General features: G+C 35.3%; 51 protein-coding genes, 4 long non-coding RNA genes and 1 pseudogene across 75 annotated transcripts; 25 read left to right on the plus strand and 31 right to left on the minus strand.

The window, feature by feature from the left end:
- Positions 1-4,993: 4,993 nt before the first annotated feature.
- Positions 4,994-14,393, minus strand: LOC120347315 (HHIP-like protein 1). 2 transcript variants are annotated; one of them, XM_039417233.2, is made up of 13 exons: positions 14,274-14,393; positions 12,389-12,551; positions 11,767-12,031; positions 11,514-11,598; positions 10,854-10,961; positions 10,304-10,421; positions 9,906-10,087; positions 9,369-9,526; positions 8,527-8,691; positions 8,048-8,177; positions 7,078-7,217; positions 5,805-5,990; positions 4,994-5,727 (listed from the first exon to the last, which is right to left on the minus strand). In XM_039417233.2, exons 1-13 carry the CDS (start codon positions 14,378-14,380, stop codon positions 5,393-5,395), a joined length of 2,142 nt encoding a protein of 713 aa, XP_039273167.2. In that variant the 5' UTR covers positions 14,381-14,393; the 3' UTR covers positions 4,994-5,392. The 2 variants fall into 2 exon arrangements, with proteins under 2 accessions (XP_039273167.2, XP_039273168.2); XM_039417234.2 differs by lacking the exon at positions 14,274-14,393 and adding an exon at positions 13,607-13,692 and having other exon boundaries at positions 4,995-5,727.
- Positions 14,394-14,955: 562 nt separating this feature from the next.
- On the minus strand, positions 14,956-17,640 carry LOC144429849 (HHIP-like protein 2). The gene is made up of 3 exons (XM_078118067.1): positions 17,516-17,640; positions 15,629-15,791; positions 14,956-15,277 (listed from the first exon to the last, which is right to left on the minus strand). Exons 1-3 carry the CDS (start codon positions 17,620-17,622, stop codon positions 15,071-15,073), a joined length of 477 nt encoding a protein of 158 aa, XP_077974193.1. The 5' UTR covers positions 17,623-17,640; the 3' UTR covers positions 14,956-15,070.
- Positions 17,641-22,776: 5,136 nt separating this feature from the next.
- On the minus strand, positions 22,777-29,678 carry LOC120347329 (scavenger receptor cysteine-rich type 1 protein M130-like). The gene is made up of 11 exons (XM_039417250.2): positions 29,598-29,678; positions 29,170-29,235; positions 28,713-29,039; positions 28,076-28,244; positions 27,412-27,566; positions 26,843-26,953; positions 25,690-25,803; positions 25,362-25,478; positions 24,579-24,896; positions 24,057-24,181; positions 22,777-23,120 (listed from the first exon to the last, which is right to left on the minus strand). Exons 1-10 carry the CDS (start codon positions 29,662-29,664, stop codon positions 24,063-24,065), a joined length of 1,563 nt encoding a protein of 520 aa, XP_039273184.2. The 5' UTR covers positions 29,665-29,678; the 3' UTR covers positions 22,777-23,120; positions 24,057-24,062.
- A 7,312-nt stretch (positions 29,679-36,990) lies between these two features.
- Positions 36,991-37,941, plus strand: LOC120347356 (E3 ubiquitin-protein ligase makorin-1 pseudogene; annotated as a pseudogene).
- Positions 37,942-38,048: 107 nt separating this feature from the next.
- Positions 38,049-50,914, minus strand: LOC120347314 (uncharacterized). Of its 4 annotated transcripts, none has more exons than XM_039417230.2 (11): positions 50,799-50,914; positions 50,368-50,448; positions 49,686-49,835; positions 48,124-48,318; positions 47,124-47,174; positions 46,574-46,603; positions 44,808-44,969; positions 43,055-43,749; positions 41,524-41,755; positions 39,923-40,429; positions 38,049-39,326 (listed from the first exon to the last, which is right to left on the minus strand). In XM_039417230.2, exons 1-11 carry the CDS (start codon positions 50,851-50,853, stop codon positions 39,037-39,039), a joined length of 2,448 nt encoding a protein of 815 aa, XP_039273164.2. In that variant the 5' UTR covers positions 50,854-50,914; the 3' UTR covers positions 38,049-39,036. The 4 variants fall into 4 exon arrangements, with proteins under 4 accessions (XP_039273164.2, XP_039273163.2, XP_039273166.2 ...); XM_039417229.2 differs by having other exon boundaries at positions 48,121-48,318; XM_039417232.2 differs by lacking the exon at positions 44,808-44,969.
- A 4,152-nt stretch (positions 50,915-55,066) lies between these two features.
- On the minus strand, positions 55,067-68,377 carry LOC120347308 (uncharacterized). Its single transcript, XM_039417223.2, has 13 exons — positions 68,219-68,377; positions 66,763-67,017; positions 65,768-66,176; positions 65,087-65,384; positions 64,272-64,653; positions 63,576-63,769; positions 62,537-62,738; positions 61,651-61,745; positions 61,067-61,465; positions 59,579-60,039; positions 57,599-57,694; positions 56,747-56,838; positions 55,067-55,941 (listed from the first exon to the last, which is right to left on the minus strand). Exons 1-13 carry the CDS (start codon positions 68,228-68,230, stop codon positions 55,180-55,182), a joined length of 3,657 nt encoding a protein of 1,218 aa, XP_039273157.2. The 5' UTR covers positions 68,231-68,377; the 3' UTR covers positions 55,067-55,179.
- A 6,101-nt stretch (positions 68,378-74,478) lies between these two features.
- LOC120347360 (S-phase kinase-associated protein 1) lies at positions 74,479-80,590 on the minus strand. The gene is made up of 4 exons (XM_039417293.2): positions 80,368-80,590; positions 78,496-78,639; positions 75,949-76,089; positions 74,479-75,292 (listed from the first exon to the last, which is right to left on the minus strand). Exons 1-4 carry the CDS (start codon positions 80,536-80,538, stop codon positions 75,257-75,259), a joined length of 492 nt encoding a protein of 163 aa, XP_039273227.1. The 5' UTR covers positions 80,539-80,590; the 3' UTR covers positions 74,479-75,256.
- An 8,958-nt stretch (positions 80,591-89,548) lies between these two features.
- LOC120347341 (uncharacterized) lies at positions 89,549-94,617 on the minus strand. Of its 2 annotated transcripts, none has more exons than XM_039417268.2 (7): positions 94,373-94,617; positions 93,602-93,858; positions 92,854-92,993; positions 92,486-92,603; positions 91,836-91,954; positions 91,659-91,754; positions 89,549-90,126 (listed from the first exon to the last, which is right to left on the minus strand). In XM_039417268.2, the coding sequence occupies exons 1-7, from the start codon at positions 94,383-94,385 to the stop codon at positions 89,793-89,795; spliced, it is 1,077 nt and encodes a 358-aa protein (XP_039273202.2). In that variant the 5' UTR covers positions 94,386-94,617; the 3' UTR covers positions 89,549-89,792. The 2 variants fall into 2 exon arrangements, with proteins under 2 accessions (XP_039273202.2, XP_039273203.2); XM_039417269.2 differs by having other exon boundaries at positions 89,549-90,123; positions 94,373-94,616.
- Positions 94,618-97,348: 2,731 nt separating this feature from the next.
- On the plus strand, positions 97,349-103,594 carry LOC120347334 (heparan sulfate glucosamine 3-O-sulfotransferase 1-like). The gene is made up of 7 exons (XM_039417261.2): positions 97,349-97,656; positions 97,929-98,053; positions 98,369-98,535; positions 99,224-99,395; positions 100,806-100,996; positions 101,270-101,354; positions 103,192-103,594. The coding sequence occupies exons 1-7, from the start codon at positions 97,473-97,475 to the stop codon at positions 103,465-103,467; spliced, it is 1,200 nt and encodes a 399-aa protein (XP_039273195.2). The 5' UTR covers positions 97,349-97,472; the 3' UTR covers positions 103,468-103,594.
- A 3,862-nt stretch (positions 103,595-107,456) lies between these two features.
- LOC120347332 (heparan sulfate glucosamine 3-O-sulfotransferase 1-like) lies at positions 107,457-113,035 on the minus strand. Its single transcript, XM_039417254.2, has 7 exons — positions 112,736-113,035; positions 111,949-112,073; positions 111,237-111,403; positions 110,697-110,868; positions 109,668-109,858; positions 109,354-109,438; positions 107,457-108,218 (listed from the first exon to the last, which is right to left on the minus strand). The coding sequence occupies exons 1-7, from the start codon at positions 112,932-112,934 to the stop codon at positions 107,943-107,945; spliced, it is 1,215 nt and encodes a 404-aa protein (XP_039273188.2). The 5' UTR covers positions 112,935-113,035; the 3' UTR covers positions 107,457-107,942.
- Positions 113,036-114,185: 1,150 nt separating this feature from the next.
- On the minus strand, positions 114,186-119,536 carry LOC120347336 (heparan sulfate glucosamine 3-O-sulfotransferase 1-like). Its single transcript, XM_078118128.1, has 7 exons — positions 119,152-119,536; positions 118,499-118,623; positions 117,113-117,279; positions 116,215-116,386; positions 115,689-115,879; positions 115,119-115,203; positions 114,186-114,864 (listed from the first exon to the last, which is right to left on the minus strand). The coding sequence occupies exons 1-7, from the start codon at positions 119,333-119,335 to the stop codon at positions 114,589-114,591; spliced, it is 1,200 nt and encodes a 399-aa protein (XP_077974254.1). The 5' UTR covers positions 119,336-119,536; the 3' UTR covers positions 114,186-114,588.
- A 5,113-nt stretch (positions 119,537-124,649) lies between these two features.
- On the plus strand, positions 124,650-129,047 carry LOC144429583 (heparan sulfate glucosamine 3-O-sulfotransferase 2-like). The gene is made up of 5 exons (XM_078117676.1): positions 124,650-125,488; positions 126,019-126,143; positions 127,069-127,259; positions 127,745-127,829; positions 128,084-129,047. Exons 1-5 carry the CDS (start codon positions 125,305-125,307, stop codon positions 128,357-128,359), a joined length of 861 nt encoding a protein of 286 aa, XP_077973802.1. The 5' UTR covers positions 124,650-125,304; the 3' UTR covers positions 128,360-129,047.
- An 883-nt stretch (positions 129,048-129,930) lies between these two features.
- Positions 129,931-136,891, plus strand: LOC120347333 (heparan sulfate glucosamine 3-O-sulfotransferase 1-like). 3 transcript variants are annotated; one of them, XR_013478879.1, is made up of 8 exons: positions 129,932-130,230; positions 130,935-131,059; positions 131,606-131,772; positions 132,151-132,322; positions 134,029-134,219; positions 134,449-134,533; positions 134,725-135,533; positions 135,657-135,789. XR_013478879.1 is itself a non-coding variant. In XM_039417258.2 (7 exons), the coding sequence occupies exons 1-7, from the start codon at positions 130,047-130,049 to the stop codon at positions 135,818-135,820; spliced, it is 1,122 nt and encodes a 373-aa protein (XP_039273192.2). In that variant the 5' UTR covers positions 129,931-130,046; the 3' UTR covers positions 135,821-136,891. The 3 variants fall into 3 exon arrangements, 2 of the variants coding, with proteins under 2 accessions (XP_039273192.2, XP_039273190.2); XM_039417258.2 differs by lacking the exon at positions 134,725-135,533 and having other exon boundaries at positions 129,931-130,230; positions 134,449-134,567; positions 135,657-136,891; XM_039417256.2 differs by lacking the exon at positions 134,725-135,533 and having other exon boundaries at positions 135,657-136,891.
- A 4,250-nt stretch (positions 136,892-141,141) lies between these two features.
- On the plus strand, positions 141,142-148,108 carry LOC144411674 (heparan sulfate glucosamine 3-O-sulfotransferase 1-like). The gene is made up of 7 exons (XM_078117675.1): positions 141,142-141,412; positions 141,930-142,054; positions 142,916-143,082; positions 144,253-144,424; positions 144,766-144,956; positions 146,963-147,047; positions 147,282-148,108. Exons 1-7 carry the CDS (start codon positions 141,202-141,204, stop codon positions 147,465-147,467), a joined length of 1,137 nt encoding a protein of 378 aa, XP_077973801.1. The 5' UTR covers positions 141,142-141,201; the 3' UTR covers positions 147,468-148,108.
- Positions 148,109-164,086: 15,978 nt separating this feature from the next.
- Positions 164,087-175,409, plus strand: LOC120347317 (uncharacterized). Its single transcript, XM_039417236.2, has 9 exons — positions 164,087-164,299; positions 165,806-166,038; positions 170,968-171,197; positions 171,375-171,507; positions 171,930-172,230; positions 172,442-172,530; positions 173,158-173,216; positions 173,444-173,510; positions 174,077-175,409. Exons 1-9 carry the CDS (start codon positions 164,148-164,150, stop codon positions 174,826-174,828), a joined length of 2,016 nt encoding a protein of 671 aa, XP_039273170.2. The 5' UTR covers positions 164,087-164,147; the 3' UTR covers positions 174,829-175,409.
- Positions 175,410-177,042: 1,633 nt separating this feature from the next.
- On the plus strand, positions 177,043-181,606 carry LOC120347343 (uncharacterized). The gene is made up of 6 exons (XM_039417272.2): positions 177,043-177,221; positions 179,950-180,088; positions 180,330-180,485; positions 180,568-180,730; positions 180,818-180,993; positions 181,288-181,606. The coding sequence occupies exons 1-6, from the start codon at positions 177,070-177,072 to the stop codon at positions 181,525-181,527; spliced, it is 1,026 nt and encodes a 341-aa protein (XP_039273206.2). The 5' UTR covers positions 177,043-177,069; the 3' UTR covers positions 181,528-181,606.
- A 1,815-nt stretch (positions 181,607-183,421) lies between these two features.
- LOC120347321 (sodium- and chloride-dependent taurine transporter-like) lies at positions 183,422-198,352 on the plus strand. 4 transcript variants are annotated; one of them, XM_039417239.2, is made up of 13 exons: positions 183,422-183,636; positions 184,240-184,371; positions 185,877-186,061; positions 192,729-192,820; positions 192,889-193,021; positions 193,914-194,048; positions 194,127-194,230; positions 194,331-194,424; positions 194,975-195,118; positions 195,267-195,404; positions 196,921-197,127; positions 197,303-197,476; positions 198,071-198,352. In XM_039417239.2, exons 1-13 carry the CDS (start codon positions 183,483-183,485, stop codon positions 198,140-198,142), a joined length of 1,764 nt encoding a protein of 587 aa, XP_039273173.2. In that variant the 5' UTR covers positions 183,422-183,482; the 3' UTR covers positions 198,143-198,352. The 4 variants fall into 4 exon arrangements, 2 of the variants coding, with proteins under 2 accessions (XP_039273173.2, XP_039273174.2); XM_039417240.2 differs by having other exon boundaries at positions 197,043-197,127; XR_005570092.2 differs by lacking the exons at positions 197,303-197,476; positions 198,071-198,352 and adding an exon at positions 196,366-196,478 and having other exon boundaries at positions 197,043-197,126.
- Positions 198,353-198,853: 501 nt separating this feature from the next.
- On the minus strand, positions 198,854-201,324 carry LOC120347364 (fatty acid-binding protein, intestinal-like). The gene is made up of 4 exons (XM_039417296.2): positions 201,168-201,324; positions 200,329-200,504; positions 199,333-199,443; positions 198,854-199,166 (listed from the first exon to the last, which is right to left on the minus strand). The coding sequence occupies exons 1-4, from the start codon at positions 201,235-201,237 to the stop codon at positions 199,116-199,118; spliced, it is 408 nt and encodes a 135-aa protein (XP_039273230.2). The 5' UTR covers positions 201,238-201,324; the 3' UTR covers positions 198,854-199,115.
- Positions 201,325-201,724: 400 nt separating this feature from the next.
- Positions 201,725-204,469, minus strand: LOC144429727 (fatty acid-binding protein homolog 6-like). Its single transcript, XM_078117911.1, has 5 exons — positions 204,277-204,469; positions 204,109-204,187; positions 203,158-203,333; positions 202,709-202,816; positions 201,725-202,427 (listed from the first exon to the last, which is right to left on the minus strand). The coding sequence occupies exons 2-5, from the start codon at positions 204,176-204,178 to the stop codon at positions 202,374-202,376; spliced, it is 408 nt and encodes a 135-aa protein (XP_077974037.1). The 5' UTR covers positions 204,179-204,187; positions 204,277-204,469; the 3' UTR covers positions 201,725-202,373.
- Positions 204,470-210,530: 6,061 nt separating this feature from the next.
- On the minus strand, positions 210,531-214,553 carry LOC144429648 (fatty acid-binding protein homolog 6-like). The gene is made up of 6 exons (XM_078117819.1): positions 214,361-214,553; positions 214,193-214,271; positions 213,242-213,417; positions 212,793-212,900; positions 211,635-212,511; positions 210,531-211,228 (listed from the first exon to the last, which is right to left on the minus strand). The coding sequence occupies exons 2-5, from the start codon at positions 214,260-214,262 to the stop codon at positions 212,458-212,460; spliced, it is 408 nt and encodes a 135-aa protein (XP_077973945.1). The 5' UTR covers positions 214,263-214,271; positions 214,361-214,553; the 3' UTR covers positions 210,531-211,228; positions 211,635-212,457.
- A 6,061-nt stretch (positions 214,554-220,614) lies between these two features.
- LOC120347342 (beta-1,3-galactosyltransferase 2-like) lies at positions 220,615-225,276 on the minus strand. Of its 3 annotated transcripts, none has more exons than XM_039417271.2 (7): positions 225,047-225,276; positions 223,713-223,764; positions 223,116-223,243; positions 222,718-222,844; positions 222,225-222,468; positions 221,719-221,909; positions 220,615-221,312 (listed from the first exon to the last, which is right to left on the minus strand). In XM_039417271.2, the coding sequence occupies exons 1-7, from the start codon at positions 225,148-225,150 to the stop codon at positions 221,082-221,084; spliced, it is 1,077 nt and encodes a 358-aa protein (XP_039273205.2). In that variant the 5' UTR covers positions 225,151-225,276; the 3' UTR covers positions 220,615-221,081. The 3 variants fall into 3 exon arrangements, with proteins under 3 accessions (XP_039273205.2, XP_039273204.2, XP_077974231.1); XM_039417270.2 differs by having other exon boundaries at positions 223,116-223,246; positions 225,047-225,274; XM_078118105.1 differs by lacking the exon at positions 225,047-225,276 and having other exon boundaries at positions 223,116-223,301; positions 223,713-223,744.
- Positions 225,277-229,629: 4,353 nt separating this feature from the next.
- Positions 229,630-231,695, plus strand: LOC120347997 (choline/ethanolamine transporter flvcr2a-like). The gene has a single exon (XM_039418109.2). It carries the CDS (start codon positions 230,091-230,093, stop codon positions 231,471-231,473), a length of 1,383 nt encoding a protein of 460 aa, XP_039274043.2. The 5' UTR covers positions 229,630-230,090; the 3' UTR covers positions 231,474-231,695.
- A 5,673-nt stretch (positions 231,696-237,368) lies between these two features.
- Positions 237,369-238,918, minus strand: LOC120347996 (putative MFS-type transporter C09D4.1). Its single transcript, XM_039418108.2, has 2 exons — positions 237,666-238,918; positions 237,369-237,408 (listed from the first exon to the last, which is right to left on the minus strand). The coding sequence occupies exons 1-2, from the start codon at positions 238,916-238,918 to the stop codon at positions 237,369-237,371; spliced, it is 1,293 nt and encodes a 430-aa protein (XP_039274042.2).
- Positions 238,919-239,374: 456 nt separating this feature from the next.
- LOC120347323 (phosphoglucomutase-1-like) lies at positions 239,375-386,637 on the plus strand. 2 transcript variants are annotated; one of them, XM_078117722.1, is made up of 12 exons: positions 239,375-239,382; positions 377,914-378,039; positions 378,595-378,753; positions 379,491-379,653; positions 380,165-380,298; positions 380,591-380,726; positions 381,291-381,481; positions 381,776-381,974; positions 382,611-382,818; positions 384,359-384,542; positions 385,060-385,168; positions 385,515-386,637. In XM_078117722.1, the coding sequence occupies exons 2-12, from the start codon at positions 377,950-377,952 to the stop codon at positions 385,631-385,633; spliced, it is 1,692 nt and encodes a 563-aa protein (XP_077973848.1). In that variant the 5' UTR covers positions 239,375-239,382; positions 377,914-377,949; the 3' UTR covers positions 385,634-386,637. The 2 variants fall into 2 exon arrangements, with proteins under 2 accessions (XP_077973848.1, XP_039273178.2); XM_039417244.2 differs by lacking the exon at positions 239,375-239,382 and having other exon boundaries at positions 377,920-378,039.
- Positions 258,292-259,315, plus strand: LOC120347362 (prefoldin subunit 5-like). Its single transcript, XM_039417295.2, has one exon. The coding sequence runs from the start codon at positions 258,375-258,377 to the stop codon at positions 258,822-258,824; it is 450 nt and encodes a 149-aa protein (XP_039273229.1). The 5' UTR covers positions 258,292-258,374; the 3' UTR covers positions 258,825-259,315.
- On the plus strand, positions 273,878-283,502 carry LOC120347338 (D-aspartate oxidase-like). The gene is made up of 5 exons (XM_039417264.2): positions 273,878-274,358; positions 274,604-274,800; positions 281,633-281,858; positions 282,542-282,690; positions 283,010-283,502. The coding sequence occupies exons 1-5, from the start codon at positions 274,213-274,215 to the stop codon at positions 283,423-283,425; spliced, it is 1,134 nt and encodes a 377-aa protein (XP_039273198.2). The 5' UTR covers positions 273,878-274,212; the 3' UTR covers positions 283,426-283,502.
- Positions 283,635-285,060, plus strand: LOC120347349 (putative methyltransferase DDB_G0268948). Its single transcript, XM_039417278.2, has one exon. It carries the CDS (start codon positions 283,762-283,764, stop codon positions 284,587-284,589), a length of 828 nt encoding a protein of 275 aa, XP_039273212.2. The 5' UTR covers positions 283,635-283,761; the 3' UTR covers positions 284,590-285,060.
- LOC120347339 (2-Hydroxyacid oxidase 1-like) lies at positions 285,285-290,523 on the plus strand. Its single transcript, XM_039417266.2, has 10 exons — positions 285,285-285,398; positions 285,475-285,619; positions 285,878-286,029; positions 286,669-286,784; positions 287,247-287,392; positions 287,749-287,906; positions 288,250-288,341; positions 288,677-288,835; positions 289,279-289,348; positions 289,706-290,523. Exons 2-10 carry the CDS (start codon positions 285,483-285,485, stop codon positions 289,780-289,782), a joined length of 1,107 nt encoding a protein of 368 aa, XP_039273200.2. The 5' UTR covers positions 285,285-285,398; positions 285,475-285,482; the 3' UTR covers positions 289,783-290,523.
- On the plus strand, positions 294,811-298,172 carry LOC120347355 (uncharacterized). The gene is made up of 4 exons (XM_039417287.2): positions 294,811-295,023; positions 296,214-296,291; positions 296,682-296,717; positions 296,850-298,172. The coding sequence occupies exons 1-4, from the start codon at positions 294,976-294,978 to the stop codon at positions 297,366-297,368; spliced, it is 681 nt and encodes a 226-aa protein (XP_039273221.2). The 5' UTR covers positions 294,811-294,975; the 3' UTR covers positions 297,369-298,172.
- Positions 298,326-303,166, plus strand: LOC120347352 (beta-1,3-galactosyltransferase 5-like). Of its 2 annotated transcripts, XM_039417283.2 has the most exons (5): positions 298,326-300,367; positions 300,695-300,942; positions 301,035-301,260; positions 301,805-301,860; positions 302,206-303,166. In XM_039417283.2, the coding sequence occupies exons 1-5, from the start codon at positions 300,270-300,272 to the stop codon at positions 302,349-302,351; spliced, it is 774 nt and encodes a 257-aa protein (XP_039273217.2). In that variant the 5' UTR covers positions 298,326-300,269; the 3' UTR covers positions 302,352-303,166. The 2 variants fall into 2 exon arrangements, with proteins under 2 accessions (XP_039273217.2, XP_039273216.2); XM_039417282.2 differs by having other exon boundaries at positions 301,805-303,164.
- On the plus strand, positions 304,349-310,256 carry LOC120347340 (2-Hydroxyacid oxidase 1-like). Its single transcript, XM_039417267.2, has 9 exons — positions 304,349-304,485; positions 305,028-305,179; positions 306,659-306,774; positions 307,079-307,221; positions 307,787-307,944; positions 308,013-308,104; positions 308,543-308,701; positions 309,587-309,656; positions 310,089-310,256. The coding sequence occupies exons 1-9, from the start codon at positions 304,349-304,351 to the stop codon at positions 310,163-310,165; spliced, it is 1,104 nt and encodes a 367-aa protein (XP_039273201.2). The 3' UTR covers positions 310,166-310,256.
- On the minus strand, positions 312,596-316,094 carry LOC120347309 (putative E3 ubiquitin-protein ligase HERC4). The gene has a single exon (XM_039417224.2). The coding sequence runs from the start codon at positions 316,084-316,086 to the stop codon at positions 313,009-313,011; it is 3,078 nt and encodes a 1,025-aa protein (XP_039273158.2). The 5' UTR covers positions 316,087-316,094; the 3' UTR covers positions 312,596-313,008.
- Positions 316,121-326,949, minus strand: LOC120347311 (E3 ubiquitin-protein ligase HERC2-like). The gene is made up of 2 exons (XM_078118014.1): positions 323,203-326,949; positions 316,121-321,359 (listed from the first exon to the last, which is right to left on the minus strand). The coding sequence occupies exons 1-2, from the start codon at positions 326,163-326,165 to the stop codon at positions 318,458-318,460; spliced, it is 5,865 nt and encodes a 1,954-aa protein (XP_077974140.1). The 5' UTR covers positions 326,166-326,949; the 3' UTR covers positions 316,121-318,457.
- Positions 345,117-355,304, minus strand: LOC120347992 (E3 ubiquitin-protein ligase HERC2-like). Its single transcript, XM_078118015.1, has 2 exons — positions 351,551-355,304; positions 345,117-349,844 (listed from the first exon to the last, which is right to left on the minus strand). Exons 1-2 carry the CDS (start codon positions 354,487-354,489, stop codon positions 346,856-346,858), a joined length of 5,928 nt encoding a protein of 1,975 aa, XP_077974141.1. The 5' UTR covers positions 354,490-355,304; the 3' UTR covers positions 345,117-346,855.
- Positions 358,785-362,605, minus strand: LOC120347312 (putative helicase mov-10-B.1). Its single transcript, XM_078118053.1, has one exon. It carries the CDS (start codon positions 362,561-362,563, stop codon positions 359,684-359,686), a length of 2,880 nt encoding a protein of 959 aa, XP_077974179.1. The 5' UTR covers positions 362,564-362,605; the 3' UTR covers positions 358,785-359,683.
- LOC144429751 (putative helicase mov-10-B.1) lies at positions 365,794-369,555 on the minus strand. Its single transcript, XM_078117948.1, has one exon. It carries the CDS (start codon positions 369,552-369,554, stop codon positions 366,675-366,677), a length of 2,880 nt encoding a protein of 959 aa, XP_077974074.1. The 5' UTR covers position 369,555; the 3' UTR covers positions 365,794-366,674.
- On the plus strand, positions 374,949-377,915 carry LOC120347325 (protein-serine O-palmitoleoyltransferase porcupine-like). Its single transcript, XM_039417246.2, has one exon. The coding sequence runs from the start codon at positions 375,660-375,662 to the stop codon at positions 377,166-377,168; it is 1,509 nt and encodes a 502-aa protein (XP_039273180.2). The 5' UTR covers positions 374,949-375,659; the 3' UTR covers positions 377,169-377,915.
- Positions 386,638-388,270: 1,633 nt separating the features above from the next.
- On the plus strand, positions 388,271-395,564 carry LOC120347322 (protein FAM151A-like). Its single transcript, XM_039417242.2, has 11 exons — positions 388,271-388,418; positions 388,937-389,074; positions 389,527-389,734; positions 390,063-390,224; positions 390,464-390,619; positions 391,285-391,421; positions 393,346-393,489; positions 393,730-393,854; positions 394,416-394,644; positions 394,901-395,063; positions 395,287-395,564. The coding sequence occupies exons 1-11, from the start codon at positions 388,283-388,285 to the stop codon at positions 395,435-395,437; spliced, it is 1,749 nt and encodes a 582-aa protein (XP_039273176.2). The 5' UTR covers positions 388,271-388,282; the 3' UTR covers positions 395,438-395,564.
- Positions 395,223-397,573, minus strand: LOC120347365 (PAT complex subunit Asterix-like). The gene is made up of 4 exons (XM_039417297.2): positions 397,416-397,573; positions 396,989-397,085; positions 396,369-396,466; positions 395,223-395,564 (listed from the first exon to the last, which is right to left on the minus strand). Exons 1-4 carry the CDS (start codon positions 397,460-397,462, stop codon positions 395,498-395,500), a joined length of 309 nt encoding a protein of 102 aa, XP_039273231.2. The 5' UTR covers positions 397,463-397,573; the 3' UTR covers positions 395,223-395,497.
- Positions 397,574-399,141: 1,568 nt separating this feature from the next.
- On the minus strand, positions 399,142-403,322 carry LOC120347369 (uncharacterized). The gene is made up of 3 exons (XR_005570095.2): positions 403,200-403,322; positions 402,441-402,553; positions 399,142-401,136 (listed from the first exon to the last, which is right to left on the minus strand). It is a non-coding gene; the product is annotated as an uncharacterized LOC120347369 (long non-coding RNA).
- An 834-nt stretch (positions 403,323-404,156) lies between these two features.
- LOC144429653 (uncharacterized) lies at positions 404,157-406,801 on the minus strand. 2 transcript variants are annotated; one of them, XR_013478952.1, is made up of 3 exons: positions 406,573-406,718; positions 405,814-405,926; positions 404,157-404,291 (listed from the first exon to the last, which is right to left on the minus strand). It is a non-coding gene; the product is annotated as an uncharacterized LOC144429653 (long non-coding RNA). The 2 variants fall into 2 exon arrangements; XR_013478951.1 differs by lacking the exon at positions 404,157-404,291 and having other exon boundaries at positions 405,679-405,926; positions 406,573-406,801.
- Positions 406,802-409,822: 3,021 nt separating this feature from the next.
- Positions 409,823-415,165, minus strand: LOC120347367 (N-acetylneuraminate-9-phosphate synthase-like). Its single transcript, XM_039417300.2, has 8 exons — positions 414,955-415,165; positions 414,200-414,327; positions 412,308-412,437; positions 411,919-412,018; positions 411,457-411,611; positions 410,925-411,060; positions 410,620-410,750; positions 409,823-410,350 (listed from the first exon to the last, which is right to left on the minus strand). Exons 1-8 carry the CDS (start codon positions 415,039-415,041, stop codon positions 410,165-410,167), a joined length of 1,053 nt encoding a protein of 350 aa, XP_039273234.2. The 5' UTR covers positions 415,042-415,165; the 3' UTR covers positions 409,823-410,164.
- A 377-nt stretch (positions 415,166-415,542) lies between these two features.
- LOC120347348 (cytochrome P450 2C44-like) lies at positions 415,543-422,669 on the minus strand. The gene is made up of 9 exons (XM_039417277.2): positions 422,400-422,669; positions 421,911-422,053; positions 421,341-421,443; positions 420,986-421,095; positions 420,437-420,552; positions 420,172-420,290; positions 417,384-417,528; positions 416,914-417,077; positions 415,543-416,825 (listed from the first exon to the last, which is right to left on the minus strand). The coding sequence occupies exons 1-9, from the start codon at positions 422,634-422,636 to the stop codon at positions 416,493-416,495; spliced, it is 1,470 nt and encodes a 489-aa protein (XP_039273211.2). The 5' UTR covers positions 422,637-422,669; the 3' UTR covers positions 415,543-416,492.
- Positions 422,670-429,652: 6,983 nt separating this feature from the next.
- LOC120347988 (G-protein coupled receptor GRL101-like) lies at positions 429,653-439,869 on the minus strand. The gene is made up of 13 exons (XM_039418100.2): positions 439,749-439,869; positions 439,265-439,441; positions 438,513-438,576; positions 437,748-437,843; positions 437,085-437,220; positions 436,490-436,632; positions 435,905-436,086; positions 435,063-435,194; positions 433,577-433,678; positions 432,292-432,513; positions 431,471-431,613; positions 430,869-431,015; positions 429,653-430,725 (listed from the first exon to the last, which is right to left on the minus strand). Exons 2-13 carry the CDS (start codon positions 439,387-439,389, stop codon positions 430,604-430,606), a joined length of 1,614 nt encoding a protein of 537 aa, XP_039274034.2. The 5' UTR covers positions 439,390-439,441; positions 439,749-439,869; the 3' UTR covers positions 429,653-430,603.
- A 17,590-nt stretch (positions 439,870-457,459) lies between these two features.
- On the plus strand, positions 457,460-459,676 carry LOC120347371 (uncharacterized). The gene is made up of 4 exons (XR_005570097.1): positions 457,460-457,544; positions 457,616-457,677; positions 458,915-458,971; positions 459,618-459,676. It is a non-coding gene; the product is annotated as an uncharacterized LOC120347371 (long non-coding RNA).
- Positions 459,677-460,234: 558 nt separating this feature from the next.
- On the plus strand, positions 460,235-461,896 carry LOC120347987 (uncharacterized). The gene is made up of 3 exons (XM_039418099.2): positions 460,235-460,365; positions 461,041-461,104; positions 461,768-461,896. Exons 1-3 carry the CDS (start codon positions 460,235-460,237, stop codon positions 461,894-461,896), a joined length of 324 nt encoding a protein of 107 aa, XP_039274033.2.
- Positions 461,897-462,438: 542 nt separating this feature from the next.
- Positions 462,439-463,664, plus strand: LOC120347986 (uncharacterized). The gene is made up of 3 exons (XR_013478885.1): positions 462,439-462,542; positions 462,957-463,099; positions 463,489-463,664. It is a non-coding gene; the product is annotated as an uncharacterized LOC120347986 (long non-coding RNA).
- Positions 463,665-464,145: 481 nt separating this feature from the next.
- LOC120347366 (G-protein coupled receptor GRL101-like) lies at positions 464,146-469,141 on the plus strand. Of its 2 annotated transcripts, XM_078118091.1 has the most exons (6): positions 464,146-464,407; positions 465,032-465,133; positions 466,458-466,679; positions 467,349-467,491; positions 467,966-468,109; positions 468,240-469,141. In XM_078118091.1, exons 3-6 carry the CDS (start codon positions 466,477-466,479, stop codon positions 468,359-468,361), a joined length of 612 nt encoding a protein of 203 aa, XP_077974217.1. In that variant the 5' UTR covers positions 464,146-464,407; positions 465,032-465,133; positions 466,458-466,476; the 3' UTR covers positions 468,362-469,141. The 2 variants fall into 2 exon arrangements, with proteins under 2 accessions (XP_077974217.1, XP_039273232.2); XM_039417298.2 differs by lacking the exon at positions 464,146-464,407 and having other exon boundaries at positions 464,837-465,133.
- Positions 469,142-478,947: 9,806 nt separating this feature from the next.
- Positions 478,948-489,459, plus strand: LOC120347278 (uncharacterized). 2 transcript variants are annotated; one of them, XM_039417179.2, is made up of 16 exons: positions 478,948-479,278; positions 479,418-479,556; positions 480,243-480,369; positions 480,708-480,949; positions 481,452-481,609; positions 482,065-482,218; positions 482,380-482,540; positions 482,663-482,795; positions 482,916-483,033; positions 484,356-484,549; positions 484,945-485,141; positions 485,471-485,645; positions 485,789-486,091; positions 486,776-487,019; positions 487,719-488,304; positions 489,243-489,459. In XM_039417179.2, exons 1-16 carry the CDS (start codon positions 479,090-479,092, stop codon positions 489,384-489,386), a joined length of 3,264 nt encoding a protein of 1,087 aa, XP_039273113.2. In that variant the 5' UTR covers positions 478,948-479,089; the 3' UTR covers positions 489,387-489,459. The 2 variants fall into 2 exon arrangements, with proteins under 2 accessions (XP_039273113.2, XP_039273114.2); XM_039417180.2 differs by lacking the exon at positions 485,789-486,091 and having other exon boundaries at positions 478,949-479,278.
- Positions 489,460-489,682: 223 nt separating this feature from the next.
- Positions 489,683-499,307, minus strand: LOC120347279 (CAP-Gly domain-containing linker protein 3-like). 2 transcript variants are annotated; one of them, XM_039417181.2, is made up of 11 exons: positions 499,057-499,307; positions 497,963-498,115; positions 497,434-497,527; positions 496,690-496,961; positions 495,732-495,856; positions 495,176-495,294; positions 494,399-494,509; positions 493,820-493,978; positions 492,069-492,162; positions 491,254-491,325; positions 489,683-490,945 (listed from the first exon to the last, which is right to left on the minus strand). In XM_039417181.2, exons 1-11 carry the CDS (start codon positions 499,189-499,191, stop codon positions 490,762-490,764), a joined length of 1,518 nt encoding a protein of 505 aa, XP_039273115.2. In that variant the 5' UTR covers positions 499,192-499,307; the 3' UTR covers positions 489,683-490,761. The 2 variants fall into 2 exon arrangements, with proteins under 2 accessions (XP_039273115.2, XP_077973897.1); XM_078117771.1 differs by lacking the exon at positions 493,820-493,978.
- A 756-nt stretch (positions 499,308-500,063) lies between these two features.
- On the plus strand, positions 500,064-502,457 carry LOC120347398 (putative pterin-4-alpha-carbinolamine dehydratase). Of its 2 annotated transcripts, none has more exons than XM_039417326.2 (3): positions 500,064-500,178; positions 500,833-501,048; positions 501,999-502,457. In XM_039417326.2, exons 2-3 carry the CDS (start codon positions 500,845-500,847, stop codon positions 502,098-502,100), a joined length of 306 nt encoding a protein of 101 aa, XP_039273260.1. In that variant the 5' UTR covers positions 500,064-500,178; positions 500,833-500,844; the 3' UTR covers positions 502,101-502,457. The 2 variants fall into 2 exon arrangements, with proteins under 2 accessions (XP_039273260.1, XP_039273259.2); XM_039417325.2 differs by lacking the exon at positions 500,064-500,178 and adding an exon at positions 500,333-500,525.
- Positions 502,458-506,305: 3,848 nt separating this feature from the next.
- Positions 506,306-509,764, minus strand: LOC120347864 (NXPE family member 3-like). Its single transcript, XM_039417975.2, has 2 exons — positions 508,309-509,764; positions 506,306-507,912 (listed from the first exon to the last, which is right to left on the minus strand). The coding sequence occupies exons 1-2, from the start codon at positions 508,983-508,985 to the stop codon at positions 506,916-506,918; spliced, it is 1,674 nt and encodes a 557-aa protein (XP_039273909.2). The 5' UTR covers positions 508,986-509,764; the 3' UTR covers positions 506,306-506,915.
- A 2,841-nt stretch (positions 509,765-512,605) lies between these two features.
- On the minus strand, positions 512,606-516,331 carry LOC120347732 (NXPE family member 3-like). The gene is made up of 2 exons (XM_039417797.2): positions 515,446-516,331; positions 512,606-514,826 (listed from the first exon to the last, which is right to left on the minus strand). The coding sequence occupies exons 1-2, from the start codon at positions 516,129-516,131 to the stop codon at positions 513,827-513,829; spliced, it is 1,686 nt and encodes a 561-aa protein (XP_039273731.2). The 5' UTR covers positions 516,132-516,331; the 3' UTR covers positions 512,606-513,826.
- Positions 516,332-519,180: 2,849 nt separating this feature from the next.
- LOC120347614 (galactosylceramide sulfotransferase-like) lies at positions 519,181-524,193 on the minus strand. Of its 2 annotated transcripts, none has more exons than XM_039417661.2 (4): positions 523,693-524,193; positions 521,746-522,028; positions 520,690-520,850; positions 519,181-520,462 (listed from the first exon to the last, which is right to left on the minus strand). In XM_039417661.2, exons 2-4 carry the CDS (start codon positions 521,998-522,000, stop codon positions 519,802-519,804), a joined length of 1,077 nt encoding a protein of 358 aa, XP_039273595.2. In that variant the 5' UTR covers positions 522,001-522,028; positions 523,693-524,193; the 3' UTR covers positions 519,181-519,801. The 2 variants fall into 2 exon arrangements, with proteins under 2 accessions (XP_039273595.2, XP_039273594.2); XM_039417660.2 differs by lacking the exon at positions 523,693-524,193 and adding an exon at positions 522,569-522,893.
- A 4,830-nt stretch (positions 524,194-529,023) lies between these two features.
- Positions 529,024-532,666, minus strand: LOC120346916 (uncharacterized). Its single transcript, XM_039416707.2, has one exon. The coding sequence runs from the start codon at positions 532,657-532,659 to the stop codon at positions 531,322-531,324; it is 1,338 nt and encodes a 445-aa protein (XP_039272641.2). The 5' UTR covers positions 532,660-532,666; the 3' UTR covers positions 529,024-531,321.
- Positions 532,667-534,652: 1,986 nt separating this feature from the next.
- LOC120347985 (uncharacterized) lies at positions 534,653-535,423 on the minus strand. The gene has a single exon (XM_039418097.2). The coding sequence runs from the start codon at positions 535,421-535,423 to the stop codon at positions 534,653-534,655; it is 771 nt and encodes a 256-aa protein (XP_039274031.2).
- Between the last annotated feature and the right edge of the window lie 8,351 nt (positions 535,424-543,774).

Here is a 543,774-nt window from a genome sequence, read left to right on the forward strand (position 1 = left end):
TTGATTATTACCTCGTAAAAGTACAAATAGATAAAACTGATATAATGAGCAATCTTGCAATGTTAACAATATTTATTAATAAGCAAAATTGTATCTCTAAATTCGAATTTTAAAGTAAACTTTGATTGTACTACGCGCGCTCAATAAATTTGTCAGCCGATAAAAATTATGCAGTCAGAGATATTTTGGCCAAAATCTTTCAATTATAAATTTTATCTTTTACGATCTCATTCTGGAAGTTGTCCATTATTTCAGGTCAAGGAAATACCAAGAATCAATAGCGCCTTTTTCGAGATCATGACGTAAATCGCATCATTGCATCACTTATATATATATATATATATGTATATGATATAAATATATATATATATTCCGAAGTACTGCATAATAAATGATCACATAACTCAATATCGAATCTTATGTGAATCGACTATTTTGATACAGAAACACGAATTCAAAGGTTTTAGCTTGAAAAATCATTTTGTTAATGGACTTTCAAGTAAAAGAAATTAATATGGGGATTTTCAAATTTTCCAATTAATTCTTTGAACTAAATCAAGTACCTATTTATTATCGAGATTAATTTAAATGTGTTATTAAGTTTGTGGCCACTGCGAATAAATTGGATTTTATTATTAAACTTGAAACATTATTGCGCAATTTCGTAATCATTTTGGCGCTCCAGAAGTATGTGCACCAATATAGATGTAACTAACTTTGTTTTCTTATTTTACATCAATTTGTGTAAAATGACTGAAATCTATGGACAGGGGGATATTCCCTTGGTCACAGACAGTCACCGATCTCAATAAAATAAGAAAACCGGAATAAAATTATGGTCTAACCCTAGCCTGGTACACATACCACTGGAGTACCACCATTTTAATGTAAAAACAATTATTCCAACAGATCTTTACCGATATAAAATTTCATACTATAGGCTGTAGGACTCAAAATTCACCATAAAATAGTAAAATTATTGTAAACTGTTTCATGATACAAATTGGTTCTTGTTTCTTTTGTCAAACGTAATCTATTAGATTCTATTGGACTTTTCGAAATTCTCGAAGATTTGAATACTATAAGCCGATTGGTGAATTTATTTTTCTTTCCAACTCGTTTGAATCAAAAATAATATCCAAGATTATTTTGATGTCAAGTTTTAATTAAGTGAATCGTGTGAACTTGAATCTCATATTAATAAAATAAACTGATATTTCATTAATGAATTCACAATAATTATATATGATTAATGCCTGAAACCTTCCAAATATTAAATTCAAATATTAGTGAATTCTTTTTCAATTAAATTCGTTGAATCACCCCCACATTCAAGTCATTTGAAACTTTTTTTAGTTTTCGGAACAAAAATATTCTACTTAGGCATTCGTACAATTCTAAGTCACCTGTAATAAAAAAAAAAACATATTACCCAAGTTCATTTACGTATTCAAATATACAATATTTTCTTATATCTTCGAAACTGATATGTAGAATCATATGAAATATTAAACAAGGTTATTTCCAAACGTTGCAAATAACAACTCCGTCTACAGGACTTTAAAGATTAAGTACTGGCTTTATTCTAAGACTGTTCTTGTTCCCTATTTAGGGATTTTCTAATTCGAAGGAATTTTAATTTTTCGGAAACCATTACAATTTTTAGTGATATGTTATGAAGTGTGAACATATATTTGTGAATAATACATATATACTAATTCAGGCATTGATCTGAATTCGGACGTAGCCATTGCGTAGCAAAGATTCTTTTGCAATATCTATGCAATGTACAAAAAAATCTTTTCAGTCAAAATATCAATAGCATTTATTTGGTGTTGTGTTTATATCTAGCTGGCAATTTTGAATGTTGTATCATCTTATGTATTGGTTCGTAAAATGTTACAAAATATAACTTGCAATAAAGTTCAAAGTTCAGGTTAAACTTTCTGCGGTTCAACCTGTTATTATTTCAATTTCAACAGCATATAAGAATATTAAAACAATTCTATTTTTGTTGCAATTATTTAGCTATTTGTAAATAAATTTTTATGCTTCATTTGTGAATAAAGTGAGCTTGGTATTCAAAAAAGAGCTGCTTTGTTATAGAACAATGGAAAATATGTAAACTTTTTGCTTGCGGCGTGGAAAGTCATAAAGATTAGATGAAATAAAATGATTCATTGAACATTACAAAATGCAAGCAATAGGAATCAAAAAATTCGTTTCTCCGCTCGGAATTACCTATACTACTAATTTTGCTTCTTGAAAAGCTCTTTGCTACCATCTACTGGGTATCGTTTTAAGAATAGATTAGGTCATGATAGTTTATTCCCAGGTTAAGTACGAATATATAAATTCATCATATAGAAACTAACTTAGCGTGATTTCCCATATTATTCTTTAGAAAAAGACGTCGAAATTTTGAATTGTATTTTCCTAGAATCTTGTATTCACTTTTTCTCTACAAATTAATTTTGTCTGGGAAAAAGCTACAAAAGATTTAAGATTTCCCGATATATATATATATATAAGTAGAAATCGTATTGTATAGCATTGTAATACAAAATTTATTTATGCTAGAAAAGCACCGAATTCTTACTAATGTGGGTTATTTGAAAGGCGCAGTTCAAATGATTCTTTTTTGTCGCTGGGTTTGAAAAGGTGGTATTTGTTTAAATGAAAGTATTGTTGGATAAAATGTGAAATACTTTTTTTATAAGGAATAAATGCTTACACGCCATATAAAACATTGGTGCGAATGATTGTCATTTTATTTTTATTTCATGTTGATAAAATTACTGAAGTACAGGAACTATCTCCCAGCGCGAAAAAATATCTGAAATAAATTTTTTGCGCTGTACGAAATTGACCAAAAGGTTTAGAGGGGATTGTACAGGAATGTTTTTCTATTAATATACTTTATTATATTATCTTATCTGTCATCAATATTTTTAGAAATTCAAGTTCATGGGAAATTTTCCTTTTGACTATTCTTTTGATGTTAACTATTTCATGTGTCTGCAATTTCGATTAATTGTGCCTTTGTGCTACAATTGATACCAAAAAAATCAATTAGCTGTTGCCTACAGCACGTTCGATATATGTTATATTTTACGTTCTGGGATCAATGGCTCATTGTGTTGAAATATTTTAACTTTATTCAGAAACTTTGGTTTGATATGGGCTCAAAATATTTGGAAAAATCTCTTTTCAAAATGAAACGTTTATTTTTATCAGAAAATATCTTAAAATGGGTTAGAATAATTCCAGTTTGTAAACATATTATTAGAAGAAAAAATTTCAAGATATTTTTCCGCAGAGTTGATGGCGTCAAAAAAGGTTTTCCCTATTCCTAAGCCAAGAAACGTTGCTATGATTTGAAAAAAAACGTTAGTCCCAGTCACAGATCACTGTAATAGCACGAATATGTTTGAATCGCCATTTCCAACTTATCTATAACAAAAATTCACACGACTGAAAATCAAATCAAGATTGCTTACTTGAATACTTATTTGAATCATAGTCCCACATAGACATCAAAGATATTTGACTCACTCGTCATAGGGCTTTCAGATATAATTATTACACATGGTGATTTCCAAATATCTTGAATAACGATTTAATGAAATAAACATCAATGAATGATGTTGTGGGATTATTCTGAGTAATATTTGTGGTCATATTTCAAGTGCTCGGTGACTTTTTTTTAATTAATTAAAGAGCTGGTCGGCAGTAACCTTAATATGAGATTTAGTAGGTAAAAATTAACTATTTTTATGGTTCATATATTATTCAATTTATGTAAGTTAAAACCTGATACGTAAAATAGAATGGATGGGTACGCTAGTATCAAATTCGAAAAAATTGACTGTAAATAACAAAACATGAAACCCAAACTTGTATTTAAGAGCAGCTCATCAAAAATAATATGCAAGCAATAGGGTCATTAACGCTAAATTATGTCGCGTAAGGTTATGAAAAATATCTCATGACTAATAGTAGACAACTAAATGGTCTCGCAACAAAATGTTAGTTAGAATGTGCAATTTCAAATTTACACTATTAATTTTTTTTTTAAATAATTGGAAATGAACTGATAGAGAATAATATTGAAGTTCAACAAATAACCGTTATCGGTACTTTTTCGATTAGCAACGGAAACTTTTTTAATGTCTCCGTACAATAAAGTATATTGACATTTATCATGAACGCACACAGAATTCTCATAAAAGTTAACTAAGTAAATAATAAAAGAACACTTCGCGCTTTGTTCTTTGTGACAAACCCTCTTGAGTCAAGTCTAGTCGATGTTTACTTTACAACGTTCCTTACACAGAAATAATTTGCACCCTCTTTATGTCATACAACTGTGATTGTAATTAAATATACCTTAATACTGCAACTGATTATATTAAATAGTCTGGAAGGAGTCATCTATGTACTGTTAAATCTTGCAATCCAATTACAGCGGTAGACAAGGTCTTTTGTGAAAAAACCGTATATGTACATCCCCAATTTTACCTTTAAGGTTTTCCAAAGCTTACTTTATAACCAAGATCATATTATCACATCAATGTTTTAAATCAGCTATATAAGGTGTCAAAAAATGACCGCTCCGAGATAAGCAGCAAGTGTCAAAGTCACTCTTTTACTTTCGATGTGAGTAAAGAAAACCATGGGTTAACCAATTATTCTTGGCGGTTCCATTACATTTGAACCCATGACAATTGCACCTGTATGCTATTGCACCTATGGAATTTTTTTTGTTTCACGGATAGTTAAACCGATACTAACCCTAACCCATGGGTTTTAGCACCCGCATATAGATTGAACCCGTGGATATACGCATGGGTTCAAATGTACATGGGTTCAAATGTACGGTCACCATTCTTGGCGCATGATAATTCGCTACAAATATCCCTGAAAAAAGCTATAAATGGCATGACCTTTATATACCCGTGGGACTGTGTCCTTCATTCCAATATTAATTATAATTTGTCAATTAGAAGATTCTTCTTTATTTTTGCATATACATTAGAGATAATGATAGGACTATATAATAATAAACTGTGTATAATAAACTGTCTAGAAATAGAACAATGCTCAAATACATGGACACGGATGTTAAATATCTAATATGGTTAGTTAAATTGTGTCAAATGTTATATGAAAATGTGTACCGAATACCATATAAAGATATGCTTGAGAATTTAAAATGAGCAAATTTGAAATAAAATATTGAGACCATGATAATAGCAAAATATTCTTGTAGTAACATCTTCGAATACTGTTTCATTGGTTGTCGAGAAAGGAGACTTTTCAATAGAACAATAATAATTAGTCAACAGATCCTTAAGCACACTTCGTGTCTGATGATGTAGAACAGTTGTTGTCAGTACCTGCATTTTATAGCAACATCATCTTTATGAGTGCAGTCATCAACTTCTCCCCATTCGTTTCGTACACATTCAAGAAAAGTATTTTTTGATCTATCACAGTTTTTGTTTGACACCCAAATAGGTCCATCGCCAATTCCGAACTCTTTGTTGGATGAATAAACGTCACCTTTCGGATAGAAACGTGATTGCATCTGACAGATGACGGCTGCGTTAGCCTTTGTGAAATGTTTTCCACATACTGTACCCCATTCACCACCTTCTTTTCGCACCTCCAATCTACCGTTCAATCCATTGTAGGCGTTCCCTTTCATGAAGCGGAAATATAACCCTAAACCACAAAGATCTGTTTAAAATTCCATGCATTTTTTTTTGTACTTGCCTTCGATACATCTTTGAGATACTCACGTGGTGATTCTTTGTATTTGATAACAGTAGTATCATTGTTTATTCTTACGTTTGTTGTTGGACGAGATTCTCCGCAGCTATCTTCTGACTGACTTTCGCCATCAGAACCCATGTAAATTAATTTGTGCATTCGTCCGCCAGCTTGCCCAGCATTTGATACCGCAGTACCGAGTAAGTACAGTTCACCTAAATGAATAGAAATGTGGGAGAAATAAAATATTGAAATTGTTCAATGATGACGTTCAGCGACTTGCACGAAATACCTTAAAGCTGCCGACTGAGAAGCTCAAAAGGGACGCATATTAAGCACTCTACCTGAAATCAAGACAAAACGTGGCAGAAATAAATCGAAATTTAATTAGGTTCATTGATTCCATGACAGGTAATCAAACGATACCATCTAACTTCAAACATAATATAATTCGTCTAACTGTGGCTAGAATATAAGGTTGCCACAGGAAATGGACTCTTCATTATCTCCCAAACACTGTCCGGAAATATTGTATTGTAATATTTAAGTGTGGCTTACTGTAGCGAATGTGTGATTTTAATCTAATAAATCAAATCTAAATAATTAATTAAATTTATGAAAAGTAATCTAATGACACTCCGAACAGAATATATTTTGTCCAGCTGTTGCTGGAATTTGCTAGGGTTGCCATAAAAAGAGAGACATTTAGTATCACACAAACTGTCCAGGAATAGTATTAAATGTAGTGGTTTACCTAGCGAATGTGTGATTTTATTTAATACGAGGGAATCAAATGAAAAATATTTCATATGCGAAAGAAAGTAAAGTTATCAAAATTCGAAAGATTTGAGTCAATGTTTGTGTTTAAAAATAACATGAACTTATTTTTAATTTAGTTCGAATCTCAGATTACATGTTGCTTGTTTATGCTGTAAGCCGTAAGGCTTGAAACGATGAGAAACTAGTAAGGATCAAACGGCTGAGACAGTGTGCTAGCGTTATTATTAATTTAAACATAATTATAGTCAAACCAGATAAAAAATGTTACTCGAAACGTGGTAAATATACCGGTGTCTCAAAAATGTCGTGTTCTACTTGTCCCACATGCCCGCCCCACGCATCTCACTTGCCCCCTGTCCCACGTGTCTCAGTTGTCCCGCGATTCCCACTTGTCCCACATGTACCGCGGATCTAGTGGGACAGGTGCCCCCCCCCCCTTTTTTGAAACACCCTTGAATATACCAGAAATATGAATGAATATATAAAATGTAGGTTGAAATGTAGTGATTGTATTATACCTACCATCAGTATCTTCAGCAAACGATAAAGTTACAAACATTTCTCTACTTGATAGTCCATGGTTTGTGCACAACTTCTCTTCAAAGCAAACTCCAAACCTTTCCCATGACCCGTCGTCTATCTCCTTCAGGGCAATTGGACTTCTGTAAATCAGAAATGTCACATTGAAATGCTTTTGATATGTTAAAAAGTAATCATCCCTGCTACATGGCGCTTTGAGACACATTGACACATTTAGTAATCTCTATTTGTTTATATTCTAGAGCAGTGGATTTCAACCAGGGTTTGGGCGCATACTAGGGTTCACCCTGTGTTACGCAAAAAGATCACTGATGTTATAAGCGCAATAAGACAGCAACAATAATATATAAATCTATAACATATGCATTCTCACGTTGCCTCACTCTCAATACGAAACTTTAATTAAATTATCAAAATTCAATTTTTTTCTCGAAGTTCGATCGCAAATTTTATCGACTCTGCAATCGATGTATTTGGAGTAAACGTTATATTTTGTTATCGTTAGACCATAATGTTATGCCGATTTTACTCATTTTAGTTCTATTACGAGTTCGGGGTCTGTGTTAGCCAAGTGAATACACCCAATGCCCATAGGTTTCAGTCTTTTTAGTTTTTACACAACTTGATGTAAAGTATGCGAACAAGATTAGTTACCTCCATATTGGTACACACACTTCGGTAGCGCCGAATTCTGAACGTAACGCATAACGGTATGGACAGGACAACTTTAGCAAGTATATAAAAAATACAGTATATATAGTATGTTCGAGCACATAGAAGTTCTGATATAATTACTAAAAAAAATTGACTAAATATTATGACTGACATTAATGATACATTTTGAAAAAAAAAATCAAAATTGACAAAATTATATAACTCTATAACTTCTTAACATCGTAACTATCAAACTGGAAAAATCTCACGATATAAAAAAACAAATTTTCCAACTTACACATACTGAAATCCGGAGTAGAAGTAAAGTCCATTTAATTCTGGGTATTTACACCCACGATAAACATATCCACCTATGATAGCTGCCATTTCCGAGTGATCGTGTTCGATTATCGGTTCGATGAATTTCTCTGAATTGATATAAACAATTTAGTTACATTTTTAAACGCTCCAGAAGCATGTGTAACAATATGGAGGTAACTAATTTTGTACGCCTACTTTACATCAAGTTGTGTAAAGGGACAGAAGCCTATATTCACTTGGCTAACACATACACAGTCCCTAAACTCGTAATAGAACTAAAATAAAGAAATCGGAATAAAATTATGGCCCAACCATAACCTGGTACACATACTACGGGAGCATTCATTTTAAAGGTTGAATGTCCTTTTGTATAGAAATGCAAATTTGGATTGCAGTCAATCTGATAACCGTAAGAGTTAAAAATATGAATTTTGTTGTATCGGATGATTTTCTTACTTTTAAGGTTGTTTTCATCCGACGTGCATCCAGTGTTTTTAATCGGACTACAGTGAAACCCTTCTCTTATTCTCCATCCATAATTTCCGCCTTTTTGAATAATATCAATTTCTTCATATGAATTCAATCCTACATCACCACAGAATATTCTCTCTTCTCCTTCGGCTAAAATAACAAAGAAACAAAGTTATCAAATCATGATTTTAAGGAGTGAGGATTTGGATTAACGAGTGAGTTTGATGAGAGATGATACAGAGTTGGGAGTTGCTTCAGAAGTTACTCGAATTGAGGCGGTAAACTTGATCACAGTATTGGACACAAAATGGATGTATTGTACGATATTTCAGATCAATATTACATCTTCATATTGGTCAAGTTCCTTTTTTCTATAATTCACAACAAATCTATATTGTTATCCTGAATAGATTGTGCACAGCTGATGTGGATTAGGATACAACACGTATCAGAAAAATATTCAAATAGGGTTTCTAAATTTGGAAACATGAAGAGTTCATGTATATATAAAATATTTGGTACTCCCGAATTATGCGAACCAAGATGGCAGACACTGAAGCGTAGCGTGTGTACCAGGTTAGGATTGGGCCATGATTTTATTCCAACTTTTCCTGTCTTAGTTCTATTACGAGTTCGGGGACTATCCAAGTGACTCCCGTAGTGTACCTGAAATTATGGCCTAACCCTAATCTGATACACATACTACGTTCCGATGTCCGCCATCTTGGTTCACATACTTCACAAGTACCGAATATTTGAATGAATTATATATGTAATAAATTATAATTAGAACCCAATATGGTGAGAAATATTCATTAAGCTCTTGCCTCTGTCCATAGAGCATCTCCAAGGATTGCGAAGTCCATACGCATAAATTTCATGTTTCGACTTTTTATCCTTAACGAAAGGATTGTCTTTGGGAATAGAATATCGACCATGTTCACTGTTGACATCGATTCGCAAAATTTTACCAAGGTATTTGTTTCTGTGAAAAACAAACAAAAATGGTAAATTATATATCAAGATAACATGAAATTACCAAATTGAAATAATGTTCCTAAACTATCATAACAGTATTTTTAGTGATGATAATACAAATTACAAATTGGTTTTGTCTAGCAACTGTGCAACGGAAAAGCACATGATTGGAATATTCTTTGTTTCAAATTTAGCTGATCAATGATCACATTTAACACTGACATTGGCATCGTCATGCACTAGAGTAAAATTTACATTTTCAGTCAGAACTCAAGCCCAGTCAATATTTTGCTCATAAACACCATGAATCATATGAATACACCATCGCAATGACTCAAATCTACTATTTTAAACAGTAAACTAAAAATTAAACAGCATCTACTCACTTGCTCTGAGCGCGGTTATATGGTTCTTGCATGTTTCCACCGTCTCCTATTGAAATATAAAGGAATCCATCTTTTCCGAAGAACAATGAACCGCCGTTGTGTGATGTTCCATCCAGATGAATTCCTTGGAGAATTACCAATTCGGATTTTTTATCAGCTCTGTTCATGTCATATTTGGAAATCTTTTATGGAGATAAAAATGCTTTTAAATAATATCCATGTATAAACCGTCTTATGGTATACTAAATAACTATATCAGTATTGAGTGTTTTGAGTTAATAAACTACCTTATCAATTCATTAATTGTAGTTGTAGGCTGCTTATAAAAAAGAAAGAAGCTTTTTTCAGATCTTACAGAAACGCTCAAAATATATGTAAAATATGATAGGTTTTATTACTTCAAATCTTGAGATCCGCAGATTCAGTCCAGAATAAACGTACATTACATAAAAGTATCCGTTGGTTTTGTAGTCCGGATGAAAAACGAAGTCTTTAAATCCAATTTCAACTTGTGAACTAAAATACGAAAACAATTTAAAATGTATTTTATGATTTAGATCTGTTTTTAAAGTGACGCCTAACGCGAAATATGATTGGCAACTTTTGGCCATAAAAATAGTCTTCAGTAATATTTGAATGATGATATAAAGTATGAACATGGTCCAATTAACATTATACATTAGTAATATATATATATTATTGAACATACGAAGGACCTATGGACGTTTTGTTACTGCTGTGGAAATCGGGAAAGTGATTTGTTGATATATAATCCGAATAACTCCCCAAAAAATACATGAACAACCTTAGCAGAAAATCAGAGCATCATGATTTCTACAATTATCATGATGTATGATTCGAAATAAGGAACCACTCGTGAATTTTGATATCAATTTGTTTTTTCCCTCCTCAAATTGTACTAATTAATGTTTATCACAATTTACTTACGTCATATCAGCTCTAACTTTATCAGAGATATCAAGGAATGGCGTTGCTATCTTCGATCGATCGGATAAATACATCCAGATAACACCTCGAAGCTCGGCAACCAGAAACCTGAGAAATAAAATAAGTGAATGATATTACAATAATGGTTTTAAATCACAAAAAAACACCAATTTGTGGTATTTCTCACTCTAATTTTATAGCCCATTTTTGAAAACATACCTGTTTTCACGTTTAACCTAAAATTTAAGAAAGCTTCGTAAATGGGGTTTTGTCGCGTTCCTGGGAAGTAGATCGGGGATATGTACAATGGTTGTACCCCCGAACCTTGACCCAAGCGAAATGCTTTCTGTACTATATACAATGGCAGGATTTTTGAGAGTTATTTGCCAGTATGTTCTCACAAACTGGTTTACATATTCACAAACATCATTTCAATTAAAAATTGCAAACTAATTTCTGATTGGTCATTGTTATGATAAACGGACAGATCGATTCTCTAGGAAACACCCTTTATATTAGCTATATTATGCGGATTGATGGCGTTGAGTATACGAATGTTTTCCAAATTTAACTGAAAACTCATTGACAGCATTCCAGATACATTCATTTAATCAATAAAACCTTGAAACTCTTGAAAATGGCACCACTTAATCTACGTACCTTCTAGTGCCGTCATCGAGGAATTTAGCAGAAATTGGTTGATACAAGCCATTGACGACTTCCTCAAGGCAAAATCGAAAACAATCTGAAAAAAGAAAAAATGTATATATATATATATAACCTGGGCGTTAGCTGTCTTGTTGGATCGAAGTGGTTCGTTTAAACATTATAAAAAAAAATTAATTATTTTGATAGCAATAGAAATCTGCAGTATATTAAATGATGATGAAATAAATTTGATAAAGTCTGATACTTTCATGATTTCCTTGACGTCTCACAGATTGTTCCACGTTTTCCACGTCGGGGTAGCAATATCGATCTGAACCGGCTTTCATAAGTTCATTGAATTCGGAAAATTCAATTGTTTCTTTCAGATCAAAGATTATTGGAAAATACGATTTGCAATTTTTGTATAATTTCCCTGCATATTTGGGGCAAATTCCAGGATATTTAATAGTTTTTGTTTCGTCAAAGTTGTATTCTGTTGAGTACATGTGTCCCGACCAGGCTGAACATTGCTGCAAAAATATTAGTAGGCCCCAATTAATATAACAGTCAAATAGCACAAGGACTATCGATAGTAATCAAACGAATAAGTTAATCACAGCTTTCAAAATCAAGTTTAGGACACTTGGAATTTTGTTCCCTGTTTCGTGAGCTGTATTGGAGCAAGAATTATTATTACAATTAAGGTCACGTTTTCAAAATTTGAGAATAATATATATACTGATCGAATTATATTTTGTGTGAATTTTTCCCAACGGAATAGTAAAGGCTGCTTGACGACATCTTAATCCAAAAAAGATTAAAAATTTAGTCACTATAACTATAAGTGAATTAAAATTCAAGCTATCTTCGAAACAATGCTTTTCTACCTGGCATAGCATTTCTTCCAATAGATTTCTACAAGTTTCAGACATGTTTTTGTCTCTTGCAATTATTTCGTCAAGTTTATCTTGAATTTTCTCAACTTTTTGTGCATTGCAGCAACCGAACCATTCGAACTGTGCACACAATTTGAATTTTCTACTCGCATCTCTTGAAATAAAATCTTCGTATAAGATTGATTAGACGACAAAGAGAATCCGTGTGGCAACGTAAGAAGTAATTGTACATTCAGTGTAAATATTTTATCCTGGTGGAAAGTATTCTCGTCGGTTGGCGCAACGTTCTATGCGTTAGGACACGCTTGCCATCGCATTTCAGTGGGCGCTCCAGAAGCATGTGTACCAATATGGAGGTAACTAATTTTGTTCGCCTATTTTACATCATATTGCGTAAAGGAACTGAAACCTATGGAAGCGGGTATATTCACTTGGCTAACACAGACAATCCCCGCACTCGGAATAGAACTATAACTCGGCCTAACCTTAACCTGGTACACATACTGCAGGAGTATCATTCAGTGTACCCCGCGGAGGTTCGAATTCCGAGGGATAATTATATGCGAGAGGATATTCGATCTTCTCGCCGTCTCAGGAGGGTTCACGTTATCACTGGTGTGTGATACGGCTTCCACCATCATAAAATCCATGCATTCGAAACAGATAACTAATCCCATACAGGAGATTGACTGGCAACCCGATGAGAGAGCGTGGTTTGTCATTCGAGTAAGCTATCTTATCGGCTTTCCTCTCCCCAGAAATCAATATAATAATAAAAAAAATCTTATCTTAATTTCAATAAACATGTTTTAGTGTTCAGTTTTAGTGAATTTCAAGATTACTATAATTCGAATATGCCCAGCATTGTGAAGTAAAGCAAATTTCAGTCTCGTCCTTTTTCGAAGATGGGAGATATAATTTGGAAATTACAAATGATCGAAATTGTTGCCGCCCGCTAATTAACCTGATTAACTCTAAACCTCAATATAAATAAATACGTTAATTATAGAAGTTTAGCATGTTCGACTGGAATTGCTTCCAAGACTATTCAAACATCTCTTTAATATTCTATTTGCTCATATAGTGAAAGTCACGTTAAAATATAACTGTCAAAGATATAAACACAAATAACAATTATATAAATTACTTAGAATAAAATTTCCAGATGATAGCTATATTATTGATAATTTTCAATTGAACCTCACTTACTAAATTTTTGCTGACGCCCCATTTTAAAGGCCCCTCGCATCGGTCATCCAGGTGAAGTGTTGATATTTTCCAATAAAGCCTTACTGAAAAAGCCCTCACGTTTTTACCCGGGCCAAATTTAAATCATCTTCCATTTCCTACTTTCCCTAAAATGAACCCATTCTTGAACAAACATTTTTTTTTCGTTTCTGAGAAAAGCGTTTAAGAGCTGAGCATGTTTGTAGTTCGGGTCAGAATTGACCTAAAAAAACTTGTAAACATTGTAGGCTACGCACACCCTAGGTGATGAAATCATTGTTGCAATGGCAAAATCTGATGCGTATTGAAGTTCATATTACAATATTCGATTTTAGGTATAATTTATATTTTCAATGTAAAATGAGCGATAACTTTGTTACAATAGATAGACATGCGAAAATTTAATTTCTATCTAAATTTAAAAAAAAATTCGAAAAAGAAACTTTTAATTAAAATAGAAAAAGTGGTTAATATTGCATTTCGTATCTTGTTTATAAATGTATCCTGTCATTCAAATTCACAAGAAAATGCATCATTATGTAGCCTAATACTGTGTTAAAAAAAGAATACGTTGTTATATATATATATGTATGTATGTACAGGCTTATATTTATATACCTTTAATAGAAAATACCAGATGTGTACTAACCTGATTGTAGGTGCACTATCGTCCATACATATAGGGTGTGCGTCTGACATCATTTTAAAAAATATAACAAAACAATAGCAAATCGGTGTTATTGCAATTTCATACATACTGTATACTAAGTCTAACAATCTGTAACAAAATATACATGTATATATTTATAAATACAAACATCTACAACTTTTGTCCCTGAAAATATATGACTCCTGTTGTTTTGTGTATAAGCAGTAAACTATATGCTATTAGGTCGGAGTGCGCCGTTCTTTTCCTGTGATTTAATTCTACTCAATAGCACAGTGATTTCATTGTGCCGGAAATAAAAGCACTGCAGTGCAGAGGTATCCGGCTGGTCATATACCAGGAATGATATGTATACTGTGTAATCAAAGGTCGAAGAAAGAACAAGAAATAATTATTACAACATCGTCTTTTACATGTAAATTTTATCAGACATATTTACCATCAATGCCAAATACTAATAGGACAATGACAGAAATTGACATACATGACGGTGTTTCCTGAGGGAGAAAATGTCAATAAAAGAGCGCAACTCATAATAGATTTAATGTAGGATCTATCTTTTTTCTATTTTGAAGCCTTTGGATTTGTTTCGTTATCGCTACAGGCCCGTACATTTTTACCCCTACACTGCACTCGTGGATATCTGCAAAAAGGTTGATTTTGAGTATATATAAAATGATGAGCTACAAATGATATATATAACGTATATATAATATATATATTTTTTTCAAAACTCAAAAATGTCAAAATAGAATTCGATTGCAACACCATTTCATTACTTATCGATCTGAACCGGCTTTCATAAGTTCATTGAATTGGGAAAATTCAATTGTTTCTTTCAGATCAAAGATTATTGGAAAATACGATTTGCAATTTTTGTATAATTTCCCTGCATATTTGGGGCAAATTCCAGGATATTTAATAGTTTTTGTTTCGTCAAAGTTGTATTCTGTTGAGTACATGTGCCCCGACCAGGCTGAACATTGCTGCAAAAATATTAGTAAGCTCCAATTAATATAACAGTCAAATAGCACAAGGACTATCGATAGTAATCAAACGAATAAGTTAATCACAGCTTTCAAAATCAAGTTTAGGACACTTGGAATTTTGTTCCCTGTTTCGTGAGCTGTATTGGAGTAAGAATTATTATTATTATTTAAGGTCACGTTTTCAAAATTTGAGAATACATTGATCGAATTATATTTTGTGTGAATTTTTCCCAACGGAATAGTAAAGGCTGCTTGACGACATCTTAATCCAAAAAAGATTAAAAATTTAGTCACTATAACTATAAGTGAATTAAAATTCAAGCTATCTTCGAAACAATGCTTTTCTACCTGGCATAGCATTTCTTCCAATAGATTTCTACAAGTTTCAGACATGTTTTTGTCTCTTGCAATTATTTCGTCAAGTTTATCTTGAATTTTCTCAACTTTTTGTGCATTGCAGCAACCGAACCATTCGAACTGTGCACACAATTTGAATTTTCTACTCGCATCTCTTGAAATAAAATCTTCGTATAAGATTGATTAGACGACAAAGAGAATCCGTGTGGCAACGTAAGAAGTAATTGTACATTCAGTGTAAATATTTTATCCTGGTGGAAAGTATTCTCGTCGGTTGGCGCAACGTTCTATGCGTTAGGACACGCTTGCCATCGCATTTCAGTGGGCGCTCCAGAAGCATGTGTACCAATATGGAGGTAACTAATTTTGTTCGCTTATTTTACATCATATTGCGTAAAGGAACTGAAACCTATGGAAGCGGGTATATTCACTTGGCTAACACAGACAATCCCCGCACTCGGAATAGAACTATAACTCGGCCTAACCTTAACCTGGTACACATACTGCAGGAGTATCATTCAGTGTACCCCGCGGAGGTTCGAATTCCGAGGGATAATTATATGCGAGAGGATATTCGATCTTCTCGCCGTCTCAGGAGGGTTCACGTTATCACTGGTGTGTGATACGGCTTCCACCATCATAAAATCCATGCATTCGAAACAGATAACTAATCCCATACAGGAGATTGACTGGCAACCCGATGAGAGAGCGTGGTTTGTCATTCGAGTAAGCTATCTTATCGGCTTTCCTCTCCCCAGAAATCAATATAATAATAAAAAAAATCTTATCTTAATTTCAATAAACATGTTTTAGTGTTCAGTTTTAGTGAATTTCAAGATTACTATAATTCGAATATGCCCAGCATTGTGAAGTAAAGCAAATTTCAGTCTCGTCCTTTTTCGAAGATGGGAGATATAATTTGGAAATTACAAATGATCGAAATTGTTGCCGCCCGCTAATTAACCTGATTAACTCTAAACCTCAATATAAATAAATACGTTAATTATAGAAGTTTAGCATGTTCGACTGGAATTGCCTCCAAGACTATTCAAACATCTCTTTAATATTCTATTTGCTCATATAGTGAAAGTCACGTTAAAATATAACTGTCAAAGATATAAACACAAAGCACAATTATATAAATTACTTAGAATAAAATTTCCAGATGATAGCTAGATTATTGATAATTTCCAATTGAACCTCACATACTAAATTTTTGCTGACGCCCCATTTTAAAGGCCCCTCGCATCGGTCATCCAGGTGAAGTGTTGATATTTTCCAATAAAGCCTTACTGAAAAAGCCCTCACGTTTTTACCCGGGCCAAATTTAAATCAATTCTTCCATTTCCTACTTTTCCTAAAATGAACCCATTCTTGAACAAACATTTTTTTTTCGTTTCTGAGAAAAGCGTTTAAGAGCTGAGCATGTTTGTAGTTCGGGTCAGAATTGACCTAAAAAAACTTGTAAACATTGTAGGCTACGCACACACTAGGTGATGAAATCATTGTTGCAATGGCAAAATCTGATGCGTATTGAAGTTCATATTACAATATTCGATTTTAGGTATAATTTATATTTTCAATGTAAAATGAGCGATAACTTTGTTACAATAGATAGTCATGCGAAAATTTAATTTCTATCTAAATTTTAAAAAAAATTCGAAAAAGAAACTTTTAATTAAAATAGAAAAAGTGGTTAATATTGCATTTCGTATCTTGTTTATAAATGTATCCTGTCATTCAAATTCACAAGAAAATGCATCATTATGTAGCCTAATACTGTGTTAAAAAAAGAATACGTTGTTATATATATATATGTATGTATGTACAGGCTTATATTTATATACCTTTAATAGAAAATACCAGATGTGTACTAACCTGATTGTAGGTGCACTATCGTCCATACATATAGGGTGTGCGTCTGACATCATTTTAAAAAATATAACAAAACAATAGCAAATCGGTGTTATTGCAATTTTATACATACTGTATACTAAGTCTAACAATCTGTAACAAAATATACATGTATATATTTATAAATACAAACATCTACAACTTTTGTCCCTGAAAATATATGACTCCTGTTGTTTTGTGTATAAGCAGTAAACTATATGCTATTAGGTCGGGGTGCGCCGTTCTTTTCCTGTGATTTAATTCTACTCAATAGCACAGTGATTTCATTGTGCCGGAAATAAAAGCACTGCAGTGCAGAGGTATCCGGCTGGTCATATACCAGGAATGATATGTATACTGTGTAATCAAAGGTCGAAGAAAGAACAAGAAATAATTATTACAACATCGTCTTTTACATGTAAATTTTATCAGACATATTTACCATCAATGCCAAATACTAATAGGACAATGACAGAAATTGACATACATGACGGTGTTTCCTGAGGGAGGAAATGTCAATAAAAGAGCGCAACTCATAATAGATTTAATGTAGGATCTATCTTTTTTCTATTTTAAAGCCTTTGGATTTGTTTCGTTATCGCTACAGACACGTACATTTTTACCCCTACACTGCACTCGTGGATATCTGCAAAAAGGTTGATTTTGAGTATATATAAAATGATGAGCTACAAATGATATATATAACGTATATATAATATATATATTTTTTTCAAAACTCAAAAATGTCAAAATAGAATTCGATTGCAACACCATTTCATTACTTATCGATCTTGATCGATATATATATATGTTGAGCCTGGGTGGTACTGATTTTTAACGATTTGTCCCGCCAGGTAGACCTAAATTTCCCGGTTATGCAGTATGTATGACAGTCATAAATATTATTTTTATTTGATATTAATACAATTTTACTTTTTAACAGAGGCAGCCGATTTACACACAAATTTGCAACTCACTTCTCTAGTCTAGATAGAGAGATAAATTGTATATTGCATGCTTGTCTAACACGCACTGTCCCGTTTATTTTTTGCTCCAGATGGTAAGATTATATATGCGGCCTTATGATTCTGCTGAAATCATGTATATCCCATCCAAACGAAACAGTTAAGTGAGTAAAAAGTCTAATAATGCATCGCGTGTGTTGAAATCATTGTAAATATGGATTTGAGAATATGATATTTTTCAATCAAATCATTGGCAGCCTATAATTATCAGTTTGATATCAACATTTGGAAAAGTTGAAATTGGAAAGATTGGTAATGAAAATAGCACTGAATGTTTGCAGACCAATAAATGATTTCGAAGTGTTGTTTTGAAATCTGTGTTAAATATATTTGTAACCACACGGTTAGCCCCAACTCCATTATATTACCCACGACCACGAACTTTGCAAAATCTCATTAAAATGACAACTATATTTTCAGGAAGGCAAAAAATGCACAGTTTCTTTGTCAGGAATGATATATTTCAGAAACACAAAATAAAAAATTCAAATATCAAGTACCTAATTAATGACTTGTAAAAATTCTGATAACAACAGGCAATGAAACTGCCTCTTTCGCTTCATTATATTTTTTGTTGTTTACCACTGGAGGCGCTGGTGGTACATACGTTCACAGATTTTAGTGATTGTGACATCATAATACCCCATGCGCGTTTGCTGCGCGCGCTGCTTCAGGACCTTGATTCGACCTTCTCAGGACTGTGGGATTTGTGGTGCAAGGTTTTCGTTGTCTGGTTGCAGATTTGTAGTTCCAAGATTTTAATTGTATTTTCATATATTTAGATTTAATAACATTAACTTAATTTCAATAACTGTCCCAATCAACTGTCGATTGTTTTGTAAGCTGAAAGCTACACTGTCAAGTACGTATTTCAGTTTATTGTTTTTATATTTAGAGAATATTTCGGTTGTACCGTGTTCTATAATGACCACTTTTGTAATCAGCCGCAACTGTTATTTTACTGGCGTAAACCTAAACCTGCGTATGTTAAGTTCAGTTCTAATGTGTACAATTTTGTTTAGTTAATGATTTCAATTGTCGAGTTATATCTTGCCGGCACATTTTTTGTTGTAATTATTGTTTGTTTTATTTAGAAAACCGTACTGCCGTACTTCCCGTACACGTATTGATGTACTCTCGTACTGACGTACTCTCGTGTCCACGTATTGACGTAATCACGTACTGTCGTATTCTCTACTTTTAACATCGTACCGACGTATCTTCGTACACCTGTACTTTCCTGACAATAAACGACATCAACTTGTACTGTTATACGCGTCTTTTGCATTGGAGTGACAAAATCAGTTTACTAAAACAGATCGACCATCTAAGAATTACACCTGGTGTGGGCGCTAAAGTAGGGTTGCCATACCGTCCGGAAAATTCCGGACATGTCCGGAATTTAGGGTTAAATTTTGCGTCCGGGAGGAATTTTGAAAAATGCTCAAATGTCCGGAATTTTACTGCATCTGCAATTGTAATGTGAACACTGCTAATACAGAACATTGTTATTTCGTACCGTGCGCATATTTTTACTACGAGGTTGTATGGAATTTTAATATAACAGAGCGTTTTCCTTATCAATGGTGTTAGAGTTGCAAACGTCAATGAGAGATGCTTGGAATACCTGTGCAAATGGATGAAACCAATGGAAGAGTTTACTTGTTTCAAATGGATAACCTTGAACGAGATACCAAGTTGGAAGGATGTAAAGCAGGGGTTGGCATCCTACGGCCCGCGGGCCAGATCCGGTCCGCGGAGCAATATAATCCGGCCCGCGACGCTTCACTGGATTATAGTAACAAAACAGCTGTTTTAAAGATTATATTCTTTACGTAACAGAATTAATTTTGCGACACGCGTACGCTAAATTATGTTATAACTCACAATTGCGCGTTTAATGACCCTATAATTTAATTATAATTACACAAATGGCAACAAAACGCAGAAAAGTTGATGCTTAGCGCAAATGGTTTAATGGTGCAGAAAATATTCAAATGGTCAGTCTTCGTGCGCTGCTCTAAATTTAACTTCTGATCTGTGTGAAAAAGTGTGATTCATCGGCTATCCGTTCGGTTTTCAACATTCTAAAAATATGAGGCCCGCCAATGACTTGCAACCTTTGGTTTTGGCCCGCGAGCGACAAAAAGTTGCCGACCCCTGATGTGAAGCCTTGCCTGGAACATCTGATTAGTAAACGGGTTGATGTGGACGATGATAAATGCTTTGACCGATTCTGTAACTTGAAGGAAGCAGTTTGTGGAAAGTTACCTACAAGACGAAGAATTTATTAAACTGCCAACGCATAAGAAATGGTGCAAATATTTCGATCAGTCTACGAACATCACATGCCACTCCAAAATTTTGAGGATTGAACTGTTTTTCTTTGCTGTTACATCCCGCAATGCCAATGTAGAGAGAGTCTTTTCACTGATGCAAAGTCAGTGGACTAAAGAGAGAAACAAGTTGCGACTATAAAAGGCATGTTGACTCTCCAATATAATTTCAATAATATGCACTGTAGTGAATTGTTTTCATTTTTGAAATCAGACAAGAAGAGAATTAGATCTTCAGAAAAATATGCATGGTCAGAAGAGTAAATTTGTAGTGATTGTCTTTAATTTGTTTTAAGCATGTAATTGCTGTTTTTCCGTTTCGGCACAATCTAATTCTCATTCTTATTTTTCACTCTGAAGTTGAGATTTTTTCAGTCGACGGCCCGTAGCTATATTTAGAGTGTGCTTACCTGCCTGGTGTGAGATTCTGCTTGTGACTGAAGACATTACTTTTCATTTCGGTAGCTGGCGCTTTAGAATGAGTATCGTATAGCGTTTGCAGGCTTAGCATTTCGGTAGCGCATATATATGGTCTCATGAAAATAGGGACCTCCAGAAAGAAGTATGCGCACCAAGATGGCGCACAACCTGAACATAGTTTTTGTGTACCGGTTAGGACTAAGGTTGTGCGACATAGTCATGCACTGTCCGGAATTTTGCTTTTTCAAATATGGTAACCCTACGCTAAAGGCACTCCAAATTTGGCGTCTACAGGCATGCATCAATAGTGTTGCAATAGAACAGCGATCGGCTCCGGAACCGCATGCGGCTCTTCGTTCTCGGAGCACTGGTTCAAAGTGTCTACAGCAGTTTGTCGTTTGAAGCAATGGAAATTCAATAAAAGTCGGGGGCTTAAAATCGATTACTACTCACTAATTACACGTCACAGCGGGTATAAGTCGAAAGCGGTAAAAATAGGTCGCATTAAGTTGATTCAAATCTGTCAAAACAATCTTTTTCATTTCATTTTTCAAGTTCTTTTCATTTCATCGTAAACTGATTTAATGCATCATTCGGAATTCATTCGGTTTCTTCTAAGTAATAATTAGGATATTGCATCATGAGTGGTTTTTAGAGAGTTTTGATAACCACTGACATTAGAGTAGATATTGCGGCTCCGAGTGGGTTTGAGTTTGACGGAAAGGATGCCATTGGATCTTTCAATTCTAAAGGTTGCCGACCCTTGCAATTGAATAGACTACAGAGAATGGATATCTCCTAAAATTGCCAATCATATTTTTTCGATAAACCAAAGATTTTACATAAGAAGTTACAATACCATGTACCTGAGAATGCCAAGTTACCTGTTTAGGGTAGTTACCTCCAATTAAGGTAAGACTACAAGTGTTGTCTGATCCCTGATGTCATCACTACTGTTCCTGCCAAACGAACGATCATTCGAAATGGAAGAAAAGAGCTGTGTTTAATTCTGCCCATGGTTTACTCAAATGAAAACGAACAACAACAACAAATGTTTTCACCTTTTAAAGCAATTAAAGCTGGCACCAAAACCTTACCAAGATCAGTCTTTAACAACATCTCTTTGATCCTCGAAGTGACTATAATTCAGTTGCCAACGCTGTGTGAATACTAATAGATCGACCGAGATCGATAAGTAATAAGACATCCCCCGAAAATAAGCTCTGGTATTATTTTTCGGAAGAAAATTGGAATACGACCCGGTCTTATTTTCGGGAAAGCACGGTATTTACCATTCTTTTTCGTTGGCTATTAGAACCAAGTAGCTTTATTTATTTTAAACCTTTGCTATGGAAAACCAGTCCTGTTAACTTGTTGCTGTCAATCAGAAAGTTTTCTCTGTGATCAATTCCTCTTTCTACTATGCCCGAGAATGCAGAAGCTTTATCTAATCTTCACGGATGTAATGGATCAGGCAATTAAATATTTATCAATACTGTGTTAGATACAAAGGAAAGTTGTTAATCGTTGAAGCCCATGCATATATATATTGTTAAAATATATATAATTCAAAAATAAAAAACAACTATTTCATTAGGTTTGAAATTTTTATCGAAATCATCGGATGGAGTTAAAAAGAGACACGCCCAAATCCTATAACCAAGTCTTAATTTAGAAATTTTTCAAAATAATATTAAACTATTTTTTTCCAGGTTCATCATAAAGTGTTACGGAATTTCTCTTCTGCATCGTATAATTCTGTATATAGATATAAAGTACTGTATATATTTTTGCTCTCCGCCTATCGATCTAAAAAAAAGGAAGCAATGTTATTCGTTGAATTCACACTGAAGACATATATATATTGTAGCTATCAGTTTGGGTTACACGAAACTAACTCCATACCCTTTCGTTATGCATTTTCGTCAGTGGATCCGTATAATGCAAAGATGCTGTCGTGGGAATAAGGTTCAATAATCCATGAGATTTTGAGGTGTTAATGTGCGGCAAGACCTAAATGTATATTGTATACAAGAGCTCAGCGCAAAAGGGCAAGTAACATAAGGTAATTAGGTAACACTCGATCGGTGTAGTCCCAGCTAAAGTGGGGTGTTTCATGTAACCCAGGGTTTGTTACTGCGTGATTCACCATAAACGTTCACGCGTATTGAATGATTAGCATCGTAACTAAATCCATATTCCACTTGAAATGGTTGGCCGAGGTTTGTCATCATTGCTCTCCCAAAAAATAAATATGTAAACGTTATGCTTTCGAATATTTAAGATCTATTTATCACTTTACTAATTTTTGACAAAAGAATCGCGTAGGTAGGAGTGAGTCGGACGCAAAGTTTGTATCGGAAAGTAGATTACAAATACTAAATTATGCTTGCACATTTGTGTACAAGTATTCGTCTTCTTCTTTTAATTTACTTTATTGTACCCTCTCAACACCAACACTACCGATGCTACTGCAGATTGCGCGTTAATTGCTGTGCGGAAACTATGGATGGAGTTAAGTCTGCTACGGCTTTGATATTACGTCATAATTATGACTAACCAACCGTAACAATCCAATATTCTGGTTCGTGTTAGCTGCAGTTTTATTTTATTGCTTGTCAATATAGCACGAAGGATATCATTTTTGATCGACTGTTATAGTGCTTGTAGTTGAGTTAGAGACAGCGATATCATTTGCTGGGCAGCAAACATTATAATCTTTGTTTTTCGAAAAATAGCACACACCTTTGTTTAACAAGGTATTTCACAAGTTGGTCCTTTGAACGAAGAAGTACAGGTACATTCGTATTCTTCTTTATTGAGATTTCTACACTTCGCTTTATTTTTGCATGGTCCAGAATCACACGGCACTGAACAATAAATATCAATTAAAAATATATTTGTAAAATTTATATTTTTGTATTTATAAAAGTATACAGTATTGGAAAGACAGATGCCAAATTTTAGAAGATTCATAATTTGGTAATACGATTTTTCACGTCATACCTCGTAACAAGTAGGTATGTTGTATGTACAATCGCTCATGTAAGCTCTGAAAGACTGAGAATATCGTTAGAATAGTCGTAAGTTGTGGCTGTACCCAAATCACCATTCCCACGGCAAACTGATATTTAGGAATTTTCCACAGCATTTTAACAAAGATGATCTTAAGCAGATCTTAGTCTTGTTAGACTGATCTTGGTCTTGAGAGATGGTATTAAAAGCAATAAACAAAAACGCCAACCTCATTAATTCAGTAAATCTTACTTTCACAAATGACTGACGCCGCCTCTGATGAGCCACAATTGTGATTGCCCCATGGTCGATGCACGCAATCAGATATATGAGCCTCGTGTCCATTGCACCGAACATCGTCCAACCAGTATCCGCAATTACACTTTCCGAAGTGAGCATCGTGCACAGCTGCGATGGCGCCCGAATAATCGAGCATGCGACAAATCACATGAGCATCTTCTAGGTCCCATAAATCGTCACAAATTGCACGCCACTCATCATCATGGTAAATTTCAACTCGGCCTTGGTGATCGGCAACTCCATCGACGATTCTTACTATGTCATCTGATTCTAAAATTAGACATTAAAAATAAATAAATTCGAAACAAAGTTGACTGTTGATATGATATCTCCGTTCAATCGTGTCTAATTTCAGAGGGAAAGAATTTGTACCGGTGGGGCGAAACGAACTATTTGTCAAACCATAAATATATACTACTAATACAAACTACTACTTAGATTAAATCATTTAGATAATATTAGATATTAATCCTTTACTGTTCATTACCAGGTCGCCTTGGCGTACCTATTGCTTTTTTTAGTTTTATTAAATAAAAAATTTATATAGTTCTACTTTATTCTATTTATCACGTTTTGTTAGTGTCTACCAACGGTGCCGCTCGTTCTCCAGATTTGGTATTTTCAGCATGGTGAAAAAAAAATTTCACTGATGACTGGATTTGACGAAATGTTAGGATCACGCCTATAGTATCCCCGTGTACTGTTGAGACTTACCCAGTCTTGAAGACTACCTACCTTCTGTACAATCGTCCACTCCTTCTATGCAATCACATGAATAAACCGAATCGGTATGCTCTTGGAGCAAGCAATATCCGAGCCCTTCAGTACAAGGTGGATCGCATTTAGATTCGCCTGAATAATTTAAATAAAATAAGTACTAGTAAGTTTTCTTCTTTTATTTAATTAAATATTTCAAAATTTAATTCTAAATGAATTTAATATCTGGAAAATGCGAAAAAAAGAAAAATGAGCTACTTTGGTATGCGATTGAGATCGCGTTTTGAGCAAGTGAAATCACATATCAAAGTGGCACAAAAAAATTATTCTAGTCATGAAATAATACCCTCAACTGTGCATAATCCGTCTCCGTCCAAACCAAAATTGCCTGTACATCTACATTCAGCCGATGAAAATCCATCAAACAATTTTCCGTTCACACAATCAATTGTTGCACAATCTACCAGTTAATATAGAATCATAAAGAGATTTAACAGATTTTTTCCTCGTTAAATTAACTTTAATTTGTTTTTATTCCCTCATTTTAAAAGTATTATATATAACAAATCAACTGCATAATCATTATACAGAATATGTAATTTTGGCTTATATTTTATAACGAATTTATCAACATGCTTGAAATATTTCCATTTTTGTTTCTCAACAGTTAAAATAGTAATATTAGATCAGGAAATAAGCCTAGCGCGAGCAGTCTCCAATAATATAAACATTATGATACAATATAATAACATAAATCGGACAAATGTAATAAGTGTTTTTAATGAATCATATACATTGATGAAATCAATAATTCAATTGACGGAAATGTTTCGTAAGCTTATGTAATAGCTATACAGTCGTGGAATCAATTTACTTTTTTCAAGTGAAGCCTATCTTCTATAATTTATAATTTGTAAAAACAAAAGGTTTATAAACATAACTATACATAAAATAAAGGGTATACTCCCGGAGTATGTGAACCAAGATGACGGACACCGGAACGTAGTATGTGTACCAGGTTAGGGTTAGGCCACAATTCAGGTACAAATACTATGGAAGTCACTTGGCTAGTCTCCGAATTTGTAATAGAACTAAAATAAGGAAAATTGGAATAAAACTATGGCCCAACCCTCCGGTGTCCGCCATCTTGGTTCACATACTACCAAATATATGGTACTCCCGTAGTATATGTACCAATTTGAGGTTGGGCCATAATTCATTCCAATTTCAGTTCTATTACGAGGTCGGGGACTGTCTGTGTTAGCCAAGTGAATATACCCTAGCCCATAGGTACATTTATACAACTTGATGTAAAGTAGGCGAACAAAATTAGTTACCTCGTATTGGTACACACACTTCTGGAGCTCTATTTATTTCAATACATGCAAACAAAAGATTTTGCAACGCTCGAACATAAATAGAAAATGTTCGCAGATTGAATGTACAAATACAAAAATTTAAATATTATATAATAAAATCATTCATATATAAGATCTTGCCTATTTCATTGCACGATTTCCCACAAAAGCCTGCAGCACAACCACATTCTCCTGAAGTTATTCCACATGTCCCATCGTTGCCGCAGTCATCATTCGAAACGCATGCTTCACCTGCTCATAAAATACTCTAATTAAAATAATCATAATATTTTAAATAATGTCAAAATTGATTAGCTATGCTAGTGTTTAAAATTAGCCTTATTTTTGTTTGTTTGAGAACCCGTGAAGGGTTTGGGTACCGGCTGATTTAGCGCCATCAAATTCGATGACGGTTTGTTGGTGCGAAATGAATCTGTCCTAACGGATATAATTTATTATAAATATATTCTATTTTTTTTTTTAAATTTAAAATATTTTTTCATTATTAAATCTACCCTAAGACTGAATTTATTTTAATTTTTATGCGTCCGTTTAGCTTGGTTGTCGACAAATCGGATACCGTCATAATTTCGTTTTCAAAAGGCGACACCATATGGCTAGCGAAGTAATCACTAACACAATACGGCATCATACACTACGTTACTCTGATCGGTAAAGCAACTGCCGGTATCTAATATACCAATGCTTAACTTCTCTTAAGCAGTGAACTCCTGCATCTTCGTCGTGTTCACAATTATGATCTCCCCACATATCATGTTCACATCTTGAAATATGCCACTCGTCAATTCGGCAAGTAACATCTTCCAGCCATATCTGTCCTTCTCCTTCACCGTAGTATGCGTGACTGTAGAAAGCAGAACAATGGAAATAAAAGCTACTCATATTTTAGCAAACTGCATCTACGGAATGATAATTTTAATATATATAAGAATTTTAAGGCCCGAATTGTCAAACTAGTCAATATCAAAACTTTATTATATTTAGAATCGATGGCATGTCCGGCTAAAAACAAATTCATCATATATCGTTAACACAGAATCACTAGAATAAAACTATGTTCACGTTTCTGCAGTGCATGTGCGACGAAATATAAAGCAAACAGTTGGCCATTACCGAAATCAATATTTAAAACTAATTTAACTTGTGGGCGCGTCACCCAGGACCAAGTGCTTGAAGCTTTAGACTTTGCTATGTTGGTACCGCTGGTATCGGATTGAAATCTATTGTCCACCAACCGACCCCGGGTAAAATATATTGCAACGCCACGCCTACCTATTTCTCGCTGGAATTTCATAATCCTAAATCTATTAAATATAATAAAATTTTATGATAACTATAAAGTAGTTTGTGTACGTGTGAGCAGCATACGCCCGCTCGAATCCCAGCATATGACAAACTACATTTGCTGCTTCAATACTCCAATTATCATCACAAATTGTTCCCCAGATTCCATCTCGTTTAATGAAAACCGTTCCTTCATTACTTTGTGTTCCAAATTCAAGTTTAACTTCCTCTTGTGGATCTGTTTAAAATTTATAACTGTCCTATTACATTGTACGAATTTAGATTTTGGCTTCAGCTAGGTCATTGTTGAACAAATGCAACCATTTATTGAAGTAGTAATATATTGAATAAGTTACATATAACCGAAAAACTTGTGACTTATTCAAACATAGAACTCAATTTTGCCCCCCTTTTGAAAGTGCCCACAACGAGATTATACTGAGTGAGCGACGGGGCCAAAATTCTTGTGCCAAAACCCTTTTTTCACATAATTAGTTTGTATCACTGACCGGTGGTGGAAAGGAAGTAGGTGACACCTCGAAAATATCCAAAAAATGACAAAAGTGAATGAATATTAAATGTCATCCACTCGTTGACGAGTTGATTAGTTATGTCCAATAACGGGATTTAAGGTTGTTGTAATTTTACTCCAGGTGGATAAAAGAAATGTACGTAAGAAAATTTTTTAGAACATAGGAATACTTAACATTGGAAATACACTCCACACCGGCAATGTCGTCTGTTTCGTCACAGTCATAAATAGGAATTCCCTGAAAAATGCAGTCGGAAAGATGTTCCTCCCGTCCCGAACATTGGACACGATTCATCCAGACAGGACCATCACCTCGACCATATTCCGGATAATTAAAATGTTCGACCGCTCCATCGAATCCCAACATTCGACAAACGACGCGAGCATCGTCAATATCCCAGTCATTTGAACAAATATCTCCCCAAACGTCATTGATTTTTACTTCAATTCGGCCTTCATTGTCGTGATTTCCATTAGCCAATCGAATGTCTGATATCATGCCTGAAAGGTAACAATATCGATTAAAATATCATCTAAAAATGATCTTGAAAATTACTTGGAATATATATGTCTTATAATTCTGAAATTGAGTTAATATGTCGCCAGAAAAATTGTAATTGAGCAATATTACATTTTTTGTCTCTTTGACCGTGTCCGGTGCATTCCAAAAATTTGTTTATGTCGTATTCTCGTTCTTCTGCAAAACAGGTATAAGTGATAAATAAAACATAAACACATAATTGATTTTGAGAATGCTTTCTATCCTTGCTTTTTAAATTCGATAGGAGTCATTGTTCCGACATTATAGATCTTCACAATTGTTGTCAAACCTGGTACCGGTCGTATAATTAATTACTACACAAGGTTGCCTAAGCTAAAATTTTTGAAATAACCCGACATATTGAATAGCGATAAACATTATTCCACTATATCTATTTTTATTATATTTTGGAACATGGATGATGATGATGCTTTGGGGTTGATAATGTTTGCTTGCGTCAACCGCAGAAGGAATATGTCCATTTAAATATTTACAGTTTTTAAATTAAAGATACATACCTGCGCTGACAGAAATTGAAACAAAAAGAAGACAGAGTAATATCCTAAGTATGATAATTAAAAGCATAGTTGCTGTAAAGGCCTAAAATGTAATAGTGGTATTTCCCTTATTAATAAGTATTTACTTTATTATTAAGAACTCATTTTTGATTTCAAGTCGGCAGAGGCCTTGGAGCACTCGCAATATTTCCTTGGGGTACCGGGTTAATCTAACTTTTATTAAATGAGATACAAAGTAACAGATACTTTTGGGAGTAGGAAAAAGAGTAGACAATGTATATGAGAGCAGTTGTTATCGTACAGTTTTATTCTGATTGAAAAGTTTTTTTTCACAACCGTTTTCGAAACTTGTTCGCCCTTGAATTATCAAAGATCGCGAGTATTTTTCTGCTCTATTCAATTGCAGACGACATTTAATTTGCAAAGTTTGCTTGGTTGTATTACCAACTGATTCTCCTTTGTCTTTCACTATTGTCATTCTTCTCTTTGTCTCTAATATATATTGGGGAAAGTCTACAAGCAAATCAACTGAATCGGGTTCAGTGTGAATAATTATCGCGTAACACTGAACTCCTATTATATATTTATTGATAAATGCCTTGCTTTTCCTACAAGCTCAAAGGAATAAAATTAACAATAGCATATTTAATGTGTATCTACAATCGTTTCTAACAAAATAATAAAAAGTTTTGTTTAAATTTAGTATCAAATTAAACACGAATAACACTCATAAAACCTAAATCGTGTATAACTGATTGCGTACAACGTTAAGTTATTCAATTGATATAATTTTCTTGATTTTAACGCGTTGGATCGCATGAGTAATGTTTACTTGTCCATATCGCACGTAAAATTTGTAGTTATGTAACAGTCTTCCGTTAGGAATATGAATTCATTGGTTTCCTTAGAGGTATTACCTATAAATATCCGGCTATTTATTTATATTAAGATATTCATCAAGAACGTCGCATTGCTAAAATGAACAAGTTTGAAATTTGGCTAAATGATACTGCCTTCAATGATGCATAGTAACAATCGTTTTGGCATGAGAAAACTTGATAGCGGCGGGGTTGCGATTTTGCAGACTCAGCTTGGCACAACAATTTTTTCCTAAATATGTTTTTTTACAGGTTAGCTTCAGGAATTGGCCGTATAGTACTACGTAGAGTGATCAGTACTCTTGGAAATATCCTCAAGATTTTTTTATTAATTACTATCCATATATAAGCGAGGAAATTCTCAAACCTTAAAATGTTGTTTTCGATCCTTCTATAGCATGGTCGTCCAACCCGTGGCCCGCCGAAGGTTTCCGAGTGGCCCGCGCGGCATTATTCGAATCTGTGAAACCTCCAAAAAAAAAAATATTCCTCATCATTCAAACGCGCGAGAAGCACCACCCATGGTCGTCCAACCCGTGGCCCGCCGAAGGTTTCCGAGTGGCCCGCGCGGCATTATTCGAATCTGTGAAACCTCCAAAAAAAAAAATATTCCTCATCATTCAAACGCGCGAGAAGCACCACCCAGCTATCGAAAGCTTATTTGTGTCCCTTTGTGAGCGTTATTCCTGGAGAGAGATGTTTGGATTTATTTTTATCGTCTGCCATGTATTTAAATCTGTTTTTCTGTGAAGCTAGAAGAGGCAGTTTTGATGACCTCAATATTTGACAGCAGCAAGTTTTTTCGCGGATGAACCATGTCAAATCCCCCGTGCGATCACTAATTTCTGACAGTCATATGAAAAATTCGCTATGCATTGCAGCATCGTCCATCGCACCGAACATTGACAAACTTATTGAATAAAAGCTTACTTAAGTCATACTTGACATCGAAATATCTATGTGTGATAAACTTTTGACTTAACTGTATCTTCGTATTTTCAATGCTTCATAATTTTGGTGTGAGGGCTTTGTTTGGTTTTTCATTAATCTGTAGTCGGTGTAGTGGAGACTATAACATAACAACCTTGTCAAGTGGCCCGCGCACTCATTCGTAAACTAAATGTGGCCCTTTGGCCAAAAGGTTGTTCTATGGGATTTGCGTGAATGCGGGGTGTGTAGAAAACAGGTTCCAACCTTCGTTTTAGTTTTATTAAAAAGAACAATAGACACAATGTGTTGGCCATTTATTTGTTGAAAAAGTCACATAAAATATAATACCTTAAAGAAAATTACATCACATGCATATTCAATCAATTACCATTCTTCAGAAATCAAGAGTCAAATTAGAGTTATTAACAAATCATCGTCAATGTTTCGATCAACTGAACATTTTGAAATGATGTCTGTAAGGTTATTTGTGCTCTACAAAGCATTAACATTTTCTCTTCGTACATCAATCTCAGACATGTATCCGACGAGCAACTCTATGAGGTCATACCAAATAGAGATATCAGACATTTGGTTGCTATCAAGGGCATCTGCCGTTGGATCTGACGTTTCAATTAGGTTTGTTTGTTGTTCGTTTTGAGTATACGCGGGATAGGCGTGTTGGTAGTAGCATTTAATTCCGTATCTGCAGTTTCCCCTGCCTTGTTGAAATCGTCTGCATGGTGTTTTCGACATTTCATATTTGTGGTTCAACATCAATTTTCTTTTTTCCCGAGGGTCCGTCACCCAATTGTTACTAGGTGTGACGAAATAAGAGGGTACGCGACAAGCAGGACACGCTTTGGTTACTGGACTCTCCAACGACCTTGTACACCGCCATGTTATTATGCATTCAAAGCAAAATACATGCGAGCAGTTATCCAACAGGCCGTATTTATTATTACTGTCTCTTCCTTTATCGAAGCTTTCCATGCATATTCCACAGGTTGGCTGTTCTTGTTCTGCTGATGAATCGCTACCGGTACTGCTTGCTTTTTGCAGCTCAGCTTCCTTTCCAGGTCTATCTGATTCGACAATGTTTTGCCGGTTCCTGTAACCGCTAGAAACTATTTGTGATTCGATGCTGTCCATTTATTCTTTTATTCCTCGATTCCAGAAGTTAAACGACCTATTCTAGTTATCATAGTTGAACATTGTCTGGGATTTGTAAGTTACAAGTCGCAGTTTATCAACGATGGCAGAGCGTTTTTCTTTCTCATGCTGTGCAAAGATTTGTCTAGAGCGAGATAACAATACAATGACCAAGGGGGATAATCTTGCGATAATTCGCGAGAAGAACAATAGCTTGTGCTAATTTTGATTAAATCCATTCAAGATGCAGAGAAAGCACGATTTTAGAACTGCGATAATATGCAATCGGAATAGGGTTAGCATATATCGGGCCAATAATAGAAAAAGACATGATAAAAATAATATCTAAGATGTAATTATATTTTTTACCTTTAAAATTAAATACGATATCGCAGGAGATATGAATGACTTGATACTTTGAAGGTTCAAATTGAAGGCGAAACATACCATACATGATCCCGTGAGGTGATCAAATTATTGGGTTGTGTGAATCAAATTTTAAAAGCATTATGTCAAACACCTAAAACAAGGGCATTCCCGTAATATGTGCACTAAGATGGCGGACACAGGAACGTAGTATGTGTACCAGGTTAGGGCTAGGCAATAATTATATTCCCATTTTCCGTATTTTAGTCCTATTACGAGCTTGGGGACTAGCCAAATGACTCCTGTAGTATTTGTACCTGAAATCATGGCCTAACCCGGTACACATACTACGTTCCGGTGTCCGCCATCATGGTTCACATACTACGGCAGTACCAAAACAAGCAATGTTTTATTATGGAACAAATCTTGCATATAATGAATTTGAAAAGTAACATTTTTAGTAACTTTTGACACCAAAGTTCACATTGGAGATCGATAACCCACAGATACAATCTTGATCTTCTATGCAACAGCGTCATCCAATTTTATTAAAAACTATAACCAGCTCAATAATTTGACTCGCTCACTCAAATGCATGTTGTGCAGGGTAAGATTGGAGAAATGATTCAAAGTACCATAATCTATGAAGTGGCTATAGTTTACGAAAAGAAACGACATGTGTTGACAAACACTTCGGTTTTCACACTTTACCATCCTACCATGATGCACGACCCAACATCTTCCTCCGTTCGCGACAATCAACGGGTGCAAAACAAATTCTATTAAGCTTAAGGTCAATAATCCAGGGGTCGGTCGCTTCGCTACCCGCGAGGGGAAATGTAAAGAAATGTGTTTAGTAAGGTAAAAAGTAGGTGTTTGTTCTGATTTTGTTGGAAGACCCTGGTCGTTGCGCCGGACGAATGGCGGCATTCGTCCGGCGCAGTGCCCCCGACCTTTTTAGTCCAATAAATAGTTTAAATACTAGGTTAGAAACTGATCATCCCCAATGGGAATCAAGTTTTATTAATTTTATTGCACGTGATCACTCAACTGTGACGAAATTTTTTTGACATAAACTAGACCTCAATTAACTTGTATGACCCAAATATGGCATCTCTACCTATTACCATTCTCGAGATATAACGTAAAATCACTGGAGCATGACTGAGGAGTTGGAGAAAAAAAATTCCTTTCAAAATGGATTCAAATAATTTTTCCAAATATGCCCATGCTTTCACTTTCTCAATATGTCCTTTCAGAGGCTTGCAATAAGCCAAAATCACTAAAGCGTGACTGGGGAGTAAGAGAACAAAAATTTCTTCAAAACAATGTTAAACTAATTTTTCCAACCATACCTATCTATTTCATTTCTCAATAGCTCCATTTTTAAGTGCGCAACCTTCTTACGCCACTGGAGGGCGATTGGGAGGGGGAAACACCAATTTTTCAGTAAAGAAAATTTCAAATAATTATACTCTTTGAGAATTAGGCAAATCTTGGCCCAAAACCCCATTCACATGCCTCAGAATTCCCTAAAAACAATAGAACCCAAGTGGGCGTGGCTTTGCACGGGTTTTCTCACCAAAGAGGGCGTGGGGGCACAGCCCCCACCGCCAAAAAGACTTGGAAAAATTCCTAATACTCGGGCAAACGCTTTCCGGCCCCGGAAACTTAGCTAAATGACCTCTAAACCCCTAAATCACTCTAGCGTGACTTGATTGACAGCTGATTGACCAATGAACAGCCTCGGGCAACAAAAACCCCGTTTTGACCCCTTTCCTCTGGCCCGATCGTTTCCAAAAATTTTCTGCGTCATGCGGACAGGGATATCTGACTAACGTGCTAATCACCTACCTCATCAGCCCTACCCTACATAGTGGAAATGCTCATCAATCGGTCTCCCACGCATAGAATTTTAACTTCCACCTCACGTGCAACGTTTTCTGATTTAGACTGTGCATTCGCACTTTCAGTGCGACAGGTTGCGAGACCATCCAGGGGAGGTCGCTACGCTACCCGCGAGGGGAAATGTATAGAAATATTTTTAGTAAATTAAGAAGCAGATGTTTGTTTGAAGTTTGTTGGAGGACTCGCGTCGTTGCGCCGGACGAATGGCGGAAATTCGTCCGGCGCTCTGCCCCCGACCCCTTCAGTCCATTAAGAAGTTCAAATACCACGTAATAAACTGATCACCCCTAACCGGAGTCCAATTTTTCCAATTTTAAGGTCCGTGATCACTCGACCGTGACGAATTTTTTTTGACACAAACTAGACCTCAACTACCTTGTATGACCCAAATATGGCACCTCTACCTTCTACCATTCTTGAGATATAACGTAAAATCACTGGAGCGTGACTGAGGAGATGAGGAAATAAAATTTCTTCCAAAATAGATTCATATAATTTTTCTTAACATGCCCATGCCTTTACTTTCTTAATAGGTCCTTTCAGAGGCCTGCAATAAGCAAAAATCACTAGACCATGACTGGGGAGTGAGAGAAAAAAAATTTCTTGAAAAAAGCATTAAACTAAATTTTCCCAACATACCTATCTATTTTATTTCTCGATAGCTTCGTTTTTAGGTGCGCAACCTTCTTACGCCACTGGAGGGCGATTGGGAGGGGGAATTCCCAAAGTTCAGGTGGTGAAATATTCTATATATTAGTCCCTTTGAGATTTGAGCATCACTTTGCCCAAAAACCACTTCCAAGTGCTCCTAATAGCCCAAAAACCATATTACCTAAGTGGGCGTGGCTTTCCACACGTTTTCTCACCACTGGGGGGGCGGTGGCAGTGCCCCCACCCCCAATTACACTTGGAAAAAATCCCAATACTCGGGCAAACGCTTTTTGGCCCCGGAAACGGAACTAAACGGCCTCTAAACCCCAAAATCACATAGCGTGGCTTGATTGACAGCTCAATGTCGCGCATCCTTTAATTTTTCCACTAGAACCCCGTTTTGGCCCACTTCCCCTAGTCCGATCGTTCTGAAAAATTTTGTGTGTTAGTTTGGTAACTTCCACCCGCTACATGCCAAGTTTCGTCCCGATCGGCCCTCCAGTTTTCTGGGAAATAGTCAATCTCACAGTGCTATCGCTTTATAATGGAGCTATTTGTCTTCTGTGCAAAGACTTCTGATTTCAACTGTGCATAACGCACTAAAGTGCTACCCTTTTGCCTTACCATCGAGGGATGTAATCATTAACAGTTTGTGAGCAAATTCTTACGCATGGTCGTTGCCAAAATGATTCACAGAGCTTTTAAAAAACTGTGAACTAGGCCAGGTCAAAATAATATTTTTCAAAATGAATTTCCTGTTGAGGTATTGCATTCTCGCAATCAAAGCGTGATGATTATTGGACACGTAGTGGACACAACGACCGTTATGTTGTTTTTGTTCTTTAAAAAGTTTTAAAGAAATCGCTTTTCTCTTTGATTACTGAACCAATTGCTTTGAAATTTTCAGTGGTTAAAGATGGAATTTTTTGCCATAAGGGTATTACTTTTATTTTTTGCTATTACGTCATCAAAATTATGTGGCGCTACGTGTCCATATATTTGAGCATAGCTCTCTTGTTTTACTTGACAACGATTCTGTGTGGCCCGTAAATGGTCAGTGATATTGAACTTTGAACCCAATTTTGAGTGTTGTCTAATTATTATGAAAATAACTAGAACTATTATGAGAATTAACTTTAACTGTTCAGAACTCGAGTTTGTTCAAAGTTTTTAGTGCGGAAAATTCATTCTATAAGATAAGATAAGAAAAACACATAACATTAAATTAATTTTCTATTTGTTGAATGTTGTTATACGAACGAAAATACTTCATATCAACCTACTGATAACAGATATAATTTATCACCTGACAATTTGTCCGTCAATGTTTATTACGCACCCTCGCCGTATCCCGCTATGATAAAGTTATCGAACTTTATCGCAATTTGTAGCCTTGTAACACTTTCTACACGAACAACGAATTATCAATTTCGCAGCTCCGATTAGCACTAAAACGCATCGAGATGTTGTGATTCTGCTTTGAAGCTTCAATACATAAATATAGTTGTTGGTGGCAGCAAATCATTCAGTCTTAATACGATTATCTCAACAACACAATATGAACTCGAAACAATCATCTTGTGCAGACCAGCAATTAACCAACAAAGATTCTCAAGACAAATGTTGTAAAGACGATGAAATTGTTTGTGGAATTTGTATGGAAGTCGTATGCGAGAAGGAAGATTCGGAAAGAAGGTTCGGATTACTTGACAATTGTGTCCATGCGTTTTGCTTTGAATGTATAATACAATGGAGATGTACTAGGTCATTAGAAAGTTCTGTCGTCAAATTATGTCCCACATGCCGGACTGCGTCTTCGTTCGTGACGCCCAGTGAAGAATGGGTTACTGATCCAGAAGAAAAGAAGGCTTTAATGATCAAACACAAAAAGGAAATGTCACTCACACCATGTCGAAGATTTCAGCAAGGCAAAGGAACCTGTCGATACGGGACAAGGTGTTATTATTTGCATGCGTACCCAGACGGCACAACAGCAGAAGAAACTATCAACCTCTTTGCTCAAAACCAACTTAGATATCCAAGTGCAAGGGCAGGGCGAGGCACATGGTATGAATTTGTTGAAGTAATTCATCGAAGAGTCTCTCTCAATCCACAAGATTTATTTGAACTTGTTCGAGTCATGCATATTCATGCTCAAACCTTGGAAGGGCTCGGATACCAAGCTGACTATGAATGGGTATTGACTGGTCGTCGATAAAATACTACAGATACTACGTTGATATATTACCTGCGAACGTTCAATCAGTCGCGCAAAAGTAGATGAATTAGAAGACATGCGGTTCTTTCGGTGGAATGGTTCTTCGGGGAAACAAGCAATGAAAACCGGAGAAGTGATTGTAATACACTGCGGAAAGTAGTAGGCCATAAGAGAATGTGTTGTCAAGTGAACATGGATTTGAATTTGTGTAATGATGTAGAAATAAATCCTATGAAATATACAATGTCGTTTTTTTTATTATTTTACTTCAGACAAACAACTTCAAAACATTAGCGACATATTAGAAGGAGTATATTTAAACGTCGTTAAGATACCATACCCGTGATACGATATGTCACTCAAATATGATATAAAAAAAATTTCAACCTATTCTATTGTATGGTAAAATTGTACAAACTAAGCCACGCTAATTTACTAATTCGTTACAGCCATATGTAGTCATGGCATAAATCAGCGTGTCAACCAACAACTTAATGTGCTGCGCTCAGTTTTGATTTTGATTCCAGTCATCAGAATTAGCGAGTGAAATAATAGCCTATTTGTGTCGAAAGTGCAAGGAATGGAAAAAGACGACCTACGTCTACCCCACTAGATTTTACCTATCGATATAACAATGCGATGTATGAAACCTATGTATAGTATATAAATAATATATATCATTCAATCATATTACTCCAATTAACATGTGTAAAAAGTAATCTCATGAGTGAAGAAAAAGTTTAAGGAACACGAAAAATAATATCAAATGAAAAAATTTTGAACATGTTACACCTGGCAACAAATTCACGCTTGAAGATATGCAAAAATACTAAGGCTCGAGGAATATGATTTATTCTTAGGGTTGAAAGTAGATATTGACTGCGTTTATGAGGATCCATTCCAGTAAACGAAATCTTACCAAAAAAAATTATAAAATGAATACTGCCTGTCAAATAGTGCACCCGAAGGTTCTGATCCTAATATAAAAGGGATTGCTGGACGTCCAGCCGTAGGGTAGTTCACAAAACCACTTGCCAGCAAGGGTTTCCTTTACTACTCAAGACACAATTAACATATTATGACACAATTTACTAGTGTTGACTCTTCCGATACCCCGGACTTGTATAGCGACAATATAGTTTTGTTTGCTATATGATTAGGTCATATTATCGAGTTTTCTCTGAGAGGTAAACATGAAAATTCAATTCCGCCGTTTTAAATAAAAAAAAAAAAACATTTTTGATCAATTATAAGGATATTTGAAAAATAAAAAAGTACGAAGGGAGTAAAAAATAGTCATCGCCAACGTGTATTTCATATTTTTAGCGTTTCATGGTAATTATGTCGAATGCTGTTTCATAGGTGATTCCACATCTTCCTTGTTTTCTGTATTTTTTTCTGTTGATGCGACATCTGTAGGTTGATGAGATTTTCTTTTTCTCCATTTTTCGAAAGTTTCGCTTGAATTATTCCAAGAATTAATGAAGGATAATGAAATGCTTTTTGCTGTTGCTGCTCGCACTTCCTTCCCCACAATGCAGTAAACCACGAACACAAAGAAACCTTGCAAACCGTTGAGAACGACATTCACGTACATAAAAACAAGCTGCGTTGTTTGGTCGTTTGCATCTATATTACAAGAAAACGAATACGTATTAATTTAGCTATTAATAGCTATTGAAGATAAATTTGGTAAAAGATTGTGTTCGGATTAAGAAGCAGTCCATTACATATTATGATATCAACAAAGATTAACAACACAAGTCGCCTAGCTTTATCGCTGATCAAACTGTGCTTTTTATTGCCACCAATGTACAATCATAATTATTATAGGGGAGTGTATAGGTGCATTTATAAACAAAAAACTATTTTCTAACTGTCTTTTTTTATTGGTATCAATGCTCATAATTTGCCACTAATAGTAGAAATTAAAGAAATTAACGCGAAGAGAGAAGTACGACTGCCAATATCGGAATCCAGTCGCCTTATGATAGTTTAATGTTCACTCAAACAAGCGCGCGTATCGTACTAACTAATGCGTATTATTACAAAAGAAAAAAATCGTTTTAATGTTTATATGATTACATTTTCCACTCAATGCGAAATTAGTATTACAAAAATTTAGAACATCGCGAACTCGAAAAGTTTGAGAATTTCTGTGTTATTAATTTATCGATAACAATGAGGAACAAATACGTATCAAATGTCTTGTACGCATAACTTACTTGCAGCAAACAAAAACATCCACGGAATTCCCAACGAAGGTATGAGTAACGCAGCTGCTTTCAGAGACGCACCAAGATATTTCAGGTAATCAATATCAAGTATGTGTTTATTTTTTCCTTGTTCCATTGGCTTGAAATTCCTTGCTTCCAGCGTCTTGCGATAAACAAATACCGCTACTCTTATTACTATAATGAAGTTTATTAGTAACAGAATAGCCACTGGTACTATCGCTGACCAACGAATACCAGACATCGCACTTAACCAGCAATAATCGTACATGGGGATGGTATTCGATTCCGAACCCACACTTTTTGAATACAGATCGTTGAGTTGCATATATATGCCACTTGAAAAACCAATTGCTGCGACAATGGCACAAACTATTCCAGGCATCCCCCAGCTAATTATCATCGACGTTATTACGATTTTTCGTCTTTTTGCACGTACGAACGCTAATCCAGAGGTCTTGATGAATAGGAGAGTTGCTTCATTTGTCATCCAAAATGCTAAAAAGAGAGTTGCAATTTAGCGCATTAATGGAAAGTGATTAAAAAATCTGTAGAGTGTGAAAACAATTACACCAATGAATACACTTGAACACGTTAATTAACAAGTTTTCACCGGTTACCTGGTACGGACCGGTCGAGAGGCGTGGTGATTAAGCCGTCTTATCGGTTTTCTTTTTCCCAAACACTATTCTATGAACATTGTGCTTGATTGGTAATGCACATCTTGTGTAGCTGCCTCTAAATTGAAGCCAGCTGTCAAATGGCCGCCTAATATACCCTCTACGGGTGAGGCCATTCAAATGATGATTGGGACCATAAATTATACCAATCACTTACTCAACCTATAAGTAGTTGTTCACAAAAATAGCAAACGAAACTTGAATTCAAAATTTGTAGCTATTTTATGAGGAAAATACTGACTATGAGTTCTCACTATTCGTTTGAACATTACTGCATGATGAATTAGTATGAAAGGATAAATAAATGCGTTAAATAAAAAAACCATTATTTCAAAATTATTTTGTCCACTCGGCTAAAAAATTTGTACAGCTCACTTGTTATATTTCTATTAATAGAATACATCAAGTACTTCAATTTTAAGCAACGATATGTCTGTCACATTTTGAAGGAATACTCTATACCAGCTCTTTCTCCAGGGAAAAACTTTGTTGTTTTCGGGAGAAAATACTTGAATATTTTCTATACGAGATAGTTTTAATATGATTCTTTAGCTAGTATGGTATAATTGTACATATTTAACGGCACATTATAAACTATCGAAACTATCAAAAGCCAGAGTACGAGTTACTTGTTCCATGAGTTGCGGATTTTTAAAGATAGGAAAATAACGGAAAGTGGAGTGTGGAAAAGAAAAAATAAGATTCAAAATAGGAAAAGGGAGCAATGTTTTGAAAAAAAGTTGGACAAGTAATTCTCTATACCCTTTTAAAGCGTGTTAGATCTTTATCATTTGAGATATTTCTTAGACGTAATGTTACTTTGACCCAAGAGAGCTACCTAGGATATGAAAGAATATTTAAACTACGATTAGTAAGTAAAATATTAACGTGGAGCGTATATCAAAAATTTACCTGTCGACAACAAAAAGAAATGCATAAGCACTGCAGTAGCACGACAGAAGATTGGGTAATGTAGAGCTATGTCACTCATCAATATCCAGAAATGCAGGAGAGCCAATGAGACAACAAGATTGATTTGAATCGCAATTCTTTCTCCTCTGACCTTCTTTCTCACGCTTACAAGAATATAGAATGTAATTGCAAGAAATACTAGAGAGATTGACTGCATCGCTATTGAAGCAACCTAAAAGAAGAAAATATAGGAATCAATATGTAGGCGAACATAATTAGTTACCTCCATATTGGCACACACACTTCTGGAGCGTCGCAAAATTTTTGATGGTTATTTTGAGTGTTTTTGCGAGTTGGATCTTACATACTGGTTTACATGTTTCATAGTCAGCAATTTGATTCAAAACATTTAATCAACTGCCATTTAAAAGCACTGATAGCTAACTTTAGCCAAGTCTATCGTAGTTTTTTCGGGACTAATTTTTGGTTACTAAGCTAAAGTTAAACTACTTGGAAGACAAAATGACCATTGAATTCTTCAATTCATACTTCGGAAACACAAATAAAAACTGATAAATATCAGGCAAAATCACAAAAACGAGCCAACTTTAAAAGCAATGCGTGGAAATCTGTCTGAATAAAAAAAGGACCTGGTCGGCTGCTAAATTTTCAATTGTTTGCCGATTAACTACGTCGATGCTCGATGAAACAACCATCGATTCCACATTTATAGTTTTACCAAATTTACTATTTATATTCGAAGCGACCCTTTTCTATGACAATTTCTATTCACCAAAATAAAAAAAAGGCAAATTGTTATGTGATATCATGATTAATATCTGAATAACATCTATTTAGGTTTTAACAATTTTTTTGTTCCAGCAAATATTTCCAGTAAAGATTCCTAGTGGAAATAACCAGTCCTCGTCACTGTTTGAGTTATAGTTCAGTTAATTTCTCCTTACCAAGAGTTAAAGTACATAATTATGACGACAATGCATTAGCATTATGAAACTCGAATATCGTCATCGCTTACTCATGTCAATCATTGTCATATTTATGGACGCGTACTATGTATTCGGAAGTAACTTAGATAGTACAACAGACTTTGCAAAATATATTTCACATATACAAATAAAAAATAAACAACATTTAGTAGCAATTTCAAGGTTATTCCGTTTGGGGAGTACTTGAGTAAATAACTTTAATGTAATTAAGTTCTCTGTAATGACGTTGCTTAATCTATCTATTTATAACGCTACACAACACGTATTATGTCTCTGAATTTTAAGAAAAAAATTCTTTGTCATTACCATTTGTCTTTCAAATTCAAAACTGAAACCTTCAGTAAGTATGTTACGCATGTAAACCAGCCCTTACGTCACTAAATTTTTATCGTGTCTTTATTGTTTTTCTACCATACGAATTAGAATGCGGCTGTGCATTGATTCAATAACACTATACATATAATAACACTCAACATTTGTTTCAATTTACTCAAGTTATCTAATAAAAAAGAAAGGGAACACACCTTAACTCCGTGTGGAACGACCACTGTTTCTACAGCAAGTATGACTGCAAAAGTTGTAGTATGAGTACTGACACATTTTGCTATGTCCCCTTCTTGAATGCAATCGCAACCACTCCGGTTGAAATTCGAATTGGAATCAATGAAAACGCATTGCGGTTGAAGCCCAAGGAAGCGACTTGTGCTTGCCAACAAGGATTCATCTCCATCCTCGAATGTCAACCTTCTGGCAAGTTTTGCTATTGTTTTATTTGCCTCCAATTTGTAGCGAAATGATATTCTCGATGCACTAATAGGTTTTCCTGAATTTCCAATTAAATTAATAAGAAGTATCCGATTGATTGGCTGTGATAATACAGATATCTTCTTGTTTTGGTCATATAATAGAACTGATTCACGTATTAGATTTTCTGCCCTTTCACCATTTAGTTCAGCGCTCGCCAGTTTAAAATTACGTTGTTCTGTTGGAAATGATACCGAGGGATCTACGCTGAATTTTCCTAGGGTTAAAAGTTCACGAACGCCGATCAACGGCACACCATTGGAGTTGTGTATTTTAACGTGTTGAAATGTTCCCCGACCAGTTGAGCGATTGCAGTTTGTATTTTCGTTTGCCGCGTGACGTACAAAACATTCATCCATTTTCAATAAAGATTTGGAACCATTGCATCTTTGTTCATAATTGTTCTGACATAAATCTATAACAAATAAAAATGTTTTGTATTTGAACCTATATATATATCCTAATAAAGTAAGAAAATGCAAAAAACAGCAACCCTATTTCAAACGTCGCAGTTGGACAAACACGGCTGTTGTCATGTCAACATATACACAGTCGTTTGATTTTCAACGACTGTGCGACTGAAATAGAGATCCAGACCATGTTGCAAGTGCTGAATTTCCAGTTGAAACTACGTTACATTAAACAAACCCACTATCCACATGAAAATCCTTTACTGAGCAAGCCATTCATATGGCGATTGGGACAATCTTATATCCCTATTCTCATGACCATTTACTATTTTCTTAATGATATGAAAATTAAATGGCGCTCCCGTAGTATGTGAACCAAGATGACGGACACCGTAACGAAGTATGCGTACCAGGTTTGGGTTAGGCAATAATTTTATTCCAATTTTCGTTATTTTAGTTCTATTACGAGTTCGGGGACTATCCAAGTGACTTCCGTAGTATTTTTATCTGAAATTTTGGCCTAACCCTAACCGGATTCACATACTACGTTCCGGTGTCCTCAATCTTGGTCCACATACCACAGGAGTACCGAATAAACAATACCTGTTCGAGAAATTGTGTTTCCGTAATAGTTTCATTGAGACTATTTTGAGGTAATGCGGTGAAGAGTATTGAAACAATAATGTGAAAAGATAGTGTGACAGGTGCAATGTGTACATGATGATTAACGCATCATAGTCAAAAATATTAAAACTACAATGCAAATGTATTCAAAGCACATATCATCAAGTTGATAATACTATGTCACCAGGCTCACAAGTAGGCTTACAGTGCAGGAAGTGTCGTGAAATGAAAACGTGAGCTATTTCGAAAGCTTATTTCACGCCCGTAAAGGCAAGTCTGTATGCAAACTATGCAATATCAGACTGTAAAATGGAATCAAAAACTACCGTTCACTGTTGACAGTGACTGAAAACATATGTGATACCACATGCATCACAAATATCACAAATGTGGTTGCCTTTAAGCATGCAGCTTCACATGGTATTTCATGGTATTTTACCATCGTCCGGAAATGATTTTTCTGTGGTAACAGCGACAGACCGAAATGGACTGGATGGAGTTGGTTCAGTATTTTCTGTATTGTGTGTAGAGCGCTGAGACCTAAGTGCGATTAAGGTCGTTGGATTGGTCATATCAATCAAATCGCCCGGAACTGTTTTATCTGGAAATGCAGCTCAGTATAATTTATGAATATTGTCCATTTTTAGTTTAATTATCAAGTATGAAATGAACCCAGAAACCACGAACTAGGCATGACTATATAAAAATGACCTTCTGATTGAATATGCGAACCAATTACGTCATGCGATAATCAATTTTTTAAATGGATGTTTCCCCGATGATTGACCTCAGAAAAATTTTACTCTACCGTTGTAAAATCTTATATTCCGCCTAAAATGATTAGCCAAATCGGTGTTTGGAAAAACTTCCATTCACGTCTTAGTTGTGAATTTTTTTTTCACTTTTTTATATTTTATATTGAACAAATTTGAAATGTTCATTGTAATCCATAGAACAATGACACGTTGAATTCTCGACTAGACAAACTTTTTACGCTACTCCTGTAGTACATGTTAGGGTTAGGCCATAATTTTATTCCGATTTCCTTAAGCGGTCTGGTTGAACTGAGAATATTTTAGTTCTATTACCAGTTCGTGGACTGTCTGTGTTAGCCGAGTAATGAATATCCCCCTGTTCATAGGTTTCAGTCCCTTTACACAACTTGATGTAAAACAGGCGAACAAAATTAGTTACCTCCATATTTGTACATATACTTCTGGATCACTTTTTTAACAACAGTTACATACTACACTATTAGAATGCATTTTTAATCACGTTTTGCTGCTATAGTCCACTTGTACTCTTGCACACGTGTTCTATAGACAAAGTTTTGAGCTTGCTGCGTTTTCCTATGACTGCAAAACTGGGAATTTTCGAATATCTGATGATTTCAGAATCGAATCGAATTTCTCTACTAATCGAACCGTATCCTTGGAAGATATTTAATTTAATACAACGACGTAATTGTATGCGACTTTTTTTATTGTAATGGGTCGTAAAGATACATAAATTACTGAGAACATGGATTCAATCGATCAGACAGTTCGCTGAGTTGCCACACACAATAAGAAATGTTTCATCAATAACTCAATAAAAAGAATCTTATGTCAGAACTTCATTGTAAAAGTATGGCTTCAATATAAAGAATTCGAGTAATTAACCCCAACCTTTGGCGGATAAAAAAAATGACAAGATGGGGGCACTTCGAAATTTTTGTCTGAACCGTTTCAAATAATTCACTATTCGATTCGAAATTCCCAGCCCTATATGACCAGCAGGAAAGTGACAAATGCGTTGATATTGCCCGACTCGATCGATGATCATAGATGTCTAGTTTAAAGTATCATTACAAAACATTGTAGAAAATCATATTTTTATCGACCATTCCCACTTTTGAACAATAACATTAAATTTTTATATTGCATATTAATTAAGATATTCAGTAAGCACGACTATACACCGATATTACAAGAGTGCTGAAATATCGAAACTATGAGAACTATTTTCAACGTAATCTACGCACAACAATCAACAATATATATGTGTATTTCAGGCACCCGGTGAGTCGGGTGATACCCTTTATTATTTATAATATATGATATTAGATTTAATTAATCATCATATTATTCCATATTTAGAAAAGCGAATCCGCAAACTCGAAATTTTGCTAAATATAAAAACATTAAAATGACACTGAGTACTCACGTGGTTCGAGTTTTATATTTCTGTACAATCCTAAAAACAACGAAAATACTACATGACTTTCATGGTTTGGCAGTTATTGAAGTTAGAATAAGTATTTATTGCAGTAATTTAATTTTATCGAGTGGTTGTATTTAACTGGTCTTTCTTGGTTTACATTACAACATATAAAAAACATTAAAATAGGAAATGACTTCGATTAGTTTACAGATTTACATGTTTAGATTGACGGACTATTGTTTTCAGTCATATTTGGTGATAAAAATCGTCAAATTATAACTGCCGATTTTGTGGAGGCCTAAGAAACAGCTGGATTGTAATTTAAGATTACTCTGCAATTATTATAAAAGTGAAAAGATACGATTTTTTTAGGTCAAATCTTTTTGTGCATGTACATAAATAAATACAATGCATCAAGAAGGTGAGAATCTGGAGAATAAAGGGCAACAACGCAAAAACAAATGAGATTTCTATTATAAATAGCCTGATAAAAATGACGTTTCATTATATTTAACACAGAGTCTGTCGTATTCTAAACAATTTATTCTATTACCTGCAAAAATGTTGTTCGTGGCACCAATATTCGGCTGAGTAGAATTTACACCTGAAATAAATAAACGAAATGCCAGGAATTAGGAGTATAGTCTAAATCAAAAACCGACGGAAAATGGTTTTGAAAAGATCTTTTATTGGATTGTGATTTCGAATACGTTAAAATTGATTCATTACAACAAAATATTGATAAGTACTGAATTGGGAGCTCCGGAAGTATGTGCATCAAATGGCGCACAACCTGAACATAGTATGTGTACCAGGTTCAGGTTGTGCGCCATCTTGGTGGACATACTTCAGGAGCGCCCTAAATTGTACTGACAAACTGATAATAAATTCAGTAACTGTGACCTGGCCGAAAAAAATACTGAGGAAATAAAAAATTATACTAAACTAATAAATAAATATTTGAACTAAAAAAAAAGTAATTTATTGAAATATGCTGATTCTAAATCTGAATAAAGTATTTTTTTGATATTAAATACTTTTCATAATAAATATTTGATACCAATATCCATTGTTCAGTCTTCGGAGAAAACCTTGATTTTTAAACGGAGTTGATTTTGCACGCAAAACTTTTACTGAACTTTTTTTGGTACTCCCGAAGTATGTGAACCAAGATGGCGGACACCGGAACGTAGTATGTGTACCAGGTTAGGGTTAGGCCATAATTTCGGGTACAAATACTTACCGAACTCGTAATAGAACTAAAACAAGGAAAATCGGAATAAAATTATGGCCTAACGATGGTAAATTACATCGTTTTGCTAACACCGGTTGTGCTTCATTTATTATCAACATGATTTTACCTGGTGGCAAGCATGCACTATTTAGTCCGCTATCTTGGTTAACATACTTCGGGAGTATCAGGTATAATAGGGTTGCGCTGCGTCATGATCTTGGGTAAAATAATAAAGGGAACCCTGTGACTTGGTTATTCTTAGTTTATCTGCCTATTTTGTAAAAGAATTACTTAGATATTATTAGATTTATCTCACTACTATTTTCACAAATTGTTGGGAGAAGTTTGTTACAATCCTCAGCAACGAACGACCAGTTTCCCTTGCTGGTAACGTTTATCACTTCAAGTTCCATGGCAATGCAAGAGTCGATATTTCCATGCGAAATATTCAATGTAATGCCATAAAGTGTCCCATCAAGGCTCGTTATGTTTGTGTTATTTGGCTTCTGAATATCTGTTGAAATATAAAACAAAAGTATCAACTCCATGGCAAAATTTTCGAAATATTTGTATCATAAAAATAGCGTGTCCGGAAATTTCGCCAAAGGAAATCTCGCCACAGGAAATCATGCCGCAGTAAATTTCGCACCATAGAAAAAATTCGCCACATGAAAAATCGCCGAAAGAGCATTTTACTGTAAAACAAGTATTTGTGATAGAAACAGTTTGGTTTGGAGGGTTGGGTTATGCTCCTGAACAACAAATCTTTTTTAAATAAAACAATATTTTAAAATCTAACGGTTTTTATCACAAATACTTGTTTTACAGCAAAATGCTCTTGTGGCGATTTTTCTATTAGATAACTTGAAAAATGTTGAACTTGAAACATTTGTTGAGTGTCATTATATGTATAGTGTAATTGAATCAATGCACAGCCGCATTCTAATTCGTATAGTAGAAAAACAATGAAGCCAAGATAAAAATTGAGTGACGTAAGCGCTGGTTGTATACATGCGTAACATATTTACTGAAGGTTTCAGTTTTGAATTTGAAAGACAAATGGTAATGAAAAAAAAATTTTTCTCAAAATTCAGAGGCATAATACGTGTTGTGTAGCGTTATAAATAGATAGATTAAACAACATTATTACAATGCGGCGATTTTTTCTATGCAATAAAATTTCCTGCAGCGAGATTCCATACGGCGAAATTTACTAGAACCTAAAAATAGGTCCGTAGCTTAGCAATGAGTACCGATTTTTTCGCAAAGATGGCGGTTGGTCAGGCGCAATGCAGTGTGGTGAGATAATATTCGTAGAAATATAAAAATTTACTGTCTAATATATTAAATGCCAACTATAATTAGAAATACGAAATTTCCCAAGTACTGTCTAAGTGATTTTGGCTCAATTTCCCAATTTCCTAATTTTTAAAAATCATCCTATACGCGTCAGAATGATATATGAAAAAAAAAACATTGTCCAACAATTTTTTATGCTACGAAAAAAAAGTGTAAACAAATTAAACGCATTTCGGCACCATGACGTAATTGATTTGATTGAAGTCATGGCTAACAAAGTTAACTGTGACATTCGCCAAGACTTGGGCTTGTTAAAAACCCTTGACGTAATTTGGAATGCCATGGTATCGTATAAGTTTGCATTGAAATTACCGAGAGATCTATCACAGTTAAAGACGAAAAACAATACGCAGAAAACGTGACTAGAAGACACTTATTATCCCTCGAGATTTTTTGCGTAAATATCTATTTTCCCAAACTAATTATAAACGCATATTGGGGAAATACGCCTATGGAAGGATTAGTAATCTCCAATTGTTCCAAGCAGTTTAAAACTATTTTTTTATCAGAATTTACACTCACTTGCCCACGCAACTGTAGCACCATGTTCAGCAGCAACTTTTGTAACTAAACATGCCTCGTAGTCGTTTGTAATCGTTGCAATTCGTTTATCAGGACATGCGGTTGAATCACCAAACCTACGGTCCCCATCTTGTCCAAAAAATTTCTTTCCTGTTTGCAATGATAAACAATGGCGTTCTTCATTTAATATTTACCTAATGATTATATTCAGTGATGGAATTCAAAATTTTTGGCAGCCGGTTCCATCACACAAATGACATATTTTTCAGCCGGTTCTGTTGCAAAAAATCATGTTTTTTCAGTAATGCCAACCGGTTCGCTGATCTAATAAAATTCCGTGAGACGATTCTATAGAACCAGTGCGAACCGGCTGAATCCCACTACTGATTATATTGTATCATGACAGCATATACACTATGTTATACAACACAGAAAATCAAGTTATTAAACTCCGCAATGAGAGATTTATCATCAATTACACCAAAATGGATCTTCGACTGCGATGCAATCCATCCAAGACTATGCTTGACGCGTTCATGCTGCCACAAATTATTTAAAAAAATCTAAATACGATTTTACTTATCATAAAGAATCCATGTTATGGCGAACACATTTTTGCTCTGGCACATAATAAATTCTCAACTCTCTAGTATACTTTTGATCTCCAAAAATAACATCTTACCCATATTGTTCTGCACGTTTTCAATATCCTTGCATAAACGTTTGATATCGTCAGAATTTGTCATTCCGATTTTTATGCTTTCTGCAAATATAAAATTGTTTTTTAAACACGAGCGGAATCTTTGAAGGTAAGTGTTAAGGGTGAAATTTATTTGATAATGAAAAAATCTCTCTGAGTAACCGTGGGTGCTGGTGTTTTTAGCCATTGTTGATTATGCCTGAGCATAAATCAACTGCAATTCTGTGCAATATACGCCAAATCTCAAATGTGATTGCTTCATCTATCACGTAAGCAGGCACACCATCACAATTCTACACAGTCTCATATAGAAGAGCCTCCGCGCGCTTACCTTCATCGAAAACTGAACTTTCAATGAAAGTGTTGTAAATGCTCCTCCTACATTATAGAAATCAATTAATCCAAAAATTTACCTTCACACATCACTGTAAGAGTCCACACCAGCAGCAAGAAACTTTGTAAATTCATATTGTCATTTGCACATATTTTAATCTATTTGAAAAATATTTAATTAGTTCATCGTGCTAAAGTTTAATTAATATTATCAATTGGAATTAAGAATAACATTTGTTAAAGGTTATTTTTCAACGCATATGTTATATTATCATTCCGGACAGACTGCAACAAAGGAGAAAATTATCGCTATTACATTAATAATGGTAAATTCAGATATATTATGGTATCTATCAATGACAAAAAACGTTTGTCTTCGTCGGTCAATCATGGCAAACGCCACACATCACATCTCAACACTTTTAATTCTTTTTTTGTCCTACCTAACTAAATATATAACCATATCTTTTTTTAACCCTGCCTTATCAGTTATAGTCACTAAAATTAGCAGTAAATAAGGTGTTCGATTTGATGATGAGGTATGACGTTCTCAAAACCACACGCCTAACAAATAGCTTGTTATAACCTGCTTTCTATCTAACATTTGAAACGCTTGCCATATTTTTGGACCCAAAGTTATGTAATAGTTAAGACATGGATGATTCGTCGTATGATTAAAATATTCATCGATTTTGCGGCTTTTACAGCTTCCGAACTTCGCACATGAGAACGCTGTTATACCATACCTAAAATTGGAACTTTTCGAGCTGTCTAATACTATTCTATCCAATACAGAATAGTACACTGACATACAGAAGAACGCTCAATTTGTCAGTCATACTTGTGAACTTTCGCCATGCGGTAATTACCCTTTTAATGTCATTGGCGTCCGCGTGTGTGGTACACACAACTAACTACTAATCAGTGTAACTTCCCTTCCATCATGTAATTTTATTTTGGTGCTGTAATGTCTCCATGACGAATACCTCGACTGGCATGAGTCAATAAATGCCTGTACATGTTAAAACGAACCAAGCGCCCAATCAATATAAAGTGACCGAGCCAAAATATTTCATTACGTATTTGGCATTTTAAACCGAAATCTATCTCATAATTTCGAAACGGTTCACTAACCTGAGCAGTACCAAACTAAAAATTTCGCATGGTTTTGCTAGTAACTGCTCAATCAGCGAGCAATAAACAAATGTTCTCATTCGGTACTCGCTGACGTACAACTTCCTAATTTCTACAGTTAAAACGGTGCAGTGAATTACGTCAAAACGGAAAGGGTGAAATGCTTTCAGATATAGCTAAATGTCGTGTGACTTGGAATATAATCAGCCCTCGAATCATAATTTCGGTATATATATAACTTTAATTCCTATAGTTACGACCAAAATCACAGTGAATACATAAAGCGGATAGCAGCTCACTAGTATGACACCAAACAACAATGGCGTATTTGTTGACTTTTGCATAGTTTTCATCTATTATCAAAAAGTCAATGTTTCGTTATGTAACTATCCATCTTCTGAATGATATGCTGCTATCTGATCCACTCGCTATATACCGTAGAACTGGTTCAGCAAAATTGAGTTCCTTGTACATACAGTTTAGCTTATTTGTTTCTATACGCATAATTTGGATATTGCTCTATTCAATGCGGTAGCAGTGGATGAATTGACTGTCATTGACGTAAGTCGTGACGTGGAACAATACAAGTTGAAACGTTGCATTTGATTTAAATTAAATTTGTACCGAGGAACAAAAAATATGAAAAGGTACTAATACTAAATTTAAAAAGTTAAATGTACTGCTTCCTATTACAATGCAGGCTCAATCTAAGTAATGCGTTGATGACAAAATGAATTTCCGCGTTCCTCAAGCCACACTATATATTAAAGCCGACAGTCATAAATTCAAGCCAACGGCGACAAAATATTCCAAGAGAATATCGTTAGAAAACAACCCTTTGAAATTGCCGGTGAAATAGCATCGTTCCAGTTCTTAACTCCTATTCATTGAAACCTTAGAACGGCTAATTTCGATTGAATCCCCATTATTGTACATCGATGCTATAACAAGTCAATTACCCACTTTCAAACTGACCTAATTTCGAGGACGTAAACACAGGCTAAAGTTCGTGTAAATGTTCCGTAGATATTGAGGCAAAGACTTCTGGATAAACTACTAAATTTAAATAAACTATGAATCAGTCTTCCAAAGCTTAATCATTTGCTCACTATATTACAGTACCAGTAATCTTCCTTTTTAATAAAAAAAACTCCCGACTTCGCAAAAATGTTGTGCCATTCTCAATTTTGATTACGTCATCCTACAACATTTCAAAGTGAAAAATAAAAATAATAGCTTTCTGACGACAACAACGATCTTCAACCACTGAAAATGTCAAAGCCATTGTTTCAGTAGTAAATGAGAAAAGCGATTCGTCAGAACAATAACAACCACAAAAAAAATACTAACAACAACAACTCTTTAATAAAACGATTCATAGGTCCTCTTCGTGTTCGACAAGAAGATTTCATTTCTCAACACTATGGTGATCAAGAATAAGAAAGCGATCGATATGTACTTTGGTGTCCAATTATATATATATATAAAATATCCTACTTTATTCGAGGCCTTTCACATCTTGGAAAAGCCATGAACATGGAAAATGCAAATTAAGATGCAGGCGCGTTTTCAGCAGACTTATCAGTAAGTTCCGATTCTTCAAATTCAAAATAGAAGACCGTTGGACCCAAAGTGAACCATTGGATTGTTTTTTCGCGGTTCTCTTTAAACTACTGGGTCATTTGCAAATGTTTGGTTGCTAGGGAAGAGAACTGTAACCCGAACAAAATTTGGTTTTTCTATTGATTTTTCGTGGAGCTTCTTGGCCAGTGGCCCTAAAATTTTACTCAAGTTTGATCACCTTGTTCATATATTCCATGTGGTCCTTTATTGCAGAAATATTGAAATGAAACAAACTTCATCCACCTTTTTATTTATATATAACTTGCTATGCATTTTACAGTATTCAACGCCTTCCAAAGTGGAATTGATAGAAAACTTTTTGAACACTTTCCCAGGACTGCGTGTAATTGTGCGGAGACCACCAATGGCACCTCGATGAAGCTTAAAATTGTTCCGTCCCGTTCCATTTTAAACCGGAACGTCAATATTTCGGAAATGAACATCCCTAACCAAGGACGCATCAAGAATTATCAAAAGAATGGGTTTCAAAAACACACATTAAGGATTCAGCGCATCGGACAGTTCCACGCAATGGCTTCTGAAACAGTAGCCGTAATTGCTTCCCTCGCTTGAAAGCGCATACTTTTCAGGGACCTCCAGACGTATGAACCTGAACATAGCATGTGTACCCGGTTAGGGTTCAGGTTGTGCGCCATCTTGGTGCACATACTTGGGGAGCGCCCTTTTTAAGATGATGATTTTCGCGTTCTGACGATAATTTAAGAATGAATAATATTGACTTCGCCAACACGATTACTTGAATTTTAATCTCAGGGACTATGGTATAGTTTCCAAATGTAACAAAAGATACCGTGTGCTGTAAGTATATAAACGAAACTTTGGCGATTTACAGTGTTCGAAATTCAGTGTCCTTTTGTCTTTCGCGAAATTCCTAAAATATAACTTATGTATTTTTTTTCTTTCATTTTTAGTACTGTATAACACCGCCTTTCAGTTCTATTATTTCTCCATTGGCAGTCGAATATTTGAATTCACTTTTTTAATAATCTCTGGCTTCTCGGCGCTGATGATTACGATCCGATTAAAAAATTAATTATCGACGACTTCGTGGCGCGGGGCGTACCTGTGCAGACGGTTGCGGGAATATACCGTAGCTTATCGACATGTGACCAATGTTCACGGCCTAAATACCTACGTCACGTTGACGAAAGCGATTTCAACAAAAGAGAACCCTGGGAACATCGCACGCGTTATTGGCTTTTATTTTTTGTTCTTGCGAAAATTTCAATAGCGAAGAATGGGTGCACAATCTGTGACTGGTTCAGGTCCCAACTAGAGGCAATACAGACATGTGGCATTGATACATCACAATGTCTACTTATACGGTGGCTAAACTTCTTACTCTCATCCGAAAAAAATGTTGATACCAGGATCGCTATAACCGCATTTCGCAGTAAAGTGGGATAGGGATAATCACGCGGACATAACTCGTCGGCAGTACTGGCGTGTCCAGACGCTCGCTATCTCAAAATAAAATTCCTAAAATAGACAAGGCGACCAATCCAGTATTCACCAAATTTCCAGTGATCCTCTAAGACGCATTTTCACAGCGAAATACCAACAGAAAAGGTTGGACAAAAAGAATTTATCTGAAATATTCAATGTGATTCTGCAGGGACATAAACAGTAAAAACGAAATCCAGTGATAGTGCAAAAACGAAAAAAATAAAACGTATAAGGACATCAGAATCCAAACTTTTGCTTCTCCATCTCAATCTCCTTTTGTCGCCTCATGATGCGACTGTTTTTTTCTTTTATCTTTTTTATCTTGGCTTCTAGAAAGTCTTCCTTTTTTCCAGGTTTTGGGGGACGATCGTCTCTTTCAACATTCGTATCACGCATTCTTCGTTTTTCCGATTTTGTTATACTGTCTTTAGGATCCTGCTTAGACTTTTTAGAGAGCACTCGTCTGCTTTCAATTTGCATTTGTTGTTTATCAATATTACAGTCTGAAGTATGTTTTCCAATACGGTCTTTTACACTATATCGCTTTGCTTGGTGATCGGCCTTTCTTTCTTGAATTACGTATTTGGCGGATGTAGTGTCTTTGCGACCAGAAACAAGAATTTTCCTTTTTCGATGTTTCATGTCCCGTTCCTTTTTTTCCTCATTCATATCTTTTCTAGAAGACCTGTCATATATTTCCTCACCGGGATAAACTTTTTTCATTTTTGGAGCAACTCTTATATAAGAAGAAGGAAGGATTGGTTTTTTAGATCGCGGAGCATCGGAATCATAATCGTGAGAGTCTCCACCAGTTTCAGATTCTGATGATTCTCCAGAGGACTCAGAAGATGAAGAATTCTCGCTTTCCCATTTAGGAGATGTCTTACGTACAGGTTTTTGTATTCTTTCATTGTGTATAATCCTTTTCTTCGTTTCTGGTACTTTAGTTATACGACCCAGTCTTTCGTGGACAGACTTTCTTGGTTTCTGTGGCTTCACCTACAAAGCAGAAATTATTTATAAGACCAAATGATAGTCAAAAGTACAGGAAATCTCAGTGGTCTTTTTGAAGACTACACAGCTTGAGAATAGTTGTATTTGACTCTAAAGCAGCAGTTTACAACCATGGCTCCGTGGAACGCTAGGTTCGGCCAGTACAGAGTAGGGCTAGGATTCACAAACCACCAGGGGTACACGAAAAGATTTCCAGGGGTACTTGGAAGGCAGTCGAGTTTTTGTGTGTTGCCGTTTTCAATATCCTTTATTACTACCAGAGGAAAATGTGTGTGTGTGTGGGTCCGCGTGGATTGTTTCGTGAATGAGGGGTATAGGGGTGGGCCTGGTATAGGGGTTCGCAAGTTGACCTCTAAATCGGGGAGTCTCTATATTATTATGTATATTGTTTAATATAGTCAAATACTTACTAGGGTTTGGCACTAATATCAAACTTGTTATACTTTAAATAGCATTTTGTTTTGCCTGCATTGGGTTTGCTCTAAATATATACTTATAGTTGATACAATTCAGACAATTGAACTGGATTGCCTTGAGGAATGTTTCATTGGGGTGTCGTTCCACAGAGAAGATTGAAAATCCCTGCTCTAAAGCCTATAAACTCTTCTAAATTATGATTCAGATTTTCCAATCAAAATTGACGAATATTCCCACTCTGATTTGGACAAAAAAAAACTTGACTACAATGTCTTTCAGTGAGACCTCCGGTAAAAAAAGCAATAACAGTTAGATTTAAAAACCATCATTAAGTGACAACGTTACTAAAGGGATCAGACAAAAGAAAGCATACTTTTTCGTCTTCAGATTCAGGTTTTGGAGAAGATTTTGGAACAATTCGTCTGCTGTCTGGTAATCGGTGAACATCAGAAGATTTCTCAGCTCCTGCAATGAAAACTTCTAAAATGTACACTGAGTTTTTAAAATTCGTTCATGATTTAAGGCGAACTAAAGTTTTACGACCAAAACGTTGTTTAGACTTGTAGAAAAAAAAATGAGATTGTTCAGGTAATTTGCAAGCAAGGAAATCTAGAAACATCTTAGTTTATTATTATTATTAAGGCCATAATAAAACTGTTTTTAACTGCCTGCAAGATTGCAGTAAACAAAAAATAGCTGTTGGTTACAAAGGTAACCACATGACCAAAGGTGTATGTAATAAATTGGGTAGGAACTACTTACTTTCTTTGATTATCAGTGGCTTTATTTGGAGGGGAAGGTGTGAATAGATGTTGTATAAAATATGGTTTATCTAGCATACCGGTTCTCAACTGGCCGTGGCCCACAGAAGCATGTTCTGGGCTACAAATCAATTGAAAATTGCTAGAGTTATTGATAAATTTTATTGTAGTAGTGATGAATGATGTTTCTTCTTGCTAATTGGTAATTTTTTTTTTCATTATAAAGTGGAAGTGTTTATTTTTGTGGGAACAATTTCTTGTTTTTCTTGTAGTTTTTCTCTTGCTTGAGAAAGTTAATAGGCCACAGTTTTTGTGCAACGAAAGTGAGCCACTGGAGAAAAAGGGTTGAGAACCACTGTTCCAGAATATTCAAACAGCTTATACAAAAGCTATAGATATTTGAAGATTTTCCATGAAAATATTACAAAGCTGTAATATCGTACTGCTTTCAAACTTATACGTACTTTTCGTTTTCTTCGACTTAGTTTGGGAAAGTTTCCTTGATTTTCGGTTGCTGGAGATGTACTCACCATCGTTGCTTTCATCATCATCGAAGTTTCCTATATAAACCCAACCAAGTTCAAACGAGAGAAATAAAAGATCAAAAACGAGACAAAAAATGGACAAAAAACAACAGAATAACGTGAGAAATAAATGCCTGGTGAAATAATATTACTCATAAAATATATTATATAGAAGAATCGGTACTCCAGAAGTATGTGTACCAATATGGAGATAACTAATTTTGTTCGCCTACTTTACATCTTACGTAAGCCTGAGGGCAGGGGGTATATTCACTTGGCTAACACAGACAGTCCCCGAACTAGTAATAGAACTAAAATAGAAAAAATTGGAACAAATTTATGGCCTAACCTGGTACACATACTACGGGAGTATCGAAGAATCAGCATTTAGATAATTACATGTTGATGCATAATAGTATGTCACCAGGAATTTCAGCACAGTGAAATATATTGCAAAAAAATACAGCATAAATAGGTATAAAATGATTGCATAATTTTAAATTGAATGCATAGTTAGTCAAAAAAAGGTCATTAACATTTTTCTAGCAGTGATAGAAGGATGTGTAATAATGTTAAAAATACTATTGAAATAACAAGCAACACTACTTACAAATATTGCAGATTAAGAAATAGAACACGAATATGGTATTTGAAATAAATTTGGCAAAAATATTGATACAACGGAAATAGTGCAAAACTATATAAAGAATCAGGTTTTATTTTGATTGTAACAATTTTAATAACTATAAAAGATTGATGCAAATGAATTTTTTTAATAAGTATAATACAATTTTTTTTTAATTGGTGTCAATTTTTGAACGTACAAATAAGAGGGTTGTGGATATTGATATCATACTATTAGTACATACAAGTCTATAAATTAACAATTCTTCTTACAGGTACAAAAATGATATTCATACAAAACTACTGTTAAAAAAATTATTCTTTTTTATCATAGATTGTTAACGACCTTATTTATTTTATTACTTGATAAACTAATTTATTTGAAAGTTGAATCATAAAAAATTTTTAAACCAAAAAATTTTACTTGGAGGTACAAAAAACTATACAATTGAAAATTCGAACAGCCAAACTATCATAATTATTCACATAATAAAGTTATTGAGAATGTTAGTACATGAAAAGATATATTTGTGGATGTCCATTTCTTAAAAAAAGTTGATCTTAACTAGTAATATTATTAATATTCTACAGTAGCGAATGGCAAAAATTGAATGCCTCACTACTCCGAAAAAATGTTTTCGAACATGGATAATCGTATATTTCCAAAATTGCCTTGTGTTAGTATGAAAAATTTTAACAAAGCATTTTAAATATGTAGAAATTAAATTTAATAATGCAGAATAGTTGAGATAAACATTTTTCAAATGATTTTCTATTTTTATTGTGTCAGAAATTAGGTGAAAATCTATTTTGTGTGGCAACAAGTTTACGATATTGGATATAAAAGATTTCAACTGTTTGTTTTGGACACCCATTCTACAATTGCAGTAAATTACACAATAGTAAAACAGCCATTACAAAACAATGAATTTTGCATTATGTACTGACCACTAGAAATAGACGCAAAATTATCAAATATTGCATAGGAGCAATTTCTGCTGAAGTGTGTATATACAGTAAAAACTATGATTAGTAAGTAAAAGCATTAACTCAGTGATGCGAAGTCCCACTGCAGACCTACCATAATAAATAATAGCATAGAAGAAAACCAATAAGACTATTCGGCGATCATGACTAACTTATTTGCAGAAAACGAGCACTCCCCTTTTAAATCTAAACCAGCTTCATACATGGAGACTTAAATTATAAGACCTAACATTCTATAATTTAAAATACCGATAACATTACCACATTTTTCAAATATCACAAAAATCATAAATAAAGTGTTCAACAGACCTAATACATCATCGAAATCAGGAAGAACAACGTCATCCACGGCAAATACTTCTTCTTCCTGTACGTCAGAATCAGCTGCATCACTCGAGGAATTTTCATCATCATCAGATGAAGATGTTTCATCACTAGATGGGGTTGTTTGTTTTTTCGAATGTATTTTTCTACTTTCATTGGCAGAGTTTTTTCTCTTATTTCTTCTGATTGTGTCTGTTTCATTTTCAGATTTTGGTGGCAGTACACTTCGTCGTCTGTTTTGTGGAATAGGGGAATCGTCTTTATCTTCATCTCGTATTTTGTGTTTATTTTGTTTCAGTTCATCAGCAGATGACAGTTTTCTTTTCATAGTCAAATTTCTATCATTTTCAATTTGTCCAGATTGTTCATGTTTTCTTTTCTTTGTCGTTTTTATTTGTTTTTCTGATGACGTTCTTTTACTTGATGATGAAACATCAGTATTTGGCCTAAAATAACGAATAAAATTGTGATAAATTTTTTGAACGGATCTTGAGAAATGTACATTTTCCTTGTCCCATGAAATATTCTTGCTATACCTCACCATTGCAGAAAAATTACAGTGTATATATTTATTTTAAGTGTATATTCAAGAAGTGGCGTTTACAAACTGGTTTACATCTTTAAATTTCCCAAAATGTACAAGACGATGCCCAGAAGAAGTACTGAAAGCTAATTTTAAAAGCATAGCTTACCCTGTCTATAAATGCAAATTGATGGTTAAATTGTATATTTTATACCAAAACTTTGATATCATATCATAACAATACCGCGCAAAACATTTGAAGTAGGGTAAATGTTCAAAATCATTTGTGAATAAGCCATTATTACAGAAATAATGGAAGTATAGCTGCAATTTGAATGAAACGTTAGCAGTTAGATTGATGGATACAAACGTGGAGTGTCGTTGATAGAGCGAGCCAGATGACTGGTGTGTATGAACTAGATAAAAGTCTCCACCAAATGGTGAAAAGAGGTTCTTTATCGTATGCTGGCATTTTTGGCTGACATTCAACAGTGAGCAATTTAGAAAAAATTGCACAGGAATTATATATAGCCATACCTATTTTGGAACTATCAATTTAACGAGAGGAGAACGGTTCACCTGCGAAGTGTTGGGGGTACATGGAAACCATCCAAACACGCTTTCGTGATGCACAATCTTTTAGCACACCTTCCGTGACAAGTTAGTACCAGAAGATGATGTACCAATTGCGGAAAAAAAATAAAAAACTAAAAAAAAGCGGAACTTCGCTTTGTGTGTTATATGTAGACTTATCTCGGGCATTTTGTCCATTGGTATATATTTGTATCAGCGCTTTTAAAATTGAAAACAATCCAATTAGAATGTATTCATACGCTCATTCATATTCAAATAAATATACGCGATTCAATACGTGAGTCAATACAAATATATTTAAGTATAAAAATATTTATAAACATTTAAATCGTTAACTAATGAAGGACCTAACCTACCTTGTTATTATAATCCTCCTTGCTTCATTTAAATCAGGCAGTTTTATATTATCTGGTGAACTCTCTCTTGATCGAGATTTCGACTTTTTCTTTGGTTGTGTTGGAGGAGGAATGCGACTGCTTTTCTTTTTTAAACTTATAACTCCTGTTTTCCTGACAGGAGAAAAAGCTCGACGCGATGTTTGTGAGCTATCTTTTGTCGATGTGGTTTTTTTCTGATGAGGTTCATCATCAACAACAACATTTTGTTTAACAATCCCTCGTGTTTCTAGTTTCTTTCTTAAATCCAAGTTTTGATTGTTTTTTGAAGATGCCGAGTCCGGTCTGGCGGATATTTTAGAAGTCTTTACTGTTGGTGATGAACGGTCTTCTCTTTGTGACTTTCTCGATTGTGATGGTCTAAAATAATGAAATAATGCTGAAAACCAGGGAGAATTTCAACAGAAAGTGCTATTCAGATAATTGCATCATGATGGTACCCTATAAATAATATCACTAAATGTTTATTTAATTCATCATAAATACAATGATTTGAAAAATCAACCAAATTACTAATAAACACTAGATTAATTAAAATTTGTCACCTTTCTGCATCTCTAGATCTCGATCTTTCTTGATTGTTACTTCCTGACATTGATCTTGTTCTTGGTCTTCTCTGAGTTTGTTTGGTTTCAGTTTTCTGCAATGAGAGGATAATCATCAGGTCAGTATAGCGATATACGATAGAACTTGAGTTCAGTGTGATTTTATTATTATTTGGAGTTAGAGTCGCTTTTTTAAAATTCTCACAAAGTGGAAATTTGAAGCTGAAGTAGATACTACAATTTCAGACCTTGATGGTGGCAATCAAAGTAAAGTTCTGTAACAAATAATGTACTAAGTTGACTAAGTATTTGCAACAGACAATTAAAGAGGGCCTGTATACAGTTTCGTCAAAAAAAAAGGGTTTGCTCACAGTTGGGAACTTCGTTGCAGTTGTAATTTTTCCCAGTCCAAAGTTGGAAACCGGGATTTGTGTATAAATTGGAAAAATATACATAAAGTCGGAGGAAAATTACTATTTGCATGTGAAAAATATCAAAAAAATTACAAATATCTTGTGCAACTAATTAATTAATTAATTACATGTCATTCAATGAGTCAGTCAAAGCGAGTCAGAGTGAATTATCATCATATTAATAAAATTTGAAAGTGAGAACAATAAAACTGATACGAGTTGTGAAAAGCATAATGTTGTCATAAAACCACAATTTCTTCGTCTTGTGCCTTACAATGGTAAAGTGGTACTCCCGTAGTATGTGTACCAGGTTAGGGTCAGGCCATAATTTCATTCTGATTTTCCTTATTTTAGTTCTAGTATTAGTTCCATATTGATTGGAAGATTAAATGTAAGAAACATTCAGATATTGACAGTAAAAATATGATAAAAAGATCTTTTCCAATTTCATCCAAACTAATACATTCACCCACCTTTTCTTCAACTTCAACCTCACTTTCACTCGATATAAAACTTAGATCAGAAGTTCCTACGCTATCTAGATCAGAATCCCTTCTTTGTCTTGGCGGAGAAAACTGATTTTGCTTCATGAAAACTGGAATTGTGTAAGTATTGGGCTGTGCAGGCATTGCCACTGTTGTTATATTTTCTTTGGCAGGTGGAGGATTCACTGACCTAAATAATAATATAACACAAATTGTGAATTGTTAAACAATTGATGTAAACGCCAAGCTCAATATTTATACTGAAACTGATTAGAAAACGTACTTGATAAGTGATAAAAATTGACCAGAATAAAAAATTAGAATTCGGTTGAAAACCGAAGACTTATCGTTCGGAGGTTAGGGGATCCCCCAAAACAGTGGTCTTACTCCATAGTGACACCGTGTGTCCCATTACTAATTAATTAATAACTCGCTAATAATACAACAAAATCCATCCAAAATTGATAGGCTCCTGTTCCGAACTATGATGAATGCACATGCAAAATTTGGAGCAGATTCAACCTCGCTTTCACAAGATATTGCGTGTATCGAACAGACAAACAAACAAACAAACAGACAAATACCTATCAACATACTTACCGATCTTAAGATCGATAAGTAATTAGAGAGCAGCATTATAAAAGTGAATATAAAATACTTCAAACAAGGGCTGTGGAGACGTAATTTAGAATGTTTTATATTAAGTATTAGAGTTCGGGTTGTATTTTCAGAATTTTGAATTCATCTGAGTTGGGAATCAGAATTTCAGATAGCTTTGTAATAATTTAAGTCAGGATTCCTGATAGAAATTCAAAAAGACCAAAATTTTTTGAGCTGGAATCCGACGTCTGAGTCAAAATTCTTAGCAACCTAAATGACAGCTCCAAGTTGTTTTTAAAACAGCTCGAGTTTGGAGTCGCAGTCTGTTTCTCAAGACTTACATGTTACAGCATTTCTTCGAACTATATTAAAAATTTGTTTGATGTGAAAATTGTCAATTAGCCTCTATGTAAAATAATTTACCCACCAAACAGCTTCTTTGTTAAATTTTGAAGATTGTGTTTTTGGTTCATTAATTGGGAGTTCTACAACTGGAGGTGAAACTTTTGTAATCGCTTTCTGAGGTTTAGTATTTTGTTGTTTTGCTTCACGTTTTGCAAGTATCTTTTGTAGAGTCTTCGGTGGACCACTCTTGGATTCTTCGGCTATTTCGTCACTTGCCTTGAAATAACAGAACAAAATAGTCAAAAATAAGTTACTTTATAAATATTAGTAAACCACAATTTACCAGATAGTTTAGACATCATTTCCTGAAATAAACATGATCGACTAACAGTTTATGAGCATCCCATGTATACAGAACTAATATTTTATTATCAGTAGCTATTTTTTCAATATCTTTTTTTCAATCCTTTTTTTATTGAGACCTTGAAATTGAGCAGGTAGAATATTACAATAAAAAAATCTTGCTTGATAAACATGGAGTAAGGTAACAAACAACGAAAGTCTGTAAAGTTCTGTTCAAAAATTCACCTTATTGAAAGTCATTCAATTTAATATGTCAATGAGATTTAATAACATTTCAAGTAGCCTAATCGGATAACATAAGATTGAACAGGAAGCCCTACTCCCTGCTGTACAATTGTTGCTTGCTAATACCTATCTTCATATCCAACAGACAAGATAAAAATATATGGCAAAATACTAATCAATATGCATGTACCTTCGAACTAGTGCTTGTCTTTCCTGTCGGTGGTTTAACTGGTTTTCGCTTTTCAATCACTTTTTTCTCTACTTTTACTGGAGGTTTCTTTTCTATCGATGGTGGTTTATCCACTTTCGTTGGTTTTTTAGGTTTCTCCTTTTCCGGTCTATCTTCGAGAAAATCATCAATAGCTGCAAGAATATCATCTTCCTCATTTGGATCATGAATTGATATGTTGTCATCACTAAGATGTTCAGTTTCTACAATGTTTTTGTCGTTTTCTACAGAAGATTCGTCATTTTCGTTTTCAACTTTTTCTCCATTTTCATTCTCGGCTAAATCTTCACCTTCATCAATTGCCGTATCGAATTTATCAACATCACTCACTGAGCTGAACGATCTAAAAATATAAATATTCCATGTTCAAAACAAATTGGTGGTAGACGTTTTCTCATGGAGGACAGTGAAAAACGAGTGAAATTTTAAAAGTTATAAAGTAAATTAGTTGATATGCATACTATTCTCAAAAAGATCATCACTAAATATTCAAAGAATTAGGTATGAACAAAGAAAAATGATAAATCTAATAGCAAATCAGGAAATCAAATAAAAGAAATCTCTGATTTGACACAAAAATTCATATGTTTGAATCATATTGAGTCAGATAGAAATATTTTTGAATCATTTTTAAACAAAATTGAATATTAGAGTCTGTTTTATAATTATTAATAAATAAAAGCCTTTGCAACATAGCAGTATCTGAAAAATTCTCGATTTTTAGCAATTTTTCTCTATAATTATGGTATATATTTTTATCTCAAAATGAAACTAACTTTTCAGAAGCGACTGATTCAACATCAGATTGTTCTTCTTCCTCATTATCATCAGAATTATTTTTTTTCTCAATAGCTGTATGCTCCTCATCTTCATCTGACGATGAATTATCATATCGATCAAACTTCGTTGGTACTTTTGGTTCTGGAACGACTTCGGGCTTAGATTTTGGTATATGTTTTTGATGTTGTTTTTGCATTGAAGGACGAATATTCCTTGTCTGAAATCTTTGTCGGACAAACTGAGACTGAGGTCGAACTGTGACTACCGATGATGAATGCATGCTGATTGCTGGCACTGAATATAATAAATTACGTTTAATTAAATTTTACAATTTTGTGGATCGATATATCATAACAGTTATCGCTAAAAACAGAGACGTTTCTTTATCCTTCGTCCAAATCAACCTATCGATAAATAGATGTTTAGATAATCACCGAGCTTGTTCGAACTTTCATCAAATTGCTTCGATCTACTTATATCATATGTATCAACATAACCTGTTTTTTTAATTAGATATTACTCCTCGATATGCTAGTGTGGTTTCTTTATCATATTCAAAACTACGCAAATTACATTATTTGCACACTGGTTTAAAATTTCAAAAATCAAATAGAAATAATATCCACCAGTTTTGATAATCTGTGGCTGTTGTAGACAATAATAAAAACAAAACATACCTGAAGTGTTAGGACCAGGCGTTAGGCTGATCAAGTTACTTCCAGTATTTAAATCCCTCGTACCAGGTGTGGGTAGAAGAGGAGGCCTTAATGAAGGATTTCTTATATGATGAAAATTCCCATGACGAGGCCTGGGTTCTCTCATTCGAATAAAGTGTCCTGGAGATGGTCTCGTCATTACATGAAAATTTGGTGGTGGCTCTCTCATACGCAGAAAGTTTGGTGGGACAGGTGGCGCTGGTTTTAAAATCTGACCAGATGCCGGAGGTGGAAACAACCTCAAATGAAAATTCACTGGTGGGGTGGTAAATCGTTCTCTCAATCTGATAATATTCCCAGGTAATGGTGGAGGTGGAAGTCTCATTTGAAGTGGATTGCCAGATGGTGGCGGCAATGACATCAACGTCATCTGTAAATAAAAGTAAGTTAAAAAAAATGTTCATATATAATCTAACTCGCATTTTAAAATCGTTACTCTTGACACTTAGGAATTACAGTTTTATCATTAATAAATTTGGTCAATTTGCAAAATTATCTAAATTCAAAACGTCTTCTAAAATGTAATTTGTATAAGATTCAAATGAAAATAATTGCTGTTAAGGATTCTAGAACAATAAATTATTCAGAAATAAAGCGTTATGGAATATTGCTTATTAAACTGAAAGTTTTTTTTTCCTCATTTAATTCTACTCCGGGTTTAAATACAGAAATAGCAAAAAGGAATCTTGAAGAAGATAAGATAATATTTGAGTGATAATTAAGAATAACATAACAGTTTTCTGTGAAGCAGCAAGAAAGTACTTTTTGTGGAAATAAACTGTTTTTCTTATTACTTAGATATGTATATTTGCCAATTTTTTATCAAATAAATTATGAAACAAACTGAAATACTCATATTTCTAGCATGTGCGCTATAATCAATGGAAAAAAACTAGCAGAAATTCTTAATGAAACATAACTTGTTGCTTATATAAAAATCAAGATCATTTACTTACTGGGGGCAAGTTGAAAGTATTTTGTTGTAAAGTAACTTGTGTTGCTGCAGGAGATCGATACTCTGTTGGGGTCTGTTGAAGTTCTGTAAGTCGCTGTGAAATAACCTGAATTTTTTGATTGGCTTTCCTGGTCATGAGGGCGGCCAAGCGTAATGCAGATAAATCTTCTTCATCTTCTTGTGGTTCGGCCTCCTCTTGTGCTTTTGAAGACAATGACGCAAGAGCAGCTGAGCGTAACGCAGTGAGATCTTCATCCTATATAAATCAGTATTATTAATATATCATTTTTGATTTTGAATTGATATGATATCATTTTTTTCGCAATAACTAACAGGTTGAGATGTTTTCATGTAATTTGATCGAATCAAATTATCTTCAACTCTATCACAATATTTTTGAAAATAATAACGTATTTCTCCTACTACAGAGTTATCGTACCAGGGAGGCGTGTATAACTTGATATAAATTTTAAAACGTACAAACATAGGCCTAACTTTTAAATCAATATAAGATGAGAATACATAGGTTTAACAAAATAGGTCCAAGGGCAACACTTTTCTGCTTTTTACAAACATGATTATAATAAATGTAGTTTAGCATTACCAAGATCGCCCAGGGAATAGTATTCTGTTTTTTACATTTTTCAGAAATAATTGACGCCCTTTTTGGTTATACCAATATACTTTCATACTGCAGTACGGCACACTATACAGATCGAGCCACATTGTCTCGTTTCAGAGGAACACATTTTACCGATGATCAGACACCCCTCCTTTGGGAGACGTCTGGACATTGTTGTCCCTCAATATCGGTAAAAATACTGTATAATGAAGTTGCGGAAAATACTACAAAAAAGCGCAATCTAATAACGTCATCATCGAATTCCTTGAGAAAAAATAATCCGATTTACTGAAGGAAAAAAAAATTTACCGTGGCATTCGAGAGTTTTTAGCAAAACGTCTCGTTTGTGAGACACATGGGAGTGTTTGTTTTATTGTACCAAATGGAGGGAAATTCTTGGAATTTGGATAGTGTGCCGTACTGTAGACTACTGCAGGATCATGCGGCAATTTCTCCACGGATCGCACAAAAATCGGAGAATAACTACCAGTATGGTACCGAAATGCAGAATGTTAGACAAAGATTTATTGCCACAAAAACAAAATCAACACTAATATAAGCATAACACAATAAAGAAAATATTTCAGCAGTAATAACAGTCTGACAGTGATGATTACCGGTATCATGTAATTATGTAGTAAGTTATCAAGGGGCAATTTAGGATTTTGAGAAGTCATGTATTGATTGAAGCCGATCATGTCCAATGGAAGAAAAAAAAGTTTGTTTTTCATTGGACGCAGACCGGGATCAAAAATGGAAAAAATATGGACAAGAAAATAATATCATCACAGACTGACAAATTCAGTAATAGAGTGCATGTCACGGCGGAACTAACCTCAAAATCCATAATTTAGCAATATATGAATATCCCTTCTCTGTTCTGGAACTACAGGTCCCTTGGACAATTAGTCGGACGATAGTCGCAGAAGTTCAGCACACTAACAGAAGGAAGCTCCAGCCTAAAGGTGCGGTAACTTTTTTTCACCACTATTTTAGCGATGTCGAAGCTGTGTTGAAAACCGGAGTCAAGTCTGGTGTAACCGGAGCTATATTACAGTTCAGGAGAAGAAAATAAATTAACGCATTAAATTTTAGAATCTTTATTGAAAAGTATTAAAGATGTGAAGTATATTAGAACCTAGGGAACAAAAAAAATCTTTGCATAGGATAAGATAGGATTTACATATTTATCCCGGGGGAGAGGAAAGCCGAGAAGACGGCTTATCCATATGGCGAACCAAGCCTCTCGTCTGGTTACCATTCCAAGTCGGGTATGGGATTAGTTAGTTATTTGTTTTCGGAAGCATGGACTTGGTGGTGGAAGAAGCCGTAACCGACCAGCGGTTACGTGAACCACCCAACGACGGCGAGGAGTCCAGCAATCCTCTCGCACATAACCATCCCTGCATGGGATTCGAACCTGCGAACCCACGCAGAGTAATTATAGGTGCGGTGGCGAGTGTATTCCTAACGCAGTGTTTCCCAACCCGAGTCCGCGGTCTCAAATGAGTCCGCAGAGCGTTCAAATGAGTCCGCAACGAGTCAGAAGTTCACTGTTTTTGCGAAACTTGATTAACTATCAGCCAAGTTAGGATTTGCGTTAGAATTTACAAAAAAAAAATGAAAAGTCGGTTTATTCACATGACATTATTCGCGTCAATAATCACTGGTTACTGAGTAGGGCTGGGCATATATTCGAATATTCAACTATTAGAATAGCATATTAACCAATAATTTGGATAATGGAAGTCAAATTCTATATAATAATTGACGTAATCGAAATATTGAAGAGATCTTTCTAGTCTTTCTCGTGTATGAGAAAATGGATATTTTCCCATGTCGGGTGACCCATAAACAACCGAAATATTGAAGAGATCTTTCTAGATCATTCGAAATATTGAGTCTAGATCTTTCTCGTGTATGAGAAAATGGATATTTCCCATGTCAGGTAACCTATAAACAAGTGTAATTATTGTAAGAAGGGTACCGAACATTCTAGATATGAGCAAAAATTGCTCCGTGGGAAACGAGATTTTTGGATAATAAAGAAAGGTACCGTTTTTGGCGAGCGAGATGAAAAAGATGTTACCGTTTAAATAGACATTTTGATCGTGGTTTGCCCGGCTTTTTCTATTTCAATTCGTTCGATACAGCAACCGGCTTTTCTATTCGTTCGATACAGCAACCGGCTTTTCTATTCGTTCGATACAGCAACCGGCTTTTCTATTTCAATTTCGATGCAACAATGCTAATTCATCACCGACTTGGTTTTCACGATTGAATGACCGTGTTTTACAGGAATAATCAGTGTAAGAACGGTCTCGAATAATCGAGAAAATTGTGTATCCCTTTAAATGCGATCTCAAACATTTCAAGCGATCGTCATCCTTATCGTCAAATATCAATAATTCTGATGATCGCTACGCTACTGTTATGAATAATAACTTGAAATTATTCATCACCAGAAGTCGTCTCACTGATGACGCCGAATATCGAGATTATTATGGATTATACTTAACAACCGCAAGCAAGTCTTTATATCTTATTACTTAGTATTGTTTTGTACGTTTTTTTAATTTTGTCTTACTGTCATACTTATTGTAATTATGTACCTGTTATTGTTTTGGTGGTTTAATTTTGTTATGGTAATTTTGTAACTGGTATTGCTTAGTGGGGTTTGGTCTATATTGGATAGATATTACGTAAGTTAAATCAGGGGTGAATCATTATAAATTACCACATATTACCCCACAAATGTCAAAAGGTCGATTTGTTGACGAAATCGACCCACAATTCGGACTTCAAGATTTGGATATTTCTGAAACTAGTTCAGTTAAATACGAAATAATTAATAAAGTGCATTGGCAAAGTTTTTTCTCCAATAGAAATAAAACCAGCTCTATTCCGAGTAATAAAGATACCAGTGCGAATCCCTACCTAATAGACATGTTTAGAAACGTACTTCATCATGTTGTTTAATTTTAAGTTTTTTTATATTCACTCTTTTTTATATTCACTCTATTTCTAAGATATAGTACTTTTCCATTTGTATACATATGATGTTACAGTTTGGCTTTCAATTTTGATGAATTAATGGTAGAAGAATTTGAATGTTTAAACTTTAAATGACTTTCGAGAGATTTATAATAACTGAAAGCTTGGCGGGAATTAACAACCCCTTCTTGATTGGATAGATTTCGTTATTACTAAAATGCCCTTGAAAGTAAATTCAGTGATTGAATGAGCTCCACGCTCGACTTAACAAAAATTAGACGGAAAACGTTATATTCTCCGAAAAAGCCCGAAGCTGGCATAACAAAACAAAAAAAAATGCGCTACTTCAACCCGACATGGGGCAAATATAGACCAACTAGGTCGCAAAATTGCAACAATGCGCTATTTCAACCCGACATGGGTAAATACAGACCAACTAGGTCAAAAATTGTAACAATGCGCCCAGAGGCACCCATGAGGATGACCAAATGGGGTCTAAAGGATCTTTTTCAGATGAAAAAGTCAAGCTGGTAACGCGCAAACATTGACACGTAACAGAGAAAGAAGCTCAGTCGAGCAGCCAACTAGGCTTATGATTTGATCTAAACACCAAGAAAATATTCAAGTGCCCAATTTCCACCAAATGGAGTGGCAATTTTTCGTCAATTCAACGTCTATTTTTCGCCAGTTTTTCAATTTTTTTTTTGTTGGTTTACTGTGTCATACGTAATCAAGAAAATATTGCAGTACTAATTTCCCACCATTTTATTGTTTCATTCCCGCCTTTTTTGTTTGTCCGATTTTCAGTGTCTTATATATTTTTGCCGTAGTTTTCTCGCAATTTTCAGTGTCTTATATATATATTCGCCTAATTTTTAATGTTTCATTCTTGCCCATTTTATTGCAGTGCCCACTTCCCACTGGGAATCAATAAACCATCTTTTCTTCATTTTTTAAAGTCATTATCGCCTAATTTATCTAATAGTAAATCGTACATTAAACAAGTGCTCACAATTTTGAAAGTCGTGTAGGTGAGAAGAAGGTATAATAATACCATTACTGTTTCACTGAATTGCACAATTCAAATGCCTTTCACAATACAAATGTCTCATCCTTATAATTTGAAAAGACCCCAAGTCAGAATCACAATAAATGGGGCTACAATGAGTTCTTAAGTTGTATGTTTTTAATTCTTGCATGTATAATTAGTGCTCAAATTTCATGTTTTTCTTCTTGTATATAAATCTTTCAATTGCCATTTTAAATAACCAAAATTAAGGAATTTGTCTTGTCGTTTCTGAGTCTTATGTCTTATTGATTAATTACACTCGACCATTTTTTCTTGCTCTTCGTAGTGGATGTTTTGCTCTTCATCCGACAGTTTTCAAACAAATTACTTTGACATTTCAAATTGCCATCTTCAAAAGTTACGAGATTTGATTACTGTCATGATAATTTCGATTTCATTCTTATATTTCTACAATTATCGGTTAATTTTTAATATGTGCTTTTAAAATATTTCACTTGTGGTGCCAGGAATGTGTAACAAATTAACCAATAATTTGGATAATGGAAGTCAAATTCTATATAATAATTGACGTAATCGAAATATTGAAGAGATCTTTCTAGTCTTTCTCGTGTATGAGAAAATGGATATTTTCCCATGTCGGGTGACCCATAAACAACCGAAATATTGAAGAGATCTTTCTAGATCATTCGAAATATTGAGTCTAGATCTTTCTCGTGTATGAGAAAATGGATATTTCCCATGTCAGGTAACCTATAAACAAGTGTAATTATTGTAAGAAGGGTACCGAACATTCTAGATATGAGCAAAAATTGCTCCGTGGGAAACGAGATTTTTGGATAATAAAGAAAGGTACCGTTTTTGGCGAGCGAGATGAAAAAGATGTTACCGTTTAAATAGACATTTTGATCGTGGTTTGCCCGGCTTTTTCTATTTCAATTCGTTCGATACAGCAACCGGCTTTTCTATTCGTTCGATACAGCAACCGGCTTTTCTATTCGTTCGATACAGCAACCGGCTTTTCTATTTCAATTTCGATGCAACAATGCTAATTCATCACCGACTTGGTTTTCACGATTGTGAGTGTGTTTTATTGTAAGTCAATTTATTGTGATATATTATCTGTGGAAATAAAAATCTTTACAGGCAAATGGGTCAGATCCTTACTGTTATATAAAATTAACAGATATCTCAAATTGAACACGTAACCTACTATATATTCTGTTTTTGGAGTCAGATACTTATCTAATTCGCTTAATAAGAAAGCAAAGTCATCAGAAGTTACAGTGTAAATGTACGCACAGTAGTAATGTCGAATTCACAAAAATACGAGTCAAAACAAGATATAATCGGGCACTTTACCACGCATTTTTGTGTCCACGGATTGTCATGATATTTTCTGAGTAGTATTGCTCTTATTTCGTCAACACAACCGCAGTTTAAAAGAATCACACATGGGGATGGATTGAATAGTTTATGCAACAGAAAAAAATCACTGAAAAGTCGGCTCCTTTAACGAGTGACGTATACGCGACGATTACTTCAGAAGTTGTCGCGAGAATTTCATTTGTAGAAAACCAGACAACCTTATCCATTCTCTTTTATACCATATACTAACTCAAGAATTCTTATATGCATAATTAAAATAGTGAATATGGGGGGAGCTGACTCTGATGACCGTATGGTCGTATCGCTCCTCCCAGTCTATACCGAAAAACTCTACATATCATTGTATATATTTTTATTGTTGCTATTGTTTCAGTATTTTTTTTTTCTGGTTGACGAAAATAAATCTCTTTCTCTCTCTCTCTCTCTCGATGAATATGTATTCTTGATTTACTAATATATATACTTCAAATATATTTTTAATAAATAGTAAATTAAGTTGTACGTTCCGGAAATTTATAGCAGATAGTATGATTTTTTCTGACAGAGATAACGAATTCGCAAGATCGAAAAAAATATGTATCAAAGCTGAATATATTCAGGCAATATATTCTCTCAATTCTCATTATTATGTTCGCAGATGGCAGTGGAATTTAAAAAAAAGTAATGCCTTCATCTTGTCGTAAGTCGACGCAACCGCGAGTTACCATGATGAACACAATTAACCCTGCTAAAACGCTTAATTAAATTAAAATATAAATACATTTCAAATTCTCGTCGTTGTCATGGAATGAATACTGTGTGACAGAAAAATCCATTATACACCAAAAATGTCGGCTCTTTTAACGAACGCGTAATTGCGGCAAATTTTCGATTTCAAAATTCGTTGTGTTTGGTTTTATTGCTGCTTTACACAGAGTACGGTTGCAATAAACGCACCTCGAGTCCGCAAAGGTTTTCGCCGGTGAGAAAACAGTCCGCGACCAAAAAAGGTTGGGAAACGCTGTCCTAACGCTTAGCCCGTTGAGCCGGAACAGACCAGCGTTTACGTGAATCACCCTACATCGATGAGGAGTCCAGCAGTCCTATCCCACATGGGATTCGAACCCACGCTGGGTAGTGAGGTGGCGAGCGTGTTCCTAACGCTTAGCACGTTGCGCCACACCAACTAAACCCCTCCTTAACCCATAAATTGCCGACTTATCCATTTATTTATATTTTGTCACATCTGCCGGGATGAAAGCTTGTACACAAGTGTGGGAGCTTAGATCAGTAGTTTCTAACCGCTGGTCCGCGGACCGGTGCGGCCTAGATGACCTTATTGTGCTATACACTGACCCGAACAAAAAAATTAACTAATGTTAAAAAAAATTCTATTGGCTTATGTTTATAATAGTGTTGACTTCGTTTCATGGCAACAAATTCATCTCTCTCTTTCCCCCCCAGAGTAATGGAACGATATATTTTTTTAAACAAAGGGCTCCAAGATAGCCACACAAACTCGTAGGCAGGTTATGATAATGTGATATCCATCACCTATTAGGTGTGACCAAATAGGAGTTAGACATCTCAGCGCACGCTACTGCAAATAATAAGGTAGTTTGATGAAACAAACTTTCAAAATTTCATACACAACACCAGACAATATTTGATAGTACTGATGTGAGGTGATAACATTACAAAAACACTTGAAAATACTACTTTTATTGGATAAAAAATGAACATCAGACGCATCACACCATACATGGTGGAGAAAACCGAATACCAATATTAATCCGTACATTTGACTGTTGTCATACATTGCCAAAAAAAATAATGAGCATGAAAAATTTGTTTGTGATCTGTACATAATCAAAAGAAGTCATACCAAAATATACGACACGGCAACTGACTGAGTGGAACGTGTGCCACACAACAAAAATTGATGAATAAATTCCGCATCTAGTGCCGCGTTGTTTTGAAACTTTTCAAAGAAATAACACTATGACAACCAAAATACATGTATTGTAAATTTAGGGTCCAAAAATATATACACAATTATCCATTCTTACCAGTGGCAATTTGACATTAGTTTACACAACAGACTTTCTGTAATACTCTATTATATTTAAAAAAAATATAACCAAACTAATTCCAGAAAGTACAGGAGTATCCAGGTTGTACTCAAAATAATTCTAACATAAATTACGAAAAATTTCACAAAAAATACAAAAGGGTTTACCCAAAAATATTGATTTATCAGAAATTTTCAAATCTTGCAGAATTCCAGAATCACTATGTACTCGAAACTCTTCTGAAATGTTAGTGGGTCCGATACACAATTTCAACAACCATAAGCAATCAAAAATGCCAAACACTAAATCAAAATCACAGGAAATATTTTTGTGGAGAATAAACGTCAATATATACACAGAAAAAGTAACGAAAATTTTCCAAACTACATATAAAAATTATATTTGCTTTTATTCACTTCTCTTCGCACCACTGGTTCTCTTTGCGAACCTGTAACAGAAAAAGCATCAAAGTTACACAAACGATTCAAGTGAGCTATAAATATTTTCATTTTCTCAACAACAAAAAAAACTTCATGGAATAATTAAAACAATACTTGAAATTCCAGAAAACTATTTTAATACAAACTGGGAGGACAGTGAAGTATGCCAACAACAAGCATAGTATTTATTATACCTCTAATTTTGTGCATAAAGCAGATTAGCGGGATACTTTTTGACGCTTCAGGAGTATGTGTACCATTATGAAGGTAACTAATTCTGTTCGCCTGCTTTACATCAAGTTGTGTGAAGGAACTGAAACCTATGGGCAGGCAGTATATTGGCTAACACAGACAGTCCCCGAACTCATAATAGAACTAAAATAAGAAAAATCAAAATAAAATTATGGCCCAACTTTAACCTGGTCTGGTACACACACTACAGGGAGGACCTATTCTTTGATTGCCTACATTGACACAAAATATAAATTGAAAATTCAGACAGTCATATCGTTGTTTATACTTGTATTTCGTAGTATGATGGGCACCAAGTGATTTATATTTACATCGTCAAGAAAAAGGCTCTATTGAGTCGCAGTTTTAAGACTGTCGCTCCCCGGCCTTTGCTTCACTGAACGACAATGTAAAGCCTTGTGCTTGTGCATACCTGTGCTTCCTCCTCTTCAGTGAAATCATTCTTGATATTAAACGTTTTTCGAATTTCTTCTGGTGTTTTGCCTTTGATCATGTTTGCAACAGTTTTACAAGTCACATCAAGAAGACCTTTGATGTCAAGATAATTTGCTGCCTGTATGAAAAAAGTAAACTTTGTAATTCGACATAATAAAATATTTATCAAAGAGGTCATTCAAATAAGCATTATTAAGGTTAATGAATACTAATATTGAAGAAAGATGGCATGGCGACGGCATTCTGTACAATCAGACACATTGTTCATAAGCACTCACTTGCTGAAGTTATTAGAGGGAAAAAATGGCTTTATTTCTGATAATTACCAAAAAGGAATTTTTTTCGCCAACTATTCGGACTAATTCCTTTCGCAAGAATTGGTATTGGGCATTATTAAATGGCTAGTTCTAATTGAGATTATCTCTTTTTTTACCTTCTCCCACTGACTAATGAATGGCATGAGATATATCAAGAGAATGCTTTTCGAGATAGTTGTTTATGTGCACAAATCACACTGATTATCAAGATAAATGAAGGCATTTTGAAATAGTGTTTATTGAATCGAGTAATCGAATCGAATAAAACGAGAGCTTTAGAAAAATCTATCTGATTGGAGAGGGGGAAGAAACTATCATTGTATCCTTTAAACCAGCGGTCCCCAACCTTTCTACCCTGGCGGACCGGTAAAATTACATTAAATGTGTTCGCGGACCGGCAAAAAATTAAAATGGCCGGAACAGAAAAGAATAACATATATTTGCGTAATGAAATGCAGTGCTGGGCACCCATTATGCGTAAGAAAGGTATGCATAAAATATCTCACATTAAAAACAGGTACATGCCAAATCATGTACAAACACAATTAACTCCTGTGAGAATTTTGCTGCTGTTTTGTTTCCAATATAAGATTACAAACGAGGCTCAAAGAAGTTTTTGCAACACGTAGCTCTGCAGCCGCGTGCAGCCAATTTCTTTGCTTCGTTGTAATTGAATCTAGTGATGATGTTTTTTTCGCATAACGCAGTAACTGGCTGAAAAGACGGACAACAGTTCGATTGCTCGATTACTTGGCCATGAGTATTCGTTATCAAGAGATATCTAAAATTGTGATAAGTAATTCTTTTTTAATCGGGACTGTAAAGTAGAATCGCCATTTTAATCAAGCCTTTTATTTTTGAATGGGTTCATCATAAAAATCCCTCTGCAGTTGATCGACGCCTCAAACGAAATGAATTTGCATTACAATGACAAAGTCGTCGTTAACTTGGCAACAGGCTCAAAATCCTACTGTGTCTGGAAAAGATCTCTGCGGCCCATGTTCTTTTGCGCGTCTCGTGACCACCTGTGGGGTCGCAACAAGTTCCTATCTTACTGGAATATTATACTGTTTTTGACTGTTTTCAGGTTTGAAAAAGAAGATATGCATTACGTTTTATATGGATGGTCATATTAAGTAGGAAAAGCACGCAGAACAGAAAAAGCACGCATGCCGATTTTGAGGCTTCTTAATTTTGCGAGATTTGATGGAGCGCATTCGCGATGAATCGGAGGCGAAAAGTGTGAATGCTCGGCGCCAAGATGTCGCGTAAGACGGCTTCAAGATGTCGCAATATGACGGCGGAAGAGAATTGCGTAATGAGCCAACGCAGCTTTGTATACGGTAGGCTACAAAGTACAAAAAAAAAACTTTGTATACGGTAAAGCGATTGAGACGGCATAAAAACAACAAAATTTCTCGCGGACCGGCAAAAAAGCTTCGTGGACCGGCACCGGTCCGCGGACCGGCGGTTGGGAACCACTGCTTTAAACAAATATAAATTGTCTCAAGCAAATCTTTAGTAATGACTAATGTTAGTGAATTTATATGCTAAATGTTACTAAATGTTTCATAACAAAGCATCAGGTATTTTAGTAATGTTTTCTCCTGTCGTCCTGTCTGTATTTTATTTATAGACGAGTAAGGTCATATAGAATAACCAAGAACAAGGTTGATACTTGTAATATTTAAACCAATTGAACCTAGGTTATGCTTGTCTTCCAGGTGTCTCTGCATTTTGTTTGTCGGTTTGTTGTTGTTTTGTTTTATGCCAGAGCAACCAAAATGAAATTGATTGATAGATTTGAAAGATTGACTAATGCAATGCAATCCAAAGTTGGTACTCCCAAAGTTTATATAATACACAGATATTTGATGACGAAACATTCAACCATCACCATGTGTAGTTTACCCTAAGCTAATCGTGTTTTCTTTTTTACTTAAATAATGTCTCTGTGCTTGTGTGTGTGTGTGGTGAGTGCCTGTGTGAAATAATTATAATAATTTTAGGTGAGTGAACACGTACCACTTCTTCTTGGCAAAACCTTTCATCTTACATTCTGTAAGTTTTAAGCCTTATCTAAGGTCTTGTTTGCTTTCCTGATTTCATATTCAGTTTTTATCTATTTGTTTTTATCAATAATTTTATTGTTATGCTGATTATGGAGTCGAAATAACTTATACTAACAAATGACAATTAATACGCACCACAATGAGTTCGAAAAGCGTTCCCTGATCAACTTTCAAAAACTCTTGATCCCAAACCGGGATATCATCAGTTCTTTTTTCCTTATTTTCATCATCTTCTGGTGGAGGGGGATCATCTTTGTGCTGTGTGCACCACTGTAATACCTGGATTGCAACATCAAAATAAATTTTTTGTTGAATAAGACTGAATTGACAACACAATGAATCGATGATAACACTTAACAGGAAGAAACAGTGCAGAACAGAAGAAAACTATATAAAAGAGATGGAAAATGTATTTCACATTGCTTTGTTTTGTACACTAGAGATGCATTTTTATTAACTAACTGATTTAACTAACTAACTTTAATCTGAGATAAATACCAATTTTAATTAACAAGAGAATAGATTAGCCACTAAGAGTAACTCAGATTGAGATCTATAAAACTAATTGGTGATTATAATTATTCAAAAACCCATTTCCTACTCATGATACACAACTCAAATAGTATATAATCAACCAGTTACGCCCACATTACTCCAGTACCATCTAGTATAATCAAGAGTTAAAAAATGTTTTCATCATAAAACATGCATAGATAATGACTAGGCCTGGATAGTTACTAAGCCAAAATGTGAGAATGTAAGCCTATTTATGCGGTGCGTCGCTTTATCATGCTAAGAATTAGCAATTCCCACTTGCCACAGCACATCCGATTACCCTGCCTAGGTTCGAATCTGTCGGGGATAGTTACTACAGGGGTGGTGACTCCTCTACGGCCCATAGGCCGGGGCCACAGCCCATCTAATTGGGCCACATGGGCCATGGCCCATCAAGCTATGGGCCGCGGCCCATCAGAAAACTTTCAATTTTTACAAAATTGTCAATATTGGAACCAAACAAAAATCGCGGCATGCCACCAAACCTTTTTCCTGCGATAAGCCTTTTCATAAAAATAAAGCAAAATACCAAGCTACAGAAAAGGATACACCTGAAGTGTGTGTACCAGGTTAGGGTTAGGACAAAATTATGTTCAGATTTTTCATATTCAGACATTATAGTTCTATTATGAGTTCAGGGAGTGGGTAGGATTTAGGTAGAATTTACATATTTATTAGTCTTTATTATTTTATCCCTTTACACAACTTGATGGGCCGCGGCCCATAGCCTGATGGGCCGTGGCCCTGGCCCATGGGTTGTAGAGGAGTCACCACTTCCACTCGATAGTTATGTGCGAGAGGATTGCTGGACTCCTCGCTGCCGCAGGATGGTTCACATAACCACTGGTCAGTATGGCTTTATCCGCCATCAAGTTCATCTAACCAATCCCATACCCGATATGAACTGGTAACCGGTAGGAAGGCTGTGGTTTGCTATCCGATCGAGTCATCGGCTTTTCTTCCCTCGTAATTAATACGTAAATCCTATCCTATATCAATCTACAATAATACAGTAATATCAATTATCGATGATACACCACCAATTATATCGCTAAGCCCATATGACAGTAACAAATTGAATTTAACTTGCTCAAATATAAGTTGGAAGCTAAAGGAGTGCTGAAACCTTCACAGAAAAAATTCGGTACTCCTGAAGTATGCGTACCAAGATGGCGGTGGCCGGAATGTATTATGTGTACCAGGTTAGGGTAAGGCCATAATTTTATTCCAATTTTTCTTATTTTAGTGCTATTACGAGTTCGAGGACTAGCCGAGTGACTCCCGTAGTATTTGTACCTGAAATTATTGCCTAACTCTAACCTGGTACACATACTATATTCCGGTGTCCGCCATCTTCGTACGTATACTTCCGGAGCACCAAAAACAGAAAAATTCATATGAAAAAATATTACAAATTAATTAAAAAACCCAGTTATAATTATGATATACCACCTTTCTCAAGATTGCGGCATTTGTGTTTGGTAATGGAATTGATTCTTCGTCATCACCAGGTTCCATTCCTAGATCTTCCAACATAGTCTTGATGGTCATAGATTGTTTGGCAATATCAATGTCTACATCAAAAACATCTCCATCTGCACTTTGTAATTTGATGGAAGGCATTTTTGCTGATATCACTTATTTATATCACTCGCTTATTTAAATATATTTGCCTGAAATTACAAAATGAAAAGTTCATAACATGTACTAGACTATATTGAAACAGGTACCTAATGTTTCCAGTACGATTTATTAGCTGTCCTCGAATCAATATAAATGCAGAAATGTCTACCAGATAACGACTGTTAAGTTGTCTGATTATTATGCTGCTCAGTTCTGTCCATAGTTGCAGAGTTAAATTTAGGATAGGATTCACATCTTTATCCCGGGGAAGCAGAAAGCCGATAAGACGGCTTAACCCCATGGTGAACCACAACCTCTCGTCCGGATACCGTACCAGTCCATGGGGATTAGATACGGTAGCCAGTTATTTGTTTTCAGATGCATAGACTTAATATCCAGATATCTGTTGACCTCTTTCAGACTATGTCGGATATCTGGATACCGGTATGGGATTAGTTAGCCAGTTACGGTACCGTATTTGTTTTCGGAAGCATGGACTTAATAGTGGAGGTCGCCGTAACCGACCAGCGGTTACGTGAACCACCCTACAGCGGCGAGGATACCAGCAATCTTCTCGCATATACGGTAATCATCCTGGCATGGGATTCGAACCCGTGAACCCTCGCGGAGTAATCAAATACAGATTTCAACTATCGGTACGGTACCGGTACCAGTACCGGTACTGTTTCTACATCACATTCTTATTTGGTATCATTCAAGCAGTTATCGCGTTTACTTCGCACCAGCAAACCAACAGAAAGCGATTTCCAGGCTGTCAAGTGTCAATGTTAGATTAGGTCGTTCTTGCGTACGGTACCGTACCGGTACCGGTTTCGTAAGACGACCCGACCGCGGATGCTCTGTCAACATCGTACCGGTATACTTACAGACTTATATTTAGAATATTCCAACCAAAACAAACACACATTAATACGAGTACGTACAAACAATCTACCGGTAATCATTATGCAGATACATAACGGCCGCCGAGAAAAACGACAAACGCGCCCGCAGTTTCGACGGTTCATAACAACGAAGAACAAACGCTTTTTCGGCAAGTACAGCCTACTGGACGTCGCGTCACGTGACAAGTGTAGCAACACCAGACCAAAGTGACTTTGCACCAAACAACACACCGCAAGTCTGTTGTAAAACTTCACTTTCACTGTCGTAAAGTGCTATGTTACAGGATCGTGAAGGATAGGATTTTACATATTTATCACGGGGGATGGAAAAACCGATAAAAAAGACGGATTAATAATCATATGGCGAACAACTCCTCATGGTGACAAATATTGGGCAAGTTGGAACGTTTTACTTATGGATACAGTTTTGGCTCCCGTAGGCCTACATTTGAACCCACGTACATTTGAACCCACGACAATTGCACCTGCATACTATTGCACCTATTTTACTATTTTACTATTTTTTTTGTTTTGTGGATATTTGAATCCATACTAACCCTAACCCATGGGTAGCACCTGTATATAGATTGAACTCGGGGATATACACATGGGTTCAAATGTACGTGGGTTCAAATGTACGGTCACCTACAGTTTTGATTGATTTGGGTTAGGGTTAGAGTTTAAGTAGATATAATAATCAAATTCAGAATTTCGTTCCAAACTTATGCAACATTTGTTATCATCATATTAACCAAAATCTTTGTTTTGAACATATTACTGTTTCGGAGTTTATTTTTTTCTAGGGAATTCGGTTACTAAGATGGGCTACTAGAGACTATTTGGATTGGAAGTACCAACAGGAAACTCCGAAGGATATCAGATCACCACCCAGTAGATGGCGATTTCAAACTCCGCAGGCTACCTCAGCAGAATGCAATACGAAACAATGAACTGAATTAATATTTTAACTCACCCTTCTAATCTTATTATCATGCTTAATTAGACAAAGACAATAAAAACAGCAAATTAGATTAAAGATAATAAATTACAATTACATCAAATTTGAATCCAGCCATCAATAGAAACAGTTCTCTTTGTCAAAGTAGCATGCTGGGCCCTTTCTTTCTCATATAGGTCATGGCACAAAATCAAATATATTCCTCTCTTCCTTCCCCCATGAAACTACATTACTCTATTGTGATCCTAATACAATTAGGGCAATCCATGACATGGAAACAATGCTTCTTTTTTATAAAATGTTAGCCTTAATTCAATAGTACTTTTATACATTTATTTTCTTCTGGAAAAAATGCAATCATGACAGGCTTTGTTGAAATGCTTTTCTTTAAGTTTATTTTTCCTTTAATTTTTACCACATTCGGCTTCAATTTTATAAATAAAACAAGGATACCTAAGAATTTGACACTCGAACTGAAGTATTTCAACAAAATCTGTATGGTTCACATTTTTGCTGAAATAGATATATTCTATCAAATACTCTACTAGCACCCTTGAGTGACGCATACAATATAAGCATAAGAACCGCAAATTTATCTCTTATACTTCGCCCATTCATACTATGTCTATATGGTCTCACCACTCAAAAGGCGCTGTATTTACGCCTAAATTTTGATTTCATTGTTATGTATATGTTTATTTGGTGCTGTGTTGTCTCCATTTATATATATTGTCTTGTCTTATAACAGGGATGGCGAACCTTTTCCGATGAATAGGTCAAAAATTATATTTTTATCGCGGAACAGAAGAGAGTGGGTCACAGATATTTAATCAATGTTTGTATCTATAAGAAACTTCTGAATCAAATATTGTAAGCTTCTGTTGGTGTTGGTGTGGTTTTAGGATAATGCAGCATTTCTATTATGGACTTTTTATGGCACTCGATTTCATGAAATTAGAGTACGAAAACCCGCATATTAATTACCAAAAAAGGTTTAGGATGATGGGGAAAATTTATTTACGGTACCAAATAGTTTAGACTCTTAGAGGGAATTCCACTCTGATAGTGTTATATTTTTCGATCTGCTTCCAACCACATTAAAGCACTTTTACACTGCCCCATTGGTATTTCGGATTCTAGGTTTTTATTTCAAGTCTGGAAGATTTTGTTTTCTCAGCGGCATTGTAGATGAGAAACTAGTGAAATGCAAAGTAGCATCTAGTTCTCGTATAACCCCTAAAAAAGCATGCAGGTGCACTTCCGAAAGAGACAAGGCGTTGCGAAAAATGAACAGATCGCTTGCATTGTTATATCATAAACGATGTCAGAGCCAATAGCTGAATAACGGTACACAGCGGTGCAGACATGCGTCAAAGATTAGGGGTTTTGAAAATTATCATACCGGCCCGAAAATATAAATTCGAATATGAGCGATCGCAGCCTTGACTGCCCAACTGACGGTACATTATAGTTTAGTTTATAGTTTTATATAGTTAATAATTTAAGGCCGGTTTTATCAATTTTTTAGCACTGATATGTTAGCATTTTTTTATTTCATTCGTGCCTTGGTGGGTCACGAATAAAACGACGTGGGTCACTTTGTGACCCGCGGGTCAGTGGTTCGCCATCCCTGTCTTATAAGCTCCCCTGTATAAAGAGTTTTGTATACACCACCCGTACCACTTTCACCACACCAAATGATCCTTTGCCCCACATTGCACAACTGTCTATATAAGGGACCATATTATACATATTTAATATGTTTTTTGTTTTATATTTGTCAAAAAGGGTGCATGCCGCACATTTGTGTTTTAGGCCGGTACGGTCTTGTGCATGCATCCCGTCTTAAATAATAATAATCGTTCATTTATTTGTTATCAATATTACGAGACGAATAAACATACATACATACATAATTCCGCATGATCAGTTAAAATCTGGTAAATGAATTTGCGAATATACCGTTAATACTGATTACTTACTCCGTTCCGACGGTCGTCGGGTGCGGACGTGTCTGCTGAAAAGACTAGAGAATTCTACGCGCTGTATGTTTCGGTATTTGTATCGCGTCATATCAACAAGAGCAAAGCCCATCCATCGGAATTAATGGAGTATATGAATAAAAGATTGGATTCAAAGTTAAATGGAGGACGATCTGTAACGGGTCTATTGCGAGGTTTCGATCTTTTTATGAAACTGGTTGTGGATGATGGAACGGAGCGCAGCAAAGATTGGACCACTGCACCTGTTGGAATGGTGGTCGTTCGTGAAAATTCGACATTGGAACGGATACAATGATTTTGAATTGAACTAATCGAAAACGACAAAATAACTCGATACCCCAATCCATGACTTATGCATAGACTGCTATGGAACATTCAATCTATTTACCAAGCTTGTTTTTTTTTAGGAACAATTTTTTGTCACTGTGTTGTTTTTGCAATGAAATTGAACTAGGCCTACAGCATCACCGTTTTGCGTCAGGGAATGGATTTTGTTCTGTGGTTTTGTAGGAAAAGCAGCGTTGTGTTACACATACACGTCTCATATTTTTTAAAGTTATGCCCGTCTCCCAGATATCTCTGCATTTTGTTTTGTCTGTGTCATCTGTGTCTTTTTGTATTGTTGATGTCAGAGAACCAAAATAAATGATTGATTGAACTCTCAATCGGCTGGCGGTTGCCAGTCCATGTCGGAAATGGGATTAGTTATCAGTTATCCATACCTCTGTTTCAGATGCATGGATTTGATGGTAGAAGAAGCCGTAATAGACCAGTAATCAGTATTTATTTTATCACCATAAAAATTGACGAGTGTTTGATGTCTTCCACTTTCATGGGTTCTTTGCAAGCAGACACAAGTATAATCAAACGAAATAGTATAATAAAACGTCGCGAGAGAAAACGCTCGTCACTGATAAATATATTGGAAACCCGAAATACAAAAATTGACGCACGGCGCCGAAGAGGCGGATACCGAACCTTGTTATCTGATCCGTTTGGATTCGATTACTATTCTCCGGGCAGTAGCCACCTTTGTTGTAATGTAATGAGGTTTGGCGACTCTTGGAGTATATGTACAAGTTTCATTCGATGCTTTGACCAGTGCTTACGTGAAACACACGGCGGTGAGGAGTCCAGCACACCTCTCGCAATATAATATATATATATATTGCTCCTACTTGTGTTTTCTCTATTCAAATACGAAAAATAAAAAACGCAGAACGAAAGCTTCAAAAGTGATAAGACTGCAACAAAGCAACGCTGAAATGAAATAACGAGATGAAGAATATTACATTGCTTAAATACATATATATTGTGACGAAAATATTTCTTGTTCATTCTCAAGTTTTGAATAATATATTTTTTGCCGACTGTAAGGTAGGAGAGTAGGGCTGGGAATGGTTACCAGTTAACCGATTTTAGATGGTTAACGGTTACAATTTATTTTAACTCTTTGAACTCTGAATCCCCAGAACGATGCTACTCTCTCACCCTGACCTCCCACGCCGTCGCATCGATTCGACGCGTTAAAAAATTGTAATATCCCTAATTTTAAATCAAAATAACTTCTAAACCATTAGATATCAGATGGTCTGTAATATATCATATAAAAGCTCATCTAGTCTTTTATTTTTAACTGGCATTATTTTTCACGAGATGTTTTGATGAGATGTGTAAGCCTATTTGTAGCCCTATCTACTATTTTTTTGTATTTTGGTAATATTTAATACATTTCTTAGAAATGTATCATCAATATAAGTACAATTTTGATAAGTATACACAATTACCTTTCGGAGAATATACGTATGACTTTCTTAACATATGCATAACTCATTTTATTGCAGAATTTGTACTATCGATTCAAATGGTTTGCGAACAAAATTTATCAACTATTTGACGCCAAGTTTGCGTAAGGACGCAAAGGGCGACGACGACATTGTCGTGATAACGTTCATGCGACGTATCGTGCGTAACTCTTTGCGTGAGGTATATTGCGCAATTGCACATCTGGTCGTTCACAGCTTGAGTGCAGATTGTGGCTTCATTGCATTAGTATCATAATCTCGGCCGCAGATAAAACCCTTTCAGACGAATTTTGATCGAACATAGTAAAATTGCTAGAATATAAAGGCCATTTTATATACGTTTACTATTTGGATATGGGACGAAAATGAATGGCCAAAACGAAATATTTGATCCTCATGAATTTATGAGGTTCCGCCGGAAACATCAGGGGCTAATTATTCACCGTTGGATATCATGAAGATTGAATAAAAAAAAACTGATAACGGGTACACGGAAGACATGGTGGCACCAGTAGCTCACCTGATCAGTGTTTTACATTTTGCAGCCTCATTAGATTTTCGAAATTACTGCATATACGCTACATTCCTGATATCGCTATATTTACAATGGATTTTAAACGAAATCTTTGTCCAGATGAAATATTGGATAGTATTCATCTATCGGAAGAAGAAAATATGGCACAATAAAACTCAGCAATGGCGCTAAACAATGCATCCATCGATATGTTCCATCATTCTGTTTTTAAAAATCCTTATTTTGGCTATTCGTATTTTTCATATCTTTATGCAATTAAACGGCAATAACACTGCGTATTGTGTGTTTTAGTCGAACCGATGTAATGCGTAAATTTCCCCGTGTATCGTTTACAAGTCGTAAGTCGCTTCACGAGTACGAACTTAAGTAAATGACGTTACGAGCATGCGAGGAAAAGTGTTTCTCGTATGAAACGTAAACGTGCTACGTGCCAACGTAATTGCTTAACGTCGCTGCGTAACGGCGTAAATGTGTTAGGTCGTTATTTACGTCACCTTGACGTCGCCTCGATCTTGCGACGAACAAAATCACGAATAAAAATGCTTCTAAAATTTGAATGGTGCAACATAAGTTCAATCTAATGGTATCACTGGAAAGCTATCTTCAAATTCTACAAATTTTGTCGATAATGTACTAGGTTTAATCGAAAACAAATTTAAGTTTTGTCAATTAGATTTGAGCAATTTTCAGAAGTGTTTATGCTTTTTAATTTTGCCAATTTTCATAAGATGATCACAATATTTTATCTCAATTTTAAAATTATACTTAGTCCTGTAGATTATCTTTCACACGATGTAAAACTTGTCTAAATATAATAAATGGTTCGCGAGATATGAGGTTTCAAAGTTGCATACCTCTTACGGGATGCGAAAGCCGCTAAACCGGCTTTCAGCGTCAGAAGACTTTCTCGGGAAAGCCGGCTTTCAGGGTTCAAAGAGTTAACCGTTAACTGACATCTCAGGTACAAAACATCTTTTACAGTGTACAATTCCTTCAAAAATGTTTACGAAATCGCAAATTGATCTCATGTGGCGTTTAATTCAAAAGAATATCACTAACTGAGTTGGTAAACAACACCCAATAAATGTTAAAAAAAGGAAGTACCAAAATTGCTGATTATAAAAACTTGACAATGATAGATTCAGAATCAGTTTTCGGTCGAAATATATTGTTCACGATTTTATTGCAGTATCGTATAATCAATGTCATCCAACAATTGCGCAGTTGATGCTCAAAGTAAAATTTGCAGATCGAGGACTGAAGATCTGTCACATAAATGAAATTTAATACCGGAATCGGGATTTATCAAAATGCATCATATGTCCGAACCACGCTGCATATCTCTTGCAGCAGAGCGATCATGAAACTATCTCGATTCGTAAATAACTCTGAGCGATACCCTGATAAAATCACGCGAAATTGCTTTGTAACCGTCGTGACGTAACAAGTTAAAATTATAAATTAGTACGTGAAGCGTCAGACCGCGGTTAACCGATTACCCGGTTAACCTTTAAAGTGTTTTCTCTGAAATTCCCAGCCCCACAGAAGAGGGCATGTATCGTAGTAAGTCATATCGGAAAATCTGGAATCAACTTTCAATTAAATACATGCATGACGCGAAAATATGAATTACATAGTGCTGGGATTTACATGGCTACCGGATTCTCTCCGATAAAATACACTGGGTGTCGAGCATCGCTGCTAGAACAACTCATTGCAATTTTTTATGAAGTTATGGTCTGGTTTATTGGACATTTTATAATCATTGATGTCCGTTTTAATCAAGCTGCAGTGTAGCTCTCGCTTACATGTGCAAAACCAAACTCCAATTGCTTTAGTTTAGAATTAGATCATTTGAAATACCCGCCCTTATTTATCAACGAACTACTTATTTTGATTACATTTCTTAAGGTACTCGTATTTTTATTTTGACAATTAGACGATACAAACCTTGTTTGAAAACGCTCCGTCGTTTATGAATAAGACATGATAAAACAGAATGTAGTTAATCATCAACAAATTGCAAAATCCATTACTACAAAACAAGAGAGCTCAAATATATAAAACATTCATCAAATTTTTAAATTATTCAACAGTGGGTTTTGACTGAACTAAAAATACTGAATTTTTAAACAAGTTTAGCAGAATTTTTTTGCGACTTCATGGATAAAATTGCAATCTCGAAAAACCATGACTCATCTATTCATATCCCCAAATAAGTAGACTACCTCAAAAAGTGTTCAGTGAAAACAAATTATGTTATTAGTTTTAGAATCAATTGTTTCCATTTTGAAGCTTTGAAACACAAAATACACGCGAGGATCTTATTGGAACAATGTCATGTTTTTTTATGTACTGGGTCGGTTGATATCCTTCGATTTTTCAGTAATTGATGAGGGACGTGGGTTTCTTGAATAGCTAATTTATATATGTATCATTGCTCCAACACATTTAATTTCAAAAAATTGTCTTTCAGCTTGGAGTTTCTCTAAATTAAACTGTTCTATTTCAATGTCGCGTGTGCTCAATAAGCTCGTTTTTTATGTTCATGCAATTTGTTTTTTTGTGTGCGATGACGTCATCAAAATTAAAAAGTGAGCGTCAATTACCTCACTATGTCTTCTGTTTCCGAAAGCCTGATCTTTTGCTGAGCTATTTTAGCGTTTACATGTTTAGCTTAAAGCGCTGCTGTGGGCTCTCGCTTGATGTTTGCGGGCACTGTTCCGCAGCTCTGTTTAACAACCACGCGACATTACACCAACCACTTGACACTTACCCAAAATGCCTTCTCATCAAACTCACTGTTTCGTAGTAAACACTTGCTCGTATTCACTCATGTATTTTGCTTTATTATTGATCTACTAGCATACAAATTCAGCTGGTAACATTGACTATAATATTTCCCCTATTTAGGAATTGTTACGACACAATGTAATGCCGATACGACCATGTTTTCGCATCCAACCCGCCTTTGTAACTTTTCAACGAGTTGAGGTAATTGTTGAACTTGGATCTTTAGATGTACTCTAGTAACTAGTTCTCGTAAGTTTAATCCTGAAGGTTATAAAGCCCATCATTGTCGGTTGCAAAGTCTTTACTGGAATCATAACTCTGATTCACTCCGTAATTATTTCTCTCGTTTGACCTATCTGCTGCAGCATCCATATCATGTTTCTTTGTAGTTACATTACTTGTTTCTTCGTAGGTTCCACTCGTCGATTTTTCTCGAGACGTACCGGGAATATTTTCCAACTTTCTATGCTCAAAGTCGCCTTCTTTTACAGTATTTCGCTGAAATATTCGACTGACGAATCCGATAAATCCCGGTGACTTGGGTCGCATTTTTGGCGAATCTTTCACCTCGGGAATATCGTCATCACTGCTAAACAGAATAAAGCTTTTCATTAGAGTTATGCTACAAAAGGAAATAATAATTTTTTACTAAAGTTTCATAGTTCATTTAGTTTATAAAATTACTTATTGGATTGTCATGAAATACCGATGTGAATCTAGGGGCTGATGCTTTGGTCTTAGGTGGTCACTGGTCTAAGTTGTGTAATACGAGCGATCCACACGGGTATGACAGGCGCTGGAGTCGTGAAACGACTCGAAAATTTTGTATTTTATAAGGTTTCGCATAGGGTTCAAAACAAGAATCTTCAATATATAATGATCATTGTGTCACAAGTTAGTATGTATGCTTTTCCCCATTAACGGTTAGGTGGACTAGTGAAGGAGTCCCAAGCTGAACAACACAAAATCGCTTCTAGGGATTTACAACTTAACCTGATTCAGACGCCCAATCGAGCCCAATTTTGAATACATTTTTATTAATGTCATACGACCCCCAAAATTTACCCAATATACAATAATTATATACCATTGGAAAGGTCTTTTAGAGTACTATACGCTAGATGTCACTGGAGGACCGTAAACTAAAACACCTCTTTCAAGAGGTCTCTCGTAACGTCAAAAAATAACAAAAATATTTACACTCTCTCATTCTATCATCTGTTGGACGTGTATAGCTATTGAAAAGCGCAAATGTGACTATACAGTTGACTGCACATTGGTTTTCTCTTTCATATGATACTAAACGCTTTTCGTTAGCTCGTGTCGTTGAAGCGTTTTGAAAATTTTCCGTTTGAGAAGTCACCACATCGAATCAGGCCAGGCTAGGCTTGATAGATCGATCGGTTGTTTGTTTGTGCTTTATCGCGTTGAAAGCTTTTGTGAGTCATAATAAAACATTTATTATGAATCATAAAAGCTTATAATCGTGAGACAAGGAGAATTTGCGAGATAAAACGCCTATGTGAACTAACTTTTTTTCGGTGAGGCAGCTGCGATCAAACGACTCGATATTTTTATACCTTCCTGACGTTGTGAGATGTCCACTCTCCTATGTTATGTAGCATATAAAAGGACCTTCAAAATAAGACCTTATCATACTAGCTTTTGTTATTGGTTAGCGCGCAACGCCAAGGTTTATTGAATTATTTTCTTGCTGTGCGACGTTTTTCTATCGCAGCGGGAAGTACACTCGTGAAATGTAAGCGATATTTTATTACTTCCAAATGTCATATAACGTTCATTCTTATATTGCTGGGTAGGAAATGAGCTATTCTTCCAAACAAGACCATAACAAACATTCCAGACCTCATGGTTTACACACAGCGTCTGAAATTGCGCTAATGCACCCTGTCGCTCAGAACAATTCGTCAACTAAACGAGACATGATGCTACCAAACCGTGCCAATAGATTTCAAACCAAGTGGCACGAATATACCGCTGATTTAAAAACCACGTGTTGAATGTGATCGTAGATGTCGCATTTTGCCAAACTACCAACTGAACGTATTTCACGATTGCCTTTAAACGAATTTGTACAAATGTATTTCTAATGGTTCTCACCTTCCACCAGATGAATTTTCGCTGATTCGTCTATCAAGAAATCCACTGCTATCAATGGTGATCTGATTCATGGATGGATGTCTATGAGCAGCAAATCTGTGAGCACAAATGCATCGCGGATGTTTGGTATTTTTGTATTTCTGATATATATATATAAGTAAATTAATATGCACTAACCTAAATCCTTCTTGAGAAAAGGATTTTCTGCTTTTATGCATCCATCCGAGTTTTGTTTTTCGTTTTCCGCGAAATATTCTCGCTTTTTTTGAAGTTTGTGTAGTTGAAGAGGATTCAGCCTTTGAAAAATTTACATTAATAGAATATAGGGATATTATTAGTGTTCGTAAATGTGCGTAATCCAAATATGAACCTGTAAAACTTGTCGATTTGCTGTCGTTTTGAAGTCGAAAATAAGTATTGCTACTACCAATGTATGCGTTGTCGTTATGCTTAAGAATTCAACGACTTTTATCAATATTAATTTAATGGAACCTAAAACTTAATGTATGTGTTTCAAAAAAGCTCCTCATCGTACAGATACATTGAAGGTAACCAAAAATAGAACACGATACTGAAAAAAAAGTTTATTGATGGAATAAACGCAAGGCTAGAGAACCGCGATAAAAAAGAAACTGTGTTTTTGAACAGTGGTCGGATCTATACAACGAAATTATAATTTGATATCGCTATGTATACTGACGGGTGACTAGTATGAGATAGAGTAGAAAGTCATTTCCAAATTAGCTAATATCTTACATATTCTCATCAAGAAACATTCACGTAATTGTATGTTTATGTATAGTTGAATAAACGAATCAAGGACTTACCGTTTGTTCAATTGGTTCCTTTTGCTTCTGTGGATTATAAATTTTTGATTTCGACTTGTCCCTTTTACTGAGAGGATCGATTATGGGTGATCTTTCCGAATCTTTTGCTCCTCTGTATCTTGAATCGATAATAATAATAAACGTGGTAGGTATGATAGTAAAATATTTACTAGTTCTGTAGTCAAATGAAGTGTTTTCATATTCTATTCTCGGTCTGTTTCGGTAGGTGAAGCAACGTATTTAAGAAAATATTTCTGGGTTGTACCCAGAATTCCATGACTGAATATATGAATCATGTGCTAATATACAGAATATTTAATTTTTGTTGGCATTGGGCCACTCGCCTCAAATTTGGATTTTAAAAATACCTTCGATAAAACTGCGTCGCCAGGGGCGCTCCAATCACGAATAAAACAATACCGACGCCGATGAAAGCAAAAGCAACAATTTGAAATTCCTTTGAATAGTTTGCGTTATCATCCATTAGATATGCAGCTGGAGCTGGTGCCTACAAATAATCAAACTTAAACTTGTTTGCAAAATACTGATTGAGAACACTCTTTTTAACGATTCCTATATTGCTTTGGTTCTTCTATTGTATTTGTATATGATTTTGCTCATCACTTTCCGCAATTTTGAAATTGTTTTGGCTTGTGAACAACAGCAGCGTACAAATAGATGAACGCATTTTTATTAATAGTTATTTTCGTGCAAATATGGCTATTCACTAAAACGGCGCTCATGGTGGGTTTAAAATGCTCATTGACATTTCTGCAACAACCTATCTCAAGAAGTATCAATCATGAAGGATATATTTACAATGTCGAAGAAAGAGTTTATATTCATACAATGCCATACCCACTCATTCTAAGACCCGTTAAAAAAATATTCTACAGTAAAATATCTGCTTGGCCGCCAAGTAGAACTCGATTCAAAATACGAAAATCTAAAGCTTGCACAACGCTTTTTTACATGGCATGTTTAAAATTAACCCAATAATTCATGACAAATACCACATTTTAGTCAAAGTGTATTGTGGATCAAATTTAAGCTTGTGGTAAGTTGTGGACTCACTTGGTTCTACCATAAACTATATTTGAAGATATTAATTCTTACCGATCGGCCCAATACCAATGTGTCATCCGGCTTCACTTCTTTTTCTGGAAGTTTATCAATGAGCAAACTTTTATAGATAAAGAAGGTTCCACCACCAACAAGCAGTAATAAACCACAACACGTCACATACGCAAATATTCTCATATAAACCCTCGACTTTGACTTTGCCATATCGTTTACAGAATGTAATGAATCTCTATATTTGGGGTTGGTTGTGCCAGGCTTCATATAAGACGATTGTTTTCCGTCCACGTTCTCTACATACAAAAAAAGAATGATAAAAACTTTGATATCGTAATTTGGTAGAATTACGTATTTGCTGAAATTCGCTAATTGCATTTTATATATATACAATGTAAACGTAAAATGAATGATAATTTTAAAATTGAAAAATGAGAGGAAAAAGTTATACCATTCATTTTACGTTTACATTTATTTTATAAATAAACCTTGTTACGTAGCCTAGCCTGTAATATGTATTTATCTGTTATGCAAAATGCAAATGCCAAGATATTTACGGTGATTTTTACCGAATTTTGAATGTAAATTCACAGGCTACTTTCGAGTTAATATTATTGAGGATTACGGTGATAACTACCGAAAAAAAATTGTAAGGATCACTATTGATATCCTGTAGAATTCCCAAGTCATTCATAGTGATTTCACTGATTTTTTTGTGTCCAATACCCTAAAATGACGTTATATTTTACGGCTACATTGTAGTGATACGTAATTCCAGGTGATTGTCGGTAAAAATTTTACAGAGTGTACCTGCTAGCTCCATTTGTTTTCACAGCGAGGCATATCTCGATCTCATGCGGTAATTTCCAGAAATTATCCTTTTCAAGGTTATGTAAATTATCTGGATTAACAAAACATGCAGACCCAACTGAAAACAAGATTCATTTTTTAATCACATTGATCTGCTATCATTATTTAATTGGGATTTATTTGTATCTTGCTCGCGCTCTCTACGGTGTAATCCACTTTTAAGAACATTTTTAGATGAATTGTCCAAATTTTTCTCGAAACAAATATTTTGTGATAACAATTCCTTAAATTTTAACTGATGTAAACGCATTGAAACGAAACAATTTCTTCATTTTCCTTGTTTGGGCTGATCGGACGAACCGAGTGAGCATGCATGCGACTAATTTGGATTCATCATTTTATCCGTGGTAAAATTACGAACAATATTCCATGAACTTAATATGGAGCAAAATGCCATAAACAATCTTCAATCACTTGATTGTTATAGTACGATTGTATACGGCAGGAGTGTGCAACCTGCGGCCCGCGGACCACAAGGAAAATTTGTGCGGCCCGCGGAGAAGTGCCAATTTAGAATGGTGTGCGACCCGCTTGCATAATTCCAATCCCCTTGCGTTGAAAAGCCTATACCGAGTCAAATATATGCCTATGACGTTACAGTGCCCTAACAGCTAGCTTTTACGAAGCGAGCAGCACATGTCATAAAATCAATAATCCAACTTGTTGTGCTACTACTAGAAAGCCTATGTTAAATAAAGGTGCGGCCCGAGGTTTCACCCGGTATACGGTAACGAAATTGAAGAATAAAATCATCTGAAGAAATACTGCTTGAATCTCACAGTAATTAGGGTGCAGGTGAACATATCTCCAACTAAGCTGCTTTCAAACGATATTTTTATACGGCGGAAACATATACCAAATTGAATTACTCGCACAGTCCGTATTCAATTCAACGTTTGAATGGGCGGATGTAAGGCAAGTTACTCTACAAACAAACTCATCCTGTTGCAAACGAAACGAGATTATTTAATAACTGATGTAACGTAATCATAAATTAACTTTTTTGAAAACAATTTTTTACAGACATTTCAACCACATAATGGTAACATATTTAGTTACAAATAAAAGTGCTTGTTTCCTATTCTAGTCCGAATATCGAAATGATTTCCATAAATTTCTGATCAAGATAAGTGTAAAATACTAAAATATTGCAATATCGAAAAGTTAGGGTCACAAATTTATACCGGCCATTGAGCAATGAACTTTTTCTGAACATAAATTTTGACATACTCGGAATAACGAAGCATCCTCATTAAATACGTTATATGATAAAATATGAGAATGAATGATATGAAATACTCATATATGCAGCATTCTTAGGATTTATTTTCGCTTGTTTTGGTGTGAAATCGTAGTACATGTCCTCCATTACAAATGTATTTTATTCATTAATAATTCTCGAAGTTTGAATATCCATTCATTGAAACAAACGGTCGTCGCAGTCATAGGCTTATACAATGGGGTTCCTTGCCCCTTCAAAAATGTTTAAAAAGTGATTTTGTGGTATTTGCAGTAAGACGCAAACTCGTACGTCTTTTTTCAGTTATATTGCTGTTTGTGAGCGATTAAAAATTCCTTCCTCCGAACGAACCAACCTAGATAGTTGAAATTCAGCGACAGCGAAGTAAGCGTCGAATTTATGAAAAAAAATGCCCCCACCCTCCCCAAATTTTGGGCTGCTTACGCACTTGGTTGTAATTTGTTCGGTACATGTCCAAAAACAATTATTCTGCCCTCTCCACTACAGATAAGTAACAGTGTGAGTTACATAAATCAATTGGTATAATATGCCAAAATTAATTTTTATAGATAGGAAAAGCTAAAAACTTATCATATATATATATTCTACGAAATTTTATTATAGGCCTAGAGACCCTAGAATATCCAACGCAATGCGTTATGCTGTTTCTAATTACAATTGCCTGCGCTGTCCTGTCGTTTATAGCTGACATTTCTACTATATGTTATACTGAATACATCAAGTGAACTAATGTTGTCGATTCTGTGAATGCTTGTGATAATTTCCGCCCTAGATATGTATTTTGTATTCAATCGTTTTGAATATACCTGTTGCTGAATCATTTCCAGCCATTCCTTAAGAAAATAAATCATTTTGAATATACCACGTATGGAAAACGTATGCCTGCTTGATTTGAAGATTTATTAATGATGTAATTAGATTAGATTAAATACGATCCACTGGTGTAATAAATTAGAATAAGTTAAGGCTTTCATTTGAATACTATCTTATGGCGTTCATTCGAACGGCCCTCTACTGAACCCTAACATTTGCTTTATTGCTTTGTGCATTCCATTGGAATGAAAACCCGGATTCTTTTTTTTCTTTCTTCATTTGTTTATTCATTCCATTTTGAGAGAAATTCCGTCATATATATTTATTTGTTAAAACGCATCACCCGAGAAAAAGTTAATAAATATCAGAAATCCGTAACAAACGTAAATTGAACAACTGGGCTTGCAAAGGACCTCGAAAGATCATCAGACCCCGACACCTTCAAAGCTGACTTAAATTAACAAGTATGTGAGTATAAGTTTCTAGTGGAAAACACTATTATACTACTGCCAACGGCAGCCTGTTTCAATTTTGACATAAATGCAAATAACAAACATGTATAGTGTATATATTAGAAATGTTTCAAGAGAATATCGTAGCTTTGTATAAATATTTTATTGCAATGTGAGTTTCCATTTTTTATCCACATATTTCCGTTGGTTCAATTGGGGAAGTCGTTTCATTTTACTTAATTAGATTTGATGCTGTCGCCTCACACTCTACCCTACAGGCCTACACCAGATAATAATTGGAAATCAACATTCAGAACTGGCATTGTAATAACGACTAACGCCCGAGGGTTTAAAGGCCGTAATTCGTTCGAGATATGGCAGTTTCTAATATGCGGTCTTGCGAGAAGTAATACAGGAAATTCAGCGATAATTTTCTTATATCGTGGATCAGCAGGGTCTGTCATCAGTTTTAGCAAGAAGATATGTACGCATTGCGAATAGATTTTTCTAAATCATGTCGTTTAGTTTAATGCAACGATTGAAAAATAACGAATTTTCTGTTGAGCTTAATGGCATAAAGGTTGAGTTAACGAGAAGACTGTGGATCTTAAGTTTTGTGTTTACGGTGTTGATTTCTATTTTTATTATTTATGGGATTTATAACGCATATCAACCAGAAAGAGGAGTGCTGCGTGAGGGTGAGAAAAAAATAGTTTAAAATTTTAGAATTTAAATTTGCGTACACATTGATTCATATTTTTAACGTTTATTCCTAATGTCGTGGTATTTATATTACGAATAAATATATAGCATATTATATAAGTTATCTTACTGGGAAGCCTGACCGATTAAACTTGGAGCAAGATTTAGTATTGTTAGAATTTAGAAAAAAAAAATTCTGAATTGTTAATTTGTAATTATAATTTCATAGTCAGTTGCACTGCATTACAAGTTTTTTCATCAATTTTAGGAAACGTTACGATCGAATATGAAATCAAACTAGATTACCAAAAAACCCCAAAGGAGAGGGAGCGCGATAAACTATTGATTGAATATGCAGCAGCAACCAGAACTTTGGTAAAAGTTTTACAAAGGGTGAGATTATTAGATTTCAAAAAGTTTATTTCGTTCTATCCATACTTTTACTATAATATATAATAAATGTATTTCTATAAAATATCAGTAATATGTTTCATACTTGTATCTTGTTACGCCATTTGATTCTTGCAACAAAAAGCATGGTAAAAATGCAATTTGTAGCGATTCATACACAAACACAACTTCAGCTGTTCTGTTATATTTCATTTGCAATCAATTTAAAGTTTATGAAAAATATATATATATATATATATATATATATATAAATTCTCAAGAAAGGCAATTTTCATAATAGCAATTTCATATCTTCAGCCACCAGTTCAGCGTGCACCAGATGTCATTGGAATCGGGGTTGAGAAGTGTGGTACAGGTGCTCTTAGGGCTTTACTTCGTATGCACCCGATGATCAAAGTAGCACCCAGAGAACCTCACTTCTTTGAACGACCGTATTTATATAAGTTGGGCCTAAAAGCATACACGTAAAAATGTTTTCATTGTAACTAACTTTTTGTATAGTTGTTCAGACCCTAATATATGAAATAACCTAATACTATATGGCAGGCTAATCGACTGGCGAGCCGCGGTCTGAATCCGGACTATTTGAGTATTTGATTCGGACCGCAGCTAATTCTTTATTTTGGATCATTAGCCCCACTTTTGAAGTTTCCTTTTATAAAATGACTTTTATTGTTTTGAATATATATATGAAAAGAACTATAACACCATAATAAACAATCTTGATTAGCTGATAATCATTAGCCGGTCGAGAAAGTGCGCGTTTACGGATGCCGAAATGTAATTTCTGAAAACACCGGACTTGTACTTTTAAAATTTAGTATGCGGATTTTCGGTAAAATAGTTGTGCAGCCCTGCTATATGCAATTGTTTGATTACTTAAGCTAGTTACTAATAGAACATTATCTATTGAAAATTCTTTATTGGGTGAACAAGATCAAGATTAGGGTTTAAATCAATATATTATTTTGGAACTAAATTACAACCAAACCCATATAATATTTATTTAATGATCTATAAAATGTTAAAAAAATCAAATAGCTGAATATCATTAAATAAGATTCCCAGCGACATGAGTACTTGAAGACACAAATATAAAACACACCGTTATTGTGGAGTTGTTTGAAATATAAATACAGTATTTTTGTTCAGACCTATGTTGGCCAAAGTTTTACCTCACGAAATATCATTTGAAAAAACACCGGCCTACTTCAACTGGAACCTCGCGGCACCAGAACATCTTCGGGAACTTGTTCCTAACGCCAAACTTTTACTTGTTTTGTGCAATCCTACCGAAAGAACATATTCAGATTATGCTCAGGAGGTAATATTCTACTTTTTGTCGTTCGTTGTTGAAGTATATTGCAGAATTTTAATGTAAAGCGAGGGAGCGATGCTCAAATATATGGACATGAACGCCAAATCGAAGTAGTACGGTATGCAATCTGCCACAGTAGACTACCGCTACCGTAGTCTTCACGACTCCGGCACACGCGGAATCGTCATAAGGTGTGCAATGCTTGATGACGACATTACCAACTTTCATACAGTAGACTACCGCTACCGTAGTCTTCACGACTCCGGCACACGCGGAATCGTCATAAGGTGTGCAATGCTTGATGACGACATTACCAACTTTCATACGAATCAACGAGCGTATCGGCTGCTGTTAGAACCAGTTTTTGAGGGGACGCGGCGATTTTGCATTCGCATGTGTGCATATGGTTGGGCGGTGGATGATCTGAGGGATATTTGTTTCGTTGAGTCCAAATTCTGTACTGAAGTAGGTTTGCCATAATACTGTAGGTCAGTGTTTGAGTTTTACGGTACACCATATGCTAGATCAGGGGTCGGCTACCATTTGTCGCTCGCGGGCCAAAATAATGGCTGCCAGTCATTGGCGGGCCGCATATATTTTTAGAAAGTTTTTAGAAAACCGAACTGATGATACTTTTTATAGTAAAAATGGAGCAGTAATACATCTCTCGAATAGAATATAGATTTATTTCTTCATTGCATTGTATTTTTGGCGCCATTGAACCCTTTGCACTTAGCATCAACTTTTCTACGTTTTGTTTCTATTTGTATAATTATAATTAAATTATAGGCTCATTAAACGAGTAATTGTGAATTTTATACTTATCAGATTATAATATAATTTAGTCTACACGCGTCTCACAATGAATTGTGTAACGTAAAAAAGATAATCGTCAAAACAGTGTTTTGTTACTATAATTCAGGGGAGCGTCGCAAGTCGGATCCGGCCCGCGGGCCGTAGGTTTCCGACCCCTGTACTAGATGCTGACTAAATTTGACACGATATCCGGTCACCTGGCGGTACTGGTGCAGCACAAAGCAGTTCCAATGCATCTGCATGCTTAGCTGTGATAAAGTCTGTATTTAATCTAAAAAATACTGTCAAAGTAACCGTTATACACAGCGCACTCAACGAAGCAAGTACAGTACGGCAGGTGAGAAAGTGAACGACGAATTTTGAAACGGCACGGTGAAGCGCGCGTCTCAAGAACGTTACTGGTAGCATCGGTCAAAGGTCATGAAAGTTGGTAATGCACACAAAAAACGAATCCCATAGACTCTATAGAGCCCACAGAAACTTTTGTAATAATCAAAAGTGATAACCTTCTAGCGATCATACGTACATTTCGTGTCCAATCATTTTTTTAGTCCACATAAAATTATTGTCATATCGACTCGAACTTAATTTTTATAACAGATAATGATGGGTCATCTCAATAAAAACACAACGTTTGAACAAATGGTTGATGATCTTCTTGTCTACTCCGCTAATTTAACTGCAAAAATGGATGAAAGTGGAACGGAAATGGCATATATTGAGCAGTTATTTAAAAAAGGGAGTACTAGCCATATACTAACAACTGGATTGTATTACTATCATTTACTAAGGTAAAAAATATTTCTCATTTTTTGAGTTATAGTGCTCAGTCCTAATTATGTTACAAACTTTTGCCAAAGCAGTAGTTTTTTGGTCATGCTAGCGGTTGGTATCAATGGGGCATCTTGTTCGGATAGGGAACTTCATTCAAGATACCGATAAAACAAATTATACAATATATCATTTTATCAAACTCATGCAATGAAGTACTATTCTATGTGACGCGTTGGGACAAGTCCTTCTGTTGACGTACCTAAGTTTGCTGTTGTCATCATGTTTCACAGATGGTATCAAGTGTTCAACATGAGCCATATCTACATTGTAGACGGTGAGGAACTTATATCTAATCCTGCTAAAGTCATAAAAGAGGTGGGTTTACATAAACAAATTTGCCCGAAGCACAGGTGCGGTAAAATCACATCGGTCACAAAGAATCAGATACCTTGTTTCCCCGAGAATAAGACTGGGTCTTATTCCAATATTCCTCCGAACATAAAAATTACTAGGGGGATGTCTTATATTTTCATTCATCAAAAACAACATTACAAAGTATTTTGTAATTACTTGTACAACGTATAAGTAAAATTACGAGATTTCCAAATATAAAAAATATGAAAACCGATATTCATTTACCTATAAATAACACGTTTTCATTCAACATATCTGCAAAACATATTATCAATCAATTAAAACGTGTAGGAGAGATTTTTTGCTATCGGCTAGGTCAAAGAAAAAAATTGTGCTACCGACTAGGTCTTTTTTTAAGAGGAGGGCTTATATTAAAACCATCTTTAAAATTCAGGCTAGGTCTGATTTTCGGGGAAACACGGTATGTGTGAATTGACAAAACAGGCTGATATATACTGAGTTTTCAATTCGTGGCATTGGATGGATGCACGATGTATTGAATATATATTATGTCGTCAAATTACACTGAAATGTTTTTTGGGCGACCTAGAAGTAGGTGTACCAATATAGGGTAACTAATTTTGTTCGCCTACTTTACATCAAGTTTTGTAAAGGGACTGGTTTGCTCAGGGGGATATTCCATTGGCTAACACAGACAGTCCCCAAACTCGTAATAGATTTTAAAACTAAAACAAAGGAAAATCGGAATCAAATTATGGCCTAACCATAACCTGGTACACGTACCACGGGAATCCCATTTTTTGTTTATCAAAATTTCTTACATATCGCAGCTTATTGAAAATTTGAGATCAAAACACAAACTAGACAAGAGAGCGATGCTCAAATATAATATGGACAAGAATACCCAAAGCAAGTCCACCTTTCAGTACCGGTACCGTCAAAAAGCTTCCGGTTTTCGAGTAGCAAGATAGTAGCACAAGAGAAGACGAATAACCGCTACAAATAAGTAGTATTCATTTTAGTATAATTAGGTCATCACACAAAATTTCGAAGTAATAAACGAATCACCGTTTTCAAATAAATAAAAATCATAGCTTTCTAGCTAACAATACAATCTTTACCCGCTGAAAATTTCAAAGCAATTGGCCCAGTAGTTAATGAGAAAATCGCTTATTTTCACACAATCATAACAAAAAGAAAAATACCAACAAGAAAAACAACATGATAAAAAAACGATCAATATGTTCATTTCGTGCCCAATAACAAGCCGCTGCCAAATTCTCACTACAAAACAAAATAAACTAAATAATGAAAAAAACAAATTGTTTCGAACAGATTAAACATTTTTCATCATTGAATTTGTCTTATATATAAATATACATCATTTTTCAACATGCAAGTGGACTTATTTTTGTTTTTTTTTATCATGATAAAATCGCTTTTCTTTTCGAATACTGGACCAATTGCTTTGAAAATTTCAGTGGCTAAAGGTTGATTTTTTTGCCAGAAGGCTATTACTTTAATCTATTTTTGAATTTCCTATGAATCCTATGAGATCTGATATTTCATTCAAAATTTCGCTGTATTAACTTTCACGCATGGGAACACTGTTTAAAACTCATTTCAAGCGATTCCACCAAGCGTGACGGCTGATTCTGCAAATCCATGCTACTGGAAACTCGGAAGTTTTTTGAGGGTACCGGTAACGTCAAAGGTAAGGAACGCTTCGCTCTGGTCTACGTGTCTATATATTTGAGCATTGTTCTCTTGTAAACTAATATTCATCTGCATTATAATTCATTCAATTTTCTTGTTCCGTTGTTTTTGTTTATTTTAGGTTCAAGACTTTCTTCACATTCCAGAGTTCGTCTTACCAGAAAATATTCCGAAGGGACCGTACGGATTTTCTTGCTTTGCCAAACCTTTAGTAGTAGAAAGAAACGGCGTTTTAGTCGCTGGAACAGCACGTATTTATTGTATGACTGGAAAGGGAAGGACTAGAAAAGGAGCATGGGGTGTCGCGAACCCCGAATATTTGGAAAAACTGCGCTCATTTTTTGCACCATTTAATGAAAAACTTTATAAACTACTCGGTCGTAGATTTAATTGGTGACGATCGATAAAAATTTATTTCAACTGCCTCATCCAGCACATACTATAGGCTCTAGAAATTATACCTCTTGATTTATAGCATTAAAAATATTCTATGATAATAAAATATTAAATTTGTTAGTACTGGATTACTCGCTCGCTTCCATGACCATGTGCTAGAAAACTCTTCTCAGTTTCCAACTAACTCGACTCCAACCAGCACAAGATATTTGTACATGTAAGACATGTAGGCCTAAAAGTAATAAATGGTTTCATTGAGAAAACGGGCATGTTGGAAATACTCTATTACATGCCTCAATACCAACATTTTTATGCCATATAATCAAGTTAATAAGGTTTAGTCACTTTAATATTGTGACCTATATTCAAAACTGCTGAATTCCCAACAACAATTATCGTGTCACTATTTTACTGAACATTTACTGTCCACTTTAAATATGCCCGCCCCTGAAGGAAATATTTTGGAGGCAGACATGACATATGATTTAATGTGATTTCTGAGTTTTCAAATTCCATGGGTTATTTGTGCTCTTTACTTCGACAAAATATTTTCAAATTTCTTTGTCAAAGAGAAAGTAGTATTCTGCCAATAACCTACAAAAGTGTAGAATAATCAACACCCTAATTTTATTGCCTAATATTAAATTTTCCAGTATGCAATAATAATTTTAAAATGAGACCCCTTCAATTACTTCAGTATAAGAAGATAATAATTAAAAACCTGAATCCGACGTGACGTAGTTACAGAGATGTGCATTCTCTTTTACTACAAATTTTGAAGCTATGTTGTTTAAAGTTTGAGGTACCTTTGCGAGGGTTTGCTGAATTGAATTTAAAAAAAAACGCAAAATAAACTAAATGTAAAATATACAGCAGTTCTTTAATGTTGCGTGATTCATCCATCCACAATTGAAACCTAGAATTTAAAAAAATATATAATGAAAATTTTAAAGTGATTAGTAAACTTGCTTTACCGAATGTTTTGCTCTGTAATTGCATGCTTTGAAGGGCATCAAATCTTTTTGAATTGTATTCCAATGGGAACCCCGTGAGATGGGACAGTCATAAATTGCTATGGGGTGGGATGGGACAGAAAAATATTTCCCATGGTCAAGCCTGGTAATCTGTCGCTAACTTTTTAAAAGAACAATCTTTGTATGTTGTTTGTTGGCATAGCTTCTTATTATCTCAATTGTAACTATCCGTCGATACTTTGATAGCAACGGAGCAATACGACTGCTATAGCCTAATCAACAGCCCGACGGTATGCACTTTGACGCCACGGCCAGGGTATGCAAGTAGAGCTCGCTGACAAGGCGCATTGAAGATAGGAATCAATGAATTAGATATTAGAGAATGAAAATTTGGTACTTAAAAATACTTTGCTTCTTACCTTCATATATTACTCCTCTTTTTGGTTGATGCATGATATAAGTCCCATACATGACAAGCACCAAAATGAATGGCACAAATACAAAAGCAGCGATCCACATTCTCCTGTTGAAGTCAATTCTTTTTTCACTCGAAACAACAGAAAATCCAATTATTTTCGATCGTTGTACAAAACTAGACGCCATGATTTTGTGTAAAACAAATTCATCTGTAATTAACAACTTACCTTTGATTCAGGATTAATTAATTTTATCTAACTCAAACTATATTCTTCAGCTTACTCGGCTTGCTGTTAAACTGCTTGAAAATTTGCCACATCTCATCATAGATTTCAGCTTTAAAAAATGTCGCTTTTTTCAACTACTGGATCAATTGCTTCAAAATTTTTTAGTGGTTGAAGATTGTTATTGTTGATAGAATATTTCCTTTGTTGGCTCTATGGGGGTGGTTCCGAAACTCCAGGTCGCGACCAGGGGTGGATTATGCCCCATTGGTGCCCTAAGCACTGAAGACTTTGGTGCCCCCTTATGTGTAATTTAATTATAAAAACAATAAACCACAGTGTGTGTATTATCCACTGAAAATAATCACAACCAACAGTAAATAAACAACTTTAACGAACATTTTTAGGGTTTTTAACTGTGATATATAGCCGAAATATATATCGGCCGTTTAATGCTAATATGATATATCGCCAAACACGCAATATCGGGCCGGTATATCGGTTGAGCTCTAATCCTGAGGGAGTGTGACAATAAAGATTCATTCCTTCAGTCTCACTGTGAATCGAAAAACCAAAGTATACAAGTCACAACTGCAGTTTGAAATTTTACCGGTATCTAGTAGTATACCTCAGAGTGGTTCAAGACTGCTAGGTTGAAGGACCGCAAAAACTTTTGAGGAGGTCTCGCGGGCCGCAAGTCGGAGAAAACCCAAAAGTGATTGAAATATCGCGAGTTTAGTTACTTTAAATTTATTAAACAACGAGAGTTTACCGTTCTGATCAGACTATTATTATGTTGCATGGGTGGTATTCTTTTAAAGAAGATGTATAGAGCCTTCAGTTATTGTAAAATGAATTCCCGAGAATTACCGTTGTATTTTCCGCATCTCGTGTTTAATGTCGCTTCAAATTATATTCTTCCGTGGCAGACATTACTTGAAATCAAACTAGACACTGTGTGATAGGCAAGGAAATGCGTTTCCGCCGTGTTTTCCTTATGTCACCTCTTTTGTGACACTCATTTTATTACGGATTGTTATATATATTTGAGTAATTTAAAAAACTTGCAGCTTGAGCAAGCTTAGTGCCATCGCCAAATAACAACCAAGTCCGTCTAAGTTGGTATTTCGGGACCTAGCTAAAAAAAAACTGGATGGCGCGGCGTTAAGTCGGCTCTGCGTTTCGTCACTACTGTCACATGGCCCACGCTTGAAAACAGAAGAGTGTTTTTACTAACATAAAGGCACAAAGTGTTAGAAAAAAAAGGGTTCGACTCTCGGGATCCCAACCCCAGTTGGAATAGCTAAAAATAAACTTAAAAACGTTCTGCTATCAGATACAAATATACGCTAAAATTGTTTTGTGGGCCGCACGGAATGTATCAGCATGACAGGGTTTGTACCACCCTTGTCTACCTTATCGAGAAACTCCCGACTTCGCTGACCACTAGATCGTTGAAATGCGATCGTGAAACCGCCACACAGTGCAAATAGTTCTTTGGTCCAATTGTTGAGGGGAAAAGATTTTATTTTAAAACAAAAACGCAGCATCAAGGAGAATACTGGAAAGAAAAAACAACAACAATTTCAGAAAACGACTCATAGCCATAGGCCCATTTCGTGTCAAATAAGTTTCAGTGTTTATTTTTAATTAATAAAGAAGGGTATTATGATACTCGAAGACGAAAAATAAGCGAACATTTTGAAGTTTGAGTCGTCTGGTGAACTCGTAATATTTTATTAAACACTGATAAACTATGCAAAATTGTGCTTCAAAATTTCTGTTGTGCCCCTCTTTGCTTGGTGCCCTAAGCATTTGCTTATATTGTTTAAATGGTTAATCCAGCGCTGGTCGCGACCCACAGCGGGGTCTTGAAAAAAATTTCGGGGTCTAACTTCCGTGAACATTCAGTCACATATTTTGAAAGTTAGAAAGTTTCCTCTGCTTTATAATAATCATGATAAACGAAATTGAATTCTCGATTGGTAGAACAGTTATCTGCATACGGGAAGATAACGCGCTGGTCAATTTAAGAAACAAGTTACCGTTTTCTGAGTCTGTGGCAGATTACTGTACAAGCGAAGTCATGCACTCAATTTGGGTCTTATTTCATTTAAAACAGGTAATTGAGTGGAACTGCAGTACTTTGGATTATATATTTAGTTTCTTTTGCGTTTTTTTTTTATTTGATTCAGCAATCCCTCGCAAACGTACCTCAAACTTTAAACAACCTAGCTTTAAAAATACGCAGATTTGTAGTCTAAAACTAACGTGAACATGTGTTAACTAAAAGAGAATGCACATCTCCGTGACTGCGTCACGTCGGGTTCTGATTTTTAATTATTATCTTCTATACTGAAGTGATTGAAGGGATATCATTTTGAAAATTATTGTTGCATACTAGGAAAATTTTAAAATTAGGAATAAAACTTGAACGCGTAGGGTGTCGATTTTGTTGTACTTCTATGGGTTATCGGCAGAATTTTATATCGCTTCCTTGTGACGAATTTTTCCTTTGACAAAGAAATGTGTTTCCATTTTGTCGAAGTAAAGAGAACAAATACTCATGAAATTTGAAAACTCAGAAATCACAATAAATTATATGTCATGTCTGCCTCCAAAATATTTATGTATACATGTATAAGTGAGTATCTTTCGCTGCTGGTTGGGGTCGAGGTAGATAGAAACTGAGAAGCGTTTTCTAGCACACTCGTCTTCATGGAAGCGAGCGGGTAACCCAGTACTTACATATTTATTATCATAGAATATCTTTTTTTTGCTGTAAATCAAGTGGTATAATTACTATAGTCTATATATAGTATGTGCAGGATGTGGCAGTTGAAATAACTTCTAATCGGTCGTCACCAATTAAATCTGCGACCGAGTAGTTTAAAAAGTTTTTCATTGAATGGTGCAAAAAATGATCGCAGTTTTTTCATATATTCGGGGTTCGCGACACCCCATGCTCCTTTTCTAGTCCTTCCCTTTGCAACCATACAAAAAGTACGTTCTGTTCCAGCGACTAAAACGTCGTTTCTTTTTACTACTAAAGGTTTGGCAAAGCAATAAAATCCAGACGGTCCCTTCGGAATATTTTCTGGTAAGACAAACTCTGGAATGTGAAGAAAGTCTTGAACCTAAAGTAAACAAAAACAACGAAACAAGAAAATTGAATAAATAATGATGATGTAGATGATTATTAGTTAACAAGAGAGCAATACTCATATATATGGACACGTAAACCAGAGCGGAGCATTCTTCACCTTTGACGTAACCGGTACCCTCAAAAAACTACCGAGTTTCCAGTAGTTCTATAAGTTTTAAAACAGTGTTCTCATGCGTAAAAATTAATACAGCAAAATTTTGAATGAAATATCAGATCTCATAGGACTCATTTCAAAATTTAGAAATAAATTAAAGTAATAGCCTTCTGCCAAAAAAAATCAATCTTTGACCTCTGAAATTTTCAAAGCAATTGATATAGTATTCGAAGAAAAAAGCGATTTTATAATGATGAAGAAAAACAACAAGAACAACAACAGAATTATCAAATCGATTCATAGGTCCACTGACGTGTCCAAAAATGATGTAAATATATGAAGCAAAGTCAATGATGGAAGTTTTTTTATTCTGTTCAAAACCATTTATTTTTTTTCTTTTATTTAGTATATTTCGTTTTTGTACTGAGAATTTTGCAGCGGCTTGTTATTGGACACGAAATGAACCTATTGGACGTTTTTTTTATGTTGTTGTTTTTGTTGGTATTTATTTTTTGTTGTCATCGTATCGTTTCTTATTAACTACTGGATCAATTTCTTTGAAATTTCCCGCGGTTGAAGATCGTATTTTTCGCGAGAAGTTCGCTATTACTTTTATATATTCCAAAACACTGTGGGCTCTGTGTGATTCGTTTTGTACTTCGAAATTTTGTGTGATGACCTCTTGAAAATGAATACTAATTATTTGTAGCGTTTTTTTGACCTCCCTCGTGCTACGCGAAAATCGGAAGTTTTTTTACGGTACCGGTACTCAAAGGTAGATTCGCTTTGATTTTCGTGTCCATATATTTGAGCATCGCTCTTTAAACAAAAAAGAGTACTCCCTTAGTTTGTGTACCAGGTTAGGGTTATGCACAAAAATGGCAAATTTAATACACCATGCATCCATCTGATGCAATGGATTCAAAATTCAGTATATATCAGCCTGTTTTGTCAATTCACACATGGTTTTTGCCGCACCTGTGATTTTGGCAAATTTGTCATGAACACCCACCTCTTTTATGACTTTAGCAGGATTAGATATAAGTTCCTCACCGTCTACGATATGGATATCGCTCATGTTGAACACTTTATACCATCTGTGAAACATGATAACAACAGCAAAGTTATGATGCCAACAGAAGGACTTGTCACAACGCGTCACGTATGATAAAATGATATATATTATTGGTATCTTTAATGAAGTTATGATTCCCTCCTCCGAACAAGATGCCTCATTGATACCAACTGCTAGCATGACAAAAAACTATTGCTTTGGCAAAAGTTTGTAAAATAATTAGGACTCAAAAAATGAGCAATATTATTTACCTTAGTAAATGATAGTAATACAATCCAGTTGTTAGTATATGGTTAGTACTCCTTTTTTTAAATAACTGCTCAATATATTCCATTTCCGTTGCACTTTCATTCATTTTTGCAGTTAAATTAGCGGAGTAGACAAGAAGATCATCAACCATTTGTTCAAACGTTGTGTTTTTATTGAGATTACCCATCATTATCTGTTATAAAAGTTAAGATCGAGTCGATATGACAATAATTTTATGTGGACTAAAAAAAATCATTGGACACGAAATGTACGTATGGATCGCTAGAGGGTTATTACTTTTGATTATTTCAAAAGTTTTTATGGCATTCGTTTAGTGTGTGCATTACCGATTTTCATGACCTTTGACCGATGCTTCCAGTCAATTTTTTGAGCGGACGCTCGCTTCCCTGTGCCGTTTCAAAATTCGTCATTCACTTTCTCACCTGTCGTACTGTATTTGTTTCGTAGAGTGCGGTGTGTGAAGAGATATTTTAACGGTATTTTTTATAATATTGATTAAATACAAACTCTATTATCGCTAAGCATGCCGATGTATTGGAACTGCTTTGTGCTGCACCGGTACCGCCAGGTGACTGGACATCGTGTCAAATTTAGTCAGCATCTAGTACAAGAGTACTCAATTTCCCAGGTAAAAGGGCCGCATTTTGACCACAAAAGATGCAACGGGCCGCAGAATAATATTACCATTTATTTGTACTATTTAATTCGTTTATTGGTTCGATACTGATGTTTAATTTACTTTTTGTATTCATATTTATGCATTTTAGAACATAGTTAATAATGGGGCAATCGTACGTTTCGTATGAAAGTTGGTAATGTCGTCATCAAGTATTGTACACCTTATTGCGATTCCGCGTGAATCGTGAAGACTACGGTACCGGTAGTCTACTGTGGCAGATTGCAAACCGTACTACTTCGTTTTGGCGGCCGTCCATATATTTGAGCATCGCTCCCTCGTTTTACATTAAAATTCTGCTATATAATACAACGACGAAAAAGTAGAATATTACCTCCTGGGCATAATCTGAATATGTTCTTTCGGTAGGATTGCACAAAACAAGTAAAAGTTTGGCGTGAGGAACAAGCTCTCGAAGATGTTCTGGTGTCGCGAGTTCCCAGTTGAAGTAGGCCGGTGTTTTTTCAAATGATATTTCGTGAGGTAAAACTTTGGCCAACATGGGTCTGAACAACAAAAATACTGTACTTATATTTCAAACAACACCACAATAACAGTTTGTTTTATAATTTTGTCTTCAAGTATTTAAATCGCTGAAAATCTTATTTAATGATATTCAGCTATTTGATTTGTTTAACATTTTATAGATCTTAAAATAAATATTTTATGGGTTTGTTTGTAATTTGGTTCCAAACTAATATATTGTTTAGAACCTTAATCTTGATCTTCGTTCACGCAATAGAGGATTTTGAATAGATAATGTTCTGTTAAGAGCCAGCTCAAGTAATCAAACAATTGCATATAGTATCAGATTATTTCATATATTAGGGTCTTAACAACTATACAAAATTAGTTACAATGTGAACATTTTTACGTGTATGCTTTTAGGCCCAATTTATATATATGCGGTCGTTCAAAAAAGTGGGGTTCTTTGGGTGCTACTTTGATCATCGGGTGCATACGAAGTAAACTCCTAAGAGCACCTGTTCCACACTTCTCAACCCCGATTCCAATGACATCTGGTATGCGCTGAACTGGTTGCTGAAGATATAAAATTGCTATCATGGAAATCGCCTTTCTTGAGAAGTTATATATATTTTTCATAAGCTTGAAATGTTGCAAATGAAACATAACGGAACAACTCAAGTTGTGTTTGTGTATGGATCAAATGGCGTTGCAAGATACAAGTATGAAACATATTGCTGCTATTTTATAGAAATGAATTTATTATATATTATAGTAAAAGTAAGAATAGAACAAAATAAACTTTTCAAAATCTAATAATCTCACCCTTCGTGAAACTTTCACCAAAATTAATAGCTTATCGCGTTCCCTCTTCTTTGGGGACAAAAGTTTGGTCAGTGGGTATGGGAAAGGAGACATGGTGAACCTTTTTTTTATAGTTGAATAGTGTGTCAAATGAGTTACAACAACCGACTCCGGTTACGTTAGTATGTAATGACATTTTGCATGGCCTGCGTTTACAATTTGGAATCAAATTGCATAATAAGATGCAATTTTGAAACATAAAAAATAAAATCATACCAAAATGAAGAAAAACGCTTCGAAATGGTGGCAAACCTCACCTTTTGAAAAACTTTTGATAACGCTCTTTTGGCTGCTTCATATTCAACTAATAGTTTATCGCGATGTCTTTCTTTTGATGTTTTCTTGTAATCTTGTTTGATTTCATATTCAACCCACTCATTTTCTTAAATAGTTCGAAAGAAGTGAATATATTTTCAATAAAATTGACTATTATATGATATTTTTCAGTAATCTTCAAAGCGACACTGTTATCCGATCACAATGTTTTATCGCAATGTAGTTCTGATTGTTCCCGCTTGGATATCAACAAAGTGACATTATGAGATATAAACTTTAGAAAAAGTGGAAGTAGATGACGAAATCTCTCTAGAAATAACTGAGAGCGAGGTGCAGAAATAAGAGCCCACGGTCAGCCAGACTTTACGGTAACCTGACGCAAACTTTTCAAAACAACAATTTTTGTATGTTGTCAATAGGCATAACTTCTTATTATCTTAACTATAAGTATTTATTAATCCCAACGGTATGTGCTACTATACTGCTATCGCCTAATCAACAGCCAGCCAGCTTACCTTTGACGCCACAGTCGGCCTACGTCTGTGCTAGCGAGCAGAACGCGTTGACAAGACGCATTAAAGATAGGAATCAATGAATGAGAGGAGCTCCGGAAGTATTTGTACCTAGATGACGCACAACCTGAACAACTCTAACTTGGTATACATGCTATGTTCAGGTTGTGCGGTATCTTGGTACGAATACTTCGGGAGCACCGAATTATATATTAGAGAATGAAAACTTGGTACTTTGTATTATTTTGCTTCTTACCTTCATATATTATTCCTCTTTCTGGTTGATTCATGATATAATTCCCATACATGATAAGCAATAAAATGAATGCCACAAATACCAAAGCAGCGATCCACATTCTCCTATTGAAGTCAATTCTTTTTTTACTCGAAACAACATAAAATCCGAATGTTCTCAATCGTTGCACAAAACATGATTTTGTGTAAAGCAAATTCATCCGGAATTACCAACTTAATTTTGATCCAGGATTAATTAATTTTATCTAACTCAAACTATATTCTTCAGCTTACTCTGCTTGCTGTCAAACTGCTTGAAAAACTGCCACATCTCGTCATAGATTACAGCTTTGTACCCTGCGGGCGTAATAATTTGCTGTTATTATTACGTAATGAATTCGCGTAGCAATCAATGAGGTTCTAATGTCATTTCAAGCAAATTCATTCAAATTGACCAATCTAAGTGTCTGGTATAAGAACCTCTACCCATAAAATAAGGACGTTTCTTAGAAATAAGTACAAAAACATTTTCTAAGACAAAAACCTTCAAAATAGAGACAATTCTTAGAAATAAGGACGTTATGGCAGCCCTGGCTATAGGAGACCCTTGTTATCGGTCGTTTTGTCTGTCCAGATCTCGCGTCTTAACGGCTGGACCGATCTAGTGAAATTTCACACGCGGGTTTATCCTGTCTCCCTAGTACTGTGCGTTTTGTAGAGGATTCGGATTGGAGTTTCGTTTCTATGGTAACAACGAAAAAACTCGCCGAACGTTATGAAACTTCCAATATTCTCACAATTCTCGTTAACCATTTTCAAATATTTTTTGGTTAACCATGTCGAAAATTGAAATCCCTAAAACGCCACCTTCCGCAGAAGAAACACTCTATCGATTAAGTCGTCTTTCGTCTTGATACTCCAGGAACTTGAGAAGCTTTAGGGAATTTAGTGGACGGTATTTTTCTCAATTTTTAGCCACATTTTATCAATCACGCAAGTATGACTAAGAAACGCGCAGCGTTTGAAATGAACTGGAAATGAGCTTACTCGGCCTGCTGTCAAACTGCTTGAGAAACTGCCACATCTCGTCATAGATTTCAGAATTGAAAAATATCGTTTTTTTCAACTACTGGACCAATTGCTTCGGAATTGTTTAGTGGTTGAAGATTGTTATTGTCGATAGAATATTTTCTCTTGTTGGCTCTATGGCAGTGGTTCCCAAACTCCAGGTCGCGACCCACAGCGGGGTCTTGACAAGATTTTTCGGGGTCTAACTTCCGCTAAACATTCATTCACATAATTTGAAAGTTAGGAAGTTTTTGCTGCATTATAATAACCATGATAAACGAAATTGAATTCTCGATTGTTAAAACAGATCTCTGCATACGAGAAGATAACGCGCTGGTCAATTTAAAAAACAAAAAACCGTTTTCTAAGTCTGTGACAGATTACTATACAAGGAAATACAAGTCTTGCAATCAATATGGGTTTTATTTCATTTGAAATAGATGCAATTTTTAAAAGTTCACAACATTAAAGTGACTAAAATTAAGTAACTTGATTATATCATAAAAGTATTGGTATTGAGGCTTGTAATAGAGTATTTACAACATTCCCGTTTTCTCAATGAAACCATTTATTACTTTTACGCTACATATTTTACATATATAAATATCTTGCGCTGCTGGTTGGGGTCGAGGTAGATAGAGATTTCCTAGCACACTCGTCTTCACGGAAGCGAGCGGGTAACCCAGTACTAACAAATTTATTATCATAGAATATCTTTTTATTGCTATAAATCAAGTGGTATAATGTCTATAGTCTATTCTATAGTATGTACAGGATGACGCAGTTGAAATAACTTCTAATCGATCGTCACCAATTAAATCTGCGACCGAGTAGTTTATACAATTTTTCATTGAATGGTGCAAAAAATGAGCGCAGTTTTTCCATATATTTGGGGTTCGCGACACCCCATGCTCCTTTTCTAGTTCTTCCCTTTCCAGTCATACAAAACGTACGTCCTGTTACAGCGACTAAAACGCCGTTTCTTTCCACTACTAAAGGTTTGGCAAAGCAATAAAATCCAGACGGTCCCTTTCGAATATTTTCTGGTAAGACAAACTCTGGAATGTGCAGAAAGTCTTGAATCTTAAAAATGAGAGATTTATATAAACGAGAGTCATGACAAATTTTTCTAATAATTTAATTGTTTAGTTGAATTAATTTCTGTGCGAAGAGCATTGAAATAATATAAACAACTTGTATTTATCGATGAAAATCGAAAATTGAAAAAAATGCTGCTTTAAAGCATCTATCGTTGAATCTGGGATTTACTCTCTGATTCCTCTAATTAATTTGATCTGGAATTAAAGTTATTGGTCGAATAGTTTATGTACACCCACCTCTTTTATGACTTTAGCAGGATTAGATATAAGTTCTTCACCGTCTACAACGTATATATCGCTCATATTGAACACATTATACCATCTGTATGAAATATAAATATTGAAAATAATTACAGTAGCGTAGTGTCAAACTGCTCACGACATTTTGCATCTACATCGATGTGTCACGATTGGCGAAGCGAAAAAAACTAGTTACTAGTACTTCATTCTATAAGTTTTTCATCTTTATTAGGACTGAGAAAAAAACATCAAAAAAATGAGGGAGAAAAGCTCAAATATATGGACAGAAGGTCCAATAACTAACCGCAGTGTCGAAAGCCGACGCTACTCACACCCAGCAGTAGAACCGAGTTTGCAAAAGTAAAACTTCACGATCGGCGGAATAAAAACGGCGTTCCCATAAACCTAAACTAATAGTAATTTAATAATAGCCTTCTAGTGACATCAACAATCTGTTAACCACCGAGAATTACAAAGAACTTGGTCCAGTAGTTGATGAGAAAAGCGATTTTCCATAACAAGATGAAAAATACTAACATTAACAACAAACATAAGAATGGCGTCTACCTTAGTAAATGATAGTAATACAGTCCAGTTGTTAGTATATGGTTAGTAATCTTTTCTTTTTTTAACTGCTCAATATATAACATTTCATATCCGCTCATATTCATTTTTTCATTTAAATTGGCGGAGTAGAGAAGAAGGTCATCAACCAATTGTTCAAACGTTTTTGTTGCGTTAAGAGTATGCATCAATATCTGTTATGGGATGCATAAATAAAATCATTAAGATTCGTCCATGCTATTATTTACATGTTGTTGGGAAAATCTGAAAAGCAAGTTTCGAAAAATTTAATTTGAAATACCAATCATATTAATGTTATAAACGACATCGATACCAAAACAAGAGTTCAATCACGAATGCCAAATTAATAAAGTTCACGCCTACGCGACATTCTATTGAATATCCTGTACAGATTATAACAATAACATTATAACAAGACAGAAATTAAAAAATGAAATGCCTTTGTAACTATAAGTGCTTGAATCATGAGCATAAAGAAGAAATACAATATAAGTCGATAGATTGTTACCTCCTGGAAATAATCTGAATATGTTCTTTTTGTAGGATCGCACAAAACAAGTAGAAGTTTGGCGTTAGGAACAAGTTCCCGAATATATTTTGGTGTCTCGAGTCCCCAGTTGAAGTAGGCCGGTGTTTTTTCAAATGATATTTCATGAGGTAAAACGTTGGCCAACTTAGGTCTGAACAAAAATATTTCAAAGATAATATAACTTAAGTGACGGTTTGTTTGATACTATTATACCCACGGCTTTTGCCTCGATATATTTTGGTTTATAATATGATGTTCCGTGTCTGTAATTTAAATCAGTGATGTCCTCAGACCAGCGAATTTATTTCATAACAAGCTTTTCGTCTTAAATTTGTCGCGAATTATGTATATGGGTTTTGGAATAATTTCGGAGTTTTAGACAGTCTTGGAAAAAAAATATAAAGTGGAATGCTTGGTGTAAATTGACATATTTATGAAATGGTGTCATCAACATGTGTTTGTTTATTGAAAAGTTCAAAATATTTTTCCAGAAAATTCTTATATATAAATCTTCACTGCTAAAAATGGGGCAATAACTCAGACTTCAATTGATATATCATTAAAAGTGTTATAAATTTTTCTTTTCCAAAAACAGGAACAATGAAAAAAAACACGTTTCATTAACTGAAATCATAGTTTACCTTAAAGGACGACAGACATTTAATGTTAGGGTTCGAATTTCCGTCTGGTTTATACATATGACGTTGAAAACTTTAGTTAATATTTAATCATCTGACATTACAGATATTCAAGAAATAAAATCGATTTGAAAGTTGTTCTAAATTTTCCTTCGCCCAATATATACTTATCGCATAAAATATTTGTTTCAGGTTCGAAGAGTCACCATGAAAATTAATTAAAATGAAAACATTTTTACGTATATGCTTTTAGGCCCAATTTATATAAATCCGGTCGTTCAAAGAAATGGGCTTCTTTGGGTGCTGCTTTGATCATCGGATGCATACGAAGTAAAGCCCTAAGAGCACCTGTTCCACACTTCTCAACCCCGATTCCAATGACATCTGGTGCACGCTGAACTGGTGGCTAAAGATATGAATTATATTTTAATTTGGAGTGGAATGAAATAAATTCTGTTGGCTCTGCTCGTGCTGAGCAACATAAAGAACGTGATTGATATCGCACCGCGATGGTTTGTAGATTCAAAGTTAGTGGAGAATACTTTCATCGGGCAACGCTGTTGGCTTAGTTGGCCATCCACAACTATTAATTCAAATTAATGACTGCACAGTCATTAATATTTTCGTGATAATTATCTAAAACGAAGCCAAACGAGTTCATTTAGGTTCTCCAAAAATTAAAACTACTAAAACCTATTTTTACGGCGGACATCAGTAAGCTTGAAATGCTCAAATATGTGAACATGAAGGCCAAAACCAAGTAGTACCAGTATGGATACCAAATCTTTCACAGTAGCGATGGTCTTACCGACTTCGACTGACCACCGGATCGCTGAAATGCGACCGTAGGACAACCTCGCGGAGGGAAATTTTAAATTTTGATGACGTCATCGTATAAAACTTCAAATTGAAAAACGATTCCCACAGAAATTCTTGAAATAATCAAGTAATAGCCTTCTAGCAATAAATGTGAAGTGAAAATTTCAAAGCAATCAGTCCAGTAGGAAAGCGATTTTTTTCACAACAACAACATAATAACAAAACAGTCCATAGGTCCATTTCGTGTCCAATAATGCCAGGACATATCTACATGACTGAACCAGTTTTAATATATTATATTCCAATTCACACTTGATTATAACATTTTCATGCATTGCTAATTTTTATTATTATGAGCTGATGATTTCGCTGTATCAATACTAATAAGCGGCTGTTAATAGCTTAATAGTTTAGCGATAATAGTTCGCCAAAATATGTATCATTGGAAAGTTTGACAAAAGATTTCGGCAGTAGGTATGGGTAACGCGCTACCGTGATCATCAACGAAGAATGTTGCCTCGAACTTTGTTAAAATTATGTTGTTATTATAAATGATTAATGGGAATAAATGAAAGGTTTTGTATAAAAAGCCTTTTGTACATGATAAACAATTTTCATATACTTGAATCGTTTTTTAAATGAATTAAAACAAAACTGGCTCCGGTTGCGTTAGTGTTTACCGGCATTTTCATGACCTGTGTTTACAATTGAGAATCAAATTGCATAATAATCTGTAATTTTAAAACATAAAAAATAAAAGCACACCAAAATGAAGAAAAACGTTTCAAAACTGTGGCAAACCTCACTTTTTGGAAAATTTTTGCTAACGTTCTCTTGGCTGCTTCATATTCAACTAATAATTTATCGCGAACTCTTTCCTTAGATGTTTTCTGAGAATCTTCTTTGATTTCATATTTAATCCGGCCTTTTTCTTGAATAGTTCGGAAGAAATGAATATATTTTCAATAAAAATTGAATAATACTCGGGTTTTTCAGTAATCGCTAAAGCGACGTTGTTAGTAAATGGTGAAAGTCGTTAATAAACACGTCCCTTTCGAGCTCGCATTTGCGTTCTGTTTGTTGATAGTAGATGATGAAAGCTCTTGCCGAATTATAGTAGTATCTTAGTCTGTGAGGTGCAAAAATAAGGAACTACAGTCAGCCAGACATTACGGTAACCCGACGCTAACATGTTAAAACAGCAATCTTGTTGCAATGTTGTTAATTGGCATAACTGTTTATTGTCTCAATTGTAACTATCCGTTAATAGCAACGGTACGTGCTATCACTGCTATAACCTAATCAACAGTCAAACGGTATGCACTTTGACACCACAGCCAGTCTATGCCTATGCTAGTGAGCGAGTGCGTTGACAAGGCGCATTAAAGATAGGAATCAATGAATTAGATTTTAGAGAATGCAAACTTGATGCTTATAATATATATATTTTGCTTCTTACCTTCATACAGTACTCCTCTTTCTGGCTCATTCATGGCATAATTCCCATACATGATAAGCAATAAAATGAATGCCACAAATACAAAAGCAGAGATCCACATTCTCCTATTGAAGTCAATGTTTTTTTTACTCGAAACAACAGAAAATCCAATTATATTCCATCGCTGTACAAAACTAGACGCCATGATTTTGTGTGAACAAATTCATCCGTAATTAACAACTTAAACTTTGATCTGGGATTAATTTATTGTATCTAACTCAAACTATATTCTTCAGCTTTCTCGGCTTGCTGTCAAACTTGAGAAACTGCCACATCTCATCATAGATTTCAGCTTTGTACCCTGCGGGCGTACATATTCAATGTAGGTTTCTATTTAAATTCCCCTTAGCATCGCCGTGAAACTACGCCAAAAAGTTGCGTTCTGGCAGCTGCACGCGCTGCCGGAATAATATTTCCAAGAATGTAAAAAACTCTTGCCAAGTTAGTTCATACACCAAAATCGTAAGATTTCAACAGGAATGTTCATCCGAGATATCATGAAGACGCTTTGAGTAAAAAGGGCAAGAAAAATCATGAAAAATAGCTCACGGACCTACTACAATCCAAAAGTACTTGGATCAGGACCCGCTCTCCGCTAAATTCGACAAAACAAGTACGTTAATACAATAATGGAGAAAATACTTAGATCGACAGCAACCTACGTAGGTTTGAATCAGGGCCGGATTTAATCCATAAAAATTCCGAATGGACCTGTGGTTAAAAAGAAAAGCGATTTTTTCCAACAACAACAAGAAGAAAAATAAGATGAATACTAAAAATAACAATTTGACAAAACGATTTATAGGACCACTTTGTATTCAGTAAATGAAGGTACCATTTTTATCGAAATTTTACCGTCATACTTGAGCAATGATTTAAAACTTGAACAAGTGTATCAAATTGTGATACGTGGGCCCGAATAAATTATCCATTTACTTTTCCGTAAATATATAAAATAAAATGCATGAAGCGCAGATTCTTTTTCTATCTCCCGATGTAACTGTTTTACTATGAATATACAATTAGTGGTAATACAGCCACAACATATCAATATACCGTATCGTATGTTGGCGCTGCCTTAAGGATGTACGCCCACAGGGTACAAAGCTGAAATCTATGATGAGATGTGGCAGTTCTTCAGGCAGTTTGACAGCAAGCCGAGTAAGCTGAAGAATATAGTTTGAGTTAGATAAAATATTTCTGGATTAAAGTTAAGTTGGTAATTACGAATGAATTTGTTTTACACAAAATTTGACCTCAACAGGAGAGGAGTCATATATGAAGATAAGAAGCAAAGTATTTTTAAGTACTTAATTTTCCATTCTCCAATATCTAATTCATTGATTCCTATCTTTAATGCGCCTTGTCAACGCGCTCTGCTCGCTAGCGCAGCCACAGATTGGCTTCAGAATAACGGGAACACCGTTTTTATTCCGCCGAGCGTGGCGTTGTACTTTTGCGAACTTGGTGCTACTGCTAAGCTAAGACACTTCCGTATGAGTCGCGTCGGCTTTAGACACTGCGGTTAGTTATTGGACCTTCTGTTCATATATTTGAGCTTTGCTATCTTTCTTGAGGTTTAATTCTCAGTCCCAATGATGATGAAAAACTTATAGAATGAAGTACTAGTTTATTTCGTTTCGCCAATCGTGACGCATCGATGAAGATGCAAAATGTCGTAAGCAGTTTGACACCACGCTAGTGATTTTCAATATTTGTAATTATTTTCAATATTTATAATTTATACAGATGGTATAAGGTGTTCAATATGAGCAATATATACGTCGTAGACGGTGAGGAACCCAGATTCAACGATAGATGTGTGTGTGGTATGGTAATATATGGCGCTTTAAACAATTTGAGTCTTTTGCGCCAGACAATTTAAATCAAAATTTTGTATATGCCTATAGTACTCTCTTGGTAGATTTCACAAAATCAACAAGAGCAGGGAAAATGCTAGGGTCGAGTAAGATAGCTTTGAGCTGAAAATCAATGCCACAATCGCGGCATTTTATCTTTATTATACGTCTTTCATTTCTATATGCACGACAGTTCATTAAAAAATGTTCTACTGTCTCTGGAACATTACAGAAATCGCAAAGTCTATTATTATGACATCCTATTTTATGGAAGTGCCCATTTGAACAGCAATGTCCCGTCTGGAGTCGAAATAAAATTTTGTCCATTATTCGTGGTGACCAAGTGGAATTCTTGATGCTGTCTTCAATTGAGGGGAAAATTGTCTTGTAATGAAACGCTTGGTCACTGTGTATAAAATGTTGATCCCATTTATTAGCGCAGAATTGTCGAATTTGTGATTTGACTTTGTTTTGTGATTGTGATAATCTTTTGTCCACATCGACTTTCGCCGCTGATACCTTTGCTATTTTGTCGGCGACTTCGTTACCCGGAATGCCAACATGTCCTGGAGCCCATAGTAGTGTGATTTTGCATCCTTGTTCCTGTAACTCAAAAAGACAAGTCTGAATATTTGAAGATATATTACTAATTTGATCCGAGTTATTATTTATAGCGTGTACAGCAGACATACAATCCGTTATGATAAGTATATTCCCTTTATAGTTATTTTTTGACCATGTAAGGACACTATATATTGCAAAAACTTCGCAATCAAACGAGGAACAGTCTTTGTCTAGCCTAAAACACACACGAGAATTATTGTATGGAACATAAACCGCAGCACCGCATTTGTCAACAATTTTTGCTCCATCGGTATAAATATGGACGTGTGATTGATAGGATTCATTTATATAATCTAAACTTATAGCTTTTAATTGGTCGGGCGTATACCAAGGAAAAAGTATATTCGAGAATGCATCGTCAATATTAATTTCGTCCAAATACCATGGGGGAATTTTTTCGGCTTTAATAATACCAATATCCAATTTGTCAATATCGAAAGTCCTTGCAATCATACCAAATGTACGAAATTTTGGAGAGTTGGGAAAAATTTCATGCCATGAGTGTTCGATGACTTCGTGGCAAGGATGGTCAACAAATGTTAGCAGTTTAGCCTTATATAAGAGGCATAATTGTAGTCGTCGTATACTCAATGGCATCTCATTACAACAAACTTGTAAAGCAATTTTAGGCGTACTCATCATGCCACCTGCAGCGATGCGTAGACATTGAGATTGTATAATTTCGAGTTTTCTTATGGCATTTATTGATGCTGAAAAACACGCTTTCATACCAAATTCAATAATGGGTCGATCAATGATGGGTAGGGATCTGTACAATGACAAAAGGGGTGATTTGTTAGCTCCCCAGCTAGTTCCAATAAGCAAACGCTGCAGATTAATCCGTTTACTACATTTTTGTACAACATATTCGATATTTTTCTCTTATAATTTAAGCGCCTATTGAAATAGACTCCGAGGTATCTTACTTCATTCCTGACTGGTAGTATTACACCATTTATGTGTAGTTGTATTGGTGGTAATTTTCTCTTTCGGGTGAAGAGTACAACTATTGATTTTGTGACCGGGATCTTAAAACCCCATTTGTTGCACCAGGACTGAATACAATCCAACGAGTTCTGAGAGGAAATGATTGAATCTTCAATTTTGAGCCCAATGTGCCATAGAGCGCTATCGTCTGCAAACAATCCAACATTATCTGATGAAATAGTACTAGGCATATCGTTTATCATTATATTGAAAAGCAGTGGACTGATTACGCTCCCTTGAGGAATTCCGTTTTCTAATGAGAATATACTTGAAAGACGACTGCCTACTCTAACCTGAAATGAACGATTCGTCAGGAAAGATGCAACAAAAGCCAAATTTTCCCGGTGACATCAATGTTATATAGTTTGTATAACAGTTCTCTTTTCCATACCATGTCATAATCTTTTTCCATGTCTAAGAAAATGCCAAGTACAGATCTTTTATTTGGTAAAGCTTTATATATGTCATCGTGTAATTTTAGATATGCATCAGTCGTAGATCTCCTCCACCTAAAACTGCTTTGTTCTCTACATAATATGCCATTTTTTCAACAAACCACTTCAGTCTGCGAGCTATAATTCTTTCCAAGACCTTACATAAATTGCTAGTTAAAGATATAGGCCTATATGAAGATGGTTGGTCTTTTTGTTTATTGGATTTAAGAATCGGAATTACAACAGAGAGTTTCCAGGTATCTGGAATACTCCCTTTGTTCAAAATCAAATTGGACAATTTGAGTAATAGGTCTTTACATTCTGCGGGCAATTTTATAAGCATCGCGTAGCAATTATTAGCAATGATTAGCCTTGTTACGTCATGTGAGGATTCGAATGCGATCTTTCTTTGAAGAAATTTCGGGGTGTAGTTTTCATTGCTACTGACCGCCGAGAACGAACTCGCCAGAAGCTCAGCTTTTTTGGAATCTTCGATTGCTGTTATACCATTGTGTTTAAGGCCGGGGATTTGTTCGTATACCTTGCTTTTAGTGAAGCGCCTAACCATTTCCCATACGTTGCTGAGTTTTTCATTCTTGTCCAGTGAGCTACAGTAATCATGCCAACTCTACCTTTTAGTCTTCAATATTATTCTTCTTGCTTCAGATCTACGTTTTTTATACATTATCACATTTTCGATGGACATCGACCTTTTCATTTCATTAAATGAAATGCCGCGATTTGGGCATTGATTTTCAACTCAAAGCTATCTTACGCGACCCTGGCATTTTCCCTGCCCTTGTTGATTTTATGAAATCTACCAAGAGAGTACTATAGGCATATACAAAATTTTGATTTAAATTGTCTGGCGCAAAAGACTCAAATTGTTTAAAGCGCCATCTATTACCATGCCACACACACATCTATCGTTGAATCTGGGTTTTATTTTTTAATTCCTCTAATTAATATGATCTTGAATTAAAGTTATTGGTCGATTTTTTTAGGTACACCCACCTCTTTTATGACTTTAGCAAGATTGGATATAAGTTCCTCACCGTCTACGACGTATATATTGCTCATATTGAACACCTTATACCACCTGTATAAATTATAAATATTGAAAATAATTACAAATATTGAAAATCATTAGCGTAGTGTCAAACTGCTTACGACATTTTGCATCTTCATCGATGCGTCACGATTGTCGAAGCGAAATAAACTAGTACTTAATCATATACTGTTTATTACTACTTTCGTGCAGTTACCAACTACTAGCATGACATAACAAATTCTCTATTGCATCGTCAAGTTTTTTATCCTTATTGGGACTGAGAAAAAATGCTTAAAAATTGCTTAAGTTTCACATATGCATCGATACGTCACGATTGGCGAAACGAAATAAACTAGTACTTCATTCTATAAGTTTTTCATCCTCATTGGGACTGAGAATTAAACCTCAAAAAAGAAAGCAAAGCTCAAATATATGAACAGAAGGTCCAATAACTAACCGCAGTGTCGAAAGCCGACGCGACTCATACGGAAGTGTCTTAGCACTAGCAGTAGCACCGAGTTCGCAAAAGTACAACGCCACGCTCGGCGGAATAAAAACGGTGTTCCCATTGATCTAAACTAATAGTAATTCAATAATAGCCTTCTAGTGACAACAACAATCTTTAACCAACGAGAATCGCAAAGAACTTGGTCCAGTAGTTGATGAGAAAAGCGATTTTCCATAAGATGAAAAATACTAACAATAACAACAAACATAAGAATAGCGTCTACCTTAGTAAATGATAGTAATACAATCCAGTTGTTAGTATATGGTTAGTAATCTTTTTTTTTAAATAACTGCTCAATATGTAACATTTCCGATCCGCTGTCATTCATTTTTGCAGTTAAATTGGCGGAATAGAGAAGAAGGTCATCAACCAATTGTTCAAACGTTTCTGTTGCATTAAGATTATGGATCAATATCTGTTATGAAATGCATAAATAAAATCATTAAGATTCGTCCATGCTATTATTTACATGTTGTTGGGAAAATCTGAAAAGCAAGTTCCGAAAAATTCAACTTGAAATACCAGTCATATTGAAGTAAAAAAACTTCTTCAATACCAAAACAAGAGTTTAATCACAAATTGCCAAATCAAAAAAAATTATGGATTAAAGTTAAGTTGGTTTTTACGAATGACTTTGTTTCACACAAAATCATGGCGTCTAGTTTTGTACAGCGATTGAATATAATTGGATTTTCTGTTGTTTCGAGTAAAAAAAATATCGACTTCAATAGGAGAATGTGGATCGCTGCTTTTGTATTTGTGGCATTCATTTTATTGCTTATCATGTATGGGAATTATGTCATGAATCAGCCAAAAAGAGGAGTAATGTATGAAGGTAAGAATCAAAATATATATATTGTAAGCATCAAGTTTGCATTCTCTAGAATCTAATTCATTGATTCCTATCTTTAATGCGCCTTGTCAACGCACTCTGCTCGCTATCATAGGCATAGACTGGCTGTGGTGTCAAAGTGCATACCGGCTGACTGTTGATTAGGCTATAGCAGTGGTAGCAGGTACCGTTGATATTAGCGGATAGTTGCAATTGAGATAATAAACAGTTATGCCAATTAACAACATACAAAGATTGCTGATTTAACATGTTAGCGTCGGGTTACTGTAACGTCAGGCTGACAGTAGTCCCTCATTTTTGCACCTCACAGACTAAGATACTACTATAATTCGGCAAGAGCTTTCGTCATCTACGATCAACAAACAGAACGCAAATGCGAGCTCGAAAGGGACGTTCGTGATTATAAACGACTTTCACCATTTACTAACAACGTCGCTTTAGCGATTACTGAAAAACTCAAATATTATTCAATTTTTATTGAAAATATATTCATTTCTTCCGAACTATTTAAGAAAAAGGCTGGATTAAATATGAAATCAAAGAAGATTCTCAGAAAACATCTGAGGAAAGAGATCGCGATAAATTATTAGTTGAATATGAAGCAGCCAAGAGAACGTTAGCAAAAATTTTCCAAAAAGTGAGGTTTGCCACAGTTTTGAAACGTTTTTCTTCATTTTGGTGTGCTTTTACTTTTTAAGTTTTAAAATTACAGTTTATTATGCAATTTGATTCTCAATTGTAAACACAGGTCATGAAAATGCCGGTAAACACTAACGCAACCGGAGCCAGTTTTGTTGTAATTCATTTAAAAACGATTCAAGTATATGAAAATTGTTTATCATGTACGAAAGGCTTTTTATACAAAACCTTTCATTTATTCCCATTAATCATTTATAATAACAACATAATTTTAACAAAGTTCGAGGCAACATTCTTCGTTGATGATCACGGTATCGCGTTACCTATACCTACTGCCGAAATCTTTTGTCAAACATCCCAATGATACATATTTTGGCGAACTATTATCGGTAAGCCACTATTTTATTAACAGCCGCTTATTAGTATTGATACAGCGAAATCATGAGCTCATAATAATAAAAAATAGCAATGCATGAAAATGTTATAATCAAGTGTGAATTGGAATATAATATATTAAAACTGGTTCAGTCATGTAGATATGTCCTTCTACTTGTTTTGTGCGATCCTACAAAAAGAACATATTCAGATTATTTCCAGGAGGTAACAATCTATCGACTTATATTGTATTTTTCTTTATGCTCATGATTCAAGCACTTATAGTTACAAAGGCATTTCATTTTTTAATTTCTGTCCTATTGTTATAATCTGTACAGGATATTCAAAAGAATGTCGCGTAGGCGTGAACTTTGATAATTTGGCATTTGTGATTGAACTCTTGTTTTGGTATCGATGACGTTTATAACATTATTATGATTGGTATTTCAAATTAAATTTTTCGGAACTTGCTTTCCAGATTTTCCCAACAACATGTAAATAATAGCATGGACGAATCATAATGATTTTATTTATTGATTCCATAACAGATATTGATGCACACTATTAACGCAACAAAAACGTTTGAACAATTGGCTGATGACCTCTTTCTCTACTCCGCCAATTTAAATGAAAAAATGAATATGAGCGGATGGGAAATGTTATATATTGAACAGTTAAAAAAAGAAAAGATTACTAACCATATACTAACAACTGGACTGTATTACTATCATTTACTAAGGTAGACGCCATTCTTATGTTTGTTGTTAATGTTAGTATTTTTCATCTTGTTATGGAAAATCGCTTTTCTCATCAACTACTGGACCAAGTTCTTTGCAATTCTCGGTGGTTAACAGATTGTTGATGTCACTAGAAGGCTATTATTAAATTACTATTAGTTTGGATTTATGGGAACACTGTTTTTATTCCGCCGATCGTGACGTTTTACTCTTGCGAACTCGGTTCTACTGCTAAGTGTGAGTAGCGTCGGCTTTCGACACTGCGGTTAGTTATTGGACCTTCTGTCCATATATTTGAGCTTTTCTCCCTCATTTTTTTGATGTTTTTTTCTCAGTCCTAATAAAGATGAAAAACTTATAGAATGAAGTACTAGTCACTAGTTTTTTTCGCTTCGCCAATCGTGACACATCGATGTAGATGCAAAATGTCGTAAGCAGTTTGACACTACGCTACTGTAATTATTTTCAATATTTATATTTCATACAGATGGTATATTGTGTTCAATATGAGCGATATATACGTTGTAGACGGTGAAGAACTTATATCTAATCCTGCTAAAGTCATAAAAGAGGTGGGTGTACATAAACTATTCGACCAATAACTTTAATTCCAGATCAAATTAATTAGAGGAATTAGAGAGTAAAACCCAGATTCAAAGATAGATGCTTTAAAGCAGCATTTTTTTCAATTTTCGATTTTCATTGATAAATACAAGTTGTTTATATTATTTCAATTCTCTACGCACAGAAATTAATTCAACTAAATAATTAAATGATTAGAAAAATTTGTCATGACTCTCGTTTATATAATTCTCTCATTTTTAAGGTTCAAGACTTTCTGCACATTCCAGAGTTTGTCTTACCAGAAAATATTCGAAAGGGACCGTCTGGATTTTATTGCTTTGCCAAACCTTTAGTAGTAGAAAGAAACGGCGTTTTAGTCGCTGGAACAGCACGTACGTTTTGTATGACTGGAAAGGGAAGGACTAGAAAAGGAGCATGGGGTGTCGCGAACCCCAAATATATGGAAAAACTGCGCTCATTTTTTGCACCATTCAATGAAAAACTGTATAAACTACTCGGTCGCAGATTTAATTGGTGACGACTGATTAGAAGTTATTTCAACTGCGTCATCCTGAACATACTATAGAATAGACTATAGACATTATACCACTTGATTTATAGCAATAAAAAGATATTCTATGATAATAAATTTGTTAGTACTGGGTTACCCACTCGCTTCCATGAAGACGAGTGTGCTAGGAAACGCTTCTCAGTTTCTATCTACCTCGACCCCAACCAGCAGCGAAAGATATTTATACATGTAAAATATGTAGCGTAAAAGTAGTAAATGGTTTCATTGAGAACACGGGAATGTTGTAAATACTCTATTATAAGCGTCAATACCAATACTTTTATGATATAATCAAGTTACTTAATTTTAGTCACTTTAATATTGTGAACTTTTAAAAATTGCATCTATTTTAAATGAATTAAAACCCATATTGATTGCAAGACTTGTGTTTACTTGGATAGTAATCTGCCATATACTTAGAAAACTGTTACTTGTTTCTTAAATTGACCAGCGCGTTATCTTCCTGTATGCAGATATCTGTTTTAACAATCGAGAATTCAATTTCGTTTATCATGGTTATTATAATGCAGCAAAAACTTCCTAACTTTCAAATTATGTGAATGAATGTTTAGCGGAAGTTAGACCCCGAAAAATCTTGTCAAGACCCCGCTGTGGGTCGCGACCTGGAGTTTGGGAACCAATGCCATAGAGCTAACAAAAGAAAATATTCTATCGACAATAACAATCTTCAACCACTAAACAATTCCGAAGCAATCGGTTCAGTAGTTGGAAAAAAGTGATATTTTTCAAAGCTAAAATCTAGGACAAGATGTGGCAGTTTCTCAAGCAGTTTGACAGCAAGCCGAGTAAGCTCATTTCCAGTTCATTTCAAACGCTGCGCGTTTTTCAGTCATACTTGCATGATTGATAAAATGTGGCTAAAAATTAAGAAAAATAGCGTTCACTAAATTCCCTAAAGCTTCTCAAGTTCCTAGAGTATCGAGACGAAAGACGACTTATTCGAAAGAGTGTTTCTTCTGCGGAAGGTGGCGTTTTTGGGATTTCAATTTTCGACATGGTTAACCAAAAAATATTTGAAAATGGTTAACTAGAATTGTGAAAATATTGGAAGTTTCATAACTTTTGGCGAGTTTTTTCGTTGTTACCATGGAAACGAAACTCCAATCCGAATCTTCTACAAAACGCACAGTACTAGGGTGACAGGATAAACCCGCGTGTGAAATTTCACTAGATCGGTCTAGCCGTTAAGACGCGAGATCTGGACGGACAAAACGACCGATAACAAGGGTCTCCTATAGCCAGGGCTGCCATAACGTCCTTATTTCTAAGATTTGTCTTGTCTTGAAGGTTTTTGTCTAAGAAAATGTTTTTGTACTCATTTCTAAGAAACGTCCTTATTTTATGGGTAGAGGTTCTTATACCAGACACTTAGATTGGTCAATTTGAATGAATTTGCTTGAAATGACATTAGAACCTCATTGATTGCTACGCGCATTCATTACGTAATAATAACAGCAAATTATTACGCCCGCAGGGTACAACGCTGAAATTCATGACGAGATGTGGCAGTTTTTTAAGCAGTTTGACAGCAAGCCGAGTAAGCTGAAGAATACAATATGAGTTAGCTAAAATAAATTAATCCTGGATCAAAGTTAAGTTGGTAATTCCGGATGAATTTGCTTTACACAAAATCATGGCGTCAAGTTTTGTGCAACGATTGAGAACATTCGGATTTTATGTTGTTTCGAGTAAAAAAAGAATCGACTTCGATAGGAGAATGTGGATAGCTGCTTTGGTATTTGTGGCATTCATTTTATTGCTTATCATGTATGGGAATTATATCATGAATCAACCAGAAAGAGGAACAATATATGAAGGTAAGAAGCAAAATAATACATTCTCTAATATATAATTCGGTGCTCCCGAAGTATTCGTACCAAGATGCCGCACAACCTGAACATAGCATGTATACCAAGTTTGGGTTGTTCAGGTTATGCGTCATCTTGGTACAAATACTTCCGGAGCTCCTCTCATTCATTGATTCCTATCTTTAATGCGTGTTGTCAACGCGTTCTGCTCGCTAGCACAGACGTAGGTTGACTGTGGCGTCAAAGGTGAGCTGGCTGGCTGTTGATTAGGCCATAGCAGTATAGTAGCACATACCGTTGGGATTAATAAATACTTATAGTTAATATAATAAGAAGTTATGCCTATTGACAACATACAAAAATTGTTGTTTTGAAAAGTTTGCGTCAGGTTACCGTGAAGTCTGGCTGACCGTTGGCTCCTATTTCTGCACCTCGCTCTCAGTTATTTCTAGAGAGATTTCGTCATCTACTGTCAACGAACAGAACGCAAAAGCGAGCTCAAAAACGACGTCCGTGTTTGTGAACGACTCTCACTATTTCTAAAGTTTATATCTCATAACGTCACTATGTTGATATCCAAGCGGGAACAATCAAAACTACATTGCGATAAAACATTGTGATCGGATAACAGTGTCGCTTTGAAGATTACTGAAAAATATCATATAATAGTCAATTTTATTGAAAATATATTCACTTCTTTCGAACTATTTAAGAAAATGAGTGGGTTGAATATGAAATCAAACAAGATTACAAGAAAACATCAAAGGAAAGACATCGCGATAAACTATTAGTTGAATATGAAGCAGCCAAAAGAGCGTTATCAAAAGTTTTTCAAAAGGTGAGGTTTGCCACCATTTCGAAGCGTTTTTCTTCATTTTGGTATGATTTTATTTTTCATGTTTCAAAATTGCATCTTATTTTGCAATTTGATTCCCAATTGTAAACGCAGGCCATGCAAAATGTCATTACATACTAACGTAACCGGCGTCGGTTGTTGTAACTCATTTGACACACTATTCAACTATAAGAAAAAGGTTCACCATGTCTCCTTTCCCATACCCACTGACCAAACTTTTGTCCCCAAAGGAGAGGGAACGCGATAAGCTATTAATTTTGGTGAAAGTTTCACGAAGGGTGAGATTATTAGATTTTGAAAAGTTGGTTTTGTTCTATTCTTACTTTTACTATAATATATAATAAATTCATTTCTATAAAATAGCAGCAATATGTTTCATACTTGTATCTTGCAACGCCATTTGATCCGTATACAAACACAACTTGAGCTGTTCTGTTATGTTTCATTTGCAATCAATTCAAGCTTATGAAAAAAAAATATAACTTCACAAGATCGGCGATTTCCATGATAGCAATTTTATATCTTCAGCCACCAGTTCAGCGTGCACCAGATGTCATTGGAATCGGGGTTGAGAAGTGTGGAACAGGTGCTCTTAGGAGTTTACTTCGTATGCACCCGATGATCAAAGTAGCACCTAAAGAACCTCACTTTTTTGAACAACCGAATTTATATAAATTGGGCCTAAAAGCATACACGTGAGAATGTTATCATTGTAACTAACTTTGTATAGTGGTTCAGATCCTAATTTATGAAATAAACTAATATATACTATATGGTATATGCAATTGTTTGATTACTAGCTGCTAACAGAACATTATCTATTCAAAATCGGATCCTCTATTGCGTGAACGAGGATCAAGAAAAAGGTTTCAAACAATATATTATTTTGGAACTAAATTACAAACAAACCCATAAAATATTTATTTAAAGATCTATAAAATGTTAAAAAAATTAAGTAGCTGAATATCATCGAATAAGATTCTCAGCGACAAAAATACTTAAAGACAAAAATATAAAACAAACTGTTATTGTGGTGTTGTTTGAAATATAAGTACAGTATTTTTGTTGTTCAGACGTATGTTGGCCAAAGTTTTACCTCACGAAATATCATTTGAAAAAACACCGGCCTACTTCAACTGGGGACTCGCGACACCAGAACATCTTCGAGACCTTGTTCCTCACGCCAAACTTTTACTTGTTTTGTGCAATCCAACCGAAAGAACATATTCAGATTATGCCCAGGAGGTAATATTCTACTTTTTCGTCGTTGTATTATATAGCAGAATTTTAATGTAAAACGAGGGAGCGATGCTCAAATATATGGACGGCCGCCAAAACGAAGTAGTACGGTTTGCAATCTGCCACAGTAGACTACCGGTACCGTAGTCTTCACGATTTACGCGGAACCGCAATAGGTGTACAATACTTGATGACGACTTACCAACTTTCATACGAAACTTACGAATGCCCCATTATTAACTATGTTCTAAAATGCATAAATATGAATACAAAAAGCAAATTAAACATCGCATGTGGTTGGGCGGTGGATGATATGAGGGATATTTGTTTCGTTGAGTCCCAATTCTGTACTGGAGTAGGTTTGCCGTAATACTGTATGTCAGTGTTTTTTTTAGGGTACACCATATACTAGATCAGGGGTTCTTAACCCGCCAATGCATATTTTGCCCCCACGCACGATAACCCCCCAGCACGATAAAACTATGAATTGTGTCTTCACAGCAAATAGATGAATTACGTATTGTTACGTAATAATTGAGTTTCTTAGCTTCTCATCGCCCCCTCCATCTACCTTCGGCAGTGCGCTTTAAAACAGTATTACACTGCGTCCAGCTTAAAAGCAATAAGTCACGGCTACAAACAGAAAGAAAGTAAACGAGGAAAATAGGGTTTTCAAATCTGCGTGGAACAATAAATTTGCTTTTCTAGAGATAAATGGGAAACCCATGTGTCTTATTTGTCAAAGGAGCAAGCCGAGGCTAGTAAATTTACAACGACACCACGAACTGAGTTCAAAATTGCATATCAAAGATTTTAAATTACTTTTGAACAGAATGCAGACTCAGAACTCTCATTAAGAATAAAACGAGAATATCGGTCGGAGACCGAAGACTTATCGATCGAAACTGCGGTTTCAATTCATGACTCTATAGCGACACCGCGTGTCCCATCACTGATTAATTAATAACTCGCTAATTATACGACATAAAATTAATAGGCTTCTGGTCCGAGATATGAAGAATGCACATGCAAAATTTGGAGCAGACCACGCCTTCGTGAGATATCGCGTGCATCTAACAGACAAACAGACAAATATCTATCAACATACTTACCGATCTAAAGATCGATAAGTAACAATTGTAAAACGTTTTTGTAATTGAAAAGCATTGTTGCTGTTAGGTATAATTATATTTTTTCTATGTTGTGAAATTATGTCATAGTTTTCGCTAGGGGAGAAGTTGCAGCTGCAAACTTACGAATGCCCCATCAACTATGTTTTAAAATGCATAACAATGAATACAAAAAGCAAATTAAACATCAGTATCGAACTAATAAATGAATTAAATAGTACAAATAAATGGTAATATTATTCTGCGGCCCGTCTTATCTTTTGTGGTCAAAAGCGGCCCCTTTACCTGGGAAGTTTACACACCGCACTCTACGAAACAAGTACAGTACGACAGGTGAGAGAGTGAACGACGAATTCTAAAACGGCACAGGGAAGCGAGCGTCCGCTCAAAAAATTGACTGAAAGCATCGGCCAAAGGTCATGAAATGGGTAATGCACACACTAAACGAATGCCATAAAAACTTTTGAAATAATCAAAATTAATAATCTTCTAGCGATCCATACGTACATTTCGTGTCCAATGATTTTTTTTAGTCCACATAAAATTACTGTCATATCGACTCGATCTTAAGTTTTATAACAGATAATGATGGGTCATCTCAATAAAAACACAACGTTTGAACAAATGGTTGATGATCTTCTTGTCTACTCCGCTGATTTAACTGCAAAAATGAATGAAAGCGGAACGGAAATGGAATATATTGAGCAGTTATTTAAAAAAAGGAGTACTAACCATGTACTAACAACTGGATTGTATTACTATCATTTACTAAGGTAAATAATATTCTTCATTTTTTGAGTCCTAATTATACTACAAACTTTTGCCAAAGCAATAGTTATTTGTCATGCTAGCAGTTGGTATCAATGAGGCATCTTGTTCGGAGGAAGGAATCATAACTTCATTAAAGATACTAATAATATATATCATTTTATCAAACGCGACGCGTTGTGACAAGTCCTTCTGTTGGCATCATAACTTTGCTGTTGTCATCATGTTTCACAGATGGTATAAAGTGTTCAACATGAGTGATATCCATATCGTAGACGGTGAGGAACTTATATCTAATCCTGCCAAAGTCATAAAAGAGGTGGGTGTTCATGACAAATTTGCCCAAATCACAGGTGCGGTAAACACCATGCGTGAATTGACAAAACAGGCTGATATATACTGAATTTTAAATCCATTGCATCAGATGGATGCATGGTGTATTAAATTTGCCATTTTTTCGCATAACCCTAAACTGGTACATAAACTAAAGGAGTACTTTTTTTTGTTTAGAGAGCGATGCTCAAATATATGGACACGAAAATCAAAGCGAATCTACCTTTGAGTACCGGTACCGTAAAAAAACTTCCGATTTTCGCGTAGCACGAGGGAGGTCAAAAAACCGCTACAAATAATTAGTATTCATTTTCAAGAGGTCATCACACAAAATTTCGAAGTACAAAACGAATCACACAGAGCCCACAGAGTTTTGGAATATATAAAAGTAATAGCGAACTTCTCGCGAAAAATACGATCTTCAACCGCGGGAAATTTCAAAGAAATCGATCCAGGAGTTAATAAGAAACGATACGATGACAACAAGAAATAAATACCAACAAGAAAAACAACATGATAAAAAAAAACGTTCAATAGGTCCATTTCGTGTCCAATAACAAGCCGCTGCAAAATTCTCAGTACAAAAACGAAATATACTAAATTAATAAAAAAAAAGAAATGGTTTTGAACAGAATAAAAAAACTTCCATCATTGACTTTGCTTCATATATTTACACCATTTTTGGACACGTCAGTGGACCTATGGATCGTTTTGGTATTTCTGTTGTTGTTCTTCATCATTATAAAATCGCTTTTTTCTTCGAATACTGGACCAATTGCTTTGAAAATTTCAGAGGTCAAAGATTGATTTTTTTTGGCAGAAGGCTATTACTTTAATTTATTTCTAAATTTTCTATGAATCCTATGAGATCTGATATTTCATTCAAAATTTCACTGTATCAACTTTTACGCATGAGAACACTGTTTCAAAACTTATGGAACTACTGGAAACTCGGAAGTTTTTTGAGGGTACCGGTTACGTCAAAGGTAAGGAATGCTCCGCTCTGGTCTACGTGTCCATATATTTGAGTATTGCTCTCTTGTTAACTAATAATCATCTGCATCATCATTTATTTAATTTTCTTGTTTCGTTGTTTTTGTTTACTTTAGGTTCAAGACTTTCTTCACATTCCAGAGTTCGTCTTACCAGAAAACATTCCGAGGGGACCGTCTGGATTTTATTGCTTTGCCAAACCTTTAGTAGTAGAAAGAAATGGCGTTTTAGTCGCTGGAACAGCACGTACGTTTTGTATGACTGGAAAGGGAAGGACTAGAAAAGGAGCATGGGGTGTCGCGAACCCCGAATATTTGGAAAAACTGCGCTTATTCTTTGCACCATTTAATGAAAAACTTTATAAACTACTCGGTCGTAGATTTAATTGGTGACGATCGAATCAAAGTTATTCAACTACCTCATCCTGCACATACTATATATAGGCTCTAGAAATTATACCTCTTGATTTATAGCAATAAAAATATTCTATGATAATAAAATATTAAATTTGTTAGTACTGGATTACCCGAGTGTGCTAGGAAACGATTCTCAGTTTCTATCTACCTCGACCCCAACCAGCAGCGCAAGATATTTATACATGTAAGATATGTAGCGTAAAAGTAATAAATGGTTTCATTGAGAAAACGGGAATGTCGGAAATACTCTATTACAAGCCTCAATACCAACATTTTTATGCAATATATTCAAAGTACCAAGATTTAGTCACTCAATTATTGTGAACTATTTTTTAAAACTGCTGAATTATCATCAACAATTATCGAGTCACTATTTTACTGAACAATTACTGTCCACTTCAAATATGCCCGACCCCGAAGGAAATATTTTGGAGGCAGACATGACATATAAATTATTGTGATTTCTGAGTTTTCAAATTTCATGGGTTATTTGTTCTCTTCACTTCGACAAAATGAAAGCACATTTCTGTCAAAAGAAAAATTCGTCACAAGGAACCGATATGAAATTCTGCCGATAACCCATAGGCATAGAAGTACAACAAAATCGACACCCAACGCGTTCAAGTTTTATTCCTAATTTTAAAATTTTCCTAGTATGCAACAATAATTTTCAAAATGATACCCCTTCAATCACTTCAGTATAGAAGATAATAATTAAAAATCAGAACCCGACGTGACGCAGTCACTGAGATGTGCATTCTCTTTTAGTTAACACATGTTCACGTTAGTTTCAGACTACAAATCTGCGTATTTTTAAAGATAGGTTGTTTAAAGTTTGAGGTACGTTTGCGAGGGATTGCTGAATCAAATAAAAAAAAAACGCAAAAAAAACTAAATATAAAATCCAAAGTACTGCAGTTCCACACATTTACCTGTTTTAAATGAAATAAAACCCAAATTGAGTGCATAACTTCCCTTGTATAGTAATCTGCCACAGACTCAGAAAACGGTAACTTTTTTTTTAAATCGACCAGCGCGTTATCCTCCCGTATGCAGATAACTGTTTTACCAATCGAGAATTCAATTTCATTTATCATGATTATTGTAAAGCAGCGGAAACTTTCTAACTTTCAAAATATGTGACTGAATGTTCACGGAAGTTGGACCCCGAAACATCTTTTCAAGACCCCGCTGTGGGTCGCGACCAGCGCCGGATTAACCATTTAAACAGTAAATGCACGTGCTTAGGGCACCAAACAAAGAGGGGCACAACAGAAATTTTGAAGCAGAATTTTATATAGTTTATCGGTGTTTATATTCACCAGACGACTCAAACTTCAATATATTCGCTTATTTGTCGTCTTCAAGTATCATGTTAACCTTCTTCATTAAATATAAACACTGAAACTTATTTAAGTTACTCAAATATAACAATTCGTAATAAAATGAGTGTCTCAAGAAAGGTGACATAAGGAAAACACGGCGGAAAGGTATTTCCTTTCCCATCACACAGTGTCTGGTTTGATTTCAAGTAATTTCTGTCACGAAAGAATTTTATTTGAAGCGACATTAAACGCGAGATGCGGAAAATACAACGGTAATTCTCAGAAATTAATTTTAAAAATAACTGAAGGCTTTCTTTATATATACATCTTCTTTAAAAAAACAAACCATGCAACATAATAATAGTCTGATCAGAACGGTAAACTCTCGTTGTTTATTAATTTTCAAGTAAGTAAATTCGCGATATTTCGATCACTTTTGGGTTTTCTCCGACTTGCGACCAGCGAGACCTCCTCAAATTTTTTTGCGGTCTTGCAACCTAGCAACCTTGAACCACCCTGAGGTATACTACTAGGTAAAATTTCAAACTACTGTTGTGACTTGCATACTTTGGTATTTCGATTCACGTTGAGACTGGAGGCATGAATCTTTATTGCCACACTCTCTCAGGGTTAGAGATCAACCGATATATCGGCCCGATACTGCGTGTTTGCCGATATATCATATCGGCAGTAAACGGTTGATATATATATCGGCTATATATAACAGTTAAAAAATCAAAAATGTTCGTTAAAGTTGTATATTTCCTGTTGGTTGTGATTATTTTCAATGGATAATACACACACTGTGGTTTATTGTTTTTATAATTAAATTACACATTTAAGGGGTCACCAAAGTCTTCAGTGCTTAGGGCACAAATGGGACATAATCCACCCCTGGTCGCGACCTGGAGTTTTGGAACCACTGCCATAGAGCCAACAAAGGAAAATATTCTATCAACAATAACAATCTTCAACCACTAAAAAATTTTGAAGCAATTGATTCAGTAGTTGAAAAAAGCGATATTTTTTTAAAGCTGAAATCTATGATGAGATGTGGCAAATTTTCAAGCAGTTTGACAGCAAGCCGAGTAAGCTGAAGAATATAGTTTGAGTTAGATAAAATTAATTAATCCTAGATCAAAGTTAAGTTGTTAATTACAGATGAATTTGTTTTACACAAAATCATGGCGTCTAGTTTTGTACAACGATTGAAAATAATTGAATTTTTTGTTGTTTCGAGTGAAAAAAGAATTGACTTCAACAAGAGAATGTGGATCGCTGCTTTTGTATTTGTGCCATTTATTCTAATGCTTATCATGTATGGGACTTATATCATGCATCAACCAAAAAGAGGAGTAATATATGAAGGTAAGAAGCAAACTATTTCAAAGTACCAAATTTTCATTCTCTAATATCTAATTCATTGATTCCTATCTTCAATGCGCCTTGTCAGCGAGCTCTGCTTGCATACCCTGGCCGTGGTGTCAAAGTGCATACCGTCGGGCTGTTGATTAGGCTATAGCAGTAGTATTGCGAACCGTTGCTATCAACCAGTGGCGTATCTACGTAAAATCGCGTCCATGGCAAAGTCTAAAAATGCGCCCCCTTGATAGTTGTTTGACAATTTATAATGACTATTATTGAATTGAGATACTTGTACGTTATTATTTGAGTGAAAATACGAGTTTCAGTTATTCCCAATTTCAAAATTATTTTATTGAAACTTTTTATGATTAATACTTTTCGTCGTTTTTGCGCCCCTGCCCAAACGGCGCCCATGGCACGACCCATGGCTGCCACACCCTAGGTACGCCACTGCTATCGACGGATAGTTACAATTGAGATAATAAGAAGCTATGCCAACAAACAACATACAAAGATTGTTCTTTTAAAAAGTTAGCGACAGATTACCAGGCTTGTCCATGGGAAATATTTTCCTGTCCCATCCCACCCCATAGCAATTTATGACTGTCCCATCTCACGGGGTTCCCATTGGAATACAATTCAAAAAGATTTGATGCCCTTCAAAGCATGCAATCACAGAGAAAAACATTCGGTAAAGCAAGTTTACTAATCACTTTAAAATTTTCATTATATCCTTTTTTAAATTCTAGGTTTCAATTGTGGATGGATGAATCATGCAACATTAAAAAACTGCTGTATATTTTATATTTAGTTTCTTTTGCGTTCTTTTTCTAAATTCAATTCAGCATACCCTCGTAAAGGTACCTCAAACTTTAAACAACATAGCTTCAAAACTATAGCAAGGATGGCGAACCTTTTTTAATTGATGGATCAAAAATTATATTTTTATCGCGGAACAGAAAAGAGTGGGCCACCGATATTTAATCAATGTTTGTATCTATAAGAAACTTTTGAAACAAATCTTATAAGCTTCTGTTGGTGTAGTTTTGGGCTTTACTTATGCAGTACTTTTATCAGGGACTTTTTATGGGACTCGATTTTATGAAATTAGAGTACGAAAACACGCATATGAATTACCAAAAACGTTTAGGATGATGCGGCAAATTATTTTACGGTTCCAAAAAGTTTGAGGGAATTCCACTCTGATGGTGTTATACTTTTCGATCAGCTTTCAACCATATTAGGGCACTTTTACACTGCGAGCAGACATGCGTCCAATGTTAGTGGTTTTGAAAATTACCTTACCAGCCAGGAAATTAGCAATTTGAATATGAGCGATCGCAGCCCTGACCGCCCAATAGACGGTGCATTATAATAGTTTAGTATTGTTAAACTACTTTAAGGCCGGTTCTATGAATTTTTATCATTGCTATGCATTTTTATTTTATTTCGGTGAGTCACTTTGTGACCCGCGGGTCAGCGGTTCGTCATCCCTGTAGGCTCTAGAAATTATACCACTTGATTTACAGCAATAAAAATATTCTATGATAACAAAATATTAAATTTGGTATTACTGGATTACACGCTCGCTTCCATGAAGACGAGTGTGCTAGAAAACTCTTCTCGGTTTCTAATTTCCTCCGGCCTAAGTACCACAATTTGATACAGTTGTTTAAATTCCAATTTAAATGATTGCTAAAGCATTACGGTGAAATTTTCATGAAATGGTATCTTCATTTATTGGATACAGAGTGGACCTATGAATCGTTTCGTTAAATTGTTGTTTTTAGTATTCATCTTATTTTTCTCCTGGTTGTTTTGAGAAAAATCGCTTTTGTTTACCTACTGGACCAATTGCTTCGAAATTTTTAGTCGTTGAAGATTGTTATTATCGCTGGAAGGCTATTATATTTTTTTTGTTGGCTCTATGGCAGTGGTTCCGAAACTCTAGGTCGCGACCCACAGTGGTGTCTTAAGAAGATTTTTCGGGGTCTAACTTCCGCTGAACATTCAGTCACATAATTTGAAAGTTAGAAAGTGTCTGGTGCATTGTAATAATCATAATAACAATTCTCGTGAAGGCGTGGTGACAGATTACTATCCAAGAATACAATTTATGCAATCAATTTGAATTTTATTTCATTTAAATTAAGCGCACTTTTCAGGCGTATGGCATTACTTCAGCTGTATTTTTCAGGAATTTTTCTTTCACCATTACCAAATTATTCTGCCGCTTATATAAGTATCTTGCGCTGGTTGGGGTCGAGTTAGTTAGCCATTTACTTTCCTGTACTTATAGAGAATAGAATGCATAAAGCGCAGATTCTTTTCTATTCCCCGTTCAAATTGTTTTACTACAAATATACAGGTAGTGGTAATACAACCACTGCATATCAATATAGATTAACGAAGTACGCCCGCAGGGTACAAAGCTGAAATCTATGACGAGATGTGGCAGTTTCTCAAGCAGTTTGACAGCAAGCCGAGTAAGCTGAAGAAAATAGTTTGAGTTTGCTAAAATCAATTTATCCTAGATCAAAGTTAAGTTGTTAATCATGGATGAATTTGTTTTACACAGAATCATGGCGTCTAGTTTTGTACAACAATTGAAAATAATTGGATTTTCTGTTGTTTCGAGTAAAAAAAGTATGGAATTCAATAGGAGAATGTGGATCACTGCTTTTGCAATTGTGGCATCAATTTTATTGCTTTTCATATATGGGAATTATATCATTAATCAAACAGAAAGAGGAGTAATATATGAAGGTGGGAAGCAAAATATTTTAAAGTACCAAGTTTTTATTCTCTAATATCTAATTCATTGAATATTATTTGTAATGCGCTTTGTCAACGCGCTCTGCTCGCTAGCACAGACCTAACCTGGCCGTTGTGTCAAAGTCTGGCTGTTGATTAGGCTATAGCAGTGGTAGCACGTACCGTCGCTATCAACGGATAGTTGCAATTGAGGTAATAATAAGTTATGCCGACTAACAACATACAAAGATTGTTGTTTCAAAAATTTAGCGCCAGGTTACGGTAACGCCTGGCTGACTGTAGTTCCTTATTTTTGCACCTCGCAGACTTAAATAATTCTATTATTCGGCAAGAGCTTTCGTCATCTACTATCAACAAACAGAACGCAAATGCGAGCTCGAAAGGGACGTTCATGTTTATAAACGAGTTTCACCATTTACTAACAACGTCGCTTTAGCGATTACTAAAAAATCTCAAATATCATTCAATTTTTATTGAAAATATATTAATTTCTTCCGAACTATTCAAGAAAAAGGCTGGATTAAATATGAAATCAAAGAAGATTACCAAAAAACATCAAAGGAAAGAGATCGCGATAAACTATTAGTTGAATATGAAGCATCCAAGAGAAAGTTATATAAAGTTTTACAAAAGGTGAGGTTTGCCACCCCAATATATTTTGAGAAACAATTCAATTCAACTTTTCAATTTTGGGACCTCCTGCAGTATGCGCACTAAGATGGCGCACAACCTGAACTCAAGTTGTGTACCAGGTTAGGGTTCAGATTGTGCGACATCTTGGTGCACATACTCCAGGAGTACCCAATTTTGTATATATACTTTATGTTTCCAAACTTTTCTTATTGTGCAATCTGATTCCAAATTGTAGATATTGGCCATTGCAAATGCAGATTTGAAAAAATTTATACAGAAAGGCAACCAGAGCAGTTTTGTTGTAATTCATTTGACAATTGATTCAAGTTTCTGAAAAAGGTTTATCATACAAAACTTTTCAGTTATTTATCTCCATTCATCATTTATAATACCAACGCAGTATGCCGATGCCCTCCGTAAACTAAACAAGATTTAGTAGTTGTAAAGTTTTATATTTCGGAGAACTTAAGTGAACTCGTTTGACATCTTTTATATTATTATTATAAAAAACATAAATGTGCCAATTTTTTTTAAATAAAATTATCTCCAAAAAGTCATCATTCATTTGAATTAATAGTTGTAGTTGGCCAACAGCGTGGCCCGATGAAAGTATCCTCCACTAGTTTTGAACCTGCACCTACAAACCATCGCGGTGCGATGTCAGTCACGTTCTTTATGTTGCTCAGCACGAGCAGAGACAAAGTTTTACCTCGTGAAATATCATTTGAAAAAACACCGGCATATACCAGAACATATTCGGGAACTTCTTCCTGACGCCAAACTTTTACTTGTTTTGTGCGATCCTACAACAAAAATATATTTCATTCCGCTCCACATTAATATATAATTTCATATCTTCAGCCAGTAGTTCAGCGTGCACCAGATGTCATTGGAATCGGGGTTGAGAAGTGTGGAACAGAGGCTCTTAGTGCTTTACTTCGTATGCATCCGATGATCAAAGTAGCACCCAAAGAAGCCCACTTCTTTGAACGACCGGATTTATATAAATTGGGCCTGAAAGCATACACGTAAGAATGTTTTCATTGTAATTAATTTTTATGGTGACTGTTCTAACCTGAAACAAATGTTTATGAGATAGTTATATATTAGACGAAAGAAAATTTAGAACAACCTTCAAATCGATTCTATTTTTTTAACATCTGTAATGTCAGACGAATAAATATTAAATAAAATTTTTACCGTCATATGCAGTGGTGAGCTGTAGCCGGAACGCAACGGAACGGCGTTCCGGTTGTTAGACATTTTATTGCATTTGCGTTCCTGTTGTTAAAATAAAATTATGGTTAAAAATTCTAGTCTCTCTGGTGAACCTAGTTATTAATTTATGTAACCCCATAATTCGTGATTCTTTCTACATCACATCACGCAAATAATTAGTACATCAGTGACGTGTAATAGATGTTTTCCCGACCTTTAACCCCGTGAAAATTCACCCTTTTCCTTTCTAATAATAACATTTGTATTGAATTGCTATGAATATTCTTGTAATTTTACACGAGAATATTTCAGATAATTTATTTATATTTCATTGCAGTTCTTCGGCTCTATCTTAGGACAGACAAAACTTTCTGTATACGTCCTCGTCGTGTTGTAAATATATTACATTTTTTGAGAATTAGGTGCGTTCCAAATTAGGTCGTTCTGATTTTGCCAGCTCATCACTGGTCATATGTATAAACCAGGCTAGAATCCGAACTCTACCATTAAATGTCATTCTGACTTTAAACTATGATTTAAATTAAGAAAATGTGCTTTTTTTCATTGTTACTGTTTTTGAAATGGACAAATTTATAACACGTTTAATGACATATCGATTAGAGTCTGAGTTATTGCCCCATTTGCAGCAGTGAAGATTTATATATAAGCATATTCTGGAAAGGTAATTTGAACTTTTCAATAAACAAACACATGTTGATGACACCATTTCATAGATATGTCAATTCACACCAAGCATTCCACTTTATATTATTTTTCCAACACTGTGTCTAATGTTTCATGTAAAATTATCCCAAAGTCGAGAAGCTTGTTTTGAAATAAATTAAAGGACACCACTAAATTAAATTATAGACGGGACGCATCATCTTATAAACCAAAACATATCGAGGTAAAAGCTGTAAAGATAATGGTATCAAAACAAACCACTTAATTTATATCATCTTTAAAATATTTTTGTTCAGACCTATGTTGGCCAAAGTTTTACCTCATGAAATATCATTTGAAAAAACCCCGGCCTACTTCAACTGGAGACTCACGACACCAGGATATATTCGGAAACTTCTTCCTGACGTTAAACTTTTACTTGTTTTGTGCGATCCTACAAAAAGAACATATTCAGATTATTTCCAGGAGGTAACGATCTATCGATTCATATTGTATTTGTATTTAGACATTTTAGTTTTCGTCTTGATAAAGCCAGTACATTTTTTTTTTCTGTTTTAATATTATTCTTTACTGTCGTTAAACACGTCGTTATAGTCATTGTTGCAAGATATCTAGAAGAATGTCGCGTAGGCGTGAAAAAATTATAAATTTGGCATTTGTGGTTAAACTATTGTTTTTTTTTGGTATTGAAGACGCTTATTTACTTTAATATGATTGGTATTTCAAGTTTGCTTTTCAGATTTTACCCAACAAAATGTGAATAAAAGTATAGCTGACTATTTATGATTTCAGTATTACATTTTTAACAGATATTGATGCATAATCTTAATGCAAACACAACGTTTGAACAATTGGTTGATGACCTTCTTCTCTACTCTGCCAGTTTAAATGCAAAAATGAATGACAGCCAATCGGAAATGTTGTATATTACGCAGTTATATAAAAAAAGAAGTAATAACCATGTACTAACGACTGGATTATATTACTATCATTTACTAAGGTAGACGCCATTCTCATTTTTGTTGTTGTTGTCAGTATTTTTCATTTTGTTATAAACAAACCCTTCCTTCTCTCCTACTGGACCAATTTCTTTCCAATACTCCGTGGTTAAAGATTTTTTGTCACTAGAAGGCTGTTACTAAATTATAAGGATGGGCCGGGATTCGGATCCGGACTCGGATTTGAGTCGAATCCAGACATTTTTTGGACTCGGATTCGATTTCGAATCCACGTCATTTTTACCGAGTCCATAATCAATTCTGTTTTTACTAATTTACGCCTATGGTTGTACCTTTACCCCTATAAATCTCACTACATACCTTAACTAGTTAAAATTCAAAATTAGATCTGTAACAATATCCCTCGTGTACATTATAAACACTCCTAATAAAACGACGACAGATATCCGGATAATATAACGCAAGTTGAAAACTATTGATCGCTTATTTATAACAATGATGTTGCGCCAGTCGCCTTCAAAGTATCTATCCTTTTCGGTATACACGTGATACACAATAAAATGTGTTAGCGCAATATTTTTGAGTTTTTGATTCGCGTAAAGATTAAACATGCCCTGGATCAACTCAATGTGGAATCTCAATACCTCTTTTAAATCGAGTTTATTACGTGCAATCTTTTCGCTAAAAAGGCAATGGCTAAAAGCATGGAGAGTTTTAGAACGTTTACATGAACTACAAATTTGCAAGCAGATGTACCACAATGTATTGACGACGAGTGGCATTCCTCTACCATATGCGCACGTGACATAGTAAATTTACGGCTAGCAATATCCGGAATTATGGGAAAGCATTGTAGTCAAGAGCTTTTTAATTTTCATATTGACATGTAAGAATATCTGAATAGCCGACTAGAATTGACGCAAAGTGGTGGGCTGGAAATCCAGTTCACAGCCAAGGCGCACATTGACCCACGTTTACGTATGTATTATGGCCACCAAAAAGAGGAAAATATATTTTTAAAATTATTCAACAGCTACCTGCGGAACCATTAGGCAAAAATATGAGCTATGACGTATGTTTGTGAGCGCACGATGCTGTAGCATGGTCAAAACCGTGTTTTTCTGCTTTTTCTATTATGACGTCACGGACTCGGCAGATTCGATTCGAGTCCTTGACCAATTACTCGGATTCGTCGAATCCCTGTAATGCCGGACTCGTCCCATCGCTACTAAATTACAATTAGTTTAGATTAATGGAAACACCGTTTTTATTCCGCCGAGCGTGACGTTGTACTTTTTCGAACTCGGTGCTGAGGCTAAAACACTTCCCTATGACTCACGTCGGATACCGAAACTGCGGTTAGTTATTACTTATCGATTTTGATCGGTAAGTATGTTGATAGGTATTTGTCTGTCTGTCTGTATGTTTGTCTGTTAGATGCACGCGATATCTCACGAAAGCGAGATTGAATCTGCTCCAGATTTTGCATGTGCATTCATCGTATCTCGGACCAGAAGCCTATTGATTTTGGGCGAATTATGTCGTATAATTAGCGAGTTATTAATCAATTAGTGATGGGACACGTGGTGTCACTATGGAGTAAGAGCGCTGTTTTGGGGAATCCCCTAACTTTCGATCGATAAGTCTTCGGTCTCTGACCGATATTCTCGTTGGACTTTCGTTTCCGTAAATCTGAGCTTTGCTCTTTTTTTTGAGGTTTTATTTTCAGTCCCAATAAGGATGAAAAACTTATAGAATGAAATCCTAGTAACTAGTTTATTTCGTCTCGCCAATCGTGACGCATCGACGAAGATGCAAAACTTGAGTTTATCTCAGTCCGAAAAAAGATGAAAAACTTGTCGATACAATAGAAAATTTGTTATGTCATGCTAGTAGTTGATAACTTCACGAAAGGAAGTACTAATACAATACAGTATAGAATGATGTACTAGTTCGCTTCGCCAATCGTGACGCATTGATGAAGATACAAAACGTCGTAAGCAGTTTGACACTATGATAAAGTAATTATTTTCGATATTTTCCACAGATGGTATAAGGTGTTCAACATGAGCAATATATACGTTGTCGACGGTGAGGAACTTATATCTAATCCTGCTAAAGTCATGAAAGAGGTGGGTGTACATAAACAATTTGACCAAAACCTTTATATTCCGATCAAATTAATGCAGTTGTTTCAGCAATTAAAGATTAAAACCCAAAGTCATCGATATATTATTGCAGTATTCTACGCACATAACGGAAATGAACTAAATAATCAAATTAATGCTATTGGAAAAATTTGCCATAAGTGACTCTTGTTTATATACTGTGCTTCCCTCATTTCAATCGTGTTTTTGTTGCTTTAGCTTCAAGACTTTCTTCACGTTCCAGAGTTTGTCTTACCAGAAAATTTTCGGAAGGGACCGTCTGGATTTTATTGCTTTGCTAAACCTTTAGTAGTAGAAAGAAACGGCGTTTTAGTCGCTTTAGTCGCTAGGTGTCGCTGCTTGAAGACCTTTATAGGTCCCTCGCGACTCCAGTCACACAATTAACATGATCAGTATATTTCATTTATTGTAACAGTTTTCTATATGCTTGTTTTTTGTGTTGACAAATAAAAGATTGATTGATTGATTGTAACAGGACATACTGCTTGTTTGCGTGGGAAAGGAAGGACTAGAAAAGGAGCATGGGGTGTTGCGAACCCCGAATATATGAAAAAACTGGACAAATTTTTTGCACCATTCAATGAAAAACTTTTTAAATTACTTGGTCGTAGATTTAATTGGTAACCATAAATCTGCATATAACCTTGATATGATATAAAAATGCCCGTAAATTTTACAGTAATGAAAATATGACTTTTTATTATGTAGCATGATGTATTAAATTTAGTATGCTCCCAGCAGTCATTTATGCATTGTTGAGGACATACTTATAGCTTTTAATATGAAGATGAATTTTGAATACATCTCCTACGAAACCATTCTTAGCTTTCACTAAGTCAAGATGTTGGCATGCAGGCGTAAGCCATGGACAATACGTTTTTACTTAACCACTGAAAAAATACCACTTTTAATTGCTTTCTAATAAATTGCTTATGTATCAAAAGTTTGAAGACTTTAATGTTGCAAAGTATTATTTTTAAATCATAGTTCAAATTATTATTCAAATATATCTTGTTGCCTTTGTAGTGTACGTTTACTTTTTTTCTATTCAGATATTCATAGCCCGAGCAAATTCTGCCTGTGCAGCTTGTAATATAAACTTGAGATATCATATACCATGCTGTCGTGATACAGATCTAAAATTGTCTTTATAGACAGGAACCCTGTGTAGGTGACGCATTTTAACCTGATGATCTTTGAAGGCGACAAATACGTTCCGGCCGAGAAGGCCGGCCTGTAGACTATGTAGCTGGCTGTCTGTATTCCTAAATTCCTTCGTCTAATCTAATGTGATTGCCACTAACTTGCAATGTGTTAAATTTATTCCAAAATGAATGATCCAGTTCTTTTAATTTGATACTCGAGTGACTAAAGATAATACGGTAGTGCGAACAAATGAATACGTTTGACTACAATACTGTATATTTTGGGATACCAACTACAAGTCTACATATGTTGGACAAACATGCTTTCATTAACATTAAACCAAGTAAATAAGCAGCTTAATAATCAATAAACCTAAATGGACATCTACCGATGGTAAAGCAAAGTCAGAAACCTAAACATTTTAAGCTAAATCCTAAACTAGTAACGTGCTGTCAAATGCGAAGCGTAACCTGAAGCAACGTTCTGTCCTTGAGTCCGAGTCGCTCAAACGCGGGCTCATGTCACGTGACATCTATGTGACGTCACAATTGGTCTTACATGACCCATGACATCATTATCAAATAAATAGGGAAGATTGATCGTTACACCCTGCAACTTAAAAACCATTTATTTGAATCTAGGCATATACATTAAAGATGAATAATTGGACACGTTTAGTGGCCATAACGATCGTTTCAATATTATGTTGTTGTTGTTGTTGTTGTTGTTGTTCTTGTTCTTGTTCTTGTTCTTTGACACGTTTTTAAAAAATCGCTTTTCTCTTCGAATACTGGACCAATTGCTTTGAAATTTTCAGTGGTTAAAGATTAATTTCTTCGCTAGAAGGCTATTACTTTTATTTATTTCAAAATTTTGCGTGAATTCTATGAAATTTGATATTTCATCTAAAATTTTGCTGTATTATTTTTTATCCATGGGAACACGGATTTTAGTCAGTGTCATGACTGGCTGTACGTTTTGATTCTGCAAAATTCTTGCTACTGGAAATTCAGAACTTTTTTGAGGGTACCGGTAGCGTCAAAGGTACCGGTAAAGACTGATTCGCTCAGGTCTAACGTGTCCATATATTTGTGCGTAGCTCTCTTGTTTCATATTATTACGTTACACAAAGAAGCCTGGTTGCTTGAAATTTGATATAAAAGAAATTCGCGAATAAATAAGAAGTTGATTAGAGAGCTGTAGTATCTGGATTCATTTCTTCTGACCAACAAAAACGCAAAGACGTGACAGCCGTACCGTTATATTTACTCATGCCGTATGCCCAAACAATTTCGCGTATTTGAAATGAAATAAGATTCAATTTGATTGAATAACTTGTTGGACACGTAGTGGACATAGCGATCGTTTCAATATTATGTTGTTGTACTTGTTCTTTGACACGTTTTTAAAAAGTCGCTTTTCTCTTTGATTACTGGACCAATTGCTTTGAAATTTCCAGTGGTTGAAGATAAAAATTTTCTTCAGAAGGCTATTACTTTTTTTTTGCTATGACGTCATCAAAATTATTGCCATTAGGTGGCGCTACGTGTCCATATATTTGAGCATAGCTCTCTTGTATTTTTTTGATTAAACCTTTGAGTCATGCACTTGCATTCAGAAACTGGTTATTTGCTTTGTTTTCTTTGCTTGTTTATGAAATCGAATTGTTTGTGGTTACGAATGACAACTGCACTTGATACCATGGTAATAATGTTATCCATCTTTCATATACAGTATGCATATAAATAATGATAATATTTTATAAAAAAAAAATGTCATCGCGGTGTAGGTACGCGTAGACGTTTCGAACTTCAAAATCTGTGGCCGCGGTATACCGGTCGATTGTTATTTTCAATTTATCTCTTGCCGCGGTATACCGGTCGATTGTTATTTTCAATTTATCTCTTGCGCCCCGGTAGTTATATACTGAAAACTTATATTTAGCCTAGTATATTTCAACTTTTTATGGAGCGGAAACCCAGTGAAACATTCCACAGGCCCGCGAAACCCCTGTACAATACGTGCACTCTAAAAAATGTTCGGTAAATTTTTCATAATATTTGAGATTCTTACTAACATGTTATTTCAAGGAAGAAGTATTTGAGGTTAGTTATAATGTTAATTTTAAATTGTTAAAAGGGAAACTTTCTCATCTGCTCTGACAATAAAGTATTTGGAGTGTAATTTTTATTATTTAGGGACTTTTAAATATTTTATTCCATTTAAATACTATTTCAGGTACCTCTTTCATCTGATCTACAAAGTTTGGTAATACTGGAAAAGATCGATTGATTGCCCACAGATTTTTGTCCTTGAACTCCAAGAGGAAAAGAAATTATAAAAGTTTATAGAAAGGTGGGATATTGTAATGAATGCTAGTACATGCAATTAAATAATTTCTGATATTTCCAACTTGCAAAAGAATTAGATTGATTGATTGAGTACTACAAAATGTTAAATCTTGTTTGAAAGTTAAGTAATATTTTTAAATTTTGGAGTTGTTTGGGTAAAACTTTTTGTACATTCCATTTCAGATAACTTGAAGTTACGGAGAAGAAAATACCACGAGTTCGTAAAAGCATATGGATAATGCAATACAATCAGCATGGGAAACACTAACCCGGAAAGACTCCCCCTCTGCCATGGACTATTCTCTCACAAGGGCTGTCTATAGAGACTTGTTTGAAGTGACTATGTGAACGGATACCCTGCGAGCATAAACTTCTTCAACGTGAAGTTTCTGTCTACCTCGCATTTCTAATTTTTCACTATACAATTTCTCATTATACAGTCTGTGATTTTTACTGATCATATCCTGTAAAATGTAATGCCAGGATATTTACGGTAATTTTTACCGGGTTCTGAATGTAACTTCCCCGAATTTGTAATGTAAATTCATAGGCTAGCGTCGGTAAATATTACTACGCATTGCCGGTGGAATTTACCGGAAAGAAATTGTAAGGATTACTAGGTAAATCCTGTAAAATTCACAGGCGATCAACAGCGATTTTACAGAAAATTCTTGTAATATTTACCTTAAAATCGCATTAAAATTTCACATTCCAGTAATATGTAATGCCAGGCGATTGTCGGTAAATATTTCTTAGAGTGTGTAAGGCCTAAAGCAGATTCTTATGAAACTATGAATACAAATAAAAGCAAACCCGATACTGACAAAACAAACTGATCTTCAATCGTAGCAAGTTTAACAAAAGTGGAAAGCCTAATTTTAAACAATACACTGTACATATAATATTGTAGAACATCGGATTTGAATTTAAACTTGCGGAACTTCTGTACCGTACTGACGAGACCCTAGGGTGCTACGGGATCCTGGTTGGAAACCCTTCTAGTATATCAATATATTTGTTCTGATATTGCATCCAGTCTAGTCTATGTGCACTTGCAGTTCCAAAAAAATAGGTACAGTTGCCGGCGCTCCGGCAGTATTCGTACCAAAATGATGCACAACCTGAACCCTAACCTGATACACATACTATGTTCAGATTGTGCGCCATCTTGGTACACATACGTCGGGAGTACCAAAATTTCAACAGTCGCTCAGACACTTATTTCACTCAGAATTTCAGCCATAGTGGTAAACATCTCGTTCGAAATTATTTAACAAACGTTTGTTATAGTTTTATCCAACGTTTATGGCTCCCATTCGGGTGTCATTTTTCCCGCCCGGTAACCAAATTTAGTTTCTTACAATTAAACAGTTAAATACCTTATATATATTCGTAATTCTACCATTTCAGTTATTTTGTCTGATGATCAAATCACAACTGATTGCACATTTTGCTAAAGCATATTTAACCATTGGTAGAATTGAATTATTGACTTAAAAGAGACAAGATTGCAATAATTCTAAATGAGATTCAAGTCCCGAATACCCGACTACCTAATCATATACCCGATATGGATTGGTAACCGGACAAGAGGCCGTGTTTCGTCATATGACTGAGTCGTCTTATCGACTTTCCTCTCTCCCGGGGATGCTATCAATGCGCTATAAAAATTTTCTGAAAGAATAGTAAATATGTAAACTCGCCAGCGTTATAGGAAGACAGCAGCAAATGTGATAACAACGCCTAGGTCATAAATTTAACAATCCTTTATTCAGAGTTGTGTATCTCACCTGGTATTTTTATTCTGGTTTTATTTCAGAGCTGAATATGATATTTAATTAAAGATATTCAAATAGTGTTTACCTGATTGGATCAACTTATTGTTCTAACTTATTTGAATTTGAAAAGTATGCGTACGTGGTTGGAAAAGCATATTTGATACAACTATGCCATGACATGTAGTTTTTTATTTCTTCGAAACACTGGCATGCAGATTGAACCCAGCTTATTGCGTAGTCTATACCTGGAAGGTGGGTCTAGATTTTTATTTGTTCTTGGCTGTCTAGCTAGAAATATGGGTACTCCCGGAGTATGTGAACCAAGACGGCGGACACCGGAACGTAGTATGTATACCAGGTTGTAGTTAGACCATAATTTCATGTACAAATACTACGGAAGTCATTTGGCTAGTCCCCAAACTCGTTATAGAACTTAAATAAGGAAAATTGGAATAAAATTATGGCCTAACCCTAACTTGGTACACATACTACATTCCGGTGTCCGCCATCTTGGTTCACATACTTCGGGAGCATCGATTTTTATACGTTCATGGCTGTCTAGCGAGAAATGTGTTATCTAACAATGGCTTAAAATTGAAGTATAGTACACGTATATATGTTTTGGTACAAGGCATATAAGTTCAGAATCTTTTCGAAATGCTAAGAGTAATGCATACATTGGGATCGCGTGATTCATTAGAAATACAATTAAACGTGCCCAGTTTTTACCACGTATTAAACACACACAATATTATTTGAAGAGAATTTGGGAATTCGTTGTAATCATGATGACGGCACAGTCTTAGACACAGACAAAACACCTGCTATATATGCGTCAAGGTGCGCCTTAATATAACCTTTCAATCTATCGCACATTTTGGAAATGTCAGATTTGAAGAGAGAAGAACTCGAATCGAGGTATATCCCAAATATTTGCTTACAAACGAATTTGGTTTGAATTTGAATTTGACCATCTACGATCTATCTCTATTTCGTAAGCGTGTGTAAAATTGATTTTTAAATTTAGACAACCTTAAGATACGGGATATAATGAATTCCGTTATGTGCGTCAGGATTACGTAGGCGACGTCTATTGGTTTTTTGTGTTGTTTATTTTAAGCTTGTCCTGATCCCTTCATTGAATATCACGCAACATGTCTGCTGTAGCGATAGGTGATTTTCATTGTTAGCTGACACGTGATTTCCGCAGCCGTTAGTTACAAGGCACAATTGCGTATATCCAAGAATTATTCTCCAAATTATTAACCTTTGTGGCTTCAATGGCTTTATGTCAGATGCAGATTGTTGTAAGCGAGTAAAATAAAAATCGAAAAAATGCTTTTGGGCTTATTCGTAGCAAGTAAAATCACAACTGGGTAATATTAATCGGTATAGTAAGTTCGTTTTTGATGTCTTACTTTGCAAAACCCGTTTTGCCCTGTTGTGCATGTTCAGTATGTAGAAACATTGCCAAAGCAGTGATGAAGTGCGGTATTACCAGTTGTTTTTATCAATTAACATCGATATGAATAAAAAATATTTGGCGTTGTGTTTAGAGGAAAAGTAATAATTTACTACTGTATTTGGATTCGGATTACTCAGTAGTATGGATAAAAATTTTATTTTAAGCTACATTCATGAAGCGTACAATTGTTATGAAATTTGTGTTTCACTCACGTGCAGAAGTTTATATATATATAGGTAATATAAATAATTTTAGGTACACACGAAACAAAAGTATTTCAAATTCGGATGCACGAGTACATTCCTGAGTTCCAAAATGAGTTTGAATGACTATAAATTCAAATTTGATACGATCGCAAATATGGTACTATTATAGTGATTTTATTTGGACCACTGGATTAATTTTCGGGCTGTAAGATAAGAAGAGGTAGTGTTAGTTATTACAACGTGGGCAAGGTAAATTTTGAGATAGTTTTGAGTGAGGTTGTAAATCAATATATTTGTATATGAATGGAATGTCAAACCAAAGTACCATGTAATTTCCGCCCATGCTGAAGTTTTTTTTTTTTTTAAGCAATACTGAAAAATATTTTTCAATTGTGAATACCGAAATGTTTGCTATTTGAAAAGAAGGCAAGAAAATGCCCAATAACGAACGTTATTACTTGCTGAATCGTCTACTTCTAGACTTCTGTATAGTTACTACCTAAAAATCACACTGCTTCTAACGTTCCAATCTCAGTTGCCATCTATTTTTTTTGGTCTTTTTGTTCATTGAAATTGTATTTGAATGATTTACCCAAATTCAAACTGTGCATATTGCACCGCTGATCTAAGCATTGTATAATATATATATTGGTTTTTATTTCCTAAGTTGTTACCTAAGAACTAAGAACTGCATAGAATTTGCATTGAATTGCAATGCCTTAGGTGAATCAATTTTTTGCCTCAAATTTTGTTATACTTCAGACGTACACGAATGATTTTACACAGGGGCGTCCTCGAAACTATGGGAATTTTAGGATGATCCATTAATGGCTTTATTCGTCTGTAAACTACATGCATTATGCATGTTTCCGTATAACGGCTTAGTGGCTCTTGGTATCTTTTCATTGTACACCTCATCGCACTTGGCTAAACTTGATCCGTATTAGACGGTTTAATTACCTAGAGCAGAAAGTGAAGGTAGCCCTATTGTATTTGCGGCACATCCGTTGGCGAGTATTTCATACATCTGCCAGTTTTAACAACAATGTCTACACCACGCATACGCTATCGAACAATCGAAATATGTATGTACAGTAGTGCATGTACAGCAGAAACCAAAAAAATTTTAAGATATACGTAATAATATAACACATTGTTTCCCTAATTTCTCTTTTGTCACCTTCCCAGTGAAGTTAATTGCAGACGCATTTAATCCGATTCTCAATAGAAATGCAAGCTTGTATTTCATTGTCTTCAAAGTTCAACGCGCTTCAGCTTTATGGCGCAAGACAGCATCTAACACGCATATACAATAATATGAATGACTCTTGACATTTAAGCCTTCTTCGGCTTAATTAAACTTTAATGAGGAACCAGCCATTTCTCCGGCCATCTTGATAAAATTCATTATGCATGCCATTCGTGTTCATGTTTGGTGAGCTGAATAAACTTGATAAGACATTGAACAAACTTCATAATGTGATTACACCAAATTACGACGACGACAAAACATTTTGATAACCTTATATCCGCTTCAAATCTTTTTAGATAACATCTTGGTGTAGAGGGGCTGACTTGTACGTGGAGTAAGGCCAAAATAGCACATACCGACAGTAAGCCTGTAGGTCGCGTTCTGGGAGAAGAGATACATCTTTTCAGATCGCTTTGTACAATCTTTTATATCGTGTATCTGTGAATTTTATTCATTTCGTTATACGATATAAATATTTTAAGTTATATTGAAATACCTGATGTAGATAGTAGGCTTGTCTTTTAATATACCTTAACCCCTCTCATGCGATTACGTACGTAAAATTGGCTAAGCAAACAAGACCATTTTCTCCGAAATAATAAAATCGCATGGAAAGGGTTAAAAATCAATACAATGCTATGTTTAGACATAATATTTTATAGAAGTATAGAAACATCCTAATACAAGTTCTTCAGTTTTTGTACACATTGTCAAGTTATGCAGTTTTGATCAAGAGATGACGTAGTGTGCGTACCAGGTTAGGGTTAGGCCATACCTTATTCCAATTTTCCCTATTTGAGTTAGCCAAGTGACCCCCGTAGTATTTGTACCTAAAATTATGATGTTTGCTTGTCATATCAAAATGAAAATTCCGTAGCCAAACGTGTTTAATAATATAATTTAATACTTTTGCCATAAAATCTCGTGATGCTGACCTACAGCCGCGTTTTAAACATTTGAAAGCTTGTATTCGGCCACGTCTTTGCATTTTTAGATTGGTGGTGTTGGTTTGGTCTTGGATTTAATGTGCGCGGAACTTGTAAGGAGTTACTGATTATTTGGAAAACCCGTAACCTTCATAATTCGTTGACTGTATTTTCGATTTTGAGTCAAGTTTGAGTGAAAATATTGATTTTGTTTAAAACTGTTGCCTGTAATGCACAAATAGAATTTAGGATAGGATAGGATTTTTGTGTTATATCGGGGGGAATGTGATGTGCAGAATATGATTCAATCTTATGGTAAACTACGGGTAATTGCTTGTTTATCATTTCACTTAGTGTATGGGAATTGTTGATCCCCGATTTGGTTCAGATGTATGAACTTGAACCACTAATTATTTTGTACCGCAACACGATAATCACTATGGCAATTGAACACATATGTTCCTAATACATGGCCTAATACCGTGGACACGAAGAGGCAGGTATTTTATAGGAGCGATCCTTTCGTCTTGTCTGGCCATTCGATTGGTAAATGAACCCTACCTAGTCCTTGAAGCGACTATAAACGTATGTTGTTATTGTGTCTGTTAATCAATATTTATCTGAAAATAACCTATAATGATATATGAAACACTACGTGGAATTTTTGAATTGCATTAACCCAAAATCAAAGGACGAAAATTCGATATTGGATGGAAAATTTTGAGAAAATCATAATTCCACAAAGTAATCCTTTCGTGGAATACCATTTGCTCAGAGGATAATCATTGTGCGATATCGATCAACGGTAACATTAGATTTATTGCGATATGCTGTATGGTGGTTTTCCCAGATATTAAAAAAAAACTCACTTAGACGTATATCTTAGAATTGATTTGGCACAACCTACTTATCTTTTGTACGAATCCCCCACCAAGAAAGACACCCCACCACGTTTTTAAATACAAAATTAGTAATTATCCAGTTGGGGTTAGGAATAATTTTAAAATTTGAATTTGCAGCGCAATCTGTATTCCTGTAGCACTAACCCGAACCCTGGATAATTACTAATTTACTTATTTCAAGCGTTGGTGGCGGTGTTTTTTTGGCGGGGAATTTGTGCAAAAGATCCCTTATTTCTTACATTCCGTGCCTTCGGCTAAGGACATTATTACCAGGCGTAGACCATATAAAGTAAAGCCTGTTTTGCAGAAATTCAAATTCAATAAATCATTCATTCTATTCAGTTTATAAAACGAGTTCAATTTTTGATTTGATAAAAACATTAAAACAGAATGTGCAGTTTTTTTTTTATTTCGAATCTCATCGAAATTATTCACATATTACGTTCATTATTCAATGTCTAGAAAAGAATACAAAACCATACGTGCATTGCAACGCGTGCATTAAGCGATTTCGCCACTATCCAGGAAACACGCGGTGCGCTTGCATAATGTAATGCTTTTGAATTGAGATGCTCTATACAAAATTGAGCGAGAACGCATGTTTCATGGTAATTGTACCCAATCAGGTTGTTTGTGTATTTTGGATGTGACTCATTTTACACTTCTTTGTAAATCTTTACTTGAGGTCATATAGCGGTTATGGACTATTGTAAACATATGTAGTGCGGTGTAAAGGTATACTAGAATGATTGATGTGTCTGCTCAGTAAGTGGCTAGCAACATCTCAGTAGCATTAATCAAATAAAGATTTGCGTAATTTGAAAAGCAATTTATAAAATAACCATGGCCTGAAATAACGTGGAATGTGTATATGCAGATGTGTATATGCAGATATGTTACTCATTGCTGCTCGAACATTTCCAATTTATTCGTCATAGTTGCGATTACATGATCGCGTAGGCAACTGGAATACTCAGCGAAGCAGTTGCTCATTTTAAAACTAAACAAATAAATGCACGGATTTAGTTGGCGATGGGACATTTGTTGTTGGTCACTAAGCTGTGAAAACATTGCAGTAAAATGACTGACATTTTCGATTGATGAAAAGACTTTTGGTGGATAACGACTAAAAAATGTACTATAATCAACATGAATACATTACTGAGTTAAAACAATTTTAGATGTTTGACCAAAATTATAGCTAAATTGATTTTTCCGTGACGACAGTAAATTCCGTGAAATTGTATAACAGTATGCATAAACACCGGAAAGAGGCCTTAGGAAGTAGCCATCGTCATAGGTATGAGCGAATTGAATTGTGAGCGACAGAATTTTGATGACGCCGAGGTGAGAGATGATTCGAGGTGCAGGCTGAATACAGGGCAGGTTTTTTAGCCTTGAGAAAACAGCTGTTGAATGTAGATTTATCGTAAGTATTTATCAAAAATATTTGGCCAGTTAAGTGCAGTTCTGTTTAAATTTGTACCAAGGATGGGTTATCAATTCTTTAAAGAAATTATTGTATGCGGTATTTTATTTTCACAATTTGCTGCGGTGTTGCATTTTTAATTAACGTTTTTTTTTAAATAACTCGTTTAATTAAGTTATGTGCTGTTTTATTTGTAGTTTACCTACTGTAGTGCGGTGTTGTATTTTCAATTAAGGTTTTTCAAATAACTTATTCATGAGGTTTTGCGCAGTTTTATTTGCAGTTTACCTGGTGTAATCTCAGCACCGCAAACGTATTGCATCATCTACCATAGTATAAGATGTTATTTACTGTATTGATTATGAGGCAAATTCACACTTATATGCATATAACAGCATATGATATTGCAACGGTGTGTTTCCGCTTTCTACTTCTAATATAAACGTTGCATGCTCTTTCTGCTAAATCTTTTCCTGATTTGTAAACGAAGTTTGGTATTTATTATTAAGTACAAAGGATAAGTTACACAATAAATGAAAGGTTTATAAATGGGTATTGTATTAACTCGAGTCTTGTTCTGTGTCATCTATCGTTTCCCGTATAATTTTCTGAATTGCACTCGTTTACATATTGTGCAGTGAGCGTTTAATTTGAGAGTCATCGATTTTTTACATAACTCAATATGACTGCAGTAAAATGATTATTGAGTAAGAAGCAACAACGTTAGTCTTTATTAAAACACCTAAAATACGATTTTTAATCTCCGAAATTCCCACATGAATATTATCGTTGAATTGTATATTGTATCGATCTGTGGGACACAATGTCATCCAATGAGTTAAAACAAGGGTGAGCGACATTTGGCTTGCCGATACATTGTAATTTACCATAAGTTTGAAAATCAAGTTCAGTTTGTTTCGATTTTCTGTAAAATCTTCCACAACATTAAAAAATACGAAAATTGAAGTCGAAAATGAGGAAAAGTTTGGAGTATTTGTATAGAACTTCATTCTTTTCCATGATATCCCATTATAGGGTATGCTTTGAAAATGAAATTTTCGAATCTCTGTCCCATTGAGACTGCATATCGGACGTCTCAAAAAACGTCCGTACTGACTACCTCCAACAATGTCGGCAATCTGTCGATTAATTTAATCGAGAACGCCGAAAATTTTATTAGTTGAATGCTGTTAGATTCAATGTTTGTTGCCATTTTTATTCATTATTGTATGATATTATTATGGTGTATGAAAAATGAGGAAAACGTTTTGCACACGATTCGAATTCGCCTATGCGTACAAGTTGCATGAGCATTATTCACCTGATTGTCGCGATAATTTTTCGATGGCCAAGTATTCGTGTAGAGCTAATTGTGTGAGATTGCAAATATCTGTTCAATAACATAAATATCAATGTAAATTCGGCTCAAAAATTTGAAAATTTTTTGTGGTGCTAAACTATATTGCAGATGTTATTTTGCAAAACCATTTGAGTTGCGCCCTTGGATTTGAGCGTAAACTTGGAACGAACAATGTGCGCAAAATCAATAGTGAATAATCCACAACTTTTGTCTCCTTAGAAGACAACTCAATCCATCACAGATGTATTTGCCCTAGACGATTTTTTTTAAATAAATTTGGTCGCTATGATCAAAACAAAATTTCAGCAATACAATTTAGGATATTCGTTGAAAAAAAGTGTGAAAACGAGATTGTTGGTGGCGAATGAGTGAGTAACTGACAGAAATTTGAACCCGAACGTTTAGAATAGGATCCCTCGATTCATGAATGGAATATTTTGCATTACCCACACAAGATATAATGGAACTCTCGCTCGCAGCGCTGAGGCATCGTATTACTGCCAAAATAAGTTCGATTGTTTTGTGTTGACTGTTAAACTCTTTGTGGCATATTCATAATTAAAATAAACTGTAAATTATTATCTTTGCAATGTGGCCGAAGTTATTTGTCATGCAAAAATTTTAAGCAATAAACACGTTTGACTTTCGCACCAAAAAATTGGATAAAAAGTCTCACTGAACATGTGTGGATATGGCCGATATGAAACTTTGCTGCATATTTCAAATCGTTAGAAATACTGAAACTGATAAATGCTAAATGAAGCTATGCCAAGTTAGTTAATTAAATAAGGTTAATTGGATGAAAGTTAATCAATGCGTATGAAACAAATTAAAAAAGGTAAAATAATTTATTCAATTATTTCGTTAAAAAAATATATTTTGTCGGTAGAAAATAAGAAATAACATAGAAATTTTAATTTGGAATACATAAGAAGAAAATTGTGGAAGAAAATGATTCAATTGAATTGCTAAAATTCAATTGAGGAAGTTCGTTTATATATTATATACTTAATATATTTAAACCTATATAAAATGAGACAATTTTTTGTTAGTGGGAAGCGTCTGAGGTGTAAAAGTCATATTTTCGTCATCCATACTTTATATTGTATATCATCTATATATTCGTCCATGGAGATTCAGATCAATTGCAATAGGTCCGCCCAAATACAGAATTAACGCAGTATTAGTAACTAACAGGATATAAATAACTATGGTGGAGTTAGCACTCAGAAAATCTTATTGACGGAAACCGCAAAACCAGAGTATTCTCCTTTTCCAATGATATCATTTATGCAGTTTATGCAGCCACGACAGTTTTGAGGAAACTTTGTCATGGATTTCCACTTACCGCAGTGTTATTTTCCATTAATGAACACAAATCTAGGATAATATTGATCATTTTAGGCATTAGCGGGTTACATTGAGAGTCGATTCAAATAACAAATTTACATATTTAATCTTTTTATTGGATCTTCACAAAGTTTACGATTGGCATTGAGCTTCTAGATTCTAGCTAGAAGATAAGTTGTTACGGATTCAGGCATTTTTCAAAATAATATATGTTCAATACTAATGATTTATTTGATAATGTGCGTGTCGATCTTGCAGTGGACTATATCGATGGGATTATTTTTACTAATCATCGAATAAGAACAAGTTAGATTGCTAAAATTCATTGATTTGGTAAACAAGCATCTACGCTGGCATGGAAAGTGGTTTTGTATTGCACTGGGCCCTATGGGATTTGTATTAATTACAAAAATCGCCGATACATGAATAAAATATGACCTTGGCTTGCATTGTGCGTTTTGTACAATGCGCAAAAGAAATCGAATTATTTCATACGTCAGTTAGGCCAGGAGGTAAAAGGCAGACAAACTGTATTTATGGTGGAATCGACAGGATCGGTCACTTTATTTGAGCTTGGCAATAAGACGAGAAACAATCTGCTAACAAATTATTCAACAAAATTTGAATATGATTCTAAAAATTCGAATCGAATTTATTAACCAGAATATTGCAATTCTTCCCTGTCTAAATTTGATTCACGTATTCATCAAGATGACGTATTTGGACGTGGTTGTTAGTCAGAGTTGGTAAATTCATGATCTATTGCCGTCGTGGGAAGATGTCATACTACCACTGTCTGGATTTTAAATGAAAACCTGTCTAAGAGATTCACAGTCGTAACATTGTAAATATCACCAATAGAAACCAGTTGTAAGCTTTAGCAAAATTGTCATGTTTAGGTCATTACAAAAATGTATAGATGCACCGATGTCACTCACATGTGCTATTAAAAGTTGAATCTAATTTTTTTTTTGTTAATAACAACTACCCAGATCATACTATATTTCTCATATGTTCATATGAAAGAAGTCGAGGGTTTCTGATTGCCCAAAGGGACAGTCAGTGTCATTCCGGAAAACAAGTAGGATTTGTGCGAGAATACGAGCAAGATTATTTCATGAACTAGTCCGCGTTTTGATTTATGTTGATGCTCGTCTCTGAATGAAGATTCAAACTGTTAGTATTAGGTCGGCTCAACATCCTGATCTCTTCTTCTCTTATAAGTAAGATTAATTACTTTTTATCCATGGTGAGATTCCGGCTGTAATTGTATGTTTAATTTTTTCGTATAGGTCATTTGCATAATGTTGATTTATGTACAAACAACTAATTATTGATTCGTTTTTACATGACAAAGCATCGGAAAATAATTCTTCCTAGTCTAGTAATATGATTATTTAATCTGTTACTAAATATACTACTAAGATTCGATTTTAACGATCCTCATCTGTCTCGTGCGAACATAAATCTTTAATTTGGAGCTTGCGTATAAATAAAACACGAAATGCCGTTTACGGATAGAAATACGACAAAATTTAATGTGATATCGTTAAGTCGTTAACTCCAGTATGAACCTGGCTTAAAAATCTTGTACCGACTGAAAACGATGCAATCTGAATCGAGGACGAAGAGGTCTTTTGCCAAACATTTTCTTGTCATGTTGCATTCCATCAGGCATCAACGATACACATGCAGGGCATGAACATTTGCATAAATGAATTAGATTTTTTTTTAAAGTTATTTTAGTTGTGATTCGTTTGGCAAACGAGTATCAGTGAATGGATTGTAAATTTAAGCTAAGTCATTACGACGGTATCTATCGATATAATCTACTATTTTGTTCAGAAGGCAACATTGATTCAGTTAGATTACTTGTGTGTAACTTGTCTATTTATCCGCCTGGTCCCCAAGAAAATATGTCGTGTGGTGAAGGTGAATGTTGATGAATGCTTTTGTTTTTGTACCTATGCACACCGGGACGAATCATTTAATCGATTTAAGATCTACGGCAAACTATACTTTCCTTCGCCGAGTGGCATGAAAATACCGGTACGTAAATAGATTATAACCAATCCATTAGTTCAGCCATACGAAAGAATATGTACAGTAGTAATTATATACAATACGAAAAAATAAAATCCACTGAAACTCAATCGTTGAATATCTGCTAAAATAATTATATAAAAAATAATTATAACTTACGATATAAACATATGGTTCATGTATTAGTTAATAATATTGAATAAGTTAGTTTGAACATCAGAAACGTGAAAAAACTTTTAACGATGCTTAATACTGGAAGTCTGTATACGGCAAACGTGAAAAGCCATACTCTCCACAAAATTTTATGCGACTAAAATATATTCGAGGTTTTTGATAATAAATATTTTGCAAACGATAAAATATATGTCTTATAAATTTCTCGTATTATCGGAGTTTCAGTGAAATTTTTGTATCTTGGCGAACATCGTGATATCTCTTTACATATGCCAACGGGTTGGCACCGAACTTCTGAACGCCTCAAGATATTTAAAAGCGTGCCGAAACCGAATTACCAAAACGCGACTTTATCAAATATACCATACCAGGAAACTGAAACCATTCTCAGGTCACGAGAGAATTGCAACGGTAAAGTATTCACATGGACGAATGCACTTTGGACTTGACTTCAGACTAACACAAGAGTGTGGTTAAAAAAGTGTCTTTGGTTGCTGATTAAAGATTGCATTCTATTCGGCATGCTCGTCACTAATTGTGTTCCAGTGATGCCTGCTGAAATGATTTTAATTAAAAAGACTGTAGTTAATATGTTTTTTATCTCTTTATGCATTTTTCAGTCGAATACTATAATTTAATCTATATGTATTTATAAATTTGCTATTGGATTGTTTCATATGTGATGATGAATGTGCCGAGCGACTCATCCAGAACATGTTACGGGGTCCGGAGTTTCAATATCCCGCAAACTGCAAATATTGTCATCGGTTTACTCTCCGCTCTTGTAATCATCTTCAATTCTCTTGCAATGATCAGCGTGTTGAAGAATTATAGGTAAATGCAATGTAGTTGGGAATTGTATCGTTTGCATTTAAGATGAACTGAGATTGTATACAGGGTAGGATAAAATAGATAAGCGCTTCAACGATTGACGTTTAAGAGTTATTGTAATTATAATCTATCAATGAATTGTTCATTCCAACGTGCAATTCCAATTGTGCATAACGTCATTACAAGCTATGACATATAAGCACCATAGTTACTCAATACTTATACGGTGACGGGCACGGTATTTTAGACAAAACCGTAAAAAAAACGATTGTTCAGAAAACGAGGGACCTATTTCAAGCTGATTATTTCCCAAAATAAATTCAACAGATCGACGCTATAAAATTTTAATAGTCGCAAATGGCGATAAATATTCAAAAATCTGGAAATGAGATTTATACTTCTGCGAAATTTTTAAATATATATAGTTTCAAAAAGTTCACATGTACGTTGTAAAGATGAACTGAGATTGTATACAGGGTGGGATAAAATAGATAAGCGCTTCAACGATTGACGTTTAGGAGTTATTGTAAATATAATCTATCAATGAATTGTTCATTCCAACGTTTTGCTGTTTATATCAAATAAACAGCAATATGCATAACGTCATTACAAGCTATGACATATAAGCACCATAGTTACTCAATACTTATACGGTCCCAGGCACGATATTTTAGACAAAACCGTAAAAAAACGATTGTTCAGAAAACAAGGGACCTATTTCAAGCTGATTATTTCCCAAAATAAATTCAACAGATCGACACTATAAAATTTTAATAGTCGCAAATGGCGATAAATATTCAAAAATCTGGAAATGAGATTTATACTTTTGCGAAATTTTTAAATATATATAGTTTCAAAAAGTTCACATGTACGTTGTAAAAATACAATTTTCTAAATTTGTGACCTATTTTAAAATCTAAACTCGTGCAAATTTGTGTGTTCTGAACATTTATTCTCTTACTTGGTACGTTTATTGTGTATATTAGTCGCGGTAAAATGTCTCTCATTTTGGCAATTTGCAAGTGCTATATTTTAATCAGTCATGATCGAATTTTGAATCGCACCTGGGGATTTCGACTGAGGTAACACACTTAAATCACAAAATAGTGGATAACCTCGAATAGACGGTTTACTCACGAGGAAATACCATGATCTGATTCCATCCCCACGAGAATTCATTAACAACACATGTCGGCAGAGAAGTCGATTATATTTGGAATTATGCCCGGTTAACTGTCAAGTGTAATCGCAATTGACTGTGTGTTTACCGGAAGTTAACATAATGTAAAACAACGTTTCGCATATTTGAATTGTAATATTCACGCGGTTGTCTTCTTTAATCTTTAAAGTGTAAAATATCGCACGAATTTTTTGTTAGGCACAACCACCAGTAATTGGCTATCTGCAATATTTATGTAATAATATACAGTTGCATATGGTCCGTAGATGGAAATCGAGAAATCTTATTTTCTTCTTTTGCAAGTTATATTTACTTTTTTTATATAACAGGCGACTTCGGCAACGTATCTATGTGTTTGTCATCAGTTTGGCCGCGACAGACATTCTAGCTGGCATCATCTTCCTGTCTGACGCCATGAACAGTTTGTTCATACAAAAGCATCAACAAACCAATGATCAGAATGACGATGGAACGTGGTATCATCAATCAATAGATAACAACCAAAATTACATCAGACTTCGCCCAACCAACGACAGCATATTGTCTCAAGAACTTCTTGAAAGTAAGAATAATTATACATTCATTGGATAATGTTTTACATTTGCAAATGCAGCTAAATTTTGAATTATATTCAAATTTTAATTCAAAAATCTTTGGCTCATTCCGTGCTAGTCATACTTTGTTGAATGGTTGTTTCATTTTAAAATTGAGTATGAGTATCATGAGTCATGAGTATCATTTTATTCTATTTAAAAACGCAAAATCCTATTGGAATTCATGTTGAATTTTAGAAATTAGAAACATTAACATATAATTTCTCAACCCTATATTCAGCTAAAAAACAATCCTGAAACGTTTCATACAGATTTGCTTTATTGCATTTTCACCAAGACTATTATCGACAAACGCTAAAACGGCAATTTAATAAACTCAAACTGATGTCACGACCGAAGAATTTTCGCTGAATAAAACGGCCAAATAAATTATTTACCCAGAAATTGATTATTTAATTAGATAATAAGTTAATGGAGAGTTTTAATTTATTGAACTTAGTTCAAACTCTAAAGTAAGGACATATCGAGTAGTATAGTACAGTAAGTGGTTTTTGCATGTCCTTGTCCTCCTGTAATGTGGGCGATATCGATGCAGTTTGTACGCAAATGCGAGAATGCTGAGCCAAACGAAATGTGTTTAAACACCTAGATTTCGCCCGCAAAAAAAACTTTGACAAAATTAGGTATTTATCTACGCACAAATGGATTCTTGTGTCATTGAATATTTGCCCGATTTTTCCATTCCATTGAATAAATAACTGCTCTGTTTAGGTGTTAGGTGGGCTTAGAAATGGCGTGAAGAAAATATATTGTTACTGAGTGTTGTTCTCAATTCTTACTTTAGCATCTTTAAATGCCAAGTCTAACTCAGACTTACACGGGTATTTCACTCATGCTAGTTATACTCACGTGAATGGTGATGGTGATAATGGAAAATATAATCTTTGGTTTTTGACAGCCTGCCTGGCAGTAAAAACTTGCCTTTTAATCAATTTAAATTACCAAACGTTTTCTAGATTAAATGTTTCGTCTACCTGACATTATGCTTTTATTCTTGTCTGGAAAGAACAATAGTTCATTATGTATTTAGATCGCCCACACGGTCACGCATTATAAAGAACTTCGTTGGGTAAATTCGGACAATTTTTCTTCATTATTTTTGCTCAAATTGATTTACGTTCACAAGAGCGAAATCAATAATTTGACAGTTTCATCTTGAGAACCCGATAATCACTTTTATAAACTCCATTCATCTTAAAAAGAAAATCAATACTAATACTAAGAATGACATGGTAAAAAATACACGAATCTTAGGGGTCGGTGGGTCTGTGGGATATTTTACTCTTAGAAAAAAATATATCGTTTGAAATAGAGATGCTAAAAGTATGGTATTTACATATTTGTAAAATTGTGTGACTGCTAAATCTGTATGTTTCACTCTCTGGGTACCATATGTATATATACAGGATACCCAACGCTAAAATCTAATCTAACCTAATTTAAGTTTACTTCTGAGTGAGATTTGTTGAGTTAGTTAATTCCGGTTATAGATGTACGTAAAGACATATATATATATATTGAGACATATTGATGAATTACATATATTATTATTATTTCTGATACTTCGTTTATACATTAGCCAAACGGCACAGCAGTCATTATCACTTTTTCATTTGACATGAAATAGAACATTAATGTTGTTTTTGTTAGGGTGGTTGTTTGTGTTAAAAAAACTTTTTTTTATTGCAACTAGTAGACCAACATGTCAAATTTTCACTACTACACAGAAGAAGTTACTTTTTCATTAGTACTTTTTTTTTTAAATTTTTTTCAAATTCTAAGTGTGTCATACTGGGCCCGATAACTCAGCTCGTTTGTATATAATTCACGCGCAGAATGTCATAAGAAATTTGGAACAAAAATCTATATGGAATCAGGTAAAGTTATTTTGAACATTTGACAGAATATTTGCTAACATTGCAATAGTAATTTAACTTTCGCTTCCATATATTTTAGCATTGCCATCTTGAATTTAGCAAGGACCATGCTATGAAATACGTTGTTAATTCAGTAAACGTTGATGAACAGGCGAAACCTGTAATAGAAAGAGAGACTTTGGAAACTTACAACACAATTATATGGAAAACAGCCTAACTGGCATGCTTTGCAAAATTATTACACTCAGCAAAAATGAAGAAAATGCTTAAATAACAGAAAACCGTCCAATTGAAATGATGTCATACATACAGCAAATGCAAAAACAGACTAATGACAATTTTTAAAAACAAATTCTATTTCCACATAAAATTGTTTTACTACTCAAAGAAAATACTTGAAAATATAATTTGTAGAAAATGTGTCTGAAATGGCTTGAGGTGCAAACTTTGGATAGTTGATTACATTAAGCATGGGCGAAAGTTAATTTGCAGAGTTTATCTTTGGACCCATGATTACCAAAGTACGAAGCACTTCAGACAAATATGAGCAAATTAATAATCCAAATTGTTTCCGTTCGGTGGAATAAACGTAAAATTTTATTAGATCTGTCGTAATCAGCAAATTTGATAATGACGAAAAGCTGAAGTTATTTGTCACAAATTTGGTTGTTATCAATAATACCAAGCAAACAATAATTAATAATCTTTATGTTAGCATTTCTGTTTACTGCGGCAACCAGAGCAAGTAGGATGGAATATAAAACTTCAATCCCAAACCCAGGTCTGCATTAAGTGGAAAGTTATGTGTAAGAATGAATATATATTCTCAGTCGTCATCTGGTTGGCCATCACCGGTGAGGCCTTTTTTCGAACAATCAACTAAATAAAACCGTTTAATTTAGAAAGATCTCCAATCAGTTCGAACCCCTGCGAAGCTTAACCGAACCATATTCAAGAAATACCGAATCTACCGATGACTTTGTGTAAAATTTATACTCGTCAAATCTGATTAAATTGACCTATTTTTGCAATTGTCACAAATTTGCTGATAGGCTGAAATTACTAGAATTTTATTGTATCCAAGTTTATTGGAGTGTGTAATATTTAAAGCCAGAAAAAAAAACATTTTGGAAATTGAAAATTTGTTTATCACTACTTTTTGCACTTTAAACCCAAGCGCATTGCGTGCATAATAGGAATGAAACTTTGACGTACTGAAAATATTACCTTAACGGAAATGACGAGATACAACGCGTATTTCTTCCGCGTTCTGAAAGTGACGCATACTCGATTTACGTTGCATCTCATACACGTTCTCAGCCGTGACTTTGAAAACCGAAAACTAACATTAATTGCGTGATTGAATAATACAGGGTCAATGCACGATAACGGAAACTTGGAAAAATGATTTATTTATGGAGGAATATTATTATTAAAGATGGACGTAAAATGAATTGTCTGGTTGGACATTAGTCTACAAGTCAAATGGGCACATAACAATATTGTACACCGTTGAAAGTTTTTTATGATGGAAAAATGCAGTAATTTCATTGACATTTTAAAAATTCCACATACTAAAAACTTTAAGTTAGTATTCTCGAGTTTGCGTCACATAGAAATCCTACTATTCCTAAATCTTAATCTATATTGATTCGGTGCAGTAGGTCATGCCTTCGATTTGAGATCAGAGTATATCATCCTATTGTTACAATTTACAGCACAGGTATTTTTTTGCAAAAACGCTGAAATGATGCATTTTTAATGATATAATTAAGCCATAACGTTGAAGCGTTGTCGAAACCCAGTGCCGTGACATGAGACTCGAGTACACCGGCAGACTCCTTCCGGTTCACATTTGTAAATAAAATCTGTATAACGTGATCATTTTCTTCCATATAAAAGCGAGAAATTGAAGTAGGAGTCTCCCTACGCCGCTTGTAATACCGAGTTGGATAATTCAACCGAACTGGTGACTATCTTCCAACACAAAAATTAAATGCTGCTATGTAAAATTATATGAGAATAACGTAAGAGTCGAAACAGTTTAAATTGATAAATTGAACAAAATTAAAATTGAGTGTGTCTCGTGCATAAAATATCGGAAAAAATGAAGCGACCGACACATAAAGAATTTTCTTACAAAATTGCATCAAAATGGTATTAGAAACATTATCAGCTTCGATACAACATATACATTTGTTGTGATATCTGTCTAAAACTCAATTGTTTTAGATAACTTAACATTTGCAAGAACTTGAAGCATATTTTATTTCACTTTGACATTCATAATGAAATGAACAATGATACAAGGCAGTGCTTCATAAAATATTTAAAACCAAGATCATGGTCTTGCTTCATGACCTAAACACAACATACCGTGTAAGAGCGTGTAACCGCAACTTAAATGAGAATAATATAACAACCTCATCACCGAGAAGATGGTTTTATCAGGGATGGTCGGCGTATCGCAATGACACTCCTGCATATTTCAAACGCGGTAAAGTTTCAGATACAAATGAAGCGACCTGGTTTATAAATGTCACTTGCGCCGCTACGGTACACGCCGTAATTAACCTTCAGAGATAGGACTTGTTTGCGGCTTTATTCTTTTACTTTAGTTTGCAGCAAAAAAAGTAAAAGAGTCATGCGAAGCGGAGAAATATGATAACTTCTCAAAAATGCAACATGAATATGAATTGACGGTCAGCCACTAATCGTATATGTTTATCAATGTTGATTTCAAGGCATAATTTAACACAAGAATGTAAAAAAGATAAACATGAAATATACAGTAATCATTTATGTTGAATAATGGATACCTTAAATAATTAGTAAACACGAAAGTCATAAATGAGAAAAAGTTTACGGTTTTTCATTTCTTTCTTTCCCATTTAATCGTTGTATTTTCCAATTTCGTGTTGAAGTAATTTTTTTCTAATTTTGAAGTCAGGTATGTTTATACTTACTGATTGATAATTACTGTTTTTTCTTTTCTTTCAGCATTCAAGGCGGGAGTGGTGATCCTTTCAGTTCTCAATACTGCCCTCGTGACCTTTGCTCTTTACAAAAGAACAACAAGTATGGGAAGGCACCACGAAGACTTCAAACACATGAGTGCAACTTTTTCACCAGATGGACACTCATTTCTTCCAGCTTTCGATACAATGATGAGAGTTCTTTCAATCGGATCTCCAGCAGCTACAAATGGCTTTAATAAGAATATGGGACGGGTGAGATTCTATCTTAATATCTTTTAGTGGTGAATCTGTGTTTGTTTCATAAGACAGGTGATACTTGGCTACCGGAAAACGCTGAAGTACATCATTTATTTATCAACTGCTTATCATTTATTAATATTCAGGAAATAAATTTAAATATTAGTATATTAATATATTTCACGTCTCCAGCATCCTAGTCAGATGAGAAACGGAGATTCTCCTCTCCGGAGAGTCTCTACGGCATCACGATTCTCAAATTCTTCGCCACAACGATCCTCATTTTCCAAAGATCCTGATGCAGTGTTTTTCGAAAAAATCCCAGGTCAGTGTTGGAGACACAACGCAGTTTTGTAAATCATTCTGAATAGTCAATATGCATACGTACTCAATAAAATTAGGTTGAATACAATATATTTATTTAAATTTTTTTAATTTTTAAAAAAGGAAGGCTTGGGAATATCGATCATTTTTCCTGTGATCGTGTGCGTATCGAGCAAAAATTGTGATAGTTCAAAACTTTAAAGGACATAGCCAAAATCAAGCATAAGACCACTTTTTCTTAAATATGTATTTATTGCAATACATTTAATTAAAAATGGTTGATGGGATTATCACGTTAACTTCATACCAAATCTACGATAATGGGGTAAACTTACATCTGTTACGCAGATATCTCCATTTGAACTTTTAATAATTAATATTCTATGAAGCGACTGTTTACATTATTGACGCAATCTATCACAGACGAGCCTGGATCTTGTACTCGGAAGCCACAAATTGTAAGAGGAGCATCAGATAATGCCGGTAAAGGAAAGCAACGAAGTGTCCAGTCCAAAAAACGGAGTTCGAGCATGGGACGTCTCATGAATACAGGCAGACGGATGTCTCAAGTCTTACGGTCAAGAAGCACTTCCGGAACCCAATCCTACGTCGGTCGCCACAGCTACTCTGTGATGAGCAAGTGTGCCACCGGGTTTTCTTTGTTTCTCGTGTGGACAGCATTTGTATTGACTTGTGTACTGCCCTTGGCATTCAGGAGATCAGAGTAAGTCAGCTAAGTCAATGCAAACTAAGCAAAAAGCTCATTAACTTGATGCAAAAAAATGTACTTTAATATTAATGCCTTAAGTTTGATAGATTATTACTTCAAAAAAGACAGACTTCGGATAAATCAATTGAAATTACATACAGAATCGTTATAAAATTGAGGCTGTGTATAGTTGAATATTACTATACTGTTTTTATTAAATCTGCAGGAACCTAGTTTTCACCTGTCCGATGACGTGTTTGCCAGTACAGATTACGCAGATGATACCAATTGTACAGAATCAGCTGATAACAGAAAGTATGTAAATGTATATAGATCACGGAATATCTGATAACCCATAGAAAACCAAATATAATTTGAATCGATTTTAAACAAAATAGGCCATATGTAACAATCGTATTATACTTCTGATATTTATTACAGTTTGGCTATATATTGTAAAATTTCCCATTTGCAATTTTCGGCGCTCCAGCAGTGTGTGTACTAATATGAAGGTAACTAATTTTGTTCGCCTACTTTACATCAAGTTGTGTAAAGGGACGGAAGCCTATGGGCAGGGGGTATATTCACTTGGCTAACACAGACAGTCCCGAACTCGTAATCGAACTAAAATAGGGAAATTCGGAATAAAATTATGACTTAACCCTAACTTGGTACACATACTACGGGAGTACCCAATTTTCTTAAAATAACTACGTTATTCAATAATAATTTATTCTACGGGATAAACTAGTTGACAGGTACAACTTATAATGACGTCAATTAGGTTCCAGATCATGCCTGTTACCCAGTCCACGATGTATGATGTGCCGAAAAGTGGCCATTTTCATTCCATCAAATATACAAACTAATAACTATATATACTGCTTCCCTTATTTTACTAATAGCATACAAAAATAACACTACACTATCCGTTTATTTCAGGCAACATCCATGCAACAACTGTGACGCCCGCATTGACGAGTTCATCGAAAGATCTTAATGTATGCATTTAATTAAATTAGAATATTATGGTGTTCGTTTCTTAAATCTTAAATTATCTCTGCAGTCATTGGTTGTGCTACAAAATTAATTTTATTCTATTTCATGTTCTGAAAACTTTACAAGTCAAAGATTAATAAAATAGGACGAAACTGTTTTTAATAAAGCTGAGATTACACTTTCCTCCCAAAATTAGCAAAACTAAAATTATTCATTTGTCTTTGTACAGGATACTAGTAACATAACCAGAGTGGAAAATATTTTCAAGCGTCTCAAAAAGCCAAAAAGTCTAGCAGGTAAAAACTTTTTAAATATATGATCTATGTTTACATAAATGATATCAAGAAACTCAAAAATATTCAAAGTATATGCTAATTAAATTTACTAAATCGTATATAACCATGAACTAAACAAGAGAACAATGCTCAAATATATGGACACGTTAACCAGAGCAAAGCAATCCTTACCTTTGACGCTACCGGCACCCTCGAAAAATTTTCGAGTTTCGCGTAGCAATAATTTACAGAATCAAACGGGACAGCCTGTGTTCTCGTGGATAAAATAATACATCAATATTTTGGAAGAAGTATCAGATTTCACACAAAATTTAGAAACAAATAAAAGTAATAGCATTCTGGCAAAAAAATCAATCTTTAACCACTGAAAATTTCAAAGCAATTGTTTCAGTATTCAAAGAGAAAAACGATTTTTTTAATGATAATGATGACAAATAACAATAACATAATATTGAAACCATCGTTATGTCCACTAACGTGTCCAATAAGAATTGTAAATTTTTAACATTTTTAGTCCACTGATTGATTGATTACATTGAGTATCCAATCCGTCTTTCTATTGGCAGATCAAGGGCTGGTTAACTCTTCAAGTAATAAAAGTGTCGTGAGTGGCAATGATGATATGTCTATTGGAGACTGTTCGCCTCCTGGTTTCAGTAAAATACCGAGCAGCTTTGAAGATCAATTTGAATCTAGAGGCATTGCGTCCGCAGGAATTGTTTCTAAATCGAAAACAAACGAAGAAATATCCAATCCAACCCAACCGTCAACGACATACACTTTCATCTCTCGATGTTCGTTGTGCTCCACTGCGTTTTTTCCTTTGAGCAAAAGTCACATGGTGTACGTTGCTTCTGTTACTTTTATCACTTGGTGTTGGCTTATTGTTAGTGCTTCTCGTCTGTTGCACCTTCGAAAGCATTCTTCCAATGTCTTTGTGAGATGTAGTGCACTGTGGCGCTTCATGTTCATGACAGCTTTGTTCTTTTTCGTTACTATGGCGCCTTATGTGGCGTGGATTATCTTGGACTATGTAACGGCATCTTCAGCTGATATGTCACCTCTATGGAATAGTGGCCAACAATCGTTACAAATTAAGGATAGTGATTACAATGACGAAGATATACGTTCAAACGTAATACAAAAGACAGTTTTCGGGAGCACTACGGAGTTTTGGTATGCTAAGGACGACATTGCTTACTTATACCCATTGTATGGAGTAGGGTCAACTTGCTTGGTGTTGGTGAATTTTGCGTTTGCTCCAACTATGTATTTAGTACGATTACTTGGTTTTCGACGAATAATGTCCGCGCTGTGAATGAATTAAATTGATACTAGTTTGACATTCTTCCTAGAAGTCAACTCAATTAAATTATTCAAAAGACATCGGCGATATTTGGCCTGTGCCACGAGAAAAAGAAATTGGTACACTGTGACGAATAGACCAAATTTATGAATAGGTTCGAAAGGGTCTCTTCTAAATGCACAATGCTATTTATCGAACTATGTATATAAAACTAAGCGTGAATACATAAGACCCTATAACAATGAACAAAGGTGTGTAAAAGATAACCAAAGATGAAATTGATATGACTACGGAGTGAGGGAATAAATTATATTCTGAATTACCTTGAATATATTTAGAATAGATATGGAATTTATTCCAGGATAAGTTAGTTGAAACAATAGTATTTGGAGCTGTAAATTGAGTTTTGTAAGACGTCTGTAAAATACATTCAACTTCTAGAGTCAAGACAAGTGTTACGACTCTTATATTTTTCGGCAGCATCAACATGTTCCTTCGCACGTTTACATCTTACTGAGTTTAAAGTGTTCAATCTTTTTTGTTTTATGTATTATTGTTTTTGTTTTTATCACCAAATAAAATTATTCAATAAGCGTTCGTCTCTATTATAGTCTGTAAAATATACCAAAACATTTATCATCTGGATTTCATTAGAGAATCGAAAATATGATAGTTTAAGATCCCTCGGTCAATTAGCTATAACCTGTTGCGAAATATTCAGCAAGTGATAATATCGAATCGGTAAAAAAAAAAAAAAAAAAATTTTCCACCAGAAACGATAACATGGAGTGATTCTACTATCTCTGTCGTCTGCTTGTTACATAGCTGTTGGATCCAAATGATTGCATTTCCAGTGGCACTGAACGGCTCGGATATACACAAATCAGTGCAGATAGATATATTCATTAGTTTGTCAACCTAAATAAATAAATGAAAGAATACTTACGATAAATAGACACTGTTGTTGGTTGGTAAAGACTGGAGGAAGCGATACGGTCACCCAGCTCCCCCTATATTCACTGATATGCATATGATTCGCAGTTATTGGGTGACTATATATGCAAAGGCTAATTATTAGAGTATCATACATTCATATTACATAAAAAATAAACAAGCGCAATTACGAGAGATCAAGGATTCTAGCTAGACCTCAGGTTTGCCCCCATGGTCAACCTTATATATGCATTTTAGAGAAAACTATACACATTTAGGGTAAATTACATGGAGATTTAGATTTGAAGTTACTCAGGTTAATGTTATATGAATATGAAAAACAAAAAAAAAATTTTGCAGCTATGTCGCAATGTTTATTATACCCAACGAGTGAGTGTTTTTAGATAATGATTCAAATTGCACAAGTGAAATCAGGCAAACTACAATATTATTCTATATGAAAGGGAATATTCATTTCATTATGAAGGAAAGAGAGGATTAAAATATTGCTTTGCAAAGATAACAATTTATTGTATGAAAGGCAATTATAGCACAATATAAATAGAAGATTCAATTTTAACAGTGATTACTAAATGGAATTTCTCATTTTATAAGTAGGAAGTTTGTTGTTGGTAAATAATTAATATATGGAAATATATACAGGGTGTTAATAAAGTAACGCAAAATTAACAGAAGTTAAGATAAAATGCAACTTATAACATTTAACGACTGACACCTTTTAACAGTATTGAATTACGGTGAAATGTCATTTGAACATTTCACGACTGACGCTTTTTAACAGTTACTTTTTTAACGTTGCCATGACGAAAAACTTTACCATGATTGTTGCTTGATATTTTAACACACTGTACATATAGAGAGTATTCAAAATAAATATATTCAATCAACGAATGATGAAAATGGGACTCTCAACTGGCAGCACGTGGCCTATTTGTTTGAGTAGTTTTGGCGGGTGTGACTGCAAGCCACCGATGTATATAATCAGATAGTGTATGGCTGCCAGCAAATTACCACGGACGTGAATTATTTTCCTTGTCCATGGAATGAACGCCTGATATCACAAGTATTGGTCAGCTAAGAACGCTTTTTTGTTATGTTCCTTTGATTTTCTTATTTGAAAGGGAGGATATGAAAAATAATCAATGAGCATTTAATGTAAATCGTAATTTTGTGGAAATTATTTGCAGAACTATTAAGATACTCTTTTTGTTACTGTGATGTCATAATTATTACAACAATATATTATAGGTTAGTACCTACATTGTATGGTGATTAAAAACTTTCATAAACGAAGTAGGGATGCATATTGGATATTTTTTGTTTTTATTGGGCTTCACAGTAAGGCGATATTTCTCCATTTTAAGTTACTATGGCGGGAGATTTATTAAAAGTGTTTTTATTGCAACAGTGGACGTATACTGCGAATGCACAACCAAGTATATCTATCTCAGGTATGCGTGAAGTTAAATAGTAAGTTCTAGGCTTGCACGTAATTGACAAAAATCAATTCCGTAATTACGGCAAAATCAATTACGTAATGACCCCGTAATTGCGATATTTTTCCACGCATTTAAACCTATCATAACAACCAATTGAATCCACTTCTTTTCCGAATGGGACATTGAAGTTGGGTTTTCATATTCTTGGCAGTACTACACGCCGGCGGCAGATGTTAAATACAAATATCAAGGAGTGAATTCAAATTAATTTTATTCTGATTTTTATCTTTTGTGTTAGCTTTGGTTTTCCTTTATCACCTTCGCAAATAAACCGTCCCATTTTTATGCGATCAATTTTATTTTATCATTACCGACACTGGTATACGGATATTTATGAAAACGATAGTTTTTTAAAACCACCTTAGTACTGAATAAAAATTACGGGTTTCTAATTTATTAACCAACGAGGAGCGTATTCTCTCGTTTGATTATACTTGCGATTTCCTCGCTACGAAGACTTGTTTTTGCAGCGTCTTCTGCATTATCCGGCATTACTGCCTTGTTAGCATTTTATAATAATAATTATTGATGTCGACTTATTGAAAATATTCCGATTACCATGCTTCATTTTACATTTAATCATTTCGCGGACTGAATGTTTATAACATTATTTGCGATAAATTTAGATCAAATATTATTTATTTGAGTATAATTTAAATATGGAACTTATATAATATGCCTTCTCCGAAAATACAAAGTTATATCGCAAAACAATTCATTTTGTGACATTTATTTTACACTCACGACATTTATTTGCTAACTCAAGTCGGCGATCCTATCGGCCAAGATTGACACAAGTTTGGTCGAGTGCCGGTGGTATTCAAGTCGACGATAAACCAAAATAAGTTGCCGCATTTGGTAAGACAGTTAATCATATATGGCCGAAATATTGAGAGGAATTGTGAAAAACATCATGAGCAAGGCCAAGTCAGGACTGATATATAACGATAAAACCGTTAACAGATTATCAAGATTTTGTAATGGAAAATAGATCTCGCACAGAATAAACACACTGGCGCATATTTGATTATATATGATAGCAGTTAAATTTTTAGCGGTCCGCGAGGAATCCGTCGTTTTGCTGTTTCTCTGCCGTCTCAATCGCTTTACCGATGCCGAGAAGACGAAGTTGCGTTGGTTCATTACGCAATCTCTCTTTTGTCGTCATATTGCTATTTGATAAGCGCGACATTAATTATCACGGCGAGGTATTGGCGCGAGTGATCAATCGCTCTTTTCGCTTATTTGGTTCCAATTCGTCGCGAAAGCTCTTCGTTAAATTTCACAAGATCGTCGTGTTGAAAGGTTATGGATATTTTCCTGTTTATACCCCAAGTCTGAAATAAAACAGCCAAAAACAGTATGATATTCCATGTTCGGTTCCATTACATTTGAATCCACGTACATTTGAACCCATGACAATTGCACCTGTATGCTATTGCACCTATGGAATTTTTTTTGTTTCACGGATAGTTAAACCCATACTAACCCTAACCCATGGGTTTTAGCACCCGCATATAGATTGAACCCGTGGATATACGCATGGGTTCAAATGTACATGGGTTCAAATGTACGGTCACCCCATGTTCATATATCAAGTGTTGATATTAACAACAAAGAATGGTTAGGCATTGCTAATCCACACTTGGTGGGGAATTCCCACTATTTAAACGCGTGACTATAAAATAGAAACGGAACATATATACCATAAGTAACGAAAAACTGGAACAAGTAAATAATAAATAAAAGTAAAATGGATACAAATGTTTGATAGACCATGTTTGAAAGATTGATCTCCTGCGTTCATTAGTCATTTCACCCGAAGAAGTTGAAACCGCGCGTGTTAGCGTCCATCGGTCTTAACACAATTCTTCCCCCTATCTACGGTTATTATGTACATTGGCCCTGGCCATGCTAGATAAGATGCGAGAGAAGTTGAAACCAGGTGTGTTGGCGTCAATCGGTCTCAACGCAATTTTATCCCTTATCTACGGTTAAGTTACGGGAGAAGTTAAAACCAGGTGTGTTGGCGTCAAACGGCCCTACTCAATTCTTCCCCCTTAACTACGTTAATAATTCACATTGGCCATGCCAGATAAGTTGATAATAGGTTAGTAAATGGCAACGCGTCATGACTTCCTTCACCTACCTAACAAGAGAGAGAGAAGTGAGAAAAACGGCTGCGAATACCGGAACTCTAACTTCTTCTACTTGTTGAGCTTTCATTTTTCGCAATCGACGAAAATGACTGCTTTGAAGAAAGCTCGTTTCAATGCAATAATTACGACTTTACGTAATTCGTAACTTTCCTTCCGTAACTCCAAATAATTACGTAATTCCGTAAATCCGTAAATTACGTGCAAGCCTAGTAAGTTCATTCATATTTAATAAACACAGTTCACACGAGAAACTTTTTTAAAATTTGATAAACGATATGTGGTTTTGGATTGGTAGAAAGAGGTCTGGTACGATTTTAAGACTACTATTTGCAACTACGTCAATAAGATCAAATACTGGTACTTTAAATATAAATAATGCAGATTCACAAATTATACTCGTACGCGCTTTTTTATTTATCATAATTATGACACCCAGTGTTAAAATTGTTGTGATATCATTTGACATACTAATATACATTGCTAGTTATTATTATTCAAAATTTTCACTTCATTTTCAACAGGCCTTCTGATATCCGATTTAATTCTGATCACATCTCAAAAATAGCAACAAAAACTTGGGATGGAAGTCAAACCACAATTTATGATGAACTCCGAGAATTTGTGTGGAAAAACAAAACAGCCAGGAGTCTTTCACGAAAGGTTTGTTGATTTTCATGTTAAACAATTACAGTTGGAAATGAATTGTAATTCACTGTGAGTCTTTGATTGTAGCAACTATATTTTGCAATAAATTGTCTATAAACTAAGAGCTATATAAAGTCATGCGTTTGCATGCCGAAATGGAGAATGGAATCTTCGGGAAGAGGTATATTGCCTAACTTGCCATACTGAAATACAGTTGTCTGTTTTTCTTATCCAACATGTATTAGCTTGTTTTTAGATAGTTGTGGTGAAAAGAAAAGACGGTCGAGGATTCAACGAATACCGAGGGACTGCAGCTTTAAATAAACTTCCCGGATGGTGGGTCGTTGAAGGGAATGAGCTATTGTGGGTTTTACAGACGTTGGAAAAGTTTAAATACATTGGATATACAGAGGTAGAAGATATTTTTTATTCAGCTAATATGCAAAACAATAAAACTTTTTTGAAGCAAATGACCACTTTTGTTACTAATTAAGTTCAGAGTTATGTCAACAATATCTGATGAAATGTGGTATGCGCTGTGTTCCGTAACTAAAAAGTCAAAAGGTGGAATTGAAGTTTCCCTTAATGACGGTTCAGCAGCCGATAAAGAAGAGTTAGAGCTGGAAACAGGAAAGATATTCTCGGAATACAAGAAACGTGAGTCAATGGTACATTTCAGTTTTTAACTAATTTTTCACCATGGAATATTGTCGCATAACTGATTGATCAATTTTCAAATTGCAGATGTGGCTCCCAACTGGATTCGGATGTATTCAGTTCCTTTAGAAAACCTACGACTAAGGCTGTCTGATTACAAGACTCAAAGTCGACCACGTAATACGGCACCGTGTGTTAATGTAGGAGTATGTCACATGACCAAGAGAGAACAAGAAAACGAGCTACAACACTTTACCACAAAGGTATATTGGTGGCGAAAATTAAAAAAGAAGCGATCTGTTTAATTAATGCTTATGTGAATATTTTCTACATAGCTGACCATATTTCTTCAGCCAGGTTTTAAATTGCCATAATGCGAATTATTAGTTGTCAGAAACTGGTCTATTTTATATTATATCAACACATTAGTATACCTGTGAGTGCGATGTATCATTTAGTATCATTTACTAGTACATACAAAAAAAAATACAAAAATTGTATTCAAACCTATGTGTTATTTTCCTTCATCGCTATTAAATATATCTTTTATCACACAGGATGAAATGATTGATAACCATGCTTGTAGACGTCCAATCAAAATGGGAAACAGAAAAGAAACTCCAAAGTATAAATCAGTTTACGACAGACATTTAGATTTCAGGCCTTATGTTTGGGGATTCTTATGCATCTTGTTTATCGGAATGTTTGCCGGATGTTGCTTAAAAGGATGTGGTTGCTTGGTGGGAGTGCCAATAGCTTGGCAAAATAAAGAAGATGTTAAATTGGCGGAATCATAACTACATTCAACAGGCGTATTTGCTTTTATGTATGAAAAGCAGTATACTGCAAAATATATAGCAAAGTATAAATAAATTGCAAAAATAGTTGGCTGTTTTTGGTGAGTTGGTAATTTTTCGCGGCATCTAGTTTAGTGAGATTAATTGCTGAACAGATGGAACTTTGCAATAACGTATTTTGCGAGAACGGATTATTGCGAGGGGGTAGTTTTGGCAATTATGACTTTTGCGAGAATGTAGCTTTGTGAGAACAAACTTTTGGAAGATTCAGTTTGGTGAGTACGGACAGTTGCGCGAATGCAAATTATGCGACATTGCACTTTTATTTAAGAAATTATTTTTTCGCGAATGTTTTTTAGAAAAAGATAATTTAAGGCAAAGAAATTTGTCACAAAAGTACGTTCATCGAAAAAGTTTGTAGGAAAGCAATTATACTGCCATTGTCTTTTTGAAGTAGCTCAATTATTATTAATTTTAATTATATTTTGAAAAGCTCTCTAATGTGAAAATGACAATATGTTATATGTGTCATTACTTATCGATTTTAATCGGTAAGTATGTTGATAGGTATTTGTCTGTCTGTATGTCTGTTTGTCTGTTTGTCTGTTAGATGTACGCGATATCTCACGAAAGCGAGATTGAATCTGCTCCAGATTTTGCATGTGCATTCATCTTATCTCGGAACAAAAGCCTATTGATTTTGGGCGAATTATATCGTATAATTAGCGAGTTATTAATTGATTAGTGAAGGGACACAGGGTGTCACTATGGAGTAAGAGCGATGTTTTGGGGATCCCCTAACTTTCGATCGATAAGTCTTCGGTTTCTGACCGATATTCTCGTTACAAGTTTTATACGTAACCAGCATATTTTTTCAATGTTTGAAATTTCAATGATCAGCGAAATACATTATCACATACAATTTCTTTCAATTATTGGAAAAATTTATTTTTCATAAGAAAAAGAAATAATACTCTAACAAACTTGACCAAAAAATATTGTCTAGACTAGATTCAGTGGCATGCACTCTACAGATCTTTTGTTGTTTATACAATAAATGAATCTTAAAATAAATATTATTTTTGGTTGCATTATTTCGATTAACTACTCCACGATGTAATAATTAAAATATTGATGGGAAATTGACTCGTTGAAATTGCGATTGCAAATGTCGGAGAATGGTTGTTGTTGCAACAAGTAACTAGCACAATTCACCTCGCGTATATTCACCGTTCAACGACCGTGTTTACATGCAGTGCAGGATGTCAAATACATATTTGATAAAATTATGATGATGAGCGTCTTCATCGTTAGGTTCTGTCAGTAATAATATTTGGTAATGTAAGTTTAACACGTTTTAAGATACCTCAAGTTTAAATGAAGGTAGTGGTGTTCTAAAATTTGCCTTATGATCTGCAACCCTTATAAAACATCCTTTTTTTTATTATATATACCAAATTTATCAGATCCGAAGTGCCAGACAATATAGATCGACCAAATGATTGCAGCTAGCGGGGTTATATTCACTACAACACATACCTCTCTTGTATACGTCGCCGAGTATGTTTGCAATACTTCAGATTTCATAATTTGTCCGACTTGTTGTAGATTTAATTAGATTACATTACATACTTGAACGGAAGCCGTTTGGGGAGGTATATGATTTCCGCAGTCAGCTGTTTCGTTGTAAGCGACCCTGGTAATAGGCCGAATACTGTGCCTACTAGCGCAGAATAAAGTGAGGATTTGAGATTTGTAAGACCTCTGTTTAGGCTAATTTTGGGATTCATTATATGGAAATCTATTCATAATTCTTCACATAGGATTTCGGTTATCAGTGCTCTTTATTTGTATGTATTTATTACTATAACTACTTACATATTTAGCAGCCAATATTATCTTTTATCAGTCTTTGCTTGATTTTCTGATAAAGCATCTACGTGTAAAAATACAGCATGTGTTCCAAAGAAACCGTTGAATCTCCGCAGAATAATATGGAGCGGAAAACTTGGTCAAAAAGTATTGACTTTGTACTGACTATGTTTGGAATGTCAATCGGACTTGGAAACGTCTGGAGGTTTCCTTATTTGTGTTACAAAAATGGAGGCGGTAGGTGAAAATAAGCTTTCAAAAATGGGATATATATATATATTAATTTTGGAATACTATCTTTGTGATAAAATAGTCAATCTCCTGTCCATCTGCAATTTTGAACGCCGGCATCGTTTGGGTTGGTTAGTAAGTTACATAATGTGTGCCCCAACGAAATTATGAAAGAGCAAGGGGTTATGCCATGTAGTAAAATCGAATCAGTACGGCGCTGTTTTCATCCACGATCAAATAAAAGGAATGTTTATTTCTATTTCAACTTTTCTTTGCATCAAGTAGGAAGAGGTTTTTGTATTAGGCATTGATTAAACTTACTGACTCGAAGTCGAATATTATATATATATAATATATATATTCACATTAAAAAGGTACTTTTGTCGCATTTTCATCTATATAGCATGCTATATACTGATGATGTATATGGGTAGTATATGTAGATGAAACATATACGCCTAACGAAGTGATTCAAATATGTGTTTAACAAGCGTTGTAAATCATTATTCCTCTTATGAAATGGTTTATAGGTCAAGATATGTTGCGTCATTATGCTTGAAAACATTTTGACACGATGAAACTTTTTTGAAATATTCTTTGTTGTTTCAGGCGTATTTTTGATCGCATACCTTGCGGTACTTCTGTTCGTCGTATTGCCGACAATCATCCTGGAGTTGGCTGTTGGGCAATACACGCGTGACAGTGCAATCAGAGCATGGCAGATCATACCGTTAATGAAAGGTAATCTAATTAAGATACAAACACATCTGTCATTCCTTTAACCGAAGAACATATAAATAACTATGAGTGAACCAAGAAAAGGTACGCAACTAGCAAACATCACGATGTATCCTCGAACAAACACGGACGAAGCAAGCGATTGATAATCTTCGTGCCTGGTTCAGCTTCAGCTTTTCACTCATTCAAAACAAAATTCTTGGCATATATTATACCTGGTTTTCCCCGAAAATAAGACAGGGTATTATTTCACTTTTCTTTTAAAAAATAACACTAGGGCTTATTTTAGAGGGGTGTCTCTTATTTGCATTTAAAAAAAAATAATTACAAAGTAAAGAATTACGATTTTTAAATATACAAAATATGAATCGTAGCGTGATCTTCACGTCACCTCAGGTCATTGAACCTTTTCCTCTTCCACACGAAATAGATTAATCATCTAAAACGTGTAGGAGAGATTTCTTGCTACCGATTAGATAAAAAAAATTCGCGCTATCGACTAGTTCTTATTCTAAAATCGGTACTCCCGTAGTATGTGTTATTTGGTCGGGGTTGAGCTATAATTTTATTTCGATTTTTCTTATTTTAGTTCGATTACGAGTTCAGGGACTGTTTGTGTTAGCCAAGTGAATATACCCCCTGCCCATAGGTTTCGGTCCCTTCGCACAACTTGATGTAAAGTATGCGAACAAAATTAGTTACCTCCATATCGGTACACATACGTCTGGACCGCCTAAAAAATATTTTACAATTTTTGCTAAGTCTTATTTTTGGGGAAACACGATAACAGCGGATAGATAATTATCGGCTGCGGTTAGGCAATAGAAGTTTTACAAATTCAAAGCCTCAAAATAGTTTCAGTTTTGGTAATCCAAGATTCTATGTATAAAGCAAAGAACTCGGCCATATGTTTGCCAATATTTGCAGCACACGACTTATGTCAACTCTCCCGATTCAAGAATTTGACAGCGCAAGCCCGTACGACATTGTTTACGTCATTCCCTAGAGACAGTAACTTATTATTTCATACATAAGAATACATCATTTTCGGTCATTTTCATACATATTTGTAGAGTCAAACAATAAACCTGCACTTGCAAGAATTCATATTTATGAAATAATGCGAATATTGTTTGCAAACGTTGTTAATTTGGTGATGCAAGTTTGTGGAATTAGTTGCTGGTTTGCAATTGCTCATTTAAATATATTGCTTGCTTCGAGTGTTGTTCTTGAAAGCGCAAGATCCAAATGATGTCGAAACAATAAGGACAGTGGTGGGATTCAGTCGGGTCGCACCTGTTCTATAGAATCGTCTCACGGAATTTTATGAGATCAGCGAACCGGTTAGCATTACTGGTTACTGTCAATGACTTTTTGTAACAGAACCGACTGAAAAATATGACTTTTGGGATGAAACCGACTGACAAAAAAATTGAATCCCACCACTGAATACGGGCTTAATCGACTGGCATTATTTTAGTTCTAATATTATTGCAATTAATATTTAGGTATTGGACATGCCACTTGCATTATTTTAGTTTATGCTGATATATATTATCCCGTTATTTTGGCATGGGCCTTGCGTTGGCTTGTTGCTGGATTTTCCATTGATTCACCATGGACAACATGTAACAATACTTGGAACAATGAAGACTGCATACCATTGTTTCAAGAAGAAATGAATTTTACTAAGGTAATACGTATAGAGGACTTGCACGGGTCACGTGACCTTGTTTACTGGACGGCAATAAAACAAAAACGTCCATTTGGCTCCTGTCAATTGCAAGTCGGATTATACGTTTCCGTTTTGTTTGGCTGTTGAAAATGGTTATTTCGTATTGTTCCGCTGGCTGTTGTACGTATAGTATAAACAACGAAATGGATCTTCAGTTATATTCCACTGTTTTCAAAAGATCCGGAACGTCGCGCAATGTGGATATCATCTATTGGCAGGACTGCTTGGTGTCAAGTTCAGAAGCCATCTCACTCGTGTTTCACTGTTTGCGGACAGCACTTCGTTGATGGTAAGTCATAATGTGCCGTTATCAGTTTTTTTGAATATTCATAAGCTCCCTCATTTCAATGGAAAGCAGATGACAAACTACTGTTATTGGTAGGCCTAGGCGTAGGCCTACTTGCAGACTTGACTCGTGTAAGGTATTAATCAATAATTGCCATAAGGTATTGTTTCCCTAGTTAGCAGGTAATCTATTAGTAAGTGTGAAAAGTTGAATAGATAACTAAAGTTTAACGCCAGTGCTAATGCAAAAAATACCCAGAATTCAATTGAATTCTCCATCTAAGAATACGCTCGCCACCGCATCTCTGATCCCCCTGGGAGTTTCACAGGTTCCAATCCCATGCGGGGATAGTTATGTGCGAGGGGATTGCAACTCTCCTCCCACTGAGGGTGGTTCACACGACCGCTGGTCGATTACGACATCCCCCACCATCAAGTCCATGCTTCTAAAACAAATAACTGGCTAACTAATCCCGACATAGAATGGTAGTCGTACGATGTTGCACCTTGCAATCTGTCCCCAACCACAAATAAATTCTACCCTAAAAACTACCCACATTGGTAGGCATAGTTGCGTTTTAAATTGAAAGAAATCTTCATTAATGGTCAGAAGGTGTTGTCTGTTTTGTTAGTTAGCAGGTAATTTATTACTGATCTGATACACAAACTTGGCACTGTCAAATGATGATTAGTGTTTAATTCATTTTCATGAAAAAGGGAAGATAACCCATTATCAGCTGCTTATATGTCCCATCGATATTTGAATTTTTGCCATCCCCAGAGAGGAAGAGAATAGTTAGAAAATGGGGGATTTTGAAGAAAGGCAAAAGGCAGGACCATTTCAACAAATTCTGTTAACTTGTATGCGTTGCAATATTAATTTGCAGTTGTTAGCATAAACATTTAATGTCTCTTTCGACTAGACCTACCACACTTTAAAAAAAGCCGCCTACACCATGGTACCATGAATACCATTTGGGGGGGGGGGGCAGTTATTTGTTTTCAGAAGCATGGACTTGGATGGTGGGGAATGGTCGTAACCGATCAGCGGTCATGTGAACCACCCTCGGTGGGAGTAGAGATGCAATCCTCTCGCACATACCTATCCCCGCATGGGATTGAAACCTGTGAAACTACCAGGGTGATCACAGAGGCGGTTGCGAGCGTATTCCTAGATGGCGAATTCAATTGAATTCTGGTTATTTTTTGCATGGCCACTGGTGTTAAACTTTAGTTATCTATTCAACCCTTCACACTTAGTAATAGATTACCTGCTAATTAGGGAAACAATACCTTATAGCTAGGCTTGCACGTAATTTACGGATTTACGGAATTACGGAATTATTTCGAGTTACGGAAGGGAAGTTACGAATTACGTAAAGTCGTAATTATTGGTCGAGCGCTTTCGCGATTGAAACGAGCTCTCTTCAGAGCAGTCAATTCCGTCGATTGTAAAAAATTAAAGTTTAAGTAAAAGAAGTTAGAGTTCCGGTATTCGCAGCCGTTTCTCTCTCTCTTGTTAGGCAGATGGGGAAGGCATAACGCGTCATTTACTAACCTATTATCAACTTATCTAGGACAGTGGTTCCCAACCTTTCTATCCTGGCGGACCGGTAAAATTAAATTAAATGTACTCGCGGACCGGCAAAAAATTGAAATAACCGTAACAGATAATATAATGCAATGTCGGGCACTCAAAAAAGGCACACTTAAAAACATTTCACACGAAGAAAAACTATCAAATAATGTGCCAGCCAAAAATTGAAATGGGTAAAACATAATTTAATACCATCTCTTTCGTAATAAAATGCAGTACTGGGCAGTAGCGTAGCAAGACTCTCGTGACCCCGCAAAAATATTTCGAGGAAATGACCCTAAAAACTCTCGGACAAAAGCTAAAACAACGCTTTTTCTATTTCGTCAAAAAGCATAACATGTCGCTATTAAAAGGCAATGGTAACAAAAAATTTGCCGTTTATCTTGGTTACTTTATATTTTTTTCATACGTGCGTACTCTTCTGCCCTTTTTCCGCGTTTCTGTGCGCCACTGAGAGGTTTTGCTTTCGACATCATTGTGACAGCCTTTGCAATTTTGCCGGTGCGATCAAACCACAAGACGCCGAAAATCGACGACTCCCTGGCATTGTTACTTAACAAAACGATTTGAGCAGAACTAACATCAACATTAGATGTGCATTACTGGTTTTGCAATGTAACTTTTGGTTTTGCGGCTTACATTTCTAAATTCTAACCGCTTGGGCCCCTAGGCGCTGTGGGCCCTCCCGCCACTGCGGGGGTGGATGCTATGCCACTGGTACTGGGCACCCATTATGCGTGAGAAAGGCACGCATAAAACATTTCACATAAAAAACATGTACAAATATTGTATAAACACAATTGACTCTAGTGAGAATTTTGCTGCTGTTTCGTTTCCAATATTGGATTGCAAACGAGGCCTCAAAGAAGTTTCTGCAGCACGTAGCTCTGCAGAGGCGAGTAGCCGATTTTGTTGCTTCGTTTTAATTAAAGCTAGTGATGAAAATGTTTTTTCGCATAACGCAGTAACTGATTGAAAATACGGACAACAGTTTGATTGCTTACTTAGCGATGGGTATTCGCCATCAAGAGATATCCAAAATTGTGACAGTGATTCTTTCTTAAATCTGGACTGTAAAGTTGAATCACAATTTTGATTAAGTTTTTTTTTTTTTTTTGACTGGCAAGTTGGCACCAGGATCAAAATCCTACTATGTCTGCTCAAAATATTGGAAAAGATCTCTGCCGCCCATTTTTTTGCGCGTCTCGTGACCACCTGCAGTGTCGCAACAAGTTCATATCTTACTGGAATATTATACTGCTCTTGACTGTTTTCTGGTTTAAACAAAGGAAATATGCATAACGTTTTATATAAATGGTCATAATAATCAGGAATATGACGCAGAACAGAAAAAGAACGCGTGCCAATTTTTAGCTTTTGAATTTTGCCATATTTGATGGAGTGCATTCGCGATGAATCGGACCAGAAAAAGCAAACATTGTGATTACTCGGCGCCAAGATGTCGCAATATGACGGCGGGAGAGAAATTGCGTAATAAACCAACGCAACCTCATCTTCGGTAAAGCGATCGGAGCGCATTCGCGATGAATCCAGGCCAAAAAAGGGAAAAGTGTGATTACTCGGCGCCAAGATGTCGCGAATTACGTCGCAATATAACGATGGAAAAGAAATTGCGTATTAAACCAACGCAACTTCGTCTTCGGTAAAGCGATTGAGACGGAATAAAAACAACGAAATTTCTCGCGGACCGGCGAAAAAGCTTCGCGGACCGGCACCGGTCCGCGGACCGGCGGTTGGGAACCACTGATCTAGGATGGCCAATGTACATATTAACCGTAGATAAAGAATAGAATTGTGTTGAGACCGATGGACGTCAACACACCTGGTTTCAACTTCTTCGGGTGAAATGACTAAAGAATGTAAGAGATCAACTTATAAAACATGGTCTTTTTGTAAATGCCGTGATAATTAATGTCGCGCTTATCAAACAGCAATATAAAGACGGAAGAGAAATTGCGTAATGAACCGACGCAACTTAGTCTTTTCGGCATCGGTAAAGCGATTGAGACGGCAGAGAAACAACAATACGACGGGATTCCCGGGGTTTTTTCTGCGCGAGATCCATTTTCTATTACAAAATCTTGATGTTCTGTTACCGATTTTATCGTTATATATCTGTCCGGACTTGGCATTTCTCAATATGTTTTTCACAATGCCTCGCAATATGTCGGCCAAATATGATTACCTGTCTTTACCAAATGCGGCAACTTATTTTGATTTATCGTCGACTCGAATACCACCGGCACTCGACCAAACTTGTGTCAATCTTGGCAAATAGGATTGTCGACTTGAGTTGGAAAAATAAATTAATATTTTCATGAGTGCAAAATAAATGTCACAAAATGCATTATTTTGCGACATAACTTTGTATTTTCGGAGAAGGCATGTCATATAAGTACGGTATTTTAAATAATGCGCAAATAATTAATATTTGATCTAAATTTATCGCAACTAATTTTATAACTTTTAGGCCGCGAAATGATTTAATGTAGAATGAAGCATGGAATTCGGAATATCGTCAATAAGTCGGCATCAATAATTATCATAAAATGCTAACTAAGTAGTAAAGTCGGATATTGTAGAAAACGGTGAAATAACAAGTCCTCGTCGCGAGGCAAGCGAAAGTATAATCAAACGAGAGAATACGCTTGTAGTTGATCAATAAATTAGCAACCCGGAATTTTTATTTAATACGAAAGTCGTATTAATACGTTAATACGATTTTAAAAAAGTGAACTATCGTTTCCTAAATATATTACCAGTGTTGGTAATGATAAAATTGATCGCATAAAATTTGGTGATAAAGTGGATAAAAAAAATCAAAGCTAATACAAAAGATAAAAATCAGAATAAAATTATTTTGAATTCACTTCTTGATATTTGTCTTTAACATCTGTAGCCGGCGTGTAGTACTGCCGGGAATATGAAAACCAAACTCCGATGTCCCATTCGGAATAGAAGTGGATTAAATTGGTTGTTATGATAGGTTTAAATGTGTGAAAAAAATATCGCAATTACGGGGTCATTACGTAATCGATTTGGCCGTAATTACGGAATTGATTTTTGTCAATTACGCGCAAGCCTACTTATAGCAATTGATTATTAATTCCTTACTGTCTTACACAAGTCAAGTCTGCAACTGCAAGTAGGCCCACGCCTAGGTCTACTAATAACAGTAGTTTGTCATCTGCTTTCCGTTGAAATGAGGGAGCTTGTGAATATTTAAAAAAATTGATAACGGCACACTATCACCACATTATCACTCACCATCAACGAAGTGCTGTCCGCAAACATTGAAACACAAGTAAGATGGCTTCTGGACTTGACACCAAGCAGTTCTGCCAATAGGCAATAAATGATAGCCACATTGCGCGACGTCCCGGATCTTTTGAAATCAGTGGAATATAACTGAAGATCTATTTCGTTGTCTATACTATACGTACAGCCAACGGAACAGTACGAAATAACCATTTTCAACAACCAAACAAAACGGAAACGTATAATCCGACTTGCAACTGACAGGAGCCAAATGGACGTTTTTGTTTTATTGCCGTCCAGTAACAAAGTCACGTGACCCGTGCAAGTCCTCTATACTGAATTAATTAACAACAAGAGAGCTATGCACAAATATATGGACACGTAGAGTCACATAATTTTGATGACGTCATAGCGAAAATGGAGAAAATTTTTATCTTCAACCACTGAAAATTTCAAAGCAATTGGTCCAGTATTCGAAGAGAAAAGCGACTTTTTAAAAACGTGTCAAAGAACAACAACAACATAATATTGAAACGATCGTTATGTCCACTACGTGTCCAATAAGGTTTGATCCGCTTAATACTTCGGTCTATGAACTTTAGGTTAATTCAACTTGTCGTAACGCAGAGATGCCTATTTAATTCCTGGCAAAAACATATATATTACTGTGTGGAAACCATGCTTAAAAAATAGAAGCAAAAAATATACCCAATATATGAGTTGTATTTTGAATTGCTTTATTGGACACGGAGTGGAAATATGTATGGATCGTTCTGTTGTCATGTTGTTGTTCGTTTTGAAATTCTTCTTGGTATTTTTCTTCTTGTTGTTATGAAAAAATCGCCTTTCTGTTTAACTACTGGACGAATTGCTTTGAAATAGTTCAGTTGTTAAAGATTTTATTTTTCGCTAGAAGGCTACTACTAATTATTATATTATATATATTACTATTTATTTTGAAAATTTCTGTGGGCTCTATTAGATTCGTTTTTTCCGTGCAATGGCGTTATCGTCTCGCCTTGTGATCCTGCGAAGTTGTGAACACTGGGTACATGTATAGGATACCGTGCAGTCTGCATACCCGTACTATATCGTGTTCATATTTTTGAGCATCGCTCTTTTGTTTTATTAAGAAATAGCTTTATATAATTTTTCTTCAACCATATGTTTTAATTCACTCTTGCGCAGCTAGTTTGCTTTTTCATCTATTTACTTCTTTCACGATGCTTTAATCGTGAATTCGTGGTGCAATAAGAAGTATCTATAAAAGCGTCATTCAGTTTACTGTATTTGACGAATGGTTATTTTATAATATCCAACATTATAATGTATGCGAGAATTATTTCGAAATGTGTACTAATATACCCAATAATAGTCATCCCCGCGGTGTTGAAGAATCCGTCACATCGTCTACAAGATTGTCCTTGCTTCAATATCTCAAAATTTATTTATTTCAAATATTAGAACCAAGCAAGACTACAAATTCCAGTAAATTCGTCATTGAATAATGTTTCTAGCACTGAAGTTGGGCTGTCATCTGTTGAGGAATTTTGGAAGTAAGTACATTTCACAACGTGATGATTTAATACTCGAAACCAATTTCACGGTTGCTTTCATTTTGCAGAATTAATATTCTTTCACTTTCGGGCGGACTTGAAGAATTTGGAAACATCAAATGGGATTTGGCTCTCTGTCTTCTTGTGATTTGGATTTTTGTATATTTTTCTGTGTGGAAAGGTATTAGCTGGACGAGTAAGGTAATGTAGTACTTGTTTGTAAACGTTCGATTTGAGTGTACTAAAATTGCTTCACTTCGTATATATACATATACAGCCAATCACATATAAAACCAATGTCATATCCATGTACAGCAGCCATCCAAGTAATGTACATATATACAGCAAAACGATTTTAAAATATATGTATGGGGGAGTGTTAAAGAACAGAGCCCTATCTTTTGTTACATAAACGAAGCATCGTCAGTAGTTCTACCGAGGCCCTGGCCTACCTGAAATTGAAGAAAGTTACATTTATCAGTATGCTTCACTTGGTATACGAATACAGCCAACCCATATACATTTACAGCCAATCACATATACAACAAATGTCATATCCATATACAGCCATTCAAGTAATGTACATATACAGCAAAACATGATTTAAAATGTATGTATGGGGGAGTGTTAAAAAACAGAGCCCTATCTTTTGTTAAATAAACGAAGGATCGTCAGTAGTTCTAACAAGGCCCTGGCCTACCTGAATTGAAAAAAGTTATATTTATAAGTATGCTTCACTTGGTATACGAATACAGCCAACCCATATACATTTACAGCCAATCACATATAAAACAAATGTCATATCCATATACAGCCATTCAGGTAATGTACATATACAGTCAAACGAATTTAAATGCATGTATGAGAATGTGTTTAAAAACAGAGTGTTACCTTTGTTAAATAAGCGAATAATCGCAAGTAGTTTCTAAAGATGCCCTGGGCTACCTGAAATTATAGTTGTATTTATAAGTATTGGATCAGTTCATATTTATACTTCACATTCAAGTCTCTTTACAATTTTTTCCGAGGAACCAATCAGCCGAGAACCTCCCACCATTTTAGTCGGGCAGAACTACGAATATCTTCGTTCTAGGTAGTGTATGTAACAGCAACTTTACCGTTGGTTATGATTGTAATCGTTTTGGTCAGAGGCGCAACTTTAGAAGGAGCATCAGACGGAATTCAACAATATTTGCGTTCAAATACAACGAAGCTATTAGAAGTTGAGGTAACATGGACGTTATCTTAGGTACTAAATAACCATTGACGGATTCATATTTGATACCTATTTTTTGTTTTTGTACAGGTATGGACTGATGCTGCTTCTCAAGTCATGTACTCATTTGTTGTTGGATGTGGTGCTCTCACAACGTTAAGTTCTCATAATCAGTTTCATCATAATTTATTGAGGTATTAGCTCATTTACAGTGCACCCATTTATTTGTTGTTTTGGTTATGAAATAATTTTTGAAAATGAAAATACAGAAAGTATATTTTACAACTTTTTCAGAGACGCTGCGATTGTTTCCTGTGCTAATGCAATCACGAGTTTTACATCAGGTTTTGCTATATTTTCTGTTCTCGGGCATCTAGCACAGGTTAAGGTAACGTGTTTTTTATCACTTCAAAAATCATATCACAGTATAAATATCTTCCAATATAAGGCACAGCGTCCAAGTGCAGGAATGTGGTACTATACTACTCTGCAACTGAATAGTATTGCCTATTCCGGTCACAGGCACATGGATCAGTTAGATACAACTTAATATATCATAAATTGTTATTTTTAGCAACGCAATATCGGAAGCACCGCGTATAATATTCAAAACAAAGCTAAGAAAACGGTGCTCGCGACGTATTCGCACCAAGATGGCGCACAACCTGAACATAGTATGTGTACCAGGTGAGGGTTGTTCAGGTTGTGCGTCATCTTGGTACGAATACTTCTGGAGCGCCAAGAAACAGTGTTACAAATTGCATTGGAAATATCAATTTATATACTGTAAATACTGTTCATAATCAGTAATCATGCACGGCGATTGGCCAAATAATAAAAGCAATTGCGTAACGCAAATTCAGGATGTTTTCCCTATTCTTTTTGATTAAACTGTAATAACAACATAAATATTGATTATTACTTTTGAATTTCTACAGAATACGAGCGTTTCCGCCGTAGCTGAGTCAGGACCTGGACTGGTGTTTGTAGCATATCCTACTGCTCTCTCTTTCTTGCCGTTGCCAAATTGTTGGATCGTGTTATTCTTTCTCATGTTAATACTTCTCGGATTGGACTCAGTGGTGGGTTGCAATAGTATATAAAAATAAATAAAAAATATGCATTTGGATTACTATTGCGTTATTTCGATGTGATTTATACAAGAATTATTTATTCGACCACGGAAACAAATTTCTGTATGACAACCCGATTTTTATTTGTACTTTATAGTTTGTGATTCAAGATGGTGTGATAGAGTGTTTGAAAGATTTATTTCCAAAACTGTTTCGACATAAGTGGAACCATGAAATTGGGCATGCTGTTGTTGGATCAATAATGTTCTTGCTTGGTTTATCGATGGTCACGCCGGTACGTATACAAATAGCGAATATATGGCGTCAGAGTTCGGCATGCTTTCAGTGGGTCGGAGTCGGAACTGGAGTTGTATTTGCAACTCTGTGGGGATTACATACAGTGTTCCCTCTAAGGTGTGCTCGTGTGCGCGCGCACACAGCTTTCAGAGGCTGCGCACACGCATGGATTTACTGCGCACAGACGTATTTCGATGTAATGTAACGATGTGCTCGGTTGGCAGGTTGAGAAAGTTTATTGTTGGCCCACCCATTACCCGGTTAGAACGCCAAAATTTCTTCATTGGTTTTTGCACAAACATTAGTCATTTCCAAAAAAGTGCGCACACACCAAAATTTCTGCGCACACATACTACAAAAATTAGAGGGAACATTTATTACATATAAGCTGTTGATTTGTTGTGCTGACGAGTACAGGATGACTGACAAGAGGTTTCAAACTCATCTGCCGACTCAGTATCAATCATCGCAGTCCGTCCCCAACGCTAATAGGGATACGTTAAAAAAAAATTTTTTTTTCAATTGTTGGTTTCGAATGTTTGATAATCACTGGACAAAAACATGATTCTTAAGCTTAAATATATATAATTTATTTCGCACGAAAATCATCATTAGAATTTTTAAGAAACATAATTGTTTTGTCGATGACGTCACTATATGTATCCGGAGTGAAAATTCTGAATACCTCCACGTCGGTATTTTAGAAATTTTAGAGTGATAATTTAAATCATAAATTCAAAATTATATAATATTCATAAATTTCCACCAGCCAAAAGTCGGGAGCCGGTATCGAAGTCAATTTCAACCCGAGTCGGAATTCGTAGTCGATTGTGTATTTTTCCCAAATTTACAGATCTGGTAATATGTCATCGTCCCAATATACACTTTTCATCTCGAAACCACCATTCTACTAAATGTCTTGATACATTTAAACTTGTTATACAATTGCGACTGTTCAGGATGTGCAATCTAGTACATGTCTTTCGCAAGAAGCAGATATTGCGGCTGACTGAGTTATGCGATTCATTGACCGCGCCGAGTTGCTATTGGATAAAATGGACGCCGTTATTAGGTATTGGCTGCATGTGGTTCTCTATGAAGTAAACACGAAACACGGCTAGACAAGTTGAATATGTGCTAATCAAACTCTTGGGTTACTTCATTCATTTGGATATTAATTGGCTAATGCTTGTCATAGTATATATAATTTTTATGTAACATGTGGTGAAATTGTAACACGGTGGTTAATGTCTACCAAAAGTAAGTTAGTTAGTATATTATTAAATACAGTAGCCTATCACAAAAATTGAATGAATAAATCTTTATGTTTCAATTGAATTCGTTTGGGGCCTTGGAAAATACCCCCATACACACAAACCCCTCCCGTGTCTTTAACTAATACGGAATTTCATATATATATATTCAATATCTCGCATTTTGCATACAGAAACTCAGTCAGGGTGATACTAAACCTAACACTTTTGTATCGAAGACCTGTATACTTTTAAATTTAGGGAGGAATATACATATTTCATGTTATCAATACGTACTCTGTGGCGGGATGGTGCATCTACTTTATCGTAGTTTGCGAATGTACCACAATTGCATGGTTATATGGAGCCTCCAAATTTTGCAGAAATATTCAGAATATGGTGAGAATGAGAATACCTCGTATTTGGCTCATTCCAAGCTGGACATTTATTGCACCGTTATCAGTATCGGTAAGTACAAATAACGCATCTTAAAGATACCGAATTCTCAGATTTTCCTTATCTAAATATGTTCATTGACTCTTTCTATCTACGTATTTCAACTATCTACTTAATATATTATTGTGAAGTGCAAATACGCGAAACATAAATAGCAACATAATTTATTTGGTTCATATTATTGAAGGTTTTGATGTTCTACTCGCTGTATCAGTTCAAGCCTTTGACTTACGACAGAACCTATATATATCCAACATGGGCAAATGTAATCGCGTGGTGCACAGCTTTCAGTTCTGTTTTATGCGTTCCGGCTATTGCCGCGAAAGTTGTTTGGAATCAAAAAGGCAAATCATTTCGCGAGGTAATCTCTTTTGTATAGTCAGTATATTAATAAATGCCAATACATATAAAAAGCACTTAATCAAAAGGAATCCTCCTACGGATAGCTATATGCTATAAGCTTTTATGCTCTATTCGAAAACCTGTATCCCACTGGAATTTCACCTCTTTAGCAGTAATTATGATTTTCCCCTGGTGAAACTTTCTATAAAACAGTAAATAATCATTTTAGATTAAAAACACCGGTCGTCGTCTCTGAGTCAAACTTGATTTTTAATGGCGAAAGATTTTATTTTGTCTTTTTGTGCCTTATTTGAAGTTTTGATTCGATATTTTTCATTTTTTGCTTCGAGCATACAAAAGTGAGTTCGTTTACAGGATTACTATCATATACGATAGAATTCATATATTTATCCCGGGTGAGATGAAAGCCAATAAGACGGCTTAATCATATGGCGAACCACGGCATCTCGTCTGGTTACTAGTCCGTGGGGATTAGATAGCCAGTTATGTGTTTTCAGATGCATAGACTTAGTATCTGTTGACCTCTTTCCGACAATTTATATTCCAACATAGTTGAATACTACCAATAATAAATTATATTCATCATTTTTAGAAACTGCGCAATGCAACGACACCCCGTGAGTATCATCATAACCGGTGTAGTCGGTGTACTGTGGATGGATAGGGTAAGAAGCTTTCGTCCGCGGCCAATCAAACTCAGAGCTTCACAGATATATGAATGCAGTTCCAATTTATAACGTATATATGTATATAGTGACATACACTGCTAGCAACACTTCAGACAGATTGAAAATAAAATAACTATTTTCAATCAATGCTTAGTTTTAGATCGGGGCTAGAAGATTGGACGATGTAAACATGATGACAAACTCGGCATTACGCACATTCCTTATTCACTGAATAGTTGGGGTTGCAATAGAATTTCTTATCGTGATAAAAAACATACTGCATTGAGTTCACATTGGAGGCGAATTATTCATATCAGTATGTCCTACCTTGGGTACTTCCGTAGTATGTGAACCAAGATGGCGGACACCGGAACGTAGTATGTGTACCGGGTTAGGGTTAGGCCCTAATTTCAGGTACAAATACTACGAGAGTCACTTGGCTAGTCCCCATCTCGTAATAGAACTAAAATAAGGAAAATTGGAATAAAATTATGGCCTAACCTGGTGCACATACCACGTTCCGATGTCCGTCATCTTGGTTCGCTTGCTACAGGAGTACCCTTCCTTGGCCTTAGAATAACATTATCAAGCTAGTAATGAAGTACCGAATTTATCGCAAAAATCAGGAAGTGTGAGCTGTAGCAATTGATGAACTGAACCTTATATAGCAAGTACAGGTGTTAATAATATAGAAAATCTAACTCGTCCTGTTTAGATTATTTTTTATTGGTAAAGAGCCATACGACTTCCATTTGTTTACAACAGCAATTGAGGCGTCAGACAACATGAAATTATTATAAGTAAATCAATTTCAATAATAGTTATAAATTTATTCTTTGAGGATGTTATAAAATGACATCAATACAAAAAAACAGTAGAGGCGACCCGGCACCAAGACTTGTACATGGCACAAAAACTTTTTGTTTCGTTCATGGAAGAACGAAATATTCCAGAGATCAATTGCGCATGTCATTTTTTGTTAAAATATCTTGTGCATTCTGTTGATCCAATCTGCATTTTCTAAAAATATACATTACAAAATTAACTAAACATCCCTTTCAGACTTTAGTAGCACAATATTTGGTTTATTGTTTATGTGAAATAATACAAATAGCCACATAAAGGGCTGCTAATTCAATTAAAAAGCGAATTCATAAAATAAGAAAGGTAGTTATATCAATAATACCTGGATAAGTTGATCATTTTGTATTGTTCTCTTTATAGTAATTGCATCACCACAGCCATCTACGGACATAAATACTCCCACCATGTCGTCGCCTTCTAAATTCCACGTACCCTGTCGAGCAAAACTTATAAATATATTCTCATAATAACGTTGATATAATTTATCTGTCTTAACACTTTTCGGTACTCCCGAAGTATGTGAACCAAGATGGCGGACACCGGAACGTAGTATGTGTACCAGGATAGGGTTATGCCATAATTTTATTCCAATTTTCTTCAATTTAGTTCTATTACTGTATTACCAGTTTCGTGGACTAGCCAAGTGACTCCCGTTGTATTTGTAGCTGAAATTATTGCCAAACCCTAACCCGGTACACATACTACGTTCCTGTGTCTGCCATCTTGGTTCACATACTTTGGGAATACCCACTTTTCACCAGATATTTCTATCTATAGCAATTTCAATTACTTAAAATATACTACAATATATTACAGTACCAGTAGTCTACCTCTTCAAAAAAGTCCCGACTTCGTTGACCACCAGATCGCTCAAATGCGATTGCGGTTGGTGCGCAATTTTTTAACTTTGATGACGCCATCACACAAAACTTCTAAGTGGAAAATGAATCACACAGAGTCCAAAGAATATTTTGAAATAAAAGTAATAGCCTTTTAGCGACCGTAACAATCTTTAACCACTGGAAATTTTCAAAGCAATTAATTGATCCAGTAGTTAAAGAGAAGAGCGATTTTTCAAAACAACCATAAGAAGAATACTAACAACAACAACAACGATTTTAACAAAACGATCCATAGGTCATCACGACGCATAGGTCACTCCGTGTCCAGTGCCAAGCAGTCCGGAATAGATTAAGGTACCTACTGTCGCAAAATGTAACTTGTTTGAATTCCTATCTCATCGTTCTAGATTGCTGATATAGGAAAATATAATCTAACGCGTAGACATTATAATTTGAATAAATTTACAACCACCTACCTTCATAGGCTTGCCTAGAGTAGATGATTCTTGTATTTCTTTCCCTATTTCAAATGTAACTTCCCTTGTTTTTGGACCCGTCGTTGATTTAACTATAAACTTTTGTCCGTCCGCACTCTGAATATTCAGAGTTGTTGTTAAGGTTTTTGCCATTCCCCGAGCTATCATTCCAACACCTTAAAATATTTTTATCAAGTATGGTATAGATTTAAATGCAATACTACCATTTATTTTTTCACTTAATACAATAGACTAATAGAGCAATGCTCAAATATATGGACACGAAAGCCAAAACGAAATAGTATCAGATCGTTCACGGTACCGGTAGTCTGACTGCCTGACCGCCAGATCACTGAGACGTTATCACGGAACCACGGCACCGATTTTTAATTTTGATGAAGTCGTTACATAAAACTTCGATTTTTCACAACAGCATAATAACAAAACGATCCATAGGTCCATTTCGTGTCCAATAATGTACCTGGGTCACTGTTCGCCCTACGTGCATATTTAATACACAACAAAGGCAGAAAAAAATAGTTTTGAACACCTCGCTAAAAGTTTATCTTCAGCTTCTCGAGGTTTGTTAACATATTATATTTTATTTACTGGGCCTGAAATGACCGTGCGCGATTCACGAGATATCAACCAAAATATATTTGGTTTGCAAGCATTCGACTAGAACGAACGTTGCAATTTGACTGAAATTAGAAAGAGTCGGCAAGCTCGGAAGCAACTGTTGTCATTCTGCTTCTATTTATTTGCAATGAATGTTCCTAAAATCGAGCAATTAAATTTTGTGACCACTTACAGAGAAAAATGGAGGGAGTTGTACATACCTAATTTTTTTAGAAACACGTCAAAGTTTTCATCTCTTGAGCAAACCCATTCTCCATTGAATCGACCCATCACAAGTGTCACGTGCGCGAGATGTTGTTAACTACCAAGCTAATAAACACTACCATTAACTAAGCTACTTCAAGCGAAAAGTTAGTAAAATAAATTAAAGCATGCCAAAAAGATCAGGCTATTAACCTATGCTGAACTCGAAACCACCACTACTATTGCTGTATTGTGAAAACCAATTCCCAATCAATCTATCTAGCCGCATAGCAAAGCTTCTATGTCCATTTGGTATTATATTATAGCATACTATAGGAGTACTCTACCTATATGCCTGTCTGTAATAAAGGGGATTATTGCTCGCATTGTCTGACCACAACTAGAACGATATAATGCATTGGAAGATGTGGACGGTAGAAATAACCCGACGACTGTGCTCTCCGAGTAATAAATAAATCGAACTGTCACGCATGACTTGATCACGCGATCTCGTTTGAGCCTGAATAAAACATCGTATATATTTTCTGTCACAATTTGCTGCCAGCCGATCAAATAACCTTTGAAATTTTATTGGCAAACATTAATATGAAGACGATGCATAGGTAAGTTGAGAAAGTAGAACAACATGAATGAGGTTGTTGTCGGGAAATATTTGATTACATATATTTGAGCACCGGGGCTCAAACATCCTCGGACAAGGTTGAAGCGTGGTCCAAATTATTACAGTTGCCGAGTTGTATTCTGTACATCGTGCGTTATAGCCAGTCTATTATTAGTAAGAGAAACATGTAAATATCGTACCTAACTCATACACGCCAAAAATTGTGTGTGCGAAATGTTATTCCGCAAGATTTAGCAAGTGGATACAAGTGAAATACTATGTCGCACAATATAAGTCGGAGTCTCGATCGATCAACGACGGACCAGTCGAATGCGACCTCTACAAGTACCTATGCACTTGGAGGGGCTTATCTTAAACTTGCGTTGAAAGTAGTGCGTGGGTCAATTACCATGTAAGTCGTAAGTCGTCAAAAATGTATAGCATTGGTCTACAAAATCGGTATCGACACCTTGAGTAGAAAGAGGAGGCGATTCAATTATATGTTAGTTGAATAACAAGATTAATAAGGCGAATAGCAATAACATGAATACGTGGTGTGTTTCATGCGTTGAAGAACTCTAAACATGAGATCAAGATTTTGTTATTTCTTCCTTTTAAAGGTTCTTTTTGACGACTCCTTCCCAACCGTCATTATCTGCAAAGAATAATAATTGATTTCATCGGTCGACATTATCGGTAACGCCACAGTCTAATAACAATGGGCGGAATTGCTCTTGTTAGATACAATAGTAAGACGAAATAACAAAACCAGTATTTTTGATAGTTCCCTTTTTTATTTGCAATGTGCATTTCGTTATTGAGTAGCATGCCTCGTCTCAATCGTATAATCTGAAGGAATTACAACCCGGTGGCTTTTGACGCATTTATTACCTCCTTGTGGAGGAAGTTTGCGAAGTATTTTTCTAATCATCTTACCTCAATTAGTTTATCGTCTTCATTGTATCGTTCTATAGTCATTTTCCTTTTATCTTTGTTGAAAAAAAAAGTTCCAACCATCCGTCCATTTTCAAGTTTCCATGAACCCTTCAAATATTATAACGACACCAGTAAATGTTATGAAACATTTGAAATTCCGGTGTGGTAAAATGCACCAAATCGCTTTAAAATTCTCCAAGCTACGATTTTTTTTCATTCAAATAATGTTTGCAATGAAAGCAAGTTAAGGGGTACTAGGTTATTGAACTGCAAATCATTTTCCACGTTTACTTTCTATTAGGATCCGTGTATGTTAGTCGTTGGGATCCGTATTATCAGTTAACATTAACACAAGATAAATTGAACGAAATAGTATTATAAATATAATTAGCATACCGTGAAAAGAGCTCATGCTATTCTTACAGAATGCTATGTTACAAATTTCTTACCGACATTTTCCCTCCAGTGGGCGCATCATCTTCAAACTCCACACCAAATTTCATCTGCCTCGTCTTTCGCACTGGACCTGTGACTGTTTTCAGTTCGTATTCATCGTCAGTCTTTTTCCTTATTTCAGCGTATGTTGTCAGACGCACTGCAATAGCTCGTTCAATCGCATTCACGCCTGAGAAACACGAGACAAGTAATTACATAGTTATACGGAAAGCACACTTACAATATAATAAGGAGGCTTAGGGTTGCTATTGAAGCACTTCAATATTCTGTTTCATAACGGTACCATACTAAGAGTAACAGGGGACAAAGGACGAGACATATATTATTCCACCGAACTATATACCAAAAATTAAAGTTCCACGCATAATTTAAAAATTATTTTACACCAATTCCTACCAACAACAAAATTTACATTTGCACTGAACCAATATTTTCGTCATTCGTTACTCTTAAAATCGATGATACTTAACATTTCAATTATTTCAAATGGTTTTCTTTGCAGTTCATGGCTGGAACCGGTGAACAATAAACACAATACAATAAATCACGACCTAACTATCGGATTTAATGGGTTCAGCAAATCAATCTAGCGCGCTGTTACCGGCACCGGCGGTTTTCGAAGTTACGCAATTACGTGCTCATTCATGCATGTTAAGACGTCTGGTACCGTATACTTGTACATAACTAGTCTGTACTTGCTGAAAATACTATTAGATTAAGCGGACTGTGTGTATAGTGTAAATTTCCGATTCAGTATACCATGCGATTGTTCGTAGAGCAAAGATTACTTTCACAGTGTTTGGTTATAGCGTAATTCATATAACACGCAGGAGTAGCCAGCGACGTTAAGAGAAATTCCATTTCACGCGGTATAATAACTAATTTCAATCGCCACACCCCACGACATTATATAGAATATTATTCATTGGTCTACAAAGTCTTACCCAACTCCTTTAGCATTCCATCAAAATTCTCATTTTCTTCCAACACCCACTCTCCTACTATAGCTTCCATTTTAAATTACTGCTGGAAAAACGCAGTGCGATGTTCTATATTATGCTTGTTGCAATTACTGATAGCACAAAAAGCCTGAAATAGTGTTCGCAACTTACTCTATAGTTAAACAGCGGTCCAAATCTAAGTACAAGCTAATCAAGAATGACGGAAAACCGTGATCCGCTTAGCGATATCTCGGTGAAATTAGTAAATGATTGAACGTCTGATGTCAGTATAGTCATACTTCAGTAATAACTAAGTTAAACAAAGGCGGAGAAACCTTCGTTATGCGTTTGTCGTGTTGCGATAGTAGGCCTAAAATAGCTGGATTGCGCCATAAGAAAGCATATCTTCCTTCGTAAAACGTAGAAATACAGGCGCTGTTTGCGCCTCACTACACATCAAAACTACGCACCTAGTTTCCATGCCAGCACACGTAATTGATGCAAAGTTTGTTCGCTAATGAACAGAAGATAAAATAGCGATATCAAACCAAAACAGTATCCAGAATATTATGGACCTAAATTTTCTTTAGATATTTTAATTTAATGAAGTCTATATCGTTTGCTGCTTCGCGTGAAGTTACCATCAAACATTGATCACAAGTAGTAATTACTTTAGTATATTTTACCGACTGCCTACGGGGAAAAGTCAAATAATTCTACAAATAGCGTTGATTAGAATACTCTATGCCAGTGGTCGAGTATTCTTTGCCGGACCTTGTGCGTTTCTGGTTTAGATAATGTAGCGTAATATTTTCGTAACGTAACGTAAGACACACGTTATACCGGACGTCATATGAAAATGAAACTTGATCACCTGATTTTTAACATCCTGCAGTTAAATATTGTGATAGATTAGCAAGTTAAATAAAAACGTGAGGTCAGGAATTAGGTTCGATAAGCTACAAAGTAGAGCGAATCTATAGTAGCAGCTAAGTTTGTCACTGAAACTTGACGCTCGACAGTTTGAATATTGCAAATTATAATGAGTAGAAATTAAAATCTATTTTGAAACGGTTTAACACCATCTGCAGAATCTGACATCGGAACGATGGGCTTATAACTGTAAAAAATAAAATGCTTTTAAGCGTCAATACCGCGACTGCAGAACAGACTACATTGTTCCATAATTCCAGGGTGGATGATTTTGCTGGCGACTGGTCGGTTCGCAACAATTTTCTGTTTTGAAATCAGTCCGCGGCACAGAGAAGGGTTGCGACCACTGCTTTGTGCAAAAGAATTCCACTTCACAAGGAAATTAAATCAAAGTTTTGCCATGAGAAACAATGTTGAATAATTTAATTCGTTCTTACGCATTACAAATTACCCAAATTATTAACAAAACGTCTACCTAAATAAAAGTAATTAATTGAATGTGTACGTAATAAGGATCAAACATTTTAAAACTGAAAATTTAAAAAAAATTGTATCAGTCACTGTACGTTTGAGCAAATTTCTTTTGTCTCTATTGGATTCGTTTTTGTGTGTGCGATGACGTCATCAAAAATTGCGCACCTTGTGGCGGTTCCGTTTCTACCCGAGTACCGCAGCATTTTTAATTAACTAGATTTTTTGGTCGACTACCAAGTTGATCGAATATCTTGTCGTTCGACTACTGAGGTCACACTGTATATTCTCTATCACTGAATTGTGAGTAGAGCAAAATAAAGACTATAGGCTCAAAATACTTTTGGAGCTCTGAGGCAATATATTTCAACACACATTATCCAAATCTTTAAATGTTATCTTCAAGTGTGTTTGTATATATATATATTTCTCCCACAATAATGATGTTATTTGAAGTTTTCCTAATGCTAGCATGGCAAACCTTATAGGGGCTAACTGGCTCATTAGCGCAAATTTGAATATAAAATCACGTGACCTAGGTTTAGAATGTCGGTTGGGGTTTTATTTTGAAGTTTCTTCGATTACCTACCTGACAATACCAGATCAAGCTTGATACGACAATTGAAAGCCAAAAAATAACGGCTTTATGTGAACACGATGACGCACAACCTTACAATTTTCACAGGTTGTGTGACATCTTTTAGCACATTCTTCAGGAGTACCAAAATAACAAAAAAAATGTTCTCGCGTGATTCATGCTTATGTTATTGTTACATAAAATACAAAACTAATTTCTACGACTTCAAAAATAATGGACTTCGCGCCATACAACGACCTACTTTTGACATCTGGACGTGATAAAACGACGACACATGCTTTGCATGGACCGCATTACATCGTCTCAGCATGACGCTCTACCGATTGACATATATACGGCAAAAGGCACTATCTAGCGCGACTGACGGAAATGTGGCTCTATGCCGTGAATGCCCTTACATGATTCATGTTCGTTCTATTGTTGCATGAACATGGAAACTAATTCTCTATGACCTCAAAATAAACAATGGCCTACATATGACATCAGAAAGTGATGAAGCGAAGACATTACACTCAGCAAGACACTATTGATTGACGACACATTTAGCTTTAGTAAAACAGCGGGTGCTCATCTCGTAAAAAGCAGAGCATTGTTTACGAGTCAAGATAAAATGATGAGAAACTTATAACAAAGTATTACATTACTTGCAACGATGACGACTAGACGATTTTTCGATTCAATTGAAGCTTTGAGACGCTTAGACGAAATAGAGGATGACGATGAAGTCATTGGTGAAATGGAAAGTTCAGGCGACGAAGTCGATGTATTAGAGGCACAATCTGAGAGCGAATATGAGGAGAGCTCAGATTCAGACGTACCCGGCCCTTCGAATGCGCCAGCCCGCAATGTTCGTGGTTCGCAGAGAAGCCGTCGAAGAAGAGCAGTGGCAGGTCGACAGCGAGGAAGAACGAGAACCACAACCCCATCAGGTCCACAACTAAACTGGCAGAAGGTGGTAAATCCCCGTGTGATGCGTCCATTTTCCGAGAGAATAGGGGTACAAAAACGATTTCCCCCCCCCCACACTACAAGTTTGGATGTCTTTTCACAATTTATTACCGCAAATGTTATCGCACTAATTGTCGAGATGACAAATCTCAATGCCGAGCGGAAGATTGCAGCTTCTGGAGGCAGCCAGACGTGGAAACCGACGACCGCGGAAGAAGTGAAAGCATTCCTTGGCCTAATTATTATCATGGGCCTAATAAGAATGCCACAATTGACCATGTACTGGCAGAAGAAGAACTGGATTTTCGACTGGCCCACACCAAACAAAATAATACCAAGAGATCGCTTCAAACTTTTATGGAAATACCTTCACTTCTGTGATGAATCCAAATCCCCATCGCCGCAGGACCCACTAAGACAGGGGTCGGGAACCTTTTTGGTCAAGAGAGCCATAAAATATACATATTTTCAATTGCATTTCCGTGCGAGCCATATAACATTTCTTCACTTAATCAGGCCTGAAATGTTTACTCAAAAGTCAACACATACAATGTCAATATACATTTAATGTGATTTCTGATGCTGCATGTAGTCGCTGCGGGCCTTGAACGGTTGCTCACTTGCAGCCCAAGTTGAAATCTACGGTATGTTTACTGTTATTTACAAATACTATGACCGTTTTTTTTCTCGTCATATTTTATCCCCCTTATTGCAAGTTTTATACACGTATAATAGGATACCGTACCGGTATTGTTTGCAATATATTATTCGCTGTAACTTAATCAGAGTGGTAATTTTCACTCTTTTCATTTGTATATAAGTTTTCAAAATTGTACTTGTTAGAAATATTTTGTGCAATTTGCATTCTCTCTAAGTTTTCCTTTATTTTTTCTTGTTGTCCTCTCATTTTCTCTCTTCAGTGCATTCTCTCGTGATAGTTATACATTTATTTTGTTAAATAATCTGCACAGTAGCCTCAATTATGTATACTGCCGCAACTACTGGTATTCAGTAGTTGTGTCTTATTTAGTTACTTTTTTATACTAACCTGCATCAGCTAGGTGTCGCTGCTTGAAGACCTTTATAGGTCCCTCGCGACTCCAGTCACACAATTAACATGATCAGTATATTTCATTTATTGTAACAGTTTTCTATATGCTTGTTTTTTGTGTTGACAAATAAAAGATTGATTGATTGATACGGTACTCATCACCCTTTTTCGTTTAGGCATCTCCGTAGTGTTTTTAAAACTCTATCGCTTTGTGATGTCACAATATATGTTTCCAGAATCCCCTTGTTTGTCACAATGCCTGTCTGTCATAATCTTTCGTAACATAGACATCTGCTGGGCGCGCGTTCTCAAACGTATTGGGAATTTCCTGCCAAAATTGGCTATAAAAGTGTTTGAAATCTCGTAACAATAGTAAGCTTAGTCTTAGAATATTAGATTTTTCTGGGAGCCATATGCCGTCACCAAAAGAGCCATATATGGCTCGCGAGCCATGGGTTCCCGACCCCTGCACTAAGAGATAGACTCTATAAGATTCGACCACTTCTTGAACTTGTGGAACCCACGTTCCTTTCAGTTTATACCCCAGACAAATATATAGCAATTGATGAATCAATGATACCATTCAAAGGTAGAATAAGCTTTCGGCAATTTATACCCTCAAAACGTGTTAGATTTGGAATAAAAGTCTGGGTTTTGGCAGAATCGAAAACAGGGTATGTTTCCAAATTCCAAATTTATACTGGCAAGGATCCACGAGTTCAAGAAGTGGGATTAGCATCTAGGGTGGTATACGATCTAATTGATCCGTTCCTAGATAAGGGTTACCACCTATACGTAGATAACTTTTATACGTCAACAGAACTTTTTAGAAAGTTATACGAAAACAATGTTTATGCATGTGGTACAATGCGCTTGGGAAGAAAAAACTTTCCAAGCGAAGTTGTACTTACAAAAAGAACTCATAGAAGAGGTGACAGTGAATGGACAATGGCCCACGAGCTTCTCTGTCAATCGTGGCTTGACAACAGGCCGGTATATTTTTTATCAACAATTCACAAGCCTGATTACGAGCCAGATGTTCCAATGGAACTCAGAACTGTGAAAAGAAGGGGTGGGCGTGGCATGCCATCGCAAGACATGCCATGTCCACCTCTTCTACATGATTATAATAATTATATGGGCGGGGTGGATTTCAATGACGCTATGCGAAAGTACTATAACATTGGAAGACGTTCCAAAACATGGTACAGACGTATTTTTTTTTACCTAATCGAAGTAGCGTTACATAACAGTATCGTGGTGGCGAAGGCTATTTTGCCTGAAAATGAAAGGAAAAAATTCGTGCCATTAGAATGGCGAAAAGATTTGGTCACGAAATTGTTGGGTGATTTCAGGACCGTTCGCGTGCCACCACGTCGCTCTAGTGAACAACGTGAACTAAGACTTCAAAATGTAGGGCTTTATTTGCCGTCATTTCAAAATGCCTTGCGAATCTGCAAGGTTTGCTCTGTGAAAGAATCCCATAAGCAGAGAAGGGGTGGCCCTAAATATGTTACGAGATCGCGCGTAATTTGTCGAGAATGTGGCGTACATCTTTGTGTAGCTCGCGGAAAAGATTGCTTTACGCAATGGCACACAAAGAAAGAATTTTGGCGATAATCACGCCCTTTCTCTTCCATGTGATACCTTCACAGAGCAAACCTTTATAATTTTATGTAAAGTATTTGTTTTTCAGTTATCGTATTTGTAACCTTTATAATTTCATGTACAGTTTTTGTTATTTTGTTTGTCCGTTATAGTATTTGTAAATAAAATATATGTTATGCCAGCAAAATAGCAATGTTTTTATACACGAAATATAAGGGAGTGATATTATCACAGACGATAAGGCAGCGTTAGGTCTAATCGATCGCTCAGACTCAACTGAGCCGAATGACAATTTCGTTCACGACAGGCGTATTACTCGCTCAAAACACACCAGTCTTGTGTTGACAGAATCGTAGTAACAAAGCGCAGCGAACTGTAAAGACATAAACAAGTAAGATGCGAGAACACGCTGTTCACAGTTGACTGAATACCAGGCATGTAAATTTTTCTCTTCAATTTCCCGCGTTTGAAGCGACGTCATCGGAATGGCTTTTCGTTTACGGTCCTCCAGTGACATCTAGCGTAAAGATCTTGAAAAGACCTTTGCAATGATATATAATAATCGATATATTTAATAAATTTTGGGGTCTTTAGACTTAAATAAAAATGGGTATACAAATTGGGCAAGATTGATCGTCTGAATCAGGTTAAATGTAAAATTTGAACCTTTTACCAAAAGCTCAGCTTGACGCAACGGATAGTGCAGAAATTGCGCTTCATTTAATCGCTGTACTAGGTAAAAGTCGTATGTAAGCACTGTGATTCATCCTTTATAAACAGTGAGAAACCTATTGTGCTATTTATTATAGACCAATGAATGATATGGATAATTTATTCAACAGTTCTTTACTTTAAAATAAGATATATCAAATCATATTACATATAAATGAACTCTATAAATCATATTTTTTACAATGAACACAGTGAAGTTTTATAATGGTAAGCCACAATTTTATAAGTCAATTGCTTTTTGATCAGAATCGGCATCGATAATATTTCGACAAAAGACAATATTCACGAGCAAACATGATTAGTTTGGTCGGTACTTCTGAAGTATGCGCACCAATATGTCGCATAACCTTAACCTGGTACAGAACCTGAGTTCAGGTTGTGCGCCATCATGGTGCGCATACTTCAGGAGGTCCGTTTAGTCAATATGACATCTATAGAAAGGATAAACGTTTTTGAAATATCCCGTGCAATTCTGAAACTAATTTCATTCTTGATGTTATAATTCACACGCGGGTGCTCATCTATAACTTAAACATCATAACGCAATCATATCAAGTAAAGCATCTCGCCCAAAATTTGACATAAGGTTCATTTTGTCTTTGTATCCCATCTATGGACATTTTGTTAATCCTACTAGCTTCCATGTCATTCCACATTTTTCGTACCATTGTGTGATTTCCCCTGGTGTGACAAAATATCATATATGCCCTAGATATATAATTCAATGGAATCGATAACTTTGTTCGTAATATACCGGTAACGTAGACGTCATCGAGGTAGATCTGTAAAAAAAAGGATAGTATTATGATTTATTTGCGTTTCCAACTAAATTGTAGAATGGTTAATTCTAACTTGACGTCAGACAATGACAAAATGTTTTGATGGGGAAACGGATGTCTAGAAAAGTTTGCTCTTTATTTACTCTTGAAATTTTGCGTACTTCCATTAAAATTAAGAAATCCAATACTATAAAGTGTTTACAAACAACCTGCTAACAATGACCGTTATCGCAAGTGATAACATGTGTTTCACATATAAGAGTTCAATATATTGTTCTTGTGTTTTGAGTATATTTATCGCTTTTATTGATATTTTGTTAGGACTTAAAAATCGTTCATTTTCAAACTATGTCTATCAATTTTCTGACGCTAAACTGTTGACTCTACATTGACATGTCATCGTACTTACCTGCTTCGTTTTCAGTGAAACGTCGAACAAACGCCGAACGACGTCCATTGATGCGATCCAACATCCACCGAAACAAAACGAAGGCCAGTAATCTTCTTCGTATAAAGATCTTGCAATAACATACTTTCCTTCTCTGGGTACATTTTTGAAGAAATGGATTTTGCAGATTATTAAATCTTTCTTCGGAAGCCCTATGAAAAAGAACAAACAGGATAATTTCAATTTAAGAAACCATGATAGTAAAATTATGGTCAATTATTCAAATAGAACCCATTTCAAAATCGTGAATCAAAAAGGGTCCCGTTTTAATGCTGGCATGAGTAATAGGTGAAAACAACGGAACGGGCCAGAACCCGTCCGTTGTGCTACGTTAGTATATTCCCATATAATTATTTGTATATATCAGTAAATATCAATTGTTGATAAAATGAAAAAAGATAAGATATAAAAGTATCAGACCAATCGACCGAGTAATTTTAACAATATCAAGTTTAGCTAAAGATAAGCACAATATAAGTCGGAGTCTCGATCGATCAACGACGGACCAGTCGAATGCGACCTCTACAAGTACCTATGCACTTGGAGGGGCTTATCTTAAACTTGCGTTGAAAGTAGTGCGTGGGTCAATTACCATGTAAGTCGTAAGTCGTCAAAAATGTATAGCATTGGTCTACAAAATCGGTATCGACACCTTGAGTAGAAAGAGGAGGCGATTCAATTATATGTTAGTTGAATAACAAGATTAATAAGGCGAATAGCAATAACATGAATACGTGGTGTGTTTCATGCGTTGAAGAACTCTAAACATGAGATCAAGATTTTGTTATTTCTTCCTTTTAAAGGTTCTTTTTGACGACTCCTTCCCAACCGTCATTATCTGCAAAGAATAATAATTGATTTCATCGGTCGACATTATCGGTAACGCCACAGTCTAATAACAATGGGCGGAATTGCTCTTGTTAGATACAATAGTAAGACGAAATAACAAAACCAGTATTTTTGATAGTTCCCTTTTTTATTTGCAATGTGCATTTCGTTATTGAGTAGCATGCCTCGTCTCAATCGTATAATCTGAAGGAATTACAACCCGGTGGCTTTTGACGCATTTATTACCTCCTTGTGGAGGAAGTTTGCGAAGTATTTTTCTAATCATCTTACCTCAATTAGTTTATCGTCTTCATTGTATCGTTCTATAGTCATTTTCCTTTTATCTTTGTTGAAAAAAAAAGTTCCAACCATCCGTCCATTTTCAAGTTTCCATGAACCCTTCAAATATTATAACGACACCAGTAAATGTTATGAAACATTTGAAATTCCGGTGTGGTAAAATGCACCAAATCGCTTTAAAATTCTCCAAGCTACGATTTTTTTTCATTCAAATAATGTTTGCAATGAAAGCAAGTTAAGGGGTACTAGGTTATTGAACTGCAAATCATTTTCCACGTTTACTTTCTATTAGGATCCGTGTATGTTAGTCGTTGGGATCCGTATTATCAGTTAACATTAACACAAGATAAATTGAACGAAATAGTATTATAAATATAATTAGCATACCGTGAAAAGAGCTCATGCTATTCTTACAGAATGCTATGTTACAAATTTCTTACCGACATTTTCCCTCCAGTGGGCGCATCATCTTCAAACTCCACACCAAATTTCATCTGCCTCGTCTTTCGCACTGGACCTGTGACTGTTTTCAGTTCGTATTCATCGTCAGTCTTTTTCCTTATTTCAGCGTATGTTGTCAGACGCACTGCAATAGCTCGTTCAATCGCATTCACGCCTGAGAAACACGAGACAAGTAATTACATAGTTATACGGAAAGCACACTTACAATATAATAAGGAGGCTTAGGGTTGCTATTGAAGCACTTCAATATTCTGTTTCATAACGGTACCATACTAAGAGTAACAGGGGACAAAGGACGAGACATATATTATTCCACCGAACTATATACCAAAAATTAAAGTTCCACGCATAATTTAAAAATTATTTTACACCAATTCCTACCAACAACAAAATTTACATTTGCACTGAACCAATATTTTCGTCATTCGTTACTCTTAAAATCGATGATACTTAACATTTCAATTATTTCAAATGGTTTTCTTTGCAGTTCATGGCTGGAACCGGTGAACAATAAACACAATACAATAAATCACGACCTAACTATCGGATTTAATGGGTTCAGCAAATCAATCTAGCGCGCTGTTACCGGCACCGGCGGTTTTCGAAGTTACGCAATTACGTGCTCATTCATGCATGTTAAGACGTCTGGTACCGTATACTTGTACATAACTAGTCTGTACTTGCTGAAAATACTATTAGATTAAGCGGACTGTGTGTATAGTGTAAATTTCCGATTCAGTATACCATGCGATTGTTCGTAGAGCAAAGATTACTTTCACAGTGTTTGGTTATAGCGTAATTCATATAACACGCAGGAGTAGCCAGCGACGTTAAGAGAAATTCCATTTCACGCGGTATAATAACTAATTTCAATCGCCACACCCCACGACATTATATAGAATATTATTCATTGGTCTACAAAGTCTTACCCAACTCCTTTAGCATTCCATCAAAATTCTCATTTTCTTCCAACACCCACTCTCCTACTATAGCTTCCATTTTAAATTACTGCTGGAAAAACGCAGTGCGATGTTCTATATTATGCTTGTTGCAATTACTGATAGCACAAAAAGCCTGAAATAGTGTTCGCAACTTACTCTATAGTTAAACAGCGGTCCAAATCTAAGTACAAGCTAATCAAGAATGACGGAAAACCGTGATCCGCTTAGCGATATCTCGGTGAAATTAGTAAATGATTGAACGTCTGATGTCAGTATAGTCATACTTCAGTAATAACTAAGTTAAACAAAGGCGGAGAAACCTTCGTTATGCGTTTGTCGTGTTGCGATAGTAGGCCTAAAATAGCTGGATTGCGCCATAAGAAAGCATATCTTCCTTCGTAAAACGTAGAAATACAGGCGCTGTTTGCGCCTCACTACACATCAAAACTACGCACCTAGTTTCCATGCCAGCACACGTAATTGATGCAAAGTTTGTTCGCTAATGAACAGAAGATAAAATAGCGATATCAAACCAAAACAGTATCCAGAATATTATGGACCTAAATTTTCTTTAGATATTTTAATTTAATGAAGTCTATATCGTTTGCTGCTTCGCGTGAAGTTACCATCAAACATTGATCACAAGTAGTAATTACTTTAGTATATTTTACCGACTGCCTACGGGGAAAAGTCAAATAATTCTACAAATAGCGTTGATTAGAATACTCTATGCCAGTGGTCGAGTATTCTTTGCCGGACCTTGTGCGTTTCTGGTTTAGATAATGTAGCGTAATATTTTCGTAACGTAACGTAAGACACACGTTATACCGGACGTCATATGAAAATGAAACTTGATCACCTGATTTTTAACATCCTGCAGTTAAATATTGTGATAGATTAGCAAGTTAAATAAAAACGTGAGGTCAGGAATTAGGTTCGATAAGCTACAAAGTAGAGCGAATCTATAGTAGCAGCTAAGTTTGTCACTGAAACTTGACGCTCGACAGTTTGAATATTGCAAATTATAATGAGTAGAAATTAAAATCTATTTTGAAACGGTTTAACACCATCTGCAGAATCTGACATCGGAACGATGGGCTTATAACTGTAAAAAATAAAATGCTTTTAAGCGTCAATACCGCGACTGCAGAACAGACTACATTGTTCCATAATTCCAGGGTGGATGATTTTGCTGGCGACTGGTCGGTTCGCAACAATTTTCTGTTTTGAAATCAGTCCGCGGCACAGAGAAGGGTTGCGACCACTGCTTTGTGCAAAAGAATTCCACTTCACAAGGAAATTAAATCAAAGTTTTGCCATGAGAAACAATGTTGAATAATTTAATTCGTTCTTACGCATTACAAATTACCCAAATTATTAACAAAACGTCTACCTAAATAAAAGTAATTAATTGAATGTGTACGTAATAAGGATCAAACATTTTAAAACTGAAAATTTAAAAAAAATTGTATCAGTCACTGTACGTTTGAGCAAATTTCTTTTGTCTCTATTGGATTCGTTTTTGTGTGTGCGATGACGTCATCAAAAATTGCGCACCTTGTGGCGGTTCCGTTTCTACCCGAGTACCGCAGCATTTTTAATTAACTAGATTTTTTGGTCGACTACCAAGTTGATCGAATATCTTGTCGTTCGACTACTGAGGTCACACTGTATATTCTCTATCACTGAATTGTGAGTAGAGCAAAATAAAGACTATAGGCTCAAAATACTTTTGGAGCTCTGAGGCAATATATTTCAACACACATTATCCAAATCTTTAAATGTTATCTTCAAGTGTGTTTGTATATATATATATTTCTCCCACAATAATGATGTTATTTGAAGTTTTCCTAATGCTAGCATGGCAAACCTTATAGGGGCTAACTGGCTCATTAGCGCAAATTTGAATATAAAATCACGTGACCTAGGTTTAGAATGTCGGTTGGGGTTTTATTTTGAAGTTTCTTCGATTACCTACCTGACAATACCAGATCAAGCTTGATACGACAATTGAAAGCCAAAAAATAACGGCTTTATGTGAACACGATGACGCACAACCTTACAATTTTCACAGGTTGTGTGACATCTTTTAGCACATTCTTCAGGAGTACCAAAATAACAAAAAAAATGTTCTCGCGTGATTCATGCTTATGTTATTGTTACATAAAATACAAAACTAATTTCTACGACTTCAAAAATAATGGACTTCGCGCCATACAACGACCTACTTTTGACATCTGGACGTGATAAAACGACGACACATGCTTTGCATGGACCGCATTACATCGTCTCAGCATGACGCTCTACCGATTGACATATATACGGCAAAAGGCACTATCTAGCGCGACTGACGGAAATGTGGCTCTATGCCGTGAATGCCCTTACATGATTCATGTTCGTTCTATTGTTGCATGAACATGGAAACTAATTCTCTATGACCTCAAAATAAACAATGGCCTACATATGACATCAGAAAGTGATGAAGCGAAGACATTACACTCAGCAAGACACTATTGATTGACGACACATTTAGCTTTAGTAAAACAGCGGGTGCTCATCTCGTAAAAAGCAGAGCATTGTTTACGAGTCAAGATAAAATGATGAGAAACTTATAACAAAGTATTACATTACTTGCAACGATGACGACTAGACGATTTTTCGATTCAATTGAAGCTTTGAGACGCTTAGACGAAATAGAGGATGACGATGAAGTCATTGGTGAAATGGAAAGTTCAGGCGACGAAGTCGATGTATTAGAGGCACAATCTGAGAGCGAATATGAGGAGAGCTCAGATTCAGACGTACCCGGCCCTTCGAATGCGCCAGCCCGCAATGTTCGTGGTTCGCAGAGAAGCCGTCGAAGAAGAGCAGTGGCAGGTCGACAGCGAGGAAGAACGAGAACCACAACCCCATCAGGTCCACAACTAAACTGGCAGAAGGTGGTAAATCCCCGTGTGATGCGTCCATTTTCCGAGAGAATAGGGGTACAAAAACGATTTCCCCCCCCCCACACTACAAGTTTGGATGTCTTTTCACAATTTATTACCGCAAATGTTATCGCACTAATTGTCGAGATGACAAATCTCAATGCCGAGCGGAAGATTGCAGCTTCTGGAGGCAGCCAGACGTGGAAACCGACGACCGCGGAAGAAGTGAAAGCATTCCTTGGCCTAATTATTATCATGGGCCTAATAAGAATGCCACAATTGACCATGTACTGGCAGAAGAAGAACTGGATTTTCGACTGGCCCACACCAAACAAAATAATACCAAGAGATCGCTTCAAACTTTTATGGAAATACCTTCACTTCTGTGATGAATCCAAATCCCCATCGCCGCAGGACCCACTAAGACAGGGGTCGGGAACCTTTTTGGTCAAGAGAGCCATAAAATATACATATTTTCAATTGCATTTCCGTGCGAGCCATATAACATTTCTTCACTTAATCAGGCCTGAAATGTTTACTCAAAAGTCAACACATACAATGTCAATATACATTTAATGTGATTTCTGATGCTGCATGTAGTCGCTGCGGGCCTTGAACGGTTGCTCACTTGCAGCCCAAGTTGAAATCTACGGTATGTTTACTGTTATTTACAAATACTATGACCGTTTTTTTTCTCGTCATATTTTATCCCCCTTATTGCAAGTTTTATACACGTATAATAGGATACCGTACCGGTATTGTTTGCAATATATTATTCGCTGTAACTTAATCAGAGTGGTAATTTTCACTCTTTTCATTTGTATATAAGTTTTCAAAATTGTACTTGTTAGAAATATTTTGTGCAATTTGCATTCTCTCTAAGTTTTCCTTTATTTTTTCTTGTTGTCCTCTCATTTTCTCTCTTCAGTGCATTCTCTCGTGATAGTTATACATTTATTTTGTTAAATAATCTGCACAGTAGCCTCAATTATGTATACTGCCGCAACTACTGGTATTCAGTAGTTGTGTCTTATTTAGTTACTTTTTTATACTAACCTGCATCAGCTAGGTGTCGCTGCTTGAAGACCTTTATAGGTCCCTCGCGACTCCAGTCACACAATTAACATGATCAGTATATTTCATTTATTGTAACAGTTTTCTATATGCTTGTTTTTTGTGTTGACAAATAAAAGATTGATTGATTGATACGGTACTCATCACCCTTTTTCGTTTAGGCATCTCCGTAGTGTTTTTAAAACTCTATCGCTTTGTGATGTCACAATATATGTTTCCAGAATCCCCTTGTTTGTCACAATGCCTGTCTGTCATAATCTTTCGTAACATAGACATCTGCTGGGCGCGCGTTCTCAAACGTATTGGGAATTTCCTGCCAAAATTGGCTATAAAAGTGTTTGAAATCTCGTAACAATAGTAAGCTTAGTCTTAGAATATTAGATTTTTCTGGGAGCCATATGCCGTCACCAAAAGAGCCATATATGGCTCGCGAGCCATGGGTTCCCGACCCCTGCACTAAGAGATAGACTCTATAAGATTCGACCACTTCTTGAACTTGTGGAACCCACGTTCCTTTCAGTTTATACCCCAGACAAATATATAGCAATTGATGAATCAATGATACCATTCAAAGGTAGAATAAGCTTTCGGCAATTTATACCCTCAAAACGTGTTAGATTTGGAATAAAAGTCTGGGTTTTGGCAGAATCGAAAACAGGGTATGTTTCCAAATTCCAAATTTATACTGGCAAGGATCCACGAGTTCAAGAAGTGGGATTAGCATCTAGGGTGGTATACGATCTAATTGATCCGTTCCTAGATAAGGGTTACCACCTATACGTAGATAACTTTTATACGTCAACAGAACTTTTTAGAAAGTTATACGAAAACAATGTTTATGCATGTGGTACAATGCGCTTGGGAAGAAAAAACTTTCCAAGCGAAGTTGTACTTACAAAAAGAACTCATAGAAGAGGTGACAGTGAATGGACAATGGCCCACGAGCTTCTCTGTCAATCGTGGCTTGACAACAGGCCGGTATATTTTTTATCAACAATTCACAAGCCTGATTACGAGCCAGATGTTCCAATGGAACTCAGAACTGTGAAAAGAAGGGGTGGGCGTGGCATGCCATCGCAAGACATGCCATGTCCACCTCTTCTACATGATTATAATAATTATATGGGCGGGGTGGATTTCAATGACGCTATGCGAAAGTACTATAACATTGGAAGACGTTCCAAAACATGGTACAGACGTATTTTTTTTTACCTAATCGAAGTAGCGTTACATAACAGTATCGTGGTGGCGAAGGCTATTTTGCCTGAAAATGAAAGGAAAAAATTCGTGCCATTAGAATGGCGAAAAGATTTGGTCACGAAATTGTTGGGTGATTTCAGGACCGTTCGCGTGCCACCACGTCGCTCTAGTGAACAACGTGAACTAAGACTTCAAAATGTAGGGCTTTATTTGCCGTCATTTCAAAATGCCTTGCGAATCTGCAAGGTTTGCTCTGTGAAAGAATCCCATAAGCAGAGAAGGGGTGGCCCTAAATATGTTACGAGATCGCGCGTAATTTGTCGAGAATGTGGCGTACATCTTTGTGTAGCTCGCGGAAAAGATTGCTTTACGCAATGGCACACAAAGAAAGAATTTTGGCGATAATCACGCCCTTTCTCTTCCATGTGATACCTTCACAGAGCAAACCTTTATAATTTTATGTAAAGTATTTGTTTTTCAGTTATCGTATTTGTAACCTTTATAATTTCATGTACAGTTTTTGTTATTTTGTTTGTCCGTTATAGTATTTGTAAATAAAATATATGTTATGCCAGCAAAATAGCAATGTTTTTATACACGAAATATAAGGGAGTGATATTATCACAGACGATAAGGCAGCGTTAGGTCTAATCGATCGCTCAGACTCAACTGAGCCGAATGACAATTTCGTTCACGACAGGCGTATTACTCGCTCAAAACACACCAGTCTTGTGTTGACAGAATCGTAGTAACAAAGCGCAGCGAACTGTAAAGACATAAACAAGTAAGATGCGAGAACACGCTGTTCACAGTTGACTGAATACCAGGCATGTAAATTTTTCTCTTCAATTTTCCGCGTTTGAAGCGACGTCATCGGAATGGCTTTTCGTTTACGGTCCTCCAGTGACATCTAGCGTAAAGATCTTGAAAAGACCTTTGCAATGATATATAATAATCGATATATTTAATAAATTTTGGGGTCTTTAGACTTAAATAAAAATGGGTATACAAATTGGGCAAGATTGATCGTCTGAATCAGGTTAAATGTAAAATTTGAACCTTTTACCAAAAGCTCAGCTTGACGCAACGGATAGTGCAGAAATTGCGCTTCATTTAATCGCTGTACTAGGTAAAAGTCGTATGTAAGCACTGTGATTCATCCTTTATAAACAGTGAGAAACCTATTGTGCTATTTATTATAGACCAATGAATGATATGGATAATTTATTCAACAGTTCTTTACTTTAAAATAAGATATATCAAATCATATTACATATAAATGAACTCTATAAATCATATTTTTTACAATGAACACAGTGAAGTTTTATAATGGTAAGCCACAATTTTATAAGTCAATTGCTTTTTGATCAGAATCGGCATCGATAATATTTCGACAAAAGACAATATTCACGAGCAAACATGATTAGTTTGGTCGGTACTTCTGAAGTATGCGCACCAATATGTCGCATAACCTTAACCTGGTACAGAACCTGAGTTCAGGTTGTGCGCCATCATGGTGCGCATACTTCAGGAGGTCCGTTTAGTCAATATGACATCTATAGAAAGGATAAACGTTTTTGAAATATCCCGTGCAATTCTGAAACTAATTTCATTCTTGATGTTATAATTCACACGCGGGTGCTCATCTATAACTTAAACATCATAACGCAATCATATCAAGTAAAGCATCTCGCCCAAAATTTGACATAAGGTTCATTTTGTCTTTGTATCCCATCTATGGACATTTTGTTAATCCTACTAGCTTCCATGTCATTCCACATTTTTCGTACCATTGTGTGATTTCCCCTGGTGTGACAAAATATCATATATGCCCTAGATATATAATTCAATGGAATCGATAACTTTGTTCGTAATATACCGGTAACGTAGACGTCATCGAGGTAGATCTGTAAAAAAAAGGATAGTATTATGATTTATTTGCGTTTCCAACTAAATTGTAGAATGGTTAATTCTAACTTGACGTCAGACAATGACAAAATGTTTTGATGGGGAAACGGATGTCTAGAAAAGTTTGCTCTTTATTTACTCTTGAAATTTTGCGTACTTCCATTAAAATTAAGAAATCCAATACTATAAAGTGTTTACAAACAACCTGCTAACAATGACCGTTATCGCAAGTGATAACATGTGTTTCACATATAAGAGTTCAATATATTGTTCTTGTGTTTTGAGTATATTTATCGCTTTTATTGATATTTTGTTAGGACTTAAAAATCGTTCATTTTCAAACTATGTCTATCAATTTTCTGACGCTAAACTGTTGACTCTACATTGACATGTCATCGTACTTACCTGCTTCGTTTTCAGTGAAACGTCGAACAAACGCCGAACGACGTCCATTGATGCGATCCAACATCCACCGAAACAAAACGAAGGCCAGTAATCTTCTTCGTATAAAGATCTTGCAATAACATACTTTCCTTCTCTGGGTACATTTTTGAAGAAATGGATTTTGCAGATTATTAAATCTTTCTTCGGAAGCCCTATGAAAAAGAACAAACAGGATAATTTCAATTTAAGAAACCATGATAGTAAAATTATGGTCAATTATTCAAATAGAACCCATTTCAAAATCGTGAATCAAAAAGGGTCCCGTTTTAATGCTGGCATGAGTAATAGGTGAAAACAACGGAACGGGCCAGAACCCGTCCGTTGTGCTACGTTAGTATATTCCCATATAATTATTTGTATATATCAGTAAATATCAATTGTTGATAAAATGAAAAAAGATAAGATATAAAAGTATCAGACCAATCGACCGAGTAATTTTAACAATATCAAGTTTAGCTAAAGCTTACTTGAATTGATTAAAGTTGAAATCAGCATCTTTGAATTGACGAACATATCGTCGTCTGTCTTGACTACATATTTTGCATGTGGGCAACGTTGTGAAGCCCATTTCAAACCCATAATATTTTTTAAAGTTATATTCCGATATGTTTCAAAAAAATCTTCTTGTACGAGATCACCAAATTTCCGATTTTCATCATTTACCATACCCTGCAATGTGACATTCTTTGGGTCACCGAGCAAAAACACAACCTAAAATGGAAAAATATGTTAAGGGTTTACGGAAAAATATAGAATGAAAAAGGAGAAATAAGGAGAATGATGTGAAGATAAATAGCTAAGTCGATATGGAATTTCAAACAGTGTGACAGGAGAAAAAGCAAGTCGTGAAATGGAAGGGATAAGAGATGAGTGGAATAATAGTAATGGGGAATAAAGAAGCATCGAATAAATCCAGAATTGCCTGAAATTTTGAATATCAGTAAACGTTCGTGAGTATACCTGTGTCAATCTTTTTGCAATTGAGCCCCATGTTTCACGAATTGCATTTCTATGTTCAAAATGTTCAGCCTTACTGTGAACAATGAATAGGATCAAGAGACGTTTTTTTGAATTTCCTTCATTCAACCTAAATATAAATGTTCTTAGTATACGAGAAAGAGAGTAACGTTCCTCAAAATCCTTAGGGATCGATGAAACAGGAGAATTTGATAGCAGTAATTGCACCTGTTAAGTTTTCACACAGCAAGCTATTTCATACTCTCAAAAGTTTTGTTTATTCATTTTTATTACTACTGTTATTGTGGGGAAATTAGGCATTATTATTTGAATAAATGGTACTCCCCAATTATGGCGGTTGGTGCCGACGGTTTAAAAATGCGCTATGGCTTTCTCCATACCTTTCTGGTTGTCTGTATGAGCATATCTTCTCAGTATCTGGCCTGATAATATACTTATAATCGTGTGGTGATATATTTGAAAAATTCTGGAGATATTCCTCTGGTATTTTTACTGCAGTATTTGATTCCTTCTGAATTAGAATTGGAAAATTCGTTTGTGACATCGTAGATCATGTAACGGAAACGCTAAAATAGACAGGTACTGTGTCCGTCGGGTAAAAGGAGTAGATAACAACCTACAATTGTATATCGGACCACCATCGGTGAATAGGCGCTCTATAGAAGTGTGTGTACCAATATGGAGGTAACTAATTTTGTTCGCCTACTTCACATCAAAATGTGTAAAGGGACTGAAACCTATGGGCAGGCAATTATGGCCTAGCCCTAACCTGGTACACACACTACGGGAGTACCGATAAATGTACTAATATAACTACGTTAAATGGATAATTTCAGGGGGATGTTCATACGACAGAATTTTATGCCTGTGATATACATAGAAAAAATTTCAAATCAAACTGCCCGTTCTGTGCAGTAAATTTTAGTGAAGCAAAAACCTGAAGATATATTTCTAATATTTTTCCTTTTTCTGCATACCTTGGATTTCGTATATTCTTTTGAACTTTCGGATTTCAAATTCTTCAAATACCTGCAATTAATGAAGAATTTCGAGAAAAGTTCATGGAAAATACGACATTTGTATTTATGTGTTAACAACAGCTTAGGTGAAATTATCAATTATATATTTATCGATATCTACGTGCTGGAATGAAAGGGCGACTTGGTGAATAAGAAACGACGCATTATATGTTAATACGCTAGACCAGGGTGGTTCAAGATTGTCGTCTTCGCGGGCCACACTATTATTTTTGTATTGTTCGCGGGCCACAATACTGCCAAGAATAGGTAAACAGTGCAGTAGAAAACGAACACTGTTATGGTTTAAACACATTGATCAATATTTATCAAGCTAAGAAACGTAAAACACACCAAAAAACTTACTAAAACATGCAAAAATCTTACTATGCTATATCTAGCGTAAGACTTCAAACTCTTCAAAAGGGAGAAAGGGTCATAAAGCAAAAATGTCGTTTTAGATTGCACCAACACAACTTGCAGACATATTAAGCAAGCATTGTGGTATTTCTCCACCCATATCCAGTCAAAAATCTGTTTGAATTAGTCAGCTTTCTTTTCAAACTCATGTTTACAAAATCACTTACAAATAACTGCAGATTGATTGATTACCAAATGTAAGGTACAGAAGTGTAATTACTAAATTTTTTGACATAAAGGCAGCATTTTTTGTAATACTGTTTAGGCTGGTTGCAAAAAAAACACCCGTCAGAAATTATATTGATCGGCCATTACATTAATATTTAGTTATAAGACATAACCAACCTAGGCTAATAGGTTCCTCATTCGATATTTAGTGTTTTATGAAGCCTATTTTGTCAGCATATATTCCCGACAAGAAAAGTAAGCCAGTCTACAATATAGACTGGCCTAGCAAACTATACAACTGCGCAAGTAGTCTCATCTAGCCATAACACTATAGTCAATTTACTAACATTAGTGATGTAACAATACGGCAGCAATTTCTATGACGAAACAACATCAAATTTGATTTTTTTGTTTCCCCGAATATTGCGACACGGGCCACAGATAATGAGACGGCGGGCCACAAGCGGCTCGCGGGCCTGGGTTTGGACCACCCTGCACTAGACATAATATCACTCTCAGCATTTGTCCAGTTGATCACCAAATGTGGAATATATAGTTTTTTGATTGAATACATTTCTTGATATGAATAATATAGTCAATCCCGCCGTAATTGGCTAAACAGTTCCCTTTCTACTTATTGTGACTTTCAGAAACCGTAAAATTATTTATTCTAATTATACCAATAAAGTGTACAATACTATACCAACCTTTGAGGCAGTAACACAAAATGAAGGAATAAAGATGCGAACGTACAAACGGAAAGAAGCACAATGATTTTCCGCAGTGCGGGATTCGATGCTCGTATTTTCATCAGAATTTCGAATCCTTTGAATTTTAACTCTTCACCGACTCAGACAACAGTTAGGTCTCAAATATCATTACCCTTGTCATATATATATACCATGTATGAATGTAATCTACTACAATATCAAAATACTACTGCTGACCACTAATCTCTAAAAGTTATAGCTGTTCTACATCGTCGGAAGCGTATCCCCTGTGCAGCACCTTTTCAGCTATAGCCCCCGGGCATTCTAGCAAAAATGTTACGGTTGAGATAACAGATAGTCCCCTCCAGCAATTTTGCACATTAGAAATTTTGCAAGCATATTTGATAATATGAGATAAAAAATTGTAATTAATTGTCAACGGAGAATAATATATTGATAAGCTACGGTTTCATGCAATACCTTATCTATTCCTTTTTTTAGGTAAGAGATCGTGACTTTGGTATGAGAAAAAATTTGGTGCTCCAGAAGTATGCACACCAAGATGTCGCACAACCTGAATCCTAACTGGTACACACATACTATGATCAGGTTGTGCACCATCTTGGTGCGCATACTTTTGGAGGTCCAAAAAGTTAGTAGAAAGCATCTTAGGGGATAATCTCCACAGCAGTAGCATAACGTTTATCTTTTGTTAATAAAATGCGTTTTTCTGAATGTATTATCAAAAACATTTCGCTAGCAACATGCTGAAGGAATTTTTTATCCGGGTCATGGAAATCATCTTGGCGAAGGCGAAAGTTCCTTGATCGGTATTTGGACTGAAACCTTGGTCGTCTAAAAAGAAAAGTCCGTGTTTCTAACATCAGTCCGTTGCGATATTTTATTATGTATAAGTTTATTTTGCTATTTTCAGAGTAAGACAGTTGAAAAACATCATCCTGGCCAATAATTCGCCAGAGTCTCCATTTAGGCCTGCGATTGTTGGTCGTTTCAACCGATAATCGATTGTTTCCATTGACGCAAAAAGATGTTCCATTCCTCGGAAAATGCACTCTTACTTCTTCATACGTGTCGAATGTTTTCAGAACTCCATGTATTGAATGTTCTTGAGATCTGTGCGATTGATTTGGTGTCCTCGACATCATAATTCGGTGTATTGATCGGATCATTTTAATGATCTTTTTCTAGTAACAAACATATTAGATTGATGACTAGACACAAAAAAATGAGAATCGGTGAAAATATGACATTTTTACATGAACACAGTATCATAATCACGGGTCCCCGCTACAATTTAGCGTTCGAGATGGCGTATGATAAAGAAAATGATCTTGATTGAAGATTCGACACACAATTTTCACCAAACATCATATTGTAACACTAGTTATCTCCACTATAGCTGTTAATTAACACTTGGTGCGACGCTATAATGAATAATTGTTATCACCTGCTATTGTAAGGGACACCTATATATATGACATCAGAACTTTAATATTTTATTCCATATCGTGGCCATGATCTGGACGAATTGAAATTTGTTTACTCTTGTTTAATCTACATTTACTACCGCAACGGTATTCTGAGTAAAAATATCCAATAACATAGTCAATGAATGAATTTTTATGAGTATAATACTGCATGAGAATGTACTAACGAATACCTAAACAAACCGTCCTTTTTGCAAACTTATCGAAAATCGTAACAATAATTTTGATGAGTTCATGTTTATATCCACCAACAAATGTCAGTAGATAAACTATTAAGTCTTTACTCTGCTCTTAATTCCTTTTGCCTTGAAAAACTCCTATTGGCCAGCTCGGGACAAATATTTGGCTTCGTCAAATGTAAGCGGCCAGTCGCGTTATGAATGAATTATAAATTGTTTCAAGATTATCTGTTAGGCGAAAACTAGAGATATCACAGAACCAAAATGTGCAGCGTTCTGTGTATAATTGGGCATACTTACCAAATATTTCGGCCATTCTTTTTGAAATTGAATAAAATCTTTCCAGTTGGCTGTCATTAATGCGTGAGATTGGCCGTTAGGATTGAGACTTTACAGTCCCAATCGTTGATTATCGACTGTTTATGTACTATCATAAGCTTCCTATTCAATGTCGCGTAAACAGCGTTAAAATCCGTGAATTTTTCGGGTTCGATTCATTGAACTCCAATGTGCCTATTATTGGTCGCGAAGGGTAACCTATGTATTTTTTTGCTACATTCTTGCTGTTTTGGTCTTGCTGTTGGAAAAAATCGATTTTTTTCGTAATTAATGGACTATCAGTTGCAATTTTTAAGTATTCAATAGTAAATACCTAATAATGGTGATTATAATCCAGTACTTGATTCTAAAAATGCAAACACTATAGTAACTTGGATATATAGATAGGAATATCAACTAAGCCCCATCACTTAGTAAAGTAGGAGAAGGAAATTTAACCATAGTATAATATAAAAAAGCTATACATATACTCATACAAGATAAATACATACGATACGATAAATACTCATATTATGAGATTTAAATATCCAAATTGATTTAGATATCAAACCGCAATAATAAAGTTCACAAGGGACATGTAAAATCAGGCTGTCATGAAGAAGCGAGAACCGCTTTCATTGTTATCTAAAATCTCGAGCAAACTTCTTACTCTTATTCCTTCATGCACAATTACATAAAGTAACTATAAACATGTCAAGAGATAGGATAATAAATATATAATCGCAACAACCGTTTAACTCGTAAATAAATCATTTAAAGTGATGGGACCAAAAAACTAACAATTTTTATTTTTTTTAAAATGTTGCTTTTCTTTATGATTCGATATATTATCCAATAAAGATAGTAGCGATATAATTGTAAGTTTGGGGTTATCTTGTGATCCATGATAAGCGCAAGTGTAAACGCTGATCATCGCCAAACTGAAAAGTCACAATATTTTTTTTGTTCTTTATACTCTATTCCTGGTTGACCAAATAAAACTTATGATTTCTTCTTGATTATAGATCAAAATGCAGTCTATATGTCATTTTATGTTGAAAACGATGGCATAAAAATCACATAGCAGACCGGCACCCACGCTTTTTTATCCATAAATGTTCGTTACCAGAGCTCAACACAAACATGAAGATTACGCGGCAAAGTGTAATATTTTGTTGACCAACTCTAGCATATTTCGGTCCTCTATGTTTAACTTTTCTCTCATTTATAACTACTTTCAATTTGATCATGCAGAAAAACTTCATGGTAATTAATTACCCTAACTATTTAGGATCTTTCCGCAGCATAAACAACAAAGTGTTTATGAAAAGCAAAGGTAACATGTTTGTGAGTAATTAAAGTTAACATAAAAAAGTCATAACAAGATTAATGTCATTTTCTTTCATTTTTTGAAATTTTGTCTCTTCCGTGAAACGCCGGGAATATTCTCTGTATATTTTTGTGTGTGCTACTCGTTTCCTCCGAATTTTGCCCGTTTTCTCTAATGTGCAGTGACATACGTGTTTAGGGAAAAAGCTATTTGGTTTGAACAAAAATATTTTGCTATACAAGTAGGGTGGCCAACACGCAATGTGACTTCTGGAGTTGTCGATCGCGTATGATTTTAAGCAACTAAACAAAATGCCCATCATTTGTTCTGCGTTCGAAAAAGAAGGAATTCGATACTCTACTTGCCCAAAAAGCGGTGTGTCTGAGGACACGCTTGATGAAGCACATTAGCGTGCATCAAATACACGTTTTGTCGCTGTCAAGTTTAAGAAACGAACGGGCCGAGAGCGACGAAAAATCTAACATCTATTCGGATATGCTACGCTTTGCCCGTAACTTCTACGGAATCCCAAACTTTCTGTTCGCCCTGTTTTATTCGCAATAGTACCAGTGACTTCGAAACGTCCATTTTTATTTATTCTGAGCGAGTAAATGATTGTTACTACTCATTTATTTGTATGTGGTTATGGGATTTCTATCGGTCGCACTTTTAGAATTCGACAAATTCCATTAGTCGCCACTGTGAGACATGAAGTGATCAGTCTTCTTTGATTCAAGTGAGGGCGGTCAACTTCATTGTGGCACCAAATTCATTCATAATTTGTCCCATACCAAAAAGTACCATGTTTCTTCTAGTAGAATTTACACCGGCGGTGCCAGTTGAACCAAGCGCAAGTGAGCGAAAATTAAATTGTCCTCCACCCATTGCTAAAACGAACCCGAAAACGCTTCTTGACATCATATTTATCGTCGACAAAAAGTCGGTTGTTGCTGGGTTTGTTTAGAAATACTCTGAAGTAACATCATTGATAAATCCGAAAAATGCTATATGCTATACAACAGGGATGGCCAACACATCAATCGTGCCTTCTGGAGTTGTCGATCGCGTATGATTTTGAGAAACCAAGCAAAATGCCAATCATTTGTTCTGCGTTTAAAAAAGAAGGAATTTGATACTCTACATGCCCAAAATACGGTGTGTCTGAGGACACGCCTGATGAAGCACATTAGCATTCATCAAATACACGTTTTGTCGCTGTCAAGTTTAAGAAACGAACGGGCCGAGAGCGACGAAAAATCTACCATTTATTTAGATATGCTACGCTTTGCCCGTAACTTCTACGGAATCTCAAACTTTCTGTTCGCTCTGTTTTATTCGCAATAGTACCAGTGACTTCGAAACGTCCATTTTTATTAATTCTGAGCGAGTGAAGGATTGTTACTACTCATTTATTTGTATGTGGGACTTTATTACCATTCAGTCGTTCGCAAGGTATTCCAATATATTATTAGCCTTAGTCAAAAATAGGTTGGTATTTCTGGCTGTACAGCAATAATAAGTAAAATTATTTGCTTTTGCCATAATTAATTGAAACAGGAAATATCATTCTTTACGAAAGGTACGAAAGGAGCAATAAGTTATTACCTATTGCCTTACATTGTGTCAAATATGTCAAACGAAGTCTGAGTGTGCTTGGTTGCACTGCTTGCAAATTTCAAAGAAATTTAGTTGCATCAAGTTGTAGAATGTCTGACAGCGAAAGCCTCCGACTATTATTCAACACCCCGTACATTCTCACGCCCAAAAGATGGTGGATTTTAATCATCGTCAGTTCGATTTTATTTTTGGATAGCTTCAGTGCTTCATTTTTCGGATTCATCAACGATGTTACCTCGGAGTATTTCGAAACAACCCCAGCAGCAACCGACTTTTTGTCAACTGTAAATATGTTGTCAAGGAGCGTTTTCGGGTTCGTTTTAGCAATGGGTGGAGAACAATTTAATTTTCGATCACTTGCACTTGCTGCAACTGGCACTATAGTAGCCGGTGATTTGCTTATTACAGCCGGCGTGTCTTCTAGAAGAAACATGGTGATTGTTGGTATGGGACAAATTATGAATGGATTTGGTGCCACAATAACATTGACATTATCTCAAATGGCTCCCAGCAATTGGTTTCCTGAAAACGAGCGTGGAAGAGCTGTGGCACTACCGTGGATATTACGTCGATTATCACCGGTGATATCAAACATTGTCGCAACGCGAACAATACGACAAGGTTATGATAGCATTGATAATGTTAACACAACGACGAGGTATTTTGACAACAATGATTTGATGACAAATTTTAGAACATCTTTCCAAATCTCATATCTTGTGCTTACTGGAATAGCGCTGGTCGGATTTGTATTAGCACAATTGTATGTTACTGACTACCCGCCTCGCGCAGATGGACAAAAAATGCCACCACGTGCAAACAACTATACGTGGAGACCACTTACAGAGATCAAAGGGATTTTTAGTTTATTCGCCAACGGCCAGTATGTACTTTTATTGTTTATGTTCGTTTTGCAACTTTCACTTAGACCAATGGTTGAATGGATGCTTTCATCTATAATAATTGTGGCTTTTCCAGAACTCGATGATGGTACTGCAGGCATGGTATTTATAGTGTCCTATGTTGTAGGTGCATTCGGGTCACCCACGGGTGGCTTCATTCTTGATAAGTTCCGTAGACCTAAAGTCACTCTTGTGTTTGGACAATGTGCTGCTATCGTTTCATGTTGCATGTTTTCGCTTGGTGTGTATCTAGGAAGCTTTCCCTTGGTTTTTGTAAGTGACGTTTTGTCTGCGTTTTTCAGGGATCTTTGTTTTGTTTGCATATCACATTCTTTGATTGAAACCATGTATAACGAGCCGGCAGACACAAAAGTCCGCGCATTCAGTATTTCTGGTTCTGTGCCGTGGTTTTCCCTAGCGCTTTACACTGGCATTGTCCGGTATGTATTGCAACACGGTGGAGCGGCTTTAAGTGTATTGATTCCCATACCTTTTCATGTAATAGCTGGAATATTGTACATACTCTATTATAAGGTACCACAGAAGAATAATGAAAATGATTTCAATTGACACCTTCATTATACTTATTTCAACATTGTGTTTTCAACTAAATTAGGCAGAATTATCCAAATCAATCCTGATTGAAATTTTAACAATATTTTAGGCTTTAGAATCGTTAATTTTTGTGTTACGGATATCATGTGTGCTTTCTTACTATAAAAATAAAGACAGAATGAGATGAATAAAATCGGTCACTACAACTGTTTGTAAGTTATGTTCTTCCTACAATACTACGTGCTTATTTATATTAGTGTCCTCATTTGTCCAAGAAGGGTAAGTCTTTGACTCTATTTCAAAAAGAGCGCATTCATGCGCAAAAATTAAAAGACACATTGTGACATCACAATAAGTCAGTTTCTACGATGTTATACGGAATGGTGATCGTACATTTGAACCCATGTGTATATCCGCGGGTTCAATCAATATGCGGGTGCTAAAACCCATGGGTTAGGTTAGTATGGGTACAAATATCCGTAGAACCAAAAAAAATCCCATAGGTGCAATGGCATGCAGGTGCAATTGTCGTGGGTTCAAATGTATGTGGGCTCAAATGTAATGGAACCATACGGAATATATCAATGATATTTGAAAGGGAATTAACACGAAATACATTTTATATTTGTGAAAATCGAAGTAGAAGTTGGAAGAAAAAAAACTGAACTACTACTATGTACAAAACATGATGTGAAGATGACTGTCAAACTATCTCATAATTTTCGTGGTTTTGATTTAATTCTCTATTCAGTTTCCAAAATCTCAAATTTCTATACAAAACGATTTATTCACAATTCATGCCATTTTTAGAATTCGGCAAATTCCATTAGTCGCCACTGTGAGACATAAAGTGATCAGTCCTCTTTGATTCTAAGTGAGGGCAGGGCGGTCAGCGTCATTGTGGCACCAAATCCATTCATAATTTGTCCCATACCAAAAATTACCATGTTTCTTCTAGTAAATGATACACCGTCGTTGCCACTATAGTGCCAGTAGGTTGCTGCAGGGTTTGTTTCAAAATACTCTGAAGTAACATCATTGATGAATCCGAAAAATGAAGCACTGAAGCTATCCAGTAATAAAGTTGAACTAACGATGATTAAAATTCCCCATCTTTTGGGCGTGAGAATGTGAGGGTATTGGACAATAGTTGCTGGCTTTCGCTGCAAGACATTCTACAACTAGATACAAACTATATTTTATTGAAACTTGCAAGCAGTTCATTCAAAAACACTTCGTTAACGTTAGTCGACATAATGTACGACAATAGGCAATGAGTTGTTTCACCGTAATTCAGAAGAAATGGCATTTCCTGTATCAATTAATTGTTGCGAAAGCAAATGTTTCTACTGATTATTGCTGTACAGCAAGAGTGGCCAACTTGTCTTCGACTGTTTGTAATATTTGATTGACATGTTGGCTACCCCTGTTGTGTAGCATAATTACTTAATGGCCGGATGTCATAAACTTTTTTCAAACAAAATAGAGCTTGCTCTAAACGCGTATGTCATTGCGCAATAAATAAGGCGGACGAAGTTCAAAGGAATAATAGCGCGCACAAGTAACTATAAACTGAAATATGTATATATAAAGATTATTCCCGGCCTTTCACCGCAGGGAAAATTTTTCTAAACTTTGAGAAAATGGAAATAATTTGGACCACTCATGGAAACATATTTTCATGCTTTTGTCATCTTTAATTATTCACAAACATGTTGTTACTTTAGCTCTACGATCCAGACAGTTGTTGGGTTTTCATCATTATTATCCATAATTTAACTTGTTTACAGCTACTTCAACTAATTGTACAATAGAGCAGGACGAGGTGAGAGTATGAAGTTTGGCCGGGATTTCAGCTAACAATTACAGCGATTCTCGCTCATTGATGATAGTCTGATTTAATACGTCGCTAGTGTCGTTTAATATCGTGGTTTACTATCTAACTTGCTTTAGATTGTTGAGTATGTTATAAGTATTTGGTGAATTGTACTTATTTAACTTAGGGTGTGCATGGACTCCATGAAGCCTATTATTTTATATATATTATACGGTTCAATTTATTCTGTTGTGTGGCATTATTGATCGTGAATCCGTGTTTGCTTAAGTCGGGTTCTTCCGTAATAACTACACTGTAGCAACATTTACGATGATGCAACCTGTAACGCTGTTCCGATTTACATTAAGCAACGACGGCTTTTATAAAAATTCGGAAGCGCAAATTGATGTGAATTGACTTGATGTATGATGATGGTTTCCGACGCTCTGTCGTGTTAATGTTGTGCTAGAAGCCTGTGACTTTGTCAGCTTCCGTTACCAAATATTCTGGTAGTAGCAAATTCAGAAAAATCCGGAAGAATGAATTGATTGTGACTTGATGTATGATAACGGTTTCCTACGCTCTGTCATGTTTAGTTTTGCGGTAGAAGCCTGACTGACATTGTCAGCTTGCTCCCGATTCCATTTTTAAACATTCTAATGTTTGCAAATTCAGAATCATCCGGTAATTTTAACAAGGAAATAGCAGTTTAATTTAGTTCCCTGTTTTTGCGACGCCGTAAAATATACTGGGAATTTCTTTTTGAGAATAAGTTTGCGTACCCCCCTGACAATGCCTGTGATTTTTATGACTGCTTTTTGAGAATAACTTTGCGTACCCCCCTGAAAATGCCTGTGATTTTTATGATTCCTTTTTGAGAATAAGTTTGCGTACCCCCCTGACAATGCCTGTGATTTTTATGACTGCTTTTTGAGAATAACTTTGCGTACCCCCCTGAAAATGCCTGTGATTTTTATGATTCCTTTTTGAGAATAAGTTTGCGTACCCCCCTGACAATGCCTGTGATTTTTATGACTGCTTTTTGAGAATGAGTTTGCGTACCCCCCTGACAATGCCTGTGATTTTTATGACTGCTTTTTGAGAATAACTTTGCGTACCCCCCTGATAATGCCTGTTGCTTTTGTTTACCTGCCATACACGCTTGGGAGGTACTTAGGGATTACACGGAATTCCAAGTTGCATATACAGGGAAATTCTATCACGCATTTTACAGGGACATCCGTGTCAGGTATACATGTAAGTTGTGCATTTTCTACAGGGAAAAACAGGTCGGTTTCACTTGGAATTGAGGTGAAATCGACTTGGAAAGTCGGATAAATATCACTGGTAATTCCCGATAATTTGGGTTGTGAAAACGGGATTGTCCTGTCATTTTTAAAAGGAAATTTGAGTAATTTTGAGCGGAAAATCCCGTAAAAATTGCTGCCATGGAATTCCATGTAAAATTTTTTTTACAGTGTACGTACTTTAAATAAGTGCAACACATCTAAATCAATCAATTGGTACTTTAATCCAGACGGGTACACTGGTTCTTTCAATGCAAAATATTTCAAACTAAATTTGGGTAAACTTGTTAGGTTATTAAAAAATCGATGAGATATGCTTCGAATCTGAGAGTCCTCTGTCCAGGTTTTATCATTTTTCGTTCAATTCAAAATATAAATTCAAAGTGGTTATATTGATATTAATTCATAGTTTAATAAAATCAGTCTATTGGATTTTGCTGTATACAATATCAAAATGGATTCGGGTGTTTGGTTGCAATTCTACAATAGCTTATAAAATATTAAAGAATTTACAAAACTTCCAAGTTGATTTTACTTTATCCTCCAAAAAACATATCGTCACGCTAATAACCGAATTGCGTAAGTCATTTTTGACGATTTTGAGTTTTTAATAAAATAGGTATTTATGTAATGCTGCGCACCTGTCTGTTAACTCAGATTTTATTTTAGGAATTCCGAAACCCATAAAAATGGAGATTTAGTATGACATGCACATTTGTGCGATTGTTTCGTCATAATGAATTATCCTTGTTACCGCAGTACTATTGTGACGTCACAAAGGCAAAATAACCTCGGCGAAGTATTTTCGAGTTTTTGCATCTCGGATTCTAGCTTAGCGCGTATTAATTTGAATTTTTACTACAGTATAGGAAGACGTACACTTGTGATATTCACTGTCCGAGTCAAATTTACCTTGGTTGGCTTTTATATTGGGTGCATTGCTGTTTTATTCTTTATATTTTATCTTAGTCCTATTTCGGTGGGTGTGCAGAACGTGTTATATTGATGAAATATATATTTTTAAACATAAAAAATGATTTAATTGAAACTGATTAGCTATTTTGGGGATTAGACATTGTAGATACTGAGAATTACATTCGTTTTTGGAATGTTTAGTTTTCAGGACTGGTGCATATAGTGAAGTTGCAAATTGCGTATGTCACCAAGTCATAGACACATTTCTGCCTAAGTCACAGTGCGCCATTATGATGTCACTTAACTGCGTCATACAAATTAACTTAAATCCGGCTACGATCAAAAAATTGAACCATGGCAAATTATTGACTCTCAATTGCATAACAAAATCATTAGGAAGTTTTTTACGTTTTTCTCAAAACTGCTAAAAATGACTTACGCAATTCGGTTATTAGCGTGACGATATGCAACAGCAAATATGATCAAAAACAATCCACAAATATATGGACACATAGGTCAAATAGACTATCACACGATGAAATTATCTAATTACTTTAATTCAGGGGTCGGCAAACTGCGGCCCGCGAACTAATATTTTGCGGCCCTCAAACAACCCGACTTTAAATGCATACAAATCATATATTGATCCTACATTCATTATTGACTCCACACGAATTTATGTGGTAACAAGTGCTGATATACGGCGTTTGTTTTGTAGTAAGTAGCATCAGTTGTGTGTGGTTTACTTGATGAACGTCCATTTATAAGTTCAGTTTATTTTGATTTTTGAAAAATGTCTGGTAAACGGAGCAAAGATTCCGACGACGGTTGTACATGATTTTCTACATTTTTCTTTCCTGCGCATTTTAAAATCCGTTTGCATGATATGCCAAGTCAGCATCGCAGTTATTAAGTGACAGTGCAAAACTGGTGTAAGACACTGTAAGTACGCGTTCGAAAGCACATATTGCTGTGAGCAGCCTTATCTGAAATGCACTAAACTAAGAATAAACTTCGTACTAATTTGCGAGCGAATATCTCACTGAATAAATTTATCACCTAATCCGAATATTTACCCTCGTCTGTATGTATATACAATATACATCAGTTGAAAATCCCTGATTTATTTTTATATATTGCGTTAATTCAAGATACTTTTTTATCGTAGTTTTTACCTATAGTTGAACAGCGGTTTCTCTGTTGTGTGTAATCATATCACCGATTTGAAATTTGATATATATATATCACTAATCAAAAATTTTGTCGTTACCCGTATACAGTTTAACGTACGGAGAGACGTGTATATTGCTCGTTTCCGGGAGACCGGAAAAAAGTTTATGACTTATTATATTGGATTTTAATGATACAGAGTGAACCTGTGGATAGCCCGTTTTTTGAATGTTGTGATACTTGCCAAACCCGTGCTTGTTTATAGACGTTAAAAGACGCAGGAAATGGGATACGTGAATTTGACGTCATATTTTGCGTTTTGAAAGTTATGTAAAAGATTTATGTAAAGCATGTCATATTATTGTGACATAAAATACCTAGTGACCCACCTAGTGACATAAAATAAATTACCTAAATTGAGGGAACCTGATGTTGGTGAGTCCGATACAAAAGAGAACCCGTTTGAAACTTTCAAATCCCATCACTGCATGTAGTCAATCTGTGATAGATTTTGTATCCCTATATTTATGCATTGCTGTTTTGTTTGATTTTAGTTTTTAAAACTATCATCAAAATTGAATGATCTTTGGATGAATACTAGAGAAATTATTCAATTCTCTGGGCAAATCCTTTAAACTACCCGAGGATTCTATAAAGTCCCTGACCTCTCAATTAATAAAATTAAATGCACAAAGATTAATCTCAATGAATGCTTTTATTCAACATAAGTTCTCTATTCGTACTGTAAAAAATAACTTGAAGTCATAAAATATCTGCAAAAATTCTATATGTGCAACTTTTTAAAATAGAAATATCTTGAAAAAATCGTAGAACCATAGTGCAACAAATAATGCATATGAATGAATGAATCAATTGGAATCTTCGTCATTATTTTTTCCCGGTATTTTGTAAAAAAATATGTACAATACCCCGGCTATAACGTGAAAAGGTATTGGTATCAAAACGCTGAGGCCCGCGCCACCGTTTTGCAAAACATACCGGACAAAAGCTGTGTAAAGCGCTAAAGAAAACCATGGAACAGAGCCAGAAATGCTGAATGCACGAACCTTTGTGTCTGCTGGCTCGTTATACATCGTTTCAATCAAGGAATGAGATATGCAAACAAAACAAAAATCTCTGAAAAATGCTGTTCCCACATCACTTATAAAAACCAGCACAAAACTTTGTAGGTAAACACCAAGTGAAAACAAGCCGCACCAAATAATAACAGCGCATTGACCAAACACAAGAGTGACTTTAGGTCTCCTAAATTTATCAAGTACAAATCCACCCGTGGGTGATCCAAATGCACCTATAACGTAAGATACAATAAATACAATGCCTGCAGTGCTGTCATCGAGTTCTGGGAAAGCGTCTAAAATTATGGATGAAAGCATCCACTCATTCATTGGTCTAACTGAAAGCTGCAAAACGTACATGAACAATAAAAGAACATACTGGCCATTGGCGAATAAACTCAAAATTCCTCTAAGCTCCGTAAGTGGTCTCCATCCGTAGGTATTTGTTCCTGGAGACGCTTTTTTCCCATCTGCGCGAGGCGGGTAGTCTGTAACATACATTTGTGATAATACAAATGCGACAAGCGCTATTCCAGTAAGCGCTATGTACGAGATCTGAAAAGATGTTCTAAAATTTTTCAATAATTCATCGCTCTCAAAATACGCGGATGTTGCGTTAGCACTACCAACGTTAGCATAACCTTGTCGTATGGTCCGCGTTGCAACAATGTTGGATGCCACGGGAGATAATCGGCGTAATATCCACGGTAGTGCCACAGCTCTTCCACGCTCATTTTCGGGAAACCAGTTGCTGGGAGCCATTTGAGATAAGGTCAACGTCATTGTGGCACCAAATCCATTCATTATTTGTCCCATGCCAACAATCACCATGTTTCTTCTAGAAGATACACCGGCTGTAATAAGCAAATCACCGGCGACTATAGTACCGGTTGTAGCAAGTGCGAGTGATCGAAAATTTAACTGCTCTCCGCCCATTGCTAGAACAAAGCCGAAAACACTTCTTGCTATCATATTTATAGTTGACAAAACGTCCGTCGCTGCTGGGGTTGTTTCAAAATACTCCGAAGCAATATCGTTGATGAATCCGAAAAATGAAGCACTGAAGGTATCCAGAAATAAAATCGAACTTACGATCATTAAAATTCCCCATCTTTTGGGCGTGAGAATGTACGGGGTATTAGTCAGCAGTTGCTGGCTTTCGCTTCTAGACATTCTACAACTTGACACAAACTAAATATCTTTCAAAATTTTAAGCAGTTGCTTCTTCCACGGCCACAGTTTGTTTGAAGTCAGTCAGACATATAACACCACAAGAAGCAGATCAATCGTCATGCTTATTTCCGTCTTCGTACCTGAGCAACAGGCAGTTTCCTGCTTCGATAGCAATTAAAATGCGAGCATACACTTCCAGTGAGTAACGTTGTTTCACTTTTTCACGGGGTTCCCAGGCTGTATGAAGTTTTGTTGTGAGACGACCTCGTCTGTAATTCTGTTTTATTTTGTATGTCCATTCTCATTAATACCACTTGAGTTGCCATTGAGCAACTTCCTTTTTAGCTGGTTTGTCAGACTGCCGGCAGTGTGGAAGTTCCTGTGTGATTTGCGTATCTCTATTGTATTTAGTACTGTATTTTTATTGTTTATTGTGTTTTTCATTTGAATATTTGGTTGTATTAAGTTCTTACATGTGTATAATTAATATATGTAAATTAAGTTAGTTATTCTGCTGCAGTTGAAACCGCAACCGCTACCAATACTGGTACGCCACATTTACGGAAAATTGGCGACACGCCAGGATATATTATTCGACACAGGGATTATCAAGACTAAGTCGAATGAATAGGTAGGCTGGTCTGTGACGGATATTATTTGGACAATATCGGATATTAAGATTGTCGAAATTTTTTTTTCAAATTGCGGTTGCCTGATATTTCGGAATACGAAAGAGAATACGAAATTAGACTCGTCAGTTTATCATATTAACGACACACTGCGAGATATTTCTGGCATGATGAAATCTGGTGAAGTTTATGATCCTGATGAAACCAAGCCCATGTGTCAGCCTGATTACTTCAACACTAGCAATGGTTGTCCTTGAAGCACTGCCTGTTCTGATGATTTGAAATATCCGATTTTAGATCTGAAGATGGACAGTCAGAAGGAAAGCCTAACGCACTCTCGCAGACAATAGAAGTAAAATTTTCGGAGGAAGGTGATGTGAGTTCCCTTTCTTAGTTATAATGGTAAAATTAGATATTGATTTCAGTGGCTACACAATCTGTTCCCTCAGTGAGTGCTAACAGTGCCCCAAAGGACAATGTTAGCAGCAGTGTTCTCAATAACACAGCCAATGCTACGATGATGTCAAGAAAGTCAATGTATTTCGATGGGTCAACAACTGTCATGACATGACCACAGTATTTGTGCCATTTTGAATTGGTTATCAGGTATAATCAGTGGAATGATGGCACTGCAGGATTGGCTACTTCTATGACAGGGCAGACTCTCAATGTGTTGAAAGATTTACCAGATTTGAAGCGTACTATGCTTGGATATTGAGGCTCATTTTGATCATTTCTTTAAATCTGCCGGAAATGAGAGCTCATATCGTACTCCATTCACTGTCGTAGGATTAAGCCAAATGGCGCGCCACGGAATGACGGTAACAGTTTTTAAAGAGATTGTTATTCGGCGCTCTGGAAATATTTTTACCAAGGTAACGCACAACCTAAACAACCCTAACCTGGTAAACATACTATGTTCAGGTTGTGCGCCAGCTTGGTACGAATACTTCGAGAGCATCTGTCACTCTTGCTTACTCAAATCTTGAAGATGAAGATGATTTTGTGAAAGGGGTTCACGAGCAGATTTCCAGGGGTACTTGGATGGCAGTCGAGTTTTCGTGTGTTGCTTTTTTAACATCCTTTAACAAACAAAAAACTTCTATCAGATGAAAATGCTCAGCGTAGATTTTTCCTGATCTTGCGTTGTTGTGGTTGTGACGCAACAATATGAAATGCACGACTCTTGGTGTCTAATTACTGGGGGTTCGCGTTGATTTTTTTGTGACTCGGGGGGGGTACTTAACAGAAAAAAGGGTGAGAACCCCTGACTTAACCGATGAAAGCATGATTAAACATGTTACCATGCAACAGTGATACTTTTGGAGGAGCTTTCTCTCTTGCGACACTGTATTACTCTTTTGATACTAATCAATCTGAAAGAAAAGATATGTCTAAACCGCGCATTGCAGCAGTGCAACAGAGTAAAACCGGCAATATAGCTAATCTAGGGTTGCCATACGCCATATTTTTCTAAAGGTGTCAGTTGTGTCCCTGGAATATTGCGGCGATCAAAGAATGAAAAACGCACAACTGTGTTAGTGATATTCGGAGTTTTCTTGGTACAGCAAACTACTACCGAAAGTTTATCGAAGATTATCCAATGATTGCTGGACCTCTTATTCGATTACCCAGGAAGAATATTCCCTTTGTTTAAGGTAATGGATGACAAAAGGCTTTTGAAACATTGTCTGACATTAACCCCAATCCTTAGTTTTCCTAGACTAGATAGAACAATCGGCGAGTTTGTATTAGTTACTGATGACAGGGGTTTTGGAATTGGTGCGGTGTTATCCCAAGTGCATGCGCGTGTGTGTACTTGCGTATGTCAGTAAAATTTTGTCCAAGTCTCAGCGTAGATACTGTTCTACACACCGCGAACTATTAGCCGTGGTGTGGACTGTTCGTCAATCAAGCCATTTTCTTCTCGGAGGACCTTTATGAATCCGCACAGCTCATGCTGCTCTCAAATGGTTGATCAATTTTCGTGAACCACAAGGAACGTTAACAGGATTGACGTTAATTTCACTGGGCGCTTATGACTTTAATATTGAACAGAGACCTGGGGTGAAACATGGCAATGCTGATGGATGGTCACGCCAAATTCGCAAATGCAAACGATAAGATTGTTCAAATTTCGGTAACAATAGAAAAGTAACTCTGAGTAAACTCATTGTAAGTGCAATCTCAAAACAGGTGGTCATTTATCTTCAGATTGTAATTTGATAGATACATACACAGATGAGCAAATTAAATCTTGGCAAAGTGAAGATCCTGATATTTCTGCTGCTGTTTTGAAATGGGTACAAATTTCAGCTCACAAACCTGACGTTCAAGAATGCCTGAATAAACAGTGACCAAACGTTTAATTCCGAAATGGGATTCAAGTTTTGTAGACAATGGACTTCTTTATCGCCATTGGATTCCTGATTGTAACTAGAACTTCTTTTCAGGATTTAGGATACCAAGAATTCTTCATTCATATCAGAGAAGAGACTTTAAATTCGAATTATTTTCTGAGTGGTGTGCCATTTGTACGACATTCAAAAGGCTCGAACAAGTAGATATCATCCCCGTTCGGATGGACACGTTGAACGTTTTAACATGACAATACAGCAAATGTTGAAAGCTTTTGTAAAGGAGAATCAAAATGATTGGGATGACCATCTTCCATATCTTTGCATGGCATATTGCTCCACTGTACATGATAGTATAGGATATTCACCGAACAAGTTAATGCTTGGACGAGAAATTGAGATGACCGTTGATGTTATGTTTGGCAAATCAAGACCACCTACTCATCCTTGTTACACTGAGTTTGTCGAATGGTTTTCCTGTGCAACTGATAAAGCTTCCCTTCATGCTAGGCAACATCTAAATGCTGCTGCAACTAGACAAAAGCGAAATTTTGATCTGACAATTTTGATTTGACAATTTACCTGATGTGGAAACTAATATGGAAATGATGAGCAGGTTGCTTATGATATCTTTGAGGCTTGAGAGGTAACAGTAAATGCGACCTCTGAAAATGGCCAACGTACTAGGCGAAGGCCTAGACCTAGATATTTGGATGATTACATTTGATATGACTGTGATAATGCTTTTATCAAGCTTTTAACAATTGATTTCTTTATTTGATTGTACATTTTTTTGTGTTTCTTTACAGATTCTTCAGAATATAGAATACTACTAGGATTTAATATAATATCCTTTTAAATTTGGCCAAACATTTCACTTGCCTTACTTCTCCAGAGCACGAGTTCTCCAGCTAGTGAAAAGGCCAAATTCATGATGTATATACATGGTATAATTCAAAACCCATCGCGCTAGTTTTGCTGATCCGAATATAAAAAAATGACTATCGAAATTCTATCGGCGTGTTTGGTTCTTATACGGACGTGATTATCTTTCCAAGACGAACAGCCCGAATTCTTTCAATTAACACTATTTTGACATTTCTTTCGTCCTCATATCCTGCTGTTGGTTTACATCCGAAAGCTGGATTAATTGGTTCGAATGGATTATCAACAAAAATACAACGCTTCCCGTGCGAGTTTCCTGAATTTCAGTTTCCTTTTTAAAGTACCGATAGTCTGTCGACCAGATTAATGAAAATATTTCACAGAACCACGGTACGCAAATTTTATTTTTGATGAAGTAACCGCACAAAACTTCGAAGTGAAAAACGGATCCCAATCTGATATACAGGGTGTTAAAAAGTAACGTAAAACTAACAGAAGTTAAGATGAAATGCTACTTAAAACATTTAACGACTGACAACTTTTTAACAGCATTGAATTACGGTGAAAATGCCATTTGACCATTTCACGACTGACGCTGTTTAACAGTTAATTTTTCAACGTTGCCACGAAGAGAAATTTTACCTTAATTTTGCGTAACTTTTTTAACACCCTGTATATACACTTCATAGTATGTAACAGGCTACAATATTCCGATAGCAGAATGAATATCAAACACAAGAGAAATATATTTTTTGCTGATAGAAAGTTGAGACACTCTTCACCTGCACAGAGTTATTTTCATGGTAGTGAAAGTTGAACAAATATAATATTGCTATTGTGACTACTAATTATTGTATGACACTATCGTATGAGTTTATCTCCTTCACATTTCACTAAATTATATAGCTAGTACTGTCACATGTGAGCACGACATGTTTGGCTGGTTATGTTTGCCTTATACAACAGTAATTGACATACTGGAATAAAGTTTTTTCAAATAGCTGTTCAAATTCTGACTTTTGCATGTGCATGTTTCTTTATTAATTTATTACACATGCATGGTTTATGTTTCACATTTGAGTGGTGAAGTTCCTTATGAGGGTTGTAGATAGTATATATAATATATTTTATGCAATAATTATTGTAATTAGGCGAGAAGTAGAGCTATATTGGTTGGGATGACCATGTCAATGATATTCGTAACAAATTTCCCGTTCTGTAGGGATGTTGAGTAAACTTCGACATTATGTTGATATATCTACTCACAAAGCGGTAAATTTTTCACTCTTCCAATCCTATATTTAATACGCAATTGCAGCATGTGGAGGATCGGCATCGCGATCAATTTTGCATAGAATTAAACTACTTCAGAACAGAGGCGTTGAAATTCTTTATAGTTTTTCCGCTCGTTTAAATCTCAACATAATATATAACAAAACCATCATTCTAAAGCCTGAAGATCTTCACAAATTAGAGGTTTGTAAGCGCATGCACAGATATCACAATCATTGCCTACCTGCTGCATTTGGTGGCTTTTTTACCAGACAAAGTAACATCCATACATACAAAACAAGATAAGCATCAACACACTCTCTATTCACCTCGTTTGTCGCGTTCCAAAACTCAAAATTGCCTTAGATACAAAGGAGTAAAAATGTGGAATGATATACCAAGTGAATTAAAAAGCATGCCTCACTATCTTTTCAAAGACAAGTTTGAAAAACATTCAATATCACAATACATACTGTAGGTAGCATGGAATGTTTGTGATCGATCAACATGGTCCCTAATCAATTTTTGATGATATTCATAGTTCATACTTCAACTGTGCAAATCCTATCCTACTCACTTGTACTAATGTTTCATATACAACTTCCAAGATAATGATGTAATGCCAGGTTCCATTATATTTGAACCCACGACAATTGCATCTATGGAAATTTTTTGTTTTACGAATATTTGAACCCATACTAATCCTATTCCATGGGTTTCAGCACCCGCATATAGATGAACCCGCGAATATACACATGTGATGATCAATCAACGCAACATCTGGCTTGTCCAACAATGATTATAACCGCAGCATAGTGTATCAGCTGTGGCCGATCTCGTGTGCAAAACTTGTACCCGAGATTTAGGTCTGGAATTTTGGAGAGGGTCACTTCCCTTATAAGAAAACCTTGGTTACCATTCCTGAAACCCGGCAATTAGCGAGAACTTTGTATTTATAACTTGCGTAACCGCCCATACATTTCGACCAATAAATAAGGGGTAGGAAAAATAGAATGTCAGATATCTTTGAAGTTTCTCATCCTAACATCCTTGAGAACCACGTAAATTAGTGATCTTGACATGGTTTTTCGTCGCAATATTTAATTAGACTTGAATGACTTCAAATGACGTCACGAGAGGTCAAAAGGTCAAGAAAATAAGAGCTCAGGTGAATATACGAGCGACTAACAGTCTTTCCCTACGGATACAAAAGTGGCAATCTGTACTGGATTCGAGTAGATATTACCCAATAAATTGTAATCAAATCAAGAATGTCGATGCAATGCATTTTACTGCCACAATACAAACGAATACAAATAAATGAATAATTGGATTTTTACAGTAATGAAACATTAAAACGAACGAAAATATAACGCAATGTAAAAAAAAACTTTTTGCATTGGCAAAACAAACAAGTCGAGTTATCCAATAAGTTTATCACAAAATCAACATGTACCGAATGCGTTCTGGCATTCGTTATTACCACTCGAGAAGCTACTATGACAAGCACAGAATGAAACAGCAGGGCTTTCCTAAGCTGCGACAAGGGCATCGTTTTGTCCCGCACGCTTTTGCGCATGAGATCGATAGGTATTCAGGAATCGGATTATTGCCTCTAACTGGGATCAAAAGATCTTCATCGAGTTCAAAGCCAAACTCTCTGGAGTCAAGAGTAACCTGAGATGACGTTATGGACATCATCTGATGCGTTGCAATATGCGCTCTGCTGATATGCATTCTAATAGCGTGACTTGTGGGGGGTAGAGTTTCCAACGATGCTTGCTTCGAATGATGACATTTGTAGCTTCGAAGCTTATCCATTGTTTTCAAGCTGAATCCTTTCTTAAGAACATGAGTTAGATAGGCTTCTGCCTTATCTATAACTTTCTCCAGACCATTACTCAGCACATGAAAATCTTTAAAATATGCCGCTGTCGAGGAGAATAACATTCAGGATAGATTGAATGTTATTCTCCACGAATAAAGTCCATGCTTTAAGCGACCCGGATTTTCTTTTGATAAATCCATTCTACACAGGTGCCATGCTATTTCTTTTGATTTTACGTCATTGAACATATCGTGATCTAGCGTATGAAACGTGGTAGTCGGCAGAGAGAGATGTTTTTTTTGTAGGCTTATAAAATTCTCTCAGCGATTGGCACTTCAGATCAAATGCAAAGGTGCGGGATCCATGTTTAACACTAGTGTTCGACCGAAATGGTTTTCGACCAATCTCCTCCCCGTCATCCTGAAACATAACTGACACAGTGTCACGACTTCCACCTAGTCCGGAGAGATTCGCTTCATCATGGTCGAAGTTATCAAAAGCAGCTACTGTAAACATTGATTTGTCAAAGTTGCTCGGAAAAGGGACTTTGTCTGAGCTACACTCAACAATGAATGAAGCCATGTCGTTTTGGTGACGCATAAGCTTATCATAACTGCTACACAAGCCAAATCGATTGAAGCTAGTTATAAGGGTTGCACTTTTACAAGCATCATATATGGATTGGCTATTCATAATATGGAGGGGAGTTCTTCGTCTACCACGATGTAAATCATAATACATAACATGGAACAGACAATGCATTTGTCTGAATCGATACTCCGAAATGCCTCTGTTATCATCACTTGGCCTACCATCTTCATCATCTAGAAATTGGGGACCTGCAGAAAACTCTGCTGCATTAAAATTAAATATAGTAGCCAAGAATGTAAGTAGTGGTTCGGGAACTTGTACGGCTTCCCACGCCGTTTTCAGGACATTTGCGTCACAGAATCTGTAGACCAAAGTCTACTTCTAACAACGACTGTCTGATCATTCGCGCACACTTCCGAATAGGATCACTTGACCAGATAATTTCTGCCATGTCCTCAGTTTTAACTTCTTTGCTAAAGATTAATTCTGACTTGTTCATTTGCCTTGGCCTTGTGAAGCTGACGCTATTGCCAAAGTGGTTTAGTAGGAGAATTTTCACCTCTGTGTTATTAATACAACCTTCGGCATAATAGCTGTTCATTTGATCCCCAACATAGCTTAGTTCGTATTCTTCGCCATTTTCAAAACCTCTTTCAATGTCGGTAACAACTTTTTTCCATGCTCCCTTCTTCCAGTTACTCTCTTTATGAACAATTTACTGTCTACGACTCGCTTATATTCAATAAGATACCTATTGATGCACTGTTTATGGCAGTATAAATCTGCACCAAAAACTGCATGTATGTCTTGCAAATCACAAGTTCTGGTATAAACGTCATCCTGATTAAATACTGTGGCCCGAAGAAATTTCATTGCTCGATTCAACTCGGATATTTGATATTTTTCATAAACAACTTGATTTTTAACATACCCGCACACAACGCAGTTTTTCTCATAAATGGCTCTGTTGAAACTTGGCCTGGGCCGTGGTAGACTACCTGAACGTGGAGAACGGTTCTGATAACTCTCTCCGTCGCGTAGATCAGCTGATGTGCTTTTCAAAATCCTTTCAAGATGAGATTTCATCGTGTATGCTTTGTAGCTTGATAGACAAATTTCTCCGTCTCGTAGATTAGCTGATGTGCTTTTTAAAATCCTTTCAAGATGAGATTTCATCGTGTATGCTTTGTAGCATATGATAGACAAATTTACTCTGACCAACAACTTTCAGTCGCTTGCTTACAACGTCATCTCTAATTAATCCTGCATTTCATACCCGTTTACGGCCAATTTCGGTTCCTACTATTTTCTCAGTAGAAGTCTCTTGGCGGATTATACATTTTGAATCATATACTAGGACGGTCTGGTCAACAACTCCTGTAGACAGATACACGGGGTTCCTGCTGGTCGCTATGTTTTCCCTAACTGAAGTCAAAAAACAGTCGCCAGAAAAATGTGCATATTACAAAGTTAAATGGAATCGCGTTGGAATTTCGTGACCTTTTGACCCCTGGTAACCTCAGTTGAACTCGTATCACCCCCAAAAAATAATTGGAATGAAATAGCATGCCAAGGAGAATAATTTGTGAAATGTGCAAGATTGTTAGAAAAAAAAAAACTACTAAGATAATGGACATTCTATTTTTCATTCCCCTAATTCATTGGTCGAAATGTATGGGCCGTTACGCAAGATATAAATTCGGATTTCTCGCTAATTGCCGGATTTCAGGAATGGTAACCAAGGTTTTCTAATAAGGGTAGTGACCCTCTTCAAAATTCCAGACCTAAATCTCGGGTACAAGTTTTGCACACGAGATCGGCCACAGCGGATGCATTAAGCAGCACCATACAATGGTGATGTGCACGTTCTGACCAATTGGAATAGATGTTTGCACAAGCACTTTATTCTTGTTGACGCGGCTCTATCTGATATGGTTTTTTCAAAATCCGAAACGATTGTCCAAAAGATGTTTATTGTTGAATAATTTAACATAGGAAACAGTCAAAAGTTGGTGAAATAGTAGTCAAATAGAAATCCGGTGAAATACAGTTCTTTCGCACAGAAGGGACCAATTATATATATCGATATGAAACAAGGAAAACATAATTATTGAATGTAAATTTTAAGTAACTCTAATTAAGGATACTAAGCACCCCCGATTAGTTAATATACAAATTTACGCGTCCCACATCCAAGCGGCTCACGCCGAACAGATCGTGCCAACGCCAAAATGGTCAGAGTTCAATGCCCAAAGTTACCGTTGCCAGTTTATTTATATAAGTGAAATAATAAAAGCGGTTGCTGTTTAGAATCATGGCCGATACAATGATGGAGCCAACATCGATAAAATTTGCAAAGAGTGACGTTTCATATATGATAAGTTTGGAATGACCCTAGTAATCGACAACCTCAATTAAATTTCCTTGTCTATGCATCCATTTATCCATGAATAAAAACGGGACATCCTTGCTTGATCCTGTAAGAACCTGTGTATTCTCATAACCCAGCGTTTCCCAAAGGATGCTCTGCAAAAATTAACAAACTTGTGTTAAACATAACCAATATATGATTGAATATTTGCCATATTGTATTTATTATAAATGTTTCATTTTTTCTTAATCTAAATGCTCTGTATATGAATCAATAAATTCATTTGACCTTCCTATGTCGTTTACCTTCTGTTACGTAGAGTCTGCCTCTATTGTAACAAGGGAGATATACACTTCTTGCCTCAATTTCTTGAGCTGCAGTTTAAATATCTGCTGAATCGTGTTTAGCGAACATGAGTAATTTTTTCAGCCAATCAGGCAGAGAAGAGTTGACCTTTTGTCTTTATTCCTTAGTCCTGCATGTTTAAAAACATGAAGTGCACATTATTGATCACAAAATTGAGTTTTTGGACACGTTTAGTGGACATAACGATCGTTTTGTTGTTATGTTGTTCTTGTTCTTGTTGTTCTTTGACAATTTTCGGATACCTAGTGGAAATATTAAAAAACCGCTTTTCTCTTTGATCACTAGACCAATTGCTTTGAAATTCCTAGTGGTTAAAGATGAAATTTCTCCAGAAGGCTATTACTTTTATTTATTTCAAATATTTTTGTTAGCTCTGTGAGATTTGTTTTTGTTTTCTATGACGTCACCGAACGTTCTGCGGACATCGGACGCCATTTTGTGTCCTACTGTACTGCTTCGCTTGGTGTAAATATATTTGTAGACTGTGATCTGATGGTACGGTAAACCGTACTGTACTGCGAACAGACGTGTCCATATATTTGGGCGTAGCTCTCTTGTATTTAAAAGCAGCATTTTTTCGTGTGAGTGCGCCGTGAGTTTTTTCCCTGATAATTTGACGCCGCACAAATAAAAAGTTGGGGAACTGCAGCCATTATCCTATCTCAGTAATCAGTAGTTTATTTCTTCAACATGCTGAAAGTACGAACTCGGTACCATACATTAATTAATTTTAATTACTTATACTGATTAATAATATTTGGTACAATCTGAACTCTAATTTGGCTATATTCCCACTTTGGTGAAGTGGTTTTCTTTTAGAAATATTTTTCCTATACGTTTCACTCCTGTTAACTAATTCGTTATCCAATTTGGCTATACTTAGAAAATTATCAATACGTTATGGCAAATTTTTTTTTTCAGTTTTATATTTTGTTTGTATATTTTTCTTTTTACGAAGTTATATATCTTATGTTACTCTTTTTTTTATATCTCTCCCATCTTAGTTTGTCTGCGTGATTCTGTGTATGCGTGCGTGTTTTAATCAACTTAATGTCAACCACGCGTCACTCCTCTTGACAACACCTTTCAATCCAAAATATGTACGTTTTGAACCCTATTTTTTCATTTTTCTGATTCTGTAATCAGTTTATTTATTTAATTCTATCAATTATTTTATCGTCCTTCATGATGATTATGGGGTAATAATAAAGGCATATTCACAAATATTCACAGTAAGCTTTGTAAATTCATAGGTTGGCAATATTACTGGTCCTTGCATAAGATGTTTTCTCAAATATTACCAAACCTAAAAATGTACCTCAGGATGCCCTAAGAAAAGTGGAAAGATACTAATACAACAACAACTATAATGCAATTTTCTTGCTCCTTTTTTCTAGTTGACAAAAAAAAAACTAGACACATGGCAGAGAGTCACAAGATGTCAACATTGAGTAAAGTTCTGGTTGTCGTTATATTTGCATGTCAACGGTACCGCAACTGACCATGGCATGTGTGTGTTTACCGTAGTACCGTACTGTAGTATATGTACGGTAACTTAGGTTTATTTCCATCACTGCTTGTTTTCATAACAAAAGTAAGCATACCGGTACCACAACAATATCACTCAATGTATCAATTATTTTATCGTCCTTTATGATGATTATGGAGTAATAACAAAGGCATATTCACAAATATTTACAGTAAGCTTTGTAAATTCATAGGTTGGCAATATTACTGGTCCTTGCATAAGATGTTTTCTCAAATAATACCAAACCTAAAAATGTACCTCAGGATGCCCTAAGAAAAGTGGAAAGATACTAATACAACAACAACTATAATGCAATTTTCTTGCTCCTTTTTTCTAGTTGACAAAAAAAAACTAGGCACATGGCGGAGAGTCACAAGATGTCAACATTGAGTAAAGTTCTGGTTGTCGTTATATTTGCATGTCAACGGTACCGCAACTGACCATGGCAGGTGTGTGTTTACCGTAGTACCGTACTGTAGTATATGTACGGTAACTTAGGTTTATTTTCATCACTGCTTGTTTTCATGACAAAAGTAAGCATACCGGTACCACAACAATATCACTCAATGTAGCCGAACTCATACCACAGTACCGCCACCGGTAGTACAAAATCGGTTCAAAATGCTACTGGTAATGTCAGATTGTTCTAAAGTCATATAGCTGTATAGGCTATTACCGGTACGGTTTAAAGTGCTAATGTCAGATTGTTAAGTTCCAAAGTTACATATCACCATATTATGATATTGCAATAATAGTGACGATGTTCGCTTACGGTATCTTGCAAGTGAAAACAGTATTGCATGTATCAAAATCAACACGAAAAAGAAACTCATAGCCTACTTATCAAGCAATAATGAAAACTCATCAATTACCGTACCTTACTGTAGGTCAGGCCTACTCAACTGACGGACCACCTCGAACCTTTTGGGTATTCGATTCGGACCGCGACTAATTCTTATTTTGGATCATCAGTCCCACTTTTGAAGTTTCCTTTTATTAAATCACTTTTATAGATTTGAATATATATGAAAAGAACTATAACGCCATAATAAACAATCTTGATTAACTAATAATCATTAGCCAGCCAAGGAAGCGCATGTTTAAGGATGCTGAAATATAATTTCTGAAAAGACCGGAATGGGCAATTCCAGCGTTACTTTCGTTACATCTGTGCAAATTTTAAACTGACTTGGCCAAAAGCCTATTACAAGCATTCAAGTCATAGTGTTTGTAGTTGTATATGGCCCTGGGCTTGTAACATAGGCACCATAAAAATGGCTCTACTATGGACTACTTTCACATAGACGAGTCGCGAAGCGTCGTTACTTGCGTTACAGAAAAAGGACACTAGTTTTTTGGACAAAACTTTGACATGCTCCCCATCTCAAGATAATACCACTAACTAACTACTTTTTCCCATGTCCGAAGAGATTATATTTCAGATGTAAAATCACAAAAAATTATGTGAAAAACTTTCATTTGAATATTAAAATTTTCATAAGGAACAAAAAATGGTCCGTTACTTGCGTTACGTTACTTACGTTACAATCATGGTCCAATTTTTAGTTTATTGCCAAGTTTGACATTTAGTCAATATTTAACATTTAATTTCTTTAAATTTCTATGTTTAAATTATAAATCCATAATTAGAAGATAAATTCTGAAAATAAAATAGTGTTTTAAGAACAAACTAGCAATATAGAACTATTTGCTTGGCAAAGAACAATAACATGAAAAATAAAACAAAAAATGAATGAAACTAACAAACAGTCAAAGGTAATGCATTTGATATTTTTACTATAGCAGGGTTTATTTTTATTTATATTGCCAGAAAGAGGTATATGCTAAACATTTCAGTTCTTTTACGTGTAGTAACATTATAACAAAATATATTATGTTAAATGAAATTGCAGACAATGTAAAAAAATCGAATTAATGTAGAATAGCTTTTACTCTATGCTCGAGTTCACTGAAGTTCGCAATAACATAGTGCCCTCTATTGTTGATTGGAATCGGCTTCTCCAGTTGTTCAACTATGTCTGTGTTCATATAGAAAATGGAATCTTGGGTAATTGGCCATTTCCAGTTCTTACCAGCCCTCTCCATTACCGAGACCTTGAATTCGTTCTTCTGTATACAAGTAACTTCACCTGGGTATAAATTTCCTTCGTAGCGAACAGCTACCCAATCTCCTATTTTTACACTAGAGCCTTGCGTACTTCTTTCAGCTGCATCCACATTAATATCTCCTGTTAAAAATGATGTGAGGAGTTGACCATTTTTAACCTCCATGTGGTGAATTTTGCTTATACCATGAACAGACGAGGCTTCAGCAAAAATTTTTTCTAAATCCAGTTTATAGCTTATCTCTTTAATTTGCTCACGCGTAATTTCCATGCATTTTATATTTTGTATTGCCATGGTAGCTTCTGTAAAAGATTTTGCATCAATGACATGATGTTTTCTGCATCGGACTTGATTCCATACATATCTTTTAACTGAACCACCGATACCATCGACTGGACCTTTACCGTGCGATGTAGCAAAAAAATTCCAGGATATTGATATATTGTGCACACTTTCCAAGGCCGGCAAAGACGCTAAAATATATTTGTTTTTGAATTGGGAGCTGGGACCATCTGACCAAATTTTGACAGATTTGATAAAACTAGGTAATGTGGACAAAATTTTGCTCAGAATTGGAATTACTGCTTCTTTTGAGTGACAAAGATAATCTGACACCACTGCCATTGAATGAATTTTTCCCCCATACCACGCTGCAGCTGTAAAAATACTAATTTGCTGTTGCTGCCAATGTGCACTCTGTATCTCATCTTGGTTAACGCAAGTATAATTTTCAGCAAAATCAATTTGAATTAATGCTTCACTATTACTGTACGATGCCGAAGTTGATAAAGTATTATCTCGATCTAACTTGTAACGCATAGACTGCTGCCTTTTAATATACGAGTGTTCCAAAAACTGCGGTAACATTTGATATACATGCTCCAGAAGATCATTTACATCACCCTCCTCCTGAACCTTTTTCAATCTAGAATCACTGACACTATTCTCCCACACATACCAGCTCACAAACTTATTTTCAAAACCTTCCAGTACTGCACCCCAACTCATTTTAAATCCTGCACCATCCTTGCATCGCATACATTCATTTTTCCAGCATTCTAAATTTGGACTAGCACAGACAAATGTGTTTACAATATTTGTGGTATACGATGGAAATTCCGGAATCACTTTATGCAAAGAATTAATTGCACAAATAAAATTCTCATGATATTTGCAAAGGCAAACATTATGAGGCAATCTGGAACTTAAAAACACATTTTTTGGTCTAAGTTCTGCAAACTTACTTCGTCCTATTTTTAAATGCGGGAATTCATCACGAAAAAGTTGATATACTTCTGCGATGCTAGATGTTAAATGACGTGTTTGTAGCCTTTCTGTAAACCCATCTTTTTTTATTGATATCACATCCTTTTTTCCAGGTGCTTGCCGGCTGATATCGTCTCGCCTATAAAAATCTGCAACAGCATTAACTGTAGATTCTAATATACCGGTACGACGTTTTCTATCAGTTGATGGATTGCCCTGTTGTTCTTTATCCAAAATTTCCCAATATAGTTTTCGAACTACTGCCTTTTGTCTATTTGGAGTACTAGGCAGTGCAGTACGCATCATTCGCTTTGCCCTTGCAGAAGCCTTTGCAAATGCCAAAGCACTCTTGAATGGAGCATGGTTTTCTTTGGCCTGCTTTTTCATCAACCTGTGTTTGGCAACACGCATCTTTACTGCATTTCTTCGCTTTTGCTTAATCATATTTTGCTCTTTCACAGATAAATTATTTTCCTTGTTTCGTGACTTTTCTCTACTTCTCCGTACATATTCTTTCTGTTTTAACTTAAATTCTCCTATTTTCCCTTCTGCCTTTTGTCTCTCCCTGAACCGCTTCTGTCGCTCTGCTGCAGTCAAAGGCATTTTTTCGGTACTGGTACTTTTTGACTAACTCCCAACAGCTGAATCTAGATTCTAGACTATATAATTTACTGCAATAAATGGGATAAAAACATCTAAAATAGCCAAAAAGTGCAGGGTAATGTACCTGGTAATGGTCTTTGTGTACCGGTAAGGTTTCCACCACCACAATATACAAATAATATCTACAATTTAGGGTTGCCAGATATCATGCATTTTATTGTGGCCAGTGGCAACCTATTTCTTCTAACTTGTTTAAGTGATGTGCCAAAAATTAGGTATTCTCTGAAATTAACTATAAGGAAATATATAAATAATAATTCAAAATAAACTATCTATTTATAACTTATGTTAAAACCATAATTTTCCATATATTATATCTTTTTGATTACTAGAGTCTGATTTATAAGATTTTGTTACTTACGTTACAATTGTTACTTGCGTTACATTGTTACTTGCGTTACAAAATTTGACATTGAATATTAATTAATATATACAATCATAGTAAGTTAAAATGCACACATATTGGCTGTGTGTGTGTACATAGGATGATGGTATATTGGCAAAAAATGAATTTCAGTATTTTTTTACAAACCGTAAAAAATGTCGAAAAAACGTTACTTGCGTTACCAAAAAATCGATATCAGTAAATTGCTCCCACAGATACCAAGGGGCAGTATTATACAAAACTGAATGTATCCTGAGAATGGTGATAGCCCTCTAGTATAGCAAATAATTCATGTTCATTTGTGTTTGAATTATTTAGGTTAAAACTTAAGTTTTGTGCCAATGGCTCAAAAAGCTAGAAATTGAGGTCAATGCCCCACCTACTTTCAACAAGCTTCATTTTTTTTATTATCGAATATAGTTGTGAAATAAATTAAGTTAACAAAACTCCAAGATATATTTCATGATAATATGGGTTGTTTCTTTGGGATTGGACACTTTTATTTTTTTCAAGTTTGTCCCTAGTTCCGTGGAATTGCCCGAATGAGTTAATTTCTGGAAAGACCCCAATATTTTTGAATTTTGTATGCGGATCTTCGATAAAAATAGTTGAGTAGCCCTGCCGTAGATCACCAAGTGAGGCACAACTTTTCGTGATAACGGTACCTACTGGCTACTGTGGCAGTTATTGTTTGTAGTTTAGGATACTGGTATGGTACGGTCCCTCTGCGTACAGTACAGCAGTAGTATACAAACTTCCATAGCTGCATATGTACCATAGTCTAGTTTGAATAAAAAGTTAATGTCCAAAGTTCACTTGCTGACAATTATTTGAAAATGTACGGTGATGTTTGTCTGATTTGAGTGTAATTTTCATGATTAAATGCTTTTTTTGTTTGATATATAATTCCTACTGATTTTGTTCTGCGCGACTAGATCGGCATACCATATCTCTTACAGCAGGCCTGCCCAACCTTTTTTGCCTCGCGGGCCACTTTCATGTGACAAAATTCGTTGCGGGCCGCAAACGTTTGTACCAAACATTAATACAGCTAAGTCCGGATTTTGGTGTAGGTAATTTACATAATACATAAAACGCAAGTTTATCAAAAAAAATCAATCAATTTAATAATTGCTTTCTGGTTACTGAGTAGGGCTGGCAAATTATTCGAATATCAGAATAGCAGTTTACTATCGAATATCTGGTAACACGGGTCGTGGACATGACACTTGCGGTTTTCTGACGACCACGCGAGAACATACACAACACGTCGACATCGAGGGGTATATTTGCGTTAAAGTGTTTCTATTCATTACTTTTCAGTAGCAATGTTTAAATGAGCGTCGCGGGAATATCAGGTTATGTGGGCCGTTCTGTAAAATTTGAAACACCAATTACAAGTATTTATTGAAGTAACATTACAAAGATTTCTGGACGAACAGCCTATATATGCTGATTTGTGACCAATATGCAGCAATGCAATTAAGTCAATTTCATCTGAATTATTGACGGATACGCAGTGACGACATTTCCGAAATCTTATTCAACCCAAACATTAGATAAAAAATACTAACATAAAAGGACAACAAGTCCCAGTACCAAAGAAATTGTTGACTTTTTATTTTACGTTGGACAGCCTTGCCCTTACAGTCTTATGACAATTGGGGTCTCAAACAAGCTAATAAGACTTCCCCCAAAATATATTGCCAAACTTTATCTTAGTTCATTTTTACCACATGAAATTCTTGATTGGTAACTGAGAGTTGTATGCCGCTACTGAGAACAGAAAAATAAAAGCGATACTTAGGAGAAGCAGTTTGAGATCCTATCATAAAAAACTGAAGTAACTAAAAAGTTTTGATTTTTATAAAGCCAATATAATATGCATGTTCATTGTTCAACTACAAAAAATTTTTATTCGCCGCAATGACTCTATATTGCAGATATATATTGCACTTTTGAGTTTATTGAGATAATTCAAATCAATTCAAGATTAAGTAAATTTAACATATTAGATGCTTGATTCCAGGAATACTTTTAACCAGTTTTATTTATAACAAAAAACTACCAATCTAATCAATTGAAATCTTTGAATATTACCAAAAAATGCATCGACTTCCACTTGCAGACTTGTCTCCTTTTAAACATTACCCATTTTCAATATGACAATATTATTTTGGGATTTATGGTAAATTATTCATGCTGCATCTAAACTAAATATTTCACCTTAGAACTGGATTTTGGCTCCATAGCCATTTTAGATGTTTTTTGATACAACAACGAAACATCCTTAATGCAGTTTTGTGGCTGTGGCTAGAGATAATCATGTAACTATTCATTGGTGATCCTGTTGTGGTCACCCTCAGCATACTGTGGGTTCCACTGTAACTCTGCACCATCACAATCTTAGGTTTATTGCCCATTGTTAGACAATGCACATATCACAATGTATTGTTGTTATATAGCTCACTGCTTTCATCTCCTTGGTTATCGAGTTAGTGGTGCTCGAGGTCGTATTTTCTTTTGGTGAAGTGAACGACTGCTGGTTATAGCAGATAGCTTCGTGATATTTTGTGTTTTTTTTTTCAATATACATATACTTGGTTCCACTTTTTCTTCATTATAATATAGTGTTAGACTTATTTATGGGTGCCGCTGCTCGATAACCAGTAGCCTACTGTTTTTCCGCATTTCCTCCACCCTGCAATATGGCCTGTTTATAATTGATTGCAGTTTGTATGTTTGTGCCTATTTTCAGTATGGTAAAATATAAACTACTGGTTACTGAACTATTTTCCTAGTGTCAAATATAAGCACCTAGTCAACAATTCACTTTTATAGTGATCTCATAGAAATTGCATACAGATTAAAAATAAGTATAATATCCAACTTATGATGAGAATCCTTGTACATGTTCACAACACGAACCAAAAATTCTTTACAAGAAGTGTAATAGAAGAGAATTGAGATTGGCATGGAGCAAGTATCACAATGATTGTAAAAGCATAATCTTTCTAAGTTAATTCAACTTAAACAGAGCTATATCTACTCTTCTAACTTTTTATACTACTTGCTGATACCAGTCTCTAAAACCCAAATTTTCTCTCTAATCAGGGGCTTGTGTTTTATTTTACAGGATCAAAAAAATAATATTTACTTGCTTATTTATATATAGCGGAACTGGAATTATGACTAGTGCTCCACAGCAGATAAATTTGGCAGCATTGCCAACACACGAACTAAAACATCTTGTTGAGCAAATGCAGCAAGAAGTTGACATATTAAGTAACAGTCTTCAATCACTGAAATCTGCACAATCCCAGTTTGCAGAATCTAAATCATGTTTGGAGCTTTTGCAGAAATCTGAAAAAGGTAAAGAAATTTTGGTGCCGATGTCCGGTTGTCTCTATGTCCCAGGAAATCTCAATGAAACAGAAAATGTCATGGTTGATATTGGAACAGGATATTATGTTGAAAAGAAAACAAAAGATGCTGAAGAATATTTTAATAGAAAAGTTGATTACTTGAAGCGACAAATGGAGTCTTTGCAAACTATTTTGCAGCAAAAATTTCAAAATAAGCAAATGGTTACAGAAGTTCTTCAAACAAAACTCATACAACAATCGCAGCAAAAATAAAAATATTGTTTCAAATGTAGTAGTTTGTGGTGCACATCATGGACTGCAATATTAGTAGCCATCACAGTGTCATGGGTTTGCTTCTAGATCATTGACCATATCACATGTCTTTTCACATTTATCATTTTGTTTTCATATGTAAACAGGGAGCAAAACAGCAACAACTTTTTTTTTCTGGCAGTATATTGAGGATATTACTTTTTGCCTATGATGTCATAGAATGTCATGTTATTCCAGTGGACAAAAATCTCATTCTGCCCATTGATTTGAGTTTTGTCAGATGAATGATATCTGCTATTCACAATAATAAAAATAGTTTAAAATGTAAAATATTCAGATATTGTCGACGAATCTTTTAGCTATGTGAAGTAAATTGCTACTGAAAATATGTTGCTAATGCTAATTTTGAACTTTTTCCACACAATTTCGCTTTCAACACGGAAATATTTCCATTGCTGAAATTTAAATGATAAAAAACGCTTCTTCTGTGAGATTTTTTATCTGCATCTGATACCTTGAGAAAATTGGATACACATAAAACTGCAGGAATGTTCTGAAAACAGCTTTGTTATCTGATTAATCTTATGTTATCATTATCTTCTCCACAATTGTAAGTCATCAGGGGCGAAGCCAGGAATTTTCGAAGGGGCTTGAAATTTTTAATTGCCAAGTCTGACCGTAACAACCTAGGTCTGTCCGGAGGCCGAAAAACGTCGGTTTTAATTTTTTAACGTTATAAAAAGGGGGGGAGGGGCACCCGCCCCTGAGCGTTGAGTGACATCCACGTACCTTTACAATGTACAATTTTATCCGAAATGATTCAGTTTTACGCAAAAATTTAAAAATGACAGGTTCAGAATCAGTTTCCAGTCTGCTTAAACGTCACACTGCGGTTAACTGGTTTATTTTATCCTGCTTAGGGTTAAAGTATTCCCCCTGTAATTCCCAGCTTTACTCACTGGGTCTTCCTGTATGGCTTGCTAAGCTGACGAATGACTGTGGTTGCCTTGTGATAATCGCATCCTGAAAAAAAAATTGTGCAATTGTAATTAGGGTTGGATTATCCGGATAGCGGTTAACCGAGAGATATTTTGATATCTGGATATTATTGTAAAGGTTAACCGGATAATAGAGAAGTATAAATAATGCATATGCGCATTAGTGATTTTTAGATGGAACCACTCAGAGCAGTGGTTCCCAAACCATAGGTCGCGACCTACTGGTGGGTCGCAAACGGAATCTTAGTGGGTCGTGAAAAGATGTAGAAAGCTTTGATTAATTATTACTTATCGATTTTAATCGGTAAGTATGTTGATAGGTATTTGTCTGTTAGATGCACGCGATATCTCACGAAAGCGAGATTGAATCTGCTCCAGATTTTGCATGTGCATTCATTATATGTCGTACCATAAGCCTATTGATTTTGGATGAATTATGTTGTATAATTAGCGAGTTATGGACCTTTGACCCCCGGATAATTCTTTCTATACTTTACCATTGCAAAATTTTCAGGGGTATTTTAAGGGTGCTTTTGCGAGTTGGCGCCTGTAAAATGGGGTATGTGTTTCAAACCATCATTATGATTCATCGCATACAACAATCTTTTAAAAGTACCGGTAAAGAATTTCAGGCTAGTCTATCACAGCTATTTCTACACTGATTTTTATTACTGCAATCAAATTAAAACTCCTAGGAAGACAGAGTGATCATTGAATTATCTGATTTATATTTAAGTTTCCGAAACACAACTGAAAACTAACGAATAGAGTTGAAAAACGCGGAAACGAGGTAATGTTTACAACCATACTTAAAAATCTGTCTGAGTGAGAAAAGTGTCTGAGCGGATGCGAAAAGGGGGCATTGTTACGTCACTTTTTGCATCTTGCTGATTGGCCAATGTCACGAAGTAAACAAGGAAAACGATGCTCGGGGAAAGGTCCATTAATTAATTAGTGATGAGACACAAGGTGTCACTATGGAGTAAGAGCGCTGTTTTGGGATCCCCTAACTTTCGATTGATAAGTCTTCGGTCTCTGACCGATATTCTCGTTATACTGGTTATTAGGATCGGTGACGACTCCAATACGTAAACCTGCAAAAAAACAAATTAAATTTAAATTCTAGTCTGTCAAAGTTTCCTTTTTACGATCTTCCCAATGGAACAAAAATTGCTACACAAAGACTAACCATGTGTCTTTTTTACGCATAGCAGTTTTGTACACTGTACAGCAATCGTGTTTCCTAGAAATTTAGACAGGATTTAGATTTATTTTCCTCTGAAGAATAACCTATGGTGTTTTTTTAGAAGATGTCTTTTGAGTTCATTTATCAAAAATGAAATTACATTGTAGAAAATCACGAGATTTTTTAATAAACATTATACAAAAATCGACATCCATTGTTTTTATTTGTATTTCCTATACAAAAATCAAGTGACAAATATCATAATTGTGATTGTGACATCACACAATCTTGAATAGTAGTGTGATCTTCAACTTACCTCAGGTCATTGAACCTTCCCTCTGCCACACATTTTAAATTTATTTCAAGGGTTGGGTTTAATTAAAATCATTTTTGAAATTAAAATTAGGTCTTATTTTCAGGCCAGGTCTTATTTTCGAAGTAACACGGTGCTTTACGATGATTAGCCATTTCTGTGTTATGTCTTAAAAAGTTAAATGGGTCGCCATAAGCTGTGGTAATAAATAGTGGGTCGCAACTCTTAAAAGTTTGGGAACCACTGTCTCAGAGCATTTATTTAATCACTCATATCCACACTACCCTGCCTTTAGTCATCTGTGTAATGCTGGAGTGAACTTGGCCATTACATCACAAAACACGCAGAACAAATGTGATTATTGCGTATTTGCGTTATAGAAAAGCTCGACTTACGTTACGTTAAAATAAAATCATTTCTACTCTAGATATAAGAATACGTGGTTAGCTGCACGAATAAATCCAATTTCGTATTTTTGCGATCTTGCAAATTTATCAAATTTGAGCTATTATTGCAATTCCCATGAGTATAATTTATTTAGTACAATAAATGCAGATATTAATTAGCTCATACATCAACATTTTCGGGAGAAAAGTCGGGTTCAGTCTCGACGGTATACAACGCCGATAATTGGTTTCGCCCGGAACTAAAATGGCCGCAGTATGTTATCTATCGTCGTATCTATCTAACGTTAAGAGAGTAGTTCTGAAACACACATTTTTAACGGAATATAAGGAAGTAAATGCTAACGAAAATACCACGACACTTGATTTATGAGCCAGTGATAGATAAAGCAAAACTCTATTTTAGGCGCCTTTTGTATCGCCAAAATATCGTAATAATTGTATTTACTGAATTTACAACAAGGGTAACTTTTCACGAGATGTAACTTCTTAGCAAATTAAAACTGTGCCGAATTTAATTCCCCAAATAATCACCCGACGCGGAAGAAAACGATCGGCGATGAAAACAAAATTAGCTTGTAAAATCCGACCGAAAAATTTGAAAAGAGATGGAAGTGCTGTTATTACATTCATGGTTTCCAGGGAACTCTCTTTGTTTGCAAGATGCAAAGTTTAATTTAACAGACTTTGCATCGTGTCATGTTTTTCATTTACTCATTTAGGGTGGTAAGTGAAGTTTTCAAAAACTGGTGCAGCATTGTTTTGGCTCTGTTAATTAAAGGGTATTCGGATGGAAAAAGATTGCAAGTCGTGGCCTAAATAGTACAAACGTGAGAATATTTACAGTGAAATGTTAAATAAGTGAAGTTTTCAAATTAGAAGAAATTTCTGACTAGTTCGTTTTTTTTTTCAAAATCATCATTACGCTTTGTCATTAAAAATTTCGTTCAAAATTTAATTTTCAAAACTAGTATTTTCTTATACACTTCACGGACTTTGTTCTCCCCCCCCCCCCTCCCCTATATTATATTTTTTTGGGATACTTCTCCCACTGAAATAAAATCGAAATGCATGATTTTTTGTTTCCATGATTTCATTTATATGTATGCTCTTATGGTATATATTCACAAAGTTTATTTCGTCGTGCAGGAAATCACAAAATAATATAGAACACTAAATAATATACAATACAATAATAAATTTCATTGCAATTGATAGAAAGGTGCGAAGGATCAGAAATGATCAAAATGAGAAAAGAGGCTCCAGACACAAAAAGAAACTTTCAACAAATTCAACTATGAAGTAGAAATAATATAATTCTTCACATATGATTAAAATAGAAGAAAATAACTTCGCGGTGGCGATGAAAGACAATTAGGACACAATATTTTCGAAAAATGTTTCATTTTATTATTCCGTTGTACATCGGTACGATTACAGAGCTTAAATTATTATTATCCGTCATCCAGATAATAAAAATTATAGGTATCCGAACTAACCCTAATTGTAATGTTGGGAATAATACAACAGTTTTTGTTAGTTCGTGTGTTTCAGGAATGAGTGGATTTTATCTCATTGGCGAGACCTTCCCCATTAGCATTCAACTCTGAAAAGTGTGAATTGACTTTCAGCAGCGTCCCATGTTTCTTAACATTTGTCTCGGATTTGGTCTGGTAGTTGATAACTGCCCATCAAAATTAGCAGAACAAGAAGGTCGCGCATCAGGTAATGCCTAAGCGGAGCAGCGAGTTTTCTGAAATATAGCCGGACAAGCGGAATAACGCGTTCCCGTTATTAAATGCCCTGGCCCCCCGTGATTTGAAATAAAACAGGTAAATATTTGATGGAGAGGTTCCATAGGTTCACTTCGTGTCACGTTGTTCAATATATCTTCCAATAAATTGAAAAAAGACATCAAATCGGCCCGCGGTACTAAGGAAAATTAAAAAAATGTAAAACTGATATCTGCCCTAAGTTTTAATATATTCAAGTATTGGAATTTAGAAACCGGTTAGTGCATTAGTTGCCGAGAAAAGCCGTTTTCCCATACAAGGGGTCAACAACAATATAGTACTAGTACAACGATCGATGAGTTCGCATGGTGGCCAATAAATATCCGAAATCTGGCGCATTGCACTATCCCACCGCAGAACACGGTATTTTAAGTGGTTTTCAATTCTATAAAGGAATAGTTTTCATCATGGACCTTACCCCGACCTTTGACCCCCGAAAAATTCTTCCTATACTTTACTATTGCAAAATTTTCGGGACTTATTTTAAGAGTTATTTCGCGAGTTGGCTCCTGTAAAATGGGGTATTTGTTTCAAACCATCATTATGATTCATCGCATACAACAATCTGTTTTTCAAAAGTACCAGTAAATTTTTTTAGCCTAGTCTATCACAGCTATTGCTACACTAATTTTTATTACTGCAATTGAATTGAAACTTCTAAAAAGACAGAGTGATCATTGAATTATCTGATTTATATTTAAATTTCCGAAACACAGCTGAAAACCAACGAATATAGTTCAAAAACGCGTAAACGAGGTGATGTTTACGTCTTCACGACCTCTACTGAAAATCTGTCTGAGTGAAAAAAGTGTCTGAGCGGATGCGAAAAGGGAGCATAGTTAGGTCACTTTTTACATCTTGCTGATTGGCCAATGTCACGAAGTAAACAAGGAAGTCGATGCTCGGGGAAAGGTCCATTACTCATCAAGCATATTTATTGCAGATCGTCGAGAAATAGCTCGAACCGCTTTCGCGCGGCGAGAGTCATAGTCAGAGGCGGATTATGCCCCTTTGGTGCCCTATAAGCACTGAATACTCTGGTGCCCCCATATGTGTCATTTAAAATATAAAAACAATAAAAAACCACGTATATGTATTACCCATCAAAAATAATCACATCCAACAGTAAAAAGACAACTTTTACGAACATTTTTGACATTGTGATTTATTTCATCTTTTGCAGATAGAATATTTTCAGCACCATAACATTGGTCCCTCACATTACCATCTTTTGCAGGTATTTCGATAGCGATACTGAAGCTGTTTATTTCTATTACTGTGCTAGGCAGGCCTGCCTGTGAGACTACGTCATAATTTGATTTTGAAGAAAGCATGGTGGAATTTATTTCATCTGCATATACTTCTGATGACTGAGATTGGCTTTAACTTGGTACGAGGATATCATGTTTTAATATATAGTGTAAAGAAAGATGTCAGCTTTGCAGTCTAAATTCAAATTTTTTTTTGTTCCTTCTTTGTTAGTTTACTTTTTTGTGCACCACTTTACTAAACAAGCCTCGATTATTTTTTCGGGTTCTACAAAAAATAATATTGAAATTGGTGTTCCATCTGAAACAAAAGACCAATTCTATATGTACACGAAAGACAAAATGTTAGAGATATGACGTGCTTGGCACGGCTAACAGTAAAAAAAACTAGAATTGTTCATCTGTTTACAGGTCCGAAATAGCGTTATATGATTTTCATATGTGCTAGAGGAGTGTGGCGATGAAGATCCATGCGTCTAGTCTCAACGTGAATCAAAATATCAGATGATTTGAGACACAACTGGAGTTTAAAATTTTACTCGTACCTACCTAGTAGTCTATCTTCAGGAAACGCCAACTTTCCTGACAACTAGATCGCCAAAATGCGATTGCGGAACCCCCTCATAAAGCGTCATTCTTAATTTTGATGATGTCGCCACCAAACTTCCGACTGAAAACGAATCCCATAAAACCGAAATTTTTTTGAAATGAATAAAATAAATAGCATTGTTCTAGCGGTAACAACAATCTTTAACAAAAAAGCAATTGGTCCAATAGTCGAAAGGGAAAAGAGATTTTTTTTAAAACAAAAATACAACAACAAGGAGAATACTAATAATACAAACACAACAATTTAACAAATGATCTATAGGTCTATTTCGTGTCCAATATGTAAGTTTCAGTGTTCGTTACTAATTGGTGGCCAAGTTGTGATTATTTTGCGACTTTTTTCTGAAGATGGTTCGCAAACCCACAATAGATACCCTAATAGAGTTGACGGGTTGAGAGACGGACGTATTTTCTCTTCTCTCGCTGGTACAATTAATGAGTTGCTAAAGCGCCGCTAGTCTACCTGACTTTGTTATCTTAATACTGTATCAGCATATCGTCGATTTCGCCATTTAACGTTCTATAGCCAGTCAGTCTACACCCAATAAAATGGCAAAAGTACACGGAATTAGTTCAGTTTCTATAGACACCAGCATTCTGCAAAACCTGGACACCATTCAAATGAAACAGAAATCTCTCGAAGACAGATTTCTGACGGAGGCAAGTCAATCTCCTAAATCAAAGCAAAGAAGCGGAGCATCTTCTATAATCTATGTCATCTACTACCTCCAACCCTCGGCTAACAGTCATTTAATAAAAGGCATGTATTTTAACATTTATTCTACATCATCCCATTCCTTAATAGAAGAACTAAAGCAATTGGCATCCGAAATTGATGTAATAAAATCGTTAGTTGAGGAAATTGATAGAAGATCCAAAGAAAATGAGATAAAAATAGACAACCTCGAGCAATACGGTAGACAGAACTGCCTCATCCTCCACGGATGTAAGAACATTCCGCCGTCTAAACCGTATCAGAGATTTGAGATGTTTGTGGCGAGAACCCTTAATACAAGTCTAAAACTCAAATACCCGGTTTAATTTGGGGATATTGACACAACACATATTCTACCAAAGGACTCTAAAGGAAATGTACCGATCATTGTTAAATTTGATCGTCAACACCAACTTTATGCTGCTAAAAAAAGACTCCGCGGAACCGGCCTTTCCATCACAGAATCTCTAACCGAATGACGCCGCATCTTATTATTGAAGCCCGATAACGACTATCTTTCGACAATGTATGGACGATGAATGGCGAGATATATGGAACATTCAATGGCAAAAGGAGTATTTAGGAGTATAAAGGAGAAAGAGTATTTAAATCAATTGATGATATAGTAAAATTAAACTGAGTCTTAAATTAGTGCAACGATATAGATGTTTAACATAGGAATTGTGTCAGCTAGATATGCGCATAACTAGCAATCCCATAAGCGTATACTAGCATCGTAGTACACCGGTTAAATAGTCTATCAGAAAGTATGAATTAATGAGTGACTAGAAAAAATAATAATAATGCTTTATCATGCCATGGTTGTAGTAAAATTGTAAAAGATAACGAATACAGTATTTTTTGCACTGTTCACATTGGATCCATTTAAAATGCAGTGGGTTATCCCAAAGTGAATGCGAGAGATTAGAAAAGGTACCCGACTGTGTTCCCTGGTGCTGTAGATGCTGTCTTAATAGCAACCTTCCGTTCTGGCAGTTATCAAGATTAGAAGTGATTAATTTATTTAAAATAGCTCCTATTCCAAGTGGGGTAAGCACCCTAGACCCATTAGCTTTGAATGACCTTTTTGACTCTGATATCATCGACGACGACCAGGACGAAATAGCCTCAGGTCTATGCACTTGGCAATATATAAGTACAAACGATATTGAAAAGATTTGTCCAAGCTCAAAGCAAAATGGTTATCTTTTCACAATGTGCGCAAATGTGCGTTCACTTGCAAACCCAAAAATTTTTGCCAAACTGGAAGTTTTGTTAGAATCAATGACTAGTCTACCCGATATAATTGCGGTGAACGAAACTTGGCTTAGACCCGACCAAGTTGGCGCACATATAAATTTACGTGATTACAGATTAATTTCAAATGCAAGAAGAAAGCATAAAGGTGGTGGAGTAGGCTTGTATATTAGAGATCCCCACTGTCTGATAATTTTAGAAATAAAGATTTTCTTTAATCTCACGAACACTGTTTTGCCCTCACTATCAAGACAAAGTATATATGGGTGATCTTAATTACGACCTGATGGACACCTCGCACCGTTTCGTCAACGAATTGACTGAGTTGATGAACCAATATTCTTTTTATCCCACTGTAACCAAACCGACCAGAATAACTGAAAACAGCGCGACAATTCTCGATCATATATGGACAAACATATACGATCGAAAACCTGTCAGCGCTATTCTAACCGATGCAATCTCTGATCATCTACCTGTAATGCAGTGCATGTCGATAGAACAAAAAACACTTAAAAACGAAGAAAACAGTTTTTCTCGACCATTTAATCCGACCAATATGACTGATTTTAGGACGTCATTAGAATGTATTGATTTTTCTGTAGTGTATGAAGAGTCAGACCCCAACGATGCCTTTAGAAAATATTCTTGCCATGTTATGCCAGTTTTTAATCGCTGTTTTCCTCAAATTTCCTCAAACAAAAGGTGGTTTGATAAAGAATTATCAAAACTTCACAAGAAAAAACAGAAACATTACAAATTAGCCCTTATCAATAAATCGCAATGTTCTAGGAATGAATACTTGGAAAACAAGAAAACTTATAAAAAAATGATATTGGCCAAAAAGCATTCTTACTACAGATAGCTCTTGGGTAAAACTAAGAACGATCTGAAAAAATCGTGGCAAACAATGAATACCCTGATAGGTCGATGCAAATCTAAACTGTCAAAAGTATTTGTTGGGGGAAATAAGGAAACGTGTGATCCTGTATTGATAGCCGATCATTTCAATGAACATTTTTCTACGATAGGAAAGCAAATGTTTGATAAATTTACTAATGATATTGACGGTAACTTCATGAAATACATGGGCAAAATCAAGTAACTCTTCGATGTTTCTATCACCCGTAACAGGCACAGAAATACAAGCTATTATTTGAGCTTTTAGACCTAAAATTAGCTGTGGTCTTGATGGAATCCCTATTAAGGTTATCAGAGCAATGCCGTGGAACTGCATGCTCTCTCTAGCTCATGTTTTTAATCTTCTTTGCAATCGGGACAATTTATTGATGAACTTAAAATCGCTAAAGTTGTACCGCTTCACAAAGGCGGAGACATGAAAAATGTCAAAAACTATAGACCGATTAGCTTACTGCAGTCTTTTTCAAAAATTTTAGAAAAAGTAATGTACAATAGATTAGTTAACTTTCTAGAACAAAAGAGTTTTTTCTACCATCAACAATTTGGTTTTTGCAAGGGACATACCACTTCGCATGCTACGTCTCTACTTACAAGTAAAATACTGGGTGGATTTAAAAAAGGCCATTATACTCTCGAGCTATTTCTTGATCTATCGAAAGCTTTTGATTGCATTGACCATCATATTTTGCTTTCCAAACTCTACCACATAGATGTTAGAGGCCACTGCCTTTCGTGGTTCCGCAATTACCTGGCTGATTGCAAACAAGTGTTAGTTAGTTTATGACGGGCACTCTCCAAGTAAATACTGCGACTTAACAATTGGGGCCCCTCAAGGGTCACGTATGGGGTCTATATTTTTCTTAATTATGATTAATGACTTCCCTAAATCACTCAAGAACTCCGATGCTATCCTATTTGCTGACGACACCAACCCTTTCCTACAAGGGAAAAATTTACCAGACTTTATTGAAAAAGCTAATGCTGATGCTGACTTTACTAATATTCAATCTTGGCTAACTGCAAACAAACTAACAGTAAATGCGGAAAAGACCAAGTACATGATTTTCAGGGCACGATTTTCAGGGTGTTTTACTCGATGACAAATTGTCATGGAAATACCACTCACAATTGGTACTATCTAAAACAAGGACAGCACTCGGAGCTATTTTAAAAGTCAATAAAAACCTTGATAAGTCATGCCTGTTAACATTATACCACTCATTAATAGAAAGTCATATACGATATTGCATACAAACTTGGATGCATCGTCAAAAAGGTATTACAGCAAAAAATCAAAGTGTCTGTAATCAGTTCTTGAGAATGACTTTTGGTAGAGGTCGGAGAGATGGTGTCGCAGATTTGTTCAAAAGTGAAAAACTACTACGTGTAACCAACTCCCATTGCTCAGGAAACAAGTCTCGGGCAACCCACTGATCTATTGTCTCTAGTTCCTGCGTATTTTTATGGTTTATTAGCTTTGTACACTTACTTCGTTGGATTGTCGCTAATGAAAAGATCATCTTATACAAATTTAAATTTATCATGCTGAGACGTGGTGACAATAAATTCCACAAAATAGCACCTACGAAATTGACCTGCATTTTATGCCAGACTCTATTGTTCTCATTTCTTTTGTCGCATACAACTTATGATTAACAACTGTGTGAAAGAACTGTGTCAAAGAATTTTTACATATGTCGTTTATTGTTTACCTTCTAAGAACCTAATCTTTTTGTGTCGTGGTCCCACCCGACGTTGGTTTTTGGCAAGTTCATGTCTCGAACAAATTTTTACTTGTTTCGTACAATCCTTTGTAAAACAAGAGAGCTATGCTCAAATATATGGACACGTAGAGTCACATAATTTTGATGACGTCATAGCGAAAAAAAAAGTAATAGCCTTCTGGAGAAAATTTTTATCTTTAACCACTAAAAATTTCAAAGCAATTGGTCCAGTATTCGAAGAGAAAGGCGACTTTTTAAAAACGTGTCAAGCGGTACTGAGTTAGCAGTCAGGCAGCATCTTACCTGTACACTGTAGGCCATATACGGTAATTGATCACAGAACAGTTGTTCCCTTGCAAATTTTATGTTGTTTACACTTTAGGACAGATAATTGATCACAGAACAATTCTTCCCTTTCAAATTTTATGTTGTTTCCAGTAGACTCTCATCAAAATAAACAAATATAGTAGGCTACAAGTGCTACAACGCTTGCATTACTGCACTGGTAGGACCGTGAAAGAATAAGTTACGGTAATTTCATTGTGGTAAGACACCGGTACCGGCACCAGTACCAGTATCGTACTTACGTACTGAGCTACCAGTACCGGTTAGCAGTCAGCCAGCATCTTACCTGTACACTGTAGGCCATATACGGTAATTGATCACAGAACAGTTATTCCCTTGCAAATTTTATGTTGTTTACACTTTAGGACAGATAATTGATCACAGAACAATTCTTCCCTTTCAAATTTTTTGTTGTTTCCAGTAGACTCTCATCAAAATAAACAAATATAGTAGGCTACAAGTGCTACAACGCTTGCATTACTGCAGGTCTGATATTCCGTTCCGCATACGATAGGCTATAAAACTTGCATTGCAGCATTAGTAATACCGCGGAAGGTAATTTCACTGCGTTACGGCACCGGTATGGCAACTTACCAGTACCGACCTACAGTAGCTGTAGTACTGAGCAAGACAATCGATCGCGAAACCGCTTGAAATAAGTGTAAAACAGTGTTCCCATGAGTAAAAATAAATACCGCGAAATTTTGTATGAAATATCATATCTCATAGGATTCATATAAAATTTAAGAATAAACAAAAGTAATAGCCTTCTAGCGAAAAAATTAATCTTTAACCACTGAAAATTTCAAAGCAATTGGTCCAGTATTCGAAGAGAAAAGCGACTTTTTAAAAACGTGTCAAAGAACAAGAACAACAACAACATAATATTGAAACGATCGTTATGTCCACTACGTGTCCAAAAACACAAAAATGCGATTTATACTCTATTTCCATTCCTTCACATCGAAACCTGGGACATGAACGTGCCATAAACTGCCTATTGTACATATCATCGTGGTGCCGTACCTCTTTTTCCTGTGTATTGTACTTGTACAAGAGTTTTATTTGTATATTTCATGTCTGTTTTCCTTCTATAACGCAGCAGTCCTAAACTGCAGTTATACTTGTTGGGGTGCATGTCCACATCTGTGTCTTGGGCCAGTAAGGTCTTGCACATGTATCCCGTCTCTATATTATATCTAATATATCTATATATATATAATATCTAATTCACTTTCCTCTGAATTGTTTTCAAAATTCATTATCTCGAAAATCGACTTTTTGGACACGTCAGTGTACATAACGATCGTTTCAATATTATGATGGTGTTGTTGGTATTATTTTTCTCTTTGAAATCGCTTTTCTCTTCGAATACTGGACCAATTGCTTTGAAATTTTCAGTGGATAAAGTTCGATTTTTTTCCAGATAGCTATTACTTCAATTTGTTTCTAAATTTCCGATGAATCATATGAGATCTGATATTTCATTCAAAATTTCGCTGTTCTAAAATTTACTCATGGGAACACTGTTTTGAAACGTATTTTGAGCGGTTGCGTAATCAAGCCTGCAGGTACGAAAAGCATTCCTTTCGCGATCTTACTATTGCAGTAAGGTAACTGATACTGGTAAGGTACCGTACCGTACCTCTGTGAATTACGCTCTCATCTTTTCGTTACAGTTCTGATGTAATCAACATAAATTTTGTAGCCTATCATTTTTTTATTTGATAAGAGGAAAGGAATTGAGTTTTTATATAACAAGGAAGTACCTTTCCGCAAACGAATATCAGATACTGGTAAGTTACCGTACCGCATATGATTATCGGGGGCGTAGAGTACCCTATGGTTTTCGGTGAATTGATGATAATATATTTCGTTTTATTCTAAGTGTCCTTATATTTAAGCATAGCTCTCTTGTTCTCTATAAGTGTACTGTGGTCATTGCAGTCAATATAAAAACAAAAATCTGTGCAATTTCGGTTGATTTTGGCAAGTTTGCCAACTCAAGAACTGATTTGGGGGCTAGAAGTAGATTCATCAATTTAACCCGCAAAACACCCTTATCAAGAACACATCTACGGCCGATAGGTGGGAAAATAATTGGCCTTGGTTCTAAGCAACAATGATGAAGCCCTGGCTGGTAATTTGCCATGAGCTTGCTTGTTTCTTGCCCCACATGCTTCCTCAGTGAATCATTGTTGGGTGGAAAGTATAATCCATGTTTGCCAGTGTTAAAAAGATGTATCATTTACATTCTTCATATCCTCTTCATACAGTGAACACATAAATTCCTCAGCTTTAGTTATCAATGCCTCGTTAACCTCAAAAGATCTTCATTGTTGAGAAATAAATGAATTGAAAAACTCAATGAAGTCTCCAACATGAGTTTGGTGGGCAGTTCCAATTGCAGAAAAAGGCGAAAGTATTTCATTATGAATAGCCCATCTAAGCTGTTAGCAACTGTTATGATTCTCATATGCCTTTACGCTTCAAGACTTCTTGTTCGATCCATTTTATAGCACTGATAGCAGCAGGGATTAGAGCCTGCGTTAGGTTGGATTGGTGGAACATTGCCGTTTTCTTTTGGAGTCAGTATCTAAAATGAGGAAGAAAATTATATTTAGAACAGCATGAGTGTGAAAATACCCTAAATACTGACTAATACCTTTAATACATAATGCGTTTTATCTGATACCTCAATGAACTTATGCTCATTGGATGTACTACAGTCATGCAGTGTTTGCATACCGATACTAGACTATATCTACACTGAATTTCGATAGATCACAGTCTGAAATGCCCTATGGACTATATTGGGTGGTCCTGAAGTATGCGCACCAAGATGTCGCCCAACCTGAATCCTAACCGGTAGGCTACACACATACTATGTTCACGTTGTGCGCCATCTTGGTGCGCATACTTCTGGAGGTCCCTATATTTTAATACATCAACTGTCTGTCTACAACTTGATTTCTCACCTCTCAATCGCTTCCAATGCTACTTTCTTTCCACTCCGGCATAACTTATCATTGCTTCCCAGGTTCTTGTCGCTCTATGAATTTAGATTTAGACCAACCGACAATAGTAAAATTGATCATTTTCCTCTCTTTCACACGACCGTGCATTACAGAAACAGCCATTAATTTTTATTTTCAAATATGACGTTGCCTATATAGTAGTATAAGTCTGCTGAATAGTCATTAAATTAAACATAAACCTTTCATGCAAGCCAGAAAATATCGTTGTTTGTGACATATTATTCTAGGTCTAGCCCTCTCTGGAGTTACCGCACCGCACCTATTTAACAACGTCTTATGAGCTAGTGTTCAACTTAAATTGCTATTTATGTGTGTGTTCAATATCTTACTTATACTTTTTTAACACCTTCTTAGAATAACTGAACTACTAATAACTGAAAAAGACTATGGAAAGGCTACTCAACTCAACGCAAGAGCGAGCAGAAGTACGTCTGATATTCATCCGACCACGGGGGGGAATCCAAATACAGCTGACAAATTTGAAGTCTGCATTGATTGGCCAATGATACCGGAAAAGCAGAGAATATAGGACAGATGGTAACACATATTTATTGTAGTAAAAGCGTCTTTTCCGTAAAACGTGCAACTTTTGGAAGTGGGAACAAGGCAATGTTTGTTACTAAATTTCTAAGGAACATTTTAAAATCATTTTCAGGTAGTTATTTTATGTGCGCTACGAAACTGAAAGATAAACGGCCTCGTCGTGCGGCATGATAGTCATTCGTATAATTTAGTCAACCGAAGAGGCAAGCTCTGCGAGTTACGCATACAGATACGGTCGCTTGGTTTATGAAAACACCTCGTAAGGTTCGTACGAATGGCTAACCTACATTCTGCGCCGCTGTCATTTTGCGTGCTTGGTGCGGGTATTTCTGGGCTTTCAAGTGCATATTGTTTAGCGAAAAATTATCCATCAAGTAGAGTTACTGTAGTATACGAAGAAGGTACACCTAACACGACGAGGTGAGATGATAACTTTTTGAATTACGTTTCGCAATGTAGACTTTATTTGATTATAGCAATTATTGCCGTCTGCAAGCGGTATTGATACCGTACCCAAAGCTAATATTAGGGACGGCTAAGTTTCCATATTTTGTGCCATGGTGAAATTCTAATTCAGCCTTTAAACAGCGGGATGTTCACATCTGTGATATTATAAAAATCGAAATCCATCTCACTGAAGTAAAATGTATTACTTTACATTTAAGCAATCATGGTTTCGGAATACTCAGTCTCCGTTCTTTGGACGAATTGGACAGTGCCGATACCTCCAGGTTTACGAAAGCAACTGCAAGTCATTTTGCAAATATAATAAGTCAATCGCCACAACTCGCTGCTGAAATTGGATTGAGTGCAATGCCAGCGTACCTCACATACGACAGAAAGCAGGGTTCGCCAGAACAAGGTGTGTGTGCGGTAAAAATGCTAGTCACCAGTTTACGAATCCATCAGATATCATATAATATAAGCAATGTAGAAGTTTCATTTATATATATATTTATAACTACTAGATATATCGCCATTTTCCTAAGCAGAGAAAAGTATGTATTTGCTGATGCAAAACCTCTCTTTGACCTAAGCTTGTATCCAGTGTTTGGATTAAGCGGGTTTACGCGAACCCGTTATTGGTTTAGATTTAGACGTACGACTAAGACGTAAGAAATAGGCTATGTGCATCGCGACCAAGGTTCGTTCCCTCTAAGCTGCGCAATTGCTACTACGCAGTTGCAACATTTCGTTATCAAAGCGTGGCTCATATTTTATATGTCATATTTATTAACGCTTAACTAGAATGCTCGTTCTATGTTTAACGCGTATTTTGGTGACCACTGGTCATTGTGAAGTCACACACGTGTATGTCACGCTCAAGTACTTTAATTTCTGTATGCCGGTGACGCAAATTTATCGCTGTTCCGCGTTAAGGAATCTGATAATCTGCAAAATTTGTCGGGAAGTGGCACCTAATAGTGATTTGGAAAAGGCAAATCTTGGATGGGAAGTTGACTATCTAAGACGCCATCCAAATCAGAAAAGGCATATTGACGCACTAGATCAGTGGTTCCCAACCGCCGGTGCCGGTCCACGAAGCTATTTTGCCGTTCAGTGAGAAATTTCGTTTTATTGATTTTCTGCCGTTTCGATCGCTTGAATCCGAAAGGACGGATTTACGTTGGTTTATTACGCATTTCTCTTCCGCCGTCATATTACTGTTTGGTGAGGGCGGTATTAATCGCCTGGCAAGTCTTGGCGCCGTGTGATCACACTTTTCGTTTCCGATTCATCGCAAAATCGCTCCGTCAAATCTCGCAAGATTCATAAACCTGGAAATCAGCATGCGTGCTTTTTCCGTTCTGCGTGCTTCCTCCGTTCTTCATTAATATTACCATTCAAATATAAGGTTATGAACATTTCTTTGTTTAAACTAGAAAACAGTCAAGAATTGTATAATATTACAGAGTATGCCTTGGGAACCAGCAAGATATGAACTTGTTGCGGCCCAGCAGGTGGTCATGAGACGCGCAACAACAACATTAAGATCTTTTCTAGGTGATGCACAGCAGGATTTTGACCCCCTGGTGCCAAGTTAGAAACTACTTTATCATTGTAATATAAATTCATTTGTCTGGGGCATCGATCAAATGCCGAGGGATGATATAGTAGGTCGGGGGAAGTCGGACCCGCTAACATATAATTTAGAATAACTTTCCTAGTAACACCGCCAATAAAATCGTTCCATGTGGGTTTGATGCGCCTAACTCCCAGCAAATTTGCCGCAAAACTTCATCGTTACCATGGCAACCAATAGGAAGTTACGTACGATTTTGGCCTAAAAAAATATGGGGGTAAGTTAGCCACTTCGTGGGTAATACGGTCACACAACAGAATAAGCCCAAAGTCTGCTCATAAGTCTTCACTCAGTGCCTAGACCTCTAAGAAACAATTTTTTTTTTTTTAAAAAATTTTTTCATTAAATTTATTGTGGTGTTCATCTTACCCCTGGAGATGAGATGCTAGAGCGAGAATGTACATCATGATGAAATTACCAACTTTTATTCAAACTAATAATTTTCAAGTCCAAATAAATGAATGAGGCCTATTTCAGTAAAACACAACAATGATTGCTTTATATTACCTTAAATTAGAATGGCAAAATTAAGCAAAACACAAACATCACATCAGAAAGTAATATATACACATCAATTCAATATTCGACATCATAAATGTTTCATATTAAATATCATTGAACCTTTCTAGAAAACGAATGGTGAAAAGAAATGCAATGTTGACTAGCTGCTCTACAATAAATTCTGTTAGTTACAATCATTACATTTGAACCTCACTACAAACTTTCCGTATACCCCAGCACAAATATCATGGAACCATTTTTGACAAATTTCACATTGAATCCAACCTTCTTCCTCCTCATCATCAAAAAAATTTCCCTCACAAATACCACAAATATTTTCTAATAATTCTCTTCCTACCACTTTCACTTTTTTCTTAAGCAACTTCTTCACTTGTGTGCTTTGACCTGAACTTGACTGACCTGAACTATGATTTCCTGAGTTGCTGGCTTCATTAAGTGCTGAAAGTTCTTTTCTATAATTTTTGCTAGTAAGAACTCTGGACCCTGTTTCGATAGACTTCTTTCGTGGTGGCTTGCTTTTACGAGACACTTTTGGGTAAGGCTGAATATCATCAAATGATCTCTCATTAACAGGAACTTCTTCATTTACTGGTACTATACCACTTGTAGAAGGTGATGAATCCATCACAATACCAGAAACATCAGTGGTTTCAGCAGGAGCATAAGCATGCTCTGGAATCTGATCTTTGTCCAATGGATAAATACCTGTTGCTTTGAATGCCAAAACAGCATTTTTCAGAGTACATATTTTCATGTACGCTTCACAAAAAAGAGTTGGGAAATTGAATCTGGTCAAACCAACCCCCGGATTGTTCCTCATGTGAACTCGCACAGCTTCCTTATAATAGTCCTTCAAGGGTTTAAAATGAAGTTTATCCAAAGGTTGCAGATAATGACTTGTATGTGGGGGCAAACTGACAATTTCAATGTTGTTGTTGGCTGCAAAATCCAGCACTTCGATGCTACGCGTGTGTGAGCCATGTTCATCTAGTATTAGTACAACTTTTTCAGATGATATCTTTTTGTTAGCATTGAAATGCTGGATCCAATCCAAAAATATTTCTTTGTTCATATAGCCGGACTCACTATACTTGACAACAGTGCCAGGTGGCATACCTTGCTGCAGAAGAGGATTAACCCGTTTACCTTTGTATATAACCATTGGTGGAACATAATCACCTACAGCGTTTACAGCCATGACAACTGTCTGAGATAGTCCACGCTCACCACTTGTTATTTGACTCGAATACCTTGAACCTTTGAGGCCAACAATATTTTTTACTCCAGGCACTAAACTCAAACCTGTCTCGTCTGCATTATAAATTCGAGAAGGATCTCCAAACACAGAATTTTCCAGCATGGTGCTCTCTAATAAATCAAAAAATTTGTTGACAATTGGCCTATTGAGATGAACTGCTCGCTGAATTGAAAGTGACTGTGGCTTACGAATTGTGAGTAGGTCATTGTGCCTTTTGCGAAATCCACCCCACCAGTCCATCCCTGCCATTTTAGTTTCTTTTGAGAATCTGTGGGGCAAATCATTGATGATCGCAAATTCATATGCGAGTTTTCTGATATCATTGACAGTTAATGGGAAACCACGCCTTTCAAACTCCAATATGTGGTTTATTAGATAAAGTTCATTTTTATCCCCCAATACGGAGCATTTGCCCAGATGATTTGACCCAGTCGGTTTTCGTAGCTTTCCTGACACATGACGAGAAAGAGTTGTTCTTGGCACATTGTATGCTAGAGCTATTGACTTAATTTTCCCTCCTTTTATAACTTCTTTAACTGCAGTTTCCATATTTTCTGTATTCCAACTACCTCTAGAAGTAGTTCTTTTATAATTTCTTGGCATATTTTCAATTGTCTGTTAAAAAAAAAGTGAATGGGGTAAGATGGAATTTTACACCAGGACTACCTGCTAGTAGCCATGGAAATATTTATGGCAATGAGAGTGCATTTATCCTGTGTGGCAAAAGAGTATAAAATATAAATGAATAATTATATTCAACTCTCAAAGACGAAGGTCCATTATTATTTTCACAAGGCTAAATAATAAAAAAACATCCCCTCCCCCCAGCTCAAAACCCACCCCACCTTTCAGTTGATCATACCTACTCAAATTAAGCAGTGGCAGTTTACTGACGGATGTATGTTATCTAATTAATCCACTTCGACCAGATAAACAATAAAAATCAGAGCTAACTTACATGTTTCAGAAAAAATTCCTCCTCGCAAAGTTGGAACCTTATAAAACGTCGTTTTTTCGCCCCGCAAAATTACACCTCTTCCGAAAAAGAACCACGCTGCCAGCTGTGCATCGAAGCATGCAAATTTTTGCGGCGGAATTGTTCACAAGGTGTCACTCTATAACCCGATGCCTTTCAAGCGATGATAAAGCGCGAGGTGTCGCTATTAGACGGATTTTACTTTGCCTGTCCATCATACCCCGGGTGTCCGAATTACCCCGACCTACTATATAATGAAACCACTAGTTTACGGTCCAGATTTAAAAAAGAATCACTGTTACAATATTTGAGCTCTCTCGATAACGAATGCTCATCGCTAGGTAATCGAACAATCAAACTGTTGTCCAAATATTCAACCAGTTACTTGTACGAAAAAAACTTTATCATTGTTAGCTTTAACTAAAACGAAGCAAAGAAATAGACTGTGAGCCATTGCAGAGCTAGGTGTTGCAAAATCATTTTTTATGCCTCGTTTGCAATCTTGTATTGGCAACGAAACAGCAGCAAATTCTCGCTCGAGGTAATTGTGTTTGTACATGATATGGCATGTACATGTTTTTTATGTGAGGTTTTTCTTGGTGTATTTTTTACGCGAAATCGGTGCCCATCACTTCATGTTGTTATGCAAGTATATGTTATTATTTTATGTTCCACCTTTTTGCCGGTCCGCGAATACATTTTATTTAATTTAACCGGTCCGCGAGGGTAGAAAGGTTGGGAACCACTGCACTAGATGCATTAACTCAAAAGCGAAACGTGGAAGCAAGAGGAGGTTGTTCGAAATTTCTCACCGCAAAATCAACCGCTGAAGAGAGTGAAGTTTTGAAATAAAGCCTCACATAGATAGTGTTCTACCACGTGTTAAGCTGAATTCATCAATATTGTCGCGAGGTGATAAATAGTCGTGTGTCAAAATAGACTAAATTGCCACATTCATGTTGAAACAAAAATTACGGCTCCGAATTTTTGAAGAGCATAGAATTTGTCGCCAGCAAAGAAATTTTACTAAGCGCAAGACAAACAAAATTTCATACCCTGATTGTTGATGAAAGCAATGATATTTCAACAACATAAATGTTGAGATTGTACATTAGGTATTGTACTTTGTATGATTGTCGCTTGATTTAGCAATAAAACACAACAAACATGAACAAAGTGTATAAACGTTGGAAAAGCAGGAAAACAAGAAGAAGCTATTTAAATTTAATGTGTGCTTTTTCGCATTCCGATAATAAATAATAGGCTACTATTGTAACATTTCACAAAGTTGGAATAGTTTAGGATTCTGCTCAGCGCTAAAATAGTCTTGCTCAGTAAAACCAACATTTGCGCAGTGTGAAAGTTTCTTAGAGGGAACACTGATCGCGATTGGCGTTATTTTCCGCGTTTCGGAAGTTATGTGTTATATATATATATAAAGCGTTTCCTGTTAACACAGCTCACGCATAGTGACATAAGTTCATTGTACTATATTCTGCTAGATTCACAGTGGTTCCCAAACTGTGGGTCGCGACCCCGTGACGATCCTGGATCGCCTAATTTTTATCAAACATGCGCACACATGTGACTAGGATTTGAAAGTTGAAATTAGTTTTGGTCGGCACTCGGCAAGTTTCGTAAAAATTCCTGACTTCGTATTTCTCAGCAATAACTCGACCATTTATTGTCCAAACGGAGCCAAAATTGCTTGGTAAAAATTCCATGTGGTGCCTAACCTTTCCAAGGTGCCAATACGAGAATATCGGTCGGAGACCGAAGACTTATCTGTCTGCTAGAAATTATGTTGGTTTGTTAATTTGAACTAGCGTAGCCGCTTGGTTATCGAATAAACAAAGCAAAGTTGCTGTACTCGGCGATTGGCCCTTAACTAGGTGTTTGACAACAGGGCATAGTATGATCGAAACAGTCGAACGCCGGAAAACGTGTTCTTTCATGAGTCTTGCTGATTTAAAAAAAGTTTCAGGCTATGAAAATTGCTATAAAGCGGGGGGGGATCACCAAAACCACCCCCTGGCTGCGTCCCTGTTTGACAAGTATGGTATTGTTTGCCACGCGGTGTCTTGGCTGAGTAATTACACCTATTATTTCGAAAAGCTGCGAAAGCGCTTTGTTAACTACGAGTAGGCTACATGTTTTGTCCACATCTCCTCCACATTAAAGTGAACATTTTTGTTTTGCAATATTACGTAGTTAGACGTTCCATACCTAGATTCGAGCATCAGTCAAACACAAAACCTAACAAGTTTTAGCATAATTAAGGCACTCAAAAGATGCTATTCCGTACACGTTTTTTCCCATTTTACTTTCATGCTCTGCTTTACTTTCGAATTAATAATAGAGCAATCGGTAATATGTTAACATTGAACTAACAATATTAAAGACACTGCTGGAATATACTAAATAGGATTTTAAATTTATGCATATTTAGAAGCGATCTTGCTATTTCCTAAGTATCGTACGGTTCCATTTTCCACATTTTATCAAGTCCGTGTATGTTTCGCCAAAGAACCGTTATAATTCTGAACCTAGGGAATTTTACCGTTGTTTTAAATACGATGCCATGTTTCTTCAAATTTCTGATGTTTCCCCGTTTTTCCGGCGCATTGGCGAGACTTGTTCGTATATTTTTTGGGCCAATGTTCACCGTCAACGTCCACTTTCAGTCGATATACAGGTACAATTGAAACTGATATACTGATTTTCGAAGTCGCTCAACGTTTTTGTTGTGGGGTCGCGAGTATCTGTATGCTTTGATTTTATGAAAATTGGGGTAGCGAAAAAAAAAGTTTGGGAACCACTGTGCTAGAAGACTTATGAATTGTGTTGTACTACAGATGTATTTCCCGGTGGACCAACAATGGACACTTTCGCTTATTTCATGAAAATCAGCGAACATGAAAAAAGTTCGCTGGGTATCGACAGCGATGGATTGAAATATATTTTTGAGAGGGATGATATTGAACCTAGTGACCTAGTCGTCTACAAAGCGGGAACTTGGGTTATTGACAATCACTCATATCTTCCGTGGTTGAAAAAAGAACTTGAACTTATGGCCGCCAGGTAAAATAGTTTTTCAATTTGTTGCCTGTTGGTAACTATAATCATACAATGGTGATTTCCATCATATATGAATTTTATATTTATCCCGGCGGAGAGGAAAGGGTTAAGATGGCTCATTAATACAGTATGGCGTCATGGCGAACCTTTCGTCTGGTTAACACTCCATGTTGAATATCGGAATAGTTGTTCCAGATGCATCTGAAACGAGTTGGCTTGTTTTGGGATAAGTCCAAAAATCGAATTCTGGACGCAATAGGCATTTGGAAACCCAAAAGTCCTCAAGATTTTATTCGAATTTCTTGAATATTTGTAAAAAGTTATTTGGTGACGTAAACGCAATGTTATACCCAATTTGTAACTCTACATCAGCTTATATTTGAGCACCATGTCATAAATATATACAATGTACTCTGTTTTTAGTGATAACCATGAATATAAGGTACTCCCGTAATATGCGTACCAGGTTTGGGCCAGGTCATAATTTTATTCCGATTTTCCTTATTTTAGTTATATTACGACAAGTTCAGGGACTGTCTGTGTTGGCCAAGTAAATATAACCCATGTTCATAGGCTTCCGTCCCTTAACACCACTCGTTGTAAAGTAGGCGAACAAAATTAATTGCCTCCTTATTGGTTAGTACCAATTGGTTAATACTAATATAATTGTATTTCTTTTTTGATAGAGGAGATATCTCAAGCGTGAACTTCATACAGAGGAGAGTGAGCAGTTTTTCCGAATTACTCAAACTTGAAGACTTTCATTTTATTGTCAATTGCTCTGGATTGGGATCCGAATATCTGGTTCCGGATGGGAACATGATTCCAATACGAGGTTTAAAATTTAAAGTGATTTTTTGGTATATTGCATAAATATATTGTAAATATATGTTAGGCTTGGAAAAAATCTATCTAATTCATCATCAATGCCCTGATTTACTCTTATGTACTATTAAATTAGGTATGAAATATGGCTTATAATATATCTTTAGAATTTGGCATAGGCATCCTAAACCACCTATGGTGTGTGATGTCTACTCTGTAGATCTCACATATTACATGAAGACTTTTTTACTCTTTGAATGACTTTAATCACACAAATTGCCTTATTTATTTCATAAGAACATATCTTATTACCGAATTGTTGGTTTCAGGTCAATACCTGTTGGTGAAACCAAGTGCAACCACGGATCTACGGTATGGGGGACATACGTTCATTTGTCCAAAACCTGGCCGAGTTGCTCTTGGATCAGTGTATCAAAAAGGTCGCCGTGAAACCAGCATAAACCATTTTGACAAGGAAGACATCTTACGTCGTTGTTGCGCTTTAAATCCGCAAATTCGAAATTCTGAAATTATTGGAGAGAGCGTTGGAATTCGTCCAGGTCGGTATGGTGGACCGAGGGTAGAATTAGATCGCCAAACACTGCGATCTTCGAGAGGAAATGATTCTGTTCCGATTATACATAATTACGGACATGGTGCCAAAGGTATTTTGCAACATTGGGGCTGTGCTCTCGAGGTTGTCAAGTTGGCTGAGAGTCTCACAAGCAGCAAATCGAAGCTATGAAATTGTGCGCAAATCGCAATGTTGCATTGGTGTGTTATTTATTTTAGTAATTTAAATACATATGTGTGATTACTATATTGTTAAGAGCTCTATATTAAAAATAAATTAACTTTAATCAGAAATGCTTTTAAAATTCTTTGTAACAAGAGCGCACTAGCGTAAGCATGTTCGGAAGTTATCAGTGTACTTATTTTTCTGTCTGGTAAATATTGACAGAACACATGAGTGCGTAAATGATAAACTCATTTATACAACTTGCGGTTGTTGCCAACACGTTTGTACCGGTTTCGACGGGATTATCGATTTAAGCGTCACTGTTATGCAATACATGTCGGCATGATCAGGGTTTTTGAGAAGGCTAAACATGCGGAACTGTATGCTGTTTATAGACCTAAATATCCTAATGCCGTTGTTGAAGATATTGCCAAATACGTCAAGATGGAAAAAGGTATCGTACGTGGTGATAAAATAGACTTGATGGTCGACGTCGGATGTGGCACAGGACATTCTACAAATATTTTTCAACCATATGTTCGGAAGATAATAGGCTTTGATCCTAGCAAACGTCAGATCGAGCAAGCGATGAAGCGCAAGTTCCATACTAATATTTCTTACATGGTATCCCAAGCGGAAGCAATGCCCTTACGTAGCGATTCTGTGGACTTAGTTTGCTCCGGTATGTCTGCTCACTGGTTAGACTTTGAACTATTTTATCGCGAGTGTAGAAGAGTGCTTAAACCCACTGGTTGTCTTGCGTTATACGGATACTGCAGACCAGCACTGGCACAAATAGGAAGTGATCCAGATCCACGTGTTACTCCAATATTATCTGAGCTGCACTCCAAATGTGTCTGGCACGAACGTAACAGCCACGTGCACGATCGTTACTGTAAAATATTTGACAAAATCTCCACAGAAAATAAACACCGCATTGATAGCCACAAAATACAACAAAGTATTTGTTTGGAAGATTTTTTGCAATATGTATCAACGTGGTCTGGTTATCAAAAACTTTTGGATCAGAAATCATTGCCAGAATTAGATATTCTAACCGACTTTGCTAATAATTTGAAAAAGCTTTGGGGCATGGAACAATTATCAGATAATCAGGTTAATATACAAGTCACGTGGGAAGTATTTGTAATTCTTGCCGGACGACTGTGATCAACATTTTGGCATTTTGTAATATCTTTAATTTTAATAATTAAGCGATTGAATTGTGTGGTTCATGATGATTAACTATCCGAACAACTACATAATACTTTTTACACAAGCGTGACATGTAGTTCAATGCTGGAGGGCGAAAAGTATATTTTTAGATTTATTTATGTTCTGAAATAACGCAAAACTCGAAAAGAGGATAATAATCAAAAAAATGTTTTTGTTATTGCAGTTTTGGGCTAATTTTGATTATTTTGGCGAGCAGAAATGCCTGCCACACAAAATCCCTAATACATTCGTAAGAAGCTTCTGCACAAACGTATCAACTGCTTTTATATTGTATATACTTATCGTTGAACTGGGATTGGTGTTGTGTCATTTTTACCTTGGGTTTTGGTACACATAACAATTTATTTGTGAGAATTTTCTTGCAGTAAAATACACTTCTTAACGGGGGCAAATAATGGGCTAACAAAATATAATTGCGCGCCCGACTGCTCGACTTTTCACACGATACAAAATTCAATATTTACTTCTTCTTTGAGTATTTACAAAGTGCAGACGTGTACAAAACAAACAAAACACGAAGATTCAGTTCACTGTGCAAATAAGTGCAAGCTTCATTGGCTTGTTTGCGTTTCGCAAGGTTTGTACTTACACGTTTTGCACGCACCGATGCGCTTATCGCATATCATGTTTTGTCGTCCAACAAACGTGATAAACCAAGAATTTATTCTATAACAGACATAGGACTGAATATTTAGCTTAGTTCAATTTTGTGGAAAATTTGGCTGGTTTAACACACATTATATGTAAGTATTATCTTGCTGGTTGGCAAAGGTTGGAGTCATATATTATTTCACGTTCAAGTCACTTACTTATATATAGATAAAATTATGAGTGCAGAGCTGATTTTTGTCGAAGATTTTAAAAAAGAAGCGAAAAAAAAAGTATCACCTTTTGGCTGGGGATACTATTCAGCGGGATCAGTCGGAGAACAAACTGTGCACGAAAACTGCGAGGCATACAAAAGGTAATTTCTCGTTCTATTGACAGATATAACCAACAGTTGTCACAAGAAAAAATAAGGCAGTCTTTCGAGGACAACTCAAACTAAACATCATTTTGGCATACAAAAAACAATAAAAAGCTGAGTCAGCTATGCACATATTCACGTTATTCGTTTTTAGTGTCCTATGCAGCCTATCATTGTGTGTCTCAGGAAGACTTCTTAATGACGTATATATTAGTATAGATAAAACGTCTTGAGGTGTTTTTTATTTAATTTTAGATGGAGATTTCGGCCTCGACTACTGCGATATGTGTCAGAAGTGGATATATCAACAACAGTTCTTGGTTCAAATATTCCGTTTCCTATTTGCATTGCCCCGACGGCTCATCATGCTATCGCCTGCGCCGAGGGCGAAGTTGAAACGGCTCAAGGTGTTCAAATATGATAGAAATTAATTGATTAATTAACTAGTGTTAATAAGGTCAAATAACTTTATAGCACTAACGGCACAATCAAAATTCGCTGATCAACTGCAGAACCATTTTCTCACAGACCGTATAAGTTGCCCTTAAAATGTAAATTTATTTTCTATATTTTTTTTTGAATCTTGGTACTGAGGGTCAGGGGTATTATCAAATAATAAATGACATGTAATACTACCCGCAAAATTAAGTGACTAAATGAAACAATCATTTTTACTTAACATTTATTTCCCCAGAAGTTACCTCAAAGTTAGAAAACTGCGCTTGTTTGCCGTCGGCGAAGTTTTTAAATCATGGCGTTTCTACACCTGAGCAAAATAAATGCTGCAAGATTTTTACATTTTCTATTAATCAACACTTAGATAAGAAATATAAAATAAACAATGAAATTTACTAAAAATTACATTTGTAACTTTTAGGTTCTTGTTGAGAAAAAGTTGACCCAAGAAAATTTTCCTTAGGTTGGAAAACACTGGCATATAAGACTTGTGATCTTTATGATATACCTCAAAACAAATATTTTTCTCACTGATTTCAAGCTATTTTAACATAGTATATCATTTTTATCCCGTTTTTGTTTTGTTTTAGCTGCTGAATCGCTTGGTACCGGAATGGCATTGAGTATCTATAGTAACCGTACTATGGAAGAAGTGGCTCATCAAGCACCAAAGGGCACAAAATGGTGCCATGTTCAAATAGTCCGGGTATTCTTATTTGTTATACGACGATTTCCTATTTCCACTCCAAACAAAAAGGCCCTGTGAAATCTGCCACTGACAAAATCATGCCTGTCCGAGAAACGATAAATTTCGGCAAATAAATACCGCAATTCATTCGAATAATTTGGGCACTCCAGAAGTATGTGTACCAATATGGAGGCAACTAATTTTGGTCGCCTACTTTATATCAAGTTGTGTAAAGGGACTAAAACCTATGTGCAGGGGGTATATTCACTTGGCTAACACCAACAGTCCCCGGATTCGTAATAGAACTAAAATAGAGAAAATCGAAATAAAATTATAGTCTAACCCAAACCTGATACACATACTACGGGAGTACCATCTTTTGTATATATATATATAAAGAGAGAGAGAGAGAAGAAATGGCTATGCCCCAATTGAGTCAACCACTTTCGTTTTTTAATTGCAGTGACTCTTGATATTTAGAACCGTGATTTGATAAAACATTACGTGAAAAGGGCGGAAAAAGCGGGTTACAACGGATTCATCGTAACCATTGATCAAGCAGTTTTAGGAAATCGTCATCATAGATATCCAGACGGAACTAGTTTCGCGTTTAAACAATTGCACCCGTAAGTTTTGCACGTTCAAATGTCCAATTTTGATGCAATTGTTCTGTTTTGTCTGTATGGTTGGTCTAATATCCCTAAAAATACAAAATCACTAAACAAAGAGCGTCTAAAAAGATGCTCAAAAATCTCCATCATTATACTGTTTTACTTGCAAGCAAGGTTATATAAAAAAGACTTGAGTCTCGATAATTACCGGTTCCTTCAATTAAATACACTGTAATTTCTCGTATTAGTTCTCTTTCGGTGGCCTGTCCTGTAAATTCTAAATGCAAGGTGAGCATTAACTCATGGATATCTTAGAGGTAAAATTGCTCTAATTTATAAGTTGGTTTCTGCCTTCTTGACTTTTTTCACAGAAGCACAAACCTATTGGAATCAACGAAACATTTTATGCCACATATGAATGAAATAAGAGCATTTCTTCATTTAACTGATGGGACCACTGAATGGGACAGCCTTGACTGGTTGAGATCAATTACTAAATTACCAATAGCAGTGAAAGGAATTTTGACAAGTAAGAAAAGAGTGAAGCGTTATTATAGATTGTTTATGTGTATAAATTTCACAATTAAAATGATTGAAACTGCGTAAATGAAACATGCTCATGCTCTTTGATTGGCTCAATAATATGACTAGCGTATCAAATAGCTGACAACATATTCTTTTCAGAATACAAAAACAAACATGGTTATCAAACAAAAAATGTTGTTCTCGTAATCTTAGTAAAGTATATTGCCTTGTTTTGTTCTAATATACGCTAATGTAACTGCCATTGTTCCCGACACGAAGCAGCGAATCGAACTGCAGAATTTTTACTATCGACGCATGCTCAATTATGAATATATATAATTTTTTAGGTGAAATGGCTTTGAAGGCTGTTGAGCATAAGGTTGACGGAATAATCGTGTCAAACCACGGCGGAAGACAACTGGATGGCACTTTCGCTTCTGTAAGTTTGATTCAAACTTCCACTAAGATAAATAACTTATACTATCCCACACGCCTAAAAGTACTATTGAAAACAGTACGACATGGTATTCTCTACACTTTGCCCCAACTCAGCTGTCGTCGTGATTACTTAGATTGCTGTTGAACGGAGACGTTTTCTTGTCGACTATTTTTGTTATTATTTTCTTGTTGGAATTTCTTATGGCTGCTGCTGCTCGATGACCAAATTTGGTTTCCTCGCTGCTCGCCTCACCCTGAAATGATTTTTCATTATTCAATCTGTATATCAAGTGTGCTTTTAGTACGCTGAAAAAATAAACTACTGATTACTTTCAGATCGACTCTCTTCCCGAAGTTGTGAAAGCAGTAAATGGGCGATGCGATGTTTACTTTGATGGAGGAATACGTAAAGGAACTGATATTGCAAAAGCAATCGCTCTTGGGGCAAAAGCGGTTTTCGTAGGAAGACCCATACTCTGGGGTCTTATTTGCGGGGTATGTTCTTTAGGTTTGTTTCTTTTGCGAGAACACCCTGTAACAACTTTGCTACGATTCCTCTTTCAAGGATTACTCTAATCATTTGAATACAGTTTTATATTCATCCTAACCTAGAACATATCATAAAATTTAATTCATCCCATTAATTCCCCAAGTGCTGCGGTACAAACCAGTTGTCCACTGACAAGGTTTGTAGGAAAGGTTCAGCTCATTTTATCTACTAGTGGTAGTGGTCCAAGGATTGCTTCGATATTTGGTTTCTTAACACAAAACTGAGCTGTTTGAATTTTTAATTATTAGTTGTACCATCAACATCATGCAGACTCGACTTTCAGCGTCGTACAGACATTCATGAATCGATTCGCCATAGTGTCGTTTTAACTCTGTTACTTGTGTCTATATGCCGAAAAAGTTTCCTAAATATCTTCTATCATTCGCAGGGAAAGGAAGGAGCACAAAGGGTGTTGGAAATATTGCGTGACGAATTGGTAACCACAATGCAGCTTTTAGGTAAGACTATCTTTCTAAATGAACAAAATAAACAAAAACCTCCGTAGCACTCTCGGGCGTATAAAATTATACCCATATCAGTAAGTGGGACAGCGCTTATAGCTAAATTTATAATTTCACGAGTAATAGAATTTACATTTTTATCCCCGTGGTGAGAAAAGCCGAGAAAACGACTTAAGCATATTGTTTTCATGGACTGTCGTCGGCTTAAGAGTACATGTCGAATATTGGTTTAGATAGGTAGTTATTTGTTTCGGATTCATGGACTTGATGGTGGAGGAAGTTATGAGCGACCTGTATGAATACATTTGTTTACTGATGATAAATAATGTATCAAGTTCATTGATATTTTCACAGGTGTAAAGTCTTTGGATGAACTGCAAACAACGCCCGACCTGGTGGTGCACGAATCATATTTATTTTCAAAATTATAATAAAATGTCAAAACTCGCCATCTCTAATTATATATTCCTAATAGAAAATGTAAAATAATAGTGAATGCAATTAATAATAATAACAAGAGAGCAACGCTCAAATATATGAACACGTTAACCAGAGCGAAGCAATCCTTACCTTTGACGCCACAGGTACCCTCAAAAAATATCCGAGTTTCGCGTAGCAAGAATTTACAGAATCAAACCGGACAGCCAGTGTACAGCAAATTTTTGGACGAAATATCAGATTTCATACGAAATTTAGAGATAAATAAAAGTGATAGCCCACTGAAAATTTCAAAGCAATTGGTCTAGTATTCGGAGAGAAAAGCGATTTTTTAATGAAAATCCTGACGAATAACAAGAACAACAACATAATATTCAAACGATCGTTATGCCCACTGACGTGTCCAATTAAGCTGTTTAGCATCTGAGGAGGTTGGAATCTAGGTTAGGCAGATATTCACCATAACCTAATTTTATTTACCGTTTTTCTAAATGTCACAATTTGGACAGTTTTTAATTCTTTAGTTTTAATGTCTAAACCTTTTTTGCTTTCGTTTGCAATAATTTTTTTATTTTTGCTACTGTAGTGAAGCTTCCGTTTTGCGATATACAGTACAATACTCAAGAATTGCAACATGATGATGATAAAAAAAAGAATGCTACCATTCGAGTTGTAAGCGAAACTTCAACAGTGCAACTTTCCTGTTCTGGCATAAAATGCACACTGTTTTCATTTATAGTCAGTGAAGTATTTAAAAAAATACCAATTACATATTTTTGTTGCTATAAAGAGAGAGAGAGATTTATTGATTGTTAACCAAAACAAATATACCGGTAAATATGAATGCATACTTATAAACAAGAGAGCTATGCTCAAATATATGGACACGTAGAGTCACATAATTTTGATGACGTCATAGCGAAAAAAAAAGTAATAGCCTTCTGGAGAAAATTTTTATCTTTAACCACTGAAAATTTCAAAGCAATTGGTCCAGTATTCGAAGAGAAAAGCGACTTTTTAAAAACGTGTCAAAGAACAACAACAACAACATAATATTGAAACGATCGTTATGTCCACTACGTGTCCAACAAAGAGATGAGAGCTAAATTCACGGCGGTACCGGTACCTAACGTAGGTGCGGTACTGAGTTAGCAGTCAGCCAGCATCTTACCTGTACACTGTAGGCCATATACGGTAATTGATCACAGAACAGTTGTTCCCTTGCAAATTTTATGTTGTTTACACTTTAGGACAGATAATTGATCACAGAACAATTCTTCCCTTTCAAATTTTATGTTGTTTCCAGTAGTCTCTCATCAAAATAAACAAATATAGTAGGCTACAAGTGCTACAACGCTTGCATTACTGCACTGGTAGGACCGTGAAAGAATAAGTTACGGTAATTTCATTGTGGTAAGACACCGGTACCGGCACCAGTACCAGTATCGTACTTACGTACTGAGCTACCAGTACCGGTTAGCAGTCAGCCAGCATCTGACCTGTACACTGTAGGCCATATACGGTAATTGATCACAGAACAGTTGTTCCCTTGCAAATTTTATGTTGTTTACACTTTAGGACAGATAATTGATCACAGAACAACTCTTCCCTTTCAAATTTTATGTTGTTTCCAGTAGACTCTCATCAAAATAAACAAATATAGTACGCTACAAGTGCTACAACGCTTGCATTACTGCACTGGTAGGACCGTGAAAGAATAAGTTACGGTAATTTCATTGTGGTAAGACACCGGTACCGGCACCAGTATCGTACCGGTACTTACGTACTGAGCTACCAGTACCGGTATCGAACCTGTAGGTCTGATATTCCGTTCCGCATACGATATGCTATAAAACTTGCATTGCAGCATTAGTAATACCGCGGAAGGAATAAGTCAATTTCACTGCGTTACGGTACCGGTATGGCAACTTACCAGTACCGACCTACAGTAGCTGTAGTACTGAGCAAGACAATCGATCGCGAAACCGCTTGAAATAAGTGTAAAACAGTGTTCCCATGAGTAAAAATAAATACCGCGAAATTTTGTATGAAATATCATATCTCATAGGATTCATATAAAATTTAAGAATAAATAAAAGTAATAGCCTTCTGGGGAAAAATATAATCTTTACTCACTGAAAATTTCAAAGCAATTGGTCCAGTAATCAACCACAAAAGCGATTTTTTCATAACGATACCAAGAAGAAGACAAATAAGAACAAGAACAACAAAAATACCAAAACGATCGTTATGTCCACTAACGTGTCCAATAAACGCTGTTATTGGTAGAGACTGGAGGGAGCAATACGACCATACTGTCATCCAAGTCGGCTCCCGACAAATTCACTGTTATGCATAATGATTTGTTGTTATAATTTGTTTAATGCATGATTTATTTCAGGTTTTGGGATTCGTTTTATTTGATGTATATATACCGCTTGTGGTGTCTATTTCAAAATCGGATTGCTGTTATTCCAGTATACTGTCTGTCCATGCAAATAGTAATTACTTACAAATGCCATATTAAATTTAACTTTTTCCGAATGTCATATGTAGTTTCTGTGCTATCCTAACAATTGTTGCGTTTATATCACAGCAGTGGTATTTCTGAACATTCACGATCGATTGCGACTGCTCTATCAAACTCTTTCGTTCTTTAAAGCGCATTCGATCTCATTCAACTAACTCAAAAATCAATTAATTTTTGGAATTTTTTCAAAGAGTATCGTGTGGGAAAGTTTAGTCTGTATTAGCATTTTCTAGTTGAGATTTTATAGTGGGTAGAATAAAGTTGATAGCAAACAGGGTAAACAAACTTTCTCGCTAAGACATTGATTTGGTACTTCAATTTCTTCATTTTCGTGTACTTCATTTTCGTGTTTGCTATAAAAATTCAAATAGGTAAATTAGGCCTCATTTTAACAATGAAATATTGACCTGAAATTTCCAATGGATAGTAGGAACATAAGAAGTTATTCGATTTAATGGTATGTGAGACAAGATTACTTACGTGGGACTATCTTTCAATTTCGATCCTATATTTGCGTTTCGCAATATGCATTGAATTGTATACTAAAATTGTATCAACTTTGGCAAATGAGGCTGACAGACACTTGCCGCATGCACTGCAGTACCCGTATGGCCAACTTACTTCCTTAGCTGAACACCAAGTTTGCTGAAACATCAGCGTACAATCGTGACGGAGGCGGCCGAACGCGACAGAAAATTGATCCCGTGAATTGAAATGAAACTTCTGTTTCCCAAGGACAGAGAGAAAATTTCTGAAATAAAACAAATTGCTATAACTTCTATTAGTTACTCTTTAATTTTACATGAATCCTATGAGATCTGATATTGCATCCAAAATTTCGCTGTATTATATTTTTTAATTCATGGGAACACGGATTTTACTCCGCAATGCGTGACGGCCGTCTTCCGTTTTGATTTTGCGAACTCGTTGTACGCGAAAGTTGAAAGTTTTTAGATACCGGTGACGCGCTGTAGTCTAGGTACTGTGAAAGGTATAAACACTGAAGACGCATCAATCATCATTGCCGAATGGCCTCGTAAAGCTGAGGCAGTCCGGAATATTGGTTAGGCTTTCGTATCCATTTATTTCAGTGTTGCTCTATTAGCGTATTCTCTCATTGCTGTTCTTAGCGTATTCTTTTTGAATCCCATCTCCAGATATGGCCGATCTTTTAATATGGTGATAAAAATTTGGATCGAAATCAATTATATATCGTGTTTCTTACGATATTACTTGGTATTGACCCCGGTACGTGTAGCATCGGCATAGTTAATCATTTATCAAATCACAGCTATCTTCGTAGCTCCCGTTGCGATAATGTATTTGTAATATTATACTGTGTTGATTTCAAAATGCCAGTGAGGTTTATGAATCTTCAGTTTTACTCAGCGGCTGGATCTTATACAAGCTGTACAATGCCAGAAACAATCAAAGAATATTCCGAACGTTTTTAAGGTAGATATGGGATTGGTATGAGACATGAAGAAAATATGAGGACACGCAGCCGCAGAGAGAGAATGATGTATCGTTCTTAATTTAGGTTATAACATTTGTGACATCGACAAGTTGATCGGGAAGAACAGAGAATGTATCTTAATTGCCATCATCAGGGGCGTGCCAAACTAGTCTGCTGCCCGGGGCGAGTTTCTGATAATGCTGCCCCTTACACCTAAGTTCTAAAATAATTTGGGTGATAAACAGATTAAACATGTCGTCATTAACGAGAATAAATCAAATAAAGGTCAAAGTAAGAAAGAAACGTTGGATTTATTAAACTAAGCATCAAAAATGTTGCAATTGTAAAATATAGGAAAAAAATGTCTGTGGTCAAGGGTCGGGGAAACAACCCTTGTTGAATAACCATCACCACAGAACACATATTGTTAGCTTTTAATTAAATAAGAACATATCTAGAATAGCATGTGTAATAACGCAAACTCTACAGCTTGGTTCTGCTGCCTCCCTACAATGTGTTGCCCGGGGCGGTTGCCCCCATTCGCCCCCCCCCCCCCCCCCCCCCCTCTAGGAACGCCACTGGCCATCATCAAGCAATTAAATGCCCACAGTAACATCCAACATTTTTTTGTAATTTTAATCAGTCCTTGGAAGTATAAAGGCTGAGTCAACGGTTGATATGTATATAAATTACACAGAAAGCTATTCAACTATAATAAGTATTACACACGCTGCGACATAAAGTTTAATAGTTCATCAAATCTCATCCTAGTGTTATTTATATTTGAGTTGAACAAATATTAAAGAATAATGATATTAGATATAATGTTTATTCGCTACACTAAATGTATGTGTATTCGTCTACGGTCTACCCAACATAATTTAATCTACTGCATTCGATCAAGCGATTTTAATATAGCTGATGTTGAGGTTTCGACTTATAGTCTTATAGTGTCTGAGGGGAATAATCATATGTGAAAATATGCAGCTCAGGCCAGAGTAAAAGTGTGTGACTATAACAATATAACTTGTACAACTATTAAACTAAATTTAGTTTGAATCTTGTTTTGTCAGCAGGGACACATGTGTAAAAATTAAACTGAAAATGTAAAAATAATGAGTTCCTGAGTCAAAGGTTTGTCTTACAATTGAGTATAACAGTACACGAAATAAGGTTTTAAAACATTCGTCTCGCGCGGGAATGAAAGAAAACGACAAACAAGAAAAGAAAACTAAATCATCTGAAGCGGTAAATTAAAATTTATTCACATGTGGTGTGGGCTTTTTCAATATTTCAATCTGCTGCTTCTCATCAATGTATGGCAGTGGTTTTCAAGTTTTTTTCAATTCGCAGAGCATTTATATATATATATCATAATTTGTTTACGAAATACCAAATGGCATTTTTCGACTTTTCGGGAAAAAGATTGAGAATGAGACAAAAAGGAAATAGCGAAACCAATAGCTTGTTGACTTAAGTTGAAAAAAGACCTAACGAATTCTAATCTAAGACCTAAGCACAATTGAGAGTTTTCAAATTAGGCCACAAAACACTGAAATACCCCCGGGAATTATATAAGACAGGTGCTGTGAGCTTTTAGTAATACTAATCACAGTCTAACAGTCCATAGCAGTGATTCTCAAATCGTGGGCGTAGATAATTATTTGAGGGAGCGTGAAGCTAATTGAAAATAAATATTGTTATTGTTGGATTTGATCTTGCCCGCTTCATTTTGAATATTTACATTTCTATATTTTTCGAAATTGCGATTTTATCTACGTATTTTCAACGTGTTTTTCGAATAAAAATACTTTCGCCTTACCATCTGTTATTTGTAGCTTATTGCTAGTTAGGTATTGTTAAAATGGGGCGCAAGACTTGACAAGTTCTAAAAAGATTGCGCGGCCTAAATAGTTCGAAAACCACTGGTCTAATGTGATATCTGGTCTCACCTCGGTGTGCACAAGCCGATTGAGGAAAGACGAACACGTATTTCTTCTTCAATGGTTCTCAGTTGTCCGCGTTTTTGGATTAAATGTAATAAATGAAAACCTCAACCGAACTTGTGAATGAAAAAAATATAGCGTTGACCCATTCATTGATTGATTCCGTAGTCGATTACTGTGTGCCTATATCATGCATATAATATAGTACCGTATAGTAGTCATAGCCATATTCTAGAACATTAGTTTCTTCAACAATTTTATAGTATTACCATTGGCATCTTGGCACTTTTTCATGTTTACTGTGGTAACTTCATTTGGTTTGAGGAAGATGTGGTCTGTGTAGCGCATGTCTTCAACACATATATATATGTATATAAATACATATAATTTTCTTTTATTGATTTTTCTGTTTTTCCCATCGAAATTTTTGCATATCAAAAATATATAGTATAAAAATGCATATAAATGACGATATATTATGTATTTTTATAGACGACACCAGAAAAATACGAAATGGAAGATTCAGAAAAACCAGTTCAAGAAGAAAACGAAAAACATACCAGAAATCAGGTGAGTAACATTATATTAATATGATTGCAATCTTGTTCATATAATTCATCATTAAAATACAATCGTTTATTTATTTTTTAGTCCACTTAAAATATACATTGTACATGCAGCATACAAAAGTTAAATATCATAGCGACAAGAAAAAAATATCGAGCGACAGTGCGACAGTGAAGATTGATTATTTTATCTCTGCAAATGCAGAATAAATGTCAACCAGGAATGATTGCGAATAATTACGGTGCATTTCATAATAGCTGTGCTTGAATATGTTCGCACTGAATTCGATTTATTATTGAGACTTACTTTTATATATACATAAGGAATATACAAACTACAAACCTTATCAAGAAAAATTGAACTCGCGTTAATGTTATTCTTCCACGTTTGCAGAACTTCGATCGTCTGTACTCACAAGTAGGATCAGAGGTGAGTATTTTCATTTTTTCGAAATACTTTATGACATTCATTACTTTGAGGTGTGCGAATGTTTTCAGTCATGTAATTTAATAAAAAAAAATGGGGAGAGTATTGGCAGAGCTTATTTCTTTTTTTATTTAGGAAATCTTCTACTCTGACGCAGATGATTTTGCATACAATTTAGCCGTGCAATTTACCACTGACGATGAGGAGGAGCGGTTACAATATCTGAGTCGTCTTGGAACTTGGAAAAATAAGAAACAGTGCTATGGAAATGTTCGACGTTGGTTAATCATGTCCTTGGGAGGGTGTTTTGGTGCTTTAAGAGGGAGATATAATTTGAACGCGGAAATGAAGTTGATACGCGATGTTCTGAGTGGAGTGATAGCGGAAGCAGCCGCAAAATCCGCGTCAAAAAATGCTATCAAAGCGATTGCTTCTGAAGTTTCTGCTACCACAGTCCGAGAAACTGTGAAATATGCGGCTTTGAGTGCAAGTAAAGCAGCCGTCAAAAAATCATTGAAATTTACAAAAACGTTCCAATTTGGATACTACTTTGCGTATTTCGTAGCTGGATGTGGACTTTCTGCAGCTGCTGTAAAAGGATACACGTTGTGGAAACGTCGTCATTCAAAAGATATACCAAGGAAACTTGATTAAACTCGACGAAGATTGACTATTCGATTACTAACGTTCTAGGGCTCAATCAACAATTATTGTGTGTAGTATGAAAATTTATGGCGATTTCAACAGTTATCAAGTCTTCAATTATTTGATCTTCTAGGCAAATTTTTTTGTCAAAAAAGTGATTCTAAAATTGACGGTATTTTTGATTTAACTTTGAATCTCTTACGAATCAAAATGAAGATATTTTCACTTTGACGTAAATTATCATTTCCGATGAATATTCAAAAAGAAAACAAATCTAGCCGTTCTTGATAATGACGTTGCAATCCAAATATAATTATGAAGTGGCATTCAATGTGCGGGTTATACTCGAAAAGTCCGACCCTAAATTGACCATCCAAGCTTCGTTGCTGAGACTTTATTATTGTAATAAGGGATCTAATATAAGTGTTTCTCCCGGCAATTGCTCACAATTTAATTTTTTAGTATGACCATCATTCCGAACATTGGCTAAATAAAATATGAAAAATAGTTATTTAAAAAACACAAAGTCCAAATGTTACTGCAGCGGGTAACAGCAGTGTATTAAGTTGGTTGACAGGCGTTATTATATGACGTCATAATTCTAGAATGGATCTCACTTCCTGTCTTCTGCCTTCAGCACGAGTTTAGTGCATTAGTGTTGTCTTGTTGTATAGTCCGGGTTTAGCTAAATAAGAATATTTTAGTGCCTAATTTGTTGTTCTGAATTATTATGCAGAAATATAAGGTTAGGATATGCACTGATATTAAGCTCAGTTGTATATTATTCCAATAAAAATGTAATTGTGATGTTTATATTTAATGTTTCTTTTACTGTAATCGTGTAATAATATGGCAAAGAAGCACTGAATTCAGTATCAGTTACCGCAGTTTCGAAAGTATGGTTACCACTTCAATTGGAAGATGATAGTTTTTTGGGATAAATTCGTTATTTCAGGTTAAAATGACTGGAAATTCATTAAATTAATTAATTCATTAAAATGACTGGAAATTGCTAATTTCTCCAAATTCATGAATTCCATCGATATAGTTCCCGTTGTAATTAGACAAACAGATGACAACCGAAAATATAATTGGATCGATGACATATGGTAATTAGTATTCCAAACCCGAATCGATAACCCTAATGGAATCGATATCACCATACGCACATACGTATAAAAAGGTTTCAATTGGATATTTGGGGAAGGTATTGAAAAGGTCTTGTATTAGGAGTCAAATCGTTCTGATAAGTGTCGTCTCGTCTCTCGATGTTCTAACGTTGCCTTCGTCGTTTGTTCTCCGTGTCTATTCTACAACATTAAACTCATCTACAACGTCAAGACGTGTTTTTATTTGCTAAAAGTTTACATATCGTTATGTTTTTATTAATTACCTGGACTTGTCCTGCGTATATATATTTGTTATTTCGGGCATATTGTATTTCTTCATGTTATTAAAAGTTTCGAAACACGAATGCTAACTGCATCAGATTGCGACACAGTATCATATCAGTCTGACAGCATTCAAATGAATAAGAGTGTTACATGCCTGCAACAACACTCATTGAAAAGAACGCGCTTCCTAAAGCCCCAGAACAAAGAGAGCGGCATGCGGAAAAAATTCTCAAATTTCAAAACAGATATTAGACCGCACATTCCACTGTGAAGCCTGTAGTATATAATCGTAGCCTGTAGTATATAGTCGTACGAATATTGCAAGACCGGCAGAACTATTAAAAAAAAAAAATTAAAAAGGAGAAATTCCAGGACCGTGCTTCTCAAATAGGGCGATATCGTCCATAAGGGGCGAAAAACCAGTAGAGGGTGATGGCGCACTCTCGAAATAATATGAATTATCGCAAAATTTGTTCCGAGTAAAAGGATATAAAATAATGCAATAATAAAGAATCCAAAATGATTTTAAAGAAGATGGTATATCTTGACAAACTGGCAAATAACCACTCATATGAATTGTAACTGCATCATGGATTGTTCCTGTGTCCGATATTCATGTATTATTATTACTTCGTTAATTGATTTGCAATGAATTTGTTTGTGATTTTTCGATTTTTTTTTGTATTGCCGAGAGGCAATTTTTTACATTGAAATAGACACAATATAGTCAGCAAGCAGTCAATTTGAACTGATGAGCGCGATAAAACAGCTAAGTGCTGCTATCGACGTAATATTCCTGTTGTCCTGAACTATATATATTAAATACATAATCAGGACACAAAACACAAATTGCGTCATAAAAATGACGAGCCTGGTTTAGCGATTAATGATCTACAGGGGTTACTATTTATTTTTCTCAAGTACTGTACCTAGGAATTATGAGGGACTGTTGTTCCAACTGAATATTTCGCTTGTTGTGAACCTATTCCCCACATTTTAGGACACTGGAAGTTAATCTTAAGCCATAACTGTATAATTGCGGTGTCTTGTCCATTAGCAAGACCAACAAGTCAGTCTATTTCGTTAGGTAGCAGCAGTTACCCGATGCTATTCAATGCGAAGGTGATAATGGAAACTTCGAGGTGTGAGCTAGGGTGTAATCAGAGAAAATGTTGTTTATGATGAGTTTTTGAATTATTTACGGTTGTTTCATGATTTTTTCTCGGCCAAGGCTCTGTACAGCAATGGTGTTTTAGGCGTAGAAGATACTCTTTTTTTTTTACCAAAATCGTTCTGGTTCGACGTATTCCACCCTACGTCTTTTATTTCTTTACTTCGGGTAAAAACTGGCAGACTAGCGTTTATTCCAAGTTCTGTAAGCTGCAATGCCAAAAATATTGACCACAAAGTTGTAAAATTAAAATTGTGAAAATAAAAATATATTTTTTTATATTACAATCTAGTCTAGACCGATTTTACAATGTTTTACTATGAGTCAAGAGCAACAAAGTAATTCATGGCAACTACATTCATAAGGAATGGTTTAATAATATTGATATCGTTTTCATTTTGCGGAATAATATATTATCTGTATGAAACTTCAGTCAGGGAAAGGTATCGTACATATTGTATGGAATCAATGCATAATAAAAGCTATTTACAAATGATTTTTTAGATGAGCTTCTGTATAAAAATGAGTACAACAAATTTATTGAAGTTGAATACTAAACTTTAAATACTATATTCATGTATCAGGAATTATACGGGTGTACTAAATTTTTAAATCTAAATGCTGATCTGTTCCAACCATTGTATCCGATATTCCAACTTCAAAAATATATATTTAAAACAATTACTTAGACTCAGTCGTGTTGTTTGGATGTCTTATTAATACCAGTAAAATCCTATCGCAGTTAATTTACGTGAAAATTTTTACTCCAGAGGACGAAAACCAAATTTCGGTATCTATGTGTTGAATAGCAGTATCGATCTAAACAAAGTTGGGAACGAAAATACATCGATCAGCTCTTCCGCTGAAACTACTATCACTCATCCTATGACGTCATTCAAGCAATTTGGTTTGGAAGAAATAAGTTTGTTAAAGCGAATGGATACACAACGGCCGTTTTTTAACATTTTAATGGAACCTTGGAAAATGTTGTGTACAAATAATACCAAAAATCTAACAGGTCACATTTTCAGCCTATTATATTTTAAACAAGTAAAATAAATAACGAAACAATTAGTATGAGTATAGCAAATTTCCTATTGTGTTTTGCAGATTCCAGATGGTCCATGATAGTTGCAGTCAAGACAGGATACGATAGAATTGTACAAAGAGATCGTATCAGAAAAACATGGCCTTCCAACACATTCCTCAACGGAGTTTGTTTAGATGTTATTTTTGTTGTTGCAAATACATCAACTGCAGAAGAGAACCTTAACTTGAGAAAAGAAGAATCGGTGCATGGCGATATTTTACAGGTTGAATTGGAAGAAACTTATCGGTAAATTTTCAATTTTCACATAACCATACCAGACCTTCCACAGTCCTACTGGACGCGAAGTGGAACTATGGGTCGTTCTGTTATAATGTTGTTGTTGGTATTCTTCTTGTGTTTGTTATTGTGAAAAAACTTACCTTTCTCATTAGCTACCAGACCAATTGCTTTGAAATCAGTGGTTTAAAATTGTTATTGTCGATAGAAGGTTATTACGCTTATTGGGCACGAAATATACATATGGATTGTTTTGTTATTATGTTGTGCTTCGTGATGATCTTTTTATCGTTATGAGAAAATTTCTCTTTATCTACTGGACCGATTGCTTTAAAAATTCTCATTAGTAAAGATTGTATGTTTTGCTATCAGGATTTTGCTTTTATGTGTTTCAAATATTTTTTTTGTGTGTGCCATGACGTCATCAGAATTTCGCAGTTTGTGGCAGATTAAACATTAAAACAAGGATGGAACATAATGTTTCCACGGACTAATGATGATTATGCTTTATTCCATATATATCCTTTCTTTTCCAAGTATAATATTTTTACAGAAACATTGGATTAAAAGCGCTTGCTTCGATGCAATGGACAGCGGATAACTTCCCAAGTGACTGGATATATTCATCTGCAGATGATGATATGTTACCAGATTTTCATCGTTTATATGAAAATATTGAAAAATTAATGTCTGAAGAAAAGAGTTTTACGAAAAATTCTAGCAATTCTGTTTCGTATAATCAGTCAAACACAGAAAATTTACCAATATTTTGCGCATTTACCTACAACTCTGTCCCCAAACCAAAACGATTTGAAAATAAATGGCAGATCAGCGTGGAAGACTATCCGTATGACTATTATCCACCGTATTGTTCTGGTGGATTTTATTCAATGTCAGTGAAACAAGCGAGCGCAATTTACTCTGTTTCAAGATGGTATCCCTATTTTCATTTAGATGATGTTTGGATAACAGGATTTATGAGACTTCGTTTGTGTGATTTAATGACGGATCGGGAATTCACATTCAATAGGACAGATATCAACTGTGGGATTTCTACTATGGCCGGAGGCATAGTGAAGCACGGCGTTCAACTAATTTAGCTTCCTAATTTCTTTACTGTTCGGCTCACAACATTGTCAGAAGATGAAGAACTTATTTCCAACCTTGATTAGATTGCGCTCAGAACTTTGTGTTGAAATTTTAACATTTAAAAAAAAACCTAAATGCTTGGTTCCTCTTTCTGAGTTTCAGCAGTCAAGCGATCAATTTTTACAGTGTTTATAATTCTATTCCCATACTAAATTCTTCCAAAAGACGAAGATCAAGACATAGGTGGGCACAGGATAACCTCCGAACAAATAGAACGGCGTGCTGAACAATGTATAGATGTCAGATTATGGCTAGGTATGAACAGCCATGAACGTTGGTCATTTAAAATATGTTTGGGACTCAAGTGCGCTAGAAAAGATGGACATCACAAATGTAAATCATCACGTATATATATGGTGCCGTACTTTTGAACCCACGTAAATTTGAACCCATGTGTATATCCGCGGGTTCAATCTATGTGCCGTTGCTAAAAGCCATGGGTTAGGGTTAGTATGGGTTCAAATATCCGCAAAACAAAAAAAATTCCATAGGTGCAATAGTATGCAGGTGCAATTATCGTGGGTTCAAATGTACGGGAACCATATATATCAATCATTAGATACCATGTGACCGATGCTCAAATATATAGACACGAAAGTCAAATCGAGAAAGTGTGGGTACGCAATTTGTCACAGTATCCTACCGGTTCCGCAGTCTCCACGACTTCCCTGATCGCGGATCTTCCGCAAGGCACCTCATTTTTTAGTTATAATAACGTCATCGCACACGAAAAACGAACCATACAGATCCCACAGAAATTTTTGAAATAAATAAAAGCAATTAGCCTTCTAACGAAAAATACACCACTGGGAATTTCAAAACAATTTGTCCGGTAGTTTACAAGAAAAAGAATGACTAACAAGAAAAACGACAACATAGTAACAGAATGATACATAGGCCTACCTACCGTGTTTTCCCAAAAATAAGACCTAGCCTGAAAATAAGACCTAGCCTAAATTTTAAAAATGAATCTAATGTATCCCCTTCCCTTAAAATGAGACCTAGTCGATAGCGCCATTTTTTGTTGTTAATTAACAACGTGTTATTGTTAAGTAAATGGATATCGGTTTTCATATTTTGTATATTTAAAAATCTCATAATTCTCTACTTTGTAATTATGTTTTTGATAAATAAACGTAAAAGACATCTCCCAAAATTAAGTTTTATTTTTTGGAAGAAGATTGAAATAACCCATTCTTATTTTAGGGGAAGTTTTTGAAATGCAGGCTAAATTTTTATTTTCGGGACAACACGGTAGTACATTCCGTGTCCAATAGACCAATACCAATAAATCAATCCGCCTATCGCAGTATGAAGATACTGCGCCCATATAATTGTACAAATATCGCTAGCAGCCTATTGGCATAGTTATTAAGAATAGATATTGCGCGAGATGGTGTCCCTAAATGGTGTACAACTAGTGTCCCTAAATAAATTGGTAGACATTTCTTACACGACTATAAAGAAGGTATTATAGTTCTGGGATTATCGGAATTTGAACCGGGAATAACATTGACTGTGGCAATTTAGGGTACATAACCCCAGAGTCATGGCAACTCAATTTCGCATTTTGCTGGCATTTTTTTTATCGAGTACACAAGTTTAAATTCTACTGAGGGGCCATTCGAATTATCGTTACTGAACCACTACGTCAACAAGTCGGAGACTTTTCAAACCTTTTTTTACATAATTTCCTTTTTTCATTCAGACTCGAAATCTTAATTAGATAATACAGCTTTTTAAAATGACAAACTGCTCGATTTAATCGCTGTTTGGCAACACCGTGTGACATGCTTAATGTTCTCGAGACGCAGTATCTCACTGCTGCACGTATTTACGATAGCAACAGCGAAAAAGTGCTGTTGACTTATTAGTTCAAGTTAATAAACTATTGTACTGCAAATATATCCATTGATAGTTGAAGCATCAGTAGAGATAAATACTAAAAATGGCAGATCAAATAAATTTCATCGAAGATTTCGAGAAACTTGCCAAAAGAAAGATGTCACCCTATAATTGGGGTTATTATGCGGCAGGAGCTGTGGGAGAAGACACGGTCAGAGAGAATTGTGAAGCTTTTAGAAGGTATAATACAATTATTGAACATTTATGGGTTAAACATTATTCTGTATAGCAGTCTACATGCATTCTTAGCAAACAACAATGTAAACATTTGCAAACGTTTGCTACGTGGCGCTGACTATAATATCTCACTTAGCGATATCAAAGGTGGAATTCAAAACTTGACCATTTCTCGAATTACTTTGAAAAATATGGAAAGATGTGGACTAATGTTCTTTTCTTTTCGCTGAAATCGGCACAGCAGTATTCGATATAGAAGATAAAATGTATCGTTGCGGAATGATAATCGTATTCAATTTGAAAATGTTCGAAAATAAAGCCCAAAATGTCATGGGATTCACATCAAAATAACAGAATTGGGTGTGGTAAATCGATCTTCTGCTTAACTGCATTGGCTAAAACAAATACATGTGCATGTACAATATATATATATACTGGCAGTCCATCAGTAACCGCAATAGGCGAGTCAAATCTTCTTATGAGTTAATAATTTACAGAAACTGCCCGGAATACGAATTAGTAGCACATATGATATTTTATTTCAGATGGAGATTTCGACCAAAATTGCTCAGAAACGTATCAAAAGTTGATATTTCAACTACGGTACTTGGCTCAAAAATCCCATTCCCAATTTGTATTGGTCCAGTAGCATATCATGGTCTTGCTTCGATTGAAGGCGAAGTAGCAACAGCAAAAGGTAGGGCATGCGTTCTAGAAAGTACACCAGGGGAGGCCAACCTGCTTTCGACTAAAATCTTAAAATAGATCACGATCGACTGATCGATAACAAGGTCAAACACAAAAACGAATGGGCACTGAATGTGCGGATAACTGCACACGCGCATACAAAAAATTCCACCGCTGCCAATAAGAAGGCTTTGTGGACACATTGTTATTAAAATCGACACGAAATTTGTATTTTTTATGTTTCATTTTAAGTTGTCGATTTGATTATTTAATGGTACCCGGATTAAATGTTTCATCATTTAATTAAGTTTTATTTAAATCATACAATTCAGATAAAGGGCGTGTCTAATTTTTAGTCGTAAGTGTTGAAAATTCTTCAAGAAACCTTGCCAAGTATCATCCATACAGCGAAAAATAACTATTCTCAAACCATGAATGTTACATGACTGCTCAAACTTTAGTATCTAATTTACAATTTCCTCCAAACGCGATTCTTCGCTTGCTTAGAATTAGAACAAATTGGGCATTTTGGTGCCACTGCTATCATCGCAAATAAAATTAATCACACTACTCTTGGAGTGAGACAATAACTTTTGCATACTGCTGACGTTATTGTAGAATTGTTCGTCAGTCTAGACTAGAGTTAGACACGCGATTTTAAACCTTGGCAGCGGAAAAACTTAAATTGTCACGTAATAATATGCTTTATCGGGCTTGCCCATGCAGACTCAAATACTGATGTGTATATTGTATTTTACGCATGTAAAGTACTGTATTCTTCCTGTTGTAAAACACACAACTGGTTCGAGGCAATTTTTGGGGGTATTTCAACAAAATTCACTCAACATCAGACGCGATCGACTGCTCGAGACGTGGCGATCGACCGGTCGATCGCGATCGACGTGTTGGCCACCCCTGATGTACACTAAGTTTATTTCGAATACCATAGTATTCAATAATAGTATTGTACACAATATCATACGACAGCAGTTCCCAAAGGGTGCGCGAAAATTAACAGAATTGTGTTAAACATAATAAAGATATGATTCAATATTTACATATTGTATTTATTATAATTGTTTCTTATTTCAAATGCTCTGTATATGAATCAATGAATTCATTTTGCCTTTCTATGTAGTTTACTTTCTGTTCCGTAGTGTCTGCTTCTGTTGTTACGTAACAATAGATATACACCACTTGCTGCAATTCACGAGCTGCAGTTTATTTGCTGAACCGAGTTTATCGAACAGGAGTGATTATTTTAGAATTTCAAAAAAAAAAATTAGACAGAGACGAGCAAGAGGAGTTGACATTGCCTTTATTCCTTAGGCTTACGTGTTTACACATTTTAAAAGGCATAAAGTACATATTAATCATCACGAAATTGAGTTTTATTTAACAGCAACATTTTTTCCCCCTGGTTATTTGGCGCCTCACGAACATTTCATTTTAATTGTCAGTTTTATTTTACCATTTACAATATTTTCAGCTGCGGAATCTCTGGGTGTTGGGATGGGAATGAGCATTTACAGTCATCGAACAATGGAAGAAGTCGCACAAGAAGCACCGAACTGCATACGCTGGTGTCATATACAAGTCGTTGAGGTAAATGGTTTTTTAGGAGTCTACGAGAAAGAATTTGAATAATAGGTTAGCTAGGGTGCTAATCTGTTTAATTTAGAAAGACCGAAAAGTATTACTTAACTTGTTGATCCCTGAGTAAGATGACAAAATTCTGCCGAACTGGACATCTCTGTGAGCCCAGCATGATTTGGGGGAATTTGCAAAAAAGTATAATATCAATAAAAACACCTCTGGTAATTTTAAAAACATTTTTGACGTTGTTTAATGAATTATTATGTTTAAAAATAATTTTTAAAACTATTTCAATGCAACAAAATTTATAAAGAATCGGAACATGATGAAACACTACGTAAGAAGAGCCGAAAAGGCTGGATTTAGTGGATTCATTGCAACGATTGACCAAGCGGTATTTGGGAAAAGACACCATACGACCGACGATGGAGAAACATACGAGTTTTCATATCAGGAGTATGTCCATGTTTGATTCTTATTTTTGAAATAAGACGGCTGAGTAAAAGTTCCATATTCTATAATAGGAATGGCGAAATTTTTTCTATGATTGGGTATAAAATTATATTTTTATCACGGATCAGAAGATATGCGTCATATATTTTCAATTTCCGTATGCAATGATTAACTGCAATGTAGCATCTAGTTCTCGTATAGGCCTACCACAGAAAGCATTCTGCGGCCCCTTTGGTTCATGCATCTCCGAAATAGAACCATGCAACACGACGTTGCGAGAAATTAGCAGACTAATTGTATTGTCGTTTCATAAACTACGTGACCGCAGCAGGAGCGCATACACGTCGTCCAAAATGAGGGGCTTTGAAAATTAGCATACCGAACCGGAAATTTCCATGCAGTGCCTTTAAAACTTTCGTCGAATTGAATATGATATGAAATGCTCAATCATAGAACACAAACACACTGACCAACTTTTCCCTCCTATCATTTTTGAATTTTGTTATCAGTGCTGTATTTTCACTCGATTTGTCGCGAAAATATGAGAATGATTTTGACAAATTTACAGGCCAAGAAATATTGCAGAATCAATCAAACACTGGAAGCCGAATATGAATACAGTTGAAGCCTTTTTGTCCTATACCAATGGTTCATCAGAGTGGGAGAGCATTGATTGGTTGAAAAGCATCACAAATCTTCCTGTATTGGTTAAAGGAATATTGACCGGTAAATTAAACTTTGTGTTCTTTATTTATAAACCATAAAAACTTCTCTTTCCTAAAAACAAATTTCAGAGGAAATGGCATCAGAAGCGTTGGAACACAATGTTGATGGTATTTTAGTTTCAAACCACGGAGGACGACAGCTTGGTGGAACGTTTTCCACTGTAAGTTTTTTTCTTGTTTGACACTAAGTGAACCCATGCATCGTTTTGTTAAATTGTTGTCGTTAGTATTCTTGTTGTTGCTGTGGTTGTAATAAAATCGTCTTTCTCTTTAACCACTAGACCAATTGCTTTGAAAAGTTAAGTGGTTAGAGTTTGTTTTTGTCGCTATTATTTGGAAATTTCTATGGGATTTATTTTTCACTTGAAGTTTTGTAGCACCGCGATCTGGTGCTAAGCGGAAAACTACCAGCACTATAAAAGATTTTGATATTACTTCGTTGTCCAAATATTTGAGCATTGATCTCTTTCAAACCCCGTAAACAGTTGTTTAAATGAATTTTAATATTTCTAGCAATTGAATATACATAGTGTAATATTTATGAATATCCGCAGCATTTACACTCTTCGAAATTTCTAAAAACGTACCTCAACTTTTAGATCGACTCCCTTCCCGAAGTGGTGAAAACAGTGAATGGACGATGCGATGTTTACTTTGATGGAGGAATTCGTAAGGGAACTGACATTGCGAAAGCAATCGCTCTTGGTGCAAAAGCTGTATTTATTGGCAGGCCTGTACTATGGGGGCTTGCTTGTGGGGTATGGTCGATATCCGTATTTATAGCACTGAGACAATGATTAATGTCGTTTCAAATATATATTTCAAATTATGATTTTTGAAAGACATGGACTTCTAATAGGCTTTGGTTAGTTCCAGCCTGTCTCCATGCAGATTGAAAATTAAAGTACTGGAAGGTTTAACGCGGGGTCGTCCAACCCGTGGCCCGCGGGCCACATGTGGCCCGGTGAGGAGTTTAGAGTGGCCCGCGCTGTATTTTCGAAATTAAATAAAAAAAATTAGTAAAACTTCTATTTTTCGAGAGATGTAGTAAATATGAAGATTTGATACAAACAATTTGTTCATTTTTCCGAAAAGCGCTCTGCTAGTCCGTTCAAACGAGTCGCGAGTACCATCACCGACTGAAAGATATCGATACATAAATAGTAGCTCACACACTTGGGCAGAATGGCAGTTTTAATGACCTCATAATCTGACAGCACGTACTCGTACAATTTTTTTTTACAGATGAACCATGTCAAATCCCCTGTGAGACCACTAATTTCTGACAGTCATATGGGAAATTCGCTTCGCGTTGCTACATCGTCCTTTTCAGCGAATATTGACAAACTTGTTAGCGAAAAACAGTGCCAAACTTCACATTAAAATGTCTACGTGTAGAAAAAATCTTTGTTGACTTTACTGTATCTTCGTTTTTTTATTGTTCTTATTATTGAGAAAGTTTGAAGCGAGGGTTTTGTTTGTTTTTTGGAAGATGGAAGCAATACTGTGCACTGGTTCCGCAAAACTTTAGTTAATGAATGCATGGTCTGGGACAGAAGTATGTCATCACAAAATTCTGTCTCGCCAAGCACGAAGAAACATATTTGGAAATTTGAATAATAAAGTTTGAATCGTTTTTACAGGGGGAAAATGGAGCACGAAAAGTTTTGGAAATTTTAAGAGATGAATTCACACTTGCAATGCAGTTATTGGGTATGAAAAAACAAAGGATTGACGAAGTGCAGTACAAATAATACTGCGCTACTGTTACAACTCTTTTCAAATACACACCTGCACGCCTTGAGCATACTTCAGAAACATTCTATTGTAAACCAATAACTCGACCACAAAACTTTATTTAATTAGATGCAAACTCGTTGCAGCGCGAAATCATGTTTAATTTCATTTGATACGACGTTCATCCGTCCCTGTCGTACTATATTTTTAACTTACAAAATCAGTAGATTTTTTCGCCAAGAATGAAGTGTCCGTAATTTGCAGACAAATACCGCAACCAAATTCGACTCACTGCGGATCATATATTCAAATCGACCAAGGTCTAAGATCGACTAAGGATTTTATAATAATGATTGAGTGGTTTATAATCATAACACGCACAGAATAACTAAGTTCTTTTATTTACAGGGGTGAAGACACTTCAAGAACTGCAAACAACGCCAAATTTAGTCGTACATGAGACACGAATTCTTTCAAAATTTTGATTACACGTTTCCGATATTATGCTCGATTTCATAGTTCAACCGTTCGATATGCTACCTGCAATTATAATCTTTTGTATGTTGCAAAATTATTATATATTCTCTAAAACGAAGGCATTGAGAAGTACCTATACCAATGCAGCAAATTTAAATCCACGGCGTAGAAGAAGTGGATATAAAGGTAGTAGGGGGACAGTCATATGTCGAAAAATATTAAATTCGGCAGTTTTATTCTTTGTGCAACAGGACAATTCTTGAAGAAAAGCCTTATTCAGGCTAGTACAGAATAAGCCTTCTAATTGTGCGGAACAAGGTAGCACCAATACAAGCATTTAAAACAAGAAATTATGCAAGTGCAACTTGATCCATGTTTTTTCAACCTAAAATGATTCTCCCCCCTCAAACTAAACTTTGAGAAGGACCTGCTAAGATAACTCACTGAATGAGGGTGTACTCCCGAGGTCGTACATATTTAGGACGATTTCGTTTAATAGCATACAAGGGGGTAGCTGGCCCAAACTTTTGGTAAGGGCCATTTTTTCAATACGACGGTTACCTGCGCCCTTCGTCCCGAACGAGGCCAGGTACAAGTAGAGACTGATATGTAACGACATCATAAAGAAGATCTCCACAGACCTACTTTGCTATCGAAGCAATAGGATATGATTTAGTTTAATAGCAGACAAGGGCGTCGCTGGCCCAAATATTTGGGAGGGCTATTTTTTGATACGACGGTTACTCGCGGTCCTCCTCCAAACGAGGCCAGGTAAACGTAGCGACTAAAGAACCGCTCCACAAACTCACTTCGCTGTCAAAGACATCCAAGTGCGCAATCTTATCTATTTCGAATGGTGCGATGTGTGCCGAATTATCCATGAATCGCTCAAGAATATAGCAGAGTTAATTAATCTAACTCGAAAAAATTCACTTTTGTTGCTCAATCAGTCATATAAAATAATGTAGTCAAATGAACATAAATGCCTCACGACAAACTTCTCCGATTTCAAGATTGTCTCGGAATTTATACACATGAAAAAACATATCAATTATCTGTAAAACGAGAGCGTATGTGAGAGTTGAAAATAGGGTCATTTCATCCAAAGCCTTTGTTTCCATATATTCAAGCATTGTTCCCTTATTTCGAATTAATTATTTCAGTCAACGGACATTTCAGATGAGGAAGTAGTAGGGTCATTGAAAATGAACAGTCTAAAGTAATAAACAGTCCGCATTACTAAGTGAATCAGATATTATTCAATGAACACATCACCTAAGGCAAATAGGTTAATCATACGAGATAATATACCATTGGATGACGCATTGAGACAATCAAAAGCTGGAGGTATATTCATCAAGTTTTAATATGAGCAATGCAGGAAATAAATTATGATAATCAAAGCTAGCTTCAATTGACGACACGGAATGACTGTGTGTTTGTGACAGATCACCGTCATGAGAGAGAGAAGAAATTTTTCCAGTACAACACTTACACAACACTAAATAACTTGCCTTAAATTTTTTAACCAGCAGACAACAATTATTCACTAACAATGTTGTCTCTGAGCTTATATGAAATACCACAACTAAAGACTGAAACTCATTGAGTGCTTCAACTAAAATTTATTACGGAGTACGGACATTGACAAACTTCAAATTTGGGATGGCCAGATGGATACCTTGTTAAGTAATATTTTCGAATATTGAATGTATTCTAGGTGTAACTAGGTTCAATACGATAGAAAAATATGCAGAAATTAAAGTAAATTTGTATTAATTATTTAAGTAACGCGGAATGGTTAAGATAAACATTGTCATCATTTTTTACAGTGTCATAAGCATAATAGTCGATAGTCACCACATGCTGTAAGCTATGACAATATTTTCATAAAAAAAAAATATTTTAAATTATTCCTAAATTAAGAATTTACTATATTCAGTATATATATATAAATATTTCGAATGTAATCAAGCATTTAAATACTTTTTTCCTGCTTTAAATATATTTTACTAAAAATGGTATAGTAGAATTAATTATCAACTGTTCGCAACAGTGTATTATGCTAAACTTATAGTGTACCCCGAAAGGTAGGAAGAAAAATATATGTCCGAATGTCCAAATAACTCTTCATTTGAAACTAAGTAAAAGAGATAAATAATTCTCTAACAAGAAAAAGTCTCTCTGTGAGGTGCAGTCTATATATAATGGAGTGTGTTGTTCCACCTATATCCTAAAACAGTGCATTTCAAATGGGGTTCCACTAAACCTTAGTAACTCTAGTATTCCGCAATACACTTATTGATATTCCGTAAGTTTTAGTCGTTCTACCCTACATGGTTTGTTGAGAATTTCCATTTGTGTGGATTTTGTCGTTTTTTCAATACTTATTTGTATGAAACAGTATTTTTTGCTTCAATAACTATTAAGTCGCCTGAGTAGTGTGGATATTTGAGCAAAGATTTCATTGAGCAACATGGGGCCACGATTTGTGATAGAAATGCAATAGCAGGAGTGTTATTAAATTTCATTTTTTATAGTAACCTTTCATTGTTCTTGTTGTAGTGGAAATATTTGGTTTCTCATACACTTATGAGTATTTTCGAATATTTCTCAATGTGAGTTCTGTAATGAGCCTAATAGCATATCAGAGGTTTCACAAGGATGAAAGGCTGAAAAGCACTGTCCTAGACATTATTCCTGATCGAAGTTAAGATAATCAAGAAGGTTTTTGTGCTTCCTTATGTTCGATTAAATAACACCAGTAACAGATTTGGTAACAGAATCATAAAGTACAGACAATGAATACTACAAAAAATGTAAAAATAGACAATGTAACACTGAACTTTATTCATGCCAAGTAAAATCCTTGACTCTTTATCGCTACTCTTAGTTTGGTTTCTAAAGCCTCCTTGCTCGAGTATCTCGGTAAATCAAGGACATTGAAGCAAGTGTGAGCTACTGGAAGATAGTCATCACCAAATGGCATTGGCTGTATTATAATCTCAAGGCCATTGATTGGAATTTTATTGTAACCAGTCAGAAACCGAACAAAATCTTTCTTTTCATCATTTGTGAGGGAATGAAAAACTTGCCAAAACCAGATTATAACTTGATGATTGTGATAGTATTCACCCTTGTATTGGGTCTTCTTCTGTAATTCTTCCCAATTGTAATTCTGATTTCCAACAACCATTTCCATCAGTTCTTCTGGTCTGAAGAGGTTCATTACTTCACCGCCACATACTTTATGAAAACCTTTGCTGAACCATTCAAAAGGAGATCTGATCGAATCATTAAAAATATAATTCATGTATGCACTAACATAATGTGATCTGTTTTCAGCAGTCACTGCAACTGAAGAACCATTTTCTATCAAATCGACATGAGTAACCTCCCCAAATAACTCTCGAGGAACAGTGAAATCAAGACCAAATGTTTCTTCCACAGTGTCTCCATCTTCTTCCATGAAATTCAATAACTGTTGCATGCCACTACCAACCATTGGCTCAAGTTCACTGAGATCTGCTAGTGTAGGTTGAAAGCCAAGCAATTTCTTGTATAATGCTAAAGGAAAATTCAAGTCTATGATTGTGCTATTATATATCGCTAACCCACATATTGTACCGATTAGCAAATACGTTTCATCTGTTTCAATTTCATAGTCTGTAAACCATATTAGGTTTGAATCTTTATAATGACGAAACATTCCATATTTAGGATTTAATACTTCTTGTAAAATGAGCATAAAGAATTCTTTTCTCACTCCTCCCGCATCTTGGCCCTCTTCACCTTCAAACTTCACAGTAAAGGGCCTTTTTAAATTTCCTATGGAACGAATGTTGTGAATTGCATCTTCGACAAGCCTCTGTCTTCTTACATGAATTTCTATAACAGGTGGTTCAAGATAACCTGAATCAAGCCCTAAAAATGCAGCCATATTCTGACCCCTAGCATGTAGGTATGCTTCATGCATTTGAAAACGTGCATCAAGTTGCAATAAAATGGTTTTGGCTTTTGAGTTAAAGACAAATGGATATCGACAAAAACTGAAGTCTGTACCACGATTTCGTGCCCATTGTTGATAGTCAGCTTCAAGAGGAATAAGATCATTCAATTCAGGTATATAAAATTTTTGAAAATTAACAATAGCAATATCACAAATATTGTTTACCTTATTCAACTTTGAAAGAAAGTTGAGCAACAAAAGCACCTTCGGTTTTACAATATCTGGAGGTAGTCCGATTCTGATAGTTGCAACAATACACTTTTGGCACATACTGATCGGGGTCATAAAATGTACAGGATCTAATGATCTGTACCATTGGTCAAGAATTTTTGATGGATTCTCCGCAAGAAGCAAAAGTTGTTGCACAAACGGAAACAGTAGACTATCATAACATTCAGGTTCATGTAAAAGTGGTAGTTCCGGCAATGAAAGATACAATCTAAGTGCTTCAATATCAGGTGGATTAGATGGCAATAGTGGCAGAAGTTTGGAGCTTATAAATGATTCAATTTTTTGTAGCACTCTTTTATTTTTACATTGCGTTATTTTTGCAAATAAAAGTCTTGCGCTCATCATATTAATACCGGGATATTTGGTACTAGTTTGATGATGATCAGATGAAAGAAATGACGCATTCAAGCAACCTTGAGAACTCATAACACACTCCAACTGATTTATGATATCGGCTGGTACTTGTGTATCATTACCCAATTGTGATACTCTTTCACAAAGTTCGCTATTTAATGTCCATATTCTCCGATGCTTCAATACTTCTCGGAAATCAAGTGCTGATTCATTTTGTTTAGAACACATTAATACAAAACTTTGATTACCATTGGCAGCAATTTCCTTAATGTTATAAAGTGATACTCCAGGATATTGATGTGCATTATTCTGTGAGGTATTCCGATCACACCAAGGTCCTTTCACAATGGTTGGCACTTTGACACATTCTAGTTTATCACCAATACCAAGCTGTCCCTTGATTCCACTGCCACAGGCAAACACGTTTCCAGAATCAGGAACGAATGCAATAGTGTGTAGTTGACCACATGCCACTTGTGTAACAACACTCCCCATTAGTTCGAATACTTTTCTAGGATTGACTTCAAATTCAGATATGGTTCCATGGCCAAGTTGTCCTTTGGAAGATGAACCAAATGTAAAAACACCGCCATCTTTTGTCAAAACGGCACTATGGAAATCACCAGCTGCCACAAACATAACTTCTTGTGATCTGAGCATTCGAAGAAGACATGGGCTTGTTCGATTAGCCCGATCACCCAATCCCAATTGTCCGCAGTCATTTCTGCCCCAGCAAAAAACACGACCAGATACTGTTACACAAAATGAATGCCATCCACTAGCAGCCACCTGTCCAATTGGTAGGCCACGTAGTGAAACTATTTCATAGGGCTGTGAGGATGGAGAATAACTCCCAATTCCTAGTTGACCATATTCATTGTCGCCCATAGAATAAATTGTTCCATCGTGAAGCAACATTAATGAATGAAATTTGCCACATGAAATCTGGACCACTCTCCTAGATTGCAAAAATTTGATACTCTTAGGCACCTTCACAAGTAAATTGTTTGATGATGAATCTTCCAGTCCAAGCTGCCCATGTTGATTTTCTCCCCAGCCATATACTTGCCCTCTGTCACTAACAGCAAACACATGATCACCACCAGAAAATATATCAACAATGTTGAATGTTTCTAAAGCTGTGACTTTGGTACTGGAATCTGAATTTCCAAATGTGTGAACAGAACCATCATTAAGAAGAATGCAACACTGACAGTTAGAAACTGCCAAAAATTTAATATTCTCCCAGTTTGAAGCAGGCACACGTTCAGGTCTTGTAAGTTCATGGCCTAATTCATAGAATTTACCGACAGCATTCTCACCCCAGGCAAACATGGTAGAATCCTGGAGCGAGCATTAGCAAACTACACTGAAATAGTAAATGAATATAATCAATAACAGGTAAACATTATTAAGTGCATCTGATTACAAAACAAATGAATAAAATTAAGAACATTGTACACAGAGACATACAGTAATTTGAAATTGTTGCTAAACTCAATGATAAAATTTGAACTTGAAGCATAGGAATAGAATAGATAGGAATAAAAAAGTAACCTGCATAAACACCGATTGTCTGCCAATTGCTATTATTTGCCTCTTCAAGAAAACTTGCTCAAAGCAAAGGTAAAAGCACACAAATAAGTGGGTTATGAATGAAATACTGAAAGATACTATTTTTAAAAAGTTGGAAATGCTGAATGGATAAATTAATCCATTATCTGAATGAATACTTGCTAGAATAAGTGTCTATCACAACCATTAATAGCATCCAGATAGTACGTTGCCACTTTTCACAACAAAAACTTCAACAACATTTACAGATGCATTTTTAATACAGTGTATAATTGTTAGAAATGATATAAAGATTCATAGAATTATTTTTAAAAGAAGAACAAATTAACAAACAAGACTCAAAGTAGTTTGAAAATTTTTCCATAATAGTGGAGAATATGAAATCGAATTACAGTAATATGTTTTACAATAATACAAGATCGGCCATCAATAAAATGCATTATTATTATTATAATTCACATTAATATATAGAAGAAATAACAAAATTAAAAAAACATGGAAAGGATAGAAAACAAACTGTGAAATGCTTTTAAGTTTCATTTCAAATAGACAAACCTTTTGACAAATAGAAAATGAACTGATCGTAAAAGGAATGAAGCTATTCAATGTCCATATTACAAGTATATATCATTATCCAAACAGCAACAATTCATTTGATATTTGCTTTGTACATTCAAATCAAATATCAACAAAAGATCACTTCACTTTCACTATTCAATGTCCTATATTAATTTGAAAATCAGGAACTCATGGTATTCCTTTTAAGCCAGAATAAACTTACTGTAGTAAAATGCGACAAAGCAGTGAATTGAATTTCAACATTGAATATTCAAATTGAAAACATTTCGTATATTTATGCGTAAAATGTTATATTATTATATATTATAATAAAATTTCATAAATAATAATCAGTAAAGACTTCAGCAAGTAAACAAACAACATATTAAGCATTTCAAAATATTTTTCAGACTGCTTATGGAGTTGAGTGAATCATTACTCAAACCCACACAATCAGTATTCATCCCACTTCTACTCTTAATTAGATTTATATGAGCAATGAATTAGTCAATCCTCTTACAACATATAAAACAAATATTGTCAGCTGCATTTGTAAGCTTTCAAAAGCAGATGCTACTTAATGCGATTACGAATGAAATGTCAAAAACACAGCAACTGAATAAATTAAAATAAATCGCTGGAAGAGACTCAAAGTACCTTATGCCACATTTTGAGATTTGTAATCATGATTTTTGTAATTGTTTGGTAATACCAGCCACACCTAAAAATGGACACAGTAGGTTCTTTCTGAAATCAAGACTAAAACAAGGACATCAGCTACTTTAGTTTTACTGTGGCGATATGTATACAATAACATATTTACAAAATATACATTCACAGTAAATTTGACAGTTGAGCTTTATTCGGAAATTCAGATTAAACGTTGATAAACACCATCAATAGAAAAAAGTGACTGGGCAGTGGGTTTTCAAAGTTATCCCCCTTGTTGCATATGAAATAAATTATGTTTGCATAAGGGGAACACTATTTTTCCCCATAGTTCATTCATATTTTGCCTACAGTGGAATCATGAACTGAAAAACTTGCTGGATATCACCAACAATATTAAACACATAAAATAAAAAAGTTGTTGAATACAGATTGAAAAAAGTAAATATACATCGAAACATTTCAATTATCAAAATTACGATCAGATATTTCAGAAATTCAAGGTGGATAACATGCATGGATTGGAAACATAATTATATTCACCAACAATGCAATAATATCAAAAGACACTTTTCCCAATTTATATATACCATTCAAACGTAAGTCTTAAATTCTAAGCTGAAACAAAATAAATATAATATACTAAAGGGTGGTGGCCTGGTCACATTAACCATAACCTCAATATATAATACAATTGGGAAGGTAGGCTATGCCAAATACCCTTCTCAATAATCAGAACTTTATATTCATACATGGATTTCATTAAATACACATATATAGACATAGTCATTGGCCAATGGCCATACTATTTTTTTTTACAAAATACCAAATTTTTTGCAATTTATCGCTACTCGGAGTCGTTCTTCTAAAACCTCTTTGCTGGAATATGAAGTCAAAAGAAGATTCAGAAAACATGTTTGAAAACTGCTGGTAGGATATCATCATTTGAATTTCCTTCGCCATCAAATACTTCATATATTTTCAGTGTATCATGCAAACCCAGAAGTGGGACTCTATCAGTTCCAGTAAGAAAGATTAGAAGCTTTACTTTATCTTCTTCTGTCATATGGTGAACTATTTCCCAGAACCATTCACACACTTGTTTGAAAGTGTCGGAAACTGCGTTAACAACAGCATGCTTCTGAAGTTTTTTCCAATCTAAATTCGGTTTATATGCTAATACCTCCATTAGTTCTTCTGGCCGAAAAAGTTCCATAATTGGACTGGTACATACCCTTTCAAATCCTTTTTTGAAGCTATCAAATTGTTTTTTGACAGATTTATTAAGTACGTAGTCAACTTGTAGCTTGACATATTCATTTCTGTTTGACTTGGTAACAGCCAAATGTTGACCACCTTTTTTCAAAGGTTCGCCACTGGTCGAAACAAAATAAAAATCGTATTTAGCTTGCACGGTCTCTTCACCATTTTCTTCAAAATCAATCAACTCCTGCAAACATCTGCCAAATGATGGAAATATTTGCCTGAAATCATCAAGATTGGTTTCAATTCCTTGTAGTTTTTTATACAACGCAAGAGGGAAGTTCATACTTATTATTGCATCATTATATAGAGCGAACCCACACAGCATGCCGATGAAATAATACTTTCTTGTTGCATCATTGTTGTCAGAGAACCAAAGCACATGCGTAACCTCATCTTCAGTAAATAGTTCACAGCTGTGTTGGGATATTTCTTGAAACACAAGCCTGAAAAATTCCTTTGGCAACCCTTTATACACTAGTCCTTCTTCCCCCTTAAAAACGATGGATAGTGGCCAGGCTGGTTGTGATATAGTATCCATTTGTTCAATAGCATCTTCAAAAACATTTTCCGTGTTCACTGTCAACTGATTAAAGAGTGGCTCAAAGTAAAAAAGTGGCTGTGCATAAGATAGTTCGGAATATAGCAACCCTCTTTTTGCTTCACCACTGAACATAAATGGACATGAAAATATTAATGGATTTTTTTTTAGTTTCTTCTGGCTCATTTGGTCATTCAAAATATCCTGACTGAATTTGACAGGAAGGTAAAACTCATCATACGGAATGATGTGCTGCTCACTATTTAATTGATGTAATTTCTTTACTAAATTCAGTTCATTTTGAGCAGCATCGCACAGGACCTCGAATTTTTTTATCAATCCGTCTGCATCAATATGTCTGTAGCACAACTTAACGAGTGTTGAAAACGCTGATGAAGATGTCTTATACCAACTAGAAAGTTCCCTCCAACATTTTGCTTTCATCGTAACCAGTTTTCTAATGAAGAGGAAGAGGCATTTAGCTCTGCTGACAACACATTTAATAGGTGCAATCAAAAACGGCATCAGAAAGAAAAATTTAAGTGACTCTGTATCTGGATCTTCTTTAGAACGACGAGATAAAACATTGTCACAAAAAACTTTAGCAATGAGTTTTTCAATCGCTTCATTTTTGCTTTTAAAGATTAGAGACAAAAGCGTTTTAACTTTATCAAAATCAAGACTGCGACTGACAAATTCATTCATCAAAACCTCCAAGTGAAACGAACCTGTGAAACATTTTTGTGATGATATAATTGAAATGAGTTTTTCCTCGACATCAGCTGGTATTTTACTATTTCTTGGCAGTTTTGATATAATTGTGCAAAAATTTTCATCCAAGGTCAAAATATGTTGATCTGAATCAAGTATCCTGAAGTCTTGTTGCTGTAAAATGTCAGCGTCAAATGATTTCAAAACAACTGTCTGACTACCACAAGCAAATACTTGTTTTACTTTCTTGTTGCCATTCTCATCACTACTTTGTGGTATATTAACCATTATGGGATCTGAAATTTTGTCTTTTTTGATTCCAATACCGAGTTGTCCATCTGAACAACTTCCAAACGCAAATATCTGTTTACAATCAGGGCTGAAAGCAATGGTGTGATTTTGCCCACAAGCGATTTGTGTTACAACACTTTCACTGAATTCCTCGACTTGCTTTGGTTTTGATTCATTGTTACATGGAACACCATGTCCCAACTGGCCGAATGTTCCAAGACCGAAAGAAAACATTTGTCCTTCCCTTGTTAATAAAGCACTGTGATAGTCACCAGCTGAAACATAAGCAATGGGAAGTTTTGTTGACATTTTTATAATCAATGGAGAAGAATGATCCATGAAATCCCCAACACCTAACTGACCAAAATTATTTCTCCCCCATGAATACAAGATTCCTGTTAGTGATAAACAAAATGAATGCCAACCGCCTGCTGCAATCCTCAAGATTGGAACATTCTCCAAAGTGGTGATACGTTCTGGTCCTTTGACAGGACATTTGTTTTTAAGTCCAAGCTGTCCATATTCATTATCTCCCATTGAAAACAAATCCCCATTTTTCAAGAGTATTAAAGTATGTGTATTTCCACAAGCAACCTGCACCACTTTCTTCTTGTCAGTGAATGGAACACTCATTGGTAGAGACACAAAATCATCCGCATCTGTTAGACCTAGCTGTTCGTGATCATTACAACCCCATGCATAAGCCTTTCCATTTTCATCAATCACAAACACTTGGCCATGTACTCCAGCATAGATATTCATGATTTTAATATCTTTTAGAACATTCCGTAATTCGCAATCTGCAAGCATATCTTTTTCAGCTAAGTAAGCCCTAATTGTTCCATTTTGGTAGAGAATGTAAGCATTGTCACCTGTGAGAGCAACATTCTTGATACCATCACCTGCTATTGGAAGTTTTGCCAATGACATTACATCTTGTTCCAGACCGAGAGAATCCACCAACGCACCCTTTCCACATGCCAGCATCTTGTCTGTCATTTACTTTTGTTGCATTTATATCTGAAAGATAAAATATAACATTTTCATTTTACTTGATACAGATAGAAACATAAATTCAAAACATTGCTTCTTCCATAACAGAAAGATAGCAAAAAGAAAAGAATAATGAACAGCAATACAAATAGCCTGGTGTTGAGCCTATTTCTAAATAGCGCTTCTTCCAATAACCAGAGATCATTCAATATAACAAAAAACAATTAAAATACTTGCAAATAGGAGCTATTGAGGCACAATAATACCCATGACCCAAATATATGACACCAGTCAAATTTTTATACTAGCATTATTTCAGACAGGGTTGGGTTGGTTGTATAGTGGGGTAGCCTTCTGAAGCAGAACTGAATTACTAACTGAGTGAATATTTATACAAGTGCATGTCATAAACACAAATAACTATTACAACGGCATAAGCAGTGGTGGGATTCAGCCGGTTTGCACCGGTTCTGTAGAACCGTGTCGTGGAATTTTATGAGATGAGCGAAGTGGTTAGAATTACTGGTTGCTGTCAATGCTCTGTTTAAAATAGAACCTGCTGAAAAATATGACTTTTGTGATGGAACCGGGTGTCAAAAAATTTGAATCCCACCACTGGGCATAAGCAGTATAAAAACTATTTTATTGAAGTGGAGCGTAGAAAATATATAGAGACAAAATATTATTGAAACAAAGCAACAAACAAACTGTTTATCCTTAATTAAGCCATAAATATATTATTTTTTTGTCACAGAAGCAAAATAAAAATATTAGGAATGGTTAGGATCCACTTCAATTGAATTTTGATGACAATTGGTACCCCTTTATTTTAATTAACAATAAAGAAACTAAGCGGGCTGGGATGGATGATATACGACCACAAAAGTCAAAAGGTATAAATAAAATTAAAAAAATGCAAATTTTTAAACATTGAATACAAAGCACAATTGAATTTTTAACAATAGTAATCAAAAAATATGATTATCAATATGATTTCGGAGCAGTAGATAGTGTTAAACTTTTGAACATATTCGAGTTGAAGACAAAATTTTTTTTCAACTCTTCGATTCTGAATTTTACTTGCTTCACACAGCACAGCTTTTTCATGTATGAAAACTGAAGCACTGCTTATGTAGTTATTATTCATAAAACCAATCTTATATTTATTGATCAAGATACTAAAGTTATAGATAAAATAAAAATACTTCATAATCAGAAAACCCAAAATAATCAAAGTGTTGAAATAAAACAATGAATACATTAAAAAACATGATATATGTGCAGGTTGAATAATGAATTTTGACATTAGACAAAATATGAGACAATTCTTTTCCTGTCAAAACCAAAAGCGCCATGGGAGTTTATTCAACAAAACTCAATTTATTATAACTATGTAGATTTTTATCAACGCAACTGCTGTTTTTTTTTATAGTAATTTGATTATTTGAATAGCCAATAACATGAAAGAAACATACCGGCAAGCATATTTGCAGTTTGTAATAAACACAACACATTCAATTTCCTTACAACATACAACACATACATAAATTATACTGGAATATCATTTTGCAGCGCAAATAACAAACAAAGGAAATTACACATCACACAAATGGGTGAGTACAAGACATTCATAAATAATGATAATGTGGTAGACCTATTACATATATATGCTAGTTATTTCTGAAACTATCTTTTACACCGTACTGCAAGTTTCAACTTTAGTTACAATAACTATTCTCACACATTCTTCATGTTCAAATCAGATAAATATACATGAACATGAACAAATTATAATTATACTAATCCATAAATAGGAAATAAATATCCATCTTGGAATTGGCATCAGTCACTTTAAATGAAATCCTTTGCATTGAATTGCCAATTTTAACCGATCTTCCAAAACTTCTTTACTTGAATAAACTGGTAATTGAAGAATATTATAACAGGTCATGGCAATCGGCAATAACTTATCATTAGCTTCAATCTGCTGTATCTCAAATTTGAATCCAGATACAGGCACCTTGTTTGAAGCGGTCAAAAATATGAGAAATTGCTCTTTCTCTTCATCATTAAAACTTAGTAATACTTCCCAAAACCATTCGCACACTTCACTAAATTCATCTGGCAGTAAAGAAACATCCATGGACGCTTTCACTTCTTCCCAACTAAAATCTTGTTCACCAACTACCATTTCCATGAGTTCCTCAGGTCTGAAAATATCAAAAATCTTACCAGAGCAAGCTTTTGAAAAGCCTTTTTGGAAGGCACGGAATTGCCTTTCCACAGACTTGTTCAAGACATAATCCATGTGAAGTTTCACATATTCTTCTCTATTTGCAGAAGTGACAGGTATTTCTTCACCTCCTTTCTTCAAAGGAATTCCATCAAATGATACAAAAGATGCCATAAATACTTCTTGAACTGTTTCACCATCCTCTTCTTCATACTCAAGTATTTGTTGTAAACTATTTCCAAATACTGGATCCAACTCTTTTAAATCTTCAAAGACTGGCTCGATTCCCAACAATTTTTTATACAATACAAGTGGAAAATTCACATTAACAACTGTACTGTTGAACAAAGCTAGACCACACAGCTTTCCGGCAAGGTTATATAGAGGCTCTTTGTGATCGTCATAGTTACCAGAAAACCACACAAAATTGGAGACTTCTTTTTCTGTAAACAATCCATAGCCAGTAATTAATTCAGGTATAATGTAAAAGAAATATTCTTTACTTAATGCCCCATCATCTATGCCATCTTCACCTTTAAATTGGACATGTAATGGACGTTGCAAATCATCAATATTTGCAAATTGCTTAACAGAATCTGACACAAGCGATGTCCTAGCCACTGAAATCTTGATTTTTGGTGGTTTGCTGCTACCCAACCGGAAACTTGTAGCTACTTCCATTACACTTTGCACTTGTGCAGCTTTTTTTCGAAAATCCGCATCCATAATTAGAAGCTTTGCTTTTACTTTTGCATCAACAATGAATGGGTACTCTATAAACAATAATGAAACAAATCCCAGTTTCCACTGTAAGAACAAATCCAAAAATAGCTTTTCATCAAGTATCAGAGAAAGATAGAAAACTTTATAACTGGAAATAGCATGTAGTTCATTCAGTTTGTATAATTGATTCAAAATATTCAAATAACCATTTATGCATTCCGCACTAATTGAAATTTTAGATTTTATAGACCAAGCATGTGAGATTATCCTAGTGCATGATTTAACAATGGTAACGAAAGCCAATTCAGAAGATCTGTACCATTTTTTAAGTAATTTCCATAGATTGCCACTCAAGCAAAGAATCTTGTTAACAAGGAGTGTAAGAAGTTTGTTTGCTAACTCAATATCTTCAATGGTATTGATAAACATGGGCAAAGTGATGTACAGTCTCAAAGCATCCAAATCAGGAGGCTCTTTCACTAGATGGTTAATCATTTCAGATAAACTTTCAATGGATGATTTTTTGATTTTGCAATCATTTATTCGAGTGAATGCTTGTTTTGCATGTTCCAGATTAATACCATGATAATCTATGCTGGTAACTTCATCTTTGTCAGGAAAAGAACCGTTCCAGCAACTAGATGATGCAATCATTGCATGAAAAAGGTCATCATCTTTTGCCTTTGTATTATTGGATTCGCAAAATATTTTATCAAATGTTGCAATAGTGCTTTGTTCATCCACAACTCTATAATCTGATGGCATAAGGCATCTAGAATCGAACATTACATATGTCTGGTTACCACCCGAGCATATCTTTACACCATTATTTCCATTTTTCAATGGAGATGGAAACCATGTTTTTTCAACAATTTCAGGAGTTAGAACTTTCTCAACCAATTTTCCAAGACCAAGCTGACCATATTCACAGTTTCCAAAAGTAAAAACCTGTCCACAACCAGGTACAAACGCAACAGTGTGATTATGACCGCATGCAATCTGAGTAACGACGCTGCCTTTGAATTCTTCAACTTGTTTTGGAACCGACGTATTATTAGAGTCACCGTGGCCTAATTGTCCACTGGAATTAAGTCCAAAAGTCAGCATTTCTCCCTTCCTTGTTAAAATTACACTGTGGTTATCACCTGCTGAAATATAAGCAACTGGATCTTCTGTAGATAGCTTCATCAATTTCGGGGCGGCATGGTGAACAAGATCACCAACTCCCAGTTGGCCATTATCGTTTTTCCCCCAAGAAAACACCCTGCCGGATATAGTGACACAAAATGAATGCCATCCACCAGCTGCAAGTACTATTACTGGCAAACCAAAGAATGAGTCTATTATCATTGGTTCGGTGACAGGACGCTTGTTTCGTAAACCAAGTTGTCCATGCTCATTATCACCCACAGAATATACTTGACCATATCTGAGCAGTATCAATGAATGTGATTGGCCGCATGCAACTTGAACAACCTTTTTTGCAGTAAAGATAGAAAACTGAGTTGGGATCTGGATCGGGTTGACATCTTTTAGCAAACCTAACTGACCTTGGCTATTAGAACCCCATGCATATATTATGCCTTGTTCATCGATCGCAAATGCATGATCACCGCCGGCAAAAACGTTCACTATTTTGACTCCTTTCAGAACTTCTCTTTTCACAACCTTTAAACTTTCTTCTGAATCTCGTATATATTCTTGAAGAGTTCCATCAGACAATAGAACGTATGAATTGAAATTGCCATTCACTATTTTTTTGATGTTTGGGTCTTCTAACGCAACTGATTCAGGCGAAAGTAACTGACACTTGGGATGGTAATAATCCAATATGGCACCTTTCCCAAACCCCAACATGATTTGGTAGAGAAAGCTATTGCCTAATCATAAGCAGATAACAACAATACGAAACAATAAAAGAAATAAGGCAGCGAATATTTTTATAAACAAACGGAATTTTAAAAAGTATGAGCTGGATTTTGTTTTCAAAGCTAGAAAAGTTCGAGGAGTTATTTTTAAAAGTCATTTAGAACTTTTCAACCAATAGTTTCGCCGCTATGAGTTATTTAGGTTGAGTTTGGAAATATTTCAGTACCCTCTGACCCTACACCATTCCGATAAAAGATAAGTTTTAAAATTCAAAGAAACTCTGTGGGATTTTAGGTTCTAAATAAGATTATATGAAAACTTGAGTTCCCAATATACTCCAGTACGGTACTCAAGAGGTTTATGAAATAGAGATTTCATAATAACATACATATTGAAGAAAGGCTAATCTAATCTAAGGTAAAACATTATTAGGAAATATTACAGTAGTATCATATGTTATCGCAATTCGCAGTATCGGATTAAAATTTAATACGATAGGTACGAAACCACACGAGATCCCTTTGAATGACCCTAATGACAAAATAAAATATAGTTTTTGGATAATCACCCTTTGTCTGTTTGTGTTGTTAAAAGTGAACAGATACAGAATAAACTAAAAACATCTGCATAGGAAGTCACATCACAAAAATTGAAGACTTGACCAAATCAAAATGTTTGTACCAGTAAACAGATAATTATAACAGTTATAATAATTCATCTGCAGAACTGTCTTCTAATAGACACTACCAAAAGAATAAGCACATAAAAGTCGGCGTACCTGGTTTTTATGTTGTATCCTGTTCCTCCTTTTAAAACGGATCATGCTTGATGGAACAAAGAGACAATAAAATAATGTTTTCGATTCTGGGTCTTTCCCTCATTCAGGACCGGGGATTATAATGTACGCTCCTCAGCAGCATTACGCAACCGCATTTGATTACCGAATAATCGCATGACTCGAGAGCATAGGTGACGAACACAAGGTCACTGACTCAATTTTATTACTTGAATTACTTGAACGTGAATTTGCAGACAGTTGATCCATAATTCTACTGAATATTCAGCAATTAGACACCTCTGTGAAGCTAGCAGCAAAACACGAAATTGTGACTGACAGAATCGCAGAAAATACCCACGCGTAAAATTAAATGTTCCTAATGATTTTTAAAAGAAAGTGTATATTTTGATTAGTTTCACAATAGCAATTAAAGCAAAACAATCATTAACTACACTCCTCGTATTGTTAATATATAGTAAACAAGCTAAAGCGACTGTTACAGTGCATAAATTTTTTTTATAATTCTTTGAGAGATGTTTAAAAATAACTGAATTTTCGTCGTGTAACATGGTCGTTTCATGAAAACCTCCAATAAAGGCAGCATTGCAACACCATTGGTGAAAAGTAGAAACCTCAAAGATTCGATTTCAATATGTCAGAACAGTCTCAGCACGTTTTGACTTGACCATATATAATACTAAACATAGCGTATATTCTTCAAATTTTAAAACAATGTATATACAACAAATTTGAAACTGATTTTGTATTTCAACTAAATTTACTGGATAGTTCATCAAAGAAGATATTTTTCTCTTTGTCACACAACAATAATGCACTTCATTAAACTTAGAATAAGTTGAGGAAAGTCTGAAATACCGACAAAAATTTACGCCCTCTTGTGGATTCTTTGATAAATTTCACAAAATTATTGTTTTTGAAAGGGCGATTTCTCAAAAACCGCCAATAAAGGCAGCACTACGAAACATTCGAAAAAAAACAGATACCCTATAGATTCGATTTTAATATGTCAGAACAGTAGCAGCACGTTTTAACTTGGCAATACATGATACCAAACATAGCATATAATTTTCAATTTTATTAACTATGTAGATGTGACATATTTAAAAACGGTTTGGTATTTCAACTAAATTTACTGGAAAATTCATCAAATACTTTCCTCTCTTGGGTATACAACAAAACTGTACGTTCAATAAACTTGGAATTAGTGTGCAAATCTTAAAATGCCAAAAAATGGTTTGACGCCCTCTAGTGGATTCTTTTCGACATTTTAAAAAATTATCGTTTTTGAAAGGGCGATTTCTCAAAAACCTCCAATAAAGGCAGCACTACGATACATTCGGAGAAAAGCAGATACCTTATAGATTTGATTCCATTATGTCAGAACAGTAGCAGCACGTTTTGACTTGGCCATATACAATACCAAACATAGCGTGTATTCAAACTTTTATAAACAATGCAGACGTAACATATTTAAAAACGGTTTGGTATTTCAACTAAATTTTCTAGATAATTTATCAAACATCTTTTTCTCTTGGACATACATATATACTGTACGTCCATTGAACTTGGAATGAGTTGCGGAAAGTATGAAATAACGGAAAATCATGTTTCGCCTTCTTGTTGATTATTTTCAAATTTTCGAAAAATTATAGTTTTTGAAATAGCGATTTCTCAAAAACCGCCAATAAAGGCAGCACTACGACACATTCGGAGAAAAGCAGATACCTTATAGATTCGATTTTATTATGTCAGAACAGTAGCAGCACGTTTTGACTTGGCCATATATAATACCAAACATAGCGTATAATTTTCAATTTTATCAACCATGTAGATGTAACCTATTTAAAAACGGTTAGGTATTTCAACTTAATTTACTGGATAATTCATCAAACATTTTTTTCTCTTGGTCATACATCGAAACTTTATGTTCATTAAACTTGGAATAAGACGGCGAATCCTAAAATAACAAAAAATGATTTGACGCCCTCTTGTGGATTTTTTTCGAAGTTTTTAAAAAAATATCGTTTTTGAAAGGGCGATTTCTCAAAAACCGCCAATAAAGGCAGCACTACGACACATCCGGAGTAAAGCAGATACCTTATAGATTTGATTTCATTATGTCAGAACTGTAGCAGCACGTTTTGATTTGGCCATATATAATACCAAACATAGCGTGTATTCAAACTTTTATAAACAATGCAGACGTAACATATTTAAAAACGGTTTGGTATTTCAAATAAATTTCCTAGATAATTTATCAAACATCTTCTTTTCTTGGACATACATATATACTGTACGTTCATTAAACTTGGAATAAGTTGCGGAAAGTAAAAATACCAAAAAGCATTTTACGTCCTTTTGTGGATTATTTTCAAAATTTCAAAAAATCATCGTTATTGAAATAGCGATTTTTCGAAACCGCCAATAAAGGCAGCATTACGACACATTTGGAGAAAAGCAGATACCTTATAGATTCGATTTTAATATGTCAGAACAGTAGCAGCACGTTTTGACTTGGCCATATATAATTCCAAACATAGCGTATATTTTCAATTTTATTAACTATGTAGATGTGACATATTTAAAAACGGTTTGGTATTTCAACTAAATTTACTGGAAAATTCATCAAATACTTTCCTCTCTTGGGTATACAACAAAACTGTACGTTCATTAAACTTGGAATTAATGTGCAAATCTTAAAATGCCAAAAAATGATTTGACGCCCTCTAGTGGATTCTTTTCGAAATTTCGAAAAATTATCGTTTTTGAAAGGGCGATTTCTCAAAAACCTCCAATAAAGGCAGCACTACGACACATTCGGAGAAAAGCAGATACCTTATAGATTTGATTCCAATATGTCAGAACAGTAGCAGCACGTTTTGGCTTGGCCATATATAAAACCAAACATAGCGTGTATTCAAAAAGTAATAAACAATGCAGACGTAACATATTCAAAAAACGTTTGGTATTTCAACTAAATTTACTAGATAAATTATCAAACATCTTCTTTTCTTGGACACACATATATACTCTACGTTCATTAAACTTGGAATAAGTTGCGGAAAGTATAAAATACCAAAAAGCATTTTACGTCCTCTTGTGGATTATTTTCAAAATTTCAAAAAATTATCGTAATTGAAATAGCGATTTCTCGAAAACCGCCAATAAAGGCAGCACTACGACACATTTCGAGAGAAGCAGATACCTTATAGATTCGATTTTAATAAGTCAGAACAGTAGCAGCACGTTTTGAGTTGGCCATATATAATACCAAACATAGCGTATAATTTTAAATTTTATCAACTATATATAGATGTAACATATTTAAAAACGGTTAGGTATTTCAACTTAATTTACTGGATAATTCATCAAACACTTTTCTCTCTTGGTCTTACATCGAAACTGTATGTTCATTAAACTTGGCATTATTGTGCAAATCCTAAAATGCCAAAAAATGATTTGACGCCCTCTTGTGGATTATTTTCGGAATTTCGAAAAATTATCGTTTTTGAAAGGTCGATTTCTCAAAAACTGCCAATAAAGGCATCACTACGACACATTCGGAGTAAAGCAGATACCTTATAGATTTGATTTCATTATGTCAGAACAGTAGCAGCAAGTTTTGACTTGGCCATATATAATACCAAACATAGCGTGTATTCAAACTTTTATAAACAATGCAGACGTAACATATTTAAAAACGGTTTGGTATTTCAACTAAATTTCCTAGATAATTTATCAAACATCTTTTTCTCTTGGACATACATATATACTGTACGTCCATTGAACTTGGAATGAGTTGCGGAAAGTATGAAATAACGGAAAATCATGTTTCGCCTTCTTGTTGATTATTTTCAAATTTTCGAAATATTATCGTTTTTGAAATAGCGATTTCTCAAAAACCGCCAATAAAGGCAGCACTACGACACATTCGGAGAAAAGCAGATACCTTATAGATTCGATTTTATTATGTCAGAACAGTAGCAGCACGTTTTGACTTGGCCATATATAATACCAAAGCTAGCGTATAGTTTTCAATTTTATCAACTATGTAGATGTAACATATTTAAAAACGGTTAGGTATTTCAACTTCATTTACTGGATAATTCATCAAACACTTTTCTCTCTTGGTCATACATCAAAACTGTATGTTCATTAAACTTCGAATAAGACGGCGAATCCTAAAATAACAAAAAATGATTTGACGCCCTCTTGTGGATTTTTTTCGAAGTTTTTTAAAAAATATCGTTTTTGAAAGAGCGATTTCTCAAAAACCGCCAATAAAGGCAGCACTACGACACATTCGGAGTAAAGCAGATACCTTATAGATTTGATTTCATTATGTCAGAACTGTAGCAGCACGTTTTGACTTGGCCATATATAATACCAAACATAGCGTGTATTCAAACTTTTATAAACAATGCAGACGTAACATATTTAAAAACGGTTTGGTATTTCAAATAAATTTCCTAGATAATTTATCAAACATCTTTTTCTCTTGGACATATATATATACTATACGTTCATTAAACTTGGAATAAGTTGCGGAAAGTATAAAATACCAAAAAGCATTTTACGTCCTCTTGTGGATTATTTTCAAAATTTCGAAAAATTATCGTAATTGATATAGCGATTTCTCGAAAACCGCCAATGAAGGCAGCACCACGACACATTTGGAGAGAAGCAGATACCTTATAGATTCGATTTTAATAAGTCAGAACAGTAGCAGCACGTTTTGAGTTGGCCATATATAATACCAAACATAGCGTATAATTTTTAATTTTATCAACTATGTAGATGTAACATATTTAAAAACGATTAGGTATTTCAACTAAATTCACTGGTAATTCATCAAACACTTTTTTCTCTTGGTCATACATCAATACTGTACGTTAATTAAACATGGAATAAGTTGTGAATTGTATAAAACCACATAAAATGTCTTACGCCCTATTATATTTTTTTTCAATTTCCTAAACATACCGTTTTTCGAGTGACGAATTCTTGAAAACCGCCAATAAAGGCAGCATTACGACACATTCTGAGAAAAGCATATACCTTATAGATTTAATTATATTATGTCAGAACAGTAGCAGCTCGTTTTGATTTGGCCATATATAATACCAAACATAGTGTGTATTCAAAATGTTACAAACAATGCAGACGTAACATATTTAAAAACGGTTTGGTATTTCAACTAAATTTACTCGATAAATAATCGAATATATTTTTCTCCTGGTCCTAAATTAATACTGTACTTTAATTGAACTTGGAATAAGTTGCGGAAAGTATAAAACAACAAAAAATTATTTTACGCATCCTTGTGGATTCTTTTCATAATTTAAAAAAATATCGTTTTTGAAAGGGCGATTTCTCGAAAACCGCCAATAAAGGCAGCACTACGACACATTCGGAAAAAAACAAATACATTTTGAATTCCATTTCACTGTACTGGAACAGTAGCTGCACGATTGACTCCGCCATACGTAATACCAAACATATCGTAATATTCCCTTCTTTTTTACATTTATTTTTACATTCGCTGATACACCTTGTCCTCTTAGATAGACATTCAAGCATGGTTGTGAACATTGCCTTCTTTCGCAATTTCGCAAGTTATTTGTAAGTTTCCCGCCGTGTTTCAAAAAAATAGATTTGGATGAAGTGTTTTAATTGTTATCATGTCTTCCGATGAGCTTAAGTTTGATTGCAATAAAAAAAGTGCGTTCTGGAAAGACAGTGATTGACTATGGATAGGCTAAAATGATCCATCATTACTTGTAACCGATTCGTGGTTTTATATTTTAATGAAAATAATGACTTAGAGCTCGTAAATTAATTTATAAGCGGCATATCTCCAAAACAATTCGAAAAAGGGCCTCCAAAATGTTGCAATAGCTAAGTAGAGAGATAATTTCAAGATCAAGAGTCGTGTGAATATCTATTTCATGCCCTCTCGTGGATAAGAAAAATTATAGTGGTAATTGGACTCCTTTAAACAGCCAATAAAGGCATCAATACCAAACACATTTGAAAAAAAGAATAACACGTTAGATTCAAGTTACGAAAGAACAAGAACAGCAACTTTTGTTATGACCGTATATATGTATAATACCAAATAGACAATTTATTTTTTAACCTTTAAGCAAACGTAGCATATTCCTCATTACCTATACCCATTAGAGAGTATGTCGTAAATGGAATGACTCAGCAACTTGTTTTTAAAATATTGTGTAATTGCACATTTATCACATTTGTTATGAGTTGCATTAAACGTAGTATCACAAAATGTTTTTATGCCGTCTCGTATAATATTTTCAAAATTACTAATTATTGAAAATCATTGCTATCAAAGGAGTGATTTCACGAAAACACGAAAATAAAGGTAGCACTACATACCACACACGCACTACAGAAGAAGAACACCTATATGTTTGATCATACATTATGGTGGAATAGCAGCACGACATGGCCATACCTAATACCGAACATAAGATATTAAATTAAGCATTCACAGTGGAATATCAGCGCGCATTTTGAGAATCACCACGCGACCGATATTTCAATGCGCGCACGTAAAGTATGAACAAACGTATTGCTTTTGAGAAATGTATCGTCACTGTTTGAAGTTTGAATACACGCTATGTTTGGTATTATATATGGCCAAGTCAAAACGTGCTGCTACTGTTCTGACATGATGAAATCAAATCTATAAGGTATCTGCTTTACTCCGAATGTGTCGTAGTGCTGCCTTTATTGGCGGTTTTTGAGAAATCGCCCTTTCAAAAACGATAATTTTTCGAAATTCCGAAAAGGATCCACAAGAGGGCGTCAAATCATTTTTTGGCATTTTAAGATTTGCACAGTAATTCCAAGTTTAATGAACGTACAGTTTTGTTGTATACCCAAGAGAAGAAAGTATTTGATGAATTTTCCAGTAAATTTAGTTGAAATACCAAACCGTTTTTAAATATGTCACATCTACATTTTTTAATAAAATTGAATATATACGTTATGTTTGGAATTATATATGGCCAATGCAAAACGTGCTGCTACTGTTCTGACTTATTAAAATCGAATCTATAAGGTATCTGCTTCTCTCCAAATGTGTCGTAATGCTGCCTTTATTGGCGGTTTTTGAGAAATCGCTATTTCAATAACGATAATTTTTTGAAATTTTGAAAATAATCCACAAGAGGACGTAAAATGCTTTTTGTTATTTTATACTTTCCGCAACTTATTCCAAGTTTAATTAACGTATAGTATATATGTATGTCCAAGAGAAAAAGATGTTTGATAAATTTTCTAGGAAATATATTTGAAATACCAAACCGTTTTTAAATATGTTACGTCTGCGTTGTTTATAAAAGTTTGAATGCACGCTATGTTTGGTATTACTTATGGCCAAGTCGAAACGTGCTGCTACAGTTCTGACATAATGAAATAAAATCTATAAGGTATCTGCTTTACTCCGAATGTGTCGTAGTGCTGCCTTTATTGGCGGTTTTTGAGGAATCGCCCTTTCAAAAACGATATTTTTTTAAAAACTTCGAAAAAATTCACAAGAGGGCGTCAAATCATTTTTTGTTATTTTAGGATTCGCCGTCTTATTCCGAGTTTAATGAACATACAGTTTTGATGTATGACCAAGAGAAAAAAGTGTTTGATGAATTATCCAGTAAATGAAGTTGAAATACCTAACCGTTTTTAAATATGTTACATCTACATAGTTGATAAAATTGAAAATTATACGCTATGTTTGGTATTATATATGACCAACTCAAAACGTGCTGCTACTGTTCTGACATAATAAAATCGAATCTATAAGGTATCTGCTTTTCTCCGAATGTGTCGTAGTGCTGCCTTTATTGGCGGTTTTTGAAAAATCGCCCTTTTCAAAAACGATAATTTTTCGAAATTCCGAAAAGAATCCACAAGAGGGCGTCAAATCATTTTTTGGCATTTTAAAATTTGCACACTAATTCCAAGTTTAATGAACGTACAGTTTTGTTGTATACCCAAGAGAGGAAAGTATTTGATGAGTTTTCCAGTATATTTAGTTGAAATACCAAACCGTTTTTAAATATGTCACATCTACATTTTTTAATAAAATTGAAAATATACGCTATGTTTGTAATTATATATGGCCAAGTCAAAACGTGCTGCTACTGTTCTGACTTATTAAAATCAAATCTATAAGGTATCTGCTTCTCTCCAAATGTGTCGTAATGCTGCCTTCATTGGCGGTTTTCGAGAAATCGCTATTTCAATAACGATAATTTTTTGAAATTTTGAAAATAATCCACAAAAGGACGTAAAATGCTTTTTGGTATTTTATACTTTCCGCAACTTATTCCAACGTATAGTATATATGTATGTCCAAGAAAAGAAGATGTTTGATAATTTATCTAGTAAATTTAGTTGAAATACCAAACATTTTTTGAATATGTTACGTCTGCATTGTTTATAACTTTTTGAATACACACTATGTTTGGTATTATATATGGCCAAGTCAAAACATGCTGCTACTGTTCTGACATAATGAAATCAAATATATAAGGTATCTGCTTTTCTGCGAATGTGTCGTAGTGCTGCCTTTATTGGCGATTTTTAAAAAATCGCCCTTTCAAAAACGATATTATTTTGAAATTCCGAAAAAAATCCACAAGAGGTCGTAAAATGATTTTTTCGGTATTTCCTACTTTCCGCAACTCATTCCAAGTTTAATGGACGTACAGTATGTATGTATGCCAAAAAAAAATGATATTTGATAAATTATCTAGTAAATTTAGTTGAAATACCAAACGGTTTTTAAATATGTTACGTCCGCATTGTTTGTAACATTTTGAATACACACTATGTTTGGTATCATACATGACCAAGTCAAAACGTGCTGCTACTGTTCTGACATAATGGAATCAAATCTATAAGGTATCTGCTTTTCTCCGAATGTGTCGTAGTGCTGCCTTTATTGGAGGTTTTTGAGAAATCGCCCTTTCAAAAACGATAATTTTTCGAAATTCCGAAAAGGATCCACTAGACTTAGAGGGTGTCAAATCATTTTTTGGCATTTTAAGATTTGCACACTAATTCCAAGTTAAATGAACGTACAGTTTTGATGTATGACCAAGAGAGAAAAGTGTTTGATGAATTATCCAGTAAATTTAGTTGAAATACTTAACCGTTTTTAAATATGTTACATCTACATAGTTGATAAAATTGAAAATTATATGCTATGTTTAGTATTAAATATGGCCAAATCAAAACGTGCTGCTACTGTTCTGGTTTGGTGAAATCGAATCTTTAACGTATCTGCTATTCTCCAAAAGTGTCGTATTGCTGCCTTTATTGGCCATTTTCCGAGAAATCGTCACTCCAAAAACGGCATGTTTGGGAAATTGAAAAAATTATATATAGGTTGTAAGACATTTTTCACTGTTTTATACAATTTGCATCTTATTCCAAGTTTAATTAACACACAGTATCGGTGTTTGAAAAAGTAAGAAAACGGAATATTACGATATTAGGTGAGTTTATTTGAAATGCCAAACCTTTTTAAAATATGTGAACATCTACGCCATTCAAATAATTGAGATTTACGCTATGTTTGGTATTATAAATGGCCAAGTCAAAACGTGCTGCTACTGTTATGGTATAGTGAAGTCGAATCTAAAAGGTATTTGCTTTTTTTCAGAATGTGTCGTAGTGCTGCCTTTATTGGCGGTTTTCGAGAAATCGCCCTTTCAAAAACGATTATTTTTCGGAATTCAGAAAAGAACCCATTATAGAAAGCGTAAAATGTTTTTTTTATATTTTAAACTTTCCCAATTAATTCTTAGTTTAATAAACGTACAGTATTCATTTGTGACAAGGAGAAAAATATATTTGATCAATTTTCCAGCAGCTTCAGTTGAAATACAAATCCATGTTAAATTTGTTACGTCGACATTGTTTATAAAACTGAGAATACACGCTATTTTGGTATTATATATAGCCAAGTCAAAACATGCTGCCACTGTTTTGTTATAGTGAAATCAAATCTATAGGGTATATACTTTTCTCCGAATGTGTCGTAGTGCTGCCTTTATTGGCGGTTTTCGAGAAATTGCCCTTCCAAAATCGATAATTTTTCGAAATTTTGAAACGAGTCCACGATAGGGCGTAAAATGTTTTTTTTGTATTTATACTTTTCTTCTGCAACTCATTCTAAGTTTAATAGACGTACAGTATTAATGTGTGACAAAGAGAAAAATATATATTTTATCAATTGTTCAGCAAATTTAGTTGACATACAATTCCTTTTTAAATTTGTTTCGTCCACATTGTTCATAAAATTGAAAGAGTATACGCTATGTTTGGTATTATATATGGCAAAGTCAAAAGGTGATGCTGCCGTTCTGACATAATAAAATTGAATCTATAAGGTATGTGCTTTTCTCTGAATGTGTCGTGATGCTGCCTTTATTGGCGGTTTTTGAGAAATCACCAATCCAAAAACGATAATTTTCGAAATTCTCAAACTAATTCAAGGGGATTATACTTTCTGAAACTTATTCTAACTTTAATAGACGTACAGTATTGATGTGCGACAAAGATAAAAAGATATTTGATCAGTTATCCTGCAACTTTAGTTGAAATACAAACCCGTTTTTAATATGTTACGTACCTTTGTTTTGTTTGCTATGTTTGGTATTATATATGGCCAAGTCAAAACGTGCTGCTACTGTTCTGGCATAATAAAATCAAATCTATAATGTATGTGCTTTTATCCGAATATGTCGTAGTGCTGCCTTTATTGGCGGTTTTCGAAAAATCGCCATTTTAAAAACGATAATTTTTTGTAATTCAGGACAGAATCCACTAGGAGTCGCAAATGTTTTTTTGCTGTTTTATACTTCCCGCAACGTATTCCAAGTTTAAAAGATGTACAGTATTAATGTGTGACAAAGAGAAAATGATATTTTATCCTTTATCTAGCAAATTCAGTTGAAATACAAAATCAATTTTAAATTTGTTACGTCCACGCCTTTATTAAAATTTAGATTACACGATATGTTTGGCAATATATATGGTCAAGCCAAAACGTACTGCTACTGTTCTGTTATAGAAAAATCGAATTTATAGGGTATCTGCTTTTCTCCAAATGTGTCGTGGTGCTGCCTTTATTGGCGGTTTTCGAGGAATCGAGGTTCCGAAAAGGATAATTTTCCGAAACTTTGTATTTGCGGAATACCTGAAAATTCATTTTTCGATTAGTTAGTCTTTTTTTAAACACTATTTTCTTGTTAAATTTAGTGTAATTATTCAGTTTAAAGATTTTTCATCTATTTTCGTGCCAATATTTTATTTTGATCAGCATTTTCAATTTTCATATTTACCTATAAGTGAACACTATATGCGCGTGGAACCTATATTCAATGTGTAAAAATATTCTGGCTGAAAATGCTGCTAGCTTCACAGTGGTCAATTAGACTACGGCCGGTTCTCAAATAAAGCTGAAGCACCTTCAATGGATGGCCTTTGACCCCAAGGAAATTGTTTCCATAATTCTAAATTTTGCAAAATTTCCTAAACCTATTTTGAGACGGCACTTACAAGCTAGTTTACGTGTTTCAAACCATTATTTTTTTTTATGGTTCCAACAAAGTGGACTTTTATATAATTAAACAATAAATAAGATAATAAATAAGGAGTACATGTATGTACCAATAGGAAAATAAGTATATCGACAGCATCATCAATCACATGTATTTTCGTTAAATCCATGGTGTTCCGTTGGTCATCGAGTTGATTTCACAGTTGACATTTAATTAGTTATTGGACACGTAGTGGACATAACGATCGTTTCAATATTATGTTGGTCTTGTTGTTGTTCTTTGACACTTTTTGGACATCTAGTGGAAAATCTAAAAAACCGCTTTTCTCTTTCATTACTGGACTGATTGCTTCGAAATTTTTACCGGTTGAAGATGAAATTTTTCTCCAGAAGGCTATTACTTTTATTTATTTCAAATATTTCTGTTAGCTCTGTGAAATTTGTTTTTGTTTGCTATGATGTCACCGAACGTTCTGCGGACGCATAGCCGACACTGGGTTCGCAGGTTCGAATCCCATGCAGGGATGGTTATGTGCGAGAGGATTGCTGGACTCCTCGCCGTCGTTGGGTGGTTCACGTAACCGCTGGTCGGTTACGGCTTCCTCCACCACCAAGTCCATGCTTCCGAAAACAAACAATACAGTAAAAACTAATCCCATACCCGACTTGGAATGGTAACCGGGCGAGAGGCCGTGGTTCGCCATATGGATAAGCCGTCTTATCGGCTTTCCCCTCCCCCGGGATAAATATGTAAATCCTCCTCCTCCTCCTCTTTTTTTTGATCACGTGCCATCGAACGTCGATGATTCGTAACGAAGTCCTTACGGTACTTTGCTACGATTTTTTCCTTACGCTGATCGACGGTACGGTAAACCGTACTGTACTGCGAACAGACGTGTCCATATATTTGGACGTAGCTCTCTTGTTTTTTAATTGAAAAAAAAAAAGAGTTATTAAAAGTCATAAGTTATTGCATATCATGTTAAGTTCTTTTGTGTAAAAACATAGTTTTCTAAATTTTTCTATGTTTCTCCTTGCTAAAAGAGAGTTTCTTATCTTCACTATAACATTATTGACATTTTGTACAACATTTTGAAAAATTACAGCATTGCGCTCCAACCATATTTTATATCGTGCAGTACACAATAACAATACAATAGCATTACGTTCTAAAATTGATAAATGAGAATTACAGTGATGATTTAAGTCCAATAAAATGCAGTTTTATAATTATTACATAATATACAATGATTCATTTAATTGGCGCGAGAAATGAAAGCATTGTTGGAATTCAATTTGATACTGTAGTTAAATCACCGTTGTCTGGGAATCGTTAACAGACGACCAGGGGCGGACACCCGAGGGTGGCTCGCTGCCCCCAATAATTTCGCAAATAATTTAATATATACATGTTGTTTCCGCCTTACAAAATTATCATTTCCGAAAAGTGCGATAGTCAAGCGCAATTAAACGGTTAATAGTTACCGATATTATAACTGTTTTCTTACAATAATGTGGACCAGAGCGCCTTCGGAGCACCTCACATAAGTGAAACATGCGCGCCCGCACGGGTAATACTCCATCTTCAAACAATCACGCGCCACGGTTTTGCACAACTAATTCCTTTTTGTACAATTTAATATGGTTTTCTCATTGTCAAAATCTTTCAATAGTGTTATTGTTGGCACTTGCGAGAGAAGTGAAAGAGGCAAACTGTATTTCATTACAACAATTAATTATTATCGCTAAAAAATTAACTAGATCTGAAGTTGTTATAAACAATTTTCACCGCTGGACGTATCTTTTCACGTTTTGGATTTCGTGCAAGGCCCAGCATAATTTGCGGGCAAAGATCAAAGCATTTACTATGTCGAAACGCCTATTCGACGTTTTAGACCACAGAAACTATCTAAAAAAAGATACCCCCACGGCCACCCCTTCGGATTTTTTTTGAAAACTGAAAAAGTCGCCAATAACGCGTGCAATTGCCTATTGCTAAAATCGCCGATTGTTTTTATCATTGTGACCTATTATTTAGGTCGTAAACGCCTTTGCGTTGGCGTATATCCTCTTTAAATTACAAAATTTCCACAAATTTGTGACACGATGACTATGATAATTATTTATTTTCGTACAAGCACGGACTTATGAACCCGGCAAGAATTCTAATAAGTTGAAAAGCGGCAATATAAAATACTAAAAATATAACTGTAAATAATATAAGTTTTGTTGAGGCCCGCGACAGTCTAAAAACGCTTTTCTAGGCATCGAAAATCGCAAAATTTATTTAACATAAAAATTATGTTTGCTTGACCTTTAAAAACATTTCTTCACTAAAATCGAAACACGGTCAATTGTGAGCGGGATTTGCCTTTTTATCCATTACTTTCAAATTGACGTCGTTTTCGTGTTGACATTAAACAAAGCTGAGAACGCGACTTTTTCCCGGTTTGTGAAGATATATAACATAGGTTCTCAAAGTGCTCCGTGCGGAGCCGTAGGGCTCCGCGTGAGAAGCCTAGGGGCTCTGCGAGCTATTTGATTATTTTTCAAAAAACTGACTTGGCTAATTTTGTAACTGTCCAAAGAAGCAATAACAGCTTTAATAAAATTTGGCAACAGTATAGTCTCGAAATATAGCAAAGAGGCGGAATTCAAAAATTACATTATTTATAAGCAGGAGCGCAGCCGGGATTCTTTAGAGGGAGGGGGGATCAAAATTGGAATCGGAAATTTCCGCGGAACATTATTCGCGATTAAGTAAAACCTTTTTAGTGGATAACGAGATTTCTGTTACGTAAAATATTCAACCCATGAGTGATGCGGGCGTTTAAAATGTCTTGTCATAATAATTTAATTGTGCTCATCGTTACTCACGTTTGATTCAAGATGACTATGAGGATTACTTAAATAAAAGATTACTATTCTAAAATGCCATAAAATACGTGATATAAACTGCCAACTATAAATAAATTGAAATCGTATTTTTGCGATCTTGGGATTTGTCAAACTTGATTTGTTCCCTCGCACTCGAGATTATTTTTAAGCAAGATATCGCCGTTACAAAAATCTCGAGGTCGACGTTAAAACTCAATGGGTACAATACACAATTGTGCAATCCATGACCGATGCGGGCATATTTAAAATGACTTGTTTATTGGGTTAATTCTGTTAAATGTAACCTGCGGTTGTGTCGACTCACAATAGAAAATGATTACTTCTCAAATAACCACGGCAATCCGCGGACATGAAATGAGAAACAATGAAACAAAGTTACGTGAACGAAGTTCTTGTGGACTACGTATATCCTGAACAACGCTGTTATCATAAAATATTAGAAACAAAGTCATATTGCCCACAAAATAACATATATACCTACTACCGGTGCCAGAAGTTTGATAAGATATTTGTGCCCGTCACGATCAAAACATAATCGTAATCATGACTTATTGCGTGGCAGTTTGGTGTATTATAACGATTTAGCGAATTCGACAACTTTGAGCCCTTCTTGCAAAACTGACTCCAACCTATCGCAGATCTGCCACTCAGATTTTTTGCAAGATATCACCCGATCATCATTTAAAAAATCACAAGGTCTAGGCAAAATAAGAACGATTGAAATTTATGTTATTGCATGCGGCTACGTTGGTAGTTTCAGAATGGATAAAATGTACATAGCGCGCACAATTGTGACTGTGTTTCGATTTCAGTTACTACGTAAAATACCATCAAATGTATATTGTCATTTGCAATGTCTAAAAAAGTGTTTTAAATCTGTCGTGAGTCTGCTGAAACAAAACTTATAGTGTTATCTTCCGTTTTAAGTTTTAGTTTTAATATTTCATGATGCCGCTTTTCAATCAAGAAATTTGAGTTGGGATTCACCGCCGATTCTTTATTAATTAATTTTAGCATCTCGTCGCCGATGACTATAATATATTAACATGTTTTTCACATCGAATTCATAATTTCCCACGAGAACGAAAAAGAAATTATCGTCGTCTTTGTGAAACCATATTATACATGTATATGCCGGAGGAAATTTTTGATTTAGGGAGAATAAACACCGACGTAAAGATGTTTAAGGTATAACGTTTCACGCTGACGAAAACAGTCGGCGATTGTACCAAAATGAAATCGCGCAGCGACCTTTTAAGTCATCCAAAAATGTCAAAAGGAAAAAGATTCGACCCCTAATTTAATAATATGTATGTCAAGTGTCAAATTTACAGCCTTAATATATATATGATTTATCTTTGAAATTTAGATTTACTTATGACTTGTATTAATTAACCCTATTGAAAAAAGGTTTAGCATTTAAATCAAGTAAAGTACTTTTAACTTACTCAATAATATTAATCGGAGTGTAACAATTTTAAAATTTATTTTAGGGCTCCGTAAATAATAGTCAACCTCTTCACGGGCTCCGCAACACCAAAAGTTTGAGAACCCCTGATATATAAGATAAAGCATATCCGATCAATGTTTGCATTTATTTATGCATTTTTATTGTACTGAAATAACTTTTACTACGTGAGAATTGACAGAAAATTTACGGATTTTTCAAAATGTTTTACCTTTAAAAATAATCAGAGTCACAACATTGCGATTGAGCGGAGCCAGTGTTACAAGTACATCTCAAATTTATCGAATTCGCAAAATAGGATACGGATCAAAACAATATATAAAGGGGCAGTTCACCACACATTTTTTTCCGCGGATTGCCGTGTTGTTTTAGAGTGGCTCTTGTTTTGTCGACTCAACCGCAGTTTAAATTGAAGACAATTAAATTAATAAATTAAGACATTTCGAATATGCCCGTATTGGTCTTTGATTGATTACTTTGCACAAATGAAAAATCATTTTTCGTTGAAAAAGTCGGCTCTTTTAACAAGTGGCGTAATCGTGAGGACTGTTCCCGCGTGGATTTCGAGGCCGTGATTTTGTATTTTTGATTTACTAGTATATACTTTATATTTATTTTTATTGTATGAAGTAAAATTGTACTATATGGAATTTTATATCAGATATTGAGATTTTTTTGTAACGGCGATAATGAGTTCGGAAGATTGCAAAAATACGTATCAAAATTGAATACATCAGGCAGCTTATCTCTTATTTTTTGTCCACAAATCGCCGTGGTACTTTAGTTTAGTAATATTTTTATTTTGACGTAAGAAGTCGCAACCGCGAGCTATGTTGGACACAATTAAATTGATATATGAGGACATTTTAAAATATCGTGGCTGTCATGTCATTATACGCTTAAAAAGGCGGCTCTTTTAACGAGCGCAACCGCGGTGCTTGTTGCAGACGGCATTGGGCAGTTCGACTTTGACCCCCCCCCCCCCCTGAACTTGTGCCTGTTTATTTTCGTATTAAATTATAAATAAAAACCCTGCAAATCATTGCGTGAATCCTGAATGTTATTTCGAGTTCAAATGATGATTTAATAAATCGGCAATAATGGCAATTCTATTAGTCAAATGATAATTCCTTGGTAAAATTTAGGAAAAAAATTCGCACAATAGCTTGTTACCTTGTTTTGCATTTCTAATTTTACGAAACGGCGTTAGTGCGCTTTATGCAGAACTAGGAATTGAAACACTAACCCAAAACGACCTCCAAATTTGTTATTTCTGTTTTTTAGCAAGAGCCGTGGGGTAATTCTCGCAGAATTCAAGAAATTGGCTCAGTGACGCGCAAGTTCCGTGTCTAAGCGAAGCATCCTAGGTACTCGATATATGAGTAGCAAAATTATATTCTATTACTTAGAGAATGACATCGACAGGTTATTCTTACGTGACGATACACGGCGCGGTATTTTTCGGTAGGCGATCCAAGTTCCTCCCCCCAAAAATTATGGAAAGTGTCCACCCCAGCAGAGACATAATGGAATCTAACTGTAATTAATCTAAGGCAGTGGTTCTCAACCTTTGTACAGACCGCGTACCTTTACTGTTTTTTACTATGGCCGCTCACCCACGGCAAAGCCCCTTTTTTGGCGCGAGGAAAAGAACACAAGAAACGTGCTATGGGAGTATTTTATGATGTGGCACTACATCCTTTGTGGCGTAACACGCTAAACAGACAAAAACATGCCCATATCGCTTCATTTAAGGTGGGCAATAGCGGACGAGGGCGATCTCTAAAGACACCAGCGCTATGGACGTTTTCCCCCACCATTGACCCCGGAAAAAGTATCCCTATACTTTGCTATTGCAAACTTTACGCTTTTTCTCAGAGTGTTGGCGCATATAAACTGGTTAAAGTGTTTGAGACCATCATTTGTATTAAATGCTCTTTGCCGAACTCGTTGATATATTTCCACGTCCACTTGCAGTCGATATACAGGCACATTTTCCTCATTGAGATAATTAAATATACTGATTTTTGAAGTTGCTGAACGTTTCTGGTTGTGGGTTCGCGAGTATTTGTAGGCTTTGATTTTATGTAAATTGGAGTCACGAAAAAAAAGTTTGGGAACCACTGGCCTTATTTACCTACAGCATTCTCATCCCAGGCAAACATTAGCAAACTACACTGAAATAATAAAGAATATAATCAATAACAGGTAAACATTATAAAGTGCATCTGATTACAAAACAAATGAATAAAATTAAGAACATTGTACACAGAGACATACAGTAATATGAAATTGCTATTAAACTCAATGATAAAATTTGAACTTGAAGCATGGGAATAGAATAGATAGGAATAGAAAAGTGACTTGCATATTACAAAATCGTCCATGTAACTAATAATATATATCATTAATAATTCAAATTAATATTTATTAAAATAACAAAACTAAAGAAACGTGAAAAGGTTAGAAAACAAACTGTGAAACGCTTTTGAGTTTCACTTCAAATAGACAAACCTTTTGACAAATAGAAAATGAACTGATCATAAATAGAATAAAGCTATTCAATGCCAAAACTACAAATATATATCATTATCCAAACAGCAACCATTCATTTGATATTTGCTTTGTACATTCAAATAAAATATCAACGAAAGATCACTTTACTTTCACTATTCAATGTCCTTTATTAATTTGAAAATCAGGAACTCATTCCTTTCAAGCCAGAATAAACTTACTGTAGTAAAAATGCGACAAAGCGGTGAATAGAATTTCAACATTGATTATTCAAATTCAGTAAATGCCACAGCAAGTAAACAAACAACATATTAAGAATTTCAAAATATTTCTCGGACTGCTTATAGAGTTGAGTGAATCCTTACTCAAACCCACACAATCAGTATTCATCCCACTTCTACTCTTAATTAGATTTAAATGAGCAATAAATTTGTTAATCCTCTTACAACATATAGAACAAAGATTGTCAGCTGGGTTTGTAAGCTTTCAAAAGCAGATGCTACTTAATGCGATTACAAATGAAATGTCATAAACGCATCAACTGAATAAATTAAAATAAATCGCTGGAAGAGACTCAAGTACTATATGCCACATTTTGAGATTTGTAATCATGATTTTTGTAATTGTTTGGTTATAACAGCCACACCTAAAAATGGACATAGTAGGTTCTTTCTGAAATCAAAACCAAAACAGAACTGAAACCCTGACCCTACTCCATAACGACAGAAGATCAAGAAAGTCCATTTCTGAAAACTGTAAAATCAGCTACTTTAGTTTTACTGCGATGACATGTATACAATAACATAATTATAAAATATACATTCACAGTAAATGTGACAGTTGAGCTTTATATGAAAACTCAAAACAGTATCTAGGCAGTGGATTTTCACAGTTATACCCTTGATGCATATAAAAATAGTTGTATGTTTGCATAAGGGGAACACTATGCTAATCACGCAATAAAATTTTACTTACAGTGGAATCATGAACTGAAAAACTTGCTGGATATCACCAAAAATAATAAACACATAAAATAAAGTTGTTGAATACAGATTAAAAAAAGTAAATATACTTAAAAACATTTCAATTATCAAAATTACGATCAGATATTTAAGAAATTCAAGGTGGATAACACGCATGGATTGGAAATATATATTCAACAACAAGGCAATAATATTAAAAGACACTTTTCCCAATTTATATATACCATTCAAAAGGAAGTATTAAATTCTAAGCTGAAACAAAATAAATATAATATACTAAAGGGCGGCCTGGTCACATTAATCATAACTTCAATATAGGCTATGCCAAATGCCCTTCTCAATAATCAGATTTTTATATTCCTACATGGCTTTCATTAAATACACATATATAGTCATTGGCCAATGGCCATACGATTCTTTTTACAAAATACCAAATGTTTTGCAATTCATTGCTACTCTAAGGCGTTCTTCTAAAACCTCTTTGCTGGAATACAAAGTCAGCTCCAGAGTCAGAAAACATGTTTGAACTACTGGTAAAAGAGCATCATTTGGATTTCCTTCGTCATCAAATTTTTCATATATTTTCAGTTTATCTTTCATACCCTTAAGTGGGACTATATCAGTTCCAGTAAGGAAGATTAGAAGCTTTGCTTTATCTTCTTCTGTCATATGGTGAACTATTTCCCAGAACCAATCACACACTTGTTTGAAAGTGTCGGAAAGTGGATGAATCACAGCATTCTTCTGAAGTTTTTTCCAATTCAATTTTTTTTTATACGCTGATACCCGCATTAATTCCTCGGGCCGAAAAAGTTTCATAACTGGACTGGTACACACCTTTTCAAAACCCTTTTTAAAGCTATCAAACTGTTTTTTGATAGATTTATTAAGTACATAATCAACTTGTAGTTTCACATATTCATTTTTGTTTGAGTTGGTAACAGCCAAATGTTGACCACGCTTTTTCAAAGGTTCGCCACTATTTGAAACAAAATGATATTTGTGTTTATCTTGCACAATCTCTTCACTGTCAATTAACTTCTGCAAACTATTGCCAAATGATGGAAATATTTGCTTGAAATCATCAAGATTTATTTCAACTCCTTGCAATTTTTTATACAAAGCAAGAGGGAACATCATACTTGCAAGAGGGTAATCCATTATTGCAGTGTTATAGAGAGCGAGCCCACATAGCATGCCGACGTAATAATACTTTGTTTCATCAGTGTTGTTAGTGAACCACATCATACGAGATTTTTCATCTTCAATGAATAGTCCCGAGCTTGGTTGGCATATTTCTTGGAAAACAAGCCTAAAAAATTCTTTTGTCAACCCATCATAGTCCATTCCTTCTTCCCCTTCGAAAACAATGTACAGTTTCAAGGCTGGATCTTTTATAAAATCCAATTGTTTAATAGCATCTTCGAAAACATTTTCCCTGTTCACTATCAACTCGCTATAAACCGGAAAGATATAAAATGGCAGTGCATGAGATAGATCGCATGATAGCAAATCTTTTTTCACCCCAATATTGAACAGAAATGGGCATGAAAATATCAATGGAGTTTTGTTCTGTTTCTTTTGTCTCATCTGTTCATTCAAAAATTCCAGACTAAATTTGACAGGAAGATAGAATTCATCAAAAGGAATGATGTGATGCTTACAATTCAATTTATGTAATTTCTTTACTAAATTCAGTTCATTTTGAGCAGCATCACTCGAGACCTCAAATTTTTTCAACAAACCATCTGCAATATGTATACAGCACAATTTAACAAGTGCTGAAAACACTGATGAAGATGTTTTATACCAACTGGAAAGTTCCCCCCAATATTTTGCTTTCATTGTAACCAGTTTTCTAATGAAGAGAAAGAAGCATTTAGCTCTGCTGACAACACATTTGATGGGTGAAATCAAAAACGGCATCAGAAGGAAATATTTAAGTGACTCTGTATCTGGATCATCTTTAGGACGACGAGATAAAACATTGTCACACAGAACTTTAACAATAAGTTTTTCAACTGCTTCATTTTTGCTTTCAAAGATTTGAGACAAAAGTGTTTCAACTTTATCGAAATCAAAACTGCGAGAGACAACTTCATTCCTTACAACCTCCAAGTGGAACGAACCAGTCAAACATTTTTGTGATGATATAATTGAAATGAGTTTTTGCTCGATATCAGCTGGCATTTCACTATTTCTTGGCAGTTTTGATATAATTTTGCAATAATTTTCATCCAAGGTCAAAATATGTTGATCTGAATCAAGTATCCTGAAATCTTTTTGCTGTAAAATGTCAGCACCGACTGATTTTTCTAACAAAACAACTGTCTGAATACCACCTGCAAATACTTGTTTTACTTTATTGTTACCATTCTCATCACTACTTTGTGGTATATTAACCATCATGGGATCTGGAATTTTGTCTTTTTTGATTCCAATACCAAGTTGTCCATCTGAACAACTTCCAAACGCAAAAACCTGCTTACAATCAGGGCTAAAAGCAACTGTGTGATTTTGCCCACAAGCGATTTGTGTTACAACACTTCCACTGAATTCCTCGACTTGCTTTGGTTTTGACTCATTGTTACATGGAACACCATGTCCCAACTGGCCAAATGCTCCAAGACCAAAAGAAAACATCTGTCCATCCCTTGTTAATAAAGCACTGTGATAGTCACCAGCTGAAACATAAGCGATGGGAAGTTTTGATGACATTTTTATAATCAGTGGAGAAGAATGATCCATGAAATCTCCGACGCCTAACTGGCCAAAATTATTTCTTCCCCATGAATACAAGATTCCTGATAGCGATAAACAAAATGAATGCCAACCTCCTGCTGCAATCCTCAAAATGGGAACATTCTCCAAAGTGGTGATACGTTCTGGTTCTTTCACAGGACATTTGTTTTTAAGTCCAAGCTGTCCATATTCATTATCTCCCATTGAAAACAAATCCCCATTTTTCAAGAGTATCAAAGTATGAGTATTTCCACAAGCGACCTGCACCACTTTCTTCTTGTTAGTGAATGGAACACTCATTGGTAGAGAGACAAAATCATCCGCATCTGTTAGACCTAGCTGTCCGTGATCATTACAACCCCATGCATAAGCCTTTCCATTTTCATCAATCACGAACACTTGGCCATGTACACCAGCATGGATATTCAGAGTTTTTATATCTTTTATAACATTAAGTAATTCGTTATCTGCATGTGTATCTTTCTCTGCTACATAGGCCCTAATTGTTCCATCATGGTAGAGAATGTAAGCATTGTCACGTGTGAGAGCAACATTCTTGATACCATCACCTGCTATTGAAAGTTTTTCCAATGACGTTACATCTTGTTTCCGACCGAGGGAATCCACCAACGCACCATTTCCACATGCCAGCATGCTGTCTATCATTTACTTTTGTTGCATATTATACCTGAAAGATAAAATATAACATTTCAATTTACTTGATACAGATAGAAACATAAATTTAAAAAATTGCCTGTTCCACAACAGAAAGATAGTGAAGCAAAACAGAATAATGAACAGCAATACATACAGCCTGATAGTGTACTTCTCTCAATAACCAGTGATAATTCAATATAACCAAAATCAATTGAAATACTTGAAAATAGGAGCACAAACAATACACAAATCCAAAATATATGACACCAAGGCTGTTTAACCTTGAGTAATATATACATTTGTCATTTATGGGGATCCAATTTCAAAAAGGATGAGGCACAATTTTAACCAGACAAACTAGTACTTGATTACATTTTTGATAACAGTTTGCTCGATACAGGATCAAAAGATCACAAAAGCAAAATAAAATACTAGGAATCACTAGGATCCACATAAAATTAATGGGGATGAAAATATTGAACACAACTACGAACTACTACAGAAACAAATATAGACGGAATGGATGATATAGGACTAGATGTAGACGACGAAGAAGTCCTATATGTATACGGCGAAGAAAAATTTCAAATGTTATGAAAGAAAAATGAAAACAAAAAAGAGGTTGAAATTAAAAAGATTGGTTCATCACAATCAAGATAACATTTTTATGTTTATGTGACCAAGAAATTCCCATAAACTTATATGTAGATCGTCGAGTCAAAGTTTTATATTCAAGCCTCCAAGAGACAGGAGTTGGCTATAAATATTCAAAAAAATTAAATTGACTATAAAAAAATAATTGCATTCGTCAAGTTTTTATTATCAAAAAATGTTTTCCATACAAGTTCGGGAGCAGTAGATAGAGTTGGACATTTTGTACATATTTAGAGTTGGAGTCAAACATTAATATATTTATAGATTTATTATAAAAATGCTTCATTTCTGAAAAATATCCAAAATAATCAAATATTGAAATAAATAAGAAAGAAAACAATGAATATAGGGTTTTAAGATTTTTTAAATTGCAAAGGGAATTTATTGATACCTTATATTGTTTTGGCCATCACAGATGTATTGAATGAGGTAAAAATACCTAAAGAATCACTAATTTAAAATTAACAAACCTGGTTGAGAGTAGATATATTGAGAACTGACTTCATAAAAAAATTGAAAGGAACTTTAGGGACACCCTGTATTATGAAACATAATATATGTGCAGATTGTATAATGAATTTTGACAGCGAATATAATTGGACAAAATTTCCTGTTAACACCAAGAGCGCTATGGGATTTTCAAACAAAACTCAATACATTCTATGCAGATTTAATTCAGGCGACGGCTGTTTTTCTTAAATAATTTGATTATTTGATTTGTCAAAAACATGAAAGAAGCATAAGCATATTTGTAATAAATACAACACATTTCCTTACAACATACAACACATACATAAATTATACTGATAATCATTTTTCAGTGTGAATAACAAACAAAGGAAATTACACACCACATAAATGGGTGAGTACAAGACATTCATACCAGATAATGTGGTGTCACATATGCTAGTTACCCCTAAAACAATCTTTTGCATTGCAAGTTTCAAGCTTGATTACAAAAACCATTCACACACAAATAATTCTTCAAATTCAAATCAGATAAATATACATGAACAAATTATAATAATCCATAAATGTAATCTTTGAATTGGCATCAGTCACTTTAAATGAAATCCCTTGCATTGAATCGCCAGATTTAACCGATCTTCCAAAACTACTTTACTTGAATAAACGGGTAATTGAAGAATATTATAACAGGTCATGGCAATCGGCAATAACTTATCATTAGCTTCAATCTGCTGTATCTCAAATTTGAATCCAGATACAGGCACCTTGTTGGAAGCGGTCAAAAATATGAGAAATTGCTCTTTCTCTTCATCATTAAAACTAAGCAATACTTCCCAAAACCATTCGCACACTTCACTAAATTCATCTGAAACTGAAAAAGCATCCATGGACGCTTTCACTTCTTCCCAACTAAAATCTTGTTTACCAACTACCATTTCCATGAGCTCTTCTGGTCTGAAAATATCAAAAATTTCACCAGAGCAAGCTTTAGAAAAACCGTTTTGAAATGAGCTAAACTGCTTTTCAACAGATTTATTCACAACATAGTTCACACAGAGTCGTACATATTCATCTCTATTTACAGATGTAACAGGTATTTCATGTCCATTGGGTTTCAATGGAACACCCTTAGATGACACGAGGGTAAGTTCAAAAACTTCTTCAACTGTTTGGTCCTCTTGTTCTTCAAAATCAAGTATTTGTTGTAAGCTATTGCCAAATGTTGGTTCAAATTCCTTGAAGTCATCAAGGTCTGGCTCCTGTCCTAATAACTTTTTATACAAGACAAGTGGGAAATTTGCATTTACAACAGTGTTGTTACACAGAGCAATGCCACACAGCTTTCCCACAAGATTGTATAATGGTTCCTTTGCATCAATGTAAGAAGTAGAAAACCACAAGTAATTTGAATCATCATTCCCCGAAAACAATTCATAATTGGTCAACAGTTCCGGCAGAATAAGCATGAAATATTCCTTATTTATTGCTCCATCATCTATTCCCTCTTCGCCCTGAAACTGAACATGAAATGGCCGGCTCAAATTTTCAACATTTTGCAACTGTTGCACAGAGTCAGCGACGAGTGATGACCTGTTAACAGATATACGTATTTTGGGAGGTAAACCCAAAAAAGGTAGAAATTGACCAAACATTATATCTATTCTTTCTCGAAAATTTGCTTTATTCTTCCTGTTTTTTGCATCCAACAGAAGTAGAGTAGCTTTAGACTTCGCATCACCAAGAAAGGGGTATTTCAGAAGTAAAATACGGACAACTTCCAGGTTACTTTTTATGAATTGTTCGGTTAAAGAAAGGTGAAATGCTTTATAACTAGTGATTTTAGATATTTCATTATGACTGTTTAGTATTTTCATAACATTTTGGCATCTCAGCCCGGCATCTCCACCAGTGAGAAAAAGATATCTTAAGTTATCAAGCATCAACGCTTTGCCTAAATGTACAATATTGACAAAGGCCACTTCTGATGACTTATACCATCTTTCCAAAACTTTCCAGACAACTTTTTCCATATGTGACAGTTTAATGAAGAAGAAACGGATCATTTCTAATTTCTGAACCGAGTCTTCCATATGCTCAAATACCATTGGCAAAGTAATATATAGTCTGATAGCATCCAAATCAGGTGGATCTGTATCCAAGCTCCGCAGCATCTCAAAGAGGTACTTCATAATAGTTTCTGAGAACTTACATCCACAAATCAGCTTCAACACTTCACTTGCTTGATCAAGGTGGACCCCATGGTGATAGTGATTGGTCACTTGATTGAGGTCAGCAAATGAACTATTCCAACAACTTTTTGAATTTATCACTGAAATAATATCGGTTTCATCCTTCACATTTTCAAGGGTGCTGCAAAATACTTTTTCAAATTTTACAACACCAACTTCATCACCAATGGCCCTGAAATCTGATGGTGATGAATCAGGTATATTTGAAGTCAAGATGTAGGTTTGATTGCCTGCAGAACATATTCTGAAAACAGAGACAATAGCTTCTTCATGTTTCGATGACCAAGAACCGTTAACAATTTCAGGAGTTTGAACTTTCTCAACCAATTTTCCAAGACCAAGCTGACCATGTTCACAGTTTCCAAAGGTAAAAACCTGTCCACAACCAGGAACAAACGCGACAGTGTTATTATTACCGCATGCAATCTGAGTAACGACGCTGCCTTTGAATTCTTCAACTGGTTTTGGAACCGATGTATTATTCGAGTCACCGTGGCCTAATTGTCCACTGGAATTAAGTCCAAAAGTCAGCATTTCTCCTTTCCTTGTTAAAATTGCACTATGGTTATCACCTGCTGAAATATAAGCAACTGGATCTTCTGTAGACAACTCCATCAACTTTGGAGAAGCATGGCCAACAAAATCACCTACACCCAGTTGGCCATGATCGTTTTTCCCCCAAGAAAATACCCTGCCAGATATAGTGACACAAAATGAATGCCATCCACCAGCTGCAAGTAGTATTACTGGCAAACCTTCAAACGAATCTATTATCGTTGGTTCAGTAACAGGACGCTTATTTCGTAAACCAAGTTGTCCATGCTTATTATCACCCACAGAATATACTTCACCATATTTGAGCAGTATCAATGAATGTGACTGGCCGCATGCAACATGAACAACCTTTTTTGTAGTAAAGATATCAAGCTGTGTAGGTACCTGGATAGTGTTAACATCTTTTAGCAAGCCCAACTGACCTTGGCTATTAGAACCCCATGCATATATTATGCTTTGTTCATCGATTGCAAACGCATGATCACCGCCAGCAAAAACATTTACTATTTTGACTGCTTTCAGGACTTCCCTTTTTACGACCTTTGAACTTTCTTCTGTATCTAGTAAATATTCATGAAGAGTTCCATCAGACAATAGAACGTATGAATTGAAATTGCCATTCACTATTTTTTTGATGTTTGGGTCTTCTAACGCAACTGATTCAGGCGAGAGTAACTGACACTTGGGATGGTAATAATCCAATATGGCACCTTTCCCAAACCCAAACATGATTTGGTAGAGAAAGATATTGCCTTATAACAATGCCTAATCATAAGCAGATAACAACAATAAGAAACATTAAAAAAAATAGGGCAGCAAATGTTTTTATAAACAAACGAAAGTTTGAAAAAGTACGAGTTAGATTTTGTTTTTAGAGCTAGAAAAGTTCGAGGAATTATTTGTAAAAGTCATTCAGAACTGTTCAACCAATAGTTTCACCGCTATGAGTTATTTCAGTATTTAGGTTGAGTTTTAAAATATTTCAGTATCCTCTGACACAACACCATTCCAACAAAAAATAAGTTTTAGAAATTCAAAGAAACTACGTGGGATTTTAAGTTCTAAATAGGATTATAAAAAACTTGAGTTCCCAAAACACTCAGAAATTTATGAAATAAAGATTTCATAATTAACATAATTTTTGGAGAAAGTTTGTTCAATTTTGATAATCACAGAAACAAGTTACTACTAAGTTGTTATAAACCTATAGAGACACTCTAATCTAAGGTAAAACATTATTAGGACATATTACAGTAGTATTATATGTTATCGCACTTCGAAGTATCAGTTTAATATTTATTTTGAATAGGTACTTTGAATGACCCTAATGACAAAATAAAATATAGTTTTTGGAAAATCACCCTTTGTCTGTTTGTGTAGTAAAAAGTGAACAGATACAGAATAAACTGAAAACAACTGCATAGGAAGTCACATCACAAAAATTGAAGACTTGACAAAATCAAAATGTTTGTACCAGTATACAGATAATTATAACAGTTATCATCTGCAGAACTGTCTTCTAATAGAAACTACCAAAAGAATAAGCACATAAAAGTAGGCGTACCTGGTTTTTACGTTGTATCCAGTTCCTCTTTTTGAAACGGATCATCCTTGGTGGAACAAAGAGACAATAAAAGAATGTTTTCGATTCTGGGTCTTTCCCGCATTCAGGACCGGGGGTGATAATGTACGCTGATCAGCAGCATTACGCAACCGCGTTTGATTACCGAATAATCGCATGACTCGAGAGCATAGGTGACGAACACAAGGTCCCTGACTCAATTTTATTACTTCCGGGAATTTGCAGACAGTTTATCCATAATTATACTGAATATTCAGCAATTAGACTACGGCCGGTTCTCAAATGAAGCTGAAGCATCTTCAATGGATGTTTTCCCGGCCCTTGACCCCAAGGAAATTGTTTCTATATTTTATCATTGTAGATTTCTGAAACCTATTTTGAGACGGTTTTCGCGATTTGGCACTGCAACCTAGTTTACGTGTTTCAAACCATCATTTTGATTCTAATTATCCAATTTACCTCCATTTGAAAGTACGTAGCGGTGCATTCTTGTCTATGGTGGCCCATCGTTGTCACGCGTAAAATTGAAAATAAAAATGAAAAATAAAATAAAAAACCGAAAATAAAAAAATAGTTGTGAAAAAACATAAAAATAATTGAAAAAAAAAATTAAAAATAAAAAAAAAACGAAAAAAAAAACATAAAAAAAAAAATAAAAAAAATAAAAATTGAATAAAAAGAAAATAAAAAGGTTGACAACGATGGTCCGCCTCGTGGCCCATCGTTGTCACGCGTTTTTATTTTTAGAAAATTTGCTTCTGCTTGGGACCAACGTTGTCAGGCATAATCCTACGCGCACAAATGTGTTCCCTGGGTTTCCAACTCTACTGATTTTTTTGAGCAATATTCAATATGGAAATGTTCTATAAATTCTCCATGCTACAAGTTCAACAAGAAGTAATATATTTATAATAATGATAAGAGAATATAGAATTGAATACGAAAATTCGGAAAATTTGTTTTTACGTGTAGAAGGTAATTTAATTGGAGAATGCTGCTTAACTATTCAGTTGTCTGGACACTCGCGATGCCGGTACCGTACTGTCTTACCAAATACCGATAGTCGGTTATAGTCGCTTTGCGTCTGACCGTACCGGTAGCCATGCAATCACTCATGAAAGAATGGGAGATACGGATAGTCTCGTAGAATATAGACTACTGAAACACTCTCTGCGCCTGCCTCATACCGTACGTACAGCCGTAACGTACCGATCCAGACAAATGATAAATCGCCCGTGCTCAACCATTTATTTCAATACATACCTCGATCCTAGTAGAATATAGTGAGTCGAGGTATGGATTGAAATAAATGGTTGAGCACGGGCGATTCATCATTTGTCTGGATCGGTACGTTACGGCTGTACAGTATGGGGCAGGCGCAGAGAGTGTTTCAGTAGTCTATATTCTACGAGACTATCCGTATCTCCCATTCTTTCATGAGTGATTGCATGGTTACCGGTGCGGTCAGACGGTACCGTACCGGCATCACACGAGTGTCCAGACAACTGAGCAGTTGAGCAGCATTTTTCAATTCAATTACCTTCTACACGTAAAAACAAATTTTCGTATTCAATTCTATATTCTCTTATCATTATTATAAATATATTGCTTGTGGTTGAACTTGTAGCATGGAAAATTTATAAAACATTTTCGTTTTGAAATTATTGGATATTGCTCATGAAAATCAGTAGTGAGTTAGAAACCCAGGAAACACATTTGTGCGTGTAGGATTAAGCCTGACAACGTTGGTCCCAAGCAGCATCAAATTTTCTAAAAATAAAAACGCGTGACAACGATGGGCCACGAGGCGGACCATCGTTGTCAACCTTTTTATTTTCTTTCTATCCAATTTTTTTTTTTAATTTTTTTTTTGTTTTTATTTTAAATTTTTTTTTTAATTTTAAATTTTTTTTTCTTTTTTTTTTCAATTATTCTTATGTTTTTTCACAACTATTTTTTTTATTTTCGCTTTTTCATTTTTTTTTTTAAATTTTACGCGTGACAATGATGGGCCACCATACTTGTCTACCCCAACTTCGGGACGCAACACTGGAAACTAGAATTCATCAGAAAACAACATGATTATAGAGCTATTTATTTAATTCACACCAAAATATCGAAAATAGAACTATAAAATGACAAATAGCAAAACTGACAAAAACAGCTACTGCGAATAACTATATTATAACTATATATGTTGAAAGAGGACTTGTATGGGTCACGTGACTTTGTTACTGGACGGCAATGAAACAAAAACGTCCAATTGGCTCCTATCAGTTGCAAGTTGGATTATACGTTTCCGTTTTGTTTGGCTGTTGAAAATGGTTATTTCGTATTGTTCAGTTGGCTGTACGTATAGTATAGACAACGAAATGGATCTTCAGTTATATTCCACTGATTTCAAAAGATCCGGAACGTCGCGCAATGTGGATATCATCTATTGACAGGGCTGCTTGTCAGTGGCGGCGCGTCAATAAGGCCAATTGTTTTTTCGGTATAATAAAAAATATTCGAAAAATACCTCAATATCGGTTGCACAGATTGTCTACACTAGCCATATTCTCCCGACATGGTTCATTTTTCGCTCGCAAAGCCTTCGCCGAACGTCGACGGGGCGACGCCGATTTTGCCCCGGTTGCTCATTGTATATCGTATTCTCTCTTTTATCTTCCACTCGCCGCGTTTGTCTCGTTTGTTTTCTGTTTCTTTTACTAAATCATCGGGGCCGATCGGGGCTAGCCCCGAAATTATGACGACACAATGCCGTAGTCTTCCGGGAGAACTCGAAATGTCATTTAATTAAAAATAAATAATGTTTCACTATTCCAAAAAATTAAGGTTGTTGATATCGCCTGTTATGGCATTCGGCACCAATAATAACAAATAAAATGGTGCAATAACGCCGTCTTCGCGTTCTGAATATTCGAGCTAAAATGACGGTGATTGATGTCTGCCACAAACGCTTTTGCGGGCTCTTTGCGAGAAACACAAGTATAATCACATGAGACAGATTTCGTCGCGAGAGAAAAATGCGTCCCTGATTAATAGATTAGAAATACAAAAATTGACGCACAGCGCCGTAGAGGCGGTAACCGAGTCCCAGGGATTCTAATCCTCCGGATTCCGTATTCTATATCGTCCATCTCTACCTGGGAGTATCAGAATTCTTACTTTTGTGCCATAATTCTGGTTACTTACTATAGTTAATTACTATACCATAAATGCAATCGCAGAACAGCAGAATTACTCTGCCCTTCTCCACTTTAATAACATATGGTACCGACGCAGAGATGACTGGCAGATGCCACCACATCCTACTTTATCCTTATGCCTCAGTGTATCTTTTCAGTTATTTCAACCAACAAAACCATTCCAAATACGCAAATAAATTCAAACGAAAATCCTCTTCCGTAAGCTTCAGATTTCAGAATATAGCAAACTGATGACAATGTTATAGAAGTAAACAAAAAAAATCGAGGCTCGAGGGAAAATGGGTAAAAACTGTATTCAATTGTACGTCTCGATGAACACCTTGCTGATTAGCCAATGTTACGGAAGTAAACCCTTGCCAACGCTACGCATAATCTTGTTTATGGTTGGTGGGTTTTATTGTCACATACTCCAGCCTTGATGATTAACTACACATTATCAACTGAATAAGACAAAATAACGTGTCAAATAACGAAAAAAGTAAAACGAAATTGTTAATCATAGGCAATATTTGTTCATACTGCTTTGTTTTTTGTACAGTATTTGATCGCGCAGCGCTTGAAAATTCCGAATTACTGTAATTTTACCCCTAAAGTACCAATTGGATTTACAATATGGTAACCGTCTGCTTAAATTGCCAAGGAAACAACCTAGATCTAATCACATCAAAAAACGAACCAAACTGATGCTATCGGAAGTAGTCGTGGTATAAAAATGTATCAAACTTTTCATACCGCTTTTCGACTGTTATCGATAGCGAGAAGTGTAAGAATTTGGGGAATTCAATTTGATACCGATTTAGGTCAATTTTGTTTGGGAATGATTAAAAGGCGGCAGTTTAATCAGTATGAATGTAAGGGTATATACTGTAATTTATCTGAGGCGTCTGTGATTTGTCAAGGATAAGTATACCAGGCATAACCATATTCATTTGAATATGCTGGAATCAAGTTTTAAATCAGGATAATAAATATGACGTGCTTCGCATTCGCTATTGTTTCATAATCAATGAGATATGGATTTACAATTTTAAAATAGCATAACTATTAGGCAATGACAGTACAATATAATTGCTTCAGTTTATGGAGTGGCGAACAGTAGGTTCAATTGTTTCGCCAAATTCAAGTCAAGTTAATGTTCGTTCCTCCAGTACGGAGATGATTGATCAGTAACATGTCTTTCTTCGTCTACGTTGTCTTCGGTTATTTCCAAATTATCAAAAAGATCTTCAATTTCTTTCATGTTATTAGCACCTTCAAAATCATCAGAAGTAAATTTTACTCCACGATAAGCTTTGTTTTTCAAACAATATTTCAGCAACGATTTCCAGTATTTATCCAAGCACAGCAATCTAGGATTCCCAACTATAATTAGAAGGGCTTTTGGTCTTGTGAGAGAAACGTTGAACCTTTTCGGGTCACATAGAAATCCAAGATGGAAAATAGCATCGTCAGTAAGGCCCTCTTTGCTGCTTCGTACTGTACTTATAATAATGACTAGTCTTTCTTGTCCCTGAAAGACTTCAACACTCCCAACGTCAATGTTTGGGTTTTTTATTTTGTTCCTAATTTTTTCAACTTGTTTACGATATGGAGTTACTATACCGATGTCGCATGGTTTCATTTTCCGCATACCCCGTATGTCCAATAATTTTTTCACGTAATCACCAACTACTTTGACCTCTTCGGGATTGAAATAAGAAGGGCTTGATTTTTCTTTAGTTTGGTTTCCTTGTACACCATGAAAAATGATCGGAAAGTCCTTGTTTGGAAGCTCTTCCCAGCCACACAGTTTTGTTCGAATCATTTGGTCTGCATTTACTTCCAGTTCATTATCATAAAACTTTTTATTAGGTATCTTCAGAATGCTTTCGTGGGACCTATAATTTTTCACCAATTTTGTGACGCACTGAGGGTTGTATTCTCCAGTTTCACTGTCTTTCTTATACAAAAAATTTGTACTCATGAGCCTTTCAAGTAGTGAAATTTGAAGTCCATGCATTTTGCATATCGGTGAGCGGACAATTGGCCCTAGTTGTTTCGGATCACCCGCCAACACAATTTTACCGCCAACAGCCAAATTACCAGCCACTGCTATTAGACATTCAGGTTCAAATGCTTGGCCGGATTCGTCGATAAATATGTTGGTGAAATGATTTGAAAGTGAAGATTTGGAAGCGAGTCGACCCGCAGTGACAAAGGTGCAAATAACAATGCGACGTTTTTTGATATCATATGATGATGGCATCATAAATCCTCCAATAGAATGATTTGTATCGACGTAATCTTGTATTTTCGAAGGTACATCATTCCAGCTTCTAGAAGTAGCGTAAAGTCGAAGCATTTCTCTTCTGTCTACGTGTTCGTGGAGTTTTTCGGCAAGAAGATCGCATGCATTGTTGGATAGTGCGCATACTAAAATGTTTCTTGATCGACATTTTCGCAATGTTTGCAGTATTGACTCAACCATCGTTACCGTTTTACCAGTTCCAGGTGGACCAAATATAATGTATATTGGAGGAGTTATACCGAGTACAATGTGGTGAACAGCTGTTCTCTGTTTTTCGTTCTTTTGTATTTTGGAATTGAACATTATCAACTGACGATCTGGCTGCTTGAATTGCGGAAATTCAGTTGGAAAAAGCATTTCATCAAAGTTTGGAATCTTACGTATCCAATCTACAGCTCTGTGCATCAACTGTAGAGGCATTCGATTGAATGTAAATGTTACGGAAAATTGCATTTTGCTTTGAAATACTCCCAAAAGCTTTTTACTGAATCCCAAACCGACGTCTTTTTCACGAACAATGTGGACATAGCCCTCATATCTATCATCATATAAATTACCATCAGCATCGAGACGGATAACGTACACTCTATCTCCCCTCAGCAACGATGGCCTTTTCTCTGCCAGTCCCGGAACCTCTAAATACAGTAGATTACGATTTAGTCGAAGTGTGGATTCAGTTGCATAAAATTTGATATCTTTCACGTACTGCAGTTCCTCGATGTATAGCAAAGTATGGAATTTCTCTGCATACAACTTGCTGTTTAGACTCTTTTTCAATTTATTTATATGTTTCTTATACTGAAATGATTTATCAACTTCATATTCCGGGAGTTGATAATTGCCTCCGGAATCTTTATCTTGAAGACAAGGCAGCGATGGGGGCAGTACCCCAGGAATCGTACTGCGTTGATATTGCATATCTATCCTAACTTTCCTTGATCCCCGTCTTGGCGAATCTTTTATTATCTCCGGGATCTTCTGACCTTGTGCTGATCCCTTTGTGCCATCTGTAACATCAAGCATCTCACTATTATCTGTTATTGCATTACATGTCGTTTTATTTGTCGTTACATTGGATTGGATATTTTTCAGGGGCATTCCTAGACATAAATGGTCTGTCTCTTTTAGATTTCCATTCAATTGTCCTTTCACTGCCCGAATTTTTGACTTTGCGGTTGCTTCTCCAGTATTTTGATTATCTATTTTTGTGTCGCTTACTAGCGATATTTTACCTTGACTGTTTTTTTCGCCTCGGAAGGTTGGCTCGTTTTGCGTATTTTTATTTTTCTCGTCTTTAACGTTTTTTCTTGATGTACGGTCGTGTTGAATACCGAGCCCAGGTTCTCTCTTTTTTCTGTCTTTTTGTTTCGGCAACGTCTGGCTATTTTTGCTCCCTCCATTTGCTGATGATGATGATGAATTTTTCAATGAAAAACGTTTTGGTTTCGAGTAATGACCCAAATATTTATCAAGCTGTGTGCGCTTAAAAACTACGATCCAATTGCTCCCCAACACACGTAAAAAATATGGCGGGTTATAGCAAAGAGGTGATAAACAGTACAAAACTTGACCGAAGGAAATATCGGTCGAATGTTCGATTTTATATGTATTGTATTCTGCCTCCATGTCACTCCATTTCCATCTTATTTTGTTATTACTTTTCTGAATGATAAACTTTAGAAAACTTTCCCCAACATTGCGGGCGTTAGAACTCCAAGGCATGTTTACGATTATCTAAGCAATTTGAGTCTAAGCGGAACGTAGCAAGATCATACAGTGAAACAAAATAGCATTCTAACGATTCTTTTACGGCAATCCCCACTATTTATCATGATAAAAAAAATTAATGTAAAATAATAACCACAACACGGTCACTAACGTAGCCTACACATTGCTCTCTCTCTCTGAGAAATACTAACGTCGCATATTTTAAACTTATATTTAGCATTTATTTGGCAACGCAGCAATCAGCGTTGTACGGTAGTATTTCACCAACCAATTAAATGCCCATTACTTCCTTATATAAAAAGTTTGTCAAAATAAGGTATATGTTACAGTCACCATAAAAGTTTTTTATAAATTGCACTTCACATAAATTTTTGATACGGCTTTTTTACTTTGTCACATCCTTTATTTTTGCTCAGGTTCGTTGATAAAATAAAGTGAGAATCACTGGCTCGTTTCTAACCACTTTACAACATTGAATAAGATTGATACTTTACGACACGTAATAAAAACTATTCAGTCAGTGATAATTCAGTCGTTACGTAGGGAAATCACCTAAGTTAGAACTGTGCAATATGTGTCAATATACGAGTTTGTATTATATATATATATATATATATATGTTTCAACATGTTATACAAACATCAATCGAGGCCATATGATCACGTATTCTGATTTGTAATGCAGTTGGATAATTACGTACGTTTCGTACCTCGTAATGTGTTCATAATTCATTTCTGAATTATAAACGGCAATCCCACACAAAAATTTCTGATACGGCTTTTTTACTTTGTCACATCCTTAATTTTTGCTGAGGGTCGTTGATACAATAAAGTGAGAATCACTGGCTCGTTTCTAACCACTTTACAACATTGAATAAGATTGATACTTTACGACACTCAATAAAAACAAGAGAGTAATGCTCAAATATATAGACACTTAGCGCCACATAATTTGGATAACGTCATAGCAAAAAAATAAAAGTAATAGCCTTCTTGAAAAAAATTCCATCTCTATTCACTAAAAATTTCAAAGCAATTGGTCCATTAATTAAAGAGAAAAGCGATTTCTTCAAAACGTGTCAATGAACAAGAACAACAAAACGATCGTTATGTCCACTAAACGTGTCAAATTATTCAGTCACTGATACATTAGTCGTTATGTAGGGAAATCACCCAAGTTGGGATTGTGCAATATGTGTCAATATATGGGTTTGTATTGCATATACATGTTTCAACATGTTAGACAAACATCATTGGAGGCCATATGACCACGTATTCTGATTTGTAATGTAGTAAGATAATTACGTACGTTTCTTACCTCGTAATGTGTTCATAATTCATAAATCATTTATTATTTAACTTTGAGTTGAGTTGCGCGAGACTATCAATCTATCCTTCCTCTGTGGCTATGCCTTTATGCTAGTACAGTGATTTTCAACCGGTGCTCCGCGAAAATTGCTTTTTTGAAGGAACGTCATAACTGAATATCAACCAGCCGATGAACTTATACAAATTACACAAGGCTGCGGGTTGATGTACTTCTAGAAACTTTCTGGATTGGGGCCTCCAGGAAATTTCTAATTCTTGCTAAAAAGCGCTTCCAATCTTGCTACCATTTTTTACTACCTACCCTTGCAAAATGAGCTTTTTGAACATGATCGACCTAGGGCTGGACAAAATAATCGAATAGCGAATGGAAAATTAAAATATTCGAATTGCATTTTACTATTCGTATATCCGATAGCACGCGACTTGTACCGCTCTGCTTGGGCACAAAACTCGCGCACCGGTAAATCAATCGCCCGGATTTGGCAAAAAGTGCGCGAACAACATTTCGTAAATGTAGAAACGTTAATTCAAATAAGGTATTTAGAATAACGTTCTCGGACTTAAGATGTTATCAATCATTCCACGCATGACCGGGATATAAAAATCTTTATCGGAGATTAAGAGTTACGAAGACGTTTTCAATACGTTTAATTAAAGACGTTTACGTTCAAGATGTGCACTTTATCGTCAACTTGCCCAGCGGTCACTCAGAAGATGCCCTTATTCCAGATTTTTAAATCACAATTCAAGATTTGCGCAATCACAGCTTTGCACTGTGGGTCTGGGACGTTTAATTTGCTGGACGATTAATTTGCAAAGCCGATGCAAATGATAAAATTGCAATGTGGATATCATCTATTGACAGGGCTGCTTGTCAGTGGCGGCGCGTCAATAAGGCCAACCGGGGCAATGCCCCGGTTGTTTTTTCGGTATAATAAAAAATATTCGAAAAATACCTCAATATCGGTTGCACAGATTGTCTACACTAGCCATATTCTCCCGACATGGTTCATTTTTCGCTCGCAAAGCCTTCGCCGAACGTCGACGGGGCGACGCCGATTTTGCCCCGGTTGCTCATTGTATATCGTATTCTCTCTTTTATCTTCCACTCGCCGCGTTTGTCTCGTTTGTTTTCTGTTTCTTTTACTAAATCATCGGGGCCGATCGGGGCTAGCCCCGAAATTATGACGACACAATGCCGTAGTCTTCCGGGAGAACTCGAAATGTCATTTAATTAAAAATAAATAATGTTTCACTATTCCAAAAAATTAAGGTTGTTGATATCGCCTGTTATGGCATTCGGCACCAATAATAACAAATAAAATGGTGCAATAACGCCGTCTTCGCGTTCTGAATATTCGAGCTAAAATGACGGTGATTGATGTCTGCCACAAACGCTTTTGCGGGCTCTTTGCGAGAAACACAAGTATAATCACATGAGACAGATTTCGTCGCGAGAGAAAAATGCGTCCCTGATTAATAGATTAGAAATACACAAATTGACGCACAGCGCCGTAGAGGCGGTAACCGAGTCCCAGGGATTCTAATCCTCCGGATTCCGTATTCTATATCGTCCATCCCTACCTGGGAGTATCAAAATTCTTACTTTTGTGTCATATTTCTGGTATGAACCTTTAATTACTATACCATAAATGCAATCGCAGAACAGCAGAATTACTCTGCCCTACTCCACTTTGATAACTTATGGTACCGACTCCACCACTCCCTACTTTATCCGGATGCCTCGGTATATCTTTTCAGTTATTTCAACCAACAAAACCATTCCAAATACGCAAATAAATTCAAACGGAAATCCTCTTCCGTAAGCTTCAGAATATAGCAAACTGATGACAATGTTATAGAAGTAAACAAAAAAAATCGAGGCTCGAGGGAAAATGGGTAAAAACTGTATTCAATTGTACGTCTCGATGAACACCTTGCTGATTAGCCAATGTTACGGAAGTAAACTCTTGCCAACGCTACGCATAATCTTGTTTATGGTTGGTGGGTTTTATAGTCACATACTCCAGCCTTGATAATAAACTACACATTATCAACTGAATAAGACAAAATAACGTGTCAAATAACGAAAAATGTAAAACGAAATTGTTAATCATAGGCAATATTTGTTCATACTGCTTTGTTTTTTGTACAGTATTTGATCGCGCAGCGCTTGAAAATTCCGAATTACTGTACTTTTACCCCTAAAATACCAATTGGATTTACAATATGGTTACCGTCTGCTTAAATTGCCAAGGAAACAACCTAGATCTAATCACATCAAAAAACGACCCAAACTGATGCTATCGGAAGTAGTCGTGGTATAAAAATGTATCAAACTTTTCATACCGCTTTTCGACTGTTATCGATAGCGAGAAGTGTAAGAATTTGGGGAATTCAATTTGATACCGTTTTAGGTCAATTTTGTTTGGGAATGATTAAAAGACGGCAGTTTAATCAGTATGAATGTAAGGGTATATACTGTAATTTATCTGAGGCGTCTGTGATTTGTCAATGATAAGTTAGATAAACTATGAAGTATACCAGGCATAACCATATTCATTTGAATATGCTGGAATCAAGTTTTAAATCAGGATAATAAATATGACGTGCTACGCATTCGCTATTGTTTCATAATCAATGAGATATGGATTTACAATTTTAAAATAGCATTACTATTAGGCAATAACAGTACAATATAATTGCTCCAGTTACGAGGGTAGCGAACGGTAGGTTCAATATTGCAATATTTGTTTCACCGAATTTAGTAAATCAAGTTAATGTTCGTTTCTCCAGTACGGAGATGATTGATCAGTAACATGTCTTTCTTCGTCTACGTTGTCTTCGGTTATTTCCAAATTATCAAAAAGATCTTCAATTTCTTTCATGTTATTAGCACCTTCAAAATCATCAGAAGTAAATTTTACTCCACGATAAGCTTTGTTTTTCAAACAATATTTCAGCAACGATTTCCAGTATTTATCCAAGCACAGCAATCTAGGATTCCCAACTATAATTAGAAGGGCTTTTGGTCTTGTGAGAGAAACGTTGAACCTTTTCGGGTCACATAGAAATCCAAGATGGAAAATAGCATCGTCAGTAAGGCCCTCTTTGCTGCTTCGTACTGTACTTATAATAATGACTAGTCTTTCTTGTCCTTGAAAGACTTCAACACTCCCAACGTCAATGTTTGGGTTTTTTATTTTGTTCCTAATTTTTTCAACTTGTTTACGATATGGAGTTACTATACCGATGTCGCATGGTTTCATTTTCCGCATACCCCGTATGTCCAATAATTTTTTTACGTAATCACCAACTACTTTGACCTCTTCGGGATTGAAATAAGAAGGGCTTGATTTTTCTTTAGTTTGGTTTCCTTGTACACCATGAAAAATGATCGGAAAGTCCTTGTTTGGAAGCTCTTCCCAGCCACACAGTTTTGTTCGAATCATTTGGTCTGCATTTACTTCCAGTTCATTATCATAAAACTTTTTATTAGGTATCTTCAGAATGCTTTCGTGGGACCTATAATTTTTCACCAATTTTGTGACGCACTGAGGGTTGTATTCTCCAGTTTCACTGTCTTTCTTATACAAAACATTTGTACTCATGAGCCTTTCAAGTAGGGAAATTTGAAGTCCATGCGTTTTGCATATAGGTGAGCGGACTATTGGACCTAGTTGTTTCGGATCACCCGCCAACACAATTTTACCGCCAACAGCCAAATTACCAGCCACTGCTATTAGACATTCAGGTTCAAATGCTTGGCCGGATTCGTCGATAAATATGTTGGTGAAATGATTTGAAAGTGACGATTTGGAAGCGAGTCGACCCGCAGTGACAAAAGTGCAAATAACAATGCGACGTTTTTTGATATCATATGATGATGGCATCATAAATCCTCCAATAGAATGATTTGTATCGACGTAATCTTGTATTTTCGTAGGTACATCATTCCAGCTTCTAGAAGTAGCGTAAAGTCGAAGCATTTCTCTTCTGTCTACGTGTTCATGGAGTTTTTCGGCAAGAAGATCGCATGCATTGTTGGATAGTGCGCATACTAAAATGTTTCTTGATCGACATTTTCGCAATGTTTGCAGTATTGACTCAACCATCGTTACCGTTTTACCAGTTCCAGGTGGACCAAATATAATGTATATTGGAGGAGTTATACCGAGTACAATGTGGTGAACAGCTGTTCTCTGTTTTTCGTTCTTTTGTATTTTGGAATTGAACATTATCAACTGACGATCTGGCTGCTTGAATTGCGGAAATTCAGTTGGAAAAAGCATTTCATCAAAGTTTAGAATATTACGTATCCAATCTACAGCTCTGTGCATCAACTGTAGAGGCATTCGATTGAATGTAAATGTTACGGAAAATTGCATTTTGCTTTGAAATACTCCCAAAAGCTTTTTACTGAATCCCAAACCGACGTCTTTATCACGAACAATGTGGACATAGCCCTCATATCTATCACCATATAAATTACCATCAGCATCGAGACGGATAACGTACACTCTATCTCCCCTCAGCAACGATGGCCTTTTCTCTGCCAGTCCCGGAACCTCTAAATACAGTAGATTACGATTTAGTCGAAGTGTGGATTCAGTTGCATAAAATTTGATATCTTTCATGTACTGGAGTTCCTCGATGTATAGCAAAGTATGGAATTTCTCTGCATACAACTTGCTGTTTAGACTCTTTTTCAATTTGTTTATATGTTTCTTATACTGAAATGATTTATCAACTTTATATTCCGGGAGTTGATAATTGCCTCCGGAATCTTTATCTTGAAGACAAGGCAGCGATGGGGGCAGTACCCCAGGAATCGTACTGCGTTGATATTGCTTATCTATCCTAACTTTCCTTGATCCCCGTCTTGGCGAATCTTTTATTATCTCCGGGATCTTCTGACCTTGTGCTGATCCCTTTGTGCCATCGGTAACATCAAGCATCTCACTATTATCTGTTATTGCATTACATGTCGTTTTATTTGTCGTTACATTGGATTGAATATTTTTCAGGGGCATTCCTAGACATAAATGGTCTGTCTCTTTTGGATTTCCATTCAATTGTCCTTTCACTGCCCGATTTTTTGACTTTGCGGTTGCTTCTCCAGTATTTTGATTATCTATTTTTGTGTCGCTTACTAGCGATATTTTACCTTGACTGTTTTTTTCGCCTCGGAAGGTTGGCTCGTTGTGCGTATTTTTATTTTTCTCGTCTTTAACGTTTTTTCTTGATGTACGGTCGTGTTGAATACCGAGCCCAGGTTTTCTCTTTTTTCTGTCTTTTTGTTTCGGCAACGTCTGGCTACTTTTGCTCCCTCCATTTGATGATGATGGTGATGAATTTTTCAATGAAAAACGTTTTGGTTTCGAGTAATGACCCAAATATTTATCAAGCTGTGTGCGCTTAAAAACTACGATCCAATTGCTCCCCAACACACGTAAAAAATATGGCGGGTTATAGCAAAGAGGTGATAAACAGTACAAAACTTGACCGAAGGAAATATCGGTCGAATGTTCGATTTTATATGTATTGTATTCTGCCTCCATGTCACTCCATTTCCATCTTATTTTGTTATTACTTTTCTGAATGATAAACTTTAGAAAACTTTCCCCAACATTGCGGGCGTTAGAATTCCAAGGCATGTTTACGATTATCTATCAATTTGAGTCTAAACGGAACGTAGCAAGATCATACAGTGAAACAAAATAGCATTCTAACGATTCTTTTACGGCAATCCCCACTATTAATCATGATAAAAAAAATTAATGTAAAATAATAACCACATCACGGTCACTAACGTAGCCTACACATTGCTCTCTCTCTGAGAAATACTAACGTCGCATATTTTAAACTTATATTTAGCATTTATTTGGCAACGCAGCAATCAGCGTTGTACGGTAGTATTTCACCAACCAATTAAATGCCCATTACTTCCTTATATAAAAATTTTGTCAAAATAAGGTATAGGTTACAGTCACCATAAAAGTTTTTTAAAAATTGCACTTCACAAAAATTTCTGATACGGCTTTTTTACTTTGTCACATCCTTTATTTTTGCTCAGGTTCGTTGATAAAATAAAGTGAGAATCACTGGCTCGTTTCTAACCACTTTACAACATTGAATAAGATTGATACTTTACGACACGTAATAAAAACTATTCAGTCAGTGATAATTCAGTCGTTACGTAGGGAAATCACCTAAGTTAGAACTGTGCAATATGTGTCAATATACGAGTTTGTATTATATATATATTTCAACATGTTATACAAACATCAATGGAGGCCATATGATCACGTATTCTGATTTCTGATCATTTCTGAATTATAAACGGCAATCCCACACAAAAATTTCTGATACGGCTTTTTTACTTTGTCACATCCTTAATTTTTGCTGAGGGTCGTTGATACAATAAAGTGAGAATCACTGGCTCGTTTCTAACCACTTTACAACATTGAATAAGATTGATACTTTACGACACTCAATAAAAACAAGAGAGTAATGCTCAAATATATAGACACTTAGCGCCACATAATTTGGATAACGTCATAGCAAAAAAATAAAAGTAATAGCCTTCTTGAAAAAAATTCCATCTCTATTCACTAAAAATGTCAAAGCAATTGGTCCAGTAATTAAAGAGAAAAGCGATTTCTTCAAAACGTGTCAATGAACAAGAACAACAAAACGATCGTTATGTCCACTAAACGTGTCAAATTATTCAGTCACTGATACATTAGTCGTTATGTAGGGAAATCACCCAAGTTGGGATTGTGCAATATGTGTCAATATATGGGTTTGTATTGCATATACATGTTTCAACATGTTAGACAAACATCATTGGAGGCCATATGACCACGTATTCTGATTTGTAATGTAGTAAGATAATTACGTACGTTTCTTACCTCGTAATGTGTTCATAATTCATAAATCATTTATTATTTAACTTTGAGTTGAGTTGCGCGAGACTATCAATCTATCCTTCCTCTGTGGCTATGCCTTTATGCTAGTACAGTGATTTTCAACCGGTGCTCCGCGAAAATTGCTTTTTTGAAGGAACGTCATAACTGAATATCAACCAGCCGATGAACTTATACAAATTACACAAGGCTGCGGGTTGATGTACTTCTAGAAACTTTCTGGATTGGGGCCTCCAGGAAATTTCTAATTCTTGCTAAAAAGCGCTTCCAATCTTGCTACCATTTTTTACTACCTACCCTTGCAAAATGAGCTTTTTGAACATGATCGACCTAGGGCTGGACAAAATAATCGAATAGCGAATGGAAAATTAAAATATTCGAATTGCATTTTACTATTCGTATATCCGATAGCACGCGACTTGTACCGCTCTGCTTGGGCACAAAACTCGCGCACCGGTAAATCAATCGCCCGGATTTGGCAAAAAGTGCGCGAACAACATTTCGTAAATGTAGAAACGTTAATTCAAATAAGGTATTTAGAATAACGTTCTCGGACTTAAGATGTTATCAATCATTCCACGCATGACCGGGATATAAAAATCTTTATCGGAGATTAAGAGTTACGAAGACGTTTTCAATACGTTTAATTAAAGACGTTTACGTTCAAGATGTGCACTTTATCGTCAACTTGCCCAGCGGTCACTCAGAAGATGCCCTTAATCACAATTCAAGATTTGCGCAATCACAGCTTTGCACTGTGGGTCTGGGACGTTTAATTTGCTGGACGATTAATTTGCAAAGCCGATGCAAATGATAAAATTCAGAATAAAATAATTTGGGCTTTGAAATCACTCTTTAATTTCATTAACATCTGTCGCTTATATGATAGCATAGTTATACCAATAATATGAAACTTTGATCTCCGCCGACCCACAAGAATAAATAATTGCGCACATTAACAAAAAGCGGAAATATAAAAACGTACAGAAGACAAAAAATTATCGATTATGACAAAATTAACCAGTAAAAATCGCTTTGTTGCCGATTTTCAATTTTTCCGTTGAATTCCAAACCGACCTCCGACGTTCTGGAATCATATCGTGTGTAAAAAATATTCATTGTTATTGGACTGTATGGTATTCGTTAGAAATATTCGAATTATTTAAGTCGAAAAAATATTTGATTTCGCCCACCACTTTATTGGCCACTATAAAAGTTGAAAAACGTGGGAATAAAAAAGAGCGTTGAGAAAAAGTTGCGTGTTTGTGTCTCTTCAATTCCAGTCAGAATCAAATACTTAAAACTCATCGAAACAGCCCCAAATATCACACTAAAATACCATTCCTGTTTTAGCTTATCATAGTATGCAAAAGCAAACTCGCAAAAACATTTATTTGTACCATACTTCAGCTCTTGTAGCTCTGAATCGGAAGTCGGAACGTGTCACGTCTTTTCCAGCTAAAGTGGACAAGGTATATTATAAATTTCGTTATTTTATTTTCATGTCGGAATGATCGGTGTCAGTTAAATGCACAATATAATTTATTTATTAACAAAATCTCACTTGGTGTTCCGCCATAATTTTAGATTAAAAAAAGTGTTCCGCGGTACAAAAAAGGTTGAAAATCACTGTGCTAGTAGATCCGTATGTGTATACTGCAAGGATGCTGTAGCAGGAATAGACATGAATATTCTATCCAATTCAAGAGTCCTGCTGCGCACTAACACAAATGTATTCCAATTCTTATTGTTTAATCAGATATTTTAAAACTGGTAAAATAAAGCTTATAAACATATACATTCATAGAAGGAGCGTCATATTCAATTCTTCTGTGTGTCGCCTACTCATCTTAGATAACATCAATTGAAAAGCTGGTGATTTTGTTATATATTCACTTCTGGGTTAAGCTCTGTCCAAACTGAAGAAGAAGGAACTCGTGTTGATGGGTTAAACTCTAGTTAACCGAAGGATCCTGCTTTTATTTAATCTCTGTTTAGGATTGCTTTAACCAGGCTTCTTAAACTTTTTCTTTGGCTTGCATGGCTAGTTTACCTTCACCTTATAGTAAACTCAGAGCGGAATGACTTAAGATGTCAATAAGCGAACAAAGCCCATAATTATTGCATAAAAATCAACATGGATAAGTTTCAGATGGGAGAAGCTCCGAAAGACAAGAGTCCCAATTTTATAGATTACCGAAAGAGGAGTGAGTAGTCAGTATAGAATCTTACCTATTGATATTTGCATTTATTTGTGAATTTCTACATCCAGAACCAGCTAAATATTTAAACGTTAATTATATGCCGTCTAAAGGGGTAGGTGAGTACAAGTTGGCAAGGCTAGGTGCGTTCGAGCAAATCGAGTGCTACATAATTGACTCGGCGGTGTGGCGCATCGCGCTAAGCGTTCGGAATACGCTCAACGCCGCATCCCGTGTTCGAATCCCACGCGGGGATAATTATGTGCGGGACGATTGCTGAACTCCTCCGCCATCAAATCCATTCATTTGAAATCAATAAATGGCTAACTAATCACATACTCGGCATGGACAGGTAACCGGGCGATTGAGCCGCCATATCGACTTTCCTCTCCCACGAGATAAATATGTAAATCCTATCCTATTTTACTCTTAGCGTTCCATATTATTCCAGATAGCATGCAAATATGACCGGGTTTACCTTCACGGATATTTACATCTATAGACACTTGCACTTATGGGGTTTCGCACCCATTGCTCTTTGTGACGCAATATTATTTAGGGTCCCTTCCATCGGCGTAGACACCATTATGACGCAATAATACAAAGAGTGCGAAGCCCATAGAATTACCTGCTGTAGTGCAGGGGTCGGCAACCTACGGCCCGGAGTAGTACAATCTGGCGCGCGACACTTCACTGAATTATAGTAACAAAACAGCTGTTTTGACGATTATATTTTTTACGTAACAGAATTTATTGTGAGATACGTGTAGACTAAATTTTATTATAACCTAATAAGTATATAACTCACAAATTCTCGTTTAATTAGCCTATAATTTGATTATAATTAGACAAATGTAAACAAAACGTAGGTTGATGCTAAGTGCAAAGAGTTAAGGGCGCAGAAGGTATTCAAATTGAATTTTTTGAAGTGCAATGCAATGAGGAAATAAATCTACATTCTATTCGAGATATGTATCATTGCTTCATCTTTATCATAAAAAGTATCATCCCTTCGGTTTTCAACTTTCTAAAAATAAGTCCGGCCCGCCAATGACTTGCAATCCGCAATTTTGGCCGCGAGCGACAAAAGGTTGACGACCCCTGCTGTAGTGTAAAGTCTAAACAACTTGTCTGTTTGCTTGTTTCATGGAAATCCTGCTTTCGCCCCAAAAGTCTCGTTGCGAGCAGCGCATTAGAAGCAGTGCATTACGCACAGTGAGGCCGCATTAGGAGCAGCGCATTGGACACGGTCTTACTACTTACTGAATAGAGCGCGAAGAGCGCAAAGTGAAAGAGCACGAAACAGCGCAGAAGAGAGGGAAACATTTTTCTTCCATTATTTGTTAGCGTCCGTGAAATTTTAAACAATTTGATGGGAAACAGTATGCAGTAGTAGGGAATGATCACGAGTTTATATCAGTAATCTTTGAATAACCTCACATGACGTAATATGAGCACACCAATAAGCAAAATCAAAGAAATTTTGGAACTCCAGAAGTATGTGCACCAAGATGGCGCACAAACTGAATACAGTATGTGTACCAGGTCAGGATGCATCATGAGAGATGTGCACCAAGATGGCGCACAACCTGAACACAGTATGTGTACCAGGTTAGGGTGCGTCATTAAGTACGTGCACCAAGATGACGCACAACCTGAACACAGTATGGGTACCAGGTTAGGGTGCGTCATGTTGGGGTATTTAAAGATGTTGAAGATTACTCATATAAACTTGTGATCATTCCCTACCACTGTATACTGATTCCTATCAAATTGTTTAAAATTTCATAAACGCTAATGAATAATGAAAGAAAAATGTTTCCATCTCTTCTGCGCTCTTCCCCTCCCCTCTGCGCTCTTCTGCGCCCTACTGCGCTCTTCGCGCTCCCATTGGACACGGTGAAGCCGCATCAGGAGCAGCATTGGGCACAATGGCAATGCGTCGCCGCATTAGAAGCAGAGCATTGCCAGGTTGAGGTCGTTTCTCGCTCTCTGTTTTCCTCTTGTTTACACTTCTTTCTCGAGGAATTGCTTTTCTTGTATCACATTCTGACATTTGGTTTAGACTATTTCACTGACCAGACTAATTTATATAGGACCAGTTTTCTGTCAGTAAAAACGCTACTTTAAATTTGTACGTTAATCCAGTACCTAATCAGTCTTCAATTCGAATATATATTTATAGTTGGTAATAAAATGACTGTGGGTGCATTCAAGAGGCGAATGTGCGTGGGTGCAAATTTCCATTACTGGAAATGTACGGTACATGGGTGCAAAGTCCGTGGGTGGGTGCAAATGTCCGTTAGTGCAAATGTACAGGGCTGCAAATGTACCTGCATACTTTTGCACCCATACATTCTGACATTTGCAGTATTTTAGCACCTATATACAGACTGCACCCTGTTTTTCTCTTCTTTCTCTATCTATTATTTATCTGTACTCTCTGACTCTGTAGTATTTTTTTAATCAGTCTTGTTTTCAGAATTTTTTTTAAAAGAATATGGAAAAAATTAGCTTGCAATTTATGGCAATTGCAGTATAATATAAGCTGCAATTAGAAAATATTTTGAGCTGCCAGTCTACAACAAAGTATATTCAGATATTTCTATACATCTTCGTCTATAATCTGACAATGGATGTGGATTTGGCAACAATGGATTATTATGATAATGCTAATTTACCTGATGATTATACATATTATGATGAACAATACCCCGTAGTGAGAGTTGAAGATAGAGTGGAATATTTTAACATAAAAGAAGAACTGAAGAATCTCGTTGAAAACTGTATGGGAACAGTCGTCTTACAATCAGCAAATCAACTTGGTATTTTGTTGCTTTCGTGTCTGATATTCAGAATCATTGCAAGGTTATCTTTTATTTTTGCATCGAGTTTTCCAAATCTTAGAATTACCCTTCTTCATATATTAGGTATTATGTTGGGATTTGTTGCTTTGTATAGTATTAATCATGAAACATTTTACACTGTTGTATTCGTGATGCTCATATATATTTTTTTAACTTACATAATATTTCATATCTTCTGTAATTTCAAATTAACATGTGGGAGAGTTGTGTCTGTGCTGACGGTTTTGTATCTATTTTCCGGAGAACTTTTGATCAGTGTTCCACAACATTGGAATCAAATTCGTGGTGTCCTGTTACTTCTATCAATGAAATCTATTTCCTTGGCGTTTAGCTTAGATAACAAAAATGTTTTGAAGCCTCCGAGTGTATTTTCATACATGGGATACTGCATGCATTCTGGTACTCTGGTATTTGGTCCTTGGGTCGAATATAAAGACTATGTCAATTCTGTATTGCAACCAAAACCAATAACTTTTACCTGGATTTTTCATGTTATCAAAAGTCTGTTTTTTGCATGCATATGTTTGTTGTTGTCAACTTGCCTTCTTTCCTATCTTTTTATTGATGCTACTCAGCCAGAATTACCTTCAATCACACCATTTGTAGCCAATTACTGGATGTTATCTTATAAAAGTGCTATTTCTTTACACTTTAGTCATTTTTATATTTGTTACTTGTCACAAACCACATGTATGCTGTCTGGTATCGGGTCTGAAAAACATTCCGATAATCAAGTTTGGTCTGAATTTTCTATTACTAAACCTTTTGCTGTAGAAATTCCAACATCTATGCTAAATGTAGTTGTAGCTTGGAATATGCAAACAAGTAAATGGTTGAAAGAATATGTATTCGATGCTTCCAAATCTTTGGGCAGAAAGATGTCTGTATTATTAACATATGTAGCAAGTGCAATGTTGCATGGATTAAGTTTTCATCTTGCTGCTGTGCTTTTATCATTAGCTTTTTATACATATGTTGAATATAACTTAAGAAAGAAGATTTCTCTTGTATTCAATTGTCCCTATGTACAATCAAGACCAAAAAAATCGGAAGTGCAATCAGCAGTGCCGCTATGGGCATATGCTTTCAATTTCATGTGGATTTTGATCAATTTAATGCATCTAGCATATCTTGGGGCAATATTTCAATCAGAAGATGAAACTATTGCGAAAGAAGGATATCCAATGAAACATACCATTGAAAAATGGGCTAACTTGAATTTTTTCAGTCACATTTTTGCATTTGCATGTTTCATTTTCAATTCTTTGATGTAGTATGAGCAGTTGTCTTATAGGAGTATACCATAATTAAAAATCATCTGAATATCAATCCAGTATAGAAGAACTACTGTGAGACTCCATTAATCATAAAATTAAAAAACTGATATTTAAATATATATTTTCATACTGCCCTTTGTAGTTACCTGTTTATTATTAATTTTTTTCCATTTGTTTTTCATTTACAAAGATATTTTAATCATTGCCAATTCGCCACAATAGCCAAATTACAAATATTGAATTGTTTCCCATCTTAAACTATAACTCAGTCACGTGTAATGTATTATTTTTTGTGTGATGATATATTCATATAATTCCAGTTTCATATAATATTTATGAATATATACAACTGCATTCTATAGTAAAACCTATCTTTTGTTCAATATAATTAAGCATCATAGCAATAATGTTCTACCTATAATTATACTTATTAGGCTTGTATTATCGCTACAAATTGTTTGTAGCCACTTTATATACTCTTACATATGGCAGACCCATATAATATACACACAGCCTACCCAATCTATCATACCTCAATGGTGGTAAAAAATGGTGCATACATGGCTACATCACTGCCTTCTAGTTCATATATCTCGATTTTTTGACTAATTCACTATACTTCATTTGTACATTTTTGGATCATTCCACTGTTGCCCAGTTCAAATAGTTTTCAGCTAAAATTGTGACAATCTTCTACCCAGCCAATGTGATTTCCTGCTAAATTTCGCAATCTTCACTTTCTAGCAATAGTGTTGTATATGTTAGGGTAATAGGGACAATGGCTCAATCTATGAAAATTACATCAGTGTCTACAACTCCTTATGAAGATCAAAAGCCTGGTACAAGTGGATTAAGAAAACCAACAAAGGTCGCTACATTATTTTAACATAGTTACTGATCGTTTGTGACGTATCACTCAAATTATTTCACACTTTAAATTTTTTATTACGTGGACGAGATTACAACTTTTGTTTATGGTGATTTCGTCTGTTATTTGAAGGGCTGCGAAGTATGAGTCGTACTTTCAAATTTCTGGAAGTTTGAGTCGAAATTTTCAGTTCGCAGGAGTCGGAATTTCGAAATTGTATTGGTGATAATTGAAATTGAAAATTCACAAAAATTAAGTTGAAGAAGCATCTGTAACAGTCCATTAAAATAGGCTTGCATACGCCAAAGCAAAACTTTTATAATCGAAGTTTGTTTATTTAGGGGTTTGCAGGCAGAGTTGAAACTTCAATCAATTTGAAGTTGAAAGAGTCTTACTATCTTTAGTCAGAGTCCAATTTTTTTCAACTCCTGATTGTAGATTTTCCTTAAATTCACAGCCTTGATTTTGAATTTCCTCGAATAAAATAAATTATTTTCAAAATAGTGAGCTTATATCATTTGAAAGTTTATTTACAGTCTCTTTTGTTTATAACAGGTTTTTCTGACCAAGGCAAACTACACAGAAAATTTTGTACAATCAATATTAAGTGTTGTCAAACCAAATCAAGACAGTGTTTTAGTTGTTGGTGGAGATGGAAGATATTACATGAAAGATGCGATACAGATTATTGCCAAGTTATCAGCAGCCAACAAGGTAGGTATATATATATATTTTATATATCAATGGTTAGACAACTGGTCAAGTTTGATTTTTGTTTAAATGGTACCTGACTTACAGACTTTTATGAAGCAAGATGGCCCTGTGTACCTTATATAAAGCGTTTCACACAACTGTGTCGGAATCACAGAATACACATTACATGCTTAAATCCTATGACCTCCACCCCACTAAGGTAGTAAAAAATTTGGTAGGCTATGCTGAACCAGTAAGATTCCAGACCTTCCTAATAAAAGGTAGCTGAACTAAACATATTATCATATATCAGTTTAGCTTGTATAGAGCTTTGTTAAGAGCAAAAGCCTAAATACGCGCTATTCAAAAAAATAAAGTTATGGTTTTGTTGCAAAAAAAATTACTACCGGTTATCAAATATTGCAAAAGTTCTTCTTGTATGCTTCTTAGTGAACAATTATATGCCTTCGGGTCATATTCTGGTATGCAACGTGCTGCTGCGTTCCACGTCATGCAAATGTTGTAATCTAAACCGGTAGGCCCACTCAAGAAAAAAATTCGCATGACATGGTCAAGTGGAATACAACATTGTTCCCATTCAAATCATTTTAGCAAGTTATTAAATTTGTTTAAGATACCTAATAGTGCGCATGATAGTGATTTTATTGAAATAATTCTGAAAATGTAAATTTTTTTTATAATTTTTGTACAGTAGGCTAATTCATTTTTTTGACTTTTTTTGTGCATTATCTGTGAAGGTTGGAAAGCTTGTGATTGGTCAAAGTGGTATTTTGTCTACACCAGCTGTTTCATGCGTCATTAGGAAACTGTCTGCCACTGGAGGTATTATCTTGACCGCTAGTCATAATCCTGGAGGTCCAGATGCAGATTTTGGAATCAAGTATAACATTTCCAATGGAGGTAATTTTGTATTGATTTTAAGCATTGTTAGGCTTTTCATCATTTCCATGAGAAATATATCACTTTCTCAAATTTCAATCCATGGTTTTAAGTTTTCTATGTCAGCCAAACAGAATACATGGGAATGAATTTTACCAAGAGTTGAAATGTAATTATTTTATAAAATCACCTTAGATTTAGCATGTACAATCTGAGGAAATTTATTTCCACAAAACAATGTTAAAAAATAGCTTTCCATGAAAATACAGTGCATTAAACAATTCAAACATTGAATTGTGTGGGTCGTTATGCATGCCTGTCACAGATCATCAAGGGCCATACAGCTTGAGTCGACTTGATAGCAGCATTTGAGACATTTCCCATGAGACATTATAATGTAGGCTACCCAAACAAAATCTAAATTTATTATAATCGTGTTAAATTTCACTTAATCAACAATTTATTGAACAATTAATATCATTTAGTGTTATGTTTTCAGTATATTAAATTTTGTGTTTTTGTATCTTTTTAGGACCAGCGCCATCACAAGTCACGGATGCAATTTTCAATGAGTCAATAAGTTTGAAGAATTATGAAACATGCTCTGATCTTAATATAGATCTTGAAACGCTAGGGAAGCAAACATTCATTGTAGGAGATGATAAGGTTTGTCATGCTCCCACTTTAGAAGCCATTTTTCTCATTTCATTTGCTGTAATCCTACCGTTAAATCATGCTTTGAGGAGGTTTCCTTGCTCAAAATTTGTGTGGACAAATTGTGACTAAAAAAATCGTGATTTTGTTTTGTTTAAATAAAATGTTTCTAATGACTGAATTATCAAACTTGGTAAATTCATCACACCGCACTGCAAAGTTATTGCACATCTATATTGTAGAAAAGCTTACTTCTGTAATATGGACTTCTCTCATTCTAATAATGCCTCATTCTTATGTTCAGAGAACCTTCACAGTTGATATTATCAGTTCTGTGAACGATTATGTTGATTTAATGAAAACTATTTTTGATTTTGACTCTATCAAACGATTTATTAAGACGAAAGATTTCAAGCTAAGATTTGATGCCCTTCATGGAGGTTGGTGGCTTGGTGCTAAATACTTTGTTTTTCATACCAATAAAAATGGATATTTCGGATAATTTTTCATCTTTGTCATATAAACGTAGTAATCTGCTTCATATACTAATCTCTGTCATATTTATAAAGTGAGATGGAGAAATTTGGTTTTATTTCTCAATATTTAAATTTATCTATTCAATATGTACATAGTATTCCAGGATTTAGATTAATTAAACAAGTTCGAATCCCATGGGGGAATAAGTATGTGCAAGAGGATTGATTGCTTAACTCCTCGCCATTGTGGGGTGGTTTGCATAACTGTCGTCTTGTTATGGCTTCTTCTACTATCAAGTCCATGAATCTGAAATAAATAACTGACTGGTTAACTATTCCCCTACCTGATGTGGGCTGGTGAACGAATAACTGTTCAATTATTCCCATTTTCCAAACTGATGTGGACTAATAACGGAACTAGACTAGGCTGTGGTTCACTATATGGTTGAACCACCCCATCCACTTTCCTCTCCTCCTTTCATCATCATTGAGAATATAGTACGACAAAAAATATTTTTGTTTTAACAGTGGTGGGTCCTTATGCCCGACGAGTGCTTTGTGATGAGCTGGGTTGTCCTGAGGATTATCTTGCCCACTGTGTACCTAAAGAAGATTTTGGTGGATCCCATCCTGACCCTAACCTCACCTATGCTCGTGACCTTGTTGTTGAGATGGAAAAGGGGATCTATGATTTCGGTGCTGCTTTTGATGGGGATGGAGTAAGTTGACAATTCTTAGGTATTTGAATTGGAACGACCTGCTAAATATAGTGGAACAACAAAAATCTTTTTTCGTCGAATGTGAGAGGAGGTTTAGTTGAACAAATTCCAATAATATATCTGTAAAAAAAGTTTATCAAAAATTTAAAATTTTGAAATTTTTTGGATAAACCTTGTGAGTTATTCTATATCTCAGCAATTCCTATTTTCTATAAAAAACTCATCATCACTTCTCACTCACTTACTCTGGGCTATATATTATAATAACAGCTATAAATTATTAATCTTTTATAGGATCGCAACATGTTGATCGGCAAAAATGGTTTCTATGTTTCTCCTTGTGATTCCCTTGCAATAATCGGAGCGAATCATGACGCAATTCCGTATTTCCGTAAACATGGTATGAAGGGAATGGCCCGTAGTATGCCAACTAGTGGTGCAATCGACTATGTTGCAAAAGAAATGAATGTGGGATTTTATGAGACGCCAACTGGTTTGTACATGCTTTTATATTTCATTGGTTCATGAAGTACATACGAGGGTGAAGGCTGTATTATTTGAATTCAGTTTTGTCGATCATTATTCTCAGATAATGTCTCATTCACTGAGTGATGCAATAGTAAATTATACAATATTTAAAAGCTGATTTAGTCAAGTTAAAAATGGCTAAAATTTATCAAAAAAACATTCATTTGTTTCATATGATCTTTGAAAGAGTTGATATCAATATCACCCGACACACGTTTTTCAGGCATACTTTTCAAATATTGAAAATGTGAAGAATTTAATGAGCTTATGTTGATGAACAAATTCATAGGATAATATTGAAATGTAGTTTTCTGAAATGGTAAATGTGCCAAAAGTTTTGTCATAATTTTAATTTTACTCTTCTGTATATCTGAAATTTTAAGACTGCTATGTAGAATGCTGATTCACACATTGGTCATTTCATTTGGAATGCAAAATCTCATCATCAATTAGGAATTTTTTTCAAATATATTTTCTTCAGTTCTCAACAAATGAAAACCTTAATTGGTTATTATCTCTACTGACAATTATTTTTATACATAGTGTGTATAGAAAGTTGAATTAATAGTTTTGAGATAATAAAGAAATCATGTTATTTTAGGTTGGAAATTCTTTGGTAATTTGATGGACGATGGTAAACTGTCCCTGTGTGGAGAAGAGAGCTTTGGAACTGGATCTGATCATATAAGAGAAAAAGATGGATTATGGGCTGCTTTAGCTTGGTTGTCAATACTCGCACATTTGAATTTAACTGCTGAAGAAGTTGTAAAGAAACATTGGGAGAAATATGGTAGAAACTGTTTTACCAGGTTTGTTAAGTGTGATATTGTATACACAGAAGTGTTCTAACATTTATTGGAATGTTTAGGAGAAATTAGATCACAGTGCACTCTGCAGTTATCACTCTTAATTTATGCTCGTGTAGATGATTCCTCAGCTCTAAGAAAGAAAATGTTCTGGCCAAATTAATATTCTCATAATCCAGTGGTTCTTAAAGTATGGGTCGCGACCCAAACATGGGTCGCGGAAGGTTTAAAAATGGGTCGCGACAAGGTCGTCAATGCAAGGGCAATCTAAGAGGAGAAGGAAGAATTTTCAGCTTTCCCAATGTTTCAATTTAGCTTCTAAACTCTGGTATTTAAAAATAATGAAATATCAAATTTCAGTCACGGAAAGAACTGTCTTGAGCTCATTGTTACATCACAATTCTGATATGCCAGTCACGTGTATTACTTTTATGGTATCGGTAACCATGCACGTCGCTTGTCGTTGTGTTGACCGCGTGGAATGTCGCCTTAGTGGATTAAAATAACTAAAAATGGGTGTCTTTTTGGTAATGTAAATTGTAATAGACGACGCAATGAAAAAGCTCGCTTCTCGACATTAGATTATTAAATACCTAGAGAAAATGTGACTTCATCTTGAGGCACCATTTACCGCGAACGAAGCAGTGTGTGCACATTTGATGAGTAAAAAGTTGTATATATTGCGAGAGATACCGAAAGCCAGCTAGGATGTCGTGTTTGCGACGGACAGCGGACGCCTTTTCTGCTACAATTCGCGACAAGGCACTTGTGCGAGCGAGGATATTTGGCACTGGCGGTTATCAAAACTAAGCTTGCAATCGCCTCGATACCCGTGACAACTTGCGTATTTCGTTAAGTAAAATGGAGCTGTGTATTGAAGATATGATGAAAAGGAAATTTCAGTTTCATCAATCTCACTGAGTCAATGGACTGTTTCCAATAAATAGTTGTCTGTATTTGAGTCAAACTGTACTAACATTAAAAACACATTTTGCGTTGTTTAGGATTGGGTCGCGAGTATTCATAAAACTCAGATTTGGGTCGCGCTCGAAAAAGTTTAAGAACCACTGTCATAATCGGATGTGCCACTAAATTTTGGATAGTCCAAACGCGGTTAGTCTAACTTTACTCAAGACGAGAGTATATGAGTACTCAATTTGGGTAGACTAATTGGATCCGACAAAATAACAACCACTTAAAACTCATTCGAATGTATTATTATCTGCTTAAAAGATTGTTCTCTATGACATAGTTCACTGCTTTTTTACTGGTTACATCTGATTAGAAATATTGCTTTTGGTCTAAATATGAACTCAGATTTTTTGAACCTAAATTCATTATTCATCTATGATTTCAGTTTCAAATTATTCCTATTCACCTTGCATGATTATTTTTATCAATAAATGTGGCAATAATTAGCAGGATTGACAAAATTATTTATTAATTTTATATGTTTTATTTATAACTTCATATCCAACTTAACAATTATTAATATAGGGAAAATATCAATTCAAATTGCTTTGAGATATTCTGTTACTTCCAGGTACGACTATGAACAGGTGGATTCTTCTTCTGCCAATCAAATGATTGAAGGATTGAAGCAACTCGTGCAAGATCAATCCTTAATAGGTACTGAACATAGCAGTTGTGGACAAACTTATACTGTTTCAAAGATGGATGATTTTGAGTATACAGACCCTATTGATCAGAGTGTTGCTAAAAATCAGGCGAGTTTAATATTTTTTTGGTATTCTGTAGTTCATAGTTTATTTTTTCAGTTCTATTACGAGTTCGTGGACTGTCTGTGTTAGCCAAGTGAATATACCTGCTGCCCATAGGTTTCAGTCCCTTTACATAACTTGATTTAAAGTAGGCGAACAAAATTAGTTACCTCCATATTGGTACACACACTTCTGGAACGCCATTTTTGCAGTAGTGACATAGACATTTCATTTTTAGCCTGGGTTCAAGGGGTATCATAATTCAGCTTAATAATCATATGGCGAACGACTTCCTGACCCGTCCATGTCGTGTATGGGATTAGTTAATCAGTTTTTCGTTTCTGATGCATTGACTTGATGGTTGACAAAGCCGCCTCCGAGGAGTCATGCAATCCTATCGCACATATGCAAACCTGAAATTGTTCAGGGTGATGAGACAAGCGTTTACTTCATGTACAGTGTGTATTTTCAGTATGTTGAAAAATAAATTATCAAACTGATTTTATTCAATTGATTTTTTCAGGGTATTCGAATCATATTTTCTGATGGATCAAGACTAATTTATAGGTTGAGTGGCACCGGAAGCAGTGGTGCAACTATTAGAATGTATGTCGACAGCTATATCGCAACAGGTACAGTTTTCCTATTTTCGGTCTTCTCTTATTTGCTTTTAAAAAAAATCATTTTCTTACTGTATTGAATAAATATGTAGTTAAAAATCCACTTGGTATATGACGTTTTAGTGCTCTCTCACTCTGAACAAGGCTCTGCACACGCATCCAATCCTAGGTAAAGTTTTGAAGGACTGAAAGCTTTCAATTTCGGCATTGTTCACCAAATTTATTACATCTTAGCTTTAGGTAAGGTGGTGGGAGCGGTTGCCCACATGGTTCTACTGCCCTAACCCACCCCTTTATTGAAAATCTTTTTGAATTATTTTGGGTTTCTTATGTTTGTTAATTAATCATTGGTTCTCAGGTTCAGAAAATCTCGCTGCTCCTGCATCAGAAGTATTAAAACCACTTGTTGAAATTGCATTGAAATTATCAAAAATACCACAACTTACAGGACGAGAGAAGCCAACTGTTATTACATAAAAACGAAAGTACTACCATAAATTAAATTATTACATGAATGGTGTAAACAATAGTCAAATTGGTAAAAAGTGTTCTTATATTAGTTTATATAACTTATTAATAAATGCAGTATATAATTGATAGGTGCAAAATTTTTCCATTTGTTGGTGTTATAAATATTTATTAAAAAAAAAAACAGTTACCCTAAGTAATAAACACTGTTATCTGTATGTTGTACTAAGAAAAATAATATGCCTATGTTTAGGAGACTTTAATTTTCCATTTTATTGAGCAGAGTTGCCGTGTGGATGATATTTTCAATTCAGAAAAGGGCATATAAATGCACTACAAAATTGTGCCAAAGAAAGTACAACATATTTTGTAAAAACACTAACCTCTGTATTTGGAAATAACTGTACACAGATGTTGCAAAAATGCAAAATATGTTTCTCCCACTACACAGAAATTTTTTTCTTGTTTTGGATAGACTACAATCATGCAATACTGTCTTAAACGACAATACACTGGGGATATTTACTATTTTTCGCTTTATGTAGAAATAATTTGGTGTCCATGGCCTTGTTTTGTTAAGCTTAATGAGATTTAGTTATCAGAATCCTCAAAGTTTTTTTTAATGAATATATGGACATCCATGACTTGATAGATACTATTCAGTTCCTTTTTGTTGCAATATATATGAATGAAAGTACTACACTGTAATTATCGATATTTCACAGCGAGTAATATCCAGTGCCAAGAGTGTACAATAATTGAAACTGTTTTCAAGTGACGCCACCCAAATTCCCCACGCTAGGGTTATTCATAAATGCATATATTTTTTGTGGGGTGATATAATGAAATAATAACATATGCACATTTTTCGTTTTTGGTACTATTAAAGTTTACAAAGTTTATATTATGCTTAATCAAAAGCACTAGGTAATGTTCTCAAAGTTCCAATATATAACATTTGCAAGTTTATGCCATTGTAATAATGACAAATAATAAATAGACTTCCAGTGCTACTGATGTTGTATTTGTGGAATATTGGGAGGTTTAAGCGAAAGAATTTAGATTAGTGTGAGTCGGTTTGAGAAGAGTAGTATTTGTTAGACTATTTCAGAGTTCGGACCGCACGAATTTGTACTATTTTTTGGTTCCATCACATTGGTATCGTCGGGGTATGAAAAGGTTATCTTAACACAAATCCCTGAAAATTGAATCGAAATATAATACATTATAGCTATCTGTCTAGTAGGCAGTGAAGCCCCGATCATAGATTGAAAGCGGACGTTAAAACAAAAAACGTTTATTATTTTTCTATCACCATAGTGTAAAACCTTTCTAAATAAAGCCGCAGGAACGTATACGTATAGCGGTGTATTTGCAACTGCCGGCTCGCATATCTCCGTGACAGCTGCAGTAGTCGCGCCAACAAGCTTTCGATGTTTTGTTGACCGATCGCATACAGTCAAATAAAAATCAAATACTTCACAGGCAGGCTGCATTTCAACAAACTACGTATCCCAGTGATTAATCAGTAACTCAGGTTGTAGGCTCAGGAATATTACGGCACATTTGTTGAAGGCAGAGGATTTTTGAGTCTATACTTTTTAGGTAAAAGATTATGTCGCTACAGGTAACTTGGGATGTGTCTGCTGCAGACATTCTCCTAATCTGTGTGCCAAAGTGTGCTCGAAAGTTTTGTGCTATAGCTCAAACAATATGGATAATATATAAAGATTTTGTGTTTAGCCGATGGAGAGGACAGCCTATTCACATGGAGAAAGATGGCCTCTCATCTGCTTACCAGTGCTTGTTCCGATATGGGAATTGTTAACCAGTTGTTCCAGACGCATGAACTTAATGACGTATGAAAATGTAACCGACAATTACGTGAACCGCCCCGCGACCACGGAAAGTCCCAGATAATCTTTCCTTTTTAATAGTGGCTATTTTACATACCGTATTTCCCGACGAATAAGTCGAGTTTCTAGACCCGAATTTTTGGCTTAATGGGGGGGAGGCGAGTCGTCTTATTAGGCGAGTATGATAACTTTTTGGTGTTGCCTTATTATTTAATTCGTACCATAAAATACCAAATACCTTCGGCGATAGCATCTCCACGTCCTCATCATTGCCGTGTTATTTTATATCGGTAATGTTCTCATATGGTGGCCACAATCGCGAGTTAGGTTGAACAAAATTAGATTGAAATTGAAAGACAGTTTGAATTCACGTAGTTGTTATGAATTGAATACTACGCTACAAGAAAAGTCATTATGGGCTATTTTAACCAATGCGCAAGTCTTATTGGCAGGTTATATGCAAAAACCCATTTTTTCAGGCTTAAAAACGGGTCTCGTCTTCTTGTCGGGTAGACTTATTCGCCCGGAAATACGGTAATCCTCGTTCACAATCATCAGGACCAGAATCGCGAATCATAAAATGGGGACGTTTAATTTCAAAGTACTTCACAACTGTGCCTACGCGTCCAAAACGTTTTATCTGTTTTAATTGAGCTATTGACAGTGATTTGCAAATTTACCCGTTTGGGCACAACTAAATTTGCTATTATCAAAGTTAAGTAACGAGCCTTTAATCGAGAGTGATAACAAATAATTATTTTTTATTTGAATAAAAATCCATATATAGATACCTAGCCTAACAATGGAGCCGGAGAAGAAACATCGTCTAATAAAATACAGCATTGCGGCGATAGCTATTTTAGTGGCTGTTGGATTCTGTGTTGGAATAATATACGCCGTTGCTGACTATTACGCTAACGAAGATGACACAACTGCAGGTAAGCAATAATAGACTATTCCAAAGAATTTGGACACTGATAGTATGGGAGGAAGCCAACGTTTTCTCTATTTGACACATTTTCTACGATGAATTTGCTTGAACCGAATGCTGTTTGCTAGATAAATTCTGAATTCAATAAGTCAAAGGCAAGAAAAATATGAACATTTCGCCCTTTATCGCATGTTGTTGAACGAGGAAAATATCTAAGCAAAGTTCGCCTGTGCGCAGTGGTGGGATTCAGCCGGTTCGCACCAGTTCTATAGAACCGTCTCACGGAACTTTATGAGATCAGAGAATCGGTTAGCATTACATGACTTTTTGTAACAGAACCGCCTGAAAATATGACATTTGTATGATGGAACCGGCTGACAAAAAATTTGAATCCCACCACTGCCTGTGCGCAATTCCTGATGAATGTAATCACCCATCCATGACACATAATGAACTATCACAAGAAAGTAACTCATGCGCAGTAACGCATATGTTAATGTGGCTTTTCTTCTTGGTATTTTGTAGTAACACAGAATCCAGTCCCAGAAATTACTGGAGGAGACATTCTTGATTACTTTGTGGATGCAAACGATGACGGTCTGTACGTTTCATTTGTTCATGGAGCTAACTCAATTTCGGAGATGGAAAAAGCATTGAGTGATGGTAATTCGTAGATAAAGAATCAATTTCAAATTCTCAAATCCATGCTTTCGAAAACAAATAACTGGCTCATTTATCCCATACCCGACATGAACTGGTAACCGAATGAGAGGCCGTGGTTCGTCATATGACTTTCCTCTCCACATGAATAAATATGTAAATCCCATCCTAAATATGTAAATCCTATACTATATTTCTTTCTGGAATTCAGAAATTGAAAAACTTAAAAGGTAGACGAATTGCGACCTGTTTTATTTACTTGGCAGTTAAGTCGAACGTTAGTGGTTTAGTTATTTAACTTTACCAAGGACGGGACTTCAAAATGTCGTGTTGGTTGTTATAAGGTGAGAGACTATGCATACGGCTCATCGAGCTTGAAGATAAATAGGGGTCTGTGACTGAGCTATGCTATACAACCTACCTATGGTATATTTGATGAAGATTTTATTTATTAGATTTGATTGACATGCTCGAAGCAGATATAACACTTCGATATTACGGGCTTGAAAACCAAACAACAGAACCTATTATGGCCCATCCTCCTGCCTTTAACAGCGATAACACACTTGCTAATTGGTTCGAAAACGTTATTCCATCCAAGAAGGGAATAAAAATGGACATAAAGGTTAAAGACGTCATACCTCATGCTCTCAAAGAACTACAGTACGTAATTGAATAACATTTTTGCTATGAACACCAGCAGCCAAAATGAAAGCAAGCTTCGAGGCAAAAAATGGAGACTAATTTCGGTCGTTATTAAAAATCAATCTATTTTTATTGAAACAATAGCTGATTCAGAAGTATTTGTACTCTTAGTGATTTCCTTTTAGTAAGCAGCTGAACAAGCATACGGGGCTATCATAATTTGGGAGTTTCACAGTATATATTACATAACTTGAAAACGAATCATATCTGTTTGAAGATTTAAAGATATCTTTATCTATATATATATACTGTATTTGATTGACTGTATATTTTAACTGCAATTCAGATTGCACAGGAGCAAATTGATGCAGCCAGTGTGGATCAATGCTGATGTAATACAAGGACCTAATACATTGTCGATTCCGATAGATGGAGAATATTTCCTTCATAACGTCAACCAATACTTTCCTAATGTTACATTATCCTTAGGATGGACGACTGGGTACAGGTACACAAATACATTTTTGAAATACGTATTTGGCCCAAATAGCTACCGTTGTAAAAAAAAAAACCTGATATTCTCGACTGGGCTTATCCCTATCCCAAGCACTTTGGCTGAGTATTGTATTGACATCAACACTTAATTGTAATATCGTGTATGTGACTGATACACTCAAACCATTACACTTGTTTTTTTTATTTATAATTAGATTTATTCTTAACTATATGTTATAAATTTATTGTTAGGATTGCTCTTGAAAATGAAGAATATTCGTGGGAATCAATGGATGATATGCTCCGCCTAGCATCCAGTACAAATCAAAGAATAACTTTCCCGATTCGCGCTGCTCTTGCAAGACAGTCGTGGTATAAGTTTCTCTGGCTTTTAGAACAAGATAAAAGGTATGTATGGAAATTAGGCACATAATTTTCTCGGAATATGAAAATCTATCGAACTGTATTTATCATATAAATCTGAAAAAGGGATGTATTTAATTAAAAAGTGAGTTTGCGTAAAGTGAACACGTTGCAACAACTATGTAACAGTGGGGATGGGTATCGGGCTGCCATACACACAACGGATTTGAGTTTTAGGGCATCTACGCAATATGTGTGTTGCCAATCATGCACAGTGTTTTCTGTAAGGAGTTCACTATAGAAACTATTTTGATAAAAAACGTCGGTCTTCGGATCAATGCTAACTTAGCTCAATTGTTATAAACGAATCGAATGGGAAAATATATATACGACTATTGACGTTCAACTGCGGTATTGACCTAGGAGCCTGAAAGTCTTAATCCGGCCCTGCCTGAATCTGAAGGGGTAGAATACAATAAAAGACGTTTAATCCACTGGAGCGAAGTCATATTATCCTACTTCTCCTAAGTTTATCGCAGTACATCGATCATGACATGATGATGGCATGGTATGAGCTTTAAGCTGCAAATCTGTTTTGTGTAGGAGGCAAAATTAAACAAATAAGCTAACTGCGTCATTTGAATAAGTAAGCATTGAATCATACGTTGATTACATATAAGCCTGAGAACTACATACATTTTTCATTTGAGATTCTCTTTAACGGTGTGGAGCGCAAGCGTCGATCCCGTATCTTTGGAAGATAAAGTGTATCTACGAGACAATTACGACACGTCAAGAGTTTTTTACGACACTGATCCAAATTTTGTGGAAGACATAAAAATGGAAGGTAAGCATATAAAATATAATTTGAACAGAAAAGACATACACGGTGTAATCACACAAACATAATTGAGGTGTCTGTTTCATGACCGGTCTAGCAGCCATAAGTCAAATTTAGGTCACTGGTCTGACAACACATAGAATGGGGACGATAAAAATAACCTTTTTTCAAATATTGCCTGCATTATATTCAACCACCACTTCAAATATAACTATATACTGTATATATGCAGGTTTATTACGACGTATGCTACAATGGACCTTTCCCCGACCTTTGACCCCCGAAAAATACTTCCTATACTTTACCATTGCAAAATTTTCGGGGTTTTTTCAAAAGTGCTTTTGCGATTTAGCGCCTGTGAAATATTTATGTGTTTCAAACCATCATTATGATTCATCGCATACAACAATCTGCTTTTCTAAAAGTACCGGTAAAGAATTTTAGCCTAGTCTATCACAGCTATTTCTACACTAATTTTTACTACTGCAATTAAATAAAAACTCCTAGGAAGACAGAGTGATCATTGAATTATCTGATTTACATTTAAGTTTCCGAAACACAACTGAAAACTAACGAATAGAGTTCTGAAACACGAAAACGAGGTAATGTTTACGACCACGCTTGAAAACCTGTCTGAGTGAGAAAAGTGTCTGAGCGAATGCGAAAAGGGAGCATTGTTACGTCACTTTTTGCATCTTGTTGATTGGCCAATATCACGGAGTAAACAAGGAAGTCGATGCTCAGGGAAAGGTCCATACAAAACACGCCACATCCATTCTCACGAAAATATTTTTAACAGTTTAGCAGGTTTGCTGATGTTAGAGGGAATCTACAAGGAACGATCCCTTTTTCAAACGTATTTTTTAGTCTCAAAATCGAAAAAGGTCAGCCCCCAAGACACAAAAAGTTGCTGTCAAAAGCAATGACTTTCCCCATAAGTGTTGTAAATTGTTTGTATATTTGTCTTTTATTTTGACGCGTGGGTTGGATTTTTTATTATAGTCTTTCTATGGGGAATTCCCTATTTTCGTGGATTGTATATTTTAATACGACAAGATATCGTCGCTACGTTATTCATCGCACGAATACAACTAATAAAGCGATCAACTGTGGGCAGATGCATACTTTCTGCATGTTACTTTGCAATTTGAGTGTCATAACACTGTCGCAGATGTCACGCAAGTCTTTGTATAGGGTAAATTGTTGTGGTGTTTTTTTTGCATGAACTGAATGATAGAATTATTCGAACCAGCCAGGACAGTCATAATCTAGCGTGTTAGTGGGTTTAGAAATAACATTTTCAGTATAAAATTCTTTCATACATGAATAAATCTGTGAGTTTAGAAACAAATTGGATGTAACTGGTAGTCCTTTTTTAGGTCTAGGCTGTCGATGGGCGCCAGATGCTTCCAGTCACTTCTTTGCTCCTGTTTATTTGGCCTTAGCTGCTGCCTTTGTTTCTTTCACATTCCCGGCCTTTTTGTAGTTTCCTTGATGACTCCAACAGCAACAGTCTGTCGCAGTATTGAAGTTTTGACACAGCTTTTTTTTTTTATTGCCACATAGTTATTAAATTGTTGGCTATTAGTTGGTAGATGACCAACATTTTTTTTGAACTACCAGTGTTTAAAAGACTGGATTTAAAATATGCTCTTAACTTTGGTATAGATATATGCTAATATTTTTAATGGTAATGATATACCTGATACATGAAAAGTTCTAATTGAACATACTTTTAGGTCATATTACTGCACTGGATGAATTTCAATTTGTTCATCCGGCGCGCTGTAGTTAACTGATGCGCTTTACAAGATGACAAAAATTGCTATCAAGCCCATTCCGGCCTTAATGTTGTTTGTAGCGACATTAGCTGCATGGTACAAATATTGGTATTTGCCCCATTATTTCAACAAACCATATATTTCTAAAGTGGAAGGTGATCGCACGGTGGAAAAAGTGTTCTATACTGGAGGGAATGCCCTCGACTTCTTCAGAATTCCAGGAAGAGATGCCATGAAAGTAACATGGGCACATAGAGCAAACAACAAAGCTGATTTGGAAGCAGCTTTAAAAGGTATGCACACTTGTTTTAGAGGTTTACAAGACTGAACAAATAGTATCTAAAACATGATAGCATCACTTTGAAATGGTTGAAACTAATGAGGGATTTCTAGAAGTCGATTCAATTATTGTGATCAATCACAAGAACAATTCTATTGCTGCAAAGCAGATATCTAACAGTATATGCCTAGAAAGTAAATTTTTTATCACAGTGGGAATCTATCATCTATGATAACATATTTTTTCGCTACAGATGAGTCAATAATGATGCTCGAAGCTGATGTTAGAACTCGTCCATCAGATGGAATTCCTGTAATGGCCCACACTCCTGCAGATATTCCACTGACTGATCAGACTTTAGAAGAATGGCTGCAAAGAGTGAGGCATTTCATACTAATTCACTCAATTGCAGATCGTTATCATAACCAATTCCTCAAAATGATAGAATAATGTAGGTTGTTCACTCTGAAATCCCTACATAATTTTGGTATGAATTGTTTCACATACACACTGTTTCATATTCGGAACGAGTTCTTAAAACCTTGCACAGATAGCTATTTGAGACGGTTCCATTACATTTAAACCCACGTACATTTGAACCCATGACAATTGCACCTGTATGTTATTGCACCTATGAAAATTTTTTTTGTTTCACGGATAGTTAAACCCATACTAACCCTAACCCATGGGTTTTAGCACCCGCATATAGATTGAACCCGTGGATATACGCATGGGTTCAAATGTACGGTCACCATTTGAGACATGATGATATTGTCCGAGAATATTCGATACCCAAAGCATAGAGTCATAATGCCATTCAACACAAAGGTTTCATAATACATAGCTGTTCTTAGAATAACAAACATGTTTTCAATCGCATGGATCAAGATAAATATCAAATCAATCTTATATTGCATTGCATCCGTTTTGTTCTCGTAGGTATCCAATGTAACAACGAAGGGAATAAAATTGGATGTAAAAACAACAGACACTTTAGAAAAGGCTTTTACAATCATTGCAAAGGAATCTCCAGTAGTACCAGTGTGGTTAAACTCTGATGTATTGAGGGGACCAAATTCTGTGTCTATCCCAGTGAATGCAACAATTTTCTTCTCAAAAGCTGAAGAAATATTTCCACATGCAACACTCTCACCTGGATGGACAACTTGTAAGTAATTACTTTAGCTCTCAACTATTTTGTATGATGCTGATTTTTTCAAGTTTGCTCATAGCAAGCACATACTCACCTTAATGATAGAAGAAGTCATACACATAATCATTATGCATTACCTTAGATAAGCTAAAATCCTGACGATAAATCTGATAATTTTAGAACACTCGTACTGTAGCTTTTCTCTCAAATGAATATAAAATCCTAGAAAACCCGAGTACTACAGTATCAAGTTACCATTTTCAATCCACAGTTTACAATGTCATTGGTGAGAATGAAGGATATAGTCAAGCTATGGTTGAAGAAATGTACTCGTATTGCAAAAGTTCACGTCAAGCGATAACATTTCCAGTCCGGGCATCTCTAACAGCGCAATCCGTGACTGAACTCCAATGGCTTATCAAAAAATCAAACAGGTAATCAACAAACAATTCTTGCTCAACACAAAAAACAGAACCCACTCATTTCTTAAATGATATCATAATATGATGAAAAGCATAACTAAGTCTATTCAAAACAGGGCAGTACCTTATTTCAATAACTGCATTTTGCACGAGACACAAAAAAACATAATATATAATCAAATTTCTGTTTATATACTTCAAGTATTAGTTTTTAAATGCATATAATTACTTTCAGGTACACTTTGACTGTCTGGCACAGTGGCTCGGAGAATGTACCTATTGAAGACTTGCTAAAAATTCACGACGGATTCACAAAAGAACAAGTATATTATGATTTGCCAGAAGATATGATGAATGAATTCGTTCAAGCATTAGAAAGCAGATAACTAGAACTTCAAACGTGAATAATTATTTAATTTTATACAGCGAACATTTTTCTGCCATCGTCACCATGGTGGTGTCATAGGCGCTGGATTATGAAGATAAGTCATCACAACAGATGATACTGATAACCTGTAAAAAGCATATTCTATATTCAAGAGACTACATGTAAAATTATCGCCCTATTTTGTAGTCTTAAGAAAATTCAATCAGTCACATGGGTTCTATCTTTGGTGCATTCTATAGAAAATTACTATACAGACTCCAATCCCTTATTGCTGCATAAAAAGCTGTTAGGGTTGGGTTTTAAGCTGTTAACATACCGGTGCCTATTTCAAGTTTAGTAGAGCCACTATATTAAACTTCTAATTGTCAACTAACCGAATGTTTAAATAATTACTGTATATTATCTACTATGCAATTGTGATGTGAACAAATTATTTAAAAAAAATTGTCTATAAATATTGCATAACTTCCTTTTATGTCAAAAAAGGTTGGAGGGCAGATACTGCACCTACAATGGTTTATAATATTTGAAATTTAAATATAATAAAGAATAATATTAGAGTCTGTCATTTATCTGCTCTAAATGGACTCAGATCAACCCCGCTTAGCATTCAATAAAGTGGAGGAACTTTGCGAAACCTTTGGTGAAATTGGTGTTCACGCAAAGGGATGTGACTTATTACTACTACAAGATTGATGTAATTCACTCTACACAACCTAAAGACATAGCTTTAAACACCATCGTGGCAAGGCTCAGTATTATACAATTGCAGCTACATCCAGACAATGAGCCTCAAAGTAAACAGCCAAAAGGTTGTGATTTTTCATATAATTGGCAATGTTTTTTTCGTCCTCCATATATGTGAATTGCATACATCTCAATTACAGCTGAAGGCTAGGCTCATTTTTTTTTTAAATTCAAACACTTACATAAAACTGCTAAGAACTTGTCTTCCATCATCATTTGACCTTGAATTTGCAAAACTTACTAATGATCCAAAGATAGATGCCCAAGCACACCATTTAATCTAAAGACAAATGAAAACATTGATAAAAAAAAGAAGCGAAATCATTTAACTAGAAATTGAGGACACTGTTGACTAGCAATATTCAACATGATGACAAGAGATAACCCAACAGTAAAGATTACATTATTATGCATCCTTGAATTATACGGATCCGCTAGCGAAAAGACATTGAGGAAGGATTGGGAGTTAGTCTCGCGTAACCTCAACTGATAGTAAAGATTACAGTTTGAAAAGTATGTATCACAATCACAGTATTCACAAAAAATGATGATGCCGAATCATTATAGTTATTGCTGATATTGACGGCTCAACTGTATACAGTATTCATGAGTTAGGATTTTCATATTTATCTCAATTTGAGAGAAATTGCTCAGGGTTTACATGAATGACATCACATTGGGGGAGTCCGGCAATCCTCTCTCTCACATATTATTATCCACCATGGGAAGCAGACCCACATCGGGTAATCAGAAGCCATGTTCTGATGTTCCAGCCCCAGAGTAACTTATAAAAATGAATTACCTTTAGCATGAGTCCACACATGCTGAATATCATCGATACCAGGTTGATATAATCAGGTAATGGATCATCCCCAAGATTTCCAGTTTGAGGTTTGTACCTAAGGAGAAATAAAGTAATAACTAGATAATGCTGAGATGGGAAATTATATCAAAAACTTAGATATAATTGAAATGGGATTCGTTAGAAGAAACATTACTCTCATATGGTACCGGTACTGTAATTAATACAGTAATATTAATTTTAAGAATTTAACCTAAAAACAATTATTTCAGTATTTGAAACATGTGCTATCACTGCTATACAGTGCCGGTATTAAGTTAGTATGACTACCGTACCGGTTGACCGTCACCAACTTCAACATGGTACCGGTACCATTGTAAACTTCAACAAAAACTGTTTAAATACGGTACAGTACCGGTATGCTAACCTTACAATCTTTGAAGAATTTTTCTTTTTTGTATCTACTACTTCCATTGTTGATATTATCCCAGATCCTACAATCTACTTAGATGATTGAAATGACTAGATTGTCACAATAAAGACGGATTTCCAGTCAAAAGACTACAGAAAAAAATAATCAATGCTGCGAAACGGTGAGGTAGTGCGCGGAGTATTGAGCTCATAAAAATTATCATTTGTTTTATTTTTCATGCAAAACCCGGTTCTGTTATGGTGATCAGTAATGTACTCATTTTTTACATGTCTCCTAAAGTTTAAACCAGAGGTGGGCAAAAAACGCACTGAAGTGTTTCATCCGGCTCACTTGTGTCTGCTGAAATTCCCACTATAGTTTTTATGAATATAAATTTACGTGGAAAATGTCGATGAAAATACCGTCATGATGCCCCGATTGTTACAGTGTGCTTCTTATAATTACATGAACGTTAACCTAGTTTATTTTAAACTCCATCGTAATCCTGGAGTTAAGTATCGAATCATGGAGCTAAATTATCTGCTGACTCTCTTCCTGCATTTTGTATAGCGTAATTCATATTTATATTGTAGTAACCAATTCTGACAGTTTGATTACAGTGTAAAATGGTCAGGAGCCTTCATTACCCTCAACGGTCTTGCATACTTTTTTAGTGCTTTTCCTAAACTCACTCCCCCAATTTTGGAGTGTGAGACCACACTTTTAATTCCTTACCTAAGTATAATTGAATTTAAATATTCAGGGAGTGGCGTATTCATCTATGTAGATCAGGGGTCTCAAACTCAATTTACCTGGGGGCCGCCGAGACGGAGCCTTAGTGAGTCCGGGCCGCATCCGGATTTTCACAATAAAAGCATTCATAAAACTTAAAAAAGGTAATAATTTATTTGAAATTTTTTCCCCAATTTTCTATACGCAAAACATGTCAAAAACATAAATGTAAATAATTCCGCGATGGACCTTTCCCCGAGCATCTACTTCTTTGTTTATTCTGTAACATGGGCTAATCAACAAGATGCAAAAAATGGCGTAACAATAGACTTTTTCGCAAACGCTCAGACACTTGTCACTCAGAAAGATTTTCAGGCATGTTTGTAAACTTCACCTCGTTTTTGCATGCTATTTGTTAGTTTTGGGTTGTGTTTCAGTAATTCAAGTATGAATCAAAGAACCTAATGATAATTCTGATTGCTTGGGCGTCGTAGCTTAATTGCCGTAATCGAAAATTAGTCTTGAAATAGCTGTGATAGACTAGGCTAAACTTCTCTACCAGTACCGTACTGTTGAAAAACAGGTTGTTGAATGTTTTGAATCAAAATGATGACTTGAAACATATACCCCAGTTTATAGGGTACAACTCGCGAAGCCACCTCTAAAATAAGCACCAAGAATTTGCAATGGTAAGGTATAAAATAATTTCTTCGGGGTCAAAGGTCCATCGAATATCATGCCTACAGGCACGATAGTAGTAGCTTAGTGCTTACCGTACCGCATATTTCTTTCGGGGGATAGATTATAAAATATTTTGTTTTGCTCTACTTGTCTTGATCATATATTAAATGCATCAATCATTCTAACTGAGCTGAGTGACTTACGGGCCGCACTAACATTAAACTTTCATACCAAGGCGGGGGCCGCAAACTATCGTCCTGCGGGCCGCAATTGGCCCGCGGGCCGTGAGTTTGAGACCCCTGATGTAGATGGTCAGTTAGGTACATAATACATTTTATAAGTTACTTATTGTTTTATCGCTATAACAAAATATCTACAAATCTCTAAATAACTTATGTGCAGATATCTAAATCAGCATTAGATTTAAGGTAAAAATAAAAAATTGTGTATGAGACGGAGACGACGAGGCGCCAATACTATTGAAACCACTTCTATTATGGCAATTAGCAAGTTACCCGTTCAATGTAAATAAATAAGTAACTCGGAAACTTGACCTGATGACTTCGAAAAATCCAAAATTTAACGCTAATGTATTTGCGTATGTTAAGCACAGTTTCAGCTTTAGACTTTCACTCAAGATCCCTCGGAGACAAAAATTTCTCTTCTTTTATATTGAGAAATTCGAATATTGACTCCGACACAAAACAATTTGGGAACCCTTTTAAGAATAAAGCGATGTGTTTTAAAGTATTCCGAAAGCGAAAATAACATGTCATGAAATTCTTATCACGGAGAAAAGGTCAGGTGGAGAGCACTCTTCACGATATCAGTGTAGGTAGGCCACCATTATTACAATCGTCATGGCCGGTAAGAATATATATACATGGTTAAGCTGATGGTATGCCTGCACAGAACTCTCCCTAAGAAGCGCGCAAATGTGCGGCATGTACCCCTCCATAGATAGCATATCTTACAAATTCCCACATATCCAGAAAATTTGTCGGTGATAATTATTTACATATATGAATTATGAAAATAGGCGCTATTCGAAAATTGGATGTATCGTCGTAGTCAGTCCATTTACAAGTCTGATATAAACTAGGCACTGTACAAGCACTTATTGAGCAGTTCTCTAGGCACTACAAAAGTTTTTTAGTAGCAATTCACATAGCTACTTCAATTATATATATATGTGAAAATTTGTAAGATATACTGTTTATGGATGATGGGTACACGCCGCACATTTGCGTTTTATTTTAAGGGCATTCCTGTGCATATATACGGCATCCCGTATATAACCATGTATATTTCTTACCATTCCTGACGAAAGTAACGATGGCACTTCCACTGATATCGAGGGGAGTTCTCTACATCTGGCATTTTCTCCATAGTAGGAATTTCATAACATGTTTTTTTCACTTTCGGAATACTTTGAAAACCCATGGCTTTATTCTTAATTGGATTCTCAAATTGTCTGTGTCAAGAGTCGGTATTCGAATAGCCCAATATACAAGAAGGGAAATTTTTGTCCACAAGAATTTAGAGTGAAAGTCGTAAGCTAAAATTTACAACTTTTTCAGAATGCTTAACATCGGCAAATACATTAAAGTTAAATTTTGGATTTCTCGAAGTCATCAGAACCCCGTCGAAGTTTCCGAATTGCTTATTCACATTGAACGGGTAACTTAATAATTGCCATAATAGAAGTGGTTTCAATAATATTGACGCCTTGTCGTCTCAGTCTCTTGCGATGTTACCAATACACAGCTATTTGTTTTACCTCAAATCTAATGCTGTTTTAGATATCTGCACCCCCACTGTCTGGCTACGAACACGCGACACAAGAAGGATGATAAAAATACAGCAAAGAAAAAAACAAAATAGACGGATAAAACAACACAATTAAATAAACAAATAAGAAATACCGAAAATGCAGCGTACTTTCCCATGGTAAATGACCCAAAACACCCATAAATGTCTATTGGACTTGCTTATAAGTTCAGTTGTGTAAAACATGAATCAGAATTGAAAAAAAACTTGAAATTTGAATAATATTAATAATACCCATATTTATTATACACAATGAACTGGAATAAATAGCTAACTGAACTTAGTACAAATCGGTTAAGTGTTAACTTTGCGCCACCGATTGTCAAAATCAGAATTTGCATAAAGCATAAAATTGCATCTGGCAAAAACATTATGATAATCATCAAATATTTCAGAAGAACCAAAGGTTTCTCTCTACATCGTCTTTCTCTGTGCTGACATTTTCACAGGATCGTCATCCAGCCCATGCAGTGAAGTCTATAGTTGACCCTATCTGCAAGATGAAGAAAGGAAAGTGATGTGTAAGATATGGAAAGTTACTTTGTTTTATCGGTGTTTTATATTGTTTTTAAGGTGTTCAGTTCGATGGTTATTATTATTCAGAATCAAATTGAATTGTGTGATCTATTTCTGGTCATTACCCAACTAGACACAATAGCTCAATGAAATTTAAAACTCGAAATTTTAAAGTAAAATTTGACGAAGTCTACTTTTAAATGAACAATTGACCGCAAATAATTAACATGCAAATCGACAAAATGCGTTGGTGTATGTGATTAAAAAGACAAAATGGATCGATAAAATGAGAATAGTAAAACATAATTGATAGTAACACTTTTTACAAAATATCATATTTCACTATGGTGACTCTTCAGTCTAGTTCCCAAAATCCACCTTGAGTTCATGACACAATAACATTTGATGTTCCAGCAGCTTTCAACCAGAATAAATTTGATAAAAGGGCAGAGTGAATATTACCAAATTATCAGTTGCATTCAAGTACAACGGTAAAGGCAAATAATTTACTTCAGTAAAATCGTGTAAATTTCGAGAAATCAACTCAAAGGCCAAACAAAGCATAGTCGACAAATTATCAGCAAGACAAATATTCAAGTCATAGCTCAGTTTATCTCTGATTTAAGTCATCTGAAGTGAAGCAAATGCAAAACCATGGTATAGATCGAATGCAACTATACTATATAATATGATACTTCTAATGTAATTAATTAAGTTATTGCTGAACTGCTTGTCGAATCGTTGATATACACCTCAGTAAAAGTTCACGTTTTACAAGAAAAAAAATTGTAAAATGTTCAATAACAAATCTAATTTATTTTAAAAGTACGATTTAAGATCACCAATTACAGGCCACTCAAATATTTAGCATTTCATTTCAACATATTCATCAGTTTTCCATACGTTCTAAATTTTGTTGTATGGACAACATATTAACGATATTCATCACGACAGTGTGAATAGATTGAGTCCTTGTTTAATCAGGTATTAATTTTTTTTTTACTGCTTCAAATAATAAAACACGCCCGAGAAAAAGTAAAAACATACCTCTTCATTGATTAGTGGCAAACATAAACCTATTAGATTCGTTTTTTTATGTCTATTTCAAATAATAATAAACATGAATGTACATGAAGTACATGAATGTACATGAATTATTGCTAGTCTAAAATGTTTTAGCGGGTTATCTCTAGGCTCAGACCAGAGATTATATGCCTCTTCAGTGGCTGGCCAGATGAGCTGTACATTACCTATTACATAACCTTAGAGTGTAATATTTACCCCTGTGTAGCGACAATCGTCGCATGTTTGCAAATGTATTTACTCCAGCAGTCTACAGTCGATATTTCTTCGTACAACGATGATCCATACAATTGTCAAATCCCGTAGCATATCTAAATAGAAATACTTTTAAATTTCTTAAAATATGTAATACGTTTTAAGTAAGAGGTTTCGCGCATGCTCTCAATTTTGTACAATGAAGCATAAATGATTTGTGCTAAAAATTAAATGCTATGAAACGCGTGTTGCTAACGAGATATTCATATTAGTACCAAGAATGATAAAAATCATTTTTAAAACATCGTTGATTGCAATTACGGGTAGATGAACGGAACCTATATACTAATACTGATATACACCTACATTTTGAATGCAACAGATCACCAAATTACAAATGTGTATTAAACAAGAAATATTGAGCAAATGAAAAAAAGAATGTCACTTCGGGTAAACAAGCGCCGCTTGATTAGTTCGTTAAGTTTGTATGCTTATCTGATTATTTTAAAAATCTTGTCTCATCTGGTAATCAAACTCTGGCAAAGTCAAGTTTTAAATTTAGAATTTAAATTGGATTTCATATAAAATTTTCATTTTATCTCGAAAGGTCCATGCTTCAACCATTTGATTATGTTGTTAAAATTCGCTACCCCCAAAATCTCGATTTGGCGGAACCCCACAAGGTATATAATTCGTCATTTATGAAACATATATATAGCGGCTCGATATTTCTATTTTATTAATCAAAAAACATCTGCTTACCTTAATGTTGCGTCAAAAGAGTCAATGACTACGTTGAATAGCCCGAGCTCCTACATAATAGACAATCCGTTTGTCATCGCGCACCCCAGTGACTGGTTGAGAAAAGCGACGCGCTTCTCCACATTCCCGCTTAAACTGATTAGCGATATCACATAATTAATTAACTGTAATCAAACTAGAAAACGATCGGAGAAAGAATTGAGTAATTACTCGGATTACATGAGGTCGATCCCTTGACCCGTCGATATCGTGCATCTGGAGAGGTTTTGCGGAATGCTTGTTGTTACACGATGCAAATTTTGCTTGGCATGTGATTAAGAAATGGTAAATATAATCCTTTGGTTAGGGTATTCGAAGTTTAAGTACGTTATTCATTTTCCAACGTAAAAGTGGGGAACCTAAATTTATCTTGAAATCAGTGATATTTAATTGAGGCAAACTTTTCGAATAATATACTGCTACTGCTAATCTAAACCTGGGGATTTCCTTATAATAGCTTTATTCCTAGGGTTACGCTTGACACATGAGTATGATGCCAGACTGTACTTGACTTTATGATTGCTAGTACGTGAGTAAAGCTCGCATAATGGTGCTATTGGTTTCTAATATGCCCGAGTTTGTTCTATACTGTGAATAAAAATAAGGTCGTCTAATTCTAGTCATAAACGCGAGACTTGACCAATGTGCAGTATGTTTTGTACATCGAAGTCAACGTAGCTTAGTTTCATTTCCGTCCCGCAATTCTATCGAGCAAATCTCATCCTTCATTTTGTTAATCCTATTAGTATCGTCTATTAGTCGCTCGAAAATCTTGTACTCGTTGTCGGAGTTATACTCTTTCTGAAAATGAGAAGCCGAGTAGGCTAGCAGACGGAAGTCGTATGCTTTGCGTTCCTCGAGAACACATCGATAAATTTAATAATAATTATTTTTTAAATCATTATGAATTTTTGACCGGTCTATGACAAGTTGAGTTACCAACTTTGGCAAATTTTTATAACACTGTGAACACACACATATATAACATATGAACTACTTACTGGTTTAGTCAGCCAGGCTACTCCTATTACGAGACTGAAATAAGGTTCATACCTGAGAACAGAAATTCACAATCATATGTAGATAAAATATGGAAAGTAATGCAGTTGTATAGTTAATAAAATTATCAGCTTGTTTTCTTGTTATGCTAACTACCGATGATTTCTCTTTTATCGTCGTTGCTTCTATTATTTATGTTAAAAAAAAGTGTCTTTTCGCCGATATATTTTACAAACAATCGTTCCGAAACAGAGAACACACAAAGCTTTTTCAATTACACCAACTATTTCAGTCCTCTTCTGTAGTTTTGGAATATTCTGAAGTGGGGTGATCTTGTTTTCAAAGCCTCAAGTACCGTGAAGCTGTGACCGTATTGAATTGACCGTAAATTGAATTGTGTGATCTATTTCTGGTCATTACCCAACTAGACACAATAGCTCAATGAAATTTAAAACTCGAAATTTTAAAGTAAAATTTGACGAAGTCTACTTTTAAATGAACAATTGACCGCAAATAATTAACATGCAAATCGACAAAATGCGTTGGTGTATGTGATTAAAAAGACAAAATGGATCGATAAAATGAGAATAGTAAAACATAATTGATAGTAACACTTTTTACAAAATATCATATTTCACTATGGTGACTCTTCAGTCTAGTTCCCAAAATCCACCTTGAGTTCATGACACAATAACATTTGATGTTCCAGCAGCTTTCAACCAGAATAAATTTGATAAAAGGGCAGAGTGAATATTACCAAATTATCAGTTGCATTCAAGTACAACGGTAAAGGCAAATAATTTACTTCAGTAAAATCGTGTAAATTTCGAGAAATCAACTCAAAGGCCAAACAAAGCATAGTCGACAAATTATCAGCAAGACAAATATTCAAGTCATAGCTCAGTTTATCTCTGATTTAAGTCATCTGAAGTGAAGCAAATGCAAAACCATGGTATAGATCGAATGCAACTATACTATATAATATGATACTTCTAATGTAATTAATTAAGTTATTGCTGAACTGCTTGTCGAATCGTTGATATACACCTCAGTAAAAGTTCACGTTTTACAAGAAAAAAAATTGTAAAATGTTCAATAACAAATCTAATTTATTTTAAAAGTACGATTTAAGATCACCAATTACAGGCCACTCAAATATTTAGCATTTCATTTCAACATATTCATCAGTTTTCCATACGTTCTAAATTTTGTTGTATGGACAACATATTAACGATATTCATCACGACAGTGTGAATAGATTGAGTCCTTGTTTAATCAGGTATTAATTTTTTTTTTACTGCTTCAAATAATAAAACACGCCCGAGAAAAAGTAAAAACATACCTCTTCATTGATTAGTGGCAAACATAAACCTATTAGATTCGTTTTTTTATGTCTATTTCAAATAATAATAAACATGAATGTACATGAAGTACATGAATGTACATGAATTATTGCTAGTCTAAAATGTTTTAGCGGGTTATCTCTAGGCTCAGACCAGAGATTATATGCCTCTTCAGTGGCTGGCCAGATGAGCTGTACATTACCTATTACATAACCTTAGAGTGTAATATTTACCCCTGTGTAGCGACAATCGTCGCATGTTTGCAAATGTATTTACTCCAGCAGTCTACAGTCGATATTTCTTCGTACAACGATGATCCATACAATTGTCAAATCCCGTAGCATATCTAAATAGAAATACTTTTAAATTTCTTAAAATATGTAATACGTTTTAAGTAAGAGGTTTCGCGCATGCTCTCAATTTTGTACAATGAAGCATAAATGATTTGTGCTAAAAATTAAATGCTATGAAACGCGTGTTGCTAACGAGATATTCATATTAGTACCAAGAATGATAAAAATCATTTTTAAAACATCGTTGATTGCAATTACGGGTAGATGAACGGAACCTATATACTAATACTGATATACACCTACATTTTGAATGCAACAGATCACCAAATTACAAATGTGTATTAAACAAGAAATATTGAGCAAATGAAAAAAAGAATGTCACTTCGGGTAAACAAGCGCCGCTTGATTAGTTCGTTAAGTTTGTATGCTTATCTGATTATTTTAAAAATCTTGTCTCATCTGGTAATCAAACTCTGGCAAAGTCAAGTTTTAAATTTAGAATTTAAATTGGATTTCATATAAAATTTTCATTTTATCTCGAAAGGTCCATGCTTCAACCATTTGATTATGTTGTTAAAATTCGCTACCCCCAAAATCTCGATTTGGCGGAACCCCACAAGGTATATAATTCGTCATTTATGAAACATATATATAGCGGCTCGATATTTCTATTTTATTAATCAAAAAACATCTGCTTACCTTAATGTTGCGTCAAAAGAGTCAATGACTACGTTGAATAGCCCGAGCTCCTACATAATAGACAATCCGTTTGTCATCGCGCACCCCAGTGACTGGTTGAGAAAAGCGACGCGCTTCTCCACATTCCCGCTTAAACTGATTAGCGATATCACATAATTAATTAACTGTAATCAAACTAGAAAACGATCGGAGAAAGAATTGAGTAATTACTCGGATTACATGAGGTCGATCCCTTGACCCGTCGATATCGTGCATCTGGAGAGGTTTTGCGGAATGCTTGTTGTTACACGATGCAAATTTTGCTTGGCATGTGATTAAGAAATGGTAAATATAATCCTTTGGTTAGGGTATTCGAAGTTTAAGTACGTTATTCATTTTCCAACGTAAAAGTGGGGAACCTAAATTTATCTTGAAATCAGTGATATTTAATTGAGGCAAACTTTTCGAATAATATACTGCTACTGCTAATCTAAACCTGGGGATTTCCTTATAATAGCTTTATTCCTAGGGTTACGCTTGACACATGAGTATGATGCCAGACTGTACTTGACTTTATGATTGCTAGTACGTGAGTAAAGCTCGCATAATGGTGCTATTGGTTTCTAATATGCCCGAGTTTGTTCTATACTGTGAATAAAAATAAGGTCGTCTAATTCTAGTCATAAACGCGAGACTTGACCAATGTGCAGTATGTTTTGTACATCGAAGTCAACGTAGCTTAGTTTCATTTCCGTCCCGCAATTCTATCGAGCAAATCTCATCCTTCATTTTGTTAATCCTATTAGTATCGTCTATTAGTCGCTCGAAAATCTTGTACTCGTTGTCGGAGTTATACTCTTTCTGAAAATGAGAAGCCGAGTAGGCTAGCAGACGGAAGTCGTATGCTTTGCGTTCCTCGAGAACACATCGATAAATTTAATAATAATTATTTTTTAAATCATTATGAATTTTTGACCGGTCTATGACAAGTTGAGTTACCAACTTTGGCAAATTTTTATAACACTGTGAACACACACATATATAACATATGAACTACTTACTGGTTTAGTCAGCCAGGCTACTCCTATTACGAGACTGAAATAAGGTTCATACCTGAGAACAGAAATTCACAATCATATGTAGATAAAATATGGAAAGTAATGCAGTTGTATAGTTAATAAAATTATCAGCTTGTTTTCTTGTTATGCTAACTACCGATGATTTCTCTTTTATCGTCGTTGCTTCTATTATTTATGTTAAAAAAAAGTGTCTTTTCGCCGATATATTTTACAAACAATCGTTCCGAAACAGAGAACACACAAAGCTTTTTCAATTACACCAACTATTTCAGTCCTCTTCTGTAGTTTTGGAATATTCTGAAGTGGGGTGATCTTGTTTTCAAAGCCTCAAGTACCGTGAAGCTGTGACCGTATACCAAGTTTATCACGCGTGCCAGGGCGTTATTCACCCCAGAGTAAAAGAGAATAGATTTTTTTCAGTCAGGAGGGCGTTTGTCAATGGAAAAGAAGTCGTCCAAATTCGCTGCTGGAAAAATGTTTGGGAAACACTGATCTACCATATAATCTCTGATAAGCAGTGTTAGTTAGATAATTCATATTGTACTCACCGTCAATGTCAGTAGTTTCAAAACTCTAGAATTCCAACTTTTTCAATTAGATATTAGAACCTCGGCTGTCGCTGCTTGATAACCAGCTTTGGTTCCCCGCGACTTACTTTCCCCAATAAAACTGTGTAATTATCATTTTCTCATAATTTGTGCTCATGTGATGTTTTTTACTGGTTGAAAAAAATAAACTTGAACTTGACCTAGCATCACGTAACCAAATTCACTAATAAAGTCTATACTACAATCTCCACTGAATACTAGGACCGGAATACGAGACTGTTATCATTAAGGCGGCTTCTGATTTTATTTGCAAAGTAGCCAAAGTCAAGAAGCTGCAAGAGCACGTTCAGCTTCGACTGATGTAGTACGAGTTTAAAAAGCTACAAATATGTCGAGGTTATAGGCCTGTATACAGCGCTGGATTAATTAAGCAATATAAGCACGTGCTTAGAGCACCATGCAAAAGGGGGCACCGCGGAAATTTTGATAGCAGAATTTCATATTGTGCATCACTATTATTACGAGTTGGTCAGACGACACGGACTTCAGAATGTTCGCTTATTTTTCCTCTTGAGCTTCTCTACTAATGTTTGTTGGTTTTCGAACTATCTCCAAAAAATCATGGTAAATAATCGTAGCTTGGTCATCAATTAGTAATGAACACTGAAACTCACTTAGAGTAAGCGAAGTGGACCTATGGATCGTTTTGTTAAATTGTTGTTGATGTTTTTCTTAGTATTCTCCTTGTTGTTGTATTTTTGTTTCAAAAAAATCTATTTACTCTTTAACTATTGAATAAATTAATTGGTCCCATGGATTTCGTTTTAACTCTGAAGTTTTTTGTGACGACATCATCAAAATTGAGAATCGCGCACTACGTGGCAGTTACGCGAGGTCGTGGTTGAGACGGCGTATGTTTCTGTCACAAACCATAATGTCCGTGTTTGTATTGTGTTAATATATTTCTCTGTATGCTATAAACCAGACCTTTGATTTAGGCAGGTTTGACCGGGCCTGGACTCTGACCACCCATTACAAGTACGAGAAAAAATATATCTCTCTTTCTCCGACCGTTGGGCTGTAGATCGGATGCGTTTTGTTGTGGCCTGTTTTTGCTGTGTTAAGTTTTAAATTGTGGAGTTGCCGTACAATAATCAACTAATCCGTAATTCTTGAGTCTTCTGACTTATCTACAACCACAGTAGCAAAATCTTATCTGTGACGGTTAATCAAGTGACTCATGAAAAAACGTGTAAGCAATCAATTTTTGCGCCAAAAATATGAAAATATGTGAAAGTCGTAACATGGATAAAATATTGTTACGAAAAACCAAACATATCCCCATGAACACACACATGTAATGCAGCTGAGTGTCAAGAGATACCGATGGAGGAATGAATAAATCTGATTGCAAGTAATGTCTATTTCCTGCACATTTTTGTATCTTTTTCGGTTTTTCTATATTTCACCGAATGTTCAGTTCTCTAACACAAGTGTTTTCCAACCTATAGGTTTCGACCCAACACTGGGTCGCCTAAAAATCATCTGGGGTCGCCTGTATTTTCAACGAAAACTTAAAAGTTGCTGATTCCATTTCCTAGTAGATTTACTGTTTATTTTATATTTGGTATTGAAGTGTTGCTCAATAGTAATTGTATATGTGGTTAGTATCTAACCATAAAAATTTGGCAGCGTCTATTTTGCTCAAGTAAACCTATGCCACAATTTTAAAAACTGGCTGATTGCTAACGAACGCAGCTTTGTCGAAAATAAATGTCAGATAAAAAAGAACTTAAGTTAATAACTTAATATTAGTAATTTTTTCCGTATCGCTTACGTTTCTTCTTTGCGGGCATTGCGGTAATTTTTGTAACGTTTCTAAATATTTCCACTTTCTAGAATTCTCACATAGTTTAAATTTCCTTTTTGAAAAAAATGCTTATCGCTGGTCTTCTCTGTAACTCATCTCAAAGGTCGATTGACTCTTTATTCTATGTCGTCATCAATGATCGATTCATCTTCTTCAATATTTCTCTTTATTCTCCGCCCGATGATTTTCTCACAATTCTCCGTTCTTATGCCTTTGGGTTCCGCAACTTTCATAGCGAGATCATTTTCAGTGATGACATGACCGGCTGTTAGTTTGTGAGAGGCTACGACAGTTTTTCCAAGCTGACAATGTAATGTATTGATGGATACATGAAATATGAATATTTCTCTTATTTCTAGAGGTATGCATTTGTTGAATTCATAATAAAATAAAAACTGCTATTATTTAATTTTCAAATTATGCACTGCTATACTTCAAGGCAAATCCTAAACGGTCAAAACTAACTGTAATTTAATGAGGTAATTCCTGCTTGTTGAACGAACGTGCTTTTAATAAGTTGTAAGTCGGTTTAAGTTATTTTTTATTTTCCTCACATATATATTCAAATCACCTTCAAATAACACGGTTCTTCACTTTTTCTGATCTTCTTTTCTGTTGTCCCCAGTGCTTTTTCTACTGTTCGAATATCCTCAACCAACTGTTTCAGCTCACGAGGTTCAAGTGATGACATGTGATCGTTACCTTAATTGAAAATAAGCAGTTTCTAAAATAGATTTGAACGTGAATTTTGAACAGTTAGTTTTAAAAGATATTTTCCGTCTAATACCATAATTAATTTCCAAATTCATGCAATTGCTGTGAGTAAAGTTAACTAGGAATAGCATACAAGTAAAACTACTTTATTTATGAAGTAACCTTTCCAATTCTTGTCCAAAGTAACGTGTCGCTCAACAATCTTAGCTCCCAGTGTAACAGCCGCTATTGTTATTGCAGTTCCTGCTTCGTGACCGGAATATCCAATGGGTACTTCTGGAAATTCTGTTTTGTAGGACTGTAGAAACCAACAAGATTTCAAGAGTTACGTATCAGATTGAACGGGAACGTTTTAGTGGTTAGAAGTGGGAATACGAAGGCGAATTTGCGCGGCAGGCGAGGATATTTCAATTTTGTATTGAAAAGCGCTTCAACAATCGATTCGTGAATGTGCTATGCATAAAAAAATACAACAACTAATTTCAATGTTTCAGTCATGCAATTAATAAACATTTGACTTTTGGGGCGCCACAAAGCAAACTAATGAGCTACATATTTGTGGCTCCGTGTTGTTGTGATAGCGAAATTTCTACTGAAATCACAGCTAGTTTACCTGAGCTTTTCATCAAATGTGTAGCATGTTTTGGGTATTAGGGTGCATAGTGGAGGTACCCGATAAAAGGTAAAATTCTACCTGTATCACACGTAAATGCGTATCTTCTACTGGTTGTGGATAGGTGCTTGTGCACTGTAGAATGCTGAATTTGGGGTTTATCTTTTTCATTCTTTGATAAACTTCTCTGACCGTATCCATGTTCTGCATGCCAGTTGATATAATCAAGGGTTTGCCTGGTTGGATTATATAATGGTTTCAAATGTTTGGATATATTCAATATGGCTCTATGTTACAATACCTTATACCGAAATGGATTACATCCCACTTGCCATGTTGTTATGAAGCTACCATGAGCAAAATTTATTTGAATATCCCCCGTAAGGAGAGCTTTATTAGTCATTCGCCATTATGCGTGTAACTCTAACGTCTAAATCAAGTGTAGAATAGATTTTTAAAATTATCCTCATAATGAGTAATACAACCTGCAAAATCAAAGCTCTCGGCATTACAATGGCACAATAACGTTCCCATAAAACATACCTTTAGAAGCAGCATGTTGAATGAACTGGTAATTCCCTGCATCGACTGAAGCTATTTTGAAGAAAGGTACCCCGATTCTATCAAGAAGGTCAATGGATGACTAAAACATGATTGGTGATATTAGTAATCGAAAGAGATTTAAAATATGCTCAAAGCTTCCTCACCTCGCTAGTCGCCCATTTTGTCATCACCTTTTTGTAGGACAGAAAAGAATTTACCTAATTATTCCAGGGGAGAGGAAAGTGGTAAATATGTTTGTTAGTCAATAGAGACTGCTGAATTTACAATTCACGAAAATAAAAAAGTCTTTATTGAGCACAGACGAGATTTTCAATTGATATCGTACCCATAAATGACCAGAGGAAATATTCACAGATATATGTACCCACCGCATCCCCAGCCGATGAACTGAAAATAATTCCTATCTCATTTGCATAATTTCTCAGATCAATGAACTGTTCTTCAGTAAATTCAATAAATGCTTTGTGTTCACCATATGTGGCTCCCCATGAGTGCTTGCTACATGTGAATAAAAATAAAGTATGGGTGTTGATTTTTATATAAAAAGAAAAGCAGCAACTGAGGTAACTTTGCAGCTTGTTGTTTCATTTAAGATCGCGTTATAGTGTTTGGTATATATGGTAGTCATAAATATATTGCTAAGAAACAGTGGGTATTCGCCCCTTACTGCGGTTCCATGGAAAACTCAAGTGAAAGGACTTTGTTTATTATTTGAGTACCCGAATAATAATCATTGGACCAATAAAAAAAAAAAATTGGCGCATCGAACATCAACATTGTTTATTTTATTTCAATTGCTTTGGAGATTTAGAGACTGATCTTCATTTCAAGAATGTAAGCTACTTACCCACCATATTTTATGGCATCGTAATCAAGGCAGTTTTAATTCTCAATTTTCGAGGGGAGGGGTTTAATATCTTTGCGAATAGTCTAGTATACTCGCATGTTAATCATATCACTTTAGGGCGCTCCAGAAGTGTGTGTACCATTATAGAGGTAACAAATTTTGTTTGTCTACTTTACATCAAGTTGTGTAAATGGACTGAAATCTATGGGCAGGGGTATATTCACTTGGCTAACACAGACAGTCTCCGAACTTGCAATAGAACTAAAATAAGAGAAATCGGAATAAAATTATGGCCTAACCCCCTATACACACTACGGGAGTACCCACTTTAGTATATATACAAGAGGTCTTTTAAATAAAGATTGATGCAATATGCCCATCTCTATTTAAATAAATGATTCCGATCACGTTTCAAATTGAACAAAGGCCGTGTTCTTTTTTCAAGTTTCTTCATTGGTAAATATCACGCATTTCGCGTCAACTATCTAACACTCAAACGCCACAACTACTTCTTTTAAAAATATGAATTTAGTATCATATTACCTATACCCCAATACTGTGTAGAATAAGCGCGCATTGGATCAACCAGTTAAGATTTTGAATAAATCATACTTTCGCCTTACTATCTGTTATTTGTAGCTTATTGGACACGTTCAGTGGCCATAACGATCGTTTCAATATTATGTTGTTGTTGTTCTTTGACACGTTTTTAAAAAGTCGCTTTTCTCTTCGAATGCTGGACCAATTGCTTTGAAATTTTCAGTGGTTAAAGATTAATTTTTTCGCTAGAAGGCTATTACTTTTATTTATTTCAAAATTTTGCGTGAATTCTATGAAATTTGATATTTCGTTTAAAATTTCGCTGTATTATTTTTTATCCATGGGAACACGGATTTTAGTCAGTGTCGTGACTGGCTGTACGTTTTGATTCTGCAAAATTCTTGCTACTGGAAATTCAGAACTTTTTTGAGGGTACCGGTAGCGTCAAAGGTACCGGTAAGGACTGATTCGCTCTGGTCTAACGTGTCCATATATTTGTGCGTAGGTCTCTTGTTGTTAGCTAGAGTTATTATTGAAGTGGGCGCGAGACTTGGCAAATTCTAAAAAGGGGGCTTAAAAGTTTGAGAACCACTGTATTAGTTTGTCATTGACTAATTACTGTGTCCGCCTTAACATATTTATTTGCCCGTGCATGGTACAGTATGTAAATACAGTTTTGAATTGTTTAATTCTTTAGTAATAATCTCCGCATCAAACAGTGACATATGCCAAAACGTTAACAACAATATTTATTTACGTGCGGTAGTAGATATCTTACGTTTGCCAATATACACGTAATGAACGTATACTGTTTACTTTGATAGCTTATGGCGTTTGATTTCAGAACGAGGATATATTTGGTGGGTGAGGTACCTTGTGTATGGTCTTTGTAAAGCCTTTTTGTTAAATTTTTGATCAAGCTGACATTTCTGAAATTTCGCACAATCTGCACCACAATCTTTTGCCATCTTTATCATTTCCTTTGCAATTTCAATGTCACCCTGAAAGCAAGCGAAACATACACTATTCAATTCACTATTTTACTCATTGTTTACATGGGTTATTAAGGTGGTGGCGTGCCGGTGCCATGGAGTTGTAATTTGCCTCACTCCACGCGGAAACATGATTTCATATTGATATTTTCAATTGCGATTTTGTATCAATAACCTTAACATGGTGCCAAATATAGGAAAATATTGAGCGTCTAAATTCAGATAGAAGTTTGACCCTTTTGCCAATATCGACTATTCAGTTTTTTTTTTCATATCAAAACCAATGGAAGATACAATTAGGTAAAATACAATGCTTATTAATTAATTTGCATAATTTGAAAACTATGAAATGAATAAAATTATATTCGTTGTGCAAATTTGGATAGTTCTCCTAAGATTTTCATTTAATTTTTTTTATCAGTTACTCTCAGTTAATTGCCGATGAACATTATCAGTAAATACTATCACACTAATTATTGGCATTGAGGATAACATGCGATTGTGTACTTGATTCGCAAAAAAATGGCAATCTTACTTAAATACTTGAAACATTGGAATGAAAACTTTTGAGTTAGTTGAAAGATAAACGCATGGAACAGTTTTAAATCTTTAATTAATAAATATAACAGTGCCTACCTGATGGTTCTGTCCAATTTCTGCGATTATAAAGCATGGATGCTCTCCACCAATCCATCTTCCCGGGGATATTTCGAAGGTCGCCATACTAGTGCTGATTATCTGATTTCCCAGTAACTATTATGATATTAAACTAGACTACCAACTATCTGATTTTGATAAAATGCTATAAATCTTGCTTCGAAGTTTGCTATTATGAGTGTGAAACTACACTATTACGACCACGTTTCTTCGTTTCACAATCGATTGGTGACGATATGTCTAGATGAATGTTTGAGGAACAGTTATCAGGAAGGCGTCGCACATAAAACAAATAAAATTATGACCACATAATAAACAATATTAAGTGAGTGTTTGGACACTAACGAACGATAATTTAGATGTAAGGTAAATAAGATTTGATTTTTGTCGAATTTCTGCACCGCATAAAACGCTGAAACGAATAAAAGAAACATGGGTGCCAAATGTAAATCGCAAGTGTACAGAGTTTTTTTATTGAAATATTGCGTAACATGAAAACAGTAAACGTTTGTGGAATATGTAAAAAGTTGCATGATGCGGGGTTTCAAAATATTTATATTTGAATGAGTTATACATGACTTGATAGTGCGGCCAACAAAGAAAGAATCGACCAATTTCGCAAATTTTAGTTTTACTATATCACGATCCGGAAAAATATCTGATTAAATTTTATTTTGCTTTCAATTGCAAAATTATTTCGGCAAAAGTTAATCAAAACGTTGACGTATCTCAAAATTATATTCTTGGCAATTTGCAAGAGCGGTTGATGGTAGATCTTACATAAAACAACATAAGTAAGCTGAAACAAATATTGATACATCTACAACTCGTGAATCCATTTCTTACTTATATGTATCATATAGAATAGATATCTCGATTTTTGACCTTGTTCGAATATATTCATCCATTTTCTCATTTGTTTCCTTGACAATGTAAAGTTCAAGTCTTGCACGAATGGATATGATGAACATAATGGCATTCATATATTAGATTCAAAATGGCGGTTAAATTTTGAGTATTTGTTCTGATTAAGATTTCGAACTGAGATTTGAATAAAAATATCGATGATTTGTTTAAAAAAATAAATGTATGCCTGGCTTTTAATTTTTAAATATATCCTGAAAATGATATAGGTCGGTCAATTTATTGAACTACGTTTTTTAGACTTTGTTTTTCATATGCTTGACCATTGCTTTGTTGTTTGGTAAACTAGGAAATATCTGCAATTGGTACAATAAATATTCAACACTATGTTATATTTTGAAAATTATACAAATACACATTAAATCAAAAATACATTTTATGATGTGATCATCATTTACAATAAAAAATTTATTGAATACTACAAGAAAAATTACATTCATATCCTCAAAATTTAATTTATTCAAATCCATTCAGATGCATAAAAAATATTACATGAGTATATGACTTGAAGAATAGAATCACCATTATTAATAACAGACATGACTGAGTTGATTAGCACATATGAATAAAGTCGACAGCTGATTTACAAGATCTCAACAATTTCCGTCTACTCGTTCTGTAACTCTCATTTCAAACGGCGGTGGCAGGTAAAGAACGCCATGCTCACCGTCGTTCAGATTCGGGATGTTTTTTTCATCATCCGCTGCAATGTCAAAGGATCGGACAAGATTAACCAGAATGACGAATATTTCAACATGGGCCATCTGATATCCTGCACAACTTCGACGTCCCAGAGAGAAAGGCATCCAGTATTTTGATTTCTGAAACGAACCATCGGTCGAATTGATAAATCTTTCCGGTCTGAATTCTTTTGGTTTTTTGAAATATCTTGGGTCGTTGTGAACAGCAGATGTCACCGATAATATCTGAAGAAAATCAGATTTGCGATTAAAAACTGCAAATTTTGTAGAGTCCAACTTGAAAAAAAAAATAATAATGTAAACGCAATAGTACCGGTGTGTTCTTCGGTAGCGTGTATCCGTTAACTTGAACACCTTCCTCGACAGCGCAAACATGACTCAAAGCAACAATTGTGCATGTTCGCATCACTTCGAATATGAAAGCTTGAGTGAATGGCATTTTATCGCGATGGGTCATCACCACGGGGTTGTTTTGACCTGTAAATGGATAAGTATGTTTATCATATTTTGTGTAATTCTTATTTTACTGCTTGGGAACAGTAATCATGACTCGAGTTGCTTTCTTATTGCAACCTAAAGCTTTTATGGCATATATGACAAACATTAATTCATACTATTCATTGAAATATACTCAATAAAACATTTACACATAAATTCGTGTCACAATTTAAAAAATGAGTGGAGTATGTGTCCTGACCATGAAACGTATAGAGATGTCATCGCTGGAATGACTAATTTTATCGATGGAATGACTAATTTTATAGTGGAAATCAGTTGACCCACCTACTATTGCATCAGACTCTTCTCTTATCTTCTTTTGATATTCAGGTTTCTTCGCGAGAATAATCATGCACCACTCAAGGGTAAAAGACACCGCCTGTGATCCGGCATCTAGAAAATCACGTAATAAGAGAGCCAACTGATCCTCCTAGAAATTAAATAGTAAATTGGTAAAATTGATAAAAATTGACTTCGATTAAGAGAGATTGGCGTGTGATGTTGTATTCAAACTGCCCGACGGTTTAAGGAAGTCGAGTGCATCGCGCCTTCCGTCCGGCGCGAGCGCCCCCTTTTACTTTATTCTAAACTTTCCGTTACGTTCTCCCTCACGGGTAGCGACGCAGGAGCGACCTCCCGTGGATTTGGATGAATGAACTCTGTTGACAGAGGAAGCCAACGACAACACTAGGCTTGCACGTAATTTACGGATTTACGGAATTACGTAATTATTTAGAGTTACGGAAGGGAAGTTACGAATTACGTAAAGTCGTAATTTTGCATTGAAACGAGCTTTCTTCAAAGCAGTCAATTTCGTCGATTGCGAAAAATGAAAGCTCAACAAGTAGAAGAAGTTAGCTTTCCGGTATTCGCAGCTGTTTATTTCTCTTTTCTCTCTCTTGTTACATAGGTGAAGGAAGGCATGACGCGTTGCCATTTACTAACCTATTATCAACTTATCTGGCATGGCCAATGTAAATTATTAACGTAGTTAAGGGGGAAGAACTGAGTAGGGCCGTTTGACGCCAACACACCTGGTTTTAACTTCTCCCGCAACTTAACCGTAGATAAGGGATTGCGTTGAGACCGATTGACGCCAACACACCTGGTTTCAACTTCTCGCGCATCTCATCTAGCATGGCCATGGCCAATGTACATAATAACCGTAGATAGGGGGAAGAATTGTGTTAAGACCGATGGACGCTAACACGCCCGGTTTCAACTTCTTCGGGTGAAATGACTAATGAACGCGGGAGATCAATCTATCAAACATTTGTATCCATTTTATTTACTTGTTCCAGTTTTCCGTTACTTATGGTATATATGTTCCGTTTCTATTTTATTCTATTTTATAGTCACGCGGGGAATAGTGGGAAATTCCCCACAAAGTGTGGATTAGCAATGCTTAACCATTCTTTATTGTTAATATCAACACTTGATATATGAACATGGAATATCATACTGTTTTTGGCTGTTTTATTTCGGAGTTGGGGTATAAACAGGAAAATATCCATAACCTTTCAACACGACGATCTTGCGAAATTTAACGAAGAGCTTTCGCGAAGAATTGGAACCAAATAAACGAAAAGAGCGATTGATCACTCGCGCCAATACCTCGCCGTGATAATTAATGTCGCACTTATCAAATAGCAATATGACGACAAAAGAGAGATTGCGTAATGAACCAACGCAACTTCGTCTTCTCGGCATCGGTAAAGCGATTGAGACGGCAGAGAAGCAACAAAACGACGAGGACCGCTAAAAATTTAACTGCTATCATATATAATCAAATATGAGCCAGTGTGTTTATTCTGTGCGAGATCCATTTTCTATTACAAAATCTTGATGTTCTGTTAACGGTTTTATCGTTATATATCAGTCCGGACTTGGCCTTGCTCATGATGTTTTTCACAATTCCTCTCAATATTTCGGCCATATATGATTAACTGTCTTACCAAATGCGGCAACTTATTTTGATTTATCGTCGACTTTAATACCACCGGCACTAGACCAAACTTGTGTCAATCTTGGCCGATAGGATCGCCGACTTGAGTTAGCAAATAAATGTCGTGAGTGTAAAATAAATGTCACAAAATGCATTGTGTTGCGATATAACTTTGTATTTTCGGAGAAGGCATATCATATAAGTTCGGTATTTAATATACGCAAATAAATAATATTTGATCTAAATTTATCGCAAATAATGTTATAAACATTCAGTCCGCGAAATGATTAAATGTAAAATGAAGCATGGTAATCGGAATATCGTCAATAAGTCGACATCAATAATTATTATTATAAAATGCTAACAAGGCAGTAAGGTCGGATAATGCAGAAGACGCTGCAAAAACAAGTCTTCGTCGCGAGGAAATCGCAAGTATAATCAAACGAGAGAATACGCTCGTCGTTGGTTAATAAATTAGAAACCCGTAATTTTTATTCAGTACTAAGGTGGTTTTAAAAAACTATCGTTTCCATAAATATCCGTATACCAGTGTCGCCGTGTCGGTAATGATAAAATAAAATTGATCGCATAAAAATGGGACGGTTAATTTGCGAAGGGGATAAAGGAAAACCAAAGCTAACACAAAAGATAAAAATCAGAATAAAATTAATTTGAATTCACTCCTTGATATTTGTCTTTAACATCTGCCGCCGGCGTGTAGTACTGCCAAGAATATGAAAACCCAACTTCAATGTCCCATTCGGAAAAGAAGTGGATTCAATTGGTTGTTATGATAGGTTTAAATGCGTGAAAAAATATCGCAATTACGGGGTCATTACGTAATTGATTTTGCCGTAATTACGGAATTGAGTTTTGTCAATTACGTGCAAGCCTAGACAACACAGAAACACAAGGACGAATCAAGCAATTATTTTTCATGCAAGTATTTTGAATTTGATTCTGCAAACATTGACAAGGGTTATCATCGCAGTCGCGAGAAATATCCACACCTCAAGACGAGTTCGAAATTTTGGTTAAATATATTTTGTACATAAGGAAATACGAAACTTTATATATTTAATATTTTGCATAGTATATATATATGATGAAAATTTATATTTTTTTTACCCGGAATGTTTCATCATGATCTTCTTTTTTCATCTCTTCTATAAAAATATCAATGAAATCTCGAATTTCTCCTTTTACATACGTTCTTTGATGTTCTTTAATTCTGTCCATGCACAAATCTGAATTAGAAAAATCAAATATTTTTCAAAATGTAGTAGTAGAATTTGCAGATAAGAATTTATTTGCGATTTGATGACCTAAAAGCAGGTTAGGATTTTTTTTTTAAATGAGAACAAAGAGACGAAACGAATAATATAAGTCTTACCCCGGAGGTGGTCGAAGTCTTCTGCATATCTTCTCATCGCCCCGGTAAATGGAGGAAACATTGATAGATATCCACAGTAACTCATCATATGAACCTTAAAGGCGTCACCGTCCACACTAGAAATTAAAGGCAAAATAGTTTTCTGTGGCTTGACGTACAAAATTGTTCAAATAAAAAAAATATTTTTTTCAACCAGTAAAAAAGGTAAGTTTCACACAAAATACGAAAAGAAAAAATAATTAAACACTTCAACTGGGGAGGGGAAGTAACGAGGAACCAAAGCTGGTTATCGAGCAGCGACACCCATGGAACTAATATCTAATTAAAAAGATCGAGAAGTTCAGTTACTGTTTTTGACGAGAGTATAGCTTTTATACTGTATAGAAAATTAATAAACTAATATATTTAGGTATGCATGAATATTTGAGATTATATTAGAAAACCATCAGATCATAAGCTTATCAAGGTATTCCCCTCTTTGGTTACATCCTTGAAATAATAGTTCGGGGAAAGTAATATAAGGAAACATCGCCAATGAATCAATGATACCTTCTCACTAGCCGACGAGCAAGCTCCTTCGTGGTAGGTTCTTCGTACGGAAACCTCTCGCCCATGCAAACCAAACTCACTACATTTACCACTGCTGATAGAAATAGAGCCTGAAATAAAATTAGCATTTTGATTATAAAAAGATAATAGTTAAAAATCCAACATGTATTTTCTATTTGCATTCTCCGTATAAGAATCGTACGAGCTCTTGCGTATCACATTTTTACTAAGCCTATTTTATATTTCATGTGTTGAGGGAATATAGAAAACTACTCGACAACACACATTCCAGTATTGCAGTCACAGCTCGCCTATTGCATGCTGTGTAGAGTGCAATCGAAAATAAAACACATACTTTTGGATCAAATGGCTCCCGAGTCCTTTCGCGAAAAGCTTCGACTAAAGCGGTTGCCTCTACTTGAATTTTTTTTTCCATTATCTTTTTACCGACGCCAAGTCTAGAAAAACGAAAAAAAATCACATTTATTAAACAAAGTTAACTTAATGGCGTTGGAAATGGAATTTATGGCTTCGCACTTATACGGTTAGCAGTTCAATAGTCAGGTTGATCAAGTCGATATATCAGCACAGCTCCATTTTATATTTTAGTTTTTATGTATTTCTAGAAGTCTACGCGCTTGTGTGTGATTGTGTAATATATTAGCCAACAAAATCCCAAGCTATCGCACAGGAAAACCAGTGAGTTCCAATGTCGAAATGCGCAGTACGACAGATAGTGCAATTCTGAGGTTCCCAGACTTCTCAAACTCCATACACTTTCACGCTCGATAGCAGTACGACACACTTGAAATAAGATTCAATTTAGTAACATTGTATTGATGCATCGCGGTGCATTCAAAATTATCTCGTGACAAACAGATGCTTCGGGAACCACTGATGTTATCAAATACAATTTCTGATTTACCTTCTCATGGCAGACAGTGTGAAATGTCTTTGGGCATCAGATACTGCAGTGGAAGCCCAAATTAGTCCGTTCTTTTTTGTACAAACTTCGTAGATATGCATCGGTGCTCTTCCGCGGGTTTTAAAACCTTGTTTGACTAGAACCTGGAATGAAAATTTCTCTTTCTACTCTTGGCTCTATTTTTATTTTGCAAAATTTCAAGGTAAAATATTCTTTGATTGCCAAGTCAATAATAATTTATTGTTATATAAGATATAAACAGGGTTGTCATCACCGTTTGTCATGTGTGCTGTTTTGTGTCTCTAATGAACAACAGCCCCAAGCTTGGACACACCCATCCATATATCAAGTTATCTTGTTGTTTGTTATCGTATTCAGGCTAACGTCGTAATATAATTTCTAAACGGCGTGCATTCGACTAATGTAATAAAATTAAATAACTGAGTGAACATTCTATAGATTACAAAAACAACCAAGTTATTCATTTACCTGATTGATAGCTTCATAGTCTGTGAGCACTACACAGGTATGTTGTCCAATTTTAACGGTATAAATTCGTCCATATTTTTCGCTCCATTCTTCAAATCGTTTTGCTGCATGCCCCTTTAGAAAAGGAATGACCCCCAGAAGCGGAACACCTTTAGGGCCTGGTGGGAGTCGCTTGTCTGTGCGATACCAGTACAAGCAAGATATGGTAATTATTAAAAGGGTAATTTCGATGAACATTTTAGAAATTTATTCGACTAAACAGGCACCCGAGTGCACAAGCTGGAAATTGAAAGAATATAAGTGTGATCACCTAGCGAAGGAAGACAATACATGTAGCATAGTCAGAAATTCAGAAGATATTTTCAAGGCGGTATGCAACTGCGAAAGCAATATCCTGTTATAATTACTCAAACATATATATGAGATTTTATAGAATCTTTGCATCATATATATATTAAAATATTATGTTTCAACTAATTATCGATTTTCTTTGAATGCCAAAAGTTATGGCTCATTTTCTACCGCACAGTGAAAGTATTCACAATAGTCATTTAGAATATCTACAATTTAAATGTTAAATGTATTTCTTTTTGCAATCTTTAATTACCGTATTTAAATATACATGTACAACAAAGTACATTAGGTATGGTACAACGAGTTACCCATATCATCACGAATACCTATCGTTAAAGAGTAAATGCTGAAGATCATCTGACAATCTGAGTCATGCCCGCGACTATATATACAAGCAATGTGTTCGACAACAGCGTGATAAACATTTGGATAGTGACTGTAATGTGTTTGCAGCAGATTTCATCACTTTTAAGTTTTCGAAATTTGAGGTTATTTTTCTATAAATCCTTGCAAATTTCAAATAAATATCCGCTCATTCAATTCTGAATTAGTTGATAGTCCAGGCATGTGCTAGCAAAAATTCAACTTAAAACTGTATTGTAAAAATAATCGATTAAATAAGGCCAGTTGAATATGTACTAAATATTGGACGCTATAAAGTAAATAGAACGAAAAGCCAAATTTTCTCTTTTTTTCATTTGTTTTGGACATACCAAGGCCATATTATAGTAATCGCTGCTACAAATCATTAACAGATAAAGCTAAGCCGTTCATCAATTCAATATAAAGTCTCTTTATAATAAAAATACGCAAAACAAGTGAAAACATGTTGGCCGGTATGAATTATAAAAAATGTCCAGGAAACGTGGAAATGGAGGGATCGTCCACAGAAGGTTGAAATCCGATGTTTCTGTCTGAACAAGTAGCTTAACTTAGCAAATTGCCTTGATATTTTACAATATCAATAACGCGACGATTGTTGGAAATATTACACTTTTTTTCACGTGTTTTCGTCATTTTCTCGTTAACAAATGCGAAATTGAAATTCCGAGAACGCTACCTCCACGAAAGTAAATATTCTTTCTAACAATTTTTCATCTTTAAAATCCATGAATGAGGGAAGCCTTAGGAGGAAAGAGGAAACATGAATTGAGGAAGAAACACAACGACCACGATTGCGTTTATATTTGACTTTCAATTTCTCAAGAAACACAAGTTTTAGAGTAGCATTCATATGCAATATGCATAATTTGTTGTTACTTGTGACTTCTTCCCTTAAAATTATGTCTAAATAAACTTCGTCCTCAACAGACTGGTGGGTAAAAGCTACATGTTATTAAATATTAAATTGAAACATTATAAAATAGTTCTTATTAATTGATTTACCTACTTTAAATTACAGTCATAAGCGACACAAATTATAATCAGCTGTTTTGACGAATATATTCTTTACGTAACAGAATTTATTATGTGAGACACGTATAGACTAAATTAAATTATTTAATTAATTAAATTGAAATTATGATCTAACAAGAATAAAATTCACAATTGCTCGTTTATTGAGCTTAATAATTTGATTAGAATTAGACGAATGGCAACAAAACACAGAAAAGTTGATGCCAAGGGTTCAATGGCGCTGAAAATATTCAAATGAAATTATTTGAGATGCAATGCAATGAGGAAATAAATCTATATTCTATTCGATAGATGTATCACTGCTTGATTTTTATTATAAAAAGTATCATCCGTTCGGTTTTCAATTTTCTAAAAATATGTGTGGCCCGCCAATGACTTGCAACCCTTAATTTTGTACCGCGAGCGACAAAAGGTTGCCGACCCCTGCGGCGGATGGCGGATATATCGTATTTTGCACATGCACAGTACTGTAATCATCTTGTTTTAAAACGCACAATAGGCGCTGTATAAAACTGGTTCAATGCCAATATTGGTTCTATGTTATATAGACTCAACATCTGACGTGGCGATCGCGGTCGACGTGTTGGCCACCCCTGGATTACGTGAATTGCTAAATGATATTTCAGAATTGTTGCTCTGGCCTACTTTGGGGCATATCAAACAATATTATTGCGTCGCGAGGTATTATTAATCGCTGTTACAAATCATTGACAGAAAGAGATGAGCCGTTCATCAATACAATACAAAGTCCTTTTACGATTAAAATAGACAAAACAAGTGGCCGGTATGAATTATAAACTTTTATATAAGAATTTCGAATCACTTTCATAATGTCCATTGTCGGTGTTTATTGGATTTCCGCTCTAGGAGACTGTTATTCTCAATCTAGTGATATTGTGTTCCGCCGAAAATCAATATTGCTGTTCCGTTTCCATGGTAGCAGCATAAAACCGCAACGATCGTTGCAAAATGTCGAGTGGGTGCAATTTTAAGCGGATGATAACGAATTGGTGGATTGCGGGTCGCTTCAAGTAAGAGCGAAGATCCTCAGCGTCTACCGGCTTGTGTAAATATTTTGTTCTACATTTACAGTAAGCTCACGCCAATTTCCTATCAGTGGTAGTTTGATTTGATTGTTTTCTTATATGATCCGAACTGATGATATACCACAATAACACTCTAGACTAGCATAATATTATGCTACATACTTGCGAAATGTGCCTTGTCACTGCTTTGCTGCGGAATATCTGCTGCATTCTATTTTCTTCTGTATTACAATATCATTAAAGATACAAGACACATTTTCAAAACAAAAATAAGCATTTTATATGGTATAACTAAGATAATGGTGAAAGGAGAGTGAAGACAATATTTGTGGAATGAATGCATGAAACGGTTCCGTTCATATCTGGCCTTCAATTTATCAAGAAACACAAGTTTTAGAGTAGTACTATACACTAAGTCAAATATGGCTATTCTAAGAAGTACCAATATATGCCTAATTTGTTGTTACCTTTGACTCCTGCCCGTAAAATTTTGTCCAAGTAAACTTCGTCCTTAAATATTATTCTATTGAGAGACTTTATTAACTTGAGCAGTTTGGGGCATTGTGCTACAACAGAGTAATCCAATTTATTGAGTGGAATAGATAAAAGGTCCGAATGTACCGGTAGATATTGAGATATGATCAAGTAGTGTGATGATAAAATAATTGAAAACTCGAATTCAATCAGTTTTCGATTTAAGGAACTCTGAATATTTGTAATTTTATAAAATTGACAGTATATACTAAACACTAAAATAGATTTGATAATTTATACAAATTTATGCCCTTAAATATTCAATATTCTAAAATCTAAATGTAGGAATGATTTTCAAATATTAAAAGCAAGCACGTACCCTACCCTACAGTGGGCCCCATTTCTGTGATTGGCATTTTCGACGTGAAATTCACAATGTTTTACCTCAAGATTCCATCGCTTTTTCTGAGCTCCTGATATCAGAAGAGACAAGTAGGACACGTGGGACACGACATTTTGGAGACACCCAGAACAGAGCTCCAACTTTTCATACTTCGCACTTTCGTCCCTTGTGCAAACTTTCGGTGCATTGGTGCACCATTGGCTAAGCGAGAGAGTGCAAAGTGAGAATTTCTACCTCATCGAAAATTACGTCCTCGTCGATATTAAATGTCACAGAAAACTATGTTTAATGAATATGAAACATACCTTATTTCTCTGAAATTGTAAACCATACGTAAATCGACCGTAAATTGGTATTAGCCTTGCATTGCAAATTTAGGAGTGGAGCCCGTTCCGTATCCTTGTAGTAGACGAAATGGTCACATGTCCCATTTTGCCAAATATCCGTATGAGATGCGTTATTTCAGTAAAAATTTACCGTTTTTCAATACAATAGAAACTCTACCTACGAAATTGATTCATTCCGGGAGCGCCTTAAGTTTATTAATATTTGGTGTGATGGGCGATGTAGCAATGCAGTGCAAATTTTTCATCTGATCGTCATAAATTAGTGATCTCACGCGGGATATTTGACATTATTCATCCGCGAAAAAACTTGATCGTACAAGTAGCCTGAGTGCTGTCAAATATTGAGGTCATAAAACTGCTTTTCTAGCTTCACAGAAAAAAGATAGAAAAACAGATTGAAATACATGGCAGACGATGAAAATAAATTCAAACATCTCTCTCCAGCAACAACGCTCACAAAGGGACATAAAAAAGCTTTCGATAGCTGGGTAGTGCTTCTTGCGCGTTTGAAAGACGAGGAATAATTTTCTTATTAGAGGTCCCCATAAGTCCCAGATTTGTGAAAGACATTAGGATTCGAATAATACCGCGAGGACCACTCGGAAATCTTCGGCGGCCACAAGTGGCCCGCGGGGCCACGGGTTGAACGACTCTGCTCTAAAGTAAACTAAATTGCAATAAAATAAAAAATCTTCTAGTTGTGTTTGGTCACTATCGAAATGAAAGGATGAAAACAATTAATTACACAAGTAGCTTTTAGATTTATTGTCGAGGCCGCACAAACCATCTCGACAAAATTGAAATATACGATAATAATTGTAAAATATTTTCAATCAAAAACATCATCTATGTCAGGGTGGTCCAAGGTTGTCGGCCTCGCGGGCAACACTATTATTTTTGAATTGTTCGCGTGCCACAATAGTTCAAAGAATAGGTAGATAGTGCAATACAAAATAAACACTTCTATTGTCCAAACTCATTGATCATTACGCATTAATCGTTTATCAAGCTAAAACATGCAAAAAACACCAAAAAACTTACTGAAACGTGAAAAAATCTTACTATATCTACATTTAGTGTAAGATTTCAAATTCTTCATAACGGAGGAAGTGCCATAAGCAAATAATTTTAGATTGTCACAGACACAACTTGCAGACATATCAAGCAAGCATTGTGATATTATTCACCCCATATCCAGACAAAAATCTGTTTGAATTAGTCAGCTTTTTTTCAAACTCATGTTTACAAAATAACTTATAAATAACTACGGATTGATTGATTACGGAATTTTATCAAATTTGAGATACAGGAGGGTAATTACTAAATTTTCTGACATATAGGCAGCATTTTTTGTAATAATGTTTAGGCTGGATACAAAAAAATACCCAGCAGGAATTATATTGTTCGGCCATAGCATTAATATTTAGTTATCAGGCATAGCCAACCTAGGCTAATAGATTCCTCATTTTTTGTTTTCTATGAAGCCTATTTTTGTTAGCATATATTACCGACCAACAAAAAAATTAAAAGCCAGTTAATAATTTAGACTAGCCAAGCACATTATTCAACTTCGCTAGTTGCCACAGATACCATAACACTAGTTAATTCAGTGACATCAGTGATGTAACAATATGTCAAAAGATTTTTTTGGTTATTTTTTTGACGAAACAACACCAAATGCTTCGCTGGCCACAGACAATAAAGCCGTTTGGACCACCCTGATCTATGTGTTATAAACACTTTATGTAGACCCTTTTTGAAATTCCTTAACATCGGCTGTAATTTGAAGGAATATTTTTGCGAAAATAATTTTCGTAATTTGGATTTTTCGTATCGAGAGCCTTTAGTAGGTAGGGTTTTTACTGTAATGAACGTTTTCCCGACCTTGGCCCCTAAAATATACTCCCTATATTTTATCATTGCGAAATTTTCAGCGCTGATTTTGACAGTGTTTAGAGAGTTGACGCTTACAGACTGGCCCATGTGTTCAAAACTATCATTTTTATTCAAAACAATAATCAACGTATCGATTATGGTAACGGATAGCTCATTTGAGGCTCGTCTATCGAAGCGTTTGAGGTATCAATATTTGAATTATTGTAACTAAACTGAAGATCCTCGGAAGACATAATGACCATTAAGTTATTCGAAATACAGCTATTTTTTGGAATCACAATTAAAAACGACTAACACGCAGCCCCACCGAAAGGCAAAAGTAGTAATGTTTATCTGTCCGAGCAAAAGAAGTGTCTGAGCAACGCCATTAATTCCAATTGTGACGTCAATGATGATCTATTCTGACCTGTAATGTTGCGGAAATAAACAAGGAAATCGATGCTCGGACATACATTTTCGGCAACACTGTTTTTATTTTGCCGAGCATGACCACCTCTTTGACCCACGCCTGCCTATCCTTTCAATGTGCTATCTCGAATTCGAAACTCAATGTTAAAAGATTGCCTAAATATCAGCTACAATAATCACCTTAATTATAACTGCAAAATTGAGAAAGCGTTAAGAACATTTGGTAGATTAATAATACTTGAAGCAAGTCAAAAACATATCACTGATCAAAGGTATCAATCCTATACTAAGTAGTATCCAAGTCATGTAATAAATAAAAAGTACGGTTAACGCGCTTCACTGCCGTTAACGATTTCTGAAGAATTGAGTATAAGTACTTCTCTATGAAGGATATACGTTAAACTGAGTCTTAAATAATGTGCGTAGGTAGATCAACATACGAGAATAGGTAAGCCCTATGGCAGTGATTCCCAACCTGTGGTAGGCCTTCCAGGTGGTACGCGAGTACATTCTGTTCGTTATTCGACCAAAGGGAGTTCTTAGTTGGGATGGGGTTGACGTATTTTCCCCCGCATATGTAACGCCATAGAATGTATAGATTAGATGCGAGCACATATTCACCTTTAGCCTAGCTAGACTCAGTCTAGACTTAGAGTGATCCCATCGTTGCGGTTATTGCGTATAAACCGATTTATCAAAATGGTAAATTTCGTTAAAACGTCTGCTCAAAATATTCAACTCTTTAACCTGATTTGTGAACAGCTAAGACGAAACAAAAAGATTGTCCCTCTGGCTTAGCATGGTCTGCTCGTTCTCACGCTACTTCACGGTTGCTAATTTCTCATTCTCGAGTAGTGCGAGCAAGGATTGTACCACTGGCTATTGCAAACTACAGTACTGAGGAATTGAAAAATAGTGGTTTCGATATGCCTAGGCAATGTGTAGTCGGTGGTTGCACCAAAGCTAGCTTAAAGTACGATTTCGACATTATTTTCGAGAGAAAATACAAAGTGTCTTTCGTGCTTTTTATTAATGCTATATTTGCTTGCAAAGTAAGAATGAAAAATAAATTATATGTATAACTTTTTCGAAATAATGTTTAAAGACACCAAATAGATGATTATTAGCTCCAATGACGTTCCTAGCAATAAACGTGATTAAACGTCGAAAATTATAAAAACTTTGTGTAAACGTTTTTTTTTACGTTTATTTACATCTGATTTGGGCCGCACAAGAATAAATTGTTCTTGTAAGAAAGGTATAAACTTTCCAAGAGAAATGTCTTGATTATTTTTGAGACGCATCAACTAATATCTAATATGAAAAAAAAATCGTGAATCAAAGTTTAACAACTAGCTGCGAATTATATGCATGGAAGTTATATTAAAAGTATTATACAATCAAATGTAAAATACAAACAAATAATTTAGATTATTATTATTAATGCACGAATGTAATTACGTTATTACCTGAATATTTATTTCATGCGATGTTTATACACAAAAAGCCGTAAACTTTACCTTCCGCCGATAATTTCTAATATCAAGGTATTTCGAGTAAAAATTTATTACTTTTAATATTAGTATAAAGTTTTTAAATGACAATGCTACATTATTTGCATTTGTGTTTTGACATTTATATATGTACTCAAACAAAAGCATAGCTTAAAAATCAAAAATAATCCATATCAAATAAGAAATGATTAAAATAATGCCTGTGAAGTTGTACAATTTTATCAACATATTTTGAACGTATTTTTTGTATCATGGTGGAAAAAAAATCATATAAAAAGTGAATATGTATTCTCTTTTGTCGCAACTGGTTCACGGCATTCTCGTGGACAGTTCCACTATATCACCGTCACATATTTGCCATGTCATCTTGCTTCCGTATTCCTGCGGTTGGTGATTGTTGAATCCCCACGCCGATTGCACTCTTTCGAGTTCCTGATCTTCTATGAGCTTCCATTCGGTCGATTTCATCTAACATTAAACTTGTGATTATCAGTTGATTTTTTTAACTCATTAGAAATAAAACTCAATTAATAAAATATATAATTAATGCATATATATATATATAGCAAGTTTTTAATAAAAGGCGAAATCAAATCTAAGATATGCTTTACCTTTCACCCGGCGCCTACAGAATGTTGAACTTAATTTTTTCAATACAACTGAAGGCTCCAAATAGTAGATTACTGGATTAAATGCACTGTTGATGGGGATCAAGAAAAGAGAAATTGCAAGGTAGCCATCCAGTGATATATCAATGCCTAAATGAATATGTGAAAAAGCGATAAACATAAAATTGATTGTATATATATACGAAAATATGCAAGATAGTCGAGATAGTTGATAATATGACAATTTCGGTGCATAGAAGGCTATGAATACAAATCTGCTGAGTAATTTTGAAATGATAAGAATAAGTTATGCGTATAAAAATACATTAATTTGGTGGATTGGGAAATTTTCGACTTGAGATTAGAGTATTTATTTATCTTGCAGAAATGAGGTGGAAATATTTGCTTATTATTAAAGTGTAAAGTACTTGGCTACGTACCTCTCAAGTAAGCCAAGTGGGAGATTTATTTCAACCTACATGGAAAACAACTTGAACCGTGCTTTTGAGAACATGGGCGCAACTATTTGCTCATTATTGCAGTATAAACTATAGTTTACTGGGTATAAAGCACAAGCCAATCGTCAATATAGCCTTTCCACCTACCGATCACTTGTAAAATTCCCATAATGCAAACTGGCATCCAGCAGCAAAAGTCCGTTAACAAGATGAAGCTGATTTTTTTTTGCAAAGCCTTAGATCTGCCTGAACTAGTTGATTCCACGGCTAGGTTGGTTTCTACAGATTTCCTTAAAACACAATAATCTTTACATCTGTTGTAGAAATATTTTATCAATTATATTTCGACGTTATTATGTTTTTAATTACCGGTAGGCAAGATAAAAACGCAGATATTTTAATCAATAATCTGCAACATATTGATTTATGCAGTCAACTATTTCAGATCAAAATGGTTGTCTCGTCCTAAACTTGCAAAAATAGAACATTGTTTTTCAACCTATGGGTCGCGTCACAAAACTGGGTCGACTCAAAATTCCCTTGGGTCCCTTGTTTTTCCAAAAATTTCATTTATTGATTTAAATTTATATATATTGAATTTGTTTATTTGATTTTGATTTGGTATTGAAGTGTTACTCAGTTGTATATGTGGGAAGTATGTCAGTGTGAAGACGTCGGAAGGATCTATTTTGCTCAAGTAAAGCCACACTACGGGTTTAAACTTGCTGAGAGCAAACGAGCACAATATTCCTAACTTTAAAGTAATTTCTGGTAAAATAAATTTCATGTAAAAACGATAGTTTTGTATTATTAATCAAATTTTTTGCCATACAAGCACTACATACCGCATATAGTTTAACAAATCCTTCGGTCGCGTAATTTTACAAAATTTCTTTTTTAAACAATTTGGGTCGCTTGAAAAAAAGATTGGGAACCATTGAACTTGAAGTAGACATACATCTGTTTACCTGTATATTATGACGTAACTAATGAAAATAACGAAGAAAGAGGAGAAATTTATCAACATAAATATGAGCGAATAACCCCATGATTTGTTTGTTTTGGGGTCCGGGAGCAAACGAGGGAGACAAACGCTGTGTGCTGAGTAATATCCAAATTTCTTAACTATTGTGTAGTTTGGATTTATTTGCATTGCAAAATGTTCAAGCATATCCCAGGATCCAGTAATTCTGAAAAGCAAAAGAATAAAGCACATATATATAAGAATTGTTAAATATTTTGTAGAACGATTCTTTGGGAAAATAGCAATTGTCAGGATATTGTAGAAAGTAGCAGAGTACCCCCGTTTTGAGCTGATCATCTTTACAGTGTTAAAAGAATTCACACCTTGTTGTAGTAACAGCTACCCTGCCAATATCTTCCTAACTTGACCTTTCGGACAGCACGTTATGGACCACCGGGAGATTTGAAAGTATAGCATGAGAAACAGCTGATAGAATGATTTAAAATAACTTGTGAGTCTAAAAGGAAACATCGTCTGAATACGAGCTCATCTATTTTGACACTTTGATGACCCATAATAGTTGAACTGAACAGTCATCTATCTATTGCTCTGTGTTTCCTCAAAAATAAAACCTAGCCTGAATTTTAATAATAATTTTAGTAATAAGACCTCCCCTTAGAATAAGACCTAGTGGAGATTTTAACTTGGTTGGCAAATTCGTGGAACAAAATCACAGACGACTTTGTTAATTAACAACGCACTGAAATCGGTCTACCTAGATAGGAAATTCTCATTCAATGAGGTCTTTATAGCTCGACATGAAACTGTAGGTTCAAATATTTGCCAGAAAATTCAGTTTAATAAAATTTTCGTTCAAAATTTATGAATTTAGTGACTTGCGAGACATTCCAATGGAGGATGATATGGCCTTTTTTGGATTCTATGTTTAGCAGCTTTTTTTAAAATAAAAACGTGTTATTTATAAGTAAATTTATACCGGTTTTCCTATTTTGTGTATTTGAAAATCTCCTAATTCTTTAACTCTGTAATTATGTTTTAAAAAAATGAAAATAAAACATCCCCCGAAAATAAGCCCCAGTGTTATTTTTTGACAGAAAATTGGGGGAAACACGGTAATGTAAATGTTCCATTTTCACCCATTGATATGTTTGAATTGACACTTATTAGATGGTTACGTCTCCTTCAATTGACGATAATTTACATCAATTGATCTAATTTGATTTAAGGATAACGATGGTAAATGGATGTTAAAATGTAAAATCGTTTACGTGGAATTATTATTGTTGATAATTCCTGTCACGAGAAACCAATTGTTCAGTTCATCAACTTCAATACTTTTGACAGTTGCAAAAAACGGATTGTCAGCAAACCTGTAACCAAGAAAACATAGTTCGTTTGTATTAGGCTATTAAATATAGGAATGGGATAGATTTTTCACTCGCAGTCTAGTCGTTTTAAATCATGACATGAATTGGTATGTATATAAATCTTTTCTACTCTAATTCGCATTTGGGATAAATCAAATACATCTTTCATTCCAAAACTCTATATAATTTTATAGGGAAAGTCAACTAGTCCTATAGGCTGTGAAAAACAGTTATCAATAATGAGAATAGAGTTTTAAAATGAGACTTTAGACGACCTGGATATATCGTTTCGAATACGGAATTTCTATTCATGCAACATTTTCAAAAATTGACTACTGGCTTAGACCAGAGTAGGAAAAAAATGGAATTTTCATATTTGGGCTATTCCAAGTGACAGTACAGGACAATTCCAGAAATTTAGCATGTTGTTGGATGCAATATATTTTCACATTTTCAGCTACATGTTTTGTTTCATTTTTCAATCAGTTGCTTTATTGAATAGGTAAAAAATTGCACAAAAATTACACCCAAGACTTACTTAGTAGATACAAAAATATAGTAAAATATAGCGTGACACTACAGAACGGCAAATCCACCATGCACTAACAGTACGTTGTGTTGTGCTGTAAATTTTTGCGATGGTACAGCAGAAGCCCATGATATTTTCTGGTACAGTAGCCGAACAACCCATCTATGTGTTGCTCAAGTTACTTAATGTAACACTGTAAATCCATGTCAATAATGTGCATATTGTATGTGACACTACAGGACATTTTTCCACTTCGGAATAGCGGCCTCTATCATCTCTTAAAATTCTGGTAATAAATCGTTAAATGGGTGAAGAAATGTCCTACAGCACTGCAAACATTTAAACTTTATTAACCTAAATCCAGTGCGTCAATTTCATATGAAATAACTGTACCACACAATCAAACACTTTGTGTCAGGAATCATCACAAAATATGTCAATTACACCAAAATTTCTACATTTCAGGCCATTTTTTATAAACCATCAAAAACCTGGGTGAAATTTTAAATGGTTCGATGAAAAGAATGCAGTCCAATAAAATTCCAATGCCTTTTGATATCAAAAATAAAAAAAAATACTTTCACTACACTTTTTGAAAAATTGATGGAATTCAACTTTTGCTTGGAATGGCCCATATATATATATATTCCGAGAAAGAGGAAAGCCGATAAGGCGGCTTAATCATATGACGAACCAATGCCCCTCGTCCGGTTACCACTTCCTGTCGGGTATGCGAGTAGCTAACCAGTTATTATTATTTATTTTATTTTTCGGAAGCATGGACTTGATGTTAGAGGAAGCCGCACTTCCGCAATAAAATGAATGACGCAATAATAAAGTCCGCCACACCACACGTACCTGACACTATCAATGAAATAATCTTCAAAAACTGCAAAGGGGAGTAGCGGAAATAAGGCAAGGATGATTGAAGTAATCCAAGATAATGCTATAATTTTAAAGAACCAATTCAGTGGAAATCTCTCGAATGATCTGCAAAGTTGAAGATTGTTTTATAATTAACAAGAAAACATGAACAAAAACAAACCGGTATTTATCTTCGGTATTTTGGTTTCGCATAGTTCGTTTCTTCGAAAGCTTCAAAACATGATTTCACTTTTGCAAAAATGAGTTTCATGTGATTCAAATAGCATGCTTGCTTATGGTATAACTAAGTTTCCCTTATGCTGCTTTTATAAACATTTAAAATGTAATATAAAAAGCCAAAGTTGCATTTTGAATTAAAGACGAATGATCACAACTAAAATCTCCTGCATTTAGTTACAAAATTGGGTACTCCCGTAGTGTGTGTACCATGTTCGGGTTAGGCCATATTTTCATTCCGATTTTTTTTTTTGGTTTTATTACGAGTTCGGGGACTGTCTGTGTTAGCCAAGTGAATATACCCAGTAGTGGGATTCAGCCGGTTTGCACCGGCTCTATATAACCGTCTCACGAAATTTTATGAGATCAGCGAACCGGTTAGCATTACATGACTTTTTTGTAACAGAACCGCCTGAAAATTCGACATTTGTATGTGGAACCAGCTGACAAAAAATTTGAATCCCACCACTGAATATACCCTGCCCATAGGCTTCTGTCCCTTTACACAACTTGATGTAAAGTATACGAACAAAATTAGTTACCTCCATATTGGTACACATAATTCTGGAGCGCCCAAAATTGTATCAAATTTGACTTACTTTAATATTGTTCTTGATCTGAAAGAACTAAGCAAAATTAATGTAAAAACTGACGATTCTGAACCGATGACTAAAATAGCTCCGAGAGCTGAACAAGTTATTCCACTTCGCCATTCCTGGTCCTCTTGGCAATAATGACCGGAAGATATATGAGATTGGATGCAGATAGAAAGGTTGTATATCTGATAAGCATGAAAATCGGAAAAGTTATGAAGATAGGATTTTCAAATGTATTCCGGGGGAGAAGAAGGTCGATATGACGACTTTATCATATGACATACTACGGCCTCTGGTCCGGTTACCATTCAATGTTGAGTAAGGGATTACTTAGCCAGATGCATGAAATTGATGGTGGGAAAAGCCGTAACCGACCAGCGATTACGTGAACCACTCTACAGCAGTGAGGAGTCCAGAAATCCTTTTGCACATAATTACCCTTCACGGTTTTCAAACTCACACAGGGTAATCGGAGGTGCGATAGCAAGCGTACTTCTAACACTTAACACAATTCACTATATCGCCGAGCGCATAACATTTCTCATAATGAATAAGGTATAGCTTCGACTTTAAGAAACACATGCTTACCCCAACTAATAGATCAGAAATTGAAAGGTTCAACAACAGCAATTTATTTTTTCGTTCGTTTCCTTTTGGTCTCCCCCGTCGACAGAAAAAATCATGAACAGAATAGATGATGACAAGAATATTTCCTACAACAGCTGATATACCTGGATGAATATACAAATACACTATTTTAAATATTTCCACCCTCTACATTTTCACTTTTATTGCAATTGAAGTTGTGCCTGTGCGTGTCCGGATTCCGGAGTATTCAACGTAGAAAATCGCGCCACAGGACATTTTGCTGCCTAGGAAAAGTCGTCGCAAGAGCATTTTGCTCTAAAACAACTATTTGTGATAACAGTTCGAAAACAGTTATGTTTATAAGGTTAGGGTATGCTCTTGAATAACGTATCTTATTTTTAATAAAAAAGTACTTCGAAAACCTAACTGTTTTTATCACAAATACTTGTTTTACAGCAAAACGGCTCATGTAACGATTTTTCATGCGGCAAAATTCCCTGCTTGTATGCATGGCTGCTGCACAATCTGCAGGAATAATAATTTAAATTAACACACGAAATATTGATAAAATTATATCGAACATGAAAATACTTACTAATTATCCATGCTGCTATCAAAAAGTATTTATTTTCAATCATATATTCTTCGTTTGAAAAAACGCTGTTTGTGCATTCTTGACGACATTTCACTTCATCTTTCCCACTGGTGCAATCCTTGGCCCCATCACAGGCCTAAATTGAGTCGGAAATTATCCGGTACTCTCGAAGTATGTGAACCAAGATGGCGGACAACGGAACGTAGTATGTGTACCACGTTATGGTTAGGCCATTATTTTATTCCAATTTTTCTCAATTTAGTTCTATTACGAGTTCGGGGATTAGGCAAGTGACACCCGTAGTATTTGTACCCAGAATTATGGCCTAACCTTAACCTGGTACACATACTACGTTCCGTTGTCCGGCATCTTAGTTCACATATTTCGGGAGTACCAATAATCCAATACATTCAAAGAAAGCATTGCAATAAAATGAGATTGAATAATTATCTTTTTTTATAAATATATTTGGATCTGTGGATTAAAATTAAAAGCATATTCATATTTTCGATGTTATTGCAAATTTATTTGTAAAATTAGTATATTTTTATTGGTATTGCAAGCTTCATCACAAATTGCCATTGCCGCATTAGTAAATATCAAACAAAATTGCTATTCAGATCATTCCGATCACGAGTCATTAACTTTAGAAATGATTCGAACCTTATTTCTGTTTATGTATAACACTTTCCCGCCATCTTCGCAATAAAAATGTGTTTCATCAGTACAGTACATTTCATCGCTATCGTCTTCACAATCCTGAAAAATCAAATATTACTAATTAATTAATTGGCGCTCTAGAAGTATGTGTGCCAATACGGAGGTAACGAATTTTGTTTGCTTGTTTTACATTAAGTTGTGTAAAAGAACTGAAACCTATGGGCAGGGGGGTGGATATTCACCACTTGGCTAACACAGACAGTCCCCGAACTCGTGATAAAAAGGAGTACCAATATTTTACCACACTACACAATTGTATCGTATACAAATGCAAGAAGTATGTTGAAAATAAATTTAAAACAAAATTTTATTTTTTTCAATATTTTTGATTTGTTTTCCCAGATTTCTTTCAACTTCATTTTATAAATAAAATACTTCTACTTTCCGCATACGAAAAAGCGATTCCAATTTTTATTAGTCTTCTAATGAAATTTATTAGCAATAGTTTATATTTGTCATTACAATTTTTTACTCTTCCGAGGTTTTTCTTTTTTTGGTGTGTGTATATTTTACAGTCCTCACAGTTACTCTATCCTAATTAGGTAATTTTCCAGTTGATTAATTTTCTCTCCACAATTTTATTGTGATTGTGATAAATTAGTATTAATTAACGTCACTTTAATAAGAGTCACCTAATAAATGTTAAAATTGAGAATATTCTTTTTATATAGATAATGATACTAATAAAGGACGATATAGGAATCCTACCTGAATCGTGTCACATAGTTTTGAATCGGGAATGTTGATCGGTAATCCGCTTTTACAGTAAAATCTGAATGAGATTATGTTTGCTAATTTTGATAGAATTCGATCGCATTCAATCATTATGCTCAAATATACTGTATATTATATTTCATAATAAACGGCATATTTGGTTATCCTTTCTACAAAGCTCCAGTAATTTTTTATTTACAAAAATCTTCAAATTATTAATATAGAGAAAAATGGAGAAAAATAAAAGTTTTGATAAAAAATGACGGCGCTCCAGAAGTATAGGCACCAATATGGAGGTAACTCATATTGTTCGCCTACTTCACATAAAGTTGTGTGAAGGGACAGAAACCTATGGGCAGGAGGTATATTTACTTGGCTAACACAGACTCGTAATAGAACTAAAATAAGGAAATTCGGAATAAAATTATGATCTAACTGTAATCTGGTACAAACACTACGGGAGTACCAAAAAGACTTAGTAAAGAGGTAATGAAATGTAATTGAGAAGACTGATTTGTACAACGTAAGATAGAAATTAGCGACTGATGTATTGGGAAAGATCAACAACATTTTTCAAGAGGAACGGTGGCAGAAAGATAATATACGTTATAAACTATATAGTACGACGGGTTCAAGTTTGCTTCCAAACTAATAGTTTTTAGTTGTTGTTTAAAGCATCCTTAACAGCTACGTTATAGTTAGTTTTTGTCATATTTTTGAACTAAAATAGGTGAGCATGCAATTACCTCTTTGGGCAATTCAACTCGTCGTTAGTTTTGGTCGTTTCAGTTCTGCAATCTCTATATCCGTTACAAATCTGGTAGCCAAACAATATATCCTGGATTTGACATTGGATCCATGGACCATCCATGTAGTGCCTCTCATCACATTCCTTACATTTAAACTTGTCTTCTCTACTATCCCTGATAAAATTATTGAACAAGATTATCTGGACGGCAGAAATATGAGTGCGTGTTATTTTACTGGTTAACTTTACAATTACAAATTTGAATAATAATACAAACTTGGCTAATACAGACAGTCTCCAAACGCGTAATAGAACTAAAATAAGTAAAATCGGAATAAAATTATGGTCTAACCCTAAACTGGTACACACAAAACGGGAGTACCGAAATATGAGTTCGTGTTGTTTTACTGGTTAACTTCACAATTACAGATTTGAATAGTAATACAAACTGATTCATTTTATCAAGTACTAAATATTATTACCCAATATTAACACAAAATTGCGGTTTGTTCAGACATCCCTCACATTCTTCATATCGGAATTCGGTGCAGAGAGGAATTCCGTCACATCTTGTTGACCATATCCCTGAAATTACATTTATATCCCATTACCAGAAATAGGTTGTGCTCAAAACATGACTCAACAAAATATGCCATGCAAACATAACAATCAGCAATAACCATATTAAATCAGGGCTGGCCAAGATAAACTGTCATGTTTTACGTCTCTTTTGTAGAAAGCCCGGCTAAATAAACACCCCCCCCCCCCCCCCACCGCTCAACTTAAAAAAGAGTAATTGTCCAGTTACAATTTTCAATCATTGATAGAATTCAGCGATGTCAGAATTAAATAAACGAACGCGCCGCGCTATTACTTAAAATAAGGCTGGCGCAATCCGCAGTACTTAAAACGTGGCGGGGATGTTTTACTCAACTCTTTTTGCATTAGTGGCGGGAAACTTTCTACGAATGCTCCCTCTCTTTCCTTTGTTCCCTTGCCGATTTTTTTTACCAAAGTTATTGACTACGAAGTGGGTATATGGATCGATTTGTTGAAAAGCTGGTATTATTAGTCTTGTTGTTGTTGGGGCGAATGCTTTGGTAAAAAAATTGATTTTCAGCGCAACCCGCACCACGGATGAAATTTGGATATGCCATTGACAAAAATAGATGGTCCAGTAGTCAGTACAATAATATATTTATTTAACAATGGAAGAAATCCTCGTGAAAAGTATAAAGACTCACGTTCGTTAGGACATTTGAAACCGCATTTTTCATCCGGTGAGCGGTTGTTCCCAAAACCTAAAAACACAAATAATTTTGCATATTGATTGGTGTGTGAAGTGGTGGATAAACGGCACTTCTACAAATAGCAAAACCTTGTTGGGGCCTTGAGGGAAAACGCGTTTTAAAATCCGTGTATTTGAAATTTTTATATACTTTTATATATTTTTATATAATTTTTATATATTTTCATATAAATATTATATTTATATTATTTTTATATCAAAATGTCTCTCTATTTTAATTCATTTGTGTTCAAGGTAACTCGCAGTTTCGGCGACTCATGTCAAAATAAACTCATTACCGATCTAAAATACCACGCCAATCCGCGGCCATATTAAATTTAGTTTTGATATATATTGCACACATGCGAATTCGTTGTCGTCATTGGAAAGATCTGGTATAATATCCCAGAAAGTATATTTGATTTAGTGCAGTTAAAATACATATAAAGTATATTAGTAGATGAAAAATACATATTCATCGACTCGAAATCCCCGCGGTACGGCTACTGAGTCAGCCCTCGAGATTACGCCAGTCCATAAAAGAGCCGACTTTTTCAATCGATATGTAATGGTTTTTCTGTTGAATAAAATATTCAATCCATGACATATATTCCCATTTAGAATGGTTGCTTTAGTCATTTGATTGTGATCATTTAAATCTGTGATTGCGTCGATAAAATAAAAGCACCACTACTCCAAAAACCACGGTAATCCGCAACCATGAAAATGTGTGGCAAAGTGCCCGATTACATTTTGCTTTGATTTGTATTCTTGCCAATTCACCAATATGAGCTGTCTCTGCAACTCTTACTCCGCTCTATCGCAATGCCGCCACTCGATTAATTTTAAGATATCACCGTTACAGATATTCCTAAGTCTGCGATAAATACCACGGAGTAAAATTTATTTCAAGTCGGTAGCCGCAGGCACAAGGAGTTTATGAGATTTGCAATGTCTAAGAAAGGGTTTTTAATCTGTCGCGGTCCACCTCAAAACAAAACTCATGGTGTTTTCCGTTTTATTTTTAGTATTTTATAATGCCGCTTTTACAATAAAGAAATTTTTGGTTGCGGATTCACTTCTTTATTCTATCTTTAGCATCTCGTCGCTGATGATTATATAACAAAAACTAACTCGGTTTCCTCATAGGTGTCATGGTTCCATTCGAGAACAAAAAAAAAGTAATTATAATCGTCTTCGCGGCACAAGAATATGTCGAGGGAAATTTCTGATTTAGGGAGAATAAACACCAAAATCAAGATTTTTACGGCTTAAATAACACGCCATGCTGACGAAAACAATTGAGATTTAAATAAAATGCAATCGCAAACGCCTTAGCGACTTTATTTTTCAGCGGTCAAGGGCCGGGGAAACGTCCACATGTATGATAACTATTGAAAAATGAACTGCTTTTAAATTTACATAAATTCATTTGCACTTCTCCATTTTGTTTGAAACGTTAGGCAAGCCAAGCAGTCTGTAATTGTTGCTTATTTTTAACACACAGTAAATAATTTTCGCATTGCTCAATAGCGATGAAGTAAACAATTGATTGAAATTTTACGTGTCTTATGTAAACGATTAAGCAAAAAATACATTAAAGTAATATAATACATAGGTTTATTGCGTGTTTAGTTTTACTTTACCAGGTTTTGCAAACTGAGCGAAAAAACGAGAATGTATGATGAATGCGAGAATGAATGCGTTTTATGCCTAAACAATTTGAACAATGACGCTATGAGACCAAGACTCTCATAGCGCCATCTTAATATATAGCAACCTGCCCATCACAAAAGCATTTTTTCAAAGCAAAATAGGGAGGACGCGAAGTTTGTAAAATTGTTCAAAGGGGTGCGCGGCTCAAAAAGTTTAAGAACCACTGTACTAGACCCAATATTTAGAAAATGATTTTTGTAAGACCATGAGATATAAGTTTATGATTCACGAGAATCTACTTACTGATATGGACAAACTACGGCCCGCGGGCCAAATCCGGCCTGTTGGGTAATTGCATCTGGCCCGCCTGATGTTGTTACAAACCCAACTAAAACCAAATTTTGATGTTTTAGCTGAAACATTGCTCAATGAATTTGTTGACATTGCGATTAAATTTACTTTTGGCCTATTGGCACGAGGCCTATTTTCCGCATTTAGTTTTGTAACACTGTAAATATTGTTCATAAAATTTATCTTTTACGTCACACTTACATTGGTCCGAACTTACTTACCCCTGATCCAAAAACCTTGCCCACCCTTGAGTCTACTACATTCATGAGAAGGTATTTAGCTTGTACATATTCAGAAATTATTTTACCTGCAAGCAACGTCATCGAACCAATTTCAACTGATTTTTAATACCGTACTCAAAACTTTTGTGCAATTTGTGTTTGTAAACATTCGCATTGAATTCATGATATTTGAATTTATGATAAATTTTCATTCAATTTCCATGCCAATCGGTATTTGATTGTTTTCATAAATCAATGGTATACACCAGGGGGGTGCAACCTGCGGAAAGATTGTGCTGCCCGCGGAAAAGTGTCAATTTTGAATGATGTGCGGCCCGCGAAACGAGTTTTTGATCCAGAACCCAATTTTGCCGGGAGAGCATTTAAGTGCTTATTAAATATGGTCCTAATATGATTGATGAGTAAGAGTTAATATCCTTTTTGTATACATCTTATCGTGGACTAAGTCAAAAGACTGAGTCAACACAAAAGCAATAATAAACTTTTGCGTCGTTTTCAAGCATGATATATGCTTGTCCGAGTTTTATGAACCTTGGTTGTGCGTCACTCCATTTTTGGAAAAGTTTTATATCTGTAAGTATTTGAAATCTAAGATACGCACATACGAGTATGTTGTTACTTGAAAGAAAGCTATTTGAGCAGGCCAGTAATCGTTTTAGCTCGTAAACAAGGTAATAACCACAATAATAAAGAAACACTCAGCGTCCTCGCTGAGAATTTCTCGCTATGAACCCGCTCTTTTGTTTCCTGAATATTTAGCGTTCTACGCCATCTGAAGCGGCATGTTTGGATTTGTCTGAAAGCTTACGTAATTGTCTAATTCAAGAGACTTTGTTGTCGAGTCAGTTTCGCTTGAATTGATCACACCGATGAACAATACAAAACCTTTTTCAAAAAAATTTTTTTCTCCCATTTACAACGCGCACGGTTAAGCGAATATCGCACGCATCAAAAGACACAACTGGCATAAAGCGGCAAAATACCGCTTTCCGATGAAATTAAACTGAAGGTTCTCGCACGTTCGAACAAAAAGTTATGACATTTTTCAGGAGGGGTATACAAAATTCTCCAGCCAGAAAGGTTAGATTGGGTAATCTTCTAACTGCGAGCAATTCCAATTCCTTTGCGTTGTAAAGGTTATACTTATGCTCGTGCAAAGCGACCAACGCATGCCAAATTATCAAAAACGAAATTTTTTGTGCCTGCGACTGCCAGAAAGCATTTTTTAAATAAAGGTGCGGTCCGCGGTTTCACCCAGTTATTTGTATCTGGTCCTCCCTTATTGAAGGTCGCACCCCTGGTATACACAACCGAGTACGTAAGTGAAACTGAACACTTCAGGTCTCGGCGAGTTGTACATTGGGAAAAATTTCACGATTCGTGCAATGGCAATCTACAGGCAAGTGGTATTAAAGATTCAATATATACAAAAGTGATATTCATGTTCTCAACCATACCTATTGGACAATCGCTTGTGGCGTGGCATTTTTCTTCATCACTAGAATCTGCACAATCATCTCTGAAACAAAAATTCATCAGTTGTTTACGTTAACTCGAATGTTTAACGTTTTCTTTTTTATGTCAACTTACCTCCCGTCGCATATCGAGGCAGTAATTCGCGAAAGACCCCCGGTCCGTGGAATACATGCAAACTCTTGTCTCAGTCGGTTTTCTGAATCTAGATTTAAAATTATGTAACTAAACTGTGAATCTATGACTTTAAATCTTTTTACTCACCCCATGAAAACTTAGCGTGACCGCAAATTGGTGGAATTGCTCTTTTCCTGCAAATACACTCGTCTGATGCGTCGGGACAGTTTATTGTGCCATCACATACTTTACCATTAAGTATAATAGTTGGGTGGTTCAAACATCGGAAGCATTTATCGTTGAAAAACTCTATAATAAAAACAGAACCGAATATTATGAGAATGCAACATTTCTGCATTTCATCGATAACATGATATTTTACCTGAAAATGTGTTTTTTTCCTTCGAGCAGAGACACTCGTCTTCTCCTGAAATTGTTCACACAATGGATATAATTTCTCGTGACTGTATTATTTATATATATGTAAGCTTACAAACAACATGGCATTTTTTTGGATAGATTAGGATTTACATATTTATCCCGGGAGAGAGGAAAACCAATAGGATAACTTAATCATATGGCGAACCACGGCCACTTGTCCAGTTACCAGTCCATGTTGGGTATGGGATCAGTTATTTGTTTTCAGATGTATTGACTTTTATTATTAAGGTCTACAGCTATAGAAAAAGCAGCATATTTTGTCATTTTATACATTTACATTCATAATAATATATTCAATCAAGAAATCGGTGAGTGCATAGACACAATATATGTGCATAAGTTAAGATTGAAGCATAATAGCGGTTACTGCGCAAGCGAAGGCGCATTGTGCTAAGTCATTCCCCCAGCAAACCCCCCCCCCCCCCCCCCTGATTATCCTGCGCGGTTTCGCAGGTTCGAATCCCGCGAGATGATAATATGTGAGCAGATCGCTGGTCGCCGTAGAATGTTTCACGTAATCGCTGGTCGGTTACGACTTCTCTGTCATCAAGCCCTTGCATCTGAAACGAATAACTGGCTAACTAATCGGACGAGAGTCTGTGGTGCGACATATGGTTAAATACTTCGAATATAAAAAGTTTTCTATTTTTGTTTGGATTGAGGGAAGACAACCACGCGGTTATTCTTAGATGTTTTTGACGTTTTTTTTTAACTTTTACCTTTCAGATACATATCATTCAGAGTAATTGGTTTAACGTGCGGTATGACTTACTGGGCTAACTGAATGTCTGTTTTGATGTCATAAATCTCAACTTCAGAGGCCGCGCAGTTGCTTTTTATTATCACACTATATAATCATTCAGCAACCTAATATGTGATTCGCAGAACATCGGTCGAAAATCACTCATTCAGTTAAAGAATTACCTCCAATACAATCGAACTTTCCGTCACATATATTTTGTTCAGGAATCAGGCATTCAGAATTTTCTCCAATCATAGTTATGCAAAACAACCCGCCCTGTGTCTCATTGTATTGTTCCGTGGTTCCTATTTCGTCGCTTCCATCTCTTGTAATCAGGTAATCAAAATACTTTAATTCATTTTATGACATTTTTTTTTTCATAATGGAGATATTGAACTGATACGAATAAACTGAAAACGACAATGCATCAAAGTGGTAGAAATTACACAAATATATATGGTAAAATTACAGAACAAACAGACAGACGCAATCAAAGTTTCAGCCAATGCGTCTCATGTTTCATTGATTCCATTCGTAAGAATCGTCTTTAGGATATTACGAATATCTTACAGACGGTTAGAGTCACCGATTCGGTTCACGCAGGCCCGATTATGGAGGTACGTGTATAAATAGGAGGCGAATCTACGGCTGGGCATTTTCGTATACCTCATAATTTCATGATTTCGATTATTTTTATGAGTCGAATCTAGCATACATGGGAAAATTTTAATTGTATCTCCAGGTAATAAATTACTGAAGACATAGAATTTATCAGACAGAAAGTTTGCTGAGTGTTTACACAAAATAAGAAACATGTTGCATCAATAACTCACTGGAAAGGAAACAGTAATTTGTCAGTATATATTGTATTGTGAAAACATGGCTTCAATAAATTAAATTGAGGGATTCTTTTCGAGAATTGAAGAACAATGGAAAACAAGATTACCATGATTCGAAATTTTCGTCTGAACCGATTCTAATAATTTAATATTTGATTCGAATATTCGATTCGAAATACCCAGCTCTAGACATAGCTCGATTGCCGATTAAACATTTATGTAATGGAATTATTCTATCATTATTATATATATCGTTGAATATTATCTTTTTTACCAAATACTTACGCGCAATCTTTCACTCCATCACACAGTTGGTAATGATTGTAACAACCTGAACCATCGTTACATTTGAACCGATGGATGCATGCTGCTTCCGGCGTAGTTGACTCTGTTGTGGGAAAGAATAAAGCTATCATGAAACAGAAGGAATATCAAAACAGAAATACTAAAAATGAAGCGGCTAAGTAGTCTTCATTGGAACAAAATATTTATTTTACTATTTACTATTTATAGCCAGTCTTTCGAATCTCCAATAAAATAACATTATTTTATTTTAAGATATTTTAATTTAGAACAGGGCTTAATGCGATTCGAATAAATATTTACCTAAAATAACTGCATACATAATGGTAGTTATAAAATAGGAACTGGAAAAAAGTTCTCGTGTAGATTGACAAAATCTGATTATAAAATCTGATGGACGGGATGCATGTCTTATTGGGCGCGAAGTGGACCTACAGATCGTTTTGCTATTATTTTTTTGTTAGAATTCTTTTTCCTGTTGTTACAAAAAATTCGATTTTCTTTGTAACTGCTTGACTAACTGCTTTGCAATTTTCAGTAGTTAATGATTGCTGTTGTAACGTAGCAGTGATTTTTGAATGACGTAGTCAGGTGGGGGTCGGGAATGACACATGTAAATATTATTACGCCACGCCCGCTAGAAGTACTTGTGGTACGAAACTACACGGATATAAGGTAGCCGTTCTATAGTTTCGACCTCCCCTCGGAATATTATATTATTTGAGAGATTTATTATTTCCTACTAATGGGAACATGATTTTTGAGTGCCGAGTCGGCTTCGATTTTGCAAAATCTTGCGACGCGGAAGTCGAAAGTTTTTCGATAACGGTGACGCACAGTAGGTAGGTAAGTTACTGTAAAAGCTAAAGTACTTTAAATTAATCAATGCTATACTTGTGAGTTGAATAATTTAAAATCTCATTTCACGTTGGCGCAAGACACATAAATCAACGCTGGTAAAGCTGGGCAGTCCGGGTTCCGGTACTAGTAAGTGACAATAGTCGGTACTCCCGTATAGTGTGTGTACCTGGTTAGGATTGTGCCATAATTTTATTCCGATTTTTCTTATTTTAGTTCTATTACGAGTTCGGGAACTGTCTGTTGGCCAAGTGAATATACCCCCTGCCCATAGTCTTCCGTCCCTTTACATAATTCGGTGTAAAGTAGGCTAACAAAATTAGATATCTCCGTATCGGTACACACACCATGTTAGTTCCAGTAGCCTACTATTGATAGTTTTGTTTCAATATTGACTTACTCCTTCGTGATGCTCGCACCAAATGTACTAGAAAAATATCGCACATAAACAGAATAGTCAATGTCCAAATTATATCCAGTTTCTTCATTGTTTTCAGGAAAATATGAATGCCACAAAAACTCCGAATCAGTTAGAGCAGTATTCTAATATTAAAAGATATTTTCCTCCTTGCCTCGTGAAGATAATATGGTTTGGAGTAAAAGACAAACAAAAATACCTGTTTGAAATAAGATCAAAAAGATATTGTGAGGTCATCATACTGATTTAGATCACTATATTCTCCTTTAAACAGATTTGAATGAATATGAATGGCGTCTTAACACCTTTGTCAAGCTTCTATCACTTGCACTACTGATGCCATCTGCAGTAAACTTACTTTGCACCATACTCAGTGCACCTTGTACCCGTTGTTTTACATGTCATAATTTTTCTCAATTGTGTGTCTCACTTGCACTACATATATCTACTAAATGTACGCCATGAAAATTAAAGAATTTTTTCTAACATTTTCTATATAAGACAAATAAATGAATGTTCCCCATTTTTTTTTTCAAATTTCCTATATAAGAGAATTAAATGAATGTTCCGCAATTTTTCTATAACAAGCCTATAATAAAGCATCGCCATCGATTCGTATTGACGTTGCCAAATCCTGACCAACGCTTCCAGGAGGAACTAAGATGCGCGACCGTGACCGAATGAAGGAGGAAAATGTTACACAATTTTATATGCAGACTGTGCATGTTGGGTTGATCACGTAAATGACATTCTTTTTTTACGCACAGCGTAGTAAATATCATTGGATATATAATAGATTTTTTTGTATTTTCAAAAATATTTAGTATTCAATATTTAAGCTTATTTTTATTAATTGTGGACATTCCTAACAACACTGAAAATATTTAACATATATTAGAAAAAGATAAAATTGAAAAAAATAAAATTAGGGTTCGCCGCAAATGTCTCATTCTTCCTCCTTCAACTTACCCAGTCAAAAATAGTCACCGTTTTATAAAACTGCTCAGGCCTCTTCCATTATTATATCACGATTCAGCGAAATCGGTTTTCCAACATACTCGGTTTATTTCTGTATCAAGAAGTTCATATGTTAAAATCAATTTTACGAAATAAAAGAAAAAATTATTGCACTCACATGAAAGCGCATTATTTCATGTCTGAGAACTTCAAACAAACGATTTGAGCAAATTCAAGAACTATTTTATTTTATTTTTAGACATGTGTTTCGTGGTAGAATTTCTAAATTGCCAAGTGAAACTGTTGTTTTTTATTTCTTGTTTTGTTTTTTCAGCTAAGTGATGGCAATAAAACTGTTCCAGCGTAATAAAACGACATTATCGAAATTGCGGAAGACACATATTAAAGCATATTATATATATAGTTCTTGTCAGTGAAATTGCAAACAAAAAACTTGAGAAGTATTTCATCTTATTTCTCTTTTTCTGGAAAGCTATAAATATAACGGAAATGAATGAACACGCTATATCATTATAATAACACAGGGTTACTCTAACTGAGTATCCGGATCCACTATGTTGCCATAAAGGGGTTCTCTGCGGTGCATGAGCAAAGACATTCGCTAGCTACCATTCGCGATGACTACATGACATGACTAAATTGACTGTGAATTATTTAATTAGGCTTCCCGCTGCTTGTCAGCAGGGAACCTATTGTATTCCTGTGTTTTATTATTATTATTATTTATTTATTATTATTATTTTTTCAAATTGGTCCTACAAACTTGAAATTCACCTCAAATGTGCAGAAGTTCTCAGCTAGCAATAAAATGCAAATTTTTTTTTACGCGGGAAGCCTGTTAAAGCTGCACGCAGCTCTAGTTCTTTGATTGAAATGCATCTATTTTTCTCATTGGTTGAATTTTTCTTATCAAACGAACGAATAAAATAATCAATGGAAATAAGATAAAAAAGCAAAACTACACATTTCATAACAGCAAAAAGGAGGACACTGATACGCAAAGTTTAAAAATAAGTAAAATAGCATATCGTAACAATGTTTTAGAATTGGCATATTGTTGTATCATACTGACTTTATTTTTTAAAAACCTTTTAATAGTATTAACTATTTTATAGGAAAAAAAGAAATAAACCAAATTTCGAAGCGGAGTAAACTTTATCTAATTTTCTTGACTATTTAAATACAATGCAAGTTTTTACGAATTGAAATTTTTTTATACAAAACAGGAACATGTTCCCACCAAATGTTTACAAAAAGAGTCTGATACGTCTGATAATAAGCTTCAGTACACTTTTTGCAGACTTGAACTTAATTCATTATCTTAGTTGGGTTCATGCGCTTGTATTTTTGTAAAATGCAAAAGTCGGTTTGCTCATATTGTATTAGTTTCGTATATATTTACAAAAAATTAAATGCTGGATATACAGTAATACCTCGGTAGTCGAACGAAACGATACTCGAACAACCCGGCAGTCGACAAAAAAATCCTATGCTGTGGTATTCAAAAATGCTGTGGTATTCGAACGGAAATTCGGTGTCAAATCTTGACTACTTTTAAATATCGCTTTCTAAATTATTTGCTGAAAAACTAACTTCCACGGTGGCGAATGCGTAAGTTTCATCTATGAAAGCATTCATGTTTTCGAACAAATATTCAGACAATAAGTCGTCTCGAGAAACTCCATTTTAATTTTTCATTTCACTTAACGTTTATATACCGCCATATTATGTTGAATGCAATTTTCTTTATGAGCTTTACAAATTTCCACAATTTAAAACAATAAAATGGAACACTTTTTTGAAATGATAGACATTATGTTATTATATTACATTAATATATATATATATATATATATATTACTCCAATTACCTCAAATGAACTCAGTTCAACACCACAGACCGGAACACCCATAAATGCTAAACAAATAAGATCATCACGATAACGCAGTTTTTCGTCCGTTTTTGATACATTCTCTATGTCAATATCCATCCTGTTATCCCTTTACATACAGCCGCGGACCGCAATATGTATAATAGTTCACTTTTTGGGGAACCGCCTGGACACCTAATAATTCAATATATGTGAAACTAGTATTTCACATATATTGAATTACGGACCGCTTAATTACATTTTTCCACCTCTAAAACGTTTTCTGCAATAATAGTTGTCTAAGCGGTTTCCCAAAAATTTAACTATACATGTCCTATTGCGGTCCGCGGCTCTAGTAATAAAAGGACAGCAGGATGGATATTGACATAGAGAATGTATCAAAAACGGCCGAAAAACTGCGTTACCGTGATGAACTTATTAGTTTAGCATTTTATGGGTGTTCCATATGAGTCTGTGGTGTTGAACTGAGTTCATTTGAGGTAATTTGAGTAATATATATATATAATAATGTGAGATAATAACATAACGTCTATCATTTCAAAAAAAGTGTTTCATTTTATTGTTTTAAACTGGGGAAATTTGTAAAGGTCAAAAAGAAAATTGCATTCAACACAATAAGGCGGTATATAAACGTTAAGTGAAATGAAAAAGTAAAATGGAGTTTTTCGAGACGACTTATTGTCTGAATATTTGATCGAAAACATGAATGCTTCCATAGATGCAACTTACGCATTCGCCACCGTGGAAGTTAGTTTTTCAGCAAATAATTTAGAAAGCGATAATTAGACACCGAATTTCCGTTTGAGTACCACAGCATTTTTGACTATTGGACTTTTTTGTCGACTGCCGAGTTGTTCGAGTATCAATTCGTTCGACTACCGAGGTATTACTGTATATCCAGCATTTAATTTTTTGTAAATATATACGAAACTAATACAATATGATCAAACCGACTTTTGCATTTTACAAAAATACAAGCGCATGGACCCAACTAAGATAATGAATTAAGTTCAAGTCTGCAAAAAGTGTAATGAAGCTTATTATCAGACCTATCAGACTCTTTTAGTAAACATTTGGTGGGAACATGTTCCTGTTTTGTATAAAAGTTTTTCAATTCGTAAAACTTGCATTGTATTCAAATAGTCAAGAAAATTAGATGAAGTTTATTCCGCTTCGAAATTTGGTTTATTTCTTTTTTTCCAATAGAATAGTTAATACAATTAAAAAGGTTTTTAAAAAATAAAGTCAGTCTACTGCAATATGCCAATTCTAAAACACTGTTAGGATATGCTATTTCACTGGATTTTAAACTTTGCGTATCAGTGTCCTCCTTTTTGCTTGTTATAAAATGTGTAGTTTTGCTTTTTTATCTTATTTCCATTGATTATTTTATTCGTTCGTTTGATAAGAAAAATTCTACCAATAAGAAAAATAGATGCATTTCAATCAAAGAATTAAATAATTCACAGTCAATTTAGTCATGTAATGCAGTCATCGCGAAGGGTAGCTAGCGAATGTCTTTGCCCATGAACCGCAGAGAACCCCTTTATGGCAACATAGTGGATTCGAGTACTCAGTTTGAATAACCCTGTGTTATTATAATGATATAGCGTGTTCATTCATTTCCGTTATATTTTTATAGCTTTCCATAAAAAGAGAAATTAGCTGAAATACTTCTCAAATTTTTTTTTTTTTGCAATTTCATCGACAAGAACTAATATGCTTTAATATGTGTCTTCCGCAATTTTGATAATGTCGTTTTATTACGCTGGAACAGCACTATTATTACCAGCACTTAGCTAAAAAAAAATAAAAAAAATAAAAAACAATAGTTTCACTTGGCAATTTAGAAATTCCACCACAATACACATGTCTACAAATAAAATAAAATAGTTCTTGAATTTGCTCAAATCGTTTGTTTGAAGTTCTCAGACATGAAATAATGCGCTTGCATGTGAGTGCAATTATTTTTCTTTTATTTCGTAAAATTAATTTTAACATATGAACTTCTTGATACAGAAATATACCGAGTATGTTAGAAAATCGATTTCGCTGAATTGTGATATTTTAATGGAAGAGGCCTGAGCAGTTTTAAAAAACGGTGACTATTTTTGACTGGGTAAGTTGAATGAGGGAGGAAGAGACATTCGCGGCGAACCATAATTTTATCTTTTTGAATTTTATCTTTTTCTAATATATGTTAAATTTTTTCAGTGTTGTTGGGAATGCCCACAATATATAAAAATAAACTTAAATATTAAATACTAAATGTTTTTGAAAATACAAAAAAAAATCGTGAATCTATTCTATATCCAATCATATTTACTACGCTGTGCGTAAAAAAATAATGTCCTTTACGTGATCAACCCAACATGCACTGTCTGCAAAAAAGATTGTGTAACATTTTCCTTCTTAATTTGGTCACGGTCGCGCATCTTAGTTCTTTTCGGAAGCGTTGGGCAGAATTTGGCAAAGTCAATATGAACGGTCGTGATGCTTTATTATAGGCTTATTATAGAAAAATTGCGGAACATTCAGGTAATACTATTATATAGGAAATATCAGAAAACATGCTTTTTATGAAATACATTTAGTAGAAAACTGAATGATCTATGTGGTGCAAAAGGGACACACAATTGAGAAAAATTATGACATGTAAAACAAGAGGTACAAGATGCACAAGTGGTGGGTGAAAGGTGCGAAGTAAGTTTACTGCATATGGCATCAGTGGTGTAAGCGATAGAAGCGTGACAATAGTGTTAAGACGCCACTTCAGCCACTACATATTCATTCAAATCTGCTCAAAGGAGAATATAGTGATCTAAATCAGTATGATAACCTCACAATATCTTTTTGGTCTTATTTCAAACAGGTATTTTTGTTTGGAGAAAAGGAGGAAAATATCTTTTAATATTAGAATACTGCTCTAACTGATTCGGAGTTTTTGTGACATTCATATTTTTCTGAAAAAATGAAGAAACTGGATATAATTTGGACATTGACTATTCTGTTTATGTGCGATATTTTTCTAGTACATTTGGTGCGAGCATCACGAAGGAGTGAGTCAATATTGAAACGAAACTATCAATAATAGACTACTAGAACTTACATGGACAAATTAATTCAAAACTAAATTTTTTACCCACGTTTTCCCCATATTCCGGATAAGGCTGAACCTGTGGAATATTGGGCGCTCCAGACGTGTGTGTACCAATATGGAGATATCTAATTTTGTTCGCCTACTTTACATCAAATTCTGTAAAAGAACGGAAGCCTATATGGGCAGGGGGAAAATCCACTTGACTAACACAGACAGTTCCCGAACTCGTAATAGAACTAAAATAGGGAAAATCGGAATAAAATTGTGGCACAATCCTAACCAGGTACACACACTACGGGAGTGCCGACTATTGTCGCTTACTAGTACCGGAACCCGGACTGCCCAGCTTTACCAACGTTGATTTATGTGTCTTGCGCCAACGTGAAATGAGATTTTGAATTATTCAACTCACAAGTGTACCATTAATTAATTTAAAGTACTTTAGCTTTTACAGTAACATACCTACCTACAAGCAAAATCGAAGCCGTTGCACTTGGCACCTAAAATCTTGTTCCCATTGATCGGAAATAATAAATCTCTCAAATAATACTTTACTTTGGGAACTTTAGAACGGCTACCGTATATCAGTGTAGTTTCGTACCACAAGTACTTCTAGCGGGCGTGGCGTAATAATATTTACATGTGCCCCCCCCCCCCCTGACTAGGCCATTCAAAAATCACTGCTACGTCACAACAGCAGTCATTAACTACTGAAAATTGCAAAGCAGTGAGTCAAGCAGTTAAAAAGAAAATCAATTTTTTCGTAACAACAGGAAAAAGAATTCTAACAACAATATAATAGCAAAACGATCTGTAGGTCCACTTCGCGCTCAATAATACATGCATTCCGTCCATCAGATATTATAATCAGCTTTTGTCAATCTACACAAGAACTTTTTTCCAGTTCCTATTTTATAACTACCATTTTGTATGCAGTTATTTTAGGTAAATATTTATTCGAATCGCATTAAGCCCTGTTCTAAATTAAAATATCTTAAAATAAAATAATGTTATTTTATTGGAGATTCGAAAGACTGGCTATAAATAGAAAATAGTAAAATAAAAATTTTGTTCCAATGAAGACTACTTAGCCGTTTCATTTTCAGTATTTCTGTTTTGATATTCCTTCTGTTTCATGATAGCTTCATTCTTTCCCACAACAGAGTCAACTACGCCGGAAGCAGCATGCATCCATCGGTTCAAATGTAACGATGGTTCAGGTTGTTACAACTTTTACCAACTGTGTGATGGAGTGAAAGATTGCGCGTAAGTATTTGGTAAAAAAGATATTATTCAACGATATAATAATGATAGAAGAATTCCATTACATAAAATGTTTAATCGGCAATCGAGCTTCGTCTAGAGCTGGGTATTTCGAATCGAATATTCGAATCAAATATTAAATTATTAGAATCGGTTCAGACGAAAATTCCGAATCATGGTAATTTTGTTTTCCATTATTCTTCAATTCGCGGAAAGAATCCCTCAATTTTATTTATTGAAGCCATATTTTCACAATACAATACTGACAAATTACTGTTTCCTTTCCAGTGAGTTATTGATGCAACATGTTTCTTATTATGTGTAAACACTCAGCAAACTTTCTGTCTGATAAATTCTATGTCTTCAGTAATTTATTACCTGGAGATACAACTAAAATTTTCCCATGTATGCTAGATTCGACTCAAAAAAATAATCGAAATCATGAAATTATGAGGTATACGAAAATGCCCAGCCGTAGATTCGCCTGCTGTTTATACACGTACCTCCATAATCGGGCCTGCGTGAACCGAATCGGTGACTCTAACATTCGTAATATCCTAAAGGCGATTCTTACGAATGGAATCAATGAAACATGAGACGCATTGGCTGGAACTTTGATTGCGGCTGTCTGTTTGTTCTGTAATATTACCATATATATTTGTGTAATTTCTACCACTTTGATGCATTGTCGTTTTCAGTTTATTCGTATCTGCTCAATATCTTCATTATGAAAATAAAAATGTTGTGACGTCATAAAATGAATTAAAGTATTTCGATTACTTGTTTACAAGGGATGGAAGCGACGAAATAGAAACCACAGAACAATACAATGAAACGCAGGGCGGTTTGTTTTGCATAACTATGATTGGAAAAATTACTAAATGCCTGATTCCTAAACAAAATATATGTGACGGAAAGGTCGATTGTATTGAAGGTAATTCTTTAACTAAATGAGTGATTTTCAACCGGTGTTTTGCGGATCACATATTAGGTTGCTCAGTGATCCTATTGTGTGATAATAAAAAACAACTGCGCGGCCTCTGAAGTTGAGATTTATGACATCATAACAGACATTCAGTTAGTCCAGTAAGTCATACCGCACGTTATATCAATTACTCTGAATGATATGTATTTGAAAGGTAAAAATTAAAAAACGCGAAAAACATCTCAAGAATAACCACGTATTTGTCTTTCCTCAATCCAAACAAAAATGGAAAACTTGTTATATTCGAAGAATTCAACCATATGTCGCACCACAGACTCTCGTCCGAATAGTTAGCCAGTTATTCGTTTCAGATGCAAGGGCTTGATGCCAGAGAAGTCGTAACCGACCAGCGATTACGTAAAACATTCTAAGGTGATCCGCTCCATGTGAGCGATCTGCTCACATATTAGCATCCCGCGGGATTCGAACCTGCGAAACCGCGCAGGGTGATCAGGGGGGACTTAGCACAATGAGCCGCGCATGACTTCGCTTGCGCCGTAACCGCTATTATGCTTCGATCTTAACTTATGCACAGATATTGTGTGTATGCAATCACCGATTTCTTGATTTAATATATTATGAATGTAAATATATAAAATGACAAAATATGCTTCTTTGTTGAAGTTTTCGTATTTTTCGTCCCTATAGGTGTTGACTTTATTCATACAAGTCAATGCATCTGAAAACAAATAACTGGCTAACTTATCCCATACCCGCCATGGACTGGTAACTGGACAAGTGGCCGTGGTTCGCCATGATATGATTAAGCTGTTCTATCGGCTTTCATCTCTCCGGGATAAATATGTAAATCCTACCCTATCCAAAAGAATGCCCTTGTTCGTAAGTTTACATATATATAAATAATACATTCGCGAGAAATTATATCCATTGTGTGAACAATTTCAGGAGAAGACGAGTGTCTCTGCTCGAAGGGAAAAAACACATTTCCAGGTAAAATATAATGCTATCGATGAAATGCAGAAATGTTGCATTCTCATAATATTCGATTCTGTTTTTATTTTAGAGTTATTCAACGATAAATGCTTCCGATGTTTGAACCACCCAACAATTATAATTAATGGTAAAGTATGTGATGGCACAATAGACTGTCCCGACGCATCAGACGAGTGTATTTGCAGGAAAAGAGCGATTCCACCAATTTGCGGTCACGCTAAGTTTTCATGGGGTGAGTAGAAAGATTTAAGCTCAAAGATTCACAGTTTAGTTACATAATTTTAAATCTAGATCCAGAAAACCGACTGAGACAAGAGTTTGCATGTGTTCCACGGACCGGAGGTCTTTCGCGAATTACTGCCTCGATTTGCGACGGGAGGTAAGTTGATATAAAAAAGGAAACGTTAAACATTCGAGTTAACGTAAACAACTGATAAAATTTTGTTTCAGAGATGATTGTGCAGATTCTAGTGATGAACAAAAATGCCACGCTAAACGCGGTTGTCCAAAAGGTATGGTTGAGAATATAAATATCACTTTTGTATATATGTATATTGAATCTTTAATACCACTTGCCCGTAGATTGCCATCGTGAAATTTTTCCCAATGTACAACTCACCGAGACCTGAAGCGTTCAGTTTCATTTTTGTACAAGAAACGGTTGTGCATACCAGGGGTGCGACCTTCAATACGGGAGGACCGGATACAAATAACTGGGTGAAACCGCGGGCCTCACCTTTATTTAACAAATACTTTCTAGTAGTCGCATGCACAAAATTTTTTGTTATTGATCATTTGACATGCGTTGGTCGCTTTGCGCGAGCACAAGTATAACCTTTACAGCGCAAAGGAATTGGAATTGCTCGCACGTAGAAGATTAAACTAGATCAAAAACTCGTTTCGCGGGCCGCACACCATTCAAAATTGACACTTCTCCGCGGGCCGCACAATCTTTCCTTGTGGGTCGCAAGTTGCACACCCCTGTACACTGTATACCATTGATTTATGAAAACGATTAAATACCAATTGGCATGGGGCTTGAATAAAAATTTCAAATATCATAAGTTCAATGCAAATGTTGATAAACATAAATCGCACGAAATATTAAAGTACGGTACTAAATGATCAGTTGAAATTGGTTCGATGACGTTGCTCGCAGGTAAAATACTTTCTGGATATGTACAAACTTAATAACTTTCTATGAATATAGTAGACTCTGGGGTGGGCAAGGTTTTTGGATCAGGGGTAAGTAAGTTCGGACCAATGTAAGTGTGACGTAAAAAGATACATTTTATGAACAATATTTACAGTGTTACAAAAGTAAATGCGGAAAACAATAGGCCTCGTGCCAATAGGCCAAATCTAAATTTAATCGCAATCTCAACAACTTCCTTGAGAATAAACATCAAAATTTGGTTTTAGTTGGGATTGTGACAGGCCGAGTTTGGCCCGCGGGCCGTAATTTGTTCATGTCAGTAAGTAGATTCTCGTGAATAAATCGATTTGATTTTAATAAATAATTGATTTTAAATGTACCAATTTAAATGTGTCTATCATAAGCTCATATTTCATGGTCTTCCAAGAATCTGTTTTTAAATATTGTATCTAGTATATAAAAATGTCAAATACATGAATTTTAAAACACGTTTTCCCTCATTTGCCCTAACAAGGTTTTGCTATTTGTAGAAGTGCCGTTTATCCACCACTTCACACACCAATCAATATGCAAAATTATTTGTGTTTTTTTAGGTTTAGGGAACAACCGCTCACCGGATGAAAAATGCGGTTTCAAATGTCCTAACGAACGTGAGTCTTTATACTTTTCACGAGGATTTTTTCCATTGTTAAATACATATATTATTGTACTGACTACTGGACCATCTATTTTTGTCAATTGCATATCCAAATTTCATCCGTGGTGCGGGTTGTGCTAAAAAATCAATTTTTTTACCAAAACATTCGCCCCAACAACAACAAGACTAATAATACCAGCTTTTCAACAAATCGATCCATATACCCACTTTGTAGTCGATAACTTTGGTGAAAAAATCGGCCAAGAAACAAAAGGAGGAGAGGGATCATTCGTAGAAAGTTTCCCGCCACTAATGCAAAAAGAGTTGAGTAAAATATCCCCGCCGCGTTTTAAGTACTGTGGATTGCGCCCCCCTCATTTTAAGTAATGGCGCGTTCGCCTATCTAACCCTGACATCGCTGAATTCCACCAATGAATGAAAATTGTAACTGAACGATTACTCTTTTGAATTTGAGAGGTGGCGGGGCTGTTTTTTGGTCGGGCGTTCTGCAAAATATCCGAGAAGAGTGTAAAACATGACAGTTTATTTTGGGCAGCCCTGATTGTTTTTGCTGATTGTTGTGTTTGCATGGCATATTCTGTTTAGTCATGTTTTGACCACAATCTATTTCTGGTAATGGGATATAAATGTAATTTCAGCGAAATGGTCAACAAGATGTGACGGAATTCCTCTCTGCACCGAATTCCGATATGAAGAATGTGAGGGATGTCCGAACAAACCTCAATTCTGTGTTAATATTGAGTAATATTATTTAGTAATTAGGAAAATGAATCAGTTTTTACTTTGTATTTCTATTCAAATTTGTAATTGTGAAGTTAACCAGTAAAACAACACGAACTCATATTTCGGTACTCCCGTTTTGTGTGTACCAGTTTAGGGTTAGACCATAATTTTATTCCGATTTTACTTATTTTAGTTCTATTACGCGCTTGGGGACTGTCTGTATTAGCCAAGTGAATATATCCCCTGCCCATAGGTTTCAGTCGCTTTACACAACTTGATAAAGTAAGCGAACAAAATTAGTTATCTCCATATTAGTACACACACTTCTGGAGCGCCGACAAATTAGTAATATTACGTAGTAATTATTAAAATGAATCAGTTTGTATTATTATTCAAATTTGTAATTGTAAAGTTAACCAGTAAAATAACACGCACTCATATTTCTGCCGTCCAGTTAATCTTGTTCAATAATTTTATCAGGGATAGTAGAGAAGACAAGTTTAAATGTAGGGAATGTGATGAGAAGCACTACATGGATGGTCCATGGATCGAATGTAACCGAATCGATGATATATTGCTTGGCTCCAAGATTTGTAACGGATATAGAGATTGCATAAAAACTAAAACTACCAAAACTAACGACGAGTTGAATTGCACAAAAAGGTAATTGTATGCTCACCTAAATTTGTTCAAAAATATGACAAAAAGGATGCTAAGGATGCTTTAAACAACAACTAAAAACTTATTAGTTTGGAAGCAAACTTGAACCCGTCGTGCTATATAGTTTATAACTTATAGTATCTTTTTGTCACAGTTCCTCTTGGAAAATGTTGTTGATCTTTCCCAATACATCAGTTGCTAATTTCTATCATATGTTGTACAGATCATTCTTTTCAATTACATTTCATTACCTCTTTACCAAGTCTTTTTGGTACTCCCGTAGTGTGTGTACCAGATTACAGTTAGATCATAATTTTATTCCGATTTTCCTTATTTTAGTTCTATTACGAGTCTGTGTTAGCCAAGTAAATATACCTCCTGCCCATAGGTTTCTGTCCCTTTACACAACTTTATGTGAAGTAGGCGAACAATATGAGACACCTCCATATTGGTGCCCATACTTCTGGAGCGCCGTCTTTTTTTATCAAAACTTTTATTTTTCTCCATTTTTCTCTATAGTAATAATTTGAAGATTTTTGTAAATAAAAATTACTGGAGCTTTGTAGAAAGGATAACCCAATATGCCGTTTATTATGAAATGTAATATACAGCATATTTGAGCATAATGATTGAATGCGATCGAATTCTATCAAAATTAGCAAACATAATCTCATTCAGATTTTACTGTAAAAGCGGATTACCGATCAACATTCCCGATTCAAAACTATGTGACACGATTCAGGTAGGATTCCTATATCGTCCTTTATTAGTATCATTATCTATATAAAAAGAATATTCTCAATTTAAACATTTAATAAGTGACTCTTTTTCTGTATTAACGTTAATTAATATTAATGTATCTATCACAATAAAATTGTGGAGAGAAAAATAATCAACTGGAAAATTACGTAAATATAGAATAACTGTAAAGGCTGTAAAATATGCCCACACTAAAAAAAGAAAAACTTCGGAAAATTAAAAAAATTGTAAGGATAAATATAAACTATTGCTAATAAATTTCATTAAAAGACTAATAAAATTGGAATCGCATTTTCGTATGCGGAAAGTAGAAGTATTTTATTCATAATATGAAATTGAAAGAAATCTGGGAAAACAAATCCAAAATATTGAAAAAAATAAAATTTTATTTTAAATTTATTTTCTACATACTTCTTCCATTCGTATACGATACAATTGTGTAGTGTAGTAAAATATTGGTACTCCTTTTTATCACGAGTTCGGGGACTGTCTGTGTTAGCTAAGTGGTGAATATCCCCTTGCCCATAGATTTCAATTCCTTTACACAACTTAATATAAAAATAGGCGAACAAAATTCGTTATCTCCGTATTGGCACACATACTTCTGGAGCGTCAATTAATTAATTAGTAATATTTGATTTTTCAGGATTGTGATGACGATAGCGATGAAATGTACTGTACTGACGAAACACATTTTTATTGCGAAGATGGCGGGAAAGTGTTATACATAAACAGAAATAAGGTTCGAATCATTTCTAAAGTTAATGACTCGTGATCGGAACGATCTGAATAGCAACTTTGTTTAATATTTCTTAAGCGGCAACTTCAATTTGTGATGAAGCTTGCAATACCAATAAAGATATATCGATTTTAAAAATAAATTTGAAATAACATCGAAAATATGAATGCTTTTGATACTCTAAAATAGAATTATTATAATGCACAGATCCAAATATATTTATAAAAAAGAAAATTATTCAATCTCATTTTATTGCATTATGCTTTCTTTGAATGTATTGGATTATTGGTACTCCCGAAATATGTGAACTAAGATGGCGGACAACGGAACGTAGTATGTGTACCAGGTTAGGGTTAGGCAATTATTTTGGGTACAAATACTACGGGTGTCACTTGCCTAATCCCCGAACTCGTAATAGAACTAAATTAAGAAAAATTGGAATAAAATTATGGCCCAACTATAACCTGGTACACATATTACGTTCCGTTGTCCGCCATCTTGGTTCACATACTTCGGGAGTACCGGATAATTTCCGACTCAATTTAGGCTTGTGATGGGGCCAAGGACTGTACCAGCGGGAAAGATGAAGTGAAATGTCGTCAGGAATGCACAAACAGCGTTTTTTCAAACGAAAAATATATGATTGAAAATAAATACTTTTTGATAGCAGCATGGATAATTAGTAAGTACTTTTCATGATCAATATGATTTTAATGCTATTTTGTGTGTTATTACAAGCAGGAAATTTTTGCCGCATTGAAAATCGTCGCAAGAGCCGTTTTATTGTAAATCAAGTATTTGTGATAAAAACAGTTAGGTTTTTGAAGTACTTTTTTATTTAAAATAAGATACGTTATTCAAGAGCATACCCTAACCTTATAAATATAACTGTTTTCGAACTGTTATCACAAATAGTTGTTTTAAAGCAAAATGCTCTTGCGACGATTTTTCCTAGGCAGCGAAATTTCCTGAGGCGCGATTTTCTACGGCGAATACTGCGGAATCCGGACACTTACAAACACAACTTCAATTGCAATAAGAGTGAAAATATAGAGAGTGGAAATATTTAAAATAGTTTATTTCTATATTCATCCAGGTATATCAGCTGTTGTAGGAAATATTCTTGTCATCATCTGTTCTGTTCATGATTTTTTCTGTCGCCGGGGGAGACCAAAAGGAAACGAACGAAAAAATAAATTGCTGTTGTTGAACCTTTCAATTTCTGATCTATTAGTTGGGGTAAGCATGTGTTTCTTAAAGTCGAAGCTATATTTTATTTATTATAAGAAATGTTATGCGCTCTGCGATATAGTGAATTGTGCTAAGGCTAAGCGTTAGGAGTACGCTTGCTATCGCACCTCGGATTACCCTGTGTGGTTTTGAATATCGTGAAGGGTAATTATGTGCAAGAGGATTTCTGGACTTCTCACTGCCGTAGAGTGGTTACGGCTTCTCCCACCATCGAGTCCATGCATTTGGCTAAGTAATCCATTACTCAACATTGAATGGTAACCGGACCAGAGGCCGTAGTATGTCATATGATTAAGTCGTCATATCGACCTTCTTCTCCCCCGGAATACATTTGAAAATTCTATCTTCATAACTTTTCCGATTTTCATGCTTATCAGATATACAACCTTTCTATCTGCATCCAATCTCTTCTATCTTCCGGTCATTACTGCCAAGAGGACCAGGAATGGCGAAGTGGAATAACTTGTTCAGCTCTGGGAGTTATTTTAGTCATCGGTTCAGAATCGTCAGTTTTTACATTAATTTTGCTTAGTTCTTTCAGAGCAAGATCAATATCAAAGTAAGTCAGATTTGATACAATTTCGGGCGCTCAAGAAGTGTGCGTACCAATATGGAGGTAATTCATTTTGTTCGTCTACTTTACATCAAGCTGTGTAAAGGGACATAAGCCTGCTATGGGCAGGGGGTATATTCACTTGGGTAACACAGACAGTCCCCGAACTCGAAATAGAACTAAAATAAGGAAAATCAGAAAAAAATATAGCCTAACCTTAACCTGGTACACACACTACGGGAGTACCCAATTTGGTAATAGAATATAGGAGATTTTAGTTGTGATCATTCGTCTTTAATTCAAAAGGCAACGTTGGTGTTTTATATTAAATTTTAAATGTTAATAAAAGCAGCATAAGAGAAACTTAGTTATACCATGAGCAAGAAAAGTTGGCTGGTTGTTAGATTTTTCGGATACGGGTTACGGGCTTTCGTAACCGTTCGATGACTATACTATTTGAATCGCATGAAAACTCATTTTTGCAAAAGTGAAATCATGTTTTGAAGCTTTCGAAGAAACGAACTATGCGAAACCAAAATACCGAAGATAAATACCGGTTTGTTTTTGTTCATGTTTTCTTGTTAATTATAAAACAATCTTCAACTTTGCAGATCATTCGAGAGATTTCCACTGAATTGGTTCTTCAAAATTATAGCATTATCTTGGATTACTTCAATCATCCTTGCCTTATTTCCGCTACTCCCCTTTGCAGTTTTTGAAGATTATTTCATTGATAGTGTCAGGTACGTGTGGTGTGGCGGACTTTATTATTGCGTCATTCATTTTATTGCGGAAGTGCTGCTGTAGTAGAATATAATTACTATAATTTGTTTATTTCTTTGGTATTCATATTATGTTTTCATAATATATACTCAGCTAATCCCATACCCGATATGAAGTGGTAACCGGACGAGGGGCATTGGTTCGTCATATGAATAAGCCGCCTTATCGGCTTTCCTCTTTCTCGGAATATATATATATATATATATATATATGTAAATCCTATCCTATCTTTTTCCTACTCTGGTCTAAGCCAGTAGTCAATTTATGAAAATGTTCACGAATAGAAATTCCGTATTCGAAACGATATATCCAGGTCGTCTGAAATCTCATTTTATAACTCTATTCTCATTATTGATAACTGTTTTTCACATCCTATAGGACTAGTTGACTTCCCCTATAAATTATATAGAGTTTTGGAATGAAAGATGTATTTGATTTATTCCAAATGCGAATTAGAGTAGAAAAGATTTATATACATACCAATTCATGTCATGATTTACAACGACTAGACTGCGAGTGAAAAATCTATCCCATTCTTATATTTAATAGCTTAATACAAACGAACTATGTTTTCTTGGTTACAGGTTTGCTGCCAATCCGTTTTTTGCAACTGTCAAAAGTACTGAAGTTGATGAACTGAACAATTGGTTTCTCGTGACAGGAATTATCAACACTAATAATTCCACGTAAACGATTTTACATTTTAACATCCATTTACCATCGTTATCCTTAAATCAAATTAGATCAATTGATGTAAATTGTCGTCAATTGAAGGAGACGTAACCATCTAATGAGTGTAAATTTAAACATATCAATGGGTGAAAATGGAACATTTACATTACCGCGTTTCCCCAAAAATAAGACGTGGTCTTATTTCAATTTCTGTCAAAAAATAACACTGGGGCTTATTTTCGGGGGATGTCTTTTATTTTCATTATTTTAAAACATAATTACAAAGTTAAAGAATTACGAGATTTTCAAATACACAACCTATGAAAACCGATATAAGTTTACTTATAAATAACACGTTTTTATTTTAAAAAAAGCTGCTAAACATAGATTATTCAAAAATGACCATATCATCATCCATTGGAAAATCTCGCAAGTCACTAAATTCATAAATTTTGAATGAAGATTTCATTGAACTGAATTTTCTGGCAAATTTTTGAATCTAAAGTTTTATGTCGAGCTATAAAGGCCTCATTGAATGAGAATTTCCTATCTAGGTAGACCGATTTCAGTGCGTTGTTAATTAACACAGCCGTCTGTGATTTTGTTCCACGAATTTGCCACCCAAGTTAAAATCTCGACTAGATCTTATTCTATGGGGAGGTCTTATTATTAAAATCATTTTTAAAATTCAGGCTAGGTCTTATTTCCAAGCTAGGTTTTATTTTCGAAGAAACACGGAGCAATAGATAGATGACTGTTTAGCTCAACTATTATGAGTCATCAAAGTGTCAAAATAGATGAGCTCGTATTCAGACGATGTTTCCTTTTAGACTCACAAGTTACTCTAAATCATTCTATCAGCTGTTTCTCATGCTATACTTTTAAATCCTCCGGTGGCCTAAAACGTGCTGTCCGAAAGGTCAAGTTAGGAAGATATTGGCAAGGTAGCTGTTACTACAACAAGGCGTGAATTCATTTAACACTGTAAAGATGATCAGCTCAAAACGGGGGTACTTTGCTACTTTCTATAAATACCCGGCAATTGCTATTTTCCCAAAGAATCGTTCATCAAAATATTTAACAATTCTTATATATATTATATGTGCTTTCTTCGGTGACCGTACATTTGAACCCACGTACATTTGAACCCATGCGTATATCCACGGGTTCAATCCATATGCGGGTGCTAAAGCCCATGGGTTAGGGTGAGTATGGGTTTAACTATCCGTGAAACAAAAAAAAATCCATAGGTGCAATAGCATACAGGTGCAATTGTCATGGGTTCAAATGTACGTGGGTTCAAATGTAATGGAACCGCTTTCTTCTTATGCTTTTCAGAATTACTGGATCCTGGGATATGCTTGAACATTTTGCAATGCAAATAAATCCAAACTACACAATAGTTAAGAAATTTGGATATTACTCAGCACACAGCGTTTGTCTCCCTCGTTTGCTTCCGGACCCCAAAACAAACAAATCATGGGGTTATTCGCTCATATTTATGTTGATAAATTTCTCCTCTTTCTTCGTTATTTTCATTAGTTACGTCATAATATACAGGTAAACAGATTTATGTCTACTTTAAGTTCAATGGTTCCCAATCTTTTTTCAAGCGACCCAAATTGTTAAAAAAATGATTTTTGTAAAATTACGCCACCGAAGGATTTGTTTAAATAATAGGCGGCATGTAGTGCTTGTATGGTCGCAAAATTTAATTATTAATACAAAACTATCGATTTTACATGCTATTTATTTTACCAGAAATTACTTCAAGTTGCTTGTTTGCTCTCAACGAGTTTGAATCCGTAGCGTGGCTTTACTTGAGCAAAATAAATCCTTCCAACGTTTTCACACTGTCATATTTTCCACATATACAATTGACCAACACTTCAATACCAAATGAAAACCAAATAAAAAAAATTTAATATAAATTTAAATTAATAAATGAAAGTTTTAGAAAAACAAGTGACCCAGGGGAATTTTGAGGCGACTCAGTTTTGTGTCGCGACCCATAGGTTGGCAAACAATGTTCTAGTTTTGCTAGTTTAGGACGAGACAACCATTTTGGTCTGAAATAGTTGACTGCCTAAGTCAATATGTTCCAGAATATTGATCTGCGTTTTTATCTTGCCTACCGCTAATTAATAACACAATAACGTCGGAATATAATTGATAAAATATTTCTAAAGCAAATGTAAAATTTATATTTAAAGATTATTGTGTTTTAAGGAAATCTGTAAAAACCAACCGAGCGGTGGAATCAACTAGTTCAGGCAGATCTAAGGCTTTGCAAAAAAAAATCAGCTTCATCTTGTTAACGGACTTTTGCTGCTGGATGCCAGTTTGCATTATGGGAATTTTACAAGTGATCGGTAGGTGGAAAGGCTATATCGGCGATTGGCTTGTGCTTTATACGCAGTAAACTATAGTTTATAAAGCAATAATGAGCAAATGTTCCCGAAAGCACGGTTCAAGTTGTATTCCATGTAGGTTGAAATAAATATTCCACTTGGTTTACTTGTGAGGTAAGTAGCCAAGTACCTCACACTTTGATAATAAGCAAATATTTCCACCTCCTTTCTGCAAGATATCTCATATATAATAAATAAATACTCTGTTCAAATATAGAAAGTTTCCCATTCTACCAAATTAATGTATTTTTATACGCATAACTAATTCTTTAAAACCTTCTATCATTTCACAATTACTCAGCAGATTTGTATTCATAGTCTTCTATGCACCGAAATTGTCTTATTATCAACTATCTCGACTACCTTGCATATTTTCGTATATATATACAATCCATTTGACAGGTATGTTTATCGATTTTTTAAATATTCATATAGGCATTGATATATCACTGGATGGCTACCTTGCAATTTCTCTTATATTGATCCCCATCAACAGTGCATTTAATCCAGTAATCTACTATTTGGAGCCTACAGTTGTATGGAAGAAATTGAGTTCATTCTGTAGGCGCCGGGCGAAAGGTAAAGTGTATCTTAGAATTGATTGCGTCTTTTATTGAAAACGTGCTATATATATATGTATCTTTTTATTAATTATGCTTTTTTCTAATAAGTTTAAAAAATCAACTGATAATCACAAGTTTAGTGTTAGATGAAATCGACCAAATGGAAGCTCATGAAGGATCAGGAACTCGAAAGAGTGAAATCGGCGTGGGAATTCAACAATCATCAACCACAGGAATACGGAAGCAAGATGGCATGGCGAATATGTGACGGTGATATAGTGGAACTGTCCCACGAGAATGCCGCAAACCAGTTGCAACAAAAGAGAATACATATTCACTTTTGATATGAATTTTTTTTCCACCTTGATACAAAAAAGACGTAGGAAATATGTTGATAAAATTGCACAACTTCACAGGCATTGTTTTAATCATTTCTTGGTTGATACGGATTTAAATTTGATTTGTAAGCTATGCTTTTGTTTGAGTACATATATAAATGTCAAAACACCAATGCAAATAATGTAGCATTGTCATTTAAAAACTTTATATCATATTATTAAATAAATTTTTACTCGAAATAACTTGATATTAGAAATTATCGGCGGATGGTAAAGTTTACGGCTTTTTTTGTATAAACATCTCATGAAATAAATATTCGGGTATTAACGTAATTACATTCGTGCATTAATATTAATAATCTAAACTATTTGTTTGGATTCTAAATTTGATTGTGTAATAATTTCAATATAGCTTCCATGCATATAATTCGCAGCTAGTTGGTAAAATTTGATTCACGATGGTTTTTTTTCATATATACCTATTTTTTGACATTTGTAGATATTAGTTGATGCGTCTCAAAAATAATAAAGACATTTCTCTTGGAAAGTTTATACCTTTTTTACAAGAACAATTTATTCTTGTGCGATCCAAATTAGATGTAGATAAGCGTAAAAAAACGTTTACACGATGTTTTTGTAATATTCGACGTTTGATCACGTTCATTGCTAGTAACGTCATTGGAGCTTTTAATCATCTATTTGGTGTCTTTAAACATTAAGTTATTAACTATAGTTTACTTTTTCATTCACACCTTGCAAGCATATTTAGCATTAATAAAAAGCACAAAAGACACTTTGTATTTTCTTTCGAAAATGATGTCAAAATCGTACTTTAAACTAGCTTTGGTGCAACCACCGACTACACATTCCCTAGGCATTTCGAGAGACTTTATACTGGAATAGATAAAATTCCAGTTTTATATCAGCTTAAGATCAAGCTTATTTCAAAACCACAATTTTTCAATTCCTCAGTACTGTAGTTTGCAATAGCCAGGGATGACAATCCTTGCCCCCACTACTCGAGAATGTGAAATTAGCAACCATGAGGTAGCGTGAGAACGAGCAGACCATGCTAAGCCAGAAGGACAATCTTTTTGTTTCGTCTTAGCTGTTCACAAATCAGGTTAAAGAGTTGAATATTTTGAGCAGACGTTTTAACAGAATTTACCCCTTTTGATAAATCGGTTTAAGCGCAATAACCTCCACGATGGGATCCCTCCAGGCCAGTGGTTCTTAGACTGGGGGGCGCGAGGGGTCACAAGATGGAATCGGAAATTTTCATGCAACAGCTTCTGAAACGGTTTTCGCGTTCGTTAAAAATGCCTTTTCCACAGTATAATAAATTTTTCTGTCTCGTAATATTCAATCTATGACACATACGAGAATGCAAAATGTTTCTATTTTAATTCATTTGTGTTCAAGGCAAGGTAACTCGCGTTTGCGGCAACTCACAACAAAATAAACTCATTACCGATCTAAAATACCACAATAATACGCGGACATAATAATGTGAGATCAACTGCCCGATTATTTTTAGTTTTGATATATATTGCGTTCAAGCGATTCCTTATGGTCGTTAGAAAGATCTGGTATAATATCCCAGGAAGTATATTAAATTTAGTATAATCTGTAATTGTTGTGTATTTTTAATTAATACACAGTAAATAATTTTTGCATTGCTCAATAGGGATGAGATGAATAATTGATTGTAATTTCACGTGTCTTATGTAAACATTTAAGCAGAAAATACATTGAAGCGCAAAAAGCATACGTTCATTGCGTGTTTAGTTTTACCTAAAACTTAGTTTGATTTTACCAGTAATTGCAAACTGAGCGGAAAAGGAGAATGTATAATGAAGTCGATGACCACTATTTGAGTATGGCTTTATGCATACGACATTGAATGGCGAAGTTGTACTCCGATGCGTTTTATGCAGGGGAGGATTAAGCTCCTTCAGTGCCCTAAGCACTAAAGACTTTGGTACCCTCTCATGTGTAATTCAATTATAAAAACAATAAACCACATAGTTGTTAGTTTGGATTTCTGCCCATTGACAAATCACCCTTGCCTACTATGTCTCTTTAACTAATATCCCGAAATGAAACAAATAGATTTCTCCCAAAGTGATTTAATCCAGATATCAGTAAGACAAAGTGACCTGACAAACAATAAAGATAAATATGAAAATGAGTGCAGGCAACAAGGCACAATACAAAGCAAGAATATACCAATTCACTTACATTTAAATGAGGCTTTGTCAGAACAGATTATCCTAATGTAAGAAACTCAAGAAATAGATTATTCATACCCAATGACTATAGCACCATTAATAAGCTATTGAGAACAGATCTAAAGACAGACTAAAGCTCTAGACAGTTAACCATAAAAGGAAGTAATCAAGCAATCAGCCAACAATCGCGATGCAGTGAACCATACGTAAACACACCAATAGTAAGTAGTACCAAGATAAATCAGTCAAATGTTCAAACCAAGTGTATTATCCATTAAAAATAATCACAACCAACAGTAAATAAAACAACTTTTAAAACATTTTTAGGTTTTTTAACTGTTATATATAGACGATATATCGTCACGCTAATAACCGAATTGCGTAAGTCATTTTTGGCGATTTAGATTTTTTTTTATAAAATAGGTATTTATGTAATGCTGCGCACCTGTCTGTTAATTCAGATTTTTATTTTAAGAATTCCGAAACCCATAAAATTGGAGATTTAGTATGACATGCACATTTGTGCAATTGTTCGTCATAAGGAATTATCATTGTTACCGCAGGACTATTGTGACGTCACAAAGACAAAATAACCTCGGCGAAGTATTTTCGAGTTTTCGCATCTCGGATTCTAGCCTAGCGCGTATTAATTTGAATTTATACTACAGTATAGGAAGACGTGCACTTGTGATATTCACTGTCCGAGTCCAATTCACCTTGGTTGGCTTTTATATTGGGTGCATTGCTGTTTTATTCTTTATATTTAATCTTAGTCTTATTTCGGTGGGTGTGCAGAACGTGTTATATTGATGGAATATATATTTTTAAACATAAAAAATAATGTAATTGAAACTGATTAGCTATTTTGGAGATTAGACATTGTAGATACTGAGAATAACATTCGTTTTTCGAATGTTTAGTTTTCAGGACTGGTGCATATAGTAAATTTGCAAAATTGCGTATGTCTCCAAGTCATAGACACATTTCTGCCTAAGTCACAGTGCGCCATTATGACGTCACTTAACTGCGTCATACAAATTAACTTAAATCCGGCTACGATCAAAAAATTGAACCATGGCAAATTATTGACTCTCAATGGCATAACAATATCCTTAGGAAGTTTTTTACGTTTTTCTCAAAACTGCCAAAAATGACTTACGCAATTCGGTTATTAGCGTGACGATATATATATCGGCAAACACGCATCTTCTTTTAAAGAAGATATATAAAGCATTCAGTTATTTTAAAGTTAATTCCCGAGAATTACCGTTGGATTTTGCGCATCTCGCGTTTAATGTCGCTTCAAATTATATTCTTTTGTGACAGATATTACTTGAAATCAAACTAGACACTGTGTGATGGGCGAGGAAATACGTTTCCGCCGTGTTTTTCCTTATGTCACCTCCTTGCGACACTCATTTTATTACGAATTGTTATATTGAGTTGTTTAAAAATTTGCAGCGTGAGCAAGCTTAGTGCCATACTGCCATCATCAAATACCAACCAAGTCCGTCCAAGTTGGTATTTCGGGACCTATCTAAAAAAAACTGGATTGCGCGGCGTTAAGTCGGCTCTGCGTTTTGTCACTACTACAGTCACATGGCCGAAGCTTAAAAACAGAGGAGTGTTTTTACTAAAATAAAGGCACAAAGCGTTAGAAAACGCGTTTGAATCTTGGGATCCCAACCCTAGTTGGAATAGCTAAAAAAACTCAAAAGCGTTCCTCCATTAGATACAAATATACGCTAAAATTGTTTGGGGAGCCGCACGGAATGTATCAGCATGACAGGGTTTGGACCACCCTGGTCAACCTTATCAAAAAACTACCAACTTCACTGACCACTAGATCGTTGAAATGCGACCGCCACATAGTCTAAATATAAAGAAAAAACAACAACAATTTAAGAAAATGACTCATAGGCCCATTTCGTGTCCAAAAAACCTGCTCATCACAAAAGAATTTTTTCAAAGCAAGAAGGGAGGGGAGGAGCAAAGTTTGTAAAAATTGTCAAAGGGGGGCGCGGCTCAAAACGTTTAAGAATCACTGCTCTAGGCTAAGGGTGAATATGTGCATCGCATCTGCACATTCTATGGCGCCACATATGCGAGGAAAAATACGTCAACCCCATCTCAACCAAGAACTCCCTTTGGTGGCATAAAGAACAGAATGTACTCGCTTACCACCTGAAAGGCCTTCGCGTACCACTGGTTGGGAACTTGTATAGGATTGATACCTTTGATCAGTTATATGTTTTTGACTTGCTTCAAGAATTATGAATCTACCAAATGTTGTTTGCAGTTGTAATTAAGTTCATTATTGTAGCTGAGATTTAAGCAATCTTTCAACATTGAGTTTCGACTTCATTTGGACTGTTAAATATTGTAGATGTGCGGGTGGATTTTTGCAAATTTCAACTCAGAATACAATAGTATGGGGCAAAAGGCTACTCGGTAAACTAGAAGTTGAAAATTTGTATCCTGAATCTCCAATAGTACCGGTAACTGGTGCGGTTTAGCAGCGAGATATCATAATATTGAAAGGATAGGCAGGCGTGGGTCAGGAGATGGTCATGCTCGAGAAATGAAAACAGTGTTACCGAAAATGAATGTCCGAGCAACGATTTCCGTGTTTATTTCCGCAACAAATACAAGTCAGCAATAGATCATCAATGACGTAACAATTGGATTTGATGGCGTTGCTCGGACAGATAAACACTACTCTTTTTGCCTTTCGGTAGTGCTGCGTGTTAGTCGTCCGTTTTTAGTTGTGATTCCAAACAATAGCTGTAAAACGAATAACGAATGGTCATTATGTCTTCCGAGGATCTTCAGTTTAGTTACAATATTTCAAATATTGATACCGCAAACGCTTCGATAGACGAGCCTCAAATGAGCTATCCGTGCCCATAATCAATACGTTGTTTATTGTTTTGAATGAAAATGATAGAATGTATGTAAGCGTCAACTCTCTAAAACACTGTCAAAATCAACGTTGAAAATTTTGCGATGATAAGATATAAGAAGAATTTTTTAGAGGCCAAGGTCGGGAAAACGTTCATTACAGTAGAAACCCTACCTACAAAAGGCTCTCGATACGAAAAATTCAATTTACGAAAATTATTTTCGCAAAAATATTGCTTCACCTACTTAAGATTTTCCTCGATACAAAAGGCAAAAACTTGCCCAAATCGAATTTAATATTCAAATATTGCGACCTTCGAATTACAGCCGACGTTAAAGGAATTCAAAAAGGGCCTACATGAAGTGTTTATAACACGTAGTTGATGTTTTTGATTGAAAATATTTTACAAATACTGTAGTATATTTAATTTTGTCGAGATAGTTTGTGCGTCCTCGGCAATAAATCTAAAAGCAAATTGTGTCGTAGGCCTAATTAATTATTTTCATCCTCAGTTTCGATACTGACCGTACCCAACGAGAATTTTTTTCATTTTAATGCAATTTAGTTTACTTTAGAGCGTATATAAAATAGCTCTTAAATATTATTTAGTATCTATCGCGGATTTTATCGTTATCCTGAAGCAGTTGATGACAATATCGTCCAGTTAAAGTTGGCGGTAATTAATGAGCAAAAATAAAATCGTAGCAGCCGACATGAAATATTTAAATCAGCGCCGACTCGAAATTTTACGGTCTTAATTCTCCATCATTGGCGGATGGAAATTTGCGATTCAGATTCACTCATTTTATTATGACGACGGTAAGCAGAGGTACACAAACATACCGTTTGTAATTTTTACACGTTATTTCTCTTTTCTTTCTTCTTTCCTTGTGTACGTTTTCTATTTATTATGCAGTGATTCAATTCTAACATGTAGCTATTCGTTACGAGTTTTACCCATTATGTTCGAGTTTTGTATGGGCTTGAAACGGATTAGGTCATTTACCAGTAAAATGCGTCTCTACTTGCGGAATTTTCTAACAACGAAGGCTCTCCCGGAATGAATCAATTTCGTAGAGTTTCTATTGTATTGTAAAACGGTAAATTTTTACTGAAATAACGCATCTCATACGGATATTCGGCAAAATGGAACATGTGATCATTTCGTCTACTACGAAGATACGAAACGCGCTCCTGTCCTAAATTTGCAATGCAAGGCTAATACCAATTTACGGTCGATTCACGTATGGTTTACTAAAAAAAATCAATTTCGCGAAATAAATCGATTTCAGAGAATTACGGTATGTTTCAAATCCATCAAACAAAGCTTTCTGTGACATTTAATATCGACGAGGACGTAATTTTCGATGAGGACGAAATTCTCACTTTGCACTTTCTCGCTTCGCCAATGGTGCACCAATGCGCCGAAAGTTTGCACGAGGGACGAAAGTGCGAAGTATGAAAAGTTGGAGCTCTGTTCTAATATCAGGAGCTCAAAGAAAGCGATGGAATCTTGAGTAAAAACATCGTTAGTTTCGCGTCAAAATGCCAATCACAGAAAAGGGCCCACTGTAGAGTACCAGTAACGTGCTAGCATTTAATATTTGAAAATCATTCCTACATTTAGAATATCGAATATTTAACAGCATAAATTTGTATAATTTATATCTATTTTAGTGTTTGGTATATACTGTCAGTTTTATAAAATTACAAATATTCAGAGTTCCTTAAACCGAAAACTGATTGAATTTGAGTTTTCAATTATTTTATTATCACACTACTTGATCATATCTCAATATCTACCGGTATATTCGGACCTTGTATCTATTCCACTTAATAAATTGGATTGCTTTGTTGTAGCACAGTGCCCTAAACTGCTCAAGTTAATAAAGTCTCTCAATAGAATCATATTTAGGGACGAAGTTTACTTGGACAAAAATTTACGGGCAGGAGTCAAAGGTAACAACAAATTATGCATATATTGGTACTTCTTATAGCCCGTGTGCAGCTACTGCTACTGCTTAATCTACGGATTTGCATCTGTTTGAAACTATTAACTGTGTAAAATGGTGGGTTTCATGTTTTTGCTGGCGAATTTCGTAAAATCAAGTACCAAAAATCGCTTCACTCTTGAGTGATATTTCCATCCGGAGTTATTCGATTTGACGCCATTATGGGGCTCAATTGCTTACGTTGCCATATTCGTGTTTCCCAATATGCCAGTGGTTCTCGAACTTTTTATGCTCGCGGCGCACTGAGCAAATAAAAAAATCTTGCGGCACACTTTGAAAAAATAAAGCTAGCCCTAGACAAATTATTCTGCAAATGTTAATGCGATGTAAGTGGCTGTTTTGAGAAACTATTGAAAACAAGGTTCCGTCGCTCCCTTTTTTGCTTTTAATTTTAGTCAGTCAAAACAGAAAATACGTGTTTACAGTGCCATGAAGATGCGAATGGCTATAATATTTTGATAGCTTTTGCACCGACGATTGAATATAATTTATAAGCGGATAGCCAAAACTCTTCCAAACTTACTTTCCTGTTGCCAACTGAAAGCGCAAGTCAACTTGGTGGAAGATGGACGTCCTGTTTACAAAAACCTTATGATATCACAATACTATTATGTCGGCACCTTCCTCCTTACTACAACGACGAGGCAAATTCAGTAATATTATCATTTATATCAGGGGTCGGCAAACTGCGGCCCGCGAACTATTTTCTGCGGCCCTAGGACGTCCCTACTTTCAATGCGAAAAACAAAAATTGGAACAACTAAATAATCTCCCCCAGAGTACCCAACTGTAGAATCTCCACCCCAACTAAGACCATCTAACCCTAACCCTATCAAATAATTAGTCAAATAAAGGATCAACTGGTATTATCGACTTAGGTGGGTTGGGGAGGGGGGGTATTCTTCAGTTGGGAAACGGGATCAACTGAAGAATCGTCACCCCAACTCAGACCAACTGAAGAATTCCCCTCCCAGGTTAGTCCAACTGTAAAATCTTCTCCCCAGGCGAGTCCGGGGGGGGGGGGTAATTCTTTAGTTGATCCAAAAAAATTTATATAGATTCATTGTTGTCTCGACGCGGATGTACGTGGTAACAAGGGCTGATGTGTGGCGCTTTTTCGTAGTAGGTAGCGTCAGTTGTAGCCTGTGTCGTTTACTTGATGTTGAATGTCGAGTTTATTTTGAATTTTGAAAATATAAAAAATGTCCGGGAACGTAGGGAAATTTGCGATGAGGGTCGTGCTTGGACGGAAAATATTTTTCCTTCTTGCGTATTACAAAACCTGTTTGAGAGTCAGCATTGCAGTTATTATGGGATCCAATGTTAAACGTCATTATGAAAAGTGTCATTGCAAATACGAAATTTGACCCCAAGACTGCTCAACTGATCGATCATCTGTGCGACAGTGCGAAACGTGTAATGTGCACGTTCGGAAGCACATACCGCTGTGAGCAACTTCATCTAAAATGCATTACACTAAAAATAAGTTTCGTACTCGCCTGTCAGATCGGCAGTTGGACGACTGTTGCACAGAATGGAAGGTGCGAGTGTGCATTATTTGAAGTTTAATTTGGCGATTGTTCGCAGGCGGCAACTTAATGCGGCCCGTGCGCTACTGTAAAATGTGTATACCGGTATGTGGCCCGCGAGTACCTGAAGTTTGCCGACCACTGATTTATATAATGGATAGTGCGCACTTAAGTCTCACAAACTTGCCCGTTGCATGCATGCCTATGTGCAATACAAACAGCTTATTTTTTAAAATTGCAAAAAGATCCGCGGAACACTTGAAAATCTCTTGCGGTGCACTAGTTAGTTAGTGCAGGAGTCCGCAACTACCTTTTGGCGCGACCCAAAAAAATTTGATCCAATTCCTCGCGACCCAAGCATTTGGTAAACTTGTAATTAGTTATCAATTTGAAGACTATTATCGACAATAGCAACACACGTGAAACAAAGCTTTATAAATTCCTCGCTGTACTCCCGCTTATAAGGATGGTTTGAGTGATGTATTTATATCCGATGAGGGTGAGGAGATGAGTCTTTTGTCGGGCGTTGATCCCCACTGCTTGAAGACACAAATATTTATGAAGCTACATGTAGTGTTCTATTCTAATTTTTCTGATATATAGGCTATTCCGTTGGCGACTTTTTGGAGTATTCTTCAGTAACCAGTTTGTCAACATTATTCGTGACTAAAAGTATCTTCAAAATTCTTAACCCTGCTAAATTTTAAATTCAATCAAGAATACCTAACAATAACAAGTGCAACAGCACCCTAACTACTTAATTTAAAATAAACAAATCTTATTATCTGTTTTATCAAGCAAATCCACGCGGCTACTACCAACCTCGCATCGTTACGAAATAATACAATCGACTACGTAAAAGGATAATAACAATGCAAACAACATACGTAATGAATGTTTCCCCGACTTCCGATCCCCACAATGGTCTTCCTCTATACTCTACCATTGCAAAATTGTTGGTACTCATTTCAAGAGTGCTTTTACAATTTGGCGTCTATAAACCTGCATGGTCATATGTTTCAACCCATCATTTTAATTCAAAACATTTAACCTTTCATTCAAATGTACCGGTAGAAAAGTTTAAACTACTCTATCACAGCTATTTATAGACTAATTTTTGATTACTGCATTTAAAATAAAACTCCTACAGAAACAAAATGATCATTGGGTTTTTCAATAGACTTTTATTTACCAAAACACAACTAAAAACTAATGGCACGCAAAACCGCGAAAACGAGGTAATACTCACAACCATAGAAATATGTCTGAGTGACAAAAGTGTCTGAGCGGCTGTTAAAAAGTTTATTGTTACGTCAAATTTTACACGTATCCTGATTGGCCGGCGTTATGGAGGTAAATAAGAAAGTCGATGCTCGGGGAAGCATCCATAAGTTTAAAACAAGGCCAGGAAATTTTAAAGCAGGATTTAGTACTGGGGATATAAAATTTTCGTAATGTATTTGATTACCCAGCGGGTAGAGATCTAAACCGGTTGAGGTGCGAATTATAAAACCATATTAATATTATTTCATAAATATCCCGCACAATCCACTCTAACCTGATGGCTCTTTTTTTCATTTGTGACGTCAACTATGAAGTAAATTATAGTTTCGGTAGCGTGATACTGAATAACATCGAATTGATTCTAGTTTGATTTATTTTTCCATTAATGTTATAATTCATGCATGGTTTCACAAGTGAAAATATTTCGTATTTTTCGATAAACCACGCAAATTTATCAATAGGAAATTATGGCACCGATAAACAATTTCAGCCATTGTCAAATTAGCCCCGGGCGATAAGAATATTAATCAATATTCCTGCAGTGTATGCACCTGATAAACGAGAATCGACATTATCAGGGTACAGTTTTACGAGATACCAATTTGGAATGTTTTGACAGTGCGATTCTAATCGGCAAAGTGTTGTATAAATAACTACAAAATGGCTTCACATTATTTTAATCAAGCGAAATAGACAGAACATGGATAAGTATGTTCAGATATTGTTACTGCTGTATTGTGGGCTGATGGCTTCAGCAAGTCAAGGCGAGGTTGTACTTACTAATTCGACAATCGAAGTACGGGTTGATAGTAGCCTTATACTGGTCTGCAATGGCAGGACTTCTGATAGATTTGACGAATCTTCAACATGGATTTGGAGAATACGACAGGTAAAGTTATACGAGTAGACGAGTAATCCGTAGACACAGGCATTTTACTTTACTTGAGTATTGTATACTAAATAAGATATAGTGTTGTTACATTTTTGGAAACTTTCCATACACCTTTCATTTATCTTGTTTCTTACAGAACAATGAATCATATATTTTACCGAAGACCAAAGATCGGAATTTAATTTTCAAAAATGTACAATTCAATGATACGGGAAGATACGAATGCTCGAACACTGGACAAAGTTATTCTAGTTGGATTAATCTGTTGGTCGGAGGTAAGTTATACTTTGCTATAATTGCACTCGATTTTTTCCGTGATGTAACCTCTCATGCATGGTTAGTTCTTCTAATGAAGAGATTGCAATAGTAAAGTAATATTTAATGCCCAGGAATTGTGGTCATTGCATCTTCAGAATCCACCATATTCCAAAGCGGATTTGTTAACCATGAATGCTTACAAAAGCGAATACTTAGATAATGCTTATTAACGTCTGGAAACTTTCCATTTGTTAATATATAGTTTGGCGAGAACGACCCCAGGGAAATTTAAATTCAATTTTTTGAAAATTCAATTAGATTCCTCTCGAAATGTGAAAAATTTGTTTTTGTTCCTCATATTGAAAATACAACGTTGTATATTTTTGAATGAATTAAATGACTACTGGGATTTGTGATAATTAATGGGAAATCAATAATGTTCACTTCCCGGAAACATTGTTTGCTTAACCTATACCTAGCATTGGGAGAGAATGGACGAAACGTAAAGAAGTGATTTTGTTGGTCATATTCCTTTCATTATACACTTTTAATTTTCAACAAATAAGATTCATGTACTAGTTTTGTTGAATCGTATCATTTTGTCCTGTTTTTACTCGAACTATGAAATGAAGTTTATGGACCGAAATATCAATCGTGACTCGTCTGTAATCCAGTTTACTCATTGCTCTTCTGTCTTTTCCAGAACCCCCTGATAGACCTCAAGATCTATACTGCATAACCCACTATTCGTTTTCTTACACGAAATGTTGTTGGGATATTGGACGATCCACCCGGATCACAACGAATTATACCTTGAAATATGTAGCTGAGTAAGTAGGCCAACAGAAATCTTATATTTTTGTATTCCAAATCAATAGATATTGTCATAACATTTATATATATATAATTGAAGGATTTAACAGATTTTAGTTTTAATGAAATTAGATGATTTGCTTTATTTTTTTGGGGCTTGGTGCGTTGATTCAAGCAAACTCATATGAGAAAGAAGTTATGTTCAAAAAATACGGACATTATCAGGAATAGAAAATCACGATCAAACTCATTTTTTTGTGTTTATTCAATCAATTTTAAACAATTTCAAAATACATGAACATAGTATACTATATACAACTCATATATCAAATTAAATTCCAATCAATTTTCTCAGGCAAGGTGTACTGGACACCCATACCCGGAAATGGAATACGACGAAGACAAATGGTAGCTGTTCATCAATACAGTCAGGGCAAATGGCGAAGAAAATCAGTTCAAAATGTTGTGATCTTCCAATCGAAGGAAATCCAAATAATCGTGATGAAATCGTACAATTTAGCATTCAATTGATATCAGAAAATTCTCTTGGAACTGCAAAATATAAAAATTCAGAACTAGAGAATCCTTTATCATGGGGTAAGAAATTTAAGTGTTTTGGCGGCGTTTGCCCAAATTTATAATATATCACAGCATCGGGTGAAGCGTTAGGAATACGTTTTCCATCGCACCTCTGATTACTCTGCAAGGACTGGGAGGTTAGAATCCAGTGGGGGATGATAATGCGCAAGAGATTGCTGGACTTTTCACAGTCGCGGGGTGGTTCACGTAACCACACGTCGGCTTTATTCACCCCCAAGTCCATGCATCCGTTCAAATATTCTCATACCCGAAATGAACCGGTGATATGACGAGAGACCGTGGCTTGCTATTTGATTAAGCCGTCTTATCGGCTATCCTCTCCCCGAAGTAAATTTGAAAAATCATATAATTTTTCTCTACCGTGCATCAAATAAATAGTAATAGACTTCCGATTTCACAGTCATTGCACTTATTATTATCTCTTAAAATAGGTCAAAACATCGATGTACGCAAAAGAGTATAATATATAATAAAATGTTTATCATATTTTAATTTGCAGTGAAGCCATTAACACCAACCAATATTACATTGCAAATAAGGAAGAAAACCAATATCTATTTAATAAATGCAAACTGGAATCCTCCTAACATGACTTCAACTAAATTTGAATATAGTTTACGATACAGAATTTCTCGAGATGAAACGACGGCTTGGCATGTGAGTTCTTGCAGCAAATTTTACTGATATAAATATTTTCACCTATATATATATAATACCTATATACCTAAGTTTTTTGTTATCAAATACATTATTAATTTAATATTTCAACTCAATTATTTTATTAAGCTGTACTTTCATTGACCATTGCTCATCTTAGGATTGGGAGTACACCAAATATTTTTATCTCTTAGTGCATTTGAAAATTATTTTTATTTATAAAAGCTAAGCAATTCGATAATTACAAATAATATGCACGATTTTATGTATCTTACCATTTTCAATATAACTGTACTGCATATGATCTACTTTGTGACTTGAAAATCACAGTTTAATGTCATACCCCTTTTTAATAATTGTATGCTAATTTTTATAAATTTAGTGCATTTTTGCTTTGGTGTGGTGCCATTATTCATTATATTTCAAAATAAATTGAACGTTTACATGCAATCAAGATCATCGAAAGAATACCCAAACAGAAATACACCTTCCAAATACGTCGGTCACATTCATTGGTTCAAGTTCAAGTTTCTGCTAAACCTGTTGGATTGATTGTCGGACCTTCCAGTGAATGGAGTAATTCCGCGTTCATCAGCACTGGCGATATTCGTAAGTATATACTGACACTGAAAGCCTATTTCTCTACCTTTCGTCCGAAAATAAAATTTAATTTCGGACGAAGAACGACTTCGCTATGCTCATATTAAAATTGACATTCGATGTTCAACTATATGTAAACAAAAATAAATAACAGTATTTTTATTTTCCAGCACCGATGTCAACACTACGATTCAATGAGATTACGACTGATATTTCGTCCGATACTGGACCCACAATAGCAGTTGAATGGGCTAAATATGCACGACAGGATGAACCTGGATTTTATTATAGAATAATTTACACGTATTGTAACCAAAGTGTGTTTGCTTCGGTAAGAGTTAGATTTCATAAGTTTTGTTTGATGGAAATATATATTGAATCTTTATGTTCACCTTATCAAAATAGGGGTTTTCTTAAAATCTGTGATTCAATTTTTTACAATTATTTTTGTAGTATAACTTCACGGCTTCTCAAACAACGCATATTCAGTCGGTTAACATAAGTGACTGCATATCTATATCTGGAACTAATTGCAACAACGTAGGATGTTCAGAAACGACAAACGCACAAGTATTTCCATCAGAAGGTAAGTAATGATGTACTCATCTTAATCAAATCTTATCTACTTTTGAAAACGCTACTCGGAATCAATGTGATTGAATAAGAAATCCTTACGTCTCAAATTTTATTTTTTTATATTTTTCAGTTCCAAAATACAATTTTAGTGTGGAGTTGAATGTTTTGGAAGACGATTTTATCCTAAATTGGAACTACATGAAAAATTCTTACGAAGACTGCCGTATCAACATATTTGAAACCAGCAGGTAATAAACAATTTCCGGTGACGATGTAAAATGTGATTTTATTGTGTGTTCATGGTGCAATCTATATCCAGTTGTATAAACCTTTATCAACACCGAACTAAAGGGCCGCAATATATTCTACTTCTGATTGGTTCAAAATATTACTCAGGCTGAGATAATGTAAATTTGGTAATGAAGAATTAGTTACTGTGAAATATCAGTTACGTTCACTGTTAAACTGTAACATCGTGTATATGCATATTGTCCCATTGTTCAATATTTGAGTCATATTTCAAAGAACTCACTCTCATACTATTTCTCGTGAGAAAAACACGATCGTGTTGTGCATACTGACCGATAAACTCAGTAATTCTGATAAATAAATAACTGATTAATAGTTCGCGGCGAAAGAGAGTGGATTTTCGTAACACGCTAGTGATTCTCGTAACATGCTAGTCATAAAATTGTTGTTTTTCGGCGATCAGAATGCGGATGTGCGTCCGCGAAAGTAGCACATTGTCAATATCTCGGACATCATGATGTGAACGCATGTTACATATCAGATTCCACACTCGTTAGGTAAATAAACTATTAACTAGTATATTTTATCTAGTGTAATATTTAATTAGTTGATACCTAGAAATTTAACACCTAAGTCAATGTTTAAGGTTTTCTAAGATCACAATAGCTGTAATAAAACATAAACATAACGGCAAGGATCAAATATTTGGACATGAAAGCCATGTATCAGTCATAGGTACCATTACAGAAATCGACTTGCTTAGCAACGAGTTTGTAAAAGACCGACTGACAGACGCAAAATTTAATCTATCCCACGCGTCATTAAAAATGTTCTCCTGAATCAAAATATTAATTTTGTATGAAATATAGGATCTCATTGTAATCGGAGGGAATTCGAAAATAGCGATAGTCTTCTAACGGCTTATTCTATCTTTAACTATTGAAAATTTGGATTGATTGGTTGCGAATAAAAGCCGATTTCTTTCGAACGTCAACAATTTAGAAAAAAATGTACATGTCGATGTACAATGTTGAGGCAACAACAGTATAAACATACGATCTTGGCCGATACGATTGTTTATTTGGCCGTAATCTAATTCTCTCTTGCACGGTCGACACTGATAGTCTTCATCCATAATGCATTATTTTACTTTCATGGGACCTCTCGAAGTATGCGCACCAAGATGGCGCACAACCTGAACTCAGGTTGTGTACCAGGTTAGGGTTCAGGTTATGCGACACCTCGGCGTGTATACTTCAGGAGTATCCTTTCATGTTAATTGAACCATTTGCTAACATTTATGCTTTAATCACATCGACAGATTACAAGTGAACGAAACATCATTTGCCGTACGAAAAATTATAGCATCAGAAAATGTGTTATGTACCAAAGAAAACATTCAAATATCGAAATCTTCATCTATGTGTAAGGAATATGTCGGCGTCGTGAGCGCGATAAAAAGACACAATGATGTAACATACGCACGGACTGTTACATCCTCTCCGGAAACTACAAGTTAGTTCGAGCTTTTTTTTGTATAATTGAACTTTTCATGACACTGTAAAAGGCAATTTGTTTGAGAGAAAAACTTTTGTGAGTCGTATAAATTTTTACCAGTAAATTAAAATTTCATCATTTTAATCAAAATATTGGTTTAAATGACTCAAATAAATATGGCATTATTTATACGATGTCATGCTTTCGATAATCGATAGACCGGATAAGCTGATACAAAAGGACAACTTATCTGTATTTTTATTTACTAATGCTAGGTTTACCCACATGACATGTGCTTGTAATATCTGATCAAAGCGCTAACACAAATAATAACAAGGAAAAGAAAAATTAATTTGCCCGCAACAGCGGAAAACACCATGTCCTCTTTTTACTTACTCAAATTTTTTTTTCAGGGATAGGCAATTTATCAAACATCGAAAACTTGGAAGTCAATTTTACTTCTTATCCCGCTCAACTACAAGCTAGTTGGTCGCTGCGTGAAACTCTAAATTGCACATCGTATTTACAACCAAGAATTAGTTACACAGCAGTTGATGGTGCTGAATGTCAGGGGTTTGGACGAGGTTGCAAACGCGAATACTTTTCTGAGGTGAGTGAAGACGCGAGGTCCCAACGCAAACAAATCTATAAATCTGCAATAGTCAGGATAAAAACATGTTACTATTAACTTGAATTTATGTCGTTTACTTATAGCAGCAGATATTGATACATAAATCAATTTCTGAAATACTTCTATTGACATACTGTGCACTGCACAACGTAGTCTGCACATTGATGCAGAATTTATTTATTTTATCATGAACATAACATGAATCGTGTCATGGGCTGCTATTCCATGTTATTGATAAAGGAGTTTGCAAACTTGTTTTAATTATCTTATCCTATTTTTCGAAAATCGATTTAACTTACAATTACCAGGCCGTCGGTTGCAACGCCATCACTACAAACATCACAGACAATATTTATGGCGACACCGTCTATGAAGCTAGAATGGGGATGTGCTGTCCCTCTGACACTTCCCATCACACACATAAGCCAATATGTCATTTCCACAAAAACGAGGAAGCCGTAGTATACAGAACCCCTATATCAGGTTTGTTTTCTATTTCAAATTTTTATTATGAAATACTACAGTTCAACACTCGGCAGTCAGCAGCAAACATTCGTAACAAATGGCGCGATAAATTGCTCTTTGTTGCTCCTATATACATTTACCAATACCAATATTTCATTCAGCTCCAGGTCCACCCACAAACTTCCAATGGAACAAAAAGGACAAAGATGACGTTTTATCCTGGTCAATGCCATTACATCCGAATGGGCCAATCTCCGGATATCGTATATCCGTTAATTCTGGCAACGATTCTGCAATAATTCGCAACATCAGCACTGATAACAGTAACGTTAAACATTCTGATATTTGTGAGAAGGATATTCACACCAGAAATGTTAACATAACTGCTTATACTATAAATGAAGCTGATGAAGTTGTTCTATATGGTGAATCGATGACGTTCATGTCCGTTGAATGTGACATAGGTGAGTGATATTAAATAAAGATCAGGATAACGGATATTGGGATTCTTTTCTTTGCTTATTTAATGGGATCGCAATGCAAAAGTACAATCGCATGAAAAAACCATTCAACATAGGATAGGATTTACATATTTATTCCTGGCGGAAGGGAAAGCCAATAAGATGGCTTAATCATAAGGCGAGCCTCGGCCTTTCGCCCAGTTACCAGTCCATGTCGGTGTGGGATACGTACATACGTTACATATGTAACTATCAATAGTAAAGAAAAACATGATTGAATTGTGTTTCTTGTACATAACCTTGACCAACAGAGTTACGCAAAACAATAATGGCGTGTTCAGGATTTTTTTGTTTAGAGAAGGGCCATTTATACTTGAAATGTATGACGTAATAATATGATGTCATATTTGTATTCTAATTCAAGTAAAATGACCAAATGACCCCAGGCACGCATATATAAATATAAACTCTAAGCTTTACGTATCTCTGCTAGTACCAATGAACGGTCTTGGTCTTGTAAATGGATAATTTAAACTATTTGAGCGAGCAGCTGCAAGATCAGCAACGCTTACCGACTTGATACAAACATGGTGAACAACAGGGTAATGAAGCTCAACCAGTGGTGTCCTCATTTGAACATAATAATAATTATTCCAGTCATTCAAAATTATGTTTTTTCTATTCCAGGTCAGCTAATACATAGAGATTCCGTCCCTGTTATCATTGGATCTACAGTTGGAATTCTTCTTGTTATAATCAGTGCTCTGGTAGTTTATTATCACAAAAAACACATAAAAAATATTATTACCAGAACTATATGGCCATCTGTTCCTCGACCCAACGTTATAGTAACGTTTCAAAGAATAAATACATCGAACGAACATGTAATAAATTTTACTTTTGATGAAGCGCAAAGTAATCAGGACATAAGGTAAGTTTTGTACTGGACTATTATTTATCATATTCTATTGAATTCAGATGGAACCATGAAGTAGTTTACGATTTGGGATAAATGCGAAAATTATATCCCCCCGTGCCCAAAACGTTTGTGAACATCGGTATTACATTGCGAAATCAAAGTATTTTATTATCTCTTGCCGACCATCTCTCCAGGGATATCATATTTGAACAATATACTTTTGATGATTTCGGACCTCTACTATAGCATTGGTTATCTCGTTTAATGCAATGTCTGGAATATTGTCCAGGCGTTTTTTGATATTGGACACAAAGTGCACATACGGATCGTTATGCTAAATTCTTGTCGTTGTTGAATGATTTTTGTCGTTTTCGCAAAAATCGCTTTTCTCCCCAACTGCTGTATCAATCAATCGATTTCAAGTTTTAAGTATATATATATATATAGTTTTTAAAATTTCCAAATCTCCCATTGGACATGATATTTCACCCAAAATTTTGCTGTTTTGTTTTGATTAACGGAGGCACTCTTTTATTCGCCACGCGTAACCGCCACTGCTGCGTTTGTTTGCCGATCTTTCCAGCAAATTCGATGCTCTAAGTTTTTAACGAACCGGTACCGAAGTGCGAGAGCCATATATTTGAGCATTGCTCTTTTGTTTTACATTAGTTATTTTTTAACATTGAGTATTATATTCTTTATTCTACACAGGGAAGAAAACTTTGATGAAATTAGAGCTCCTCTGTTACCTGAAAGTGAAATAAATCACCAGACTCGACAACCTTCTACGCCAGATCAAAACAATTCTAATGCAAGGGAAGAAAATCCAGCAGGGATAGCAGATTCATCTCACATACACACGGAAGGTCGAGCGCGGCAAGAAACCGCAAATCAATGCCAATATAATAGGAATCCTGATCAATGCGAAGTTCCAAATTTATCAGCAACATTCCAACAAAATCTGGAAAATCGAGAACAGACGATTTTGTCTCCTAAATCAAGTGCCGGGTGTCCACATTCTTACATTAAGACAACTGAAGACTTTCAGAACCAAACGGAATTACAGTTTTACAATAGTTCATTATGTGGTGGTATGAGTCGATCCATTAGACATGGTTCTACACCTTCAATCCCGTCGTATTTATCATGCTCAACTAACTACCCGTTCAGCATATCTACAGCTAGAAATAATTCGGATGTTGGATCAGTGTACGCAAGATTACCGGATATGTATCAGTGGACTCTTCCGGATTACACAGCTTTCAGTGTACGTAGTACCTATAGTGACTATTCATGGGTGAGTCCGATTGAATACATAAAATCATATCTATATATTAATTTCGAATATCTCTATTGCTTGACCACATCAAAAAAGGTTAAACTCTATCCGATCCATTTCTCAAAGATAAACCTTTCATATTAATATGTATGACGATATATTTTGAGGAATACTTTTCTATCCACAATACATTACTCTTGTTGACTAATTCGGTATCCAATTTGGCAATCTTCATAAAATTATTAATTTGGTGTGGCAAAAGAATTTATTCATTTTTTTTTATTTGTTTGTATATTTTCCTTCCTTTTTACTTTCAAGTCTCGCTTTTTTCGCTTCCGACAGTATCATGTCTCGATGATTGTGTGTGTGTGTGCGTGCGTGCCTTCATTAGTTTTTTTTTACTTTTGGGTGAGCGAACACGTACTACTTCTTTTATCAATACCTTTCCATCTAAAATCTGTACGTTTCAAACCTTACTCTAGGTTTTGTTCGCCTTCCCGATCCTATAATCAGTTACTTTTACTTTAATCTATTTTTTTTTATCGTCTATTGCTGATTATGGAGTCGAAATAAACTTATAACTTAGGTATTTTTATACAAAATACATAAAATTACATCTACCTAAGAATGAGTTTGTGTATCGTAATTGGCTCAACGATAAATTATCTGCGAAGTTGAGTTGTTGCAACGCAATCATCTTAAAAACAAATTTGCTCAAATCAAAAACGGAGCAGTTCTTAGTCACACGCAAACAATTCTCATTATTAAATGCGCGTAGCAGAGTCGAAATAACTCGAGGAATCATTCTGCATTGAGATGCACTTCCAACATGACAGCCGTATGATCGTTTCAACCTCGAAACGTTCCAAATCTCATCAACCTAGCGACGTCGCTAAATGCGTGCTGCTCCAACAGTTCTTGTTAAATTAATGAAAACTTGAATTATCATTTTTCAGACAAAGCTCCCACAGACCAGCACACCTTTTGATTTAAGAACTGGATGTCGAATTTTCTTTGACGACGTTTCTCCCGAAAAGAAAGAAAGCAACATCCAAGAAGTTTTCCAAGCTGCTAGCTATTCAGGGTTCAGCCAGAAATAATATTATTATTTTACCGTAACGCCAACGAATATATTGTTTTTCATTAAATTTTGACATGTGTTGCAAATAATGATTATGTCCTTTTTTATACTTCGTTCAAAAACAATATTGTGCGCTTGACGCTTGCCCACGTCTTGCGCGCTATCCATGTCGAGCAGAACTTTTCTACAAAACCTTCCTGCGAGAGGTGTTTGGTGCATATATATATATAGGTAATTTAGAGAGATATTTTGCATTGAGCGGAGCAGGTAGAACTTGCAGATGAGAGCGCCAATAATTAAAACAACAAAATCAAATCATACCACAGTGAATGCATATAATTGACAATTGAAGAAATGCAGCATATTTAGTAAATAAAGAAAAATCAAGATCAATCATAGTTATTCACACCGGTCATTATTATCAATTATTATTACAGAGGATTATGAAATACTTGATTCATTGTCACACAATACAAAAAAGAATATACTCAACAATCTAAACTAAATAACTAATAATCGACAACTCAAGTGAGTGGATGATAACCATAGATGTTGTCCAACTAGAATCAAACTGATGTATATTTTCTAATTCAAGATTATTACAAAGGTTGAAGGTTAAAACAAGGAGCGTATTCCGCTCTTAGCAACATTCCGAATGCTTTGAGATTTGCAGTAAAAATTATATCCTATCCTACCCACTTCTTTTGATCAGATTATGATTTTAAATTGATTTTCATCAACAAAAATGTTATTCAACATAAACTATACAGTGAAAAGATTGAAGACAACAGTCTTTAATTTCATTAGGTTCAAACAGTGGTTCAGCTAAGTCAAAAACAGTGTCAACATATAAACATTAAAAAATATCTCTTATATAAAAATATATATCAGGGACTGGTTACATGAATATGAATGAAAAGATTATAGTGATTAACATCACAATCAACTGTTGCAAGGCTAATTATGGAAAAAAAATTCACACAAACAGACATGAATATATGAGTAGTTGAAAGTCAAATCACTATTGTGATTTTGAATCCGGTTCTAATGAGCTGGAGCCAAGTTTACGATAATAGATGAGAGCTACCAGAAAATTTCAGTGGCTTCCATCTCTTAACCGCTTGACATTTTTATCGCATGTATTATTTTTTAATACTTATCTATCGCTTTTCAATTTATAATTTTTTTAATATTTAATTTCTAATATTAGTTCATAAATTTCAAGTTGAATTTGTATAATAAATTTTAATTTTAAAACCCTTATATCATGGTTTTGAGTCCTGCTACCACGAAACTGCATTTGGACTGATGTTTCGTGGTGGTGGCCATACCAAGTCACAGTTTGAAGGAGCCATTGTGAACCGACTCCCCAATCCTGCAGATTAAAATACTTTTTACAGCAAATTATCCCCACTGATGCCATTCAAAAAAATACGACTGGGTTTCAACATGATTCCACAATTTGGTTTACATTTGAAGTACTGTCGTCCTTGAACTGTTCCATTGTTTTTTCCAACTGGTCTAGGTAAAGCTAATCCAACCCACACTCCATCAGCAAAATCTGTTCTTCCAATGTATCTGTGTTCGTATATAACAAATGAATTGGAATTAAAAAAAAAAAAGATTTATTTATACTTTTAAGTTGAATAGTTCAAAACTTGGTCATAATTTTGTTGATGAATAAAATCTTCTGAACAATACATTCATAGAAACTCATATATATATATATCAAGAACAAGCGCTTATTAATACACACTGATATCACAATATTTAAAACATTCTCACACACTCTGCTGAAAGAACATTGTAATGCAAAAGTCACCAAAACCTTATACTATAGTTCATTGTTGTTGAGGATGACTTTATGATATCGTCATCAGCTTTACCTTATTTCTGCTCTTTCCTTAAGATGTTCCAAGTAAACAATTGTTCCAATTCGAAGTCGAGCATTGAATGTTCTGTAAGAATTAGTAAAATTTTTTATGTGAAAGAGTATTGCATTTGAACATCATCATTAGCAAATACAATATAATTTATGCACTCAACAGCAACATCATTAAATTAAAGTTGGATAAATATTTCAATCAACTGTACGTCGAAAATAAATTGAATTGAAATTGCTTAAAATGAGACCAGTTGATCAAATGTTCACGTCACCATACACTAGTTCCTATAATAACTGTGACTAGTCATCGGTTTATAGCACATAAGTGGGTCTTCGTTTTCATCTCCCATACTTGCAGTACCCGCTGACTCAACTGATCTCATTCAGACTGCTTGACACATACGTCATTTACAAGAACACAGCAAATAGGCTTTGGGTATGGACGTGCGAGAGAAATCTGACGGTTGGGGACAGCTTTTCCTGGCCGTCTGACTTGTCACCAATCAGGCATGTACAAAAAATTGAAAACTTTTATTGAAAAGTAAAAATAGGCAGATAAAATGTAAAAGCATAAGGTTAGGAATAAAAATACTCTCAAGATTTAAAAAGCATGAAGATTTTTAGCAAGAACTAAAATAAATTCATGACTAATACACCACATTGCAATTTTGCCAATTTAGTCAGATTGCAACAAAAATCCGTCACCAAATAGTTCAAGACCAACACAGCTTTTGCCCAGAAGGCTGCGTTTAAACAGATGTACCAAAAGAAACCATACGCTCCACCTTCAATGAGATAATGAAATAAAAAACTTACGGAGACAATTCTCTTGAACTCGTTCCACTACTTGAACAAGAATGAATAGGCGGCTGACGTCCAACAGATCTTGACCTTGCATGTTTAGTTCTTGCTAAAAAGGATTAAAAAAAAAATTGATTGCTACGATGTGAATGAAGCTTATTAACCACTAATATGGTGTATGAGCCTGACAGTTCCAATGCAGATTTTTTTTTTCTATATCATGTTCATATTCTTTTTTCTCTAAACAAAGCTCTGGAAAACAATGACCACTAAGTAATAAGCTACTATAGTTTGAAACGGAAAACATCAGTTAATAACTTTCAAAAAAGACAATAGGTAAAGTTGAGGCAGAGGTGGTTGTTTTACTGGCTTTACAACTTCGTTTATGGCAACAGCTCAAATTCATTTAGGCATAAGAGTTGAATGAAACACTAATATTCACAACTTCATCGTTCATTGGAACTTAATTTTCTGAACATCTTTCATGAGAATATATCCTTTCTTCTATTGCTTTGCTATTTCAACATACTATAAATCTATAACTTCTTGAGTTACAAATTATTTTTGTCAATACAATAAATTTTGTTTATGATTCAAACAAGGAAAAGTATTACCAAAACACTCTTACAATACACAAAAGAATTGAAACAGGATCGAATTATATTATGTAAACAGAAAGTGATCATATCCAAAAAAATATCGTGAAGTGAAGAATATCGGATTTTGTTAAGCTAAATAATGAGAACAGAGGATATGACTTTATCGTAAACTGGTAAACAAAAATCAGTTATCTGAAATAACAGGGGTTATATAAGTTTATATTCAAATCAGAGAGTCTATATCAGGGTGGTCCAAGGTTGTCGACTCCGCCAGCCTCAAAATTATTTTTGCATTGTTCGCAGGCCACAATAGTGCCAAGAATAGGTAAACAGTGCAATACAAAACAAACACCTTTATTGTGCAAACACATACTTATCAGGCATAGCCATTCTAGGCTAATAGAATCCGCATTCGATTTTTAGTTTTCTATGATGCCTATATTGTTTGCATATAATTCCCGACCAAAAAGTTAAAAAGCCAGATAACAATTTAGACCGCCAAGCACATCATTCAACTTCGCTAGTTTCCCCAGCTATCCATAACAGTATTTAATTCAGTGACAATAGTGATGACAATAATTATGTCAAAAGATTTTTCTGATTAATTTTATGACGAAACAACACGAAATGCGTTTTTTTGATTACTCTCCAAATGAGACACGGGTCGCATGTGGCCCGCGGGCCTGGGTTTGGACCACCCTGGTCTATATTATTACATGTGAATTATTTAAATATAATCAAATACACAGGTATAATATATCCTTCAGGTGTTCCAATTCAAATTCGTCTCGCATATTTTGATTGGCGTATTTTATGGTAACAAATATAATTGTATATACCGGTACATATAACCAATTACACAAGCTTAACGGTTCCACCCCATCAGAAAGTGGAAAATCACTGTTCTAGACAATTTATGAGACCAAAAATTTACTCTGATGCATTGTGGATTCATACATATTACCAATAATTGAAACTCTGCAGCTTATTTATCCACTTATAGGGTATTACTTTAAATACTACTGACTAATTAAATTAATATCCAGAAGGAAATTAATTCTTAATACATATTAATTAGTCGAGTATGTGCCATAGATGGAGCGTGCACCTAAGCACGTTCCATCCATGGCCCATGCTCGACATATAATTATTTAATCTCGTACTTACAATTACTTCTCCTTGGTAAAGAATTTGTAGTCACATGAGAAAGCTTATTGATTGGAGCAAAAACACCTCGTGACGAATCACATGAAAAATAACGAACATCGTTTATACTTCCGTCGTTCTTTCCGATTCGTTCATGAAGCTCGATTCCGCACCATGTGCCTGGATTAAAAGCAATGAAATATTGTTTTGTATCACAATATACTACATAAATTTCCTATGGCGCCAGATTTTCCACCCAAAACTTTGCCAGTTTTTAATAAATGGGAACACTTTTTATGAAATATGGGATGAATTTGAATCATCACTCTTGTCCGCTGATCTTTATAGCGCAACTGTTATTACACAGCACTTATCACAATACCCTCACTGCGCCACCACAGTGGCCTTCATTAGATCATTACTCTTCAATTTTAAATTTCAATGATTGGGAAATTTCTGTGTCGATTTACTAGTATATTAATCTAATTTCAAAATATCAAAAACATTTACATGGTTCGCCAAATGATTAAGCTCCTTAATGACTTTTCTCTCCTTCAGGAAATTTATAAAAACCCTATCCTATTCAAATAGAATATTAACCTGAAGCAAACTTAGTTGTTCCAATGAATCTGATTATTCCTTTTTTTGTTCCCGATACAAACACATGATCACCAACGTTGAAGTTCCATTTATTATCAATGGCATCTTTACCTAAATAAAAGATAAGGTTTTTAATCAGGAAAACAATTTTTAGTTGAACAGGTGTTTTTTGTTTAGTTCGAACATCAAAACAAGAATGATTTACCGTAATATATATAATCAATTACATTTTTTATTTTGAGGAGATAAACAAAATGTGTGGTATGATTTAATTCATACCTCAGGCTGTAGAGTCTAAAGAAAATTATATTGACTCAATTTTCAACTATTGACTTCAGCTACAAACTCTCGAAGAAATTAAACATTAATCGAACAAAATTATGAATATGGATGTATTCTTTAGTAATAGACGCGTTAAGAAAGCTTAAAAATTTGAAATAAGCATGTCTTGTTTAATAATAGACTCGTTAGGAAAACTTGAAAATTTGGCTAAGCATGTCTTCCTTAGTAATAGCTTCTTTATTGGGAACGCTTGCTAAACTAACGTTTTTAGAGTTTCTGTAAAAATTTTTTACGGGGATCGTAAGTCTGAAATACCAACTTCAATGAAAACATAACACAATCTAACAACATACTCATGCACGAAGAAAAACTTTATTCTAGACAACAAAACCGTAAAATAGCATTAAAGTTATTTTGAAATAAACCTATTTTAAATTTGATATTTAATGTTATTTCATGGAAAAATACAAATTATAATGACGTGAATGAACAAACCTGTTGTCAAATTCTTTGATTCGTGCCATGAACTTGCTTTCAACCCTTTGTTTACCGTGCTCGGCTTATGCTGATCTACGTTGATTTTTGATGATTCCTTCAAAATCTTCTTGTCTGGGCTAGAAATAATAATAACGATAATAGAAAAAAAGTTCAATAGGATTGCATTTCTCAGTCACTAGTTAACTCATACAAAGTTTTTAACAATCGACTTTATCTACTTCTATATTTAAAGATAAATTCCAACCTCTGATTATCATTCCGAACAAAAGTTTCTGAATGCAAATTATTTCCTCAATAGTGTAAAAAGATATTGAGAGTGATCAAGCAGAAACTGGGATAGTTGGACTTGAGATCCCGGTCAGACTGCATTGGGATAGGGTCATATTTATTGGACTAACCCACAGTCTAATATCTTGGAGTAGATAATTTATACCCCTAATCCTACCACCAGATCCTAAAAAACTTTCAGCACTTGCGCATATATACAAAAGCCTCTGTAAGAGAACAGAAGTTATTCAAGGATAAGCAAAAATCTCCAGTGACTATAACTCGCCTATCACTGAGAATTAATCGTAATCTCTCTGCATTTCTTCTCTCCTCATTATTATGTGTGTTCTGGGGAATGCAATACAATGGAATTCTTCCTAAATCATCCTTAAGATTGATGTCAGCACCATGCTGAAACGAAAGAATTGTAAGTAAATCAGTAAAAAATAGAGAATCTATTTGAAATATGTAATTAGTATTGATAAAATAATTGGCAATTAATCAGTTCCATTCCCATGTAAAGAAGCAAGTCATGTGCAAATTTAGGATAGAATTTTCATATTTATCAGGGGGGAGAGTAGATAATCAGACATCATAAATATGGTGTATGACTTGCGATTACCTGTCCATGTCAGGTGTGGAAATAAAATTAACCAAATGTTTGTTTCAGATGCATGTACTTGAAGGTGGAGGAAGGAGCTATGTAAGACCCCCTATTGCCGAACCCAGCTATTGCACATAATCATCTCCCAAAGGATTCGAACATGCGAACTATAGCGCAGGGTGATCAGAGCTTTAATGGCAAGCTTGTCCGTAACTTGATTTGCAAGCTTGTCCGTAACACGATTTGCCAACCAGTTGGTGCTTTCTACACTCGGACAGTTGACTAATCACTTTCAGAGTTATAGTGGATATGATGACATATTCTGGGTTCGGATTGATATGAAACTAGAAAGCTTTGAAAACTGGTTTGTCACAAAACCAGTGGTTCGCTCATAAGGTTTTTTTTTTGTAAAAGAAAACAACCACAAAGTTACTTTGGTTTATCCTTGAACAGTGTATACTTTCTGTTTCTGTATATATTACTTATTCCAGATGAAATTGAGAATACAGTCTGTTGCAAAATAGGTCAACCAAACTACTATAACATATGAGCATATAACATAACATAACATATTTACGGAAATAAGAGGTAAAACAACATAAATAAAGCGTGATTTTTTATCCGCAACTGAAGACTTTACCTTTAATAAAATTTCAGCAGCATTAACACTTAAATTCATAGCAGCAATATGTAAAGCAGATCCAAATTCAAATTCACTACAAAGGCTGTTCAATAAACAATCAACATCGTATTTAGAAGAACTTCCATGATTAATCATTGTTTCAAGAGAAGATGGACAATCAAAATAAGCAGCGAAATGAAATCCATTCATGTCTGTGAGCAACGATCTTTGCGATGGATCAGCTCCATAACATAACAAAGTACTGAGCGCTTCAACTGGAGCAAGTTTATCTGAAAATAATAGTTTATTAATTAAAACTGAGTTATTGTACCGTTACTTAAAAGTAATGTGAATCATTCAAAATATACATAGCTAAGGTAGGGATGACGGTTAACTCAAAATAAACAAAATTCTTAACTATGGATATTATGAAAAAATCTATAATAAAATAAGATTTAAGATTATCTCTTAAAATTATTTCTACAACGAAATCATGAATGTGGCAAAGGACACTGAGCTTCAATGACCTATGACTTCAATCGTGATAAAAAATGACAAAAACGGAATGCAATCAATTTACTGAGCGTTTTCATATCTCTTAATAAGAAAGCTTGTTATCAAAAGGTCACTGTCTCAGAGTTCGAAGTTGTATTCAAGAGTCAGAGCCTTAGCTTTTTTGATGTGAAGTTCAGGGATCAATTGTAAATTTTCTTCACAGCTCTGTGTTTTACCCACAGCTGCTTTCACAGAGAATTCAAATACCTGAAGCTAAAATTTCAGCTCTGACAGCATAATGTAACAAAGTCATTCCAGTTGTTGCATCAATATCATTTACTCCAATATTACGATTAATAATCTAAAAAATAAATATTATAAGTTGTTAAAATAAATCATTATTGACATTTCTCTTTGTCAAGTTGAAGTAGCACTTCATTCTGATATTATTAAAACAGTTGAAATTGATTATATGAAGAGTCATCACATGCAGTGTGACCGGATCACTTTGAAAGGCATGTTTATCTCTTGTGAAAAATTCAAAACACAACAAATGCCAGTTGTCCAGTGATATTGGCTCAAGCAAAATTGGAAATAAAAACAAATGGAAATAAATATAATATAAATGTTGTACATATCTGCTGACCTTTGCGGTTGAAGATTAGACACGTAAACTATGGATAATTGAATAAATTAAATATACAAATCAATATAGTATGGATTTGTAATTAACATAATTTATTGAGTATCTCATTTTAAATTAATATATGAAAGCTTCACTAAACGCTGGTCTTACCTCATTGATAATCAGTCTAATATTATCACACACTGGAGAAACAAATTGTCTTGCTAAAGCATATAATTCTGGCACACTTGTCTCAGGATCAGATAAAATTCTTTTCCCTTCACCGGAATTTAAATCAATGAAAATAACTTCATCTTTTTCTTCCTTAAAAAATAAGAAAATGGTATCAATATATATATATATAGGGGTTCCATTACATTTGAGCCCACGTACATTTGAACCCATGACAATTGCACCTGTATGCTATTGCACCCATGGAATTTTTTTTGTTTTTCGGATAGTTGAACCCATACTAACCCTAACCCATGGGTTTTAGCACCCGCATATTGATTGAACCCGCGAATATACACATGGGTTCGAATGTACGTGGGTTCAAATGTACGGTCACCATATATAGGTACCTGCTGTGACCAGCCAGCAGTTACGGTACATAAAATTATCCCACATAGGTCACAAGATTCGAAAACAGGGTAATCAGATGTGCGATGGCAATCAGATTCCAAAAGCTTAGCATAATGTGCCATCCGCCAACCTTAGAAGTTACTTCAGCAAAACGGTAAACGACAGCAGAGTAACTAAGATTAAGTATCAAAGTGAAGATGAAAAACTATATAGTATATATTGACCCTGTAGCATGGGTGAAAATTCGCACTAGAACCATGTTTGATCAACCTGGTTTGTTCAAGAGATGCACAGTTTTATACATATATGGTAATAGCATGAAAATTCAATTTATTACAAAGTGTATATAAATCTGTTATAGCACAGAATAATGTTATCATCCAAAAATTTAAGATTGATTTATTGTAGGCAATATTTGTATATTCTCGAAAAGTGTAAAATCATGGGATTGCCATCATATGTTTATTTCAGTTATAATATTTTATTCAATGGACTGGTTTACCAACTTTATCCAAATTAATGCTTTCGACATCATATTTGAGTACCAAATACATGAATGGCTAAAAGTTGATTGCATTATTTTTCGACCTTCAAAGAAATCCAATTTGCAATCTTGCGTCTAAGGGGTGGATGGCAAACATGCATTTTAGCAAAAACTGAGCTAAATGTAGAAAAAAGCTTACCACACCAAATGGGAGTGGAATAGAAGCTGATGGATGTACAATAATATTCCCTTCTTTTTCTACTTCAAGCTCATCTTCAGCTTTCGAATCTGATACAGACGTTTCAAATGATTCCGTTTGCGAAGAGCACTCCATTGTACATTATATCCAGTATTAGAAACGTACGAGCCCCTTATTTTCAGTTTCACTCTAATCCAATGAATGAAATGTTTCTCTATTTGTGGTACTCCACATCTATTTTGTATTAAAGTTACCAAAAAAAATAGAAAACAGGCACTGGTTATATACCGGTATTGATTAACACTGAACTAATTCAGTAAATTTCGAATGGGATTTTCATTTTTATCCCGGCTGCCTACCGATGAGGAAGAAAGTCAAAAAGACGACTTATTTAGGCTATATGTTGTACCAAGGCGGGATTAAAAATTTTACAATGTTATAAATAAATTAAAATGTTAAATTAACTGAATACACATGGACGCCAGTAGAACATCTTTTTTATTGTATGTTTATCCAGTTATTTCTCATCTCAGCATCTTGTCTCTCTTATCAACTTATTTCTATTGTCTTTTTCTAATATCTGAATATTTCTGTATATAGGCTACGTAGTTTATATGCAAGCTAAAATTATACCTTTTTATTACGAAATATTGCTGCATTATTTGCCCTAGTGCCAGAGAGACACAGCAAACAATTAATAATTATAAGTTTATTTCGACTCCATAATCAGCAATACAGTTGGATACGACCCGATGTCATAGACGCAACAACTTTTGAACTTTCACTTTAAAAATAACATTCTGCATACGCCGAGTCAGGACATAGATATAAACCCAATGTACAAATAGCTGGACACGGAATACAGTAATAGTACGGTACCTGTGTAGTGAATATGAATACTGACCCTCTGTGATAATACATATCACACGACAGAGTGGGTGATCACTGCCGTCTGGTTCATGTTTAAAATGAATTAAAGAAAAATCACATGAGGTTATTAGCGTCTTCGGCGTGTTTTTATATCTCGTTGTCTTTGAGCGGAATACAGAAAGAAGTATTATTTTGTATTAAGCTCAGTTTTACTAATATTTTTCAGGCAGTATTCTTGTAAAACAGCAAAACGTGAGTACATTATAAATTATTCAAACTATAAAAGCCAGAGGGCCACTTGTGACATCACTTGAAAATGACCTAAAAAATTGAACAAATAGCGAAAACAGGGCTTAACGGAGTTTTGTGCGTAGTAAGGGAAGAATTTATCAAAAAAGGTTGGGGTTCGCGTGCAGGCTTATGCTATGCCGTTTAGTTTACGCTTCACGTTTTGCGAGTAGCCTAGTTCCTGTAGTTGTTGGCTCATGGCGTCAGAACTGTCTGTATTGATACGAATAAGTAGATACTGTACATTTTCAACGCCGCGATTCCTTTCGACGTTGATCAACAGGACCGAGTCGAAGCGGTGGTTTGCTGTGGTGGGTATAGCCTAGATAGCGCTGCGCAGTACTGTAGGCTGCGATGCTGTTTGTATGGTACCGGTACCGGTATATCAGTGTCATCAATTACCGTAACCTGTTGACTTAGGGCTTTGGTTACGGTAATTTTAAGATAAAAATATGGAACAAAGATATAAAATTTAAAAAATTATAGCATATTTTGGGGAAAGTATTAATAATCTGTTCAATCAAAGATATCTCTAGTTTTTATCAAGATAAATACCAGCATGTTCTGACTTGTATTTGTATATATCTGTATATGAAATCTTTGAATTATATTTAACAGAAAAGAATAAAAATGAAACTTAATGAAGAAGAAAGAAATACACAACTTGGTCCATTGTTAAATTCTGGATGGGCAATGGATTCAAGTGGGAGAGATGCTATCAAGAAAGAATATTTATTTAAAAACTTTAACGAAGCATTTGGATTTATGACGAGAGTTGCTCTGAAAGCAGAAAAAATGGATCACCATCCTGAATGGTTCAATGTCTATAACAAAGTTAGTTCTATACAATCTTTCAAATTTTATGCGTATTAGGCTTATTTATTGTGCAACCTATTATAATCTTTAATGAAATCTTCAATAAAAGTTCAATTGGTTTCAGGTGTTATTCTTGAATTGTCTATACAGCTATATTTTCGGAATATTGAAATTGTTTAAACTGATGGAATCTGTGAAGTATCACATTACTTCTGTACTTCCATGAAAGCAAATGAAACTCATTTAGTATTTTTAACCAATGTGCTCAGAATGTTTATTTCAATTTTTTTACTGGAACCAAACTTTGGTGCTGAAGTGTCACTTCAATCAGTCATTCGAATGTTTGTTTCCTTCACAACAACATAGCCTTACCCCAGGATTAATTTGTTTTCAAATGCTTCATTATTTTTTGAATAACCCTTTTACTAGTTAAATGTATACAAAGAAGCATAGCACATTTTGCTAATCAAAAAAAAGTTTATTTTACATGACTGACATGGCTTTTTTATTTTTCTTCAATTTTATTAATGATTTTATAAACAAATCAGAAGGGAAAAAATGTCAGCTGCTATTCGTAGGCTTGATATATATATTTATATAAATACTTGTTTTAATTTTAAGAAATACAGCACTATGGCCTCTGCTCTTTATCATAATAATATGTTATCAATATTCACACCAAAAAAATTCGGACTTCTCTGTTAAGTATAATTCTGTATACCGGTACATGTTTAGCTCTTTGCACAGCAGTGATGGTTTTGACTCATCTATCAGTACACTTTCTCCTTGTGTAGTTTAAGGCCAAGCGGTATAAAAAAAATTTGATATTACAATCATATTCAACTGTAAAACCAACTCAGTCATTTTATTTGCTGTATATGATTATGCTTTTCAATATTGATGGCTGATTTATTCTGCCAGATTCAGCAGTTAATATTTGCTTGTTTTAACTTCGACTTTTTTGTCAGGTGCAAATAACATTGAGTACTCATGATGTTGGAGGACTTTCTGCAAAGGATGTAAAACTTGCAACATTTATTGAAGAGGCTGCATCATCGTTTACAAAATAATACTGTATTTTGATATCTATCTGGGCCAAAAAGTATGGGTGATAGGTGAAAAGTGATACTTTGTTTAGAGATGTTTTTCTCTTTTTTTTGCAAGCAATCAGGTCTGAATAAGTATGCTAAAGTACGCCAAAGCTTCTCATGCACCAGAATAGCACAGGCCTAAATTTGTTCGTTTGATACTGCTATTACTAAACTCTTTCGAATGGATAATTCAAGCTTTTTTTGTAATTGAATGGGGAGAAATTTTAATTGTTGGTTGCGTGGTTGTAGTTATCTTTAGCATCGTTTTACAACAGCAATTCAAAAATATAACTTCCAGTTTTGGTTGTGAATTGTGCAATAAACTCTCACTGGTTACTATTGTGTATTTTGTTTGTATGATTGGTATCTAAATTTGAAAATAGTGAAACCAAGGTTGGTAACACACTGTTAGCTTTTTGTGCAGTCACTTTAATTTCAAGTTGCTCATTTTAGATGTATATTTAGGTAGCTCCTACTTGTGAGCTTATTCTGGATAAAAAGGATTAAAACGGTAAATGATGTGTGTTCACTAAACTCTCGATATGCGTTCCATACATAATGCATTGGTCCTTCAATTCACGAATAGGCCGAAGTCGTTCCTCTTACCTGGTTCTTTTGTTTCAGAAGAATTTAACATAAGCCCATATAAGCTTTTGCTTGGAGGTATTAATTCCACTTCTAATACTCCAATTCCAACCCAGACTAAAAGTCACAAAAAAATCAGTCCCGATCAAATTGTCCACTACGCCAGGGATACTCAACTGGCGGTCCGAATCCGGACCTTCCGGGTATTCGGTCATAATTCTTTATTTTGGATCATTAGCCCTACTTTTGAAGTTTCCTTTTATAAAATCACTTTATATATTTAAAAACATATATGATAAAAGCAGTGGCGGCGCGTCAATAGAGCCAACCGGGCCAATGCCCCGGTTGTTTTTTCGGTATAATAAAAAATATTCGAAAAATACCTCAATATCGGTTGCACAGACTGTCTACACTAGCCATATTCTCCCGACATGGTTCATTTTTCGCTCGCAAAGCCTTCGCCGAACGTCGACGGGGCGACGCCGATTTTGCCCCGGTTGCTCATTGTATATAGTATTCTCTCTCTTTTATCTTCCACTCGCCGCGGTTGTCTCGTTTGTTTTCTGTTTTTCTTTTACTAAATCATCAGGGCTAGCACCGAAATTATGACGACACAATGCCGACGTTTCTTACAACAACGTGTTGACATATTCACGCATTCCTTCTCGTTCGTTGGTTGCTTGAAGAGTTGATAGTTTCCTCGCCTTCGTTTTTGTCGCTTGTTTCGCTATTTGAATCAGTTAGAGACCTTTAGTCCATTTGCTTTCGATTTTCCACATTCCTTTTGAGCTCCTCACTTCTTTCCGGCTTCGCATTTCTTAGCCTTAGACCTCATAATGAATAAGTTGATGCACTACTTCGCACTCCGTTTTCGCAGCTGCCGCTGGAACAAAAATTAGAGGTACAACGTCTTGGGCCTTATCAACCAAAAAATTGTTCACTGGAACAATCCCATGACGGAGGAAAGCGTCGGCGTACATTCTGCGCAGAAACTTGGTATAAAAAACACGAATGGTTGTGTTACAGCGAGGTCAAAAATGCACTTTTTTGTTTTTATTGCCTACTTTTTGCTATTGCCCGTAACTAACGTTGGTGTAAATTTGGTTTTAGAGATCTTAAACATCTTTCCGAGCGTGCCAGGGATCATCAATCTTCTATGGAGCATCTGGACAATGCAGTAAAATACCGAACATTCGGAAATGTTAATATTGCAGCACAGTTGGATGAAGGACGCGCGGTTTCTATTCGTCGGCACAACCAAAACGTCGAGAAAAACCGCCATGTTCTCGGTCGATTGATAGATGTTTTGAAGTTCATTGGTTGTCACGAGCTGTCCCTCCGTGGGCACGATGAACGGGCTGGCTCTTCTAATAGAGGGGTATTTTTGGATATGGTGGAATACACCGCATCCCTAAATACAGTATTGAGAGATCATCTTGATGCCGCAACTGTTTCGAAAGGGACATCTAAGGATATTCAAAATGATTTGCTCGACTCAATGTATAAAATTTATTTACAACATTTGGCTCTGGGAATTGAGAATTGCCAGTTCCTTTCGATTCAGTCTGACGAGACAACTGACATCACGTGCGTTTCCCAACTGGCTGTGATATTTCGGTTTGTGAAAGATTGTAAACCTACCGAGAGATTTCACAGCTTTGTACCAATCGTTGATCGCACGGCTTGCGGGATATCGGCTGTCCTGAAAGAAGTGTTACAGCCTTACAACGCGAAGTCAAAATTGATAGCTCAAACTTATGACGGCGCGGCAGTCATGAGTGGGTCGAAACATGGTGTTCAAGTTTATATCAAAGAAGATTTTCCTCGTACGCATTTTTTACATTGTTATGCACACCAATTTAACCTCGTTATTAAAAATAATGTGTCTTGATACCCCTCTCGTCCGTATTTTTTTGCAAATGTTTCGGGGTTTTCTTCATTTTTTTCCGTTCGCCGAAGCGCTCTGACCTCCTTCGCCAGATATGTAGCCGCCGTCTCCCAGCTTGTGCACCAACACGTTGGAACTTCAAATCACGCGTGGTGCAGGGCGTGTCCGAAATTAGGTCTGAGCTCATTGAGTGTTTCAATGGCATTCAGAGCTCTCCGGTTTGGGACGAACGCTCTGTGAGGGAGGCGGCAGGTCTAAAGCGTCTGCTAGAAGATGGTGAGTTTTCATTTTTTCTCCACAATATTCTATCACGTGGATGTATTATACGGCGCATTGCAGTCAAGGCTAATGGATGGAGCGTCTGTGCAGTCGTGTATTTCAGACTTCTGCGATGCTGTATCTCGTATCCGGCGATCGTATACGACGACACATGGAGTGCTTCTTTACGCCGCGGGCAAACAACGCAGCGTTTGATTTTGTCTGCAAAGGAATGCTGTGACATTCTGGTGAATCAAATAGGCGATTGTCTGCGCACTGAACACCTTGCCGCGTTTTCTTTGATGAACCCCAAAAATTTTTCAAAATTTGCACGTCAATTTCCCATCCATTTGTTGGCTACTGTCTCCAAATTTTACCCCATGATTAACGTGGGTAAATTGGAAAATGAATTGCAATGTATATACACCAATCAAACTTTTTTGAACATCACATCAACTTGCGCGCTCTATGGGTTCCTCATAGATAACACTCTAGTAACTACCTTTGCGGCGTCTGCAAAATTTCTGGACATCATTTTGACGACGCCTATTTCTTCCGCCGACGCAGAGCGAATATTCAGCACGCTGAAGCGTATTAAAACGTATCTCAGAAACAAAATGAAGCAAGATAGATTAAATTCCTTGGCTGTTTTATCCATTCACAGAGACGTTATTTCTGGGATGCATGACTTTAATCAGCGCGTTATTGAGCATTTTGCTTCCAAGAAACCGCGGCGTGTTGCATATATGTTCAAGCAGTAGAAGTCTAGCAACATATATATCTATGAGTGAGCGACGCATGTCCTTATCTTTGCATTAACTTTCCTTTCTTCATAGTAACGTTTTAAACCTTATTTTAGGTTTTGTCTGCTTTCCCAAAGTTTCTGTTAATATGTCATTGTATTTATCTGGGTAAATATTGCCCTTCCTTTTGAAAGAGGTTTCAAAATAAACTATGTCTATATTTATTAATCCCTTGACTTGGACCGGTTTTAAAGACACTTTCTTATCGTTAAAAATTGTCGCTTTTGCCGATTGGTTGATACCGATGGAAGGGTTTTTATACTCATAAAATGATGGGAGAACTTACAGCGCTCATCCTGTCCCCGTAGATGGGGGTGACTTGGTCCCGCAGTAGCTTGCCCCGGTTGTCAAAATGACCACGCGCCGCCACTGCAGTTCGATAGGATAAGTTAACATTCTTATATTTCACCACCCATGGTAGACAAACCCCATGAGTTTTTTAATTGAACACCGAGATTACTAGTGTCAGTACACAATGCATCTGAATCATTAACTCATCTGGATCCCAAACATCAATTCCATTTCATGTGATGTATCTCTTTCAATCTAAAATGGTGTGCACTATAAATAATGCTCAAAAATTACTGTTTAAACCCGTCTGCCCTTCAGACTTAATAATTACAATATTTATTTAATATCGGCTTTTTTGGAATATCGGCATTTTAGCTGGTATCGGTATCGGCGACGAAAGTGATATCGGTACATCTCTAGTATATATATTATATCTACGACGCTTATAGTTGTCTGCATCACGTCCTGTAGGCTGTGCACAATGTGTATATTCATTATGTATGTTTGAAAAATAAAATAATGAATGAATGAAGTATTTATTGTTCCATTTTGTAAAAATACAGATTATCAAATCGGAAGAAGTTGCGAGAAACTGCATCGAGTTAGCAACGCCGTAGGCCTAAGATATGTGACAGAAAGAACAAGCAAAGAATAGTCATTGTTAAGTTTAGGAGACTTAAGAATAGATATTGCAAAATATATTTAAATATGGAGGGATATCAAGTAAATATTTTATTGTGAAAATTGTGAAATATAAGTTATTATTGAGGTATGGTGAAACGTAAAAACAAAAAAAGTGTTAAATAAATTTTGCTAAGACATCGAAAGTCGATGATAAGTATTTCCATTCGAGTACAAAACTATCTCGAAGATTTGATTGATGATGAAAATAGGATGCTGGAAATGTTTATGGGGAGCCTTTCTATATAGGTGCTCACTTGAGACTGGATTCAAGATGACACATTATATTCATTTGCAAACGAAAGACTGAAGAAGACCAAGCTGTAATTTCAACAATCGTGCTCCAGGGTGGTATGGACGATTATTGTAAACAGCCGACATATCCCAAAATGGTAAATAAGTCACGCCGTCAGCGTTTTCAAACACTTGACGTAGCAAAACATTATATCTATAACTAAACCAATCTGACGGACAGAGTATGGTTGATTGGGAGTGGGCGTGAAGTTCCCTGACAAATATTTTTATGTTGGGCGATCTCCGATGCAAATTTTCAACGGACGCACGTATATTTCTGATTCGTTGTAAATATATATCTGGATGAAATAAATTCATGTGCAGCCCAATCGAAAATATAAATATAATATTGTCTCTATCCGATGGAATTTCATCTAAAGTATCTGATATATACGGTCTTACTTCCGACAGTCCTGGATGATGAGAAGGGGGGCCATGCGGAAAAAATCGGAGGGTTATATTGTTTTTTCTTTGGTGTCCGATACGCCTCTCCGCCCACGAAGAATCCGTACCACCCAGACCATATGTTTCAGCACCAAAAGCTGAAATTAGGTATCTATACCATTGTTTCATTGTGGAATCTCCTGTTAAAATTATTTCATGGTTCTGAAGACAATTTGCGAATTTATCTTCATCGAATGGATGATTTCGACAAATGAAAGAAGACCATCCAGCGTTTATAGCTAATCCGGTGGCAACCGATGGGTCTTTATTAAGAACAACCTGTTTCAATTCAGAACACCGTGGTAGCTCGGAAGCAAATCGCGGTCTACTCCCGCCATCTTGTATTTGTACCGTTAAATTTGGTTGCATTATTTTCACTCTCCAAGTTATTCCTTTTCGAAAATATGGTCGTTTTCCAAGCTTTTGGTTTTTATCAGAATCTAAATATCTTGCCATCCATAGATTCGTTGAACATTGATTTGATTTTGGCTTCATGCAGTACCATGGGTCTCCATTCTTTGGGTTGGAGTAATCACAAACTCCGTATCTGCAAAATTTAACAATCATTGGCAAAAATTTCAACATTTTCCAAATACATATATATATATATGCAATGTCGGGATTCCAAATTTCAAGAATAGGTATCTTTTGTATCGGAATCACTAGCTACAAATTTCCTCATTTCATAAACTGTATGTATTTGTCACTACCACGATGTGTTCAAAATAACATTGCTTTACATAAATTTGATACTTGACTTCCAAAACGCCAAATATAACGCTGTTTGGTCGTCAGCGTCCGTGCACGTTACCCGTTTGCTGCTGTCGTCTAACGTCTAAAACAGATGGGGTTCACTGACTATCACGACCTACCAAAAATTGTTATTTATTTATACAAATTAGTAAAATATTTTGGCATCATATATACGACTGTGCCAACCTACTTTGATTTTCCTGGAAATCCAAACGCGCAATCCGTCAACTCCTCTTGTCCATTGATTTTCACTGTTGCTCGAAGTGAAACACCGAGTTCTTTTGTTCCAGAAGAATTTAACATCAGTCCATATAAACTTTCGCTTGGATGTATTAATGTCACTTTCAGTACTCCAGTCCCTACCCAGACTAAAGGACACGAAATATCATAAGTCCCGATCAAATTGTCCACAACGCCACAAGAAACCCCATCAGTATCTCTAAATGGTTTATAGAGTCCCACGCGGAAAAAATCACCACCATATTTCTTGGGGTTTCCTCTAAAATCCATTGCTTTAATTTTGGCTTTGAATATATCGTTTAATTTGTATATTTTCTTCGGAATAGAAATTATTGTCTTTCTGGCTGAAGTTATCATGGGCTGTGGAGGAAGTGTATTCATGCCTCCAAAATGTCCTTTCATTGACTGTATATGTGGAAAATATTGTATCCATTTGCTTTGAAATATACCTGGTAAAGGTGGAAATACATCTTCCGTCGCTGTGACATTTTCAAACAGGTACGTTTTGAAGACGCTCGCTTCAGATCTATCAGAATCTGGAATGCTAGTACACAGCGTATATGTTGGGAATAGAAACAAAACCATCAATATACCTGGCTTCCTGTCGGCATTGCTTAAAAAAGTCATGATTAATTAACTATAAAATAAGGATATGTTTGTAGCTTGTTTAATGAATTCAGACATCCTCTAACATTGTAGATTATTTATGCTGAATAACTAAGTTCTATCGCGATCATTCAACTTAGTTAGCTCTAGCTAATAATCAAGGGCGCAATCAGGAAACAGAAACACACTCTTCTCGATACTCCCCAATAGATACCCTAAAGGCAGGACCAGATTAACAATTAAGCAAGGTGGCAATCCATTTTGTTTTTATGTTGTTACTAACATGTAAATTGTTCCAGGCTTCCAGCATAATATCGGTTTATAATTTTACAAAGCTGATATTTGTTTATCTTCAAATCAGGTTAATAATTTTCGTCCCAAATATTCACCATATAAACTAAAGATTGAAATATATACGTTCGAATAAATAAATTTGTCTGACTTTAAAAAGCCCTTTAATCTTAAACACAGAATATACAAATTTAATTTGTTAATGGATAATCATTCTGTGTGTATCAAATATATAAACTACGTTAGCAAGCATGTTACACAGAATCACAAAGTATATACATATGAACTACAAAGCCATGTTGCTTATTCTGTGTCTCTCTGCCCTGAAGTGGGGGTCGACAAACGTCGTTGCGCCGAGTCGATTCATCGGGTCCGCGACCTATTTTAAAATTTGCACCTTTAGATTTTCTAAAACCTTCTCGTGTAATATCTTCTGTTTCGTTTCGGTGGATTGTCGATCGTGTTAGACTGGTTTAGTAAATTATGTAACCGCAGGCAAATATCAAGTAATTGATTTTTGCGCCGCAAGGCCGACTGGGGTCGTCGGAGTTAAAACTCGCCGCATTGGCTCGACGCAGTTAGAACTCGCGCGCGTGACAATTCCAGCTAAGTCACTGGTGCTAAGGGTACGCTTGGTCATAATTAGCGTTAAAAGTTTTGAACTTTGCGGACTAGATTGATTATTCCTTAAAATGGCATCAATGTTGGGCAACATGTATGAATGTGGATAGACGTTTATGTCAACAAATTTCATGAAAATGGGGTCGAGGACACAACTAGGTGATAATAACCTAAACAATGTTATGCTTCTTGATTCTTTCAATTTGGTGACGTACCTCCCGAAAATACAAAGTCAAAAGCAACATCAAATACCAGTTCAACATGTAATTCGTATTTTATAAATAGAAAACAAAAATTGTGTTTTGTTTTCATAAAAATGATGTAATATAATACCTATATCATTTATCTGCTATTTTGCTGACATGTCGTTGTCCAAATTATTCATTTCCAAGTTGAACATAGCTCTCCTGTTAATTCTGCTCTTCTATTGGTACTCATGAAGTATGCGTATCAAGATGGCGTACACCGGAATGTAGTATGTGCTCCAGGTTAGGCCATAAGTTTATTCAAATTTTCCTTATTTTAGTTCTATTACGAGTTTGGGGACTAGCCAAGGGACTCCCATAGTATTTGTACCTAAAATTATGGCCTAACCCCAACCTGGTACGCATACTTCAAGAGTATCCTTTTATTGATACCTTAAAATCCAACGATAGTCTGCTAAATTACATGCAGCGATAAGCTGCAAGTAAAATATCAATGAGCAACGGCAGTGACCTCTCTGCTATAGAGGCGACCAAATTTAAATTATATAGTAAATCGGGTATTCCCGTAGTGTGTGTACCAGGTTAGGGTTAGGTAGGCTCACCATACGTCCCGCTTTTTAGCGTCTTGTCCCGCCGTCCCGACAAGTCAGCAAAAGTCCCGCTTTTGCGTTCAGCCATACAGCATAATACACGAACATGTTCTCGTTACTGTTGTTGCTGTGTAGCGCAACGCTAGCGTACTTACTGAAGGTGAATGCGTTATTTTGTTTGTTTCGTTGTTTCCCGCTAACATTGTTAGCAAACGTATCACATGTAAAATCAATTCTAATTGGTCCTGTTCGGACGTTCACGTGAACGTAACATTGAACAACGTCTTTTTGAAGGTGTTATCTACAGAAAAGCATGCTTGGTAAAAAAATAAGTAAATCTTAATGCTTGAAAACGGCAGACTATTTCATTATTCTTTATTCCTTTTGCTGGACATAAAAAAATCTAAATTCGGATCATGTGTATCGTTAGCGTTTATTCCTTTCTATTTTTCGAACTGAACCTATTTTTCTTTTATCACCCTCGCTAAGCCAATTTCATTTGGCGTTACGGTCGATATTTATTAAGTCGATGTAACGTAGGTGAACAAAATTAGTTACTTCCATATTGGTGTACACACTCATGGAGCGCCGTAAATTGAACTGTGTTTAAATTCGAATCTACCAAGAGAAATTGTGGTAAGATCCGAAACTAATAAAAACAAGTTACGCAAAAAGTTTCCGTGCGGTAATCGCACTATTCTATTCGACTGTTTTCCTTTTATCACCCTCGTTAAGCCAATTTCATCTGGCGTTACGGTCGATATTTATTCAGATCCAATATCATATACAGCCAAGTAGATAACTCCATAGACACATAAAGACAGCAAGTGAAAGTGATGCACATACAAAGTCAATATCGGTTCCATTACATTTGAACCCACGAAGATTGCACCGGCATACTATTGCACATATGGAAATTTTTGTTGTTTTACGGATATTTGAACCCATACCAACCCTAAGCCATGGGTTTTGCACCCGCATATAGATTGAACCCGCGAATATACACATGGGTTCAAATGTACGGTCACCTCAATATAATATGCATATATACACACCGGTAAAAAAATATTTGAAAACAAAATGATAGAGACACTGAAAACCAAGTTTGGTAAGCTTTATGAAACGTGAGGGCTTAGCAAAAATTTCATTTTAGCAAATTGTATTTTGGATCCTTGTGAGGCCAGATATTCCATCCAAATGCTAATGTCGTATTAAATTCGTAAGTACACTTTTATATGACGCAAGAGAATGGGTCATTCTATTACGCTTGTCCGTCGATCTTTTATTAACAAACTCAGTGGTCAGCTAAGGCTTAATACGCGATTCTTGATGTCAATATATTTTAGTATTGTTTCCCCATGTTCATGATATATACTGGTCGGGCCAATTTGAGGTAATTCTCATCCAATGCCAAATTAGTATCTGGCTTGAACTCACTCTAACTATTGCCTATAATAAGACATAAATTTCTACATATAATACTCATTGTTCACTCTCAACTTTTGATTTTTCACGACCAAAATTAAAAGAAACATTGCGTACAAGGATTATAATGATTCCGTAGATGTGCTGTGAAATTGGTTGTATGAACAAAATTTAATTTGATAATTTTTTGGGAAGTTATTGCCGATAACCGATAGAGGAAAGAAAGGTAGGCCACGGGGCCAGATGGAAAATCAGCTCTCGCACTCGTATATCCATAATCGTTTCAAACTTTGACTTCGCCCTTCGATGAGTTATGACGATTTAAACTAAAATTTCGCCATATCCATTTGTTATGTTACTTCATCTCTTCCGACAGAACTTGAGTGCTCAGAGACTTAGAAATTCGTTATGTTTTGTGTTATATTAGCTTTTCCTCCGGCCCATGGCCCGATTCGGAATATATTCTAAACTTAAAAATAATTTTTTAAATGATGTACAAAAGAGTAAATTATTTGTACCCGTATTTGATGTTTATTGCCTTATTAACAAATAATTGTCATTGTCGATAATGGAAGTTACAATACTTAGTTTCAATTGAAATAAGGCATCACCAAAAAAATAGTTTAGATTAAATCATAAGAATATAAAGTATTCAAGAGTAATTTTATAACGATTGTTTAGATACGCAAGTCTCCAAAATAGTTGAATGTTGCGAATGCAAAAAATATATTTGAAGGAAGATCTAAAATATTTCATTTAAGCATTAATTTGAAAATCATTAAATTTCCAAACCTGAAGCCGCACAGTTTGTTAGATGGTAGAATGATAATATTATTCCATTTGCCTTGCCGTTGTAGTGAGGGTGAATACTGATTACCACGTTATAGCCTAATAGTATTATTATATCCCAATGTATTTGTAATCAAGACGTCCACCTTCTACCTCGGTGACTTGCGCGCATATTTATTAGTTAGGCCAGCAGAACAGTAAGTTCGGACAAGTTTTAGTCTTCTCACAAATTATATTCATGAATCGGTGAAAAGGCCATCAAAATAATCTCGCCATTTGCATCTCCATGGCGCTTTGAGCACGAACTTTGAGCTCTGACTAAAACTAAGAGCAAAAAATGGAGCGACGGAACCTCGTTCCAATTGTTTCTATAAACAGACACAACATCGCATTACCATTTGCAGAACAATTCGTTTTAATTGTTTCCTATTCATTGTTCCTTTTTGTAAGAGTTAACGAAAATATACCGAATATCAAATTGGAAGAAGTGGCGAGAAACTGCATCGAGTCAGCAACGCCATAGGCATAATAAATTTGACAGAGAAAACACGAAAACAAATGCCTGCGATGTTATTATTATTTTTATCCAATGGGTTGCTGTGGTAGTAAATAACGAATATTGCGGAATAGTCATTGTTAGATTTAGAAAGAGACTTACGAAAAGAAATAACAAAATACATTCAAATATGGAGGCATAGTAAGTATATAATTGATTGAAATATATTCGGCTATTATTGAGGTATAATGGAGTAACGTAAATATACAAAAAATGGTGAATAAATTTGGCTAAGAATTAGAAAGCGATGATAAATACCTACCATTCGATTGCAGAACTAACTTGAAGATTAAATTGATAGAAATGTGAACGTTGGAAAGGTTTACATGGAGCCTTTTTATGAGGGGGCTCACTTAAGACTTGATTTAAGATGACACAATATATTCATTTGCAAACGAAAGACTGAAAAAGACCAAGCTGTAATCTTAACAATCGTACTCCAGGGTGGTATGGACCGTTATTGTATACAGCCGACATATCCCAAAATGGTAGATAAGTCACGCCGTCAACGTTTTTAAACACTTGACGTAGCAAAACATTGTATCTATAACTAAACCAATCTGACGGACAGACTCTGGTTGATTGAGAGTGTGCATGAAGCTCCTTGACAAATATTTTTACGTTAGGCGACCTCCGATGCAAATTTTCAACGGACGCATGTATATTTCTGATTCGTTGTAAATATATATCTGGATGAAATAAATTCATGTGCAGTCCAATCGAAAATATAAATATAATATTGTCTCTATTTGATGGAATGTCATCTAAAGTATCTGATATATACGGTCTCACTTCCGACAGTCCTGGATGATGAGAAGGGGGGCCATGCGGAAAAAATCGGAGGGTTATATTGTTTTTTCTTTGGTGTCCGATACGCCTCTCCGCCCACGAGGAATCCGTACCACCCAGACCATAATCTTCAGCACCAAAAGCTGAAATTAGGTATCTATACCATTGTTTCATAGTGGAATCTCCCGTTAAAATTATTTCATGGTTCTGAAGACAATTTGCGAATTTATTTTCATCGAATGGATAATTCCGACAAATGAAAGAAGACCATCCAGCGTTTATAGCTAATCCGGTGGCAACTGACGGGTCTTTATTAAGAATAACCTGTTTCAATGCAGAACACGGCGGTAGTTGAGAAGAAAATCGCGGTCTACTCCAGTCGTCTTGTATTTGCACCGCTAAATTGGGTTGCATTATTTTCACTCTCCAAGTTATTCCTTGTTGAAAATATGGTCGTTTCCCAAGTTTTTGATCATTAACAGAATCATAATATCTATCCATCCATAGATTCGTTGAACATTGATTTGGCGATTTTGGCTTCATGCAGTACCATGGATCTCCATTCTTTGGGTTGGAGTAATCACAAACTTCGTGTCTGCAAAAATTGACAATCCTCGACAAAAATTTCAACATTTTCCAAATACATATATGCAGTGTGGGATTCAGATTTTTTGTCAGCCGGTTCCATCACAAAAGTCCTATTTTAAGCCGATTTTGTTACAAAAAGTCATGTCTTTTTCAGTAATGCTAACCGGTTCGCTGATCTCATGAAATTCCCTGAGACGGTTCTATAGAACCGGTGCGAACCGGCTGAACCCCACCACTGCATATATACGTATATGCAATGTCGGGATTCCAAATTTCAAGAATATAGTTATCTCTTTATCGAAATCACTAACAACAAATTTCCTCATTACATAAACTGTATATATATATGTATTTGTCACTACATACGCTGTGTTAAAATGACATTGCTTTACATAAATTTTATACATGACTTCCGAAACTCCAAATATAACGCTGGTCGTCAGCGTCCGTGCACGTCACCTTGCAAAACGGGCTTGTGCGAACCACCTGAATCCCACCACTGTATGTTAATGCATGTATATTCAATGAATATACCAACACTCCAAAATAAGTTGTTATTAAATGATGAAAACTAGTAATTTAAAAAAGAAATTAATTTGGCGTCATATACGAATGAGCGAACCTACTTTGACTTTCCTGGAAATCCAAACGCGCAATCCGTCAACTCCTCTTGTCCATTGATTTTCACCCTTGCTCGAAGTGAAACACCGGGTTCTTTTGTTCCAGAAGAATTTAACATCAGTCCATATAAACTTTCGCTTGGATGTATTAATGTCACTTTCAGTACTCCAGTCCCTACCCAGACTAAAGGACACGAAATATCATAAGTCCCGATCAAATTGTCCACTACGCCACAAGAAACCCCATCAGTATCTCTAAATGGTTTATAGAGTCCCACGCGGAAAAAATCACCACCATATTTTTTGGGGTTTCCTGTAGAATCCATTGCTTTAATTCTGGCTTTGAATATATCGTTTAATTTGTATATTTTATTCGGGATATAAATTTTTGTCTCTCTGGCAGAAGTTATAATGGGCTGTGGAGGAAGTGTATTCATTCCTTCAAAATATACTTCCATTGACTGTATATATGGAAAATATTGTATCCATTTGCTTTGAAATATACCTGGTAAAGGTGGAAATACATCTTCCGTCGCTGAGACATTTTGAAACAAATACGTTTTCAGGACGCTCGCTTCAGATCTAGCAAAATTTGGAATGCTAGTACACAGCATATATGTTAAGAATAGGAACAAAACCATCAATATAACTGGCTTTCTGTCGACTTTGCTCAAAAAAGTCCGAGAATCCATAGTTAAATAATTATAAAATCCGTGTATATATATGTTATATTTCGATGTTCGTAGCTCATTTAAATAACTCAGTTATCCCCTGGTATTGAAATACGAAGAATTTTTAAAATCGTGAAAAAATTTATGTACTGCATACCCGGCGAAGCCCGTGTAGATTATTTATGCTGTATCACTAGGTTCTACCGCGGTCCTTAGTTAACTCTAGCTACTAATAAAGGTGCGAAATCACAAACACTCGGTGATCATTCTGTTCTCGATACTCCTACTAGATAGCCTGGAGGCAGAGCCAGATTAGCCAATAAGCAAGGTAGCAATCAATTTTGAACTAATTTTTGTTTTTAAGTCGTTTCTAAATTGTAAATCGTTCCAGGCTTCCAGCAGCATAAAATCGATTTTACAAATCTGATATTTTTTTAATCAGGTTGATAATTCTTGTCCCAAATATTTACCATATAAACATTGAAATATTAAATACGATCGAATAAATAAATTTGTCTGACTTTGAAAAACCTTTAATCTTAAACGAGGAATAAACAAATTTAATTTGTTAATAGAGGGCCTGACGAATAACATAGCCCAGGGCCTCTCATCGTCTAAACTAAAGCCAGTCCTGCCTAGAGGTATATTGTTAAGTGGTTTATTTGTCAAGGTAGCTATTGTCAGTTGATTACTGAATTACCTCAATTGATTACTAAAAGAATAGCAGGAACAATTATGAATGCTTCAGGATCGCATCAAGGTTTTGAGTAATCGGAACTATGGTCTTTCGAGTACCACAAACACTTTCGGTACATAATTTAAATAATCATTCTGTGCGCATCAAATATATAAACTGCATTAGCAAGCTTGTTGGCCTTGGAACATAAGGTACATGGATATGAAAGTTGAAGCAATGTTGCATTTTCTGTGCGTCTCTATGTACTGAAGCAGGGGCAGGCAAACTTCGTTTCGCCAAGTGAAATCATCCCGTCCGCGGCATATTTTAAAATTTGCACCTCTAAATTTTCTAAAACCCCCTCGTCTTTTGTGATATCTGCTGTTTCGTTTCTGCGATTGTCGATCGTGTTTTGTTCCAATGCAATCGACAGGTTTGGTATTTTATCTATATCACCAGAGGCACATAACATGTGATTCATTTTTGTGCCCGCAATGACGATTGCGGTCGTCGTAGTTAAAACTCGCCGCATTAAGACGACGCAGTCAGAACTCACGTGCGTAATAATCACGTAATAATCCGAACTAAGTCACTGGTGCGTAGGACACGGTTAGTGATATTCACCGTTCAAAGTTTCGAACTTTGCAAATGGTGTCCCGACTAGATCAATTATTCCTTAAAATGGCATCAATGTTGGGCAACATGTATATGCATGTGGATGCGCTTGGATGTATTAATGTCACTTTCAGTACTCCAGTCCCTACCCAGACTAAAGGACACGAAATATCATAAGTCCCGATCAAATTGTCCACTACGCCACAAGAAACCCCATCAGTATCTCTAAATGGTTTATAGAGTCCCACGCGGAAAAAATCACCACCATATTTTTTGGGGTTTCCTGTAGAATCCATTGCTTTAATTTTGGCTTTGAATATATCGTTTAATTTGTATATTTTATTCGGGATATAAATTTTTGTCTCTCTGGCAGAAGTTATAATGGGCTGTGGAGGAAGTGTATTCATTCCTTCAAAATATACTTCCATTGACTGTATATATGGAAAATATTGTATCCATTTGCTTTGAAATATGTAAACCTTTTGTAAACCTCTAAATTTTCTAAAACCCCCTCGTCTTTTGTGATATCTGCTGTTTCGTTTCTGCGATTGTCGATCGTGTTTTGTTCCAATGCAATCGACAGGTTTGGTATTTTATCTATATCACCAGAGGCACATAACATGTGATTCATTTTTGTGCCCGCAATGACGATTGTGGTCGTCGTAGTTAAAACTCGCCGCATTAAGACGACGCAGTCAGAACTCACGTGCGTAATAATCACGTAATAATCCGAACTAAGTCACTGGTGCGTAGGACACGGTTAGTGATATTCACCGTTCAAAGTTTCGAACTTTGCAAATGGTGTCCCGACTAGATCAATTATTCCTTAAAATGGCATCAATGTTGGGCAACATGTATATGCATGTGGGTGGCCGTTCATGTCAACGAATTTTATAAAATTCGGGTCGAGGACACTAGGTGATAATAACATGTAAATGTTATACTTTATGATTCTTTCAATTTGGTGACGCTTCTTCCGAAAATACAAGATCAAAAGCAACATCAAATACCAATTTAAAATGTAGTTCGTATTTTGTAAATAGGTAACAAAAATTGGGGTTTTGTTTCATAAAAATGATGTAATATAATATTATATCTACAGCATTTAGGTCATTTTACGTTCGATATTTATTCAAATTCAGATACAAACCCTGAGGCTAAAGATAACACCCTGGTGGAAACTGGACCGTAGCTAGAATGGTATCAGATACTGTGATCATCCTATTTGTGAAGTACGTAGGTCCTAACATGGTGTACATATATGTGCCTTTTTTTGGACCCGGGACATTTAAGGTCTCACGTGCGTTTTCGTTTTATTTCGAAACACCAATTTTCCTGAAAAAAAAACAGGTATTCGTATAATTGGCATTTTTTCCTCGTATATACCTGATTAATGACTTTTTACAAGCATCTAGCAGTGTAAAAAGTTTCTGCATCTCCCTACTCTAAACAAAGACACCCAGACTCCACATCATTGCCCCCTGACAACATGGTTATCAATATTACAAAAGATAACTGTGTACATATTTACACACACAGGGATAGTTCTTAGCTACGATGCACGTTATCAATTTTCAGCGGTCGTCTAACGTCTAAAACAAGAACTGGTTCGCTGATTATCACGGGTTCGCGCGAATCCCCTGAATATCACCAATGGTCTAACACCATATACAGGCTTGCAACATCTTTTTAATTGACGAAGTGTGGAATCATACGTGAAGCAGTGATTCCCAACAACGGCTGATCCCTGATGTCTTAGTTAGGTTATAGGTCCTAGATTAGACTGATGGTGAACATTTTGCGAAATTGCGGTTACGAAGATGAATGCTAATGTTTGATTATCATTCTATAATCCAATCAAACTTGAATAGTGCACAAATTGTACATCGATGAACCACCAGACATCCAGGAAATGAACTTAAAACGCACAGATACGTCACAGTATATTCTAAAAAAGCAAATAAACAAACGTACACGCGTTTGATAATGAGACTGTTGTTGCTTTTTATGCACCAATGCACTGAACTGTTCTGTGGTATTTTCTAAAACTACCCACATATGATGATTAATCGAAGCAATAAAAGGGTATGCAGTCTGGTTTAGTCTAATGTTAATCGGTAAGGAACAATGTATTTTTATTTTTTTTTATGAATTCATTGTGGGGTTCCGTTAATTATAGTCTACCTCATCAGAGGGATCGAATAACGTTATTGTCTGGTTAGTGGCTTGCATTGCAACTGAATGAAAGACACGTCGTTGCCAAATAAACATGCCCAAAAGTTTCAGAAATCTAGGAAGCTTTGCACAAAAATACATATTAAATTAAAATGATTAAACTTTCACCAAAATATGTTCAAAATTATTGAGTAACCCTAAAAGCTATAGAATAGGTATAAAAAGCTATATGATTGAACTAGTTAATTTTGAAAATAAATCAAATCGCATTGGATATTCTTTGTCTAATAATATCTGATACCAAGTATATTCAGGATAGATCAATTCTTGACAAGTTTCATTGTGAATAGCTTGATCGTTCAATTTATACTGAGCAATTTTTACTCCACGTGGATTGAACATCTTATATTTATGTTCCGTCAATTCTTTTCTGCCACATATGTTAGGGTCAACACAAAATCTGGTAACGCCGCTCTTTAAGGTTTGAAACATTTTTAAATCTTCCCTCATCCTTGATCTTCCATATTTTTTGACCCGTTGCCGGATTGTTTTATTAAAATGCTGATACACCGCAACATCAGCTTTATTCCACTGATATATTAGGTCGATGTCTTCTGAGGTCAAGTGCCTTACCGTATTCCTTTCTCTTGCGTTTAAAGACAGATACACAATATCATTCATTTCCCAGCCAAGAAGATCTTTTAGTAATAGCAGTGAAGTATCAAAATATTCGGCAATCAAAACTAAGTCAAATTTATTTTCTATTATTGAGATTGATTCCGATATATATTCGTTGTCATCAGACAGGCTGTTGAATCCCAAATCAAAAAATACATTATTTTTTCCGAAGCCCCAGAATTGCCCATCTTTAGGTCCTTTGAAATATCTGAAATGAAAATACATTCAAATATTCTGTTAACGGGATAAAAATATTGTGATATTGTGTGCCTGAAATGGCAAAAATAGTTCGAAAATCGTACATTTAAAATATTCATTTAAAAGTCACGAAATTATGGCCAATCGTTGCGGTACTTTGAAAAATAGAGATTTTAAAGTTTTGAACGTGCTGAACATAAACTGTATATCTGTACTATTTGCGATCTCATCACCTACCTTGAGGGATTTGATAAATATTCATTCATCGCGTGTTTATGTTTAACTCTTCCAAATGCAGCGTTTTTATGTTTAAAAAACTGAAACGCCGATTCAAATTGTGTTGCAGGTTCTCTGAGAATAGTAATGAACACTGAATCAGGTGGCAAAACTGAAGAAACCTGAAACATAAAGAATATTTGGCTTGAAAGTTGAATATCTTATTCGACTGGGCTGCACAGCAGACGGAAATCTTATCAAGAAATCGCTAATTAAATACCTAAAAATTATTTTAGTATTTAGAACATTTTATTGCGATTAAACTTCGAACAATTCTTCTATACAGATTTGCAATACTTAAGTTCCATGGAAGTTTTTAAGAAGTTCTAATTTTAGAAATTAAGTTAGTTAGTTGATTTTCATGTGGATAAATTGAACTTTGAAGTTATCATATTTAAATGAGTAACCATGGATACCTGAAATCAGTCATTCGTTTCATTGTATATAGGCTATAAAGCAAGATTACATTTTTGCAAAACCAATGTCAATAATACTTTCTTGTCGACATATCAAAGACATGCTGCGCAGAAAAAGTATAGAACCCTCTTCTTTTTAAGTCCATTGAAATAGTTTTAAAAACTATATACAGTTTTTGTCTGTGTCCTGGGGAGCGCCTTCATCCGCTCATGATTAATGAAGTACAATAATTTAGTAAGTTTTCACCTGTTTGCCTACTCGAGTAAAAAGCCTATGCATATTCAATATAAGAATTGTTGCTTTTCGAACATAGCCATAGATAGCACAATTGTGATAGATTGGCAAAGGAACAGTGACCAAACTCGAAACGGCCGAAACAAATGGGTAAGTTGCGATGCTGGGTAACAGTGGTGAATCAACAAAAAGACATCAGCGGAACCGCGTCCAAAAATGTTACCGATGGCTCTCGGAAAACTCCGATATTAATGCTTTGCGACTACTAACCAAAATCAAAGTTTTCAATTCAATGATTGACCCATGATACTGAAACGTTAAACTTTGCTCTGATTGATCCAATATTCAATCAAAACGAATAATCACCTCTTCGTAATCAAAAACCATGTGATGAAGTAACATGTTAACTTTTCCCGACTCTGGTAAAGGAAACATCATCGACGGTGTAAATGAAGCTCCGGAATACATTCCGAATATGTGTCCCAACTGTGGTAGCCCGACGAAACGATCATTATTGTACGCATAACGAATGAGTATGTTTTGTAGAGTAGAACTTGCTGTTTTATGAGTTTTTAAAAACATAATATTCTGTTTCTGTTTAATCGATTTGGTCCGTTGCATTTGGCAAGCTGGGTTGCATATGGTTTCTCTGAAAAAAATTGGAGCTGTGTATATCGTAATGCAGTACAAAACAGAAAAGATATATATTTCCCTTTTTCTCTTCAAATTGGGAATATGTTTAGTTTCATACATCGTATTGACTGCAAGTTGTCATAATTTTGGTTATAAAAAGTTTTGTATGAAAGAAAGATTGTTTTTCCTACAACCGAAATTTACTGAACACTTTACTCACTCATCGTAAAACATTTATCAGTAGTGTGGCTTACAAATGAACAATCTAGGAACGGACGATTCGTACTTGTTGAATAAATGGCTACACTTCATGTATAATTTGAAATTAGCAAAATTTTCTTTTACAATTTTTATTTCACAATTTAACAAAAGTGTAACCTTCGTGGCAAGTAACATGACAAAGTCGTTTACATTGATAATCAATTTATGTCTGAGTACTTACTATACAGAAAAACTAACTTATTCATGAAAATAACAAAGTTATATATATATACATGTATTATTGTCAATCGTCAAAAAGTTTTATTTTTAATTCCCACTTTGCTTCGCAACCTACCTGTTGGACGGTTGACCATACAGATTTTTCCTATTTTCAGTAATAATCATCGAAATTATGAACAATGTTAAAACCGAAATACTTGGTAGAAAATATTTCTTATGCGTCATCATCAGATAGAATAGATTCAAACTATTTAGTAAAAATATGCCTGGTCTGTATACTGTATTTATATTCATCTATAATATAATAACTAATTAACTATTCTACTTCTTATTTTTAGTTGAAAGACTTTCAAGAGCAGTGGTCGGCAAAGTTTTTAAGTGAGGCCCAAATAGTGAAATGGAATATATTTCAAGACCCAACAATTTCGTTGGAAATTTCAAAGTTGACCATGTAATGAACTTTATTAGGGAATATTTAATTTGTAATTAAAACTAGTGCGAACGTTGCGATACAAAGATTAAACGGGGCTCCCGAAGTATGCGAACCAAGATGGCGGACATCGGAACGTAACATTGGTAACAGGTTAGGGTTAGGCGATAATTTTTTTCCAATTTTCCTTATTTTAGTCCTATTATCAGTTCGAAGACTAGCCAAGAGCCTCCCGTAGTATTTATGCCTAAAATTATGACCTAACCCTAACCTAGTACACATATTACATTGCGATGTCCGCCATCTTGGTCCGCATACTTCGGGAGCCCCGATTAACAATCGAACGTAGCGGTACCAGTGGTTTGCTTGTGTAATTTCAATGACTCCGTAAAATAACCAGATACGTAAGAATGAACATACCAGAATAGTTGCAATGCCAGTATCGTTTGATGATATGAACAAAAAACATTTGCCAAAAAAAAAATTATACTTGCAATGTTTGATTTATAGCTTTTTATGTATCACTGCCATAATTGAAATTTATTGAAGGCTAAAAAAGTGCTCGATGGCCGACGGCTCACTGTTCGTCGGCCATTGTTCGGGAGCAAGGGTTGTGCAACCTTTATTACAGTAGGGCAAAATACAAATAACTGGGTAAAACCGCAGGCACAAATATTTTGGTTAATGACCTTGGCATGCGTTGTTCACTTCGCATGTTGTCTGTGTTAGCCAAGTGAATATACCCCCTGCCCCTAGGCCTCAGTCCCTTTACACAATTTGATGTAAAATAGGCGAAAAACATTAGTTACCTCCATATTGGCAGTTGGTACACATGCTTCTGGAGCGCCCTAATAACGACCACTTTACTTTGGTTGTTAATCTCACTTCAGCTTACAATGTTCCAAAAATATTGCCAAATCATTCTGTTCTAAACCATTCGAATTCAGCTCTCGACTTTTTTTATGCAACTATACCTGTGCAAAGTTAAAACATGTTTATATTCACATATTCCTATACCACTAGGAAATTGTTGAGAATTTAATGAGCATATATATATCCTGAGTCATCCTACGATAATACCAGACTTGAATTGGCATACTTACAAAACATTATCACTTTACCCTTCTTACTCGTCTTCGGTTTAAATGATTGCACTGACGACATAACCGTACGTAACGTATTACGCAATATACGTATATATCAAAAAAAGATAACTTCATAATTGACTTTTGTCTATAAGCTGGTATAGGCAAATAACTATGTTGTTAATAAAAGTCGTATTGATGACTGTTTATAATTTGGTTGACAAAATAATAAACATCTCTCGCTCTCTCAAGGCGATTATAGCCGCTGTCGTTTCCCTATTTTAAATTTTTGAAGCACTAACCTCAGCTGTATGTTTTTGCGCGACGCCGAGATGAATCAATATCTTATAATGAGGTAATAATTAACAAAATTTTAACGATCGTTTCACGCCCCTGGTTTAGGGCATCCGAAGTTTTACAGAGTTTTAGCATTTAAATCAATGTGCTTAATCTCTCAAATAAATTAGATTATCCTCAACGAAATAATATAATTATATATAACTCAACCAGGGGCTTCCCATTTGTATTATTCCAAATCACAAAAATGTGATATCACTCGTGAGGATGTTTCAATTTGATGATGTTTCCAAAAAGATGGAACACTGAACATGAGTTTGAAAGTAAGTAGTGGTGCATTTTCGCTTCGGGAAATTCAGGGTTACCTAGAACAGGGCTACTCAACTGGCGGACCGCGGCCCAAAACGGACCTTTCGGGTATTCTATTCGGACCGCGCATAATTCTTTATTTTGGATCCTAAGCCCCACTTTTGATATTTTCTTTTATAAAATCACTTTTATAGATTTAAAAATATATATGAAAGAACTATAACGTCATAACAAACTATCTTGATTAGCTAAGAATCATTAGTCGGCCGGGGGATTGCATGTTTAAAGGATGCCGAAATTTAATTTCTGGAAAGTCCGAACCCAAATATTTTTGAAGTTTTGTATGCGGACCTTCGGTAAAAATATTTTTGAGTAACCCTGATCTAGAAAACGGAGACCAAAAATTTCTTTATTATCTCCAAAAATAATTATTTAATTTTATTTGCGCTTGAATTTCTGTTTGCGTATGATTATACTCAAAAATTTCAATCACTCACTTGGTTTTCTGCTGAAGCGCACCTTCTGCTATCAGGACATGGAAATGAAAAAGTTCGAACGGTGAATACAGAACATTACCTGTTTGTGCCGAGACCAGCAGTAATTAGTTTGTGATCAGCAGTGGTTCAAGCATGACGAGGTGGACCCCCATATTCTGAGAGAGAAATTAGCAGTGACATCCAGTGGGCATCTCAATTATCGGACTGAAACCTCTCAAATTTCGATATTTATGGAGTTCGAAGGACAATTAGTATCAGAACAATTCTCAAACGATTGGTGAACTCAAGGCTGCAATTGCAGAAATAAAATAGAGAAATACCCAAAGAAAAGTGATTGACAATGTTGCAAAAAAATGAGGAGGGCATTTAGAACATTATTCTAGAAACAACATAATTTTTGTGCAAAACGTCCTAGATTTTCCGACACTTACGCAAACAGAAGTTCAAGTGTAGACAAAATTAAATAATTCACTCCATTTTCGTATAAATAATCGAGAAATTGATGTTCTCGTTTTTTGGGGACCACGCTGTATAATACTGTTTTTAATATGAATCGGTTAAACATAGGCTTACCATATATCTGAAACAAAAAACCGGGACGGTGCGATTTGGCAAACATTCGGTCGATTGCCAGTCTTGATAATATTGGAACGTCTACCATGCCATTGCGGGTATATATTGCTGTATATCTCTACTGACCATTGAATTGGAAAAAACACAAAAAATTAGTTTGTATTATTCATTTAGACCAAAAGTATTTGTCCGCAGATGGAACCTTTCTCAAAAATTCTTGTTTTGATTTTGTCATAAAACTGATAACAAGAGACATCACCATTAAATTTGCAGGTTACGGGTGGTTTTATATTTTCTTCTGGCATTCTGCACCTGCTTTCGGACCAAAATTTTTTAACACTGGAAAAAATAAATCCTGTTAGCAGATGCCGATGTTCCGAAAAACAAAATCAACCAATTTGCTGCAAATTCGAAATGCTAATATTTCTGTTAGAAAAAACGTTAAACATCTCTGTCCACTTAATTTCAACCGGCAAAGTGAGTCAAATTGCATTTGAACCATGCTCGGATAAATATATCTTTATCAGTATTCGTCGAAAAGTGCATCGCTATTCAAAACCTGATCAGCTAACCAAACATATCATTTATCAATTTTGCAGACCAAACACTTCAGTCCAGTTTATTTCACTCTTCAAATTTGTCCATATGTGTGGCCTGGCAGCATTGTAGGCTTCATCGTGCAGCTCTATATACGATAGACATTTCTCGTAAAAATCGCAAACATTCTTTTTAAATACAAATTTTTTCCCTGCAAATTTAGCTTCACCTCTGACAGAATATTTGCAACATCTACGGCAGGGGTCGGCAACCTTTTGTCGCCCGCGGGCCAAAATTAAGGGTTGCAAGTCCTTGGCGGGCCGCACATATTTTTAGAAAGTTGAAACTGAACGGATGATACTTTTTATATTAAAAATCAAGCAGTGATACATCTCTCGAATAGAATATAGATTTATTTCCTCATTGCGTCTCAAAAAATTCCATTTGAATATTTTCAGCGCCATTGAACCCTTTGCACTTAGCATCAACTTTTCTTCGTTTTGTTGCCATTCGAGCTTGAAGTAAATCATCATTAAATTCAGAGGAGAACAGCGGAGCAATGCACCGACTCTCATTTATTTCTGGCTAAACGTGCAAAATCAGCGAATCCGCTTATCAGACAGCGGACATCAGAAATTCTAATTGTGTATATTTACAAGTTAATGCAAATTTAGCCTCAAAAAAATTTGAAATTAATTTAGAGGTGCAGTCAAAACTTTGGTCCTGAATAGCAGTGTGATAGGTAAATGTCGGCTGCCAACGACACAGAATCATCCGAATTTGTTATCGCAAAATTGGTCAGTCGAGTCGATGCCTCAATGTTTTGTGCTTCCTGCTTTGGATATGATCGTTGACATCTGAACGTCCGCCATTACTAATAGAAAAACAGATCTGCAATGCGTACAGTGTACCTTTCCTCCTTCAGTTTGCTTCAAATAAGGTAAATCTTTCTTCAACTCATCAGAAAACTCGTACTTTCTTTTTGGCATTTCGACAACTTAACGACATTGCAGTTAACGCCAGAAAACGCATTAGAACATATACCAATTGTGACATAACAATAGAGCGATTTCTCTCTCTCTGAACTAGCAAAGTGTGTCGCAAAACAGTGGTAAATGGGCTGTTACCGTTAAAAAAAAAATTGTAATAATAATGAATTTGAATTTTTCACCCATGAAAACCGTGCTGACAAACCGGGACATTTGAGTCAACCGGTCGGGACGCCGGGACAGCTTGTCAAATCCGGGACTGTCCCGGCTAAACCGGGACGTATGGTAAGCCTAGTTAAACATGCTGCCTAAGTAACTGTATTCGATATTTTGAACTCATGCAACACAAATGATAAACCGATATTAAACAATGTCAGACACAACATGATATAACAACAGGCTATTTCTTTGTCAATTTATGTATTACTTATGTAGCCTTATTATACAATAGCCCAAGAAATAAAAATGATTCAGGTAAATCGCAACATGGAGATGGTCCTATCTGGCGTACGTCAGCTCAATCAGATGCCCTCACATTTTGCTCTCAACAAAATCAAAAATATAACATAAGGGTGTTGTACTTACACTACCGCTTCAAAGTACCATAGAACCCGACAGTAAAATGGAGCTGTTATTCAAAACAGTACAACGAAACATGCAGGGTGAAAGAAGCGTATACCGTATGCGCTATGTATTATTGTGAAACAATGCTGATTTAAAAAAGTCATAATACCTATTCTACGTTGAGCGAGAAATTTCCAACACCGAAATCACAAGCAAACTAGTTTGAACCAAAACATAGAAGTAAATAGCATAAAATATCATACATCTTGTGAGCTCCCGTATTGATGTTAGCGCCCCCCCCCCCCCCCCCAATTTGACAGCCAGAGCCCAGAATTGTCATCAGCGCCTCCCAAGTTATTGCAAACCATGGAGGCGTTTTCGCCCACTTTGGGAACCGCTGGTCTAAGCTCTGAAATCCGTGCTACGAAAAGTCTTATCCGCTCGGGTTAAAAATATTTGGCCAAATTCTTCAACTCTCGATAGGAATAAAATACGGTTACAGGGAAAACATCCAATACATTCATTGCGTTAAATATTGTTAATATTACCATATCCAGCGTTATCTTCTCAGTATCACAAAATCCCTTAATGGTCATTTGATATGGATGGAAGTAACTCGCTGCGATAAATTTTGTCAACTTTTACGATGTAACGAACTACAAGGTCATTTTCAGATGAAAAAGTTAAGGGAATGTAAGTACTATAGCATCTGAGTAATCGCACCAAATATACTTGAAATGTATGTTTCGCCGGTTCCATTACATTTGAACCCACGTACATTTGAACCCATGACAATTGCACCTGTATGCTATTGCACCTATGGAATTTTTTTTGTTTCACGGATAGTTAAACCCATACTAACCCTAACCCATGGGTTTTAGCACCCGCATATAGATTGAACCCGTGGATATACGCATGGGTTCAAATGTACATGGGTTCAAATGTACGGTCACCGTTTCGCCGAATATAACTTCATCAAAATGATGTCCCAACTGAGTTTATTCGTTGTGACATACATAGAATGCATTAAATTTTTCGTCACTTTTGCCTGAAATATCGTCCAAACAGAAGATGAAACAAGTTGAATACAAAGCCAATGGTGTTTGCATTGGTGTTTACTCGAGACTTTCATTTACAGGAGAGGTGCGGAATGCAAATATTACAGTCTAAAATATATATTGTGAAACCAGACGGAGGCTTTACAATAGCAAAACCCTGACAGCATTCCCCACTCAATTACGTTTTTACTCAATCTAGTCTAGCCAAAGGAAATTTCAATACACCGGATGCACACTCAAGTGTTTTTAATAGTCCTAATATTGAATGCAAAAAAAAACTTATTATATATAAGACGACCATGCAAATAGCTCTCTGGAAACAATTCACCAGTGAAGTCAATATTGATGAAAATCAAGAGAAGAATTTATAATTTCATAAGCAATAAATTTCGTTCGGTGTTAGTTGTATCTTAGTAAAGGTAAAGAAAAAAATCTTCCTGGATCAGCCGATCAGGTAATCCATAATGGAATTTGCCCAAATCGGTTACATGAACCACCATGTCTGTGATCGTACAGGAAAGATTCTTGCACATAATTACTTCATAATTAGGCATGTTATTATTCTATGAACAGTACTCAGTAAATTTCAAGACTACTGGTACTCAGCGTCTACGCAATAACAAAAAAATATTCCTGAGCAACGCAGATATGAAGTCCAGGCCAGAAATAACGAATACAATTTTGAACTATTTAAAATAGTTGAATCAGTCTTAATTTGCTACTAATCGTTTTATAATACAAAATCAAATGAAGATTGTAATCGAACTTTAAATATCAAATATTGTGGGCTATGCAAAATGGAAATAGCGCTAGAGAGAAATGCTTGAACCAGACAAAGTTTAAAAAAGTTGTTTTGGAACGGTGAGCAGTGTAAAAATGATTACAATTGCATTAAAATTTCATGATTTAGTTTTAAAATCAATAGTTGTTAGCTATACACTGATAAATGTACATGTCACATATTTTCTGAAATGTTAAGGATGCGATGCATTGACAATGTACTATGAAAATAGTGCTTCAAAACAATCAACAGTTGTCAATATAAGCATCTAAAGTTATCAATTCTTGAATAAATATACACTCAAGGACAATTTATAACAATGAAAAAGCGAGCAGGCTGCAATCTTTTCCATAAGTGAAGATATAAACTAAAATTTTGGAAGATAAATCTAAACCACTATCTTAGTTATTGGAATAATGTTTCAAATTAGCCTGCTATTTATATCTTGAACTATGGCTACATGCTTATACATTCCAAAGTCCATATTTTGACAAATAGCAAAAAAATGTTAGGAATATCACGCTACTGGAGTTATCACACGTTTAAAGTTAGGAGTCAACCTTTATAAACTAAATATATTAATAATTCATATTGATCATTGAATCGATTGATTATCTGACTCTGTGAACTGGCATTAGTTCAGAATGACAAACTAGCAAGGTACAAATTGACCAAATAAAAAACAATACCCATAATGGTTATTATTAATTCCACAAAAATTTATTAATACTTGAACTTCGTTTGTGTATGGTTGATTGATTGTACCTAAAAGTTTCAATAATATAGGACGCTTTGCACAAAAGTTATGTTCTCACCAGAATAGGTACTAAATAATCTACATTCTGTATTCGTTGGGTCACCCTGAAGCAAGGTTAATACACTACCCTTTTTTGTTTGTATTTAGTATTACAGAACGAAATTCATACAACGTTGACATATATTTAAATTAATTTTGTAATAGACCAAGTCTTACAAAACCTTCGATATACGGTATATATAAACAGAGTCATGTTGGCGGCTGCTATATCCAAATAATTTATAGGACATATTTGAATAATGATTTATGGCTGAATAATAATTTGGGAAATTTATTGAGCAGATAATATGTATATATAGAAACATATATTTCTCAATTTTTACCAGTGGAAATATTACAATATTTAAATTAAAACTCCAAGGTAATTAACATTATTTTAATAATCCAAATATTCACACAACAGAAACTTCAAAATGCAGAAGGTAAGCATAAAAGAAAAATGTACCATGGCATGGATTTTACTATATAAATTCAAACCCATATTGGAACCCACCTACCCCACAGAATTTTTTCTATATATTCGGATTACACACAGAAATCTAGTAATTGGTTTAAACTAAAATTATCATGAAGGATAGAGTGTATGAGTGTGTAGGGTGTTATTATGTTGAACTTTTGACATTACGAACATATTACTATGCGAGGACTTTCTCAAATTTCCCAAGAACATAATATATAGTCAACTATCAGATAATAAGTTGAGGAAAGATGTAAAAGATAGGTCCATGCACATGATACAGTGTTTCCAAAATTTCCTGCAAGCATACAAAATTATAATGTGCAATGCAAAAAAACAATAATAAGGTAACAATTCATCATGTACAAAAATCATAATTAGACTAGATTACAGGATGTTTCTGAATGACACAGTTTCATCAAAAAAGTTTAAAGAAGTTATTTACTGTGTTTCATACTCAGTAAAGAGTTCTCACTACAGGCCAATCAATATGAAGACTTGCGGTACAACCTCAACTGCCAAATAAGTGAGGACTGCATAAACTATGCATTTAGAAGGTACAACCACATCCCAGCATAAAGCAGGATTCATTTCTGTTGTTTTTTCATAACTTGATGTGCTACAAATTGAATTAGTTGAATCGGATGAAGATAACTCATCATCTTCATTCTCTGCTTGTTTGATGTATATCGGAGGAAGCCGGAAATTTTCATTGTAATGCTTAAACCTCGTATGACCTGCATCTCTGTATGTAGAACTACTGTAAAATTGCAATCCTAGTAATTTGAAAACAATCTCTATTACTGTCGTTACTATAAATTTCAATATGGTACGAGCTACAAAGACAAAAATAGCTCCAACAATGAGTCGCATTGATGTTAAAAATATGAAGTTCGAAAGAGGTGTGTCTAATGGCAGTGTTTCAAGTAGCGAAGGAAATCCAAGAAGTCTGCTTCTTTGGCTTCGACCTATAATTAAACCAGTGACTACTCCAGCAAGACAGCAGTTGTCCGTAAAAGATGGGTTGCCTGGATCACATTTAGGGTGAAGATACAAAAGAGCCGCAAACAGTAGGACGCATTGAAGTGGATTTTCTACTTTTTGTTGACTAATAAAGTTATCCACAATATCATCAACTTGGAGCCATAAACTCAAAACCAGTACACCCACAAAACCACCTGATACGATGTCTGCTGGACTGTGGACTCCCAAGTATAGCCTGCTGAACATCACACTGAAAGACCATGAGCTGATAACAAGGAACAAACAGGTAAGTTGAACTGATGACAGTTCTTGATGAACATTAATGTAGATCCAAATATACCAAGGTAAAATTGTGCCGAGTAGTGAATGATGGCTAGGCAAAGCCCAGTCGTATGCCTTTTCTTCTGGTTTGACTTTGTTAAAAGGAGGACGTGGCAAGCAAAGTAGTGACTTGAAAAATCCAGCTGCATAAAACCCAATACCCATTAACACTCCAAATAAACGTCCCAATCTGCCATCAAGACACCATATTATCAGAAGAAAAAGCACTGTGTAAAAGTCTTCTGTGCCTAAAAAACTAATCATCTTCATGAGTAAGGTTCGCTTAGGTGTCCGGTGTTTCTGAATAGTTTGGAGTACTGGAGTCCCAACCAAGATTCCATCAAGTAGTTTATGCCTCAGCCAACGACCAGCTACTCCAAGTTTGTCTATCGGTGCGTGTATGAAGTCATCTTGTCCGCCACCCTTATGCAATAATTTATATTTTTCTTCAGTCAAGTCTTTATCCATATCTTGATTGCCTCCATTCACAGTTGTTCTCTTTGACATACTGAACTACTAATTTATATAATTTACAAAGTAATGTCTATTAAAAACTAAGTAAATCTGAAAGAAAGCGATGATACAGATAAGCCATTGTTATGTAAATGCAAAGGTGAGACATAGTAATGGATTAAAACTTCTTTGTGTGGCATGTTATGCAGGAAATTATCTTCCAGTCAGCACAGTCCAAAGTTCACCTCAGTTTTTGGTAAACAGATCAGCCAGTCCAGCAGATTACTCAATACCATATAATTAATCAACTGCTTGTTATATATTTCAGTCATAAATCAATGACTGCTAATAAGTACCTATATGGCACACATATGATGATTTTCTATACATAAGCAAGTATGTACAAGAATAAAGAAGTAGCATGGCCCATCTTAGGTTCATACTAAGCAAAAAATATTTATGAATCATACATTGTTTCATCATACTACATAACATAGAGGAAGTAAAGGCAACCTTCAAAGGACTAAGGCATAATAGTTCCATTTATGTGTTAGTCGTATGACTCCTATCCCAAGCCTATCATTGATTTTGCAATAGCAGTATCAACACAGATAAATTATATATACATTACTCAGTGCTATTTATAATGACATTTAAAAATATATATATATAAACCCCAAAGTCAAGTTATCATCGTATCCCAAATGATTACGGTAATTAGAAACCACATTTAATAGAATTAATATTAATATCTTGAAATTATATTCATTATTTATATATAAAACATAAAGTTAGAAAACATGCACCATAAGCATGAAAAATAATGGCATATATATAGTAAAAATGTTAAATCAATTTCATCAGAAAATACATGATTGTTTAAATTGCAATAAGAAAGGATAGCAATGCCTTACATTCTATACAAATGTCTACTATGACATGTTTGTCCATCGGGCCAAAACAAAAATTAAAATAATCATTTTTTGAAATCTGTGGAATCGATGTGACTATAAAATCGATCCTGTACAGGCATTTCAGAAAATATGCATATGCAAATTATTCAATATCTTCACTTTCACAGCTATAAAATTTTCATTTTTTCAAAATAATTAAATAATTTGTAATAATTAGATTAGACATGTCCAAAGAAATTAAATCCCAGGATTAATTTAATCAGATTATTTCAGGTACATAAATTAAATGTTCCTTTCTTCATTTTAGCCTTAATTTCATAGCTATATATCATAAAAATATGTCTGTTCAGAATATTTGCAATTTGTCTATTCTTATCCTAGAATATTAGATAACAATTCATACAGAGACATCCGGGATTAGAACACCCCCCATTGGAAATTCTTGGAAGACTGAAAAAGTCGCTAATATCGTGTGCGATTGCATTTTGTTAAAATTACTGATTGATTTTGTCAGCGTGATCCTTGAAACACCCCCTTTTAAAAATCATGACTACGACCCTAAGAGATCCATACAATATATCAGTTAAAACAATAGACCTTTTCAAATATTGTCTTTTTAAACAGCTAGTATTTATCTCAAAATGAATACATGAATATGCTTAAATTATAATCTGCTACTAGAAGGAAATATGGTATTTGAATATTGATCCCATAAACTAATGATTTATTTAAAGAGCTGATATGTTCCATTAATCTTATCCATTACGCTATTAAATAAAAAGAGTTCACAAACAAAAAATAGTAAATACACCCTTTTTGCCAAACAATAATTTCGGCCAATTTTTACAGCCGGACTTATGCAAGGTGCCAAAAACTATTGGCCTGTGTAAATGTGTCACAAAACCTTTCTAAAGACTGATCAGCAGAGGAAAGCCAAAGTGGTAGTCCACCTGGGGGCCTAGTCTGAGTTTGATCTATTATTTTGAACATTTCATTCTCACTCGTATTCATTCCCATGTGTAACAACATCTATAATTTGTTTATTCCTAAATTATTTTTGAAGTCAGGTATAAGGGGCAATATTATCAGAAACTGGCCCTGGGCAGCAGAAAAGTTTGGCATGCCCCTGCTGATTAGTAAAGACATTTTGAAACAAGAGCATACAATAAATAAGCAATAACACAAACAATAATAGATAAAACTATTAGTGCTTCAATGCCTGCCCTCTGAAATTTAGGATTCCCAGGTCCGCCGTCTGATTTAAAATGTGCGCCAAGTTTGTTTTTATGGGGATATGAAATTCCTTCTGGAATTTTTTTCCCCAAAAATCTACACAAGGGCTCCCAACTATCAGAAAGTTGGAAAACAAGAAGTTTGTCTTTTTGGACTGTATGTATTACATGGCAGTTATGCCTTCTAAACTGAGCCTTGTATAGCCTTGGATTATCAGTTAAATTCAGCATAGGTAATACAAAAGGCCCTTCAACACCTTGGCAAAAATGAAAAACTCGCATAGCACTACGCATAAAAGCATGTCCTGTAGGAGTGATAAACATAGATAAAAACAGAGGTTTTACCCATATTGGAGAACCTGCCATCATACCAGTATAACTCTTAAACCAAGAATCTTCATCGCGAATTGATAATATAACTTTTGTCTCCGGAATCGCTCGGTGGATTTCCTCCCAAAATGCAATGACAGGACCATCAATAAACACATCAACATCTGCAAGTTGTTCCCTAATCTCTTCATCCGTCACAGTTCCATCAAAAAATTTTTTCCATAAATTTTCAAAGTGAAATAATTGGTCATCATAGTCATAAACTTTATATCCAAGTATCTTCAATGCTTGTGCCAAACTTTTTGTTCCAGTTTTCCAAAATCCAGCACATAATATTTTCATCTTGGTTTCAATAAAATTTGTTAATTTAGGGCCTAAACAAGAAAAACAAATGCGGTAGTCTACAACTTAAAAAATTACCTTCAACAAATACCGGTACGGTACGATATGTCACGCACCACCGGTTAAACTAGAACAGTACCGGTACCCAAAGTTAAAACCGTATACTATAGCCTAGTATAGTCACTTTTCCGGTGCCGGTACTCTACGTACAGACGTACCGGTACCGGTACCGTAACGTCAAACCCCTTACCCGGTAACCGTACTACGGCATAAGTTTATTTCGACTACCGGTACACTATTGACATAACAGTACCGTACGGTGCGTACTACAGGTTCCAACTGATATTGGCACCATTAATCCATTCAAGATATCATTACAAAACGGACAACATACCGGTACCTTATTTAAACTATACCGGTACGGTACCGGTAGGCCTATGCCTGCAAAGTCTTCTTCACCGTCCAGCAGCGACGCCCAGTCCATAAAAACTCAAGTGCAGTTTCAGGTATTTTGTGGCGTCTAGAGCTGCCGCAAAACCATCGCGGAATTTCCAAACCATGGCCGCTATGACCAAACCATTGAGGTGTATATAACAAACCTACACCTCAATGCAAACCTACGGCGACTGACTTTTAGCTGCCACAAACCAATGGCGGGCTGCCGTGGTTACAAAAGCAAATCGAATACACCAATTTTGCTTTCATATGAATACAGTTTTGATGTATTTGGGGTTAGGTTTAAGTAGATATAATTCCACATGATAAACTAAAAAATTGTACATGACTTTTTAAATATACCGACAATAGCGCGATAAACCATGGCAAGAGACGCCGCGGTACATTCGTGGCAGGAGCTGTCACGAAGTAGTAAGAACTGCGCCTCTAAAAACTAGCCGCCAGCCGACAAACTTCGTACAGGGTTGAGAAAGGATCTGTAAGAACCGCGCGTCGAGGCGTACAGAAGCAAGTTTGAAGGCGAATGCCGCCATTTGGTACTATTCTTCGCTTCCGTTTAAATTAGGTCATACGTGAAGATGATTCGAAAGTGATTTTACATTTTTAGGAAATCCTAATACCTAATTAAGAATACGGTGCGGTGGGCCCCTTTTCATACACGCTACTAGTCGTGTTTAGTATTGGGATACAAGTACTATACCGATGAAGGAAATAACTGGTTATTTACGTCTCGGCGTTCCATATTACAGGTAATCTTTGTGTGAAATTTCGAATATTCGGGGTGTTTGGACCTCATGATTTATTTAAAAATGAGGGATGTTTTCACTATTGTGTTCGTATATTTGAGCGTTGTTGTCGTGTTTCATAATATAAGACCGATCAGATATTAGTTGGCTGACTCTAAGCGGTTTAATACAAGCGAATGTAAAAACGACAAGAGAATAGATCCGGGCTCTGCAGAACAGTCAAACAATCAAAAAAATACTGACAAGAACAACAAAACGATCTATTTCGTATGTCGTTTTATACAAGGCTTGTCAAGTAAATGCACAAATGGGTGATCGGAATCTCGATGTGTGCCGGAAAGCTGAAATTAATATCAAAGGATTGACAAGGAAGGAAAAAATGCGCAGTTAGTGGCATCAATGACATTAAACAACATGATAGGCAACTCTGACGTCACTCCATAAGACTACAGGCAAAACATTGTATTTCATGATACGCTCCAATGCACATATTTCTCGTCGCCTTTCGCGTCCGTTTTCCGCTCGCTCTTGCTACTCGGCGTCTTTTTTACGTGTAGTACCTGCCTTTTTGCGCCTGTAACGAAACAAAATAATCTCTATATCTAAGAAGTTTTGCTTACTTGGAAAGCTGGAATAACAGGCAAGCTGTAAAGAGCAATTCTGGACATCATAGACGTTTTTTTTTTATCAGAGAAGATTACAAACGCGATAGCGGAAAGATTTGTGTGGAACATTTTGCAGATAATGACAAAGTTCAAAGTTAGTAATTTTAATGTTTGCGCTTAACCATTGAAATTTCATTTAAAGAGGGTGTCATACAAAATTGTGCTGCGATACTATTCCATAACACAAAGTTTGCACCTATCGAACTTGCTTTTGTAGGTGAATTTATTAGACATATTACATATTCAGTTAATCGTAGGTAACATTGCTGGTACATAATGCATCGTAGATAGGTTTGTTTAAATTTAGGAATTTAGCTCATAGCCCACTAATTAATATTATCTTCTATGCAGGAGGTTGCAGGGCTGAATTCAACTTGCAGCCTTACCGATCACCTGACGATGCTCATTTAGTTTGGCTCGAGCAAGTCTTCTTGAAATGGCACAGTTTGGCACATTGAGATAATACATCATGACAGAAAATACAAGTTAAAGATATGTATGACCATCACATGGTAATTAAAATTAAAAAAAAACTAATAGGGGCTGTGGAGTATGGAAAGTTCAAGACAAAGAAAAGAACAAATGTTCATAGTTCATGAACTCTCAATTTTGCCTCCATTGCTTTGTGAAGGCCAGTATATTTCGAGTGGCTGAATTGGTTTACCTTTATGATAGCAACGATTTTGTATTTAATATAGCGAGATTATTTCAATTTAATTGAATTGATATAATTTCCCAAAGCAATGCTTGAATCGTCTAGAATAGATCAGTGGTGTCAAACTCATGGGTTTTCGAGAGCCGCATTGCATTTTGAAAATTGTAAAAAGAGCCGCAAACAGTTTTTGATAATGTATACTTGAAAGATATTTTTAAGATAGTTTTAGTTTGTGACAGATATTGTGATGCAACTAAACAGTTGGATTAAGTTTTATTATTTTCTTCAATTTCAAATGCAATTACATATTAATATTTGCATTCCACTATTATTGCAACATTTGCAAGTTACAGTATTTATTATAAAAAATCGTAAAATTCTATGTACAACCATCAAAATCATTTTTGAACAAGCTTTGAATAAGGAAAGAATAATACATACACTAAAAATAACTTAAACTAAATATATGGACCTAAAATTAACAAAAATACTACAGTATAAACTCAATGTTTTAATAATTACATTTGTCCTGGCGTTTGGCATCTTTTTTGTGTCACCAGCATACTAAGGCCAGTCTGAAATGATTTTATAGTACCAACTCTAACTAACGAGGCCACATGATCATGGGTTTATCTGGATCTTTACGAATGTCTAAATAATTCCAGTAATGCAAAAAAGTTACTTTTATCATTTCATGTATAGATCAGTAAAAAAACAAATGACAGATTTTTTCGACAAGACATTTCGCACTACATTGCGTGGCATAGGATTGCTTGAATTATTATTGATATTGATTTTTAGTAACTAAGTCGTTGTATAATTATATTAATATACAAACACATGGAAATTTTCTGTTCGAAGTTGGTCTTCGAATTTGTCATATTGACTGCTGAGCTTGTTGTGTTTTTTGATTGTATTGATGGAAATATGACAAATTAAACAATGTGCTTCAGAATTTTGTGAAGAGCAGAAATGTTACAACTCCCATTTTCTTCGAAAATGCCACCTTCTTCATGTACTTTGCGTTTAATTTAATTACTCAAGTGTTTTATTCAAGTATTCTTTTGCTAGCTTGATGTGTATTCTTAATAGGGTCAAAATGTGGACAAAAAAAATCAATATTCCAAAACTACTTTCAGTAAATTGTTTTCTGTGTGAATAATCAATTTCACTTTAGAAGGTTTGAAAAATCTATTACATTTAGATAAAAAAAAAAAACTTCCAAAATACTATTACAATTATTGTTAAACGTTCGAGGGCCGCACTGGAAGTTCTCTGGGGCCGCGAGTTTGAGATCCCTGGTCTAGATTGAAGTTGTTCAAAAAATATATGATAGTATTTTATCATGAATGATGATTATACCCCTTCCGGAATTTCTTCTATAGTACTACCAAAAGTTGATGAACCAAATATAACACAGGTGCAGTGAGGTACCCGTAATCCTCATTTCCAAAGCTGTTTTAAGTATGTCTGGCGTGTTTTGTGCCTTTTTACAAATAAGACCGCTTATGCAATCTTACGCTTTGGAATTTTTAGTTATTTTCCTCAAGCCCTGCAGGATGTGGGGGCCATACACAACTCTACCGGAGGGTCAAATGTCTTTGCATGCCTCCATAGGTTGTTTTTCTGTTGCAATTTTCTATTTTCAAATGCATTATATTTCTTGGAATCACACTGTCACTGATATGTCGCCAGACTTCTGATATCTCCCCGTCTGCTATGGTTGTCCTGTGAATAAATAATAGAAAATTGAGATTAGACGAATAGTTGAAAGTTTTGCCTTATGTCGGCTTAATTTCTTGATTGATATACTTACTATTTCTGCTATTGCCTCTTGTGCTGCAAGAGTCTCACAATGCTTAGACAGGTTTGTCCACAACTTTCACATCTGAAGAAAGAGAGGAGATTTATTAATTTTCGTTAAGAATAAATAAAGCAGTCTATATGATTCAGAATGGAAAAGCTAATAAATCCAATATCTCATGTTTTATTTAAAAAATATTTTACTGAATTTGGTATATAAACCAACTAATAAAAGGGTTTAGTCAGAAAATTACAAGCATTCGTGACTCCAAATACTTGAGAAATCAGACTATACAATATAGACCGGTATGAGTGAAATGTTAGGTGAACTTGTTAACACTTTGATTCAATACGCAAATAAAAGTGAATGCGTAATAGTATGTTACAATGAGCAGCAATCAACAATGAGTATATATCCTCACTGATTAAAAAAATCTAACTGGAGGTGCATGAACTATTTGAAACCATAAGGGGTAAGTAAATATGTAATTTCGGCAAATGGGCAACTACGTACCGTACTGATTTAATAACTTCGTAGTATTTGACAAAGGCTGGCTTTCCCACATGTACTTAACAGTGCGATGCCCGGGTGTGATATACAACAATAGTATTCACCTTACCTTTTACCGATTTCTTTTTACCCCAACTTTCAAAAATATCATTAAAATCGACAACAACTGTCAAAGCAGGCACGAACACCATTCGTGCTACGCCTTGAAAGCAGCACACATCCGCTCGTTTTCGTCTCGTCAAGTATGTGCATTGGAGCGTGCTATCGAATACGATCTTCGGACAAAAATGCCGGAGTTGCGCATCATGTTGTTTAATGTCATTGGTAGCATATAAATATTAGCTCTTGAACACAGAGATTGGAAAAGTCGCAGATATCAAATTTACTGCAACTTAAAACCATGTCGTACTACTTACTAGATATGTGTTTATTTCACGTTTATTCACGAGGGACTCTGTTCTCGTGAAATTTATGAACTTGTCCTAGTATATATTGACAGTCCTACCAAGGATAAATTACAATATCAAAGAGAGAATAAAAGTTTCACAACCAACAATAATATGTAGTGTGAAAATAACAACACAGAATGCCACAGACAACCACTTGATGCCGGATTTTTTTTTCCGCCAGGAGATAAAAAATCGCCGTTTCGGTTATTTGGTGATTCAAGGCCGTAGAATACGAATTTATTTGATCAAATCGTAAATATGATCAAACCCCTATATGCTATATAAGAATTTTTTTTTGTCACGAGATCGATAGCTGCCATCGTCGGGAATGGAAGTTTCAGAGCTAATTTCCAATTGATTGAAAATGGGGCATAATCCGAACGTAAAACAATAAATTTATTTCAGATTTACATTATCAGTCATTTCGATGACTATGTCGGCACTAGCTCCGAGATCAGGGTAACCAGACACAGGATGTATCTTTCCAGTACTGTATATAATTTAAAGTTGTGTACCAAACCATCTGTTCCACACAACATAAAGATTTGATAACCTCATTTTTGGGAAAATATTGTTTCAGGTTCAGCCCTGACTTCCCAGTAAACGGAATAATCAGCTTGTCTATACATAAAAATAGTTCTCGATGCAATAGTATAAATTGTGCTTCAAGCATTTCTAATGGGGGACTGATTTTGATCAATCTATCTTGACAAAAATCAGCATCGCCATGAGGTAACTCGTTGTTATTGCAATAAAACATTTTTTATTTTCTCGATCGATCACCATTGCATCGGCGACCCAGTTGGTTTTTGTTTTCGCAGTCCAAAACATACGTGTTCTGGGTAGACGAAAAATAAGCACGTAAACGACCAGGCCGGAAAATCTCTCCATTTCTGGAATTGTAAGGTGTTTAGCCTTAGAGGGATCGCTTTGGCTCGCATAAATATTGGTTTCCGCAACTATTGATGCATGAGGATAGAATAGACATATTTATCCCGGGAGAAGAAAGCCGATAATACCTCTTAATCATATGGCAAACCACGGCCTCTCGTCCAGTTACTAGTTCATGTCGGGTATAGGTCTTATGGGATTAGTTAGCCAGGTATTTGTTTTCAGATGCATGGACTTGGCAGTGAAGGAAGCCGTAACCGAACAGCAGTTACATGAACCATTCTACGGTGGACGAGGAGTCAAGCAATACACACATAATTAACCTCGCATGGGGTCAAGAAAATAGTCCAAATTATCGAGTCAAAAAATAATTTAAAATGTATAATTGGTGCTCGCACTAGCTGTTTCCGATTCATACTGACGGCCTTTCTATACAGGCAGATTTCGTACTGATTCTGGGTCACTTTTCTGCATAAATCTCCATACGGGCTTCTAGTGGCGCAGCCAGGGGGGTCGAAACCCCTCCCTTTTAGATTTTTTGTAAAGTGAAAAAGTTGCCGATAACACGTGCAATTGCCTTCTGCTAAAATCGCAGTTCGTTTTCATATCAATGCGGCATGTTATTTATGCCGTGAACGCCCTTTACATTGGTGTTTATTCTCTTTAAATCACAAATTTGTGCCGCGGGAACAATGATAATTATTTTATTTTTGTACCCGCACGGAAATGTGAAAACTGAAAAAGCGTGCAATTGCCTTCTGCTAAAATCGCCCATGTTTTCATCAGCGTGTTATTTAGGCCGTCAACGCCTTACGTCGGTTTTTATTCTTTCTAAATCATAAATTTGTGCCACGATAAACATGATAATTATTTTATTTTTGTACTTTGCACGGAATTGTGAATTATTATACGTTCATCGGTGGCGAGGTTCTAAAGACAAAAGAAGGAGCAAAACCGCGATCTAAATCTGATTGAAAAGCGGCATTATAAAATACTGAAAATAAAACCGTAAACAATATAAGTTTTGTTTAGTCCCGGACAGTCTAAAAATGCCTTTCTAGTCGCAAAATCGCAAAATTTCGTGTGCCTACGGCGCACATTATGTTTGGTCGCCGTTTAGGAACATACCGTCACTAAAATCGAAACACGGTTAATTGTGGGTGGGATTTGCCTTTCATCCGTTACTTTAAAATTGTCGTAGAAAATTTTCCTGTTATCATTAAACAAGGTTGAAAACGCGATTTTTTTCTCGGTTTGTGATGATATATAAGATAATTAATCCGAAGTATATCCATCAATTTTTATCGTACTGAAGTAAATTTTACTCCATGAGAATTTACAGCAGATTTACGGATTTTTCAGGAGATTTTATCTTTAAAAATAATCGGAGTGTCAGCATTGCGATTGAACGGAGTCAATGTTACAAGCAAATCTCAAATTTATCGAATTTGCAAAATAGAAAAAATACGGATCAGAACAATATATGATAGGCGACGGGCAGTTACCACAAATTTTTATTTTTATGTCGGCAAATGGCCGAGGTATTTTAAAATTGTGAATTGTAAATGCAAACGCTGGTAAAATTGAAGACAATTAAATTAATAAAGCAATTTAAGACATTTTAAATATGCCCTTATCGGTCACGAATTGATTACTTTGCGCAACAGAAAAATCATTTTTCGTTGTAAACGTCGGCTCTTTTAACAAGTGGCGTAATCGCGGCGATGAATATGTATTTTTGATTTAACGATATACTTCAAATGCATTTTTATTGTACAAAATAAAATTGTACTTTTCGGGATTTTATATCAGTTATTGAGATTTTTCTAACGGCGATAACGAGTTGGCAAGATTCCAAAAATACGTAATAAAATTAAATACACCGTTTGTCTCATATTTTTATGTCCACCGATCTCCGTGGCATTTCAGAGAACTAATATTTTAATTTTGACGTAAGAAGAAGCAACCGCGAGTTACGTTGGACAAAATTAAACTAATATATAAAGACATTTTAGAATTTTGTAGTTGTCAGTGATTGAATATTTCACGCGACAAGAATAATCATTATACACTGAAAAGACGTCCCTTTTACGAGCGCGTAATGCGAAGACTGTTACAGACCGCAATGGGAATTTATGATTATGACCCCCCCCCCCCTTTTGAAAATCCTGGCTG

This window comes from Styela clava, chromosome 11, assembly GCF_964204865.1.
Source record: "Styela clava chromosome 11, kaStyClav1.hap1.2, whole genome shotgun sequence".
Classification (NCBI taxonomy): domain Eukaryota; kingdom Metazoa; phylum Chordata; class Ascidiacea; order Stolidobranchia; family Styelidae; genus Styela; species Styela clava.

Bases quoted from the DNA above. Each gene is read 5' to 3' on its own strand.
- LOC120347315 (XM_039417233.2), bottom strand. From the start codon at position 14,380: ATGTATGAAATTGCAATAACACCGATTTGCTATTGTTTTGTTATATTT. The intron at 11,599-11,766 runs GTATCAGACTTT...TTCTTTTTTCAG, and splicing joins ACGTCAAGGAAATCATGAAA to ATTGTTTTCGATTTTGCCTT. The intron at 10,088-10,303 runs GTAATAAAACCT...TCTCCATAAAAG, and splicing joins TGCGGATCTCAAGATTTGAA to ATTTCCAAATATGACATGAA.
- LOC144429849 (XM_078118067.1), bottom strand. From the start codon at position 17,622: ATGTATAAAATTGCAATAACACCGATTTGCTATTGTTTTGTTATATTT. The intron at 15,792-17,515 runs GTTAGTACACAT...TTTTATTTCAAG, and splicing joins GATAGTGCACCTACAATCAG to AGATGCGAGTAGAAAATTCA. The intron at 15,278-15,628 runs GTAGAAAAGCAT...ATATTTTTGCAG, and splicing joins TGGAAGAAATGCTATGCCAG to CAATGTTCAGCCTGGTCGGG.
- LOC120347329 (XM_039417250.2), bottom strand. From the start codon at position 29,664: ATGCTTTTAATTATCATACTTAGGATATTACTCTGTCTTCTTTTTGTT. The intron at 29,236-29,597 runs GTATGTATCTTT...CCTGTTTTGCAG, and splicing joins TTCAATTTCTGTCAGCGCAG to AAGAACGAGAATACGACATA. The intron at 27,567-28,075 runs GTACACAAACTA...TGCTTTCTACAG, and splicing joins CGGGCGTATGCTGCTCACAC to TCACGCATACTACGGTGAAG.
- LOC120347314 (XM_039417229.2), bottom strand. From the start codon at position 50,853: ATGAATTTACAAAGTTTCTTGCTGCTGGTGTGGACTCTTACAGTGATG. The intron at 46,604-47,123 runs GTAATAGAATAA...CGTTGTTTTTAG, and splicing joins CACGAACAACATTTTTGCAG to GATTGTACAGAAATATAAAA. The intron at 41,756-43,054 runs GTGTGTTCCCTT...TTCTTCTTTTAG, and splicing joins TCGTTCCACACGGAGTTAAG to GTTGCTTCAATAGCGATGCA.
- LOC120347308 (XM_039417223.2), bottom strand. The intron at 66,177-66,762 runs GTAAGTAAATGA...TTTTATTTACAG, and splicing joins ATACTTTCAACTTGCCCCCA to ATGACGTTGATGTCATTGCC. The intron at 64,654-65,086 runs GTTAGTTTCATT...TTATATTTTTAG, and splicing joins GAATCAGTCGCTTCTGAAAA to ATCGTTCAGCTCAGTGAGTG.
- LOC120347360 (XM_039417293.2), bottom strand. From the start codon at position 80,538: ATGCCTTCCATCAAATTACAAAGTGCAGATGGAGATGTTTTTGATGTA. The intron at 78,640-80,367 runs GTGGTATATCAT...GTTGCAATCCAG, and splicing joins ATGCCGCAATCTTGAGAAAG to GTATTACAGTGGTGCACACA. The intron at 75,293-75,948 runs GTATGCACAAGC...TTTCTGTTACAG, and splicing joins CTGAAGAGGAGGAAGCACAG to GTTCGCAAAGAGAACCAGTG.
- LOC120347341 (XM_039417268.2), bottom strand. The intron at 92,604-92,853 runs GTATTTTTAAAA...TATCGATTCAAG, and splicing joins GCGACGCAGTTTTATCGAAG to ATACAGAGGAGCAAAAGATT. The intron at 90,127-91,658 runs GTGAGAACCATT...TATTCTGTTTAG, and splicing joins GAAAATTCATCTGGTGGAAG to CAGTGATGACGATATTCCCG.
- LOC120347334 (XM_039417261.2), top strand. From the start codon at position 97,473: ATGTCGTTTAGTTTAATGCAACGATTGAAAAATAACGAATTTTCTGTT. The intron at 97,657-97,928 runs GTGAGAAAAAAA...CATCAATTTTAG, and splicing joins AAGAGGAGTGCTGCGTGAGG to GAAACGTTACGATCGAATAT. The intron at 101,355-103,191 runs GTGGGTTTACAT...TGTTTATTTTAG, and splicing joins CTGCTAAAGTCATAAAAGAG to GTTCAAGACTTTCTTCACAT.
- LOC120347332 (XM_039417254.2), bottom strand. From the start codon at position 112,934: ATGAATTTGCTTTACACAAAATCATGTTTTGTGCAACGATTGAGAACA. The intron at 112,074-112,735 runs GTAAGAAGCAAA...GAACTATTTAAG, and splicing joins AAGAGGAATAATATATGAAG to AAAATGAGTGGGTTGAATAT. The intron at 109,859-110,696 runs GTAATATTCTAC...CTTTTATAACAG, and splicing joins ATTCAGATTATGCCCAGGAG to ATAATGATGGGTAATCTCAA.
- LOC120347336 (XM_078118128.1), bottom strand. From the start codon at position 119,335: ATGGCGTCTAGTTTTGTACAGCGATGGAATATAATTGGATTTTCTGTT. The intron at 116,387-117,112 runs GTAAAAATGTTT...ATTTTTGTTCAG, and splicing joins TTGGGCCTAAAAGCATATAC to ACCTAAGTTGGCCAACGTTT. The intron at 114,865-115,118 runs GTGGGTGTACAT...CTCATTTTTAAG, and splicing joins CTGCTAAAGTCATAAAAGAG to ATTCAAGACTTTCTGCACAT.
- LOC144429583 (XM_078117676.1), top strand. From the start codon at position 125,305: ATGGCGTCTAGTTTTGTACAGCGATTGAATATAATTGGATTTTCTGTT. The intron at 125,489-126,018 runs GTAAGAATCAAA...GAACTATTTAAG, and splicing joins AAGAGGAGTAATGTATGAAG to AAAAAGGCTGGATTAAATAT. The intron at 127,830-128,083 runs GTGGGTGTACAT...CTCATTTTTAAG, and splicing joins CTGCTAAAGTCATAAAAGAG to GTTCAAGACTTTCTGCACAT.
- LOC120347333 (XM_039417256.2), top strand. From the start codon at position 130,047: ATGGCGTCAAGTTTTGTGCAACGATTGAGAACATTCGGATTTTATGTT. The intron at 130,231-130,934 runs GTAAGAAGCAAA...GAACTATTTAAG, and splicing joins AAGAGGAACAATATATGAAG to AAAATGAGTGGGTTGAATAT. The intron at 134,534-135,656 runs GTGGGTGTTCAT...TGTTTACTTTAG, and splicing joins CTGCCAAAGTCATAAAAGAG to GTTCAAGACTTTCTTCACAT.
- LOC144411674 (XM_078117675.1), top strand. From the start codon at position 141,202: ATGGATGAATTTGTTTTACACAGAATCATGGCGTCTAGTTTTGTACAA. The intron at 142,055-142,915 runs GTGAGGTTTGCC...TCATATCTTCAG, and splicing joins TATATAAAGTTTTACAAAAG to CCAGTAGTTCAGCGTGCACC. The intron at 144,425-144,765 runs GTAACGATCTAT...CATTTTTAACAG, and splicing joins ATTCAGATTATTTCCAGGAG to ATATTGATGCATAATCTTAA.
- LOC120347317 (XM_039417236.2), top strand. From the start codon at position 164,148: ATGATGAATGTGCCGAGCGACTCATCCAGAACATGTTACGGGGTCCGG. The intron at 164,300-165,805 runs GTAAATGCAATG...TTTATATAACAG, and splicing joins AGCGTGTTGAAGAATTATAG to GCGACTTCGGCAACGTATCT. The intron at 173,511-174,076 runs GTAAAAACTTTT...TTCTATTGGCAG, and splicing joins AAAGCCAAAAAGTCTAGCAG to ATCAAGGGCTGGTTAACTCT.
- LOC120347343 (XM_039417272.2), top strand. From the start codon at position 177,070: ATGCATATTGGATATTTTTTGTTTTTATTGGGCTTCACAGTAAGGCGA. The intron at 180,486-180,567 runs GTAGAAGATATT...TTACTAATTAAG, and splicing joins AATACATTGGATATACAGAG to TTCAGAGTTATGTCAACAAT. The intron at 180,994-181,287 runs GTATATTGGTGG...TTTATCACACAG, and splicing joins TACAACACTTTACCACAAAG to GATGAAATGATTGATAACCA.
- LOC120347321 (XM_039417239.2), top strand. From the start codon at position 183,483: ATGTGTTCCAAAGAAACCGTTGAATCTCCGCAGAATAATATGGAGCGG. The intron at 194,049-194,126 runs GTAACATGGACG...GTTTTTGTACAG, and splicing joins CGAAGCTATTAGAAGTTGAG to GTATGGACTGATGCTGCTTC. The intron at 195,119-195,266 runs GTGGGTTGCAAT...TGTACTTTATAG, and splicing joins TTCTCGGATTGGACTCAGTG to TTTGTGATTCAAGATGGTGT.
- LOC120347364 (XM_039417296.2), bottom strand. From the start codon at position 201,237: ATGGGTCGATTCAATGGAGAATGGGTTTGCTCAAGAGATGAAAACTTT. The intron at 199,444-200,328 runs GTAGGTGGTTGT...TTTGCTCGACAG, and splicing joins CTCTAGGCAAGCCTATGAAG to GGTACGTGGAATTTAGAAGG. The intron at 199,167-199,332 runs GTATTATTGATA...GTATATTTTTAG, and splicing joins AAAATGATCAACTTATCCAG to AAAATGCAGATTGGATCAAC.
- LOC144429727 (XM_078117911.1), bottom strand. From the start codon at position 204,178: ATGGAAGCTATAGTAGGAGAGTGGGTGTTGGAAGAAAATGAGAATTTT. The intron at 202,817-203,157 runs GTAAGAAATTTG...TAATATTTGAAG, and splicing joins CCACTGGAGGGAAAATGTCG to GGTTCATGGAAACTTGAAAA. The intron at 202,428-202,708 runs GTAAGATGATTA...TATTCTTTGCAG, and splicing joins AAGACGATAAACTAATTGAG to ATAATGACGGTTGGGAAGGA.
- LOC144429648 (XM_078117819.1), bottom strand. From the start codon at position 214,262: ATGGAAGCTATAGTAGGAGAGTGGGTGTTGGAAGAAAATGAGAATTTT. The intron at 212,901-213,241 runs GTAAGAAATTTG...TAATATTTGAAG, and splicing joins CCACTGGAGGGAAAATGTCG to GGTTCATGGAAACTTGAAAA. The intron at 212,512-212,792 runs GTAAGATGATTA...TATTCTTTGCAG, and splicing joins AAGACGATAAACTAATTGAG to ATAATGACGGTTGGGAAGGA.
- LOC120347342 (XM_039417270.2), bottom strand. From the start codon at position 225,150: ATGAAAATACGAGCATCGAATCCCGCACTGCGGAAAATCATTGTGCTT. The intron at 222,469-222,717 runs GTATACTCACGA...TTTCCATTTTAG, and splicing joins TTGCAAAAAGATTGACACAG to GTTGTGTTTTTGCTCGGTGA. The intron at 221,910-222,224 runs GTAAGCTTTAGC...TCTTTTTCATAG, and splicing joins TTCAACTTTAATCAATTCAA to GGCTTCCGAAGAAAGATTTA.
- LOC120347997 (XM_039418109.2), top strand. From the start codon at position 230,091: ATGTCTGACAGCGAAAGCCTCCGACTATTATTCAACACCCCGTACATT.
- LOC120347996 (XM_039418108.2), bottom strand. From the start codon at position 238,918: ATGTCTAGAAGCGAAAGCCAGCAACTGCTGACTAATACCCCGTACATT. The intron at 237,409-237,665 runs GTATGTTTTGCA...TATTTTTTACAG, and splicing joins CTTTACACAGCTTTTGTCCG to TACGAATAGAGAACTTATGT.
- LOC120347362 (XM_039417295.2), top strand. From the start codon at position 258,375: ATGACTAGTGCTCCACAGCAGATAAATTTGGCAGCATTGCCAACACAC.
- LOC120347338 (XM_039417264.2), top strand. From the start codon at position 274,213: ATGGCTAACCTACATTCTGCGCCGCTGTCATTTTGCGTGCTTGGTGCG. The intron at 274,359-274,603 runs GTGAGATGATAA...TTTACATTTAAG, and splicing joins GGTACACCTAACACGACGAG to CAATCATGGTTTCGGAATAC. The intron at 274,801-281,632 runs GTGTGTGTGCGG...GTTGTACTACAG, and splicing joins GCAGGGTTCGCCAGAACAAG to ATGTATTTCCCGGTGGACCA.
- LOC120347349 (XM_039417278.2), top strand. From the start codon at position 283,762: ATGATCAGGGTTTTTGAGAAGGCTAAACATGCGGAACTGTATGCTGTT.
- LOC120347339 (XM_039417266.2), top strand. From the start codon at position 285,483: ATGAGTGCAGAGCTGATTTTTGTCGAAGATTTTAAAAAAGAAGCGAAA. The intron at 286,785-287,246 runs GTATTCTTATTT...CTTGATATTTAG, and splicing joins GCCATGTTCAAATAGTCCGG to AACCGTGATTTGATAAAACA. The intron at 289,349-289,705 runs GTAAGACTATCT...ATATTTTCACAG, and splicing joins AACCACAATGCAGCTTTTAG to GTGTAAAGTCTTTGGATGAA.
- LOC120347355 (XM_039417287.2), top strand. From the start codon at position 294,976: ATGAAAGAAAACGACAAACAAGAAAAGAAAACTAAATCATCTGAAGCG. The intron at 296,292-296,681 runs GTGAGTAACATT...CCACGTTTGCAG, and splicing joins AAAAACATACCAGAAATCAG to AACTTCGATCGTCTGTACTC. The intron at 296,718-296,849 runs GTGAGTATTTTC...TTTTTTATTTAG, and splicing joins ACTCACAAGTAGGATCAGAG to GAAATCTTCTACTCTGACGC.
- LOC120347352 (XM_039417282.2), top strand. From the start codon at position 300,270: ATGGCAACTACATTCATAAGGAATGGTTTAATAATATTGATATCGTTT. The intron at 300,368-300,694 runs GTATCGTACATA...TTTTTACTCCAG, and splicing joins GAAACTTCAGTCAGGGAAAG to AGGACGAAAACCAAATTTCG. The intron at 301,261-301,804 runs GTAAATTTTCAA...ATATTTTTACAG, and splicing joins GAATTGGAAGAAACTTATCG to AAACATTGGATTAAAAGCGC.
- LOC120347340 (XM_039417267.2), top strand. From the start codon at position 304,349: ATGGCAGATCAAATAAATTTCATCGAAGATTTCGAGAAACTTGCCAAA. The intron at 306,775-307,078 runs GTAAATGGTTTT...AAATTTATAAAG, and splicing joins GTCATATACAAGTCGTTGAG to AATCGGAACATGATGAAACA. The intron at 308,105-308,542 runs GTAAGTTTTTTT...CTCAACTTTTAG, and splicing joins TTGGTGGAACGTTTTCCACT to ATCGACTCCCTTCCCGAAGT.
- LOC120347309 (XM_039417224.2), bottom strand. From the start codon at position 316,086: ATGTTTGCCTGGGGTGAGAATGCTGTCGGTAAATTCTATGAATTAGGC.
- LOC120347311 (XM_078118014.1), bottom strand. From the start codon at position 326,165: ATGTTGGGGTTTGGGAAAGGTGCCATATTGGATTATTACCATCCCAAG. The intron at 321,360-323,202 runs GTGACTGATGCC...GCAACAAAAGTA, and splicing joins TGCAAAGGATTTCATTTAAA to AATGACAGACAAGATGCTGG.
- LOC120347992 (XM_078118015.1), bottom strand. From the start codon at position 354,489: ATGTTTGGGTTTGGGAAAGGTGCCATATTGGATTATTACCATCCCAAG. The intron at 349,845-351,550 runs GTGACTGATGCC...GCAACAAAAGTA, and splicing joins TGCAAGGGATTTCATTTAAA to AATGATAGACAGCATGCTGG.
- LOC120347312 (XM_078118053.1), bottom strand. From the start codon at position 362,563: ATGCCTTGGAGTTCTAACGCCCGCAATGTTGGGGAAAGTTTTCTAAAG.
- LOC144429751 (XM_078117948.1), bottom strand. From the start codon at position 369,554: ATGCCTTGGAATTCTAACGCCCGCAATGTTGGGGAAAGTTTTCTAAAG.
- LOC120347325 (XM_039417246.2), top strand. From the start codon at position 375,660: ATGGATGTGGATTTGGCAACAATGGATTATTATGATAATGCTAATTTA.
- LOC120347323 (XM_078117722.1), top strand. From the start codon at position 377,950: ATGGCTCAATCTATGAAAATTACATCAGTGTCTACAACTCCTTATGAA. The intron at 380,299-380,590 runs GTTTGTCATGCT...TCTTATGTTCAG, and splicing joins TCATTGTAGGAGATGATAAG to AGAACCTTCACAGTTGATAT. The intron at 385,169-385,514 runs GTACAGTTTTCC...ATTGGTTCTCAG, and splicing joins CGACAGCTATATCGCAACAG to GTTCAGAAAATCTCGCTGCT.
- LOC120347322 (XM_039417242.2), top strand. From the start codon at position 388,283: ATGGAGCCGGAGAAGAAACATCGTCTAATAAAATACAGCATTGCGGCG. The intron at 390,225-390,463 runs GTACACAAATAC...ATTTATTGTTAG, and splicing joins GGATGGACGACTGGGTACAG to GATTGCTCTTGAAAATGAAG. The intron at 391,422-393,345 runs GTAAGCATATAA...ATATTTCTAAAG, and splicing joins GGAAGACATAAAAATGGAAG to TGGAAGGTGATCGCACGGTG.
- LOC120347365 (XM_039417297.2), bottom strand. From the start codon at position 397,462: ATGGAAGTAGTAGATACAAAAAAGAAAAATTCTTCAAAGATTGTAAG. The intron at 397,086-397,415 runs GTTAGCATACCG...ATTTCTCCTTAG, and splicing joins AATTCTTCAAAGATTGTAAG to GTACAAACCTCAAACTGGAA. The intron at 395,565-396,368 runs GTAAGTGTTTGA...TGCTTTTTACAG, and splicing joins CAAGTTCTTAGCAGTTTTAT to GTTATCAGTATCATCTGTTG.
- LOC120347367 (XM_039417300.2), bottom strand. From the start codon at position 415,041: ATGGCGACCTTCGAAATATCCCCGGGAAGATGGATTGGTGGAGAGCAT. The intron at 411,061-411,456 runs GTAGAATTTTAC...TGGTTTCTACAG, and splicing joins CGCATTTACGTGTGATACAG to TCCTACAAAACAGAATTTCC. The intron at 410,351-410,619 runs GTGATTTGAATA...TTACATTGTCAG, and splicing joins AAGAACCGTGTTATTTGAAG to CTTGGAAAAACTGTCGTAGC.
- LOC120347348 (XM_039417277.2), bottom strand. From the start codon at position 422,636: ATGTTCATCGAAATTACCCTTTTAATAATTACCATATCTTGCTTGTAC. The intron at 422,054-422,399 runs GTAAATGAATAA...TTTTCATTCCAG, and splicing joins ACTATGAAGCTATCAATCAG to GTTCTAGTCAAACAAGGTTT. The intron at 416,826-416,913 runs GTACTATTGCGT...GATTTTCTTCAG, and splicing joins CGCTACCGAAGAACACACCG to ATATTATCGGTGACATCTGC.
- LOC120347988 (XM_039418100.2), bottom strand. From the start codon at position 439,389: ATGGATGGTCCATGGATCCAATGTCAAATCCAGGATATATTGTTTGGC. The intron at 431,614-432,291 runs GTAAACAGATGT...TTGTGTTTTAAG, and splicing joins AGTTACGTCATAATATACAG to GAAATCTGTAGAAACCAACC. The intron at 430,726-430,868 runs GTAAAGCATATC...GTTTAATGTTAG, and splicing joins CTGTAGGCGCCGGGTGAAAG to ATGAAATCGACCGAATGGAA.
- LOC120347987 (XM_039418099.2), top strand. From the start codon at position 460,235: ATGGATGGTCCATGGATCGAATGTAACCGAATCGATGATATATTGCTT. The intron at 460,366-461,040 runs GTAATTGTATGC...AATCTCATTCAG, and splicing joins GAGTTGAATTGCACAAAAAG to ATTTTACTGTAAAAGCGGAT. The intron at 461,105-461,767 runs GTAGGATTCCTA...TTGATTTTTCAG, and splicing joins AACTATGTGACACGATTCAG to GATTGTGATGACGATAGCGA.
- LOC120347366 (XM_078118091.1), top strand. From the start codon at position 466,477: ATGCTTGAACATTTTGCAATGCAAATAAATCCAAACTACACAATAGTT. The intron at 467,492-467,965 runs GTAGGTGGAAAG...ATATTCATATAG, and splicing joins GGGAATTTTACAAGTGATCG to GCATTGATATATCACTGGAT. The intron at 468,110-468,239 runs GTAAAGTGTATC...GTTTAGTGTTAG, and splicing joins CTGTAGGCGCCGGGCGAAAG to ATGAAATCGACCAAATGGAA.
- LOC120347278 (XM_039417179.2), top strand. From the start codon at position 479,090: ATGGATAAGTATGTTCAGATATTGTTACTGCTGTATTGTGGGCTGATG. The intron at 485,646-485,788 runs GTTTGTTTTCTA...TATTTCATTCAG, and splicing joins ATACAGAACCCCTATATCAG to CTCCAGGTCCACCCACAAAC. The intron at 486,092-486,775 runs GTGAGTGATATT...TTTCTATTCCAG, and splicing joins GTCCGTTGAATGTGACATAG to GTCAGCTAATACATAGAGAT.
- LOC120347279 (XM_039417181.2), bottom strand. From the start codon at position 499,191: ATGGAGTGCTCTTCGCAAACGGAATCATTTGAAACGTCTGTATCAGAT. The intron at 496,962-497,433 runs GTATTTGAATTC...TATTATTTTCAG, and splicing joins AGCTGAAATTTTAGCTTCAG to ATAAACTTGCTCCAGTTGAA. The intron at 492,163-493,819 runs GTAAGTACGAGA...AATCCTTTTTAG, and splicing joins TTTACCAAGGAGAAGTAATT to CAAGAACTAAACATGCAAGG.
- LOC120347398 (XM_039417325.2), top strand. From the start codon at position 500,412: ATGGCGTCAGAACTGTCTGTATTGATACGAATAAGTAGATACTGTACA. The intron at 500,526-500,832 runs GTGGGTATAGCC...TATATTTAACAG, and splicing joins CGAAGCGGTGGTTTGCTGTG to AAAAGAATAAAAATGAAACT. The intron at 501,049-501,998 runs GTTAGTTCTATA...CTTTTTTGTCAG, and splicing joins GGTTCAATGTCTATAACAAA to GTGCAAATAACATTGAGTAC.
- LOC120347864 (XM_039417975.2), bottom strand. From the start codon at position 508,985: ATGACTTTTTTAAGCAATGCCGACAGGAAGCCAGGTATATTGATGGTT. The intron at 507,913-508,308 runs GTAGGTTGGCAC...TAAATTTTGCAG, and splicing joins GGATTTCCAGGAAAATCAAA to ATACGGAGTTTGTGATTACT.
- LOC120347732 (XM_039417797.2), bottom strand. From the start codon at position 516,131: ATGGATTCTCGGACTTTTTTGAGCAAAGTCGACAGAAAGCCAGTTATA. The intron at 514,827-515,445 runs GTAGGTTCGCTC...CAATTTTTGCAG, and splicing joins GGATTTCCAGGAAAGTCAAA to ACACGAAGTTTGTGATTACT.
- LOC120347614 (XM_039417660.2), bottom strand. From the start codon at position 522,747: ATGAATATAAATACAGTATACAGACCAGGCATATTTTTACTAAATAGT. The intron at 520,851-521,745 runs GTGATTATTCGT...TTTATGTTTCAG, and splicing joins TGGTTTTTGATTACGAAGAG to GTTTCTTCAGTTTTGCCACC. The intron at 520,463-520,689 runs GTAGGTGATGAG...TTTTCATTTCAG, and splicing joins TATTTATCAAATCCCTCAAG to ATATTTCAAAGGACCTAAAG.
- LOC120346916 (XM_039416707.2), bottom strand. From the start codon at position 532,659: ATGTCAAAGAGAACAACTGTGAATGGAGGCAATCAAGATATGGATAAA.
- LOC120347985 (XM_039418097.2), bottom strand. From the start codon at position 535,423: ATGAAAATATTATGTGCTGGATTTTGGAAAACTGGAACAAAAAGTTTG.